The sequence below is a fragment of the Alligator mississippiensis genome, chromosome 1 (assembly GCF_030867095.1).
Source record: "Alligator mississippiensis isolate rAllMis1 chromosome 1, rAllMis1, whole genome shotgun sequence".
Classification (NCBI taxonomy): domain Eukaryota; kingdom Metazoa; phylum Chordata; order Crocodylia; family Alligatoridae; genus Alligator; species Alligator mississippiensis.
Window position 1 is genome coordinate 76,999,008 of NC_081824.1, and position 494,723 is coordinate 77,493,730.

At 43.2% G+C, this 494,723-nt stretch overlaps 6 protein-coding genes across 14 annotated transcripts; 3 read left to right on the forward strand and 3 right to left on the reverse strand.

The window, feature by feature from the left end:
* Positions 1–11,321: 11,321 nt before the first annotated feature.
* Positions 11,322–45,904, reverse strand: RRAGD (Ras related GTP binding D). Its single transcript, XM_006277177.4, has 7 exons — positions 45,612–45,904; positions 37,228–37,523; positions 36,208–36,407; positions 35,350–35,464; positions 30,150–30,292; positions 18,948–19,096; positions 11,322–14,154 (listed from the first exon to the last, which is right to left on the reverse strand). The coding sequence occupies exons 1-7, from the start codon at positions 45,787–45,789 to the stop codon at positions 14,003–14,005; spliced, it is 1,233 nt and encodes a 410-aa protein (XP_006277239.2). The 5' UTR covers positions 45,790–45,904; the 3' UTR covers positions 11,322–14,002.
* Positions 45,905–58,459: 12,555 nt separating this feature from the next.
* ANKRD6 (ankyrin repeat domain 6) lies at positions 58,460–260,735 on the forward strand. Of its 3 annotated transcripts, none has more exons than XM_059732040.1 (16): positions 58,460–58,562; positions 203,977–204,249; positions 222,299–222,397; positions 232,625–232,723; positions 234,871–234,969; positions 236,765–236,863; positions 237,939–238,037; positions 239,743–239,841; positions 240,074–240,151; positions 242,635–242,739; positions 243,117–243,248; positions 243,659–243,835; positions 245,261–245,413; positions 247,653–247,766; positions 255,306–255,630; positions 256,917–260,735. In XM_059732040.1, exons 2-16 carry the CDS (start codon positions 204,130–204,132, stop codon positions 257,489–257,491), a joined length of 2,373 nt encoding a protein of 790 aa, XP_059588023.1. In that variant the 5' UTR covers positions 58,460–58,562; positions 203,977–204,129; the 3' UTR covers positions 257,492–260,735. The 3 variants fall into 3 exon arrangements, with proteins under 3 accessions (XP_059588023.1, XP_014456039.1, XP_019352444.1); XM_014600553.3 differs by lacking the exon at positions 58,460–58,562 and adding an exon at positions 160,503–160,603; XM_019496899.2 differs by lacking the exons at positions 58,460–58,562; positions 203,977–204,249 and adding an exon at positions 225,285–225,625 and having other exon boundaries at positions 222,311–222,397.
* Positions 260,438–267,536, reverse strand: LYRM2 (LYR motif containing 2). Of its 3 annotated transcripts, none has more exons than XM_019496912.2 (3): positions 267,374–267,536; positions 262,414–262,554; positions 260,438–260,660 (listed from the first exon to the last, which is right to left on the reverse strand). In XM_019496912.2, the coding sequence occupies exons 1-3, from the start codon at positions 267,467–267,469 to the stop codon at positions 260,580–260,582; spliced, it is 318 nt and encodes a 105-aa protein (XP_019352457.1). In that variant the 5' UTR covers positions 267,470–267,536; the 3' UTR covers positions 260,438–260,579. The 3 variants fall into 3 exon arrangements, with proteins under 3 accessions (XP_019352457.1, XP_006269646.2, XP_059588038.1); XM_006269584.4 differs by having other exon boundaries at positions 267,425–267,531; XM_059732055.1 differs by lacking the exon at positions 267,374–267,536 and adding an exon at positions 264,667–264,798.
* Positions 267,537–269,052: 1,516 nt separating this feature from the next.
* Positions 269,053–423,249, reverse strand: MDN1 (midasin AAA ATPase 1). 4 transcript variants are annotated; one of them, XM_059732015.1, is made up of 102 exons: positions 423,076–423,243; positions 409,736–409,962; positions 408,382–408,606; positions 407,051–407,158; positions 406,760–406,952; positions 403,012–403,224; positions 401,402–401,533; positions 396,496–396,599; positions 395,950–396,064; positions 389,985–390,178; positions 388,805–388,886; positions 387,046–387,141; positions 386,432–386,544; positions 385,632–385,780; positions 385,489–385,549; positions 384,750–384,961; positions 383,258–383,361; positions 382,277–382,421; positions 381,458–381,554; positions 379,146–379,259; positions 378,331–378,478; positions 378,074–378,184; positions 377,752–377,903; positions 376,557–376,735; positions 375,950–376,158; positions 372,442–372,588; positions 371,768–371,909; positions 371,471–371,605; positions 371,259–371,394; positions 370,233–370,371; positions 369,995–370,125; positions 368,495–368,639; positions 365,950–366,079; positions 362,458–362,688; positions 360,633–360,827; positions 358,857–359,065; positions 355,837–355,959; positions 354,162–354,359; positions 353,962–354,069; positions 351,112–351,300; positions 349,844–349,933; positions 349,469–349,729; positions 349,090–349,360; positions 347,734–347,893; positions 347,119–347,235; positions 343,474–343,682; positions 341,107–341,252; positions 340,352–340,554; positions 339,661–339,881; positions 337,175–337,288; positions 335,052–335,184; positions 334,623–334,732; positions 330,935–331,068; positions 329,798–329,958; positions 329,314–329,434; positions 324,511–324,721; positions 324,084–324,315; positions 322,839–322,965; positions 321,389–321,559; positions 320,826–321,040; positions 320,341–320,725; positions 319,646–319,755; positions 318,089–318,782; positions 317,401–317,559; positions 311,517–311,790; positions 310,282–310,517; positions 309,499–309,594; positions 309,113–309,207; positions 308,625–308,749; positions 307,206–307,355; positions 306,864–306,973; positions 306,389–306,462; positions 305,962–306,157; positions 305,311–305,470; positions 304,688–304,834; positions 303,832–303,958; positions 302,536–302,641; positions 302,048–302,163; positions 297,680–298,165; positions 296,526–296,755; positions 294,069–294,215; positions 293,683–293,849; positions 293,025–293,186; positions 292,371–292,508; positions 291,704–291,845; positions 290,375–290,544; positions 289,643–289,789; positions 288,399–288,534; positions 287,462–287,787; positions 286,554–286,724; positions 285,864–285,965; positions 285,249–285,450; positions 284,385–284,561; positions 282,419–282,585; positions 280,145–280,234; positions 278,557–278,672; positions 277,778–277,952; positions 276,078–276,151; positions 275,854–275,968; positions 274,042–274,105; positions 272,309–272,451; positions 269,053–270,200 (listed from the first exon to the last, which is right to left on the reverse strand). In XM_059732015.1, exons 1-102 carry the CDS (start codon positions 423,166–423,168, stop codon positions 270,012–270,014), a joined length of 16,737 nt encoding a protein of 5,578 aa, XP_059587998.1. In that variant the 5' UTR covers positions 423,169–423,243; the 3' UTR covers positions 269,053–270,011. The 4 variants fall into 4 exon arrangements, with proteins under 4 accessions (XP_059587998.1, XP_059588001.1, XP_059587997.1 ...); XM_059732018.1 differs by having other exon boundaries at positions 286,563–286,724; positions 288,399–288,537; XM_059732014.1 differs by having other exon boundaries at positions 288,399–288,537.
* Positions 423,250–423,506: 257 nt separating this feature from the next.
* On the forward strand, positions 423,507–458,531 carry CASP8AP2 (caspase 8 associated protein 2). 2 transcript variants are annotated; one of them, XM_019496862.2, is made up of 10 exons: positions 423,507–423,825; positions 426,436–426,514; positions 429,162–429,236; positions 431,531–431,631; positions 432,270–432,344; positions 436,638–436,753; positions 441,810–444,040; positions 447,947–450,914; positions 453,186–453,285; positions 456,270–458,531. In XM_019496862.2, exons 2-10 carry the CDS (start codon positions 426,463–426,465, stop codon positions 456,324–456,326), a joined length of 5,775 nt encoding a protein of 1,924 aa, XP_019352407.1. In that variant the 5' UTR covers positions 423,507–423,825; positions 426,436–426,462; the 3' UTR covers positions 456,327–458,531. The 2 variants fall into 2 exon arrangements, with proteins under 2 accessions (XP_019352407.1, XP_019352406.1); XM_019496861.2 differs by having other exon boundaries at positions 423,508–424,125.
* Positions 458,532–479,457: 20,926 nt separating this feature from the next.
* Positions 479,458–481,061, forward strand: GJA10 (gap junction protein alpha 10). The gene has a single exon (XM_006269582.2). It carries the CDS (start codon positions 479,458–479,460, stop codon positions 481,030–481,032), a length of 1,575 nt encoding a protein of 524 aa, XP_006269644.1. The 3' UTR covers positions 481,033–481,061.
* The last annotated feature ends 13,662 nt before the right edge of the window (positions 481,062–494,723 follow it).

A 494,723-nucleotide genomic window follows, 5' to 3' on the forward strand; every position in this document is an offset into this window, starting at 1 on the left:
TTATCACCCAAATTTGAAAATGTTAGTCCTGAATCCTGGTTTACCATTCATCTGATCTCTAGCTCAGAAGTTTAAAAAATTACTCTTTGCTTTCCACTCCTGAAGTTGGTGCTGGTACAGATAGTCATTTCAGTCCACCTTCTGAGTGGAATAGTGTACAAGCAATCTTTTTGCCTACAAGGCAAAATTCCAGTTCTAGTTCCAGCAGTTGAAGGCACAGGAAACCTTATCTTACCTTAGGGTGGGATGTATTCAACAGGGCAAGGTTATAAAAATATTCAGGAAGGGAGTAATTGAGAAATTACCCATTACATCAGCTGGTGCACAAAAGCCATCCCTACTGCTCTTCCATTGTAACATTTATATGCCCAAGGAAATGGTCACAATTTGGGGATATATAGAAAAGCTGCAGTACTTTAATAAGCAGGATTTTGACATTTTCGGATTGTGTTGCAGATATGGGTCAAAGTGTATGAAGCCATCTTGTTCAGGATCAGTAAGGAGCATTCCATTATACAGTGTTCCCCTCTCCCCTCACTCGGATTCGCTAAGTGGGAGAACTATGCTAGGATTCACTGTAACTTTTTTCTGTTATCGTAAGAGTATTATTATCTGTGCCCACAAATCCTCCCCCATGAAAAGTACTTTGAATGCAAATATTATGTGAATAAATGCATAATTCAAGTACAGCAATATTTCTTGTGTAGTTGCAAGAATCATGTGAACTTCCCTTATCACTTCATGGGTGTTGAGAGTTGTGCTAGAGAGTGGTTATGGCATAAACTTTTTATAGCCAAAGGAAGCACCTGCACTGAATAAGAAACTGCAGGTTTTAGCAAAAAGAATTGCACAGTCATCATAACTGCAGCAGACTAAATATTATTGCTTAAAAAGATTTCACAAACCTGCAATCTACAAATAAACTTTTCCATTTACTTAAAACCTATTTTTGACAGTTTTAGATTAAGGGTTACCACTATGTGCAATACAGGAGTATTGATAGGAGATTGATATTTATTTGCTAGTCCCAGTCAACAGCCAGAAATCTGATGTCACGCAGCCCTTTAGCGCCTAACTAGATTTAGTTTAGCCTGTTGATTACTTCAGGGTAAACATAAGAAGTTAGACTTTCTTCAAACAGCTAGCAGAAGTTTCCCAATCACAGGCCCTGGTTTTCATGGGGGACTTCAGTCCCTTTGACATCTGCTGGGAGGACAATACAGCAGTGCGCAGGCAATCCAGGAAGTTTTTGGAGAGTGTTGGGGACAACTTCCTGGTGCAAGTGCCAGAGCATCTAACTAGGGGCTGTGCTCTTCTTGACTTGCTGCTCACAAACAGAGAAAAATTGTTGGGGAGTATACTAGCAGATGGCATTTGGGCAGCAGCAACCATGAAATGACTGAGTTCAGGATCCTGAGGAAAGGAAAGAGGGAGAGCAGCAAAGTAAGTATCCTGGACTTCAGAAAAGCAGACTAACTCAGGGTTGGGAAGCCATTCTGAAATGGAGAGGAGTCCAGGAGAGCTGACTGTACTTTAAAGAAGCCTTACTGAGTGTAGGAACAACCCATCCCAATGTGCAGGAAGATTAGCAAATATGGCAGAAGACCAGCCTGGCTAAGCAGGGAACTCTTCAGTAAACTAAATAACAAAAGGGAAGCTTATAAGAAATGGAAACTTGGACAAACAACTAGGGAGGGGTATAAGAGTATTGCTTTAGCATGCAGGGATGAAGTCAGGAAGGCCAAAGTGCAATTGGTGTTGCAGCTAGCAAGGGACATGGTAGGTAACAAGAAGGGTTTCTACAAATATGTCAGTAACAAAAGGAAGACCAAGGGAAATGTGGTTCCTTTATTGAATGGGGGACAGAGAATGCCGAAAAGGCTGAAGTGCTCAATGCCTTTTTCACCTCAGTCTTCACAAGCAAGGTCAGCTCCCAAACTACTGCCCCTGCCAGCACAGTTTGGGGAGGAGGTAGCAGCCAACAGTGACAAAATAAGAGGTTAGGGATTATTTAGAAAAACTGGGAATATACAAGTCCATGAGGCCAGATGGGATGCACCCAAGGGTGCTGAGGGAGTTGGCTGTTGTGATTGCAGAGACACTGGCGATCATCTTTGAAAACTCATGGCTATCAGGAGAGGTCCTGGGTGATTGGAAAAGGGTAGGAATAGTGTCCATATTTAAGAAACGGAAAAAGGAGGATCCAGGGAACTACAGACCAGTCAGCCTCACCTCAGTCCCTGAAAAAATCGAGGAGGTCATCAAAGAATCTACTTCTAAACATTTGGAGGAGGAGAAGGTGATTAGGAACAGTCAGCATGGATTCACCAAGAGCAAGCCATGCCTGACCAATCTGATTGCTTTCTATGATGAGATGACCGGCTCTGTGGATGCAGGGAAACCAGTGCATGTGGTATACTTTGATTTTAGCAAGGCTTTTGATGCAGTTTCCCACAACATTCTCGCAGGCAAGCTAAGGAAATACAGGCTGGATGAATGGACTGTAAGGTGGGTAGAAAACTGCAGCATCCGACTTAGAGGGTAGTAATCAATGGCTTAATGCAGGGGTAGGCAATGTTTTTTGGCTGGAGTTCCAAACAAACCACAATGTCTACTTTGTAAGGTGCTGGAGTGCCAGCACACCACAGAAACAAAACTCAGGCGGAGGGGGTACATGGCAGGATGCACTGCATGTTTAATACTATTAATAATCATGAACATTGCTTTTTTGGGGGCTTTTTTTTTTTTTTACAGTAAATCGAGAGCTGGTGTCAGGTGGGGAGCGGGGGCTGCCCCTGGGCTCTGCTACTCAGGCCACAGCGGGGGGCCAGCAGCACCAGAGGTGGGTCCCAGCTGGCCTGCACAGCTCTGCAGGGATGGGGCACAGCCACCCTGCCCACGAAGGGACGCTGCCTGGCTGGGGCAGGGCACAGGGCCCAGGGAGCTCCCTGCTTGGTCTCTGTGTTTACCGGGTACAGTGCAAGTGGGAGCTGCAGCCGCAAGCTGTTCCCCAGGCTCTGGCAACAGCCACCACAGCTGGTGTTCAGGGCCGAGCCAGCCAGGAGCCTGCAGTGCACAGCTCTGCCCCAGCCCTAGCCCTTTGAGGGGAGCTGCGGGTGGACAAGGCCGGGACCGGGGCAGGCTGGAGCAGCCACAATGGTTGTTCCCAGGGCCCAGGGGGCTCCCACAGCCAGGCCTCTGCACCAGGGATGGCTCTGCCTTGCCCGTGCTGTGCCCAGCATGCAGGGAGGCTGATCCCAGAGAGGGAAGCCCCCTGAGCCGGGCATCCTGCACCAGCCGCATGCGCAGGGTGGCTACAGCCCATCCCTGCAGAGTTGCGCGGGCTGCCCAGGCCCTGCCACAGGTGCTGCTGGGCATCCTGCCTGCCCGCCCACCACAGCTCTAGCCCGCAGAGCCCTGGGGCAGCCCCCACTTCCCACCCAGCCTCCGCTTTCCTAAGGGCCTGACCAGGCTGGCTTGCTCGCAGTGCCTCCCCCCATGCCGCCCAGACCCTGTCCCGACCGTCCGGCCCCAGCACTCGGCACCTCAGTGCTGCCCTTGGTGGGACAGGGTGTCTGCCTGCCTGGGTACCTCCCTCCAGGGCCAGCCAGGCTGGAGGGGCAGCCTGGGAGCAGGGAGGGCAGTAGAGCACAGACACCTCCCTGCCTGTGTTCTTCTGGCTCTGCCCAGTGCCTGCCACACTGCTGGGACTTGTGGCTGCACAGGAGAGCCCGGAGCAGCAACTTAAAAAAAACAAAACAATTCCTTTGCGTGCCTCCTGGCGTGCCAGGAAAAATGTCTCCGCATGCCACTAATGGCACAAGTGCTGGGGGTTGCCAACCCCTGGCTTAATGTCTAGTTGGCAACCGCAATCAAGTGGAGTGCCCCAGGGGTCGGTCCTAGGGCTAGTTTTGTTCAGTATCTTCATCAACTTGGATGATGACATAGAGTACATTCTCAGCAAGTTTGCATGTGACACAAAGCTGTGGGGAGTAGTAGATATGCTGGATTCAGGGCTAGGATTCATAATGACCTAGACAAATTGGAGGATTGGGCCAAAAGGAATTTAATGAGGTTCAACAAAAAAAAGTGCAGAATCCTGCACTTAAGATGGAATAATCCCATGCACCAATACAGGCTGGGGGCTGACTGGCTGGACAGCAGCTCTGCAGAAAAGGACCCGGGGGATATAATGGATAATAAGCTGAATACAAGCCAATGGTGTGCCCTTGTTGCCAAGAAGGCTAACGGCATACTGGGCTGCATTGGTAGATGTGTTGCCAGCAGGGCAAGGGAAGTGATTATTCCTCTCTGTTCAGCACTGGTGAGGCCACATCTGGAGTACTGTGTTCAGTTTTGATCCCCTACTACAGAAAGGATGTGGACAAATGGGAGAGTCTAGTGGAGGGCAATGAAAATGGTAAGGGGGCTGGACATGACTTCTGAGGAGAAACTGAGGGAACTGGGTTTATTTAGTCGAGAGAAGAGGACACTGAGACGGGATTTAATAGCAGCCTTCAACTACCTGGAGAGGGGCATGAAAGGGGATGGAGCTAGACTGTTCTTATTGGTAGCAGATGACAGAGCAAGGAGCAAGGGTCCCAAGTTGCAACAAAGGAAGTTTACGTTAGATATTAGGAAGTTCTCTCACTATGAAGGTAGTAAAACACGGAACAGATTACCCAGAGAGGATGTGAACTCTCCATCCTTGGAGGTTTTTAAGACCCAGCTAGACAAAGCCTTGACTGGGATAATCTAGTTGGGGATGGTCCTGCTTTGAGTAGATGACCTCCTGAGGCCCCTTCCAACCCTCATTTTCTATGATTCTATGAATTCCATAACCCAGCACATCATCAGCTGCTTTGCCATAGACTACCCCCAAGGGCCAGGATACAATATGGCTGTAGCATTATTTGCAGAAGGCAAGGAAGAACTCAGGTTCATAAAAGCTTGTGCTCTACATCTTGGATTTGTTAGTTTGTGGAATCCCCTGTGGCTCAGTGGTAGAACACTTGCCTGCCATACAGGGGACCCAGGTTTGATTCATGGATGCTTATACAACTACAGCCACGGAGGCACCAAATGTCTGGACTTGCTCTGGCCTTTGGATTCTGTCTCAGTGGCCTAAAGAGATGCCGGAAGGTCTAGGCAGCCTCTACTTCTGCCTAGGCATATGCTTTGAAGATCTGGGTGACCTCTCACACATCCAATAAGGTGCATATCTACCCTGTCTTCTGTCGGACTTCAGATTAGTAGTGTAAATCTGTCTCTCTCTAGTTTCGTAGTAGTAGTAGGTAGGGTAGGGTCAGGTCGGAAGGGACCTGAGCAGATCAAGTCCTACCCCCTGCCCTGGGCAGGAAAGAATGCTGGGATCAAACAACCCCGGCTAGGTGATTGTCTAGTCTCTTTTTGAAGACCCCCAGGGTAGGAGCGAGCACCACTTCCCTCAGAAGTTGGTTCCAGATCCTAGCCACCCTATGAAGTAGTGCCTCCTGATATCCAGCCTGAATCTACTCTTGGTCAACTTATGGCTGTTGTTCCTCATTACTCCTGGTAGTCCTCAGGGGAATAGGGACTCCCCCATAGCCTGCTGGTCCCCCTTGGCCAGTTTGTAGACGGTCACCAGATCCCCTCTCAGCCTTCTCTTGTGGAGGCTGAACAGGTTCAGGTCCTGTAGCCTCCGCTTGTAGGGCCTGCCTTGCTGCCCCCTGATCTTGCGAGTGGCCCTCCTCTGGACCCTCTTGATGCTGTCCACATCCCTCCTGAAGTGCGGCACCCAGAACTGGACGCAGTACTCCAACTGCGGCCTGACCAGTGTCACATAGAGGGGATCACCTCCTTGGACCTGCTTGTGATGCATCTGTGGATGCATGACAAGGTGCAGTTCCTGACCACGTCCCCACATTGGCGGCCCATGTTCATTTTGGAATCAATAATGACACCAAGATCCTTTTCTGCCTCTGTGCTAACTAGAAGGGATTTCTCCAGCCTGTAGGTATGCTGCTGGTTCCTCCTCCCTTGGTTGCACTTGTCAGTATTGAATCCCATCCTGTTCTCATCTGCCCACCCCTGTAACCTGTTTAGATCTAGTTGCAGCCTGTCCCTCTCCTCCAGCATGCCCACTTCCCCCCACATCTTAGTGTCATCCGTGAATTTGAACAAGGTGCTTTTCACCCCCTCGTCCAAGTCGCTGATGAAGATGCTGAACAGTGCGGGCCCGAGGACCGACCCCACTGCCCACATCCCTCCAGGTTGAAAAAGACCCATCCACCACCACTCTCTGGGTGCAGCCCTCCAGCCAATTTGCGACCCATCTGACCGTGTAGGCATCAATGCCACAGTTGCCTAATTTCTTAATAAGAATGGGGTGAGAGACAGTGTCAGAAGCCTTCCTAAAGTCCAGGAAGACTACATCCACTGCAACACCTGCATCCAAGGATTTTGTGACCTGGTCATAGAAGACAACCAGGTTGGTCTGACAGGACCTGCCTCGAACGAACCCATGTTGGTTGCCCCTAAGCATGATCTCCCCTGCTGGCCCCTTGCAGATGTGCTCCTGGATAATTTTCTCAGTTTCCCCAGGACCGAGGTAAGACTAACGGGCCTGCAGTTTCCTGGGTCCTCCTTCCTCCCTTTCTTGAAAATGGGGACCACATTGACCCTTTTCCAGTCCTCCGGCACCTCGCCAGAGCACCACAAGTGCTCATAAAGCCATGCCAGGGGTCCCGCAATGACCTCTGCCAATTCCCTCAGCACTCTGGGGTGGAGATAGTCAGGACATGCTGATTTGAACATGTCTAGACCCACCAGAAGTTCCCTGACTAGGTCCTCACTGACCCTGGGCCTGGCAGCGCCTCCCTTGGGTCCATCGGGGATCCCAGTGCAGAAGTTGCCCCGGTCCCTGCTCAAAAAGATGGAGGCAAATTGTTAAAGAGGCTAGCTTTGTTGTCTGGTGTGACCACCAGATTTTCTAGTATATCCTGCAGAGCCCCCACATTACCCGGTACCTTCTTTTTACCCACTATGTATTTAAAAAAGGACTTCTTGTTATCCTTGTTCTGGGTCGCTAGTCCCAGTTCCATCTCTGCCTTAGCCTTCCTAACATCCTCCTACAGTCTCAAGCAATGGAGGTATAATCCTCCTTGGTGATGGCCCCTCCCTTCCACTGGGTGTACACCTGCCTTTTAGCTTTGAGAGGTTTGTGGATGCTTCTGGTGAGCCATGGGGGCTCACCAGAGCAATTTTGAGCACTGCTGCCCCCTTTGATCCGCGTGGGGATTGTCACCCAGTATTTATTGTCAATCTCAAAATCAGGCCCCTGACACAAAATAATTAAGTTATGGATTTCCATCTGTCTCCACACACCCATGCACTTGTTTGGGGGCTTTTTTTGAGCCATCAAGAGTGCAGCTTTCCAAATGCATTTCTGCAACCTACAAGCCATATTTTTCTTTTAAATAAAAGCCAGACCTTCCTATATAATTGTTTGATTCTAGAAACTTGGCTTTTAGTAAAAACATTAATTTAACAAGACTTGTAATTAAAAAAGATGGGCAACATTGTATATGGCTTGCCCACCTTGTTGCATAATTTAAGTCAGAAGTGCTCAGTCCCTGGCACCAAGACATCCAGCCTGCCCATGGGTCTGAAAATTTGACCGTGGAGGAGGGTGGTACCACTGGTACCCTGCTGCCAAATTTCTGGGCCCATGGGGAGCCCTCGGCCCTGCACACTAGAGCTGGTGTACAAGGGCATGCAGGGCTGAGGAGAGGCAGCACAGGGCCCATCCTAGCATACAGGGTTTGATCCAGCCTGAAGACTGGCCCCATGCCACTCATCTGGTATGCAGGGCCAAAAGCTTAAGCACCACTGATCTAAGTAAACTAATATATACTTATCAAAAAACTAAAAGGGCTCAGCTGCACCTGAAGTATACTGTATACCAGTGGTTCTCAACCTTTGGTACCTTACGTACCCCCTGCTGATCAACACAGTAAAAGTGAAACCAGAAATCCCACATGGCACTTCCGATTCGCTGCCACGAGCCGAGTCCCACTTTTTCCACCGCAGCCCAAGGCAAAGCAGCTTGCGTGGGGCCTCCCTCCTTATCCCCCAGCACACTGATGCTAGGGAGTGAAAGCCGCAGTGCACCGGACACGGCGGGAGGGGTAGCGGCTGGAACTTCCGGCCCGAGCAGGCAAAGACCAAAACTCAGCACCCGTGTACTCCTGTCCCGCGTACCCCCAGGGATATGCGTACCATGGTTTGAGAGACACTGCTGTATACAGTATTCCAGACAAGGACTCACTAAGACCTAGTACAATGGAAGTAATGCACTTATCTCTACTAGAAATACAGATACAGACCAGGGGCAAGGAGGGGTAAAGCATCCACGCCTGAGGACAGGAGGTGGTCCAGGCAGATCTTGACAGGCTCATGAAATGGATGGATGAGAACCTGATGGTGTTCAACACCAAAAAATGCACGGTTCTCCACCTTGGGAGGAAAAACCTGCAGCATGCTTATAAGCTCTGCAGTGCTACACTGGTTAGCACTACAGACGAAAAGGACTTGGGGGTCATGATTGACCACAAGATGAAGAGCCTTCAGTGTGATGCTGCGGCTAGTAAAGCGAGCAAAACGCTGGCTTGCATCCATAGATGCTTCTCAAGTAAATCCTGGGACATCATTCTCCCATTGTACTGGGCCTTCGTGAGGCTGCAGCTGGAGTACTGCATCCAGTTTTGGGCTTCACAATTCAAAAAGGATGTGGAGAAGCTTGAGAGTGCAGAGGAGAGCCACGTGCATGATAAGAGGTCAGGAAAACAGACCTTATGATGAGAGGCTGAGAGTCATGGGACTCTTCAGCCTAGAAAAGTGCAGGCTTGGGGTGATCTGGTGGCCACCTATAAGTTTATCGGGCTGCTCATCAGGATCTGGGGGAATGTCTATTCACCAGAGTGCCCCAAGGGATGACAAGATCAAACGGTCACAAGCTCCACCACAACTGATTCAGGCTGGACATAAGGAAGAACTTTTTTACTGTCCGAGCCCCCAAGGTTTGGAATAGACTACCACCAGAAGCGGTTCAAGCACCCACTTCCAACGCCTTCAAGACACACTTGGATGCTTATCTTGCTGGGATCCTATGATCCCTGCTGACTTCCTGCCCATGGGGCAGGGGGCTGGACTCGATGATCCTCCAGGGTCCCTTCCAGCCCAAATGTCTATGAAATCTATGAGAAATTAAATCCTATGATGCATTAAGGTGTTTGCTTTTTTCAGAAATGCATCACATTAGCAATTCATAGTCATTCTCTGATCAGCTGGTACACCCAGGTCCTTATCCACCCCCAGTTACTTCCAACTGATGAACTCATAATTTAACAGAAATTCTTGCTACTAATCCCAAAGTGCATATCCCCACTTTTTGTACTGTTGAATTTTCATCTAATTTTATCCAATTTCTATTACTCTTTTTAAACAAAAGTCATCTAGTTCTTTCTGCATGGCAATCCAAACCTCCTCTCTATTAATCTTCCTTAGTTTGTGTCATGAGAAACTTTCATTAGCGCACTCCTACTTTTTGTGCTATGCTTAGCAACAAAACTGATACAAGATGAGGGACAAGCCTGTCTACTGGAAAATCTCTCATTAGCCTGCTACTTCCCCTTTCAATATTACCTGTTGCTGTTCTTCTTTTGAGTCATCTTCTCACTTCCTCCTGAAGTCCAGTTAGTTTAGACCAATGATTCACAACTGAATGGCCAAGGCACCCCAGCACCTATGACATTGGCAAGGGCCATAGTGTACTGCAGCAAAGCAGCATGCATGGCTGCCCCTTCCAGCAGCCTTTGCCCCAGCTGCTGGTCATTGTGCTTCCAGAAGTGCACTCTGCAGTGCACACATACAGACAGGTTGACACAAGATTGGCAGGAGGGATTGTGGGTGTATGTGGTTCTAGTTGCCAGAGGAGTAGCTGCAATGGCTGGGCTGTGCTTGCCCATTCAGATACAGACCCCAGGGCAAGGAGGGGGAAGACTGTGGAAAAAGCAGGCACATAAGTATGAGGTCCTGCCCCTGCCACCATCACCTGGCACAAACTACATTTTTAGCTCCGTGTTTCTCAGTGAGGTGTCTCTAAATTCCAAAAAGTATGGTACCCTGAGGCTAAAAAGGTCGAGAACCCCTGGTTTAGACTTAACACATTTCCTTTGCCTAGAAGGCGAATAAAGTTGTCACAGAGAGCCATCAACTAACTCTGACACATTCTTTCCTTGATAAACCAAATGTTCTACATTATCCAGTTTTCCCTTGATGTCAAAAAACCTATTTCTTTAAAATCTGCACTAAAGCTTTACATGTGTATGAAGCCCTCCAAACAGCCATAATTTATTATCATAGTCTTAATTAAATTGACTATTGTGACTATTAAATTATCCTATAAATTAAGTCCAAGAAATTCCTAGAAGCAAACAACTAATACTCTCTATATATAGTTATTTTCTTAGTATTGTTTACTTTGCTGACCCTCCAGTTTATTGATTTAATTTTACGCTGTTTAAAAATGGTTAAGGTTTAGGAGTCATTTTTCAAATACTATACAAAAATGTAATATTACAAAAATATTACAAATGCTTCTCCCATTCCTGCTTTCCTGATCTCCAGCTATTCTGTTTTTCATAGACCACCTCTTTTTAACCTTGTATTTAATCTCTGTCATCTCCCTTTGACTTTTTCTTTCCCCTGCTCTTCCCCCTCCCTTCCCTGGCTTTTCGTCTTGCTTATCTCCACCTATTTACACTTTCACTGACATCCCTTCACACTTGTAGCTTCTCTCATTCCTTGAAGTCTCAGACCAGCAGAAACCCCCTATGTCTGAAGAACTTTTTTCCAACTACTTAGTTGGTCTAATAAAAGATACCAACATCTACCCAAAAAACCTTGCCTGTCATATTACAAAAATAATTTTAGCTGTTTGAAATTTTTCAAAGTTTAACATTTTTTAAAAGATCTCCATAAAGCCTTCTCAAATTCAGCAGGAATTATTTGCAAAAAAATGTCCTTAACTTAAGAGTAATGTAACACAAAAGTAATGTAAGATTCCTAGAAAACAGAATCTCCCTCTCCCTCCTGCTTTTTAAACACAACATTGAGACCAACCATAATATTTAAAAGAAGAATCAAGACTAGAAACAGTAGGTTTAAAAAAACAAAAAACACCCTGGCATTTCACCACTCAGCTTCTTCATACTTATTATAGTTTATGAGAACCTTCCTAATTTAAAAATGGAACAAAGTCATCTTCATCCAAGCAACAATGCAAAAAGAAGAATAATTTTATTTTTAACATTCTCTCAAGCTTTAGTAATCCAACATAGGTAAACACATCCGAAAATGCTACTTTTACCCTGATATCCAATTAATAGTTTGTATGCTAGCAAGTCATCCCGGTGTCATAATATGTAACTTTACATGACATTCTAGAGGGCACTATAATATTCAACTTAGTCCTAAGTATAAGGCTTAAAAGTGACAGCATCTCCAAATACAAAAGTGTATCTATGTGTACAATGATTGTGATTGCATATATTTAGTGGGGGGAAAAAGCATGAAGGGCTTACATAAAAAGACAGATATTTTAATACTAACCTTTTTTGGGCTGGTTCCTTTGGTAGCCTCTCTATGGCAGGTAAAAAAAACAAACAACCCAACCCCCGCCCCCCTCCCCACAAACACCAAACAAAAAGCATTCTTTGAAGAATCTGGTCCAACACATGGAGCACTGAAAGTGATATTGCCCTCAGTCATATATCTCTTACAGCAAGTTATGAATCCCAGCACTATGCTACAAGGGTGTTTCACAGTCATCTCAAGACTAATATATATATACTCTATGGCCTGAGTTATGGCCGTCTCTCAGATGGAAGCACTGAAGAGTGGAGAGTGAATGAGGCAGCCATTATGTAATTGCTAATGCTTCAAGTACAAGGGGCTTTCGTTGGATATTACTATAAAAACTCTCCAGGGAAGGCTTTACTATATAGGCTGGGAAAGATAGCCTAAGTGGCTTTCCTCCCCAGCCTCTGCAGGACAAAAATGATACTTAGTGTCAAAGGGCAGCACTGGCAAGAGCATCCATTTACAGGTATTTTCTAGAGTGCTTTCCCTTTAGCACAACTCTGCTCGTCACATTGGCATAATGCCTCCACTATTTTTAGGTGCAACAGACAGCAACAGGGGCTTGGAGAGCTTAAAAGCATCATTTGGAATTGTATTTTTTACAATATTATTTAGCATACTAGAACAGCTCCATCTATTGGATAATCCCAGTATTTTAAAATGCCCACCTCTATTTAACAGACAAATCAAAGAAACCAAAATGTATCTAAACAATAAATAAAAAATTGTGCACATTAGGCAGCAGTAAAGGGCTGAAAGCAGGTGCTCTCTCTTTACACATTCTATCTTCCTCCTTGCCTGGCACTGCGTACATGATCATGGGCACAATAGAAGAATCTGAAAAACTGCATACCACATTCCAAGTTAACCTCATAAAAAAGTATAGCATCTGCATTTTCGACAAACCTCTCACTGATTTTGATCTGTGTGCTAAACAGTTTTAGCCTACTGCTAATTCACAACTTGAGGTACAGCAGCATAACTTACTTCAATGGAAAATATGCATCTTAACAAAAGATACTTTCAGGTGTACTACTCAGTCCAACAGGATATTCCAGAGCAACTGCAAGACCGTGAGCATAAACCGGGTGTAACTGAAAGGCACAAGAGTTGCCCTTCCTAGTATGAAGGAGCTGGCCTCTTAAACTAACAACTATAAAATGAACATAGGATTGAGAATGTAAATTTTACTTTCCCGATCACTCCCGTTTAAGGTGGAGATTAACTCGGTATCAGGACTGCTCCATAACCAATGCTAAAATGCTAGTTTCATCTATGCATTTTACTACAGAAGTCTATTCCTTCAGTCCTCATTCAAAACAACTGTCATTGATTTCAATGGGAGGTACAGCTCAAGTGTAGAAAGCAGAATCAAAATCTAATGTGAGCAACTTAACAACTCTGCCATTCTAAAATACAATTCTAGATATACTGAAATAGTGATGCAGAGATACTGCACAAACTTTTCCCTTCTACTGATTGCAAAAGCTCAGCACCTTAAAGTAGTTTAGCATTTATAGTAAACCCTTTACATACCATAGGCTGTTCTTGAAATCTTATAAAATACCAAAGTGGCATAAAGAAATTTTAAAGAATAATAATCTTTATATAAAAAAATAGCTTAGTGATGTATATTAAACAATAAACAGTACCCAACAGAGAGGACATTACCAGTGTTATGGAGACGTCTGGGTAATATTTAGTCAAAGGTCCGGTTTTACAAAACTAGTGTTTATTTACCAATTATGATCATTGGTAACATTTTTATTGCTATCATACATTTGAAAAAAACAACACTCTTCAGTTTAGAAATTGTAAAATATATGAAGTTAAATTTGTACGAATGCTGTCAAATCTTTTAAGTCACTGTATCACATTTTCTTGATTGTTTACTAATAAATTTGATTGCAGCATGTAAATAAACTACAGCATACATTTTACCTGACACCATGCATGAAAATCAGCATAAAAAGTTTATCAAAATTCATCTCCATGAAGAAAAAAGTGCAAATTATGTACCCAATACAATGTCCACCATAGCTGATTATGCTTAATATGGCATGGAAAAAGTTTACAGCATTCATTAAGAAAATTACTACAACATGTGTTCACCTCAGTGTTTATATACAATATTTTGCTCAAAGTGCTCACTGTAAATACGAAAAACAGATTGGATAAAAAGGTTCAAAACAGTGCTTTGAGGGTTAGGAGGAATTAGGGAAGAATCCATGTGTTGTATCAGTCCCACTTCTCTTCCACTTCAATCAGTGCAACAAGATGCAGAAACGTTTTGTTGTCAGCAATACTAGCAGGACTTCAGTTACAATGGCACTCTTGGTGTTCCATTAGGTGTGGCTCTTTTGATTTTTTGCATATGATTCTGATGTTTTCGTGATTTTACTACTTTCATTCTCACTTCAAATACTTCATGTATGGCCTTGCGAAAACAATGGAAATTGTAGTCTATTAATCCTAAACCAGAGGGGAAAAACAATTATTCCAATAGTAAGAATACAGCTTAAATATAGCAATACCAAAATACTGTTTCACACATTATCTGAAATGGGACATGATTGATGAATCTTTCAGACAACAGGTTTTCATGTAGTACAAAAAGCACATTCATTATTAGCTGTTTATTGATGAGCAGGGATCCTGGTTTTCTCTGATTAAAAACCCAAAATCTGTGATAAAAATTAAAGGCCCCCCAGAGCCCTTCCCAGTGCTGCTGGTGCCCCGCACTCCCCCCAACAAAATCAACAGCCCTCCTGATGCCCCTCGTAACAGCCCCCCATACCCACAGACATGCAGACACAGACATTGACACTCACCCCAGCAGGTAATTGTGTGTGGGGGGAAGGGGCAGGGCAGGGCGGGGGAAAAGGAAGGTGCTAGGGGAGTAGATCAAGAAGGGGGGGGGGGCAGTGTGTCCTTGTGCCCACTCCCAGGAGCAGGGTGAGGTCATGAGAGCAGGGATTCCACTCTGTGGGCCTGTAACAGGGGGCCTGCTCCGGGCTGATCTCATTGTGGCCTGCCCACCTGTTTCTGGGCTAACCACCCGTCTTCTCGCCTGCCATGCCTTGTTGTTAATTATTTAATTGATGTTAATTAAGCGGGAGGCTGCCCATTTCTTGCCCTGATGCCAGGGGGGCGCTATCTGTGGCTCCATTCCTCCCCTACACCACAGCCCAAGCCTTGCAGATGGCATCCAGCTGTCATCAATACCACTGGCCCCACACTGGGCCCCAGAATCCTAATACTTGAACCCCACTTAGATCCCTCCATTCAGGCAGCCTATTCTGCTTTCATCCCCAGCTGCATAGCTCCCTGAGCTGCTTCCCCCTTACAGGTGTGGTCCCCCCGGGACCTTTGGCTCTACTGGCTCTGGCCCACCTCCAGGCCAGTCGGAACCCCAGGCCCTCAGCTCTGGGCATCCCTCACAGTGGGCCCTTGGCCTTTTGACCCTTCCGGTCCTGGCACCAGATTGGACCAGTCGGGGGATGTCAAGACAAGCTGAGTCTATGGCTCGACTCTCTCTCTGGGGTCCACCTTGCAGACCCTACAAAGCAGGTAACCCACCTGGTTGTGGCGGCTAGGGGTTAAGGCACCCCGACCCACCTTTCACCAGGGTGGTAACTGGCCTGGTATTTCCTGGGGGCTCCTGCGCCACTGAGAGCCCCACCAAGCCACCCACTCCCAGCAGGGTGCAATTTTAGGTTGTATTCAGGACCAGGAGCCTCGTAACCATCCCCAACAGCTCCTCCGTTACCTCCAGATGATACCAGCAGCCCTGCAGCCAGGCAATGTTGTTGCCTGGCCTCCCAGCAGCAAAATGCCCTGTTTGTATGGGCAGCCCTGAATCTAAAATGGCTGCCCTAATCAGGCACCTGCCAGATGCTGTCTTCTGGCCCTTGAAGTGGCAGGCACAAACAGTGCCCTGCCACAGGGCCACACACCACAGGGCCACACACATGCCAGTCGGCCTGACAGGAGGTTCGTACATAGAGGCTGCCACTGCAACTCTGCCACTGCCCTGCGCTACCATCCCACGGCCACCTGAATGGCTTTGTGGTCAAGTGGTGCAGGGCAAGGCAGCAGCAGTGCGGTGGCAACCACCGTGTGCAGACCACATATGTGCCGCCCGGCCGGGGGGTGAAACGGGGCTTGCATTCAGCGGCATGCCCTGCAACCAGCTGCATGGCTCCACAGTGGCATCTATATGCAGGGTGGGGGGGCTTTGCGGGCAAGTACTGCCACTGAAGATCCATGCCCTTCGCCCCTAGATCCTAGAGGCAAGGAGGGCTTGGGGGCTGTGGGGCAGGGCTGGGGAAGATGGTTGGGGGCTGAGGGAGCGGGGGGTGCTGCTGGCCCCAGGCAGTACATCGCAGCTGGGAGCAGGGCCAGGAGTGAGGGCAGGGGTGCCCCTCTGCAGGGGGCTTTACAGGCAAGTGATGCGGGGCACAGTGTTGTGGTGCTCGCCATGTGCAGGCCACACACCTGCCTCCCGGCCAGCTGCCCAAGGGAGGGGAAGATGGAGGCTGGCATGCGGCCAGAGCACAGCTCCGTGGCCAGCTCGACAGCCGCGGCGAGGGATGGGGGCATGGGGCGGGGGGGGGGAGAAGGGGGGCGGGTGCTGGGGCTTGCATGTGGCGCTGCCGCTTACCTGGAGGCCCGTTATGGCGGTGACGGCCGCTGCCTCCAAAATCTCCCGCTGCCTCCATGGAGCTCTGCCTGGAGCTGCGTGGCCGGCCGCCGGGCGGCATGCAGCCATCCCCACCACTACCCTGCACTGCTGCCTCTGGCTGCACAGCTCCGAGCATGGCTCTGCAGTGGCAGCGGGAGGTTTTGAAGGCAGTGGCCATCACCACCATAATGAGCCTCCAGGTAAGTGGCAGCACCGCACCCAAGCTGCCGCCCCCCCCCGCCCCCATCCCTCACCGCGGCTGCAGAGCTGGCCGCAGAGCTGTGCTCCGGCCGCATGCCAGCCTTCATCCCCCCCCCAGGCAGGCAGCTGGGTGCCATGTGTGCAGCCCACACATGGCGGGCACCACCACACTGCACCCCACATCGCTTGCCCACAAAGCCCCCCACAGAGGGGCACCCCTACCCTCACCCCCGGCCCTGCTCCCAGCTGCGATGTGCTGCCTGGGGCTGGCAGCACCCCCCGCTCCCTCAGCCCCCAACCATCTTCCCCAGCCCTGCCCCACAGCCCCACTTACCTCCATGCTTGGCCTTGGCTGCCTCAGAGGCTCAGGCCCTGCCCTCCCCCTCCGGCCAGGGCAGGGGGTTTCTCGCCCTTTTTGCAATTGGCTCCTGCAAGCTGGAGCTGTGCCAGCCTGCAAGAGCTCTTTGCAAAAGTGGAGAATCTGCAGATTTCTCTGCTAAAAAGAGAAATCCACGTTTTCTCCGATTTTCCGTGGGAAACGGAAAACCCGGATCCCTGTTGATGAGTGACTGAAAATTCCATTCTAGTCCTCTGAGGGCCAAGGGTAATATATTTTTAATAACTGATCTGGAAGGGGATAAAAAAAAAAAAGGTTTGCAGATGATGTTAAGACCAAAAGAGAACTTCAGAGAAGTGGAAGATTTTGAACAGAGCCCCCAGATAGAGGAACTTTTCATAAAGTACAGTTTAACTTCAAGTTAGTCTGTTAAAAAAACAACCATGTTCATTAAAAAGGATGTAAATTGATCTAATAGGTTAAGAAAGTTTTTACTGATTTCTTCAAAACCAACAATAAACAGGAAACTTCAGAGAATTTAGCCAATTCAAAGAATTGGCTAAATTACCTTTTAGCCAAACCGAAAAATCTTATCCTGAAACTCTGGTGACGTGCTTTAATCACATGAGTGGGTTGAAAGGACATCTCACTATTATAAACACAGAAAAACTGTAAAAGTTTACTGGTGTTCAATATGAAGACTAGAGTGACACAGTTTGTAACACTGCACTACAGTTTTAGAATTTAGCACAGAGCTCATGACCTCACCCAAGGTTAATGCCATAAGCTCTCTCAGCTCAGATACTGTAGTGTTAGGAAAATTAAAGTGGAAAACAGGAAATGATACATTATTTTAAGTAGTTTAAATCTGCAGGGGGTTTTTTATTTTTATTTTTCCAGGAATTGTTTTCCACTCACAAAAGTTCAAACAAAGATGTTACACATAAGACAGAAGGTGCCAAACATTAATCTACATTTTAGTAGAATCTTTTGTTTTTAGAGATAAGAAAACTGTATAAAACATGAAATATCATAAATAATGAAGACAAAGAAGCCCATATGCGTGTGGACAAAGCCTATCAAGTGCTATTGCTTAGTATGTTTTCTCTTTTTAAATAAGTCTTTCATACTTTACATTAACATGTTTTGTGTTAATAATAACCTTTCAGTTTTAAACTAGGCCACAAAAAAATAAGATAAATGCAGAGGGTATAAAACACTGGCATGCTAATACAACAAAAAATGGATTGAGGATGGGAGGGTTTTTTACATTTTTGTGGCTATTATTTTTTGCGTAAGTTGCAATATTAAGTTAAAAACCAATATAGAATTAATATAGACACCAACCCCAGCTCAAGTGGTAAAGAGGTATTCTGAGTTGACCACACCAGAGACACTATATACATATATCATCATTTATGCCGTTATAGTTAATATATTTAGTGTGACTGGAATTCTATAAAGAGTGCTAAGTCCTCTGTGAATCCAGAATAGCATATATGTAAGTTATTCATTAGCAGGGGTGGAGATGACAGTTTATTCTCTGCAGTCCAAGTGCCAAGCGTTGATGTTTGGTGCCAACAACAGTGGATTGTGTCCAAGAAATATGATTAAGATCAACAACACATATCAGGTGAGTAAACAACTCAATAGTGAACTAGAGTTGCCGGCACTGACCTTGACAAGAATCACAGCAGTTATCTAAAAACTTTGTACTTGCAAAGATCAAAAAGCTGCCCCTTACCAATATACAATTTAATAATGCAGTTACAGAGGCAGGGAAAAGGAAATTGCTTATCCTGCTAAGAAGTCAAGGATGCCAACACTTTTCTCTCGTATTCTGTGGATAGCATGTTGCAAATGCATGTGATAGTGCCAATAAAGTATTAAAGTACAATAAAGTACAGTGAAAAGCAAGCCAAGCCAAGCTAGAAACAAAAACATTCTTGTATTAGTACAAATGGAAATCCCAGTGCATAAGACATTAACTAGATGCCTCACAAATATGAAGTAAAAGTATTATAGTATAAAATGTAAAAATACCTTTTCTCTCAAAGCTTTCTTCTCTAACAAAGCAAACAAGAGCAAGGAATTTTGTCACTTCCTTTAAATAAAGAACAGTTGTATTATTCAATTTTATGATTGCCGTTGACTCTTTGTCATAAGGCGTTCCTGCACCGTCATCTTTGAGCCTAAAAATGCAACATAAAAAACCCACAAATGATATCTTGTAATCACTGCATGAATTAATTTCTACTGACACGGGACTTTCTAGTGGAAAATCTTACAGTGTATTTATGAAATTCATTTTCAGTCTCTCTGACAACATCTGAGAGGTGAAAACAGAATCCAGATCTCCTGGGCATTCTGTATCTGAACTAAAACCATTCATTTTCTCTAATCTCATTTACTAAAAACTCATTTGCCTTATTAAATGCACTACACTCTGAACTTAGTTCAAATAAATCCTGAGACTGAACCAGAGCAATTATCTCATAATTCTTAGTTCAATAACCTGCACAGGCCAGTAGCAGCTACATTACTGGTCAGTGCAATTACTTGTTCATGAGGTACCAATTAGTGCAACTACATACGTTGAGGAGAGACTTCTTCCACACTGAATGTATTAGGATGTAACAGCGTGGCACTTACAGATGTTATTCATCTAAATGGAGATTAGGGGACCATAACCCAGGAATTTGAATCAATATGTTGCGACAGCAAGTTTCACTGATTCTCTCTTTTGTGGCCTCCAGGTCTTGTTTCCAGAGACAAGTTATTATTAAGGATCTCTGGAATTCACACCAAAAGTGCGTGGCACAGATGCTTCTTTAAGATGAGGAGTTTAATAATCTTTAAGATGCTCTGCCCCCCGACCCCTTGCCACTGATTGATGGAGGAGCCCCGTTGCTCACTACCTGTGCCTGAAATCACAGCTGCAGTTTTAATCTCCCGGCCATCAGGTGCAGACAGTGAACAACAGGGCCCCTTCACCAATCAGCAGCCTAGGGCAGAGGCGGGAGGGAGGGGGCAACACAGGAGAAACTCCAAGATTAAAGAAGCTGCCACGCACTTCCAGCATGAATTCCGTAGGTCCCTAGTTATTATACATCAGACCAGCCTTCTTTGTAGCGTTTTAATATATCTCTATCACTTACTCATCTCTTCCCACTTACCACAAATTAACCTAATCAGAATTACTTAAACAAACAAACAAACAAACAAAACCACATTATATTTCTGGTGTGATTAAAGTGTTAAACATGCTATGAATAGTCCCATGCCAGATGTTCATTGCATTTATGGCGCTATAAAAAGACAAACCCACCACTAAGCTATTTCACAAAGAAAAGCGTAACATTTTTGTGGTTGGTGCCATAAACTGAACATGTGGAATGCTCATCATCCCAATGCTGACAATCAGATGACTGTCAGCACAGGAACCTGGACAGCTCCTGGTCTGGAACTTGGTTAGTAGAAGTGCACCGATACATTGGTCCGATATTGGACTGGCACCAATATAAAGAAAATTGACTACATCAGAAATTGGCCTGATATGGCCAATAATTTGACACAATAATGCCTGTGCATGCACACAGCTGCAGCACAGCACATAGGCAGAGAGGAGCACAGCCTGGCACCTTGGAGAACTGCATGCAGCTGGTAAGTCTGTTGTGGTGGAAGGGGAAAGGGGAGGGAAGGAGTGTGGGGAACAAATCAGTGCCCCTCGTGGTGAGGGAGGGAGTAGGGCTGGGGCAAGCACTGCTCAGGCAGGGCGGGGTGCCAGACAGAGCCACAGCTTGTCTGGGGTCGCAGGGAGGGGAGGGGCTCCTGCCGCTGAGCGCACCCCGGGAGAGCATGGGGTGGGGAGCATGTGCCCCCGGATCTGTGATCTGCGTGGGGTGTGGGCAAGGTAGGCTGCAGCTGTCGGATGGCTCTTCAGCACAGCAGGGGGTCATGGGCAGGGTCAGAGCTGTGCTTGGGGTGGGTGGTGGTGGCACTGGGAGGAGGGGCCGGGGGAGGGGGGGGCTACAGCGAAATCTGGGGTAACTGCAGCCCCCACATAACCAATCTCCCAGCACCCCCGCCACCCACTCTGAGCGCAGCCCTGGCACAATCCCCACACTGGGAAGAGCCCAGCACAGCCCTGGCTCCGGCCCTAGCCCACAGCTGCGGCCCACCCCACCCGTGCCCCACGCTGATCCAGGGGCACACTACTGCCCCCATGCCATCCTGGGCCATGTGCAGTGGCAGGAGCCGCCCCCTCCCTTCCCACGCCTCCCAGATGAGCCACGGCTCTGTCCCATGTCCAGCCCCTCCCAGACAGCACCTGCCCCAGCCCCACTCCCTCCCTCACTCACTATGGGGGACATTGATCTGTCCCCCCACAAGCCCCTTCCCTTCCACTACAACAGACTTACCAGCTGGACGCAGCTGTATCAGAAATCAGATCAGTATCAGCCAATACACCTCCTTAAAAATTGGCTATCAGTATCGGCCCCCAAAATCTCTATTGGTTAGGGAATGTCCCGGTCCTGATACGAACAACTGCTGATTGTTGGCACTGGGATGCGGGTTTGCAGAGAAACAACACCTTAAAGAGTCCTGTTTTGTAGCCTGTTCTTCAAACATTTTTAAAGTGCTGGGTCCTGGCAAACCTCAGGACACCATGAGTTCTCTCTGATGTCGGGCATATGGTGTGCCCAGGGAACTTAAAAGAGGCATCCTTTTTAAAAGGTCCAGGCACCTTGAGCCTGACATCAGAGAAAGGCTCCCAGGGGTTTGGTTCACTGAATTTTATGCCTCAATCCCAGAATTAAGCAACCTGCCAGGCATGTCTGACATGGCAGGTTGTGCAATTTGGGGAATGGGGCACAAACTTAAAATTCCTCATCCCCCAACTGCAGTTGTCTTTACATGGGCCAGCCACCTTAATTCATACATTTTATTCCATGCCTCTAAACCAGGGATGACTGACATGGCCTGTGGGCTCCTCTGACATCTGGATATCTTGCGGCAGGGGAGCACTGACAGCAGTATTGCTACCACTGCTTATCCTACCACCAGATTTCCAGACCCAGGGGGAGCCCCAAGGACCAGATGACACAGCTCCAGAAGCCAGATCTGGCCTGCAGGCTGACCCCACACACCAGATCCGGCCTGCAAGGCCAATTAAATTGAACACCTAAACTTAACTGTATCTCAATAAGATGACAAGTACAGGGGCTCAACTGTTTAACATTTGTCTCCACTTATTTAAACAGGCCTGTAACAATGAGACAGCTTTTATCTATGTTTAAAGGTCTATTTTCATTAATAATGTTGTATAAATATCATCATCATTTCTACAGCAACTAGAGATGCACTGATATATCAATTGCATACCTGATCGTCACCGATAACAGAAAAATTAACATTATGGGTGATGGGCTTTTTTGGCTGATGTCACTGATAAATGCCATGTGCATGCACACAGGCACAGCATGCACATGGCCAGGAATGCAGCCCAGCAGTTTGGAGTGCAGCGCCTTGCCAGTAAGTCTGTTTGGGGAGGAAGGGGCACAGGGGACAGAAGAGGCATGGGGGGTGCAGATAGATCAAGGCTCCCACGGTGAGGGAGGGAGTGGGGCAGGGCCAGGTGCTGCCCAGCCAGGGTGGTGAATGAGACCCCAGGGCAGGGCATGGGGCAGAGCCATGGGTGGCTCATCCAGGGGGCATGGGGAGATGGGGCAGCATGTGGGAGCATGTGCCCCCCAGATTTGTGCGTGAAGCAAGAACAGGCTGCCCACTGCGGCCTTGGGGCCAGGGGCTGTGCTGGCCTCTTCCTGGCAGGCTTGGGCTGGGGCTGTTCTCAGGGCGGACAGGGGCAGGTGGTGGTGGCAGTGGTGCTGGGATGGGTGGCTATGGGGGGGGGGCTACAGGGAATTTTGGGGTGGCCATAGTCCCCCCAAGTTCCCCCCCAGTGCCAGCACTACCTGCCATGCAGCTGAGCCTGCTCCACCCCCACCCTCCCCAAGTGCAGCCCCAACCCAGCCCCTCCACCGGGAAGAGGCCAGTGCAGCCCCTGGCTCTGAGCCTGCAGCAGGCAAACCACTCTCGCCCCCACACAAATCCTCCACTGTGGGTGCATGCAGTGGTGGGGAGCTGCCCTTCCTTCCCACTGCCCATGCCCCTTGGGCGAACTACCCAAAGTCCACCCCGCTCCCCGTCCTGGGGTCACATTCACCACCCTAGCTGGGCAGCACCTGACCCTGGCCCATGCCCTCCTTCATTGTGGGGGCCTCAATCTGCCTCTCTAATGCCCCTTCCCCGCCCTCCCCCCTTCTCTCCCCCAGACTTACCAGCAGGGCGCTGCTCTCCAAGCTGCCTGGCTGCATTCCTGTAAATTGGCTATTGGATCGGTAGTGGCCAACATGGCTGGTTAATAATCAGCCATCGGTCAGCCAAGAAAATCTTTAACAATGCATCCCTAACAGCAACATTACAATATACTGTATTTACTTGAATATAAGATGAGGTCTGTCCCCCCCAATCGACATGGGGAAAATAAGCCCCTTGTATTACATTTGCATTACAAGGAAACTGCATTAAATTGCCTATCTCTGAACTGCTGCTAAAAGCAGCACGTGCTCTGTAATGGAAATTAACTATGAAGCTGATTAAATGCAGCCAACACCGAGCATGACTACAAGACTATCGCCCACATGAGACAAACATGCTGATGGGAATGGGGTTTTTTTGTTTGGCCCTTAAAATAAATAGGTGGGTGTTCCATCCACAGGGAACTGGCATCAGGCCTGAAGTTACTCCAATACAAGGCTGGCATCAGAAAGGCTGCAGGCCAGCCCTGAAACCCTCTTCTTGGTGCCAAAAATGCTTGATCTTAGGGAAAAGGCAAAGATGCTGATGGCAACCTATCACAAAGAACAGGTTAGTACACCCTATCTGAATAAGATGTATGGTATTGTCTATTGAGCGTAGTCTCCCTCAGCGCCGACAATTTTTCAAGTCATGGTGCACCACTATATTGAATACATTTCTACTTCCTCTTCACTCTCACTGCTGAGCTGCACCTTTCTTTCCCATTTCCAATTATTTCTGTTTCTTCACGAGCTGTAAATGTCTAGCAAACATCCCTAAATGGGGCCCTAAGCAGTTCACCTAGAATCCCTTGTCACGCCCTCTTCAGCCTGTTGCACATGATTAGTATGGCCCTACCCTCCATAAGGTGAAAGTTAGACCAGGTTCCCTTATGCCTCATCTGCATATAAATTATTGTTGGATCCTAGAACTCATGACAAGAGCCTCCAGCTTCAGCCATGAGGGGTGTGGGGGGTGCTAATTAGCACATGGATGGTTTGTGAGGGGTATCTGGAGTATGCACACAGAGCAAGCAATGCTGAGCTGTGGGGTCACCACGGCTTGAAATGCTGTTGACTCTGCTGAGCCCCAGCCCAATTAACTATATGGTAAATCACAAACCTTTTGGCTCTGTACTCACTTTAAGTAGGAGCTAAAGTATAACTTAAAGTATAACCTGTTCAGCCTTCACAAGAGAAGGCTGAGGGGGGACCTTGTGACCATCTATAAACTCACTAGGGGGGACCAGAAGGGTTTGGGGGAGACCTTGTTTCCGCTAGTGCCCCCTGGGATAACAAGGAATAACGGCCACAAGTTGTGGGAGAGTAGGTTTAGATTAGACATCTAAGAACTACTTCACAGTTAGGGCGGCTAGGATCTGGAACCAACTTCCAAGGGAAGTGGTGCTGGCTTCTACCCTGGGGGTCTTTAAGAAGCAGCTCGATGCCTACCTGGCTGGGGTCATTTGAGCCCAGCTTTCCTCCTGCCCAGGCAGGGGGTCGGACTTGAAGATCTACAAGGTCCCTTCCAACCCTACTTCTATGATTCTATGATAACTTAAAAGTGCATTTGTGGAGAACCTGTTTTAAAACTTGCAGCAGTTTAAAAAACAGTAAATGCATCAGTTCTGGATTAAATAAGTCTATGAATACTATGTTAGATTAATTAGACTAATTAGATTCTATACCTGGAAAATTATATCCAATTTGTAAATTTTCCTTATACAGAATCTAATTATTGGAGGTTTGTCTTGAATTTGTTAACCTGCCACTATCACAGCATGGAAAATCAATCCACAGGTTCCCCTTTGTCCTCTCCCAACTTCTTCCCCCTACAACCTCTTTCCCCACCTCCTTACTGTCAGACCATGGTCTTCCTGAGCATATGGAAGTGAGGAAAATATTTGAAAAAAACTGACCTTGAAATAAACATAGCTGTTGCAATTTGCTATGTTTTATAATCAGGGTTGTCAATATTCAAGTAAATATGATACCATACTTTACAGAAGCAGGTTTTCCCCTACAAAGTAATGTCACAAAAATAACCCCTTTGTTGTTTGAACCTTGCAAGGCACTAGTTTTTATAACATTACAAACCTTCAAGTGTGAAGGTACAGAAAAGACTTCTAAAGAGCAAAACAATTTTATAAGAGTATTCTACCCCAATTCAGGTTACTGTTTCAAAAACTACCATGTACATTGACATTATTTGAGTTAGCCTTAAGAAGCCGGTTCCTAAATGTGTTGTTTCTGTTGCATGATGGTCTTGCTTTAGTTGGGAATAATAAATATTCCACATCTCTCAGAATCACCCTACATCAAAAGGAATTTTGGAAGAAAAAAATAACTTGTAGTCCTTTTCTTTCTGCCCCACAGGCTCAAATTTAGCTAAGCCTGCTAATGAAAAGGGATGAGAATATGAGAACTTAAGGCAGCTGTAAAATTCATGAAGGAACACGTGTTCAGGGACGCCATGTATGACTGGGCTGTATTCATAGAGGACTACAGGCTGCACAGAATGGATCGGGTAGGCAAGAAGGGAAGAGGTGTAGCTCTCTATGTAAAGGAGTAGTATGCCTGCCTCCTCAGAGACCCAAACTGGTTCGAGAGAAGGGAGACTCGACAATCTGTGGGTCAAGATACCGAGGGGTGGGGGGGGAGGAGGGGGAGACAAGGAGAAGGAAACTTGATTGTCAGTGTCTACTGCAGACCACTACACCAGGAGAAGCAGCTGGATCTGGAATGTTTCAGAGGACTGACGGAGGCTCCACATTCAAAGGACATTTGTCATGGGTGACCTCTGTAGCAGGGCACTAAGCTGTGTCTGCTTCTTTAACAGTAGAAGCTGCCTAGCCAGAGAGCCCTGCACGCTAGGCAGAGGTCCACAGCTACAGATTGCCTAAACAACAGCCTAATGGAATAGTTGGCCAGCACCTGCAAGCAGTCATCTGACTGGAAGGAGGCAGGGCTCTGGGGATGTATAAGCTCAGGGCTGGAGCTAGCAGTTTCACGCTCTGTGACAGGGGGCCGTCCTGAGGCCACCCTCTGATTCAGCCTACCCACCTGTCTTGGACAGTCCATCCGCCTATCTCGCCTGCCATGCCTTATAAGTAAATAATTAAGTTATTAGGCGGGAGGCTGCTCTTCATGCACTCAGCTATGCCGAGCAGTACATATACGCTCCAATCTTCCCTACACATGTCCCATACCTCAAGAAGTCCATTTATGAGAGACTGGCAGAAGGCATGCTGCTGAGGGATAGCCAACATGGTTTTGTTGCGAGCAGGTCATGTCTGACCAACCTCGTCTCCTTCTATGATCAAGGAACAAACTGCTTGGATATGGGAGACACGGTTGATGTCAAATACTTGGATTTTAACAGAGCTGCCACAGGTGTTACTACCGTCATCAACTCTATACATCCCTGATATTGAAACCTCTGGCTCCTGCCTCTCTGCAACATGCACTCACTGGGTTCTCTGGTGACTGACTTCCTGTGCCTTTCTCTCAGATGCGTGCCTCAGTGCCTCTCTCCTGGGCATCTGGTTCTGCACTCCCTTAGCTGTGTCCCTCTGGCACTACTGGTGCTGCAACCCTCTGGCGCTATGGGTGCTGCACCCCTCTGGCTGTACCCCTCTGTCACTATGGACTAGCCCCGACCTTGCTGCATTTGCGCCCCTCTGGCAGCGCCACTCTGGGTTCACTGCGCCCCTGTGGCTGCACCTCCCCAGCGCTCTGGGCTCACTGTGCCTGAAAGTGGGCTCTATCAAATCATATGCCCTCTCTCTCCAGGCTCTAATGAGGCCTCCAAACCTCCCCTTCTAGCCTCATCCTGATCCTCCAGGCTAAACATGAACATAAACACAAGCCCCTAGGCTATACGACAAACTTCTACTCAGAGTAACATGTCCCTATTCTAGGTACCTGGGAGACTCCCTGTAGTCATGTAACACCTAGATAGCAGAGTAGGCCATACTGGGAGAGCTAGGCAGGCAGCACCAGGTCTCAAGTAGCTTCAGCAGGCAGGAGCTCCTTCCCTGTCAGTTGCCAGAGACAGTGTGTCTGTCTGCTAGCTACAGCCTGGGCTTAAATATCTCAGAACCCTGCCTCCCGCCAGTCAGGTGATGTCAGCAGATGTGGCCCATTACTCCCTTAGGCTGTTACCCTGGCAACCTACAGCTGGGGAGCTCTACTTAGCCTGCAGAGCTCCCTGGCCAGGGTTCTTCAGCCTTAAGGAGCAGGCACATCTTAGTGCCCTGCTACACTCGCTCTGGAGACTGCCAAGGAAAGGAGCATGGCCTTAGAGATCTACCCAGAGACCTCTGGTCACTTGCTTTGCTGCCTATAAGGACTAAGGCTCTAGGAACCCACAAGGTACCCATGACTAGGAGACTAGGAGACATACTATCCTTAAAGCGGCAAAACATATTCTTCATTGTTAGTGTTATGTTATAGCTCAGGGGCTTATGTCTATGTTGTTATTTGAACTAGTGATTTGTGGACAAGGCTATAGGGGAAGTGGAGGCCTCATTAGTGCCAAGAGTAGCACAGCTATATGGGCCAGAGAGCGCCAGAAGAGTGCGAAGACACTAGGCCGGAGGGCCTGGCACCAGAGGTACGCAGAGACTGGAGGCCAGTAAGCCCAGTGCCAGAAGGGCATAGCCAGTACAAATCTATATAGTAGTGGTGTTTCATTTAAATCATGGAAAAATGTGGATTTGGAATTACTTTTTTTAAATGAAAATTGGGGAATTTTAAATCAGCGAAAACCAGGATCCCTGCTGAAGGAGCACTTAGAGCAGCTGAATGCCTTCAAGTCAGCAGGACCCAATGGACTACACCAGAGAGTGCTGGGGGAATTGGCTAGAGTCATTGCAGGACCATTGGCGAAGGTATTTGAAGACTCATCGTTCTTGGGAGAGATCCCTGAAGACTGAAAAAGGGCCAATGTGGTGCTAATCTTTAAGAAGGGGAGGAAGGAGGATCTGGAAAACTATAGGTCAGTCAATTTGACCTCAATACTGGGTAAAATTTTGGAAAAAATTATCAAGAAGTCCATTTATGAGAGACTGGCAGAAGGCATGCTGCTGAGGGATAGCCAACATGGTTTTGTTGCGAGCAGGTCATGTCTGACCAACCTCTTCTCCTTCTATGATCAAGGAACAAACTGCTTGGATGTGGGAGACATGGTTGATGTCAAATACTTGGATTTTAAAAAGGCCTTCGATATGGTCTCTCATGACGCTCTTATGAAAAAAACTGGGGCATTGTGGGCTGGCAGAGTTCCACAGTCAGGTGAGTTGGGAACTGGCTAAGGGGTCCAATTCAGAAAGTGTTAGTGGACTGCTCTGTATTGTCTTGGAGGGAGGTGGCCAGTGGTGTCCCATAGGGTTCTGTTCTTGGCCCCATGCTGTTCAACATCTTTATCAACGATTTAGATGAGGATGTGGAAAGGAATCTGGCCGAGTCTTCTAGAGGATACTAAGTTATGGGGACTACGTTACGGGTATCCAAGCGGACCTGGACAAGCTGGAAAGGTAGGTGGAGCGGAACTGGATGCAGTTCAATAAGGATAAATTCAGAGTGCTTCATCTGGGGAGAAGTAACCAGTGACACGAATATAGGTTAGGAGGAGATGTCCTGGCCAGCACAATGGCTAAAAGGGAACTTGAGGTTATGGTTGACCACAGAATGAACATAAGCCACAACTGTGACACTGTAGTCAACAGAGCTACCACATATTGGGATGCATTAGCCAATGCATCGCAAGCAGGGCTAAGGAAATGATACGTCCTCTCTACTCGGCACTAGTAAGACACCAGCTGGAGTACTGTATCCAGTTTTGGGCACCACACTTCAAAAAAGATGTGTAGAATCTTGAAAGGGTCCAGAGAAAAGCCACAAGAATGATTAAAGAGCCTGGAAGACAAACCTTATGAGCAGGGATCCCGGTTTTCTCGGATTTAAAAAAATTCCCAATTTTCGGTTTTAAAAAAATTAACCCCACATCCACATTTTTCCATGATTAAAATGGAAATATATAGTGGTGTTTCATTTAAATCATGGAAAAATGTGGATTTAGGGTTACTTTTTTTAAACTGAAAATTGAGGATTTTTTTTTAAATCAGAGAAAACCAGAATCCCTGCTTATGTGGAAAGATGAAGGGTTCTGGGACTTTTCAGCCTGGGGAAGAGAAGACTGAGGCGAGACTTGGTGGTCTATAAGTGTTGTAAGAGGTGAATATCGGGAGCTTGGAGAAAAACTATTCACTAGGACCCCCCAGGGGACAACAAAGAGCAATGGCCATAAACTGTTAGAGGATAGTTTCAAATTGGATGCAAGGAAGGGTGACTTTACAGCAAGGGTGACCAGAATCTGGAATAGACTTCCCAAGGAGGTGGTGCAGTCCCCAACCTTGGAAGTCTTCAAAAGGAGACTAGACAGACACCTTGCTGGGATAATTTGATCTCAGCAGTATTCCTGCCCAGAGCAGGGGAGTTCTTTCAAGATCCCTGCCAGCCCTTAATTTCTATGATTCATTTGGTAGCAAAAACAAACAAAAATAGTAATCTGTTGCTGGACTTCTTTCTCTCTCTCTCTCTCTGTCTTTTTAAGATGTGTTTCAAGCTCTACACTGGAATTGAAAGAATGTCATTTTAAAAACCATGACTTCTTCCCATTTGTATGTTATAATAGCTACTAACATGCTTAAAGTCTCCATAGGATAGCATGCCTATTTGGGATATTCTAGGAGACCATCCTTTTACAAATATTTATAAAGAAAATCATTCTATTCTATAGGTCTTCAGTTTGATTGCTATACAATACTCTTATCTAATAAGGTGTTTAAAAAAGTTTCATAAACACAGTTTACAATCTACTTACCCATAGATACAAGAAATATCAATAACAACATCTATCATGTCACAACACAGCTCGTAAGTTTGCATATCGACTGGAGTACTGTCTGTCGCAATGTAAATTTTACTGACTACATCAAATAAAAAGGCTTTCTCAATCCCAGAATTCTGAAACACAAAAAAAAATAATCTTTATTAGAAGGGACCATTCTCTACAGCTAAAACCATAATTGTTAACCCCTCCTCTCCATTATACATACAAAGAACAAGTACAAGTTAAGTGAAAGTTAATTTTCTAATCACAATAGATATTTATTGTGATTAGAAAATGGCCACAAATGACCAGACATGCTCCCATATGGATCAAGAGGTCTGTAGAGACATACGGTCTTACAAAAAATTGTAATAAAATATATGAATAAAGGTATGCTAGGTATTTTCCACAAAGGGGATAGGGTTTCCTGCTCCAGAAACTTTTTCTAAGCAACATATCTGTAAATTGTTATTCTAAACAGAAAAGGGAACAATGGATAGCCAGTGCAGGAGAAGCGGTCTTCTGATCTACATTTTGCAAGTTGTTTCTTCTATCCAAGAGTAAAATTAATTTCCAACTCCCCCCGCCACCCATGCCCTGCAACTCGCTCCAAGACAGAAGAAAATAGAGGTCTAAGCCATCCCACCTATATTACTGCCACAAATTCTTCAAGTGGATCTATACACAGGTTTTCTGGGACAATCATATCAGCTACAAATGTAGCAAAAACAGCCCTACACAACTGTGTGGACACAGCTATGTTAACAGAATAGCAATTCTGTCACCTGAACCTGCTGTGCTCAGGAAAGGTGTATAAGTATGGTGACAGGAACTCCTCCAGAAACTGCACATGCCAACACTAGGGGATTCTGCCAACGTAGCTAAAGAGGCAGAGGCTCTGTAGTGCCAACCAACCATTCCACTTCAGAAACAGGGTACACAAGGCAAGAGGTAGGCAGTTGTAAGTCACTGACATACCAAATATATTCACCCTGTTTAGGAGTAAGGTATGTATGCATGTAACTGCAACAGGATACAGCCTTTAGGGACACTGTTTCCAACTCCTAAAGTCCCTCAGTGACCTGAGGAATTGCTCTTCACTGCCAACTGAATCCTACATTCTAGGCATGAGTATAATACCTACACAGCAACTCAGACTGACCAGCAACATCTCAGTCACTGAAACAAGTAGCTCATGAATCCAACTCAAGGAGTCCCGAGTGGTTCAGCATAAACTGCTAATTCTAAACTGGCCAGCAGATCCTTAATATAAAGATAAAACCCTAGTGACTGACCTGGTGCTGACATAAGAAAGGCTATAATACAAGCAAGAAAAAATTATGATTCTGTATAGCACTACAGTATCCAAATGCTGTAGTAAAAGTTCCCCTCCATAATTAAGCCTGTTTTTTTAAGTGGAGTTTGAGGCCAAGTGACCATTAATAAGCAGTTCAGTATCTTTGAAGGCACCTTCAGCTAATATCATTATTTGACGGTAAGCACAATCAGGTGCTTTGTAATTACAGAACAGGCTTAAAGCCTAGCACTGTGTGCGACTTCTAATCCTCGTTCTGTGCTTTGACAGCTAACTGAACTTCCCTGTTTTCTCACCCCATAGTGCAAAACTGTGAAGTCTTACCCACCTAGCTAATCATTCCAACAGTAAATTAATGTTAATAGATTACTTTGAAAAAAAAGGGCAAAGACAACAAGATCCAATGGCTGAAAATCAGAGCTAGACAAATGTAGGTTAGATATAAGATACCATTTGTTGGCAACAAGGGCTATTGGCCATTGAAACAAATCTGTTACTGGTAATCTTTAAATTAAAAGGCATGGCTTTTAAAAAGCTATGTACCAGTTGGAACAAGACTTCATTCAGGGAAGTCCTACAGACCATTATACAGAAGGTCAGACTAGAGGATCACAAGTCTTCTTGGCACAATGATCTATGAAAATTTAAGTGCATTTGAAAACACTGAAAAGAAGCTGTATTACACAGATCTTGGTCACATTCAAAGTAATGTCCAAACAGAATATGGATTACTAACAACCCACTCAGTGCACTAACCTTTCATAGATTAATAGATTGTAAGGCTGGAAGGGGCCTCGGAAGATCATTGGGTCCAGCCCCCTGCACCAAGCAGGAAAGATAACTGGGGGTCAGGTGACCCCAACAAGGTGACTGTCTAGTCTCCTCCTGAAGATTTCCAGGGTAGGTGATTGCACCACCTCTGGAGGGAGCTTATTCCACAGTCTGACTGTGAAGATCACACCCTGACTGTGAAGAAGTTTTTCTTAATGTTGAGCCCGTATTGATCTTCCAGGAGTTTGTGGCCATTACTCCTGGTTTTCCCCTCAGGTGCCCTGGTGAACAGTTGCTCACCAAGCCCTTGATGTACTCCCTAGTGTAATGGCATGGTGCTACCAGGTCCCCCCCTCAGCCTTCTTTTCCTCAGCCTGAAGAGTCCCAGATCCCTCAGCCTTTCCTCATATGACTTGCCTTTTAAGACTCTGATCATACAGGTGGTTCTTCATTGGACTCTCTCAAGCTTGTCCATGTCCTTGTTAAAGTGTGGTGCCCAGAACTGGATGCAGTACTCCAGCTGCAGTTTCACCACTGCTGAGTACAGCAGAAGAATCACCGCTTTGGTTTTCCTTGAGATATGTCCATTGATGCATGCCAGAGTATTATTTGCCCTACTGGCTACAGCATCTCACTTCCGGCTCATATTCATACTGTGGTCTATTATTACCCCCAGGTCCCTTTTATTTGTGGTGCTAGTCAGTTTGGTGCTGCCAAGCCAGTAGATGTGTTGGGGACTGCTCGTCCCGAGATGGAGCACTTTACATTTCTTGACATTGAACTTCATCAGGTTCTGATCTGTCCAGCTTGTTAGCCTGTCTAGGTCCACCTGTATCTGTAGCCTGTCTTCAAGCATGACCATGCTCCCCCATAACTTGGTGTTGTCCACGAATTTGGCCAGTGAGCTTTTCACCCCCACATTCAAATCGTTAACAAAGATGTTGAAAAGTACTGGACTGAGCACTGACCCCTGCGGGACAGCGTTGCCCACTTCTCACCAGGATGACACAGATCCATTCACTATGACTCTCTGGGTTCTATCCTGCAGCCAGCTTCTCACCCACCTGACTGTCTCGGAGTTAAGCCCACAATCCTCCAATTTTCTCACAAGGATATTGTGGGATACTAAATCAAAGGCCTTTTGGAAGTCAAGGTATACAATGTCAACCTGCTCTTTCGTGTCCAGGTGGCAAGTTACCTGGTCATAGAAGGAGATGAGGTTGGTAAGGCACGACCTGCCTGCGACAAAGCCATGCTGGCTGTCATTCAGAATCTTACCTTCTACAAGCTTATCACAGATAGACTCCTTGATTAACTTTTCTAGGATTTTCCCTAGGATGGAAGTTAGAGGCTGATTGGCCTATAGTTACCCGAGTCCTCCCTCCTGCCCTTCTTGTGGATGGGCACAACATTGGCTATCTTCCAGTCCTCAGGGACTTCTCCAGAGTGCCACGAGTTGTAGAAGAGTTTCACCAGGGGTTTCACAAAGACTTTGGCCATTCAGCACGCTCGGACAAAGATCATCCGATCCTGCTAACTTGTATATGTCTAATTTTATTAACTGCTCATACACCAATTCTACATCGATAGTAGGAAGGCAATTATTCCTACCGTGCTCATCCTCTACTCTGGCATGGTTTTCCTGTTGGTCTGGTGAAAGACCAAGGCAAAGTAGTCACTCAGGAGTTCAGCTTTCTCCTGGGTGCCAGTAACCAGCTCTCCTGAGTTGTTGTGCAATGGCTCCACACTCCCGTTTGTTTTCCTTCTCTTCCCTATGTACCTAAAGAAAGACTTCTTGTTGTCCTTGATTCCTGTTGCTAAGTTCAGTTGCCGTTTTAGACTGTCTTATCTGTTCCCTGCAAATGCAGGCCATCATGGAATAGTCCTCCTTGCGGCCCGCCCCTAACTTCCATTGTTTATAAGCCTCTTTCTTAAGAGGACCGTGATTTCCCTGTTTAGCCAAGAGGGCTTCCCAGCCCTTCTGTTACCTTTTCTCTGTATGGGAATGGATTTCCTTTGTGCTTCAATGATCGTGTCCTTAAGGAACAACCACTCTTCGTGTACAACTTTCCCCTTCGGTCTCTGGTCTTGCAGCACTTGCCCTACCAATGGCCTAAGCTTGTTGAAATCTGTATTTTTGAAATCCAGAACTTCAATCCTGCTACCTGATTTGTCTGCCTTACGTCGGACTGTGAACATGATGTTTTTATGGTCGCTGACACCAAGACTTCCTTCTATATTTAAGTTGGTCACCAGGTCATCTCCTATGGCCAGGACAAAATCTAGCAGAGCGTCACCTGTGGTTGGATAATTAAAATCGCCCATGATGACCATGTCACATGCACATGCGGCCTCAGTCAATTCTTAGGTGAACTCCAGATTGAGTTCCTCCCATTTTTGAAGCTGATGTTGACCTCCAAGGAGGTGTACTGCTCCTTCACATAAAGATCAACGCCTCCACCTTTCTTCCCCACCCAGTCCCTTCTGTGCAGGGTGTAGCCTTCTATAGCTACACTCCAGTCATGCGAGGAGTCCCACCAGGTCTCAGTAATCCCTACTAGATCATAATGCACACTGGAGAGTAGGAGGGCTAGCTCCTCCTGCTCGTTCTCCACGCTCCTGGTGTTAGTATACAGGCACCTGAGTCCTTCGTCTTCCTGTCCTGCTGACGGAGAACAATTCCATCAGCTCCTGAAAAAGTGGCTCTCCCAGTGTCCCTATCTATAGGGCTTACTTGTATGTTGGTCCCTGGACATGTTTGAATTTGTGTATCTGTCCCCCAGCAATCTTAATTTAAAGCCCTGTCCAGAAAATTGGCCTTCCTGGTCATGAACAGGGACTTACCTTTCCCCGTAAGATGAATTACCGTGACAAATAAAGCTGAAGATCCCATATTTTCTATTTAGAAAACTGCTGCTAAACTGTTTAGTAGGTCTTAGTAGAGGACAATGGCTATCCTCGTAAGTCAGAACACCACTGACTCCCCTGAAAGTTAGGGTGCTCTGTACTCAGGATCCTACACAATCAAATGCTTATGGAAGGGAATCACAAGCACACATAAATAAAGTGTATCTATATAAATCTAGAAAGGACATACATACTTACTGAGATAAAGATGTTAAGTAGGTTTTCCAGTGTTGGGAGTTGTGGAATCAGTTTCTGTACCACTTTGCTGAAGGCTTCAAATATAGAATGATCATATATACTTGTCAGATAAAAGCTAAGGGGGAAAAAGGCACATTTTCCTTTCAGCCATATAATGTGAACATCCTAAACTTTTCATGTTATGGTGTTTTAATTTTTTTTCAAAAACAGTTTGTAGAATATTGCATTTTTCCTGGCAATTAAAGAAAAAATGCATAACTCCAAGAATTTAGTGTTTGCAAAGTAAGTTATGCTTCAAATGGAAACTAATAAATATATATTCATAGGTGCCTAACATGGAACATTCTCAATACCTCAATCATAACTACAGCAGAAGTGCCCTGCATGTGGAGTTCAATGATGTAATTTGCATAACATCCTCTAGAAATTATTTTCTGTGTGCTAAAAGAACAACTCTCTTACCTTAAAAATCTAGTGGACCAAATGAAATACAATGGTTTCACCATAATTGTGAAAGCCTCTATGAACTGCCATTCACAAGACATTAATTTTTATGACTAGCTTCTAGTCAGGAAAAATACAACACACACATTAAAACCTGAAAGCTATACTCTGCCAGTTTGCTTGAGTGTGTTATTTGCCAAAATCATCTGTTCTTTCTACAGATATAATAGTCTAATACATATGGCCTGAAGCTAGCTTTTTCTCTTCATATTTATATCAAACTCCTGTTGTCTGCTATTTCAGTAGAACAGGAAATGATAAACTCTTTACTAGCTAGCCTGATCTGCTTCTTGGCTTTTAAACAGAAGCCACGTTTCAGGCTTTTCTTGCAGACTTTGCATGGCTGGCCCTCACCTGAGGTGAATTTTCTCCAATCCAGCATCTGCAAGGTCATCATTTGTCCTCTGGTGAATATCTCTTTGGGTTTCGATCTTGTGATCATCAGACAGACCATCCACTTTATGAATAAATATCTCAAAGTTGATGTCTGGATTCACTTTATACGCTCTGGTCACAGTGAGATGCAGCCTAGCCAGTGCTTCCATGTAATCATCCTAGCAAGGGAAAAATAAAAGCCTCAGCCATGTGACAAGAATGGTAAGACAAAAAATAATTTTTATGACATATTTCTAAAGTTTCAAAAGAGTTCACAAATAGCTTTTTCTAAAGGATGGATCTTAGCCAGCATGTACCCCAGACTCCCTAGATCCTCATTGGGAAGTCCATGCAACAACCAGAGACTCCCACGCAACAAGGCAGATTACTGTAATGTTCTGATTAGAAGTTGACCTTTTGACTCCCAAAGACCCACATACCAAAGTCACCTATTTACATGAAGGGCCAACTTATAATTGGGCCTCTAACAATCTTGATTTTTGTACTTGCAGTATTTTTGTGCATACAATAAAATACCAGGCCAGAATTATTTTCAGTATATTTTTTATTTTAATATTCTTAGTGCATTTAACTCTTTGGGCCCTTTTCTTGGTTGCTTGATTCTCCTTGTAAGGGAAGTAGGGAAATAGCAGTTGAGGCCTTTAACTATGTTTACCAACTTGTGTTCAGGGCAAAAGCTGTTTTTCCTTAAAACTGAACCTGAAAACATGGGGTCAACTTATAAACTGGTTACTCGTGCATTTCAACTGAAAATTAAAATTTAAATCGATCAGTTCTGCCAATTTTAATTACTGTGTTATAAGTGGCAGTTACATTTTCAAGAGCTCCCACTTGACTTTCATTTGGATTTAGGAGCTTAAGTTATTTAGGGATTTCTGGGAAAACAAAAGAATTATGCTATTTATTCCATTTCCCTAATGCTGGAAGCAAGGAAACAAACGACTGGCCTGAAAACAACCCTTATAACTTTTTCTTTACCTGAGAATCAATAACAAATATCAATGCTCCGGTGCCTCTGAAAATCATCTCATAGTCAAATGTAGGATCAAAAAAGTCAATCTGCCCAGGAAAGTCCCATATCTGAAAGTTAACAAAGGAGCTGTTGGAAACTTCTTCTCTGCAGATCTTATTAGTACTCTCCAAGAAAAGGGTTTCATTTGGTGACATCTTGTGAAAAACAACTTTCTGAATTGACGATTTCCCACTTCTTCTCAGTCCCATGAGTAGGATTCTTGGCTTAACTTCAGTACTGAAGGGGTCATTGAAATCCAGAACTGAATAAAACATACAATAAAGAGAATGATACATATATTGGAAGAAGATAACTTGAATTTTATATTTGTTTTCAGAACATTGGTTTACCTGTATTTATACTATCAAACATCCTCAAAAAGAGGAGAGGGACATTTTAAGTTAGACTACTCCCAAATAATTATTAGAGAAGCTGAACTGTTTTTCATCAGATGAAGACAGAGAGCGTTCAAGGCAGGGTATCGGTACAGAGCTGCTAAGGTAAATCTTCACACAAAACCAAAGTAACCTTCATGTTTCCCACAACCTAAAATAGCTAGGTCTCATCTGTATTATACTGGGACATATTTTATAGGCGTACAGTCTATGAAGTAACAGAAATAACTGGTAGATAGGGAATATTTTTTCTTGTTTAATTAAAGGGTTATTACTCCTTTATATCTCTATGCTACTTATCTTACATGTTACGGAAGTCCATATGGGCAGCAGCTGTACGATGGTCGTAAGTTACTACTATACTGTAACTGGCATCAGAACAGAATTAATGGGGACAAACTACCAGAGGAGACTTCAAGTCATTGTGGGCTGAATTTCTATTAAGAAATGTGCTCTACCTGCTGCAAATTTACAGGGTGGGCCCTAAATGACCATTTTCAAATGATTCAAAGTAGTGTTTGTCAGAGGAGAAGAGCTGAGTTGCAAGACCCCAGCAGAGTCTTTCTCTCCTGGAGTAATGCTTTGCAGTGGGAAGGACAAGAAGGGCTTGCAAAAAAACGCTTATTTCTTGCCAGTTACAGAAGAATAGTCCTCCCCTGCAGGTACCTGTTTTCACTGAGATCTATTATGCCTTTGATCTATAAACTATAGCCACGTGCACATGAGAAAAGTCAGAAACCTTCAACAAAATTATAAGTAAACAGAGGTAATAAAGTGATCATGTGATTTTTGGTGTGTGCAAGTTATTGTTGATAACTCTAGGCTAAAAATCTTCATTTTGATAAGGAGACTGCTATGCCAGCTCATGCCAAAAAATACAAAGCCAAAATACTATCTGTTTCTACTGAAATAATATAATGAAACTGTCCTTCCATAGTTTCATAGTAGCTAGGGTCAGGAGGGACCTGAACAGATCATCTAGCCTGACCCCCTGCCACAGGTAGGAATGAATGCTGGGTTCACAAGACCCCAGACAGGTGATCATCCAACCTCCTCTTGAATTTGCCCAAGGTAGGGGCGAGGACCACTTCCCTGGGAAGTTGGTTCCAGATTTTGGCTACCCTAACTGTAAAATATTGCCTTCTGATCTCTAACCTAAACCTATTCTCCATCAGCTTATTACCATTGTTCCTTGTCACCCCAGGTGGTGCTGGGGAGAAAAGAGCTCTGCCTATTTGTTGTTGATCTCCCCTGATGAGCTTGTAGGCAGCCACCAGGTCCCCCCTCAGCCTCCTTTTGCTAAGGCTGAACAGGTTCAGGTCCTTCAGTCTCTCCTCGTAGGGCCTGTCCTGCTGCCCTCTCACCAAGCGGGTGGCCCTCCTCTGAACCCTCTCCAGGCTGGCCACATCCCTTTTTCAGTGCGGTGCCCAGTACTGGACGCAGTACTCCAACTGCAGCCTGACCAAAGTCGCATAGAGGGGGAGTATCACCTCTATGGACCAGCTTGAGATGCACCTTTGGATGCATGACAAGGTATGGCTGGTCTTGCTGGCTGCGGTCTGGCATTGGTGGCTCATGTTCATCTTGGAGTCAATAAAGTTGTCCAAGAAAAACACTGCTGCTGTAGAATGTGATACTGGTATTTCCATAACAGTAACGCATCCTTCTTCAGGAATGGGCTCCTGTTCCAAATCAGTCATTCCACTGTTGGAAGTAATGTGTTACAGATAAAACAAACCAGTTTGATGATACCACATATATTCTAAAGCTTTAGTAATCTTCAATTTTTACACATACATTTTAAAAGTTAGAAAAGCTTGAAAAGAGCATATATTAGATAGATATTGTTTCTTCAATGTACATGTGATTGTATGTAGCAAAATTTGCAAGCTGTCTCCTTTTAGTAACTGAAATATATATTCAATAATTGTTTATAGAATGCATTGATCAAAGCATTATTTAAATACTTTCCTTCAAATTTGTACTTTTTTGCACGTGTCACATAGACACACACAAAGACACACGCTCTTTAATCAGACTTGTTAGTGAATGCCAAACTTTTCCAAATTGTTACTGTTTCCCACGATTCTTAACTCCTTGCTAGGACAGAGTGTTGTGTTAAGAAGCATGTTGAAAAAAATGTAGGTGCAAGCCAGAATAATTGATGAGTATGATGGCAAAGAATTCTCTCTTGTTAGTAGAGCCACTATTATTTCTTTTAGTTTTGCCAATTCAGAAATGGAGACATGCAAATTAAACTTTCAGATCCAAGACCAGATAACAGAACTGCTTGCCCTCCTTCCTTTGAGGGAGTTAGAGATTTCCTTATATGTAAAGGAAGAGGAGGATAGGCTGCCTGTCCACATTACTTTGTCAAGGGCATTGCCTCTGCCGCTTGCAGTATAAATGCCAACGGATGCATCACTTCAACTTCCCAGGCTAGGTTATCAAGTCGTGTTTATATTATATATGTGTTTAGAGGAGAAACACAAACTACCTCACTTCTTCTAACAGTGTAGGGGAGGGCAGGGGGGGAGGAAAGAATCCGTTCTCCTGCGTACATGATAAAATTGATATTTCTTATTTAAAGGCCAAAGTTTTATAACTTCATTGTATATAAAGCCAAGTTCACAAAGGTTTTCATTAGATGTCAACACACTATTTAATATTAATGTCCAGCTGCAACCATAAAAGTCAGTACTTCTACTACTTAGAAGTCAGGCAGGCTAGAAGCTTAGATCTGTGAAGTTTTTACAAATTGAAATGTTATGTGAATCAACCTATCCAAAAGCACTTTTCTTTTACTATGGAAAAGCCCTGAGGACATGATAGAATTCCAGTAGTAGTTGCATTCTTGCCTACCAATGTGCCCGTGGGGCATATCACATAATACAAAAACTAGCAAGGCTCTCACTCAGAGGAGTTTACAATCACTGAACCATATGTAGTCTTCACAAGCTTTACCAATAGAACAGTGGATGCAGGCCACACCACATCAGCTCTCTCACATTACCTGAGATCCTGAAATGATCTTTACAACTATGTTACATGACTTACAAGTTCTTTCAGAAAAACCATTTTAAGTCCCTGTCCTAAGTCCTACTGCTGCAGCAGCTGCTTTTCAGCAAGGTAACACAATCGCAACCTATTTCATAGGTTTGTTACAAGACTTAAAGCAAAAAGGACAGCATGTAGGATAACATGCTTATTTACTCACAGATCCTCTTTTAAGTATCAGAACTATCAGTTTGCAAGTACATTTAAGCATAGGATCTCATCTGCCAAGCCAAATACCAACTATCTTAATAAACAATATTGAACCAAAAGCAGAAAATGACTATTTACTCTGAACATAATGTCCCTGATAAATTCACAATGGTCCCAATTTCCTAGCTTAAATAAGAACCTAACATATATCTGATGTTATACCCCTCTAATGTAATTAATTAGATCAGTTTTTCACTCTGATTTTAATTTTATTATCTTGGAAGAACTCATTCTCCTTTGACCCTTCCCATGTGTATTCAAGCACATTTCACTGTGCTCCCACTGTTCTTAATGGGACTTTAAGATATACTGTAGGGTGCTACCATTAGCCATCTCATCACAAAACACCAGCACTAAGGAAGTTCAATGCAAATAGACAGACTAACCAGGGGTGCTCAAACCCCAGCCTGTAGGCCAGATCTGGCCCATAAAGCCGTATCATCCAGCCCACCGGGCTCCCCACTGGTCTGAAAATTTGGTGGCAGAAAAGTGGTGGCAGCATTATTAATTGCCACTCCCCTGCTGCCAAATTTCCTGATCTGTCAGGAGGCTGGTGGGCCAGACAGCACAGCCCTAGACATTAGGTTCAGGAACACAGGGCTGGGGCAGAGTGGGGCCAGATCCCAATAAGACTTCAGAAGGGCCAACTTCAATGAGCTTTGGAGACTAGTGGGGGAGGCACTGAGGGCCCAGAAGGTAGAGGAAATGGGAGTCGATGAGGGATGGTCATACCTTAAGGGGACGATCCTTCAGGCCCAAAGGGTAACAGTCCCTGAGAGAAGCAAGGGGAGTAAGAGTGCTCAGAAACCCCCTTGGCTCAGCAAGGGCATTCAAGAATGCCTGAGGACTAACAGGGTGGCATACAACCAGTGGAAATGAGAAGCTATCACCAAGGAGGAGTACTCCTCCTCTGCCTGGGAGTGTAGGAGGGCTATTAGGAAGGCCAAGGCAGAGATGGAACTCAGGCTAGTGTCCAGGATTACAGACAACAGAAAGTCCTTTTTCCAAGTACATTGGGAGGAAGAAGAGGGCACCAGGCAATGTAGGTCCCCTGCAAGACTCAAATGGTAATCTTGTGGCTATGCCAGACAAGAAACCTGATATTTTTAACAGTTTCTTTGCCTCTGTTTTCTTGAACAGGGACCAGGACACCCCTCCTACCAAAGGTAGGGACAATCTCAGGGATAGTTCTGTCAGGCCTTCGGTCAGCGCAGTTGTAGTTAGGGATCTTCTGGAAGGGCTGGACATTTTTAAATCTGCAGGTCCAGATGCCCTCCACCCAAGGGTGTTGAGGGAGCTGGCAGGGTTCATCATGGAGCCCTTGGTCTGGCTGTATGAGCATTTGTGATCATCTGGGCAGGTGCCGAAGGATTGGAAACTGGTTAATGTGGTCCCAATTTTTAAGAAAGGGAGGAAGGAGGACCCAAGTAACTATAGGCCTGGAAGCCTCACCTCGGTGCTCAGGAGGATCTTGGAGAGAATCATCAAGGAGCACATCTGTGGGGGGCCAGCAGGGGAGATCATGCTCAGGGGCAATCAGCATGGGGTCATCAAAGGCAGGTCCTGCCAGACCAACCTGATTGCCTTTTATGACCAGGTAACTAAATCCTTGGATGATGGTGTCGCCATGGACATAGTCTTTCTAGACTTTAAGAAAGCCTTTGACACTGTCTCTCACCCCATTCTCATCAATAAATTAGGCAACTGTGGCATTGATGCCTGCACAGTTGGATGGGTACAAAATTGGCTGATGGGGCACACCCAGAGAGTAGTGGTGGACGGGTTGTACTCAACCTGGCGAGATGTGAGCAGTGGGGTTCTCCAGGGCTCGGTCCGAGGGCCCGCACTGTTTAACATCTTCATCAGTGACTTGGACGAGGGGGTTGAAAGCACGTTGTCCAAGTTTGTTGATGACACTAAGATGTGGGGCGAGGTGGACACACTTGTAGGGAGAGAGAGGCTGCAACTAGATTTAGACAGACTACAAAAATGGGCAGATGAGAATAGGATGGGGTTCAACATAGACAAATGCAGGGTGCGGCACCTTGGGAGAAGGAATCCACAGCATACACATTGGCTGGGGAATTCCCTTCTTGAAAGCACAGAGGTGGAAAGGGATCTTGGAGTCATTGTTGACTCCAAGATGAGCATGAACCGCCAATGCCAGACTGCAGCCAGCAAGGCCAGCCATACCTTGTCATGCATCCAAAGACGCATCTCAAGCCAGTCTATAGAGGTGATACTCCCCCTCTATGCAACTTGGGTCAGGCCGAAATTGGAGTATTGAGTCCAGTACTGGGTGCCGCACTTTAAAAAGGATGTGGCCAGCCTGGAGAGAGTTCAGAGGAGGGCAACCCATTTGGTAAGAGGGCAGCAGGACAGGCCCTATGAGGAAAGACTGAGGGAACTGAACCTGTTCAGCCTTGGCAAGAGGAGGCTGAGGGGGAACCTGGTGGCTGCCTACAAACTAATCGGGGAGATAATCAGCACATAGGAAGAGCCCTGTTCTCCCCAGCACCATCTGGGGTGACAAGAAACAATGGTCATAAGCTGATGGAGAACAGGTTTAGGTTAGAGATCAGGAGGCAATATTTCAGTTAGGCTGGCCAGAATCTGGAACCAACTTCCTAGGGAAGTGATCCTCGCCCCTACTTTGGGCAAATTCAAAAAGAGGTTAGATGATCACCTGTCTGGGGTCTTGTGAACCCAGCATTCATTCCTGCCTGTGGCAGGGGTTCAGGCTAAATGATCTGTTCAGGTCCCTCCTGCCCCTAGCTACTATGAAACTACTATAAAACTATGAGGGGCCTGGCTAAGGGGGTGCATTGCCGTATCTGGGCATGTGGGGCCAGGCTGTGGCAGCACAGGGCCCAATCCAGGCACCGGTCCCGTGAGGGATCCAGCCTATGGACTGACCCTGTGCCACTCATCCGGCCCATGGGGTCAAAAGTTTGAGCATCACCGGACTTAACTCAAAGAGGTAAATGAAATCAGAAGCTTGGAAATGTGTTGGTCCAAAAAATCCCAAGTGCTCTGGTGAGAAACAATTAATTGGCTGTATCAAGAGTATGGTCTGGAACTCCTAGTGCACCATACATTTGTAAGATAACCCCTCCACTCCATGTTCTCCATGAACCACCTTTCACTTCCTCGTACATGGAAAGGTAAAAAGACTTTGCAGAGAGTGCTCCACTGGTCCAGACAGTGCTGGGGGGAGCAGATTATTCTGGCCAAGACAATGGGAAGAGAAGAACATCCCTTCCCTCCCGTCCTTAGACTCAGATTTCCTTTGCAGACCCCATCCCCCAAGGGTGTCAGAAGCAATTGCTATCCTGTAGATCTGTGCTGTCAGAGTTCCTGGGAACCAGGGCCTGAATGGAGGGATGGGGGATTACCCTGCCTTCCAGGTCACACCTGGTCAAGGGTAGGTTTTATTGCTCATTAAAAGTAAAGTGGGGATTAGCCCCTGAAGGTACAAGGGAAGATAATCTCTAGGGAAGGGAAATGCACATCCATATTCCTTCCTCCAAGTGTTTTTCAGGTGTTAAATACAACCCTCTAGGAGGAAGCTGAACTCTGCATTGGGGGGGGGGGGGGGGGGGTGTTGGTTGCTGTAGAGACAGCAAGGGCTTTATTAGGAAATAACCCCTGTCCCAGCTCCAGATTCTTTTGGATGATGCATCTATGGCAAATCTTCAAACCAATGAACTCCCCTCCAACTCAAGCACAGCATTATTTTTCAAGACAAGAAGTGCAGGGACAAAGGCACTCGCTGCTTCAGATGAAGAGAACTTGCTGGCTAGTTAAAGAACACCCTGCAGTGCACATGCAAACATGCACCCCCCCGGCCAGTCAACACCTGTTACCCTGGGGTGTCTGACCCCCTGCCCTCCCGCCAACCAAGCCAGTGTCCCAGAACCAGTCCCTAGCACTGTGTCATCTGGCCAATCGGGCTTCCCAAGTATCTGCAGGCAGCCCTGCAGGCCACAACCCTGCGTGCTAAGGTGTGATTCCCGTGTGTGGGCCCAGGGTGGGAGGGCAGGTGTTGCATGGTCCCCATCTAAGCAGGTGTGACTGACCTGGCCTGTGAACCAGCCCAGCACCCCTCATCTGCAGTGTGGGGCCCGTAGGCCCAGCCCCTGGATTCCAGCAGCCTAAAGGGTGTAGCACAGCCGCGGCAGCTACAGGGCTCTGTCTTTCACAGCCGGTGGGCAAGAGACTTGGTGGGTGTGAGGGTCTGTCCCAAGTGTGTGTATATGTGTCTGTCACATAATCCCTGTGTGTGGATCATATAATTTGCATGTCAGGAGATCATATAGTGCGCATGCGTGCATGCATGTGGGCATGTGTGAAGAAATTGTATAACCCATGTATGTATGTGCATACTTTAGTGAATCATATAAGCCGTGTGTTTGTGTCTGTCAGGGGATCATATAACCTGTGTGCGTGGGTCACGGGATCATATAATCTCTGATGTGCGTCAAGGGATCATATAACCCGTGTACATATGTGCGTCTGTCAGGGAATCAGTGTGTGTGTGTGTGTGTGTGTGTGTCATATAACCCCCTGCCTCCAGCTCCAGCAGCCCTGGCCCGGGCAGGAGCAACCAGGGGGAGGCGGAGGTGGCCCGGGACTGACACCCGCAGCTGCAGAGCCCCCTCCCCCCGGCCCGGCCCCGCGCTGCTCACACGCCTCATCGCCGCCGCTGCCCGCGTCCCCGTCGGACTCGGCGCCGTCCCCGTAGCCCGCCAACGCCGCCAGCTCGCCGTCCTCCTCCTCCTCCTCCTCCTCCTCTGCCTCCTCCGCCCCTGCCTCCGGCTCCGCCGCCTCCTGCCGCTGCGGCGGCTTCCGCGGTGCCTGGCTCATGCCGCCGCGCTGGGGCTGGGGCTAGGGCTGGGGCGGGGGCCTGCGGCGATCCCGGGGCGGCCCTGCCCGGCCTGGCCCAGCCGCGGCACTGCGAGCGCAAGGCAGCGTGACCCGCGTCACCTGATCGCCCAGCCCCCGCCCGCGCGCGCGCACAAGCGGTGGGACTGGCACAGTACGAGCACACGCACAAGTGGCAGGTGGGGTGGGAATGCCCCAGCTCGCGCGCGCGCGCACACACACTTGGCAGCAGGCATGGGAATACCTCTACGCATGCACGCGCGTACACACACACACACACGGCAGGTGGGGTGGGAATGCCCCAATTCACACGTGCGCACGCGTACACACAATTGGCAGATGGAGTGGGAATGCCCCAGCTTGGACACACACACTTAGCACAAGGGGTGGTAATAGGCTCATGCGCACACACGACGCATGCACACGCACACCACAGGTGGGGTGGGAATGCCCCAGCTTGGGCACACACACACACACACACATACATGCTTGGCAGAAGGGGTAGAAATACCCTGACACAGTGCACACGCACACACATTTGGTGCGCATGCACACACACAATTGGCAGGTGGGGTGGGAATGTCCCAGTGTACATACACACACACACTTGGCACAAGGAGTGGGAATGCCCCAGCACACACACATGCACACACACATATGCACACCCCTCATACCCAGCCAATTGGCAGGTGGGGTGGGAATGCCCCAGCACACATAATGTACACACACACACACCCTTACACATGTGCCCCCTCACACCCAGCCAACTGGCAGGCAGGGTGGGAATGCCCCAACACCCTGCCCCACCTTGCTGTGCCCACATGTGTGGATCTCGCTGTCTTTAGATCTGGTTCTCAACCTTTTTTAGACCCCACGCACCCCTTGTAGTCCTGACGGCACAGGCACAGGGCTGGCCCAACCTATCCTGAAAACCTGCAGCTGCAGGGGACCCTGCAGCTAAGGGCCCCCCTGCGTCTGGTCACTCAACACCTCCCCCCCGCCCCACTTCTTCAGCCACTTGCAACCCCTCCACTGCCACTGGCAGCTTCTTTGGGCAAGGAACCCCAAAACTTTCTTGCAGGGGGCCCCAAAAATTGTGGGCCAGCACAGCACAGTCAGATCTCAGATGCTGAAAAGCAGGGGTGAGGAAAGTGAGGATGCTGAGGTGCAGCCTGGCCTGTTTTTCTCCAGTTAAAAATGAACTACAAGCTTCACCCATAGGTGAGGGGTCCAGGACCAGATTATTTGGTTTGAGATGGAAGTCAGAACTAAGGCAGCTTCAGTGAAAAGAGTTAAAAACAATCCACAGGGCTGTGAAATAGGAGCTTTGTTACCAGGAGGAAGGAACAGACAGCAGGACAAGGGCTGGCCTAACTGGCCAAGACCATTAAGAAGAAAAGAGGGTTGTTAACACCTGGGGAATGAAGAATTTAGAAGGGATCAGGTGGATTATAATGAGCTGTGAATGAAGTCAATGGACTCCCTCAGCGCTGCCTAACTAGAAATGCTGCTGCCACTGCCAGGCAGTTGGTTTTAAACTTAAATAGACCAGGGATCAAAGGAGTGTGCAAGTGGACCAGTGCCCCCCTATCCTACCCCCCACCCCCGGATCCACACTGACTAGTGCACCTGCTCTGGATCCACCCTGACCAATATACCCCCTCTGGATCTGCCTCGTACCAGTGCACCCCACTGGATTCATCACTTACCAGTGCACTGTCTCCAGATCCACCCATCCCTGTCCAGAAGCATCCCTGGACAGATTCATATCAACCCTTGGAAAACACCTGCTCTTGTTTATCCCTTGGTTTTTTTGGGGGGTGTCATTACTGAAAAATACTAGAGCAATTCTGCTGCTGCAAAACATCAGAAAGACCCCAACTGGTCAGAATGCTTTTAATATTATGGGTTCCTATTTTGAATCTCTAGGTTTGTCATGTGAATCCTGTTTGCACACCTAACAGGGCTAACCCTAACCCTTGAAAGGGTCTCAAGATCCCCCAGGATGCCATGGGACTCTGGTTGAGAAATCACTGTTGTATACCCTCACAGTTACAGACTGTGCAGGTACAGACAGAGGTGCTGGGCAGGTACAGACACAACACAAGCAGCATGACTAAGGTCTAGTTTAATCCATGTATAGGCATAAACACATATTATATATGCATATATGTGAAAAATTATTTCCTTACCTGCATAAAACAACATAGACTCAATTTGTTGCCTACTGCTGATATTATTAAAAATCTTGCCTATTTTCATATCCCTTTATTATGTACTGTAGCATCTTCCAGGTCCACTGTCTACTTTGTAATATAATTGTACTTACATTTTTAACAGCGTAATAGTGCAAGAAGCTATCAAAGAACTGCAGTTAGATCTTGGAATTTGGCCAGAGGTAGTTATTTCAGGGTCGAGTTGGACATTTTGAAAATATGGGGAGCTAGTCAGTGTCCAGCTACTATCATTTTCAAGGTTTCTATTTGCAGACCCAAAATTGACTTTTATAAGCCTTGAAAATGATAGGAGATTTTTGAGTTTTGAGGCTGCTAATACTACACCAGTGATAGTGCTGTGTGCTGAATTAAATTGCATATACTAAATTAAGTGTATATTCCAAACAAGCACCTGGCCTTTTTCCAGTGCACACTAGAATACACATATATTAAAAATCCACCTGTAAATATAAATATGCAGACGGATATCATTCAAAGGCACACTCAGTCATATGTCATACATTAAAGATGCTCATATGCTAGTTAGAGAAACCACAGTTAATAATAGCCTTTCTATCATAAATACCAGTTCCGGAGGGTGTCAAAATACATGGAGCTGAGCACTGAGTGTAGGAGTCTGTGGATTCTTGGAGACTTATTATACATTCCTGCCTATAATAGTGGGAGAGGTATAGAACTCTCCTACCCACAATCACTCCTCTATTTATTCCTGTATTTGCAGAAACTATTCACACCTGCATCTCTGATTTTCTCTGAGTTTTCTAGGATGTGCTGTGGCAATTCCTGCTCCATTGAGTTGCTTTTCTTGCATGCCAAGTCCTTTATAGCTGCTTGTAATCCCCCTGATTTCATAAACTACTATGGTTGTCATAGTCAATTTTTTGCCTTTTCCTTTTCTCACCCTGATCCAGGCTGTTGCTAAATCCTACCAGTTCTTCTTTCACAATGTTTATGAGTTCCGTTCTCCATTCCTGGTCTTTACTATTACAATTTCCTCCTCCAAAAGTCATCACCCTCTTATCAACCCTATTCTAGTGCTTTGTGTCATTCATTCTTCTTTCCCATGCCAACATGGTGAACGAGGCAGAAACTAGTCTCTTCTGCTCCTGTCATTTGCTGCTTCTTTCACCTGCTCTGTGGTGCAACTATTTTGCCCTCCTTGTTGTGGGTTCTTCTTATGGTTTCTCTGGGATGCCCTCGTTTTCTCACACCAGTTATTTTCCATGGTATAGGCTGACATGTCCCATTACCCACCCATCCTCCAGAATGTCTAGGATTGGCACTGACTGTAAGTGAAGGTAGCATACAGGATGTTGGGTCTGGGATAAGGTTGATGTCTGCAGCCTCTGGGCAACCAGATGGCTCCTTTTCATTTCAACACATTAACCTGTGCAGAAGCTTCTGCATAACAAGGCAGCAGCCCACAGAAATACCATGAGAAGAATTTCAGGTGTAAACCTGTTTAAAAACGAAGAAACTTTTTTTAGGGAGGGTGTGGGGGAGAAGGGGCACTGTGGTGAAGGCTTACAGGAAATAAGACCAGAAGCCTGATACAAATATTTTAAGACTACCTTGGGTAGGAATGGCCTTGTAAGATTGTGGGAGATCTCTGATTAGAAGAAGGAACTTTCTCAGGCTTCTGGTAAAAGACCATTTATTTTATCAGTTGACTGATCAGTAAATCAATGAGTAGAGAGGGCTAGTGGGCTATGATAATAGCAGTGGGAGGCAGTCCAAGGATCAAACTGACTGTCTCAAGTTTCTTCTAGATGAAAAATTATCAAGTATCAATAAGACAGGAGTGAAGTGTATATCAAGTGTACATAAGCAGTATGCTGAGCTAGAATGCAAAAACTTACTAGCAAGCGAAGTATCTTTTCCTCTTCAAGCCCCACCCTCCAGGCCAGACAATGTGTCATGAATGATCAACACCAGAAGTCCAAGTACTGTCATCATCAAGGGACTTTTCTGCTTATGACAGCCACTGTGTCTTTCAAGGAAGGCTATTTGGGACAAAGCTGTAATTCTAGTAACCAAAATAACAGTATAGTGGTATTAGGTGATTCTTTCTCTGGTGTTAATGGAAATAATGACAACCCATTGTGCAAAGATTGGGTGAATGACAGCTGTGCAAGCTGGAGCAATAAGTGCATCATACAGCCTGGTGGTCTGATAACAAATATAGAGAAAGTTTTGTGCCTGTGAAGCAGTAGACACACCACAGAGGGTACTGAGGAAGCATAACCCTGTGGGGAAAAAGTACCTAAGTAGAGATAGGGTGATGTTACAGGTTACCTTTACAGGGGTGACATTTAGGGGGTGCACATGGGTGCACGTGCACCCCCTGAGCAAGGCAGTGCACCCCCTACAAAAAGGCACCGCCAACACTGGCGGCAGTGCCGGTGGGCTGTTGCCACTTGCCAGCCTGCCACTGACACCATCAGCGGCATCTGCAGGCGGTCCACAATCGCTGCTGGCCACCGCTGATGCTGCTGGCGGCATCTGCAGGTGGTCACCAACCCCTGGTCAGCACTCGTCACCCCCCTCCCCCCATCATCAACAGCACCAGTGGCGTCTGTGGGAGCTCCCACTTATTGCTGCCATTCTCCCATTGCCACAGTGCCCTCCCAGCATGCCTCATTTATGCCTTTAAACCATCATAAAGGTACTTAAAATAGGAGCATTCACCTGTTAAAGAGTGTTAACCTGTGCTAAGTATCCTCTAAATGTTTTAAAGCTGTGCCAGTTCAAGCAAAGGTTATCTTTGATCCATTTTACCCAGGTTGTTCCAGGGTATTGTTAGTCTGCTCCAGGGAGATAAAATGCTCTATTTTCATTCCGACAGCATCCCTGTATGCATCATTCCCAGCACTTCCTACTCCTTTGCACCATGGGCAAATTTTCAATCTTCCTGAACTCTACTGCCCAGGGGGTGGTGCTGGCCCCAAGCTAACACCCCCACGTGTCTCCACGGGGTATGACCCCAACACATCCTGCTAAAGATCATGGGCTTTTAGTGCTGAGCAACCATCTCCCTTCCTGCCCTCCCTCCCCCCTCCATCACTGAGGGCCACTACACCATGTCTGAGCTTTCCCTTCCAGATGGTATTCATCTGAACTGAACTGTCATTCATTTGAAATGACTCTGTCAGCAACCTCCTTACCCAACCCGTGCAGTGAGCCTGCTGGGTCTCAGCTCTGCCTCACTGTGGCATGGAAGCAGCAAGCCCTATGGGTCTCAGCTCTGCTGTGGTATGACTACTTACCCAACTCTGCCCTGATGCAATCCCAATTCAGTGAATCACATACAACATTTTGGTACTTTTTATTATTATTGTTCTTTTTTCACTCCAATCTCTTTCTCTACTTTTTACTTCCCCCCACTGCCTGTTTACTTCCAAGTTTTTTTTCCCTTCACAATTCCTGCCCCACCTCAACCTGTGGCTCTGGTTGGATCCTGCTGGCTGAAGAATGACAGAAGCCATATCATGGTTTCTACACCTCCGAGCTGCATGCCACCCTCTCCCCTCCTCTCCCACCGCAGAGGAGGAAGAGTCCTAACCCCTGTCAACTCCCTTGCTCACCAGGCCCTCTAGTGGCAAGTCACACTTGTGCAGGTATGAGATGCCATTAAACCCTAACCTGTGACTGCTCTGCAACTGTTTTAACTTTATGATGGCAAAACATTCCACAGATTTAAAATGTTTTAAACATAACCTGTAAGAGCTCCCATCATTTTAGGGCAGAGTCCTGACTGAAAAGAGATTTAGCTATGGGAACAAAGAAACTGTCTTCTGCCGAGTTCAGACAAACAACGTGTTATGAACAAGAGGCAAGGTTTTTCCCTGTGATATCTTCCATTGGACTAACCATTGGAGTTTTCAGGTATCAATTACCCTTCCAAAAGTTTTCAAAGAATCATAGACAATTAGGGTTGGAAGGGACCTCAGGAGATCTAGCCCAACACCCAGCATGAAGCAGGACCATCCTCAACTATATCATGTTGTTTGCCATTACAGTATTTGGTGAAGTAACCTATTACAAGCTTTGTTATCCGGCACCCATGGGGAATGGGGGGTGCCAGATAACAAAATATGCCAGTTAATTTAGCAGCCTGAACAGGCATCTTTGCCTGTTCGGGCCATCACTTCTCCCGCCGCATCCGGGGCATCGCTGCCCCTCCAGTGGCATCACCGACCCTCCCAAAGGCCCCGCAGGCCCCACAGGACAGGGAGGCGGGCCCTGTGCAGCCTGCTATGCCCCGGGCCATGGGGATTTGGCAGCACAGGCTGCTTTGCCCCGCGCTGTGGGGGCTTGGCGAAACTGGAAGTGCCACAGTGGGCACTTCCAGTTTCACTTGACCTTACAAGCTGGCATGCCAGTTAATGGAACATGCCGGCTTGTAAGATGCCAGTTAAGAAAGCTTTTACTACTTCTGAAAGATTATGCATCTCTGATTTAGTTATTCTATAACTCTGCCTATGTTATAAGCACACTTCCATAAAAGATATGCTAACTTCATCATCATTTTTACTTCCTAACAGAAACTTAAGTTGAAAGATCTCAAAATTGTTTGGCTGTTTGGGCCACCTGGGCCAACAATAATTTTTAAGCATAAACATAGTTCCATTGAAGTCTGTGGAGTTAAAGAAACTCACATTTGTCATGACCCAAAGGGTATGATTTTGTGTGTGCTTCGGCACTGCAGAATTATTTCCCGCCACAAGGAGCTTTCTTTGCACGGTGCAATTCTCAGTTGCATACAGAAAACCCCGGTGCAAAGGAGTTCCCGCCACCCGTATGTAAATTTGTTTCCCACTATTGGCTGTTTCTAAATTATTCCCATGTGGCGGCTAGCGATTGGCTTGCTAGCCGTATAAGAGGCTTGAGCGGTTTCCACCCAAGTTGGAGAAGGAGGACTTCACATCCATCTCGTGAAGAACTCTAAGCGTGCTGTGGAGCCTAACAAACTCCGCATGTGCCTTAAAGGAGGATACAGGGGCCTGATCAACCTCTAGCCTCTCCCCATCGCCACACGATCCCTCGACGTACCCTTCCCTGTGTGCTCGTGGAGAGTCACCTTTCCGACTCTCATCGTGGTATCCAGAGCTCTGTCTGGGTTGTTATCAAGAGGCTTGAGTTTTCTACGGGTCTTGTTCGAGTTTTGTTTTCGTTTTGTAACTGCAACTCAAGAAAGTTTTTCCTGCCTGCACCGCGACCATCTACGGTGTAAGTAAAACAATCTTTAATCAACCTCTACACGTCAGTGCCTAATTCTAGTTCACCATGCCAATCCCTTTTCCCCGGCCCACGTGCCCAGGCTGCTGGCCACAGCCCCTCGGCCCCGACAACATTCATGTTAGACATGTAAGTATGCAGGATCAAGATAAAAGCTTGATCTTTTTCCTAATAAAGTTGAAAGTAGAACTCTAACTGATTACAGTGAGAGCAGGATTAGTCCCAAATAGCCTTACTCTGTGAAGTGTTACTGATGCTAATGATCTTGCACCAAAAATATGACCCATATCCTTCAAACAGTTAGATACTTACTTAATAGTTACTGACCAAAATACTTCCATTGATTCAGTCCATCCGAGCACCCAAAATTTATATAAGTGGGTAAGATAAAGGATCTGGCCCATATTTACAGAGCCAGCCTTAAGGATGGGTGACACGGCCAACTGCCCAGGGCACCATGGTCAGGGGGGCACTAAACACATGCACACATGCACATGCATGTGAACAGCCCACGCTTACAGCAGCACTCTCCCCCTGCCCCTCCCTGGCCAATCCCCACCCCAGGCAGGAGAACTGGTGCCCAGCATAGCCCACCTCCACCTCTAGCCACTTCTCAGGAGAAGCCGGATCAGGCACATGAAGGCAGGGTGGCACTTGCTCCAGTCCATCCGCCTTGCTCTCTCACAGCAGCACTGGGGCCTGCCTGCCTGGCACGTTATGTCATTCTGCCTTCCTGCCAGACTGCGCCCTGCACTCCTGCCCACGTGCCTTTGCCTCTGACTTGCGGGAGGGCCAAAATACAAGTTTGCCCAGGGTGCTATTTTCCCTAAGGCCAGATCTGCATACATAACCAAATAAAGAAACAAAAATCCAACAAGATAATGCATCACAATAAATAAATATGATATTTATTAGTTTATGCTGACAATTATAATCCAATATTAAATATGTTGATACTGTATTTGAGAGCATGCTGATGTGTATTTTCTAAAGAAAAATCTTTAAAAAATGAGGCCTTAGTACATAAACTTCTGCTAGTAAATCTTTCCTGTAGGATGTGGAGGAACAGACTTTCGCTTGTGCGTTTTAGCAAAGCATGGATTAATGTTTTAATCCCATGGAAGTGATGATGGAATGGTATAGTAAAAGAAATTAATTCAAAGAAGGATACATTCATCAAATAATTATGCAGCTTCTAGTGCTTGTTTTTAATGCTTAGTGTTCAGTGTTTAATTCAGATAGGGCATGATCCTGAACGCTCCTTTAAGACAGATGAATAGTTTCAGTGGTGCTGATGATGTATTTATGTGCTTAAGCATCTGCAGGATCAGGCAAGATATTTTTGTTTGCCATGCAACCATCCTCCCCTTTGTTATTTTACTTAGCCTATCATTGCTCTTTTCTCCTCTGGTACTTGTGTCTGAAACTTAACTGTTTGTGTTGGATAGGGCAGGGACACTGTCTTCCTTCAAGTTTGGAAAGTATTACAAACACAGCATAGAAATGCAACACATATTCAGTAAAGCAAACAAAAGTCTTTGAGGTCACCTAATTATCCAGCCCTTATAACTGGAGGTTTGGATAATTAAGGGAGCCACCTTTGCAAGCTCTGAAGTCAGCTGTCTCTGACCCTCAGTACAGACTTCAAAGACTGCTAGGCTAGCTCACTGTATTTAGGAAAGAAGGCTGAGCTCTCAGAAATTGGCTTTATAACTCTTACTTCCAGGAGTAAGTCGCAAAAGAGTTTCACTCTGGCATAATCTCTTGAACTCTGCAGAACTAGAACTACAGCCAAACTTCAGGGGTCAGAAAACAGAATTTAATTTAATCAGAGTTTTTTTCTCCAGGCTTCAGTATATTTAAATATAACTCCATCCTTTGCAAGCTTAAAATGTGGATCTCTAAATAATGTGATGTAGTATAAGTTTGGGTTGTGTCTACAATTCATTTAGACGTGAGCATTCTCCATTCAGTGCATCCAAATCCTGTGGTAGTGATAGCTATGGCGGAATTTAAGGTCTCAATCCTGCCTGTCCATTAGTTTGCACATGCAAGTGGTTCCATTGATTTCAATAGGTCTGCTCAGATGTGTAAAGGTAGAATGCTTGCAGTATTGCAGCTTGAGGGTGGAAACAGACATCACTTTTCACTACCTTTCTGCCGCCATAAAAATGGCACAAAGCAACAACAAATGGACATCCATACTTTTTGTTGTGCTACAACGTAGCCATAACAAAAAGTAGTAATAAATTGTGCTGCTTTATTGTGGTGGATGTATATTTGCTTTATGACAGGAGAGCATGGGCACCCAGAGCTTCTTGCACTCCTGCAGTCCCGGGTTGGCACTTCCAGGGCTTGTGTGCCCCAGGAATTCCTGCCTCTCAAGCCACAGGAGAACCTGTCTGGTTTCCTTGCTTTCAGATGTGCCCCCAACAATCATTGGGGTATATCTCTAGAAGTAGGAAAAGTTGGGGTACCCCACTTGCAGAGAAAAGTACCAGAGATTGCTGGGGGTATGTCTTTGGAAGAAGGAAAACAAGGACATTTGGGTGTGATCTCAGGGCTGAGATCTTCAAATCAGCTGACTGGTGGCCCTAGCGGTGGGACTACACAGGAGTGTCCCAACTTTCTCCACTTCCAGAGGTGTGTTCCCAGGATCTCTGGATTGTGTCTCTGGAAGGGAGAAAAGTCAGGGTTTTCTGCTTGCAAAAACATGCCCCTGGCAATCTCTGGGAACCCCAGAGATTTTTGAGCACTCATTTCTGGAAGAGGGGAACCCTTTGCCCATTGTCCTACCCATTGATCTTGTGGTACAACAGCTGACAATGGTGTGTTTCATCCAAAAGAAACAGATCACTTATGCTGGGACACATCCCGGCCCAGTTCATTCACTTCATTTGATGACACCTATTTCTAGTCTCAGATACTAAATCACTCAAAAAGCAATTCTCAAAAAGGGCTATGAGAATAATATTACTGCAGGCCAATAGTCTAGTACAGTGGTTCTCAACCTTTTTAATTCTGGGACCCATTTCCCAACCCACATCCTCCTGGTCCTGCCGGTGCCCAATCCACAGTCCCTCTCACCCCCAAGCCACAGCCCCCTGCCCCCCAGGACATACTGGTGCCCCTTATTCCCAATCCTCAGTCCCCTGCCACCCCGCCAGCCCTACTGGAGGGGGCCCCCAGCTGTCCCTGTCCCGCTTTGGCCAGTGCGCAAACAGCAAGTGCAGGCCCCTGTGTGTATGGGCACTGGCCCTGTGCTGCTGGCCCAGGCATGCAGCTCCCTGCCCCGTTTCTTCCTCTGCTGAAGGGCCAGGTGACTTCTGCCCCCAGCTTCCACCCTGCTCCCCCTGCCCTGCTGCAGCCCCACACCTGGCCACAGTTTCCAGTGCCCATGTGCGTGCGCGCGCACACACACACACACACACACACACACACACACACACACACACACACACAGGGTCCCCCCCACCCCAGCCCTCCAGACAGTCCCCTGGACTTCCATCCCCCACTCTCCATATACATACCTGCGTCCAGCAGCTGGGGCTGCTCCCATAACCTGGCCTTGCTGTATGCTGGCCATGTGTATCTGTGCATGCAGATGCGCATGCATCCACTACCACCAATCATCCCAAGCAACATTTGCAGGCCGGAATGCTGCCAGCCTGCAAGGGAAGACCTGCATTTTTGTGTTTTTTTTCTGGGACTTCCTCGCGACCCTTTCAAATATGCTTGCAACCCACTTTTGGGTTGCAACCCACCATTTGAGAAATGCTGGTCTAGTAAACAGATTTGATATATTATAGGTCCAGTTGGGAAATGGAAAACATTCTTGTGAACTCTCTTGTAAGCTTTTTTTTTTTTTCTGTTAAACTTATTTTTTTTCCCCTGTGCCAGTCAGACTTGGGAGCACTTGCACATGACAGAACTTGAGGAGTTTCAGACGTAGCAGCATTTGGGTGCCATTAGAGCTGTGACAGCCCAGGAAATTTGCAGGAAACAAGATTTGTGCACCAGTATCCTTCAGAGCCGGGGTTGTTAACCAGGGCCTGGGGGTACATTGGCTGGAGAGGGGCAAGAGCAGGGGCACACAGATGCTGCGCTGCTGCTGCTCACCACAGCCCCACTCTTTGTCTGGTTACTCGCCCCCCCCTCCACTTGGTGTCCAGCCGCTTGCCACCACCCCCCTCCCAGGGGTACACTTATTAAAAAGGGGGCTGCCGGGGGTACACGTATTAAAAAAAGGTTGAAAATCCCTGCTTTAAAGGGCCAGCTGCCTAGTTGGGAAAAAACCTAACATAAGCCTAATGGGAAAGAATAGGCACAGCTGAAGCTAAACACCAGTTAGGAAATTCCTGTTGTTTAACCCTCTGATGAAAATGGTCACTTAATCATAAAATCATAGAAACTTAGGGTCAGGAAGTCATCTAGTCCAGTGGTTCTCAACCTTTATTGTATTGGGACCCCTTTGTAACCATCAATGGCCAGTCCCGATGTGTGGGGCAGGGGCAGGTGTGCAGGGCGGGGGAGGGCTGCAAGCAGCCCCTCGCAGGCTGGAGCTCTGCCAGCCTGAAAGGGAAAAGCCAGTTTCCCACATTTTCCCCCTTTCAAGCAGGATCCATTTTTAAAGTTTGTTCATGACCCTTTCATATATTCTTGTGACTCGGTTTTGGGTTGCAACCCACAGGTTGAAAACCCTGCTCTAGCCCAACCCCCTGCTCAAAGCAGGACCGTCCCCAACTAGATCATCCCAACCAATGCGTTGTCTACCCAGGTCTTTAAAACCTCCAACGATGGAGACTCCACCACCTCTCTGGGTAACCTGTTCCAGTGCATCACCCGCCTCATAGTCAGAAAGTTTTTCCTAAAATATAACCTAAACCTCCCTTGCTGCAACTGGAGACCATCGCCCCTTGTCCTGTCACCTGCCACCACGGAGAACAGTTCAGCTCCATCCTCTCTGGAGCCGCCTTCAGGTGGTTGAAGGCTGCTAGCAAGAAGGGAGAGGGCAGCAGAGACAGGGGAGAGGGCGCGGGGCAGAGCAGGAGCAGAGGAAGCGCGGCTGAGGGGGCAGCAGGAGACGGGGCTGAGGAGGGGAGCGGCGCTGTCCCTGCCCCGCGGCCAGCAGGGGCCGCTGCGGCGGCGGCGGCGGGAGGTCCGGCTGAGGCGCTGGCGGCTGGGCCGGGCGGGGCGGTCCCGCGGCGGCGGGGGCTGCAGCCGGAGCAGGAGGACGCCCCCCTGCGCGCACACGCCGCTTCCTCTGGGCCCGCGGACGAGGTAGGGCTCCCCCCGCCCGCGGGCTGGGCTCGCTCGGCCGCCGCCCCCGGGCCCCGCACGGCCCCGCGCCGCGCCGCGCCGCCTCCGGACACGCTTGTTGCTGGGAGCGGGGCTCGGCGGCCGGGCAGCGCCGCGGGTCCCGGGCAAGCTGTGCTGAGCCGAGCCGGGACGGCCCGCCAGCGAGTTGTGCGAGAGGGCGGTTTCGCGGGCCGCGGTCCTTTACCGAGACAGAGTCAGACCAGCTCTCCAGGGGCAGCCCTGACGGAGCCTGCCTGACACGCCGGAGCTGGTCAGGAACAGATCTCGCCCGAAGAAATCCTCGCCTCTCGCAGAGCTCCTGGACCAGCCCGGCTACAGCACCGCTTAAACGGGACTGGCACACGCACGTGTGTGTATGTGCACTTATTGGCATGCACATGGGTGTGTATATGTGCGTGCGCCCGTGTGTGCGCGCATGTATGCATTCGTATGTGCACACAAGCATGTACATGCATGTCTGTGCATACATGCACGTGCGTGCATACGTGTGTGCACATGTGTGCATGTGCGTGTATATATATGTATATATGTGTCTGTATATATGTATATATATGTGTGTATCTATAACACATACACACATGTACATGTGCATATAGTGTGTGTGTGTGTGTGTGTATATATATAATATTGTCTATAATATGGCACTATGACTACACTATGTATATCACAAGCTTTACTGACATGCAGCTCACTTCATCAGAAGCTCAAGAAACTTGCTCATGTTACGCAGCTTCTGATGACGTCAGCTTTAACTCATGAAAGCTATATATATAGGATATATATATATCTCCTTTAGTTAATCTATAAGGTGCAAATCTGTCCTGCCTTCCAGTTGGATTTGTGTTAGGGCTGACACAATTGGCCCCAAATGGTGGCTCTCCCTGGTCTTCCTCTGGAGGTGTGTCCACCTTGGATCAGATGTTTCTTGTAAATGCACTCAAGAGTAGAAAACTGTTTCCTGATCTTGGATGGGAAGTTTTGGACACCTGTCTACTGTGCCCTCCAGCTCTGCTCTTAAGCTATTGTGGTGGTGTCCTTTTTCCTGGAAATGCCTGTCCAGCTTGAGAATATTCTGTTTAAGATTTGCTACATAAGCAATGTTCTATCGGCACTAATATGATGAAGTTCCCATCTGAAGGAGTTTCTCTCTCAGTATAGCAGCATTTGATTGAAAGTGTGACTTAAAATGGCCAGAATAGCATAAAGTTTTGACACGATAGCTGTGAGTGAAGTTATATTACTAGATGTGAGCGGATAGAATAAATGATTGCATTTACTCAGGCTCTAAATCAGATGATGTCCAATAGCATGGAATTGTTGTATTTTTAGGCCAGGGTTGTTATAGAGTGTGAGTTTCCTGTCTATGCCAGTAGTGTTCAGATAGTTGCATTTAATTTTAGATAATTTCCTCACTACTCTCCAGTCCTGCAGTCAGGTCTGTGAAGATGACCTGTGCATTTATGGCCTGTGCATTACGTATAAGTCACTTGGACATCACATAGATGCAAGGAATCCAACTGCAGGTTTGGGTCAAAGTGGCCTTAATGCTCCTCTGTCATCTTCTAAGGTAGTTTCTAATCAGTAGTGGAAAACTATCTGAAAATCATCCTGCTTTCTCTTGACATCAGATGTCCCTAAGGATTTGAACCTTGTGAATGCAGTGTTGTTAACCTTTAACTGTTCTGTTCCTCAAAATGCATGATCAAGAGCATAAGCATGTCATCATCTTGCAGTATTCACCTTGTTGCAAACAGCATGAAGAAACTATACTTTTTCTCATGCCCTGAGGTCAGGTGTGCATTAAAGCATGAAGTATAGGCAGAATGATATAAAGAGTGACCAACTTATCTGTATTTTTTTCTGGTTATGTGAACAGATTATTTGGGTTATATAAAATGCCCTTCCCCAGAATACAGTAGTGGCTGTGTACGCACATTTAAATAATCTGGGATAGTTCCCCCATGTTTGTTTTCCTGATAAAGAAACTTAACAAAAGCCATATGTATAAACATTTAGATGCTGGAGCCCTGAAGAGTGGAGAGCTTGCAATGCTGACACTGTGCACCCAAGGTGAGGGGAGGAGCCATACACACATCTCAGCATATTCTGAAGGCTTCCTTACTCTGCCTGGCGACAGATAGCAGCAGTGCATAGGGCAGCCCTGATTAGCTGACCCAGGCCTCCCATGGTCAGCCTGTGTTTCCCTGCGGTACAATGTGGGGATTGTGAAGTGGGTGTGTTCTGCATCCTACTGGAGCAGTGGAGTCTAGTGAGCAACACCTTGTCTCCCTGGGCAGGAGGAGGGAATGCTGGGTGACTGTGTTGGTTTTCTTCTGAGAGAAGCTACAGTATGTACAGACATTCACTCTCCCAGAAGAAACTCATCTGTGAGTGATTTAAACCTGATGTTCCCAGGTTATTTTCTCTTGGAGTGGCTAGTGTTACCCTGGGAGAAAAAGCCTGAACATCCACCCTGAATACCTGGGGGCAGTAACTCTCCCAGACTGAATGGCTGTGTGTCTACTGGTTGGTGCTGAATTTCCCTCCCCCACTTTTTCAGCTCAGTGTTGGTGGGGGCCAGATAAAAAGCAATGCCAAGAGTTCTCTTACAGGTCTGGTAATCAGTGTATTTCCCTTCTCTTACGTGAAAAGTGGTTCAGATGTGAATTAACTCTCATACTGTTTGTTTGAAAGATGGAAACCTTTTGAGAGGTTCAATGAATCAGTTTCTACTCAAAGGAGGAGTGTGCAAATGGCTGTGTTGTATTCGATGGGAGAAGAGAGAACTTTTAACATGTTCATGGTAATAGTTTAAAGCAGAGGTTCCCAAACCCTGACAGATTGTGCACCATCAATTTAAAATGATACAACCTTAAATACCACCAGCAAATTTGTGTCATATAAAGTAATTATAATAGATCTGTTAATTCATACCACTGACAGGTTGTCTGAGTACCACTGGTGGTACCCATACCACAGATTGGGAACTGCTGGTTTAAAGACCAGCTGCGGAAACTTTGTTATAATAGCTGTGGCAGGAGTGCTTGTTTACTCAGTGTACTTTGCTTGATTTCAGTGGGAAATTGTGAGAATAACTGTAACATTGAGTATAATCTTTTGCAAGAGTACTGATTAGGAAAATCATGGTCATATTATTGTCTTATGAAAATAAAGTCTCTCTAGATTAGGAATGCAAAAGGTTAAACAATTAATTGTTTAACTGATAAGGATAACCTGTTAGTTTACCATTTGTTGTTTATCATGGGGTGGGATGCAGTCTGGTGGAGGGTGGGGTGGTGGCAGCAGGTGGTCTAGGGGAAACAGTAGGTGGTCTAACGACTCATCAATTAAGCAATTAACCGTTCATTCACAGGTGCCCTTTCCCTCCCAGCACCACCTCACTGGGCTGTTTGCCACTGCTCCTTGTCAAAGGGCCCTGGGAGCAGGTCCCAGTGGCAGGTGTTGAGCTGCTGTGTTATTGGTTAACTGCTTAACCAGTTTAATTAAAGGAGGTTAAATTAATATTTTTTAAACAATATTTACATCCCTACTCTAGATATCTCTGCCTTTATTCAGTCTTCCATCTTTATGTAGCTTTCTTTGACAGAGTGAGCTGAAAATTCTTAATTTGCTGTTTAGTAGGCTGAATTTCTGGATAGAAAAAGACAGATATATCCATGTCATACATGGAAGGGACTGTCTCAGGTTAGAAGTACTTGATGCAGGGAAATGTAAAACCTCTCTCTCTCTCTTTCTAATTCAGTCCAGCAAGTGATGCCACTACTGCCTTCTCCCAGGATTTCTTTTATGAGAAGAAGCTTAAACTCACTAGGAACTTGGAACAAGCTCTGCTGGTATGAGCCAATGTGGGGAAGAGCTCATTTCTCTCTATTCCTGGGCTCTTCCTAACTAGTATTGTTAGTTTCATAAGTAAAACTGGCTTTACACAAGTAGAACTAGAGTTGCATCTACTTCCTTTTCATCCTCTGGTTGCCTTTCATCAGATGCTTTCCCATGGTTTATATTAGTGTATATTTGGAGTGAAACTGGCTCAGCAAATTTAATTCCAAAGTGTAACTGGCACGATACAGTACAGCACCTGGATTAGGAATATATGGTATTGCAAGCTGTTGCAGGTTTCTGTGTCTATATTAGCAAACTCATCATGTTTAGATGAATGATATTTTAATAAATCAGATCCCTTCAGGACATATTAATGACTTATTCTACTCGCCTCTGTTTATCTTCAGTCGATCTCCTTGAGTGGTAAGTCTCTACGTGATGTAAGACACATCTTTTGGTCCTTCAGCTACTAAATCTGTGAAATAGCAACAAAAATATTTATCAGTTTGCAGGATATTGGGACAATTAGTGTTTGTAAAGTACTTTCAGATCCTTGAATGAGAGATTTTGTGGGATGTTATTATTTTCAAATCTGCAGGTCTGTCTTTTTCATCAATAGTTAGGACTTCAAATGAACTTCCAGAGGCCCCATAGCCATAACTTTCTTTTGAGATACATCAGTATGAACATGTACCTTGAGGCAATATTTTAAAACCACAAATGAGATGCTATATTTCACTTCTGAGACTATACTAGAAAAATCTTTACAAAGGAAATGAATGAGTTGTAACCGCTTTAGGCAAATGAAAATGAAAATAAGTCATTTTAGTTCTCTACATTTATTAAAGGAGTGGCTTGTTCAGATATGTGGCTTGTTCAAAATCGTCCAACCATGAATAGAAAAAAGAATATAATTGCACATACCATAAAAAGAATAGGCAGTGGCAAAGTACATGTATGCCAGTGGGCAAAACTCTCTTCCAGTGCAGTAAAGAATCCTCTCCAGCTATAGAATCAGCTTTTTCAGGTTGTCTCTTTAATTTTCTTCAAAATAGCATATGTTCAGCATATCTAACGTGTCCTTGGCTTCACATCATCAGCTTGCAGGCACCCGATTAGTCGGAGATGGACCAGCTTCCAGTTAAGAGACAGTTACACTGTGGCAGCAGGGAAAATTATGCAGAATTTTTGGCACAGAAAATTATTTGCATATATTTTACAACCAACTCTTGGGTAGCTCATAGAAGATAGTGCAAATTGTATAGAATTATTTGCATAATTATAAAAGTGTATTGCATACTTATGTTACTGGGGTAATCTTTTGAACACCTCTACTGCTTTAATGCCAACATGAAATAAAATAGGGCTGACATGTAGTAATCTTTGCATTATATGTAAAGTTAATTTTATATTTCATGCCAGCAGTTGTGGAATGAAAAGGGATTCAGACTGAATTAAAATAGTTTTGTGCCTCTTATGTTTGTTTCCATTAAAACTTGATCATTAAATCCAGGATGGGGACCTGAGATACCAGATAGTAGAATTTCTGAGAGCACCATTTATTGCTGATATCTGTTTATTTCTTTAAAATCTTCCTCCAAATTTTGTAGGAGTTGATGACATCTAACAAAATGCTCATTCACTGAAGCCTTTGTTTTCACTTTGTTATTCAAAACCATAATACTTTAAGAAATGACAGAGACAGAAATGAATAATAGTGAAAGCCCCTGGCACTTGAACTGCTTTGCACATCACAGTGAAATGCTCCTAGTGAAAGAACAGGTTGCCCTACCAAAAAATTAACACTTTGAGGGAAATTATACTTTTTTAGCTCCTAGGTTAAATTCAAAATAGAACTTATTAAAGATGTTATGATCTTGACATTTCATAGAGAAGTGAAATCAGGATTTTTGGGGGTTTGAGAATAGCTTTTTTTTCTTGATTCATTGGACATCTTTCAACTTAAGCAACACATGCAGATAGGAAAGTCTCTTTTTAAGGCAGTACAGCACTGTTCTAAAGCACTTAATTCTATTGCTGTTCCTGCCAGAGTTCACATGCAATGTTAGTTAAGTCACTTGAGTTGGACATTTCACAGATAGTCACGGCTTATGTGTTTCTCATTTTCTGGAAGTCCAATCCGTGGTGTAACTAGGTAGGGAATGGGGGGGGGGGGGGCATAGGGGCAACCTCCCTGGGTGCCGTCTTAGGGAAGTGGGGAAAAAAGCGGCTACTGCTGGCAGCCTTGTGTTTATATTTGCAATTGTGGCTGCAACTGGAAGTTGCCTCTTCTGCTTTGTCTTGGGTGCCAGGCTGGGTCCCTACACTGCTGAAGCCAACTTAATGCCCTGGAGTCTAATTTGCAGAAGTCCTGCACACTTACATCTAGCACTAAATTGAATTGGAGCTGTAATTTGAACATAGGAAAGGTTATACAATGCTAATAAACTAAAAAATTAAGTTACAGATATTTCATATTGGATGCCTAAAATTAGTGCATGCTGCTGACCTTAATTTCTCTGTGACTCAGCTCCTGATCCATGAATGGGGTAAAAACATCACTTCATCTAATAAAGGTGTTTGGTATAACTTACCAAAAAAGGTATAAGGCCACACACAGAAAAACAGAGATAAGAATGATTGGAAAGTATGTAATTTTGTGGACAGTCTGTCCTGTGCAGTGAATGAAACAGATATGCTGTGTAAATAATTTGTTGTCAGTAAAGTTTGTATCATAATGTGTAAGCATAATACTACAAGACCACTCTAATTCTAGCATTTCTTGACTCTTGAGAGCTTGACAACCTTATTTTTCTCCTAACATTTTTTCATGCACTTGAAATTACTTATAAAATTGTCAATTTTGCCTGGTGCTTAATTATTCTCTTGCTTTTACAACCATGCCACTTCCTTCTTGAAAGCCTTTCTTGGCTTCCTGCCTTGTAACACACCTACTTCAAGCATCTTGTCATCAACTTTAAGGCTTATCTTGCCACCATCTATTGTTTTTTTCCATATGCTTCTCCCAGTTGTCTAAACTTGCTGCTCCCTGGGCGTGTCTACACGTGCCATTAATGTTCAGCAATGAACTCCAGAGCTTATTGCTCTAGAGTTTATAGCTCCTGAACATGCCATTTACACGTGCACCCAGACCGCAGCACATTGAGCTAGGTCAGAGCAGCCCTCCCCCAGAGGGTCAGTGGATGGGCTGGCTGGGGCTAGCTGGCAGGCAGCGCCCACTCCTGTGCCACAGCTAGCCAGGTCAGCATCTACACATGTGCTGCTGCACACAAAAAAACTCCACAGCAGGGTAGTACTTGTATATACTAGTCCTACAGGGTAGGCAAGGTTCTGTGGGTAGATGAAATATCTTTTATTAGACCAACTAAATAGTTGGGGAAAAGTTTTTTTGCAAACTTTCAGGCACAAACACCCTTTGTCAGGCATAGGGAAACTCTTGTAAAAACCTTGTAGTACTAGTATTTAAAAGTACTACCCTTCTGCAGAGTTTATTAGGTTCCTGTGCCCTGATAGGGGAATATATGTAGATGCTGAGACATTTACTGCAGAGCTAATTAGTCAGCTCCACTGTAAACATCTCTCCCCCTTTCTCTTTCAGTCTTTTTTTTTTTTTTTTTATCTTCTAGCAAGTTCTCTGCTCTGTTTGGAGCACTTTCCCTGATCACATCCAACAAGTTCAGCCCCTTCCTTCCTTCAGATCCATCCTTAAAACCAAGAGATGTTATCTTTTCCTATTTTTGCTTTTTCTTTTCTTAAATTCCCTTCCATATTAGAAATGTGAGCTGTTGCTGTTTGTGGGTGATCCAACAGTTTAACTGCAGCATAGGCAAATAGGAAAACGTTCAGCTACAGTATAGAAATAGTTGTAAGGGTTTGAATAAGCAAATGATGTTATAGTATTTATTATCTTGTCTCCAATGCAGTTAGATATTTTTATTCACCAGTCAGAGGTGCCATTTAACTTGAGCAAGACTCTAAAGCATTTTTTTTATTTTATAGTGTGTTAAAATAGTTTAGTTTTGTTTCACTAATGGCAACATTACTGTTTAGTGTGACCTCTTGACCTATTAGCCATTTTTTAATATTATGCGGATCACCACAGAATTCAAATATCTTATGCTGTCTGCACTGGTTTGCTTCATAGTATAAGGGGCAGCTTTGTAAAAATGTGGTTTAAATGTATCATATTTGCATGCCAGGGTATTACATGAATGTTTTAATATAATAATCTTAATGTGTTGTGTATGCCTAAAGTTCTATATTTATGCCATAATCATATAAATTGCAACTAATTTGGAATTCTTGGTACAGTAAATAATGGTACTAGAACTTAAGGAACACGCTCATTATTTCAGGAATCAGTTCACTTATACATTAGGGAAAGCTTATATTATATACTTTTAAACAATTTTCTTTCATTCTGTTTCTCACCACCTGCATTATTCAGCTGTGACTGGTTGGTGTGTTCTGGAAGGATTCAAAAGGGTGTTTTTCTTTTTTGTCCTGGCTTCTGAATGATCTGTGTGCCATCTGCAGGTTTTTGTTGAACCTAAATATTATTTTAAGTTCAGATTTAAATTATATGTTGCTTTTTATTTACTCAGAATATGCCAAGTAGCATGTTGCTAACCATGTGTAGATGTTTGTTTGTATATGTAGTAGCGCTAATATTGCATGACACCCTTAAAAAGCTCTCACAGCACCCTGGTTGAGAACCACTGCTATACAGATTCCTTTTCTACAGTGTGTATAGTCCTTTCTAATGTGTTTTTTTAAAACTCTAGCTCTCTGAGAGGAAAAACTGGGATCAGTTAAATAGTGCAAAGTACCATTGGATTTTTGCTGCTGTGATGGCAATCTTAAATCTTTCCATTTTTCTTCAGGAATACCATGTTGTAGGTTCAGTTATCAGTCTTGAGCCTATTCCCAAGGTCTCTCCAACTAAAATGTTTTCTTACGGATGTGTAAATTATCTTAGAGGAACTTGCTTTAAAATAATACTGGAACATGTAACTTAATAGTGGATTTTTTACTGAATAGAATTTAAAGGTCGTTAATTGAAGATAATAGTTGTTGTACCCCGGCTTCTGTGTTCAGTTAGGAGTTCTAATACTTCTGAAACGCAAAAACACATGTTTGTTTTTCACATCATTTTTATTAATATGCAAATTGTCAATTAGGTCCTGGCAGATAAACATATATAAGTCTTTGCCCCAAAGGTTTACAGTGTAAAGCAGTGGTTCCCAATCTGCGGTACACATACCACCAGTGGTACACAACCTATCAGTGGTACACGTTAATAGATTTATTGTAATTACTTTATATGACAAAAATTTGCTTGTGGTACTTAAGGTTGAACTGAAAAGTTTGCTGGTGGCACTTAAGGTTGTATCATGTTAAATTGGTGGTACGCAATTTGTCAGAGTTTGGGAACTGCTGGTGTAAGGGACAAAGTCAGGGGTGATATGTATATACCATATTTACCTGAATCTAAGACACCTTCTAATTTAAGACAACCCCCAATAATTAAATTCTAGACATGGAAAATCATAACAAAGTTATAATTTTCCTTATCTAAAATCCAATTATTGGGGGAGAGTCATCTTAAATTTGCCACATTCTCATCCCACTGCTGTGGCAAGGAAACAGCAGCAGGGGGAAGGCATGGGAAAAGTAGAGGCGAGGGGGCAGGTGAAGGGAAGCGGAGATGGGGTAAGCAGTGAGAAAAGCAGGGGCGGGGAGCAGGAGGTGGGGAAAGTGGGGACAAAAGGGGAGGGAACTAGGGGTGGGGAAGTAGGCATCTGGCCCCTCATCCCTTGCTCCGCTGGTGACTACTCCCTTCCACCCCCTTGCTTACTTCCCCCTTCTGCTGCTTTTTCTGTTGATCTGGTCACAGGTGGAGCTACTCCTGCCCCTCACTGCAGGAAGCAGCTGTGCTGGGAGCCTGGCTCTGCACCACACACATTTCTCCTTCCCTTCTCTGCTCCCTTTCCCTTCTTCTTTCCCTGTCTCCCCTGCTGGCTGGGAGCAGGCTGCCTGCTGCTGCTCCAGACAACAGCAGCAACCTGCAGACTATGCCTTCCATACCTGGCTCCCTGCCAGTGAGGGAGGGGAGAGGGGTAGAGGAGCAGCAGGGAGCAACATTGCTGCTGCGTGCGCTTCTGCTGGCCTTGACCCAGCTGGGCTCTCAGCAAGCACAGTCGCTGCTCCTGGCTCCCAACTGTGATACTCCATTCTAATATGAGGCTTTGTTTTCCCCATGAGGAATGTGGGGGGGGAACCAATCTTGGAATCAAGCAAATATAGTAAATTAAGTATAAGTAAGGGGTGTAGAAGATAGAGCCAGCAGGCTGGATTCAGCCCACAGGAGCCCTGGCATCCAACCCCTAGTGCTGCTCATGAGTCTTGGACTTGACCCACAGGCAGCATGTGGGGCATGCCAAAAGATGGCCCTGTGCAACGCATGAAGTACCTGCTCCAGTTCACATCCCACAGCAGCCTCTGTATGTAGCAGAGTCTCAGAGTGGCTGCTTACCATTCCACCACTCCAGGGCCACACTCTCTAGGCTAGGGACTCAGGACCACAGTGCACGTGGTCCTGGAGCAGCAGAGCGGTTGCTGCTTGCAGCATAGCTTCAGGGTGGCCACCACATACAGCACAGCTTCAGATCAGTTGCTGCATGTAGCACAGCCCTGGAATGGCCAAAGCAGGACTGTGCCACATGCAGCACCTACACCAGCCACTCCAGGACACATGTTGGATCCAGAATGAGGGCCTGGTTTGTGGGCCCAAGCCAGTTTACCGACCAGCTGTGTGCCAGGGGTGTTATACCCCTGGCATAATTTACATAAATGTTATATTCCCATTCCACCCTGTTTCCATTAACTTCAGATGCTCTATGCTCACAGTTCCTTACACTGGGTTAAAGTAACCTTAGATGTCATAATACTCAGTCCAGCAATGTGTAAAGGAATCCAAGTGCTTTTCCACAGTTAAAAGCTAATTTGATAAAGTGTGAATTGAAAGTGCATTTGCTATTTTCAGGTAATTCCTACCATGGGCGCATTTACTCTGGAATAAAGCATGCCTTATTCCAGTTCAGTTGGAATAACTTTGTGTGTACACAGTTCCTAAGTTGGCACATATTAGAAGTAGGTTATTTTACCTTTTCTGGTCTCTTGGTTGGCAAGTTATGTCAACTTAGACTCCCTTATACACTGCTAGGGTGTGTGTAAGTAGGTCTAAGGAGTCTGAGTTAATGAAGTGGGCACTGAGTTAAGGAAATGTAAGCTTATAGTTATTCATTACCACTACATTTAGCTGTGAGGGCCTGCTTATTTTCTTGATTTTAATTTCTTATAAAATAAATACCCCGAAAGTGCCTATTAGTTTAGTTGCTTTTGACACAGCTTTGAAAAGCAAATTAAAGCAAGTGTGAACTCCCTGGAAACCTCCAAGAAAACCCAGACTCCAAAGAAACTAAAGAAACCTCTCTTGCCATAAATATCAGCTGCTGTCAAGCTGTTGTTTAAAGGAAAAGTAGACTGCTAGACCTTGCTAAATGTCCTTAAGACCAACCAGCTTGACCTATGGCTATCTCCCTCATGGAGCTTGCTGAATTGCCAGCTTTTTTTTTTCCCCAAAAAATATTTCTCTGTCTCTCATTATTGCATAACTATAGTTATAGTTAAATATATATACAGGAAAAACTCTGTTATCTGGCATTCCCTGGAAATGGGATTCCGGATAACAAAATATGCTGGTTAACCAAGCGGCCCAAACAGGCGTCCTAGCCTGTTCGGGCCACTGCTTCTCCTGCCGCGTCCGGGGTGTCACCAACCTTCCCGTGGCATTGCTGACCCTCTCGCGGGCCCCGCAGGACAGGGAGGCAGGCCCCACGCAGCCTGTTATGCCCCCAGGCCATGCGGGCTCGGCAGTGAAGGCTGCTTTGCCCCAGGCCTTGGGGGCTCAGAGAAACTGGAAGTGCCACAGTGGGCACTTCCAGTTTCACTTCACCTTACATGCCGGCTTGTAAGGTGCCAGTTAATGGAGCTTTTACTGTATAGTTATATAACTTTGCCTCCAACACTGCCAAGCGGCCCTGTGCTTGACAGATCAAAGCACACTCTGACAGTAAAACCATTAAAAACCTGTTACACAGTTCACACTGTGTATCCATGCACCCATGCTCTCATCTCCATACCCTTGCTCCTACGCATTGTCCTCCTCAGAGGGCCTGCCCTTGAAAAAGTCTATGCCAGACCTCCTTTCTCTCAAAATAAAGAGGATCTGACTCAAGTATCTCTGGAGATCACAATAAGAAGAAGAGTAGGTATGTCCAAGGCTATACGATAAATTACAGTGATTGCTTCACTATGCCAGGGTCAACTGGTCTCTTACAAGTAGCATTTCAACCTGTGTGAATCTTGGTAGAGAAATGGAACCATCAGTCCCTGGTGAGATGGTCCCTCATCCCTTCTCCTGAGTTCCCCTGTACTTGTGTTTTGGGGTTTTTTTGTCCCTTGCTAGTGATTCAAGTCAGATATTCCAAGCCTGTTTTCCAGTTTTTAAACTAGCCAGTGATTTGTTTGGCTAATTCCAGTCATGTCCCAGGGCTACTCTTGATTTTGTAAGAGTTTGTAAGAACCCCCTTGGGTTCACTTCCTTTTTTGAGGCTTTTGCAACAGCTGGCATCCCTGCGGATGTCAGTGAAAGAGTCCTGGCAAATGAGGAAAAAGGGAAAGATATTGGTGTCCTGACCCCCTATCAACTATCTCACTGTGGAGCCTTCCCTGTTGCATTGGACCAAGGGCAGTTTTACTCACAACCCAGTCTGGGTATCTTTGTCTCAGCACTTTCCCTTGGCAATGTTTGTTTCCCCTTCTGTATTCGAGGAGTGAGCTAGAATGGCAGTGTGCCAGAGATTCTGTCCCAAGCTTGCCCCAACAGAGATGCTTCATGGTGAATAGTTCATACATTCATAGACATTTCATAGACATTAGGGGCTGCAAGGGACCTCATGAGATCATTGGGTCCAGCCCTGCCACCATAGGCGGAAAGTCAGCTGGGATCAAGTCACCCCAGCAAGAAATAGATCCAGCAGTTTTTTGAAGGAGTCCAAAGTAGGTGCTTGCACCACCTCCAGGGGGAGTTTGTTCCAGACCTTGGACACGTACTGTAAAGAACTTTTTTCTTATATCCAGTCTAAACTGGCCTTCCTGGAGTTTATGGTCATTAGACCTTGTTATCCCTTGGGGAGCTCTGGTGAACAGGTGTTCTCCCAGGTCGTGATGTACCCCTCTTATGAAGTTGTAGGCTGCCACCAAGTCCCCCCTGAGCCTTCTCTTCTCCAGAGTGAAGAGTCCCAAGTCCCCCAGCCTCTCCTCATACAGCCTTCCCTCCAGGCCTTGGATCGTATGAGTGGCTCTCCTCTGGACTCTCTCAAGCTTCTCTACATCTTTCCTGAAGTGGGGGGCCCAATACTGGACACAGTACTCCAGCTGCAGTCTCACCAGGGCCAAGTAAAGCAGGAGGATGACTTCCCTGGTTTTGCTTGAGATGCATTGGTGGATGCAAGCCAGAGTTTTGTTAGCGTTGCCTGCCACCACATCACATTGGTGGCTTATATTCACCTTGTGGTCAATCAATACCTCCAAGTCCCTTTCGGACATGGTGCTAGTTAGCGTAGCACTGCCGAGCCTGTAAGTATGCTGGAGGGTCTTTCTACCGAGGTGCAGTACCTTGCGCTTCTCCATATTGAAGGCCATCCGGTTTTAGTCGGCCCACCTTGAGAGTGTGTCCAAGTTGGCCTGTATTCCCAGCCTGTCCTGTGGTGTGATGGCCCTCCCCCATAATTTGGTATTGTCCACGAACTTGGCCAGTTCACATCTGACTCCCAAATCTAGATCATTGATGAAAATGTTAAAGAGTACTGGCCTGAGTACCGAGCCCTGAGGGACTCCACTGTTAACCCTGCACCATGTTGATTTGCTCCCTTCAACTAGTACTCTTTGGGTCCAACCCTGTAGTCAGTTGCCTAGCCATCGGACCGTATGATGATCAAGGCCACAGTTTCCCGGCTTAACCATGAGGACATCATGGGAAAGTAGGTCAGAGGCCTTCCTGAAGTCCAGATATATGATGTCCACATCATCTCCCTTGTCCAGGGCATATGTTATCTGGTCATAGAAGGAGATGAGGTTGGTCAGGCAGGACCTGCCAGTCACAAAGCCATGTTGACTGGCATTCAGAAGCTTGCCTTCCATTAGTCTGTCATTGATGGATCCCTTGATAATTTTCTCCATGATTTTTCCAGGGACGGACATCAGACTAATTGGTCCATAGTTTCCCGGATCGTCCCTCCTCCCTTTCTTGTAGATAGGGACCATGTTGGCTCTTTTCCAGTCATCCGGGACCTTGCCCGATCGCCATGATTTTTCAAATATCCCTGCCAGGGGGGATGCAATGATGTCTGCCAGCTCTTTCAAGACCCTGGGGTGCATTCTGTCTGGGCCCATGGACTTGTGAATGTCCAGTTTCTCAAGGTGTTCCTTCAACTGATTCATATCCATTTTGGGCCTGTCACCCGCTCCTGAATTGGTTTGTGTCATTCCTGGCACTGTGATCCTCATGGGAGGGTGAAAAACCAATGCAAAAAAGTCATTTAGATTGGCCTTTTCTTGAGCATCTGATGTTAGTTGCCCTGTTGGTTCTCTCAGGGGCCCAATACTATCCACATTCTCTTTTCTACTTCCCACATATCTGAGTTCAACCATCTCTTTCCCCTTTCTCTTTACTTTCTTGTTGGTTGTGAATGGAGGGCACTTAAAACAGCACAGATGGCCTCATTTAGGTTTTCTATATTGAAAAGACGACTATGTTTCCTACCTGGGGGCACATTGCTGTGAAATTTCCATTGCAATGGAAGATAAACCTGAGCATGAGGAATATACTATGTATCCTTATTTACTTGAATTCCATTTCTTGGAGTAACATGGTCTACTGATCTGGCTCGCCATGAAGACCACTGGATGATCCAAAACAGAGATGGAAAGTGACATTTCCAATGGCAAAAGCACATGACATCTCCTTTTGAAGATTATGCGTTGTTGCCATTAGGCAGAATTCACCATGCTGAGTCATAGGAAAAATTACTATATTTACTTACATACCATACACATATTTTTTCCAAAACTTGTCTAGCAGGGCTAGGCAGTTTGGCTCAGCGAGTAGCATCAGCTCAAGTCTTGATCCTGCAGCCTGGGGATTAAGAGAGGAGCCACAGGTTTTTGTTCCTCCCCTACTGCAACTGCCCTGTGAAAATACCTTACTTACTCAAGGAAACATCTTTCTTCATTCTGCCTTCCAAAAACAAGGTGCATGCCTTATCTGGAGGCATGTGGTATGGGAGAAAAGATAAGTTGAACCTTCTGGAAGTGTATATTGCCTGTTGTTGGTGACTGACAGGTTGTCCTTATGCTGCAACAAATTTGCTCACTGGAATGGTTTTGTGAAATGCATTAATCAAAAAAAAGAAATGTCTCCAAGTGTGGATACATTTTTCTATTCTAGACAGGACAGCCTTGAAATATATATGCTGGTAGTGCTGGGTTGCTCTCTGAGTACAGACATGTATTCTGTAGTAAGATGTTGAAATAAATCTTGCTGTTTTAAATTTCACGGAGAGAAGAAATACTGGACATTTCCATACACTGCATTGAAGGATGACCTTTGGTTAAAATGTGCCGCGGGCAAATCAGAATTTGGGAGACCTAAAAAATGATCACTTGAGAGCAAATAACTATAATCCCCAAGATGCCCGTGAGTTTATCATATTGGGTAAAGTCCACGTTACCCACTTCTAAATTGAACCTTTCCTTCCTTGTTCAGGAGATGCTCAATCCTATTTTTCAGGTGCAGGCACTGTTTTTTTTTTTTCTGAGTAAATTGGCTTTACTGCATAGTAAAAGTAGAACAGACATACAGTGCCCAGTGCCACTGTGTAAAATATCACTCAAATCCAGGACTGAAATTACCTTTTGAAAAATGCGCAGTAACTTGACTCTGTGGAAAAGCAACTACATAGGTGTTGTGTGTCTGTTTTCCTAGTCACTTTAATCCTGAGGTAGTCCTTCGCCCAATGCTAACAGTTTCCCCCAACAGCCAGTAGGCAGTAGCTTTGAGAGAACTTGTTATCTGTCCTCTGCCTGTGGTGTAAAATCTGGGATAAATTACTTTGTAGAAAATTAGACTCTCGTAGGCAGTGTGTGCCTGCACCCTTTTTAAATCAGAGTCTTGAAAGATGGGACCCAAGAGAAGAGAGAAGAAACTAAGAGAATTAAAAGGCAAAGTTATGTGCATACTTGCATCATGTGCCTACATATTCATAAATCAGTGGAAAAATCAGTAGGTATAGGCTTAGGCATGCACTCTTTGGCAGTTTCTTCAAAATCAACACATTCAAAAATCACTCCTTGTTCACATTACTTTGTAAATACAGTGTGTGCCCAACTGAGAATGTTGTGGCTTAATTGAATAAAACAACCCCACACATACTTCTGCACCACAGGATTTCTTCAGAAGCCTGGATATTGGAAATTTAATTTGGAAGCCAGAAATCTATTTTAGAGAATCTGGTCTCAAAGTTTCATAACCATGTTATACACACACATACTGTGAACATTTATACTTCCATCATTCGTTACACGTTTCATTATAAATACTAATGATTCTTTGTAGGGGTGTACCGATAGAGATTTTGGGGGCCAATACCGATAGCCAATTTTTAAGGAGGCATGTTGGCCGATACTGATAAGATTTCTGATACAGCTGTGTGCAGCTGGTAAGTCTGTTATAGTGGAAAGGGAAGGGGTGTTGGGGTGGCGGATCAAGGCTCCTTAGGTGAGGTAGGTAGTGGGGCCCAGCCAGGGTGGGGTGTGGGATGGAGCTGTGGCTCACCTGGGGGGCATGGGGTAGAGGGCAGCTTCCACTGCTGTGTGCAGCCTGGGAGGGCATGGGGAGGGGGTGCCCCCTGGATTGGGGCAGGGCAGGGTAGTGTGGCTACTGCTGCAGGCTGGGGCTGCACCAGGCTCTTCCTAGGGGGATTGGGCTGGGCTACGCTCGGGGTGGGCAGCAGCGGTGCTGAGAGGGAGGCTACAGGGGGCTGCAGCCACTCCTCCCAGTGCTGTCACCGCTTGCCTCAAGCTCAGCCCTGGGACAACCCCCCCACCCCCTCAACATCTTGGGAAGAGCCCAGTGCAGCCCCAGCCTGCAGCTACAGCACCCCTCACTCCCCCCACCAATCCAGGGCACACGCCCCCTCATGCCCTCCTGGGGTGTGCACAGCAGCAGGAGCCGCTCCCCTGCCCTGCAGCCCCTGGATGAGCCGCGGCTCCATCCCGCACTCTGCCCCGCCCCAGTTGGGCAGCAGCTGCCCCAGCCCCTACCTCATTCCCTCCCTCACCGCATGGGGCATTGATCTGTTCCCCCACGCCCCTTCCTTCCCCTTCCACTACAACAGACCTACGAGCTGCACGCAGCTCTCCAAGCTGCTAGGCTGTGCTCCTCACTGCATGCATGCATTTATTGGCCAAATTATCAGCTACATCAGGCCAATTTCTAATTCAATCAGTTTTCTTTTTAATCAGTGCCAATCCGATATGAGTGCACCTCTAATTCTTTGAGGTATATTTGTTTAAGTCTGCTTATATTTAGTACAGTAGTTCTTATGCATCTGAAATGTGTATTTCAGATGTCTGTGAGATGAATTTCATGGGATGCATGTTTTATGCAGCACCTAGGAATATTTTTGAAAAATCTGATGTGTATTCAGCATAGTTATTGCACAAAGTTTTTAAAAATAAAATTTTAAACATTTTTAAATATTTGTATTTTTTCCCCTGGGTATACTGAAAAATGCATTGAGAGAATCTATTAGCTTGAAGCCTGGCAGAGGCTTTGCCTTGGTTCAGGTCTCCATGAGTAATTTGTCATGGCTGCAGAACAAAAAAAAAAAAAGCAGTGGTAGATTAAAAATGGTGCTGCATTTACAAACCTTCTGTAGCTTATGTAAAATATATAAATACTTGGCTTTGAAAAGAAATCAAAACTAAATACAACCAGTAATCTCAAAATCAGTCAACCCAGGGAAAGTTAGCAAATGCAATGATGGCATGATAGAATTCCTTAACACCACACGAATGTGTGCGCTGCAGGTACATGTATTCACTTTATATACCAGTATATGGTAAACTTAAAAACATTAAACTTTAGAATGCTCACTTCTTAAAGTAGCATCCAATTACCAATATAGCACCAAAATTATCTATCATAGCTTGAAGAAAAATTTAACCAATTTATTTTCTATACTTTGGCCGTGTCTACACAAGTAGCCTGCCGCACAGTTGTCACTGCACAGTCATTTGCTGGTTAAGCAAGTTACCAGCACTACTGCTGAGTACCCCACATGGTATTTTTAGAAGCTACTGCTCAGTAGCTTATTACTACTGTACAGTAGCATCACTATCACGGTTTGTGTCTGGTGATGCTATGGTGCCGCAGCAATGAACCTATGGTGCAGTAACTCATTGCTACTGTGCCATAACATCTCATGTAGACATGCCCACTAGGTACAGTGGTAGATGTAGCTTACTAAGAATATATGTATTATTGCACAAATGTTTAATAGAAATCTTTTCAGCTGGTTCAGCATTTCCTGAAGACCACAGATATTTGAGCTTTCTTTGCTCTTAAAGTGGCAAGGATTTTGAACCTGGTACAAAATAATTTTTTTTCTCAAATATTTCCCAGATGTGTGAGGTAGATATGTATTGACATAATGTGAAGATTGTTCCCCTTAACAACTGGATTTCACTTACTTGGTGTATTTGAGTTCTTAAATTACTCATTCTCTGTTCACCCATAACTTTCAGGAAAAGCAGGGTAGAAGAAAACCCGTTTCTAATGTGAATTTAACAGATGTTCTACAGTCCCTACTGTCTTTCAAAAATTAAAGCAAAAACACTCTCTACCCTTCCTCCTAGTTAAAAAATTAAACTAATTCACTTATGCCTAAAAATCAAAAGGAACAAATGCTTATTTTCCTTTTTGCATAGCACTTTTAAACAAATGGTATTTCTTTATATAGTAATAACGCAAAAATATTAATGCAAAAGTTATTAAATACCACTTGTTGCTAATACAATTATGAACCTACAGTATTAGACCTCCAAGAATAAAACAAAAAAGAAAGAAGGTGAAACTTGCACTGCTGTCAATAAATTACTGTAAAGCACTCAGAGATGCATGGTACTGGGGATTTTCAATTTGTTTTTTAAACTCTGTGCATGAAATATTCATTTTGGGGTCAAATCCTGATGTTCTTACATTTCGGAGTAATCCCATTTGCTTGAGTGAAACTATTCAAAATACAAAAAGCTAGAACAGTGGTACTCAACCTTTTTGCCCTGTGGGCCAGATGAATGAGGCTAGTCTGTCCACAGGCTGGATCTGCCTGGTGGGCCATATCCAGTGGGCCCTGATCTGGCCACTTGGAGTGGGGTAGGGGGAAGGCCAGCCTCAATCTTGCTGTGAAGGGGGAAGGAGGCGTAGCCAGGCCTGGATCTGACTCTGTAGAAGAGGGCATGGACTGCCCCCAGTCTAGTTGTAATGGGGAAGGGAGCACAGCTTGAATCCAGTCTGGTCCTGCCAGGGGGAAGGAGCATGGCCCAGCCCTGATCTGGCCTTGCAGGACTCAGGAATTTGGCAGTGGGGTACAGTGGCAGCTGCACTGGGCTGCCATATTAACTAACTAATGAGGTTAGTTAGCAGGCACCTGCAAGGTTATTACCTAACCAGAAGTGGGCAGGGCCCTGCGGGAGAGATTAGGCAGGGCCAGAGGCAGGGCAGGCAGTCTGGCCATGCAGGTTGTGCAGGGGGGAGATTTCCAGAGGTGCCAGACTCCGAAGCAAGCTGGGAGTGTGCAAGGTCTAGAGAGAGCTAGGGAAGCTGTCTCTGCACAGGGATAGCACCTGATTAAAACCCAGGGTTGGGTAGGAGTTTTTTACAGCCAGAAGGGCTTGTGTTTGATGTTTTGGTTTCTGCTTAGCCCAGTGGTTTGGCGGGGGGACTGTTAGGGGTGGCTAGGAGGTCCCAGAGTACCTAGTGGGGCACAGCAATCCCATACTGTCCAAGAGAGGCAATTCTGTAGCACCTGTGAGGGGCGCATCTAGCACACCCTGAAGGGTGTTCTCTTAGCACCCAAAAGGGGCAAAGCAAGCCTTGGAAGAGGTAGGACTGGGGCCAGGGTGTCCAGAGCCTTGGACCTCCAAAGCTCAGTTTGATCAGTGGACTAGGGCTAGTGGGCTTAGCAGTACCAAAATAATGGAGGCTGAGGTCTGACACTGGACCAACAGCAGGCTCACTCTTGAGACCCTCAGGCAGCCTTCTTCCTTTCCAAATGATAACATCAAAGGCGTGGTAGAAGAGTAAAGGAGGTGAGGGTCCACTAGACTTCGAGCCAGAGCAGGAATTGCATGGCCACCAGTGGGCATCACAGCCGCCCCTGGAACCCAAACCTGCCATGCAATATTAATTGCCACTGCTCCTCCACCACTGTATTTCCCAACCTGTGGAGAACCCCATGGGCTGGATGCCATGGCTCCATGGACTTGGGGTCAAATGCCCCTGGTCTAGAAGGATGTGGCCTTAAGTGAAAAGCACACTTCCAAGTAGAGATATAGTAAATTTATACATATCTAAAATATCTTAGTGTTTTGTTTTTCCTTGTATTGTGTTTTTCAGGGAGGTCTTGCACTTCCTGAAATTAAATCTGTAACAAAGATGGCCTGATATTGGCCAATTTTTAAAATTCAGTGTGTGATACAGACTTGGCCATTGTGCCAAGCATATGTGCTGTTGAAACAATAGGTTCATTGTATGAAGGTAAAGAGAGCTTGACTGACATTGCATTGTGTGGCAGATATGCTTGATGTGCTTTCTCAATGGAGAACATTGAGTGTTTCAGAAACAAACTTGTAAACAACATGCAGTATGGTACAATAACTGGATTAGCTAAGATGATAAAATAAAATCTCTGCTCGCTTTTTGTTTGCTGATTGTAATTTATGGAGGGATTGGAAAACAGAAGTATGAGGAAATGATTCTTCTTCCCTTGTTTTTCCCCTTTCTTCCCCCAGTTAGTTTGTAGTGAACTAGGCAGAAATGAAGAAGCTGCCTGAAGGAGAGAAAACAGATGAAGGCTTTAATGGTCCCTTTTCTTTTTCTCATGTTCCATTTATATAATATAAAATATGCTGTTTTGTTGAGAGTAGTGAAGATCCAGGGGTATGCAGGGCCATGGTTACACCCTGCCTTTGTTGTGCAGCTCACATTTTGGTGGCTTAAGTTTCCCCCACCCCACATGCCTGTGTACACAGCAGAGTCCATGGCAGGATCCTCTAGCTGACCTTAGACTTATAAAAAAGGAGGCATGGTTCAGGAGCATGATTTGGTCTCATCTGTACTAGAACACAAAATTGAGTTTTAGGCAAGCTATCACACTCTTATGTGGCATGCTGTGGCACCCTTCTAAGTTTTATAGATGTAGTTCAAAGACCTCTCATCCCTTTTTCATACTGCCATTTTTTATGTATTACATAGGCAAAATCTGCAGTTTCCTCATTTCTCTTTCTTGCCCTGTCCACCCTCCTCCTGACATCCTGCCCTGGACACTGTCTCCTTGAACCTTTCCTTTAGATCTTCCCTTGTTCTGTCCATCTTCATGTGTCATCTATTCTACCAGCCTTGTGAAGCTGCTTCTTCCCATGGTCCTCCCTGGGAACTTCTCACTTATGAGCTTAACTCTATCTGCTTCCACGACCACTTCAGCATTTCTGTTTGAGGACTTGGCAAGTATACATTGTTGTTGGCAATTCCTCGATTCAAGGGTAATCTCTGCCACAGCTCATTGATGGGTCTCAAGGTGACTTAAGAGTCCAATCCTTGAGCCACAGACTCGTCCACAGAAGTTGCAGGTTTTTCTTCAGGGGAAGGCAGGCTGTAAGTGAGGATTTCTCTTCTTTTCCATCCTCTTCCTCTCTCTCCATCTCCTCTACTTCAAGGTCAAGATGCTTTACCTCAAATGGGCAGCCACTTGGTTGAGGTTGCAGGACCATTACAATCAGGGAAAGTAAGCTGGGGAGAGAACCGCCACTGTAGTGATGGTTCTGTCCTTCAATATTTGTTATCTTTCATTTTAATGCCTTTTACTTAATCGTTATCATATTGTTATTCAGTGTCTTAGCAGTTGTTCTGAATATTCCTCATTGGTCAAAGTGCCTTCCAACATTACACATAAGTGACAAGGAATATTAACATTTCATTACATTTATTTCTTAACTGAAACACAGGCATACTCTTTAGTGCTTGTGCTAAATCAGTAATAATTCTGTTTGGATATAGAGGGGCTAGAAATACATGCAAGTATCTTGGGGCATAGCAGTACAGTAATGACATTGCATTTCCTAAAGCTGACTGCTCTACAGCATTCTTACAGAATTGCTGACTTTACAAGAATAGTAGCAATGGGGCCAGCATACCATTGCTACTATTGGTATTGGTAAGCTTGCCCCATTGCTTCTCTCCTCCACATTCTCCTTTCTTCCAAACCTGTGAGACAAACATTCACAGGTTTTTAGCAGAACTCATCCCTGGAATAACGAATATGATGGTCTGAGAAGAGTGTGGCAGAGTAGATTTCGTTGGTCCAATGGCTTGGCACCAAGGTATAAGATAGGTGGAAGAGTTGTGGGAAATGTGGAGGACAAAAAACTGCCACATACATCTGCTTACCTCACTCAGATCCCTGAGATTAGCAGGGCCTGGGGCTGAATTCCTTACTGGTTCCACAACCCGTTTTTTCCAGTATGGAAGAATTGAGAGGAAACATCCTAAGTACAAATCTGCTGAGTTTCTACTTGCTTGTGGTGGGTTTTTTTTTCCCCCCTACTAGCAAGCATGACCCCTTTGTGCATTGCTGTTAAGGCATACTCTCCAGTGACAACTGGGATGTGAACATCCTATTGTGAGGCAATGGTCTCTGAAAGGCTCTGAGATTGGTGATAATGGTTAATCTTTTTACTTTGGAGACTAAGCTGACTTGTGCGTTTGTGATGATATTTTTATCACTGCTCAGCTATAGCTGGTACAGGAGATTTTCATTCTAATGGATAAGGTGTCATATTGCAGCACAGCAGATGGCATGCACTTGTAGAGTGCATGTTAGAAACAGACGTTAGTCCACCAGGGTTTTCTTTGGTGCCTTGTAACATTATCTGGAGTGTTCCCTTATGCAGCTCTCATTGTTACTTAACTGACACACAATCTGATATTTTGTGATGCCTGCCTAATGTTGTTTCTGTTATTTTTAAGTTTGTATACCTGACACAACTGTCAAACACTACATAGAAGAGCATACAGTGTTTACATAGCACATCCATTTGAGTATTTGCCTAGGTGGGGATCTTACTTTAGACTAAATAAGTTAGTTTTAAGGGTGCACCAATAAAGATTTTCTTGGCTGATACTGATTATTAACCAACCATATTTGCCAATGGCAATCCAATAACCAATATTTAGTAATAATGCAAGATATGTTAAAGTACTGTAATAAATAAACCTTTTTTTCTTTGGCGCAGTCCAGCAGCTTCCTGTGACACATGTATCAACACCTTGGCACTTAAAAATGGTGGCAGGGGTGATTGAACTAAAGCTTGTCAAATGAGCTTTAGTTCAAGCACCACTGCTGCCATTTTTAAGCAGAGCAGAGCCAAGCAGGGTGAAGGTGATGCGGGTTGCCCACTGTGGGCTCAGGGCTCTCTGCCCTACTGTCTTTGCCCTGGGAGCCCCATGCTGGCTGCGCTCCCCCTGCCCGCCTGGCAGTGGGCGGGGCATAACTCACCACCCCACTGCTGCCAGGTGGGCAGGGGGTACATGGTCGATGCGGGGCTTCTGAGGGAAACAGCAGAGTGGAGATCCCTGAGCCCACAGCGGGCAGCTCACAGCTGCTCTGTGCACATATCGGGAGGGGGGGAGGGCACATGCCTCCCCCATACTACTCCTGAGGGCTGCACGCAGTGGCAGGGAGCCACTCCCCACCCCCATGCCCTCTGGACAAGCTGCGCATGTCTCTGTCCCTCTCCCTGCCCTGGCCCTGGGTCCTATCACTGCCCTGGCTGGGTAGTGCCCCCAGCCCCTGTTTCTACCCCTGCCCCACATCCTCCCTCACCATGGGGGCCTCAATCTGCCCTTTTCCACATGCCCCTTCCATCCCCCATGCCCCTTCCCCTCCATAGACTTACCTGCAGGGAGCTGCTTTCCATGCTGTCTGGCTGTATTCCTGGCCATGTGCATGCATGTGGCCTTGCACATGCACGCGGCTCCCCTGGCACCATGCTCCTGACAAGCAGGACCCCTTGCAGGCTAGAATGCCGCTTGCTTGCAAGGGGAAACCCATTGTTTCCTGAGGGAACCCAGGTGTCTAGGGCCCTGGCCAGACGGCATAATTATCAGTAAACATTATTGGCTACAAAGGCCAAAAAAAAGGTGATGGCCGATTATATCATTTCCCTTTTATCAGTGCTGATCCAATTGGCAACCGATATATCGGTGTACCTCTGTTTAGTTTGCCTTGAAGCATGCTGTGTCAACTTAGAGACTTTCTGAAGTGATTTGTTTAATATCATAGGTAGCAGTAGGTGAACCTCCTTAGTAGCAAGACTGCTTTGCAGTGAGTTTGCTTTCTGTAAGGTGGACACATTTCTAACTAGTTTGATTTATGGCAGTCTTCCAGCTACTGTCCCACTCTGCATTGCTTTACATCTGATCAGTCTTTGTATCAGTTTGCCTTCCACTTCTCTAGAATCATCTTGACTGGGTATCAGTTTCCGTTTTAAATGCTGGCAGGCAGCCAAGAGTGCCCTATCTGTTTTGCCACAAGTTCCTTTTCAATATGAAGCAGTGGTAGTGGGTTCACTTACCTGTTATAGCCACTGTGACACCAATCTGAGATCCTGGACTTGACTGCCTTCTTTGGAGAGCATGAGACGAGACGAGACTAGATGAGACCAGTGTGGTGGTATATACAAGATGCTGCTAGAGCAAATGAAGAAATGGGGAGCACTCCCAGAAGTGGTCCTAGTGCTGAGTTATAGCAAAGGTGCCCAACTAAACTACCTGAGGACAACAAACTAGAACAGGACCTCAGTTGATTAGCCTGTTACTGGTTTAAGCTATGAGAAACTGGACTGCATTTTTGCAAGTGATACTGCCACCTCATTCAAGAACGTAGATAGTTTTCTAAAAATCATCAGGGTAACAGCAAATACCCAGGAGAGCATGGGTGGCACCCAAGAACTCACTGAACTCCTTTGACCTAATATGCTCTAAGGTCCAACCTGGACTACCAAGAACTCTATGACCTGCTATTGCACAGGAACATCCGGCAGATAGTTATGCTGAAAGTACTGTGGAAAACTGTTCCACCAACAGTCAGACCAAAAATAGTGCAGAGGGGAACTGCATCAGGTATCATGCTTTTCTCTATCATGGTAGTTTCATTGGAGAATGGGTACCGACTGTTTCCCTTGATACTGAGCAGAATTAGAAATCTCTTTCTACCTGTCCGCTGTGCTCAAGGTGATATCTATACTGGAGACATAAAGTCTTTTATTTTCCTTCATTGTCAAGTTCTGAAACCATTGACCCTGTTTGCTGCTTTCATTCACAAGCTGTTTTCTACTTCCCTTCCCTTCCCCCATCCCTACCTATGATGGCCCCCATCACCCTTGCATCAAATGCATTGTGGCAAGCATATTTACTATGGTGGCAAATAAAGAAAGAGAAGACATCAATTGAGAAGGTACATTGACTCAGAGCTTCTTTAAAGCTCTCTGCTTTTATAAAAGTTGAGATTTCATTAAGTGGTTAACGCAAAGCAGGCAACAAAGGTGCTTCAAGATGCATAGAGATTTTAAGGCATTTCAAGACATTTTATTTTAGAATTATTACTGTGGAATTCTATTAATTTTGAAGTAGGCTTTCTTCTTCTGTGTGGGTATCATCAAAGAGAAATAAAGGGAGAGTCCTTTGATCTGGCAGTGGCATTGCAAGGCAAAGCAGCTCTTTTGGGATGGCGTCTATTTTTAGAGATTCTGTTCTACTCTTTTACCAGTTAAGTGGCTAATAAGCAGAAGTACTGCATACCTTCCTGCTTTGCCCAATGCTTTTTTGAACAAGATCCTTCTGTCTTCTAGGGATTCACCTTAGAGTAACATGTTGTAATGTAAGGCTAGGTCTGTATAGGTACACAGAGATACTGACCTGCTATTCCCTTCTCTACAATTGGCATAGCCACAAACCACTCGGTCACTGTTACAGGGTGCTGTAAAAGTGGGAAGTAATTTGGAGTGCCATGTAAAACAACCACAAAGATGTTCCTCATCTAACGTGGAATATCTTTGTGGCTGGTTTGAAATTTTATGGTGCAATAAATTGGTTGAAAGTGTGGCATGTTGACATTTATTGTGTGGTTAACCTGTTAATCATATAATAAATATAGCGATTGCCGGAGTTTTAGTAATGGTTCAGGATGCTTTTGTGCTAGGTGCTGTGTCACAGTGATTGTGGTTTTTCTGATTTCCCTTTGTACTTGAAACCCCATGGTCTATGTTAATGGGTGTCAAACATATGGCTTGTAGGCCAGATCTGGCCCGTGGAGTGGCTCTATTTGGCCCGTTGGGGTTCTGGTGGGCCACCAGAGGTTGGGGGACATAGCTGCAGCAAGCAGGATGTGGGGCCATGCTGGCCATGGCCCCAGATCCATTCCATTGCTGAACCCTTCCTGCTGCTGCTAGATCCCTGCTTCTGGACCCTTTGCCACCAGACTCCTTGCTGCTGCAGGACCCCTCACTGCTGCCATGTTAGTGGCCACAGCAGCCATTGCTGTACCTTGGGCTGGATATGGCCTGCAAGAAGCTCCACAGTCAGGAACCAACCTGGGGAACCAGGTGAGTTTGACACCCTTGGTTTATGTGAAGTGGTGAATAATCTGCAGAGAGGCTAACAAATCTCTGTTTGGAGGAAGAGAAGCAAGAGGGGAACCAGTAAAGTCTCAAGACAAAGAGTCATATAGGCAAACTTGTGGTGAGAATGACTTTCCTGAAATGTTCTCAAAGGAGCAGTATACCCCATACATAAAACAAATGATACAGACAGTGACAGAGCAGCTTTCATTACCAAAATCAAGTGTCTGTAATGTCCTGCATCCTTTGGAAACCACAGCATATGTAGACCACCTTTTAAACCAACATTATTAAAGGACAAGACCTTTTCCATAACAACCTACTCCCCAGGAGATGGAGACAGAGGGCCCTATCCATTTTGAAGACTTTGTAAGCACCCCTTAATTTAACTCTGCAGTTTCAAGTTTGCACAATGTTTTTCTTTCCTTGTGTTTGTTTGTTTTGTTAATGGTGCTGGCAAAATTAATGAGGAGCAGGCGGTTTCATGTGAGTTTGTTAGCTTGATTCCCAGTTCCAAAATTCCTGTCATTTTTCATAGACAGCTCATAACACACTGTGACACAAAACATAGGCCTGAGCAGCAGAACGTTGCACCATCCCACCCCAAATGCTGAAAGGTTAATACAAACACTGTGGATAGACTGGTTTCAAGGATGGTACCTTTACCCATTGTAAGAAAATGGGGCAGCATAGGTTTTGTGACAGATTGCCATAGTGAGCAGAGCTGCAGCCTGTGGCAACACAGTAGGGGGTACTACTATGTAGAGCCATCTGCCTCACTGTGCCAGGCCCAAAACCTCACTTTGGGAGTCTCCTTCAGAGAGCCTACAGGTGGCGGCCCGCTTCCTGAAGAACACCCGCAAGTCTGGGGTAACACTGCCACCACCTGGGCACTGGTCTCTGGCAGGGTTCTGTGTAGCCCAGGGCACACAGACCCTACAAACCTTAGGGGTGCTTTGCCCACCGTAATATTTCTGGGTGCTTCATTCAGCCCGAAACATCTCTAGATAGCATCAAGAAAAACTGAAGGAGACTAGAAAGGGGAAAAAACTTCACTGGCCAGGCAATGGGCAAAAGGCCTTCACCCTCAGCAGTACAACCATTCAGGTTGTAACCCGACGTCTTTATTGATCAGGAGGGGGAGGGGGTTAGAAAGAGGAAGTCAGAATACACTTTAAGCAAACACAAGCAACTTGAGTCTTTACAGAGATTGGATACAGTGACCCTTTTAAGACGTGAGCGGCCTACACATAATTCCTATCTCCTGGCTGGTTTCCAGGTTTCTACTTACAGAAGTCACCAGGCAGCTGCCTGGGGTGCTTGCTTGAAGTTTTCAAAATGCCCTCCAGAAGGAAGAGGCTGCTCCCCGCCTCCGCCTAGGAATTTTATCTGGCCAGGTCACCTGATTGACCAGCCTGAACCAAGAAGAAAGCAATGAGAGAGAGGGGTCACCTGGGCTGACCCAAGTCAGAGAGAGGGGGAGGGGATTTTTTCGCACAAGCCCAGGTTGGATCGGGTTGCAGCTGGCTGCAGCTCTGCTCCTGACAGGCTTTCAGAGAACCAACTATTCTCTCTCCCTCCCTCCCTCCCCTTCTGAAGGTAGTTAGGAGGAAGAGCAAAGCACTGTGGGATGGTGGGGGACCAAAAGAACCTCTGTAGTACTACATGTAACCATCTACGTGTGGCACTACAAAATATAGGTCCTGAGAGAAGTTCCTGTTTTAAAATGTAACACTTTTGTGGTGGACCTGCCATTTGGGTGGCACTGCAAGTGGCATGAACCTCCATACACATCTTTTTGGAGCACTGCAAGGGCATATATAGGGCTACAAATGTAATATGTATCCATGGCTTAAGTGTAATCCTGTTCCATCCTTTTCAAGACCTAGAAAAACTGGTGACACATTTGCTATTGTCTGTCTTAACCTTTAGACTAAGTCACAAAGAGCAGCAAGGAGCACTCAACCGTTAAATGCTTTTCAAAAACTTGAGCAGGGTGGAAGACTGCACTTGCCATTTAAGTACCAGCTGGATGCCTAATAACTAAGTAGAATAGGATCTGGCTCATAATGTTTTAATAAAGTGTTTTTGTGTTTATAATCCTTTTAAAAAAATTCAGATACTATATTGAGTTTTTGAGTGTCCCATTTAAAATTAAATATGCCATTTATTGAAAATGTGGGTAGTTCAGGTCCCACCCCTCCAAACTCTTAAGTTTTGCTACCTGTTTAAGATTATGTCTTGAGTTTGTCAGAATAGGTGGTCAAATGCATCCTTTCTGTCTTTGGCCTCTGATTTATATCTCAACAGAGAGAGGCAGTTAGCCATTTAGTTTGGAGTCATGCAAAGGACAGGGTAGATTTGCATTTATAGACTAACTAAAAGATGCATAAACTTTCATAAGCAGCCACTTGTTCATCAGTTGCATCTCTGATTTAGTCTATAAGGTACAAATCTCTTCTGCCTTATATATCAACAACCATTGTGTTTAGTCAGCATAACATGCATATGGGTATATGAACAGTCATTGTTGTATTTAGTCTGATAATAAATAAATGGATTTTAGGTGTGTGCTGATGGCTTTCTTTCCATAATACATGTATTCCAAGGAGCCTGTCAGTATATTATATATCATAATTAATAACTTCTTAAAGCATGCTTATGTGCCCATTTCTGAAGGCCTTTGAAGGCCTAATGTAAGGTGTTTTATATCTGTCTCTCTAAACATTTCTGCTTCCTTTGGGATAAACAGAGATACATTAGACAAAATTAAGTGTTAGCTTCTAGTGCAGGGGTGATCAAAATACAGCCCACAGGCTGCATCTGGCCTACAGAGGGACTTTGTCCGGTCTGTGACAGGTCCCTTGGTTTTGCCTGGCCCAGGTGCTGTCCAGCTCGTGGCAAGTCCTGCCGCCCCCATGGCACACTAGGCATGCAGTCCAGTCTGCAGTCGGGCTATCTAGGCAGGCCAGGTGGAAGTGGTTCCTTCTGGCTGCTGCTGCCACTGGCCCCAGACCTGTGTACTGATGGGGACCTGCACACAGCCCTGCCGTATGCCCGCTTTGGATTTGGCCCAACAGAACGGACCAGCTCTGGACCAGCCAGAACCCATGTGCACAGCCCTGACCTGGCCCACCCCGTGCCTGCTCCAGACTCACCTGCCCATGCTGAGCAGCAGCAGCACTCACAGCCGGGCAGCAGCTGCTGCTTGGCACGGGAAAAGCAGCCCCTCCCCTTTGCAGCTGCTGGGCCCTTCTTTCTGCAGCCTCCCAGAGTCTGCGCCTGGGCTGCCTTGAGGCTTCTCTGAACTACCACTGCTATCCCACTGGGCAGCCTGGAGGTGGTGGTGACAAAAATGGAGGTGAGCAGCAGGTCATCCTGGACATGGGCTCTGGGTAGCTGCAGCAAGAAGGGCCCAGTAGGTGGGGGAGGACACTTTTCCTGCAGGCCAAGTAGCAGCTTCTGCCCAGCCACTGCCACTGTTCATCGTGGGCAGGGGAGTCCGAAGCAGGCACAGGGCAGGGCTGTGTGTGCAGGTTCTGGCCAGTCCGGAGCTGGCCTGCTCTGTCGGGCCGAGTCCAGAGCAGGTGCAGGGTGGGCTGGGGTCGGGGCTGTGCACGTGGGTCCCCACCAGTATGATTGGGCTGGGGCCAGTAGCGGTGGCAGCCAGAAGGAGCTGCCGCCGCCACCTTGGTGACCTAGAAAAGCGGGGCAGGCCAGGGTTGGGCCTGTGCTCTTTTGGCAGTGTCATGTGGGCTTTGTGCTGTTGCTGGGGGTGGGGGTGCTGACCAGCCTGCGGCAGCTCCTCAAAACTGCCTGTGTGGCCCGTGGTCCCAAATAATTGCCCACCCCTGTTCTAGTGCGTTCAGTCCCCAGAAAACTGGAAACACTGGATAAGCAGAAGATTGGTGTGTCCTGTAAAAAAGATTGGTTTAAATAAGGTAAAAATATAAAAGGAATGGAAGAATCTAGCTTTACATCAAAGGATCATAGTTATTTATAAAAATTGATTTGCTTGTGTAGAAAATGAGCTTTCAGCACCAATGAGCCTAGGCTAAGATCATGGACATTTTATCTCTGTGTGATCCTTTAGAAGTGAAGTACAAATGTAGTACAAAAACTGAGATAAGAACTGAATTATGAACTTACTGCCCTTGGATTGGAGGTTTTTGAAGCATTCATCACAGAAATAAGCTGTCGCTTTTAAAACTTCGTTTTCACTACCAATGCTAGAGAACTGGGTTGTGTGGCGGGAAGAAAAGTCGGGGGAATTAAAACTTTATTTATTTGTGGGAGATAGTGGTTATGTGGAACTGGGACTTGAGACCCAGTGGGCACGATACATGAGACATTTACTGTGGAGTTGACTAATTAGGTCCGCAGTAAAACGTCACCATCTACACGTGCAGTGCTATTGGGAAGGAGTAAACTAATTAACTCTGCTATAGGATAGTACTGGCAGATACAAGTATTATCCTACAACAGAGTTATTTACTCTGCTGCAACGCATGTGTAGAAACTGATGGAGCTGACTGGGGCATGAGGGTGCCTCACCCAACTCCTCTGCAGCATATTGAGCTGGGTTGGATCAGTCCTTGACTGGCTGATCTCCAGGGTACCTTGCTAGCTGGGGCTGCTCTGCTGTGACTCAGCATGCTGCGGTCCTGGGTGCACGTGTAAACTCGGGGCTCAGGAGCAATAAACTCTATTACAAATTGCACCAGAGTTTATTCCACTGTATCAATTGCATGTGTAGATGCACCCAGTCTTTGGTCTCAGCTGTGCTACAGATTTTTGTGGCATTAGGCAAGTCCCATTACCTCTCTGCATCTCAGTTTTCTTAACTGCAAAATTGGCTAATAATACCAAATACTGCAAAGCACTTCAAGATCTCGGGACTGCCACTTGAGTACAAACATATTTATTCAGAGTATGTATCTGTGCTTAACTTCATTTTCATTTAGGCTTCATAGTTTTATCTGAAGCTGGTGGTTGTTGTTGTTTTTGTAGTCCCTCAAACTAGGTTTTTATAAAGGAAGACCTTTAAAATTTTTAATGGAAGAACTCTTTGGATCTTTGAACCTTCTGATGATAAATTGCTCCCTAGAGTAAGTACTGCTGAGGATATTTAAAACTGTGGTTTGGAACCTCTCAGAATTGCTTTCACCTAAAGGTAGAGAGTTTGAAAAGACTGTAGCTGTTGCTCACAGTTTGAGCTTCAGTAATTCTGTTTGAAGGGTACAACAAGAACAAACTCAATGTGGAGCAGATCAATGCGGCCTAAGGCCTTTAGTGGATATAATTCTTCAAAACTTCTGTCAGCAAGGTTATTCACCCATGCATTGGAACTGTCTTCAGTAATAAGTTGTATTGCATAACTTGTAGAACCCTGTTTCTGGACTCTTTAGCTTATACTGCTGTGTCAGCAAATGTTTCCGGTATAATTTTGATGAAGCAAATGTCTTGGACTGAAAATCTTTCGAGCCCACTCTTGTGTAATCTGTCCTAGCTAACAGCTTTTCCAAATACAGAAAACAAAACAGAAATCTGCAATTGTACACATCCAATTTGCATGTCAGTACCTGTCCTTGTAGAACCTGCAGGGCATTTTTAATGTAAAATGTTTCAGGAGAGCTGGCTGGATTAAAAAAAAAAAAAAAAAAGCAGTAATTGAGATGATAAGATCTAAGTATAAAAATGTACTTATTTTATATTAGGAAATAATGTGTTTAATGTTTTAATGTGCATGCACTCACATCAGTTGAATGTCATCATGCTTGTCTGATTTTTCCTATGCCTATACAGGTTTCCCTTGCTTTATACAGGTTCTGTATGTGCGAATTTGCTCTTATGTGATGATCTTTTTATACCAAAGAATTGTTATGTGAGATAAATTAACTTTTATGCGATTGGTGGGGTCTGCTCCCTTTTGGGGTCTCTGGTGCCCCAGCTGGAAGAGCTCCAGGCCAGTCCAGAGACTGCGTGCCATCAGGGACTGCGAGCAGGAGATAGACTCCTACTGCCAGGCCCTTCTTCCCCGGGAGGCGGAGGGTAGACCACAGTCTCCCTCCAGGCCAGAGGAGGACTCTGGGACCTCCTGCTCTGTCCAGCCAGGGGCATGGACCAAGGTGGTCAAGGGCCCTAAGGCCCGCCGCACCAAGGCCCCTGCCCCGCCAGAGCTGAGCAACAGGTACACATCTCTTGCCGCTCCAGCAGAGCCTGCTGAGTTGCCGGCTCCCACAGGCAACATGGGCCCAACTGCAGCTACCGCCCCTGCTCTCCCCAAGACAAAACATAAGGTGTTTGTTGTGGGAGACTCCCTCCTGAGGGGGACTGAGGGGGCAATCTGCCACCCTGACCCCTTAGCCAGGGAAGTCTGCTGCTTCCCGGGGGCCCACATCCGGGACATTGCAGAGAGGATCTCAAAGCTCCTCAAACCCACAGACTACTATCCCATGCTCCTTATTCATGTGGGCACCAATGACACGGCTCGGAGTGCTCCCAGCTGGGTCATGAGGCACTTCAGGGATTTGGGAGCGGGGCTAAAGGGCCTGGGGGCACAGGTGGTGTTCTCATCGATCCTCCCAGTCTCAGGCTATGGGCTGAGGAGGGCAAGGAGGATCCACATGGTCAACCAAAGACTGCGGCACTGGTGTCGTCGGGAAGGCTTTGGCTTCCATGGCCACAGCCCGCTCTTTGGTGAGAGAGGCAGCGAGCTGCTGGGAAGAGATGGCCTCCACCTCTCTCCCCTAGGGAGGAGGCTCTTCTCAGCCAGACTGGCTGACCTGCTCCACCAGGCTTTAAACTAAGCCCTCTGGGGGATGGGGGGACTACCGCCACTGCTGGCCCGCTGAGCAATCCTTGCAAAGCCAGCAGTTCAAGGCACTTAAGGGAGCCCACCCCTGCCCTAGCCCTGGTAAAATCTGTGGGCAAGGAAGGAGCCCCCCAGGGGACACTTGCCTGCCTGTACACAAATGCCAGGAGCTTGGGGAATAAGCAGGAGGAGCTCATCCTCATAGATTCATAGATTCATAGATGTTAGGGTCGGAAGGGACCTCAGTAGATCATCGAGTCTGACCCCCTGCATAAGCAGGAAAGAGTGCTGGGTCTAGATGACCCCAGCTAGATACTCATCTAACCTCCTCTTGAAGACCCCCAGGGTAGGGGAGAGCACCACCTCCCTTGGGAGCCCATTCCAGACCTTGGCCACTCGAACTGTGAAGAAGTTCTTCCTTATGTCCAGTCTAAATCTGCTCTCTACTAGCTTGTGGCCATTGTTTCTTGTAACCCCCGGGGGCACCTTGGTGAATAAATCCTCACCAATTCCCTTCTGTGCCCCTGTGATGAACTTATAGGCAGCCACAAGGTCGCCTCTCAACCTTCTCTTGCGGAGGCTGAAAAGGTCCAGTTTCTCTAGTCTCTCCTCGTAGGGCTTGGTCTGCAGGCCCTTGACCATACGAGTTGCCCTTCTCTGGACCCTCTCCAGGTTATCCGCATCCTTCTTGAAGTGTGGCGCCCAGAATTGCACGCAGTACTCCAACTGCGGTCTAACCAGCGCCCCATAGAGGGGAAGTATCACCTCCCTGGACCTATTCGTCATGCATCTGCTGATGCACGATAAAGTGCCATTGGCTTTTCTGATGGCTTCGTCACACTGCCGGCTCATGTTCATCTTGGAGTCCACTAGGACTCCAACATCCCTTTCCGCTTCCGTGCCACCCAGCAGGTCATTTCCTAGGCAGTAGGTGTGCCGGACGTTTTTCCTCCCTAGGTGCAGCACTTTGCATTTCTCCTTGTTGAACTGCATCCTGTTGTTTTCTGCCCACTTGTCCAACCTATCCAGGTCTGCCTGCAGCTGTTCCCTGCCCTCCGGTGTGTCCACCTCTCCCCATAGCTTTGTGTCATCTGCAAACTTGGACAGAGTACATTTCACTCCCTCGTCCAAGTTGCTGATGAAGACATTAAAGAGTATCGGTCCAAGGACCGAGCCCTGCGGGACCCCACTGCCCACACCCTTCCAGGTCGAGACCGACCCATCCACCATGACTCTTTGGGTGCGGCCCTCTAGCCAATTCGCCACCCACCGGACTGTGCAGTCATCCACATCACAGCCTCTTAGCTTGTTCACCAGTATGGGGTGGGATACCGTATCGAAGGCCTTCCTTCCTGAAGTCTAAGTCTAATCCTCCTGCTCAGTGCAAATAATTATGATGTCATAGGGATAACGGAGACCTGGTGGGACTCCACCCATGACTTGGACCATGGGTATAGATGGCTATACCCTGTACAGGAGGGATCGTGTAGATAAAAGGGGCGGGGGTGTAGCTCTCTATGTTAAGGAAAGCTACATGTCCCTGCAAGCTGATATTGGCGACCAGGGTGGACAACTGGAGACCCTCTGGGTTAAAATCCGTGGGGAACACAGCACAGGTGACACAATGGTGGGAGTCTACTACAGACCTCCCACCCAAAGCCCTGAGCTTGACCAGGAGTTTGCCCGGGAACTGGCTGAGGCAGCATGCTCCAGGACCATGGTTGTCATGGGTGACTTCAATTACCCGGACATCTCGTGGGAGGATCATTCAGCAAAATCTGAGCGGTCGCAAAGCTTCCTCTCACGCGTGGATGACCTCTACCTGACTCAAGAAGTCTATGGGCCAACGAGAGGCAAAGTGCTGCTCAACATGGTACTGGCTACTGGGGATGACCTAGTCGGCGACCTAGTGATTGATGGGAAGCTGGGTGACAGCGACCACGAGCTGATCACCTTCACCATCCGCCGAAAAGCTGGCAAGTCAGTCAGCAACATGGAACTCCTTGACAAAGCCGACTTTGACAAACTCAGGAGGCTTGTCAGTGAGGCCCTAAGGGACCATGACCACAGGGAGAGGGGAGTTCAAGAAGAGTGGTTGCTCCTCAAGGGAGCGATCCTCAATGCACAAACTAAGTCTATTCCACCTCAGAGAAAAGGCAGCAAGAGTGCACAGCAGCCCCCCTGGCTCTCCAGGGACCTAGCAAACTTCCTGAGGCTAAAAAGAAAGGCCTACAAAGGATGGAGGATGGGAGTCACCTCCAAGGAGGATTATTCTGCACTGGTCCGGTCCTGTAGGGAGCATACCAGGAAAGCCAAGGCTGCAACTGAACTCCAACTAGCTTTGAGCATCAAGGACAATAAAAAGTCCTTTTTCAGATATGTGGGGAGCCGGAGGAAAAGCAGGGGCAACATTGGACCCCTGCTGAACCAGATGGGGCAACTGACACCCAGGAAAAAGCCAACCTATTAAATAGGTACTTCGCGTCGGTCTTCCATGCGTCCCATGGGACGCCCATGCCCGCTACGGGACAGGGAAGTCTGGGTGAGGGTGATCCCCTGCCCTCCATTAATGCTGACTTTGTGAAGGAACATCTTGAGAAGCTGGATACCTTCAAGTCAGCCGGTCCTGACAATCTTCACCCCAGGGTACTCAAGGAGCTGGCGAGCATCATAGCCCAGTCTCTAGCATGGATCTTTGAAAACTCTTGACGCTCTGGTATAGTGCCCGAAGACTGGAAGAAGGCCAATGTGGTGCCTATCTTCAAGAAAGGGAGGAAAGTGGATCCGGCTAACTATAGGCCCATTAGCCTGACTTCTATCCCGGGGAAGATCTTAGAAAAGTTTATTAAAGAGGCCATCCTTAATGGACTGGCCGACGCCAACATCTTAAGGGATAGCCAGCACGGGTTTGTTGCGGGTAGGTCTTGCTTGACCAATCTCATTTCCTTCTATGACCAGGTGACCTATCACCTGGACAAGGGAGAAGATATTAATGTCATATATCTTGACTTCAAAAAAGCCTTCGATCTGGTTTCCCATGATTACCTCTTGGAGAAACTGGCCAATTGTTGCCTTGGGTCCTCCACGATCCACTGGCTGGAAAATTGGCTCTGTGGTCGGACCCAGAGGGTAGTAATTGATGGAAGTCACTCATCGTGGTGTCCTGTGACCAGTGGGGTCCCCCAAGGCTCTGTCCTTGGACCCATACTGTTCAACATCTTCATTAATGATGTGGACACTGGAGTCAGAAGCGGACTGGCCAAGTTCGCCGATGACACCAAACTTTGGGGCAAAGCATCCATGCCAGAAGACAGGCAGGTGATCCAGGCTGACCTGGACAGGCTCAGCAAGTGGGCGGACGAGAATCTGATGATGTTCAATGCCGATAAATGCAAGGTTCTCCACCTTGGGAAGAAAAACCTGCAGCATCCTTATAGGCTCGGCAGTGCTATGTTGGTTAGCACTAAGGAAGAAAGAGACTTGGGGGTCATCACTTACCACAAGATGAACATGAGCCTTCAATGCGATGCTGCGGCTAGTAAAATGACCAAAACGCTGGCTTGCATCTATAGATGCTTCTCAAGCAAATCCCGGGACGTCATTCTCCCCTTGTACTCGGCCTTAGTGAGGCCGCAGCTGGTGTACTGTGTCCAGTTTTGGGCTCCACAATTCAAAAAGGATGTGGAGAAGCTTGAGAGAGTCCAGAGAAGAGCCACGCGCATGATCAGAGGTCAGGGAAGCAGACCATACGATGACAGGCTGAGAGCCCTGGGGCTCTTTAGCCTGGAAAAGCGCAGGCTCAGGGGTGATCTGATGGCCACCTCTAAGTTTATCAGGGGTGACCACCAGTATCTGGGGGAACGTTTGTTCACCAGAGTGCCCCCAAGGGATGACGACTAGGTCGAATGGTCATAAACTACTACCAGACCGTTTCAGGCTGGACATAAGGAAGAATTTCTTTACTGTCCAAGCCCCCAAGGTCTGGAACAGCCTGCCGCTGGAGGTGGTTCAAGCGCCTACATTGAACACATTCAAGAGCAAACTGGATGCTTATCTTGCTGGGATCCTATGACCCCAGCTGACTTCCTGCCCTTTGGGCAGGGGGCTGGACTCGATGATCTTCCGAGGTCCCTTCCAGCCCTAAAGTCTATGAAAATCTATGGTGTGGCAGAAGCCTGCAGTCAGCTGCTTTGTACGGTGCATTGTGGGAGTGACACGCACCAAAATATAGTCTTCTGTGCAGATCAGTGCTCCTCGCTTGTTGTCTGCAACACGTGTCTCTGTAGTTGCCATCCCCATTATGGTAACATTCACCATCACCCTGTGCTTGTGTGTATTGTCTGCTGTTGGTGAGTACCAAAATTGTCCTGTAAAAATAGTACAAATGGGTCTGGGGGTCAGTACAGTTGGTCTTGGAACATACCCCTATTTGTTACATTGTAAAATGGGTTCCCTCTATGCTAATTTGAGTCATGTGCCATTTTCCAGGGATGCATGTACAGTATAAAGTGAGGGAAACCTGCATAGATACTGTACATATGATGATGAGTACGGTCTAAATTCATAACGAAATCTGTAGAGAAGAGCACACCAGTAGAGATGTTTATTCTATACTTTTCAGGAAGTAAATAGGAAGAACTTTATTATTTGACTTTTTGTGGAGTTTTTTTCCACTGGGATTTGTCTGTGAGGAAATAAAAATGCAAATTCACTTATTTTAAAGCTGTTTTTTTCCTAGTTTGCTAAAATAGAGGTTTTTGCATAAGCCCATATTTTAAAAGTGATTTTAATAGGCTTTATAATGAAAGTGGATGCATCTCTTATGACAGCCCATATCTCTAGTCTATTGAAAGCTACATGGGAAGACCACTGAATGTTTTTTAGATAATGAATATTTTTTAATTTGGAAATATAACTGTAATATAATTCTATGAACATAGGGTTACCATATTTCCAGTTCCAAAAAAGAGGACACCTGTCACCTGGGGGTGGTATATAATTGTGGGGGGGTGCCCTGCCCTTGCCTATTCCATCGCCCTTCACTTCCAAACCACAGTCCCCACCCCCCAGCCCTGCTGCTGCCACTCACTCCCACCCTGCAGGACCTTGCCCTTTGGGCCATGATGGTGCCCCTCACTCCCGACCCACAGTCCCCTGTTCCCCCTAGCCGTGCAGTGTCTCCTGGCTGCCCTGCCCCTGTGATCAGGGGTACTTGTGGTGCTGTCCTGGCCACACAGCTCCCTGCTTCCCCTGCAGGGTCCCCTCACCTCCCCACTGGAGGGGCAGGCACATTCCCCCCAGAGCTTTTCCTGCCACCCCACCCTGCTGCAGCCCTGGCACCTGGACAGCCCCAGTGCCAGCAGGCACGCATCCCCTTTATACACCCATCCCCTCCACACACACATGTGTACACATGCCCCCCCAACCCTCTGGACAGTCCCCAAGCCCTGGCTCTCCAACCCCAACCCCCCACAAACTTACCTGTATCCAGCTGCTGGGGCTGCTCCCATCACCCTACCTGGCTGCGTGCCAGCCACATGCATATGTGCCCTGCCTCCAGTTGCCCTCTTCCTGTTCTCTCCAGCCCAAACAGCTCCTTGCTAGGGCAGAGATCGGAGGATCCAAAAAGAGAACATATGCGGGAAAACCCAGACGTATGGTAACCCTAATGAACATTATATATATATATACAGCTGTGTCAGTTATGCCTTTTTTTCTAATTTGGGATAGGTTTGTTTAAATGTAGTGAAGCATCAATTATCTGAAGTAACTGGGATCAAAACCTGTTAATAAAATCAAATTGTAAGTGAAACACATATTAAGCAAATATAGTTCGGTGCCATACTTCGTCAAGTTTGGTAGCAGAGCTCTCTTTTTTCATTTGTTGCTTGTTTCATTGTTTTTCTCAGTTGTTAAAACACTTCTGTTTTTTAGCTACTGTTGCTTTGGCTTGTACTAGTAACGCTGCACATTGGCAACATGCCCAGTGCTTGGATAACTGAATGTTTGGCTAATTGGTGGATAATTGATGTTTTCTGTACACACTGAAATGACCCTAAGAGGTTGGCCAACTTGGGGACTAATTGTGCTTTAAGACCTTTAAAGAAGGGGGTTGAAAATGTTGAAAATTTAAAGGAAAATGTGAAATGCTTGATATCTCATTCATTTGTCAGCTGCTGGAAGACAAGACATTGAGAGATCATTATAGATGGAGATGGCAGTGTGAATGGACACACGTACATTTGGAGCCATTTAAAAAATGGAATATTTCAAAAGGGCAGCAGCTGTTACGTTCTAATTGTTAAGTGTGGACAAGCTAGGAATAACACGGGACACGTAGCAGAACTGCTCCAACTTTAACATTGCTTCATCCCGTGTTCAAATTGGAAGATTTGCTACATTGTATTATTTCCAACAGTAAGGATATTGGCTCTGTTGTCTGTTTTGAAATGGTTCCAAATGTATGTGTGTCCATACCCAGCTATACCCATACTTAAAATTGATTACAGCTTTCCCGTGTGAAACCCTGTTTTTCATTTTCTTTTAACTCTGGCGAACTTTGTTTATGCTGAACTCTTTCATGCTTGTTTTCTATATCAGGCTATACATTTTGAAAGTTTTGCAGCAAACATAGCTCATCTGTTTCAGAGAATGAGGATATGTAAAATGAGTTAGTTTGGCTAATATTAATTCCCTTCCTCCATCTCCATCCTTTGAAGAGCTCTGGTAACTTTTGTTTGAGGTCAGAGAGATGCTTTTAACTGCTTCCTGAAAATTGTGTTGCATTGGCTGAGTTGTATTTCTCTGAAGATTACTTCCCATGCCCAGTAGAACATTTTAGAAGTCTGTTGCTAGAAATACTGGAAAAATTCCATCTGTGTTGAGCACGCTCCATCTACCACAAACCTGGAACCACTGGAAACTTAGTTTTCCAGTTTGTCAACTGAACAGTAGTAATAAATCTATGTACTTCACAGTCCTTTATTATTGAGCAAGGTATTATACTTTTAGTTGTATAAATGAGGCTACTGTAATTTCCCCCCATTTTACAATGAGGTGATTGAAAGATTGTATAGTCCCATATGGAATTGCTTATCTTTAACATAGGCATCCTAAGTCTTATTCACAGCTATAGTGCCTATCAGGAAACAGGTGCCAAATGTGCATTCTTAGACCCCCTCCTCCCCAACTTCTCCAGATTCATCAAAAGAGCCCAAGAATCCTCAATCCGTATTCTTCTCGTGTCTAGCAGATATTAAATTCAGGGTCATCTTAAATTTGAGTAAGTATGGAGAGGGAGTGTGTGTATATTAATTAAAATGTAATCTTAAATTTCATCTTTACATACACTTGTTCTTTGGTACCTCTTCCCTTGTTTAGTTCAGAGGATGAATAGGATACAGAGTTGCAGAATGGGCAGGAATGTTTTCTTGTGCTCAAAGCATTGAACTGGAACTCAAGAGCAAGACCGCATGACCGAGAAAGCTCAGTGGAATAATTCACGCGGTTCCTAATTGTTGTATAGTTGATTTGTCAATCTTGATGTTCTGTTAACTCCCTTGAGAGTGAACATTGCTGTTCATATTTTTCTTGGCTTTTCTGTTTGTTTTTATAATCAACCAATTAATCAAGCAAACTACAGTGACTTTTCTGTTCTCTCTCTCTCTCTCTCTCTCTCAATATTCTTTATTGCATTTGTAACCAGAGTAACACCTGAACTTGTCTTGTACATGCCAAAGCTACCATGGAGCTGAGGATGGCAACCCAAGTAAAGGACAACAAGAAATTGTTTTTTAGATATATTGGGAGTAAAAGGAAGGCCCAGGGAGGAATAGGACCGCTGCTAAATGGGCAGAAACAATTGGTGACAGATAGGGGGGACAAGGCTGAACTTCTCAACGAGTTCTTTGCCTCAGTGTTCCTAAGTGAGGGGCACGACAAGTCTCTCACTGGGGTTGTAGAGAGGCAGCAGCAAGGCGCCAGACTTCCATACGTAGATCCTGAGGTGGTGCAGAGTCACTTGGAAGAACTGGATGCCTTTAAGTCGGCAGGCCCGGATGGGCTCCATCCGAGGGTGCTGAAGGCACTGGCCGACATCATTGCAGAGCCACTGGCGGGAATATTCGAATGCTCGTGGTGCACGGGCCAAGTCCCGGAGGATTGGAAAAGGGCTAACGTGGTCCCCATTTTCAAAAAGGGGAGGAAGGAGGACCCGGGCAACTATAGGCCGGTCAGTCTCACCTCCATCCTTGGTAAAGTCTTTGAAAAAATTATCAAGGCTCACATTTGTGAGAGCCCGGCAGGGCAAATTATGCTGAGGGGAAACCAGCATGGGTTTGTGGCGGGCAGATCGTGCCTGACCAACCTAGTCTCTTTCTATGACCAGGTTACGAAATGCCTGGACACAGGAGGAGGGGTGGATGTCGTATACTTAGACTTCAGGAAGGCCTTCGATACGGTATCCCACCCCATACTGGTGAACAAGTTAAGAGGCTGTGATGTGGATGACTGCACAGTCCGGTGGGTGGCTAGAGGGTCCCGCCCAAAGAGTCGTGGTAGATGGGTCGGTCTCGACCTGGAAGGGTGTGTGCAGTGGTGTCCCGCAGGGTTCGGTCCTTGGACCGATACTCTTTAATGTCTTCATCAGCGACTTGGACGAGGGAGTGAAATGTACTCTGTCCAAGTTTGCAGATGACACAAAGCTATGGGGAGAAGTGGACACGCCGGAGGGCAGGGAACAGCTGCAGGCAGACCTGGATAGGTTGGACAAGTGGGCAGAAAACAACAGGATGCAGTTCAACAAGGAGAAATGCAAAGTGCTGCACCTAGGGAGGAAAAATGTCCAGCACACCTACAGCCTAGGGAATGACCTGCTGGGTGGCACAGAGGTGGAAAGGGATCTTGGAGTCCTAGTGGACTCCAAGATGAACATGAGCCGGCAGTGTGACGAAGCCATCAGAAAAGCCAATGGAACTTTATCGTGCATCAGCAGATGCATGACAAATAGGTCCAGGGAGGTGATACTTCCCCTCTATAGGGCGTTGGTCAGACCGCAGTTGGAGTACTGCGTGCAATTCTGGGCGCCACACTTCAAGAAGGATGCGGATAACCTGGAGAGGGTCCAGAGAAGGGCAACTCGTATGGTCAAGGGCCTGCAGACCAAGCCCTACGAGGAGAGACTAGAGAAACTGGACCTTTTCAGCCTCTGCAAGAGAAAGTTGAGAGGCGACCTTGTGGCTGCCTATAAGTTCATCATGGGGGCACAGAAGGGAATTGGTGAGGATTTATTCACCAAGGCGCCCCCGGGGGTTACAAGAAACAATGGCCACAAGCTAGTAGAGAGCAGATTTAGACTGGACATAAGGAAGAACTTCTTCACAGTTCAAGTGGCCAAGGTCTGGAACGGGCTCCCAAGGGAGGTGGTGCTCTCCCCTACCCTGGGGGTCTTCAAGAGGAGGTTAGACGAGTATCTAGCTGGGGTCATCTAGACCCAGCACTCTTTCCTGCTTATGCAGCGGGTCGGACTTGATGATCTATTGAGGTCCCTTCCGACCCTAACATCTATGAATCTATGAATCTTTTCAGTACCTAGGAGGCAGGAATCCTTGTGGGATTTTTTTCCTGAGATATAAAGGTGATCAGTTCACACTCAGTGACTTCAACCCTGATGAAGCTTGGAAAACCAAATGGAGTTCACAGGAAGTCCCAAATAAACATCTTGTGATAGATCCAATGCAGAAGGTCCCTGGCTTTGTTCTCGCATGATGCTCATGGGCAACTCTAAACCATATCCACACAAAACCAAATGAGATGCAGATACTTTGATGCACAAAACAGAAAATTAAAAACTCTCCAGTATGTGACTGTGGTCACCCAGAACAGACCATAGGGCATATTAAGACTCAGTGCCTGATCCACAGATATGAAGGGGGTATCACAGTGATACACTCTGCTACTTCTGACACAATTGTCTGGTTTAACCACCTAATATAAAATTGCATACGAAAGATGAAATTCATGTTCTGAAACATAAGATGTGATTACCTGCATCATTATAAGATCTGATTTTGCCATCCTTTCACATGTTGATTAGAACTTTGATCCAGTCTGCAGAGGAGAATATATGTGGGGAAGATCTATTCCATATCTAGTACAGTACTGCATAATCTTGTAAGTAATTATGCAGTTATCAAATCCCTTTTAAAATCCAGTCACCCTGTTTGACTTCTCTTGCCCTTTTTTCTCTAAGACTCCTATTTAGAACTCACTAAAATAAGCAGGAGCCATTCCCCTGACTTCACTGAGCTTTGAACAAGGCTCTAAGCAAAAGCAGACTTATTTCTCTGAAAGATTCAGCTGGGAATGATTGTGTAGCATGCAGCTTCTGTGAGAAGAAAAAAATACCTCTTCCCAACAACATAACTTCCAAAGAAAAGTTATTAAAGCAACATGCAGTCTTCACAAAAGGAGAGACCTTTTTCCAGGAGAATTTTGTTTCCAAGGAAATGAAGAAAGAAATCTCTAGGTTTTACTTTTCAAGCACAGGTTTTGGGTTCCATGAAATTATAGTAGAATTGGAAAGACATTGGCTGGAAGATCATTTAAATAGATCATTTCTCTGTCAGTCCCCTACTCTTATCAAAAGGATTCAAGAAAATACTTCACTTTAGCTGTGTTCCCTCTTTGTAAAATCTAATTCCCACTAATCTCAGTGACAAAAATCCTATTCATCAAGGTGGTAGCAAAATTGGTTTCAGAACTCTCCCTCTCTTTGTCTTTTTCTGTTTTTACTTCTTTGGCACCAGCTATTCATTTCTTTTACCTCTCAGTAGTCTGAAACACATTCCAGAGAGTGTGGTGAGAGAAAAAACAGAAACAAGAATACCAAGACTACTACTGAATAAAGGGCATTGTCTGCAATGAATCTTGTAAAACTCAGAACTTTTCATCAAGATAGTAAATCTCCATTACTGTGTCTTTTGTTGTCATCTTCAGAGGAGTTGAGGAGATGTTAACTGTTGTATTGCAACACTTCCCTATGCTCCATTTGAATTAAGAAGGATTAGCTGTTTCATTTGAGGACTAAGGGAGGATGAAGAAAAATGCAAAGGATGTTAAATGCTCAGAGGAATATTTAGTTCACGCTTTAAATTTTAGCAAGCCTTATTACTTCAGTTTCAACCTTTAATTTTTGGATGTTTAAATGTGACAAAAGTTTGATTAATGTTTGATAAAAATTAATTTAAAAATGGAAATGTTTAGGTCCTATATTGTAATATGCATACTTTATACATAGTATATGGTATTAGAATTGTAATTGTAATACAATTGTAAAATTATTAGATGAACATGTAATATACATATATTATGTATCATTTTAATATGCTATATTCTTATAAGGATGTATCCATGCTTATATTAATTGCAAAATGATTTATTATATACAAATATATTATAAAACAACACCTCATTTCTTTAAAAAGGGAAACATTTTCCTGCTAGGTGGTGGTGGTGGTGGTTGTTATAGATTTGTATATTCAGGTCTTGGTTTTTGTGAGAACTCTGGGATAAATTTTATTATGTAAATAGTGTTATTTTGCAAAGCATTGCATTCCACAGCAACTTTTGTTGCTTTAAGTATTAAGTTCTGTGCAACTGTGAAAGCTGTCACTTTAACAATACTGTGGGGCACATTGTTTAGTACATTTTTGGGCAACAGAAAGAAGTGTATTAAGAGATCTGCCTGTAGCTTTCAGGGCATTTGAGACCTTGCTTGTGTAACTTGGACAAGCCAGAACTTAATTCAATAAACTTATCTTTCAAGCTGCATTCTTGAAAGTGTAGCACTGGAAAAGGAAACTGGAGAAATGGTAAGATTATGCAATATATGTAAGCCAAATTTTATCAAAAGGGGAAGTGCCTTTAATTCCAATTTTAAAACGCCTTTTTTGTTTGTTTCTGTTAATTGACATTTAACTAAACCATTTGGAAGAAAAAAATCACTTTAATACTTCAGCATCACTGCCCCTTTAGCACGTGGTTGATAGAGCTCCTATTAGATATAATATATTTGACTCATCCAAGAAGTTCCTCTTTTCTTCTCCACAGAGATGCTATAAAAGCATGTTTTAGTCTGCTGGCCGATGTGGGGCAGCAGCAGATCTGTCAGTCATTAGCAGCAGGCTAATGTCCTGCCTCCTAAGGTTTCCTCTAGCTTTCTTCTGTCCCCCAGCAGCATTTAGGTCAACCTGATCTCCCTGCTGTAGAGTTTTCGGAGGTGAATTCTGATCTTTATTTCAAATTTTTAGATTACAAATTAATCTCAGTAGTTTGTCTGACTAATTGCTGGCTGTGTCTGGTGCCGCTTGTTCAGAAGGAGGGCATGGGGAGAGACTATTGGGTCTCTTGTTCCTTGGGTTCCCCCCCTTCCCCTCCTGAGGCATTTGCACCAGCCACTGCTGCAGGTTTCAGGTAGAGAGCCCGGCTGAGGACAAGGAAGAAAAAAGGAACATTCTTCCCTCTTAATAAATGTCTCACTGGCAACCTTGGTTGACTCTGTGGGAACAGGGCAGTTTCCCTCACAGCCAAGCGGGATGAGGTCTCTTCAACCCCTTCCAGGGCAGAACTGGAAGAGTACTTGGTTGTAGGGCATCCTTTCTACCTTGTCCATGAAGGGAGTGAGGCTAAATGTGCAGTGTGCCAGAGGGAAGATTGTGTCTGAGTCCTTGTAGCCCACCCGTACTTCCCTCTCTAATTTCCTCTGGGTCGTTGTCTGAGGTCACCCAACATGACACAGGTGCTGCCCAAGGCCCAGCACATGGTAAGGACCAGGACAGCCTGTGTTCTAGGGATTCTTGCTTTCCTTCCAGCCTGAAATCCACAGGAGTAACACAGACCTAGCTGTCCTATGTGAATCCCTTGTAGTAGAGAGGGATAGAGCTTATGAACAAACCATCATCAGACTGTACACTGGTGCATTACCTGGGAGGCCCGGAAAGTGGGCCAGGTTTGAGAGGGAGGCAAGAAAGACCTGACTTTTTGAAGCCATCGCTGGGTACCTGAAATACTTTTGGAGCAATCTCTAAGGCCAGTTTTGCTTCCCCTCCTTCCTCCACTCCGTGAAGCAGCTGTATGGAGACAAACTGCCAAGAATATTTGCCAAGGGAAAATACATGGATTGTAAAGCCAGCATTGTTTGTTTTTTCACCTTCACAGAATGTGGGAGGGCACATAATCTTCAGTGCCCAGTCCCCTGGTACCCCTTTCCAGAGTTCAGAATAGCTGGGACCAATGTAGAAAACCAGGCCATAAGCACGTGCTGATTCCTCTAGCTGTTAAATAGACATCCCTGGAGAAAAGGGAATTCTTCCTGCTTAGAGAAGGCAGGCTTGCATTCTAAACCAGATCTAGAGAATCAAATAGTAAAGTAGACTTCAAAACAAGACCTACAAAAGGAGAAAACAAAAGAGGCAAGACAGTACTGTGTATTCCTTCAGGCAGGATAGTACTGTGTATTGTGAAGCTACCCTTTGCAAGGAAAGTACAGAGATATATCCCTGGTGTGTGTCTTGGGAAGGTGCAATGAAGGGAGAGGGATTTCCTGGCAGATTGAAAAGATTTGAGAACAATGGGCTGCTGTCCTTCTGCTGCAGCTGTGGTTTCCTTAATGGATTCCTTAATGCCCTTATTTCCAGGCTGTTTCCCAGCTTCCATTGCAGGTATGCATGCCTTGTCACCACTTCTGGTGAGAAGGGCAACAGTCAGGAGATGAAGAAACTGGGAGGCAGCAAAAGGCCTCTTGGCTCACCATTTTATATAGCTAGGAAGTTCTGTACGATGCAATAATCAAACTTAGCATGGTACCTCTGCAGAAGGTAAATGTGGCTGTTCTCTGTGTTGGTAAGGGAATTGGCAGTTTCTAAAGTACTTTAAAGTGGCTCCTTATTAGACAGGCTGTTTGTAGACAGCCAAGTCCGAACAAGCATCTCCTCAACTATTCTCTTGTATGCAAAAACATCCCACATGGTATTAAGCCAACAAAAATAGATAAGTTTTAACTGCTGTCTGATACCCTTGGTGCCTCTGCATGGCAGGTGGGTGGTATTGCAAGCAGGGTTTTTAATTAAAAAAAAAAAAATCAATAGCTTCAGGGTCTCTCCCTTGAAAAAGAAAGTGAGAATCAAGTCTATTTCATGCAGATATAGGAGGCAAAGGTCCTTGCGATTAGATGATCATGTATCAGGTCTTAGCTTAGTGATACAATAGGAAACTTTATGGAAATCTTTGGTTATTCAGAGTCATCAGAAAAGGCAATGTTTAATCTTGAAACTTTTCCTTATGGAGAGAACTGGGAGAGGAGCATTAGAGTCAGAAGATAAACCTGTCTCAAAACTGCACACTTTTACCACCTGACCTACTAGTGACACCAAACTCTTGAGGGTTGAAGAGATCTTGCATCTCGTCCACATACTCAGAACTGCTTCTGAGTCACCACAGGAACAATCGATTAGCCTGATGTTTTATGTAAGGAGGCAGGTGAGCTCTGATCTTGCTTCCTGGCACCTTTTTTTTAGGTACGGAGCAAGCAGACAGTAGAAACCTGGAAATAAAAAAGGATGTAAAAATTGACAAAGAAATTCTGCATAAACTGGGGAAATCAACACTGATGCAGCACTGATCAAATATAGTATTGATGGGCATCAATACTCATGGTGGCTGAAGCTTAGTTCTTTGTTGTTGACTCATTTGAGACTGGTATGTTCACTGTGGACAAGTGCTTCTCAAACTATCTGATGTGGTGGACCGGCAGTTTTTTTTCCAGTGGGCCAGTGACCAGTGCCTGGTTCAGCCGGTGGCAGCAACTGCGTGTAACAGCGCTATACAAATGTGCGACTGGCTGTTTCTTTCTCTTTCCTCACCTTGCACGACATGACGTCACCTGGAGTGTTGGAACGTATGAACTGTGGTGCTATGACATATCGATGTTATGCTTCTGAAAATATATTTCTTTCTTTCCTGGCAACTTGCTGCGGACCGGCGATCAGTGGCTCGCGAACCACCACTTTGAGAAGCACTGGTGTAGACTATTTTGGCACAGGCTTCTGTGGTACTGAACCATATGCTGCAAGCTCAGACTGACCCTCTCAAGACTCCTCATTACTTGGTGCTATGAACTCTGATACTCATACCTGAAAAAGGGTTTGATGTTTACGACTCAAGTGGGGCTGAGAATTACCATTAAACTGAAAATTCCCCTATACCTCACTCAGTGAGTTCCCCTGTACCAGAACTTTGGGTATTGCTGAAGATTTCTCTTTACCAGTCTATCATTCATAAGAAATTCCTCAGCTCCAGCTTCTCCAGCTGCATCTTCTCCCTAGGAAGATTTCTTGTCCTTTTACTTATCAGTGGGGTTCAGGACAAATGCATTGCTTGCATAGTCTTTATTAAATCAGCCATTTTTTAAAAATGCTGTAAAAGGGATTTTCCAACCATTTTATCTTCTGACATCAGGTTCCTGAAACCAAGGTGATTAGTCATCTGAGAAATGCATAAAGTTTCTTTTTACAGCTCTAGTTGGGTTTCATATTTGGTTATACTAATGGAATCAACAATTTCAGTTTTGCAGTCACATTCTATTTTGTGCCCTGAGATCTAGAGAGAAATCTCTACTACATGAGTCTCAGAGGTTATGTTACTTGCTTGAAGTGGAAGCTATCACAGAGCAGGTGCATGATGGTAAAAACTTAAGTCACTAGAAAGACCTATCATTTTATCTTAGTTTTTCCATCACCTTCACAGGAAGAAACTTTGAATCCATATGTTCCTGCTGCTATTTTAGGGCTTAAAAGAATGTCTGAAACTCTTCAGGTCCATTTGGAGGTGGTGGAGGCAAGAAAAGGCTTTGGTATTTTGCAACCAAGCCTCAGAGAACTAGGTCACCTTAACAATAAATGAAGGAATCTTGGGCCCTGCTAAGGACTTGTGGATTATTCCAGCCTCCATACTTTGAAAAATGCAAGTTCTAATTTGAGATAGGTTTTCAACTACTTTTATACCAGCTTTGCTCCCTCCTCTTTAGTTATAGCTGTGGCCAATGAAAGTTATAAACAGTCTTCAAAATCTGCTTCAAATGAATAAGGAGACTAGATCTTCCACTTGCAAAGTTTACCAGGTTATGTTAGCTGAATATGACAGTTGATTTTGTTGATCTACTTTGGATCTCTTGGGTTTGCTTATTATACTGTATTTAGGAGAGGAATACTTGCAAGTCTTGATAAATTCAGAAGTATCTTTGGCTCACAACATTAGGAAACCATTATCAGTTCTTCCTTCAGGCTGTCAGCTCCAGCAAGCATAGTAATAAAATGGGTATTGATAGCAGTACATCATCTTCCTTAGTTTACACTCCATAGGTCACCCCTAGCTGGATTGGCTGATTCAAGACAAATCAGCTTTCAAGTTTGATTAGCAGTTCTGGTGGCTGTATAACTATTTTTCTCACTATTTTTTTTTTTTTTTTTACTGGGAATGAAAATTAACCTGAACTACTTGAATCTAATGCAGTTTCAGTTAATCAGTGTCAGGAGTGGCTCTAGGTTCCACACTAGCAAAAGCTTTTCTTCCACAGATTTCAGAAGATCTCTCAGCTGTACTGCTTGTGGACAAATTTCTGGTCATAAGTTGAAATGTATCTCAAACTAATAGGTTATATGGCCTCACATACCCATTTGTATCACCATTCACTTGGATTCACCCCTTTTCATTTCAGATCCAGTGTTGCCAACCCAAGATTTTTTTTTTTGTACTGATAATCTGCAAATTTTTTATTGACAGCCAAACAGTTTAACTGACATTTTTTTACTGACTTACAGTTTACATAATACAAGTGTAGCCCTTCTGCCTGGATCTCAGTAACAAGGGCCAGTTTCAAATTTAGAGATTGTACACCAGCTTTCTAAATCTGGCTTGAACCTCCACCCAGAAACTTGGGAAAATAAATTTAAACCAAGTGTTCTAAAGTGTACAGACTTCCCTCCTCACAAGCAACATTCAACTGAAGCAGGATTTATTATAGGGGAAAAGGAGACAAACACAAGACGTTAGGGAGAACCTTAACATTAAACATTCAGGGAAACCCAAATAGTTAACAGTCTTGGTCACTAGCAAACCAATCCAGCCTAGTCCATTGGGAAGAGAAACTCACCCAGGGCTGCTGTCCAGGTGCTCTACCACCCGTGCCATCCAAAAGTAACCCCCAAACAGTAAGACTTTGGCCCATAAACAGTGAAATAGGCACCATAGACTTCAAACCTCTGAACTTGCACTTTAATGAAAGTATGCAAAAAAGAAGTACACAGTTACTGCTGTAGAATATAATAACCACAGGTGAACATATATAACCTAAGCAGGATTACATCAAGGAAAATGTGAAAATACACACTACGAAGAATTGCAAGTAAGAATGATTTTAGCCATCTTCAGCATCCTTCTATTTGATCATATCCTTCTTTGTGATCATATATTGAAACCCCAACAGTGTCAACCATTGCAGTAGTAATTTGCAGTGGTCATTTCTAGGGCTGTGTGAAACAGCACTGTTCCATTTCGACTTGAGTTTCTAGGTTTTGATGGAACAGCGTTTCATTTCGAATTTCATTTCGATTCGAAACAGCTGTTCCGTTTTGCTTCATCAAAATAGTGACGCTGTTTCGCCGTTTGGTCCATAATGGAGAAGTTCGAAATAGCCTCTCTCATCTGGCAAGCAGATTGGGGCTGCGGGCCCCCGATCTGCCTGCCAGATGAGGGAGGGAAGCTGGTGCTGCTGCCTGAGGCTGGGGAAGGGAACTGAGCCCGATTGCTCAGTTCCCCTCCCCAGCACTAGATCAGGCTGGGGATGGGAAATCAGCCCAGTTGGACTGATTTTTCCCATCCCCAGCTGGATCACAGCGCTTGGGAGGGGAACTGAGCCTGGGTTCAGTTCTCTTCCCCTGCACTGTGATTGGCTTCCCACAGCCTGGTGGCAGGAGACAGGGAGAGCCAGGGCTGCGCTCCCGGATGCTGCTGGGAGTGCAGCCCTGGTTCTCCCTTGTCTCCCACCACCTTGCTGCTGGCAACTTCGAAACTCGAAATGCTTTGAAACTTTCTAAATGTTTCAACTAGCCTCGGGTTTGTTTCGAGGCTGTTTCAAAGCCCTTTGTTTTGATTCGATTTTGCTGTTTTGAGCTCGAAATGAGTCGAAACTGTTGAATCAAAACAGCCGGTGAAATTTCACACAGCCTTACTAATTTCCCCCTCAGTGGCTCCCATGGGCCAATCTACCAACTTTTCAGGAACTGTTTGTAAATCTGTTCACAAAATTTCACAGAATTTATGCACTTTCCATAGGATGAGATCAGAGGATAAGTGGAGACACATGCCCAGATGGCTTTTTTGGGTTTCTTCTGAGCCTCCACAGTAGGCCAAGTCTAGTCATGCAGGGGAAAATAGTATGTAAAATGTATCTAAGTGATAATTATATGTCTGCGAGACAGATTAGCATCTTGGCCTTAGATTTCCAGGGAGCACTTAGAAACCTAGCAAGTGTACATGGATTGTGATGAGTTCCATGTTTGTACCCTCATTCCTATTAGCTAGCGTACTTTTAGTCCCATGTGCAACACCATTCTTCTCATTGAAAACTGGTCAAGCATTTTGTTTAGGGGAAATACCTATAGCAAGGCTGCCCAACTGGCAGCCTAAGGGCTGCGTATGGCCCATAAACCATTAATCTGTGGCTCCCAGATTCCTACCCAGTCACTGCTCCTCCTCCCCCCATCCCTCTGACTGCAGCATTAGCCAGGATTTATGGGATCCCCCTCCCTTGTCTGGGGTCTGCTTTCTGCCCCCACTTCATGGGGCAGCTCAGCATGTAGCCCACAGTGTCGGGGAGCCCATGGCATAGTGTGTTGAGGGTAGGGTCTGGGGTGTCCATGCTTGTGGTACAGTGAGTGATCCTGTGGCCTGGGTGCTGGAAGGGGGAGGGGAGAAAAGGGGAGGGGGGTGCTGCACAAAGTTGGACAGCCCTGACCCATTGTTAATCTCTACCCTATCTTCATTCGATAATGGCCCTGCTTGTCTTTCCTTCTTCATTTGATTTATGTGACTAAAGAACCATTTTTGCTAGTAGCTCTGATATCCTTTACAGTGCACTGCTCAGCTTGACTTCTGGCAATTTTCACTTTATTCTTTTACTTCTTGACCTCTAAGCTCATGGCTTTTTTGCTGACCAGTCTTTTTTCTGTTCCTTATAGGCTCCCTGCTTATTCCTAATATTTTTTCATCCACGTTGTCTGAAGCCCTTCATGTTTTTTCTGATGCTTTGGATATGAGATTAGATACGAAATTAGAATGTCTTTAAATTAAAGGTGCAAAAACTAAGTTTCTTCTACCTGCAAGTCCCTGAACTCATTAATCCTTCTTCTACCTGCTGAACTATTTTCCTTAGTAGAGAAAGATAATTAGCCATGTTTGTATGAAGTTAGGCAGAAGATAAGGAAGGATTGCACTTTATAGACTAACTCATTCAGAGAAGCATGAGCTTCTGTAGGCTGTAGCCTGCTTTGTCAGGTGCTATGAATGGACTTTCAGGGGTACTTGATAGAAAGGAATAATGTAATTTAAATGCAAAGGATAGGGACAGGGGAAGGAAAGGAGGGGACACTACTGAAAGAGGTGAAGGTGGGTTGAAGAGATCAAAAAGTAACTTTCATCTCTCTCTTTAACCTGCAACCCACTGAGGGACAAAGGGTTATAAGGGTCCTTGCAATGAGATAAACTATAATCTCTGTTTAGACCATAACTAACACAATCCAGTCTGTGGATGATTTCTTGTTTTACAATTTCACATGCAAATTGACACCCACGCCTTCTCTGTGATTCCGTACGATTCCACTGCAGTTGTATAACCTATGCTATTTAATTCAGCTTCTAAACCTGCTCTCTCAACTTGTTAGCCATTTTTCCTCCTTGTGCTTATTTGCATCATTCTGATGGACAGTGGAAAATATAGAAGGCAGGAAGGAAGGTCACTGAATGTTATAAGACCTCTCATCTGTCTCCATCATTGGTGTGTCTGTTTTCCGGTGTTTATAATGCCTGCTGGTTATTGGCCTTTTGCACTTGTACAAGGATCTTTTTACCAGTGCATTTGTGCCTCTAGTCAACCACAAATTTTCTGAAATCCAGTGTAGTCACATTATGGTTGTATGTGCAATGTTTCCCTTGTGGGGTTGTGTCAGACAGTAGAACAGGTCTGAGGAGTTACCAATTTTTAAACATAATATAATTTGTTGAACTGAAGACAAAGGCATTTTTTTAGTCAAATTTAGAGTATAAATAGAAGCTTCTTGTTGGTTTAAGTTGTTAATAGAAGTAAAGCAAATACTGAACAAATTACCTAAAGCCATTTTCTAGTGTTTTGCTATACTTAAGAATCTGGCATACTTTCTCTTACAAACCTTTTCAGATTACATGCAAAACTGGCTGTGCTCTGAAGTATGGCGCAGTCTCAGACACTAGACAAAATTGTTTGTTAACCAAGTTTTTAAAATGTTTAATCGTAGCATATACATATGTAACCCCCTATCCTCAATAAAAACGAGTGTTTAACTTTTGAGACATTAAAATCTGATACACTTATCCTTAGCCATTTTTACTGACAAACTTTCCAGTCCTTAGCAGGTGATAGCTTTCTATATTCCTGAGTCCTGCTTCTTCCTCATTCTTTTAACTAATCTTCCCACCTCCTAAGCACCTGCCTCCTTAAACACTCTGAAGTTGTCTTAAGTGCTAAAGGGACTTTTAGAATGAATAGATTCTGCCAGCACCTCATACTTTTAAGCTGCTTAGTGCATATTTTCATGTTGGTATTCTGGAATTCAGCCTCAATTCTAGGGTGCTTAAAATTTAGGGTAGTCAGTCTTAGAAGCCTACCCAGTTATTATTAGCTTGTATTTTTTCTAAGTATTTCACAGCACTTCCTAAGAAGGCAGTCCCAATCCCAGAGTGCTAGGAAACAGTAAGTAGATGAAACGAATAAGCAGGAATGCTTGGCAATTAAAAATTAGGAAGTAAGGAAGCATATTTTAACACCAAAATAATTTGGCATGTATTATTTTTGTGCTTGAACGTTCACATCATCCAAAAGTAGAAGATTGAGCCAACAAAACATATTAAGCAAGTTCACATATTGTTTCTTCCTGAAAATAAGTGCATGAAGATCAGGGCAAATGAAGATACCCATAAATTATCTCCTTATGGTCAGAAGAAATCTTTGCCACAAGGACAATGCAGTATAATATATCCTAAATAAATCCTCTAAAAGCAAGTCAGCAACTTTTTTTGCTATCCTTAGGTTAGTCAAACCTTGTCTTTTCAAAGGCATTATACTGTGGGAATTTGTCTGATTGCTTTGTATTAGTACATTACACTTAAAAAAAAAGGAAAAGTTTTGCTGATCTTTTGGTTAAACAGGTTTTAATTTTTCTTAATCCAGACTCCCAGGCAGATTTTTAGGTGTTTTCCAAAAGTTTCAGGAGACTAGCTATTATTTTACCAGTTCTTTAGCTTTGCCAAATGTAGACTTCCTGATCTCTCTCTGGTTTCCCTGGATGTTGTGCACAGTTAAGAACCGTGGGATACTGTCTTTATTGTAATGGTAGCTCACTGTGTTCCGGGTTTCAAATTTAGACCGTGATTTTAGTTGTATCAGATTATCACTATCTCAGAAATATAGTATTAATATTTTCTGGACATGTTTAATCTGGAACTAAATGTAGTTTGGTCAATCTCAAGGTATTTCCTTTACTCACTGATTTTTCCTTTATTCTTCTATTTTTTTTCTTTTTCCATCTCTCTCTTTTTCAGTCTTATGCCACTTTTTCATCTTTAGTAATATTTAAAATGCTCTTGGCACTCACACAGAACCCAGTTTCTCTCCCTGAAAACTGTAGCACTTTAGAAGCTCCAAACATATGCTTTTCACGTCATCACTGCGTAGTGCAGTAAATCCAGCCTTGTTGCTATCTTACTGGGTGTGTCTAAATGTGCTATTAAGTCAAAGCAATAAACTCTGGCACTTACTGTGCAGGAGTTTATTGCTGTTGGGTGTGCTATTTGAACGTGTGCCCAGGACTGCAGCATGTTGAGCTGAGTCTGAGCAGCCCCGGCTGGCAGGGAACCTGGGGATTCAGCTTGCCAGACTGTGGCTGCTCTGACCCATCTCAAAGTGTTGTGGAGGGGCTGACTGGGGAACAAGGGTGTTCCAGTGTGGGGCTAGCTGGCAGACAGCCCTCGCACTGAAGCACCCTTGTGGCCAGCCAGCCACATCAGCATCTACACATGCGTTGCTGTGGAGTAAAAAAACTCCACAGCTGGATAGTACATAGGACTACCATATTTCCAGTACCAAAAAAGAGGACACCTGTGGGTGGGATGGGGGGAGGAGAGGAGGGAGGGGTATATGATGGGGAGGGCAGTGATATGCCTGTGCCCTGCCTCTGCCCCTCACTCCCAAGCCCACCCCTCCCCCCCCAGCCCTGCCGGTGCCCCTCACTCCTGACGCACAGCCCCTGGACCCTGCCAGCCCTGCTGCCCACTCAGCACACACACAGTAATGGTTGCATTACTTTTGGAGAACAAAATGAAAACACTGTGGCAGCTCTTTGAAAATGCCTCCTTGTGTGTTTTTGACTGCATTATGCTATGATGAGTGTACTCTCAGAAGTTGTGCGTTGTGAGTGGAAAATGTATTAAATACAGAAGATGTATTTCATTCTTGATCTTGCATGTTAAAGTGATATATTATTAATATGGGAATTAAGTAATTTGATACAAGCAGGGTTTTGTAAGTTGCTTGCGATTTTAATTAGTATGGCAACATGTACATGTGTGTCACATGATTTTAATTATATAATAAACTTATACATCAGCAACATTGCTTTTATGCAAACACACTCAAAAGTTTATCCCTAAGCAAACATGTTGAGCTTTTCAGAATATGGGGAATAGGCTAAGATTACCTTTTAGAAGTATGTTTTTAAAAAGGAGGAAAGTGTTAGCCTTTCAACATTGTTTTTTCTTTCATTGGCTTTTCAATATTTTACTTTTGAAATTGAGCATAGGCATCCCATTTCCTCAGTGTGGAACTCATCAACTTACAACATATTTGATGCCTCAGTCATATGCCTATACAGAAATGGCAACATTCAGAGAGATATTACATGATGGCCCAGATTCCTTACTTTTTTCAAATCTCAAGAAGAAATGACTTCTCAGACCAGCTCATGGCATTTAACTGATAAAGTTCCCTCCCAAAGTAAAAATGGGACAGGGATTTAGAGATTCCCAGATGTGAAAACAACCAGGATTTTTTTTATGTTAGTGGTAATTACATTCCCAAATTTATATTGATTGGCCAAACCTTTACACATTTTTTTTTATACTTTCAATGGCTAAAATCAATGTTTACTTTTAAGCATTGCTTTTGATTTTTATTGATTTAAATTTTCAGGATTGCACGGAATTAGGGGTGTGGGGGCAGACAATTTAGTAATGACAGTATACTGTTAAATGCTTTATAAAATCATATTTAAAATATATAAAAGTAAATACCTGCTTTAAATAATAGTGTTCGTTCATCAGGAAAGTGCTGGGCTGGCAGGGCCCAGAAGCGAGGGCTGCAGCACTCTGGAGCTCTGGGAACATGGAGAGAGGCAGCAACTGCCCAGCCCAACCCAGGGCAGGAAATGGTTCCCCACTCCCTGTGGCCTCTTAGGGGGTGAGCCCTGCTTGGCGGCCACCGGCAGAGGAGCAACCCAGCCCCTGGACCACCATGGCCTCCTGCCCCTCCAAGCAGAATGAGGGCAGTGGCTGGGCCTCAGGGGTACCCCCACGCACCTGCCTCAAGCATACAGGTGCAGGGCTGGGCTGGGCAGGAGCTCTGGGAGCACAGGGAGAGGCAGCATGATTAGGGCAGGGCATGTGGGTGCCCCCAGGACCCAGCTGTTGCCCCCACGCTACCCAGGGGGTGGGAGGCCATGTAAATACAAATTGTCTATTAAGCTATGCCACTTTTGTTTTCAGTTGAATACCCTTAAGTATTTACCGTGCATAGCTGTGTCAGATGTATCTTGTCTTCAGGGCTACGACTCCTTAGATACTTTTCTGGCCTCTGCTGTTGCTGTATCTTAAATTAATGGCAAGCTTGGAGCTAAAATCTCCAGTTCTGGCCAGGATGCATTATCCCCTTTCTTGCTCCATATTGTGTTTCTGGCTATGACTTACAACAACAAATGACATCCTTTGCATTCAGGGGTGTACTTGGTAGCCATGTTGTTCTGAGACAAAAAGACACAAAAAACTAGAACTCTTGGTTCCAAAATGATACCTTTTATTATCTGGTTGGTCTAATAAAAGGTATCATTTTGGAACCAAGAATCCTTTACATTGTGGGTTTTCATCTTTTTATGTCCAGTTTCAGCTTCACAACCTGGCATGAACTTTGTTTTCTGTTTGTATTTATATATGAAATGTCTTTTTCATCTATTGTACCATCTTAAATATCGCAAACAGTTCCCATGTAAGGAAATGTGCTCATCTATTTTGAAAACCGATCAGTATTCCAGTGTATGTTCTGTTATTTAACAGCTGATGTGCATTACCTTCTGACATGCAGCTTAGTGGTTTGTGGTGAAAGCTCCCATTACCCAACAAGGCGTGTAGGTTGTAGCTGTGTTGGTCTAAGGACATAGGCAGACAACGTTCCTTGGGTGAATCTGATATCTTTTATTAGACCAGCCCAAATAGTTGGAAAATAATTATTAAGCAAGCTTTCGGGTTCAAAAACCTTTTGTCAGGTGAAGGTTCCCAAGGAACCTTGTCTGCCCATCACCCAACAAGGCACTTGGCTTTTATTGAACTAATCTCTTTATTCAGTCTTAATTTTGTTTTGTTTGCATCTGTCACATTTATGGTGGAATCAAGACAGACAGGTGCCTTAGAAAAAAACCTTTCTTTTTCTGGTAAAGCAGTTTACTGAGGTAACTGAATAAACTTAAATGAATACTTTTAACTGGGCTAGTTAAATGTGTGCAAACCCCTTCATGGCAACACTTTTACTTCATTTTAAGAATGGTGCGTTTTGCTTTAGCTTAATCCAATTTAAGATCAACCACAATAAAACTGGCTGCACTGAAATCGTGTCCACGTACCCATTTATATTATTTAATGAAACTGGTTTGAAATCACACGTTCTGTTAAATCAGTGTATCCCTCATGTACACAGCTCCTGTATTTATTTCACTGGCTTATCAAAGTCCAAAATTTTCTACCCAGTACTACTACATCCCCAAATTGTTTGTTTGTTTTGTTGTTTTTTTTGGCGGGGGGGGAGAGGGTTGCCTTTTTCTTTCAACAGCATCACATTTGTTTCATATCTAGCTTGTGATCCACAACATTTCCGGCTGCTTTTTACAGTACTGCTGCTTACCCAATGATTCCATTGTTGTACATTTATTTTATCCTTGCTAAGTGTAGTTTTTTGCATTTGCCTTTACTGAATTTCATCTTGCTGGTTTCGGACTGTTTTTTCCAGCACATTCCATTCTAATCCTGTGCTTCAAATTGTCAGCAACCCTTCCCAGCTTGGTGACATCTGCAGAGTTTTTAAAAGTGCAATTTCTATTTCATTATCTAAGACATTAATAAAAATACTAAGTAGAACTGGGCCGAGGATAAGAATTTAAACACTGACCCAATTTCACGGTGAATCAGTGGCACTCAGAAAGTAGGTATTTTTTTTAACCATTGATTTTTAAACTGCTGTCTGGTGATTTAATCTGTTTATCACATGTCCTTTGTTTGCTTATGAGACTGTCATGTGGGACCGTGTCAAAAGCCCTACCAGTGTCAAAGAGAACTTCTTAAAGAGATCTTCCCAGAACCACCCATCCTAGCCTTTAAACAAGTACCAAACCTCGCCAACCTCATCACCAGAAGCAAACTTCCTATGGCCCAAAGCACACCGAATGGATCCAGACCATGCCAGGAAAAGAAATGTAAAACCTGCCAACACATCTCCACCACTCCCACAATAACCACATCCCACTACAGAACCATCACCATTCCTGGATCTTACACCTGCACCTCCAGAAATGTAATATATCTCATCCAGTGCACTAAATGCCCTGATGGAAAATATGTAGGAGAAATCAAACAACAACTGCGCACCAGAATGAACACACACCAAAAATATATCAAAGACAAAACTACCCAGTTACCTGTGGGTGCACATTTCTCCCAAGACAACCACTCTCTCCAATCACTCAGTTCTAATCCTCAAAGGGAATTTACAAAACAGCTTTCATAGATGAGCCTATGAACTTCACTTCATAAATCTACTGCCTACAAAAAATCATGGACTAAATATAGACATTGGATTTATGGCACATTATAACCTGTTTTCCATCTGATAACCTAAGGTAACCTCACTACATTTTACCAGATACATTCTATCACACTACATTCATCCCTCCCCTTCCCCCTACCTGTCTCACTCCTATTGTCTTCCATGGCTCTTGATCCTGGCTGCCACACATTTGCATTTTCACAGACCTGCATTTTGCATATTGGCTTCTATTCCATCCAGGAGAATGGAAAGCAACAGCAGACTCTTCCTATACTTGAAGAAGGGTGTTTGTCCCCAAAAGCTTGTAAGAACATTTTTTCCAACTATTTAGATGGCCTAATAAAAGATATCACATTTACCCAATGAACCTTGTCTACCAGTGTCAAGATATATCTCTCATTTTCTAGGCCATTTATCTTGTCAAAAAAGGAAATTTGATAGGTTTGACATGATCTGTTCCAGACACATCCATGTTGGCTCTTCTTTTATGCCTTTATTATTTCTAGGTGCTTATACATTGATTATTTCATTTATTCTTATGTCTTTCCAAGTATTTAAGATGGGCTAATTGGCATTTAATTCTCTGGGTCCTTTCTCCCCTTTTAAAATGCAGAACTTTTTCCCAACCTCTGGGAGCTAACCTATCCTCCATGAATTCTCAAAGACAGCTAATGGTTTGGAGACTTGTTTTGACTAGGTCCTGAAGTAATACAGGGTGACTTTTGTCCAGCTCTGGTAACTTGAATCCATCTAATTTATCTACATTTTCTGTAAATCATTCTTTCCCTATTCTGGCTCGTACTCCTATTCCTTGATTGAGTTATTGTCCATAAGCATCTAGTCTCAACCAAACTTTTTAAATGAAGATTGCAGCAAAGAACATGTGAACCTTCTCTGCAACATTTATTACTTCACCATTAAGTAATAGGCCTACTTTTTCCTTTATCTTCCCCTTTATTTTAATATGTTTCTAAAATAATTTGTTTTGCCTTTTATGTTCCTTGTGAATTATATCTCATTTTGTGACTTTCTGATTCGATTCCTGAATGCTTCCATTATTCCTTTATACTCATTCTTAGTTCTGTGCCCCTGTTGCAACATTTTGTATGATTCCTGTTTGATTCTCAGGTCTGTAAGAGAGATCCTGCTGCAGCTGTACTGTATTGGTCTCTCACTGTGCTTCCTATCTTCCCTTTGTACTGGGATAATTTAACCATTGGCTAAAAACAGAGGTTGCACTTGAGGCTAATTTGCGTTAATTGACATTCAGGTAGAAAATAAACTCCATTTTGCACAGAGGAAATTGAGGCTGGAAGTATATTCCCCTCAGTTTGTGAGAGTCTTTTTGTGTGAGTTGCTCTTTGATGTGCAGATAAAGCTGTCCTCTTCCTAGAGGTGTCAGATGTCAGAAGCAGTCGGGGAGGTTTATTTTCTACCTAAGTATAAGCAAGGAGTTTATTTTCTACGTAAAGGGACTTTTACAATCTTTGATTTCTCTTCAGCCTGAAGAAGGGTGCATGTGCCCGAAAGCTTGCAAAGAAAGACATTTTTTTGCTATTTTAGTTGATCTAATAAAAGGTATCACTTCTGAACCAAGAGTTTTAGAGTTTTGTATTTCTCTTTGTCTCAGACCAACATGGCTACAAAATAGATCCCCTGCCATTCAGGTTGCATGTGTAAGTGACTGTCCTACACTTGTTTAATGTGTCAGATTAGCCCCAGATAAAAACCAGAGGTCTTTTTTTAGTGGTACAGACATAGAAACCTATTGTCCCATGTTAAGTACCTGTGAAGTATCCCAGAACAATTTTTCCTTGGGACAGTCCCAGCTAATTGGAGTTAATTGCTGTTCAAACTGTATGCTAAAGGATTGTTGCAGGCCTGTTTTGATGCAAGTCAAAGCAGAAGGCCTGGGATAAACCAGATAAATCGGGAAAAAGATTACACTTTTTCTTGGGACAATCGCAGCTAATTTGAGTTAATTGCTATGCTGTACCTGGCTTCTTGGAATCACAGACTTGAGGAAGAACAAAGCTGTCAGAACCCAGTAGTTAAGTGCCTCGGCACAGTGGAATTTTCAGCTGCAGTGGAGAACCCCGATGCAGAAAAGTTCCTGCCATCCTTATGCAAATACGCACACCATTATTGGCCGGTTCTAAATTATTCCTACATGGCGACTAGCAATTGGCTCGCTAGCCGTATAAAAGTTAGAGCAGTTTCCGCCCAAGTTGGAGAACTCCGCGCCCATCTTGGAGTGAACTTGGCGGACTGATCAACCACCAACGACTCCCAGTCATCGACTTTCCCAACGTACCCCGTGTCCTGCATGCTTGTTGAATTGTTGTACCCCGTGTCCTGCATGCTCGTTGAATTGTTCACGGACATTTCACCTCGGTTTATACAGCTATCGTCCGGTTTCCAACTGTACCTGAAGTTAACTCTTCACCTACGCTGTGTCCATCGACAGTGTAAGTAAAGTAATCTTGGTTTAATAGATATGCTTCTGTGCCTAATTCTGCTCCATCGTGGGAAACTACCCACCTGCCGTTTCCCGGCCTACCACTCGACCGCTACAAAAGCATTTTAAAGCTTGTCTCACTTTATCTCAGCTACATAGTTGGTCCAATAAAAGATATCGTCCTAAGAAATCCTTGCCTCTTAGTTAATTGCCATTTGTTCTAGGGACAAGCTATGTCTGTAAAGAGCACAGGTGGGTAAATGGCTGTCCCACTTCCAGGTTTTGACTCAGGATCAATTAAAACCAGCTTAAGTGCCAGGTCTGTGTTTTACCCTGAGTTTACTGAAGTCATATTTTTTTGTAGTCCATTATTTGTATTCTGCTTTTTGTACTCCTTCCCTATCATTTTTTTTATGACTTTTGCCTATATTGCCACCCACTTCTTAGATTTTTAACTAATTCCTCTCTGTTAGAAACTAAACTAGCTGTGCCTCTAGCACCTTATTTTATCTTCAGAATGAGAAAGGTCATGGGTGACTAGTGCCGCCTTAGTCAAGGGGGGCACATCTCCTTGCGTGCCCCCCCCCCGTGACCAGTCCCACCAACTGGCGGTTGCAGGGGGGGCATTAGCGGCTCCTGCCTGCCCCCTCTGCCCATTGCCTAAGTGATGAGCATGGCTAGTCAGGGGGTGCACGTGCACCCCTGTGCACCCCTTATGCATTGCCACTGAGAAATGTGTTCCCAACACATGAACTTCATGGCCCAAGAACTTCATGGCCTGCCTGTGTCCTATCCACAGGATATTTTGCACATCTGTGGAATCTGGATACCTGAAAGAACAATTTGGTAGCTGGAATTGATGACAGGCTAGTTAAGCACTTACATTGTGTGTCTCCACCACTGACAGTCAGATTTTTTTTATTTTTCATGTATCATCGTTCACTCTTCCTCACAAATATTCTTGGTGACATTTTCTCTGTCTCATACTAGCTCTATTCTGTGTTGTAGCTAGGGACAGAAGTAGCACAAAAACTGGTTGAAGTGATCAGAAACTGGTTTAAACCTGTAACAACATACATTTAGTGTAAAATGGCTGAAATTGGTTTAAAATAAACTTGGTTGATTGTAGTATCAGGTGTAACTGATTTGCGTCAAACTGGTTTATCAAACTTCTGCCCCAGACCCCTTCCTGGTTCAAGTTAAATCACAGTCCCCCAGCATACTTTCCAGCCCTGGGCTGGGCAGTGCTGTCTGCTCCAGACAGCAGGGCTGGCCCCACCCCTCTGCTCCCTAGCTGGAGCAGTGAGGGCTGGCTGACAAGGGGGTGGGGAGGGGCAAGCCCACTGGGGATGCAGCCCAGACTGCAGGGGGGGCTGCTCCCCTCCCCCCCAGGCAAACCCTAGCTAGGGGGTCTAGGGTCAGAGAGGAGGATTAAACACCCCTTCTCCTACTCAGAATTATTGCTGGCAGCAACTGTGGACTACAAATCTCAGAGGCACCTGGAAGCAGGAAGAGGAAATGATGAACAAACCTGCAGAGTCCTGTTGTTGTAATTCTGGACTGAAAATCCCAGAGACCTTGGGGCAGCAGGAAGAGGAAATCAACACACAGCCAGAGAGTGCTCTAGTGCCCCCCAGCTTTTGGCCTGAGCCATTGCAGGCATGTGGCTGTATTTCTTGATTCAAAGGTAAATGTCAGTTTACTTCTGTTTCAATTTAATCTGTGCAGTTTAGACTAACCTGCACAGACTGAATTGATTCAGCCTCAGGCTTTTTGAGTGTCTGTACTTAGCCCCTGTCATGAAGCTGAAAGCTCTTGTTTATACCTCCCCAACAATGTACTGAAATTGTCCAGTTACCTACATCTTCCCTTCTTCCTTTTTATGTCTGTCTTATTTTTTCCCTTTGAAATGTTGGCCATTTGATTCCTGAGACTGCTCCATTGTACTAAAATTTTAATTAAAGGATTTAACTTCACCTTTCAGTCCACAAAAGCTCTTTCTCAGTGTAGTAGTGACATTCCAATGTAGTTATTTATATGAGTTGGTATTCACGTGCTGAAGTATTAGGTAAAGCTAAGATTTTTTTTCTGTCTTTTTTTGGTTAAAAAAAAAAACAACCCCAAAAAACTGAAACAAAACATGATGAAACAGGGTATAAATACTTCCAAGTGGCTTGCAAAGTGTGCTGTAACAGTACATTAATTCTAGCCCTCTTAAGTATGAAAAATAACATACCGTCACTCTGGTTGGCCGGAGTGGCTGTAGAGGCCGTAATTCTCTAACCTAATGAACCCTGGGGACACAGCTATTGACATGTAAATTGGTCTGAGTGAGAGTGGTGTTTACCCCAGCTGTCCTTGTGTTGTGTGCTAAGTCTCCAGCATCAGAATATGTTTTGCAAACCTGTCTTTGTGAGGATTTGCAGCTCCTCTGCCTTTGTTCAGTATGTCTCTGTGAGTAGTATGCTGTGAGTTTTTGTTTGTACAGATATAATAATATAGGTGCTAAGTAACTTTACTTCTCTTACCACATACAACCAGTGCTTGTATTTGGATATTTGGAATACTTTGTCCTTTAAGGTTCAGGAGGAACCATTAAAAGAATTCAGAAGTAATTGAAGGTTCTTTGCTCTTCAAACAATGTCGTGCATTTTTTTCTTAGTTACAAACTTGTTATTGATTTATATTGGAATAATTGACAGCAGAATGTGGCCCCATATTTTTAGCTAAATTTTCTAAACAGATTTATTTATTTATCGTAAATGTTTTTATTGAGTGTATAATATAGCTGAGCATATATACACAAGCTGTGAAGATTCTTTCCCCACGTTTGTTGTTGCCGGAAATACTCTGAGAGAAAAATATATTTTGTATTATATTTTGGATATCAGTCAGAATTTGTCCTTTTGCAGTTTGAGTTGGTTTGGTTTGCTATGAGCCCATCACTGTTATAAAAGTAGATAACTTGTTAAACTTGGTATTATTTTTCCGAGGAGCATCAGACACAAAAGGCTGAAGCAGGAAAATATGTATATTTCTTATGTTAGACAAATGCAAAATGATTTCTGTAAAGTAAAGATTATTTTCAAAATCTTTTGAATACAAAGGTTGAGAATCAGCATTAGTATTTTAAATAACCTATAGTTAGTAAATATCATCATGGGTTTTAGAGGAAAGTGATAAACGTAAAACAGTGATGTAGAAGGAAAGGAAAGTAAGGTATTATTTAGGCATACAAAATATTTGAGCGAGTATACTGATTTATATTTTGTTGGTTTGATTTACAACAAGAACTTCCAAGTGATTCTAGACCTTTGTTATGGTCCATAAGGTTTTAAATGCAAATATTCAACACTTTTGTGAAATTGTTGATCATGAAAATTAGGGACCAGTCTAGCACAATACACACTGTAACTTTATTTGCTAAAAATAAGACAAAAACCAGAAGGAGCATTCTCTTGTGTGTATGAAGTATGATGTAAGCTTGAAAGAACACAGCTTGAAATCAATTGCTGCTTGATTTTGACCTTATAAATATCTGCAGCAGTTGACGCTTTTCTTTTTTTTTAATTTGCTGGAGGTCTAACTAGAAGGGAAGCTTGCTCAGCTCTGACTTGAAGATTTTTGAGTACAAGAACAATGTGACCCTTCGTCCCAACTATTGGTGTTTTTCCAAGTTAAAAAAATGTGGCTAAAATTCCTTCCTCTCTATCGATCACAGTTTGCTGCCTTGGTACTTCTATGATAGTGTTATCATTTTGGTCATTCTAGCTTTCCTGGAAAGGTGAGGCTAAGACTTGACTTAATATATAAAAAGTAACAGAACCTCCTAAAAACTTTATGGGCTTTTACTATATATACAAAAACAGAAAAGGACACAGATTTCGTTTTGAGCTTTTTACACAAACTTTATCCAAAAACACTTCGCTGATTTTAATTATTTCTGAACTAATATTATTTAATAACAGAAATAAATTAGCAGGCTTTGGGGAAAAGGAGCATGTTTTCATCTAGGATTTGAAATGAATTGGAAAGCTGAAGAGGCAGAACGATACAAGAAAACTGTTCCAGATGACAGGAGCAGCAAAGTTGTTTGCATGAACAGTGGTGAGCGTGTCTGGTAGAATGAGGAGGAAGCAGTAATAGATGGACAAATAAACATAGCCTATGAAGTAGACTGGAGGGATTACCTGGTGGATAGTAAGAAGAAGAAAAAGTAAATACTGAACTAAATCCTGAAATGAGTAGAGATCCCATGGAGCTGTTCAAAGATACAGCCAAGGTAGTTACAGCATTGTTTCAAGCTGAACAGGGTGGGCAAACCCCTGTGTAGGCTCCTTGAAGAACTCGGATAATGTTAGTGCATTGGATGCATCATCAACTCAATATCTTGAACAGATATTTCCAGCCGTACAAATTATACCATAATACATCATTTGGGACAGATGTACTCGTAGAGCCTATTGGTGGGCTTCCCAAACTTATTTTTACATGTAAGCTAATTAGATTTCAACGTGGCACTTTAAAAATGAAGCATAAATGCATCAGCTCATTGTGTTACCTAGCCTCCTCATTTTTTTTGTTCATAGATTTATGGATTCATAGGTTGTTAGGGGCTGGAAGGGACCTTGCAGATCATCAGGTCCAGCCCCACCCTCTGTGCTCTAGGCAGAAAGACAACTCGGGTCAAGTGACCCCAGCAAGGTGACTGTCCAGTCTCCTCTTGAAAACCACCAGGGTAGGTGACTACCTCTGGAGGGAGTTTTTCCAGTCTGGACACCCTGACTGTGAAGGAGTTTCTCCTGGTATTAAGCCTGAAGCAGCCTTCCAGGAGTTTGTATCCATTTGTCCTGGTCTTCTCCAGGGGTGCCCTAGTGAATACAGGAGACCCTTGCCATTCGCGAGGGATACGTTCCGGAGATCCCCGCGAATGGCAAAATCCGCAAATACTGACGTGGCTTCCCCGTCAGACCCCACAGCCACTCCTGCTCCCCCCTGCATTGTTTGTGGGGCTCCACTGCGGTGCCTGGGGACCGACCCCTTCCCCTGAGTGCCACTGCGGTGGCTCCGAGTGCTGCCGCAGCTGCCTCTGGTGGCGGCGGAGAAGATGCCACCACCTCCCTCCCCGTCCTTGGGGCTCCCCTGCAGTGCCTGGGGACCAACCCCTTTCCCCTGAGCGCTGCTGCGGCTGCCTCTGGCAAAGAAGATGCTGCTGCCGCCGCCTCCCTCCATGTCCCTGGCGCTTGCTGTCCACCTGCCTCCTGGCTCTGCTGTCCCGTGAATATTTGAATCTGTGAATCTGGAGTTCGCAAATAGCGAGGGTTTCCTGTAGTTGTTCACTAAGCTCTTGATGCACTTCTCTGGTATAGTGGTAAGCTGCTATCAAGTCCCCTCTCAACCTTCTCTTCTTTCGGCTAAAGAGGCCCAGATCCCTCAGCCTTTCCTTGTATGGCTTGCCTTGCAAGTCCCTGATCATACGGGTGGCTCTTTTCTGGACCGTCTGAAGTTTCTCCATGTCATAGTAAGAGTTTAGCAAAAACTTGTATTTCTTCCATCTGTCCTTTTTACCCTACAGGATGCTGTCTGTATTGTTTCTAATTTTTATACTTCCCCAGTGTCTGGCATAGTAAGGAGCTCTTCACTTTGACAACAAATGGAACACCTGCCATGTGAAATGATCTGTTTATTTCTTAAATTAAACCTTTAACTGACGCTTCTTCCAAACTCAGGTTAAGTCCCTGGTGAAATGGACAGATGTTAGATTAATACCAGCAGGGTCTCATTTGTTGTGCCTGGGGTTCTTCCCACCGCCTCTTTCTCTTTAATAGAAATCAGACCCTCCCCAGCCCTGAGAAAACAATGCTTAGTAGTAGAATTAAACACACTGTTGATGACAAATGCACACACCTAGTGAGAGCAGGCTATTTTCACAGTGTGTGGGAAGGTGATTCAGTGGACTGTGAATTCACTTTCTGTAGTTACTAAAATAAGTCTCTGCTGCCTGATTGACTTTTTGACAAATGAACACAATCTTTTTAATTAATAATTTTGTTTTGTTTTCGAGTTTGTAGAGTGTCTTGGACTTTTTCTAGTGTTTTTATCCCAGCAGATTTAATTGTAGTAGTTTTCCTCTGCAAACTTCCCCAGTGCTGATTTTTCACCTGTGGTTTGTGTAGTTATGAATTTAAGGGAAGTGTGTGTGGGTGTGTTTTGGCTGCTGTGCAGTGTCTTCAAAATAGAATTCCTTCCATTTTATTTAATCTCTCAAAGGGTGTTGAGGGAGCTGGCAGGGGTCATTGCTGTGCCCCTGGCCCAGCTTTACGAGCAATCCTGGTCTATGGGCCAGGTGCCCAGAGATTGGAAACTAGCTAATGTGGTCCCCATCTATAAGAAAGGGAGGAAGGAGGACCCAGAAAACTATAGGCCCATAAGCCTCACATCGTTTTTGGGGAAAATCCTTGAAAAAATTATCAAGGAGCACATCTGTGAGGGGCCAGCAGGGGAGATCATGCCCAGGGGAAATCAACATGGGTTGATCAAAGGCAGGTCCTGCCAGACCAACCTAATGGCCTTTTATGACCAGGTAACTAAATCCCTGGATGATAGTGTCACCATGGACGTAGTCTTTCTGGACTTTAAGAAGGCCTTTGACACTGTCTCTCACCCCATTCTCATTAATAAACTGAGTGACTGTGGCATTGATGCCTACACAGTTGAATGAGTCAAAAATTGGCTGATGGGGCATACCCAGAGAGTGGTGGTGGACGAGTCGTACTCAGCTTGGTGGGATGTTAACAGTGGGGTCCCCTAGGGCTCGGTCCTGAGGCCTACACTGTTCAACATCTTCATCAGCGACTTGGACAAGGGGGTGGAAAACACGTTATCCAAGTTTGCCGATGACACCAAGATGTGGGGAGAGGTAGGCACGCTCGAAGGGAGAGAGAGGCTGCACTTAGATTTAGACAGACTACAGAAGTGGGCGGATGGTAATAGGATGGGGTTCAATGTAGATAAATGCAGGGTGCTGCACCTGGAGAGAAGGAATCCACAGCATACATACAAGCTGGGGAGCTCCCCCCTTGTGAGCACAGAGGCGGAAAGGGATCTTGGAGTCATTATTGACTCCAAGATGAACATGAGCCGCCAATGCCAGACCGCAGCCAGCAAAGTCAACCGCACCTTGTCATGCATCCAAAGATGCATCTCAAGCTGGTCCAGAGAGGTGATACTCCCCCTCTATGCGACTTTGGTCTGGCCTCACCTGGAGTACTGCGTCCAGTTCTGGGCACCGCACTTTAAGAAGGATGTGGCCTGCCTTGAGAGGGTTCAGAGGAGGGCCACCCGCTTGGTTGGAGGGGAACAGGGCAGCCCTTATGAGGAGAGGCTGAGGGACCTGAACCTGTTCAGCCTCAGCAAGTGGAGGCTGAGGGGGGATTTGGTGGTTGCCTACAAACTCGTTAAGGGAGATCAGCAGCAAATAGGAAGAGTCCTATTCCCCCCAGCAGCACCTGGGGTGACGAGGAACAATGGCCAGAAGCTGCTAGAGAATAGGTTCAGGTTAGAAATTAGGAGGCACTATTTCACTGTCAGGGTAGCTAGGATCTGGAGGAATCTAGGGAAGTGGTCCTCGCTCCTACCTTGGGTAAATTAAAAAAGAGGTTAGATGAACACCTGTCTGGGGTCATGTGATCCTAGCGTGTGCTCCAACCAGTGGCGGGGGGTTAGACTAGATGATCTATTCAGGTCCCTTCTGACCCCTAACTACTATGAAACTATGAAACCACAGAATTTACTGAGTTAGGAACTATTATTTTGATCTTTTATTTTATCCCTTAAAGCAAATTCACCCCAGGTATTTGCATCTTTTAGTGTTTGGCAGCCCCTGAAAGGAATCCCCTCTTAGATAGAACATGGCTGGATCTGAAGACAGTGGCGCGTGGAGTTCCCTCACCGCTTATCTCTCAGCTTGTAGTACGTGGAATACACTAACAAGTATGAAGTGGTGTTTGGTATTTGACAAAACTTTGTGGCAAGGTCAGTTATATTAGTATTTTACTAAAGTAGTAGTACTTTTACTATGGCAAGACAATATGACATCAGTAGAAACTGGCCTCACAGAAACAACCTGTGCTACTATTAACATTATTAATGTTACCAAACAGTGCTGTGGTTTGCAGTATCAAAAAAACACATAAATACTGTTTGTTCTTCGAGAAGCATACAAACACGACGATAGACAAAGATTAGGCAACTGGGACAAAAAATCAATTAGGATGGGAAATGCAGTTCTTTAAGACTGACTTAATGTTATGGGTCTCAGAACAAACTAAACAGTAAGCAGGCTTTTAATGTTGCTTGAGGTGAGGCTGATGGCTAGATGCACTGGGAATTGGGAGTCCTTGTAAGACTGGAATCATCATGGAACAGGGTAGAGATAAAAGGAGATGGAGATAGAAAACGAACAGTGAATCTGACATCCAGGGAAGGGAAAGGAAAGACTTTGATTGCACAGATACCAAACAAACTGAGGTATGCAGAGTTAATAAATCAGAAAAAAAGAAAAGGTATTTGATGGGAGATACTATCTAGAATAGTGGGCACTTGGAGCCAGGCAGTTCAAATTCTGATTATGTCTGCCACTGGTTTTTACTGTAATTGGAGGCAACTTGTACTCTCTTGATACACCTTTATTATCCTTCATGTTACAGATAGGGACTATAATACCTATTTCCCCTTGACATTTTCATGTGAAAAGTTCTATATACTTTATTTACCCAAATCCAAGACAACTTTGAATTTAAGACGACCCCCCAGTAATTTGTTTCTGTACATGGAAAATTATAATTTGTTATAGTTTTCCATGTATAGAATGTAATTACTGGAGGATCATCTTAAATTCATTCCCCACACTGCTGTAGTGAGAAAGCAGTGGCAAAGGGACAGGCAGCCAGATCACTGCCTCTTCCCCCTGTGCCTACCTCCCACCATTTGCCACCTCTGGTACCTGAACCTGCCCTCCTGCTGCCTGTCCCCCCCACCACTCTCTCCTTCCTGGTACCTTGCCTCTGGTCACTTGCTCCCCCTCCACTTGACTCCACTTGCCACTTGATATAGGAAATCTTTTTAAACAGTCTTTTCCATTTTTTTGTCCTCATCCCCACACCATTCTTTAAGAAAGGCCAGATGAGAAAAGATTAATTTATCATCTTATTTGAGAGGGGGTTTTGCAAACATTTTTGTTTTGGAAATCTGTATCACAGTGATTAAAACATATTAGCTTGTTCCTGTGATGCCCTCAAAACTAAAACCTTATAAGATACAGCACTGTTTCACTTACGAGAGCGCCGCTCTATTTTTACTTTGTTTACATAAATGGGACATAAATGCCAGTGTTTCTCTGTAAAAACAGGTACACTTCCCTTCATTATTTTGCTGTTATTTACTGGTAATAACATAAAAGAGAAATTTGGACACAAATATGCAAGCACTGAACATTTTACTTCAGTATCAATGCATCTAAAGCAACTGAATCTGAAACTGAGCTTTGTTTTTGGGTACTGGGAAAAAGAGCTGAGTTAAAAAGTCTAAACACATATTTTTCTCTTGTTACAATCATATCTATTATGTAATGTAAGGTGGAACATTAGACTGTGCTCTTCATGTAACAGGCTTGAATGAAACCTTGGAAATTATGTGAGATCTGAAAATGGAGAGATATTTAGCCACTTGAAACACCTGATTCCACCTTTTGCGTCATGAGCATGTATGTGTATCTGTACAATAAGCATTACGTTTAATATGCGCAAATGACATAATGATGGCATTCTTCTTAGTGCCAAAATAGCTAATTTAGAACAGTTCAGTTAATTGAAAATGCAATATTTGTTTTATCCCAACAGCTGATGAGATTAAGTATTAGCCACTACTGTTTGCTGAAGTGTTTGAGAATGTGAATTAATATTTCAAGTTGTTTTTTTCCCTTTGGTTTATAGCCAACAAAGCCTTTGGGATGAACAAAGCCTAACAGATTGCCTGCTATGTAGATTAATTTACAGCTGCCAGTTTATATTAGTTGTTGTATGTATCGTGCTTGAGTGCTTGTTTGAAAAAAGTAGTATTTCTTAGTCACTGATCTTGCCAAGAGACAAGGGTTAAAGAAAAAAGCAAACATATTCCAGCCAATTAGGCTTGCTTTAGGCACAAGGCTCCTTCCCCCCGCTCCTCCTCCTTAAGAAAGTTGCCCAATATGAAAGGATTGGGGTTAAAAGACAAAACTCAAGGAAGTTGGGGTTTGATCTTTGTCTTCAGTCTAACTCCTCTGAGTCATGCAGCAGATCTCTGAATAATAGCACCCCTCATGGGGGTCACTTCAAAACGAGACAAACTACCAGGAAATGCAGGGAACAATCCCAAAATTTTGCCCGTCTTCTAAAACACACTGTTTTAAAGACCAAAAGTAGTACAATAAGATAGTTTCTTTACTTGAGTTAGAGTCAGAGTTGGAGCTGGAGCCCTTTGTTGCTTCAGTTATTGAAAATAGGGATCAGAGTACAAGACTGCAGTGGCTAAAAATAATCTTTCAAAAAATCCTTCAGAGATCTGTTTTTATCCAGATTTCAGTATGGAGAAATCATGTAGGCTGTATGTTTCTTTTGAACGATAAAAGGAAATTAAATATCCTTGATTTTCACTATAGACCTTAATGATGGAACAAATGGCTTTTCTGCGGTTCTTGAAAGACCAGATAGAAACCCAATTCTGTGTGATTTTTGTCTGTAACTTGAACTTGACTTTAAAAAAAAAATCTTATTTATCTGCTTTGGCTTCCTTTGTTTTTTTGGTAAGGGGTTGCCTCCTACTGTTGGCTCTGAGGTCTGCCTAGACCTGTTAGCTTTGGTAAATACCAGTCAAGTCACAAACTTCTTATACTGGAGTGTGAGAATTTAATATTTCTACTTTGCTTTGGAAGTGAGATGATGGCTTCCCATAAATTGTTTCATTTTATTTCTCTTGTTAGGTAAATAGGGGAGGGTACAGTCCCTGACAGGTCACCCTTCTTTGCTTGCTAGTGGCTCCAGCTGCTTTCCCCTGGTGAGGGTAGATCTATGTAACTTGGAGCTTCATTTAAGGCATTAATTTCTGAAATATTAACAGAAGTATTTTCTGTTCTTATTTCCCTTTACTTGTTAGAGGGCAGAGGGGTATTTTCGTTTGGAAATCCTGATTTGATATTTGGGGACTTGGATTCTTTTTTATTCTTCCTGCTCCTTCCTTTCTTCTTCAGCATACAGCCCTCTGCCAGAACCTTTAACAAGTAAGAAAAACAGTGCATGTATTTAAAGCACTTTTGAAAATGGAGTTATCAAATTTATTGTTGAGCAGAGATAATAAAGATTCATAAACATTCATATGATTGGTCAACCAGTTTCAGCTAGAGAAGGGTAGAATCAGCTCAACATTACTTGCTTTTTAGTGGAGTCTGTGACTGTGGGATAGGTTGCTTTGACTCTATGCACTTTCAACTTCTCTGTCCTGTTTCAGAGTTTATATCCAATTTTGAGTCACAAGTACAAGCCCCTTTTGGAGACCATGGGATGGACTGTTGTTTTACTGAAATAATAGTGCAGATATGGCAGAACCTCATACTATTTAAAAACAAAATGAATGTTGTATTTAGATTATCCTTGATGCATATTTATGTATTTTCATAAAGTCATAGAAAATTAGGGTTGGAAGGGGCCTGAGAAGTTCATCTAGTCCAACCCCCTGCTCAAAGCAGGACCATCCCCAACTAGATCATTCCAGCCAAGGCTTTGTCTAACCAGGGCTTAAAAATATCCAAGGATGGAGATTCAACAACCTCTCTGGGTAACCTGTTCCAATGTTTTACTATCCACATGGTGAGAAAATTCTTCCTAATGTCTAACCTAAACTTCCCTTGCTGCAACTTGACACCCTTGCTCCTTGTTCTGTTCTCTGCCACTACTGAGAACAGTTTAGCTTCATCCTCTTTCAAACCCCGCTTCAGATAATTGAAGGCTCAGTCTTCTCTTCTGGAGACTAAATAAGCCCAGTTCCCTCAGCCTCTCCTCAGAAGTCATGTGCCCCAGCCCCCTCACTGCTTTCATTCCCTTGGTTGGACTCTCTCCAATTTGTCCACACCCTTTCTATAGTGGGAGGCCCAAAACTGAACACAGTACTCCAGATGTGGCCTTACTAGTTGAAAAGAGGGGAATAATCACTTCCCTTATGCTGCTGACTACACTCATAAAATCATAGAAAATGAGGGTTAGAAGGGACCCCAGGAGGTCAACTAGTCCAACCCCCTGCTCATAGCAGAACCATCCCCAACTAGATCATCCTAGCCAAAGCTTTGTCTAGCTGCGTCTTAAAAACCTCCAAGGATGGAGATTCCACAACCTCTCTAGGTAACCTGTTCCAGTGTTTTACTACCCTCCTGGTGAGAAAATTCTTGCTAATATCTAACCTAAACTTCCATTGCTACAACCTGAGACCATTGCTCCTTGTTCTGGCAACTGCCACCATTCCTAGCAATGCAGCCCAGTATGCCTTTAGCCTTCTTGGCAACAAGGGCACGCTCTTGGCTCATATTCAGCTTATGGTCCATTGTAACCCCCAGATCCTTTTCTGCAGAGCTGCTGCCCAGCCAGTCAGCCCCTAGCCTGTACTGGTGCATGGGATTGTTCCATCCTAAGTGGAGGACTTTGTACTTGTCCTTGTTGAACCTCATGAGATTCCTTTTGGCCTAATCATCCAATTTGTTGAGGTCAGTCTGAGTCTAACGTATCTACTACTCCCCACAGGTTGGTGTCATCTGCAAACTTGCTGAGGGTGCACTCTAGGCCATCTTCCAGGTCATTGATGAAGATATTGAACAAAACTGGCCTCAGGACTGACCTCTAGGGCACTCCACTTGATACCTGCTGCCAACTAGACATCAAGCTATTGATTTTTACCCTCAGAGCCCAATCTTCCAGCCAGTTTTCTGTCCACCTTACAGTCCATTCATCTGGCCCGTACTTCCTTAGCTAGCCTGTGAGAATGCTTTGGAAGAATGTATCAAAAGCTTTGCTAAAATCAAGGTATACCACATCCACTGGTTTCCCCTCATTCACAGAGCCAGTCATCTCATCATAGAAGGCAATCAGTTTGGTCAGGCATAACTTACCCTTGGTAAATCTATGCTGACTGTTCCTAATCACCTTCTTCTCCTCCAGGTGCTTAGAAATGGATTCCTTGAGGATTTTTCCAGGTACTGAGGTGAGGCTCACTGGTCTGTATTTCCCTGGATCCTCCTTTTTCCCTTTCTTAAACATGGGCACTACATTTGCCCTTTTCCAATAACCTGAGACCTCTCCTGATAGCCATGAGTTTTCAAAGACGATGGCCAGTGTCTCTGCAATTGCATCAACCAACTCCCTCAGCACCCTGAGATGCATCCTGCATGGCCCCATGGACTTGTATATGTCCAGCTTTTTTAAATAGTCCCTAACCTGAGAGCTCACCACTGAGAGCTGTTCACCTCCTCTCCAAACTGTGCTGCCTGATGTAGTAGTCTGGGAGCTGATCTTACCTATGAAGGCTGAGGTGAAAAGGCATTGAGTACTTCAGCCTTTTCAGCATCCTCTGTCACAAGGTTGCCTCCACCATTCAGAAAGGGACCCACACTTTTCCTCATCTTCCTCTTGTTGCTGACATACCTGTAGAAACCCTTCTTGTTACCCTTCGTGTCCCTTGCTAGCTGCAACTCCAATTGCGCTTTGACCTTCCTTACTTCATCCCTGTATGCCCGAGCAATGCTCTTATATTTCTCCCTAGTTATTTGTCCAAGTTTCTACTTATAAGCTAAATTTAGTTTACTGAAGAGTTCCCTGCTAAGCCAAGCTGGTCTTCTGCCATACTTGTTAGTCTTCCTGCGCATCGGGATGGCTTGTCCCTGCACTCTCAGCAAGGCTTCTTTTAAATACAACCAGCTCTCCTCGACTCTTCTCCCCCTCAGACTGGCTTCCCAGGGGATCCTGCCCATGAGTTCCCTGAGCAAGTCAAAGTCTGCTTTTCTGAAGTCCAGGGTCCTTACCCTGCTGCTCTCCATCCTTCCTTTCATCAGGATCCTAAAGTCTATCATCTCATGATCACTGCTGCCCAAGTTACCATCTACTTGTACATTCCCTACCAATTCTTCCCTGTTTGTGAGCAGCAAGTCAAAAAGAGCATGGCCCCTAGTTGGCTGCTCCAGCACTTGCACCAAGAAGTTGTCCCCAACACTCTCCAAAAACTTCCTGGATTGCCTATGCACTGCTGTATTGCCCTCCCAGCTGATGTCAGGGTGATTGAAGTCCCCCATGGGAACCAAGGCCTGTGATTGGGAAACTTTTGATAGCTGTTTGAAGAAAGCCTCATCCACCACTTTCTCCTGGTCTGGTGGTCTATAGCAGAGCCCCACCACAACATCACCTTTGTTGCTCTCTCCTCTGACTAACCCAGACACTTTCAACAGGCCTATCTCTAGTCTCATTCTGGAGCTCTGAGCAATGATACAGATCCTTTACATAAAGTGTAACTCCTCCTACTCTTCCCCCCGCCTGTCCTTCCTGAACAGTTTGTAGCCATCCACGATAGTGTTTCAGTCATGTGAACTATCCCACCAAGTTGCTGTTATTTCAATCACGTTATAGTTCCCTGACTGTACAAGGACTTCTAATTCTTCCTGCTTGTTTCCCAGCCTCCATGTAACTAGCTGATTGCCCTGATTTCTCAGAAAGAATGAGAACACCTCCCCTGTTGCCCCCTCCTTGCTCTTCCTCCAGGTCACCCACTTCCTCACTTACTTCAGGGCTTTGGTCTCCATCCCCCAGAGAATCTAGTTTAAAGACCTCCTCACTACGTTAGCAAGCCTGTTTGTGAAGATGCTCTTCCCTCTCTTCGTCTAGTGGATCCCATCTCTTCTCAGTAGTTGTTCCTCTTGGAACATCATCCCATGGTCAAAAAAGCAAAGCCCTGCTGGCAACACCACCTGTGTGGCCAGCCATTGATCTGCAGGATGCACCCATTCCTGCCCAGGTCCTTTCCCTGGACTGGAAGGATCAACAAAAACACCACCTAAGCTCCCATCCTCTTTACCCTTGTACCCAGAGCCCTGTAATCACTTTTGATTTGCTCAGGGTGTCTCCTGGCAATATCACTGGTGCCCGCATGGATGAGCAACATGGGATAGTGTCAGAGAGCTGGATGAGTCTTGGTAATACCTCTGTGACATCTTGTACCTGGACTTCAGGAAAGCAGTAGACTTCCCGAGACAACAGATCAGGTCAGCAGATGGATCCCTTAGTCCCCCACAGAAGGAAGTCTCTAACCACTGTCACCCATCCTTCTTGATGGCAGTGGTCTTTCTGCTTCCCACCTTGGGGAGGACTGGCCTGTCTTTCTCCACCAGTGGAGCGTGTTCCTCATCCTTTGTTGCTAGGGCTCAATATCTATTCTCAAGATAAACTGCTTTACAGATTCACAGAAGTTTAGGGGTGGAAGTGACCTTGTGAGATCATTGGGTCCAGCCCCCCTGCTCTGGGCAGGAAAGACTGCTGTGGTCAAATACCCCAGCAAGGTGTGCGTCCAGTCTCCTTTTGAAGATCTCCAGGGTACATGCCTGCACCACCCCCACTAGGAGTCTATTCCAGAGTCTGGTCACATGAACTGTGAAGAAGTTTTTCCTTAAGGAAATCCAGCATACTGTGTTTCAGTTGAAGGCAGAGTGGCATGGAGCAGCATCTCCACCTTGCAAGTGGAGATGAAGATTTCTGATTGCTGCTGGAGGTCACAAGCTTCCAGCTTCCACTTTCCTAGGAGTCCATGTCCTCTCCCTTCTCTAGCGCTGCCTCTGGCAGTTCTTCCTCCATAGTCCCAGAGATGTCCTCCAGCATCGGATCAGTGAGCTTCTCGTGGTGGAGGATGCTTTGGAGACTTGCCACCTCCACCTGTGCTCTCTTGCCTGTTCCTCAAGAGACGGCACCAGGAGGCACCACTCACTGCAGGCAGTCCCCCCACTTGGCCATCAACGGAAGAAACCTGCAAGCTGTAGTCCCCACAATGCCAAACCTGGACCTGGATGGAAGCATCCATGATAAGCAGTCCTGTCTGGACAGAAACCTCACAGGTGGCAGTAGAGACAGTGACAGTGGCTCTGGCATAATTATTTACAGCCTTATTTTAGTTTGATGGAATCACTTCAGTAATCCATCCTAATTTACTCTGAATTAAGGAATATAAGACTGGAAGGCACCTCTGGGGCCACAAAGTCCAGTCCTCTGCATTCACTAGCAATCATTAACTGAAGAATCCCCAAAATTGCCATTTCAACCCTTCCAATATGGCTACAAAGCCCAAGAACACTCTGTAACATGCAACAGGTAAATGCAGAGGAGACGAGAACACTGCTAATACTGTAGACAAGAGTTCATTACTGTATTTTGTGATATGTTCTAGTTCCAGTTTCTTAATTGGGCACGATGTGCATAAACAATTATAACAGTTGTGAATCAGCAGAATCTTAATATGTGACTGCAGTAAGCTAATATACTTCAAGACTGACTCATTTGGGTAATGTACTTTATTCCACACTCTGTTTCAGTATATGTTGGGAAACCATGTGTCCTGGTTTGGCTAGGACAGTCCTGGATTTCTTAGGCCAGTCCTGGCTGGTTGGTGAAAATTAAAACAAAAGTCCCAGAATTGGCCACCTAATATGATCTCTTCTTTCTCTTGCTTTACTGCGCATGAGTGTGTGGCACAGAGCTGGCCCATGGGAAAACGGCACTCTTGGCAAACTTGGATTTTGGCACCCTTCTCCGAGTCAGTGGCATTGCTGTAGGCAGGGGCATGGGATGCAGTCCAGCAGGGAGGCCAAGCTCCTCCTGAGCAGTGGCTAGAGGCTGAGGCAGTCTGGGTTGGGTACTGCTCCAGTCCACCGGCCTTGCTCTCTCACAGCAACAGCGGTACCTGCCTGCCCACCTGCCTTGCGCACCATGCCACTTCACCTTCACTTGAAACAAAGTATGCCGGATTTCTTTAAACATAATATGGTCACCATAAGTATATGTTATTAAAGTAAAATAAACAGAAATGTGGTTTTCATTGTTATCAATAAGTAGGCTGAAACTTTACAAACCATGCCACTTTAATCTTTTCCACCTATTCTGAAAAAAAACCCATATATCCTGGTAAATATCTAAATCAGTAGGGATCTGATCTCTCATTTACATGCTGAAGAGAAACCCCTGCCTTGCAGATAGAGTACAGGAATTGGTCGATACCTTACTTTCTTTGAACTGCTTAAGCTTGCTTAAACATTTCATAGGAATAAAAATTCTTTGAAGATTTCTGTGGTTGAAGATCTCTAAGCCAAGTGACAGCAGGGGTTTGACAAGAACGTCTATCTTTTTTCACCTCACATATCAAAATGATTTAATAATTAATACCCATTATATACATTATAGAACTATATTCAAACCATGAGTAATTAATTATACAGTATTTTTTAGGACTTAGCTTTTATAGTTTTTTGGACTTGTTATTTTTTTTTTGTCTTTAAGATTTTTTTATGGGTTTTTTTCTGTTGAATCTTTCTTCTTAACTATTCACAGTTTTTCCTTTTCTTCTTCTGGTACTTCTACGTGACCTAATTGCTTTTTTGTTTAATAGTATGTTTAATTTATTTTACAATTTATATAACAAATAATTTTGACCTCCTTCCATAGCTGATTATGAGAGCAAGGTCTGGGAATAGCAGTTGCTAATTATTGATATAGGTAGGACAAGCATCAGAAAAATCTTTATTTTGTGAATGCTTCTAAGAAAGTTCTAATTAAAAACATTTCAAATGATAGAGCTGTGGTCCCTTCTGTTCCGTTTTCTAAGACTTCTAATTTTTAAAAAGGTCAAAGTATCCATTGAGAGGCTCTGCCAAACTTTCATCGCAATTTGTGAGGCCCATGCAAACACACATGCCTCAGAAACACATTTAACTGGTTAACTGCACAATAATTTCACAATTAGCTGGTTAATTGCACAATAAATGTAGACATGCGACATGCTACAAGCAGTCAATATAGCGGTCAAGGTTAGAATTTTGTCCACTGTGAGGTGTCCAATCTGATGTTTTTTTTGTTTTTTGCAAGGGTTGATCTTTTTTAGTGTTGTCAAAGGATAAAGCGTTTTTGGAAGTGGATTCATCTTGGTTGTGGAAATATTCCTTTAGGCAGAAGCCACAGAAGAATTCTGCTAGTTCTCCACATTTGAAGTATTTTATTAGGGTATTTTTCTGGACAGAAAGGCTGTTAGAGAGGACAGATTTTTCAGCTTTGGTAAGTGTGTGTGTGTGGAGAGGCTGATGATATTTGATGGTTGGTTGCGTCTTTCACTTTCATCGATTTTGAGTTTGCGGTGTTGTAAGGTGTTGGTGGTGTTTCTCTGATGGTTCTTTTGTGGTTGGGAAAGTTGTTCCTGGAGTAATTTGTTCCATTTCTTCCTTTTATGTTGGATGGATGATGTAGAAAATCTTTGATAGTCCATTTGTATATGTTGTATAATGTTTGGGAAGATGTCTGGATTTTTCTCTCTCAAGTTGTTGTAGCATGTGTTGATTTCCTTCCCAAGTTGAACTCTTTTGGAACAGGTTAGGTGAAGAAGATGATTTCTAAGTTTCTCTGAAGTTCTCTTGCAAAGTTGTGAAGCATATTTGGAGCTGTGTTTAGTAGTTAGAGGATTATAGATGTACACGCAGATACACGTCTGATGTAGGAGAACTGACTTAATGCAATAACTCAGGGTTTTCAGCTCATGTGTAAACTGTGTTATAAAATATGTTTACTAGCATATCTTAACAGTTATGAATTTAAATAGGTCTTGGCACCTAGTATGTTGGCAGGGTGAGCACATTTGAAAACATGTTGGCTATCATGACTACAGAAGGAATAATGATATTTTCCTCGGTTCTGTTTGATTTTTTTTTTAATGTGGTGGATTTGGGGAGGAGGGACGTTGAGAGAAAGAAGAGGGGTCAAACTGAGCCACCAGGTTGTTGAGCCTTGCAGTATCAGGCAGGGAAGATATCTGGCTACTTGTAGAGTAGTTTAAAAGACTTCCTGAACCTGTTACTCTCAATTTCTGATAATTTTGAGATAGACATAAATAGGTTACGTTTCAAAGGCTGCCAATTTTATTCTTATTTAAAGAGCTCTTACCTCTTATTTTATGTGGACATTGCTTCACCACTTTCATCCTACCACTCTTGTTACTTTTTCCTGTTTTATTGCTATTTTAGAAGGGGTCTCTAAAACTTGCATCTTAAAATGTCTAAATACTTAAATGTAACCAACTGTGTCAATGTTGTATAATTTCTGAGATTTTAAATGTCCAGCATTAAAATCAACAAATAAATACATAACTCTGAAGGTAAATTTCCTATAGTGGCCATAACCTGGTTCCATGAACATTTTTCACAGTATGGTTTTTTTAAACAGACACTTTACACTAAATGTGCAGGTCTGGTTGAATTACTGTTCTTTTGCATTACTAACTTTTATACCTATTATACATCTCATATGATAGTTCATCTAAACACACTTGAATCAAAAGAACAATTCTTTTTTACACTGGTACTCTGGAATTGTATCACCAGCTAGAGAACTCTTTCATCAAGTTTGAAAGGAGCAGGAAAGGGTAATAGTTGAGCTGGACTCCTCCTGATTTTTTATTGTAAATGGTGACAAGGAGGTTTCATTAGCTCTAGGGAGATCTAAGAAAAGTCCTAAGATTAAAAACTGCAGGTATACATATTTGTAAGTTTACAAAACTCTGGAGAGTGAGTGAAAGCCCAGTACCAGCTAAGTCAGTGGCAAAACTTCTGTTGATTAAATCTGGCTACCCTGTTATTTTGCATCTACAAATTTTAGATGTATTTTTCCAGTCTGTTGTTACATTGTGATGTACTTGGCAGATATGTTGTCGGGGGACGTGGGACTGAGTACTCCAGAGGTTTGGGAGGCTGTTTCTCTCCTCTTCCAGGCCCTTTTCATCCATCCCTGAGGTATTATTATAGGTTTGCGCCAGATTAACAGTACCTGAAAGATGTTCTGTAATGTCTATATCTTTCAGTACCTGAAAGATGTTCTGTAATGGCAGGCAGTATGATATTATCATGGTGTCGATGGCTTAGTTCTAAGTGCTTGGGTATTAGTAATGACAGAAAACACTAACAGAGTAGATTCTAAACTAACAGAGTAGATACTAATTACTACTGTCGTTAGTTTTGACAGAAAGGCTGTGCTGAATGCACAGGGAGACTGAAGTATCTTCTTCCTATAGGTGTTCACTCATAAGAAAAGCATTGAAGCATGTCATTGGGGCATCATATGGAATCTTATTCTGTACAGTTCTGAACCTGGTAACACTAGGGCTACGGACAGTAATTACACACATAAACTGGTATAAGTGATAAGAAACCAGTTCAAATCTATAACAACAGAAGTTTGGTGCACATAAACTGTTTTCAAAATGGCAGAAACCGATTTAAGATAAACCTATATAGATGTAATATTAGACTTAACTGATTTAGGTTAAATCAATTTACTCAACTTCTGTCCCAGATCCCTTCCAGGTTCAAGTTAATTCACAGTCTCCCCAGCATCCCGGGATGCTTTGCACCTCTTCCACAAACCCCACCTTGCAGGATGGGCAAGCTAGCCCTGGCCCAAGCTGTCTGGTCAGCATGCTCTAGTACCCCATGGTTTCTGGCCTAGGCCACTGCAGGCATGTGGTTGCATTTCTGGAATCAAAAGTGAATGTCTGTTCACTTGCTTATTGGTTCAATCCTTGCAGTTTAAACTAACCTGTGAAGACTGCATCGATTTAGCCTCAGGCTTTTTTACTGTCTGTACTTAGCCTAGGTTGTAAGTGCTAACACCAGCTCAACTCTGATTGAGAACATTTGGACTTGATATATGTGCCGTGATCACTTTCCCTCTTAGAAATGGGTGAAAACTTCCTTCTCGCACACTACAAACTCTGACTGCTGTAATCACATTATTATTGTTATAATAGTAGTACTTGTAATATTTAAAAAACCCTCCAAAAAACAACCAAGTAAAAGAACTCCAATGATTTATTTTGGGTGTACAAATATATCTCCTTCTCTACCACAAGATTTCTGTATTGTGGAAAGGTCAAAGTATTATAACAGTCCCATTGCACTATATTTATTATTGAAAACATTTGATCATCTTTCCCTAACAGGCTGTTTTTCAACGTGTTTGTGCTGGCAAGTAGGGTGTTAGGCGTATAATAAACATTAATAGTGTGGAGCTGGGAGAAAAAAATTGATTAGGAGTTACAGCAGCAATATAAACATTTTTCAGGTGTATCACTCTTCATTTCATGCACATACATTTGTCATCACCAATTACTTGTTTGATTTGGTGTTGATTCTGATTCTTGCCAAAAATATTATTTGAAGGGTGGAACTTATTTATATTACAAAGGAAGTGCACATGTTTTACATTTTATTACATGAACCTGAGTACACAAACATAGTCAATCTGTTATTTTACAGATGAATGATTCGAATCCTACATCATGCAGTAACTAATTCTGTATTAAAACATTTACGAATTGTGATGTATATGGAGTAAGGAGTCATGTTCATTAAAACTGATTATTGAAATGTTAATTTTTATTGTAGTGTTTATAGCTACAGTATGCAGCGTTTTTGTACAAGCTTATAAATATAGTAAACATAAAATGAAATAGATCATCTTTTGGTGTAGTAGAAATGCTGTGTTGCTTACTTTGTTACTGTTTTAAAATTACAGTTACTTAAATTTAAATTGCTTGAATAAAATCCTGGTTCCATTCCAGGAAGTAACAGTTTTGCTGTTGATCTCTTTGACCATGTCCAGACATGCAGGGGTGTGTTTGTGCCTGAGCATACACCCCTGCATGTGCTCTTTGTTACAGATCACATTGTCCTGCTTTGGGCAAACTGCCCCTGCCCTGCTCCTTCTGGCTACCAATGTGCTGGAGCGGCAGGGGCGCAAATGGAGTAGTAGAGACATTCTGGCCAGTAGCAGTGTCTCGCTGGAGAACCAAGCCTCTTTGTTCCGGTTCATGCTATTTTTGCATGCTCTGCACCTTTTTTTTTCTGGCAAATTTTTTTTTTGCTACCGGGAAATACTGGTAACACATTTTGTCCCTCCACTGCAAATTTACAGTGTGGGGCATGTTTTAACATTCCACGTGTATGGTTTGTGGCATCACAGAGATTTATGGTATCACAAACCACACATGCCTGCACATCTGAACATGACCTTTGAGTTCAGGATTTGTCCCTTTATAAATAACTACAGCATTTTAAATTGATTAGAACTAGCAGTAAAAAATCAGCAAGGTTTGATGTGAAAGATCTGTATTTAGTTTGTTGCCAGTTTATGTTCCTAAAATGTTTTCTGAATCAAGAAAAAAAGAACGCAGGCACAGCCCTATGTGTAATGTATATTAGGGGGATGTATTCAGAACTGTAATTGTATGTTTAGACATCCCTTAGATGTTGCCTCAAGATTTTTAATTGATTCAGACTCTCTTAAACCCCAGTGTGAGAGCAGCAGGCAAGATGCTTATTCCTTTGAGATTATTTTGTATGCTTCTAGTTGCATTGTTTTTCTTTACTTGAACTGGAAAGTTATTTTTAGTGAAAAAGTCTATTTTACCCTGTTTCAAAGAGACGGAATGTCTGCTATTTTGTCCTGGAGCTCAGACATTTCCAACATAAGAAAAGCACAGTAGGCTAGTAGGGCATTGTCTCAATGATGTGCATTGTTGTTTGCCTAATCATGAATTAGAGCTCCTATAGTAAAGGCAGATATTTGAACTTGCATGGGTTGACAGAGACAAGAGTCTACTACTTGAGTGTAGCTTCTCTTTTTCCCGGGGGAAAACAATCTGTTTTTACTCTTCTGTGCTAAATGGCCTGAAGTTAGTGTTGGCAAGCACCCAGTGCCAATGTCTAACTAGTGGCCTGCACCTGCTCCAGTTATGAGCTCTCAGCAGGGGTTAGCTTGTGTAGATGGAGAAACTATCATAATGAGATCAGATACAGCATGGAGAAGGAGAAATGAGGGAACATGGAACGAACAGAACAAAAGTAGAAAGCTTTGTACAGTGGGTCATGGGGGGTGGGGGTTCATAAATCCCATCTGGCATGCCTATCTGCTTAAGACTTACTCACTGTGAGTTGGCCATTCAGCCCAAAGATCTCATTGCGCTATGCATCTTATTAAAATAGCCAGGCCACATTAGAAGCCTGCAATAGATTGATGGATGGATGTTTTTATATACATCTTGCATTTTTTTTAAAGTGTAATATTTTGCAGGTTTTTCTCTATTTCTTATTAAATGAAGGCAAGGTTTTTTTAAGGTGATGTCTTTCATTGGACCAACTGTATCGTTGGGATAAAGTTAGACAAGCTTTTGAATGTGAAGCATTCTTCTTCAGGTCTGAGGAGGAAAGCAAGCACAGCCATTTAAGAACAGTGGGCAGAGCTGTAGAATTCAAGGGGGGAGAAATTCCCGGAGGTAGCAGACAAATAATTAGCAGAATAATATTTTGTAACATGAAATATCTTAACACAGAGACATGTGAAATGGGGCAGAAAGAAAGGAGGCAGTCAAAGATAAACTGATATAGTATCCATAGCAAACACCTAGCCATCATACCATATAACCCTCTTCTTGGGAAACTGTTGGAAAATTTATAATTTTGAGCCTGGTAAAGGCATTTATCACCTACCATAAATCTACAGCAAGTTTTTTTTTATTTCAAAAGCCATGCTTTAATTTTTTTAATGGAGAAAGAATACTTGAAAATGTGCTACACACACACACACACACACACACACACACACACACACACACACACACACACCCCCCCTCTCTCTCTCTCTCTCTCAAACGTCTGAAAAAGCTTTAATCATTCAGCATTAAGATTCAGTGCAAGGAAGTCTGTGCTTCTCCCCACCACAGAAAATTTACTTTTTACCTCAGTGCTGAAATGCCAATGGTGATGAGTGAGTTAACAGTTATCAAATTTGGGAACCATTTACTGAACTGTGTAATTTTAACTTTAAAATTAGCGTAGGTTCTCTTATTTATTTATGACCTGGACTTTGTTAAATGGAAGCAGAGTTAATAGACTGAAATGCTGTCTGATTTTTTTTTCTCTTTATTTTTGGAAATTATTTCACTATAAGTCTGTTTCATCTGATTGAAGGTTATTTTAGAAATATCAAAACTACTCGGTGAATCTAAATGTAGATTTATTAATGATGAATGGAAAAGATTAATTTTTTTTGTTTTGATTCCACAGTAGAAGAACATGACTCTTGACTTTTAAATAGATCTTTCCATGGACTATGCAGTTTTGTGCATTTTAAATATCAGGAAGCCTCTTTGCTCATTCATTTTCAGACTTCTATTAAATAATCTTCCATTGCTAATTCATAGAGAAAACATATTACTTTATGTTAAGCAATCTACGTAGGGAAAATGAGAAGTTTGTGAATAGTTAATATAATTTGGTCCTCTTCCAAATAATTTCTGTATTTCTTAGATCTCATTATATGGTATAAATCCTTGTGAAGTGAAGTGTTAATATTCCCCGGGAGATGTTGTTAAGCCAAAAATTATTTGATTTAAATTTGAAAATTCTTAACATCCTGCTGGTAATGTATGCTCTATGATACATACATCAAAACAGTTTATCTTATGCAGTTAAAAAAAGACTGATAAAACATTTCTTCAGTTTTTTCATTACCATATGCCAAATATAGCTTCACTGCTTTTGAGTGCTTTAGATTTTTTTCACCTGATATCCTATTGTGAACACAGTAGTCCAAATTGTGTTGGTGCCAAAACCTGACCACACTGTAAAAGTCTGCATCAACTACCACAAGGTCAATGCCATTTCAAAATGTGATGCATACCCTATGCCCAGGATAGATGAAATGGTGGAGAATGCCAGGTATATCTCCACCCTGAACTTACCCAAAGGGTACAGGCAGATACCATTAGACCCAGTGTCGCATGAAATTATGGCTTTTGTAATACCCTGGGGACTTTATCGAATCTTGGCCTTACCTTTCGAACTACATAGAGCCCCAACAACCTTCCAGTGATTAATGGACAGAATTCTCCATCCACACTAGGCATATGTGGCCACCTACTTAGTTGATATTGTAATATTTGGAAACATGTGAACAGACCACCTCCAGCACCTGAGGGAGGTATTGCAGTCCATATGCGCAGCTGGGCTCACAGCTAGTCAGCATAAATTGCACCTAGGGTACATGGACACTAAATACCTAAAGTATATACTGGGCAGTGGCAAAATTAGGCCCCTGGTTGATAAGGTAAAGGCCTTGGTTGAGTCTGCAGTGCCAATGACAAAAAAAAACTGAAGCCCTTTCTGAGCTTAGGGAGTTATCAGTGGTTCATCCTACAGTTTGCTGACCTTATGGCACCACTAACAGACCTGTTGCAAAAAGGGACACTACAAAGGGTCCAGTGGTCACCCAAATGTGAGACAGCATTTGGAACTGTAAAAGGGCTACTGTGCAATGCATTGGTCTTGCACAGTCCTGACTTGACAAAAGAATTTATTGTACACATGGATGCTTTGGAGTGAAGCTTGGGAATGGTCCTCCCCCAAGACTTTGAGGATGAGGAACACCCCATCCTATACCTAAGTAGGAACCTCCTTTCCTGGGAACAAAGGTATGCTATAATAGAAAAAAAAAATGTCTGGTGATTAAATAGGCAGTAGAGACCCTTCACTGTTACCTCCTAGGGGGTCATTTCCAGTTGGTCACTGACCATGCCCTATTGACATGTCTCAGTGCTATGAGGGAAGCTAACTCCGGGCTTGCAAGGTGGTACCTGGCAGTGAACACAGACTTCTCTCAAGAAGGGGGGCTGAATAAAGAAATGGAAGAATGCTCCACTCTCATTCACCCTCTGGGTCCATGAGAGTGTCTTTGTGAGCTGTCCTTTTTTTTTTGTGAGCTGTTTTTTTTTCCTTGTGATTTCCTAGTTGGTTTAATAAAAGGTATCATTTTGGAACCAAGAGTTCTAGTTTTTTTGTATGTCTTCTTGTCTCAGACCAACATTGCTACGAAGTACACCCCTGAAACAAGGAAGATGCCGGATTTTAGCTGATTTTGGATTTTAAATGTCATTGCAGAACAACAAGAAAGATTTTTTGCCTCCTTGCCTGCCATCTGACACCTCCAGGGAAGGAATTCCTGATCTAAACATCAATGAGCTACTCAGTACAGCTCATAAAGACACTCTCATGGGCCCAGAGGGACAGCCTTCCAACTTCAGCTCCCTCTGTGCAAAAATGAAGTTTATTTTCCACCTATGGGGACTTTTTACCATCTTCTATCATCTATACTTTTCCCGGATCCCGATGAAGGGACTTTGATTCCGAAAGCTTGCAGAAAAGGACGTTTTTCTTGTGATTTCCCAGTTGGTGTTATAAAAGGTATCATTTTGGAACCAAGGGTTCTAGTTTTTCATATGTCTTCAGTATAGTAAGTAATTCTTAAATTCTTGTCATGCCTCGGCTTCTGTGATGCTCTGATTACATAGTTCTCTTCATGCCTTGCTAATAATTCCTTCAGCATTTCCTTTGGAGAACGTCCTCATTCCTCTCCCCCTCCCATCCTTTTGGAGGCTCCACAAAATGTCTTTGATATTTGTGGTCCTCTCCCTTGGCATTTTGTCTCTGGGATCTCGTTCACAGACACGGGTTCAACTACCAGCTCTATGCTGCTAAGTCACACATCTAACTCTTCTCTAGAGCAATCTCCTTCAGTTCAGACTGTTTCCATGTTATATTCTTTTGGCTGTTTAGCCAGTGTGGCTTAAAACAAAGATCTTAATTTTCCTTTTCCTTTTTTAATTAGTGAAAAAGACCACAAATCTTTCCTGCTGCTCGGATTCATTACCTGGGTGTCATCTTCAACTGATACCTACCTCTAGATCCTCACATCAATTCTTGCCAATTCTTTTTGCATAATATCTCTGAGATATGTCCTTTCCTATACATCTATACAGCTAAAACTGTGTTCCAGAGCCTCATTTTTTCAAATCTAATTCAGCTTTGACAACTATAGCCGTGGCCCTTTCTTGTCCATAAATAATGTTGCAAGAATCATCTTGTTAGCCCATCTCTTTGACTTTTATCACATTCCCTTCCATTCTGTATTGTATGAAACATAAACTACTTCTCTTTGCTTTCAAGACCCTTTATGCCGTGTGATTGCCTTACCTGTCATCTCTTATTTATGATGCAGATGATGACTTCTGTCTTCAGTCAGCTCACAATGCCATATTCTTTTCTCACTTGTTAATACAAAGATGTTTGTTTGAAAATTTATCTCCCATTCTGCTTCATATCCTTGGAAGGTGTTCTCCTTAAACATCTGTATAACTGCTTCAATATCTTCTTCAAAGCCTTCCCTAGCTCTCTCTTTCGCTGTGATGCCTTGACATGGGTCAAGCCACTGGTATACAAAGTTGACTGTCTGTCATGTTGACCAATCTTATGTCACTGTTTCCTTCCATTTCTCTATCTGTTCAATTATTGTCCCTTGTTTCCCCTGTAAACGGTAATAAATTGACCTAGGTTTGTAATGACACCAAATTCAGTTTAAGGGATATGTGTGTAATTTGAAGGAATTTTGCCTCAGATATCCTGTTTTCTTTGATTCTGATATAGGTAACTTCTTGTAATTTTGGTGAATAGACTGCAATAAAATACTTTCCATGTGCTTGTGCACATGACTTATGAGGAGAGGTTGGGGAAACTGGACTTATTTAGTCTAGAGAAGAGAAGACTGAGAGGGGGATTCAAAAGAGGATAGAGCTAGACTGTTCTCAGTGGTGGCAGATGACAGAACAAGGAACAGTGATTTCCAATTGCAGCAAGGGAAGTTTAGATTAGATATTAAGAATTTTCTCGCTAGGAGGGTAGTGAAACACTGGAAAAGGTTACCCAGAGATATTGTGGACTTTCCATCCTTGGAAATTTTTAAGACCCGGATAGACAAAACTTTGGCTGGGATGATTTACAGATGATGGTTCTGGCCAAAGCCTTGGCTGGAATGATGGATGATTTGAACTTGGTTCTTGCCAAAGGAGACAATCTAGTGAGCAACCTGAGGATCGAAGGGAAGCTAGGCAACAGTGACCATGAAACGATCACTTTTTCCATCCATTGCAAGATAGGGAAATAAGTCAGCAGGGTAGAAATCCTTGAGTTTAGGAAAGCTGACTTTTACAATGTTAGGAGTTTGGTTGCCGAAGGCCCGCGGGACCATGATCTGATGGGGAAGGGAGTCCAAGACGAGTAGTCGCTCCTCAAGGATGCAATCCTCAGAGCACAAGGGAAGTCCATTCCTGTTCGTAAGAGAAGTAGCAAAAGGTTTGGGATACTTTCTTGGCCCAGTAGGTTATGGACCTCCTGAGAAGCTTATAAGGAATGTAAGTTGGGAATTACCACCAAGGAGGAGTACACAGCAATAGCCTGCACCTGCAGGGAGCAGATTAGAAAAGCAAAGGCCGAAACCAAATTCAAACTGGTAATGGAAATCAAGAACAATAGAAAGTCCTTCTTTTAGATGTGTAGGAAGTCAGAAAAAAAATAAGGGAAACGTAGGACCCCCTGCTGAATGTAATGGGACAGCTGATAAGCAAGAACCAGGAGGAAACCAAACTCCTAAATGAATACTTTGCATTAGTATTCCACCAGTCTAATGGTGTTACCCTGCCTGACAGGATACCACATGATCAAGGTGGGGATGGTCACCCACCCATAGTTGGCGAAGATCTTTTGAGGAAACACCTGGAGAGGCTCAATATCTACAAGTCAGCAGGACCGGATGAACTACACCCGAGAGTGCAAAAAGAATTGGCTGATGTCATCACACGACCAATGGCAAAGGTATTTGAGAACTCATGGCTCTTGGGAGAGGTTCCAGAAGACTGGAAGAGGGCCAATGTGGTGCCTATCTTCAAGGAAGGAAGACCCAGGGAATTACAAGCCAATCAGTTTGACCTCAACCCCTTGAAAAATTCTGGAAAAAATTATTAAAGAATCCATTAGTGGTAGTCTAACTGTGAAGGCAGCATTCTAAAAGATAGCCAACATGACTTCTTTGTGGGCAGGTCATGCCTAACCAACCTTATTTCCTTCTAAGATCAGGTAACATACCCCCTGGCTAAGGGAGATGAGGTAGATCTCATATACTTGGATTTCAGAAAGGCCTTTGACTTGGTCTCCCATGATGTCCTCGTAGTAAAATTGGGGAACTGCAGCCTCAGCACCTTAATGGTCTGGTGGCTCGGAAACTGGCTCTGAGGCAGGACCCAGAGAGTATTAATAGACAGAACTGAGTCAATATGGCTCATGGTGATCAGTGGCATTCAGGGTTCAGTACTTGGACCAATGCTTTTCAACATAATCATTAATGTTTTAGATTTGCATGTTAAATGCATCCTGGCAAAGTTTGCAGATGACACCGAATTATGGGGGAGTGTAGTCATGCTGGAGGATAGGCTGGGGATACAGGGTGACCTGGACAGGCTTACAAGGTGGGCAGATAAAAACCTGAGATGTTTAACACCGAGAAATGTAAAGTGCTCCATCTGAGAAGAAATAATCTACAACGTACATACAGGCTCGATAGTGCTACACTTGCTAGCACCTCAACTGAAAGAGACCTGGGGGTCATGATGGATCACAGAATGAATATGAGCCACCAGTGCGATGCTGTAGCCAGCAAAGCAAATAAGACACTGGCATGCATCTACCGATGCATCTCAAGCAAGACTAAGGATGTCATCCTCCCACTCTACTTGGCTTTGGTGAGGCCGCAGCTGGAGTACTGCATCCAGTTCTGTGTGCCACACTTCAGGAAGGATGTGGAGAAGTCTAAAGGAGGGCTGTGCGTATGATTAGAGGTTTGGAGAGCAGGCCATATGATGAGAGGCTGAGAGACATGGGACTGTTCAGCCTGGAGAGGAGAAGACTTAGAGGGGACTTGGTGGCAGCCTATAAGTATATAAGGGACACACATCAGGGCCTGGGGGAACATTGGTTCACCAAGACACCCCAGGGGAAGATAAGGAATAATGGTCATTAATTGCTAGACGTTCGTTTTAGATTGGACACAAGGAAAAACTTTATGGTTTGAGTGTCCAGAGTCTCGAACAGACTCCCCCCAGAGGTGGTACAAGCACCTACTCAAAATCTTAAAAAAAAGTCTGGATGTTCACCTTGCTGGGGTCATCTGACCCCAGCAGTCTTTCCTGCCCAAGTGCGGAGGGGCTGGACCTGATGAGCTCATGAGGTTCCTTCCAGCCCCTAACATCTATGAATCTATGATCTAGTTGGGGGTGGGTCCTGCTTTGAGCAGGGGGTTGGACTAGACCTCCTGAGATCCCTTCCAACTCTAATTTTCTATGATTTCTTTAATTTAAGTGATCTCACAATCTCTTTATATGAAGCAAAGCAGACAGGATTGTTTGTATATTGTTGTGGGAATTTGATTTTGGATGTATTCATAGTGTTGCAGACATTCTGCTGGTTGCTGTTGGGTTGGAGATAATGTCAAAACAGAGGATGAGGAAGGAACAAGTAAGAAGGCATATAGGGCCAAAAGATTGCAGAAACAAAATTTAAACTGGAGAAGCTGAAAATATTGGAGTACAAACAGCTCAGGATGGTGTAAGTAGCTGGGTTGGCTGGACCCCAGCTCTACATGGCTCATCTTAATCCCTGGTTTAGTGCATATATATACACTGTGTAAATTTAGAGAGCCTTTAATCAATGTCAGCCAGCTAAAAGGACTAGTTAGTAGAAGGGAAGCACACAGGAGTTACAGGTATGAAGTGTCATAGGACACTTACATCTTTTATATCTGTGTTATACATTGAATATAGAAACCGATTAGATTCTAATGATTGCATAAGAGAATTAATCACAGGTTACCACACGGATACCCGTACAGGTGTACCCTAGTTCATTACTTTGGTATATGTACCAATTAGCTGACCCCTTATTTTTTAACCTTCTTTCAAACCTCCCTTTCTTCCTGGAAGATGAATTACTTATCTTCCAGGTGTGGTCTGCAAGGGCCTTGAAACTCCATGTCCATTATATTTTTTTGCAGCTGAACTGGGCCTGGTACTATATTCCAGGAAGAGAGAGAAAACAGGTTAGAAACAGAAACTTAATTAAACTAAGTAGAGGGGTTGTTGAGCCCCAGCTCAAGTCTGGGTTCATGCCCGGTATGCAAAGGCCAATAAAGATACCAGGGGTGAAAGTATAAAGAAGATTTATTGCTAGCAATAAAAGGTGCAAGCGGAATAATTTCACATAACAAGCACACAGATTTCTAATTCTAAGCAACTTTTATACAGGGGTTTTGGACCTTCATAAGCATCCTTGTTTGCTAATTGGCTATAAAGGAGTGATGCAAGGAGTTCTTTACTGAGCATGTCTCTATACCTGTGTTTTAGCTATGTATCTCATTAACATACATGTATGTTTCGTTAGCATACTTTTTCCCCACCTAGGGGTGTGATTTTTAGTATTTTAATGAGCTCTTTGACCCAGTACTCTGATTCTGCTTTTGTTTTCAAGCCTCCTTTATCTAAGACTGTCTCCTCCTTATCATTGCAGATGGGCATTCGTCACATAACAGAGACTTTTGCTTAGGCTTTGCATAGTAGTTTCTAGGTCACTCCTTACAGGGTGAAGGGGGAGGGGGAGGCCTGCTAAAGTTTAGAAACAGAAACATAATTAAACTGCTAGAGATCTTGTTGAACCAAGGTATTGCTGAATGGAGGGCTTGTTGAACAAGGATTTTCATGAAGCCTTAGCAAGACAGTGTCAGGGGCACTGTTGTTCCTTGTTCTGTCACCTGCTGCCACTGAGAACAGTCTAGTTCCATACTCTTTAACCCCCCACTCAGTCAAGGGTACAAAACCTCTTGTCTACCCAACAGAAGGGACAGAAGTCACTAGCCTTAAACGAAGAATGTCAAACTCATTTGGTTCTGTGGGTCAGAAGACCCATGTGCTACGTAAGTGATGTTAAACCTTGCAGCTGCTGGAGCCACTATATTGGCACAGCTCTGGGACCCCTGCCTTAAACTAATTTCATATTTTGAAGGCTGAAAGAGACTATTTGATCATTTAATTTCTACTGCTGTCTAGCTAAAATGCTACTCATTTTTGTAAGGCCGGTAGAAAAAATGAGCCTAAAGTCAGTTTCTAGAATGAATACTGATATATCAAACTAACATTCTTCCACATGAGTACTGTGAACTGCTTAGACTTAGTACAGTTTATAGAAAGTTGAATGACAGCTCAGTTTAAACTCAAGTATTGGTAAGCACAGATAAAACAAGGGATTGCTTTCATGGCACCATAAGCTTGTGTGCTTAATTACATTAATGCTTTGAACTTAAGTTAAAATCACATTGCTATTTTTTATGTTTATATTCTCATCTCATCCTCCTCCTATCACTCTTTCTGTTTGTTGTTTTTGGAGTTATCTGCCAGATGGCTGAAATGTCAGTTGTCTTCCACTGATAGACATCACTGTATTTCTGTTAATAAATCTGAAGTAGAAAAATGTAAATCATTGGTTTCCAACTACTGGGTAAAGATCTACTTTGGGGTCCACTACTGATTCTAAGTATGGTGGGAATACATTGTAGAAAGTATTAGGTATTTCCTAGTGTAGACAGCTAGACATATGAGCTGCTTGGCTCTCAATGAGTCAAACTAAAGCTGTGAAAAATGCATCTTAGAAGAAGTGCTGTTTATATCTAGCATATACTAATTCTATTTTGCACTTCCTTAAAACACAAAACATACTTTATCCCCTTTTTTCAAATATTTGTAGAGTTTTGTATATTTCTATCAATGTTATAATCTATAATATTACATTACTATCATTAGGGTAAGATAACTTGTGGTAGTAGACATGTATGAGCCATAGGCTGGTAAAGTCTTATAAAAGTTTAGGCCAGAGTTTCAAAAGTGGGGACCTGCCGGTAGATAAAGTATGCCCATGATTTAGGCACCTAACAAGTTGTTGATTTTTCCAAAAATGTTAAGGACATGCTAACTCTTAGAATTTTTCCAACTATTTGAGCTGGTCTAATAAAAGATATCAGATTTACCCAAAGAATGTTGTCTGCCTTAGGGTTTTACTGCATTTTTTAAAGTTGTTAGAGAATCAATTTCTGTTCTTGTCAGGAGGTTGCATGTATGTAAACTGAAAAAAGAACCATGGTCTAAATTTTTAAAGAAGATAGTTAATAGTTAGGGTCATAAAGTCTATATTGACATACATGTGAGCTGCTGGGTCCTCATTGCTTTTAAAACTCAAACTTCATCTTTAGGACACAAGTGATGATACAGGCCCCACAGCTGGTGCTCCTTGCCCCCCGCCCACAGCCTGCTGTTCCCCTAGACCTTCTGGAGGGGGCCCCCAGCTGGCAGGGCTATGGGGCCAGGGACCCGGGTCTGCAGCCCCCTGCCCCCAGCAGGAGGTGGTGGCTGCTGCAGTGGAGCAGAGGCTGGCTTCCTCCCCGCCTTGCCTACTGCAGGCTTGGGCAGGGGAGGAGCAGGGCCAGCTCCCCACTGCTGTGTGCGTTCTGTGGGGGGAGGCAGGGGGGCAGGGGAACCCACGCATGGGCTGCGCACTGTGGGCTTGGGCTCCCACCCTGCTGTACTCCCCCAGGGCCTCCGCGTCCCTGTGTGTGCAATCCAGTGCTGCAGGGCATAGTGCAGCCGCACAGGAAAGCTGCTTGCCACTTCAAGCTCCGTGCTGCCATGGCGATGCTTCCACTGCACGAGCAAGGTCAGCGGGGGCCACAGTGGGGGGGTTGTATGCGGGGGATGTGTCACCAGGGCAGCGTGGATCTTGCAGTGGCAAGCAGCCTTCCTGTGTGGCCATGCTGTGTCCTGCAGCGCCAGGTCACACACGCTGGGCTACAGAGGCCTTGGAGGAGGGCAGCAGGGTAGGAGCCCAAGCCTGCAGCATGCAGCCTGTGTCCGCCCCCACTCCACACAGACCTGGGAGGCACAGGTCCCCCCTCCTCCCCCAGGCATGTGCGCAGCAGCAGGGAGCCAGCCCTAGCCCTGTGTGCCCCCTCTTGGCCCCACCCTGGATGAGCTGCCTCTGCTCCCTTCCTGCTCCCTATTGGGGCCCTGCAGCTGTGCACTGCGGCCCTGCACCCCAAGCCTCACACACCAACTGGCTGGGCAGCAGCCCCTGCCCCTGGCCTGTCCAACTCCCTCCCTCCCTCCCTCCCTATGGGGAGTCTCAATTTCCAGCCCCCCTGCAACTTACCTGCGGGAGCTGCTCTCCAGGCTGCCTGGGACCATGTGCATATACATGCACATGATGCCCCCTGCTTGACTGCCCTCCTTCCCAGCCCCTGTCAGGCTGCAACTCAACTAGCCTGCAGGGGGCTTTGTTGCAAAATTGCAAAATCCATGGGTTTCTCTGCTAAAATGAGAAATTCACGTTTTACTCTGATAAGGGGGGAAATCTGTGTTTTACTCCATTTTTCCATGGGAAAAGGCAAACCCAGATCCCTGATAATGACAATAGATGACCACCAAAAAGTGGACTTGACATCAACAAGCTTTTGAAAGTCCTAGGTAAGATCCCATAGGAAGAAAAATAGAGTTTAGGCACAAAGGCATGCTATCCCAGTGGGGAGAAAAGGCAGCGAGTCTTGTAAGAAACAAATATGTCTGAATCAGAGGAAAATTTACTATTTTACCTTAATATAATATAGCTTCATTTACCGAAGTGGTGAAGTTCTGTTATTGGATGACAACCTAATATTTTTCAATTGTTGTCACTAATGTATTTTCCCATCTATCTGTGCAAAATATCATGTTGGGACCTTTAAAAATGTTATCAGCAAGTAATTTTAAACACAGGCATATAATTTGGCTCATTATGGAATTAATTGTCTTTCCATTTGGATTTTTATTTTATATTGAATAAAAAAATATTTACTGTTATCTGGGATTTTGATTACCTGCTCTCCACTTTCAGGCAATTACTGATGGCAGGTAAATGAATCAGTAATTAAAACACCAAGTCTGCTGAAAAAACTGCAACAAAAAGTACAGCAAGTAATCAGCTTCCTAATATCTGAAGTGCAGTCTTGTTCTGTGCTGTAGGGATTCTCATATATACTTTCATAAAACTGAGAGCATTCCATTGATTTTAAAGCACATTAGGATTAAGGTTAAAGAACAGTAGTATTATGCATTACTGCTAATTAGAAGGAAGAAGGACAGCAAGTGCTTTCTATACAACAGCAATTCTAATTGAAGTTGCAGAACTGGAATTTTGGCAATAATTTCTGCTTCAGGGATCAAGAGAGATGCCTGTTCTAAGTAATTTTCTGTCCACATCCCTCAGAAGTTCAAGCAGGCCAAGTGACTTTTATTATGTATAAACATTATTGAGAGAGGCAGTGGAATTACTTAGAGATAAAGGGGTTCATTTTAGTTTTGTGGAGCCATACATAAAATCTGGAGGAAGACTTAGTCTTCTCTACCTGGACTGCAATGGGAGAGTTGCCCACTGATCCCTTTCGGTAAACAAAATGTACTTTTAAAAAATTAAATACACAAACCATCTTTTACTTGCACACACTATGCAACAGGCAACAGTGATTTTTTTATTTTATTTATAAAATGGTATTCCAGAGTTCATGTATATAAATCCAGTGCTCTTAAGATGAATTATTTTGGTCAGCAAGCATCCACTCTACCCCGAGTGTCTTGTTTCCCTCTGAGGGCAACTTGTCCCTCCTTTCTTTCTTGTAAATTGTTGCCATAAGTCAGAGCTTTAAATCTGAGTTCAGCCACTGCAGCTGACCTTGTTCAGGTTTGAAGAACTGCCTTGTGAAATTCTTCAAATAATGCCTTTTGACAATTGGCAGACCAGATGCTTACTGTATCTGGGAAAGGACACATCAAAGATAGATGCCCCACCTTTAAATATTGTTTTTAAAGGAACCCAATAAGGAAGGGAATCTTAACTGAAAATGGGTTAATTAGAGAGATCATTATGTCAGTCCTCTCATCCTGGGTTGACTATGGCAGAAACACCTTGGTACTCTGTCAAAAAGTGCTTTAGCTGCCTTTTTGTTTATGCCCTCATGTTCTCATGGTAAAAGCTTCCTCCAGCTCTCATAAAATACTGAGCAATAAAAGGTGGAAGGAGCACAGAGCTCACAAAAAGAAAAATGAGAGGTCTTCTAAGGCCCCAAACCCCTCCTGATTTCTCAAAGACTAAAAGTAGCTCAGTACCAAAGATAAAATTCTATCAGCACCTCTTTCAGCACAAGACACCATACTTTGGGACCTTCTTTTCATAGACCATAGAGATTATCTTGTATGATTATCTTGTGGTATTGAGGCTGTTAGTGCTGGAACTTTTTGTACCAATCAGGAGATCATGTACCACTAGCACTTATATATTGGCTCCAAAATCTTATCTAGCATCATAAGACTTGCTGGTTTCCTTCGTAAAAGACTCTTGCTATTATAGTTACACTAGCCAATTGCCCGTCAAGAATGACCGGGGGGCGGCCCCAGTCCCCCCCAATCTGGGCCCACTCCCCCTTCCCTCCTGTTGCTTGGGGTCTGGACTCGCTCTCCCCCTCCCTGCCGCAGTGGTGTGGGGAAGGGAAGAGCAGGCCTAATGCAGGGGAGGACTGGGCCTGAGGGTAGGGAGAAGCTGGGCCGTGGCAGCAGGGGGCAGGAGGAGTGGACTCTTGAGCTGATGCAGGGGTGGGGGAGGAGTGGGCCCGGGCCGGATGGGGGAGAGGAGGCTCGTTCCTCCATATCCCCTGCAGCTGCCGTGTTGGGCTGGGCTGGGCTTGCTTCCCTGCCATCCCCCCACTGGTGCATCAGGCCAGCTTTTCCCCCAGCTCGGGCTCGCTCCCCCCCTCCCTGCATCAGGCCTGGGCCCAGTCCTCCCCTGGCTCCACCGTCACTGCCGACACCACGGCACACCTGCTCCTCCCCCCCACATCGGGCCCACTCAGGGACGGGAGGAGCGGGCTTGGGGCCTACGCAGGGGAGGGCGGTGGGGGAGGAGTGGGCCTGGGCCCGAGGGGGGAAGGAGGCTCGCTCCTTCCCTCCCCCAGCTGCTGCAGCATCCGCGTTGGGCCAGGCCCACTGTTCTTCCCCCACCTCAGTGGGCTGGCTTTTCCCCTACTTGGGCCCGCTCCCTCCCGCCCTGTGTTGGGCCCGGGCACACTCCCCTCCCTTCAGCGTTGGGCCTGCTCCCCGCAGAGGCTGGGGGGGCACAGTGAGCTCCTGCACGCGGCGGGAGCATGGTGGCAGCAAGTGGGGAGCTCCCGCAGGCAGCCACAGCACTGTCAGTGGTGAGGAGGAGTGGCGAGCACCGACTAGCAGTCAGCAACCACCCGCAGATGCTGCTGGCACATCGGCAGTGTCCAGCGGCAATTGTGGACCGCCCACAGATGCTGCTGCTGGTGTCAGCGGTGGAGGGGGGTGGCGAGCAGTGACTGCCTGCAGGTGCCACTAGCAGTGTCGGTGGCACCTTTTCGCAGGGATTGAGCCGCCACGCTCAGGGGGTGCATATGCACCCGCGTGCACCTCCTACGTGTCACCAATGGATGAATGACTCACAAAAAAGTGCTCCACCAAATAGCAGACTTTATTCACCAGACCACACATCTTTTCTCCATTAGGCCTGAAAATAAAGACAAATCAGCCCTCTGATATAGGTTCCTAGAAGCCATTCCAACTCTAGGATAGCAGTAGTTTATTTACCAACAGAACGACTATGAGTCATTCTTGATCCATGTACTCATCTACATGCTTATCCCGTGACACTGGATAAGAAGTTGCCTTGGCCTGCTTGCATGTTACACCTTCGTGACTTGTCACACCACACTTCATCTGGCCTGAATGCAGAAATGGTTGAAATCTGTATGTGAGCCAAGGAACAATGAACTGATTGATTGTATTTTACGTCAGGTCTTTATCACTGAGGCATTGGGTGACCCAGCAGAAGTCTGCAGAGAAGTTCCTGCCCCTGGATTTCATGTCTTGACTCTTAAGTTGCCTCATTCATTCATTCATTCATTCATTCATTCATTCATTCATAGTATAAAAGATTTTGTTGGCACATTTATTTGAAAAATGGAAGAGATTCACAAAATGAGAGATTTGGAGTTGTCTTCTTCCAGAACTCTCATTCCAGACATCATAGATGATACTAGCCAATTGCCCGTCAAGAATGATGGATTTCAAAGGAGTGTTTACATGGCCGGCGCCCCCTCTGCTGCCTCCTCCTCCAGCATGGGGGGCTCCTCCACTGCCCACCTCCGCCTCCTTCCCTGAGCACCTGACTCTGTGCCTCTCCTCCACTCCCCTGCCTCCCTCCCTCCCTCCCTGCCACCTCCCCCTCCCTGCCAGCTGTTGGTAATAAAAGTTGTGGGTTCTGTATGTGCGTTGGGCACCCTGCCCTGCCGGGCATGTGGATAGGGGGTGGGGCACCACCACCGTGACTCCCCCTTTGCCCCCCATTCACCTGCCTGGGCCCGCACAGCCAATTGCCACCCTTCTCAGTAGTGCAGGTGCAGTTGACAAAGAGCGTTATGGACAGATAGATATACAGACAGACAGACAAAGCCCTTTATATATATAATTCTGGAATTAAAGTCTTGAGTTCAGTGGAGCCATGTCTACATGATTACTTTATACGTTTATATGCTTCAGACCGGTTCATTCAAACACACCGCACTGTTCTGGGCCAGTTATTTCTAAACCATATTTTTGTAGCACTTTGGCAGTGTTGAGCGGCAGTGTGTGGTCTTAGCTACACTACTTCCAGTTTAAGGAGCAGTCAGCCATGCTGAGTACTTCAGCTAGGGTTCTGGGTTTATCCAGCACTACATTACTGTAAAAGTATCCAGATTTAATGTACCTTTGGCAAAGCTACTTTACAGTCACTTTGTGGAACATCTGATATATTGGACAAGCTTTTGAAGAAAGTAATCGTTGGTTCTGTGACTGTCCTTCCAGATTTGATATCCATTTTTGCTCCTCTGAACCACTCCACAGTCCTTGCTACTATGGGAGTGAATGAACCAATAGAGGGTTATGCCCTCAGACTCAAGAGTCAGTCTAAGGTACGTGTGCACCAATAATCAATTACGTGAGCAATGTGAATAACACCCCTTGGAGAACCATTTTACTGTCTCTCAATTAGTTGTTTTTTTCCAGCAGCATATGACTTGGCAAATCGGAACAATTTTCTGTGAGACCAGCAAGAGGTAACCTTCCTGACTCGAGATTAACCCCCATCCCAGATTTCAAGGCCCTGGAGTGAAAAAAGTGGTGGTGGTTTTCTTCAGAAAAATGTCACAAGAATTTTTAATGATGGGAAGTATTTGGCAGCTCTAAATATAAAGGTCATTGGTGTTCCTCTAATGATAGTCTTTTGCATTTAATATAGTTATAACTAATTACGTTTCACAAGATTTCACTTCTTGTTAAGTAGATGCTTCAGCATTCTTAGAAGTCAGAATATGCAGTAATTTTTCTTATTGGGATTATGTAAGCAATATGAGGCACAGGCCTTATCTGGAACTAGGCTATAAAAATAAGTCTCCTTTCACTATCGAGTATTTCCAGAATCAACCTGCACTTCAAAGTTTTCCAATTTTGTCTTGGAATTCCAAAATGGTTTCTTGGGCATAACAGTGTTACCGAAAGCAACAAGGACTGTATCTTCAGACAGTAGATGCATAATGTATTCTGTTTTTTAAATGTTGTATGTGATTGATAGTAAATGGATGATTACGATAACTTCAGCTGGGATTGAAACTTGCAGCAGTAGCAAAGCAGCAGCACAGCAAAGAGGTTTTCCGTGCTGATTTAATAATGCTGCTTCAGGTTCTCCTGTGTAGTTGGAGTAGTGATTACTATCTTTAGGCTACTCCAGTTTTTTCATAAGTAGTGTGGTGCCCTGAGCAAAACTTTCCTACCAGGAAGAAGACTCCAGGGGGAGGGTGCTATTCTAGGGGGAGACCCCTGTAAGTCAGCGCCTGGGGTTGGTGTCCTTCTTGCCCTCCCCTCCTTCCCCACCTTTTTACACTACTGGACAAGAGAGACATTGCAAGGTTGACATGAATAGTTTCTTTCCATTTACTGGCAAACAAATTCTTGACTATAAAGTAACAAATTGGCTATAAAAGTTTGACTATAAATTAATGCCCTACTTCTATACAGCACTTTCTTTCCTGTATAGAGAAGCAGACAGTAAGTTTATTGAATACAGGAAATCCTCGCTATTTGCGGGTTTGGCATTCACGGTTTCAAATATTCGCTAATGCCAAACCCACATCTTAAATGCACTTAAAGGAGCTCCTCAGGAGCTCCACGCTTGCTGCTGCCATGCTGCCACTGCCATGCTCCCGTTGTCGCCAACGCAACCATGACCCCTCCCAGCCGCCGGGAGCAGAGTTCATGAACACAGATGGCATTCATGAAATCAGCGCCTTATTCACAGATTTTGCCATTCACAGGGGATACATATCCCCCCGCGAATGGCGAGGGTCTCCTGTATACTTTGTAGCTAGACCTGCACAAAATCGTTTTATTTTCACACTGCTGCCATCATGATAGTAGCTCTGTAAGAGCTGTTGCTGCTGTCAGTGTCATACTGTTTATTTGTGTATGATGTGGATAGTGAAAAAAGACTTTATAGCTGGTATGTGACCAGGAGGATTTCAAACATGCTCTCTATGACTGGGTTCGGGCGCATATGGCCCTCAGGCTAGATCTGGCCTGTGGTGCATAAGAGCCAGGGAGCTTCAGCAGCATGTTGATGGTTGGGGGGAGGTTTTGCCAGCATTCCAGTGACAGGGAGCTTCTCCTGTGTCCGTGCGGGGCCAGGCATGAGGACTTGCACCTGTGTCACATCTTGAGGGTGGGAACAAGCAATGGCTGCAACCTGCCTCAGGGCTGAGCTGGGTTGTTCTAACCTATGGCTCTGAGAAGTTGCCAGCCACTGCTCTAGGCCTTAGGAGAACCTACTACTTTCCCCAGCAGAATTACAGTTAAGGATAACCCAAGACATTCAGCAAAACTAATGCTGAGATTGCAGCAACAGGGCGAGCATGTTCTATTCATTTTATACACGTGTAGCAACTGCATTCACTGTACACTTTGCCCAGAGCCTTTGAAGCCATTGTGTCTTATGCAGGACAAGATGCCTCTTCCACGGGGGCTTGCGTGTGTGTTATCCCAGGATTTCATTTGAGAACCATGATTTAGCCCTCAGTTGCCAGGTGGTTGTGTATGTTGCTGTGCTGGGCAGTCTCCCTTTAAATATCTTTATAAGGGGTGCACCGATAAAGATTTTCTTGGCTGGTACCAATAGCCAATGATTAACCAACTGTATTAGCCAAATCTGATCTGATAACCGATTATTTAATAATAATGCAAGGCATTTTAAACTACTCACTTAAATAAGCCTTTTTTGTTTGTTTGTTTGTTTTGTACTTAACCCCCCCCGGCTCTCAATGAGGAAGGCAGTGACCACCTTATTCCCACATACATCACCTTGCCCACGGCTCCTACCTGCAGCCGTGCTCCCCACGTAGCCCATGCTGCTGTCCCAGGTGGGCAGGTTGGACCATCGCACGGACAGTGGCGCCAAGCACATTTGGAGCCCCAGAGTATGCTGCTGCCAAAGGCGCCGGCAGGCCCCGCACAGCCGAGCTTCCATGGCCGCCAGAGAGAAGACACTTTTGCAAAGGCGCCCAGTGCCTGGCAGAGCAGAATGTCCCTTGTGTGGTGCCTTACCCTGCCCACGTGCAGCCTGTCTCCATGGTGGCCCTGGCGCTCAGGCCCCTGCTGTGCACATGGTGCTGCCATGGCAGCAGTAGCAGAAGCCAGTAATGGTCCCTTTGTTCCTGAATGCAGTGCCCTGTGACTGCTCCCTGGCACCCTCCTGCACCCCCTCCACTGCTTGCCAGGACGTGTAGATTGCCGTGGGCACGGGCCAGCAGTGGGGTGCGGGGATCAGACTATGCTTGACAGGGTGCTCTGGGCAAACGGCTATAATTATTGGCTGCAATGACCAAAGAAAGCTGATAGCTGATGACATCATTTCTTCTTTTATTGGTGCTGATCCGATAGCCAATCAATGCATCATTGCATGCCTAATCTTTACACTTTTATTTATCCCTAAGTTAAGTGGACATTATTTAAGGTTGTGTCACTGAAATGTTGCCTATTTGCATGTGGCAACTGGAACAATAGCAGGAGCATCCATTAAATAATAATTCTGGTTTCATGGTTCTGTACCATAGCTTAACCATTATCTTTTTGTATTTACTTAGCACCTATATGTTGTTTGTTATTCATCATAACTAGAGCTCCACTGATACACCAGCGAAACATCTGGGCCAGGGCTTTGATTGTTGTCTTTCATTTGTATGGTAGACTATTTAAAAGACATTCGTGTGCATACTAGAAAATCCATTTTTCCTTTGTAGCCATTATTTTTCAAGTTACTGCATTGTGGCACACAAGAAACAACAAAGCAAGTTTAAAAGATTAGCTTATGGGGAAGGGATTAGGAAGACATTATCCAACATTGTAATTCAAATGTCTACTGTTGAAAGCAGGGTTTTTGCCATTGTTACAGATGTTGACAGACACCTCTGTGGTAAAGGTGCTTAAGCAAGGATTTCATGCTGTGTTTGGGATAGGGGTGCTCAACTCCCGGTCCATGGGTCAGATCTGCCTGCAGAGCCCTGCCATCGGGCATGCAGGGCTCCCCATGGATCAGGAAATTTGGTAGCAAAGGAACGGTGGCAACACTGCATTCCTCCTTTACTGACAGTTTTTGAGCTCCATGCTACAGGATCGGGGCCAGGCCACCACTTCATGGCTGGATTGGGGCTGGGGCTGGGTAGGGCTGTTGCTTCATGGCCTCATCTTGCCCCGGCTATGCCTGCCTCATGTACCAGATGGGGCCCTGCCACTCCTACCTCATGCTTCAGATTGGACCTACCAGCTCAGAGCTGGCCTTAGGGAAAATGGTGTCCTGGGCAAACTTGTATTTCGGCATCTTCTCCCCTGGCCACCCCTTCCTCCAAGTCAGCAGCACTGCTGCAGGCAGGAATGCAAGGCTCAGTCTGGTGAGAAGGGAGAGTGGCATGGTGTACTGCTGCCACCTGCACTACCCAGCCTGGCTCCTCCTGACCTGCAGCTGGAGGCAGAGAGGGGAGGCAGGCAGGAGGTGGAGGGTGGGTTGCGCTGGGCACCACTCCTTCTGTTGGGGCAGGAAAAGAGTGCTGCTATGAGTGTGGGCTGCTTACACGTATGTGTGTGTGTGTGGTACCCCCTAATCACAGTGCCCTGGGCAATCACCCACATATCCTATCCCTAAGGCCATCTCTATATCAACTGAATCCAGCGCATGGAGGGAACTAGCACCACCCATCTGGCCTGTGGGGTGAAAAGGTTGGGCACCCCAGTCTAGGAGAAAAGTTGTAGCAGTGATGTCAGGATACCAAGAACACTTTGTGTGGAATAAACAGAACAAGGAGTCCTCTTGGTAGGGAAATTCAGGGGCAGAAATGGGCAGTTATCCTTAAGGGACTGAGGCAGAGTCACGAGGAATTCTTGGTTCTAAAATAGTTTTCATTAGAACTTTCAAAAGCATTTCTCTGTTATTGAAGCCGAGCTATTTGGCACTCAAGCTGCCCAAAAGAGGTTTGAGCATTCCTTTTAATTATTGGGAAAGTGTTTTCCCACCCCACCTCCTGCATATGAACAAGTGCCTAATCTCTTTTTGCTTAACGCTTATAAAAGGATTCATCCTTAGGCAGAGACCAGACTTGCAGGCCAAGAGAGAAATAAAAGCTTTTTTATCTTACTAGCAACTGAAACCAGGGGATTATGATGGAAACAGCAAGGCAGCCTCAACGTATAGCTGCAAGAGTACTCTTTTCAGAATACATATTTTGTATTATTCACTTGTGGAATGCAGCCTTATTTGATAATTGTGGATGAAAAGGTTTTTTATTTTTATAAAACATATTTTAAGATGCAGTTAAATAAATTAACTGCTTTCTTCCTGCTTTGTGCCATGAAGTATGCAAATAGCTTTTCAGCTTGAAGGTGTTTTCTGATTCATGACATTTTGTCTGGTCCTTAAAGATGACTTGGCACGTATTGAAGGATGAAAAAAGAACTGCATCTAATAGGTACAAGAAGTTAGAAAAGAATTAACCAGTTATCTGTTCCTTGTATATGTTTATTTTGTACCAGTCCCAAGTTGTGCTGGCTACTTCGAAGAACCAGAGGGATTTCTGTCCGTCTTAAGCAGCTGTGCATCATATTAAGACCCTGCACTCCACATCATTGACAGAGGTTTGTCTGTAAGGCCACTTGTACATGTGATGGGGGTTTAGTCCCCTAAACTGAAATGGTGGGTTTTTAATTGTGATAATTTAAAAACCCTACCATTTCAACTTAGGAGCTTCCATCACTGTTATGGTGAAGGGCCTGATTCTTTTTTTTTTTCACTTCCCGTGGAGCCTGCTTTGGAGAGCTGCCGATGGGCTGAGTGACCCCAAGCTGCAGGGCCCCTCGGTCCTTCCCTCCATGGTGGTGGCACCCCACAGGACTGCCTAGATGGGCTGCTAGCAGGTGAGTGCCACCTGGGGGGTGCTGCCACCATGAAGGGAAGGTCTGGAAACCGGCAGCTCAGGGCCCCCGGCAGCTTGCCCTCCCGGCCACAAAAGAGGCAGGCAAACTCCGTGGAGGAAAAAAAAAAATCAGGGCCCTTGACACTTCTTTTTTTTCTCTCAACAGAGTCTGCCCACACAAGCTGCCACCAGGCTGCACAGCCCCTGACCTGCGGTGGGAGGGGGGCCCAGTCCTTCCCTCCACAGTGGCAGTGTCCCCTGGGGCTGCCCAGGCAGGGTGCTAGCTGTGTGGGTGCTGCCCCAGCAAACAGGCAGCACCTGCCTGATCCAACTCTTCCCTAAGCTGCACACTGGAAGTCCATCCACCAAGCTGTGCTCCCCACGTGGGCTCAGGGAAGAGTTGGATCCAGCGGGTGCTGCCTGCAAGCTGGGGCAGCCACCAACCCACTAGCACCCTGCCCGGGCAGCCCCGAGGGGTGCTGCCGCCACTGCTGCACAGGGAAGGACCAGGCCCCCCTGCAGCTCAGGGGCTGCATGGCCCAGCGGCAGCTTGCATGGGCAGGCTCTGCTGAGGAAAAAAAAAAGTGTTGAGGGGCCTGATCTTTCTTTTTTCCCTGTGGAGCCTGCCCGCCTCTCCTGCATCTGGCGGGTGAGGTGCTGGTGGGCCCTGGCCCGGACCTTCCCTCCATGGTGGCGGCAGTGTCCCCCTGGGTCCACCCAGGTGGATGGCTAGCTGGCAGGTGCTGCCTCAGTTTGCAGACAATCCAACTGTTCTCTGAGCCTAAGCCGGGGCAGCGCTCACCCACTAGCAGCCTGCCCGGGTGGTGCCGCCACCACAAAAGGAAGGACAGGGGCCCTCCACAGCTCAAGGGCTGCTCAGCCCACTGGCAGCTTGCCCCCAGCCATGGGAGACATGGGCAGGCTCCGTGGAAAAAAATAAAAAGGGTAAGGCCCCTCACCACTTCTCCCTTCAGCCTGCCTCTCCCACAGTTGGGGTGGGAGTGAGCTGTCAAAGGCTGCAATGTTACAAATAGCTATATTGCAAACTAAACTACATGTGGATGTGGTTTAGTCTGCAATATTGCAAACTCATTTAGTCATAAACCCCCTCCCCACACACACATGCGCGCGCGCATGTGTGTACAGTGTGATGCAATTAAACCGCAAAAATGGACAATTTTCATCACATGTACAAGCATGCTAAACTACTAACTTCTGAAAAAGGTATGGGATCAACTTTTCAGCTTGGGAGAAAATTGCAGAGAACCTTCTAGGCATCATAGGACATACACAGGTTTATTTTGGTTAAAACTGGAAAAGCCTGATTTCCACTAAAATCACCACTTGGTCACTGAAGATGCTAGCATAAAGTAGTGACCTCACAAACTACTGTGGCAGGGGAACAGAGCCATTCTGTGGGTACAGGGGTGGGAGTCAGGGTTCGGATGCCAAAGAGTGTCCTCTGTTTCAACTGTATAGTCTGTTTGCCTGATTTATTAGAAATCTGATTGTTGGAAACTTACTGCTTCCTCAGTCCTGCCGGGCTCCAGCAGGTAGGTCCCTTGCTCCCACTCCACTTGTTGATTCTTTTCTTCTTAAATAACATCTCTAACACATTCACAGAGTTGAAACTTTTCTTCAGGCTCTCAGCATGCTTTGCATTTGTCAAGGCCAAAGAAATCTTGTCCTGCTCATACCCATTCAGCATGCTGCTGCCCTTCACTTTGACCATAAATAAACTTAAATTGTGGTATCGCAGATTTTGTGGAAACCGTAAAATGTAGGGTTCCAGGGCAAAATCCACAAAAAACACAACCCTCTTCCCCCCCCCCCCCCCCCCCCCCCAACAAGCCTTAATAAAATAAGTTTTTATTAAGTCTTCCCCTCCTGGGCGGGCCTAACAAAATAACTACAAAATAATGTTTCCAGTGTGCTTGGACCCCTGACCTATTAATTTAATCAATATTTTGTTGTTTCCTTGTACTCCCCTATTCCTATATCTCCATCTGTTCTCTCTCATTTTGTACAGATTGTTAGCTTTCTGGAGAAGGGACTCTGTTCTGTGGTGGCATAGTATTTAGTGCAAGGGTGTCCTAATCTGTTGAGTGTAGTTTTGCGGCATTATGATGATAAAAATGAAAAAATGACATGGTGGAAGTTAGAATAATCAGTAATTATGCATACAGGGCTATGCCATAAATTCCCCTCTCCCCAAAAGTGGTTTAGGAAGGCCATTACTTCATTGCAACTTCCTTAAACTATTTTTTTAGGATATACATACTATACAAACTATATTTGGTAGGTTTAGTTTTTTAGGTTATATAATTTTTTATGTTATACGTGTTTGACTAATTGACCATCGCTTAAGAGTGCTGACAGATGTGATAGTTTGTTGCACAATGGGCCACTGAGAGCACTCTGCAGCCATGCACTAACAGAAGTGCATGGCTGCAGAGTGCTTTAAAAATGCTCAATCATGCAACAATCAGAACCCTCATTATATGAGAGTTCAGATGAAGGCGCTACAAAGAGAAGTGCCTTCATTAACATCTGTCAGAGCGGCTGGGAGCAGGACTTGGGGAAGGGAAGGGAGCAGAGGGAGGGGAAAGGGAACAGAGGGAGCTTGTTCCAGGGATTGCCCAGCTGGTGCTGGGGGGTGGGGTAGGTGGATTGGAGGGGACTCCAGTCCATCTGCTTCATCCTCTACCACTCAGTGGGCAACCCCCAGAACGAGCTCCGTCTGCTCCTTTCCCCCACTCCCATTAAAAATACAGTGCCGGGGCTTGTACAGGGAGGGGTGGTGCTAGGGCAAGGGCGGGCAATTATTTTGGGTAGAGGGCCCTGTGACAGGCAGCCCAGGGCAGATAAATGTTAATTTTCTAAATTTTTTAGGGACCCCGTGGATAGGATAGAACGGCCTGGCGAGTTGCATCCGGCCCCCAGGCTGCATATTGCCCACCCTTTTGCTAGGGGGAGAGCACCTCTGTTACTTGCAGTGCCAGTGGCGGCAAGTGGGGACCGCCTGCTGCCCATGGTGACGGCGGTGGTGAGCAGGGACCACCTGCAGCCACTGCTGGCAGTGTTGGCGGCAGGGAGCAGGGGGGTGGCAAGCAGTGAGTGGGGACCACCCGCAGCAGCTCCTGGCTGCGTTGGTGGTGTGGGGGTGCGGGTGGTGACCACAGAAGATGGTGGTGGCTTCGGCAGCGGCTAATTCAGGGGGGCATGCGTCACCCCCTGCCCCTCCCCCCCCTCGCCTATGCCCAGCAAATTAGCAGTTCTCAGGTGAATGAAAAACAGGGCTCTAGAATCCAAAGGTGGAGCAAGAGGTTCCTGCCCCCTGAATAGTACAGGAGTGGAGCTTGTTTGTAGCAGAAGCTTTTTTTGCAAATTGTTCGTAGGCAGGGGACCAAGCTGACCATTTGCTTACATTGGTGGGAATGGTTGGGCTTTGATGCCACAGAAGGGCGTGGAGGAGCTGTCAAATTGCTGTGTAGCATCTGACAAAGTAGGATTTTGTCTACAAGAGCTTGTATTTCTGTGTGTTAGTGTCTAAGGGCGCAGGGTCAAAATTTGATACTTGGAAATCCAGGTATTAAAAAAAAAACCCCACAGAAAAAAATCGGGGCAGGGCACAGTGGACCCTGGGGGCCTCCAAAGAGATGCTCTGGTAGCTGGCCAGATGGCTGCCTCTTGCCCCGGTGCTGAAGCATGCTGCCTTCAGCAGCAGCGACCATTGGGGTGTTCAGGGCCCTCCTGGCACAGCCCCCCTGTGGTGCCCCTCCACAATCTGGCCCAGCGTGATGACAAGCAGGGTCTGTGCACGCAGGACCCAGCCTGGTGTGATATGTGGTCCCTGCGAGCAGCACCAGGCCCCGGCTGACAGCCTGAGTGGCCCAGAGCTGCCTGAAGGCGAACAGTGCCATGCCACACCAAGCCAGGCCCACCAGGTGCTATGGGGCGGGGGGCAGCACTGTGCCAGAAGGACCCTGAGTGCCTGGATACCCACTGCTGCTGCAAGGAGGCTGTGGGCTTTGTGTGTGTGTGTGTGGGGGGGGGCACATGTGGGCCCTGCAGGGTGGGGCATGTGGGCCGTGTTGGGGCATGTGGGCCATGGGACTCTATTTTCACAGTAGTGTAAGCCACCCTGTGCGGGGTCTACACACACAGGTAGTTAGTGCCAAGTAGCTAGTCTGCTATTAATTCACACCCTAGCTTACTGTGTACTATAGCCCCAGGTCCTATTCTGCCTCAAATATAACTGTCTTCGCTCCCCCAAAAATAAGCATCTTGCAAACTTATTCGCCCAGGGAAATGCATATTTTTTCTGTTCGCTCAAAGGACAGACTTATGTGCTTCAGTCATTTTAGGATCCAGCTCAATCCAACTTGCTTGGAGGGGAGATGTCCTCTGGGGATTCAGAGCTCTCAAAAGAGAGCTGAACAAGTGTGCTTAACTCAGAGACAGCAACATTGATTTTACTGTAAATCAGAGAGGGAAGGAAGATGCACCACTTTCTGCCTTGTAGTCCAGTGGTTAGGTCCCTTGCCAAGAAGTGATTTAAGACTTGGATTTAGGACCTTGAGGAGGCTTGAACTGGTGCTGGCTCCAGCCTCTAGCTCCCCCTGGTTGCAGATCTGGGAGGAGCTGGGCAGGGTTTTTTTGTCCCAAGTGGCACAACTTGCCCCAGACCAGAGTGTATGTCCAGGCAAGTGAGCTGAGGCAAAAATCTCCAATGCAAATTTGTGCCACTTCTATTTGAGCTGCTGCGAGCGCACATGCCTGCGTGTGTGGATGTGCTCTAAGGTGGATGGGCCATAAGAGAAAAGGGAGCAACAAGAGAACAAGCAGTGTGAGGCTGCTTTCTACAGAAAGCAGAGGCAAGGACGTGGCACATCTGGTTCGGGTGCAGCGATGCCCATGTAGTATCACCCTCCTAGATGTGGATGTGCCTGCCTGCCTTCTGCAACAAACGTTTGTGAGAGTAGCAAGGTCCAGCATTGACTCTCCCCCACAGGCTTACAGAATGTGTTAGTGAGGCATATTCCAGAAGGACAGTATGAGTGAAATACAGGTATTATAGTGTAGGAGAAATGTAGCAGTGAGAATTATAACCTTTTTTTTTCTCTCCAACCAGTTTACAAGAACTGTTAAAGAAGCATATGCTAGAAAGGCTTGAGTATAAACCCAGTATGTGCAGTTTGGGAGAAAGGGGTACCTTCTAACAAACATTAGAACAAGATGTAAGCATCTGAAAAGCAGCAACAAAAAGGAAGGAAAGGGTATTCATGGGAGGAAGGAGGCAAGACATGGACTAATGTCTGCAATTGGACATTTCAGGACTAGGAGTACATTCCTAAGGAATTCTTGCACAATAAACATATATCCAAGTAAATCATAGGGGTACCTTCTCCTAAACTTGAACCGTAGACCTTGAACTGGAGACAGAGCTTGATTCTGTGGCTAGGGCATTTGACTGGGGGTCAGGAAAACTATGTGGCTTTAGAAAAATGACATCATTCTTGTGTCTCAGTTTCATAATATGTAAAAAGAAAGAGTGTCAGGGATTTGGCAGATGCCACTGTTTAGCACTTTCTGATTCATTTACTAGGAGCTCCTTGTTTCAAAAAAGATTGGCTTGCATTTGTATTATTTTAGAGCATTATGAAAACACAAGGAGAAATTTCTTGTTTTTACACATGAATATGTAGCCAGTCATACATTGCAGAAAGCCCCAGTGTTAAATTTCTTTGTCCTCCTCCATTTACGTTGACACTCTATTTGTAATGTATTCCTGGTTCTACTGATGTAGTTTGCCACACTATATAGTACAGTGACTTATTTATTACTCCTGTTGGCAGAGAAAAAGATTAAAGTCAGGAGCTGGCTTGTATCCCACATGTTTCAGTGCTGTTTATCCTGCTTATCTGTGACCAAGGAAAGCATAGTTTGCTAAAATATGCAGTAGCAGAAACTAAGCAAGAGGCTGTAAGATATATGTATGGCTTGCCTCACTGGAATAAGGAGGGACTTAGTACAGTAGCCTTTTTCTCTAACTCATAAAAATGACAGTCTAGTTTTTATTTTGAAATGTGTAAAATATCTAGTTTGCAGAGCATATAATTTCCATGTAAAGACAGGGTGTGTTTGATGTTGAGAGAGATAATTACTATTTAATTGTTAGCAGAACAAGAATCTTTGTGGCTTAAATGGAACATTTATTATACACTGAGGTGTCTGCAGTCTAAGTTTGAGAACGGTCTTTGATTTTCTGTCTTCTGGGTTGTTGAAGATTAGGTCACAAACTATGGGGTGGAGTGACCTTCTTGCTATATTTGATGAACCAGCAACTACAGCTGAATGATCCATAGAAAATGACATTTGGTTAAGAGGAGGGCATTTCTCTGCTATTCACAGGCATGCTGAGTTGATGACCATAGGCCAGGGGCGGGCAGTTATTTTGGGCAGAGGGCCGCTTACTGAGTTTTGGCAAGCCATCAAGGGCCGCATGACAGGCAGCCCAGGGCAGATTAATATTAATTTTCTAAATTTTTTAGGGGCCCCACGGACCAGATAGAATGGCTTGGTGGGCCGCATTTTGCCCACCCCTGCCATAGGCATAACTTAAAAATTTGGGCTCCCTAAGCAGCGTGGGGTGAGGGAGGGAGCAAGTGCTTACCTCCTCACCCAGGGGTTTTGCTGCAGTTGTGGCAGCGGTGCAGGCTGCTGCTGCCTCAGCACCCCCTCTGAATTGACACCTGGGGCTTGCCACCCCCCAAGTTACGTACAGTTCATGACCACCTAAAGGGAGCTGATGTAACATCGCTAGGGTTTTGGGAAACATGAAAGAGCTGTTGGGGAGTCTTCTGAGAGATGACATTAGTTTCAGGGTAGACATTTAGACCAGGACATTCCTTTGGTAAGATGATGCCAGACATGACATTTGCACCTGAGATGTATTTCTAGAGGCCAAAATCCACTGGGACAGTGTGTAAACTTTACTTAGTCCCAGCAAACTAAGGACATGTGGAATTCACACTTGGGTCCCCTCAGACTCGGTGCATTCTCAGGGATTTTCTGCCAAGGGAGCTGGGCCAGATCTGTGACACGCATAAAATATTAGTTACCCACTTTTGCGTGCATGTGTAATTTCAAATCGTTATGGGTTATTGCTTCTTGGAACTTCCATGAAAATGTATATTTTCTGAGGCTAGCCTAGTAACAGACATCTTGAACTAAAATTGTTTTGCTTTGATAAAATAAAATAGTTGCAATTTGTGTATAATTAACAAAATGTGTTTTAATTGTGGGCATTTCAGCAGGGTAATGATAGAGTACACAATGTGCTGCCAGACATTTAAATTGCAATAATCTAGTTTGTAAATTTCTTTTTCTCAGTTGAAAACAAAAGCATCTGTTTGCTTTGGGCAGGATATGATGCTCAGTCACAGGAGAGCAGCATGAGACATTAGAATTTTACAGTTAACTTATAAGACCAAGAGAGATTGGACCTTGTAACAATGTCTCCTGCTGTGGAGGACTCAAATGTTCTTGCATTACTGTCCTTACATTCAGACATTGTACATGTACATGCTTTCCAGCCCCCTGATATACAGCTCAGGACTATAATAACACTGAAAGAGGATAAAGATGAAGGACCAAAAATCGAACACACAGATTTAAAATAAATAAGAAATAAATAATGAGGTTCTGAATGTAAAAACATAAATATTATGCTTGGAAGCATGTCTTTGCTTTTAAATGGGTTATAGTACCTGTGTTTTACTTGCGTGAAAGAAAAAAGAGAAGAAAATTCAGAATTTTTCACTGTCCTGCGAGACAGAGATTCTCTATAAATCAGAAAGCTTCAGGGGTGCAATCATATAGTGTATAAAATGTTGATAAATTGCTGATACAGGAATTAGTTGCTGAACTATAAAATACGTACAATCTGAGGAAGCTTATCATGTTACAATTTGTGGCTTAAATTTCCTGAAATAGACATATTCCAGTTCAGATGAAAATTAGTTTTACCATTGCTGACAACGGGTTGGTATAAAAAGTGTTAATAATTATCACCACATTAGAGAGATTTAGAAACAACTGCAATTAATGTTTTTCCTCTAAACACTGTTAGGTCTTTATAAATTGGGAGGGTATTTATGAGGGAGGGTCACGTAAAAGGTGACCTTTCAGAATGCTCCGTTAAAAAAATGGGCATATATTCATAGATTCATAGATGTTAGGGTCGGAAGGGGCCTCAATAGATCATCAAGTCCGACCCCCTGCATAAGCAGGAAAGAGTGCTGGGTCTAGATGACCCCAGCTAGATACTCGTCTAACCTCCTCTTGAAGACCCCCAGGGTAGGGGAGAGCACCACCTCCCTTGGGAGCCCGTTCCAGACCTTGGCCACTCGAACTGTGAAGAAGTTCTTCCTAATGTCCAGTCTAAATCTGCTCTCTGCTAGCTTGTGGCCATTGTTTCTTGTAACCCCCGGGGGCACCTTGGTGAATAAATCCTCACCAATTCCCTTCTGTGCCCCCGTGATGAACTTATAGGCAGCCACAAGGTCGCCTCTCAACCTTCTCTTGCGGAGGCTGAAAAGGTCCAGTTTCTCTAGTCTCTCCTCGTAGGGCTTGGTCTGCAGGCCCTTGAGCATACGAGTTGCCCTTCGCTGTACCCTCTCCAGGTTATCCGCATCCTTCTTGAAGTGTGGCGCCCAGAATTGCACGCAGTACTCCAACTGCGGTCTGACCAACGCCCTATAGAGGGGAAGTATCACCTCCCTGGACCTATTTGTCATGCATCTGCTGATGCACGATAAAGTGCCATTGGCTTTTCTGATGGCTTCGTCACACTGCCGGCTCATGTTCAACTTGGAGTCCACTAGGACTCCAAGATCCCTTTCCACCTCTGTGCCACCCAGCAGGTCATTCCCTAGGCTGTAGGTGTGCTGGACATTTTTCCTCCCTAGGTGCAGCACTTTGCATTTCTCCTTGTTGAACTGCATCCTGTTGTTTTCTGCCCACTTGTCCAGCCTATCCAGGTCTGCCTGCAGCTGTTCCCTGCCCTCCGGCGTGTCCACTTCTCCCCATAGCTTTGTGTCATCTGCAAACTTGGACAGAGTACATTTCACTCCCACGTCCAAGTCGCTGATGAAGACATTAAAGAGTATCGGTCCAAGGACCGAACCCTGCGGGACCCCACTGCCCACACCCTTCCAGGTCGAGACCGACCCATCTACCACGACTCTTTGGGTGCGACCCTCTAGCCAATTCGCCACCCACCGGACTGTGCAGTCATCCACATCACAGCCTCTTAATTTGTTCACCAGTATGGGGTGGGATACCTTTATATATTTAAGGATATATTTAAGATTGTTTGGGAGGGTTTTCCCCCCACTTAAGATTTTATATCATTCCCATCACCACAGTAGCTGAGCCCCTTCCAGATGTAGATAATTAAACAAGCATGCTAATATTTGTCAGTTTCTCTTTATACCCTACTCTTACCAGGAAGGAAAATGGCTCCACCCGTGTGGGATTTTTCAAGTGGGGGGGGGTTGCACTTTACGTCAGTGAGCAATATACATCAACCCTCATCAGGACAGAATCCAAGGTTGAGGAAGTAGAAGGATTGTGGGTTAGGCTACCTGGGGGGCAAGGAGAAAGGGATTTGGTGGTAGGGGTCTGCTACAGACCCCCACACCAAGGGGAAGAAATAGATGCAGGGCTCCTGAGGCAACTCTCAGAGACCATAAAAGCTAAAGAGGCGGTAATCATGGGGGACCTAAACTACCCAGACATCTGCTGGGAGACGCAGACAGCAAGGTCCCATCACTCACGCAGGTTTCTATCCCGTGTACAGGACCTCCACCTGACACAGGAGGTGCATGGTCCCACTAGGGGGAATGCCATACTGGATCTGGTATTGGCAACAGGGGATGACATGATAGGGGACTTCCAGATCGGTAGCCATTTGGGAGACAGTGATCACCTAATAATAGAATTCAACATAAGACGTCGAGTGGGTAAGGTAACTAGTAGGGTGAAAGTGCTAGACTTTAGGAAAGCTGATCTCAATGCACTCAGGCGATTAGTCAAGGACACACTGCAGAGTAGGAGTTTTGAAGGGATGGGAGCCCAAGAAGGGTGGCTGTGCCTTAAGGAAATGATCCTTCGGGCACAAAGCAAGATGATCCCCGAGCGAGACAAAAAAGGGAAAGGGGCCAGGAGGCTTCCATGGCTGACCAGAGAAATCCAGGGCAGCCTAAGGGCCAAAAGGGGAGCACATAAAAAGTGGAAACAGGGTGAGATCACTAAAGATGAATATACCTCCTCTGCTCGTGCTTGTAGGGAGGCAGTTAGACAGGCCAAAGCTACCATGGAGCTGAGGATGGCAACCCAAGTAAAAGACAACAAGAAATTGTTTTTTAGATATATAGGGAGTAAAAGGAAGGCCCAGGGAGGAATAGGACCGCTGCTAAATGGGCAGAAACAATTGGTGACAGACGGGGGACAAGGCTGAACTCCTCAACGAGTTCTTTGCTTCAGTGTTCCTAAGTGAGGGGCACGACAAGTCTCTCACTGGGGTTGTAGAGAGGCAGCAGCAAGGCGCCAGACTTCCATACGTAGATCCTGAGGTGGTGCAGAGTCACTTGGAAGAACTGGATGCCTTTAAGTCGGCAGGCCCGGATGAGCTCCATCCGAGGGTGCTGAAGGCACTGGCCGACATCATTGCAGAGCCACTGGCGGGAATATTCGAACGCTCGTGGCGCACGGGCCAAGTCCCGGAGGACTGGAAAAGGGCTAACGTGGTCCCCATTTTCAAAAAGGGGAGGAAGGAGGACCCGGGCAACTATAGGCCAGTCAGTCTCACCTCCATCCTTGGTAAAGTCTTTGAAAAAATTATCAAGGCTCACATTTGTGAGAGCCTGGCAGGGCAAATTATGCTGAGGGGAAACCAGCACGGGTTTGTGGCGGGCAAATCATGCCTGACCAATCTAGTCTCTTTCTATGACCAGGTTACAAAACGCCTGGACACAGGAGGAGGGGTGGATGTCGTATACTTAGACTTCAGGAAGGCCTTCGATACGGTATCCCACCCCATACTGGTGAACAAGTTAAGAGGCTGTGATGTGGATGACTACACAGTCTGGTGGGTGGTGAATTGGCTAGAGGGTCGCACCCAAAGAGTCGTGGTGGATGGGTCGGTCTCGACCTGGAAGGGTGTGGGCAGTGGGGTCCCGCAGGGCTCGGTCCTTGGACCGATACTCTTTAATGTCTTCATCAGTGACTTGGACGAGGGAGTCAAATGTACTCTGTGCAAGTTTGCAGATGACACAAAGCTATGGGGAGAAGTGGACATGCCAGAGGGCAGGGAACAGCTGCAGGCAGACCTGGATAGGTTGGACAAGTGGGCAGAAAACAACAGGATGCAGTTCAACAAGGAGAAATGCAAAGTGCTGCACTTAGGGAGGAAAAATGTCCAGCACACCTACAGCCTAGGGAATGACCTGCTGGGTGGGACAGAGGTGGAAAGGGATCTTGGAGTCCTAGTGGACTCCAAGATGAACATGAGTCGGCAGTGTGATGAAGCCATCAGAAAAGCCAATGGCACTTTATCGTGCATCAGCAGATGCATGACGAATAGGTCCAGGGAGGTGATACTTCCCCTCTATAGGGCGCTGGTTAGACCGCAGTTGGAGTACTGCGTGCAATTCTGGGCGCCACACTTCAAGAAGGATGCGGATAACCTGGAGAGGGTCCAGAGAAGGGCAACTCGTATGGTCAAGGGCCTGCAGACCAAGCCCTACGAGGAGAGACTAGAGAAACTGGACCTTTTCAGCCTCCACAAGAGAAGGTTGAGAGGCGACCTTGTGGCTGCCTATAAGTTCATCACGGGGGCACAGAAGGGAATTGGTGAGGATTTATTCACCAAGGCGCCCCCGGGAGTTACAAGAAACAATTGCCACAAGCTAGCAGAGAGCAGATTTAGATTGGACATTAGGAAGAACTTCTTCACAGTTCGAGTGGCCAAGGTCTGGAACGGGCTCCCAAGGGAGGTGGTGCTCTCCCCTACCCTGGGGGTCTTCAAGAGGAGGTTAGATGAGTATCTAGCTGGGGTCATCTAGACCCAGCACTCTTTCCTGCTTATGCAGGGGGTCGGACTTGATGATCTATTGAGGTCCCTTCCGACCCTAACATCTATGAATCTATAAGTAACAGTGTGATGTGGTATGTTTCTCAGGGCAAGCCATGAAGAACTGTGCCGTCCATACCAGACCAAATTAATTTTGAACTGTTAGTCCTAGGCTAAATCTGGCGTGTGAACCCTTGTCTCAAAGGTGTGGTCTCTTGTGTGCAATTTTTAATGTAAGTATATGAAGTTGTTTTCTTGTATTTAAAGTAGACCGGGGTGGGCAAAATGCAGCCCGCCAGGCCATTCTCTCCAGCCCACGGGACCCTTAAAAATTTTAGAAAAGTAATATTAATCTGCCCTGAGCTGCTTGTCATGCGGCCCTCGATGGCTTGCTGAAACTCAGTAAGCAGCCTTCTGCCCAAAATAATTGTCTGCCCCTGAAGTAGACTGTGGATTTCTGTTAAGATGAGGTTGTATTTCAACTTCACTGAACTTGGATAATCACTGTCCTTCATTCAGGAGCAACTGGATTCAAGAGCATTCAGGATCATCTTGAAAAAACTGGTGTCCACAAAACTCAGGGCTGTGTGAATAGAGATGCTTTGCTAAAGATTGTTTTTTAGACTTATGTAGGTATGAGCATGAAGCAGAGAAACATCATAAAGGGTGACAGAGAGAGCAGCAAGGAAGTATGAGTAGAATGGGTACCATGCTCGAAGAAGGGAAGCATAGGTAGGATGACCCTGAGAAAAAGCTGTGAGAATGCCTAGAGAAGAAGAATGCTGGCAGAAAAGGAGCTGAGAACTTCTGCTGCATTCTGGGAACCAGGACTTGGAACATTTTATTCGAACAAACAAGATTGTATCAAATAAGATACCTGACATCATCATAAATTTATTTTCCAACCAAAAATAACCTGCAAGACTCCAAAATCTCAAGAGGAATATACTTGGAGCAAATGCAGAATTTACCAGTATATTCTGTGTACAAGCTACTGGATGTACAATAGGCGCTCCACTATACTGACTGTACAGGGAGGAAGAAATTATGTTTTCTCTTCACTTTAACCATTCATTAGGGTTGGACAGGCGCACACGTCATTTTAAGCATGTTGTTTGTTTCATTTGCTTCAAGTTTCACCTATGCTTAAAATGTTGAATGTGTGGAAGTACATTACAGGGTCCGGCTCCTAGACTAGCTTTCAGTATCAGGTTGTTTGAGAGGAGTGGGTGTGGGATGGTGTATCTTTCTGCACGTTACTTATCTAAGTGCAGATTCCCCTTTGTTCAGCTTGACTGTAGAAGTCAGTGTAGTTACAACAGTACCAAGTTGTGAGAGATCAGAATCAGGTCCTAAATCCCCAAAAGGTAGTAGAAGTGGAGCTGTTTGAAATTGTATGTGGAAAGAAATTAAATTCCCTCAAAGAACAATATTCTGTAGACAAGATCTTGTTAAGCATTATAGAGAAAAGATGTGGTGAGCCACAGATATTGATTGGTAATTCTGTATTATTTGGGCTCAGATTTATTGCATGGACCTTGTTATCATTGTCAGCCTTCTCAATAATTATTAGAAGGCCACATGAAATTAATTACTTTCCCTGTCTTGCTTACTGGTATGAACAAAGTAAGGCTTTCACTTAAACTCAAATACCTATTTTTCTATAAGATAGATTTCTGGCAGGAATGCTGAATATCCGGTTGGTGGCAGGACACTTAGAAATCTCAAAAATGCATTGAAATCATATTGTTCTGGGGAATGCTGTATGGTGTTGCCTTGGGTCAAATATGGTGGAAAATTAAAAGTGCCCTGGATAAGTCTTCCATGTAGAGAGGACTTCAAATTTAGAAATTAATTATTAGTATATTTGCAACCTCCTAAATTTACCATAAGAAGAATAATACAGTATTCCAAATGCAAATATTCTATATAAGAAATTAATTGCACTAGGAAAGTTGTAATTGAAAGGACATTTCCTTGTAGTGAATATCTTAGCCTGTACTGTTAAAATGTCATTTGTTTTCTCATATTGAATAAAATTCTGTGTTTACTATGTAAATTATAGGAGTTTGACTGTCAATCTTTGGAAAAATATTTTGACACTCAGATGAGACTAGAGATTCAAGGGGTGATTTAAAAGCCCAAATATGGTGGTGTTTTTAAAGGAATACAGCTAATTTTCTAATTGGCTGGGGGCTCTCCCAGAACTGTTCTAAATAGTGGCATACACCTTCTCATGTAGAGCCTTTTTAGGATGACAGGTGGAAAGAAATTAAGTTATACACAGTGAGTTTTTTAATTAATTTTTGATCTTGTTAGAAGTAGACCATATTTAGCCTATAGTGATTTATTTTACAAAACTTGAGAAGAGATTGATGAAACAAATAATGAGTTTGCCTTGCTGATAACGTATTTTGTGTACTTTAACCTTGATCACTAATCTACTTATTGCACAGGGACCAAATCCCTTAGATACTTCATATTATGTGTGATGTTTGCTAATGAGAAGGGTGCAATCAAGGGCACTACTCATGGTAAAAGAGAGAGGACATCAAAAAGCAGGTAAGTCAAACTGGGTACATCTATACGTGCAATTAGCATGTAGCAACAAACTACAGCGCAGTTTCCATCAGAATTTATTTATCCTATGCTCAGCATTTACACGTGTGCCTGGGACCACAGCATTTTGAACTGAGGTGGAGCAGCCCTGGGCTGGCAGGAGACCCAGGGGGTCAGCATGCCAGCCTGGGGTTGCTCTGCCCCAGCTCAATGTGCCGTTGAGGGGCTGGCTGGGGCACGAGGGTATATAGTGCAGGGGCTAGCCAGCAGGCAGTCCCTGCCCTGAAACACCCTCGTGCCCTAGCCAATGCCACTCACCATCTACACTTGCTTTTCTGTGCATGCAACTACTCTGCTGTAGGATAATACTTGTCCTGGACAGTACTATCCTACAGTGGACTTAGTTAATTTACTGCACCCTAATATGGACACGTGTAGACAGTGATGCTTTACTGTGGAGCTAATTAGTCAGCTCCACAGTAAAGCACACATGTGGATGCACCCACTGTGTCTGTTCTTCCCTACTTCTTGGTCTCTTAGAACAAAAAGTGTTGGCCCCATGCCCCACCACATCAAGAGAAGATGAATCTCTCAGAGTAAGTTACAGAACTTGCCTCTCCTATTAACTTGCAGATATTAGCATAATGAAATCCTGTTACTTGGCAAGTAACCTGACCAGTAGATTTACCCAATTTTTAATTCTGCAGACTCTGGCAGTGAGTGTGTTGCAGAGGGCAGACAATTATAGTCTATTGTGAGCCAAGTTTATGTATTTACATCAGGTAAAGAGGTAAAGGGGAAAGTATACTAAGTGAAGAGCATTAGGTGGAAAGTGTCAATGCCAGCCAGTCAGTTGTAGGATCATGGGAAAGTAGGGCTGGAATGTACCTCATGAGGTCTTCTAGTCCAGCCCCTATCTTAAGGCAGGATCATTCTTGACTAAACCATCCCAGCCACAATTTCCTGCCTAACCTGCTCTTGAAAACTTCTAGGGATGGAGATTCCACAACTTCTCTAGGTAGCCTGTTCTAATACTTGCCCATGCTCATAATACCCAGCCTGACCTTGTCCCCTACAGCCACAGAGAAAGTGTTATCTCCGTCCTCTTTATAATTGGCCTCCAGGTATTTGAAGACTATTACAAAATCCCGTCTCAGTCTTCAGTTTTCTGGACCAAATAAACCTTGTTGTTTCAGCTTTTCCTCATAAGTCATGCTTTCTTGGCCTCTAATCAATTTTGTCACTCACACTGAACTCTTTCCACTCTGTTCACACCTTTCTTGAAGGGTTGGGACTAAAACTGGACACAGTACTGCAGGTGAGGTCTCAGCAGTGCTGAATAGAGTAGAAGCATCACTTCCCTTAATTTGCAAAAGCCACTCCTGTTAGTACAACCCTGTATGGGTTTTTTAGAAACAAGAGCACAGTTGGGTTTTTTCCCCCAGTTTTTTTCCCTCAGTTTCTCAATTAGTTTGTGGACAAAAAGAAGGCTGGAAATGGTGCGGTAATTTGCAGAGATGAAACATTTTCAGTTCTTTTGACTGAGAGACGTTATCAGCACTTTGGATGATAGGGTTAAAATTCAAATCTTGATGATAAATTGATCCAAAAGCAGTAAAATGGATAATAACAACAAGTGCAAAGTTTTCCAGCTTCACTCAGAAAAGAGAAATCAAATGTAGAAATGCAAAACTGGGAATAACTGACCAGGCAGCAGTACTACTGACTGCTTTAGAAAAGGAGATGGACACTACGGTGGAACACATACCGACTCTGGCGTAACAATATGATGCTGTTGCAAAAAAGGCGAAAGTCATTCTGGAATGTGTTAACAGGAGTCTCATATGTGAGACAGCAAATAATTTCTCCACTTGATTTGGCACTGGTGAAACTTCACCTGGAGTACTACATCCTGTTTTGGACAAATGTAGACAAATTAGGATCTAAAAGAGAGCAACAAGAACAATATGATATTTAGAAAGCATAACCTGTGAAGAAAGGTTGAAAGAATTGGATTAGTTTAGTCTACAAAAAAGAATATTAAGAACAGGTCTTCAGAGGACTTCAGGAGGTAATCTAGAGCAACACTTTGCTCTGTGCCACAACGTTGGGCATGTCTATGCGTGCATTAATGTGCTTTTCCTAATGCACATTAAATATAGTACATCCAATGTGAGGTACTAAATAAATGCACATTAGGCTGCCCTAATGTACAGTACTGAAAGTACATGTTTTTTAAGTGATACTTAATGCGCTGTAGCCTATTATACTGCACATTTGCGTAATTGCATATTTTCTTACGTGACGCTTTAATGCACAATGAAATAGGCTACTGCACATTAAGAGATGTGTAGATGCACCCATTATGTCTGAAGCATGCAAACTGAGTTGTTGTGTAATCTGCATTTTAAAATCTCCAGTGATTATGCTCTGGACTAGAAGACCTCATGAGGTCCATTCCAGCCCTACTTTCCCATGATCCTACAACTGATTGGCTGGCATTGACACTTTCTACCTAATGCTCTTCACTTAGTATACCTTCCCCTTTATCTCTTTACCTGATGTAAAGGCCATACCAGCTATGTTATGCTCCATGTTATGTTCTGTGCCACCAATTCACTGTACAGGATCTGACTTTTGTAGGCCAGATCTGCCCCACAGGCCATAGGCTGCCAAATCTTAGTATAGACAGGCCATACCAGCTATGTTATCCTGCTTTTACCAGTATCATCCAAAATTCCAAAATCTTTCTAGGTAATCTGTTCCAGTATTTAACTACTCATGGGCAGAGTTCTTTCTTGTATCTAGCCAAAATCCCCTTTATTGCAATTACTACTTGTTCCATTCTCTTTATAAATTTTTTTTTGCATTCATAGACTGTTATGAAATCCCCCCTCATTTTTCTCTCCTCCAGACTAAATAATCCCAATTTTTCCAACCGTGCCTAGTATGTTTTGTTTTCTAAACCTCTAATAATTTCTGCTGCTCTCCACTGCATCTTCTCAGTTTGTCCATGTCTTTTTTTGAAGTGCAGTTCCCAAAACTGGACATGGTGTTCCAGGAGAGCCCTCACCAGTGCTGAATAGAGGGGAAGATCAGTTCCCATAACTTGCTAGCCAGTTGTTCCCCAATTTGTAGTTGTACATTTGAGTGTCCTTTCTTAAGCAGAGTGCTTTATACTTGTCCTTACTGAGTCTCGTGTAATTTATTTCAGCCACTTCTCCAATTTTAGCAAGGTTTCCAGCTCTACATTCTATGATTTCTAAGATAATGTGCAGTTTTGTTTTTCAATAAAATCTATCCAATGAGTTAAAAATAATTATATCTTGTTTTAATTTACAAATGGAGAACTGGGATGATGTGCACCAAAGAGAAGCAAATTTTGATTTGGCACAATGCGTTCTTGGTTTGGCCATAGACACTAAACCTGCTTCCAAAACTTTGGGAGAAATGGAGTAGGAGGTAGAGAGAAAGCTTGCTTTGGCATAGAGTAGTAGTTAGCAACTTGAGCTGGCTCAGGCCACCCTTTGCAGCCTGGCCCTGGTTATGGGCCCCCCCTTGCCCCCCCCCTCCTCTTTCCCTTCCACCCAGGTTCTGCCAGCTGCCTGAGCTTACCTTTGTCACTGTTCCCCTTCCCCCTGCAGTGAGGATAAGTGCAAATGCAGCAGAGCTGCAGGCTCTGCAGTGGAGGGGAGTACTGCAGGAGGGATGGAGGGTTGCATTCCAGGAAGGATGAACAGCACAGCTCTGTGCCACCAATTCACTGTACAGGATCTGACCTTTGTAGGCCAGATCTGCCCCACAGGCCATAGGCTGACAAATCTTAGCATAGACAGACCATACCAGCTATGTTATCCTGCTTTTATCAGTATAGAGAATTGCTTTGAAAATGAAAAGAATAGATGGAAATTGTTATTTGGTCAATGGTCCAAGTTAGAAGAAATGTAATCTGTGGATTTAGCCCTCAGGCACTGGGAACTTCTGCCAGTGAAATAAACCCACATCCAGTTTGCACTGGTTTTTCCCTGACTCCATACTCTGAGCATCTAATATATGCTAATGAATAATGAGCAGCTGCTTAAGGAAAAGCATTAATATAATCCATGGAGACAGCTCCCAGTATTTTCTATTGTCTAAACATTAAGTGACTACTAACATTCTACTGGAGAGGTCTAGTTTATAAAGAAACAATAAAACGATTGACGGTTAGAGGATAAAATAACACAAGGATTATTAAAGGCTGCAAGCACCTTTTGACATGCATAAGCCCTTCTGAAATCTTAGATAATTATAGAATAAACCTTCCACAAATATTACTTCTAGGAAGTCTTTTGTTTGGTGGGAAATGTTGTAGCAGTGAATGACAAGCTAAAAGGATCATTTTACAGCATGGCACAAAGACATAACAGAATTTGCACCAATGACAAAGGAAGTTGAATCATAAAAAGGTGGAAGCTGTAGTTTCAGCAGCAGCTACTGATATTCTTGCCGCATAATTTTGCATTCAAATATACGCCCCCTTCCACAAACTTTGTTAAGTTTGAAACTGAAGTTTCAGGCACATAACAGAGGTCAAAGTAAATATTAACTTCAATATAAAGAAAGTTTATATTCAAAACATAAAGAAATAGAAGGAAACACTTCTTGCGTGTGTGAAATGTGTGTAAGGTTCTGCATGTTCTGAGCTGTACCTCAGAAGATAAAGTACATTTATTTACAGATTACAGGTGTGAAATCCAGGAAAGAAGAAAGGGCAATTTATTGTGACCTTTTTGTAAAAGATCTTTTAAGCTCTCAGGATGTAGAATTCCTTTGGAAAGTTAAGTTAAGTTGATAGTGATTTCATTAACATTTGTCATTGCAATGTTACACGGGGGGAAAGGTAATTTTGGGTACAGATAGTTTTGGGGCCTCATGTTGTTTCTGTCATCTGATTGTGCCTTGTGATAATGTATTTGTTATGTATTGTGTGTAACACTTTGTATAGAGTGTTGGCACACTGGGGGCTTGGTCTGTGACCAGGTGTCCTAGGTGCTATAGTAGTACAGTAGCAGTAGTAACAGTAAAAATGATAGTAGTGTCATAAAAGCATCAACAATAGTCTTGGTATGATGCTCTGCTTTGTGGGGAAGGGGATTAAGTAAATGCAGTGATTGTCTAAGCTACAACATTTCAAAATCTCTATTTATCTGTCAACCTCATTTCCAACCTAGTTGGCTTCTGTCTTACACACAGGGGTAACATAAAAGGAAGAAGGTGATCTAATTTCTGTGTGCAGTCCTGACATTCTGCTGAGACTGCTAACAAGGATGTTTGCACCTTGTGACACTGTTTTGGACTTATGGGCACAAGGGTCTGAAAAGAAAGCTTCAATTCTTTTTACATAAAACCTTGCAAAACTATTAGTTCAGGGCTGTGCAACGTGTGGCCCATGAGGGGTTCAATTGCAGCCTGTGGGCTTCTGCTTGGGCACTGCTTTTCCCACTGTTTTGCACCCCCCCAGCCACTCAGAAGTTCGACAGCCCTGTATTGGATGATAATTTTGGACCACTGTGAACCTAGTCTAGGCTTGAACCTGTGACATAGAGGTAAATACTTCTACAATACATAAGCCATTCATTATTCCCTTAACTTGATGCAATATAACTCAACTCACTGGTTTAACATAAACTGTTTAATGAAATGACCAGACTCTGTGTCTAGTAATAAATATTGCCTGTTGAAATAAGAGGCTTAGGGCTTTGTGAATAATACCATATTTATGCAAGTATAACATGAGTTGTCTCCCCCTGAATCAACAAAAACCCCTCATCTTACATTCTTATACAAGGAAACTGCATTAAATACATTCCCTGTCTTTGAACTGCAGCTAAAAGCAGTGTGTGCTCAGTAATGGAAACCATTCATGAAACAGGTGACCCACACTGGGCAAACATGTTGATGGGCACCCCAACTGAATAAGGCATATGGTAGTGTCCATTAAGTGCAGTATTTCTCTCTTTTCCAAGTCATAGTGAGCCAACACATTGCACACATTTCAACTTCCTCTTCACTCCCAGAGCTGAGCTCCTTTTCTTCCCTGTTTCCAATTATTCATGTTGCTTCACTAGCTTTAAATGTCTGGCAGACATCATCAAATGGACTCCCAAACAGTTCATCCAGAATTCCTCTGTTGGCCTCTCTCTCAGCCTGTCACACATGATTAGTGTGGGCCTGCCCTCCGTGAGATGGAGCCAGACCAGGTTGCCCTGTGCCTCCTTTGAATATATATTTTTGGAGGGTCCCAGGACTCATGACAAGAACACCTGGTACCAGTCATGAGTGGGGGGGCTAATTAGCACATGAATCCTTTATGTGTTGTATCTGGAGTACACACACATGAGCGGTTCTGAGCTGTGGGGTCACCATCACTTGAACTGCTGTTGACTCTGCTGGTGCCCAGCCCTATGAATGATATAGTAACTTATCAGTTTTTTGGCCTTAGGTTAGTATAATGAATAGTTTGTACTCTTTCTACGTATGTGCTATACTTTTACTTAATAGTGTGTTTATGGAGTTCCTGTGCCAAAAACTTGCAGCAGTTTAAAAAAAGGTAAAATACATTCATTCTGGATGAACTAAGTCTGAATGGTTACTATGTGCAATTCGGTACAACTTTGTGTATTTCAAGGTCAGTGTATTCAAATTTGCTCCTTATTTCCAGGTGCTCAAGAATAGCAAGGTCTGACAGTAAGGACAGGGGAAGGGGCTGCAAATAAGAGAAGTCAGGAGGGGGCAGAGAACAAGAGGCTACCTGACCACCCCCCCCAGTTTAATTTTCCCTGATGTAGCAGTGGGAGAGAGACAAATTCAAGATAAACCTCCAATAATTAGTTTCCATTTGGGAAATTTGGAAAGTTGTATCAATATTATAAATTTTCCATATATAGAATCTAATTATTGGGGGGGAGGGTCATCTTACAATCAGGATCTTCTAATATTCGAATAAACACAGTAGGCTTTTTGTTTGGGTTTTTTTGTTGAGGGGGGAGCGCTTAACTGTCAGACTGGGGTTCAGTGTTTAGGTTGACCAAACCTGTCTTGCTTTGCTTTTTGTTTCAGTAATTAGGGGTGTACAAATAAAAATATTTTTGGCCGATACTGATGGCTGATTATTAACCAGCCATATTGGCCAATCCAATCCAATAGCTGATATCCAGCCTGGCAGCTAGGAAAGCAGCATCCAGCCAGTAAATCTGGGGAGGGGGGAGGGGCATGGGGTGGCCAATTGAGGCTGCCACAATGAGGAAGGGAATGAAGCTGGGACTGGGGCAGGCACTGCCCAGCTGGGGCAGGGTGCAGGATGAAGCTGTGGACAGGTCATTGGAGGGAGTAAGGAGGGGAAACGCCTTTTACCTTTGCACACCCCACTGGGGAAGCATGGGGGGCATGTGCCCCCCAGATTTGTGCATGGTGTGAGGATGGGCTGCCCACTGTGGGCTCAGGGCCAGGGGCTGCACCAGCCTCTTTCCAGTGGGGAGTCTAAGCTGGGGGTGTGCTCAGGGTGGCCATGGGAGGGCAGTGACACTGGGAGGGGGGCTATGGGATGGGCTATGGCCATCCCAAAACTTGCTGTAGCCCCCCCCATCACCCCTTCTTTCAGTGCTACCACTGCCCAACCCCCCACCAGGAAAAGGCCAATACAGCCCCTGGCCTTGAGTCTGCCCTTGCCCCTACACAAATCCAAGGGGCACATGCCCTCCCATACCACCCCAAGGGGTGCATGCAGTGGTGGGAGCTGCCACCCCTTCCTACCCCCCTGCGCCCCCCCAAATGAGCTGCCCGTGGCTCTGCCCTGCGCCCCACCCCACCCCAGCTGGGCAGTGCTTGCGCCTGCCCCTGCCCCATTCCCTCCATCTCCATGGGCGCCTCAATAGGCCCCCCATTCCCCTTCTCTCCCCCATGACCTTTCCCCTCCATAGACTTACCAGCCAGATGCTGCTCTCCAAGCTGCCTGGCTACATTCCTGGCCCCATGTAGGCTGTGGCTGCGCGCATGCACACGGCATTCATTGATGACATTATCGGTTACACTGGCCAAAAAAAGCTGGTTGCCGATAATGTCAATTTTTCCTTTTATTGGTACCAATTCGATATGCAACTGATATGTCAGTACACCTCTAGCAGTAATCTGTCAAAATGTATACAGGCCAATATTGAAATGAAAACCCTTTTTTGAAGTGAAAATTCAAACTATTTAATTTAAAAAGCTTCAAAATGAAGCATTTAGATTTTTTTCCAACGTATTTATTTTTCCCATTTTTTTTCCTTGTGTGTAGCTATTCACCATTTTTAGTCTCAATCCACAAATAGGTTTGGTTCCCTAGAAACTATAAATTTACAATTCACTGGGGAAAAAAATTGCTCAAGAGCAATTCAAAGAAGGTTTGAGTTCATTTGCCAGTATCCAAGTACTATTTCGGGCTGTATTTCAAAGCATGTTGAAGTCAGTGGGAGTTTTTCTACTGACTGCAGTGGGTTTTGGAACTGCCTCTGAAGCAGCAGTTCCTTTGAACTGTATACAGTTAGTTTAAGCCTAAAAATATTTTTTTTCTGCTCAGGGATTGTAGACAGTTTCTTAGCAAAGGTGGTAGAGAATCAGCACATCCTGTTCCGTAACTGAGAATTAATGTCAACTACGCTGACTCGTAAAGTTATAATAACTGCTGCTTCTCACTGAAGAGTGTGACCTCCACGTTCTCGTTTTTCATTCTAACACACATTCAGTTTCTTTCTGTCCCTTTCTCACTTACATAATTTCTAAAGTGTGGCAGGCACTGAATATTTGCACTTCCCCTCATCATTGTTACCGTGATATCATATGTTATGACACCTTTAGGGAAGTTCTGTTGTGCTGGGTATAACATCCTGAGGCATATTTGATGAAAAAATTCTCTGCAACATAAGTGAGATTAGAGAGAGATCAGCCTACATTGTTTTTTATTTATATTATATGGATAATCACCCCCTCCTTCCAGCCAGTGTTTTCCTCTTAAATTTTTGCCATTAATTTGCAACTTTAGATGGTTGGTAAATTTTAATTGAAAGTGATCCATAAGAAAAAGTTGTTTTGGTGAAGTTGTATGGATTTTTCCCAGGACATTTTCTGGGAAAACAAATATTATCCAAATGTTAAATATTGTTTAGAAAATTTCATCTGGGACAAGTTTCAAAATAAAGTTTTAATTTGGAATATTTTATTTTTATATTATTTTATCACATTAGTTTGAATAGTGTATAATACAGCATGTCATGTCATCATAATAATGACACATTATAATATGAAATACTATAGTCAAAGTAATTAATTTATTTTATATCAGAGCTTTATGTCACCTTTGAGAGTAAGGGCAGCTCTTACGTGTACTAATTGGATGAAAGTGTCTCCTATTTGTATTCTCCTGAAACATTTAGATGCTATGTAATTTTGATCTGAAAATGTACTAATTGTTTTCAATATCCTTGTGTAAGCCTAGAATAATTTTCTTCGCCTTTTAAAAATTGCTGCTGCTCTAAGGAATTCAGTAAGTGATAATTTTCTTTCCTTGTTCAAAGTGTTTCATTACAAAAGAAGCAGGAAATACAACAGAAGCAAGAAAAGAAAATAAGTTATTTCATTGTCTATTAAGAATGCCCTTAATGGTTTAAAAATATAGGAAATAATATGAAATAATAGAATACATCAATAAGAATATTGTCATAATATATCATGGCAAATAATGTCATCATCATGCATCATATGTAATGTTAGTAATCATATATCCATTTATTTATTCATTTTACTGATTTACTTGTGCTGTATGACTTATGGAAAATATTTTATTACATGCCATGCATTACTTCTGTTGACATGTCATGAAAATTTATAATAAAAAATAATAAAAGTAATGAAAAAATCAAAAATTGAAAAAGAAAATTTTGTTTTAAAGTAAAATTCCAAAATATTTCTGAAATGACAGCTTTCAGTTTTTAGATCATGTTAAAATTATTCCAGTTCAAAATGAAAACACATTTTGAAATGTCTACATTACCTGTGAAATATTGGCCTGCTTTGCTTTCAGCCCTGTGGAGGCTGTCTCTTCTAAAGCTGATCCTCAGATAACCGTGACCCACTTCTGTAAAAGTGCTTTCATGAAGCTTAGCCATTGAAGAAGAAGCACTTGAGAAATGTCTTCAGTCTTAAGAAAGAGTGTCAATAAAAAAAATCACTGTTTCTCTTTTGAAATCAATCCCTCTTCTCCATGTCGGATAGAAACACTGGCCATTTGTACACATGCTCATGCCACAGCACTGGGCACTTTTAAAAGTGCCCAGCACTGCAGCGTATGCAGTTGTGTAAGTGGCAAAATGCACGTCAGCGCTGAGAAAATGTTGGCAGCACGCTTTTGAACTAAAACACATCAGAAGTGTTTTAATACCTTTTTCTGTGCACTGACGTGCAGTTTGCCATTTATACAACTACAAGTACGCAAAGCAGCGCAGTGTGTTTCAGCTCACATGAGTTTGCTCTGACCTGCTGGATTTCCAGCATGTTGTGGGACAAAAAGGTATGTGTATATATGCCTACTTTTGTCTAATAATATGCAAGTATGTCCTTCCAGCCAGTGCCTTTACATCTAGCTTGCATGCCCTATTATGTGTAGTGTGCTGCAGTTCTTCACCATCTCCTACCACTTCTGGGCTAGGTACAGGCATTCAAGAAGCCTGAGGTGGAATCTCAGTTATGTGGTTTTCTGTAAGCAGTGTAGTTTAGATCAGTAGTGAACAGAACATGTGTTTGCCTTTGTTGGGGATGGTGGGGGGCAAATCTTAGACTGGGTTTTGCCATTTTTAAACCAGTCTGTTTGCATCAAACTTCTGTTCTGTTATGGACATAGACCGGTTTCCAATGACTTATACCAGTAAAAGTGTAAACCTGGCCTAAGGGTATAGGCTGAACTCTTAGATTTCTGCTAATTTGTTTGTATGCAGTGCTTAGCAAACTTTGGGCACTGTGCTAATATAAATAACAACACCTCCCCTTCCCTCTGAAAATGCTGACAGGAATCGCTGATGCGGTAACATAAATCATCTTGGTTCTGCTTCCACGTGATTTAGGAGGAAAGAAGCTGGCCAGAATCCTCATCACAGATGTTCATTTATACCCAGTAATTTAATACTGGACTCTAGCCTGATTCAGCTCAGTCATTGCATCTTTGGGGGAAATCCATGGATATTCATTGTGGCTGGACACATGTATCTATCCCACTACCACTTACAAATGACAGTGATGGGTGCTTGAGAAGGATTAGCCATGTCTGTGTGCACTGGGATTTTGCAGGCTTCTTTTTTGTCCCTTCAGGCTCCACACTGGTATCCTGTGGTGTTTTCCATTTTCATGTTGTGTACTGGTTTCATATAGTAAAGGGGTACATCAAACATACAGTAACTTTGTGATGGGGATAAATATCCCCTTCTGAGTAGAAGTCCTCATTTTCACTTTGACATTGGAATACAGGCCCCTGAGAGGTAAGATGAATATAAGCAGGAATGAACCCAATACAGGACTCACTCCCACGAAGGACTTGCTTATTTCTGAACCATTGTTTGAAATGGTTGTACAAAAGCAGAGAAGTAAATTCAGACAAAGGAGTCTCAGGTGGAGTGTGTATATTTGGGATTACAGGCAACCCCCACTTAACGCTGTTTCATTTAGCGCTATTTCGCTATAACGCTCATTTGAAATTGATACCTGATTTCACTTAGTGCTCAGCGAGTTTTATTATAACACTCGTGGTCACCGTCTTGGGTCATTAAAAACAATTGCGGTTGCCATCGTGGGTTGTCAAATACTTTTGGTTTCACTTAACGCTCGTTTTGCTTACTGCTTATTTTTTCAGGAACCAATTAAGAGCGCTAAGTGGGGATTGCCTGTAAACAGGACAGGGTAACAGAACCCACAGGAATGGATCTGAGAGAGGATTTTAAAATGTAGGCCCAGTCCTGCTCCCATTAAAACCAGCAGGGCTTTTTTTCCCATCGATTTCAGCGGGAGTTGGATAAGGTCTCAGCTTGTCAAGAGCTATAATGCTGAAGAAAAATTTCTGACATCCTGAAATCCTACTGTGCCTGAATATCTGCGTGAAGGCAAAAACACAAAGAACTTTGTTTTCTCACAAGCACAACCAAATGTCTGGCTGAGTTCTTACAGGTCAGACCCTGGCACTTCTCTTTAAACAGCAGTAAGCTGGAAAGAGAATCTACCTGTTTGCATGCAAATAAGCACTCAGGCATCACACACATGTTTGCACATATATAATGTTTCTTATTAAACAATAGATTTTGTTATATAAATGTTGTATAACTGGAAAATCCCCTTGAAAGAGAAGCTGGATTTTATAGACACTTTCTGGGCTGAAGGAGCAGAGGGTAGAGAATACTGAATTTTTAAGACTTAAATTGCTGATCAGTACACGCAAAACGCCAGTGATGTTGAGCATTTTGGAATATATGGCCCAAGACAAAGTACACTGAATGAGAACCATACTCTAATACAGGGGTGGGCAAAATGCAGACTGTGGGCCAGATGTGGCCTGCCAGGCCATTCCATCCAGCCCTTGGGACCCCTAAAAAATTTAGAAAATTAATTTTTATCTGCCCCTGGCTGCCTGTCATGTGGCCCTCAAAGGCTTGCCAAAACTCAGTAAGTAGCCCTCCACCCAAAATAATTGCCCTCCCCTGCTCTTAAAGCTATGCTGTATATGTTACCTGCACACATATTTTTCCTAAGGGTAATGAAAGTCAGAGCAGCAGGTTGGTAAGAGAGAAAGCAAAGCAAGGTGGGGGGGGAGGGAGTCAGCTGTCTTTGTTCAAGAAATTGTCTTTCACTGATGAGTTTAAATTGCCAATTTGATCTTAGTAAAACTACTCTCCGTGTCTCTGCCACTTTTTAAAAGCTGTTTACTTGGCTTTATATAAAAATATACACTTCACAATATTTGGTGGTAACAAGGCATTGTTAGAGAGCTGCCAGTCAGATAAGCATGTAAATTTAATGAAGCTCAGAGTGGAAGGATTGCAGAACCTTACTCAATGAAAAGTTCTATTAGCAGCAGGAGATTCTGCAATAGCTTACCATGTTTGTAGCCTGCATGGGTAACTAGATTTAGAAGCAAGCCAGTTGGCTGTTACAGGGACAGTAGCACAGATCAGACTGATTTACTTTTCCTAGCAAAATTTATAAGTAATTGACAGGGAGAATTTCTATAAGAGACTGTGACTACATAACAGCTGGGTTAACTAAGAATTAATAAAGAACGCGAAAAACAAGAGTCTTGTATGTTCCAGACTGGGCAAAATCTGAAGCAGACAGTGAATCTAGTGTCTGCAAACAGGGATCCTAGTGAAAGCAGTTACAATGCAGAATGAATGCAATCAATTTTTGTAATAGCTATGAGAAATTCTGTGATTTTCCAAAGCATTTGTTTTAATCTCTCAACAGCATTTAAATTAAAAAATGTTGACCAGTAAAAAAAGGGTGTTGCAAATAAATGGTATTGATGTGGTTAAAGAAAAATACACATTGACTGGAAATGGCTCTGAATTCGTAGTGCTTTGCCTTGTTTGTACTTTGATTTTTGCACAATACTACTTACTTTGGTCAACTTCCTTTTACTTTTCATGATCAGTTTAAGAAATAAAAAAGTGTGTCAGTAGAGACAGAAGTAAATGATGGATTCTAGGAAATTCCCATCTCCTTCCTAGTAGATTAATGTGTAGAATACAATATTAGTACCATATTTTCTTATATACATCAAACACTTTTGCATCCCCCCCCCCCCCCCAACAGCTGCTGGAAATTGGAGTGTGCATTATATGTGAGGAAATGTAGTAACAGTAGCTTCTGCTGCTTAAGCTTCAGCTAGGCAAAAGCAAAAGTAAAATCTGCACAGGATCCACAGGCAATAGAACTATGAGTAGGACTGGTGCTGTAGCTGCTGTTACTCGGTGGGTGCATTTACATGTGCAGTTAATGCGACTGTAAAAACTACTCCTGGGCACAGTGTCTACACATGCGCCTGGGACAGCAGCAAATTGAGCCAGGGAGGAGCAGTTTCGGCCAGGACTGGTTCCTGTCCTGCTCTGCTGCCCTACAGTAGCCAGGGGGAGCTCCAGGCTCTGGCTACAGCTGCCTGGGTGACAGCCTTATGTTGGCAGGGAGCACAGGGGTCAGCCCTGGCTCCGGCTGGCAGTGGCAGTGTAGCCTGGTTTCCAGGGGGCAGCCCCGGGCTGGCAGGGGGTATGGGGAGTCAGGCCCGAGCAGTGGGTGGCTGCGCTGGGTGGCAGAGGAGCAGGCTGCACCACGAGGTTCCTGCAGCTGCCGAGCCATGTGGCTCAGCAGCAGGCAGAAATATGGCCCCAGTTGGCTGGCATGATCAGGCACCTGGGTTAGGTTCTTCACGTGCATTGCTGCCTGGAAAAAAACCCCCTAAAACTCTGCAGCAGGATAGTATTTGTATTTACAAGTACTACCCTTCTGTGGAATTAATTAGTTTACTGTGACCTAATTGGGTCTCACATGTAGATGCACAATGTTTCCTGTGGAGATAATTAGTCTGCTTTGCCCAGATACTTGCTACAAGAAATATTTTTTTTTTGTTCATTCTGCCTTTCAAAAGCAAGGTGTGTGTCGTGTTCCCAGGCATATTGTGAAAAATATGGTATTTATGCTACATTTGGCATGGCAGGGCCCAAGACCTAGGGGGCTGTGAGTGGAGAGTGAGGGGCACCAGCAGGGCCAGGAGGCTGTGGATCAGGAGTGAGGAGCAATGGCATGGGCAGGGCACCACCATATCAGGGCTGCTCAGCACCACAAAGCGGAGGGAGAGGGGGCAGCCGCAGCTGGCCCCCATCCTGGTGAGCAAGGAGGGCAGGGGGAGCTCTGATTTTCCATGATAAGAAACCCAAAATCAAACACTAAAATGTATAGTTATTTAGAATTTATTTTGCTCATCAAAATAAATGACAATTGCCTGTCAAGAATGATGGGTGGGGAGGCAGGCAGGGACAGAGCACCACCACCCTGCGCCATCAGTGCCACCTCCCAGGAGCGGGGGGAGGGGGGAAGCTTGCCCTGCCATCTCCTCTGCCAGCACCCCACGCTGCCACCACCTCCAGCATCACTGGCTTCGCCCTTTCCCCACTCCACTCCATCCCTGCCATCATGGTAGTGCTCCACACTCTGATTGGTTGTTTCACTAACCAATCAGAGTGCTCCAAGATCATTACGGACAGACAGGTAGACTGGCTAAGCCCTTTATTATATAAGAATAGTGATTGTGAGCCACTGGTAGGCTTCCAAATTGCTTTAACATTGTAAATATATCAGTTAAAACATTGTGTTCAACTAATATCTATATATATTATAGGGATTAGATCGAGGCAGGCAATTATTTTGGGTAGAGGGCCACTTACTGAGTTCTGGCAAGCCATGGAGGGCCGCATTATAGGCAGCCAGGGGCAGATAAATATTAATTTTCTAATTTTTTAGGTGCCCTGCAGGCCGGATAGAATGGCCTGGCGGGCCGCATTGTGCCCACCCCTGTATTAGATGAACATTTCATTTTAATCACTGAAAAATGCTGATTTCAGGGGTTTTAATAAGAGAATTTGCAATTTTTAAACAGAGAAAACCAGCATCCCTGGTTATGAGGAGAGCATTTTCATGTTAATCTTAAGGTAATCATAGAAAGAGAGCATTTTATAGATTTTTATAAGAGTTAATAGGAAAGGAATATACATATTGCATTGAAAGCAATTGGAGCAAATGACAACTGCAGTAGAAAGCATGTAAAGGTGTTTTAAGATAAGTGTGGTTGTTATGAAACAGGTTAACCATTTTACTATGGAAATGACCCTAGTGAGTCCATGATTTCGGTAGTGTTATGATTCCCATTTAATGACAAATCCTGTTTTGTTCTTCACACTGTATATAAAGAATCTAGAGACCACTGTTTGTTTTACTCAAAACATGCAGCATCATTTCACCAGCAGGTAAAGATCAGAGTTCTAAGCTTATTACAAAAAAAACCCCAGTTATAATTCTATGTTTTGTATATGGACTTTGATACCAAGTGGGATGAATGCAATATAAATTCTGTTGGCTATGTAAGTGTTCTTTTATTTAGATTTACTCAGTAACGCTTTGTTTTCTGGTGCAAGATTGTTCCCGTTTGCTGGTTTTATTTTGTGTTTGTGGAATTTTGTAAAGTCAATAGATTTGTGATTGTTGAAACTTTGACCTCTTCTGAAGCTACAGAGAGTGAATGGTATTGATATTGCCATAAAATGATGTTTTTTTCCGCAAGTGGAATGCTTGCCCATGTTAGTTTGAAGTCAGAAGCTGCGTTGGTCTGAAGTTATGTTAGCCTGAAATTTGGAACAGCATCTGACAAAGCAGTTTGTGGCCTATGAAAGCTCATGTGTCTCTAAACCAGTTAGTCACTATGATGCCACCTGACTTGCTTCCTGTGAGTGATATTGGGCATGTATCACAAGGACCCAATCTACAATCACCCAGCTTATGTTAAATCACATGATTGTAGATTGGGTCCTCACTTGTGCGCACATTCACTCGTGCTGGGAGCCTTGCCAGGACTGCCATCTAAATAAGTTGGATGAGGGAGGAGCAGGCAGAATAGGGAGGGGATAGTGGGTCCGTTGGCAGGGGGCACAGGGGATGTGTTGGTGGGTCTTAGGGGATTTTGCCAGGATTGCAGGGAGGCTGGTGGGTCTTTGGGTTTTGGGGTAGATCAGTCTGCAGGGGGCTGGTGGTTGTTCCTTCTTTGGGTAGGGAGCTGGATGGCTAAAAATAGCCCATTCAGGGTGGTGGGGTAGGAAAAGTACAGCCCTGGGGCTGGGTGAATAGCTGGGCTTTCCCAGTCCAGGGCCTGTGCTCTAAATGTGTACATATGTTTGTTTATGTTGGGCATGAATTAGCCTGATCTCTGTAGCACTTAAATCAATCTAACTCTAGTTAGGCTGATCTAAGTATAATGTCTGCTACCCATTAAAACCTTTACTATAATTCCTGGAAGTGCCACACTAATGAACTGTACATATGGAACTAGGGAGAGTTAGTTAGCTGTGTTATTCTGAAGTCTGGTAGAAGGGAGGGCAAGGTGGTACCTTAGAGATTAATTTGCTCAGAGAGGCATATATATGTTTAGCCTACTTCATATGATGATATTACCAGCTCCTTTGGGGCTTTGAACATACCTGAGAAGTGATATTCTCCAAATTTTCCAAGCTTATTTGGACTTTAATCTTAAGGTAATTATTTTGTCTTTTGCGGCTTGAGCTTCTTTATGGGTGATATGACTAATCAGCCAGTCTTGGAATAATCCTTGGGGAGGGTATGTGCAAGGGTAGGATATTTGCCTGCTGTTCAGGCTATAGATAGGAAAAACTGAATTTGAAGAGCTTGATCATTGTGTTACAGAGCAGCCAGCCAGCCACCCACCTTATTTTGGTCAAAATTTTCCTGAGGTGTATATGGCACTGTATGAGTCATCCAGTTGCTACAATCCGTGGGTATTGCTAGATGTCAATATTTGGAAAACTTGTCAAAATTCACAGCATTGTCTCATTGCTATGGGTCTGAAATATTAATTTGTGAAGTCAGTAGAGCTGTCCTTTTTCATACTCGACTGATTTACTAGGCAAATTGTTCTCAGAAGTGATTGCTGGAGCCATGTCCCTTCATCTCTGGGCATCATACTTGGCAGGCTTTTCTTTGAGGAATTCAGGAAGTGGGTATTGTTTTCCCACCCTGTGCAAGGTAAGATCTGATTCTAGGTACAATGATGCACTAAGGACGGATTTCAATTTAAAACAGGTTAAACTTAGAATACTTTAATCTCATTGACACAGTAAGATTGAATTTTCTTATGCTTTAGTGCTCCCCACTGGCCTAAGAAGCAAGGGGGCAGTAGGATTATCGACCCAGAGACTGGCATTGAAACTGCAGCTTGTTGGTTAGAACAGGTTGTGGGAAGTCAGGACTTCTAGGTTCTGCTGTCTTCATGAGGAAGCTGCACCTGGACCTAGATCACGGGCACCAAGGAGTTGATATGGAGCATATAACATATTGCAGAATTCTTTTTTCACAGTGTTAGAGTGAAAACACAGCAGTATAATGAGCTTTGTTTTAGTGCTTAAACAGGTGTTGTCTGTTTTTACAACATAAACATTTAAGAAAGGAAATGATATAGACATGCAAGGTAGACACGGGGTTAAATATTACTGGGAAGTGCTGATGTCTTCCTGCTGTAGTGAAGTGACTCCCAGCAGAGGATTTGTGGAGGTGGAGTTTCCATGTATCTGTTGCACTGGGAAAGAGTTATTTGTTAAAGATGAGGCAGATGGAGTTTCCCTTTTCTCTCCTTTTGCATCTCCTTGGAGGAGAGGATAAATGGATCTCTTGGTCATTCAAGCTCTATTTCAGTCTAATGTGTTCTGCTGAGTTGCAAGTAATCCACAGTCCAGAATAGCTGAAAAAATGTAAAGGATCAAAAAACAGGAATGTAACTCATAGGTCAACACACTTCTGCAAAGGAGAAAGACGACAAGATGACTTTAGGAGGCATAAATATCACAGCAAAAATCTGTAAAAGATTTCTAGTCAGATCGATTCTTTAATATGCTTAATACATGATTCAATCAGTGGAAGAGGCAAGAAAAAAATACATTATAGCAGCAGTGCTGTAACTGTAAATCACTACAGAATCACAGAGCATGGCAGGCTGAAGAGGCTAATGATCTCTCCAAGAAAGAATTTACTGCGCTAATCAGAAAAGAGAGCAAAATAGATAGAGAAAACAATCAGACCAAAAAGTGAGTATAATCTCTAACATTTGACTTGTTAGCAGCTTTATGCGGGAGCCTGACTTTGCAGTGTTAATGTTAAACACCTGTTCAGTCACAAGTCATTAGAGTATTAGTGGGCATTTCTGTCATTTCTAATTGTGTGGTTAAAGCATGCAAAGTGCCTCCATTGATTTCTCCTCTGTCATGTCTGACTGTCAGGAAGATGTTTGCATTGTTCTTTCCTGAGATACTCTTTGTTAAGCTCTCCGTATCTCACAGATGATACTGATTTTTTGGAAGGAAAAAAAATAAACAGCATCTGGTCACAGATTTTTTAAGATGATCAAAGCCAATTATAGTTGTATATGAACAGATCTCCAATGACACGAGTAACAAGATACTGGCAAATGAGGAAGGGGTAAAAGAGTAGCTGTAAAACTGAGCTGGAAACCATAGTATGCTTGTCTGTGAGCATGTTTTCAGACACCCCTGTTACACAGACACACACTGGCAAAAAAACAAACATTGCTGCTTAAAGATAGGGCTGGCAAGCTGGTCAATTGACCAGTTAAATATTGATAATTGACTAGTCAGTTGACTGCATATTCTTGACTGCTCAAAGATTATAGCAGTTTTACAAAAAAACCCTACGTTTCTTGTAGTTTTTTTACAGAAATATTATTTTTATTATTTTTTGACACATTTCAAAATGGAAAATTTGTGTTTTTTCTCTGTGTTATTTGGACTTATTTTTCACAATTTTTGACTGACAGTTGACTGGTCAATTGACTGAACTTTATTTGATCGGTTAAATACCCAACCCTACTTAAAGAGCTTATAGAGAAAGAGTCCTGTTGTAAGGTTTGCCCTGCTTCTTGATAATGGTCATGAAGGGAAGGGAATGAGAAAAACATTGGATTAGTCAAATGACTGAATTGGAATGTGAATGAAATAATGTGGATGCATTTATGACAACAGCTACAGATCTGGTTGGTTCATTTTATTTAAATGGCATTAAATACTGAAAAGTGAATGCTTAAGGAGATAAGATCTAACTATCCATTTTTCTTCATAATTTATTACATTCCATATAGATTTCATGGCTTTCTAATGTGGCACATGGCATATAGGGCTCATCCCAGCATGGCAAATATCACCTGTGGCACTGAACTATCTATCAAACTGGAAAAGAACAATGGATTGTGTATGCTGATGATGTAATCTGCATGCCCATTACAGATATGAGGACTCTCTGTCTGTTTTATCCTCGTTATAGTCTGACGTCCTAGCATAGCCATCAGGTGTTTGGTTGAAGACCAGACAAACATTAATCCTACTCCTCAGTTACCCCTGGTTGTATTGCCTTTGAATCCCACCAAGCAAAGCAGTCTTTCCTCAGAGGGGTTCAGTGTGCTGCCTCCACAACACCCCTATTGCTTCCCAACCTAGAAAGCAGGAGGAAAGAAGTGGAAATCAAACCTGAGGCTTCTACATGGAAACAGTATGAGCTAATATTTAGAGCAAGGTCTGGAGCACTGGGTTCTGAGAATCATTTCTTGGCCCTAATGGTAAATTGTTATTGGTCTTGGGAAATCATTAAACTTTTTGTGTGCCTGTTCACTGATTTCCAGAACGGATGACAAATGCATTGCATTTGAAAACTTGTCTAACTTTATTCCAGCTATACAGTTGATCCAATAAAAGATATAAGCCTAAAAAAATCCTTGCTTCATTCCTGGACCAACATGGCTATACCATCGTTCTAACACGACTACAAAATGCATGTAAACAGAATTGCCTAATTCTCAGGAATATTTATTAGCCACTTTGAGATGTGGGTATAAAAGTTGCTACAGAGGTATTGTTATTACCTGTTGCTGCCAAGTGATCATTAGAACCAACTCAAAAATATTTTAAAACATTGGCTTGCATCAGCAAACATTTAAAACAATGCGCTTGTGTACAACCTTAGAAAAAATTGTTTAGTGTAGTTTAGGTGCACATGGATGCTCAGGTGAGGCAAAGCAACTGTGAACCCCACTTAGCTTGCCAGTTACTGGGTTTAAACCTGTTTTGTATTGCCTAAGTATATTAGTAGATCTTACCTTTGTGTAAGACTGGTGCGTATTAAAGAATCTCACTCACGGTGTTTAGCTCATTGGATATTGATACTGATGTAGGTTAGTAACATCATGTGGGGTGGAGGGGGATGAGGGAGATAGTTGTTGCTAGCTTACACTAGGGACAGACAGTCAAAAAGCCAGAGCCTGAATTAATTCAGCCTTTGCAGGTTAGTCTAACCTGCCTAGGTTGAACCACTTTGTAACTGTACACACATTCCCTCTGGACTGAGGAAATACAGGCATATGCCTGCAGTTGCTCAGGCCAGGTGTGGGGGTTGCTAGAACATGCCTTCAGCTGCAGGGAGGCTGTGCTGGGGTGGGGGGGAATGGCTGGCCCGGGCAGCCTTGGCTGAACTGGCCAGTGTAGAGTTTAATTCCCTGCTCCCTGTCCCACTAGCAGGGATCCAAGCCGGGTCTGCTGGGCTCTTCCCTCTTGCTGCTGCAGTGGCAGGGCCAGGTGAAGCCAGAGGTGGTCCGGCATGGCCCCTGAGACAGAGGGGGTAGGGAGGGGGGTTATTTACCCCTTTACCCTCACTGCCCTTGAGGAACCACAGATGGGTCTGCCGGTCCCAACCCCTGGTGCCACTTGCTACCTGCTTGGGGGAAGCAGCAGAATAAGTCCCCTACTGCCCCCTCTGTTGGATGCTAGAGGGAAGGGAGGGGGGGAATAACTGCCTGCTGCCTAAGGGGCCCTGCCAGCTGGCGTCTGGCCGTGCCCCCACCCTACTGCTGTTGGGGGTGCGGCCAGAGCCTGGCCAGTAGGGCTCTTTAGGCAGGAGGCAGGGTGGGGGGTTATTCCTCTTCCCTCTGGCTTCTGGCAATAGGGGGCTTATTCTGCACCTTGCCCCAAGCAGGGAGCAAGCGACGGCAGTGGTCGGGGTGGGCAGACCCGGCTGTGGTCTCCCAGGGGCAGTCTTCCTGCTCCCTCTGCCTCAGAGGCTGTACTAGCTTGCCACTGCAGCAGCAAGGGGAGAGTGCCCGGCAGACCTGGCTTGGGTTCCTGCCAGCGGGACAGGGAGGAGGGAATTAATTTGGCCAAGGCCACTGCTGCTGGAGCAGCCAGCATGGAGAAGTGCAGGTCCATGCTGGTGGGATAGGGAGAGAGGGGGGGAATAAACTTCTTCCCTGTTCCCTTCTGGGGCCAGCGTCTCAAACCAGTTTCAGCCATTTTGAAACTGGGTTATGTGCACTGAATGTCTGTTCTGTTACAGGTTTAAACCAGTTTCTGATCACTTAAACTGGTTTGTCTGTCCCTGGCCCTTGTGTCCCACTAATATACCTCAATCTATAGAGGGTGGAAGTTCAGGGCATGATTTCACCTGCAGCTTGAACCAAAAAAAATAATAGAACACACTGTGGTGGGACTATAATACAGGTGTTTCTTTAATAACAACTATGCTGAGACTACTAAACAATTCATAGAATCATTCAAAGAGCTATTAAATAGTAAGGAACACTTGAGAAAGATAATATTCCATTATAATTTCCTCCCCACACAAAATGTGCTTAAACTAAACAAAATGGAAATACTAGTTGCATATTAAAAAGTTTATTATATCTTCATAAAGGAGGGAAATAAGCACTATGCATACTGTAGTTATTTCAGTTATTTCAGGAAAGCAAGAACACTTTCAAATAGTAATTTGGGACATTTTATCCCTGTAAGGGAATGGATTTTTATCCCTAAAGCTCAAAGTGTTTTTCAGATTCAGCGTCCTAGAAATCTGAACCTAGGGAATGCTAGGGAAGAGAGGCTGTCTCACAACTAACCTGCCTGGAATACCTTGCAAAGGGATGAGCTGTGTATAGTGCAGTGTCTTTGGAGTCTTTCTATCATCATTGTGGCATAGAGTTAGCACCTATGTGGGAACATGATTCTGTTTGTATCCTTGTGAATGGGAAATGAGATAGGAGGTGGGAGGATATACACAAAAATGCATTGTATAAAAATCCCAGTCTGTTGAATGTAGAAAAGCAATAATTCCAGCTTCAGGATGCTCTGTCCTTCTTTGTGTGGTCCATTCCCAACTGAAAAAGACCCAGGAGCATTGCAGAGTTGCAGTTCAGAGCTGCCATAGTGTTTTAGCTTGAAAAAGGTTCCTGATAGTGGTTTTGTTTTCTAATCCACAGGTCCAGAAAATGGCATAGTAATAAATTCACCGTCCAGTGACCTGGAGTCCCTCTTTGGCATCTGTGAACACTGCTTGGACTGATCTGAAGCTTTTGTTTTGGACTAAAGGAACTTGCCCACTGCTTGCCCTGAAAACCTTTCTCTCCTAATTCATGAGCCAGCAGGATGCGGTCGCTGTGCTTTCAGAACGCCTTCTCATAGCTGCATACAAAGGCCAAGTGGATAATGTGGTGCAGCTTATCAACAAGGGTGCCAAGGTAGCAGTTACCAAGGTAACAAGAGAAAAACTCTTTACAAATTCCCTGGGAACTAATGTTACTTCCAGACCATTGTCTGTGAAAATGTTCTTGTTGCTTTACAACTTTAAATGTATTTGGGAGGGATCATGGTGGATTAAAAGTGTTGTCATTTTTCTTTATTTCTGCTATTAGCGTTAGCATAGAATAATACTTTTTTTCTTCTTTTTACTTCCCAGGGGGAGAAATACACAGGCTCAGTGAATGCTGGACCCTTAAAAATGGGCTTTGTTGAATAGAGATGCAATGACATTTTTAAAATGGGCACTGACTTTTGAGCAATGTACATCCTGGTAAAATTCATCACCTTAGAGGGAAAATTAGTTTGAAAGGGAGATCTTTGCATAAAAACACAGGATGCCTTTCAAAAGGGGAAAAATAACCTGTTCTTTTAAGATAAAGGTGCCTGAGTATCCTATCTTAAGACAAAAGTCCTTTGATCGAATTAGTTAATTTCTGGATTCACTTACTCTTCACATTCTTGTCACTTTCCGTCTTTGTAAACCCAGTGCCTTCCTACAGCTGAGGATTATAAATTATACTTTCTGAACCATGGGCCTAAAGTTAGCATTTGGACAACCAGGTAGGACTTTAAATAACTTTAACAATTTAAAGAAGAGGCCCAGTTGAAATGAATCCATTGCCAGCTCTTCAATCTTAATAACAGCATGTAAAAATAAGATGCCCATGACCTATGCAAAGTAGCTCAGTCTTGTAGACCATGAGAGTTAAAAGAACAGATAGTCAGGCTTGGATCTGAATGTTGAAGACCCCTGAGCTCTGGGTGCTGTTATGCATCCCTGAAGTTTCCCTATGTGTAAGGAGCAACCAAGATTTTCTGAATAAGGTATCATTGGCTATGAAAACAAACAAACAAAAAATGGGGAGTGGATCTACAACCTTCCCAAGCTGTTTTTTTTTGGTGTTTTTTTTTAAACCCTGAATAGGATGATGCCTGCTTATGAAAGTGTTGACCTATCTCTATAACTGCTTGGTTGTCAGTGGAACCTGCCTTGCTTGTGGAGAGGAATAGAACTAAATTAGGGGACTGGATAAATGGGATTTTGGTTGTATCCATGTTGCTCTAAGGACATGCTCATAGGCAGGCAAGGTTCTTTGGGTAGATATGCTATCTTTTATTAGACCAACTGTGTAGTTGGAAAAAGGTTCTTTGCAAGCTTTCAGGTGCAATCACCCTGCTTCAGGCGTAGGAAGTCTCTGGTATTCTGCAACTCCAAGGAATGAGAAAAGCTAAAAGGGTGACAGGATGTCAGTGAGTACATAAATAGGTGGAAATTAGGAAAATAAAAGATAGAGCAGAGACAGGAGGGGTGGAAAAGCAGAGGGGAAAAAAACCAAAGGTGAGTAAGGGAGACTATACAGTAGTAATTCAAGGTAGAAAAGAAGCTGACTGTGAAAAAGTAAATAGCTGGAAAATAGGAAGACAAAGGGCAGAAAAGGAGGGGAGGGAAGGAAGTGGGGGGAAAGACAAGTGTAAGAGGTCAGGTCTGGCAGGTATGTGGTGAATCAGATGTCAGGCAGGTGGTAATGTGTCATAAATCCAATGTCTATATTGAGTCCATGATTTTTTGTAGCCAGTAGATTTAGGAAGTGAAGTTCATAGGCTCATCTACGAAAGATGTTTTGTAAGTTCCCTTAGAGGATTAGAACCAAGAGATCAGAGAGGGAGTTGATTGTCTTGTACCCAGTGCTAGATAAAATGATTGATCAACCATCCTGGACAGCCCTGAATTTTGGGGCTGTGTCCTTGTGCCTCCAAGACTTCCTTAAAGGAGTCAGTCCCCAAGAACATTTGTCCTTGATTGGCAATAGGTAGTGTCCTGCTCAGGGATAGTTTTAGGACAGTACTAGCCAAGCAATTGCATGTGGCTCCCAGCCGCTTAGGGACCCCTGTTCCATTAACAGCCATGAAACTTCTGCTGTGAAGGTGCAACAGATGTTGCCTCCTGAAGCCATTGGAACACAGCTATATTGCTTTCAGTTGGTAGGTGACAATATAGTGGTTTAATAGGCCATGGGCTGCCTCCTGGAAGCACTAAGAATATGTTTACACAGCGCTTGTGCGCAGGACAGCCTCTCAGCGGCACTTAGTCATCGGCTTGGGCACAGGGCTGCATAAATGGTAGTAGCTGTGGGCTGCTTCCGAAGTGTGGAGCGACACAGGCATGTTCGTACAAGATTTCACCAAAGCTTATTAGTTCCACCCCTCAATGGAGTTAATCAGAAGAACCTCACTATAGAAACCACAGTAATGGGAACCAGATAGTGGTATAAACTGCTACTCATTTTGGAGGTCTATAGCTTGTCCAGGATTTTGTCTCAGATGTTGCTTCCTGGAAGTTGGTCACTTTAGTGCTGCAGAAGCCATGACAGGAGTGGGTGGGTCAGTGTGTATGTGTGTAAGGGAAATGTAAAAGAGTGGTCTGTGAGGATTATAGAGTCAAAAAAAGAGTGGAAAATCTAAGGGCACCTATACATGTGCCAGATGTCTGCTCCGACACGTGCTAATGAGCATGTGCTGGAGCAGACTCTGTTAACTGAGTCCACCAGAGCGTGTTAATTAACGTGCTCCAGCACCCTCCATGTCACTCGTATTCAGCATCCCCACGCTTCACAATGGTGGTGGGGGCACTTCAAAGGTTGTCAAGTGAGCTTTAGTTCACGTGCCCCGCCCACCATTTTGAAATTTGGGATGCTGAATATACATGATGCTGCAGGCACTTTAATTAGAGAGGTTCTTGGGCTAAATACAGACAGTCAAAAGTGCCAAGGCTGAATTGATTTGGCTGTTGCAGGTCAATCTAAGCTTCACAAATTAAATTGAAACAGTGGCTTAGGCCAGAAGCTGGGGGGCACTTGAGCATGGCTCTCTGGCACATTGCCAGCATGGGCTATGTGTTCACTTCCTCTTCTGCTGCCTCCAAGGTCTCTGGGACTTGCAGTCCAGACTTACAGCAGCAGGACTCTGCAGGGTTGTTTATCACTTCCTTTTCCTGCTTCCAGGTGCCTCTGGGATTTGTAATCCATAGTCACAACCAGAAGTAAGTTTGAGTGGGGGAAAGGTTGTTTAACTCCACTCCCTGGCCCCAGCCCCCAGCCAAGGGTTTGCCTGTGGGGGCACCCCTCCACCACCCTGCAGACGGGGGGCTGCATCCCCAGCTGGTCTTGCCCCCACCACCACCTTGTCAGCCAGCCCTCACTTGTCCAGCTAGGGAGCAGAGGGGCAGGGCCAGCCCTGCTCTCTGGAGCAGACAGCACTGCCCGTCCAGGGCTATAAAGGATGCTGGGGGACTGTAATTTAACTTGAACCAGGAAGGGGTCTGGAACAGAAGTTCCATAAATTGGTTTGACCCAAATCAGTTAAGTCTGATACTACATTCAACCAGGTTTATCTTAAAACAGTTTCAGCCACTTTGAAACTGGTTTATGTGCACTGAGCTTCTGTTCTGTTACAGGTTGAAACTAGTTTCTGATCACTTAAACCAGTTTATCTATAACTTTTGTTTATGTGTAACTTCTGTCCCTAGCATTGGAGCTGCTCTAATTACAGCACCCCCCTCCCCCAGAAGCATGTGTATAGACAGTGTAACTGGGACTGGGTTTTGGAATCAGCGTTTCTCTGGGGCAAACTTACTTTTATAAAAATTCTGATATTAATTCAGAACATAATGTTTGATTTTGTATAGTTGCCAGCATACACAGCTTTAAGGGACTGCCCATGGGCTCACAAAGGAAATGTGAATAAATGTGGAAAGGTGCAAAATTAGATTACAATTATCTCTCAATGACAGTTGCTTTCAGAGGATCAATCTTTGCTGTGTTTGGATTGTAGCTGGTATTTATTTTTATAGCCAGAGTGACCCTTGGGCAAATCAATTTTACAGGGGCTCTTCTGTTTGTTTTCCACATCCAGACGGACTGGTGTTGATATGGTGATGCTCTTTGCGTAGGCCATAGTGACTGTGAAAAGGCACAGTAGAATACAAGCTTAGGCTGTGTTGTCTAGCATCTCCATTTGCCATGAATCTTGATAAATAAGAATAGAAGATGGCCTGTAGCAGACCTGGAGATATCCATCTCAAAATATTTTCATGGTTCTTTTAAAAAGGAGGCCATACTTTGGGTCAGTAGGGGGCCCTGACAAAGGGAAAATATTAAAAGGACATTAGGTATGCTATAGCCTCTTATCCATAACTTTGAGCACAGCAAAAGAGAGTGCTTCGGATAGTGGCTGCCAACATAATCATGGAGTTGATTTAATTATTATAGGGTTAATATGACTCATGGTTCTAGTGTGAGATTGGTAGAATTACGAGTTGTTAAAAAGCTGTTTAATTTGAATGTATTGACACCCTTCACAAATTGCAGTAAGCACATTAGCAAATTCAAAGCCTGTCTGAAGGTAGTTATGACTTACTACAATATATTCATAATGTTGTTAAAATCTGTTGGATATATCAACTCTCCAAAAAGTTTAGCCCACTTGAGAGCATCAGTTCAGTTTGATTTTAAAACTTGCCTTTCTTACCCAAGCAAAATTTCTGTTGAAGTCTACAAGAAGTCTATAAGTAAGGTTTGTAGGAGCAGATCTAGAGCTTGAAGCAAAAGAAAAAATGCCCTAAGTACATCAGGGATCAAATCAGATTGCAGATTTGTGTTTGCAAGTGCAGATTAATGTTACAAAACATTGGACAGCACATGCTTGAAGTAGCTGGGATCTAAAGCAAGCTCTTTTGGGTGCCTATACATGTGCTGGGGGGTGGAGGTGGTATTATAATTAGAGTGGTTCCTGGAGAGCAGTTCTAATTAAAACACCACAACATCACATGTATTAAGCTCCTGCACATTTAAAAATGGCAGTGGGATGCTTTAACTAAAGCTCACTCAACAAGCTTTAGTTAAAGCAGCCCAGCGGCCATTTTTTAACCTGCAGGGGCTTATACACATGACACTGTGATGATGCTAGAATGTTCTAATTAGAACATGGAGCAAACTTGATTAATTGAGTTTGCACCACTGTGTTGTAATTAGAACACGGAGCACATGTATGGCCATGCATTCATGTGTGGTTTGGGGTGCTGCAGACCTCTTTGCAGCGTCACAGACCACATGCCCAGAAAGTTAAAACATGCCCCATACTGCAAACTTTGCTACCAGGTTTTCCCAGTAGCAAAAAAAAAAAAAAAAAAAAGAAAGAAAGAAATGCAAAGAAAAAAGTGGTGCCGAGAAAAAAGTGGCGTGCACCAGAACAACAGAGGCTCTGTTCTCCAGGGAGATGCTTTAGCTGCTGGCTAGAGCATTTCACAAATATTTCATTTGTGCCCTGGCTGCTCAAGCACGCTGGGAGCTGAGAGGAGCAGGGAAAGTGCCCAAAGCGGGACAGTTTGTCCTCCACCAAAGTGCATGTGCAGGGGTGTGTGCTGCAGCACAAAGTAGTGGCACTAATTTTACTATTTGTGCCACTGCAAGCACACCCCCCTGCACATCTGGACACAGCGTGTGTATAAAGTCTAACCACTACAGCATTCTTTATCCTGACTAGGTTTATTGGCAACAGTAAAGAAAAAGTGAGACTTGTTTTCCTTTACAGACCAACTCCTTTCAAATGTTGGCTAACTGGCAAGCTGAAAGTGAAAGGTCATGTGACATGGTTCGTCGCTGCTTCAGTGGGGGAGAATTGGATTGCAAAATGCTGTTTCCTTTTAGTCCTTGCTGTGGATGTCCCCTGTTTGTATTGGCTAGATGTCTGCATGATTGGTATACAACACAAGAAACAAAATTAAGTTGATAAACATTAGATCTAAATGCTCATTTCAGTGTTTGGTCAAAGATTTATTTCCTTTCTGTTTTAATGAGATTAGCCATTGAGTGTGTTCAGTTTAGGCAGTCAGTTCTAGTTGATGGGAGTTACAAGTAGAGAGTACCTCCACAGAAGTCAACAGGAACTGAGGGCACTCTGAAACCCTTTCCAAGATTGGGCCCTTTTTTCACAGAATAGGGACAGCTTCAGTTGTATGTTCTTTTTATTTTACTACTTTCTCAGACTTCATTCAGCCTTACTGCAACGCCATATTGAAATAAATGGTTCATTCCATGAGCCAAAGTTTTGATCTTTTTCCAGCCATGATCTAGTAATTATTCTGCTGTGATTTTTTTTTTTTTTTTTTTAATGGGTGCATCTACGCATGCAATTAATGTGCACGAATAAACTCTGGAGTTTATTGCATGTTGTTTCTGCATGGAGACTGCCTACGGGCTAGCCCTGAAGCACCCTCATGCTTCAGCCAGCTGAGGCAGTGTCTGCACGTGCGCTTCTGCTCATGAAAAAACTCCACAGCAGGTTATCACTTATAAATCCTAAACTGTTGCGGAGTTTATTAGTTTTGTGTACCCTAATAGGGGCGCACACGTAGGCACTGAGGTGTTTATAACAGTTAATTAGTCAACTGCATGATAAACATCTTGTGTAGGCGTGCCCAATGAAAATTATTATTGTGCTGCCCTAGAAATGTGTATGATGCCAAAGATGTTGGTTTGATCTTGGGAATGTTGCTTTGGGAAAGCAGAATTCACTACAGATTGTGAACTGCTATTATAAAGCAAAAATAATGGAGTATGAGGCATGTCAAGATAGAGGTAAAAACCAGTGGTACAGAGGGACCCCTTAAATTCATGGGGCACTTCACTGATCGATAGCTGGCCCCAGGGTCTTGCCATCTCATGCTTCTTGGTGGTTTCTCTTCCTGACCATTACAAAATTCCAGTTACTTACGGCCTTTTTTCTTTTGATCAATTGGCCACTGCTAGGTTGTATCTGTGAAGAAGAGAAATTGATTATAAGAATTTCTTTTTCAGGTATTTCTTTGGAGCAGTCCTGTTTCCTAACAAAGAATGTGCACTGTCCCGTTTTGCTGGACACAGTAGAAACCAATGACAGCTGCAAGCTTCTTGCTCAAAAATCCAAATCTGGCGCCTCTTCAGATCCTAAGTTAGGTATAACTGGGCATGTCTGCACAAGCCACCCACTGCACAGTTGTTACTGTGCAGTCTTTTATTACTTGCATAACCAATACTAAATGACTGTGCAGTAACCGGCATTACTGTGCCATAGCATCCCAGCATGGTTGCCAGTGGTGCTTACTGCACAGTAGTTCGTTACTGCTGCACAGTAATGTTGTGTCATGGTTTGTGCCTGGCGACGCTACTCTGCAGTAGTAATGAGCTACTGCTCAATAAGCACCTTGTGTAGACTTGGCCGCTGTGGAGCAGCCAGGAGAAACCTGAACTGCCATCGCTTGGTCTTTTACCAGTTCTGGGGATAAGATTGAGGGCTTCAGTCTTCCTGGCTTCCAGTCTGGCATTTTCCCTAAGCACTCCACTTAGAGTATTTTTTTTTAATAAAAAGAAAATCTATTAATACTGTCTGGGTGGTCCAATAGACTATATTTTTTAAAAAATAGCTTGACGTGTATGCTGCCGAAATTGGATAATTCAAAATTAACCCTGATAGTAATTACGTTATATCATATTGTGTCCTTTTTTTCCAAGAGATGCTGAAAATTTCTCATCTTTTTGTCAGCTTCCTTTCAATAAAATTGCTAATAGGTGAATTTGAAATTGTCTACATAAGGCATGAGTGAAGTATGCAGTTCTTACATGAATATGATTCATGCTCCATATCCACTAGTGGTTGCTATTATAGCTGGAGTACCATTTTTAAGAGGACATTTTTGCCGATTCGCTTGTCCAGCTTTGGATGAACAGTGAATAAGAAATGGAGATTAGCTGTCTAAAGGCCTAGAGACATCTTTCCTTATACTGTGCACATGTTGAATGGTACATAGCATATGAGGTGGAACTTTTGATGAGGTTTAGGAACACAGAGTCTAGGCTGATTTTGCAAAAGCTAAATATTGAGTATAGTATCTACTACCATATGCCCATTAAAGACAAAGAATTATTCTTTTTGAGTTCAGTGGGGTTTTTGTTAGCAGTTAGAATTATGCTTTGCATGATGAGACATTAAGTTAGATGAGACATAACATCATGGGTGGTTTTTACTCCAAGGCTTTCATGTAGCTGGTGTTTATTGTTTGTATTGCAAAAAAGAGTAGCTATTTTTCACTAGCTTTTGCTGTTCCCACTCGCTTTTTGATAGAACTTTATAGCAGAAACTTAGACCTAAAAGTAGTTCAGTTCATATTAGTCAGACTCTATCTACAGTTAAAAACATTTAGACAAAACAGAACTAAATATGTTTTGGAGTCCAACTTAATGAACTGTTACTTGATGCTGGGACGTTGCAGTGTTACACTAGAATTTGCAGTGTTGAATTTAATATAGTTAATAAATAAATGCAGCAAGTGAACTTATAAGTTGTGCCAAGCGTACAGATGTTTCCTTGTATTGACATATATGAGCATTTACTTGTTAAACAAAAAATAGACTTGTTAGAGGAAGCGGTAATGTAGATATGGCTATTTTAACAATCACTGCAGCATCATGAGTTTATGACATTTTTTTCAAGGTAAAACACAGCATAGCTTTTCCGTAGATCGTAACATTAAGATCATACCAGTAAAACTGAATTGCTCAAGGGAACAATGATGATCCTTTTGGAAAGCAAAGCAGTACAAAAGTTACTGCTTTCCTCCTGATTTACTGATTTTCTTTTTTACACTCTTGGACTAGGTGCATTATGACTAGCCATCTGGTGACACTTCATAACAGTGGGAATAATTATGGAACTGTCAGCAAAACTTCATCTTGAGAATAAATTTTTACCTGGTCTTGAAACTAATCTAGCAACCATTTTCAAGATGAAAAGTGCTATATAAAATAAAACGAGTGTTTTAGGAGTATTTTTTTCATCCTCTAATTCATACCCAAAGGGTTATTGATTTATAAAATGGATACTTAGGACAATGAAGTCAAAGTAGAAAAAAATAATGGGAATACAAACTTTTTGGGCCTGACTCGAAGTCCACTGAGGTAAACAAAAGCCTTTGAGTTTACTTCAATTGTTTTAGATACATCCATCATTGCCATTGCTGAGTGGGATATTAATTGCTAACAATCTACAAATTTAATGAAATCCTTTAAAACACCATGTGAAGTGTGATAAGGCTAAAGTTTTTTTTTTGGATCATGCTTTTCATAAAAATGTGCATAGAAAAGTGTGAAAATGAAAATGATGTGAATAAATAACCATGGCAGTGTAATGACACCTGAATGAAATGAAGCCCTGAATGCAATTAAGTAAAGGACATATGAATACATTGGAAGAATACAGGCACAAGGCTGGATCCAGCAATCAGGTGGATCACAAAGACCTGCATGCAGGGATCTATTTGCAGAATGTAAGCCTATTACTCTATATGTGTACTAATGGAACTCTGCTGTTAAATCATAAATATAGATTATTTATTTGTAAGTTTAGAAGTAAAATAATTAAAGGCTGCCAAAGTCTTGATTGGTCACATGCATCGATATTTTGCCATAGAAATTCATGTGACTATTTAGAACATTTGGCCACTAATTCCTGTGCCCTTGCAGCTGCTGCACTGATGAGTGCCAAACCACTCACCTCACTGCACTCATCCACCTACCAAGCTCTGAGTGTCTCCCCTGGGGTGCCTCATGTCTGGCCGACCCCCTTCCTGGAGCACACCCACAAGCCTGGGGTAACCGCTGCTACCACCCAGGAGTCTGGTCTGTATCCAGGCCCTGTGTCCCCTGGGGTACACAGGCCTTGTAGACCTGGAGGGTGCCTGACCCACTGAGAGAACTTGGGGTGCTTCCTTTAGCTTGAAGCACAAAGAATAGCCTCCCTTAATCAGCCAAGCATAGGGAGCTTAAAGGTATGCCCTAATCCCGCTCACAGTGAGTCCACCATGTTTGTTATAGCAGAGAGCTTTATTGGTTAAAGAAGGTATGCTTGGGGAAGGGGACAGGATAGAGAAGTATCCAAGAATAACCCAGAGCAAACTGTCAGCTTAGTAGCTGTTTTATATGCTTCTACATTACAGTAAACTATATATCTAGATAAGTTCCAAGTAGTTTACTCATTTCAGAATCCTGAGAGAGAGAGAAAGAGAGTTGCAGATGTTCCGTTTGCCAGTGGCGATGCACATGCGCCCCCTGATTTGCCGCCCTCGCTGCTTAGGTGATGGGCGGGGGGGCAGGCGGGAGCGCCGGTGGCCCCCCTGCAAGCACTGGCCGATCGCTGCAGCTGCTTCCAGAAGCGGCCGCAGCCACTCCTGGAAGTGACTGTAGCGATCAGACACCACAGGATCAGGGTCCTTGGCAGTGAGATTGGCTATGGGCCCCCCCTGGTTGGCAGGATCGGCCACAGGGGTCCCTCTCTCCCCTGTCGGCGGGACTGGTCTCGGGGGGGGGGGGCATGTGTCCCTCCCCCCGACTAAGGCAGCACCAGTCGCCCATGCCAGTTGCTGTATGTAACTTAACATGGCTGCTTCCCCCCTCCTGGCGAGTCTTAGCTTTATATAGCCCTTTTGACATCATCTTAAAGACCCAATTGAGGCCAACCAACCAATTTAAAAGGCATCACTGGCCACCTAAGAGAATGACATGGGCTCAAACCCTTGCCCCCATGCCATGAGGTCAGTGCTAACACAATAGAGAGGTGGAGTTCCCACTCTCTTATCTGCAGTAACTTGGGGCAACCAAATTGACAGACAAATGAGAAGACAATGGCAAGGAAAAAACCTAATAGAAGAGTCTGGGAAGAAACTGGGATGGCATTCTTCCACAAGTCTCAGTGGAAGAGTTATAGTCTTTTGTCAATAAACCAGGAGTGAAGAAAGATTGACATGATTTGTGGCCCACTGAGACCATTCATATTCAAATAAAAGTCCCTGAAGTATATATTTATATAACTGACCACTTTATTGGCACATTAATTCAATTTGTAAAGGTCCCTAATTCATATTTGCACAGTGGACCAGAGTGACTTCAAAGGAACCATTTTAGTTTTTCAAGTCAGTCTTGAAAACTCTCAGGGTGTGTGTGTGTGTGTGTGTTTGTGTGTACACACATATATAGGCAGACAAGGTTCTTTGGGTGAATGTGATATCTTGTATTAGACCAACTAAATAGTTAGAAAAATTGTTCTTTGCAAGCTTTTGGGCACAAACACTCTTCAGGGATGGGAAGTATGCTGGTATTTTGTTTTCTCTTGGGTGGAATAGAAGCTAATATGGAAAATGCAGGCAGTTAGGATCAGAGGTGATAAGAGACAATAGGTGTGAGACAGGTAGGTGGGGTGAGGGAGTGGGGAATGCTTACCTGGTGATAGAATGTGGCTGCTAAAATATAGAGAGGTTACCTGAAGTTATCGGGTGGCAGACAGGTTATAATGTGCCATATACCCAATGTCTGTATTTAGTCCATGATTTTTTGTAGGCAGTAGATTTATGAAATGAAGTTCATAGGCTCATTGAAAGGTGTTTTGTAAATTCCTTTTGAGGATTAGAACTGAGAGATTGGAGAGAATGGTTGTCTCGTGAGAAGTGTGCACCCACAGGTAATTGGGTAGAGTGTGTGTGTGTGTGTGTGGCATATTAAATGCTTGGCAGCTGTTACAAGCTATAAAGATTCAATTATTTGCATATTAAAAAGCCTGTTTTCATGGTCACCTCCACAATAAAAGTCCTTCAGGCAGTAGGCACTGAGATAAGCTATTAGTAACCTGTGCTTCCACCCCTTACTAGCACCTATGCATGTACTTGCACAAGAACGTCTCTGGTGTCAGGAGGTAGATGGCAAATGACACTGGAAAAGGAAAAGCACTCTAGTGCAGTGGTAATTAACCCCAATTCGCAGAGCCATGACAGTTGGCCCATGGGGCAGGAAATTTGGCAGTGGGGGAGCAGTGGCAAGTAATACTGCCACCCTTTTACCACTGCCATATTCCCAAGCCCTGCACAGCTAGATCCGGCCTAGGCCATGCCCTTTGTCCCTGAGCAGCCAGATGGGGGCCAGAGTGCTCCTGGCCCCTCTCCACATGGCTGGGTTGGGCACCACCCATCTGGCCCACATGGCCAAAAGGTTGAGCACCACTACTATAGTATATCAAAGGGGAGACTCTACCTACCTCTTCCTCTTTTTCCCTAATATCTTGCCAAGGATGGTCCCTTTTACAAAGCAAAAGGCGATAACATTTTGAGTCAAGCAAGGTTGAGTAGGTTCTTAGATCCTGGCCCCCCACTTTGCATACTCGCACTTCAGGTTCATCGTTTTGGCTGGGAATCTTAAAAGCTGAGAATGAAGCCATGCAAAAAGATCTTTGTTATTGCCAGGGCCACATGGCACAGACCTTTTGTGCAATAAGTAAATAAAACTGTCTCCAAAGTCTGTCAACCCTATTTCTGTCAGTAAGCTGGGGGTGCTAGAGACTGACGCCCAAGATCTCTTGCTTCCTCCTACTGTGTTGCAGTGGGAAGTTTTTGTGCCTAGTCCCAGGCTTACTGGCCCAGAAAGCCATGAAGCTGATCTCTGGACCTTACCTGTTCTCCTTCTTCTCAGTGGCCACATCTATATAAAATGCTGACTGAGCAGTAGCTCATTACTACTGCAGAGTAGCTTGTTACTACTCGCAGTAGCATTGCGTGGCACAAAGTGCGACACAACGCTACTGTGCAGTAGTAATGAGCTACTGCACAGTCAGTGTCACCAGGAAACCATGCAGGGACGCTACTGTACAATAACACTGGTTACTGCATGGTCATTCAGTACTTGTGTATGTAACTGTGCAGTCAGTGTCTTTTATAGATGTGGCCAGTGTGGTCCTGTTATTAGACCACCTGGCTCCCCTGTGGTACCAATGTTATGTGACATAATTGGGGCCCAAACAAAGACATTTAGAATCTCCCTGAGGTTAAGTCCTTAGTTCTTCCATCCTGAAAGGTGTTTTGAACTCAGAGCCAACACTAGGGGTGTGCGAGGCCTGGGGCATATCAGCGTGTGCAAGAAGGGTGATGAGCAGCTGGAGTGAGGGAAGGGGCATGTCAAGTGGCTGGAGCACGGAGCTGGCGGTATGTGGTAGCCACTTGGAGTGGTGGCACCCTTGGTATGTGGCAACGGTGCTGTCCACGGGACCTGTACAGCACTGTCCGCAGGGCCTCCCAAAGCCCAAATCGGGGAGTCACCCTGATTCACGCCCCCACAAAGGGACGGCTCTGACTGAACTTCTGTTCTGTTACAGGGTTAAACCTGTTTCTGATGACTTAAATCAGTTTATTTGTAACTTCTGTCCCTAGCCTTGGAATCAAATTTATCCCTAGTGAAGTTAGTAGTTCATAATTTGGCCAGTTGGGATTAGGGAGTATCGTAAAGGTTAAAACATTCTTTGGGTCACGTTATTTTATGCTCTTCGAGTCATTGAACATTCTAGTATAGCAATAACTTTGTGCATCATTAGAGGCTGATGTTGGTGTGTCACCCTTCATTTGAATTCCTGAGTTGCATGTGTGTTTCACAGGATTCATATATCTTGAAGTGGGGTTTTTATTAGGGGTGTGCAAAACAGGCCGTATTCGTTTTGGATTCGGCCTGAATCGGGGGACAATGATTTGATTAGTTGATTTGGATCACTGTCCTGATTCAATTCGGCCAAACCTGAACCTGAAGATTCGAGGCTGATTCAGAGAATCAGTGATTCAGCCGTAGACCCAGCTTTAAATGTTTTTTCTATATACCTCAGGGTACCAGGTGCAGCTCATGAACACTGTGATGCTGGGGTGGATGGAGTGTCCCACAGGAACGGAGGGGGGGGGGGCCCCACATGCTCAGTGGTGGACTGGAAGTACTTGAGGTCCACTTCCGGGTTCACTGCTGAGCCCGGGGGCACCCCTGCTAGCTCGGCGATTGGCCATGGGAGGACCCCAGGTGCCCCCCTAGACCCAGGAGGCACCAGTCGCTGAGCTGGGGGGGTGGGGGGGAGGGTCCACTGCTGAGCACACTGGGGGTGCCCCCCTGTGCTCCTATGGGATGCTCCATCTGCCTCACCATCTCAGCGTTCGCAAGCCACCTGGTACCTTGAAGTATGTAGAAAAAATATTTAAAGCTGTGTCTATGTCTGAATCATCTAATCTCTCTGAATCGATTTGGAGGGTACCGATTAAATTCAGAGAGATTAAAGGTTCTCCTGATTTGATTTGGATTTGGAGATTCAGCTGCCAAATCGGGCTGAATCTCCATGAATCAAATCAGCGACCAAAGCTTTGCACAGCCCTAATTTTTATGCCTTGTTATAGGTGGCTAAAATGTAACCTTTCCAACTCCCTGTGCCACTTGTTTAGAAAGCTTTGTTGAGTAAGTAATACAATCCTTGTATTAAAATAAACTCTTTATTTTCCTTTCAGAGTATATTTTTAACAAAATGCCATTGGCTGCTCTTCAACATTTTTTCTCTTTTGAGAGATGGTTATCTTCTAAGAAAGTTCCCCACTAGAACATATTCACGTGGTTAACACTGTTCTCCTTTTAAAGGACTCTTGCTGGCTTCAAGTAGTATTTTGTTTTTGCACTATGCACAGATTACAATCAACTGTCACCGTGATAGATCAGTAACCTTCTGGGAAGTGAGACGAGGTGATTAGGTGATTTATTTATTGCAATTAAGTAATGTAGAAAGTCTGAATCCATAAACCTAAATGTGCTTGAACACACATTCATAATATCGGTATTCATACCTCAGAATTGTTTGTTGGCTTGGCCTCTTTTTTTTTTTTATTTGTTGCCTAGAGACTTTTATTCCTTTTGCTATTAAGTTACCTGAAATTGAAACTACATCCTGGATCCCTGCCAGACTGTAATAGAAGGAAATGTATTTCATTTGGTTGAGCCAGCTTTTACTTTACCTACAGTCTTTATAAAGGCCATCTTTAGATCAGGTTAGACTTGTACAAGCAGCAGGCTATTCACTGTTTAAACAAAGCTACAGCTTTTTGTTTATCAGGTTTTTAATTTGTGGTAGCGTTATCACTGACCTTACATTTTGGCTCTTGCTGTTTGTCCGATTTGCCTATGTAGTATTACCCCATCTTTAGGTGCAATCAAAGGCAAATTGTGAAAGGAGAAGTCGGACCAGGTTCAAGGTTCCAGTGAAGTGAAACCAGAGTTTACTTGGTAGGGACAAGCTGCTTGCCAGCATTTTGAAGAGACTCAAAGAAAATGTCTGAAGTTTGAAATACCTGTGTTCCAGAGTCATCATGTGAGCTTTTCCTTCAAGATCCAAGAAAAGGGAAATATAAAGCTAATCAGTTCTTCAACATTTTTTCATTATATGGAGGCTGAATTCCCAAGGGTGTAGTCACTTTATTTATCCTGCTTCCAGCAGAGGCTTTGACTGCATTAGAGTAGCCTTCTAACTAGCAAAGTTTCTTACTCATCTCTGGCAGGTAAAGATTATCTATTTGTTCCTAATTACTTATAGCTGCTAGTAGGCAATCAGTTCTGGAGGTGTTCACTCCTCTCCCTGGATTCACCAGTGCAGTTGATTTTCTCAGGCCCAGAAGGCTTAACATCATGGATTCCTCAAAGGAAAAAAGGAACCCTAAAAGCAAATACTTGACCAGGCCAGGAAAGAGTAAAATATCAGTTTATATTTATTAGCTGCTGAAATGACAGCTTTTTAGTAGAGAAATTATGGGTCTTGGTTGAATTGTGAGTGATCTAGTAAAAGACTGGAATCTTAATTACTCCCCTTGATTAACTCTGATGAAATAGACCTTACAGTGAACAGTCTTACAATGTTCCTGTTTTTTAACAGTTTCCTGAAGTTGTTCACTCATTTCTCACATTCCTGAACCCTAATTATTTTACTTATATCATTAATTTTTGTATAATTCTGACTCTGTGCTTGTATTTTTTATTTGAGTTTACCATGGTTACATTCTTAGCAGCCTTGTTTATTTTAATTCTTTGTTACTATGCTAACCTCTTTATTTTTTGTTACACCTTGCAGCTCCTTTTCAGATACAGATCCTAATATCTCTGTTGGGAGATGCTCTCTTTTCTTCTCATTTTGAATTCTCTCCAATGATGATCCAGTTGAGTTCAGTTACTGTTCTTCTTTTGGCATTCCACTTTGTTTTTCTGTCATTCCAGTCTAGAATTTTATAACCCAGTTGGTAGGAGAAGCTATTTTCCTAATTAAAAAATCTAATTTTAAAGACAGCTCTTTCTTTTTCTTCTGCCCACATCACTGTACATCATTTATGCATCTCACTAATTAAAACTTTATTTTTTTCCCTGTATATTCATCAGGGAGCTGTCCGCATTTGAACTTTCATTTGGCTTCTAGTGAATGCTGTTGTGTATGCTGGTTTATAAGAGTTAGGAATCAGTAGCATTCTAAAATAAATTATATCTGAAGGATTGAAGCAGGATTTATCCTTAGTCTTATTGGCACTAAAAATTTGGCTGCTATATATGTTGAATCACTTGGTTTGACCACAAGTCCTCCATTTTTTTTAAAAGGAAGCTACAGACATAAACAACAATTCTGTAAATTTGTCTTTTGCAAAACTGGACACTTTCTTCATGATGATTCATAGATATGAGTTTACTGAACTTGAGGAGGTGGCTGGCTGATTTCCTGGGCAGATCATGTGGCCAGTCGCCATATTCATGGGCTGAGTATGGTGGCATCCCTCCATGCCTCTGATTGGCCAAGGTACCCCAGCAGTCCTGCCTCTCCCCGCAGATTGCCACATGGCCCAAAACCAAGCCCAGGGAAGCCATTAATTTAGGTGTTATTAAGTGCAGATTAATGGCTTCTCCAGGCTTAATCAGGGTAATTTAAGCCACGGTTTCAGGCCATCTCAAAGTGGCGAGCTCCATGCTTTTGGTGGGATTACTCCAAAATAAATAAATAGACAAATTTACGGGCAAGGAGAAAAGTGCATGGGAAGCCTTCGTCTTGGAGCACAGGAGGAAGGCAGAGGGGGCAGAGTGGGGGCCAGAGGCAGCCCCATCCTTCCCCCTGCCTCCATTCCATTCCCTGTCATTTTGCATAACCCCGCCTCCCTTCCACAGTCCCAGTTCTCTATTTGCATAATCCCACTTCCAGTCCCCCCTACCCACTCCTTTCCCCACTCTTGTTTCATCATTTGTATAATCCACGTTCTCCCTCTCCCCCCCCTTGGGAATCACTCTGCCTCCCTCCCATCCTCCTCCCTGCCTCCTTTCTCTCTCCTTCCCCCCTCCTCCCCCTTCCTGCTTTCCCTCCCATGCTCCAAGACTGCAGGGCTTCCCACCTGTTTTTTCTCCTTGCCAGTAAAATTATTTATTTATTTATTTTGGAGTGAGCCCATCAAAAGCATGGAGTTTGCCGCTTCGGGATGGCCTCAAACCATGGCTTAATTACCCTGATAAAGCCTGAGGAAGCGATTAATCCATGCTTAATAACATGCTTAAGTTAATTTATTTATTTTGCAGCAAGCGCACCTAAAGTGTGGAGCCTGCACTTTTTTGCAGAGCCTGCCCGAAATCATGGTTTCCACAAATATTGCGCAATCACGATTTTGGTAGATCCCCATTCATAGCAAACTTACCTTGCATGGTGTTTTTCAAAGATGTTAAACTGGTAAATTGATAATAAAATTATGTACAAATGGTCAGGGTTTTCTGTGGAAAGGATAGAAGCATTCTACTGAAAAACTGAATGCAAAGCTGTATTGGAGTTCACAAGGAAGCTTACTGTAGATATGTATAGTATCCCCTGCTGAAAAATATTGTCACAAGTGCTGGTCCCAATAAACCCATGCAGAAAGGGAAGAACAGATCTGCAGCATGCACAAAAAATAAGGGAAATATTCTTATAATGAATATGTCAACCATTGTGATAATTGGCAGCTCCAGAAAAGGTGGTGTGAGCATATACATAAAGGCAGGAGAGACATGGGATAATATCTGGTGATCTAGCATGTATTGAGTTTTGGCCTTAAAGTGTACAAAAATATTTTCTTTTCTTTCCTAGCATGGCCGGACCCCTTTGCATCTTGCTGCCCATAAGGGCCATCTCCGTGTTGTCCAGATTTTGTTGAAGGCAGGCTGTGACCTTGATATTCAAGATGATGTAAGTAGATGTCCCTGTCCTTATAATGAGGGATATATTCTCTGTCAATTAGTAATCCCATTTCTTCACTGTTTTAGAAGTTAGCTTCTTAAAAGTGGGGTTAAATTAGCCCCAAATCTCTCCACCATAGTTTCTCATTCTGAAGAATTTCAGACAAAACTGTAGAGGAAGCAGACCAAGTGAAATCAGTATTGGAGACAAGTGTCTCGGTCCCCTGGCAGAGTTTTGCAAGATCCTTTTTTTATTGCAGCTCTGTGTGAATAGTAATCAAGGGTGTTGACTGCTATTTGATACACCAGTAAAATGGGAGGTCATTTGTGCCATACGGGAGCCCCACTGAAGTACTTTAGGTACCTGACATAATCTACCAGAAATGTTTGCCACAGAGAAGACTTCAGAATGCAGGAGATGCTTTTCTCTGCATATATTCGAGTGTGTACATAATTGAGCAATCACCTTGAAATGCTGTACAGAGCTGCAGCAAATTGGCTATTCATATCCTGCTTGCTGCAGGGGGTATAATCTGTGTCTCATGACCTTTGGATGATAACTGGAAAGTGCAAGTTATCTGTGATTAGACTTAAAATTAGCAGATGATATTTTTCAATTAAAAAAACCCCAACCAAATAATTTGTGTTGCTTAATATCACTTAAAATTCATGAGAATGCTTGAGCAGACGTGTCTCTGATGGTGGGACCTAGGAATGTTTTGTTTTGCCATTGCGGGAATTTTGCTTTCACAGAGGAAGATTTAGGCTGAATCTTTTCAAAGAACTGAAATAAACATGACCTGTTCCAGAGTCCTAGCAGCTAATTCATATGACTTCATGTAATTTTGCCTGAAAGTGCAGATGAAATAAGCAGTAGTGTAATGAGTGGTGGGTGACTAGGTCACCAGACCCAGGTGCACACTTGCAGAGCATGAATGACAGCTGCTGCTGTAGCCAGTCCAGCCCCTGCCACCACGGCCACCCAGGGTGCAGGCCCTGGCTCTTTTGTCTCTGAGAATATGCATATAATGGGATTTTCAAAAGGCAGTTGATTCTCTTTGGGTGCCTGTCTACACCCTTAAGTATTTTGTAATCTTTAGGTATACTTTTAAACACCTTTTAAAAATTTGGCCCAAAGGCACTTCCAGCCTTGCCAGTGACTCACAGGGAGGCTTAGGTCAGCTTCTGGCAGGTTTGTAACCTATATTTTCATGCAGTCAGTCTTACTCTGAGGAACTTGCTCTTTCAACAGTAATTCAGTTTCCTAGCCTCTCGTTACTTCAGAGTATTATCAATACCAATTTCAAAGGAGGGTAGGTTAGATACTCTGTGATAACTGCTTCAAGTGTCTGCTGCTCCTGTCGTGTGGTAAGGGAAAGCTAAATCATGGTATCTTAGCCCTGTTTTATTCTAGAATAAGGTGCCCCTCTTAGCTTTCATTTACTGTGGGATAAAAGCAGATGCAAAATATTTAATTCAGAGCAGCTGATGCACAGAAAGTCCCCCCACTTTTAACTCAGTATAATTTGTTTGTCTGTCCATACCCTTAATTTACCCATCTGTAAAATTGGGCTAATTTCTAGGTGTATTTGGAGACCTGTTTAATTAATATTTGTAAAGAATTTTCAGATGCTTACATTTGCAGAAAAGAGTACTGTTGGAATAAGAAAATTGCTGGAAGTATACAAGTGCAGTCAGGTTTTCTGATAAAGATAGGCTGCTAGTCTAAGAATCCAAGTTTTGCCAATATTTGTTTTTAAACTGAGATTCCAGTGAAACTGCTTTCTGAGTGTAGTATGCATTTTTAATGTGATAGTTACAAAACCTAGACTATTTGTAGGTATAACTGTATTGTAAAGAAAGCTGGTGTAGTAGGCAGGTTGGAAAAAGAATAAATCTGAGGTTAGCATTATTATAGCCAAAATGTGTCTTGCACTTCAGATATATTCAGGTCATAAAGACCTTCATTCACTTTTCCTCTCACATTGTCCAAGTCCTGGTTTATGACAATGTGATACCACACTGTGTGCAGTATAACTAATTTTAAAAGACTAGAATCTTGGTTGTTTGTGAATATGATGTTATAAAATTGAAATTCTACTTGTGAGCTCCTTGTATAGTACTGGATATATCCTGAGAGCTCCAGGAATTGTTGCTAATTCTGAGGATTTGTATTTCCATTTGCTTCTTGTAGCAAAGAGGGAAGGAGAATAAAACTCAGTCAAGAATTTTCACAAGACTGTCTAAGATTAAATATGTAAGCTAAAATATATTGGTTTTACTTTCAGATAGGTAAAAAGAAATTCTCCCACCTATAATTTCTCTTTGTGTAATTAATTTTGTGCACTTTTGATATATATCAGAGAGGAGCATTTGAATTGCCTTTAAATATGTAAATTCAAGCATTCTGTCTCAAGTCACATTTACTGTTTGGTATAAACCAAGGAAGGAGCACTCGATTCTTTTGGCAGTGAGGAGTTTCAACATCAAATAAACATATGTAAACATTTCACTTTTACATAAACACATACACATAACAGCCATCCTTTTCATTGTTATTGTTCATATATATAAATATTTATTTTAAAAAATCAGTGAAAAGGATGCCTATATATATGCGTGTGTGTGTGTATTCATATTCATATTTATTTAGGCCCCACTTTTTAAATTCGTCATGTGAGGAAGAATTTGTATACTTTATTTTTTTTAAAAGACTTGTTTAAATGTGTAACATGCCGTTTGTGTAGAGAATCATTGTGATTACACATGCGAATTATCCTCTTTCATTCCAAAAATCTGACAGTCTACTTCATTTAAAAAAAATACAATTGGAGCTGTATTTGAGCTGTAGAGAATATATTGTGGGCAGTCTAAAGTACTAACTTCATGTTCTGTAGATAGTGTTCTTTAAAACACAGTCAAAGACATAAGGATTAGTTGAAGAATGACCTCCAGTGGCCTCGAGTGGGATTATTATGAATTTCAACCTGTGGACTCCAGCTCTGTAGAGTACGCAACTCCGGGAACTAACTCTTTCCTTCTCCCTACCAATCCTGCCAACTCTTATTGGAATGCTAATGCAATCTCTGATTGGTCAATGAGTATTCATACAGCACATACCTCAGGAATAGTCAAGGAGAAGGTTGCCCTGGTGAAAGAAATCAAGGAAGAAAAAGATAAGAAAAACCAGAGGAGAAAGGCTAGAAAGGACCCTAGAAGATCAGAAAGAGAGAAGGAGGTTAGAAATCTTGTACCTGAATCTTGCCTTGAGCTTCACACTGACACAGCTGCATGTAACATCTTGTATTGGCAGTATAGCATGGTAGAGCTCCTAAAAATGCATGGTTGCATGGCTGGGCTTTATTCTTGTTGCTTTGCAAAGATGGTGTACCCTTCAAATAGATTCCACTAAATATTTTTGACAGTGGCACTTCAACCAACCAAGCCCAAAACCTTAGCTCTGTAAGCCCTTTTTGCAAATTAAAATAGAAGAAACAGAAAATTCAGTTCAAATGGAACAGACTCTCATGAGTTCAGAACCATCCCAATCCAGATGTAAATATTCAGGTTACAGCAGAACGTTTAAATCCTTTCAGTCCTAGTTCTGTTTTCCTGCCTTAACTCCCTTGGCTGGTTTCTTATTGTCCTTTGGTACATGCAAGAGTGAAATAATTACTTTAGGATATTTGCAGTGATCATATTTGTTTAGCAAAGGAGAAAGAAATGGCAAGTTCACAATGAAAAATACTTGGGGAGTCCAGGTGCTGGATGTGTACAGTTGCTTCAGATAATCAAAGTATTCATTAAAACATTATGCTATTAGCTCAGTGATAGACTAAAGAAACATTTCATAGTTCACCCTTTGATTTCAAAATGTAAGACTTTTTAACTTCTAGCTAGTAATTGGTATTACAACTGAAGGCAACACCATGCTCTGGATTTTTATGCAGCATTTTCATGGCAGGATAATTTATTTGCAAACAAATAGTTTGACAGGTTGTAACAGTAAATGGTATAAACAGCATGAAAAGTGAAAGGAAGCAAGGAGTGTGTTTGGAAGGAGATCCAAGAGGGGAATGATTTCATCGTTATCAGAGGTGATTGGGTTGATGGAGACATTCGCTTCTTTAATGTGACTCATGAAATGGTGTTAGGAAGAGGAAGAGATAAAATGTGTTGGTTGATTAGGTTTCAAGCATAATACTATAAAAACCAAAAATATAATCAAAACACCTCATGCCTAATAATTACATCCATTTTAAAATTTGCACCTGGTTTTGGTATTACAATCTTGAATATTTTTGTATGATAGTCTTGAATTTCCTTTCCTTTGGGTTTTGTGAGGGCTGAGAAAGGAGGTAAAGATACTAAAACTACTTCAGTCTTTAATTTGATTCTGGTGCTCCCTCTCCTTGGGCTTTACAACTTTGGAGTCAAATATAAAATAAACTAAAGTGTAATTTTTAGGTACATCTGCAGGCATAAAGGAATGTTTTGCAGAGCTCCCTGAGCTAATTCTGAATGAGCTAGCTCAGGTGTTGGAAGCTTGTATAGCCGCATTACTGTGGCTTTTCATCCTAGGTAGGGTAACCAGCTTCCAGTGAAGCTAATTTGAAGTGCCATGCTGTTGTGACTGTACTGCCTCTGTTTTTCAGGCTAGCTTGGGGAGCGCTGCACAGTACTACACTATGTTGTACAGGTATACTCTTAGGTGCCTTCTCCCTTATGGTGGACCCTAGCCTGGAGTTAGGTACAAAGGTTCCCTAGGCAATGCATAGGAAGAACTTGGAACGTCAGAACATAGTCCGCAAAATATAGCATGCTGAATAGAGAATTGTTGTCGAAATACTGAACCATCTTCTCTCTAGCCCAGAGAATCTTGATCAACTCTGTTGAGACCAACTTGTTTCTGGGTAACTGCCAAAGCAGAACTTCAGTACCTGAGAAACTTTGGTATCGACTGCTGAGGCATCCCTGGAGTTTAGCCACTTTCTGAGTTAGGCAGCAGCTAACTCTGGAGCAAAGGGCTTTGAGGATCATAATTTTGCACTGTGTTCTGCCTGACTGTCACTTTAGCAGATAAGGGCATTTTTACACATGCTCCAATGCGTCGTGATTAGAATGCATCAGAGCAAACTTGATTAATCCAGAGTGCTGCAGCATCTTGTGTATTCAGCACCCTGCATTTCAAAATTGCAGCAGGGGTACTTTAAAGCACGTTGAATAAGCTTTAGGTAAAGTACGTCTGCTGTCATTTTGAAATGCAGGATGCTGAATACATGAGATGCTGCGGGCATTTTAATTAGAGCAGCTCCTGAGAGCCAGTCTAATTAAAATGCCCCCTTCACACCCGCACCCCAGAGCACATGTATAGAGGCCCCTAGTGACTTTTTGGATCCGATCCCAACTGTACCAGTCCAGACAAACACTATCCCATCTCTTTATAAAGGTCTTATTAGTGTGATGCAGTCTTGTAGTTATTAATCTTCATTTTTACTGATCTTACAAGTCTAAAAATTGTTCCATGTCTGTAAATTACTTATAAACTGGATCATAAAGTGTGTGCTACAGGTTATACACGTAGTTGATTGTCTGCGCAATTAATGTGCATCATAGTTATTGTTTATCTTTCAGTCTCCAGGATAGGATCCTATCATGCCTTTTAAAATGTATGCTGTTAAAGACTTGACTATTTGGAGATGGCTGTTTTGTTTTTTTTAAATAAAAGGAAGTAACAGACCATTTGAGAAATCTAATGTGAAAGAGAAATAGAAGCCAAGTGATTACATTATCTAGATGACCATCTCTGCATCTGGAGAGAGAGGCCAGTACCCAGATTAAACCAAACAAAAATCCATAGTCAACTTCATAAAGGCATCCTGATGATAACTCTCTCCTAAAAGAAAAGATATCTTTATCAGAACTCTGCTAATGTGGGTGGAGGGGATTCATTTAAAAAAATGTATTCAATATGATACGTACCTTTGCATTGCTCAGCAACTCAAGAAGAAATAGTCTCAGGTGACATCCAGAGGGTCTATCGAAATGGAGAACCTCAAAGTAAAATTCTAGTTTTGCTCCTCAGAGTATGAATAGAGATAAAGCAGTAATGTTGTGGAATACAAACCTGAGCAGCTAGAGCAGTTGAAAACCCTGTGATCTGGTTTTCAAGGCCTCACTCAGTAAGGTCTCTGTGATAGAGAATGCTCTCCCTGGGTGCATCTACATGTGCTATTAGTGTGGACCAAAAACTCTAGCACAATAGCTCCCGGGCGCTGCATTTGAATGTGCACCCAGGACCACAGCACATTGAGTCAGGCTGCCCCAAATAGCAGGGACCCCAGGGGAGGCCCCTTGCCAGCAGGCAGCCCTCACACTGAAGTGCCCTTGTGCTCCAGCCAGCCCCATCACCATCTATACATATGTTGTTGTGCACTAAAGAACTCCACTGTAGGATAGTATTTGTACTTACCTGCAGCAGAGTTGATTATTTTCCTGCTGCCTGTGAAGACTTTGAGACTTTTACTGTGGAGCTTATTAGGCAGCTCCGCAGTAAATGTCTTGTGTAGATGAGCCCCCCTGACAGCAAAACAAGCTGCTCCGTGTTGCCCGTAGACAGAGTGAGGTGCTTTGAGATTAGGCTTGGTTCTGAGCAGGGACTGCTGTTGCAGGAGTGAAAAGTGAGGCAGTCTGCTCACCTTCATGCTTTGTTTCAATGAAAGGGAAACATCCATAGAGGTAGCTGTTGGATCTTCTGAGGTCCAAAAAGTTAAATGCCTTCTTAATTAACAGCTATTACTTTAAGTGACATAAGACAATAACAACCAGAAAAATAATGCAACAACTGAAACAAATTGCATTAACCTAATAAACGGTTCCTTATTTGTAAGCTATAATCAGCCCGCCCCTTCCTGTTTCTAATGTAATTTCAGCTTTTGAACTCTGCACTACAGAGTGTTCTAGGCCTTAAAAATGCAGGATAGTCACCATAGTTCTTAAAGCTCTATATATCACAGTAGCAAATGTTTTCTTACCTATACAGAGTCCTTCAGAGTTTTGTCCCAGCAAGTGTCAGCTTAAACTGGTGATTGCTTTCCCTGTTAGTGATAGGATAAACTGGTCTGTACATAGTACATACTATTCAATTACTTGTATGCTGCATTAGTAATATCTTGGACAGCCTAGAATGCTATAGCATTGTTGAAAAGGTTGAAAATGTCTATCCTGCTGCCCTTGGTTAGTACATAATGATAACTGTCAAAAAGTGCATATACATGCAGTTGCAATGAAATAATTTCCCTTGCAATAATTTCAATTTGGGTGGTTGATTGTTTTTTAATGTTAAGCTTTAAAGGAAAAAAAAAGAGACATTAGACCAGTGCTTCCCAACCCAATCTTTTCCTCAGCATAACCTTATATAAACACTGGACATTTTTCTGCGACCCCAAAATGATGCAGACAAAAACAATGCCCCCTCCCCCAACAGGCAGCATAGCCAGAGCAGAGCCGTGGGGGGTGGGGGGAGGGAAGCAAGGTGCCCACAATGGGCTTGGAGCTCCCCACCCTCCTACCCTCCCTCTGGGGGCCTCCATGGCCCAGCAGACAGGAGGGCAGTGGGGTGGGGAGGCCTGAGCCTGCAGCAGGCAACCTGCATCTGCCCCTGCACTGCGTGCCAATCTGGGGGGCATGTGCCCCCGCCATGCCTGCCTCCCTAGGAATGCGCACAGCGGTAGGGAGCCAGCCCTACCACCCCCCTGGTCCCTGGATGAGCTGCTCGTGGCTCCATCCTGCTCTTCCAGCCGGGCCCTACATTCCTGCTCTGGCCCAAGGCCCCATGTACCAGCCCAGCTGGACAGTGCCTCCCAGCCCTTCCCCACTCCCTCCCTCTCTTGCTCCCTCACCATGTGGGCCTCAATCTGCCCACCCCACCACATAGACTTACCTAGAGGGAGCTGTTCTCCATGCTGCCTGGCTGCCACATGCATGTGTGTGCATGCACATGCACATGCACGTGGCGTCACCTGCCTGATAGCCCTCCTCCCACTCCCTCCCTCCCCAAGCATCCCCTTCCAGGCTAGAACTCTGCCAGCCTGAAAGGGGAACCTGCTGTTTCCCACTTTTTTCTGTGATTTTCATCATAATCGGTCAACAATCTTGTGTCTTTGCAATCCCAGTTTTTACTGTTGCGACCCCAAATGGGAGAAGGTTGGGAAACGCTCCATTAGACTGTTCTCAAAACAAGTATTTTACACAGTGTTAACAGTTCTTATGATCCCTTGTGAATTTTATGAAATTCTCAGGTTCCAGAGCCATGAGAATATGCAGAAATCTCTGCTTTTATTAGAAAAAAAATTTTTGTTTTACTCTCAGAATTGTGGAGAAAAGATAGAAAGCCTAGCCTCTAAGGAACCAAAACATCAAAGGCAAATAAAAAGAGCTAAAAAATGTATTATTTTAAAATTAATTTCCAGATTTTAAGTCAGCTTCAGTTTATTGAGGCCTGACTCAGGATTGTTGAATGGTTGCATTATCAGTACTGATTTTGCCCTTAAAAATAAATTACTTTTTCAATACTATTAGAAAACACTACCTTACGAGTAATTTATGTCATCCACTAGTTACCCTTAACTGAGAACAAATTTTTCAATTATATTCGGTTACCTGAGTCTAGGTACCTACACATGGTATGACAAAAATATTGAAAATCTTCAGTTTTTAATGTGTTATATAGCCTGTTGTTATCTGAAAATAGATTGTATCTGACAAGTCATTTCTGTGATTATATTACTACAGCTTTCTGTAGGTTTTTCCGCTCAGCATGCACCTCAAATTTGTTCCATCCATGCCTTGATGAGCATCATCTTGATAAGCAGGATTGGATTGGATTGGGTTCCCAATGTGGGAAGTGAAAGAGCATGTTTCATAGTCAGTATCTAGTCTTTAGAACTTCTTAAACTGGAGTCTTTTTCTTTCTCAGTGACTTAGATGATGACATGTACGAGTGTCAAAATAATGGCAGAGGATAAAAGAACTAAATCTACAAGGGTAGCTAGCCTTTTAAAGCCATTTTGCCAATGCAAGGCAGGCCACACATTTATAGGAGTAGAGTCATCTGGTCCATCCCACTGCAGGGATCAGGGTGTGTTCAGGGATGAATTAAGGCATAGCCAAACGAGGCATATACCTAGGGCCTTAAGTGAAGAAGGGGCCCAGTTGTGCTTATTTTACATATTATAATTATTAAGTGAAAAAAGTAATATAAATATACAGTATTAAATAGGGGTCCATAAGTTTGTTTGCCTAGGGGCCACTAAAGGGTTAATCCAGCCCTGGGTGTGTTATTTCCAAACTGTTCTAGCCATATGCATATCAAGCCTTTTCTTGGAAACCTCCAATGAAGGAAGGAGGTTCAACAACTTCCCTATGCAACTCATTCCTTTGTCTTGCTATTCTTATGATTAGGAAGTTTAAAAATTACTATTATTATTAATATTATTATTATTATTATTATTTAAATCTGCTTTGTTGTAATTTAAACCCATTGCTTATGTTTTGCCCTTTGTGGCAAGGACTAAACACCTATTTTACCTCTTCAGCGGCATGTGAAATGCGTTAGCGTCTTTAGGACTGTTCAGTTGCTTGAGTGAAATAAATCAGTATTCTCAGTGGTGTTCACATCACAGAATTGTCCCTGCCATGTCTCTCTTCATACCACTAACCTAAGCAGGTCAAATCAGAATAGCAGAGACTGGTCTAGTTAGTAAAGATTTTGGAGGAAATGAAATGTAATTAAATAAGAGACCTTCATTCCCTGTCATTTAGTGTCTTACAGATATCTTTGGTGGTTGGTAATATGATAACATTATTGTTAGATTTAAACCTTTCTTGTGCTGAAATAATTTTTAAAAATGCGTAGGTGTGGGGTAGTTGCACTACTCTGTATGGATGAATAAAAATACATTATGGCTTTTTTCAGGAAAAAAGTTTGTAAACTGTTAGCTCAATCTGTCTAATCTATATAATCATTCCATTCCTCTTGAAAATCATAAGAATAATAGTTTGTTCATATCACTTTCAAAACTAGCCTGTATTTCAATGCAATGTGTGATGTAAAATGTGTTGTATGTATATAGATGTGCTATGTTTATATTCAAGGTATGAAACATAGTTGCATATATCTATGTGAAATCTAGATATGAGAAATCCGTCACTAATGAAGTATTGCTGCTTTTTGCAGGGTGACCAGACGGCGTTGCATCGGGCGGCTGTTGTAGGGAACACAGATGTAATAGCAACTCTTATTCAAGAGGGGAGCTCTCTGGACAGACAAGACAAGGTAATGAGCAAAAGCAGAGACCTGTTAGCTAGACTAGCATATTAGTATTAAATAAAGAATTTTTTTTTTTAGAAGTTATCTGTTATAGTCTGGAGTAAATATTCAGAGTTTTTAATTTAATAGGAATTATCAGTTTAAAAGAATAATAAAAGCTGTTTGAAAATTTCTTTCTCTTTTAATAATACTTGACACAAATTGATTGTCTTTGACACAAATTGATTGTCTCTCCTTGGGATTATGATTAGATTCCAGAGGCATCAAAAGAAACATATTGGGGGTGAGGCAGGTATGGAAACAATGCATTTTGGGTGCCTGTGTGCAGAGAGGCTGCTCCTCCATGCTGTAATTACAGCGCATCAGAGCAGACTTGATTAATCAAGTTTGCTGAAGCATGGTAATGTCTCCAGCATCACATGTATCAGCGTCCCTGTGCTGATAAATGGCAGCGGGGGTGTTTTAACTAAAGCTCATCAAACGAGCTTTAGTTAAAGCACCCCAGCTGCCATTTTCAGTCTGGAGGCACTGATACACGTGATGCTCTGGGTACTTTTATTAGAGTGGCTCATGCCCTTTGATGCTGAGAACTCAATACCATGGAGGCTGAGTAGTGTAGTTTTTTCTTATAAGCAAGGATGTGAACGTGAATGGCTATGAAGAAACCACTCCAGGGAGTAGAAAAGACAACATTATCTAGATAGAATCATTTCATTCTCACTGGCAACTCTGTACAATTTAGTTGAAGTATGAAATGCTGCTGCATACTAGGTAACACATACCTTGTGAAATTAAGCCAATGAAGAGTGATATATGTGTTGCTTGACAACATAATATACCACTACCTGATTGGACTGATCTCTAGTGTATTTTTGGGGTTGATGAGCTAGATTGCTAGAACATCAAAGTAAACAATGCTCCATGTGCACTAATACGAGACAAAGTCTATCTTTGTTCTCCAAGATGAAATTTAGAGCGGGGATTCTCAATCCCTGGTTGGCTTCCGAAACAGAAGTGGCTGCAGACTGGCAAATCGCAGTGCCCCAGAGCCGCGCGGAGAGGCCGTGGCTCTTTCTACAGGGCCTGTGCCAGTGCAGGGTTTGGCCCACGGGGGTGGGGGTATCCTTACCTGTCTTCCGGCTGGAAATTCCAGCCGCAGTTGGCTGGGCGGCGGTTTGCTGGACGGTGGCATAAGAGCTTTGGGAATCCCTGCTTTAGAGTGTAGACAAAGCATGAGTAGTAGGTCTGTACATAAAAACTCTTATCCTTTAGATATTTGAACTCATAGTTTAGCTAAGACTGATAATAAAAGCAAATCTCTACCAGCTGAAATGCATATCCACCCTAGTTTCCCCTGCCTTGCTCAGAAACTAAAAGTTCTTGGCTGTAAATTAATATAGAAATAAATAAAACCAACCCAAAACTATAAGCATCGCTTTCAGTGATGCCTTCCCCACCTATGTGATTTTTTGGAAGATGCAAGAAAAGTAATTTTGGGCCTTTACTACTCTCTAGTGTGATGGTTGAGTACTTTTCACTCGGTGGGCCTATTGCTTGCTGTCATTCTCATGGCATAAATGTATGCAGCTTGCTGAGAATTAACTGCATTTCATAGCTACATACGCTATAAAAACTGATTGCCATGTTCATATAAATATCACGGACATCAGTTTTAAATCACCGTATGGAACTCCACATAGAAGCCTTATGTCCTTTTGTTTTAAAGTTTCTGGCATTTCAGCTAAAGGACAATTCTTGATGGGCTGCCACTACTTCTAAGGCTTATTATCTGTCTGGCACAGCCTCTAGGGGACCATACAGTCACAAATGTCTGAACAGGTTTATTCTAACCAACAAAAAGCAATGGAGCACATACCAAATGCACAGGTCAGTAATATGTTATCTTTGGTTAGGAACTGAGAGGATGGTAACATAGAAGAGTGGACGCCTGAAGGAAAATAAATGCCTATAAAAAGTTTTTTAAGCCTAAGTCTGATGTACTTGTGCTTTTCCGCAGACAAAATTTGATGAGAAGGAAAAGAGATTTGTTTTAATATCCAAATAGGTGCACAGCACTGAATCTCTGGATGTGACTTTCCTCTGTATGGAAATACTGCATTTTAAACTATTGCTCTTGTGATTCTGCCCTTCAGGATGGCAATACAGCTCTTCATGAAGCATCTTGGCATGGATTCAGTCAGTCTGCCAAACTGCTTGTTAAAGCAGGAGCTAATGTTCTTGCCAGAAACAAGGTGAGACACATGCTGAACGTACTTTCAGTTCCGATATGAAATGGCTGTTCCTCATCACTGTTGATTTTTGATAGTGACACATCTCAACAGGCAGTAGTCCAGTTCCTAGTGAGATTTCTCATTTCATTTGAATTAATTATGCCTGAATGATTCTACCATAGACAATAGAAAATTCATATTTTGACTGCTGACACAGGAGAAGCTCAGTAATACTTTGAATGATACATTAATTATGACTGAAGAATAATGGGATTCCTATGGAAACCTCAACGGAGCCCTAATTTATATTGAATGGATTCACTGTGCTTGTGATTAAATTGAATATTAATTGAACTAATGGGAAAATAGCATTAAGAATCTAGCTTAGCAGAAATTAGGCAGCTGAATCTACATGCAAACCATGTAGAAAAGAAAACAGTATCTGTAAATGTCTCTCTTCTCATATTGTATCTGGTGAACTGTTTAGAAAGGAGAATTAACAAAGCAAGGGGTCTTATCTCCCATCAGAACTGCAGACAGGATATTTTACAGCACAACAAGAAGTTAGGAAGTAAGGGCTGTAAAACTATTATAAATCAGTGCAACAAAACCATGAAATAAAGTTTTTTATTAAGATTAAAATAAACTACTTTATTAAGATCAAAATAAAGTACCTACTGGAGACTAGTCTTCAAATTGCCTAATCAAAAAGGTTAATGAAATAATTTCAAAAGCAGCAAAGGGCAACAAACAGTATGTGCTAAAATAGGGTTTGGAATTTTTCAGCTGAGCATTCACAGTGTATGGATATCGCTATCTGCTTTGTTAAAGGCAATAGGAATTCAGGGGCATAAGGTGTTTGATTTTATCTTTGAACATACTTGAAGGAAAACTGTGTAACATTTCATTAAAGAAAACTATAAAAATATTAAACAAGCAGACAGTTTAGAAGAGCTGCAACCTGTAAAGCTAAATCATACTATGAAAACAAAGGAAAAGAGGAAAGAAATTAGAAGAAAGGAAACACCTACTAACATAAGACAGGCATAGCTCCATATTCAGTCACAGATATTTGTGGTTACTTTTGTAATCGCAAGTTTCTGATGATGCTGTTTCAATTGACTGTTGCAGCCTTTCTGTTATATTCGGTCCCCAGTTTAATTTTCAGTTTCTAAAGTTTAATTATTGTGCTATCATAATATTTATGTTTATTCATATTAGACATTTCTTTAGATAACTCCCATAATGATGCATATTATTAGAGAATAGCAGCATCTCACTTTCTCATTTCATGAATCTTTATACAATACGTGTATAATTTTTATGGTCCTGTTTAAAATATGACTTGCTTTTCTATGTGCATGGGTACTACAGAGCAATAGAAGATGTTAACATCTTAGGAGCTATAAATACTGGATAAACTGCCAATCATTTTGAGACAGCCCTTTATAAAAGTGTGTGAATACAACAGAGTGGCAAAGCCAAGCTGTTGTGGCAGTCCAGATTTCCTCATATTGGCCGTTACCTGCTTCTGCTGTGTCCTGAAGGAGATAACACTATGACAGAGTGGGAATATAGTTCATAACTTTGACTTTTTGCTGAGGAAACCAACTGGCAGATTGTTTTAATGATGTGGATATTTGTCCAATAGGAGCTGCTGTGAGAGTCCAAATTCATTTTTCATAGGCAAATTTTCTCCAAGTATAAAAGCCTAGCATGAAAGAAGACACACAGATTATTGAAATGTGACACTTTTTTTAGGATTTATGTCAATTTTCTAAAGATAGCTTTTTTATCTTTCTGTACCTTTCCGAAGGCAGGTAACACACCTCTGCACTTGGCTTGCCAGAATAGTCATTCTCAAAGCACTCGTGTTCTGTTACTTGGAGGATCTCGGGCAGATCTCAAGAATAATGTGAGTTTCAAACTAATGGGGGGTATTTATTATTATTTTGCTCCAGCTTCTGGAACTAAAACTTGAAAAATACTACGCTGTGAGTTTTTTATTAGCAATGCTCCTGCACTGCCACAGACCCCACTTGCCCCGCTCCCCCCCGATCCTGCCAACCCTCCCAGACCCCAGCTGTCCCCTCAATCATGCCAAACCCTGTGTGCCAGCCCCGCCCCCCTCACCCTCCATCCTGCCTCACCTTAGATTGGGTGGCCATTTTTAACTAGATCTAACCTCTCATACTCTTCCTGAATGGTTTGTACATACTGTTAGGGTTATATCGGTACTGCTATATACTGCTTTGTTCTGCCATGTATACTGGATATGTTGTGCTGTATAGCTCTGGTTTCAGTAGAAGTGTCATGGTTTTTCAATACACACCAACCTAACATAACAATTTTATCTAGGAAACTGGTATTGAAATAGAAAGGGGTATGTCATAAAATTGTAGGGTTGGAAGACACCTTAGAGGTTATGTGCCCCCTGATATATATAAAACTCCTGGAACAGACTGCCTTTTGACCTGTTCCATCATTTGTGCCCTTCGTCTTCCCCAGCTAACTTTCTTTTAAGCACTATGTGAAACAAAATGGTTCTTCCTGTTGTTGTTTGTTTCAGTAGAGGACACTTGCTTGAGATGTGTTGAAGGACCAAGACAGTTATAACCTTTTCCAAATTTAGAGTCCTGGCTATATATAAGTGTATGGCCCGATCCTTAGTTGGTGTCAACTGTTAGCTGTTTTGAGGCCAATGGCCTCCTGAGGACCTAGTTCACAGCCTCCTTGAGGTATATGTCTTGCACCCACCTACAAGACAACCGTCCACTCTACAGTACTGGAGACAATCATTTGATTTCACTGGCAATACATATAATTTCAGAGGAAAAAATATGTATGGGTCTCTGTAGGCAATAATGCAGCAAAGACCCATGTCGTTCACCACATCTCCAGCTCAGTATTAAATAGCTTTATTATTTCATCCCTAAAACACAAGCTTTTCTATTATGATGACATGCTTAGAGTTTTGTTTCTGTTTGCAGGCAGGAGATACCTGTTTGCACATTGCTGCTCGTTATAATCACTTGCCCATCATTAGGGTACTCCTCAGTGCTTTCTGTTCTGTCCATGAAAAGAACCAGGTCAGTGCATGAATCTCACCACAGTTATACACCCTTTTTATAAGGCTAATAATTGGAACAAAGAACCTTGACTTGGTTGGGCCTGTTGGAGTAGTCTCTAGTTAATACACATCTTATGGTGATATTAAGAAGCCTGGGCTTTCAAAAATAGCCTTAAAGGAAAGGTGTGCCTGTGACATATTATCATTTCAGGGCATGTCTTTGCATTTACATTTCTTATTTATAACATTTTGTAGTTGTTATATTTTATGCAAATAAGGTTTTTGTTTAAGAAATGGGAAATAGAGGTTGGAGCAGGGATTAGGAGTCAGGACCTCTGGGCTTTAGTCCCCCATTCTGCTGCTAATTTAGTATATGGTGACACTGGGCAGGATACTTTACCTCATTATGTATCACTTTGCACATCCGTAGAAGAGGGTTAATGCCATTACCTCCTTTGCAGAGGTATGGAAACAAAGCTCATTTTGAAGGTGCTTAATGTACTGTATACATGAAGAGTTTTTATTAATGTTTGTATTTTATTTTTTGTCCTGGTGCTTATGTGAAGCAAAAATTGAAGGGAAAACTTGTTTTAAGTACAAAGTAATGATCAGTCTAAACTAGGATTAACCACCCAGACTTGTTGTAGAATGCAAACAAACAATTGAATGCTGTCTCTACAGCACAATCTGATAGGGTGGTATAACAGAATGGATTGGCACGTTAAAATGGACTAAAGCTGCTAAGAAAAGCAAAATTATATGGTACTTTACCAAATCATCTCATGTTACTAAATAACTTTCTGTATAGGGTACAGTATCCCATGGATGTTTTCTAATTTGTATGTTTAATCTTGTTTTCCAGATAGGGAGTATTACAACTAATGGAATAGGTTTAAACCAAATTAAGTTCACTATGTCACTTAATTTTAGAAAATGAATCAAGTTGCTTATAAAAATGAGCTACTGAATGATATTACCTAGAATTAGGATAGTGTAAACTGATACTGTTTCCTCTCTACCCTGAAGTATTATCCACTAAGGCCAAACATGCTTCTCTCTTAAACTGATTCTGGCAAGTGTTAGCTGAGGCTGAGCATGGTCAAAGTTATTTTCACTTGCACTTCAGGTTCCTTGCCAGAGATGAAGGGCAGTAGTGCAGTGCTTTGACCTTACATTGCATAGCTTCTTATGTAGCTGTGTTCCCAGAATCATGTTTTCCTTAAGGAACATCACTGTACCAAGATCAAGCAGTGTTTTGCTGCTATATGATTATTTTCCAGGACATATCTTATACAGAGGTCTTAAGAAGTGGCTAATTTTTTGGTAACCATCACCTCACCAAAGTTCAAACCACCAAATCTACACAACTGGAAAAGAAATAGGGATATATTGCAATGCCCTCTAAGACATTCTAGGTCCTGCAGCTGGAGGCAGAATTGATCCATTTGCTTTCTCATTTCCAAAACAATGTTCTTTCGTGCACAGTCATACAGATCACTTATTTTATCTGTAACATATGTAACCATAGCTCTAACTACCTTCTCAAAGCAGTGTGAGTTAGTCCGCCCTTTAAAGCTTGCCTATTTTTGACCAACCCTAATTAGATTTTAGCAATCTTGTAACTAAATGTGGACATAATAAATGGGCATAAGAAACTGAAAATACAGTATGATAGAAAACAGAGATATCTATTAGCATTTTGTATGTCGCTTTGTAAATTTCAGGCTGGAGATACTGCACTACATGTAGCTGCTGCACTAAATCATAAAAAGGTGGTTAAACTCTTACTGGAAGCAGGAGCTGATGCATCCATTGTCAACAGTGTAAGTAGAACGTAAAATTCCTTTGGGCTCTTATTTTAATGTTTCAGAGAGAACTTCCTGAAGATTTTGTAAGTCTCAGCTGACAATATGTGGATGTTAGTTCCTGAATAAATCAAGATGCTTGGTTATATGACACGTGCACACAGACTGTTTAACAACTTCATTTTAAATCTTTCATGATTTATTAGCTTGATGCTGACTGAAAGAAATAATTTATTTTTGGTCCTTTCAGGCAGGTCAGACACCTCTAGAGGTTGCCAGACAGCACAATAATCCAGAGGTTGCTCTTCTCCTCACTAAAGCATCTCAGGTACATTTTAACTGTCTTTTTCTTTCTCTCTTTGAGCACTAACCCCAAGGTATCAGCTGACAGGAACATTCTGGGATATCTTCTGGGCCACATGACTGGAACTGAAGCTGGATTCTAGGCAATGGGCTCAATCTGCCTAAATCCAACATTTAAATGAAGCTGAGGCCCCTGACACATATTACTTTTAAGATATGATTAACAAGTTAATCTCACATTAAATAGTAACTGGCTACATGCACAGCTCAGTTTAAGGTGTACTAATGCAGTAAATGATCCACAAATTATTCCGCATGTAATGTGGAATATATAATGTGGGGTGTCCATGCTACTCAAATGAGAGTACAGCCTAGGATGTATGTCCCCTGACTCAAACCTCCTGTTTTCTAGATGCTTCCTTGTACACACTCATATAACATGGAATAACTTTGTGGCTTATTTGTACCATGTCTTAAATTGAACGTGTGGCTGGGACTACTCAAAACTATGCTCCCCAGATTGGTGGTTCATGGGGTTTTGACAGGTTCCAATGTATGGAGAGCCTGGCATCAGGCTGCTGCAGCCCAGTGCTGGGCCCTCCATGCACTGGGAGCTGTATAACCCTGTGTTCCACTCATTTGGGTGGCACATATGGTTTTATAGCTCCTGGTGCACAGGGAACCCAGCATTTGGCTGTTGTGACCTAATGCTGGGCTTCTTGTATGGCGAGCTGACTGTCAGCTAGGACTGAGGACCGATTTGGTTCTTGGACCCAGTGACAATCAGCTGATTGGTGTCATTTTGCTGATGCAGGGGGAACCTGGGTATCCCCCTGCACCTGCAAGTAAGGCACTATTGGGATCTGATCCCCAATCCCAGAATCACACATCTTCCCCTGCACATGTGTTAAGACAAATGTCTCTCAGGGGCTTGAGTTCCTCAAAACATTGGGTCAGCTGCCACCTATGTCTGGAGGTTGTTAAATTCCATAAGTGCCTAGGTTTCCACCCTAAGATTGCCTACATTTCTGCTGCTTGACCTATGCACTGCCACATCTATCCTGATGGTATTACTGAGTGAGCCCTAGCAGGATTCACACCCCAGGCATTTCTATGCCGCTGTTTGTTGGACTTGATCTAGGAGATGTTCTCAGAGTTCACCCACTAGGTTGGGTTTCATAACACCAGTGGTGGTGGCGGCAGCAGCACTGACTGCATAGCCAGTATTCCAGTGATTAGAGCATGCTCCTGGGAATCCATGTTCACATCCCTCCTCTGCCTGATTTGGAGCAGGGATCTTAACCAGATCTTCCACCTCCAAGAAGTGTGCCCAAACCACTGGGTTATGGAGTAGTCTGAGGTGTGTGGCTCTCAACCTCTCCTGTTGAAACTGTTTCACTCTGTGTAAAATTGGGTCAGACCATGAAAATGATTCCATAGCTTGATGATTAATACAGTCACTAGGAGACCTCCTGTCCCTCTACCTCTTCCTTACTGAGTTTTGAGCAAGTAAAAACTGACTCAGTTAAGGCACTTAGTTTTAGGGTATGGTTTGTAGTGATGAGTGGAGAGAGATGTGCAACTTCCTGAGGGGGATTATGATATGGCCTTCTCCCTCTCTGGTATGTTCTGCTGGGTAATTTGGAAAGCTTCTTGCTCAAAATGATGGCATTTTTGGATCCCATTCTTAGGCACCTGTCTCACATAGGGATCCTGTATACCTAACCTGGAACTGAGGAGTTTACTGGATAGCAAAGTACTGACGTTAAGCAGAAGGCAGGGCACAGTTGCACTTTATAGATTAACTAACTGAGAGGTGCATAAGCTTTCATGAGCAATAGCTCATATAGCAACAGAAGCTATGGAAGGACTAAAACAATTTAAAAACTGACTTGAAATTACAGCACAAGAAATCATCCATAGACTGGATTGTGTTAAGCATGGCCTAAACAGAGACTATGTATTCTTATCCCATTAGCTGAATAAACCTTTATAACCCCTGTATCCCGATGGATTCATTGCTTTGTTTTTTTCTTCAACACGCCTTTGTCTCTCTCAGGAGTGCCCCCTGCCCTTCCCTCCCTTTTTTCCTATACTTTGTTTTTAAATCACTGTATTTGAATGCCTGCTCCCTACAGGTTCTTTTATAGCATCTGATTAAGCAAGCTATTGGTTATGAAAACTTTCAGTTAATCAACAAGGTGCAACTCTGCCCTGTCTTTTGTCTGACTGCAGGCTAACATAACTATCTACCCCTCTCTACTTAAAGTTCGGTGCTGTGATTTTCAGCATTTCAATTCCTAGTCCCTTCATGGATCTATGCCAGTATTGGTAGATTTCTGCAGTATGAATGCTCCTGTTATGTACTGCTGTGCAAAGTAAATTGAAAAAGATACTCCTTTTGAAAAAGCCAAATAAATAAGCCTGTATTATTACTTCATTTCTGAAATAGAGCATCAGTAGAAAAAGTGGTGGCGTTTATTGATTCAAAATGTTGTCTTGCCTCAGGTCTCACGTTTTAATCGTGGAAGAAGCCTGAGAAAGAGGAGAGAGAGACTGAAGGAGGAAAGGCGAGCTCAGTCTGTACCAAGAGACGAAGTGGTACAGAGCAAGGTACAGCTACGCATTACCAACCAGCTTTATGTGGTTCAAGGCATTGAGTGCAACAGAGTGATTAGAATAAAACCCTCTTGCACTGATTCAGTTGAATCTGCCTGAGCTGTTTCCTGTGCAGCAATACAGGCACTTTGAGAGATGCACAGAGTCCTAATTATCGTGAGTTCTGTGGGTGTTCCTAACTTGATGCATTTTGGGGATGGCCAAAGGAGGCTGCACAGTGCATCTCACATTGTTGTTGAAGACTCTCTGCCAGTATTTCTGTTATGTGAAAAAATTCAGAACAACTTAAAATTGTGGCTTTAAAGAGACACTAGCCAAAACTACCTCCCTACCCCTGAAACTGCTAAATTCTTTTTCTTTTTTTTCAATAGGGCAGCGTGTCAGCTGCTGATGACACTCATAGCAGTGACCAGGCACCCCAGAGGAAAGATCTGAAAGATGAACCCCCATCAGCCTCTCCAGATCCCAGAGGAAAGAACAAAAAGAAGAAACTAAAAGGAAAGGTACTGGTAGATTTAAAGGAGCAGAGACAGGGACTTCTGTTGAGAATCCCATCTCCTTGTTAGTGAGTAGGCATGCCATCTCCCTACCATCTCCAATACTTGCTGCTCCAAGTGTGAGAGACAAGTATCGAGTAGTCAAGAATCAGTTTCTGAAGGGGAAATCATTCCACTGGAGATGGCGTCAATCATTCCACTGGTGGGATGGCCTGAATTCTGATACTTGAAGTGATAATTATCAAACTGGGAACATGTCAATGCTACTCAAGTGAGAGTAGAGACTAGGCTGTATGTCTCTGGACACAAACCTCTTGTGCTCTAGACAGTTCATTGTTTGAGCTGTTTTCTGTCAGAACCCATGTAGTAGTTTGTTGGGGATTTTGTAATGGGGGAAATGCGTGTTTTTTCTTCAGACTTCAGCACTCTCAGACCCCACTTCACCAGCTGACCAGCAGATGCTCCCTGGTCCTCAACAGAATTTGCCCAAACGGAGAAGTAAACACCGCTGCTCGTCGCCACCACCTCCACATGAGTTCAGAGCCTACCAGCTGTACACACTGTATCGTGGAAAAGATGGGAAAGTAATGCAGGTAAATAAATTGCTGCCATTGAATAAAACAACAAGTGGCAATTGGGATTTGAGCACAGTTAGGAAATGAGGCAGCAACTGTTGATTAATTATAATTTCAAGAATATTAGAGGTATTCATGCTTTAGTTTGTTGCATGAGATTCATCTGTATTTTGACATGAAGAAGTTGGTTGTTGCATGCTAAGGAGGATATGGTTTAAGTGGCTCTAGATAACTGAAGCATTTTTTATATGTAGACAAGGTTTGATGTTTGAGAGACTTGGATCAAGGGTGTTCAACTGGTGGCCCACAGGCTGCATGCAGTTCATAAGGGGCTAACATGCACCCTGTGGGCTTCCACTCAACCACCATTCTCCATGTTGCACCTGTGCCAGTGACTGGGGGCTCCCAGCTTCCACTTCCTACTCCCACTCCTAGGGGTGGGGCAGGGCAGATGAAGGAGGCCAGGCTGCCTTGTACACACAGCAAAGGAAGGAGCTGGGCTGCCTACATTGAAGGGATGGGGTCGGCTACCCGCATGTGCAGTGGGGAGCTTGCCCAAAGTGAGGTGTATCAACTCGTGTACATTCGCTTCACTTCAAACACTTGACTTCTCAGCCCTAATAAATATGCAACAGAGATTCCACTCATTCGTTTGAATTAGCATGAGCCATCTAAATGAGAATTGCAAATATTTGCCCAAATCCATTTTTAGAACAGCACAAAGGCATTTGGTAAACTATCAAATAGGTCCCCTATTGGAATATATTGTCCTTCAAATGTAAGGAATGGATTGTAATTTAATTGGGTAGATTTCATCGAACTTCTGTAGTCCTACTGCTGCTTTTACGTGTACTGTATCAAGGCACCTTTGGAAGAGAAGCACTTCAGTTTCTGAGATTGGCTCCTTAGAGCTATCCCTAAGATATTCAGATATATACTTTCCTTCCCATAGTCCATTTGTGGAATTATATATACCAGCAGGTTAGAGAAGGAAATTGGCAGACAGTGAAGTGTGTTTACTCTCTGTGGCCATGGTTCCCAGAGGTCCCAAGAGATAGAGATAGGATGTATTAGAAAAGTCCAGAGATAAGTATGAAAAATTTTGGATATGAATTCAAGAAATAAACCTGAAGCATAATTATTATTATCATTAATGTATTTGTTCCCAGTGGTGCTGAGGAAGTGCTGGGCACAAAAAGTTTATCCATGCATATCTGAGCTAACTTAACATTTTAGTTTTTTTCCACACAAAATACTCTGCAGACACTTGTTTTCTTCCTCCTGAAGCCCCTGAGAGATTGTCAGGAAAATAACACAGTACCACACCAGATTGGCTGGGTGTGCGGGAAGTTCAGTTAAGAAGGTGTGAAAATTTACTGTGTCAGGGCATGTTAATATGGGCAGAGGGATACAGCAAGGTACTGCTATTCCTTATTCTCCCAGGCTCCGATAAATGGATGTCGTTGTGAGCCCTTGATCAATAAATTGGAGAATCAGCTGGAGGCAACCGTGGAAGAAATAAAAGCTGAGTTTGGGACAGTGCAGGATAATATGAATGCCAAGCTGGGTCAGATGGAGAACAGAACTCAACATCAAGTAAGAAAATGGTCCAGATATCTAATGTAATTATTTCCCCATTAGCACTGGCAACATGATTCAAGCTTTGTGAATGTTTTTAATTTTCATGGTTTGATCTTTTAAAAAAAATTAAAGTGAAACTAGGCAGGCAAGGTTCCTTGGGTAGGTGTGATATCGTTTATTAAACCAACTGAGTAGTTGGAAAAAAAGTTCTTTGCAAGCTTTCGAACACAAGCACCCTTTCTTCACGCACTGGGAGACTCTGCTGTTGTTCTGAGATCTCCAAGGTAGGAAAGAAGCTACAAATGTGACAGGAGGTCAGTGAAAATATAACTAGGTGGAAGTTTGGAAAACAATGGATAGAGGAGGGAGGGGAGGGGGGAAAGAGGAGGAAATAATGGGTGAAGGAATGCAAAAGGTAAGCATGGGAGACTGCTGTAGTATTGAGTTCTCCAAGGTAGAAATGAGGCAGCCTGTGAAAAAGTAAATAGGTGGAAGTTAGGAAAACAATGGGTAGAGAAGGAGGGGAGAGGAGGAAAGGAGGGAAAAATGTGTAAATGGTAAGTTCAAGCAAGTACCTGTTGAATCAGATGTCAGGCAGGTTGTAATGTGCTATAAATCCAATGTCTATATTGAGTCCATGATTTTTTGTATCCAGTAGATTTATGAAGTGAAGTTCGTAGGCTCAGCTATAAAAGGCGTGTTGTAAGTTCCCTTTGAGGCTTAGAACTGAGAAATCAGAGAGGCAGTGGTTGTCTTGTGAGAAGTGAGCACCCACAGGTAATTGGATATTTTTGTTTTTGATTGATTTTTGGTGTGCGTTCATTCTGGTGCACAGTTGTTTGATTTCTACTACATATTTTCCATCTGGGCATTTGGATGAGATACAGGTTTCCCTTGCTTTATGCAGTACATGTGTTCCCGGAAAACTGCATGTAACTTGAAGTTGCATAAAGGGAATCCAGTTTATAAGGTAACAAATAGGGATACGTTCCCATGGTGGTGAGGGAGGGAGGGAGTGAAGTTGGGGCGCGGGACGGGGAGGCGTGGCCGTTGTTGCTATGTGCACCTGGGAGGGCTGCGGCCTGGGGAGCACGTGCCCCCAGATCCACTGCGGGCTGGGGCTGGTAGCAGCACTGGGCTCTTCCTGGCGCTCAGGGCAGGTGGTGGCGGTGCTGGAAGGGCAGGTTGGGAGGGGCCACGGTGAATTTTGGGGGGGCTGCAGCCCCCCTCCCAGTGCCACAGTTGCCCACTCCAAGCTCCGGGAAGAACCCAGTGCCGCCGCCAGCCCCAGTGCGCAACAGCAGCCTGCTTTTGTCCCGTGCACAGATCTGGGGACACATACTCCCTGGGAAGAGCCCGGCACAGACCCCCAGCCCTCCCAGGGCAAGCATAGCAACAAGAGCCGCACTGCCGCACCCTGCACCCACTGACAGTTCCCTCTGCTTTGCTCCCTGCTGCAGCCCTGGGACCAGCCAACACCACCTGCCTGCAGCCACTGGGCTGTGCCCCTCCCCCCATCCCTTCCCCTCACATATAATGAATTTGGGGTGTAAAAAGGGTCAAATTTGCATGTACAGATCCTGCAAAAAGCAAGGGAAACCAGTATGTTACATTTCTGGCGGTGCAGGTGTAAGATCCAGGAATGGTGGTGGTTGTTGTGAGGTGTAGTTATTCTGGGAGTGGTGATGTGTTGGCAGGTTTTACATTTCTTGTCCTGTCATGATCTGGATCCATTTGGCATGGTTTGGGTCATAGGGAGTTTGCTTCTGGTGATGAGGTTAGCGAGGTTTTGTGCTTGTTTAAAGGCTAGGATGGGTGGTTCTGGGAAGATCTCCTTAAGAATTGGGTCGTCTTCTAGTATGGGTTGCAGTTGTTTGAGGATTTTCTATGTAGGTTCCAGGGAAGGATGGTATGTCACAACTAATGGTTAGTTATGACCTACCATTAGTTATGATATACCATACCATTAGTTAGTTATGACATACATTAGGAGACACTGCTGGAATGGTCTGAAGAAGAGTGTTTGCGCCTGAAAGTTTGCAAAGAACTTTTTTCCAACTACTCCGTTGCTCTAATAAAAGATATCACATCTACTCAAAGAACCTTGCCTGCCTATTTCCTCAGACCAACAACCCTACAAAGTGAAACCTAACCTTTTAAACTGCAACGAGAATAAACATTTTCCAGATATATTATAAGACAGGGGTTAGTTTTATACATGGACATATAACTGGGGTTTTCTGTTCTGTCACAGCTCCGTGTTTTAGATAAGCTGATGTCTGAGAGGCTATCTGCGGAGAAAACAGAATGCCTTCACCGCCTTCAACAGCATGCTGAACTGGAAAAAAATGAGGGCGAGAAACGGCAGGTAGGGGGCAAACATGGTTATAGATAATGAACAGGAATAAGTAACAGGGATGGATTTGTTGGCTACAAATGTCCAACTCGGGATCCTTAAAATTCTAGTTTATTAGGCAGATTGAAACACTGTAATCATAAACCTTGGGGCTGGTCCACACGCACACATGCACACACATACACACACACACAGTAGCAGGCTACAGAGTCAGGTATACCTATCCTACAAGCGCTGGAGTCTGTTGTTGAGGCTTCTTTCAGTGTGGTGTTATCTTCCAGAAGGGGGTCGCCGGCTGGTCCTTCTGGCTGGACAGGTCTGGTCGAGTTGGAGATCAGGAGGGCGCCACTGAGGGTCACTTTTCACTGCCTTTTATCTGTTCCTGGCAGACTTTGGTGACTCCCCAGTTTTCTGGTTTGCCCAATCCAGGGGTCATTGACCCTCGTGGGACTTCCCCCCCCTCGGTGGCTACTGGACAGCATCTGTCAGCCCCAGGGGTCGTCCGCATGTACGTGCAGGTTTGGGAGTCCGTTGATGAATTTAGAATAGGGCTCTGGGAGTGGTCGATCTGGAGATATTCAGCCCAAAAGTTGGTCTCTGGTGTTGATTAAGTCAGGCCAGGGCTTCTAGCCCTTGATCAGTGAGGTATAGAGATTTCCCGGTTGTTACACTGTCTTCTATTGAGTTCAGCTTCCAGGTGATAATTGCTGCCTGTTTCCATGTTACAGATTCAATCACTGATTCACTCATTCTTTCAGAGGCCAGCCTGATACAGGGAAGAGCAGTTTGATTCCTGCCTTTGTTAACAATGTTACAATGTATAACTTACTAAAACACTTTTAGTTGAAAGTTGAAAGGTGAGGAGTATAAAATATAAGCTACAAATGCCATGGCACACAAATAGATAAAAATACCAAACTACAAGGGGAGATACAAAATGCACACATACAAATTTTAAAATACAATTCCTTATCTTAAAGTGAAAGAGAGAGGAAGGAAGAAAAGGTAGAAAAAGAGAAACAAATCCAAAGAGGGGAGAGCAAATGCAGGCAAGAGGAAAAGGGGGCTTTCTGCTACAGATTCATTCAAAAGTCTTGTTTCAGGAGCACTGAAAAGTCTGGTTGCATATCTGGTTCACTGAAACATATATATGGGACTCAAAATAATAACAGAAACAGCCTTTTAAGTCTTAACCTTAGCAATCAGTAATGTAAACCTGGGCTAGACTTGTGCAACTGAACTGGAGTGTCAGGGTACTGGATCTCTAACAAAGACTACTTTTCCATAAAAACACAACAACTTACTTTGCCTTTTCAACCTTCAGTATACCAGCTCCTGTAATATCATTGTTTTACTTGTTTTCTAGAAGAACTAGAGAAGATGCAGAGAAGGTCAACAAGGATGATTAGTGGTATGAAGGGGCTTCCGTATGAGGAGAGACTAAGAAGGCTAGGCCTGTTTAGTTTAGAAAAGAGATGCTTGCAGATGGACATGAGAAGGGGTTACAAAATACTAATGGCAGAGAGAAAGTAAACAGATTTATTATTTTCTGTCTGTCTCAATACAAGAATTAGGGGTCACAAAACAAAACCAATAGGTAGTAAGTTTAAAACTAACAAAAGGAAGTTCTTTTCTCACAGCATGTCATGAAAGTGTGGAACGCATTGACACAAAATGTTGTGGAAGCTGACAGTTTAGTCAAATTGAGAAGGCATTGAACAAATTACTGGAGGAGAGGTGCATCAGTAGCTATTGAACATGGGTATTGGGGGCACAGCCTCTGAATCAGAACTTCCTAGACCCTAAATACTGGAGCCTGCAAGTGAGAGAGGAACAGTGCAAAAAACTATGGTCATACCCAGTTCACTCTCCCTTTCAAAATCTACTCTCTGCCACTGAGTGAGGGCCTTGTTACACATTACAGTTAGTACGTGTTAATTTTAGTTGGGTGTTAAAATTAGCATGCTCTTTGAGCTGTCCCACATTTAGGGTTAATGCCCCCTGTAATGTGACCTCCGACCTGCCCTGAGAGGGCTGGTGAGCAGAGGTGTGTCTAGGAGTCAAGCTGGCTCTGTGCCTGCTCAACTTACATGCTCTCAGAGGCAAGGTATGTGGCCCAGATTCATAGAATCATAGAAAATGAGGGTTAGAAGGGGCCTCAGGTCATCTAGTCCACCCCCCTATTCAAAGCAGGACCATCCCCAATTCATAGATTCATAGACGTTAGGGTCGGAAGGGACCTCAACAGATCATCGAGTCTGACCCCCTGCACAAGCAGGAAAGAGTGCTGGGTCTAGATGACCCCAGCCAGATACTCATCTAACCTCCTCTTGAAGACCCCCAGGGTAGGGGAGAGCACCACCTCCCTTGGGAGCCCGTTCCAGACCTTGGCCACTCGAACTGTGAAGAAGTTCTTCCTAATGTCCAGTCTAAATCTGCTCTCTGCTAGCTTGTGGCCATTATTTCTTGTAACCCCCGGGGGCGCCATGGTGAATAAATCCTCACCAATTCCCTTCTGTGCCCCCGTGATGAACTTATAGGCAGCCATAAGGTCGCCTCAACCTTCTCTTGCGGAGGCTGAAGAGGTCCAGTTTCTCTAGTCTCTCCTCGTAGGGCTTGGTCTGCAGGCCCTTAACCATACGCGTGGCCCTTCTCTGGACCCTCTCCAGGTTATCCGCATCCTTCTTGAAGTGTGGCGCCCAGAATTGCACGCAGTACTCCAACTGCGGTCTGACCAGCGCCCAATAGAGGGGAAGTATCACCTCCCTGGACCTATTCGTCATGCATCTGCTGATGCACGATAAAGTGCCATTGGCTTTTTTGATGGCTTCGTCACACTGCCGACTCATGTTCATCTTGGAGTCCACTAGGACTCCAAGATCCTTTTCCACCTCTGCGCCACCCAGCAGGTCATTTCCTAGGCTGTAGGTGTGCTCGACATTTTTCCTCCCTAGGTGCAGCACTTTGCATTTCTCCTTGTTGAACTGCATTCTATTGGTTTCTGCCCACTTGTCCAACCTGTCCAGGTCTGCCTGCAGCTGTTCCCTGCCCTCTGGAGTGTCCACATCTCCCCATAGCTTTGTGTCATCTGCAACCATCCCAGCCAGGGCTTTGTCAAACTGGGCCTTAAAAACCTCCAAGAATGGAGACTGTACAACCTCTCTGGGTAGCCTGTTCCTGTGCTTTCATAGATGTCATAGACATTAGGGCTGGAAGGGACATCAGATGATCATCGAGTCCAGCCCCCTGCCCCAGGGGCAGGAAGTTGGCTGGGGTCACAGGATCCCAGCAAGATAAACATCCAATTGGTTAGATATTAGGAAAAAGTCTCACTTTATTACCTAGTGAGTGAGAAGTTTATCCTAATATCCAACTGAAACTTCCCTTGCTGCAACTTGAAACCATTGCTCTGTGTTCTGTCATCTGTCACCACTGAGAAGAGTCTAGGTCCATCCTTGCTGAAACCACCCTTCAGGTAGTTGAAGGCTGCTATTAAATCCCTGTTCAGTTTTCTCTTTTCCAGATTAAATAAGCCCGGTTCCCTCAGCCTCTCCTCAAGTCACATTCCCCAGCCCCCTAACTATTTTCATTACCCTTGGCTGAACTGTCTTCAATTTGTTTACATCCTTTCTGTAGTGGGGGACCCAAAACTGGAGATAGTGCCCCAGATGTGGCCTCACCAGTGTCAAATAGAGGAGAACAGTCATTTCCCTCAATCTCTTGGCAAAGCTTCTACTAATGCGGCCCAGTATGCCATTAGCCTTCTTCACAACAAGGATGCACTGTTGGCTCACATTCAGTTTATTGTTCACTGTAACCCCCAGGTCCTTTACTGCTCAGCTGCTGCCCAGCCAGTCAGCCCCAAGCGTGTACTGGTGCATGGGATTGTTCCATCCTAAATGCAGAACTTTGCACTTCTCCTTACTGAACCTCATGAAATTTATTCTGGTCCAATCCTCCAATTTGTTGAAGTCTATTTGAATCTTAGCCCTACCCTCCAGCATATCTACTACTCCCCCCCAGCTTGGTGTCATTTGCAAACTTGCTGAGGGTACACTCCATCCCATCTTCCAGGTTATTGATGAAGATATTGAACAGAACCAGACCCAGGACTAAGCCCTGGGGCACTCCACATGATACCAGCTGCCAACTAGACATCGAGCTGTTGACTACTACCTTCTAAACCTAATGACGCAGCCAGTTTTCTACCCATCTTACAGTCCGTTCATCCAACCCATACTTAGCTTGCTTGCAAGAATGTTGTGGGAGACCATATCAAAAGCCTTGCTAAAGTTAAGGTATATCACATCCACAGAACCAGTCATCTCATCATAGAAGGCAATTAAGTTGGTCAGGCATGACGTGTCCTTGGTGAATCCACGCTAACTGTTCCTAATCACCTTCTTCTCCAAGTGTTTAGAAATGGATTCCTTGAGGCCCTGCTCCATGATTTTTCCACACACTGAGGCTGACCAGTCTGTAGTGCCCTGGATCCTCCTTCTTTTTCTTAAATATGGGTACTATATTTGCCCTTTTCAAATCGACTGGGACCTCTTTGGCTAGCAGCTTTGCAACCACATCAGCTAACTCCCTCAGCACCCTTGGTCCAGTCCCATGGACTTGCACATGTCCAGCTTTTGTAAATAGTCCGTAACCTGTTCTTTTGCCACAGTTGGCTTCTCATCTTCTCAGCAAACTGTTGCCAGGTGCAGTAGTCTGGGAGCTGACCTTGCCTGTGAAGATTGAAGTGAAAAAGGCATTGAGTACGTCAGCCTGTTTTGCATCCTCTGTCACTAGATTGCCTTTGCCATTCAGTAAGGGACCCACACTTTCCCTGATCTTCCTCTTGTTTCTGACCTACTTGTAGAAACCCCTCTTGTTACCTTTCAAGTCCCTTGCTAGCTGCAATTTCGATTATGCTTTGACCTTCCTGATTTCACTCCTGCATGCCTGAGCAATACTCATACTCCTCCGTAGTTTTTTGTTCAAATTTCCACTTCTTATAAGTTTCCTTTTTTGTGTTTTAGCTCAGTGAAGAGTTCCCTGCTAAGCCACGCTGGTCTTCTGCCATACTTGCTAGTCTTCCTGCACATCGGGATGTTTGTTCCTGTGCCCTCAGTAAGGTTTCTTTAAAGTACAGCCAGCTCTCCTGGACTCCTTTCCCCCTCAGTCTGGCCTCCCAGGGGATCAAGCCCATCAGTTCCCTGAGTGAGTTGAAGTTTACTTTTTGGAAGTCCAGGGTCATTACTCTGCTGTTCTCTAAGTCCCACTGGGCCTGCCAGCCCCAGCCTGCCTGCAGTCTGCGTCCTCGCTGCCCCCACTGCTCAGATCGAGCCCATCACCCCACCTCTGCTAGCCCAGATTGCCACTGTCCCCCCACCAAGCCTGGGAACCCCTCCTTGCCACTCAGGACTCCCCCGTCCCCCCCGCCCGCTGCCCTTGTGGCTCACCCCCACACCCCATGTCCCCCTGGCTTGCCTACAATTGATGCTGTCCCCAGGGAGCAAGCAGGAAAAGGGAACTGGGCCATGGCTGCTCTTCTGGCTGAGCCCAGCCCAGAGAACTTCAGCAGAAGTTTGTGGGTTCCTCTTCCCTGCTTGTTGCCCCAGGACAGCGCTGGAAACCACAGATGATCTGTGAGGGCAGAGGGGAGCCCCAGGGGCTGGGAAGTGCCTGGAATGGGAATGGAGGGGGGAATTTACCTTTAGATTCCACCATGGTGGTCATGGTGGGGGATGATAGAGCAGGTGGGAGCGGTGCCTCCAGGGATGCTCCCAACTGGTTTTGCCCTTGTGGAGTAGTCACACATCACTGCAACAGGAGATGCCAAAAACCAGTTAGAGATAATCCTCAATGGAAGAGGATAATCTCTAAGCCACCCAGAGGGCCCTTACCATGTGTTTCCCTGTCCTAATGTGTGGACATTTCTGTTTTATGGACTCTTAACATGTATTTTAAGTTAATGTATAACAATACCCTGACACAGGATACTGGGCAAGATGGACCTATGGTCTGCCTCAGTAAATGGCAGTTCTAATGCTCTTACGTTCTTGTCACCAGTGAGTTTTCAAGATACTGGAGGCTTGAAAACTGAACGTAAAAAAAAAAAAAAAAAGCTTTTCCAGTATTTCAGACCTTCTTTCTACACCTTTTAAAACAACAGCAACAGAAAGTCACAAGCTCAGGCTTTTCCTCCTTGTAATCTGTGTGGTTTCTCCCTTGAGAAGATCCCTTTTCTGCTCTTCTTCTATTCTATGGTATTTCTGTGCCCTTTTCTTAAATAAAGGTTGTTCATGGAGTGAAACAGGAAGAAGTGAAACAGGTCTTCTACCACAGCATTATGGCAATAGCACATTTTCCTTAATTTAAGCAATGCTTCAAATTTGAGCCCTTTTATGCTCAATGGGGAAATAATTATGCTGGTTTCTTTCACAGAAAGTAAGTGAACAAGAATATCTATTCCAGTATACCCAGCTACACCCACCTAGTCTCCTGCCCTTCTAGCTTCTATGCAGACTGAAAATTTGATGGAGAGGAGAGGTTAGGGAAAATCTTCTTGGCCTCTCATGCAGTTAGTGCTTTTTAAAAGGGAGTAAATTATCTTGGCACCTTTTTGTAAAGCCACTGGTAAGCTAGAGCTGTAGTATGATCTATTAGGACAATCAGGTCCAGGTGTACAGTACTTGTAGGAACAGATCTAATCTGCCTGTCTGACTTATCTGTCATTCCCAAAATAATTTTTCCAGAGAAAGTACTTATGAAGATGAGTAAAAAGTTGAGCAGCCTCAAGGTTGATAAGAAGAGACATAGGTATTAAATTGCCTTCTCAGATTACAATTTTGGGGGCTAGCCCATGAGTACTGAGAGAACCTGTGCTTATACACATACAAGTAATCAATCTCCTAATACTGAAAGGGAAAGAGATTGCCAATGGTATGTGACAAGCAATCGGGATTAACACTCTTAGGGCCTTATCCAAAATCACTGAAAAGACTGGATTAGCCCTTTTATAAAGCCCTTAGGCAGAAGCCTTTTATTTGCATGGCCCAAACTTACAATGACATATAAATAACAGGAAAATAAGAGTAAATGGAGGAATATTCTCTCTTTGTAATTGAGTTCCTAATGCATTTTAAAACGTCTGCTGGCAGACAGCTTTCTAATGTTGAGAATATGGGTATCCGGTTAAGAATTTTTGTAACTTGAAAGCTCTTTGTTGATTAGAATTTAGTGCTGATCTCTGATCTTATAGCACAAAATTAACAGCGAGGAGCACAGATCGGCACCGGTATTAAAATGTGTGCCCACGTACTGTTGAAGCAGTTGATCTGACTTCCCGCTTTAAAACATGGCAGCTCTGACTGTATGTCACAATGTAATGTTACTAAATTTATTTATAGCACAAGAAAACTACCAGCGATTGTAGTTATACATACTCAGCCCTATCATGCATGGACAAAAGGCTGCATCTGAGATAACATGTATGGATTTAAAATGTGGAAAGTTAAATTAAAAATGGGTTCATTTCATTGTCCAATTCATATTTTTCAGATTTCTTTGGTGGATGAATTGAAAACCTGGTGCATGCTAAAGATTCAGAATCTGGAGCTCAAACTTTCTGGAGATTCTAGATCTTCAAGACCAAAATCAACTCTGTCAACTTGTGAGTCCCTCACTGAGACCCTGGATACAGAGAATCCCCATAGTGCCAAGGATGGTAAAACTAACCAGACGCCACTGCAGTCAGAGGGTTCACAGCAACATTCCTATATCACTCTTCAGAACAGTCTCTCAGAAGACATGGGCAGGAGTAAAGGCCAAACATCAGAACAAAGTTTTGGAAAGCATTATTTTGTTCCACAAGACAGCATGTCAGGTACAATCCTCTTTGGTATTTTGGTGTAGTATTCAGAACCCAAGTGCTGATTAACTGTGGGATGTTTTACAGTGCTGAGTATATTAACACAAGCCATATGCTTTCAGTCACCCATACATCCCTTCCCTACCTCCATAGAGTGATTTCCGGTTAGAACATACTGGGCGCATGTACACATGCTGATTTAAGGTGCTTTAGCTCAATTTAAAGCGCATTAAGGGTACTCGTCTATACATGCACGCCCTTGATGTGCTTTAAAAATGGTGATTTTAGGCTATTCATGCTTAAATTTGATACCTGGAAAAGCAGGTATTAAATTTAGGCATGAATAGCTAAAGTGCATTAACGTACATGTAGACGTGTTAAGTCACATTAACACTGTGTATGGACTGACTTGGGAGTAGCTTTAGTCCCATGTCAGTCTGTGCTCACGGCGTTAATGTTCTTTAACACATGCATGTGTATATGCGAGCCTAAATCACCTTAATGTGCATTAAGCTGATATGTATTAAATGTAGGTGTATCTAAATGCATGTGTAGACACACCCCTGCCTCCTTCAGGGCAGCTACCAACACTGCAGGGCTCAACTGACAGAAGTTCACTGTCTCATCTTTCCTTGAGACTTCCAGCTTATTTCATTTTTGAAGCCAGATCTTCTGAGGATGCAAACCAGTTTCTACCAGTTTAGGGGATAGCAAGGGGCCGGATCTCTTCCAACCCAGGGGCTGGCATAAGTTTGCACCAAACTGCTTGCATTGAATTAAGCATGTTATACCCAGCTGTTACTGATGTATGGACCCCTATTTCTTAGGTAAAACCTACCATTTTATGGGGACTGTACCCCATGATCACCATAGGGATACATGGTGTTCTAATTGTTGCGTTTCTGCAGGAGCAGTCTTGGATTCACAAAAGAATAAGCACTGTGCCATCTAGCCATGAATGTACATTTGCAGCTCTGTGCCACACACCCACATGCCTTGTATAGTGGAGGTGGGGAGGTTTAGGTGCCCAAGAATGAGATTAAGAGGAGCCAGAATATTAAGCAGGGACCTGGTGGCATCAGCTAGTTAGAAATGCTGAGGAGACGGGTGTGAGTAAATATGTTCATTTTGACAAGATTGTGAAGTTACTCGTACAAAGGTGGGATATGGTATAAGATTCTCCAAACTGTACAGCATTGTGAGAGAGAGAACTTGTCCTTCACAGCCTTCAGAACACATGCTGTTTCTCCTTCATGATTCCCTATAAAAAAAATCTGCCCAGAACTGTGTTTTTCTTACAGGTGGAGAACAACAATTGGTAGCCACTGGTCCAGCTCCTTCTGCAGTTGCTCCTCAAGCTGTTAGGCCTAAGGACAAAGCTGTTAGCTCTGCTGCTATCAACCGGTTCCAGCAGGAGCTGCCATCGTCAGAGCTTTTAGGTTCCAAATTAAGACATGTTAAGGTACAAACTGCTTTGCAGCCCTTGACAGAACTTGCAAAGACTGAGCAACAGAGTGGCTACTTCATAAACAAAGGAACTCAGACAAAGAAATCTAGCAAGAGTGGGCAGTCAAGACACAGGCCTCAGCAGCAGTCAGTAACACATCAGACCCAACAGCAGCAGCCACCTGCTCTGCCTTCAGGTGATCATTCCACTCCTCAGATCAGAGACACTTCCCAAGCGCTAGAGATTACTCAGTACTTTTTTGAGGCTGTTTCCACTCAAATGGAAAAGTGGTATGAACGCAAGATTGAAGAAGCTCGGTGCCAAGCTAATCAGAAAGCGCAGCAGGACAAAGCCACACTCAAAGAACATATTAAAAGTTTAGAGGAGGAGCTCAATAAATTAAGGACTAAGGTACAAAAGGAAAGCTAACATCCATGAATCAGGTGCAGGAAAGGAGATGTTGCAAGACTGGTTTTGGAATCTGTTGGTATACAGAACATTGTGCATGTTATGTGCAAACAAAAGATGCCCTTTTTAAGGAGCGAAAATAATGTGAGGTGTTTCAGTGACACAGAGCAAAAATTCAGGTAGACTGTCTATATAGGCAAAAGTATATCTTTGGAGAGCAGACATTTTCTTAAGATGAATTTTACAGTTACAGATTAGAAGTATCAGGTATTCCCATGAAAAAAACTACCCAAAAAATCACTTTCCAAAAGAAAGAATGCTTTCAGTTTCCTGTTGGGTCATAAACAAACACCAAAAGCCAAACTTTCTGGATAGTTGTTTTCACAGACAAATATCATTTTATAGTGGTGTGGAACAAAATTGAGATGTATACTGGGGAAATCTTGTTAGAAATGAGTTACTTTATTACAGAGGCTTCCTACTGACATTTTATTTTCTTGGGTTGCATTATTATAACAGCGTGTAACTGATTTCCTTTTAACAACTATTATTTGAGTATATGATTGGTGAGGATATCTGTACTCAAGTAACCTTTTTGAAAACTTACAGTATCTTAGAGAAGGTGAATGGCTAATATTGTCTCGAATCCACACAACTTTTGTATGCATGCAAGAAGTCTTCACTGACTGCCTTTCTTGCATGCATACCAGCCTCTGGCTTCTTTACTATTCCTTCCATCTAGGAAGAGCAAACACCAACTGCAGATGCTTACTCAGCCTGATGAAGGGTATTTATACATGAAAGCTTGCTAAAAAGAATTTTTCCAACTGTCTGAGTTGGTCTAATAAAAGATATCGGATTTACCCAAAGAACCTTGTCTGCTAAAGACATACAGCAACACACAAACTAAGGGTGAAATCTTGGTTCCACTGAAATCAATGACAAACTCACTAGTCTCAACACCACCAGGATTTCCACCTGAACAACTTGTTCAGCATATCCATTAGTTTCTTTGATCTTCTCTTCGCCCCCCGGGCCTGGTTCCAGAGCTGTCCCTAGGGGTGTGCAGGGCCCAGAGCATATCAGCCTGTGGGGGGCCTGGGCTGGGTGGCGAGCAACCAGAGCTGGCAGAGCGGGTGGGGATGGCAGGAGTTGCCAAGCGGCCGGAGCAGGGGATGGGGAGGTGGCAAGCAGCTGGAGCTGGCAGCGGATGGCGGCAACGGCGGGATCTATGTGGCACTGAACGCGGGGCCCCCCAAAGCACAGGGCAGTTGCCCCAGTTTGCTCCCCACCTCCAGGGACGGCCCTACCTCGTTCCCTTTATGTGGAAAGAGAGACATCTTGTATATCTACAGTTCCTAAATTAAAATTCATTCTACAGATAAGCAGGCTTAATCATTACACAGCTGTAAACTGATTCACAGAACCAACTTTTTTAACAAGACTCAGAGCCATTTGGATGTATCTTTCCTAAAAAAAAAATGGAAAACTTGGAACGTTGTACCCAAAGTTCTCCTCTGTGATTTGCTACTCAGAAATACAAGCAACCCCCGCTTAGTGCTTAATTGGTTCCTGAATGTAAAACAAGTATTATAGTGAAAAAGCGAGAAGCAAAACAGCGTTAAGCAGGAGTCCTTGACTACATTGGGCCCTCATTGTACTAGGTCCTGAACAACCATAACATACCAAAGCTAATTTCATCTGCAGTCCCTCTTGGGTTTCCTGCTTGCATCAGGTAGGAGGCACACAAGGTACTATTAACAGGGACAAACTTATTTAATAGATACTGACAGCCCGGAAACAGCTCTCTCAAACCGCAGCACCCTACCAAGGAAAAAGATAGAGGCAACCTCTTGACAATGGAAACTCAGATCAACATGACAATACTGTCACATGTTAACACAGCATGAACTATTTACAAATCCAACTTTTTTCATTTTAGTATAAAGCAAAGAAAATTGTATTATATTACAGTATTTTTAATTCTTATTAACGCACTATCCAGACAAGTACAGTATATCTGTAGTAATTGAGATATTTGTTAGTTTTACTGCTTTGACTTCAGTAGTCAAAAAATAAAGATTTTAGACACTTTAGTATGTTTACAATTTTTAAGTCAGTTGTTTTAACTATGTAGGAATGTAGAGGAACAGCTATTTAATTTTTGTACCTTAATAAAGTGAATGTTTTCGCCAAGTAATTAAACATAAATGTTGCCAAGAAATCCATTTTCATGTTTTTTACTTTTGCTAATTTGAACATCAATGAATCTATAGGATGTGTAAACTGGAGGGAAAAGAGGTGGTGTAGTCTAAATAGAGATGGTAATTAGGGTCCTGACTTCTAATGCTGATTTGTCGTAGATTTTCTTCATACAGAACACAAAACTGCACGGCATCTTGGCTGTGCCTGAAGAGCTCATTGCCACTTTTGAAAGTGTACCTTTCTTTTTCTTGGAGTAAATAGTAGAAGTGAAAAGCAACATCAAGTTGGTTTAGGACAGGGTTCTCCAACTGGTGGCCTGCAATTTGTATGCAGTCACCGAGGTTAAAGCTGCAGCCCCCAGGCTCCAAGTCCAGATGCCTGTCCCTCAGTGGCTGGCTACTCAGCCTGATAGAAATACTTTACCAAGCTGGCAGAGGTAGCTTCGTAAAAACACCCTTCAGTCATAAAAACATCTACCAACCAGCAGACCTGTCAATATTAACAATGTCCTGAATGGTTACTTATTTTTAAGAACACCTTACAGAAAAGATTCCTAAAAGACTGTAATGCTTAAGAAATGCTAACACAGAAAACAAAAAAACCCCTATCTTTAATTTATTATTAACTTAATTTTTTATTTTTGCCTATTTTTGGCACTTCTTTTTTTCTCCTTTGACACGTTATACCCCATACTTGGTTATCTAAATAGATACGGTGTGTCATTTTTTGTGATAGCCATAAATTCAGGGTAACAGAGGCAAGCAAGAAAAAAACCCCTTTATACTGTATTCCATCTTTACACATTACGAGTATTTTAGTACAAGGCCACTGTCTTGACCAACTGGTGCATTAAGTGCTGTATTTCTCACTGGGATAAAGTCCATTGGTTCTCAGTGAAATAAAGTCAGGATTTTGCCAGCTGAAGTGTTTTCTTAAGCTCCTGAAGTTGAATGTTGCCATGAGTTATCATCATCTTAATTGTATCCTGTAAAGAGAAATGGAATCTGCTGAACTGAACATATGTGCTGTAACCTGTTACAATATACAGATTTTCACAAGAGCTTCTGCAGTTCTCTCTCAATTTATTTTTCTGAGGCAGGCAACGGCAAGCAATAAAATATCCAGCCTCTGAGAAATACAGATTGCACAATACTTTTATTGTTAAAATAGATGGAGCAACTATTTATGGACTCGTCATTCTTAATGATGCCCTGGTTTAAAATGGTGTAAAAATAAATGGCAAAAGCTCTTTCACTTGACAGATAATGAGAACTTTCTTTATGCAAGTCCAAATGCTTTTGTGTATGAGTGGTAAGAACAGCAAATAGACATTGTAAAGATGTTTCCAGAGGTAAACAACATGAGGCGCAGATGGAAGTCATAATTTTCACCTGATCTCGCCCCAGAAAGTGGCCTACAGTCACGACCAAACAGAACTGCAAGGATGCAGACCGCTTTAAAAGGGTCCAATTCCACAAAAATCTGAACCCTCACTGCTCGATGGTTCGGATGAACACGCTCCAAAACAAAGCATGTTCTGTAACCTGTGTCTGCGGAGCTCCCAGCCCATTGCTGTTTTCAGAATGGAAGGGGGGAAAGGGAGTGGAGGGGGTTCTGTCTGGGCTTCTTTCAGCCAGAGCTGGAGGGTAGGACAGGTGGATTGGAGCCCCTCCAGTCCAGCTACCCCATCCTCCCACCCTGGCTGGGAAACCCCAAGAATGAGCTCCCTCTGCTCCCTTTCCCCCCCTCCCATTCTGAAAACCATATTCCGGTTGGGAGTGGGGAGTGGCGTTGCTACAGAGACCAAGCTGCAGGCTGGCAGCAAGAAGCTGGAATCCCCCTGGGCCCAACAATGAACTTTGACTGGGTCGGGGGGATCACTGCATTAATGACATTAGCGCATCTACACATGTGCTAATGCGACTTAGCTATTCATACCTAAATTTGATCCCTGCTTTATACAGGGATCAAATTTAGGCTCACATAGCCTTAATTCACCATTTTTAAGGGCACATTAAGAGCATGCACATGTAGACACATGCTCTTAATGCACCTTAAAAAATGGCAATTTTAGGCTAAGCCCACTTAAGAGGCATGCATAGACACACCCACTCTGAGCTGCAACAGGGACTGCTCTTGTGTGTGCACCACTGGACACTTTCCTAACATTTTTGTATCACTTGGCCTAATTCTAGCCACTACTTCCTCAGTATTGACTAGGGAAATGTGCATAGGTGACAAGCAGAGAAACAGAGCTGCATGAAAAAAAAAATGAAGGCTTCCCTACCCCACATGTACTTATATTCAGATAGCCATTTAAATTTGGCTTTGTTTTACTTGAATTCAAAATATTAATTTAAAAATTAAAAGCAGATACAAAGAAACAACCCCAGTGGAAGTGAGACTGTTATAGTTGTCACACTACTAAATTTTAGAAATAATAGTTTTGTCTGCTTTCTATTCCCAGGAAGGTCTTTTTTTAAATTTCCATTTGCACAGCTAAAAAGTCAGAAGAACGTTACACTTGACAAGAAATAAACGGAGAGGCGCTATTCAATTTGTATTGGTTTGTATGTAAATATGACAGGAAAAAAATCAGATTCCAAAAACCCAGTTTTATAGAAGTCGTGGCATGATTCTCATAAAATAAAAGCACCTTGCAAACTACAGTCTTTAGCACTGAGTATGCTGCCAAGAGTCAAAAGGGCACCTGCTTGGGATTGCTGTTTATTCCTCACCTCTTCTGTAGCATCTTTATTTCTTTTGAATTCTTCCCTTGTCCACTGCTTGAGATAGTGTCGATCATCTTCATTAGGTACCTCACGAATAGCCCGCAGAATTCTTCTGTATAACTGAAGAACTTGCTGCCTTCTCAAGAACTGTGGAGGATAGGAGAAACACCAGTTAAACATGCTGTTGCAATGCGCTCCAGTCAGTTATACCAATGGTTTTTAAGCTGCCTTCTGTGAAACCCTAGGGTTCCACAACAAGTCATTAGGGGTTCTGCAAAGAGATTGGGAGTAATGACAGAGGAGGCCAGGAAGCGATACGCCAGCATTGCTGGGCCTGGTTTCCTGGCTCCATGTCATCTCACAGGATAGGGGCAGAGATTCTGAGGCAGAAATAGCAACATAAAAGGGTTCTGTGATTTTAGGAAGTTTGAAAACCACTGAGTTATACTATCAGAGAGAGCACTATTTTTTAAAAATCATTGTATAGTTTTAAGCAAGAAGATAAAGCCACCTGAAAATTAAATTAACCACAAGAAAGCATTTGCCAAACAAACTTCCTGCCCGTCATTGGTAAAGAATCTTTTCCTCACTGTGTAGAATTTTTTTCTTCGTTTATTTGCAGGTCAGCCCTATACATCTCTTGGGGCAAAAACTGCTCACCCCAAAAGAACTTGGATGAGACTTAATGGGCACATCTACATGTTCATTTATGCATGTTTACTACTGCGCATTAAATTTAGTACCTCTAATGTGAAGTACTAAATAAATGCGCATTAGATTGCCCTAAAAGTGCATGCTTTTTAGTGGTGCTTAATGCGCAGTAGCCTATTTTTACTGCATATTAGCATGGTTTTCGACCTGATGCTTTCACGCAGTGTTTTACTGCACATTAAAGTGCACATATAGATGTGTCCAACAATTGCTAAACTCGGTTTTGCTACTTTATTGGCTCAAATATTATTGCTGTTGTACAGGATATACTAGATGAAATGACCCAAGGAACAAAACTAAATGAGCTGAATACAAAATGCACCATGTAAACAGAGAATAAACTTGAACACAAAGTGTGGTACATTAAGAAAAATATTTAAAAAATGCTATTAATTCTTAGAAAGGCAGATTGAGAAGCTGTAGGAGATAAATGGGTTTTAATGAGATATTTGAAAGAAAATGATGCTTAGCGCACAAAAAGGAGGAGTTCTATGTGCATAAAAGGTGCTCAATCCTAGCTGGACAAAGCGAGACTGGCTTGTGGTGATTGTTCACAATGGGCGTGTTAGGACAAGAAAACGAGGATAACTTTAAAATGGGTTGCTCAGTGCCCACCAGATCTTTATGCACAAGGCATGAAGGATCCATGCACACACCAGTATTTGATACTGAATGTGTATTCCCTGCATGGGGCACAGTCATTTTTATCCCTGTTCACTGCTGAATTCTTGCTTCACATGCAGTAAAACTCTGTGATACCTCACAGGCTTTCCATTACTGAGATAACTTCCAAAAGGAAACTAAATTCAATCTATAATAAGATTAAGACTTAGAAAAGAAACAGTAGATTTTAAACTCAACTATGTGGCCTGAATATTGTATACCAAGATGAGGTTTTTTTTCATTGTTAACTAGGAGAGGTCTGTAAAATGGTTTTGCAGTTCCTATGCATTAATGTATTGCAGTGCTGTCTAGGAAGCACAGACAAGGATCAGGACCCCATTATACCACGCGCTATAAGAAATGTGTGGCAGGTAAGTAGGGGGTGCTCCTGCGTTGAGCCACCCACCTCACTGCGCCCAACCACCTTTCAGGCTTCGAGTGCATCCCTGGGGGCACCTCACATCTGGCTGACCCCCTTCCTGGAGCACACCCGCTAGCCTGGGGGTAAAACTGCCACCACCCAGGGATGGACTTGATTCTGACCTTGCGCCCCCTGGGAAACAGGCCTAGTAGCCCTTGAGTCTACTTGACTCACTTCAAGCAGTTGGGGGTGCTTCTCTCAGTCGGAAGCAGTAGTGGTCTTCCTTAGTCAGCTGAACCAAGGGGACCCCAAGGCATAATCTAGACCCACTCTCAATAAGTTTCCAACGCTAGGTACAAAGGAGAACTTTTTTGGTTCCAAGGAGTAGGGTTGGAATAGGGTACAAGGTAGAGCAATATCAGAGAAATCCCATACAGCAAACTGGCATGGCTCGGTAGCTTTTGATCACGCACCTGAGTTACTGCAACCTATATATCTAGTTAGAGCTCAGGAAGCTTACTCACAAGCATCATCCAGAGGCAGGTGGAAATTCCCTTTGGAAGCAGTCAGTTCCTCGATCATGAGTTTTGAGAGAGCGCGCGCAAATTTTAGATGGTTCAGCTCTTCTCTCTCTCTCTCTCCGAGTTTTCCTCATAGCTGCTGCCCCTTCCTCCTGGGCAGTCTTTAACTTATATAACCCTTGTGACCTCATTTACCTGGTCTAATGGAGGCCAGCACCTGTTGGCTGTTAGCCAACCAATTTGTAAAGGTATCACTAGTTTCTGGGCAGACTGGCAGTTTCTAGCTCCCCAGGGAGCTCAAGCCCCTCACCCAGGTATATGATGCCAGTCACGCAGGCAGAAGGAGCAGATTTCCCCCCTCCCTCAGGAATGTATCCAGCTCAGGTTACCTAAAGAGATAGGGTAAGGTGTGTATCCTCTGCTGGACCCATCCTAACCAAATTGTCACAGAGCAGAGTTTTTGGGGAGAAACAGAGGTGGCCTTCTACCACAACATGGTCTGTGCCCTAATGTGCTTACCATCTAAGGCCTGCTCGAAACACAGGTTCATAGCCTGGCAACTTCACTAAAGGATATATTTTTACACCAAAATAGTTATCCCAGTATAGTGCCTAGTGTGGATAAAGTTACATCGGCATCAGTATTACACTAATACAGCTAATTACCCACTTTATACCAGCAATCTCAATACCAGACATCCACATGGGTTGGGTGGAGAGGGGTGTGCCACTTTGAGTACAACTACAGGCGAAGTGGTATGGTACATGTGCATAGATAAGCCTTGAGACAGTGATTGGAAATGGTTTTGAGCGACAAGCCTAAACAACCCAGCTCTGGTCTGAGGCGGATTAGATGCCTTTCTTCATCACCTAGCTATGGTATGAGAGAAGCCTACTCCTTAGGTTGTCTTGAGACAGGGGCAGGAAAATTTGGTCTATGGGTTGGATTGGGTCTGTGGTAGACTCAATTTCTCAGCAGCCCTTGCCCCCTGTCTGTGGCCGGTTTCCATGGAGACCCCAGAAGCAGCAGGGCTGTGACAGCCCAGAGCCAGGGTTTCCATGGAGACTGGCCCCAGCAGCACTAGCTGGGCAGGGAGCTGCTCCAGGGCTGGGATCTTGCACCAGTGATGGCATGGTCTGGTACCGGGGCGGAACTGCAATCTGGTGCCCACACACCCCAGGTAGGGGCACACAGGCAACAGCTCGCAGCTCTGCCCCAGCTCTGGACCACACTTGTCAGGGCTGCAAGCCCTGGAGGGGCAGGGGCTGCTGGGAAATGGAGTCCAGCTGCTGTCTGGCTCTGCCATTTTGCCCACCCCTGACTTAAGACAAAATATAGCAAGTAGATGGAGGGTATAGGAAGGAGCACAAGAAGACAGGGACACAAGATGCATCTCACCATGCCAGCTGCCTAGCTCTTGTCCATTAAGTAGGACACCATAACAGAGATGACAGAGGAGCATCTCAGGCCCCTATCACATGTTACCTGTGATTACACAATTACCTGTCTGGCCAAACGTGCAAAGTAATTGTCACACAATTAACTGGTAAACTGCACAATAAATTGAGACCTGCCACACATACAAAGTACTTCTCAAGCCACAAAAATGTCCCTTTACCCTCAACACGGCCAAAGCTTTGCTCCCCAGAGCCATGTCCTCCCCCATCCTGTTTTCCAGTGATTGTAGATGTGCCCACTCAGCTATAACAAGAGCCAAGCAGCTACAAAGTTAGGGCTTGAAAACATGTTCCAACGGGATAGCTGGTTTCTAGCCTGCTTAAATCTGATGGTGTGGCAGGGCCCTCACATACACGACTAGAGAGCCACTGAATGGCTTGTGCCCATTTTTAGGGAGTGGAAAGTTGCGTTGACCGGCCCCGTCAGCATTTTCCCCATCTACATGGGAACGACAACCTGAATATTGACGTCCCCCGCCTCCTCACCGGGAGCTGTAGTGAGCTTGATTAATGGCAAGGATGGATGGATGGACATACACACCTGAGACAAGTAAACCTATATCTCTATCTATGCAGAGAGAGATTGATATATAGATATATCTATCTATATCAATATAGATTGATATATGTATCTATCAATCTCTCTGCATATAGATATATGCTATATCTCTGCCTAGATCTATAGATATATATCTAAATATATCTAAATATAGATGGAGATATAGATCTCTAAATATCTATCTATATATAGAGAGAGAGAGCGAGAGCGAGAGAGATATTGATATCTCTTACTCCCTCTATAGTGGCAAGGGATATCTCTCTCTCTGATCAATGGCATGGGATGGACAGACAGACCACAGCTAGGTAGATATCTCAGGTGTGCCTGTGTCTATCCCTTGCTATTAATCAGAGCCACTACAGCTGCCCATGAAGCAATGGGGGTCGAGTCCGGAATCTCTCTCGATGCAGATACAGATATAGGTACCAATATATCTATCTATAAGGTACCACAAAGAAGTGGGCTCCCAGCTGTTCATGGGCCGCTCCCCCCAGGCGGGGAGGCGGCAGTAGGGGAAAGCAGCCGGGCTGGTTTCAAACCAGGCGCTGAAGCCTAGGAAGAGAGGCGGGCTGCGCCCTCAGGGGCCCGGCGGGAGGCAGGCGAGGGCTCCCGGCAGCGCCTCCCTGAAGGGCCGAGGGGCCGGGGCCGGGCAGGACCTGAACGGGGGCGGCTGGGCGGAGCGGGGCAGCCTTACCCCGGCCGGGCCGTGGGAGCGGGGCGGGCGGGCAGACGCGCGAGGCGGTACCTGCTTGAGGCTGAGCGCGGCGGGCGGCAGGCGGGAGGCGGCCATGGCGGGCGGCCCCAGTGCGCCCCGCCCGCGGGGCCGCCCCCCCCCGCAGGCGGGGCCGAGCGGAGCGCGCGTCGCTGTGGCTGCGCGCATCCGGCACCGCCACAGCGCAGCACGCGGGCGTGTCCTCGGCCGCTGTCTGCCGTTTGAAGGCGCAAACACAGACGGTGACAACTGCCGAGAATTTGGGGGCTGGACGAGACGGGCTCTGGGCAGCCCCGACTCAGCCTGAGGGCTGGAGTCATAACCTCACCACCCACTGCGCTCCCCTCCCCCTTGTACTTGAATCCAAGATCCCCAAGCTGGGGGGAGGGGGAGGATATTCTGTATTTACTCGAATACAAAATGAGTATCTACTTTGGTTAGTCTATAGGGTGCAAGCCTACCCTGCCTTCTATTTAGCTGGTGCATCTTGTTTGCATACCTAAGTGCTAACATTGCCTGGCACCCTGCAACACCCTTGAAAGGATCTCAAGGCAGCCTGTTTGAGGATTACTGCTCTGAAATTAATCTAAACTACTGCAAGACAACAGGGTTTTAGATCTCATTTACCCCACATCTGCTGGTACAATGCAATCCGTGTTACTTAAGATGTATTCTAGCAAGAGAAATGCAAGTCTTTTGAATGTCATCCGCATAATGTTTTACTGACTGGGCTATCCCACACCCATTCCCGTTATCAACTCTCGGAAAATAAGTTTTACCACAAATTGATTCTTATTAAATTTTATAGAAGATTTTTTTCCTTAAATTTTTCATTAGATCTCTGTGATCACATGTAGGTAAAATACAGGTCATACCTGTATGGCCTTGCAGTGTGGGTAACAGAAGTGCATTCCATTTAATACAGAGTTAAGAAACTACATTCTGGTGAACTTCCTTGTGAATTTAAACCATAAGACTCCACAGAAGAATGTTTCTGCATGTGTAAAGGATTATTTAAACATCTCTACATTTTTTACGTAGCAGAGTATAGTGCTTTTAATAATTTCAGATGAGATGAAGTTTCACTGTTTTGTTTGATATTTTGCTTAGGTCTCACTGCCTTTGGCACAACTCAAACTGGTTGGGTTAAGGCAGTTTCACTTCTCCACCTCCTGCAGAGATCTTGGCCTATTTTCACACCCATTTAGTTTCAGGTGCAAATCAAAGCTGTCCTAAGGCTACTTTAAGCTGCCTAGCTATCTGTAACCCCAAGACACTGATTTGCCAATTGGCCAATTGTGTTCCACCCATATTCCTTGCCCTTCATGAAACCCAGTACAGCTGTGGATGAGGTGGGGGTAAAGTCACTACTTCAGTCTAGTTTTCACTTACGCATAGAGAATCCTGATGGGGCTGGGTAAGTCAGCTTCTCCCTGCCTAAGTAGGATAAAAGCAGCTCATTTGATCTCTGCAGTCATATATAGGCGAGATATGCATTTTTGTCATGTCACAATATGTTTAATGCGCATGCTACTTAATGCCTTAACACACTCATTTTCATAACCATACCCAAATATTTTACACACATACATGTTTGTGTCCCCCACATTCATTTTCATTTGCTCATGCTTTGATCAACTCCAAAAGACAACATACCATAATTACAAAGAGTGGTATATCTTTTTATTAGAGCAGAAAATAAAAGATGCATAGATTCTGCAACAAAGTCATGTACATGCTTTAAGACACCTGGTAAATGAGATGTGTCTGTAACGTCTGCCTTGGCCAGAGGGGCAAAATTCACAGTGTAAACTGATAATGCAGAAATAAATGTTTAATAAAAATCTCCTGCTGACATTATCAGGAAATTAACTATTGCTATTACTAAATAAGATGTATTTAGCCACAGAACACAGTTTCAAGTATTCAAGTACTAATTTTTGGTTGTGTACACCCATCCTTCCCCCACCAACAGGTACCAACCACATGTGAAGCTGAAAGTGTTTTTCCTCAGGAGCAAGCCTGGTTTTGTTATTGCTACAAGCAGTGGTAGTAATCACTTTTTCTTCTTATGACAAGGGTATCACATAAGGGTGTTAAATTTCTGGCCAGCTGGCTGGAAATTCAGGGATGGGGTCCACCATCACATTTTGGCATATAGGGCCCTGTTGGAGAGGTGTGTTGGTGGCAGAGGGGTGAGTGACAGGTGAGTTAATCCCTGTGGCGGTTAACAATGTCACTGCTTGCTCTGCCACAAGTCATGGGTCCAGATCTTGCCGGTGAGGCCCACATAGTCTGACATCCCTGCACTATGATATGAAGATGACAAATAAAAATTTCAAAAGTAATAATTTATTACAGCGGAGGTTGAGGAAGGATCTGCATTGCTGATGGGGTTAGGCAAAGGAAGAAGCGAACAAAGTTTCCCGATTGCATAGTCTTCTGCACTGGTAAATGTGGGAGAGTGCACCTAAAACATTTCTTTTCTAGGCTCTCTGGATTTCAAAAGGCAATTCCTGCATATTAATCCTGGTTTAGAAAGAGGCCTCAGGAAGTCACTGAACAAACACAATCCCATTTCAGTCATTTAGCAGCAATCACAAATTCAGACAGCTAAATTCTACAAGCTGTCTGAAGCAGTCACGAGTTCAAACCACTGTCGGAGCGCATCACTGAGAGTCTCTGGGAGGGCATTCACATCCCTGAGGATTATGTAGAATGGGAAAGGGAACTCTTCCATATACAATCTGATTTCAGGCATTTCTCCAGGTCCTTTGAATATTGGTACTTTAATGTCCAAAATGGAATCCTGTAAATAAGAGCCAAGGTGTTACTGGACAGTCAGCAACAGGTAACTCATTTTTCAAAAACTCTATTTGCTTGCTGTAAAAATTGAGATACAAAAGCCTAAGTACAACTGGTTAAAGAGAGTTTTAATTATTTTGAAGCTCTTGGTGTACTGTGAAAGTAGTAAGTGGAAGTATACCTGAAAAAAAAAAATCCAATGACTTAAGAGGGATGCAAGTCTTAACTGTAATGAAAGGTTTCTGTACTCTCTTCAATTATGACCACAATTCTAGCTAAGGAGTCAGAAATGCCAGAGGCTTCCTTTTAGAGTTGGTCAATATCTTGGAATTGGTTGGAACTTTCTAATAGTGTAACTTCCTCTCTGCTGGGACAAGAAAGACTAGAACAAGACAAGGAGGGCCCATATTTTAGCTTGTGCGATATGAATGCTGTTTTGTTAAACCAGACCTCCTACCTAGTTGCTGGCACATTCATAATTTAAGACCGTTTCCAAACCTTTCCCAGCCCAAGGCACTTACGTTAATAAAGTTTTCCATGGCGCACCTGTTAAGGCATTCCCCATCCTCATACCTATTGTAGCTCATTGCCAAGCAAAATTCCATGGCACACCTGTTCGTTTCTGACAGCACACTTTTGTGCCGTGGCACACTGGTTGGGAAACACTGACTTAAGAGATAGTTACACTTGAATCATAGAGCTGTAGGGCTATAAGGGTCCTCCAGAGGTCATCTAATCCAACTTCTTGCCTGAGGCAATCTCTCTATCCAAGCCATCCTATATACACCCACTGTCTAACCTATTAGCAAAACTACAGTCAACCCTGACAACCACAAGATGTAACACCCTAATTTGCTACAGGTAAAAGCAGGGGGGCCATGGCAGCCAACAACTTGATGCTGATTGAATCCGCTCTTAGATAAAAGGACCACAAAGCCCCACTAAAGTACCCAATCTATACAGATGCTGGGGAGCAGGGTCAAACTAATGCACTCCCTCCTCTTCCAGTAAAGAGCTGTTTCTTTTTTTTCCCTACCACATTTGTCAGTGCCGTAGATGAGGCCTAACAAGTGCCAAGTAGAGATGCAATATCACTTCCCATGTCTTGCAATGAATGCTTCTACCGATCTATCCCAAAACCACATTTACCTTCTGTGCAGTTGCATCACACTGCATACTCATACTGCGTATGTGATCAACCAAGATTCCTTGTAGTGTTGCCATTCAGCCAGCTGTCACCCATTTTGTACATGAAACAATAGCATGCTGCATTTGTGTACAGCACTTAGAAGTGAGGCTTACTGTGCATGTCTACACAACGCTGCACAGTGACATTGCTATGGCGCTGTGCTTTAGTACTTCCTTTTGGAAGTACCAAAACACAGCAAAGTACAGCTGGGTATTATGTTGCCGTAGTGGAGTGCTATAAGCGAGAAGCGCGCCACTACAGTGATAAAGCAGGCGATCATGTGTAAATCCGTGTGACTGCTATGTCACCATAGCATGCCATACGTTACCATAGCATGTTGCTACATCACTGTAGGGTGATATGTCGATGCGCTCACTGTGACTGAAGCCCCTGGGTACTACTTGGATACAAATAATAATGCAACATTAAGTATGTATTAGCTACCGAGGGCAATTTTTTCCTCTGCAAATCCATCCATTCAAATTAAGAATACAAGTTGAATAAAATGTCTTATGGTTGGTAGTAGTGCGCCAGGTATTTCTCAGTACAAGTAAGATGCTGTGAAAATATTTAAAATCTAAGATGAAACATAAAAAAAGGGTAAACGTCAGAGCAAGACAAGAATAAAGAAGCACTGAGACAATGTACCTCAGTGAAACTGCAGTTACTCCAAGAAAGACTGAGCAGAGTAAAGCACAAGATTATTACATTAAACAAAGTATCTTATCCCCTATAAAAGGTTTATCCTAGCTCTAGTTGTAAATACATGAAAACTTGAAGAAAAAAAAAAAGCAACTGGGTGTAAATCACAAGCCAATTTTATAAGGAGTTTTAAAAAGAGGAGTTGCAACTTCTTTTAAAATCATCTTGTATAATTTTCCATTCAGTGCACTGGCATGTTATTGTATTGTTCAGTCACTCACCCGTGAGTTAGGATTGTCCAGTACTACAAAAATGACAAAGATGTTGGCATTTTGAGCTCCATGAACTGCTGCTGTCACTCGTTCCTTGCCCTCTAGGAAAAGGCCTCTTCCATCCGATACAATCAACAGCAGCTGAGCTGTTTCTAAGCACAGGAAATAAAACGTTTTCAGGAAAAATCACTCATTTGAATTAAGAAAATGAAATATTTTGGTATAATTTATTTTTTGATGCATGTTTAATGGAAAAAATCCTAGTAACTCCTGTGAGAAAATCATCACCGCTAAATGCTACATGACTTAGAAAAAAAATTAAAATTACAGCCTCAGGGAAGAAATTTTTCTTGGAGATGCATCTTAGCCATTCAAAATGGGCTACTTCCACACTAAGTAATAACAGCAGGCATGAAAAGCAAGCAGTAAATGAAGTTCCAGTTTGCATTCCTTGATCACTAAAGTCCTGTGAGTTGAAATGAAATTGTGTGCACAAGGAATTCAAAGATTAGGCACCAATTCTGTGGACTGCTGACTGCTGTGTATCTGCTATGGGCTTGATACAACTTCCATTGATTTCCGTCAAACCCTAGCTCTGTATTTTAGAGGAAAAAAGTGCAGTAAGTTGTTTTTAAATGCAAGCAGCCTGGACACATGTCACTTGGACACTAGTGTAAATTTACATTGGCTTTATATGCCGATATATCCAAGTTACATTTGAATCTACAGAGGAGAGAGGAGCAGCTATTTTGGGGTAGCTGCTCACAGTAGGCTTTTATTACTGTACCTAGGGGAAGCAGGCGGTTGTTTATCTACTCAGGATTAGTTATGGACACACAACACTAGTACCAGTGTAATTTTATCCCTGATTCTTCCTGGGATAATTCTACAAAGGATTCAAGTTAGTTACAAACATAGCAGGCTGTATGTTGTGCCTTTCCTTTTTCACACTTGTGTAAAGCAGGTGTGTCAAAATCATCCAGCCCCATGGACAGGCTGAGTGGCACGGGGCTGGTCTGTGGGCTGGACTGGACCCACAGACAGGAACTGCATCCCAAATAAAGTGGGTGCCCTGGAATGGCTGGAGTGGATGCTGCACGGTCGTGTGCTGGCTGCTCGGGCTATGCTGCGTGCGGTGGTCCTTCTGGCACTCTGGCCTATGCTGCATATGGTGGCTGCTCTGTGACCATACTGCACAACCCTGGAGCAGTGGAGTGGCCACTGTCTGTGATGTGCGGGGCCATCTGGTACATCCCACTTGCTGTCTTTGGGTCCAAGGCCCCCAGGCACCATCAGGGGCCAGATGATATAGCTTTGTGGACAAGATACAGCTTTGTGGGCCATATCTTTGACACTTCTAGTATAAGGGCTGATACCAGTAGTGTTGTGTATCCAAGCCCTAACATTCCCCAAAGCCCCTAAACAATGTTTATTAAAAATACCAAAATCTTTGAGAGCAAGCAGCACTAAATAATACAGCCCTGAAAAGCTAGAAATCATCAATTGGATTTCTAGTTTGCTACTTAATCCTGCACATTCTATGCCAAGTTTCAATGTTTAGAACAAATGGTGCTGACAGAGCCTGTTAAAAAAGCAGTCCTTTTGAGCACTCAAGATTGTAGCGCCCCCAAGTAAGTGCCATTGCCTTGCTGGAAATCTTTATAACAGCTTAGAATACTGCAGTACAACTGGAATAAAAACTCTGCGGGGTAACAAGCATTATTAGCATAAAAAGGGCTCACCTGGATTGATATTTTGGGACACCTGCTGTGCTGCAGCAAACATCTTTGCTGATGATTCTAGAAACTGCAAAGAAAACAACCAAGAACAGAAAGCCAATCAGTTATAAACTAACAGACACCAGAAACATGAGTACCAAAACATTTTGTAAACAACTAATGCACAGTGTTTAAGGTCAGGAGGGGTCACCTCTTAGAGAGGAGGGAGAGCAGAAAACTGTGGGATATTAGGCGTCTCTGTCCCAGGAGAAGCATAAAACTATTTAAGTTAGATGTGGAGGAGAGAGAACTTCCTAGGACGCAGTGATCTAATTTTCTGGTAAAAAGCTAGTTCTCTTGTACAAGAAATACCTTGAACAGTTGTTCACTCTGTCTCATGAGAAAGGCTTTTCTCCAGCCACAAATGAATTGTCAATCCATGGCCTACATCCACTACACTCCTCCTTCCTTGGCATGGCTGTAACTTGACCATACAGAAATGTACATAATACACCTATGTCTAGTTTACTAAGTAACTGAGATAGGTTACTGACAAAAAGCAATCTCCTTCATTATTTACCACTCCCACAAATCAGTATCTTCTGCTAAATTGCCGTTGTTGACTCCCTTCCCTAAGTCATCAACAAAAATGTTAAATATCACTGAGCCACTGAACCCTGCCTGCAGAATCCCACCAGAAACACCTGCTTTAAAATGATTCCCCATTTGTAATTGCATTTTGAGATCTGCATTGTGTTGATTTTGGAACTTTTTAGTTTCTTAATCAAAGTGGCAAGCAGAACCAAATCAAATAGCTTACGGCAATCTAAGTCTGATATTGACATTACTTTTTATCAGTCAAACTTGTCCCCTCACAAAAAAAGACAGAAAACTGAACAGATATTTTCCACAACTCCATGTTGATTGGCCATGGACTGACTCAGGCTGCCAGTCCTACCATTACTCAGCTCCTCTTGTTTTCCCTTTTTAAATACTGGTACAACATTAGCTTGCTTCTAGTGTTCTGAAACGTCACCTGTCTTCCAAAATTTATTGAAAACCAACATTAGTGGTCCAAGTATCTCATCACCTATCTTATGGATGCAAGTTACCTGGACCTGAACCTAGACATTTTAAAATGTCCACCATCTTTACTTATAAAGTAGAAATACAAGACCATAATCATTTTGATTTTTTCACATAGAAGAAAAGAAATATTGAATGCTTTTGCCTTTCCTGCATTTTTACTGGCAAGTAATACTGGCAACAGAGATGCTGTTTAACAGGCCTTCCTACAAATTGCTGCAGATTGTGAATGTTTTTTGTTTGTTTGTTTTGGGGGGGGTGGGGCTGAGTGGTTCCTTGCTGGCAGCCTTGTCATATTAGGGAGGGAAAAAAAAAAAAATCAGTCCAAGACTGGAGAAAACCCGCAAAGGTACAAGAGATGTCACTACAAAGATTTCTTTCACAAACCACAAAAGTAAAAGTAATTTTTGGTAAATTAATTTTCTGTAAATCCTCATGTCTGGTTAGTTAGCACAGATACTCAGCGTGACACGCAGAGTTCTCCTCCTCCCTCTGATGCTGACCCTGCATTAAAGTTCACTAGAAAGAATACCTGTAGAAGTCCTACAAACTGAAACGGGACTTGCCCTGCTACAGAAATCTATGCTAGCTGCTCTTAATGCAGGATTAGCATGTGTACCAAAACCAAAGCTTACAATATAGTCTGAACTGGGAGACAATTACAACGCACAAGGAAAGGTGTCACTCATGACATGCTTTATCTTTCATATAAATTCAGAGTATATCAAGCCACAATACTGCTAATGGTACCTGAGCTATCTTAGTTTTCTTTTGCTCAAATTTGCAGAGACGCAATATCCGTGTTCCTGCCTCGTCACTGAATTGCTCATGGAATGGGTGCAGTAGCTGGACCGTCTCACCAAAACTGAAAAAGTGCAAATTTTTTGTTTTAAAAGTGTGTTACTAAAAGCAAATCAGTATTGTTATTTGGCTCTAAAACACTAATCTAAATTACAGACTTAAAATATCCTCACCTACAAACAGCAATTTGTCCCACTTCCAAAAGAGTCAGTGCATTTCCAATAACTGCCAAGGATTCATATGCAAGCTATGAAAAAAATATTAAAGCAAAATTAAACAAATCAGTCATAAGATTGCTCCCAATCAATCTTTCCAATATTTCATGTTGCACTAAAAGCATATAAAGTAATTTCTATACTCTAGTAAAACAAATTTAAGTAAGCCTCTTAAGTATTTGTTTCCTTTTAGTTTTCATATGTATGCATATGAAATACTACCTTGGAAGTACCACAGATATTACATTAGAAAAAAATACTGCCTATCAGGGGCTTCTGGCCTGGGACTGTTCCTGCCTCCCTGTGCTGAGGGAAATACAGATGGGGGGAGCGGGAGGATAGCGGTGGCAAACAAGGGGGAGGGGCAGCAAGTGGAAGCACTGGGCCTGTGCCAGTGCCCCAGGGCCAGGAGCAGTGGAGCCCAGGCTTGCAGGAACACTGGTGGGGGGCTCTGCCTGCCAAGGGGGGGTGGGCTGTGGGCAAACACTCCCCATCCATGCAAGCTACAACCCTCCCCAGTCACCCTCCCCTCCACACACTCACAGCCCCCTACAAAATCCACCCCCATCCAACCCGACAACCAACCCCCCCAAGCCTATCCACCCCCCACAAATCCTACACCCTCCCCCACACCCCACATACCCACCTTCCCACATCGTACAAGAGTAAGACTTCATTTTAAGCTATTATACTATCCCCACTACGTACACTACACAAACACATGTAAATCAGGACAAAAATATTTTTTGAAATGAAATTAACAAATGTTGTAGTAACGTTTGATTTTTAGAACATAATTTGGTATTTTTCTGGTTCCGAGATGGCAAAAGCCCTTGCTGAAAGGAGTACTTCCAGGGGGCAAGTGGAAGGACTTCTGGTGGCAAAGGTTAGGGGCTAGGGAGTGGGACTTCTGATCCCAAGATGGCAACCAGTGGGTGGGGCACCTGTCAAGGGGCAGGGCTACCCGTGTGGCCCTCGATAACTTGCCAAAACTCGGAAAGCGTCCCTCTGCCCAAAATAATTACCTGCCCCTGCTCTACTCAGTCCCATGTGCTAGGAACAGGCTTTGGGGCCTCATGCTGCCCTGACTCCAAGATCAAGCTTTGGGGCCCTAGGCTGCCCCACCTTGAGATCATGCTCTGGGGCCCCATACTGCCACTGCCTGGCTCTGTGCCATCTCCACATACTGGGATCAGGCTCTGGGGCCCCACACTGCTCCCACCCAACCCCACATGCAAGGATTGGGTTCTGGGACCCTGTGCTGCCCCCTCCTGTGGGCATCCCATCTAATGTGCAGGGTCATGGCCTGTGAGGCTCCCCATGAACTCATGGGAAGCCCTGGGGGCTGGATGAAATGGGGGCCAGAGGCTGAGCACCCCTGATTTAGAGGATGCAGAACACACACATTCCATACTGCAATTCAACTGAATTACTAGGTTTAATCAACTGTTTAATCTCAAACTTGTACAAGTAATATGTTAAATTAATTGTGGACTCCTAGGACTTTAACATTCTATCAAAGTCAAGCTGCTCAAGAACAGTGAACCTTCCACATGGAAAAATTCTTGCTTTTAGCCAAAGAATATCTTGTCTACCATACCACTTCTTCATTATGGATTGTTTTCCTATGCAACAGGTTCTTTACAAGGTTATTTCACCTGTTTGGAGTGGTTGTCTATCATGCTGGATGAGTCATCAATGGCCAAGCAAATCTGGTACTGTCGTTTGCTGGGCTTGGTCCTTCGCAACCAGATCTTATCCTTTCGGAACTGACTGGCAACATAGGGAATCACTTTGCGCATATTTAGCCTTTTTCCTGTTCGGTAATCACCTCTAATAGTAAGGAAGCAAACAGAGGAGTGAGGAGAGGTATTTTACTGAAAATGCTTTATGCCGACACAATTACCGGACATCATCAGCAATATCAGCCTACAGCTTCAAATGGAGTGTGTTCAAATCAAGCCCTTTTCTCCATATTTAAATTGCTTACAAATTGGGCTCATAAGGGGAGTAGAATGCTCTACAATTTTAGAAGACAGCAACTTCAAAACATGTTTTAGGCACTTAGTTTTGAAAATATCTTGGTAAAAAATTATTTGCCTTTTATATTTTGTTCAAAATTATATGGCAATAAAAAGCAAATAAAATAGAAAAGGTTTTGAGACCATTTTTGGCTTGCTAAAACTATAGTTCGAATTAGTTTCTCCACTATTTATAAAAATGCAAATAGACAGGCTCAGGCAGAATAAAAATCATTATTTACTATATATCATTTACATGTTGTAAATCACCTAGAAGACTAATTAAAGAATGAATGTACATATAAAATGGGAACAAACTGCTACAAACCAGGGTACTGAGTTGCCACTAATAAGCTGCACTTGTAAAAATGATGGGCAGACAAAAGAAAAGTGAAGAGGCTAGAGGCAAAACTTACTTCAACTTGGCTGCCTGAGTGGGTTCCAATATAAGTCGTAGCTGTTCACACAGCTGTTGTGAAAGAGGAGCTGTCAGTACCAAATACCTCTGCCACATCTCTGCTGCTGCCCTTTCCTGCAATATTGCAAATAAAAAAACCAAAACAAAACAAAATAAATTGATGCAAAGGTATGAATCCAGAAAGGGTCACCTGGAACATTCTTGCAGTCAAAATTAAAAGGGGAAATGCCCAGTAGAGGACTGACGTCTGCGATTCCTCTATGTGCAACATTCAAAATAAAACATTTTAAGACTGAAAAAAAAAAAATCAATACAATGCATTAGTGAGCAGTCAATATACTGTTGTTGCAGAAGTAACTGGTGCAATAACAGTTACATTTTGGCATTGCCAGAGGAGTCCAACTAAGAGATGAGAAAGCCACTGGCAGAAGGAATGAGGACCACTCATGAATAGATAACAGCCAACATACAATAAGAGAATGGAATTAACTTGTTTTTTCATGCAGCTGATCTTACTACTGACCTGAAATGGGAGAAAGACATTTAAACATGCCACTTGCAAAGGGGCCCAGGAAAATCAGGCTTTATTGTGCTAGGAAAAGGCAGGTAACATATACAATATTTCCTAAGGATCCTAGTTTGACAAGGGAAGTGCATCTGAAACATGTTACTCTAAATTAGATAGAAGTAGAGAAACAAATGACATCCAATTTCACTACAACTTTGCCCCTCTGAAGAGGCAAGGATATCTTAAGGTGATATCAGACTAACTACGTAGTCGGGATAAAGCCTCAAACAACAAGCCTCACACAACTTCTGGAAAGTCATGGCTATGTTAGCACTCTAATATGAAGGACATTTGTTAATAATCTTAATGGAGAGAAAACCATTTTAATTGATCTTACTTTACTTGTAACTTCCATTTAATTAGTAAGGAATAGATAAGTATCTTCAGCCTGTAAAAGTATCTGCCTAATGAAATTATCAGAACATTAGAGTTCTGATATCAGTTGGGCCATGAGTGCCAACACCATGTTCCCCTCTAGTTGACGTTAATAATTACAACATTTGGCAACAGTCTTTATCATGACAATCCTAATTTAAGGATAATGTTTAAATATAATTTACAGTTCATAGCTGGAGTTACTACAGCAAGGTTGAAAGAAGTTCTGCCATCAAATTCCGGTTCTGAGACAATCCAGACACAGACACTGCAACACTTCAGTTGAAAGAGGCAGCTTCCATCAATAATGGATTAATTTAAAGTGGCATGTGACATACGCAATGTGCAAGGACTTGGCAGGCTGAGAGGAATGTTTCTCAGGATGCGAGTTGTAGAGGTCATTACCAGTACAAGTTCAAAGCAGCTTTCTACAAACAGTAGGCAGTGCTTTAGAAATAAGATCTGAATGAATGCCCATTTTAGGAATGGAGTTAAGTTTGTAGTGCTTAAATTCTCCTTTAAAGACAAAGGTACATAGTATGAAAATTAGGTCCTAGTCTAAGTCCTCATCAGTGACTACAGTAGTGTAACCATATGAAACGATGTGGGTAAGAGATGCCAGTGTAAGTTAAGGTTCACTCACCTCATCTGGGCTTCCAGGCTGCTGAGTCTGCCAAGCTTCCAGTTGTCTTTCCAGTTCCTGTCTCAGCTCTTCAGGGTCTGTAATGATGGGCTAGAAATACATTTATGAGAATCTCAGATGGGCTCATTTAAATCAGTGACTGAAGGTTTTTTGACACCATAAAAATCTAAGTAAGCTTTATAACTCTCTCTGGGACTAACAGGCATGAAAAAAAAATCTTCAGAACTGCTAAAAACAATGCAGTCAGAGCTCTGGTTTTTCTAGTTATACTGGATATACAAGGTTTTACAGATGATTGATTTAAATTGCCTTAAGTAACTAATTTTAATTTCAACATATTTAAAATTTCCAAAAGAAGGATTCACTTGAGTAACTAACTAATGGATTAGAGGAATATGGCTAATTACTTATCACATTTGTATTACCGTTTGATAACTTCTACCTATTTTAAGATAAAGACTTACTTTATATTCATTCAGTCTTCATTTACAGTAAATGAAGTGGGGACTTGCATTCCTAATTTACTAGACAGTAACTTAATCAAACTGCAGTACATTTAAAATTGAATCTCTAAAACCTGCAGAGTTAAAACAAAGTCCTTAATAGTTTTCATATTTAAAAATATTTTTACAAAATCATGGGAAATAAAACAGTGCCAATAAATTATTAATCCACAAGGAATTGTAAGAAGTCTCTCTAGGCATCTACTGTAGTCAAACTTGGGGAGGAGAGAGAGAGAGAGGACAGTGCTCAAAGAACCACAGCTTTTCCATATGCTGCTAAAAATAATCAGGAGCGCTGTGTTTTCTCTATGGCTTAGCCAAGCAATGCTTTACCCTCCTTTCTAACTGGTACTGCAAAACCTCCCCTTCCTGTTTCAGTCTACCTGAGCCACTGGATATATCCATCTGTCTTATGTTTGGTTACTCAGTAAACAAAAGACCCACATCTTTGCAGACAATGGTGCTTTAAAAAAATGCTGTTTTATTGTTACTGCCAAGGCCTACATCTGTCCTGGTTGTTCCTTTTTGACACAACCACTACCTACAAGAACTTCGGTACACCTCTGCTAAAATAACCAAAGTTGGGGTACAGTGGGCGCAAACAGATATCATTGTAGAAATAATAAGGTATCAGCCAGGGCTGCCAAAGATACAGTCTGCTGGCTGGATCTGGCCCATGGAGCCCTACAATCCTGCCTGTGGGTCTTAGACCAACCCCATGCTGCAGTGGCACATGCCAATCCAAGCCCCGCACAGGGGGCCATTTGGAGGCGTATGCTGCATGTGGTTCCCTCATCAAACCAGTCCAGCATGCAGGGACAGTCTGTGGGTTTCATCTGGATCGGTCCCCTAGCCAGCATACAGGACCAGTCTGATCCAGGTGCCACATGCAGGCCCTGCACACTCCATGCCCTGGGCATGTATGCTGCAGGGAGCAAAGGACATGCCCTGTCATGTGTTACCTTGTTAGACTGGCTCTGCTGTTGGCTCTGAGTCTGGGGTGGTCTGGATTGGGCCCATAGACCAGCCCTATGCACCAGTGCCAGGATAAAGCATGGGCACCTCACATAGCATGCACTCAATGCCAAAATGAGTTTAACATCCCTGGTTAAGCTGTTTCAGAGAGCTTAAAATACCCATAATAATAATAAAAATGAAGACAGGTACTTCTGCAATACAGATACTGAGAGCAAGTATTCCTCATTCATAAACTGGGCCTCCTCACTGCCTGTGCCAGAACTACTAATTATAAACAGCATTACCAGAGCTTATTATACCCTCTCGCAGAAACTGTAACTTTGAATGTTCAATAGGCTCCAGAGTTTCCTAGGACTCTGTTATGCTGTGCAAGCAAAGCTTACACACAAGGGAAGGCAAAACATTTTCTGGAAAATCTGTGACTAGCTTGTTGCAGGAGAAAGCTGCTGGGGTGAAGCATATGCAACCTTCCCTGTCCATAAGGCTGCACCATTTCTTGGCCACAGAGCAGCCATAACCCCTCTATGAGGCCTATCCATTCCTTCCCTCCTTTCCCTCTGCACTGGCTTTTGGCCAGTGGGTCCCCCTCTACATTTTTAGAGCCTATAAAACTGAAGTGTTTTTTTTCCATCAGAGGGTCATCCCAGAGGTAACCCTGTACTGGAAATATGAGTTTACTTTCAAAATGAACATGTTTCAGCTGTAAAGATGTATCGGATGGCATCTTTGTTCCTCTATCACTCCCTTTTAAATTAAAACAAGAGAGGGAGGGAGACTCTTTAAGGCATCATACCTGGACTGTGGGATCCATCAAATACCGATGGGCTGTGTGTATGGTAGAGACTTTGTTTCTCTCTGGATCCTCTTCTGATGCCTGTGGCTGCTTGTTTATAGAAGAATCTTTGACATCCTCACAAGAATCTGTGACATCCTGCATCTCCAACTCTGCTTCATCAGATCCTGGAGTCATATCATGCATATTTACTAAACACTGCATTCCCCAATACATCCAGGGTCTGGTTTTGGGTAGTATCTGGACTGAAATGTCCAGGAGTTTAGATACTTTGGAAGGTAAACAAGAGTTATCCTTGAAGGGGATACACAATAATCATAACAGTGTAAAGACTAGGTACTTCCACTTTAGTGTACACTGATACAGTTTTCTTTACCTAGCCCATTTCTCTGCTTTGACATCTTTTTGCATGTGAAACATGTGCTGCTGAACAAGCCCTGCACTACTGGATTATTTTTTTTAAGCATTAATTCATTTTTAGAAGTTACCTAGGCTTTTTTACAGGGTGTGGCCACATGAACCAATTAGTGAGGTGTACTCTAGGGTGTGAATTACTGCATATCAGCTTCTTCCTGGTAACTCCTGTGTGCAGGCTCCTACTATATAGTAAACTGCTTACTCTTGCTTTCACTTGGGAAATAAGAAGATGCATATAGAGGCAGTTAACAGGGAGTGACTGTCAAGCCAAATTTGTGTCCTAGCTTATCATATGGTTATCTGTTCTTCTGGACATCAGCACTGACTGATAGGAGGTGTTTGAAAACTTGGTGATAGAACATAATATTCATCACATTATCACTCGATAATAAAAACAATGCCAATGGTTCCTTGTCCCACAAGAAAGTAATGCATTTCAGCTGTGGGATTCATTTAAAAAATTTAAGTCTCATTTACAGGAAAGATATGTAAAGAAGTCTAAACAAAGGACTGCAGTTTTCTTTTATTGCTACTATTTCTTTTATTGACCCATCTTGCAAATGCAGCAGAATTACTTTTATCACAAGAAAAGACAGAAGGGCGATATGACAGGAAAAGCCCCAGATATAAGGTAGCGGGCAGGTCTGCCCTGTAAAAAAACTCTGGGGAAAACCAAAACGTTGTACAGAGTAGAGAACAAATCCAAATATATGCCCAGCTACAAAAGCTTGTACCATCTTGCTTTGCACTTATACATTTATTTCTACTGGTCATCAGCCCCACGTTGAAAGTTAGTCAGTTTAAGAAGCATAAACAAAGAGATTAGCCTGAAAGAAAATAAAAAGTGAGCTTCAGATTGGAAAAGTTACTTATTTCATCATTTCTCTTTAGTCGGCCATTGGATTGCTTGATAAGGGAGTCATTGTAAATTTCAGGCTCTAGTTTCATTAACTCGGATTAAAATGAAATATTGCTGCTGTAGTTGTCGAGGCATTTCTTTGCATCCAGCCTCTTCTGTCTTGGTTGGCATCCTCCCCTCTGCCTCAGATCACATGTATAGCTCTATTGTCATTGTTCCCTCTTCCTTAGAGACAACTCCGTTCATTACCCTATTCCTACTTAGCCTATCCATGCAACTTACTTCTGTAATTGGTACATCAATGCTGTTGTGCTTCATGATGTCATTTCGCCCACCCCTCCACCTCCTGCTGTCTTGTGAAAATTGGGCTTTCTTGCATGCACTTGTGTTTCTGACACTTGGATTTGAACATGCTTGTTACAAGCCAATTAACGGATCTGGCAGTCTGCCTACCTAAGTGGAAACCATTTGCTTTCCACTTCTATGAAGAAGTGGGAAAAAATTAGAGACCATTAACTCGAAAGAAAACAGCAAGGCACTCTGTCACTCAACCAATTCAATAAAAGATCAATGCTGCTAATTGGGTAGGTTTTAGGGCAGAGAATCAGAAGAGACCATTAAAAGCAGATACTTCAGTACTAAATGCAGGATTTCTTTATGGATAATTAGGTATACTTAAGGGGCATTTACCAGAGTTTTTAGTGATCCCAGACTTCTTTACTTCAGGCTTCAGTTCTTCTATGTCTACAGCTTTCAAATCTTCATTGTTCTGCATTTCTGTTTCCATGGCTGCATCTTCAGAATCCACCTCTTCCTTCTCTTCACTGAGAGGCAGAGTAGGTTTCTGCTGCTCCTTGCTGGCTACATCTGTATAAAGAGAGTAAGAGGGCCATTCAAGCGGAAGAAAACCAAAACCACAACTACAACCAAAACAATAAGATCTCTGCTTTCTGAAGTTCTTCCATATCAGGAAAGACTCATATTCAGCTTCTTGAATCACTTTTTTGTTTTCTCGAGATTACACTTAAAAAAATAGCTTAAAAACTTCAGTGAGTGGAAAAATCTAAGCTACTATTCAATCATTAGTTTCCTTCTTGCATTCTTCATTAGCTTCCTTTCTAAAACTTATTACTTAAAATAGGTGAATGAATTAAGTCATTGCATTACTTTTTAAATCAGTGCTTTGGGAAAAGCCAGTGAGACTTGCTTTATATGCAGTTAACACAAAAGGGACCTATTAGATAAACAAATGACAACTGAGGTAACAATTTTTACAAAGTAAGACCCCGTTTCAACAGTGACTTGGGCAGTTCGGCACTCAAAAATGCTAACCTTCATGTATATGTCTGACTTTTCAGAGACTAACAAAACAGTGACTACTGTTCAGTAGTCATCCCTTTAAAAAAAAGCATAATTGCAGAAACAAGCATAGTTCACTTGAAAATTAAAAAAAATATGGTGGTGGGCAAAACTGCAGATAATAGGAGCTTTAGATCTCAATTTTAATACGGACTCTAAATCTAGAGCTTGTAAGTTTTGTAGACACTACCATACCATATGTCTGTGCATCGTAGGATTCACTGCCTTGCTTAATGTGTTCAAAGGCATCAGCTCCTTCCATGTCTTGTTCAGGCTGAGCTGTATTCTGCTTGGCTTCACTGCTAGATTCTATAGTTCTCAGTCGTTTATGGACATGTTTGTTGTGATCCCCCATTGAGCGTTCATTGTCAGCTCGACCAGGTTTTCTCTTGAAACTCTGAAAACGGAGAAATTGACACCATGCATGTCTAATAAGTGAGATCAAACCAGAACATTGGATCAAAATGTTAGCACGCAGAGTAACCAACCCGTAATTTAGTTTAGATCAGGGGTTAGCAAAAATTTCAGCCCACAGAGACCTTTCATCCAGCCTGTGCCCATGGAGTTTCAGTAGTATGGGTAAGTGCTAGCTAGGGGCACTCTTCCCCCTGCTGTTGAGGAGGGAAGTGGTAGTATGGGCCAGGCCAGGTACTAGCATCTGCCTGCTCACCCTTGACCCAAACTGGGTCACTCCAGCCCACAGCCTTAAGTTTGCTGCCCACTGACTTAGGTAATTTGATTCTTAATGTTAACAACTCATTTCATTATTAGACTTTACAGAGCTTAAAGAACTGAAAAAGAAAGAGGAACCTGTGTATTTTTTCTGCTTTGTTTCTGAGAAGCCAATCGTGCCATTAGCTGGGATTCATGGCCTTCTGACTGACATGCATCGGCAGATCCAGTCCCATGTTCCTGAAAGACAAGAAAAAATTAGCAGCTGTTACTCTGGCTCATAAGAAAACATCAAACAGAAAGATCAGGAAATGAGCATTAGCTGTTATTGTACAAAATTCTAGAAACTAAATGGGCCTGTTAGGACAGCTTTTCATCTGACACAACTGAGCAATGGCTGAGCCGAGTTGTATGTCTGAGCTGAGTTGTATGTCTGGAAAATACAGCAGAATGCTTGCACACACGTGCTATTTTTGTAAGGGGCAGATAAGACAATTCTGTGGCTCAAGACTTCATATAATGTTAACACTCTTTTGACTGCTTGGGAGTTATTTGAAAAAAAGAAAAAAAGTAGAGAAGTTCATGCAGCTAATTTCAGACTCAATAGCTTCATGTTGTTTCCTGCCGAAATCAGAGATTTCCATACGCAGATAACATTTTCAAGTATAGCAACAGCTCTACCCTAGACATAACAGCATGGAGAAAAATCTAAAGTGAGAGTCCCTACGTGCTATCAGGAGCACAGCAAAATATATACCTGTAGGTTAAAACTAAGCATTTTGGAAAACCCCATAAAACACTGCTCCAGTTGCAACTGGAAATTTCCACCTGTATCACCTCCTTAGCCTGGTCTTTCTCAGAAGCTGCTCCAGCCAGCTCAACAGCTGTGTCACTCTGCAAATTTTCTTCTCCTGTCTGCCCTAGTGTTTCATGTTCCATTCTCTCTGCAGACTCAGGTAGCTGTTCATCCTTCTCAGGGTCGCCTTTATCCTCTTCTTCCTGAAGTAATGGCAAACAGCTTCAGTGTTCTGAAATGTCAGTCTGAGAACAATACTGCTGACTCAGGCTATATGAGTAATAAGTATATTCTACTCAAGTGATGAAGCATGAATTTCAGTATTTCACTCACAATATCTATCACTGGGATTTGGTTCACATGCTTCTGTCACTCCTGACACAGGTAAAACATATTTCCTAAGCCTCTTATTAGTGCACAAATATTGTTCAGTTCTATATCTTATTAAACAAGAAATAAGACAAAAATGCCCCTCCTATGCCACCCCGCCATTGTATTCATAGAGTAGGGGTGCTTAACCTGTGGCCTGCTAATCCATCTCATTTGACCTATGGGGATCCCCACAGGTCTGGAAATGTGACAGTGGGAAGGTGGCCATTAATATGGCCATCCTCCCTCATTGCCAAATTCCCAAACCCCAAGCCCTGTGTGCATCCCCTTCTGCCACGGAGCCGGTCCAGGCTCCCACCCCCCACTTCTGGATCAATGCTGGGCCATGCCCCGCTTCTACCCTACAGGACTGGGTCAAGCTCCTTTCCCCTTGCAGGGCTGTGTTGGGGCTGGCATGCCCCCCTAAACCCCTCTGTCAAATGGTGCCCCAGGTGCTGGATTAGGACCATTGGCTGGTTCCAGCTGGTGGGTGAACCTGGCACTGCCCAATTAGCTCATTGGGGAAAAAGGTTGGGTGTCACTGATATAGAACAAAAACATGGTTTTCAACCTGGGGCTGAAGACCTTGGTCAGCAGTGAGTACTCCTTTCTCCATCTCCTCTTCAGCAGATTCATTTTTGTCTTCTTTTGGTGGCTCTACATCTTCCTCTGTGGTTTCCTCTTGTTTTTCTGTATTTCCTCCTTCTTGGTCAGCAGCTTCTTTCTCTTCCTCATCTTCTTCCTCTGCTTTATCTCCCCCATCTTCTCCCTCTCCTTTATCTTCTGCTAGCCCTGGATCTTGATCTTCTCTGTCTCTATCTTCAGTATCCTCTTCATTCTTATCTTCCCCATTTAAATCCACTGGTTTCTCTTCTATATCAAAAGGATTCTCTCCCCCTGAGTTAAAGAATAGCAAAGCAATATAAAACTTGAAGGCAACCAAAGAGAAAGTGAGCATTAAAAGACAAGAAAAAAGCCTAGCGTTTTAAAACTAGGCAGGGGAAAAAAATAAGCAGACTGTACACAAAGAATCTATGATTTTCTGTAACTCATTTTCTCTTCAAAACTACAACTGACTTGGGTCCAATTAGGTCCTACTGGGGGCATTCCTATTTACTAGCCATCATCTAATCATCAAGTACAAACATTTGAAGGTATTTTATCACAGGAAGTACAGCAATTGGACAAAAAGCAGTCTACCTAGGGAAGCTGTTGAATCATTCCTACTTAAAATGATTTCAGGGAATAGGTTAAATGGTACAATTGGATTATGAGCATCTTATCCAGTCCTACTTTTTGACACAAACTGCCAAAACTGTCCTGTGAACTAATCAGTATGTAAAACTAACATTTTAAATTCCCTGAACTTAATGACAGATTTCTTTTTTTGAGGAACAGTGATGTTTGCACAGGCTCAGTATCTAACTCATCATCCCTCTTTCCTCAGCATCATTACTTTCAGTTTAGTTTTCCTCTGAGAATAAGCTAAGACAGCTTCTCAGTTATACCTTCTTCTTCATTCTCCTCATCACTCTTCTCCTCTTCCTTCTCTAGGTTTAGGTCATCAGGAAGGTCCAAAGCTTCAACTTCAGGCTGATTCTCTTGCTTGCCATGATAGGGATCCACCTCATTTTCATCATACTCCTGCTGGCAAGCAGGAAAACAAGAAAACAACATATTATTGGTGAAAAGGAAAGGGAAAGAAAACAAGGTGGGAAAGTGATTCTCCAGGAGCTAACACTACATGACACTGCATTTTGCATGACAAACAGGTCAATAATACTTTCGTTTAGTTCATCCAAGTCCGCAGGCCAAACTAAACTGGCAAGCTTGAAACTTATAAGAAAACCTCAAAGACTTATAGGGTCAGGATGTGTAGGTGCTCACTTCTGTTAATAGATCCTGACTTGCAAAGATCTCTTTTCTAAAGTACACACCCTCCTGTCAGAGCTGTCTAGACAGCAGAGAGGATTGTCAGAGAAAAGTAATTTCCTACCTGCTAGCCTAGCTTTATCTTTGAGTCCCTTCATACTGATGAATTCTCCCCTCACCAAAAAACCCTCTGCTGTGTTTAGAACTCCATTGCTCAAAGTCTTTGGGCAGCATCAGCCGGGCAGCTCAATGTTTTGCTAGTGTTTAAGCCAGTACAGAAGGGTTTTCAAGAGCAATTTACAGATACTTGTGGTCATAAAACAGAAGCACTACATGGAGTCATCATGCAACTAAGTATATGTATTTAATTCTTTACTATTAAACTCTGTACAGTGGTAAATGCACTGATTCCTGGACAAAACAACTAAGGACAAGACATCTATCATCCCAACTACATTTTGATGTGGTGTTTCTGCTGACCACCCATTTGTATTTTTAGGTAAAACAAATGCATATACATTTTGAATTCTGAAGCATTAAAATATAGGTAATAGTACTCAATGTGGTTTATTCTTGTCAGGGAATGAGGTTAATGTTTTGGAAGTTTCTTCATTTATACACAACATACCAAGTTCTCAGTGTGACACAAAAGACAAGAAATAGAAGTATTTTTAGAACACAGCAGTTTCTTTGCAAATAAGTAAGAATCTCTGCTTTTTTTTAAAAATCGCATTAGTCGTAACTGTTTTAAGACTATTTTTTTTTAAACCAGCCAATAGTAGGTCACTATAGACCTTGGCACAAGAGAAGTACAATATTACAGGCTTGTATAAGTGCTGTGACATGCCTTGCTCTTAATGCTGCTTTAAATCCTTTTTACCTCATCAATTTGCTCATGGATTTTCTCTTGGTTTCCACCATCCTCTGCTTGTTCCTCTTTCTTTTCATCCTTTGGCAGCTGCTTTTTGTCATCATTTTTATTGCCTGCATCCAAGTTGTCATCTTTTGCCACAAGCTGCGAATCACCCTGAGTATGGAGCAAAAAAATAAAAATCCAGGATTCTGATTATGCAAACTGTCCCCTGTAGATTTTCTTGACTAAGGTAGCATCTCCCACACAAAGCAAATAGGCCTTTAGAATCTACTCAAACTATGCCCCTCCTAATGCCAGAGCCTAATACACAAGCTGTAATCTATATTTGCCACAATCAATAGAGATAATTGCCAATATATAGCAAGCCTGGACAAACTGCATCAGCAGCATATAATTCAGGTGGGAACTAAATATTCCAGGTTGATTCTATTCAATGTGGCATTTTTTCACTGGATGGATGCAACTTCCTGAATTATGCTACAGCTGAGGACCAGTCACTTTCCTCTGATTAGTCAGGACCAACTAAGCTCTTGAAGACTGATTATGAAGAATAAAGAACTGGATCTTATTGAATTACAGACAGCAGTCAAATCCTCACTGCTTCTCTTGCACACACTTCTCCCACCATGTCAAAAGAGGGGTTACTTACTTTTGCCACCAAGTCAAACCTCACTCCCTAGGTAACAGTGCATTAATAATTTTTTTTTTTCCTTTTTCTCCTCAGTGTGGTTATTTTACCTCATCCATTCCTGGTCCAATTTCTTCTGTTTTATTGTCACCACTGTCATCTTCCTCCTCTTCATCATCATCTCCCCAGAGCCTCTCATTCAGTTTATCAGCTTCAGCATCACCAAGATTTCCCATTTGCTTATCCAATTCTTCATCTTCATTTGATTTGTCATCCTCTTCTGTAGACATCATCACAAGTCAGTAGATATCCCCACGTGCAAGGTACAGGCTAAAATTGTGCGACTAATGAGACTAAGGGCTAGATCCAAAATGTGGTGTTGGTGCTAAACAGGAGCTGAGCACCTAAATACCACCTTGGACCTTTCCCCAAATCTTCTGCAAAGTAATTCTGGCATTTTCAAAAATATTTCCCAGGTGGTCTAATCTACCTAATGATTCTGGAATGCATATTATTTTGTAGGTGAACCCAAGCCCTCAATTCTTGGCAGGTCTGCCAGGAGGTTGTTAAATTACATCCAAAATATTCAAAATCTGTCCTTTCTAGGTGCAAAAAGGCTAAATATATTTGCCAATGGCAACCCACATGATTCTGCTAAAATACTTGTATTTTTTATTTTAAAGAGAATGAATCCACTGACACAATGTTTCCAAAACATGACTTTGCTCTGAAAGCCTCTTTTCTGACAGCAGCTAGAGGAACTATGCACACTTTACTTAACAGGTAAGAAATAATTTTGTTTAGGTCTACCCACTAAAATCTGTTGTGCTATAGGGAGGCAATCTAGCTTAATAAACTGAGAAAGCATTAAGCTATAACTCACACATGGGGACTATTCTTCACCGCTACCAGTTTAACTAGTGATCTTGGGCAAGTAACGTCACCTTTCTGTGCTTCGCTTTTTCCATCTATAAAATGGGGATAGCCCTTGAGAGCTAGGGATAAGCTAACTATTATTATAACTAATAATATTACGCTGCTGCATAACACCCAACTGTATTTTGCTACAGATATTTAGTCAATGGCAACTTGTTACAGATTATTAACAAAGTACAGGAGGCTCAAAGTTAGTTCTTTTTGCTAAGGCAAATGGCAGCCTACTTCTCAATGGGTAAAACTTTGATGAATAAAGGCATTTCCTGAGAAACCTGGTTATTTGGAAGTGAACTAATGCCCTGGTGGGTCCTTTAATAATAGAAAGTTCCAGTTCCACCCACTTGTGACAGAAGACAGTCAGATTTGCTGTTTTTTGTAGCTGACTTGTTATTATTTGTATGCTAATATTGTTATTCTATTGTTAGAACCATTTTGCTATATACACTTTTCCAGAAGCATCAGGTGTGAAATCTTTTCGGTTTGCTTCAGTGAAAGTAACAAACCTTTCTTGTCCTGTTCCCCTTCATGCATTTTCCCTTCAAAGTCCTCTGACATTTCAATTGCATTGTCCTCTCCTTCAATATCTGGTTTAGAGTCTGGATCTTCTTTCTCCTTTTCTTGCCCTTTCTGCCGAGTGTCTTCTACCTGAATGGTTTAGTCACAGTTGATGGTTTAGTTACAGTTAGCTTGTCTTAAAGATTTTAATGGCACCTTGGTAACACTCAGATCTATTTTTGTACTAATATGAAACGCAAAATAGACTGTCAGCAACATTTCTAATTGTTTACCTGATTACAACCTGCATGTTACATTTTTTAGAACTGCCCCTAAATTTGAAGGCAAACTTTTGTCTTTTTAGAGTTATTTTGTATGCCTTGATGTTTACAAAGCATCATATAAATTAGTAGTTATAATCTGTTTAATGAATTCTTCAAAACAGACTGGTAGCAAACAAATAAAAATATACTATAATTACAGCTTTCTGCTACTCTGAAAGATCAAATTCACAATAAATTGCATTTCTAGGCACCAATGCAAACGTGTACTTTACATTCAGTTTGCTTTTGACACAAATGGTATCAAAACAAATAATGATTTCAAACAAGCAACAATTTCTCCCTAGAGAGGATTTGTTTTTAGGTGCCCTTGAACAACATTGTGCATACATACCTGGTTCTCATTTTCTATTTTGTCACTCACATCCTTCTTGCCTTCCCCATCTCCAATGCCACCACCTTCATAGTCATGGAACTCTGTTGCTCCTTCCCCTGCTTCTTCTTCCATTAATTCTTTAGGCAGACAAAATCCCTAAAGGCAAACATTTTTATTGATCTGATTCAAAATTAAAGTAATGGCAAGATGAAAGAACATTTTAATCAACAACACAGACCAACAGCCTGCAGACCAACATGGCTACAACCTGCATCCCTTTAACCAAGAACACACTTGAACACCAGCTTCCTCATATTAGGCCTACTCTGGTTTACAGAGTGTTTCTTCCAAGAATGATCAAATCTGCCCAAGTCTCAATAAACCTGATTAGAATGAGTTGCTTCATTAGCAAGAGTTAGAAAAAGATTGAAAAACTTTAACCTTTTTGTATGCCTCCCATGATTGCACACTGTACCAACACAGTGACTATACTGTTGCTAGTTACAACAAGAAGTAAATCATGAAAACATTCAGAGCTTTAAATTTTCTTACTCATCTTTACAGATGTTAAAGAAGTACAGCTAGAAATTAATTTTATAATTAAGCCATCCTAGGCCTTTGAATATAGTATGCAAGATTAATATCAATCCTACAATGTCCCCAGGGACTTACCTTTTGAGCAAGCTCCGTGAATATACTAGTTAAAACAGAAAGCAATTTCCCAGTACTCCTGTGAGATGTCAAGGAAACCGTGAGGTAGAAGAGGATAAGATCTGAATACTTGCAGAGCATGGGCAACAGACGCACCAGCAAGTAGCAGGACTGATTCAAGAACTGCAGTTAAGTGAAAAACAAAAAAAGGCATTTGACATAACTATACATTTCAAATGAGTCTTGACAGAGGCCAAGAAGAGAGACTGTAAACAGAGGTGCTCAAGGCATGTTCTGCCTTGGTGAACCAACGTGTCTGGTTCATAAATTTAGTGTAATTTGTTTACTATGTGCCTTTCTAAAACCCTGCATTCTGGAAATAATTAATTATTACAACAGCCTATCTTGAGGTAACTGTGCAGAGCTTAGTGACTTGTTCTGAAATAAGTAATTTATTTTAAGCCTAAAATTAACATAATTTTTTTGGAAAATATTTTTCACACAGTTAATTCTAATTCCTTACAGTTATAATGGTTTTCTACTTTTCATATGGCAAGGACTTTTACAATTTTAGCAATACATGCTACTGGTGATGCAGAGACACTGAATAGACCATAGTTAAATCTTATGTTCTTTGGGACCATAAAAAACAATGACTTCAAGGAAAGAATGAATTTACCTTGTGTTTATCTGGCGTGCAGTCTTCTCCATAAGATTTCAGTCTCTCCAAGAGTTCTGAAATGGCTGAAATGATTTTCTGCATATGCAAAGAACTCAGATCAGCAGAGAGGTCTTCATCCAAGAGCTTAGTTAAATGCCCGGCTTTTAGTCTGTCAGCTGCCTCCTCTTTGGTAGAAGCACAGAAAAACAGTTACCAAACCCAACTTTGAGATTCAAGATAATAGCTCAAAGCAATAAATCCCCATCCCTAGCAGGTTCTATGGATAGTTCCAGTTAACAGGATAAAGCAGTCTGGAGTAACCAGTAATGAACACATGCAAGCATAACTCGTTTTACATGTGCACAATTTTCCCTTGTCACTTTTGGCTAAGGTTACAGACTTACCATCTTCCTCTGGGGACTTTTCTTTCTCCTTTCCTTGTTCCTGTTTTCTCTCTACCAAGCACTGGATGGCACACAGGACAACATGGATGGCAGTTTCTACTTGCTCTGAGAAGTGCTCTACAAAACTTTCATCTGATTCTTGATTCCCTTTGGAAAAAATAGTCATAATTTTCCATGATAACAGTGAATTTCCCTAGAAGGCAACCTCTCTTACACATGGCAAACACTGCTCTAAACATAAGGCTGTCTGGCACTTATTTAAATGAAGACAGATAACAGCTTTCCAGGGGCAGATAAGAGACATTATTAGGAATAGGCCAAAGGATTCATTGAGAGAAAAGAAAGAAAAAAAAGGAGCAGAGCACTGATTTTATAGTTTAAGGAGCTGTCTAATCAACCCTACCATGGTTTAGTTTTAGAGGCTCTAGTTTCAGCACTTTCTTTAAAGGCTCTGGAATCCAATGCACAATCACCAGGACTGCATAGGAAGTTTAACTGGACAGGCATCATAGACCCCACAGAGCAAAGGTGGACAATTATGTGAGCCCATGAGGCACATACAGCATGTCCAGACAAGTGTGCTGTGCTTTTCTCTAGGGACAAATAGCAGTGGCACAACGTGCTGCTGCTACTTTTCCCTGGGGAACGCTTGTGCTCACACTCTGGTGTGCAGCATGATGCACCAGGTGAGGTAGAGGCAGCTGGGGCCAGCACCTGGTTTGGCCCCAGCAGCCTTACCTGGGGGCCTCACAGGGCTCTAGCGGTGGCAATCCGGCAGCAGCAGCGTGGCTCCGGCTAGACAGGCTCTAGTTTTGGGCAGCAGCACACTGCTGCCACATGCACTGCCTGGCTTTTTTCAGGCATGTTTTTTTTTGACAGCAAAATCTGGTGTCAAGAAAAAACCAACCCCTGCTCCAAAAAAACAAACCCTTCACTGCAAATTAGCAGGGCAGGGAATGCCTGTATGTATGTTATGTGCGGTGTGTAGCCACACAGAAAGGTCTGTGGTGTCGCATACCACAAGTATGCTCTTGTCTGGACCTGCCTATAGAGAGTTTTGCTGAGCTGTCGCGGGCAGGGTCAGAACCCCCACAATACAACAGTGCACCAAAACTCCATATATGGGATGGGACCAGAGTGTGCAGTGCTTGGGAGCAGGACAGGAGGTTGAGGCTGTGATCATGGGGCAGGTTGCAGAGTGGTAACAGTGCAGGGCCAGGCCCTGGGCAGCACTGCCATCTGCTGCCTGCACACCCCTGTGACAAGCACCGGGCAGGGGTGTGTGGGTAGTGGGTTGTGACTGCCCTGGCCCCATGATGTTGCTACCCCAAGGTCCCGGGGTCTCCCAAGCCCCGCCCACTCATCTCACTCCTGGGTGCTGCTCCCCGCCAGCCCATGGGTCTTGCCTCCAGTGGTGGATGCAGGGCAAATGGGCTGGAATGCTAAGGCAGTGGAGCTAAGTCTGGTAGCTGTAGCAGCTGGAAGGAGACACTGCCGCTAGGGCTGCTGGGACATGGAGTCCAGCTGCTGTGCCCCTCCAGCCCTGCTGCATGCCTGGGGGTAGCAGGACCAGAGGTACACACCACAGCTCAGACTGCCTCTCACATCTGGGCCTGGTGGGACCAAGGGACCCACTGCAGACTAGACAAAATCCCTTGGTGGGCCAGATCTGGCCTGCAGACTGTGTTTTACCCATGCCTGCCATAGAGAGGCTGCCCAAAGCAACAGATTGCCCACATGCCCACAATGATCTTCAAAAGTATGCGCAGGGGAAGAGACTGCAGAACCTCAAATGTTTCAGTAAAGCATTAAACATTTCAGGGACTACCCAAAACAGGAGGTTTGCCCATTGCTAGAAATATTCTTTAAAAGACAGATTTGGCTCAGTGTGCAGCTGTGAAAAAAGTTCACAGAAGACAAAAGCCAACAGAATAGCTGTCTGGCATGGACACAGACATGGCACTAACAGTCTAACTGGCAATATTTCTGAGGGTAATGAAGCCCCCTTGAAGCTCAACTAAATCAATAGATGTTTTCTCTGCTATTAAGCTGGTTGATTATCAGCACTTATCAAGTAAAAATGCAAACAGAGCAGGCAGGCATTAAGCAACGTTTTTCATACCTATCTATAAATGCACATGGTGCCCCCTGCCTGACCACCTTCCTCCCGCTCCCCCCCCAGCCCTTTGCAGGCAGGAACTCTGCCAGCCTGGAGAGAGTTCTTTGCCAAAAGTGCAAAATCTGAGGGTTACTCCGTTAAAATGAGAAATCTGCATTTTCCTCAGGGAAAGGGGGACGTCTGGAAACAGAAAACCCAGATCCCTGATGAAAATAAACTATCTTTAATTTGTGTCTCAGGCACATTTGTCTTGTGTAACTGTCTTCAAGTAACTGAGCTACCACGTTTCTTGAATTCCTATTTCAGTTACGTTGTGAAAAGAAAGGAGTTATCCTTACCACCACAGTCTGATGTGGGAGTGAGAAGCTGTTCTTTCCAGGTAGCAAATTCTACTGCAGTTTTATTAACCTCTTCCTGGATGTATTCTAGGCTCTTGATTAATGTCATCTGCCTTGCACACTGCCCACCTTCTGCGTCTGGAAGAACAAACAGGGACTCTAAGCCCTGTAACTGAGAGGACACTTCCAACAGACAACTCAGTCCTGAAGTGCAAACTTCAAAATCTTTCCTGTAACAAGAAAGGTCACAATATTGAAAGAAGAAAACTTCCATTCAAAATTAAACCTTTAGAAATGGAGGTTACTTATACGTATTTCCCTAACTTTCTAAAAATCATAGCAACAAATACTGATGGCAGCCATAATACTGCTTTAACAGACGACAAAAAGGAATAAAGGAACATTTCCACTGTTTTAATCAGAAGTCAACCCCATATTTTCAGGTCCAATTAAAAAATAAATAAAAAACAGCTTTTTCTCTGGATGCAACTGATACCACCCTTACAATAGGGAAGTCAAACAAGGAAGGACCCAAAGAGTTAAATGTACAAAAATACTAAAATAAAAACTTCACAGAAAAGGCTTGGTACTTTTATGGCACGCACAAAAATATGGCAACTACAAAAGTCAAGATTGTCTGGCACAATTACTATTGACCCCAGTAATTTAAGAAGTTCTTCTGAAAGAAGAAAAAGTAGTAGACTTAGAATCAGAACAATGTAATATATTGATTTGCTTCTTTATGATATGCAAGCATAACCTGAAAGTTTCCATTAAAACAAAAAATAAGTAAATGTTTTTATATTTTTACACTAAGAAATTCAGCTCTTGCCTAACACCTGGACCTCTGGGAATAATTGGAAAATTAGTGGAATATTACAGGAGACCAAAGACAAAAGCTGGGCTAAGAGGAAAAACTTTTGGTTGCGCTATTTAAAAGATTTAGTTGTTTGAAAAACTAGACTTGAAACTCAAAATATTCATTAGGAAAAAAGCTGAAAAATATTTTCAAAATACATTTTCAGACATTCTTTAAAAACATATTTTAAAAAGTAGCAAACTTTTTCAAATGTACGTTGCATATTATGTTTAAACGTTACACAAGCATCCAAAAGCACAGAAACAGTATCCCTTCTACCCAACACAGGACTCACCAAGAATGAAATAAGGTTTCACAAGATTGTTGTCTTATTTTGTCCACATCTTTTTTCATTGCCTTAACCTTGGCTAGCATCTCAGTCACTTTAGCAGCCAGCTGCTGCCACAGCTGATCTTGGTTTCGCATCTTACATCCAGGAGGCAGATGATCTGCAGTCACTGGAGACAGATATATTAGCTCTGATGGAATCAAGTCAGGTATTCCCATCTGGGCATTTCCCAGACTCTGGTTGGTTCTTTTACATTGGAGAATGTGTGTTTTTATAGCTGTCCTTTCATCATCACTGCACAGCAAAGATGGTTGTCTTGGGCAGCACTGTATAAACCAAGACAGTTGCTCAAGGACCATGACACACTGCATAGCAAGATGCTGCAGTCTGTCCGTCCACTGCTGAATGCTATCTTGAGGAGGAAATGCTACATTATACTCTCTAGCAGCATCTACCCTGGAATCAAGTTCCTGTATACAACTCAGAAGATTCCTGTTTAGAAAAACCAAAGGAGAAAAAGAAATGAAATAAGTCTCAAATGGCAGTATTCAAAAATTGCATTAGATTTCCCTTTAAGATCACTCTTCAACACTTTATTCTAATTCATGGGAAGGTCTCATGTTTCCAGAAATATGTTTAACAAAGACACTGGGATATTAATTCATGCATTCAATATATTGTCCAATTAGTGAGCAATAATTACTCAAAAGCTTTGAAAACAAGTTTTATGCAATTAACAGTCTCCACTATTCTATTCTGTACACATGAGTTATGAGTACACGGCTTAGCAATCTTTTCTTGCAATAAGCATCATGCAAATAGTTTCAAATAAGGTTTAAATGGTTTCAAATAAACTTAATAAACCTTTGGGCCTATATTCAAATATTATTCACTTTTCTCCTCTACTTAAAGTAATTTAATACCCTTATCAAATAATTTGACCCTTATCAAAACCGAATTGGAGGAGGGGAAAGTAGAAGGATTGTGGGTTAGGTTACATGGAGGTCAAGGAGAAAGGGATTTGGTGGTAGGGGTCTGCTACAGACCCCCACAACGAGGGGAAGAACTAGATTTGGGGCTCCTGAGGCAGCTCTCGGAGACCATAATAACTAGGGAGACGGTAGTCATGGGGGAACTAAACTACCCAGACATCTGCTGGGAGACGCAGACAGCAAAGTCCCACCGTTCACGCAGGTTCCTGTACAGGACCTCCATCTGACACAGGAGGTACATGGTCCCACTAGAGGGAATGCCTTACTGGACCTGGTATTGGCAATGGGGGATGACATGGTAGGAGACCTACAGACCGGTGGTCACCTGGGGGACGGTGATCACCAAGTAACAGAATTCATCATAAGACATTGAGTGGGTAAGGTAACTAGTTGGGTGAAAGTGCTGGACTTTAGGAAAGCTGATTTCAATGAACTCAGGCGTTTAGTCAAGGATGCACTGCAGAGTAGGAGTTTTAAAGAGTTGGGAACCCAGAAAGGGTGGCTGTGCCTTAAGGAAATAATCCTTCGGGCACAGAGGGAGATGATCCCAATGTGGGGAAAAAGGGGGAAAGGGGCCAAGAGGCTTCCTTGGCTGACCAGAGAAATCCAGAGCAGCCTACGGGCTAAAAGGGGGGCATATAAAAAAAGTGGAAACAGGGAGAGATTACTAAAGAGGAGTATACCTCCTCTGCTCGTACTTGTAGAGAGGCAGTTAGATGGGCCAAAGCTACAATGGAGCTGAGGATGGCATCCCAAGTTAAGGATAACAAAAAATTGTTCTTTAGATATATAGGGAGTAAAAGGAAGGCCCAGGGAGGAATAGGACCCCTGCTAAATGGGCAGAAACAATTGGTGACGGACAGGGGGGACAAGGCTGAACTCCTCAACGAGTTCTTTGCCTCAGTGTTCCTAAACGAGGGGCACGACAAGTCTCTCACTGGGATTGTAGAGTGGCAGCAGCAAGGCGCCAGACTACCAAGCATAGACCCTGAGATGGCGCAGAGTCACTTGGAGGAACTGGATGCATTTAAGTCGGCAGGCCCAGATGAGCTCCATCTGAGGGTACTGAAGGCACTGGCTGATGTCATTGCGCAGCCACTGGCGGGAATATTTGAACACTCATGGCGCACGGGCCTGGTCCCGGAGGACTGGAAAAGGGCCAATGTGGTCCCCATTTTCAAGAAGGGGAGGAAGGAGGTCCCAGGCAACTATAGGCCAGTCAGTCTCACCTCCATCCTAGGCAAAGTCTTTGAAAAAATTATCAAGGCTCACATTTGCGAGAGCCCGGCAGGAAAAATTATGCTGAGGGGAAACCAGCACGGGTTCATAGCAGGTAGATCATGCCTGACTAATCTAGTCTCTTTTTATGACCAGGTTACAAAACACCTGGACACAGGAGTAGGGGTTGACGTCATATACTTAGACTTCAGGAAGGCCTTCGATACGGTATCCCACCCCATACTGGTGAACAAGTTAAGAGGCTGTGACTTGGATGACTACACAGTCCGGTGGGTGGCTAATTGGCCGGAGGGTCGCACCCAGAGTCATGGTGGATGGGTCGGTATCGACCTGGAAGGGTGTGGGCAGTGGGGTCCCACAGGGCTCGGTCCTTGGACCGATACTCTTTAATGTCTTCATCAGCAACTTGGACGAGGGAGTGAAGTGTACTCTGTCCAAGTTTGCGGATGACACAACTGTGGGGAGAAGGACACACTGGAGGGCAAGGAACAACTACAAGCAGACCTGGACAGGTTGGACATATGGGCAGAAAACAACAGAATGCAATTCAACAAGGAGAAATGCAAAGTGCTGCACCTAGGGAGGAAAAATGTCCAGCATACCTACCGCCTAGGAAATTACCTGCTTGGAGGCATGGAAGCGGAAAGGGATCTTGGAGTCCTAGTGGACTCCAAGATGAACAGAACCAAAGAGGTGATACTTCCCCTCTACCGGGTGCTGGTCAGACCACAGTTGGAATACTCGGTGCAATTTTGGGCGCCGCACTTCAAGAGGGATGTGGAGAACCTGGAGAGGGTCCAGAGAAGGGCAACTCGTATGGTTAAGGGCTTGCAGGCCAAGCCCTATGAGGAGAGACTAGGGAACCTGGACCTCTTCAGCCTCCGCAAGAGAAGGTTGAGAGGCGACCTTGTGGCTGCCTATAAGTTCATCACAGGGGCACAGAAGGGAATTGGTGAGGCTTTACTCACCAAGGCGCCCCCGGCGGTTACAAGAAATAATGGCCATAAGCTAGCAGAGAGCAGATTTAGATTGGACATTAGGAAGAACTTCTTCACAGTTAGAGTGGCCGAAGTCTGGAATGGGCTCCCAAGGGAGGTGGTGCTCTCCCCTACCCTGAGGGTCTTCAAGAGGAGGTTAGATGAGCATCTAGCTGGGGTCATCTAGACCCAGCACTCTTTCCTGCCTATGCAGGGGGTCGGACTCGATGATCTATTGAGGTCCCTTCCGACCCTAACATCTATGAATCTATGAATACTAATAAGTCATCTTTCCTTGAATGCTATATGACAGACTGCTCATAATGACTACATGAACCTACTTTACATTTCAAATGACAGATACTTTTTATATTGATACTATTGCAAATTATATGCATGCACATATTATTAAATTATGTATTTTGTATTATGTATGTAAATGATGTATTTACATAGTAGTATCTAAAGACACCTGTCCAAGTTAGATGCTGTACATACTAACAGAGGGCAGTTCCTGTTCCAAGTTTCATAAGCCTACAGTAAGAATGAGCAGCTATAGCATTGTGTCCACAGAACTGGTAAGTCAAAGTGACAAGTTACCCAGCAGTGAGTGACAGTGAAATAAATACCTAAAAGGCATAACTGTATGCATGATCACTTTTTTTCTATTAAAGAGCTAAAAACACTTTCTCCTGTGAAATAAATGGTCCAATCTCTTCTTCTAAAGATTTGTTTTTTATACTCTGTTGGAGTTTTCTTGCTTTAGCTCTGTTTTTTAGGCTGGCCACTTGCTCATAACTTGTTCTCCAAAAACCACAGGATGTAATCTGGCTCTATCACTACCAAATGACTCCTTTTTGTCAATCCAAAAATACAATTATAATTCTGCATTGCAATTCTCTCTTGATCCTCATAGTGCGTAACTCCCATTTCTCTTGTATGCTTTGATTTCAGAACATTTGAAATATTTGCTTGCAATTGACAGAATGCAATAAATACTCTTCTAGTTACTTTAGTCATGTAGACCAAGAACAAAAATAAGAAATGAATAGCATTTTAATACCTTTTCTATTTTGCAATTACCATTGTTTCTTAAATGTACATGGTTCCAGTCAGTTTCCTCTTTACCAGTTTAAATAAGGCTATAGTAATAACATCGAGAGTACCTCAGTATTATCCACTGCTCTGTTAAGGCAGTGAGGGAGCTTCTCTGTTTGACAAGCATCTTCATAAGGTGTGCTGTAAATCCTTTACATCTCTCAATGCTACCTACTCCAATTTCCTGAAACACAGGGGAAAAGGAGTAAAATTATATGAACAGACCAGATAGTTCCTATCTTCCTAGCATCCTCATTTTGATTCATGAAAACAGATGCCAAATTTCATTTTTCGCAAATCCAGTTACTTGTCACACTTAGAAAATAACATCTGTATCAAATGTATCTTACAGAAAAAAAGGAAAATTAAAGAGGCTGAGAAAATTTTAAAAATTTGAATTTTTAAGTGAATTCTGCAATGGCATCTCTCAGCAATTCCTAATCTGTGGTACACTCCACCAGAATCAGGAAATCAACTACTAGTTCAAAGTCCTGAAATAAAATTCAGGCAAACACAAGAATTGCAGATTTTGCTTGCAGTTACTTTTTTTTTTCACCTTAACAGGTGCCAATAATGCTGTCTGAAGCTTAGAGTTGCGTGCAAGACATCGGTAGAAGTACTTCTGGCATCCATCCCACGCAGAAGAGATCTCTGCCAGCAACCTAAAAGAGTATGACAAGTTTGACTTAAAGGTGCATGACTTCATCAACACAGGTGGCTGAACAGCTGGCCAGAAATCATTCATCTCAGAGAAGATGAATTTATCAATATGCCTTATTTATTCACCTACCATACTCACCTGTTTCTCATAAATTAACTCTTGAAAACTGGGGTGCACATCTTAAATAGAGAAACTGATTCTTAACAGTTTGGTTAAAAAGGAAAATCTTTTTTTCTTCATTCTGCTTTCCCAAAACATGGCATAAATCTTATTTGGGGACAAGCGGTAGGCAAATAAGTATGTGCATATTCAGCTGTACAACTTTTTATGCTTCTTTAACAAGAGTACTTTCAAAGCTCTTCAGGCCACCCATGACAACTTTAAGAAAAGTTATTTCCAAAACCTACTGAAAGCTTTGTTAACTGAGAAATAGGAAAGATCCAACTGACCGCAATGTCACATTCTGAAATTGTTCAACAAATCTCAAAGGCCACTGAAAATGACTTGTTAAAAAGTGCCTAAATCATGTTTCCAATTAAGGAATGTTTAAATAAGTTTTGCCTCAACTTTTTTTTGGTTTTCTCCAGAAGGTATGATTATAAGCAAGCAACTACTTGAATGATTCAGGGCATAAAAACACCTGCGGTTGAAGGTTCTGACAGGAAGGTACTTTCCTTACAAGTAGGTTATTCTATAACTGATTGCCTAGGGATCCTTAGTCTTTCCTCTGTAACATTTCCTAGGCTAATGTTGACTACAAAATCTGGGACTAGATAGTATCCACTCTGTCTATGAAGATCACAGCAGAGTGCTCTTTTGCTCCCATGTTAGAAAAGTTCTCAGAAGGGGAAGAATTAACTGATTACATAGGAACAATGAAACTGACAGTACACCAAAAATTGCCAAGAACCCAATCTATTGAAAAATATGTACAGCACAACCTCAGTGTAACACACTGCTTAATACAAACCTCTGCTTAAAACAATCCTAACAGCAAGTACCCGTTCTTTCATTACTTATGATGCAGTAAACCGACTAATCCTATTACAGCAAACAATCTCTTTTAATGACTCTTTCTTTCAGTCCCATGGGTTTCCTAATAATGCTGTTGTACTGTACCTCTACATCTATTAATGAAGATAATGGGAGGAGTTACTACAGGAAGTACAAAGTTTCTGATAAAATACATACGTGGCATCCAGTTCCTGTACACAGTTGACTATGGCTAATGCACTGCGCAGATCCAGTGGATGCAGGCAAAGCATATCTTGAGAGGCTTTTGAACGGGACCAAGCAAGACCCTTCCGGTATGACAAACCTATGACATTCAGAACACATTTACCATCTCTTTAGGCTCCTGTAGTTTGATATATGGTCTGTGATCCAGACAGTACCAAATATTCAAACAAAGACAAGGATTCAGATATTTCTGAACAGCCCTTTGAACAAATCACAAATTAACTGTTTTAAGAACCTAACACAAACTCAATAAAGACAAGCAGATGTTAACCTGGGTTGGATGTGAAGTGACTTAGTAGAAATGGCAAAGCTAAACTAGAAAACCAGCAGCTAAAAGATATGCGCTTATTGGTCAAATAAAACCAAGGACAATGTTCAAGCTGGATGATTGATCAGTCCTATTAGTGACCAGATGGAAATCCAGTTCATTTTGCATCTGCTCTGAATCCATCGATGGGTACAAGTTAGGGAGCTCCCTTCCATTTCCAAAGTAAGGCACCGGTCCCTGGTTAGAGTTTTTGTGGATCACTACTTTTAAATAAGAATTTCTTTACTTGTGATATAATGCAAGATGAATGGAAAAACTCTTCTAACAATCCTGTCAAAAAACTGATCTCTTAGCTTTGATAAACATGGATCCTGATCAAACGACCACAGGTTTACATACTATTGAAATATTATGTACTTTGCTATCTCAAAGTTTAGAGAGAGAAATTAATATGGCTGTAGAGTTGTGTTTGTAAACAAAAATATTATGTCCTACCATCTTCTGTATTTTTAAACCAAATGCACTGTAATTAAATCTCACCTGTTTTAGCAAGGCTTTTAAACAGATCAGATAAGGCCCGTTGTTTCTGCATATGAATATGTTTGACCTCTGACTTCTGCTTTTCCTTCTCTGCAGCCTGATTAAATGTTAAGTTTTGCAGCTCAAGTACAGAGACAATGACATCACCTACAAAAAAGGCAGTGAAACAAGAGAAGACACAGGAAACCAAAACATTCTAATATTATAAAAGCCTAAGTCTGTCCGTGTGTCTGTCCAGCCGTAATGCTTTAATCGCACTTTGACTGGCTGACAAACAGCCAATCAGAGTGCAAACAAGCATTTGAAAAGGAGCTGACAGCAGTGGAGCAACCTCATGATGGCAGGGACACAGGGGAAGGAAGGGGTGGGGGCAAGATCAGCACAGCTGGCCTCACCATCCACTGCCCTGCTCCTTGCAGGTAATGCGGGGGGAGGGGAAGGAGTGGGCCCAGGCCCAACACAGTGGGGAAGGGAGCAGGCCCGGGGAGCAGGCGAGAATGGGGGGAGGGGAAGGAGCTCCGTCCCAGCCCGCCATTCTTGACAGGCAATTGGCTAGTAGATTAACTAATTATGGATGTGTTGTTTGGGAAGGGTTTTAAAGTACAGTCGAGTCCTATACGCACCTGTAAACTGGTCAAGATTCTCCACTAAGTCTGAGAATGAACTCTTATCCATAAGAGTTGCACACATCTTCTTCATTCGCTTTGTGAGCTTAGGCAGGCGATACTGAAGTGATTCTGCGTGAAACATAACTCTACTCTGACACTCTTCTGAAAGCACAGTCTAAGAAAATAGAAGAAAAACAGGTCTGAAGGTATATGACAGAGACAGCTCCACTTAAGCCACAGCAACGTGCTGAAAAAGCCCAAAGTAACACTTCACATTCTGTTGAAACCCGAACACAACTTTCCTATCTATTCTCCACAGCATACTAACCAATTAAAAAGGAGGATAAGGGATGATCGTGTGGCCCAATTAAAGCATTCTATTAGTTCAGACCAACATTTTGGCCAGAATGCAACATCAGTTTCTCAGGGCATGGGCAACACAAGCTAGGTACCACAGAGCAGGCTAGAGTGCAAAGTTAGAGCACATCTGCTACTGCATGGTAAATGCCTACATGTTCTTATCCTACAGTGAATGCAAGGTAGTTAGCCTGTTTTCACTGAGGAATAAAATGAATTTCTAATCAATATGCACTTCCATCTGAGCAGGGAGGGAGATAAGAATATAGAACTTATCTGGCTTGTATTTAGGGTACCAAAGGCACATACCTGGACCACCTCTGTTTTGGCAGACAAAGTTCTTCTCAACACACTGTTAAGCCTCTGGATTTGACTCTCCTTGCTCCCAAACTCTTCCTGCTTCTCCAAGCAATCTAGCTGCTCTTCCTTGTTGCTCTCTACCAGGGCAGCTTGACAGGGCTCATCCAGAACAGCTTCAAACTTCTTCATGAATTTAAAGAGGGTCCTGATTACCACAGAAAGGTACAGAATTATCAAGCATTCTTCTCTCAAAATTTCCTAGCTTCAGAAAGCAGATACGGTTCCAAGATGATGTGGTACAGATTAAACCCCAGTGAGTTAAGCTCAGCACTGAACAGAATCCAGCTAGTAGGAAGTTACAAATGCAGCATGTGCAAATACAGTTTATTGCACTGGATCCCAAAATGGTCCCTTTCTTCCAAGCTTTCTGTGTTACCTGTGTGTCTTCTCTACAGACTGTTTTATAGCCCAGAAGCTGACATCATTCCACTTAGAAATTTTCATAAATTCCTATTAGGGAAAAGAAATGGTCATGAAATATTTCTAAAAACAGTACAATATTTTATTTTAAAAGGAGATTATCGAAGCAGATGCATTATAAGCAAGACGTTCAGCAGCTGGGCAAGTAGTTACATATTCACCTTACCTTGGCTAAGATACGGTATTTGAACTGGGAGTGATGCAGAGAGAATGCAGAACTCATTCTGCAGTAAACTTTCTGGCTAAGTAGAATTGACTAGTGCCAGACAAAAGCTGCAAGTAACCCTCTCTTTCAGCTAATTTTCACACACACAGTGGGAATGCAAGGAAGGTTATAATAGTAACCAGTGAAGCAATTCAGTAGGTGACATCTGTTCCACTACTCCTCTGATCACTTCAACACATTGCCTAAGTAAATATTTTATTCTTACCTTAAGCTCTTTTTCTATTGGCTGACGAAGTTCAGTGATCCGGGCCTGCACGACTTCTGAGAACTGCTTATAATAATTGTACAGATTCCACAATACACTACATAGTGCATCTGGAAGAGTAGAACGATAAGATTAAAACCGAGAGCAGAGATGCATCCAGTTTGCAATCATGTAACTTGGAAACATTGATAGAAACACTTTGTAAAAACCAGGGCTGGGGCCAGGACAATGAATTATCTTGTTGCACCTGTGAACTCTCAACTGGAATTTGGACAGATTGTGGAAAATACTTTATAAAACTAATCCAGGCTCCATTTATGCATTTTATGGGAAGCTACTTACCCTTTCCTTCCACCTGAGGCATTAGCAAGACATGGCAGTGGAAAACCAGGAGAGCTTGAAGTCGTGTATGAAACTCCCCCAAAGTGGATCCTTCAATGAAAGCCTGAAGAGTGTTGATCAGTGCTCTTAAATTCAATGGCTCACTGGTTTCTGTAGATTTCACCCACGGGGGATTTACAAGAAGAAAAAAGAATATTTCAAATAAAATGTAATTTTTTTACTGTAGTAACTTCCAATGAGGGATCAGAGCTCTCACTAGTATCAAGGGTGACTGGTCCTGCTCCAAAGAATTTGCATTCTAATTTGGAAGAAGATCTAATTTGTTTACGTGCAGCAAAGAATAGAAGAGAAATGGGACAAAAAGGCAGAAATAAGATCCAGATTGCAGAGATCAACTACAAGTATGTTTTTGATAATTCTAAATAATTCATAAATGACCAGCCATTCCAAACCAACCCATAGCCAAGCCATAATCAATTATCATGGCAAGAGCGTGCATGACAGATCTGTCCCTAGTCAACCCAAACATAAGTTACTGCAGACCCCAGTTTAAAAAGATGTTGCATGCCCGCGGTTGGGTGGTTGCTGACAGTCTAAGTTCTTCCTGTACAGTAACTGGACATTTATTAAAGGTGTTGTAGAACAGAAAAGGTGCCTGTAGTGTAATGCAACATTATGATGGCTATGTGCAGGCAGATGGCATACAGAGATGGAAAAATACAGAGTTCAAGTGGGGGAAAAGAATTTACACTAGGTTTGCGGTAACTGTTTTGTGTGTCCAAGCTACCCTGAAGTAAATGGAAACTAAACAAGGGTGGTTTACCCCTGAATGAAAAAACTGCTAAATTACCACAGCTAAACTTCCACTTACTACGAGACAGATCAGCCACATGAAACAGTGTGGTTTAACCTGATATACAGTATTTCTTTTCATTTCCCTGCCTCTATTAAAGACATTATAATTTTTACATACTTTAAGTAAGAAAACTGCACCATATTTTATTACATACAACATGGCCCTGAATGAAGAAAAAAAGCAGAACAAAGGAAAAAAGAGCTTTACTTAAGAGCCTCTATGGGAAGACAGTGTTGGAGGAGAGGGGAGAGGAAGCAGCTACCTGGTAGCCCATGCAACTTGCCCCTGGGCAGAGGCTGAAGCAGCAGAAACGACTGTTACTATATTTCCTTGATTATAATATGCACTCCAATACCCAGAAGCTGAATTTTGGAAAAAAGATATGTATTTTATATGAGAAATGCAGTTTATAAAATTTAATATGTAAAATAAAGTATCTGAATACAAATATGTGATCATGTAATTTATTCTGGTGCATCTATACAAAAGAACAGGATTTAGGATCTTTGAGTGCTTAACTGTGGTAGAGTTGCATTACACATTTGTAACAGGACAATAGTTACCTTCTGTGTTCACCTGAGTCTGTTCCTGCATGTATTTCTCAATCATCTGATAGATTGAGAACCAGTGCCTTGTGGATTTTTCCGAGTGCCGCTTCATAACATTGTCAAGACTAACTGACCAGCAGCTGTAAAAAAAGAAGGGGGGGGGAGAGGGGAAATCAAAAGTGAGTGAGAGTGTGTACCTATATATAAACAAACTTTGAAGTAGAAGGGACGTATGTCATTCTTTATCTGTCAAACTAAAGATTTTATAACACATACTCACAAATAATTACCATTCACAAGTAACCACTTACATTCATAACCTTGCCATTACAACTTAAAAGAAATAGCACTAAGTACTAGCACGGTAGCACAAACAATAGAAAAATATGTTCCATATCAGATGGAGTTTGGAAGCTGCCATGTAGAAATGAAGAGAACCTAAGCTTTGAAAACAGTAGGTTGTAATATTTAAGAAATAACAAGACAGAACTCAAAACTCTTACTTTAACTCCAATTTACGCCACTGGATAATCAGCTGAGTGACCAAATCTAGGTGTTTCTGCAAAGATAAAGCTCGACTGGCATTGTTCTCCCAATCCTGGAAGAGATGAATTGCTCTTTATAAACTGGAAGATGAGAGCTTGCCACAGGGAAAGTGTCACACACTATTCCCCCCATTATTTATACTCTGAGAATGAAGCAGGCTACATACCCCCAAGAATATATTTGTAATATAGTTATGGATTTTCACAACATGGTGTACATTGGTTTTACTGTAGCTCTAAGCAAAAGCCACAGCCTCTTGCCACATCCAAGATTTAAAAAAAATGAGTTAATAGCAACTTTAAGAAACTGTAATAGTTTCCTTTTTCCCCCTTCCTCCTCTTACCTGTGACTTTGCAAGCAGAATCTCTAAGCCATTCAGAAACTTTGAGAGAGGACTAGAGAGTGGGAAACTACGGATTCTGTCCATCACAACAATTAACTACAAGAAGAAAGACAAATAATAAATGTTCAATCAATGACAGCTGGTTCCTGCCTTGCAATACTGAGTTCAAGCTTATCTGTATCAGTGCTTCCCTTCTTTGAAACACTTAAGAATTGTTACCTAATTTAAGATGCGCTCTCTTTCAGGATTTAGGACACTGATAGTTCAGTAAAAGCCAATACTGCTCAGCAGAAAAATGCATCAAAACATGCCCCCAAAAATAAAGCTTTCAGACAGTGTTTTGCAACATAATGGAGCAACACAATCTCTCCCTCCAGAGGAGTCACACCAATCCCTCAAAGGAGAACAGATGGATAAAGGAAAAGATCCTTAGTGCTATTTGAAATTTATGCTGAAAACTGAAGCCCAGATCATCAGAATGAACACCGAGACATCAGGATCGTTATAGCACAGTAAACTAATTCAAAATGTAAAACTGAAATGGCCACATGTGGTTCTAACTGAATACTTAAATGTTATGCAAATGAATCACATTGCTAAGAGGTACCTAGTAAGTTACCTTAATTTACAAAGAAATTACTACTTACTCTGAAACATACACTATTTTATAATATTTAATTCAAGTGATTCTATTGCATATACAGATACATGTACTATATATACAAAAATATACATGCATGCACACACCTGGTTTGACCTGACCATCTCTCACAACATTCTTACCTGCACAAGTGCAGGGTGTTCAGGCCATTCTTGCAGTAACTTGTTTACTTCTTTAGCAAAATTATCAAGCACAGGCTGGCACTGTCTAACCTGCTGAGTATTAGGATACTGGTAAAAATCATACGGGCCATCTTGATGTAGGACTAGATCTGAAGTGACTCCCGCAAAAAGGGTACTGTGGAGAAGTGTGCTAGCTAAAAGCTGGCTTCCAAGAAGGCAATCATTCATTTCAGCACCTAAACCAAAGGGAAGACAACACACATGCTACAGAAACTTTTTATTTTTAAGCAAATAGAATTTTGCATGTTGCAAAGTGCTTATCTTTAGTGTTACCCCAAATGTATTGCATTATATATTTGAAAGTACAAGTATAGTGTGAATTCAGAAGAAAGAAATGCTTAAAATTCAAGTTTCTCATTTTGCCAGATTGAAGCAGCCCTTCCAAGTACAAGCAAACAACATTTATTCTTTAAAAACCTTGTAAACCATGTATAAAAATACAATCTTCTAATGTGAAAACTTAATCCAACTTAAGATGCGTTTAAAATAAAAAGCATGCTATTTTGCAAAAAGTCTCCCCCCCTCAATATAATGCAAAGTGGCCCACCATTACAATTCCATCTTAAGCTGACAATTCTTTAAGACCCCATACTTCTTAAGAATTCAATTCTGCTTTGAAAAATGACTTAAAATGATCTCCTGGGTATATTACTGCAATTATTTTTATATCAAATGTATCCACTTGGCAAGTAAAATGATATGTTGCTCCCATGAATACAAGCCCTGACACCTTAGATCAGGAAAAGAAAAAATGGGTTCTCTTTTTGCAGTAGATAAAGGTCCTTCAGCTGAAATTCAACCCTTCAGGAAATCTGTGCAACCCCACTGCCTTCAACAGACTCACCTGATCCAGAAAATAAAGCTTTAATTCAGAAAAGAAAGTGGCCCTAGCTGACTCTTAAATTGCAGTGGGCAGCACAGAACTAAAATGTTAAATGAAAAAATATATAAGAGGAAAATTAGTCTGGGCACATGCATTGAGATGGTCTTCTAAGTAAGAAGGTGCTATTTATAAACAACCAACTTTTCAGCACAAAACCACCCTTACTGATTTTTTTTATATTTTAATGTATACAAGGAAACACGCACCCAAGGTAAAGTACATTTTAATCTGAAACTGCATATGACATTTTACAGTTAAAATTATGCATCTGAAATGTAATTAGCAGTCTTACCAATTAAGGGATAAAAGTGTGTCACCAAGGAAGCACCAGTCTGATAGCAGGAAAGAAATGTACTGAAATAATGCTTAGCCTGATGTGAGGGCAGGGTCTGTTGATACCAAAGGGACCGTGCAAAGTTTAGACACAACTGCTGATGGACCATAATCACCATCTTCATTGAACTCTGAGATATGAAAGTTATTTCAGTGGCTGCTCGGTCCTCTGACTCATCTTCAGTTTCCATTTTTTCTTCTAGACTTGGTTCAGCTATGATATCTTCAAAGTCCTGTAATCAAATTCAAGTCATAATTAATTTGTTGGCATGCTACATTTATTTGTAGTGCAGTAATCAGATGATTATCAACCTGGCTGGACCTGCTGGCCTTCCTCTTCTATTTCCCAGTACACGGGGATCACAATCATGGTCTCCCCCAGCAATGACAAGGAGTAATGGTGCAACTGGGATCTGAGCCCAACAATTACGCCTCCTGTCATGCGCACGCAGGAGGCATGATTGTTGGGATTGGGGATCAGATTCAATTAGACCATGAAATGAATGTGCATCAAGGGGCCTTAGTGTTCTCACTACATTGAAAAATTATTAGAGCAGCAACCCCCAATCCATGGCTCCCAACTTGAGCAACTTTGTTCCAGAAGGTTGAGCATACAAACTAGGAGATCATCTGTCTTGGATCTTGTCCTGAACAATAGGGAAGAACTGGTGGCAGACATGAAGGTGATGGGAAACTGGGGAGGAAGCAATCACAATATGATAGAATTCCAGATCCTGATTGGGGGAAAGCATAAGGTCAGCAGAATTAAGACACTAGATTTCAAAAAGGCAGATTTCAACTGATGCAAGGAGTTAATAGGCATAGTGCCATGGAAAGACAGATTAAAAGAGAAAGGAGTCTAGGAGGACTGAAAGCTTCTAAAAGGACAGTTCTAGAAACCCAGCAAGAAAGTGTTCTGACATGATGGACAGACAAGGATCCTTGGGTGAATTTGATATCTTTTATTAGACCAACCCAAATAGTTGGAGAAAAGTTACTGAGCAAGCTTTCGGATTCAAAAACCCTTTGATTTTTAACCCGAAACCTTGCTCAATAACTTTTCTCCAACTATTTGGGTTAGTCTAATAAAAGATATCAAATTCACCCAAGGAACCTTGTCTGCCTATGCCCTTAGACCAACACGGCTACAGCCTAAACCCCTGCTGACATGATGGAAGCACAAGAACACAATGAGCTTGAAGGATGCCTCAAATAAAAAAAGAAAGCATATAGTCAATGGAAAGATGGGTAGGTCACCAAGGAAGTTCCTACAAAACTGCAAGAACCTGCAGGCACAAAATCAGGAAGACAAAGGTTAAAAAAAAGCTGCACCTGGTGAGGGAGGTTAAAGACAATAAGAAGGGGTTCTGTAAGTATGTTGGCCAGAAAAGAAAGACCAAGGAAGCTGTGGGTCCACTGTTAAATAGACAGGGGGAACTCTTAACAGAAGATGCAAAGAAAGCAGAACTATTCAACAGCTATTTTGCTTCAGTCTTCATAAAAAAAAAGCTGTAACCAGACAGCTAATAAGGATTACTTGGATAAGGAAGGAGACAATCTGAGAGATAAGATAAGAAACAGTCCGAAGGCTTTTATGAAATTGTGGGAGTCGGGTGAGATGCCATACAACTGGAAAAGGGTCAACCTAGTGACCCTCTTTAAAAAAACACCAAAAGGAGCTGGGGAACTACAGACTGGTTAGCCTCCCTCATCTTGGGTGGATGAATGGAATGCTGTTATCTGTCAATCTGCTCAAGAAGCTTTCAATTCCAGGATCCAAATCATTAATAAACATGTTGACAGTGTATCTGAACTTCAGTAAGGACTCTGACAAGGCCCACATGACCTTCTCATAAACAAAAACTGGAGAAATGTGGGCTAGACAAAACTATTATAAGGTGGATAAGAGAACTGGCTCAACAGCTGCAAGTAAAGGGTAATTATAAATGGCTCCATGTCAGAAAGGCAGGAGGTTTTAAGTGAAGCCCCATAGGGGTCTGTTCTAGGCTCAGTGCTAGTCAGTGGTTTGGATGCTGGAATTGAGAGCTTGTGTAAATCTGCAGATGTCAAAACTGGGAAGGACTGTGGATACGTTGGACAACAGGAGTGCAATTCAGAAGGATGTTAACAGATTGGAAAGCTGGGCTGGAACAGTGAGGCAATGGAACAGACTGCCTAGGGAAGCTGTGAAATCTGTCAATGGATGTGTTCCAGTTAGTTTGACAGGCACTGGTCAAGGATGATATAGGAGTAGCTGTGCCTATGTTCTACTATAGGCATTTCCCATGCTTCTGGGCTTTGCTGGTTGCCACATGAGACTGGGAAGGAATTTTTTCCCCTTCCTGTTGCTACTTGTGTTGTGGAGGGAGGATAGTTTTCCCATTCTCAGAAACACAGGGTGTTGGTTACAGCCAAGGTATTTTGACTGGGATGTGCCACTGCTCCTAAAACTTGAGAGGTTCCTGGCTATAGAGTCTTGCCCCTCTGCTCAGGGTCAGACTGACTGCCTTAACTTGGGCTCAGGAAGGAATTTTTACCCTGGTATAGACTGGGGGGGTTTTGCCTTCTGTGTAACACAGGGCTTGGCCCTCTTACATAGGTCACTCAATAGTATTTTAACTACCTTAGCAGCAGCAGGATATTTGCCACTGTGGCTCCCTCCTTTACCTGTGGCAGGTTAGGGTGTTGTATCTTGTGACCACAGTTTGGCTCTAATAGGTTAGACAATAGATTTGTATAGGATGGATAGGGATGATCCTCTCTTAGGCAGGATGTTGGACTAGATCGGGGTGGGCAATTATTTCGGGCGGAGGGCCACTTACTGAGCTTTGGCAAGCTGCTGAGGGCTACGTAGGTTGCCCTGCCCCTTGACAAGTACCCCACCCCCTGGGTGCCATTTTGGGACTGGAAGTCCCAACCCCTAACCCCTGACCTTTGCCACCCGAAGTCCCTCTCCTTGCCCCGGGAAGTACTCCTTTCAGCAAGGGGTTTTGCCATCTCATAACCAAAAAAATACCAAATTATACTCTAAAAAGCAAACATCTACAGCATTCGTTAATTTGATTTCAAAATATATTTTTGTCCTGATTTATATGCATTGGTGTAGTGTACACATAGGTGATTGCACAAGAGCTTAAAATGAAGTCTTACTCTTGTATATCGTGGGGGTTGTGTATAGGTTTGTGGGGGGCTGCAGATGTGTGGGTATGTGGGGTGTGGGTGGGTATGGGGTTTGTGGGAGGCTGTGTACGGGGGGAGGGTGGCTGGAGTGTATGAGGGGGTGTGGGTAATGTGTATGGTTGGGTGTGTGTGCATATGGGACTCGCCCTATGAACACACACACAGCCCCTGCCTGCACACACACACACACACACACACACACACACACACACACGCACTTTGCTCATCCCTGGACTAAATGACTTCTGGAGGTCCCTTCTAGCCTTATGTCTCTATGAGTCTATGACTTATGGTCTGTGAGACCCTGCAATATTGCTCATGGCCACAGGCAATTAAAAGTTAAAATGAGGTTGATTAAGAAAGGATATGACACTCCCTATAGCTCTGGACTTTCTCAGTATTGCTCTTTATAGACTAATGAAGTTTAGGGACCACTGGCTTTGAATGTATTGATGTGAACTACAGGACAGTAGAAATCCAAACATAAATACCTACAAATAAACAAAAACTTTAAAAAATATTACATGTAGCACAGTGCTTTTCAGTTGGTGTGCTGCAAAGAGCTCCTGGTGTGCAGCAAGAACTGAATGCAAATAAACTGAATCCGATTCGGATCTGTTCCTTGTCCCACATCAAGGTCCCAGGAAGGATCTGAATCGGATTCAGTTCATTGGGACTCAGCGCCTTTAAATTCACTCCTTGTTGAGCAAAGAGGCCCGGGGAAGAATCCAAAGGAACCAAATCCAGTTCTGTGAATCCAATTCAGATCCTTCATGGGCCCTGGACATGGAGAGAACCCAAAGAAACGGGATCGGACTTGGGCCACACTGGAGCAGGGGCAGGGAGGCACAGCTCTGTGGCATGTCTCTGCTCATGTGAATGCACTGGGAGGCAGGCCTGGCACTAGTGGGAATCACTTCAGGAGGGTGAAGGAGCCACTTCCAGGCCTGGCCCCACTGAGATGCCAGGTGCTGAGGGGCCACGGCATGCAAGGCAGGCCAGGGCAGGCCTGGGGCAAGTGGAGGCCTTGCCGGCTCTGTACAGTGCAGAGCACCCCCTCCCCCACTTCCAGAGGCACCATGTTACACTCTGTAAGGCCAGAGACACTGGGTGCTTCCCAAAGGCAATGGGTGCTGGCTGCTGGGGGTGGGGACTGGACTGAGCTGTGCCAATGCTTCTGCTGGCACCAGCCCTCCAGAGTCTTGCCTCTCTGCTTAGGGTCAGACTGACACTGCACTGGGGGCAGGAAGGGATTTTACCCCCTGCTCAGATTGGTGTAGATTGGATTGGGGGGGGGGGGGGGAGGGGGTTGGGGGGTCAATGCCTCTGCAGTGAGGCACTGACTCTACCTGGGGTCTCTTGAGCATCTATTCACTGCCTTTGCAGCAGCAGGACACTGCCTACCAGAGTCCCCCTGCTTTACATGCCAGAGGTGATGCCTGCTGTTGTGTCACAGTTTCATAGTTGGTAGGGTTGGGAGGGACCTGAGCAGATCATTACGTTCGACCCCCTGCCATGCGCAGGAAAGAATGCAGGCGTCAAACGACCCCGGCAAGGTGTCTATCTAGCCTCCTTTTAAAGACCTCCGGGGTAGGAGCGAGCACCACCTCCCTTGGAAGTTGATTCCAGATCCTAGCCGCCCTGACTGTGAAGTAGAGCCTCCTGATGTCTAGCCTGAATCTACTCTCCTTCAACTTATGGCCATTATTCCTTGTTACTCCCAGTAGTGCTCGGGGGAACAGGGACTCTCCCACTGCCTGCTGGTCTCCCTTGGCCAGTTTATAGATAGCCACAAGATCCCCTCTCAGCCTTCTCTTGTGGAGGCTGAACAGGTTCAGGTCTCGTAGCCTCTCCTCGTAGGACCTGCCCTGCTGGCCCCTGATCATGCGACTGGCCCTCCTCTGGACCTTCTCCATATTGTCCACATCCCTCCTGAAGTGCGGCACCCAGAACTGGATGCAGTACTCCAACTGTGGCCTGACCATTGTCATATAGAGGGGAAGGATCACATCCCTGGAACTGTTCGTGATGCATGACAAGGTGCAGTTAGCCTTCCTGACCGCGTCCCCAGATTGGCAGCCCATGTTCATCTTGGAGTCTATAATGACTCCAAGATCCTTTTCTGTGTCAGGAACACAGAGTAGTTTCTGGACACAGGGTTTGTCTGGGATGGTTTGCATAGGGCTGATCCTCTCGCAGACAGGGTTTGGGCTAGGTCCCTGGCAGACCCCTGGTTCTAGGATGCTATGATTCTATACCAAGTAGCATGGTCTCCCAAGCAGGTAAAGGAGGGGTGTCCTTGCTGGGAGGAAGGTGTGGCACCAGTGGCTGCCTCGTATGCAGGGCATGAAAACATCCTACTAACACTAGGAACTAGCACTGGCACAGACTGTCTGTGCCTCGGACTCCCTGCCCACCCCCATGCCAGAGATAGTATGCCACATCTGAAAATCTGTAACAGGTGCACCGCAGAAAATTATTATTAATTTAAGTGTGGCTTGGGCTGGAAAAGGTTGGGAAACACTGATGTAGAACACTGTTATTGTCTCAAAATCCTTCCCACATTCTCTTCTTGACAACAGCAGAAACTAACAATGTAACATTTTTATAAAACTGGCTTTTTAAATATATTGTTTTGGATCTCCCCAGAAGGTTACTTTTACCTTTTCATGTAATGGAAACCTCCTCCTAAATTCTCTCTCCTCCTCCTCCTCACTCTGACCTGTTCCATAGCTCTTGCTCCTGTATCTGTATAGACTGTTTTTCAGTGCCTCCTGCTCCTGGGCACGACGCTCCTGTTCATCCCATTCATTTATAATAGCCTGAGAAATCAATAAACAGAGAGGCATTATGCGAAATCAGCATAAACACACTCCTTGCCTCGGCACCAAGGAACATCTTTTTTTTCCCCTTCAGGGCACAGTGTACTTACTGTAGTTACTCAGATCCAAGACGAGGTGTCGTGTGTTCCCTACCCCCCACCAGCATGTGGGGGGAAGCCTTGTCTTGGATTTGAGGGCAGGGCACAGGGCAGGTGGCAGCTCAGCTCCAGCTTCAACCCCAGGCTCAGGGATCAAGCCAGAGCTGAGCCCTGCCTGCCCCTGGGTTGGGCTGGCTAATTTTGCTGGGGGGAGGGGCTGTAGGAGAAAACACAGGGTGACCGGGGGAGGAAGGAGGGGGGCTCAGCTCTGGCATGGCTTACACAGGCAAGGGCAGGCACAGCTACAGAGGGCAAGCATAAAGGGGCAGGCAGCAGTAAGAGATCCCTATATATGAATTACTGAAATTACACCGTACTTTCTGGCCATAAACTTTCAAAAATACTCATGCCTTTCAATTAGGAGACTTTACCTGGCACAGATGCCTAAAAAGCTGCAGAGATTTCTGGTCCAGCTCTCCCTTAGAAAATGCATGGCAGCGAAGATACAATAATGCATTCACTAGCAGTTCTTCCAGAGTTGGACACAACCTCTGCATGCTCTCAGGCTCTCCTTCAGAGTGTTTCAGAGAAAATTTAAGGCCATGAAGAACCTCCACAGAGTTCACTGAGCATAAAGTTTCTGCATGTGAAAGGTAAGTGGGGAAGCTGGGGCCCACAGAAGGAAATGTCAATAATGAGGTGACAAGGCTGTCAAAGCTGGCTGGGTGGACAAAACTGTTGAGCGCTGTATAAACTTCAGAAGCCACCAGTCTCATGCCATGTTGCATCTGTAAAATGGCAGCCTGCAGTGGAGTGACAGCATCAGGGTACAAAGCATATTCATCCGTCAAATGTCTCCTAAATTTATGGTGCGATTGCTGCCAAGAAGCTTCTTCATTCAGCAGGTTTTGGCCTGCCTGGAGCGACTTGGGCCTTTCTCCACGGAGAAAATGTAGAAGGCGGGCTAGGAGATCTTGGACTGCAGAAATCTGGGCAATGCTTGCAACATATTGGTGAACCTCCTGGTACAAACAGTCATAAGGAGGGCCTGGGGGCCTGTAGGCTTGCTTTCTGGAAAGAATGCTTACTTGTTCCTTCAACTTTTGTATTCTTTCTTGCAACAGTCTATTAGAAAATAAACACATTGATGACATTTAGAAACATGTTACAAACAGAAATAAGATTACAGTAGATGCACTGTTCATATGCTGGTATTTCATAAGGCCACATCTGTACAGATGTCCTACCAAACCCAGGACCACTGCTTGAGAAAATAAATCTCACCCAATTTTGCTCAAGCTTGGCAACTGAGCAGCCTATATGGCTCTGCGTCAAGTCGGCTCAACAGCACCACACTCAGGCTGAGAATCTCAGAGGGCTACTGAGGAACACACTCAGGACTGGTTTAAGCCAAAGTGCCAGGCCTAGATATATGGACAGCAAGAGTGCGCGGTCAGAACTTGTACCTTAGAGGCATGCCTTGGCTCAGCAGGGAAGCTGTAGAGATATTGACTAAATTAACTTTCTGAAATCTAGAAATGAGGGTTGAAAATGACAGACCTCACACACAGGCACCATTTTTCTACCTCTCCTTCCCTCAAACTTCAGTCACAATTTGGTACCAATTACCAAAATGGCAATCAAATACAAAAGTATTAAGAACTTTTATACAAGTATAACTGCATTTACACTTGGGCGGGGCTCTACTGCTTATATTATACCAGTACTGTTAAAATGATACAGCTTATATAAACAAGTGGTCCTTCACGTCTGCTACCACCTCAAGCTTTCATGGTCCACGAAAAGCATATATACCTCCTATTATGCAAGAACTGACCATACAAAACAAAATTAATTCTAACAAGCACTGAAAACACTGTAATTTAATAGAAGAAATCCAGGTATGGTATAAAACAGGCATTAACACCGAATAAGTATCACAGGCCTCTCCCAAACTACAACAGAAGAGGTAAGTGCCTCCAGGTTACCCGAGATGAGGATGAATGTATTTGCCAATTGCTTCATCTTCAATACTTTTTCCTGTGTGCAACTGGGATGACAGATTACGTGTCCTCCATTCACACTGCAGACGTTTTAACTAATAAAGAACAAATTAAACCAGTTAAATGACAAACAAGTATACCTTCTGGATATTTAGCAAGTTATGGATGAACAATCTAATAATGAAACAGATGGGGGCAGGGGGGGGCGAGGTGGACTTTTTGGCAGGTATGCCGCAAATTAGCCCTCAAACCTCCCTGATTGACACTCCAATCCCCTTCCCATGTGTGAAGTACTGCTCTGCTCCCTGCCAAATCTGCTGCTCAGCTTTGTGCTTCTTGCCCCTCTCTGCTGCTTTATTGTCTGTCTGGGCCTTCCTTGGTCTACTGTGTGCCACAGGCAGAGAAGGGTACTTGTGTCACCCCTGCTCTAACACAAATTTTATGATTTCACAGGATTTATCTGTGTCTAACTAAAAGGGTTGGAGTTTTGCTTGAGTGTTCCTCTTAGACCTGAATGCAGTACGATTTCCAAAATCTTGTCAATCAGGTGTTCCAGCTATGCAGTTGATCCAGTAAAAGATATAACTAAAAATTCTTGCCTCCCTCATTAAGAAGAAATTCCACAAACACTGTGTTACAAAGCCCCTGGTCAGCAAAAGGGACACCAACTCCATGCTTACCTCATCTTTGGAATACTTGAGTTTGCATTCTCTTTTCACTGCAGGATCAAACCTAGTTTGTGGAAGCCACATCTGGATCTGTAGCAAACCCATATTCACCCAGAGGCAACCTCGCTGAGCTGTCTCTGATAGGTCCTGAATCCCTTCTTCTCCAAAGAACTGCTGTAAGCAGGTCAGTAAGAGAAAGAGGGTATCTTTTGGCAATAATTCCTGTCCACTGATGTCCTTAAGTACTTTGAGAATGTACTCAAAAGCCACAGGGTCCATGGACGGGAGTTTGTTACAGCATTGTGAATATTCCTCTTGCAGGTCTATGGGAATCAAATCTTTCAGAGCAGAGAGCTGTCTGCACAACATTATACCCTGCAACCTGAAATCTGTATGCCTAAAGGGATAAGAATAAAAAGATTAACTATCTTGTAGTATAAGATTCTGCAGTGTTGGTGGTTTAGGTAATATGCATATAGAGGAAAACTCAGTAATACCTAAATTCTGCCACAGAAGAAACAGCCATATTAGTCCACAGAGCTGTGCTGATTTCACAAAGCTGTTGTGCCCTCTCCTTCCATTCTCCTAGTGTTACATGGGATGATGAAAGAACAGGGAGACCACTTGCATCCCACCAGCTTGTTTTGCTGCTGCTAGTTAGAATTTCAAAGAGGCACTTTGAGAAAACAGCTCGGTTCAAAATACCTGGGCCCTAAATCAAAAGATTAAGGATTAGAGTTTAGTAGTAACTGCTTGCTCATTTACCTTAATGTTACAAACAAATAAACTTTACATAAAAACATGTTACAAAAGCAAGAAGATTGTTCACTTCAACCAAAGCAGTTAAAAAAAAAAGTAAAAATTAAAATCAAATGTTAGAGCATCTCTAGATTTGCGCACATACCCCTCCCCACCCCCAACAATAATCAGCTCTACTGTCATGCTAACATAGATTCAAATTCAATTTTTGGCTTCTCTGCATTAGAGTTTTAAAAACATAAATGAAGAACGTTATCCTAGCCTAGATATCTGATCTTGGAGTAAGTCACAAAAGGCACACCTTCACAGAATGGTCCATAAGAGAGTTAGGAAATTTCCTTTCCTCTGCATTAGGCAAGAGTGTCCAAGTTAACCAGTACTCTGGATCTGTAGTTACTGTGCTGCTCCAGAAGGATGCTAATGCAGCATTAATCAGTTCTGACCACAGAAGAGACATTTCCTCAAGGGATATCTGAAGTGAAAGAAAAATCAAGAATTCCTAAGGATAATCTGCAGGCAGTAAAAAAATCAGTAGGAAAAAAAAAATAAAAAATCACCGAATAGCATAAAAGCATAAAAATATTTTCTGATGGGGATAGGGACTCCTTTCATTAATACAATTTATTAACTCTTCTTCAGCTTTAATAGTATGCTCTGCCCCTCCTCTGAAATAAAAAAGTTCATCTCCAATAATAGTGGACCAGAGGGACCAATCAGCCTCCACTTCTTCCTCAGGGCCTTTTCTCAGTGGGTGCATCTACATGTGTGTTTTACTGCACATTAGACTAATTTAACATGCAGTAAAGCATCACTGTCTACACATGGGCTACAATTAGTGCACAGTAGATTCATTTACTCTTGTGTAGGATAGTCCTGTCAGTCACAAGTACTATCCTATGCCCTAGTAAATTACTGAGCTTAAACGCACATGTAGCTGGTGATATTGGGATTAGTTTACTCCGGCTCAAATCGAGTCGTATTAATTGCACGTGCAGACATGCCCAGTGTATAGAAGCTCAGATGCCAAGTTATTCATACAGAGACTCTATTCTACAACTGTGAAACTTACAATGGCATGCAGAGCTGCACAGGCCCGGAGGACAGGTAAAAACCCTGACACTCCAACAGTAGGTATTTGTTCAGAACTTGTTGCTGTGCTGAATCTTACAGAAGGGGGTAGGGTTGGGGAGTGACACTAGGTATCCTTGTCACAGCTGAATGTGAACTGGCCAGAAGTTCTGTGAGATCTTTATCTAGTTAGTACACAAGATAAGAAGGCATAAGTGTGAGACTGGTCTCTGACTACTGATTTGACAAAAAAGATTTCTAAATCCAGAAGTCGCGTAAGTGAATACCAGTGCTTCGCATAACACAAAGCAGTGGTTTTTGCTCTGTAGTGAAACCAAGGTGGGCACCAATAACTAGCTAACTGACCAATTAGCTAATTGACTTCCATTAATTCTGTGGTGTAAGCATGCAATTACGATAGACGAATAATATGACATACGGCTACATATTTTAATACCAAGCTCGAGCCTTTGCTTTACGAAGTCTGCTGTTAGGTGGTTTGTGGAGGCTGATTTTTTTTTTAAATCTACTACTATATAAAAATTAATGAAGTATCTTGGAGCTATTATTGTTGATGCAGGAAGCAAAACTGCATTCTGGTATGCTGCAGATAGCTATATAGCTTTGAAATTTCAGTTTCAAAAGCATCTAACACTAATTTATACTACAAGACTTTTTCTTACTTTATTGAGATGTAACAAATGCCACAGTCCACAAAGACGATGAGATGCAGCTGGTGTCAGTTTAAGGGAAAAAGCTATGTACTGACCTAGCTCTGAACACAAATTTCTCTGTTCACTGAAATTCTCCCTGTAATAAAAGAAAAATCAAGAATTAAATTTTACTTACTTTAGCAAGACACTCTAAGAAATCATTTGTACCCTAAAAACAAGCTATGGTATACAAAGAAGAGTTGCAAGAGCTAGAAGAGACTGGTTAGAAAGCTAAAATCACAGTATTTCAGGGACTGAAGAAAAGGGAACACTCTATTATATAACAGACCTGAGGCCCAAGAAGCTGAAAGAATCTGAATTCATATATGAATAAAAAACGTATTATTTTCTAATTCTAAAAAGTTAGAAGCAGCAATTTCTGGATTAAAAATCTTTTAGAGATTTATATTTGGAGATTTAAAAAAAAAAAAAAATAAATAAATAAAGAATAGCATTCTTGAAATCCAGATTGCACCAGTATTTTAACTTTTCAAATATACTATTTGGGAATCTAACGATATCCCCCTTTTTCTCTGAAATGTAGCTATGAAGAGCTGATTTTCTCCTACAAATAAGTAATTAGGCAGAAACACAAAAATAGCTGGCCACTTAAAACAGAGGAAATCTTTAATTCTAGTGGCCATCTAATTATATGTATTTTTCCTTTTTCCTACGTTCTGTTAGCACACATTTGCACTAGTGTGCACGTTCCCTTGGACTGCCTCTCTCACTTCTCAAATTCCAGCTGTATATCTTTGTAACAGCCGAGCAATACAACCATAAAGTCTTGCAAGAACACCAAGAACTGAAGGCTGTCTATTTTACAAATAACATAACTGTCTAGTAAGATTTGCCACATAATCACAGGCTTCATTGTACTGCTATTGGAAGCCATTCTGCTATGAATCAAGATCTCTCTCTACAGACTAAATGTAATTATTTCAGACTGTTCAAACAGCAATGCATTCAGGTACTTAAAATCCTGTATTTTTTGTACAAGAGCTGATGGGAAGAGGGCTAATAAAAACTCGATGTGAATTTAAATAATTCTTTAGAAAGCATATTTTAATAGGCATCTGGCATTAGGCCCTACAAGTGTGGTTTTATGTGCAGGCAAAAGAAAACATTTCAGTGTCTTGATTCTCATAACTTTATAAAACAGATTTTAAAGTGCACAAAAAGAAAAAAAAGGGTTTTGTTTATCCTCTTCCTCACCTTGTGAGACAAGCTGTATTTACACAGTCTGCTGTCAACTTGTACTGCCACAGCAGTGCCAAATGCTCCATTGCAGGCCACAGCTGAACTCTGTTACAGAGCTGGGTTAGTAAGTCAGGGTCTGACTGTGTAGAGAGGACCTCTTCAGTAAGCATCTCTTCTGTAGGACCCAGCTTAATTCCTTCTGCTTTTAGCTGGGAATACTGCAAGTCCACAAAATCCCTTAATTCACCTATTTGGCAGCAAGGAGATAAAAAACAAATACATTTTTAATTAATTAATACTTAAACAGCTAGTCTGAAAAAACCTACTCATTCATAGAAATGCAAATGGATAAGACAAATATTTCTGGATGAAAAGAATAAAGATAGTAACAAGATCTCATACTTGTGCTGTGCTTGACTGTACTACAGGGGAAGTTATTTACCTGGATTAACATCTTCTACATGATTAGCTCTGAGAATCAGGCCCTGAGCCTGCAGCAGCGCTTTCTTCATCTTCCATCCAGTAGCAGCAGTCTTCAGACAACAGATTTCTTCCTTCCATCTACTTTTGCCAAAGGCAGGTCTCTGATCCAGGACACTGAGTTGTTTGCTGAGGACTTTTAACTGAGCAAAAGACTCTACCACCAGTTTATTCTGCAAATGTTACAAATACGTATTTTTAAGCAAATAACATAGCTTTTATTTCTATGGTTCCAAGGAACGATATCTGTGCACCAGTTTAAATGCTCAGGTGCAAGTTAAGGAAGCATACATATGACTACAGTGCCTGATACGCAACTACCTTGCCACTGGGAGCACAGTGAAAAGCCAACTCTAAATGCTCTCTCCCTCATATGTTTAATATGCTTGGAAGACCAAAATCAAGATATGCCACCAAATGACTGCACAACTGAAAAGCTAAAGCTGAATTTTCACAATGCGTTAATATTTTCCTTTAATATGACCATCAGGCACATGCTGCACAGTAACAACTGCATGAAAGCACATTTACAAGCATTTAGTCATACATCTTTGCATTGATATTAGCTAATTTATATTGCTAAGTCTTCCCACATTCTGCTTTGAAAGTATACTTTGACACTTTCTGTATTAACTCAGTTTCATAATGCAAATGTCAGAGGTCAGCAACCTACAGCCCACAGAGCCAGGGAGTTCCATGGCTTTGGGTGGCAGGGGGTTTTCACATTCACTGCACTGTGCTGCTGTGGGGGGAAAATTCACCTGTGCCATGGCCAGGCAACTGAGAGAAGTGGCAGTGGCAGCAGCTTAGTCCTAGCGCCAAGTCCATCTCAAACCTGAACCAGGTCATTCCAGTCCGCCACCACAAAAAGCCTACTGACTCCTGCAGTATGTCATCAGGAAGCTGCTTATGGAAGTGGGAAAGACTGAGCCTCCTTCCCCCAAGAATGCTATTCCCATGCCTGTATGCAGAACATACCTTGTAGATTCACAATTGAAGAAACAGCATTACTTCGTTGTTATGGTTTAGCACTATCACTTCATTCAAAAACAAAAAATGGGAGGGAGATCACCTGATAAAGCTGAAAGCAATTTTAATAGGAGCATTCCATGTGGTGAGCCAATAGGGGGCACAACTGCGCTGAGCTACCCACCTCACTGTGCTCAATCAAAATCACACTTCAGGTGTCTCCCCTGGGGTGCCTATGTCTAGCCACCCCCCTTTCTGGAGCACACCCGAAAGCCTGGAGTAGTCCCTGCCACCACCCAGGCCTTGGTCTCTGTTAGGGCTCTATGCAGCCCGGGGTACACAAATCCTGCAGACCTTGGGGGTGCTTAGACCACTGTGATATTTTGGGGTGCTTCTTTTAGCCTGAAGCATCCAAAGGTAGCCTCCTGTACCAGAGGGAAGTAAATTTCCTAGCTCACCTTAGCTAGCCAAGCAGAGGGAGCAAAATAGGCTTGTCTCTCCCCAGTAATTCACAGCCCAGCACACTGTACTTGAAACTTCTATTAATTAGAGGAAGAGGGGAGGGGTAGAACGAGCAAGTTAGGAGAAAACACCTTGAACAAATATAATCATGCGAGTCTTACAGGAATTGGATACGATAATCCCTTTATAATACGTCTGCCTAGACATAAATCCTAACTCCTGACTAATTTCTCAGTTTTTACTTACAAAGAGATGCATCCAAGCTGGACTTGGAGGAAAGAGGCTTGAGCTTTGTTCCAAAAGCCCACCAGAGGAAGAGAGCCCCCATACTAAGTGACCTGACCCTTAAATAACTTTTCTGACCTCATCACCTGGTTCCAAGTAGAAACAAACCTTATTTGAAGTAGACCAATCCATTTAAAAGTCAGCAGTATCCCCAAGTGGAGTGACCAGAGTCCCACAGCTGGTCACACAGGTTGTTTGGTGGGAAACTCAAGACAAAGGAATCTATACAGCCCAGCCCCTTAGGTGACCAGGCTTGGTTGCCTGGGGATGATTTATTCACGCTCCACGTGCTGGAAATCCAGGTCTACTGACTACAACTACTATGAACTTATCGTGCATGCAACCAAAGTTAAAAAAAAAAAAAAAAAGCAAGGAAGAAGTTCGATGTGGGGAAATGCAACATGCCACACTGGGAGGCATAATCAAAAACACAAATATAAAATGGGGGACACCTGGCTGGATAGCAGCACTAGGGAAAGGGACTTGGGAGTCTTAAAAGACCACAGACTCAATACGAGTCTGCAGTGTGATTTAGCCACACAAGGCGAACATGATTTTGGGCTGGATCAATCGAAGCATTAGGTGCAAGACACGGGAGGTGATAGTGCTTCTACTCAGCATGGGTTAGGCCTCACCTGAGTATTGTGTGTAGTTTTGAGCCACACATTTTAAAAAGGATGTGGAGAAGTTATAGAGGCAGGCAACAAAGATGATCAAGGACTTGAAAGACAAGTCATACGAAGAGAGGCTGAAGAAGCTAGGCATGTTTAGCTTGTGGAAAAGGCACTTAAGAGGGAACATAATAGCAGTCTTCAAATACCCAAAGGGTTGCCATAAAGAAGAGGGAAAGCACCTTTTTTCTCTTGGTGCAAAGGAGATGAGGACTAATGGCATGAAGTTGTAGCAAATAAGTTTAGACTAGATAGGTGGAAACACTTCTTCACTGTTAGAACACTGAGGAAGTGGAATAGACTGCCTAGGGAATTTGTGGACACCCTCAGTGGAGGTGTTCAAGAAAAGGCTGGACAGCCAGGCTGCACCCTGATGAGCATGGCCATGCAGTATGTGGCACCGCAGACACATCTGTGGCACCACATACTGCATGTTTAACTGTTCTCCATGCTGCAAGGGAGCAGCGTGGTGCCGGGACGGGTGGCGGCTGGGGGGGGGGGGGGGGGTTGACCCCTGAGTATCCAGGGTTCAAAAAAAACCTGCACAGAAAAAAGCAGAGCAGTGCCCGTGGGGGGCAGCATGCACCTCAAAACCAGAGCCAAGCTCCAGCTGCTGCCCAGGCTCTGAGTGGCAACATTGCCACTGCTGCAGCACTGGAAGGCCCCAAGGACAGGCTGATGGAGCCAGCCCAGTGCTGGCCCCAGCCACCTCTACCCCACCTGGGGTAACCTACTGCATGCCAGAGTGCACATGGCACAGGTGTTCCCCAGGGACAACTAGCAGTAGCAGGAGGTGTACCACCACTAGTTGTCCCTAGGGAACCAAATGTCCACACTTGTGTGGACATGGCCACACTGGTTGGGAATGATCTAGGCATAGCGAAGTCTATTTTCTACCATGGGTATTTCCCATGCTTCAGGGCTTTGCTGGTTGTTCCTGTCATCTGCTTCTCCCCCCAACCCCTCTTTTTTTTCTGCTGTGTCAGGGTGTTTTTAAGCTTTCCCAGAGCCACTGGATGTTGGCTATAGCCAAGACTGGGGTCTTCAACTGGGATGTGCCGATTCTCCTGCCAGGAGCAAAGTTGGAGGTTCCAAGCTAGAGGGTCTTGCCCTTCCACTCAGGGTCAGATCAACTGCTGTATTTGTGGTCAGGAAGGAATTTCACCCTATAGATTGATATGGATTGTGGGGCTTTTTGCCTTCTTCTGTAGTCCAGGGAGGAGCTGGGAACAGAGGGGGGGAAAGGGGAAGAGGTGGCTCTCTACAGAGGACCTCCTGAGCATATATAGACAACGCTTTTTTAGAAGCAGAGAACTGGCTGCCGTGGTTCCCCTGCATTACCTGTGGCAGATTAGGGTGTTAGGTCTTCGTTGTGTCAGGGTTGAGGGTAGTTTTATGTTTAGAGTATGATGAACCTGTCTCAGGCTGGCCTAGCCCTAGAGGTGTTGACCTCTGACGGCCCCCTTCCAGCCATACTTCTCTCGGACTCAAAGAGAACAGGTAGTTTGGAAGCATTTAGTTCAATAGAACCTGGGTTAAACTTTTTAAAGACTCCCATGCTGTAAAGGTGCTTAAGTCCCATTTTCAAAAATGGCATAGGTACATAGCTTTTTAGATGCCTATCACCCCCTTTACGCATGCAGGTAACAGTGACATGGGATCTAATACATCAACTGAGGGGCTCCCAGCCACAGGGGTAGGACCTGGCCACATGTTTAGTTAATGGCATGATTAGAATCAGCTACAGAAGTTATTACACATTTTTTGTTGAATAATTTCGTAGCTTGTTGCTTGTTTTGTCACGCCCTTAATTGGTTGAACCTGTAGCTGGGTCACAACTTAAGGCAAAATTCACTGGTAGACCACAACTTAAAATGTAATATGTAGTGGAGGCCTAAGATGCAAAGAAATGGTTAGTGAAACTGAAGCTACAGAAATCAAGGGTTTTCATCTCCCTAGATGTCTACATACCTTTAAAAATCTGGTCTACAGCAGTATAAGCCTAATTCATTCTCAATAAATTTAGGCTCCTAACTCTGTTCTGGTGAGCAGAGACCATGCTAAAATTCAGAGATATTGTATTTATTATGGAGTAGAAATATTCTCCATCCTAAAGCACCACTAAGTTACTCTAGAGAACTACTGACCTGGACAACCCAACAACAATGCTAGAACTGTTATTCTGAATAACTGATATATTTCAGAAATAAATTTACATTACAAATAGGTTAACATTTGTATTCACCAGTCTTTTACATCCAAGAGTGTCCACCTCCTTGCCTGGAAAATGAATGTAAAAGTGCAACAATGGTTCTAAAGTACCTGGATACACTTGCTAGAGCTGCCCAAAATATTTTACTGCAAATGGAACACTGTACCTTGAAAGGAAGAGGCCTTCCCAGAGACTTCTGTAGCTTCTTTACATTGGCAGAGATACCAGCAGGATTACTCAAGCAATTCTGAATCTGCTGTGCAACAGACTGAATTTCCCTGGAAAACCTTGGAAAAGAAAGAAGAGAAGTTTACACACAAGTTCAAGAAGTCAAAGGCAAATGCATGCACAATGAAAAGAAAAAAAAGACATTTTCCCCCCTTTGCTCATTCTCCCCACAAAAACCAAAGCCTGATTTTGAAGAATGGGAGCTGGGGAAAGTTCCTAAGTTTTGTCTTTGTAAGGACAGTGCAGTGTCTGGAAACTTAACATGTAAAACCCGCTCTTCCAGTTAATACACTGAGCTGGCTGTATGAGTACAACTAAACATTCAAGAAAAGACACTTACGTAGCTCTTTAATATAAGTGCATTTGTAACATGAAAGGAACCAATCGTGCCAATTACGTTATCTGAGACCCAAACTACCTACTTGTGTTGCTCCAATCCAATCAGCATCTGAGGAATTCTGTCGATTAAATGCTTCCTAACCCAGTGCCAGTGAAGTGAGAGGAGTGCCAAGTCAGCAGAATCCACCATCAGAGTGTCAGATGCTGCCCAGAACCGGTCACGCCACTGCAAGCTGCACAGGACCTAAAGACAAGCCAGGAAGGTTACAACTTTTCCAGCTCCAAACCTTTGCTACTGTCTTGAGGAAACAAGGGGTGCCACTAATGCTGCTAATACTGCTAATTTAATAACTAGGCAATACTTATACTCTTAGAGATTTATTTTCAGCTCGTTTACCTGTATTCAGTTCGTTTACAATATTCTTAGGAGGTTTCATTTCAGCTGGTTACCTATGCTTACCTTAAAATATTAATGGATCCAGACTAGAATATTAAGTACAGAATGGCTCCAAGAATTTTTCTTTTTAAATTAGACACAAACAGAACAGTTCACATAACATACCAGCTGAAGACCAAATTTTAAAAACATGCAGACATTCCCATGGACTGTCTCTGAAAGGCTCTATTGCAGAAGTAGCTGCAAAGCAGACTGTGGATGAATGGAGGGGAAGCTGCTTGGTGCGTGAGTGAGCGTGGGGGAGAGAATTCTAAACATAAAGAAAGGCATGGAAAAATAAGAGTGCTTCAGAATGGGTGGATGATACAAAGACCAAGACAGACGGTGTTTGGAAGAAATGAACAGAAAGGTGCAAAAAGGATGGCATTACGTACATCTTACAGACGACATGAAATGTGAGTTTGACACAAAATAGAAGTGAGATCTGGAGGGTGAAATGGAGAGATTTTAGTGATGGTGGGAGATTTCAGCACAAACGTTCTAACTGTGGTGAGGGGAAAAGATATTATTCCAGGCTGTAATTAATAGGATGCTGAAAACCTACATTTCACATAGAAGTAAAAAGGCAGATAATGAACCCACACAGTCTACTATAGGGCTACTGATCAGTTCAGCTCTTTATAGCCAATACTGTATAAATCACGTACCATGTACTTCAGAGGTTCTAGAATCAAAGAACAGCATATCTCCTCCACAATTCTGGATTCTAAATGTATCCTAGTAAGAATAATTTAAAAAAGCAAACAAAAATATCTCTACTCACATCATGCACATCTTCATCAGTTAATGTCACCTGTGAAGACTTCACCCAGTGCAACATGAAGGCATCCCAAAGTTCAAAGAAAGCAGCAAGGCTGGCCACAATAGCATGTGGAAGTGAACTGTAACTCCCTGGTTCTGGATTTAAAGATTAAAAAAAGAGAGAGAAGGTTATAATATTTCACATAATGCAAGGTTCAGTTCTTATCTTTTAAACACCTTATAGAGAGTAGCGACCTCTGAAAAAGTTTTGCATTGAGTTCAAAATATTCCTGCAGTATTTATGGCATTCCATAGTACTTCCCTAGAGTTATTATAGGAAATATAGTAAATATGGAAGACCAAAGGTGGATCGACATAGAGAAATGTGAAGAAGTTAAAGGCCATTTTATAAGCCATGTTAAAACCAATTTTTGAGATGATATCCAAGTTTGAAACTAATAAAATTGTAGGGACTGAAACTATAACAAAAGGTTTTTCTTATATAAAAAATAAAGCCATATACCCCCCATATTTTCTACTTTAACATACATACAATCTCTTCTTTACTTGCAGATTTTTTTACTTCTCGTTTATCCACCAAGTCAACTACTAGTAGCATCTCAGTGGTCCAGAAATATAATGGTCTTTGGATTATAGAACAAATGTGCAAGTTTTGAAATAGTTTTTGCCTGTTTTTCTTCTGCAAAAGCAGACCAGGAGTTCGCTCGGGTACTGGCCAAGGCCGCATGCTCCAGGACCATGGTTGTCAGGGTGACTTCAATTACCCAGACATCTTGTGGGCAGATCACTCAGCAAAATCCGAGCAGTCGCAAAACTTCGTATCATGCGTGGATGACCTCGACCTGACTCAAGAATTCTACGGGCCAACGAGAGGTAAAGCGCTGTTCTACCTGGTACTGGCTGCTGGGGATGACCTAATTGGTGACCTAGTGATTGATGGGAAGCTGGGTGACAGCAACCACGAGCTGATTACCTTCACCATCCGCCGTAAAGCTGGCAAGTCAGTCAGCAACACTGAAGTCCTTGACTTCAGGAAAGCCGACTTTGACAAGCTCAGAAGGCTTGTCGGTGAGGCGCTAAGGGACCACAGCCCCAGGGGGAAGGGAGTCCAGGAAGAGTGGTTGCTCCTCAAGGGAGCAATCCTCAATGAACAAGCTAATGCTATTCCATCTCGGAGGAAAGGCAGCAAGAGGGCACAGCAGCCCCCCTGGCTCTCCAGGGATCTAGCAGACCTCCTGAGGCTAAAGAGAAGGGCTACAAAGGATGGAGGATGGGATTCACCTCCAAGGAGGAATATTCTGCACTGGTCCAGTCCTGCAAGGAGCAAACCAGGAAAGCCAAGGCTGCAACTGAACTCCAACTAGCCTCGAGCATCAAGGACAATAAAAAGTCCTTTTTCAGATACGTGGGGAGCCGGAGGAAAAGCAAGGGCAACACTGGACCCCTACTGAACCAGATGGGACAACTGACACCCAGGAAAAAGCCAACCTATTAAATGGGTACTTTGCATCAGTCTTTCATCAGTCCCATGGGACGCCCATGCCCACTACAGGACAGGGAGGTCCGGGCGAGGGAGATTCCCTGCCCTCCATCAATGCTGACCTTGTGAAGGAACACCTTGAGAGGCTGGATACCTTCAAGTCAGCCAGCCCTGACAATCTACACCCCAGGGTACTCAAGGAGCTGGCGAGCATCATAGCCCAGCCTCTGGCATGGATCTTTGAGAACTCCTGGCGCTCTTGTGTAGTGCCCGAAGACTGGAAGAAGGCCAATGTGATGCCCATCTTCAAGGAAGAGGAAAGTGGATCCGGCAAACTATAGGCCCATCAGCCTGACCTCTATCCTGGGGAAGGTCTTAGAAAAGTTTATTAAAGAGGTCATCCTTAATGGACTGGCCAACACCAACATCCTGAGGGATAGCCAGCACGGGTTTGTTGCGGGTAGATCTTGCTTGACCCATCTCACTTCCTTTTATGACCAGGTGACCTATGACCTGGACAAGGGAGAAGAGACTGATGTCATATATCTTCACTTCAAAAAAGTCTTCGATCTAGTGTCCCATGATCACCTCTTGGCAAAACTGGCCAATTGTGGCCTTGGGTCCACCATGATCCATTGGCTGGGAAATTGGCTCCATGGTCGGACCCAGAGGGTGGTAACTGACCGAAGTCAATCGTCATGGTGCCCTGTGACCAGTGGGGTCCCCCAAGGCTCTGTCCTTGGACCCATACTGTTCAACATCTTCATTAATGATGTGGACACTGGAGTCAGAAGTGGACTGGCCAAATTTGCCGATGACACCAAACTTTGGGGCAAAGCATCCACACCTGAAGACAGGAGGGCGATCCAGGCTGACCTGGACAGACTCAGCAAATGGGCGGACGAGAACCTGATGGTGTTTAACACTGAAAAATGCAAGGATCTCCAACTTGGGAAGAAAAACCTGCAGCATTCTTATAGGCTTGGCAGTGCTATGCTGGCTAGTACTACAGAAGAAAGACTTGGGGGTCATCACTGACCACAAGATGAACGTGAGCCTGCAATGCGATGCTGCGGCTAGTAAAGCGACCAAAACGCTGGCTTGCATCCATAGATGCTTCTCAAGCAAATCCTGGGACGTCATTTTCCCCTTGTACTCGGCCTTGGTGAGGCTGCAGCTGGAGTACTGCATCCAGTTTTGGGCTCCACAATTCAAAAGGATGTGGAGAAGCTCGAGAGTGCAGAGAAGAGCCACGCACATGATCAGAGGTCAGGAAAACAGACCTTACGGCAACAGGCTGAAATCTATGAGGCTCTTTAGCCTGGAAAAGCGCAGGCTCAGGGGTGATCTGGTGGCCACCTATAAGTTTATCCGGGTGACCACCAGTATCTGGGGGAACGCTTGTTCACCAGAGCGCCCCAAGGGATGACAAGGTCCAACGGTTATAAACTACTGAAAGACCGTTTCAGGCTGGACATAAGGAAGACTTTCTTTACTGTCCGAGCCCCCAAGGTCTGGAATAGCCTGCCATCGGAGGTGGTTCAAGCACCTACATTGAACACCTTCAACAGTAAATTGTATGCTTATCTTGCTGGGATCCTGTGACCCCAGCTGACTTCCTGCCCTTTGGGCGGGGGGCTGGACTTGATGATCTTCCGAGGTCCTTTCCGGCCCTAATGTCTATGAAATCTATGAAATGATAACTTAAACATATCACAACTGCAGGACAAAGAGCTTTTGAGACGCACTAAGTGGTGCTTTGTCATTAAAACCTTCCTTTTAAATTTTATAGATATGACACCACATTGCCACTCACATGATGAAACAAAAGGGAATTTGAAGAAGCTTTACTTCTCTCCTATTTACCATTAAATAAACTTATAATATCCACAACTTCAAGTATGCAATTCCTCTTGTCTATAAAATTTAGGAAAGACAGAAACTATCTATGTACATATTCCTCCAAAACAGTACAGCAGATGTTATCTATAATACAGACTACACATCTAGTCTCAGAACGTTATTTTATGCTGCTGTAGCTCTCATCTACATTAACACATTTAACCCTCACATATTAAAAGATTGCAAAGAGAAGCATTGTTTAGAGGTAACAGCTTTTTTTTTTTAAATAGAATCCTGTCAAATCTAACCATCTTATTTATTTATTAAGCATGATATGTCATTAAAAAAGAGACATAATCAGTCTTACCTTTATGGAAATCTAGAGACATTCTTAAGGCACTGGTTCTTGACTTTTTGCTAGCAATCAAGTTCTTTTCAATGTAGCTCCTTTCTTCTCGGTTGAGAAACAATACTGCCCTAAATTTAAAATATTATAAAAACGTTGGACTGGCAGTAAAAGATGGCAAAACCATAACCACCATTGACTCTCCTCCTCATGTAACTACCAGTGGGACTGCCTCCAGCCAGCCTTTAACCAGAAATCAATAAAATAGAAGCAAAAATAAAAAAAACAAAAACAAAAAAAATTTTTGGAGGAAAGGCTGGCAATAACCACAATATTTTAGACAGTATCAGCTATAACCATAAGGGGGATTATGGCAGGAAGGAAGCTTTTCATGAGTTGGTTAACCCCCAACCCCTGGGAAGAAATGTTTTGGCATTTTCTTGAACGCACCGGTTTGCTATGGACTGCAGAAGGAGAAACAGCTGATCTGTGTGTTCCACTTCAGTATCAAAGTTCAATGAATTTCTAACAATATCCAATAATTGCATATTCCATCTTGGATCCAAGGGCATCATATGTTCATCTGATAAGTAAGTTGCAGAGAAATAACAGTTTTACCAAATTAAAATATCTTTTTTTTTTTTTTTTTTTAGTTTCCTGTCCCCAGACCTCTAAGAAATGCTCAGATTTTCCATAAATGTAAAGAGATGGAGAGCACTAACAGCAATGGCTTCCCTCTAAGTATGATGCACAGTTGCAGAATTTAAATAAAAAGGGAAATGACATCAGCTATTCTTTCAACTAAGTTAGAGGGAAGGGTTGAAGTAAATAGCTAATATTATACCCCAACAGTGCACATGCATTGGAGAAAAAACCCTACCTTCTACCTTTGATGCACCAACACTGTTCTGAAGCACAACAGTGAGTGCAAGCTTATCAGTGGTTAAAGCACTAGGACTGGCATTCAGGCTCAATTCCTTGCATTAATACAAACTTTTTCTGTGACCACAGACAAGTGACTACACTGAGAGGCTGAGGCACAGCAATGCTTTGGCACCATTATGCCTAAAACTTTTAGACATTGGGGTCTTGAAGTGGAATTGACTGCCCTGTATCAGGTCTGCAGTGGAAGTTGCATGGTCTGTTTAGAAACAGACAATAGGCTCAATATTTTTCCTTTTAAACCTGAGCAGGTGAAGTGGAAGTGCCTGTTTTTTTATGTACTAATCTAGTTGCCAGAGCACTTGTCCAGAATCAGGGTTCAGTTTCCTTCTATGTCTCTTGCACCTCAGGAATCTGCCATAAGCACTTGGCTCTTGGCTGTCCTGGGGTGTGGACACACTCTTCCCCTCTTGCTGAAGCTGAGCAGAAAAGAACAAGATATGCTGGGCCAAAAAGAAGAGGAATGAGTGTAGCCTAGTTCTGTAGCACTTGCCTGAGAGGGCAGATGTGGTTTCTGGGCCCTGCTTCCAGGATTGTAAAGAGTCACTGGATGAAATGAACACATATTGCCGGGAGCATGGACTTAAAACTCAGGGGGCCCCCTCCCAAGATGTTCCCGAACCACTGGTTTGCAGAGTCCTGCTCCCACTTGCTCTCCACAAGGCTACTGTATAGAAGCTGGGAGAACACTGCTACCATTGTCTCTGGTTGTGGCTGCAACTATTGTGGTTTGTAGTAAATCATACCTGAAAGTACACAGCATGGCACACCTCATTTGGGCCTCTTAGGGAACTCAAAAGAATGTCGAGTGTGTAGATCCCAAACGGGCAGAGGTGTGAGAGACATTTTGAATCACCAACATGGTAGCTGTTCCATGCACATGAGAAAAGTAAAACTCCAAAGTGCTCAGGGAACTACCCTGTGAAGACCTGTGTGCCTAAGTAGAGCAACAGTTCTGAGGATCACATTCCTGGATGTAGGCACCTGAATTCCACCTCATCCATCTGTAGACCTGGACCTTAGTCTCCCTGTGCCTCAGTTCCCCATCTGTAACATGGGGATAACATAGCAGCTCCTAATGTTTCAGCAAGTTTCCTTCAACCCAGGAATTAATACCTTCCTAAGGAGCTCCTAGCCTCCCCCTGCACAACTCTAGATTAAAACCATGTCCTGATTCTTTGCGATCTAACCACCCACCTTGCCAATGAATTAATCCAAATGCCAAACAAGAGTAGCATAATATCCTAAACAATACTGAAAATTATCTACTTCCAGCAAAGAAAATGGCAAAAGATTAACACATTTTTCCACGTGCCACACCAGTACTAAAGAACCAGTTACAACACGCATTAGAGGGAAGCAATCTAAATTGTTAAGCTAATGTCTGCAGATTTCACAATCAGATTCTCTCTATTGCCAACACCCATTCAACTCTTGCAGTTCCTTCTTTCAGATTCGTAAGTGTTGCTAGGCAAAATCAGAGTACAGCTTTGTTTTTATAAAACAGATTTTTCTAAAAGTGCTGCAATGCATTCAGAGCAAAAACTGTCCACAATCTTCATAATTTAAAAGAAGCATGTACAAAATACACAAATGAATTAAAGAGACACAGTGGCATGCTGTAAGGATACCTGTCATACTTGGCTGTAACAACTTGATCACATTACTGATTCCAGCAGAGAGGGAACTGGAGTAGAAACTAGTCAGAGATGCAGCTCCAGCTTCCAGTTGTGTGCGCACTGAATCTGTAGGTAGGAATAATAATTATATCTTCCAAGTTACAAACTCCTAAAGTGCATTCAGTCCAAAACTTGTACTTAGATTGCACCAGCACAGAAAGCCTGAATTTCAGCTGCTGGCTCTTGGCAGTTTTCAGTTGTTCTTAGTCTACAATAGCTGCAGGTAGCAACCCAGCCTTTCTGGGGAGTTGCAGCAGCAGATGATGCACCAGTTTAACCTCTGTGGTACAAAGCACTTGGGAGATATTTTGAAACGCACTACCAAGGAGATAAAATTGTTACCAGAAGTACTTTATGGCAAGGCCACAGAATTCATCAGAATTTTATGATGCCTAGTTACTGAAAGAGCAGTTTTCCAGAAGTCAATGGGAGTTGACATCTCACACTTAATCCTTAATTTCTCCTTTAGATTATTTTTTTTAAATAGCAATGAAGCATTTTTTAACAGAACATCGTTCTCATTAAAATAATTTTCTAGGTATGTGTAATGTTTTCTGGTTGCAATTTCAGATTATGAATATGCATATATTTATCTGAGAACAGACCATAACATCCAGAAGACAGAACCCCATCCATCTCATTCTGGCATTAATATAGACTAGGATTTCCTAATTCTAATATTATAAAAGCCTTTGCCTGTCTGTCTGTCCATAACGCTTTATTCGTGCTCTGACTGGCTGTCTTGGCAGCCAACTGAGTGCTCTAGACAGACAGGACAGACAGCAGAGTACTGTCATGACAGTGGGACAGTCGTCCCCCCCACCCAATCTGCTCCTTGGAGCTAGGGGCCGGAACAACCCCCGCCCCGCGCCCCCCAACAAGAGCCAGCAGGGAGGGGAGGTTGGGGGACGGGGTGGTTACTGGTAGCTGCGGCCACCACTCCATGGCTGCTACCCTGTGCCCACAGCCGCTGCACTGGGCCCGCACCCACAGCTGTCCTGCTGGTCCTGTGCTTGCAGCCACCGCCCAGCCCAGGCCCACCACCGCTGCCTGGCCTGCACCCGCTGCTAGGCACAAAGGCATGGGGCTGCAGTGGCATGGGCATGGAGGTGGCCACAGGGGGGTGGCCCAGGCCCAAAGCTGCGGGGGTCGGGGGGAAACGACATGGACAGGGGTGCCACAGACATGGGCCCAGCCCCCGGGGGAGGAGGCAAAGCAGCAGGGGTGAAGGTGGGGAGAGCAGACCTGGTCCCAAGGCAGGAACAGGGCTGCTGCGGCGGGGGGCAATGGGGTGGGGCCTGCAGCAGAGGGCAGGGCAGGGAGGAGGAGAGGGAGCGGCCCCAGCCCTGATCCCAAACTGCTGGGGGAGATGGGGTCAGGCCTGAAGGAAGTGGGGCCAGACCAGCGGGGGGTGGGGGCGGAGGGCCAAACGCTGGGATCCGTCCCTGCCATCCCCCCCATCATTTTTGACGGGCAATTTGCTAGTAGATCTAGAAAAGTTGTATATTTTATGTGCACCTTAGGTTGTTTAAAAAAATATCAGCCTACATCTTTAGTTATGACCATTCAAATACAAATTTTATAAAGTATTATAGTGTTGATAAGCTAGGATGTCTTGTTAATACTGAGGTTCTTCAATTCTGAACATTCCCTTCAGGTGGAAGGATATTCGCACACAGTTTCAAGACCTAAGTATGCAAGTCCTGTAGGATGTTTTTTTAGTCTAGCTGGGGCCGAACACACATTTTAGTGGTTTCGCAATCTCTTGTGGCTGCTGCAGGCAAGAGCTAATCCCTCCCCGGCGCTAAATACTCAAGTTGTAAAACAACAAAAGTTAATTTGCAGAAAAAGTTTTCAATCCTAGTTATTAAACAGATCTTTGGAATATTTAGAGATTTTTGGTCTTCAGTATATGAACCATTCTCAGATCACCCATTATTCAGAGCAATCAGATATCAGTCTCCAGAAAACCCCAGTTTTTCATGGGCTGCTTGGCTATTCGAGTAATTATGTTTTAACAATAGAACCTACATCCCTGAAACAACAGGGCAGTGATTCTCAAACTTTTTAGATTTGAAGCACTCCTGGATAGACTTAAAGCATCCCTTGGAAAATGACACCTTTTAGTTTTCACTCTGTTTTTTTGCCTATAGAAAGATAACGGAGCAGTTTTTCTGTTGCAAAAACACTCAAACACCATAACTACAATTTTCTATTTGAAATTTCCGGGTTTATCTTGTGGATCATGTTTGTAAACCTAATACTGCTAATGTTATGCTGTACCCTTGAAAGGATCTCATGCCACCCTGGTTGAGAATCCCTACACTAGGTAATACGTGAACAAAATTACTTGTGTAATATTTACTGCTGCTGTGCAAGAAAAAACAGTGCAGAGAATTTGACTGGTCTGAGGTATGTAAAATAATTAAGGTACTTACCAAGCACTTGTGGTAGATTTTTTGTTAGGTGATTAAGCCACCTAACTCTCAACATCCAATCCTGATTAGCTGCCTTTTCTATGAACAATTTAACAGAAGCAGAAAGGACCTCAATTTCATCCATCCAGCATGCATCCATCTCAACAGCACTGAATTTGAGACTCTCAGAATTGGTAGACTGCATGACCTTTTGCAAATCTTCCAGAGTAAGGGGCAGTGCTCTGAAATGCATAAAAATAAGCATTCAGCAGATCAGTTTCATAAATCAAAATGAAAGGTTCATCAGAACTGAGGAACATATGGACAAGCGTGGTTAAGACATGCCAGTTCCCACAGCCAATGGAACACAAGCAAGGGATATGACTAGCACCCTTATCTGCTCATCTTAAAAACTCCCCACCCAGAATAACCAGGTACACAGTTCTAGGTGGGTTGAAAGGGGACAGCCTTCAATATGAATCAAGAGGGGGACTCAAACTTGTGTGTGGAGCCCTAGTTAACTACTAGGATGTTGAGTCTCAGCAGAGACTTATAAACAAACAAGGATTTGGTATCACACATTAGCCCCATCTCCTGATGGAGCAAGGTAGTACTAATACCACCTACTGGCCATTAGTGTGTCCAATTCCATACCATAATACTCTTAAGTGTTTACTGCTTGCATTTTAATCAAATAGAGTCTCTCACTCACCTGGTGTTTTTCAGGTTCAATCTATTCAGACAGTAGGCTAGGACCTGCCCATCACTCTGGACTGTAGAAAGAAGAGAGTCTTCAACTGCAAAGAGACCTGTAGGTAGAGAGTCTGGCCACAGGCCCACTGTGAGCAGGGAATCACCCCAAGTCTCATGCGAAGACAGAGCTGAAACATGCTTCATTACCAATTCCAGCACAAGCTGAAAACAGAAGACCATAATACAATTGAGAACTGTGCCCCTGAATATGCCCTCAAGGTGATACTGCTTAGGAAGATTTTTAATTAAGAACCAAAATATTCTGTTTTTGCAATAGATTTCACATCGCAGGATCCTAAATCATTTCAAAATCTGTATCTGAGGTGTGAAAACATTTTGCCCACAATTGACACACACAACAATTCTGGAGAGTTTAGGATAAGATCTGTTCATCTCAAGGTGGAACCTACCAGAAAAACTTCAAACTGATAGCCTACATTTTCTGCAATCTGAACCAGAGCTAACCTCGATTTTTAGTCTTAAGACATCTGAATTGACCAGACCCTGTCTTTAACACTCCAACTAGAAGACAATACCTTGCACCCTGTTGTGAGATTCAGCTCAGAATTGGAGACAGTAACTCTAGGAATGTAAATGTTCTCCAAACCCTTCAAAAGGGCAGTCTCAGGATCACCAACACTGCTTCCTGAAATGGATATAGTTGAAGGTTTGGAAAGAAATGCAATATTTTTAAGGAAGGTACACAACATTTACCTTTTGATTCATCTGTGATTGTTGTGAGCCAACATAAACATCCCAACATGCTCTGTAGAAAGCCTTTGCTAACCCAATGCCTCGATGTAACTGTTGTGCAATTAATGTAGCAGCATGGAGCAATGATGACAAAGACAATGCAGAACCTGAAAAGGTCTTAATATTAATATCAGCTAGCCATTTTTGTAAAACCTACTGACTGCTTTATTTTATCCACACCTTCACCTCCTAAGTAGCACATCATTTTTTTACTAGCTTGCAACCAAGGTCCAACAGCAATTAATTATATTTTGTATCCCTGTTAGGTCAGTAAGCAAGCATCCTCATTTTACAAGTTGGAAACAGGCCAATAGAAGGCAAAAGCCAATCTAAAAAGTCTGTTCTGTCTGTTAAAATTTTTACCTGATACTACTCCCCAAATTACTTTACCTGAAAGATCAGAAAAGTCTAAAATTTTCCTTAGATATTTAGTGCATCGCACAGCACTTTGTGTATAGTTACTATTGCCACTTCAGCTGCACGGACATAGCCAAAATCTCAAACAACAATAAGGGAGAAAAACCTTTATAACATCATTGTTATACATATACTGACTGGAAAATACTGACTGGAATTTAAGTTGAATCTGCTCTTTCAGTGACTTGCATAGGACAAAACATCAAGTGGTAAGTTGAGTACAGACGTCAAATTTCCAGATTTTTTCAGATGTCTCCTCCTAAGAGTCAACTATACAAGGGGTTTTTCAAAATTACGTGAAGAAATCTCTGTCTAGACAGTGTTAATGGGCCTGGTTCTTTACCAAATTATACTTATGCTCCCTCTTACAAAATCAGTTTGTTGAATGTCTTGATGTGACAGGTGTGTTACTGATATGGTATGTGGGAGAACTTTACTTTAGTACAAGAGGACACGTATCAGATTCAAGCTGGAGTCTGTGCCAGATGCTAGCCACTTCTGAAAGTTTTGCCATTGGGCATGAGTGGTACACACAGCATCATAGTGCTTAGGGTCAGAAGCGACTTAAATAGACCATCAGGTCTGACCCCCTGCCCCGGGCAGGAATGGGTGCCGGGGTCATATCACCCCAGACAAATATCTGTCCAGCCTCCTCTTGAAGACCCCCACAGTAGGAGAGAGTACCACCTCCCTTGGGAGCCCATTCCAGAGCCTGGCAGTAAAAAAACCCCATGACTTTGTGCAAGTCTTCTTGGGTATAATTTTCAAACAAAATAATTTAAGCCTATCTCTCCCCTGAGCTGGGGACCATAGTGCAGCTCATATTAAATGTCAAAAGATATCAAACAGGTGGGGACCTCTTCTCTCTGGCTTTATGATCTAGGGTCAGTCACTGAGAAGCAGAAATTAAAGAAATAGCTAAAGGGCTGCCATAAAGAAGATGGAAAGCACCTTTTTCTCTCTTGCTGCAGAGAGCAGGACATGAACCCAAGGCTTAAAGTTGCAGCAAAGCAGGTTTAGATTGGATATCCGGAAAAAATTCTTCACTTTTAGAACAGTGGGGCAATGGAACAGACGCCTAGGGAAGCTGTGGGATTTCCAGCATTGGCGGTGTTCAAGAGGAGGCTGGACAGGCATCGGTCATAGATGATTTCAGAGTAGCTATGCCTGTGTTCTACTATGAATATTTCCCATGCTTTTGGACCATACTTGTTGCCATATGGGGCTAAGAAGGAATTTTTTTTCCTCCTCCTGTTTCTGTGTGTCATTTTTTTTCACCTTCCACAGCAGCACTGGATGTTGGCTGCACCCAAACCTGGGGATTTTGACTGGGGTATGCCAATGCTCCTGCTGGGACTTAAACCAAGAGGTTCTTGGCTAAAGGGACCTGGCCCTCCAGTCAGATCCATGCTGACAACCATATTTAGGGTCAGGATGGATTTTACCCCATAGTCAGATATGCACAGATTTTTGCCTTCCCTTGTAGTGGAGCATGGCTCTCTTCCTTGGGTATTGCAAGCATATTTTAATAACCTTAGCAGCAGCAGGACACTGACCTCTGCTGTCCTCTGGCTTTACTTGTAGCAAGTGTTATTCCTTGGGGTTTTGTGTCAGGGTTAACCATGTAGTTTTGCTAATAGGTTAGACAAGGATTTATATAGGATGGTTTGGATAGGGCTGATCCTGTGTCTGGTGGGGGGTTGGAGTAGATGACCTCTGCAGGTTCTTACTTTTCTATGATTCTATGATTAAACCTGACTGTACTGGAGACTTCTGTCTTTGTTTCTAATAGGGTATGTAATACTAAAAGATATTTCAGACTTAATATTCAGAGTCAGGCCAAAGGCCAGACAAGATATTTACTGCTCTGGTAAGTATTAATTACCAAAAAAGGAAGAAAGTTTTTCTTACCTGCTATCATCTCTTTAGTTTCTGAATGAACTGTCAGAAGTGCATCACAGATGCTATCTCCCACTAAGCCTAATTCATGCAACAATAACTTCAGGTCTAGCTGATCCAATACATTCCAATCGCTCTCCCCTGGAATGTAAATCTCTATCCCACGATTCCTCATGGCTCTGGATATTTCCCCATGAATAGGATCCATTGAAAGGAAAAGCCTGTTAAACAGTTACAAGAGACTACTAAAACATAAGGTATGACTGTTCATACAGCGTGCCACTGTGTATAAAGTCATCCCTTTAAATCACTTTCATAAAGGGTGGACTATGAAGGACCTTTGTCCCAGTGAGCTCATGGTGAGTTTTATTTGTGTAAGTGTACATCAGAATTTCAGAAAGTGTTAGTTATAATCCCTTTAAACTATTTGGCTTAATTATGTAAAATACCCTAGTCTATTCTGCCATTTAGAAAAAGGTATTAATAAGCCTAACTAGTTCCATATAAAGGAGACCTAGGAACACAAGAAAATCTTTCTGGGGTCACAAGTAATTTATACTTACTACACTGATTCAGGTTCTGCCCAATTCAAATAGTAGCATAAGACTGTAAATTTCTAGTCTAAACACACAAGAGAGTCTAATCTAGCCTCACAAGAGGGCTGAGACACCTTACCAGCTAAGAACTGCCTGCCCAGAGGAGTTTTCCATCTATTGACTCCTCTGTGAAATCCTACGAAATATGAACTTTCATTTCTACCCAGGATAACTTTTACAATCTTTTCTCTGATGCCTGATGAAGGGTGTTTGTACCTGAAAGCTTGCAATTAAAGAACTTTTTTTGTAAAAAATCTAGTTGGGCAAATAAAAGGTGTCTCTACCACAAGCCCTGGTTCCTTAGTCTAAACACAGGCACTTTTGCATTGGAAGGTTACTCAGAGCTGAATACACCTTGGAAGCCACAGAAAATCAACTGTGATAATCCTGGGTTCGCATTGTGCCATTAGGTACCTGGGTATGGCTGTTAAGGCAACAGTCAGAATAAAGTGAATAAAGAGACCTTGGCTAAAAGGAACTGAATCATGATCCCAGATTTCACCCAGGGTCTTACAAGGGAACTAGGCAAGCTTCTTTGGGTAGATGTGATATCTTTTATTAGACCAACTCAGTAGTTGGAGAAAAAGTTATTTGCGAGCTTTTGGGCACAAGCACCCTTTTTTCAGGCATGGGGAGTCTCCCTATGCCTGAAGAAGGGTGCTTGTTCCCAAAAGCTTGCGAAGAATTTTTTCCAATAACTAAGTTGGTTTAATAAAAGATATCACATCTACCCAAAGAAGCTTGCCTACCCATGTCAGACCAGCACGGCTACAACCAAGAACCCTGTTACAAGGGAAATGTCACCTCTCAAACTCATTTCCTGACCCTGTCGCAAACGGGGAGAGGGGAGAAGGGAGCATCTGGCAAAGAAAGAAGGTGACTTATGGCCTATCTACACTGAATTAGAGCAGAGGTGTGGGTAGCTTATTCTCATACACAGTATAGTCGAGGCCTGATAAAAGTGTCTTATACAGCACTAGTTTCTCCACCCTTCAAAAAGTGCTGCAACTTCGGTTTCTTTGGTTCATCTCCTTTCCTTTTAACACGGGAGATGACTTTTCCTCATCAGAAGGCTTAGAAATAGTTTTAAATGATAGAACACATGTTAAAGAACCTCAGCCACCCGAAAGAAACATTTTAACTTCTTTTCCAACACCTGCAGTTGGAATAAGCCAAGGAAATAGTGAACCAAAAGTATTGTCTCAATAAATATAAAAATGTAGGGATTAGGTACAGCAATGCTTAAATTCCCTCCTTGAAAATGACCCACAAATGCTACTGTATATCACACACACAAAATGTATAAGCATTCTGTACTGCAAAGTATTCTAATTTTATGCAGCTGTAAAATATTGTTTTAGCTTGAATATGACCAGCTTTAATACATATTTGCTCTGCTGTATCTTGTCTGTTTCTTAACCTGATGAGAAACGTGCTAGAACAGAGGCAGGAAAGCTCATTTATTTACATCTTTTGTCTAAAACCCACCCTTCTGTTTACTCTAAGCAAGAAACCTGGCTTCTTGTCCTATAAGCCAGGGAAATTAGACTCCTACCCTAACTGGCTAACTGGGCAGTGCTCTTTTTTCAAATTAATTGGTTAAGAGGAAGAAAACTAGAAGCCTGGTGACCCCTAATTGGATACTTGGGGTGATGTCACACCAGGTACATAGGAAGAAGCAGCTGGTGGGCTAAGGGGAATCTCAGGGAGGGCCCCAGAAGGAGAAACAAGGTGAAGGGGAACTCTCAGTACAAGGGAGTGAGAGAGTCTGAGTCTGGGAATCTTCTCCTCTCCCTTTCTTTTGCTGAGGGGTATCCTGGAGCAAACAACCAGGATTACAGCCAGGTAAAGCATGGGTCAGGATTTGGAGCCTGGTCCCTGTTGCATCTTAGCCTAGCTGGGTGTCTGAGCCCATCTGCAGTTCAGGCCCAGGAATCAAGATAGGCCTGGCTCCCCTTCTTTTGAGTCCTTTGGAAGTTTTTGCTCCAGCAGAAGCTGTGGAATTTGAGAGTAGGAATTTTAGGGTGTGGTCACCCTCCAAAGCCACCATATGCAAGTGGAGATCGCTGCTCTACAGATTCCCAGGAAGCAATGAGGCGCCCCTTGCACTGCAGAAGGACCTGTGCTTACTAGCAGCTCCCCAAGAGTCCGTGAAATCCAAGGAACAGCTTATAGGACTCTCTTGCTGAGTAGCAGGCATAGGGGCATAGGCCCCTGGAACTAAACCTTGGGTGAGCCCCCACATCTCAGACAACCTGGGCATGGGTGAAGTCTCCCCAGAAGGGGTGCAAACTATACTTCATACTGTATTAGAGACTGTACTTTGTAGTTGGTAGCGTTTTAAATTGCTGTTTTCCTTTGTTTTCTGTAATAAATCTGTCCTCTGTGTTTATACTGCTTGCAAGGAGGAGGTTTTGTTTATGGGGAACACTTCAACCAAACTCAGTGATCCCAGAATTCTGGATGGAGGCTCAAGCCACAGCAAAAATGTACTGGTATCCCAAAATTTGAAACCAGCTGAATGGTATCCAGTTGCCTAGTGGTGCCCAGTAGAAGGGTTACACTACTCAAGGGCTGTGCCAATATATATATATATATATATATATATATATATATATTTTGTTTAGCAGTAAACATACAGTACCCTGACCGAGGGATACTTACCCAGATACTTATTCATCTCTAGTGCTCAGATTCCCTACCCATCCCATAGGATGTGAGCACATCACAGCCTTTAAAGCGTTTGTCCTCACAGCACTCCTGAGAGACAGGGAACCATTATGCAGGTGGATCATCCAAAGCAAAGAGATGCTAAATGGCCTGTCACTATCAGAGTCTGTGAAAGAGCAGCAATTTGAACCCAGAGGTCCCAATTCCTAAACTGGCACTTAAACCAGCACTGCTTTCTCTACTCTGGTCATCAAAGACAGGCCATGCTGTGCAAGGGGAAACTAAGAAAGTCTGCCTGGAATAACACAATCTTACCTACTGTCAATATCATTCATCTCTCAAGGTCAGTGCAAAAACAAAGCAGCTTCACAAATGTACAGAAACTGAGCACCTGAAGTTGGGATGAGGAGCTATTGTAGGGGTGGAGCCATCTATCACACCTCTCTCACTCATGGTAAGGATTCCTCCAGGTTCAAGCAAAGCATTTAAGCGGTCCAGGACTGAAGGACTGTATTAAAGAAAAAAGTTTCTGTGAGTTGCAAGTCCTCCCTTCATACCAAAGTAAATCATATTAAATCAAAATGGAACGAACCATAAATAAAGAGCTGAAGAGATAACCGAAGACAATGATAACAGAAACCACGTCTACTTTAAGTATTTTTAGAAGGAAGAGTCCCCTCTTCACCTTCAGCTGTTTAATTATCCTTACAGTGGAGACTGGGCAGGTGCTAAGGCACACATTTGACAGCCCAGAGTTTGCAAGTTTGAGGCTAAAGCAGAAGCGCTCACAGCAGGGCCTGTCAGATTTTAATGAATCTGCAAATTATGCTAAATACCTTGTTGCAAGGACACGAGAAAGGAAGTCTTACAACGACATATTGCTATCAGAATGGATATTTACCAGTTTGAAAAGTATATTTGAAAGAGTAAGGGGGAGTCAAAATGAACAGGGGAGGTGGGGAGAGAGATCTGTTCACCACAGAAGTGGAACCATCATATTTCTTACTTGCAGAAGTTAACATTGTCCATTAAAAGCCAGTCACCGGACCGCAAGGCCTGAACCAACATTCCATCAACCCACTCAAAAGTGCCATGACTGCGACCATCCACAGACTGAACATGCTGCAGCTTGAAATGCCAAAATTCTTCCATCATTCGTGAAAATTCTGGAACAGAAAAAAATCTTATAGTAATGGCTTCAGTTACTGAAACTGCTTTTATTTTAGGAGTCTACCCACATGCCATGCAAACTGTAGTCCAGGAGCCATGGGATTTTAAGCTTTGGTCATTGTCACAACCAAATTAAGTAGTGCCCATGTCACAAACAAGTAAAACCATTCAAAACAGTTTTTTTTCTGCACTAGGTTAACTAAGGGTTAACAATAACGATAGTAACCACTTTTTTGCTGCGCATGTCAAAAAGAAATTTATAACTGCGACACTAACAGAGATAGAACTTAGCCTTCTGTGCTGTACATAAATCATTATAACTGGTCAGAGAAAATAGGGAGTAACCCTGTGAGATAATACCCTAGTGAAGACCGCTAGGTAATTGGCGATTCTAATTAAATTTATGACGTGGCGAAAAGCAATTGGCCATTACACAAATGAAACCCGTCTTCACTTCCGTGAAGAACAGGAGACCTCCGCGCACACACCTGAAAAAACCTCTGAACATATGCGTGAAAATAACTGACAAATTGATCGCTTGTCAGTCTCCCCCGTCTTGACCTAATCAGACGTAAATCAACGACCTGCTGGCCCGACTTTTTCTCCGTTTATCTGCCCGACCAAAGAACTCTTATGCAGACCGACCTATGACCTACGAACCTTAAGCTGTAACTAACCAAGTATCTCTGACCTCCGCTATTCACCACCTTGACGGCGTGAGTAAATAATCTTGCTTTGCAACCGCTAAGCATCTGCCTAATTAATTCCACTCCAAGCGTCACAAGTACCCGCCTGACAGCTTCTAAGGCCCCGGACCCTTATCTGCCCGGGTGGGAGTCAGGGAGAGCTGCTGGCCGGCTGCCCTGGGTCCCGACAGTCATGAACTGCCTCACTCTGTATTTGTAATATAAACATCAGAGTAAAGCCGATTCTGATTCCTGAGCACAACCATAATAAATTGGCACAAGACATTAAGTTTGGAAACACCCTAGTTAAAGCAGGCTTTAAAAAAATAAACAACTGTGTTAAACACATGGATTTAGGTAATAGCACTGATCTTAAAATGATTTCTGGAAAAACTTATAAAAAAACCCAACACTCTCAACATTTCTTTAGCTATACAACTTGCTTCAGGAACTTTCACACTGAAACAGTTTTCAGAACTTTGCTTCCAAATCACCTCTGTACATACCTGCCTTGGAGTAAGAGTTTATTTTATTGTTTAGTCGCTGGATAAGTGATAACATTCCCTCTAGTTTGCTCACTACTTCAGTTGTTATAGTTTTATTCCCATCACCCAGGGATTTGGGTTTGAAGTTGAGGACGAAGCTGCTCCAAGCTCGCAACGCAACTTCAGCATCATCTGCACAGATTTCGGCAAGCAGCAGACTATCCCTTATTAGCGTACTCACAGTACTCTCCACTTTCTCTAGTAGGGATTGCCATGGCCGAATGATATCAACCTGCAACAGCAGTTACTATATTAATAATAGTACTGATGATTCTATTAAATGATTAAAAACCAGTTGGATTGATTATTTTATAGCAGCCACCTCAAAAATATAATTTACCTGCTCAAATGCACCTAAGAGTTCAGTTGTATCCATAGCACTGTTCATACCCAAAATTTTTAATCGATGACCTGTCAGATGGGCCAGAAGTTCAATGAGACTGGTCTTGCCGACAGCTGCAGGACCTACCAATATTACCATCCAGCTCATATGTACACATTTCATTATGGATTCAAGGGACTGCAGAGAATGATGAAGAAGTGATAGATTTCTGCCAGGGTGAGGAACAGAGTTGCCACGGGAGAGAACTGAATACCCAATCTAAAACAGAATTAACAAAAATGCATCAGTGGGCTCACGGTGAGAGAGGGAGAAAAGAATGTCACGTTTAAGGTGATAAATCAGAAGATATGTTTTTTTCTTCTCTCATCTTACCTGAACATTATAAGGAGTAATGTGAAGCTGTCTGGTCCCTACATATGGACTAGAATTGTGGCCAAAAGTTTCCTTGAATATGGAAATGACCTAAACAGGGAGAAAAAAAAATTATAAAGAAAAAAAGAGATTAATCAGTCTAGGTTTCTACAACATGTAAGTTATAATCTTCTCATTCTAAAGGAATATTTGCTCTGAATTATCCTAAAAGAGCTTTGCTTTGTTGTCCAGAAATCCAACAATGAAGTACAGCAGCTATAACTGTGAGTGTCAACAATCTACAAGTATTTGTTAAGTTAGCAAACTTTATCTTCCATGACATGATCAGAAACAACAACAGGTAAAGATGACATTTGATAAAGTGCTCTTCTGATACAGCATGTAGAACACAGATGCAGGGAAGGAAAGTGAAACTTAAGGAAAAAGTTACTGCTTATATTTGGCACATAACATAGATTTAGAGTTTGATTTTCAATTCAATTATACATTTAAACTGCAAAAAATGAACAAATTAGGCAACACAAAAGCAGGATGAGTCTTAAAGATGGACAGGTAATCAAAATAAATAAGTTTTAGAAGGGACTTGAAGAAGTGAGTTTGGTTGGCAAACTAGAAAAGGAGCCTATTCCAGGCTTAAGGAATGGTAGAATGAAAGGCAGGGTAAGATTCAACAGAACACTACGGAGGGAGAACTAGGTGATGTGATGAACTATTGAAAAGGAGAAATATTATACAAACTACACGTAAATTAAAAACTAAACATCTGAAAGATCAGAAACAAATGAGCACAAATAGAATCCTGCAGTGCTGCAAATAATTAATGGCATTATTTTCATTCGCTCAACTGCAGAAATAAAACAACTCCTATTAAATACTAGTTCTCTCACTCTCTTCCTCCTTCAAGCCATCCCTCAGCTGAGACTCCTTTGTCCCCACAACCACACATACACTCTGCAGAAATACTGAAATGTAACAGTTCATCTCCAAACCTCACTCAAGTTCTTTGTTGCTGCACTCACCTAGGTTTGTTTGTGCATTACTATGTTTTTGTGCCAACAGCTACGAAAGCAATAGGTATTTTAAAAAGGGAAGTAGAAAGAGGCCCATGTTGGGGATGATTGACACAGTTGTTTTTTTTTCTTTTGCATTATTTTTTGTGCTACAGCAATGTCTATAGTTATGCTGTAAAATATTTTTACATTTATACATGCGTTCTTAAGAACATTGCACAACAATGAGGGGGCAGGGAAAGAAAATGTATAGCTCACCTTCTCTTTATCCTCTTTGGTTCTCATTCTTTCACCATAAACCAAAAATACATGTTGGGCTGGATCGTAACATCCGGGTGATTGATCGACAAGCATCAACTGACACCAGCGGAAAAAATCACGCAAGTTAAATTCCCAGGGTCCTCCTTTCTGTCCCCATTTTTTTTCAACCATGACTTCTTGATCAACCTAGAAAAAGTAGCAGTTGTAAAAAAAAAAATAATAAAAAAAAAAAATAATTCCACTTGCACATGCATCTTAAAACATTTCTTATGGGCTTCTGGCAATAGGTATCCCATACCTAATGCAGAGGACACTGGAAGGCATTAAGAGTCTGCTGCCACTGTCAAGGAGTTGCTTGGGGCTGCTGCTATCAAATTCAGCCTGCCAAACATGAAGGATGGCTTACCTACTAAATATCAACTCCCTAACACCTTAGACATTTTCATCTTTTTCTTCCTTTTTATTTTGGACTCCAATAATGATATTTCAGCAAGACCCCTCTGTACAATATTCTACGTAAAGGATAAAACATGTTTTAGTTTCTTTCTTAATACCTTTCTTGGCTTTCCGAGTCAACTATTTTTCCATACACATACTCAGTGTAACTTCGTAGAAGCCACTAGAGACTGTTGGCTGAACCAATGTAACCACATCTGTCCACTCTTTGCAATGGCATAGTGGACCTAAATCTCTATAATTTTAAATATGGATAAAACATACAGTGGTTGAACTTCCATTTAGAGTAAACAGACAAAACCGTTACAGAGGCTCAGCTATAAGGTGTTATATTTTTCCAAGCATTATTTTTCAAAACATTTTCCAAGCACTATTATGGTTCATCTACTTCTAATTTCTTACAGTGACTGCCACAGATTTAAGTTTGGTGGAATATACAGCTGAGAAACTAGGCATGCTTCTTACCCTTAGTCTCCTCAGATACAGTTACTCCTTGCTTAACGTCGTAGTTACGTTCTTGAAAAATGCAACTTTAAGCGAAACAAGGTTAAGCAAATCCAATTACTTCATAGTAGTTACCTACTAGCAGGCGGCAATCAAACAACGTTATAACTGAACATTGCCCGACTTTAAACGAGTATGTTCTCTAATAGATCAGCGACGTAGTAATGAAACAACATCAACTGGGATGACGTTAAGTGAGGAGCACCTGTACAACTAACATGATCTCACTTAGGAAATGGCTTCATTGGTAGTTCCGAAATCGGATTTTAGTTTACCAGTGTAACCCTAATGGCTCTTTGGAGGGCTTTAAAAAGTCTTCAAAATTTACTTTGACTCACCTGAATTAAAATTAATTTGCACATTTATAACAGACTTTAGATTTAGGGGAAAAACCTGTTACCATATTATATATGGCTCTGGATGCTTATATAGAGAAATAATATTGAATCCCCAAATGGGCACACTTATGCAGTGATGCACCGTAAATTAGACTTTATTGCAGGCCTTCCTCAAAATATACTGAATTTTGTATTTTGAGTACCTCTGAATTTATTACCATAAAGGATGAGTCTATTAAAGTCTTCTCTTCGACTGCAATCAATCAACTTCTAAATATGTTGAAAATACCCTGCACACCCTCATGAAACTTTACAACTCAGGTTATTTACTCTGCTTTAACAGTTCTAGGATAATCTATGCTCAGTGAAAGTTAGTATCTGCCAAATTAAATTCTGAGTTTCCAGAACCCATTTTTTCCCAAACTTAAGACAGAGAAGAGGTGAGGTTTTATCTCCTTTGTCTACCAGCACATCAAGATCTTTCTACTGTCTCAATACAATCAAAAAACATTTACATGTTGAGGTGGGGGTTTTTTTTTGTTTAGCTTAATCATAGAACTGTATTAACATTAACATAAAATCATACTGTTCATTTGGCTTGTATGTACTATTCTTATTCTTAGGTCTGTGGTATCTCTATGGTGTTTTTCCGTCTGTAGACAGAGATGCCTACGGCTCTGCATAGCACCAAGCTGGAGGAGGGTGGATTAAGGGAGGAGGATTCTTAGTTGGTCTCTAAGAACCAGTTATAACATCTATGAACTGTATAAATATAATCAGTAAAAACCTATTTCCAAGAAATCAGGAATTGGGGAACAATGCTGACAAGCTTAATAGAATGGTCCTACATTTTGAAAATTTTTACTAGACAAATAGCTTTACAATTAAGCTGACTAGCCCCCTCCCACCTTAAAGGAAATGGCTCAAACCTGACCTGCTATTTGAAGGTCACAAAAAGTTGTATGTTATCCCACTCCTACCTTAATTGTCATACCTAAGTAACTGTGAATTTTTTTCTTCAGGTGTCATCACTTTGAGGGCTAAGTGGATTTCAGAGAAAATCACTGAATATATTTAACAAATTCTAGCAGGATTAACCTATTCCATGAGTGTCTGATCTAGCAATGATATTAGTGCATTTGTCAAATAGCATTAGACAAACTGCAAAAAGATGATAAAAAGACCTAAATACATATGCTGAATAATGGTAACATGATGCCTGCTGGCATTTGGCTGACTGTTATCATTACATCTTTTCTTTCTTAGACATTTTTCCTTTATGTTTGGTCTGCTTTGTTTTCCTGCACTGAAATATAGCATACTCTTTCCTCTGTTACTTTCTGAATTTACTGACTTTCCCCTCCCAGTTTCCTGATCTGTGTTCTACTTCCTCCTTTATATATTTTGTCTCTCGCAACTTCTCTGCAAAATCTCTCTAAGCTACACATATTTTTGTTTTTAAAAGGCCCTCTCATTCGCTCATTCTGCCTTCATGCATTCTATCAACACAGGCATTAATTCAGATTTAAAGATGAATCAAAATATTTACCTTGTTATTGAAGGCAACCATTTTATCAATGGTATTTTTGTCAATGGCAGGAAACAGGGTGTTCCCAATGAACTCCATATCTGCAGCTGAAAGTGGATCAATATATACCTAATAAAATTGATAACAGTGTATTATTGCTTAAATCATTACAAAAATAAAAACAGGATGGTGGCACAGCTTGAAATAAACTGATGACTTGCCTGTGTAAATCTATTGAGGAAAGATTTGGGCAAACCCTTTCGTCCACCCCCCTGTCGGTATGGATTCTGGCATCCAAAGATCTTTGTCTTCTTATGTTGCACATGAAAACTCATCCCCAATTCTGGGATGTAAATCTCTGCCCGATGGTCAAAGCAGGCATTCAGTCCTTCTAATATAGACTGGGAAGCCAGATTCAGCTATTTGAGAAAAGAAATTTAAAAAATTAATAATAATATCCATAAAAATAGCACCTCCCATGACCTCTACTTTAACTGGCTATAATTTATACAAAGGTAAGATTCTAATCCTCTGTTCCCATTCAGAAAAAGTTTCTGAAACTATCTCCAGCCATTGTTCTGTATTATGGCAGGACAGCAGCTGGAGCTGTAACTAAGAATTTTTCTTTTTCTATTTCAGTTCTTCCACCATGGTGTCAATAGGGTATCACAGCATCATTTCATTATAAAAATCCGTCCTTTGTGCACTCATTGTTTCTTTTGGGCTAATTTTTATGCTTCTCCTAAGTCTGCAGGTTAAATTTTTGTTAAGCTATGAAAGTTAACAGAGATGTTTAAGTTACACAAGTATTTTAAACTGGTGGTTTTACAACAGAGAATATAAGACTTCATACTCAGCACAATTATACTCAAGATCTCCAGGAGAAACCTGATCTTTGCTATTTTTAAAAAATAAAATACTGCATTCAGAGTTTAAGGATAAACTTTTCCAAAGTGCCTAAATAACTTTGAATCCAAAATCTTAAATAACTATCAGAGCTTGGGAGTCCTATTTTAAGTCACTGGACTTAAAACTTTTGAATGTCTACATTACTTCTGAATTGAGAACAAGGGTGCCAAACTCAACCTGGATGAGTCTTCTTCAGGAATCCCTCACACAGTTGAGGATGATTGTCTTCCATGACTGTCTCATCTGTGTATCTGAAAATGGCTGATAGCCCTATCTGGGATTGACTGACTCTACTGCAGCTCAGACATGTTTCCATGTGGGGTGTGTGGCACTGGCTTCTCAATTTGGTCCGCAACATGCTTAATTTGGCTTCCGCTCCCACTTTTCCATCTCCTGTTGTTGTCATGAGACTTCAAAGTACTGAGATCCCTGCAGCAGACTCTTCCTCCATTTGGGGTGGTCCTGGGTCCCAAACAGACTGCTGGATGAGTAGCACAGTGCCAGTCCACAGGTCAGATCAAGCCCACTGACCAACACTCTATACCGCATGAAGCACCATACACTGACCTGAATCAATCTGGCACGTGCTGCAGGCAGTGTACAGGTCCATACTAACACCTGCAGGCAGCACCAATGGCTCTGTAGGCTAGATCTCTGAAGCCCTTTATCAAGAATGTAGGGCTTTGTCTATGCTTAACAGGGTTTTCAAGTACTGCTGTACCAGTATATCCCACTTGGAGATGCAGCAGGAGTTTTTCATCAATATAACTGCATCCGCATTCTGCTGTACAGCTATACTGATTAGAGGTGTGACTTTTTTCACTCCTAACAGGCACAACTACGGTAACAAGCTTTCAAACGTAAACTTAGCCTTGGGCTCCCAAGTCATTTAGACACTTGTGAAAAGTTTGCACAAAAGCCCACAAATCACAATGTTTTTCTTCTTCTAAATGCTCTATATTGATTGTATGCCAGATGTGCACTCACCTCATCTAGCACAATCCAGTGTCCGGCCTTCAATGCTGCAAGCAGAGGCCCATCTCGCCAAGCAAATTCTCCTCCCTTTCCACCTTCTACAGGCAAGTCTGTGCCAAACAAGTCTGTTATGTCCTTTGGAAATAGAGGAAAAAAAGCAAAGATCTGTGAAACTACACAAAATCCCTAACAGCCTGTTGCTGACCTTGGCTTGCTTTATTTTTAAAGTTAACAACATTCTTTACTTTAAGAGTTGTGACATATAAAACATATTCTGAGTTTTCTATGTTTGGCTTCCAGTTACCCATTAGTGCATTCAACAAAGGGTGTAGACAGATTACATGTTTACTCTGGAGTCACTCACTCAACATTTTTACCCTGGAGGAACAAAGACACAATTAACTCTGTGATGCTGGCTGCTGGCAGTAGGCCCTATGACTAGATAATAGGGGAGTTAGTTTGCCCTGAGCAAATAGCTACCCTGGAATGAAACTCACAATGATAGGGGACACACAACACATATACCAGAGCAGCGCTCTCCAAAGTAAATTTAAATAGTTTATCAGAGGTAACTTTACATTGGAGAACAGCATTTTCTCTTAAGTAAATCCTGCGCATCATACCCCAACACATTTTGGGGTGTTCGTGGGGTGTCATGAATGTTTTCTTGAGTTTGTTATACAGATATGGCATGTGTGGTCTCACCAAAAAGCTAAGGTTATGATGTATTCATTTTGCTTTTATCACTCACTGCATGGCTTATTTACACTATCTGTATGCACCTTTGTGATTTTGGATATGGTATAGTGAAAAGAACTGAGGGATGCATATTTAAGGAAAAGGATTCATAGATTGTAAGGCTGGAAGGCACCTCAGAATATCATGGGATCCAGCCCCCTGCACCAGGCAGGAAAGAAAACTGGGGTTAGATGACCCCAGCAAGATGACCAACTGTCCAGTATCCTCTTGAAGAAGATTTCCAGGGTAGGCGATTGCACCACCTCTGAAGGGAGCTTATTCCACAGTCTGGACACTGACTGTGAAAAAGTTTTTTCTAATGTTGAGCCTGAAACAGTCTTCCAGGAGTTTGTGGCCTTTACTTCTGGTTTTCCCCAAGGGTGCCCTGGTGAACAGTTGTTCACAGAGCCCTTGATGTATCCCCCTGATGTAGCACTAAGCTGCTACCAAGTCCTGTCTCAGCCTTCTCTTTTTCAGGCTGAAGAGTCCCAGATCCCTCAGCAAATGGTTAGTGGGCTGGGGTACATGACTTCTGAGGAGAAGCTGAGGAAACTGGGCTTATTTAGTTTAGAGAAGAGAAGACTGAGCAGGGATTTAATAGCAGCCTTCAACTACCTGAAGTGGGGTTCCAAAGAGGATGGATCTAGACTGTTCTCCATGGTGGCAGACGACAGACCAAGGAGCAAGAGTCTCAAGTTGCAGCAAAGGAAGTTTAGGTTAGATATTACGGAAACCCCCCCTCTTACCAGGACAGCAGTAAAGCACCCAGAGAGGTTGTGGAATTTCCATCTTTAGAGGATGTTAAGACCTGGGTAGACAAAGCCTCAGCTGGAATGATCTAGTTGGGACTGGTCCTGCTTTGAGAAGATGCTGATTCAGAGAATCAGTGATTCGGACATAGACACACCTTTAAATGTTTTTTCTACATACCTCGAGGTACCAGGCATGGCTCGTGAACACTGCAATGCTGAGGCAGATGGAGCGTCCCCCACAGGAGCATTTGGGGGCCCCCCGCACGCTCGGCGGTGAACCCAGAAGTGGTGAACCCGGAGTGAACCTGGCGGTGAACCCGGAAGTAAGTACTTCTAGTCCACTTCTAGGGTTGCTGCCAAGCACACTGGCCCCCCCCGGCTTGGCGGTCAGCTGCAGGGGGACCCCCAGGTGTCCCCCCAGACCCAGGACACACCAGTGGCCGAGCCAAGACGGCTCACTCTCTGGCGGGCCCAGAAGTGGACTGGAATGCTGGTCCACTTCCAGGTTTGCTGCTGAGCATGCTGGGGAGCCCCCCCCCCACACACCTGTGCGATGCTCCATCCACCCCACCAGCTCAGCGTTCACAAGCCACCTGGTACCTTGAGGTATGTAGAAAAAACATTTAAATCTGTGTCTAAGTTTGAATCTCTCCAAATTGATCTGGAGGGTTCCGATTCAATTCAGAGAGATTAAAGGGTCTCCCAACTCAATTCAAATTTGGAGATTTGGCCACCGAATCTCCGCCAAATCGAATCAGGGACTGAGGCGTTGCACAGGCCTAGTATAAGGCAGTGGAGCTGAGTGTTGCAAGGATAAAGAGTTATCCCAGGTCAAACCTTAGTCTGTTTCTTGGGACAAGCAGCAGGACAGTGGTGGAAAACGTGGGCCTTTGAGGATACCCTGTGGACAGGTTTGTGACAATGTGTCCACTCCAATATTCCAGCAGGGTAAATTGAGAATGTTCTCATGTAAGTGTGGTGGGTGTCCACACTAAAAAGAAGAAAAGAAACTCCCTTAAGTCTTTCAAGCAACTGAGCAGGAGCCAAGATAAACTCAGAATCTATGAAGATGTGCACACAATTTGATCTAGAACAGTGTTTGTCGACCCTTTTAGACTTAAGCCACCCCTCCATAACTTCTGCTGTGAATTGAGTGGCACCACATTTCAAAAACTACCATATTTACTCAAATCTAAGATAAGGTTTTTTTCCCCTCATTCAGCGCTGGGCAAAAAGCCCTCCTCTTACGTCTGAATATGGGCCAAGCAAGCAGCTGCTGTGCCTCCAGAAGGGGCCAGGCTGGATCAGTCATGCAGCAGGTAGGGGGCACATGAAGCAGGGGTAGGGCGGTACAGTGCAGAGGGAGCACAGGGAAGGGGTGTGTAGTGCTAGAGGGAGCATGGAGGAAAGGGTGCTGAGGGCAGTATGGCAGAAAGCTCAACACTTACAACTCAGCATCCGAGTATTGATACTTTTGTAGAAACTATTATTTTATACACACACACTGAAAAATGTAGTTAGGGTGATAACATTCTACTCTACCGTTTGTTCAGACAGGTTGATTCGAACAAGGCAATTTCCTGAAGCATTTGCCAGTGCTGCGACTAAACTGGTCTTGCCCACACCTGGTGACCCCTCCAGGAGAATAGGTTTGTTTAGGTGCAAGGCTCTTAACACCCTTTGTGCATTCATTGCTGTAGTTCCTGCATTTAAAGCATAATCTGTAACACTGTTCCTCTGAAGGCCAGGGTCTAAAACATGGAGAAAGAAAAAAAAATATGTAAAAAATTACAAGCAGAAATATTATAGAGTATTAAGGACCAGGTTTTCAGTCTGTCAACTAACTTTTCACCCTATTACAGCAAGTGATAGAATACAGACCTGCAACTCATTTAAATATCCAGTATTTATCATTAAGAAAAAACGGATCAAGCAGATATATCTGGGGCTTTATTTTCAGTTGGGTCTCAACTGAACAAGCTACTTGCTTATGCTTAAGTTTGCATACCTGCTCATGTCTGAACATTGACTCTACAGTGGGTTTGGATATGGGAATAAACCACAATGGAGGTAAGGGAATGAAAATCAAACTGATCAATTCTCTTCTGAGCCTACACCTAGCTGCGGGTGGAAACAAGAGGCAGGTTTTTGAAGGTATAACCTTAAAGGAGTGGCAACGCATGTTATAGGAAAATTTGTTCATTTTTCACACGCTGCCAGTATGTGGAGCAAAAGTTGAAATTACATGCCCTATCATGGATATACTTTCTTTTTTTTTATTATTCCACACAACCAGGAAAAAGCATCAAGTTTGTTGCCCAACAGAAAGCTCCACACTTTCTATCACTCTGTATCACTAGTGTGATATCAGCTCATCAAGATATCACACTAATTTCACTAATAAAAGAGCATTTCTAATTTTTGAGAGATGAGTCACTTCCTTGGCTTTATAGACCGTAAAACTGATTTCCTATGAAAAAAAAATCCCATCCTTTTTTCTGAGCTAATCTGTCTGGAGACAGTGCGTGGTTTTTCCAAAGGCCATATCAAGTCTGTGGGAATTGGTGGATGAGTAAATAATCTAACCTATTGCAGAGGGCAGCAAACAAAGCAATGGATTTAAACTACAGGAAAGCAGATTTAGATTAATCTCAAAACAAATAAAAACGAACAAAAAAATACCAAAAATGAAAACCAAAACCAAAAGAGCTTCTTAACTGTAAGAACAGGAGGCCAATGGAACAAATTCTCTAGTGAAATTGTACAATTCTGTCGATTAGAGATTGTCAAGAAAAGGTACATTTGGGATGGTTTAGGAATAGTTCATCCTACATTTTGCAGGATGAACCTCAAATGACCCTTGTAGTCAGCTTCCACCCCTACCATCCAGTGATTCCTCAGGCTGGCTATTGGATTGCTTTTTCCAGCCTCTACAGTTAAATAAGCTCTGCTCAAGGACAGATGGTAGTGGGTGATCTGAATGTGAAAAGCATAAAAGTATTGCTTCCCAAAACTGAAGTGAGTTGATTAACAAGGGATGCACTGAAATAAGTCTGAAGGCAATAAACAAATGACTGAAAAAATGGTTGCTTTCTAGATGCATCTAAAAACGAGTGAAAAATTTAGGTATGTTTGAGGATTTGCACTAATTTTATAAAAAGACAAGAGGATGCTATTACAGATTTTACAACACTTTCTAAATTATAGTCATAGTGCCTTTGTTATGGGTTAGTACTTGGTAAGCCATTAAACTCCTCCCCCGCCCCCCGAAAAAACAACCAACAAACTTGACATCAATGCCTGCCAAAAACGTCTTGCCTCTTGGTATAAAAAACGGATGTATTCCTACGAAATTATCAATCCATACAAATTCCTTCTCCTTCATTCTGTCATAAATCCTCAGGTCATTCTTCTGATGTTCTGTAAGCTCAACAACTCTGCAAAGCTTCTGATGTAAAAATTTCAGACACTTTTCACGTGCTGACAAGGCAGTATGAGCTGAGCAGGATATACCTACATTTAAAGAATGCAAAAGTAAAGTAAACTTTACACGTATAGCTAGATACAATCATTTCAGTTTGTGCACAAAGTACATGGATACATACACATGGAACATGTTTCTTGGTGAACTAATGTTGATTTTCACAGAGCATGAAACATTTAAAAATATCACAGAGCAAAATTTACTGCAGGATGCATTAAAAATCAGAAAAAGTGGTGTTTACTTTCAGCCTACAGCTGTTGGCAGTACCTATTATTAAGGCAGACTAACACTTCCCACTGTAAGACCCTACTTTCAACTGTTCATAACTTCACAAAACTAACTTGGGCTGAAATTTTCTGAGCAGATTTTAGTTTCAGGCTTAATTTTATGGAGAAGACACCATGAGAAAGACAAGTGGGAGTAGGCACACAGTCTAGAGAAGAAGCAGGAGAAAGGGGACAATGTGACCCACAAACCAATGTAGGAAGAAAAGAGACACACTGACAAGCAGCTGAGGTGCCTGTGGAAGAACTAGAACTGAACCATGTTTTTAATGGAAACAGCCAAGCACTGTTCTATTTTGTGTACACTCCCAATCCCACAAGGACACATTAGATATGTTGTGGACATGCCTATCAGATCTAGACCCCAACAGAAGCAAAGCAGGGAAATGCCAGGGTTGAGGATTCTAGCAGAGCTGAAGTGGTAGATGTCCATGATGACAGGCACAGCACTGACAAGAATAAGACAGAAGCAGAACTTTTAGGTGAGCAGGGAACTGCATCAAATAAAACTTAAGTTGATGTAAAGTCTTCAGGCTTTGGGAGGTAGGGGTTTGATGACCACATCTTTGGAACTTGGTCACTTAAATACTGTGGTATCTGTTACATAGATCCCGTCTACGTGTCACAGGTATTGGGCAATTAACTACTTAATTGTGCAATTACCTATCACACAATAAAAAGCTCCAGCCAGCTATAAAGTTAGCCCTCAAATGTGTGTACTAACTTTCTAGCTGGTTGCTACTGAGCTCTAATTTGCACCTGTAGCACTGTCTGCCTTGCGGCTGGGAGCCTCGTCAGTTGATAGAGCTCTCAGCCACAGGAGTCCACCATGCCCAGCATAAAACCCCCAAGCCCTAGGGATCATGGTTGCCACGATCCCTAGGGCTCCAGGGTGCTGAAACCCCTAAAGCAAAAGGATTGCTGCAGGGGTGATCCGTCACCCCAGGAGTGCAGGAAATTCCCAGAGCCAGAGGATTGCAGGGTTTCCCGCACCTCTGAGGAGGACAGATCACTGTAGCAGTGATCCTCCAGCTCTGGGGGTGTATGAGGTGCTCTTGCAGCTGGGAGACCCTCAGCTGAGATGTGTGGGGCTCATAGACACAGGAGCTTGTTTCTTGCTGGTGCAGAGAGAGCCCGGGATCAGACTTCCCCTGCTCCAACAGTAAAGTGCAATGGGATCTAATATGGGATCCCACAATCACGCCTCCTGTGTAGCATGACAGGAGAGGCAATTGTGTAAATTGTGTATTAGATCCCATTACACCTTTATACACACAGAGGGCCATACAATAGCAAAATAAAGAGAGGGAGCGGGGGAGGGGGAACGGGAAAATTTTTTAATATACTAATCCATTCTTCAATACTGAAGACCTACCTGAACCAATGGCATCAATATACACCAAGCATGCAGCATGGACAAAAGATGTCACTGGAGAAATGTCAAAAATGTACTCCTCAGACAATTCTGACACTCCATCTTCTACCATGACATTCATGAAATTAACCCATGATAAGACATCCCGTACACTGAGAATAAACTGGCGGCCAAATTCTTGGTTAGTCAGCCATTCAATGAAGTCCATCATGAGCTCAGCTATGTCTGCCTCTAAAAACATAAAAAATATTGTGCAATTGTCAACTAGATGTTATAGGTCACCTCCCAGACTTCGCTGTAGAACAAGAATAGGGATTTTCATAATGTAAAGAAAAAATATAAAATCTTTGAACTTTTTAAAATATTTGTATTGAACGACAGTGCTTTTAAGGAGGAAAACCAAACATTTATATTTCTCAACAAAGCATACTTTAAAAATGTCCATCAACCCCCCCTCCACCACTGCAATGATTATATGCATTATATGAATGATACAAGGGAGATCGTTCTTAAGTCTCTTTAATTTCTGATGTCTTTAAGTGCTATACTGGGTCAGAACAATGGTCCATCTAGCCCAGTACCCTGTTTCTGATAGCAGAAGAAGTGGATACTATACAAGCAGAGCATAGAAGTGGATATCCCTACAGCAGTGGTTTTTAACTTTTTTCATTTTAAAATTTTAAATGGAGGTGTGGACCCCTATAAATTCTAAGTGTGGGTATTCACACATTTTTGATTTATTGTAGTCATCTTTCACAGACCCCCTTAGAGTCTGTGGACCACAGGTTGAAAACCACTGCTCAAGGAGTGATCAATCTCCTATTCAATACCCTCCCTGGCATCTACTATTTATTAGTTTAGAGATGCCAGAGGAAACATCTCCAACCATTTAGTTCCAGGGATCACTGTCTCTTCAATAAAACAAGGCAATAATTTTCTTTAAGAGTATTCACAATTTTACGTTGAAAACCGATGACTGAATTCATTATTCAGAGAAAAGTGGTTTTTAACATGCAAGACAACTGATACTGTCATTGTCATTGTAATTTTAATTATGCAGTATTATTGGACTAGTCTATCTGCAGAAAGAAATTTTCTAACTGAATTGAAGAACTTCACCTACTTTAAAAGATTCAAGTTCAAAGAGAGTTATGGCTTTAATGAAGAATTTTGCAGGTAGGCTTTATGGCTTGTGTTGCATTGCAGAGGTCAGATTTCATGATCAGCAGGGTCTTTTCTTGCCTTCAATTCTGTTAATGAATCTCTGACCTATCAAACTTTTATTCATTTATTTATTCTTAGCATTTGTTATTATCTTTTGAGCAGAACACCCAGAAACCAGCTGAAACTAATCTGATCCATGACTAGCAAGTGAATATGAAGGATGCCATTTTACATCTGAGGTTATGAAATGGTTTTCATAAAGCAAAGCCAAAAATAACTAATTCCTTCTTTTCTGAGTTTTCAAAGAATATGAAGTAAATTCCTTCATAAATCTGGTCACTTAGGGATGAAAATCAGTTTCCAGTGACAAAAAGGCCTTCCTGACAAATGCAGGGAAAGTGAAGCTAGCCTTAGAAGCTTAAGAAGATTCAAGAATTGAAAATGTCTTTCCATCCAAGTTTAAAATTACCCAAGAGACAGAGAAATAACATTCCTAACAAGGAAAGCATGAACAGAGGACAGTCCCAATGGCAGTCCTAAACCTGTGGGCCCCTGTTTAGAGGATGAGAAGAAAGGCTTGAGTTTACTTTTAGACAACAAAAGAAATAATTACTCCCATTCCTAAAAAAAATAATCCTTTACCCCTTAAGTCTTATGCTGTGTCCAGGATTAGCTGGACTGAGAAAGAATTCTTAAAATCCCCCATGAATGCCTCAGTAAAAATTATCAAGATTCCCAACAACTTCCTAATGGGGCCTGGCAGTCAAGCTCTCACCTGTCCCTCCTTTGGAGCTGTGATGCCCTGGGACAGCCATGAAAACTCAAGGGAAGAGATAGCACTGGAGGCCTAGAGTAGGGGGATGCAATGACCCAGCTTGAATCTGAGGTAGGTGGGCATGCACTAGGACCTGGATGCCTCCACCACTTCTCCCTGCTAACAAGCTGCAGAGTAGCATAGTGCAGAGGCACCCTTCTTTTCTAGAGCCCATGATGACCAACTAAGGCAGGATGCAGGGAGTTTCCCTTCTGCCAAAGCTCCCAGGCAACTGACTGCAGCACAACATAGGGACAGCTCCTCCTCCAAGACACTCAGCACTCAACTGCTGTGTGGTGGAACGTGGGCAGAACCCCCACTGCTGCATGCCACCGAAGCCATGACTCTGCAGGGCAAATGCAAAGACACCACAAGCTGGATTTGCTCTGTGGGCTGCTGACCTCCAGAGTGAAGAATCAGAAGACATGGAAGTAAACCAAGCCCCTGAAAGCTCCTTCAAGGTTTCGATAACAGAGGTTAAAGGCCGGTCAAGATTAAATGTTTGGATAACGAAGGGTAAGATGTAGCAGGCAGGAGTGACTCCTTGAGCCAATCAAATGCTGTATAGCCAAGTAAAGGGCATCTGCCATTCAGATCCTTTTACTGTATGGAAATCTGGGGACTCTTCTTCATTAGTTTCTCGAGGCTCCTGTGGAGTGAGCTGGCTTTTCACATAGATGAGCTTCTCTTTGTAGTATAACGGCTGCTTTTTGTCTGTCAAGGTATCACAAGTGTTTCTCTCCTGCAACATTTGAGAGAGCTTCTGCCACCATGAGTAAACCTTCTTCCCCCTTCAGTGAAGCTGAAGAGCTAGTTTCATCTCATCTCAAGAAAGTGGCACCAGTGTCTAAGCAGACTACCCAGTTTTCTGTCAATAAGTGCAGGTGTTAAAAAAAAAGGCTTAAGACTACAGCAAAGTATATGCCTGCAGGAGGCTCACCTCCCAACCTTGCCTTTATCATTCACTGGATGGACATGGAAGTCACCTCCCTTGCTGTGCATTTGAGTGAGGCAGTAATCAAACTGAAACAGCACAGGGAGAAGCAGCTGAATGAGGAAACTATGGATGGAACCAGTTATCCTGTCTACTTTCCAAGGCAATGGAGGAAGGAGGAACCCACTACCTGTAACATTACAGACTGCACTGCAGACCAGTTAATATTTACAGCAATTCAAGTAATGCATTTAGCTTGCCATTCTTGCCAGTGCAAGAAATATAAATTATGGATTTGGACCCTCAATTACGTGGAAAACAAAGTAAGCTTTTAATGAGACAGGCACTGTTCAGCTGCTAGGAAAGAAGAGCTTGACATTGCTTTGCTATTAACTTCTCATCTGTCATATGAAAGTGACATTTATGAAAGGAAGAACAGAGGCCAATGCCTATCATGAAGTCAGCCTGCAGATACACATTTATGGAAATTAGGGATGTCATAACATGAATCCTTGGCAAAACTACATCAATATCCAGGCTTGGTGTTTGAATCATACCCCACCCACCCATTTATTCTTACTTTGCTGGTTTATTCTATGCAGAGAAAGTCCTGGTTGAAGATTGTGCTTTACGATCTGTATTAAATCATCACGACTGTTGCTCTGTGGACACCATATCTCTGTAAATCTGTTTCGCAGTGCAGGAGAAAGCTGCAAACAAACAAATGTATAGCCAATCAATTTTCATTATGGCTACTACAAACATATGTTACCTACAGGTGAAATTAAACATTTATAGGTTAATAGATCTGGAGCTCATGAATCATTACAACAATAAGCTAATCCCTTTTCAAAATAACTTACTGCTACCAAGGGTGTTTATAACTAACATTAGAATGAGAAAATGCAGGTTTTAGGATCTTCTATTGTGTGCTCAAAAGAAACAAGCAGCTGCTATTTCTAAAAGACTGAAAGAAGAAACTGAGTTGAGTTAGCTAGCAAAACCTTGGAGATGAAGCATATCAAACAAGAGCCATGCAAGTCAGCAGACCCCTTGCTCTTGGAAAAGGAGACTTCCATCTACATCCAGGATTGACCTGAAACTCTCTTAACTTCTCTCTTCTTCAGGCTGGATTAAAATGAATTAAAGGAGAATTGCCTCTGCATTGATGGTTTAACACAGGTCCTTCTGGTGGATTTGTCAGCACATTCAAAATGACCGACTTTTCTTTATTGAATACTCCCCTTTCTTTGGGAGTAAACAAAAATTAGTCTAGAGACCTGACTTTCCTTAGGGAGCTTTAAAGACAGCTTTTGGATAACTTAATTGGTTATTTGAGAACTATAGTTTTAAATTAATAAGAACCAACTGTCTTACTGGAATGCTTGTCCAGATTTTTTTTTTTAAATGAAGAACCCAATGTGACAACTTCTGTTGTCAGTTTGTTTGAAGTATCATCTGTCATATCAATTTTACACTACTCCACATACATCTTATAATCAGCATTGGATGGGGGCTATATTTTTTCCTAAGAGTTACAAGTCATCGTTGCAGTATTTTTCAGATTATATCTGCTCATGTGATTTAATGCTTGAGTTTTTCCCTATTATCATTGTGCTCAGCATTCACATACATTATTAAGATGATAGTACTTGCAAGTGATGAAACATAAGATAGCCGAGGTTTTTTTCAGAGCCTTAAGCAGACTCCAGTATGAACCACTCCAGTATGAACTTCTAACAAATGTATATTACATACATATAACAACACAGTTTCACTGTGTTTCTATGGCACTAAATTTTTACACTAAGCAATGTTTATCAACTATTTGGATGTTGGCATAGAAAGTTTCTTGAGCAAGTTTGCAGACAAAAATGGGAAAAGACTGCAAAAACGTTGGAGGGTGACAGCATAATTCAGATTGGAAAGCTGAGCTAGAGCTAACAGTATGAAGTTCAATGTGGATAAATGCAAGGTGCTACACGGCAGGAAGAATAATCAAAAACACAACTAAAAAATGGGTGACACCTGGCTGAATGGCAGCACTAGAGATAGGAACTTGGCAGTCTTAGAAGACCGCAGACTTAATATGAGTCTGCAGTGTGATGCAGCTGCACAAAGGGCAAATGCAGTTTTGGGCTGCATCAATAGAAGCATTAGGGTGTAAGACAAGGGAGATGATAGTACCTCTCTACTCAGCTCTGGTCAAACCTCACCTAGAATACTGCGTGCAAGTCTGGGCTCCACATTTTAAAAAGGACATGGAGAAGATTCAGAGATGAGCAACAAAGATGATCAAGGTTTTGGAAGGCAAGTCTTACAAGAAGAAGCAGAAGGAGCTAGGCATGCTCAGCTTGTGGAAAAGGCTAAGAGGGGACATGGGAGCAGTCTTAAAAAACCTGAAGGGCTGCCAAAAAGAGGGAAAGTATCTAGAACCAGAACACTGGCTGCTGTGGTTCCCCTACTTTACCTGTGACAGGTTAGGGTGTTAGGTCTATGTCAGTGGTCTCCAACCTTTTTAAGTAGGAGATTATCATTTAAAAGCAACCCAAGATCTACTGTAGGCCACTGCCACCTCCCCTCCACCCCCCTGCCCAGCAGGTAAGTCTGCAGGGAGAGAAGGGCAGGGGGGCAGATTGAGGCAGAGGGAGAAAAAATTATTTGGTGACGCACCTCCCCAGAAGCTAAGTCCCACCCAGCCCCACTCAACTTACCCCTGCTCCTGCCTCTGTGGCGCTGTCCCTCACCACAGGGGCCTTGATCTAGCCTCCGCCCCTTCCCTCCCTCACGGACTGACATGCTGGGCTGGGGTGCATGCATGCATGCATGCACGCACGTGGGCACTCAGCCCCCACCCCAGGCTCAGATCGACCCCAAGAGGCTCCGAGATCTACCGGTGGATCAAGATCCACTAGTTGCTGACCACTGGTCTATGCTGTATCAGGATTGAGGGTAGTCTTATGCAGAGTTTATATTATGGTTTCTATGGGATGGTTTGGATCTGCCTCAAGCAGCAAGCTGGACTAGGTGACCTCTACAGGTCCCTTCCAGCCCTACATCTGTATGATTCTATGAATTAACATGTTCAGAATGTATATTAGATTTCAAGCAGCCTCAGCAGTTACCTCTTTTTTCCCAAAGTCACCACCTGGATTCATTGTTGCCAGGATACGAAATTTCTTTCCTGCAACCAGTAACTCCACTTCATTATCCTCGTCTTCTTGACTACCTTTCTCAGCAAGCACCAATGTCTTTTCAGCTTCAAGAACACTAAGGAGAAATTTTTAAAAACATGATATTCAAATATACTTGTTTTATTTTAACCCCACACCTGGCAATTCAGAAATTCTCTTGCCTTACATAAAAAACATGTGGAGTGGTTTCAATAAAATGGTTTTCTATAGAATGTGAATTATACATTCTCTTTATCATTCCTGAAGACATTTATGAATATGTAAGTATGGAAAGCTCAAACTAACTTTGTAATGAAAGCCTGCATCCAAGTTAAAGTGGCATGGCAGAAGACCTGTACTGCAAAATAAAATTTTCCTAGCTTTCCAGTTACATAAGTAAACTTGAAGAAATAACCATTTGCAAAGACATGAAGAGAACCCTGAAAGAACTGGCATGAAATAGAAATCCTGAAGGCAGTGGAGAAAGTAACTGCCAATCATCTCAAGAGGTCAGGTAATAAGATGGACAGTAATGTAGTAATCAAACATTGGGGCTGGACTTGATGATCTTCCGAGGTCCCTTCCAGCCTGAATGTCTATGTAACACTAACATACAGAGTAAGTTGTAACAGTTTTACACATAATAACCAGTTCTTTCCCTGGTTCTTGACAATTTGTGTCACTTTCCAAGAATGCATTGCAGTGTTTCTCACTGAAAATACTCTATTACAGAAGCTTAGAGAAAGTACAGCTTTCATCAACTTTACTTAAACATAAAAAGCTATAGTGCTACCTACAGGCTTCATTGCAGATTTTACTTATGTTATGCAAATTATTCTATTTTCCATTCTTGCTCTATTGTACCACTGCATATTGTTTCAACTGAACTGAGTTTAACTATATTCTCTGAAGACATCATCTGTTTACAGAAATGGACCCTCTTGTCCCTCAGTAGAAGGTGACTGTTATAGTTTGAGTAGAAGTCAAGCACAGAAATATCTATGACTGCAAAATATCTCAGGACAGAAACAATCCCAAAATACAAACCATTTCCACAAAACTTGAACCAATCTGCACATTTCTATTTCTGTTTCAGAATATTTAAAGTTTTTCCAGTATTGCCTCAGTAGTGACTTAACTGCAGTAAATGCCCATTTTCTCCTTTCCATAGGTCTATCAAACCCATTCCCTGTCAACCCCTCCTGCCAGTAGCCTCTCAAACACGAAAAAGTTGTAAAGAAGTACAGGATTTCTACAGTTACAGCAATTAACAAGGCATGAGTCACAGCATTTATCTCCAGTAAACCACTGAGTTACTATGACTTATTTTTATTTAATCAGAAGGGAGTTAATAAGCTAAACAATTAGAAACATCTGAAGGAAGCTAGATTTGTCCATTTCATGTCTGCAAAGAGCAGCCATATCCAAGCAGCACATTTTTACCATACATACCTGTTAAGTCTCTCCAAGACAGAATCATCTGCTAAAGAAATCTCATCAAGGAGGAAAAAGCCATCTTCCCTCATTGCCAATACAAGAGGTCCATCGTGCCATTCAAAGAGCCTAGAATTGCCAGGTTCCTCCTAGACAATGGAGATAGAAAGGAATCTCAAAACCCATTTGTCAGTTCCTGCTCCCTCAATGATGCTAAAGCTGAGTGATAGCAAGAATCCCTTGTTATGAGACAGACCGTGTCATTTGACCTCTGCCTGACCGGCCGTAGTCCCCCCAGGAAGTCTGACGTTTCCATATGCAAGTGGCAGTTCACAGAGTATAACTTCTGATTTGCTAATGCTGCAAATATCTGGCAAACAGTAGTTTTACCACATCTGTAACACACAAAGAAAGGAATGGAGTCAGCTGAAGCTACGCATGTAGTTTCTGTATTTATTCAATGGGGGAAAAATACCCTTGGTCTTAGATTCAAGTATGGGGGGGGTTGGGGAGGGGGTGGCAGCAGCTGCAACATCAATTCTGACCCAGAACCCAGGGTCCAAGTCAAGGCACATACCCCTTCCCACAACCACCCCCTAGCCTCTGCTCCCTACCTTCCCATTGAAGCTCCAGCTGTGGCTGGGGTCACAAATTCCAGCCCGGGGCAAGGAGCACATGCTTCCTTCCGCCCCTGCCCAACCAGGCAACAGTGGTTCCAGTGTGGCAGCTCTGGTCCCAGAGAAGCTACTGCCACTGCTGAGTGCTTGGGCAAGTGCTGGAAGCAGCACGAGCTCTGAGCTCCCTGTTGTGCTGACGGGGCCTCAGAGCAGCAGGCAAAACTGTGATAGGACAGTAAACAGCAAGAGCAGTAAGGGGTGGTGGTATGTGGGGCAGATGCCAGGGAGTACAGGCACTGTGTAGGCGGGAGGGAGAGCAGGCACATGGGATGCAGGCACCAGGGGAGCAAGTTGGGGGTGAGGGGGAGGTGGCAAAGGGCAGGAGCCAGACTACTTCATTCCCTTGTCACCTGTTCCCCTGGCTGCTGCTTGTCTGCCTGCAGTAGTGGAGGGCAAGACTATCCTCTAAAATTAGGTTCTACCTATGGAAAATGAGAACAAATTTATAAATTTTCCATGCCTACAATCTAGTTACTGGGGGAGGGGAGTGCAGAGGCAAGAGTCACCTTACATTCAAAACTGTCTTGGATTTGGGTAAATCTGGTAATTATCTGTAGCAAAAACATATAGAACAATTCATGAACATAATAATAAAAACAGGTTACCCAGTTTCTCCCACCAGAAGAACTGGTTCACCAAACTCCAGGGCTCGCCCCACCAGAACTGCAAGTCTCCTCATCCCTTGAGTCCAGACAATATGGCCAAACTCCCTAACCAGAGACAGCTGTGTAGATGATTTAGCTGCACAACACAGAACAAATTATTAGCTCTGATCATGCATATAAAGTTCCTGATTTAGTTCTTTTTGAAAACTCACCTAATAGCTTCCTAACACTTTCCTCTGAGAAAAGAGAGTAGGGATACAATTTCTTCTTAAAATGTTTTTCAAGAACGCTTTGAATAACATCTGCCTCCTCCTGTTTCCTGACTCTGCCTGCCAGAAGCATAAAACCTGTAAATAAGACAAGAAAAATCAGTATGGTCACTTTCTCTTTTTAAAGTGAAATATTACTGCTCAAGTAACCAGGGGCAAAAACAGGGATCAGGAAAAAGAAGTTATAGATATTTCCTAAAAACAGCAGTGGTACCATCAAGAACAGAGACAGACACACACCATCATTTGCCAGATGTTGAAGCCAGTCATAATCCTTCTCCGTCTGTTCTGCCATTCTGTATCTTTCAGCCCAACGAAACAAGTCCCGAAGAGTAATGTAGCCATACTTCCCAGCAAACACTGTTGACCCTCTGCGATAAGACTACCAGAAGAGACAGGACAAGATCATAAATTTTTCAGAAACCAAATACTTAAAAAGCAAAATCCCTAAAAAGCTGTCAATATGATACTACACTTCCTAACAAATCACCATAATCAGAACTTAGTAGATTCATACTCCCCACCTGAGTGTCACCTCTTATTTATTAACTGGAATAAAAAGAAAGATTTAGGTTTCTCACTAAAAAACCCAGCTGTTTAGAGTTTTCAGTCTTATTGTATTCCAAACACAGCACAAAAACTGAACACAAAGACCCCAAAGCAGCAAGAGACAGCAGCAAGATACCACCCAAGAAAACACTCCCAATGCCTCAAAACAACAGCTATTACTTCCCCTATTATCTATAGCTTTAAATCATCTATCTGCAGAATTCTTCCCCAGGGATCATGTTATTATTTAGAATATTTGTGTCAGTGACATTTTCTTATTGAAGAGCTCTTGGTTCCTTTTATTTACAGATACGAACAACATTTATATGGCCTTTTCTGTTTTTAAAAAAAAAAAGTTTCTGTACCTGCAGATCTAGCATGACTTTGACAAGTTTACTGCAGTAAGAAGGTGGCAGACTGCATCGCTTATGCAGGATGGTTTCCAGTTCACCACTTGGAAGTTCATCAAAATGAAGCTCCACAAAACGATTCCTGAAGGCTCTAGACAACACCTAAGATGTAAATCAGAGAATGGTATTTCTGAAGTGTGCTCACTCTCTTTAATATGCTGTAAAATACATCTAGCCCATAATGCCAAAGGAAGCTGAACTGTCTGGTGGTGTGATGGTTAATTCTTGGAGAAATAGGGAACAGTTCGGATAATGATTCAACTTCTGAAAAGGACATCAATAGTCCCAGCAGTCTATTTTTCAGGATTCTGGGATAATCAACCATTCAGGGTCAACGAAATTTCACATATGGGCTCCAACACAGCAAAGTATATATATGCTGTTTACAGAATGTGACTGTAGTTCACATCATTTACATGGAAAAGCTAGTTGCAGTCATCTACAACCCTGATGTTCTCATCAGTCAAAGAACCCAAGATTTTTAATTTGAGATCATATAAGGATATCACTTTCCCCGGCCCCACTTCTTTTTTCTTTTAATTAAAAACCAACCGAAAATTTCATATATTTTTGTTGAGGAAGCAACATACAAATCTATCTCAGAAAAATTCCTTCTACCCAGTCTAACTAAATATTTACAAAAAAATTATTTATTTGAAAGCTTCCAGGCACACACAACCTGTCTTCAGGCATAGGAGAATGCAAAGGTTGTAAAATTTCTCCTAGATAGAAATGAAAATTCAACCTATTCCAACCAGATCTTATGACACCTTCTGCTCTCCTATGAAATATGAACTTTCATTTCCACCTACGAGAAATTTTACAATCTTTACATTCTCCTATGACTGAAGAATGGTGAATGTACTCGAAAGGTTGCAAATAAATAATTCTTTTTTTTGCAAATATCTGTTATTAGACCAACTAGATATCACCTCTGCCACGAGTTCCGATTCCTTTTGCCTATAGATCAATACAGCTACAACCCATATCCCTTCTGCTCAGTCTCACCGTATCAAAGCCAATACATGGTGTGAGGATATATTGAAGTAGGAAAAAGTTTTGTTATCTCCATTTTACAAATGGGGAAATTCAAAGCTCGGAAAGACTAAGGCCCCCCTCTACATGTTATAGGTATTGCACAGGTTAACTGTGTAATTACCTTGAGACCAACTACACATGCAAAGTACTGACAGGGCTCCCAGCTGCAGGGGTGCCCAGCCAGGACTGTCCAGCAACTGCTGAGGACACTCAGCCCCAGCAGCTGCATGGTGCTGCCAGGACCCAGAGTCTGCAGCTGCTGGGACCTAGAGTCCCACAGCTGCAGATGCTGGGTGCCCACAGCATGCCTTGCAAAAAACTCCTGGGGTAGGAGGATCACCATGTGGGGCAATCCCTCTACCCCAACGGTACATGGGGCTCCAAGACACAGGAACTTGCTTCTTGCCCATGCCTGCATTTTTAAGCTGAGTTAAGATCAGGCTCCTCGTTGTATTGGCAGTAAGGTACAATGGGAGCTAATGCTTGATCCCACAATTGCGCTTTCTGCCATGTACATGTGAATTGCATGTTAGATCCCATTGCACATTTACATGCACATGTAGAGGGGGGCCTAAGAGACAGACCTAGTCTGGCTTTGTAGACACTTCCACTTAGGTTTTAAAATGCCCAAAATATAGGCATCCTGCTCCATAAAACTGATCCAAATCAAGAGGGTGAGGCACCTAGGCTCTCTATAGGGTCAACAAAGCTTTTGACACCTTCACAGATTGAAAAAGAGCACCCAGGTGCTAATTAGGGAAATGCACAGAACTAGACAACAGGAAACACTAGGAGAAAACCATGCATGACCTCTACCCTTTTCCGGAGGTTAGGAAGCTGACTCCGGGCTGCCCATAAAGTGCTGCCATCATGTTGTGATGCAAAGAACATAGAAGGGAGGTGCCCAATGGATGTGGTGGTGTCCATTTTTGGCAGAAACAATTTGGTGGCCAGAGCAGAGGTTCTCAAACTGTGGTCCGTGGAGCTTCATTTAGGTGGTCCTCAGAAAGGTTGCAGAACAATCGAGAATATCTGTACTTGTAAGGTAAGACTACTGATTTTAAAATATGAGTTGTGTGGTTTGATTTGTAGACCAAAAAAAAAGTTTAAGTGGTCTGCCAAGACCCTCAGCAACTTTCAAATGGTCCGCAAAAAAAAAAAAGTTTGAGAACCACTGGGCTACAGCACTTAGCCAGGAAGTAGGATGTGTAGATTCTAGGTCTGACAAAATTAAACCCCACATCTCCTACCTCTTAAGAGTATCCCAATGACCAGGCTACAGAGTAAGCTAGATGAGGGCACCCTCTACCCCTCCTGCTCAAAGTGGGCTACCAGGCTGCAAAGTTCATGGGGCCAGAAGGAGGGCAAGTAAGAAAAACTATGGCCTAGTCATGAGGGTGCTTCCCTGTGGAGGTGGGAAAGCAGAATTTTACCAACTGCTTCAAATTTTTCTGTTTTTTAAACAAATAACTAATTACTGTAAAATATATAAACAGACCTGCCAGCAGTGACCAGAATGTCTGCTGGGGAGGAGGATTTCTATATGCCCCAAGTCCAAACTTCCACTTTCTTGTTGTTTGTCTGGCCCCATGAGTCTTGCACTCAGCTGCCCAGTAGCAAGAGAAGAGAAGGGGTGCTCCTACGTAGGGGATTCTACAGCTTGGTAGATAGGGAACTTTCCTGGGAAGTAGAAGATGACGTCTGAATTCATAAAGAGGATTTATAGCCCTCCAATTCCTGCGTAAGTGCTCTAGCCACTAAGCTATTATGCAAAAAGTAAGCACCATCAGCATCAATCCAATTTTATAGAGAGTGACTGCAGATGCTGCACTGTATATTGAAGTAAATGATGGCTTTGTGAGTGGGCACTTACTGTAGCAGACTTAAAGGGATGTCAGACTCCTCCTAGCTGCTCCCTTGGATTACAACGGAGTTTAGGCAGGAGTTTAAGTGCCTAACTGCTTGAACTGTATTGCTTCTGAGCATGTGCACAGGCCACAGCCTAGGTACCTAGGAATGTATTTAGGTCAAAATGGATGAAGCTCTTACAGTGCCCAAGAGCTTTTGTAGCCATGTCACAGAGACTATCTGGCTTGCTTTTTGTATTTTAGGTACCTACGTTCCACATAAATGCTATTTCGGCAGCTTGTTGACCAATCTGGATCTGGCCTTAACTTATTTTACCCAAAATTACAAAGGTGACTGTTAGGCTCAAGTACAGAATCCAGCTTTCCCAAGTCAGTCCAGCGCTTCAGGTCTCAGGCAATCATATACTCCTTTATTTCACTAGATTTAGGCACTTGCCATATGGCACTTAATAACTTTTTTTTCCACACTGAAGCTATTTGTTCCACTGTAAAGATTGACCAGAAGAAACTCTCCCCTCAGTGTAGCTAAAATTCAAAGAAAAAAAAGTCTAACAAACCTTCCTGCCCCCATAGAGTCCTGGAGGATTCTGTGTAGCAAACAGGATGAATCGAGGGTGTGCCTTGACAAGTTCTTGCGTCTCTGTTATAAACAACTCTCGATTATCATCCAACAGTCTGTTCAGTGCCTCCAGAACATCTGTGGGAGCCAAGTTCAGCTCATCTAGGATAATCCAGTAGCCTTTTCTCATTGCATCAATAAGGACACCTTTGAGGGAACAGAAAACATTCTGATTAAATATTTAATTTAATTTAAAAGCAAATAATCAATCTCAGTGAGTTTTCTCTTGGTGTAAGAGCTAGATCACAATGAGTGTGGAGTAAAACTGTTAAACCTTCTTTTTTTCCCCCTTCCCTTCTCTCAGTGCAGTGGACTACGGAACAAGGGATGGAAAAACAAATGAAACACTAAGAAGTCCTTAAAATACATACGCATGTAAAGATAAGCAATACAAGAGACATTCGCAACAGAATTTTAAGTAATTGTGTGGATGCCCGTGTCTGTACTGTAGGAAATGTGATTATGAAAAGACTACAGGTAGAAAGGAGGAAAATAAAACAAAAGGGACAGAATTTGAGACACATGTAATGAAAGATATAATTTACCTTCCTTAAAAATCAGCTTCCCATTACTGTCTGATGTATAACAGCCAATATACTCCTGGATATCAGTATGCTCATGATTGTTAATTCTCACGCAGTGGTTCCCACAAGCAGCAGCCAACCAGCGAATTAAACTGGTCTTACCAACTGAGGTCTCTCCTTGAATCAGCAATGGGTGGGTCCTTCAAGGGTTAATCAAGATAATAGTTTCAGAGTAATATTTTAGATGGGTTTAGCAGTGTATACTATATGCACATGAGAAGGAAACAGCATCCTTTTGCACTGTCTGAATTTGCACAGGGCTTCATATAATAAACCAAGAGATATTAAGAGATAGCAAGCAGACTGACAGAAACTTGATGCGTCTCTTCTGTTAACTGACTCACCCAGAGGCAGCAAAAGAGATCAAGAATAAAATTAGGAAATTAAATTAGACATCTTTCTTTGCATATGCTAACTATTACCACATGCTGCTTCTTCATTCATTAAGATATTAGAGGCTTGACAGAATTGGTACTGATAAGCCCCTTGAAGACTGCTTCTTAAAACGTACCACACTGCAACAAGGAATTGCAATTTGGGTGTTCAAAGACAATGAAAAGGAGGTTGGTTTCATGTCTTCTAAGCAGGTAAATAACCCAGCTACTTACGTTCTTGCTGCCTTCATAAAGATGATGGGCATGCATGTACCTACAATCCAGGACATGCATGTACCTACCAGCTTTCACTATTTGTCACCAATCATTCTTGTACTTAGGAATGCAATACCTGTAAGTAGGGCTTTGTACAGGCAATGTCATGGAGCATTATCTCTCTCTAAAAGACACGCCATTTTTAAGTGTTGATAAATACTGTGTTACTTAAACATGTAACAAAGCAAAATTAAATTTGTTTATGTGATAAAAAATGGTTGACTGATAGCAAATGGTCAGGTATTAAGTGGCAGTGGGGAAATGACTAAATACGTTAACTACATGTTTCCATGCTAGTATTTTCAATAAAACAGGATGTATGATAAAGTACTTAAGTACTTAGTTGGTTTTCAAATGTAGTGATATGACTATAGCCACTTCACCCTTGCTTATCATTTGATGCATGGTTTGGGTGTGACAATAAAATATGAAGTAAACAAATCTCATCATGCACCGAATTCTCTCTTTAATTTAATATTCTGAAGGAAAAACAGAGACAAACATACCCTGCAGACACAACTCTGACAATATCTTTCAGATTAAGTTTAACAGATGGCGTTAGTACATAAGTGTCATCTATGGTAGGTTCTTTGTCCCCCATAGAAATCCAGTATCCTTCTATTTGTATAAATCTTCCTCCTCTGGGTTCTGGAATTGGCTGAAAGATATTATAGAAATAAGAGATGATACAAATGGTTTTCACTTGTAACAAAGACAATTATTTTTGTATTAGAATCATAGAGAAGTGCTAGAATTCAACTGTCATATGGAGAAAATCTCTTTAAAAAACAAATATTAGACTAGCCTAAAATATTTAGAATTACCTACCTGCTTAAGGAGGCTTTTGATGTTGCCTGAGACCATATGTTGACAAATTAGCTTCTGAACTACTGGGTGAGAAATTCTGTCAAGCTGTGTCAGGAAGCTCAAGCAAAAACCCTAAAAAGAGCAATTATTTTCAATTATCAACTAAAAAATTATATATATTTTAAAGAGCCATTTCTGTTTGACATTTGTTGACTTTTGCAAATATAAACTACTCAAGTAGTGAACACCCACTTAGAAACAAACCCAAAGACAGTCACCTCATACAGTGAACGCTGAATGCTGTTACATGGATTTGACGCTGCAAATCTTAAAGCCCTACAAAGTGTGCGAAGGCTGTAGTGTGGTCTACGGCCAGTCCCATCCACCAGTTTTGTTTGTGCCTCCTTCCTCACAGATAAATAGAAACTAAAGAAAAAACAACAACAAAAAACCCCAGTTACTGTAAAATTAGTAGCTTCAGACATCAAAATATCTTTCAATGGGATTTCATCATTCATGACTTTCTTTCAAATTTCTAACCCCCGCCCCCACCCCCAGTATGGATTACTCTAGCCAGCACTGAAGCCCAAGAAATCAAGAACCTTAAAATCACATTTTGCATTTCAGGGGCAATTTGGCCTGCCACACATTTCTAGGAGCGAACAAAGCCATCTAGACAGATGCAGTTTTTCATGTCTTACTGAAAACTGCATGCCTAAATTTCACACATTGAAAACAATCTGCTTTATCTAAAGGAAAAAGAAGTTGCAAGTGCAGAAACTATTTTTTGATCTACAGAGATATTCTGAAAAAACAACTTCCTAGCCTTCTAAATAGAGAATGATGATGCTCATTGTGATAATGCTTAGAAATTCCTTTTTGATATTTGCAGGGGTGGCAGAAAGAGAAACCTGCTTTCAAGACAAGGTAATACTCAGCATCCACAGAACAAGGTTAGGTGTCATTCTTCCTTGACTACCTAAAGCTGAAGAGACTAGCACAAGAACAGAAAATAAAGTAATAGGGTAATAATCTATTTTGTGACTTATTTTATCAAGACTTCCAAAAGAAGAAAAGGGGGCCACTAACTTACTTCACAATTCCTTGTACAATATTTTTGCTCACATTCAAGCCTCTCAAGTAGTCCGTGATAAGAATCTGTAAGTCTACTTCATTTTGTAGTTCTTCCACATAAAGTTCAGTAAACCTTTAAGACAAAATTGAGCCATTAAGCTGTAACATTTCAACTTCTGACGATAGGTGCATTTTGAAATGTCATGACATCTTGAGAAAGTTTGCATAGAACATACCACTCCAAAACTGTAAAAGCAACAAACATTATCTCATGTGTCAAAATCAAAATCTACTAACTTGTAAGAGGGAGTAACACATAATTAAGGATTAAGAAAACATGGAGCATACCTATTTCAAAAAAAGTTCCTCTGAGCAATCATTTAAAATACAAAATTACCTTGGCAAGATGCAAAGAAAACTAAGCAGGCAAATTTATGTACTTAAACTAAACTACCTCTGAGCTATGCGTGTCAATTATGGGATTTCATGCTGTCATCTTGTTGACTCCACATGACTTGTGATTAACAAATATAAAAGCAGAATTTCTATTGGTCCAGAAATGCAACTCAGAATCTGCGAATCAAGCTGGGTTCTTTTAGTCTCATAAATTACCATTCACAGTAACAGTTTCTAACAATACTGTTTGTGCCTGCCACTTTAAGGGCCCAGCCAAGCAGCCAGCAGGTGCTTGATTGCAGCGGCCATTTTAGATCCCTGGCTGCCTATATAAACAGAGCAGTTCACTGCTAGAAGGCAGGCAGGCAGTAATACCGCCTGGCTGCAAGGCTGCTTGGAACATCTTAGAGGTAAGGGCAGAAGCTGTAGGGGATGGTTTGAAGGCTCCTGGTCCGGGGCATGACCTAAAACTGCACCCTGCTGGGAGCGGATGGCCTGGTGGGGCTCTCATGGTGCGGGAGCCCCCAGGAAATGCCAGACCAGTTACCACCCCCGGTGAAAGGCGGGTCAGGGCACCGTAATAACCCCAGCTCCCACAACCGGGTGGGTTACCCACTAGTAGGGTTCAGAAGGCGGACGCAGGAGAGAGAGTGGAGCGATAGACTCAGAAGCCTGACTTGGGATCCCCTGACTGGTCCATGCTGGGGCCAGGACCGGAAGGGTCAAAAGGGCCAGGGGCCCACCGCGAGGGACGCCCAGAGCCGAGGGCCTGGGGTTCCGACTGGCCTGGAGGTGAGGCCAGGGCCTGTGTGTCCAAAGGTCCTGGGGGGACCACACCTGCAAGGGGGAACAGCTCAGGGAGCTAGGTAGCCCAAAATGAAGGCAGAGTAGGCAACCTGAGTGAAGGGATCCAGTTGGGGTTCAGACCGGAGGATTCTGGGGCCAGTGACATTAACAACCATGGATGCCATCTGCGAGGCTTGGGCTGCAGTGTAGGGGAAGAATGGAGCTGCAGATGGCGTCCCCTGGCATCGGGGTAATAAATGGGCAGCCTCCCGCCTAATTAACATCCTAATTAGATAACAAGGCATGGCAAACAAGAATGCAGGCGGTTGGCCCAGAAACAGGTGGGCGGGCTGTTGGTATACTGGCCCTACAAAGGCCCCCTGTTACAAATACTCTGCCCATTACATCTGTACAACTACACTGTATGCTGGACATTTTAGTAGCTCATTTTCCTTCTTACAGCAACAAAATCTTGTTTTTGCCACTAATAACAACAGATGTCTGACTACACACAATGAGCAGATCTCCTTGGAAAGATACTGACATCTTTTACAGAATTGTAGAATCATGCCTGCTCTTTTCAAACTAGTAAACGTTTTGTACAAATTTCCTGGCAGTCAGTAGAGAAATGATGTAGACAAATGGCAGGTCCAGAACTTGCTGATGGGTAACAGTGAAAGAAAGTGCTCAGTTCCCAGTTTCCTGCCCCCAGGCAATCCTTTTGGCCCCAATATTCCCAACACCACATATCCACTTTCATGGAAATTTACCTTCCTTTCAAGTATAGATGAATAAGCAGAGTTCTTTCTAGACCTCACCAACATATGAGTTTAACAAGAGGTAGTGCTAGAGGAAGGGAAAAACCAGGCTATCATTATTGCCCAAAAGGAAAACTGCCAACTTTTGCAGCAGTATTCCTAGCTGCTGACAGCAGAAGCATAAGGAATGATCAAGTCCCAATAATAGTATACTATTACTAAAATAGTTCTTTGGGTCCCATGCCTCAGAATTTTACCTGTCCTCCTGATGTTCCATGAGCATGTCACTGCTGCAACAAGACAAATGCTTCTCTGTTTTGTGGATTTATGAAATTAGTCATATTCAAAAGAGTGACTTTTTAACGGTTTTGAAAGTAGAAATTTTATCTACCTGTTTCTTATTCCTGGAGGTAGATTTCGCTTCCCAACATCAGTAGCTGGATTCATGCAGGCAAACAAACGGAAATCAGCATGGCGCACCAGGGGCTCTAAAAGAAAGGGGAAATTTAACTTCTGTTCATACAGAAGACAGCCATGTAAGCCTCAACATATTCTTGTTTAAATCAAGACACTTTATGTTCCTCCACTGAACCACTGCGCTATGATACTGCATTTCTTTTCCTACAATGACAGTGTTATAAAATATTTAATGATTCACTTTGTTTGAGTTGCATCAAAATAACTCGGTACTGTGCAAGTTGACCCAATTTGTTTCCTTGTAGGATATTTTGCTAAGAAAAATAAAATGTATACTACTAGGCTCATGATCACTCACTCACTCACTCTCAGTAGTGGATGGCCAAGTCAGAGGTTTCTGAAGCTGCAGAATGGTATGAAAACAGTATTAAATGAAGTGACAGCTGAGTTCCACACTAGCTGGTCATTGCTACTACCTGGTTCTAATGAAGTAGTCAGGACACCGACGCTGCAAGTCAAAATAACAAAAGCTGTGGGCAGTTACCTCACTCAAAACTACAGATTTAACTCTGCAGCTTCAAGATTTCTAGTCTCAAGTCCCAATCTTGGCCTGGACAAGGACAATTTATTTGCTAACAGCCCAGGCTGATAAACAGAGCCAAGTGTTACCAGCACTCTGGTGCAACTACAATCCAAGCCGCTTGTGCATTCCTAAATTGGTCTTGCATATGCATTTCTGAAGCATGCTGTGCTAGACACATATATACATCTTAAACAAGTGCCATAACAGTACCCGTGTCTCCTCTGTCTAGTAGTACCAGTGAGCCAAATGATCCTTCCAGTAAGCCACTCAGGCATTCTAAAGTTTCTGCCGCAGCCAAGTTAATCTCATCCAGTAAAATCCACTCTCCTTTCTTTACTGCTTGTGCCAGAGTGCCCTAAGAAAGGACCAATTAACATTAGTTATTTTACCATCGATGATGTATCAACACCAAGCACCTACAAAAATATGCCCCATTTGGTCATCTGCAGACCAATTACATGAATGGCAAGCCACAGTACACTTCAGTGATGGCAGCCACACCTCCTCTCAGATAGCAACTACTGCCCAAATAAAATCAGACACTGTTTGTTTCTAGTAGCAATCCTTTTACACTCAAACTTTTCAAGTTACCAGATTTGTCTTGCACATTCATTCCTATAACTAAACTTCCTACTTTGTACACCTATATGAAATGTTCATAATTATTTTTCAGCGTACTAGACAAAGAAAATGGACTTTGAATAAATACTGTCAAGTTAGTAAGATTACAAGGAATCTGGGGACCACTAATGAAATTAGTTTTGTATTTTTAGGCTTTAGTTTCTATAAAGAATTTTATGAATGGTTCAAGTGCAGCACTGTATTGGTATTTAAAATACTAGAATCCCTTGATAACAATATAGACCACTCAAGTTTTCTCAACAGAGCATTTCTAACCCTGTGTACCAGAGAAGATGGCAAAGCAGTAGATATATATAGCTCTTAAAATACAACCACTCTGTTTCTTTAGAAGCAATCAGCCAGTTCTGTATTATGCACCCTTTGCCATCCCCATCTCTTATAAAAAATAAAAGCACCAAATTCCATATTAGCATTGTGGTTGAAGTTTTACTTCATAAGAACATAATTAGGTTTACTGACATAAGTCTTATAACACTGGTTAAATAATCATAGAACAATAAATCTTCCTCCCACACTTCCTCCAAGTGCAAAACAAAAATATGTAAATACCTCTACAAAAGCAAATAATAGAGCATTTTCTGTCATTTTCATCTGTTGATGGGCATGATTCAATTTAAGACCAAACTCATCCCACTTCTCTTTTAGTAGCAAGCCTACAAGAAACACAAATCAGATTTTGTATCATCAGAACAATGCAAAAACAATGCTGCCACTTATTTTGTGAAGCTGGGCCACAGAGTGCAGTCATGATCAAGTTTGGATGAAACGCAAAAGGCAAATATTCAAATTTTAGCGTTTAGATCCCATGAATTCAAAGGAGTTTTAGAATGTACTGCAGAGTAAAGAGGATATACCAGTCAACTTGCCATTCCCTCAAAACTTGACCATTCCCTACACTAACAAATTACTGGACTACTTACCAATCCAGTGAGACCATAGGGAAGCTGTGAATAGAAAGGATGAACTCTACAAACCCAGTCTTGGGACAGTAGAGACCAAGACCAAGGAGTTTTGTGGACGGTGGTATCTTTTACTGGACTAACTACATGGTACAGATAGTTAGACAAGTTTTGAGTGCAAGGCATTCTGTCAGGTATATCAGATTAAAAACAAACACTTCTAAAGTTACTGGCTATACCAAACATGCATCTTTATGAAGTTCCAACACTGTTACTTGCAGTATGATTTTTATTTTTTTGATTAAGTTGCTACCTGAGGCAAGAGGGTTTCAAAACAGTATCATGATGTTTTATACTATTATCTTTGGAAGCGTATCTTCTGTTATTATTTTTTTATTATGCCTCCTGGGGTCTGCCAATATATAAATGAGCTTAAAAAAATCCCCAAATCCAACATCCTCTTTACACTGTGAGAAAATGTATGCAATGAAGAAAAAAAGTTTGCTTCACACTGATTGAGAACTACAGTTATGAACTGAACTGCAGTAGTGCCAAAGAGCTCTGACCCTTCAGCAACCCAGGTTATGTAAGCACAGAATAAAATAGTTTCCAGAGATCTGATAATCTGAGTATAAAACAAGAGACAACATACACTGAGATAGACAGACAAAGAGGGCACTATGAGCCATTATTAGTCAGCATTATTGGCGGTGGTATCAGGGCACCAGCACACTAGCTCTTATCAAGCTTTCTGCGATAGCTTTGTCCATATTTACAGAGAGCTGCTCCCAAACAGGAAGGTGATTGTGTGAAAAATTCACTTGCAGGAAACAGAGTATGAAATTTACATTTCAGCAGTGAAGGGTGGGGATTGGATGGCTAAGGACCTTGAAAGTGAAGACAAGCACCTAATGTTTGATGTGACAGTAGCAACTGGATGGGTGTATAAAGAGAAGTCCACATCCTGGACTAGGAGAATGATCTTTGATCAGCCTTGTGAATAGACAAGAGAAGGACAAAAACAGTATTTGTCATAGCTGGAGAAAAGCAAGTAAATCAAAGAAACTGTGAACATAGAAATAGCCTGCCACACCTCTACATTCTTCAACAGTTGACAGCAGATGCATAGTCTACATTCTTACCAGATGCATTTTCTTTTGCTTCCTTAGTAATGGCAGATTTGTGAATATGCTGCATTAGTTTGAGTAAATCATGCCAACGTTTCTGTCTGTAGCAAGTCTGGATGTGTCCCAAGAAAGTTTGATTTTTCTTTCTGGAAAATGTCTGACAGAAAAGTTCTTCAAATGACTCCCGTAAGGGTAACCATATCAGTCTGTTATCCACTGGCTTGTAGCTGTACAGGAGGAAGAGAGAAACCAGTTATTTTCCATGTGGCCAAAAGGAAAATTCCAGTCATCTGTCAAATCTCACATAACAAGGTTGTTATGTAGCCCTATATATTCTGGTTTTCTATAATGAAGGTTTTATTTTCTTAATCCAAACAAAGATGAAGGGATACACATGTAATAATGCTCCTTATGAGAAATTGTTACATGAATGGAACTGGCTACCCATCCTTGCTGTGGTCAGCCAAAGGAACTGAGTATTTCATAACTGCTCATTCTGCATTAACTATTGACTTTTCCCCACAACTGGATTATGCTTTATATACAAGTATGTGTATAGAGCCCAGTGGAGTCATTTAGAAGCACAAGCTCCTAAACTTTAGTCATGATAGCAGGGCTCCTGTGCACTGAATTTCCTCTAGGTTGCACACATGTACATATCTGAATTTCATAAAATTATAGTACAGTACAATTCTGTTTAGAATTAAGTCAGGGTTGATTAGAAGTTTGTATTTATTAATACCAAATGACTCACCCCCCAAGCAGATCTGCAGTGTCACTCTGTTGGTTCATATTAATAACCCTCAAATGGTGCCCTTGAAGTAAAAGACAAATAGCAGTTATCATTCATGAACTTCATATTACCCCTTTATGAGTTACTTTAGCCCAAAATGTTACCTGTGACACGAGCAAGATATTGTACAGTTGAGGTTTTGCCAGTTCCTGTTTCACCCACCAACAGCACAGGCTCTCCCTTGTCAACACACACAGCAAGCTGCTCAATGAGTACTGAAGACGGCCGTGTGGCAGCAAAGGTCTGCTTCTCCCTATTGAAACATGGAAAGCAATTCAGGTAAACACACATCAAGCAACTCTGATTTCAGTTACTCAGCCTCCCCATCCCCTAATTTTCTGAATTCAATTACAACTTTAAAACAAGAAACTGTGTGGGACAGGGAGAAAGGGGTGCAGAAAATTTTAAGGCATGTACCAGGCACAATCTTTTTCTATTTACAATTTAAAAAAAAAGGTTTTTCAAAAGTATCCTCTCTCTTTTTTCACACACTGCCAACTTAGTGGAGTTAATGCCACAAGAACAACTGGTTTCTCACATCCTGAAAACACTTGATCTAAGCCAGTAAGAGCCATCTACACAAAATCAGTCACTCCTATCACTGTCCCATCTCTTTCAAACAGCATTTCCAGCTCCAAAATGATTACAAGTTATTCCAACTCCAAAGATACAAATGTATTCCATACTTGGGTTTTTAGAGATGCAATGTAAACATCTTGGTCTGAAGGCAAGTAAAGCTAACTGTCAAGGATACAGTAAGTGAGATGAAATCAGACATTTATAACCCTTGCCTAAAATGACATAAGTTTATCTTAACATGCTGCTTCTACTCTCTAATTCACAATGCATTCTTTTCCCACATAAAACACGTTTGAGAGGAAAAGGTATAGGAGAAGTGGACTACCTTTGTACAAAAAGTGCCTGGCTTTGTTTCCGCTTCAGCCACACTCTTCCCACAGACACTTCCTGCTCCCTTATTACAATTTCTGGTTTATGAAGACGACAGTAGTACTCAGCCTGCAGAGAAAGCATCATTATTCCCACTACATAGTTTTGCTTGCTATGGTATGCTAAGAACACTCCCTGTATGTTTTCTGTGGTGTCTCAATGGGACAGGCTCATTTGATCATGTTTGTATACTTTCACTCAAAATATTTCACAGACTTGAACCTTCTACTCCTCCTCCTCTCCAGTGGTCTTTTTCCCCAGTGTGCAAGTACTAGTTTTTCTCTGTGTTGCTTATGGAATCTGTGCTGCTATCATTCTATTTTATCTACCACCCACTGAGGTCAATCTGCATTTCAGAAGTGAATAAGTTTAACTTGTGAGGCTATATTGATATTTATGTACAAAAACACACAGCAGATTCAAGCTTACACCATCTATCTTTCTAAGAAGGATTTCTCCAACTAATATTCACTTTATGGTTTAGACTGCAAGCCATTCCTCACCTTCTGTTTACTAAATTATTTTAAAGATTATCAATAAAACACCACAGTAGTCACTCTCTCAATATACCTTTTTTTTGGAAATATTTAGTTTGCTTCCAATAATTTCTGCCATTTTCTGTCTGCTCCCTGGGTTGGACAGCATAGCTGTGAAACAATCCATTGCCTGTCAAGGAAAAAACATCACATAGAATATCATTATATTCTTTGATTAACTCAGTAAAACTTGCCAAATACCACCATTTCAATTACCATGGGCCCAATTCAGAGACAACTAAAGTGAATGGAATTTTTTCTGCTGATCTAATTCCAGAAGTCTCTAGTAGAGCTCAGAAGGACACACAAAAACCTTTCAAGAATAACCTAAAGTAACTTTTCTATAGCTAAACATGTTGGGAGTTTTGAAATCGTATTTGTTCAGCCTCTCCATGTTCTGGCACTCTGACCCATGACACACCCTACCTTAAATTTTCCACCTATGCAGGACTGAAAAATGCCCTGGTTTACAGACCATGGCAGGGGAAAAGGGAAAGACCCATAGCTGGGAATAAAAGAAGACATTTTACATTTCCTTACCAACAGTAAACATGGAGAATTAGGGGAAGGGGAACAAAAATGCATACCATTTAATTACTTTATCTAACCTCAAGAAGCCTGATTATATATGGATACATGCATACACAGAATAATCATCATGTGATAAATTTAAGAAACATGTGAAACAAAATTACCACATGACAATTACTGCATCAATTCCAACAACGGCACCAGCAGAGGCTAGATACAGTCCTGAACAGGCCACTGAGCAGCCTTGCAACTATGACATCTGTCTTTAGAAAAAGTCCCTGCAGTGATAAAACCAGAGCTTTGTTGGTGTGGGAGAAAGAGATTACCATCTTCCGGATCTATCTAGTATCCACTTATATTGGAGAGGCCCCATATTTAATATCATGATGTTCAATATTTAGAAAAGCTCCTCTGTGCTCATTCTAATTTCTCTCTCGTGTTGAAGCTTGCACTGTTTTATTTCAAATGAGAACAACATTTGGATTACAAGTGCAGAATATAAAAATATTTTCCCAATTGTTTCTGCTTTTATAAAAAGGCTGTCTCTGACATAACATCTTCCTAACATAACATATTGGGCACATCTACACATCACCCTACAGTGATGTAGTGACACACACCACCATATGGCACGCAACAGCAACATAGCAATCACATGGGTCTACATGTGATCAGCAGTAAGGTCAACGTAGCGGCTTGTTCCCCCAGTATAGTGTGCTGCTACAGTGATGTAGCAGTGAAATCTGACCATGCGCCATGTGCACAGCACAATAACCACCCATACTGCGCCATGCTTTTGTGCATACAGAAGGAAGTACTAAAGCACAGCACTGTAGCAACATCACCATAGTGACATGTAGACACCCCCTTTGTATAGTAAACAGAACCTACAGCAAGACAGAGTAGTATGAAGTTTAAAATGGATCTGTTTTCAGACGATACCTGTTTCAGACGCTTCAGATTTCAGACACTTCCAGAAAAGGAGCAATGTAGCTCAAGCCACACTGGACCACCAAATATTTATATTGCAGTCTGAAGACTGGAATGACATTCAATATGAAACTATATACATTTTCCCCTCACCTAAGGTGTAAGGGATGCCTCTAACATGCTTCTGTCATTGTCCCAGTCAGTCACTCCAACTAATGCCTAAGGGAAGGCCCTACATAATTTTTTTCCAAAATGGGTGTTTTTAAGGACTTAAGGGAATAATGCCAAAACCATTAGTAAACAATTCTAAGATGAACTGAATCTTATCTTACCTCTTGGAAAACATTCACTGTTGTGCTTGAAGAAGAGCTGTCAAAGTTGTAAGCAATTCTGCTGCACCAATTCAATAAATCTCTAAAATAAGCAATGGGAATAAACAGGTTAGGTAGAGCTGAATGGTCATATAAAACTACTCTTTTGCCCTATTCATCTCAGCCTATTTAATCTGCATTTTCCTTGGTAAATGGGTACTCATTTTACTGTCATTCAGATGCAAGGGTTTTTTTTAAATACAAATAAAGTTTCACTATATACACGCCAATAAACAAATGCCTACTTAAACAGCAACAGTGTCTAATTCAAACTAGCAAGTATCAGAAAGTGAGAAACACAAATTGTATTAACCTGTATAGATTAAAGTATTATAAAAAAAAAATCTCACTTCTGATCTCTCTATACTTGTCAACCCCAAACTGACAAACAATTCAAGGCATCTTAATTATAATTATGCAAACAATCCTGTACAGCTTGGAATATAAAGTCCTAAAATATTTGGTGCCAGTTCCTATTTCATCTGCTGGACATCAAAGAGTGAAATTGCTCAGGGCATGGACACATGTACCACTTATACTGGTTTAAATGCAGTTTAAACCTGAAGTTGACAGACACACAAACCTGATGAATTGGTGTAAAGCCGCTTGGAATGGTTAAAAAAAATATACCTGAAAAAAATCAAGTATTTTGAACCAATTCACTGAAAACCAGCTCATGCATGGGTACAAGTAATCCTCACCCACTTACCCACTGAAAGGCATGCTGAGCTGGGTGCTCACGCCCACCCCCTGGGGTCAGAGCCAGAGCACTTCACACAGTTGTGAACTGGTTCTCAATCACTGCCATTCTGGAGCAGTTTGATTGCTGTGTGTGTCCACACCCTTAATCTCTGAAAAACTGTTTCTTTTCCAACCTGCTTTTAATCTTACCCTTGAGAGAAAGTCACAAGCAGCAGCAAGGAGGTAATGTTGTTGTTAAAGGTAAGGGAGCAAGAAGCTTAAAACATGACTTTAAAATGAAAAAAAAAAAGAAGGAACGTTTTAAAGTCCCTTAATTTTTTTTAAAATTGCTGGTTAATCATTTTAATGATGTGCCTCTCCTTTCCCTCCCTTCCCCCTCCCCCCAAAATAGAATTACTATACTAGCTAGCTAAATTCTCTCTCAATAAAAGAAGAATACCTCAGAGATAGTTCTCGACCCTCCAGACTTGGCCTTTTGTTTTCTGTTCTTGTTTCTGATAGATCTTCTGCTATTTGCTTGGAACCAGAAGAACTGCTTTCTGATGTCTGATGTTTGTCTCCGGTCAGCTGAATATAAATGTCTAACAGACGACTGGATACAACAGCAAGATTAGGGTATCTGCCCTGAAGAACCTGTGAGAGACAGGAATTATAATCTGTATAAAATCAGAAGCCAATTGGAAGTCACAGAGATTTAATTACAGTATGCTCCCATAATCGTTCTTCAAGGCAGGAACTTCCAGATAGAATTGTTCCCTAAAATGGGAATCTAGCTGCATAAAAAGTTGAACACTGTTCTGGCAAAACAACTAATCTGCTTCAGTGAAATCAATCTCATGATTTACGGCAGTGGTTTTCAACCTTTTTTCATTTGTGGACCCCCCCCCCAAAAAAAAAATTAAAATGAAGTGCAGACTGTTACCTGTCAGCTCTGTCTTCCTGAGGGAGGTCTGCCACCCAGCTTGCTGGATTTACAAAGGACTTTTTCTATTCCCCCCCCACCACATGCACATGCACCTCTCATTTAACCAAAACTAAGCATCAGAAAAGTTTAACAGGCATCTCGGACTATACATTCCCTGGCCCCACTATGGGAGGCCTATTTAAACCTGATTGACTAAAACTCAGTTGCCAGGTTAGGGAATGCTGAGGCAAGAGACCAAGTCAGAAGGGGTATGGGCGACATTTGAATAATGGTTAAGGGATCATCACAACATCCAGCCCATTGGAGCCCTGGCCACAAATGCTGTCATAGTTTTCCTGGGATGACTGGTGGAAGTCCTCCCCACAAAGTTTATGAACACTCCAAGTAATCCCCTTAAGTCTGTTAAAAGACTACAGTAAAATCTGAAAGTCATGCTAAATTGAGGCTTATTCCCAACATGTAAGATACAAAACACTAATGCTGACTTCACAGTGCAAGCATAGCTAGGCCATCTAAGAAGATCACTTCCAGTATATTCATAATAATTTCAAGCTGGCTCCTAGGTGTCTGGTTACTCCTTAAAACTTAATGTTTTTCCTGGTTGTTAATTAGTTGCTTGAGATGTTCCAAACCAAATAACCTCTTGTCACTGAAAAAGGTAATTCATTTAAATTTAAACTGTTTATATAACAGGATTTTCCCTGTCAATTATGGCTTGGGACCCTCTTGATTTACACAATTAAAAGAATGCTTTGAAGAGGCTAGACTAATGGTATAAGAAAGCTGTAAAGCAGCAAACAGTGTGCTTCAAGAGAGAGAGAAATCTCTCTGACACGATCCGCTGTTGTTCTCAAGAAGCTGGGAGAAACAGATCATCTCCCTTCAAGGATCGTGCTGGGAACTTTGCTTGTCAACAAATCACCCGACTACCTTGGAATGGTAAGATTCCCAACTCTCACTCTCTCTCCCTCTTTCTCTCTCTCTTTTTCTCTCTAGGCATAGCTTTTTGAACCTAAATTGTATTTAAGCTTGAGCTAGGTTTCCCCAAATACTCAATTAAACCAGGGTAATATTGTAATTGTTTTGTTTGTTTTTCCTTGCATGTCTATTATTACTAGTACCATTATACATTTCATATACTTAACAATAAATAACTCTTATAGTCAAACTGGTGGTAACCGGATGTCTTTTTCCTTCTCTACTTCTCCTTCCCCACTTGCTTTGCAGCAACACTTCTTTTACCTAAGCCAAATATCCCTGTGAAGCCCAGAAATACTGTGAGGTCTGCTCAAGAAGAGGCTACCACTACTAGGACAGTTAGAGCAAAAGATTGGGATGTACTGAGCTTGAGACGCATACGGGCTGATTAAGCTTGTATAGGCTGATTGACCCAGTTTGGCTCAGATGTGCCTTAATGAACTGAATGCTGGCCCATGAGGGTGTCAGCTGGACACCCAGCCAGATTCAGAGGTATTCTGTTCACCTATGTGCTTTTGTCTGACTTCATTTTACTGTTACCTTAATGAACTGATTCCTGGCGTGCGTGCCTAAGAACCCAGCCCCACTAAAACCAAGTCCTGCAAGATAGCTCCACTGGGGGTGAGGACTTGCAGAAGGGAGAGATACAGCTCCATATAGAAACACAAGTAACACAAGCAGCACATTGATAGAATTACAAAAACCCTAGAAAAGTACCCCTAATAAATAAGCACACCCCAAAGTGATGGGCAAATCTGGTAAAAAGGCCCCTTTGGAAATTTTGAATGGAAGGAACGATCCCTTTGATTTGTAAGTGTGGGTATTTATATAATTTGATTGCTCACTGTCATCTTTTGTGGACCCCTTAGACATAGTCAGCAGACCCCCCAGGGGTCCATGGACCACAGGTTGAAAACCACTGACTTACAGTGCTGGGCAGAAGAGTTTTTTATTTTTTGGGGGGTTTTTTTAATAAAGAAAACTTTAGCCTGATGCCCACCCACACAGATAGGAACATTACATTATGGAAGGTTTTGCTTTCCTCTGGGGCATCAGATAGGGCTAATGGCAGAGGCAGGAAATTGATTTGGAAGTCAAAATAGGACTTGCTGGACTTGACTATATATATTCCAATGAGAATTCATTTAGCATATTGAAACTCAAGACTAACTGGAAACACAAAAATAAAATTTAGCACTAACCATAAACACAGATTGTCCAACTTTGAACTTGATGCTACAAGGCACTCTCTCATTCCTATCATGTTTCTCATAACTGAACTCATCATGGACATTAACACCTTCTGCTCACTGTTCTGATAAAGATAGGTCAAAATAGTTTACTGTTTTATTAGAGTTTCCATCAACACTTCTAAGAAGGGTTACGAGCCATAGTTTTGGTCTCCAAAGATGAAGCCTCTTACAGATAGTGGGCTAGTGTTGCTTTGCCAAGTTTGTTTGTTTTTTGAAACTGACAAGAATAATAAGAAAGGATTTTCAAAACAAGGGTTTTTCTTTTCTCCTACAACACTATATTTTGATTTTGTCTGGTTTATGAATTTGGGCTACTAATTTTTAGGTACCAGACCAAAAAATATGACCAACAGGAAAAACTTGTGGTAACTACTACAGTTCACTGAAGCTTCCTTCCTACTGACAAAGCAGGTTGCATGTGGTTCCATTAAGAAAAGGTTATAGTTTTGCTTTTTACTGCATTCCCCTCTCCCACCCCACCAGTAATGCACCTAAGGCAGAGTCAGTGGGACACCAGCCCTAGGTATGACTTCAGAAGGGATGCCAGAATGAAGGCCCTTGGGGATCCCAAGCCACATGGCTACTGCAGCTAATGTACAGTAAACCCGTCCCACAGCCGCAGCAGTCCAAGCACGTGCTGCCACCATAGTACTGCAGAGCTACCAGAGTGCAGAGGCCAGCCAGGGCAAGTAAGACTCTACCCCCCTGCTCTCCAGCAGTTGGCATAATATCCCCATTCTCCCCTTCATGCCCCACCTCACCTTCTGCCCAGAGCACTGAAGGAGTTTGCTACCTCTCTGCCCCTTCCTCTCCTCAAGGAGGCTAAGAATTTTGCTTCCACAGAATTCCCAGGACATGAACAAGCAACTCCAACTCATTTTTATCTTCCATATGAAAACAACATTTTTTCCATTCTCAGATGCAATGCAAAATACAAAGTTAAGTGGGCTGGAGTTGCTCTGATCCTAAGATTCCAAAATTAATGCCACTCACTAGAAAGGTCCTGTCCAGACTTCACAATGAACCTGGCAACACGTTTTAAGCTGAACTGGAAGCAGGAAGAGATACCATACTATTTCCACAGTATTCATTTTTCTTCATACCACAAAGAAGTTATGCACTGTGTGTGTGCAATTTACAAAATATCAAGGATAGCCAGGTAAAATAAAAAACTGACACCCGACACCCCCAAAAAATATTCGAGTCCTAGTCAGAATTTGCTTTTTTGTTCTTTGTCAATTTTCTTTACAATTTTTTTTTTATTTTTATTAAATACATCTGTATAAAATCAGAAGCCAACTGGTAGCCATATATATTTAATTACAGTCCTAACATGCACACTAGGTTGCCAGTAGAAACCTAAGTATTCTTATACAAAATGGACTTTTACCTTCTATACTACAGGACCCTTAAACTCAGAAACTTCCAGGTGCACTGATTTCATGTAAATTAAAGAAGTGTTTACTGAATTAAAAATATATCTATTAATTAGACCAGACTAAAAAAATCCCAAACTTGTCAAACCTGAAAAAAATTCAGAAATCTTTCCTGAAAAAAGTTTTGACAACTGAAATTTGCTGAAAAGACATCAGAAAAGTTCTGTATAAAATTTTAAAACTGGCAGCTTTCAATCAGATCTACAATGAGAAATCCAAAACATATTGTCAAATTCAATATATTTTACAAAAGTTTAAGATACTGCAGATTGTCCTAACCAGCTACACTAGGAGATGGAACTTGTCCTCTGGGAAATGTAAGAGTTTTGCAACTGGGTGAAGGATTATTTAAACTCAACTCATGTAGGAAATTGTTTAAGCATTGTGTACTAAAGATATTAAAACCAGACAATTCTGCTAAAAAAGATTACTATTCATTAATGCTAATATTTCAGTATTCATTACTAAGCTTTAAATTAACATCCTATTCAGATGCTAGTTCTTTTCTCAAAGGGTAGAAATAATCCTGGCCAGTTACACTTCTGCCTTCTTCTACTGGCACTCACATGTTAGTGAAGACTGAACAGAAATATGATAACTGCTATGTTGTTTTTCATTCTACTTCACCCTAGCATCTTTTACCCTGACTTATACAAGACAGAATTTTTCCTTTATGACTAAGTCAAACCAAATTGATTATACAATGGTTTTGTCCTTGGGTATGTTTGAAACCTAATATTTTTTCATTGGCTGAGGAAAGGTCTAGATCAAACACTTGGTTAGCAGCAGACAACCATACCTGTGACTGTTCAGCCAACCATAGCCACATTGGTTCTCCAAGGTGCACTGATTTACACTGAACTCGTTTGGAAGTGACCACTGCATCCAAAGATACTAGAAAATATTACTTGGCTTAACAACAATTTGTTGAAATCACAGCTCACATGGGTTCATTCTTGGGAGGCATGCAGCCCCAGTGCACAGATTGGTAAACTTCTAACAAGCAATATAAGGGCCATAGGTACACCAGTTAGCTCCCACTGTAGCAAGACCCAGCAGTACAAAAGGTTCATTGCCTTCCTGCTATTATTGACTAGGGGATTCCTTTGCAAAAAGCCAAAATCAGGATTGTGGACAGAAGTGAGACTTCATAAGGTTCCATTTTATGCCTTTATGACCCCTGAACAATTTTGAAAAAGGCATTCTGAAGTCTTTCCACTGCCCCCCCGAGTCTTCACAGATTTAATTAGGTCCATTCAGATCTTTGATGGGAACAATTTTCTCCCTATTACAAGCCTTAAGATTTGCACTTGGAGTTACAAAGAAAAGCTGTAGAGAATTACTCCGTGAAACAAGCTTTAGTCTCTCAGCTGTTATTTTGTTTGATATACTAAGCTCACCAAAATAGATACTCCCTAAAGATATATTAAAAAAAATAAACAACCTACAGGCTTCTGTAATTTTTATCAATTCAATTAATTTTAATATTGGGCACTAAAGCTGAGACAGCAGCTCAGTAACATTGATTCCCATTTTCTATCAAAATATGAAAAAGTTTTTGGACTCTTCAAGTGGTGTTTAACACTTAAATTTGGGGGTGGGAGAGGTGCTATAATCTACGAATTTTAAATTCACTTCCAACCTCTGTAGGAGACAGCAGCTTTACTTCAGATCTAAACTATCAACTCTGAAACCAATACAGCCAGGTTGTGGATTCTGGATAACAAAACAAGAACAAAACCTATTACATAAACTCAGGTTGTAATCATCCTTATGGACTTCCATTTTGTTACTGCTCATGATCCCACCTACCTCCGTGAGTTCTGCTTTACTCATGTTATCCAAGCGAATTTTGGTCCAATACTTATCCAGAAGAGCAGCATGGCTATTTTGTTGTCGGTACCAACCACCAGCACAACTGAAGACTCTAAATTAAACAAACACACTCCATTAGGTTTCACAGAATATTATGCTTGGTTGAATCACCAGTATATTCTACAACAGGATTAATTTCAGTTTCTAAACTTGTGCGCTTAGCAGTGCTGCCTTGTGCAGCACTCCCATGCTCTGTTACATAAACCCTATTGTAATCCTCCCATCTTTTCTGTATCACATATTTCCAAATATTTGTGGGGGTTTGAAAACTATGAACCTTTAATCTTGCTAAAGTTGTATAAAATGCTAGTCCTATTCAATACATTTAATGCACTCCTTTTACGTGCTCTTATAATTAAGAAAGTCTGGACTTGTACCTTAAAGGTTTTATGCTTATAGTTTGCAATTTAATCTTAATTCCTGGGTCTCACCTAAAAACAACCCATGTAATGCTGTCATGTTCATTTGACTTTACATGCTTACCTCCTGGTGGCAAAGAACTGGAATCCAGGAGCAACTTTTAAACAGTCACCACGACCAGGAATCAGCAGTTTTCCCTTTTCCAACAGAGGAATCAGCACAGAGATCTAAAGAAAAGAAAGGCTTTATTTTATTTTTATTTTTTTTGTGGGGAGGGGGGGGAGGAGGGGGAAGAAAGGAGGCCAACAGACAGCCTGCCCAGCCAGACTCTACCTAGCTCATTAGCTTACTTACACTGAGCACTCTATATATGTGCTAGTCAAGTAACTGCAGCTCCCACCATAAATTGTTTACTGAAAGGTACTTGCTTTTAAGAGATGTTGGTAAGGATCACCAAGTCCTATCTTATTTTACTATACCCTCTCTCCAATAAAAGTAGACCCTTTTTCCACTTAGAAGATTTTACTACACCCTCTTTCCAAGAGAGTAATGAGGGGTGAATAATTGGGGCACAAGCCCTAGATGCTACATTAAGAGGGGGAAGCCTTACACTCCCATCCCCTGTTTTGCCTCCATTACATACTTTCCAGCTGAAGCCCCTGCAGGAAGCAGTGGCAACGGCACACGAGTGTGCATCGATGAGTACAGGGCACTCTGGAAAACACAGTTCTGTAGAGCGGCAATGGAAATTGCTGCTGCTGGGGGAAGATAACACCCCATCTTTTTGCAGCTGAAATCAGGAAGGTTTTTTTTTTTTCCCCCCTGTTCAACAGGGGCTTCTGCAGCCAAAAAAGATGGGATGACATCTTTCCTGACCTGCAGCAAACTTCAGGTTTAAATAAACTCCTCATGTAGGAAATCTTTTTAACACTGTGTGCTCAAGAAATCAAAACCCAACAATTCTGTTAAGAAGATGAACTATTCATATTAATACCTATATTTCAGCATTCATTACTAAGCTTTAAACTAACAGTCCATTGAGGTGATAGTTCTTTTTTCAAAGGTAGAAGTTTTAGCCAGTCAAGTCTATGGCTAGGAACAGAAATTACACATAAACCAGTATAAGCGATCAGAAACCGGCTCAAATCTACAACACAACAGAAGTTCAGTGCATATAAACTACTTTCAAAATGGCCAAAATCCATTTAAGATAAACCTGGATGGAAGTAGTATCAGACTTTACTGATTTCAGTTATATCAGTTTATTGAACTTCTATCCCAGAACCTCTTCAGATTCAAGTTAATTCACAGTCCCCCAGCATACCAGGATACTTTGCACCTCCACTGCAAATCCTCCCTAGCTTTGACACAAACAGGAAGGTGTGCTCTTGTGCCCCCTGGCTTCTTGCTTGGGCCACTGCACGCATGTGGCTGCATTTCTGGGATCAAAAGTGAACGTCTGTTCACTTGCTTTTCGCTTCAATCTATGCAGCTTAGACTGATGTGCAAAGATTAAATCGATTCAGCCTTGGACTTTGACTGTCTGTACTTAGCCTACGTGTCTTTCTGCTGGCATTCACACTGTAATAAAGACCAAAGAGAAATATGATGGTCACCATGTTATTTTTCATCTTACTTCAGCCTGGCTGTTTTTAACCCTGCATTACATGAGACAGAAGTTTTGCCTTTTGATTAGTCTAGCCAAATAGACAATAAACAGAGTTCTGCCTCTGTATATGTTTGAAGCCTAATATTTTTCCACTACCTAAGGAAAGGACACCTAGATCAAACATTTGATTGGAAACAGACATTCCCATATGACCAGGTTACGAAACGCCTGGACACAGGAGGAGGGGTGGATGTCGTATACTTGGACTTCAGGAAGGCCTTCGATACGGTATCCCACCCCATACTGGTGAACAAATTAAGAGGCTGTGATGTGGATGACTGTACAGTCCGGTGGGTGGCGAATTGGCTAGAGGGTTGCACCCAAAGAGTCGTGGTAGATGGGTCGGTCTCGACCTGGAAGGGTGTGGGCAGTGGGGTCCCGCAGGGCTCGGTCCTTGGACCGATACTCTTTAATGTCTTCATCAGCGACTTGGACGTGGGAGTGAAATGTACTCTGTCCAAGTTTGCAGATGACACAAAGCTATGGGGAGAAGTGGACACGCCAGAGGGCAGGGAACAGCTGCAAGCAGACCTGGATAGGTTGGACAAGTGGGCAGAAAACAACAGGATGCAGTTCAACAAGGAGAAATGCAAAGTGCTGCACCTAGGGAGGAAAAATGTCCAGCACACCTACAGCCTAGGGAATGACCTGCTGGGTGGCACAGAGGTGGAAAGGGATCTTGGAGTCCTAGTGGACTCCAAGTTGAACATGAGCCGGCAGTGTGACGAAGCCATCAGAAAAGCCAATGGCACTTTATCGTGCATCAGCAGATGCATGACAAATAGGTCCAGGGAGGTGATACTTCCCCTCTATAGGGCGTTGGTCAGACCGCAGTTGGAGTACTGCGTGCAATTCTGGGCGCCACACTTCAAGAAGGATGCGGATAACCTGGAGAGGGTACAGCGAAGGGCGACTCGTATGGTCAAGGGCCTGCAGACCAAGCCCTACGAGGAGAGACTAGAGAAACTGGACCTTTTCAGCCTCCGCAAGAGAAGGTTGAGAGGCGACCTTGTGGCTGCCTATAAGTTCATCACGGGGGCACAGAAGGGAATTGGTGAGGATTTATTCACCAAGGCGCCCCCGGGGGTTACAAGAAACAATGGCCACAAGCTAGCAGAGAGCAGATTTAGACTGGACATTAGGAAGAACTTCTTCACAGTTCGAGTGGCCAAGGTCTGGAACGGGCTCCCAAGGGAGGTGGTGCTCTCCTCTACCCTGGGGGTCTTCAAGAGGAGGTTAGACGAGTATCTAGCTGGGGTCATCTAGACCTAGCACTCTTTCCTGCTTATGCAGGGGGTCGGACTTGATGATCTATTGAGGTCCCTTCCGACCCTAACACCTATGAATCTATATCTGTAACTTCTGTCCATCATCCCAAGAGAACATAAAATGTTGACAATTTTTCTTCTCCCAGACTGAAAATAATACTGGATAATACTGGTTGGGAAAAAAGAAGGCAAGACAAAGCGCCCTAGGCATAGGCAACTTTGGCAAGGGCAAAGGGATATGTGAAGGGAAATACAAAAGGATGACATGGTTTGACGTCTAGTTGGGCAGCCAGTTTCAAGTGGAATACCCCAGGGGCGGTCCTGGGGCCAGTTTTGTTCAATATCTTCATCAGCTATCTGGAAGATGGCACAGAGTGCACCCTCAGCAAGTATGCAAGTGGCACCAAGCTGGGGGGAGTAGCAGATATGAAGGAGGGTAGGGCTAGGATTCAGAGGGACCTAGACAAATTGAGGATTAGACCAAAAGAAGTCTAAAGAGGTTCAAAAAGGAAAAGTGTAAAGTCCTGCACTTAGAATGGAACAATCTCATGCACCAGTACAGGCTGGGGACAGATTGGCTAAGCAACACCTGCATGTTACAGTGTACATACTAGAGGTTGCAGTGGACAATAACCTGAATATGAGCCAAGAAAGCTAATGGCATATTAGGCTGCATTAGTAGAAGTGTTGCCAATAGATCAAGGGAAGTGATTATTCCTCTCTATTCAGCACTAATGGGGCCACATATAAAATACTGTGTCCAGTTTTGGGCCCCCCACTACAGAAAGGATGTAGACAAATTGAACAGAGTCCAGCAGAGGGCAACAAAATGGTTAGGGGACAGGGGCACATGACTTCTAAGGAGAGGCTGAGGGAATTGGGCTTATTTAGTCTGCAAAAGAGAAGCCTGAGAGGGGATTTAATAAAAACCTTCAACTACCTGAAGGGGGTTCCAAAGAGGACAGAGCTAGACTGTTCTCAGTGATGGCAGATGACAGGACACAGAGCAATGGTCTCAAGATACAGCAAGGGAAGTTTAGGTAGGATATTAGGAAACACTCTCACTAGGAGGGTAGTAAAGCACTGGAACAGGCTACCCAGAGAGGTTGTGGAATCTCCAACCCTGGAGGTTTTCCAAGACCTGAATAGAGAAAGCCCTGGCTGGGATGATCTAGTTGGGAATGGTCCTGTTCTGAGCAGGAGATTGGACTATATAACCTCCTGAGGTCCCTTCCAACCCTAATTTTCTGCGATTCTATGAAAAGGCAATGTTCAGGGTGTTTGTGTAGGAGAACAGAGGGACTCCAGAAGGAACTAAGGCTGTGACCAACACACAATAAAGAAAATTGTCAAATGCAGACTTATAAAAAAGCACAGATTACAAATGATTCATTAAAACAAACAAACAAACAAACAATGATCAATTAAACTCTAGTATAGTTTTCAAAATAGGACACTTCTTAATATTTCAAGCAACCTCATATAATTATGAAAATCACGTCACTAGTAGAATCTCTCTCAGCTTTGCTGTGAGATCCCTACTTCTGAAAGCTTATATTCTAATAAAAACTTAACTGGAAGCCTAGTCAGTCCCATAAAAGATATGAAACAACTACGCTGAAGGAACATTTTGCAGCAGATACCCAAGAGACTAGAAGGGAAAATATTTCTGTGAAAGCATTATTTGTAGAAAAAAGCAAGTGTAGTTTTCTACAGTCATCAATGTAAGAGGAAAGCTTCCCTAATGAATACCAGTTGTGAAACTCTGAGAAATTAATTACTGTAAATGGCATAGTGTTACTCTTAAGCTTAATGCAGAACTTTTTTCATGCCTGCCCCAGCTGGAGTGAGAAGGAATGTGTGAGAAACAATGAAGGAAATATTACAAAAGCCTTACCATTAGTAGGACTCTAAAGCTACAAAGAGAAAAAGAGCCTGTTATATCAATTTGTCAATTCACATTCCCTAACTCCCTTCTGCCATACATCAGATCCAATCTGTCAACACAATACTGTGATTTAGCCTTCAAAACCAGTTAGCAAGATCTACTGATTTTACAATGTTGCTTATAAGAGCAGATGAAGTCATGTACCACATCCAGAGGGGCATAGTCGATATCTTCCAGAAGTATCCAGTGTCCTTTGGTGACAGCTTGTGTCAAGGTACCTGGCTGCCACACAAACTCCCCTGGCACATCTGTACAACGATACATACCAAGTAACGTCTGCAAAAGAGCGCAATACGTTTTACTATACAGCTTGATAATTCAGGAAATACATTGTACACCTGATATTGACCTTCAAGTTGCACTTAAACGCCCTTCCCTAAATATAAGTGTACTGCTAGTAACATTAGCTAACAGCTATTTTGGGGCTTTTTGTTGTTTTGGGGTTTTTTTTTTTGGGGGGGGGGGGAAGTGTTAAACCTAAAAGGAATATAAGCTTTAGAAATACTTAACAGCAATTGGTTGCATTCAGCCTAAACTAAGACATTTTGCATTTTTATTAAATGCAGATTTTATTTTTAAAAGGGGATCCTACAATTTGGAACATAGCCTATTTATAAAATACATTTATAGTTTCTGGTACACCACGTCTCCCTAATACCACAAACACTGCAGCTTCATAGACAGTTTCTTACTTCTAAAATTGCATCCATCTACCTATATAAAACAAAGGGTAGGAAGGGCCGAAACTAAACAGGATAACAAACATATTAAACAAAAGACAGCTATAGTGAATTCTAGTCACAAACCTATCACGTATAAATAGGTAAAGTAAGATTCATTTTTAAAATAAAATATTCTAGAACAAATAGATTTTCTGGAAGTAAAAATATCCCGTTCTACTTATACTTTTATTTGTTAGTTCAGTTATATATTTTCCTTTACATTTTGATGCTTTATTACTTATGCCCAAACTTTTCACATCTCTTAGAGCTGGCAATCTTACACCTAGTTTTATTTGACTAGAATACACCCTACTCTTCCATGAAAGGAGGGCTGGCTGCTGCATGTGACAATAAAACCTTTAAGGCCAGCACAATAAGTTCAGCTACACAGAAAACAAAATATTTAACAAAACCTTCATGTGCCCTTCTCCAGCCACAGTGTGCACTGGGAACATACATCAGCTCAAGCTCAATGGGATGAGCGTGCAATTATTTTTACTAAGGCCTTATCTATTCAAGAAGGTCACATCAACTTAACTCAAGTCAGCCATTAAATCTATGTTGCTGGACCAGTATAATTTCTGTGTGGACATTTATTGTAAGAAAGACTTATTTCAACTCAACTTAAACCTGTCCTCAACTAATGTAAACTAAAACAAGAGGGCCCACAAAGCCTTTAGCACCAGCAATATTACTAAATAATTTTAGAATACACCTTATTTAAACTGATGCAACTCTCTCATGTGGAAAAACCCTAATAAGTATTTTACTTTAAAGAAACTGTATGGATATAATGTAGTTCATGCATAGAATTAAAAAATTAATAAGAACTTTTCTTGATTTCTCATCCTCAAACTCTGATTCTCGCTGGGAACTTGAGCCTGTTGCAGTACAATACTTCACATTCCAAACAAACTCAGTGTAAATGTATGTATTGCTTTATTAGAAAAATAAATGGAGCTACAATGATGGTATCTTAATAAGCACAAATGAGTTTGCCTTTGCTTCAAAGGAGGAATGTTTTTCTGTTACCTTACTGTCAGTCTGATCACCAAGCTGGACTTTGAGAATATGAGGAGGCTTTATTCTTCCTGTAGTGGCTGCCAAATATTCAACTAAAGAAGTTTTGCCACATCCTATTGGTCCTTCCAACAACACAGGATTCTGGAAAGCTACCGCTATAGCAAGGGCTTGAAGATTTGTGCAGGTAGACTCAACCATCACAAACCGGTTAATGTTGCTTTCCTAATAGGATAGAAAATTTGAGTTACTACATTATTTATAACTCCAAGCGTATATCAAGCAAAATCAAGGGCTGGGTGGACCACAGATTGGACATTCCACAATTTATAGTTAGCATTTAAATACAGATTCAGGCCATTTAAAAAACTATCATAAAACACACACTTCATAAAAGCATATGTATTAACCAATTTATTCTCAAAACTTGTCAGGCTGCAGTTGTCAAGGACAACAGAGAAACAGTTTTACTACTGTGCCAAGAAGGCAGTCTTAGTAATAATTGAATGCAGTGGTGCTCAAATTCTAGCCTAATGACCAGATCTGGTCTACAAAGCTCCCCAAAGTCTGGAAATTTGGCACTAAGGGAGCAATGGGAATTAACACTGACATTGCTCCCCTGCCACCTAATTCCAAGCCCTCTGGCCAGATAACATTGTCTTGTGTGCCAGATGGGTTGGTGTGAAGGCAGTGTGCCTAACCTGGCACACATGGGGCTCAGGCAGCAGGTCCAACATGTGGCCTGGGACCCAATCCAACGTGTGGGACCAGGGCAGTGTCAGATCAAACTGGTGTGCTGACTCTGCACCACTCATGTGGCTCGCAGCCCAGTGGGTCACCACTGATTTAATGTATATTTGTAGATTAAGTCTCAAAAAAAGATCACAGGTGCATGATGAATCCTTATCAAGATCATACAGCAATGGTAATTTGTTGACCTTTTAAATAAAAGTCCTGATTTTAAAGAGCCAAATCTATTCATACATGCATAGGCGGTATGTGAGGTCACTAAATTCAGCTGCATCTCAGAAGAGGAAGACATAAATCTGTGCAGAGTTTACCAAGCTCGGAGTAGTAGATTTAAATTTTAGAAGGGCAATCATATGCTTTAATTATGTAAGCTGGTAAAATAACACTAGAATCTGAAAGCTTTAGTTTATTATACAGAGCTTGCTATTTCCTGTTAGTAAGCAAAAGAAAGAGAGTTAAAATAGAATTTTTTTTTCACTGGAACCAAGTAAAAAGCACTCTATTTTGAACTCGTATCAATTATCTATAAAAACTAGCAGGTGGTAAGTCAGATTTATGTAGGTTGTAATTTAATTGTCCACCTCCTTGGCCCTCACCACTTGAAAAAATCTTCAAAATTGATGCTACTGTATGTTATGTCCTTTCCTGCTTTTTAAAATCTGAAAGATGAAACAATGGTGTTGAGGCTGGATATGGTCTAAAACTGAATTTAGACAAGGGGGGAAAGCAAAATGGATGCTGGTGGGGAAAGATGGTAGTTTGCGACTACTGGCTGAAGCTACAGGAAAGGACAAGAAAGAAAGTGTAGGAACTGCCATTTACTGGGTCAGACCATAAGTCCATCTTGCTCAATAGCCTGTGTCACAGTAGCAGAGAGCAGATGCTGAAAGGGAGAATAAACTGGGTATGAACAGGGTTATTTTCCCGCCACTATTCATCTACCACTTGTAGCCTCCAGCATTTAAGGTCTAGGAAGTTCTGATTCAGGGACTGTATCCCTAACTCCTATGCTCAATAGTTACTGATACCCCTTTCCTCCAACAATTTGTCTAATCCCTTTTTGAATCTGCATAAACTGTCGGCTTCTACAACATCTGCTGACAATGAGTTCCACGCTGTGTGAAAAAGCACTTTCTTTTGTTAGTGTTAAACTTACTATCTACTAGTTTCATTTTGTGACATCTAGTTCTTGTACTGTGAGAAACAGTTATTATTAAATTCCTATTTACTTTCTCTTCACCATTTAGTACTTTGTAAATCCTGATCGTATCCCCCCTCTAGTGGCGTGGAGAAACAGGGGGCGGGCCACCAGCACTGCACTGCTTGCAGCGCCACTTTTGTTTTCTACAGCTGCTGCTACCATAGCTGCGCTGGTAGTGCCCCCAGTAGAGGTATGCTATATGGCAACAGAAGTGGGTTGTCTAATGACTTCACAATACTATCTTCATGAACAACAGTAGCTCTGCTACAGAAGCACTCTTTTCTCTGTGTAGCTACATCCCGAAGGGAAGTCTTATTAGCAGGTAGCTATGTTGGCTAGGAGTTCTAAAAAAAATCATAGTAATATAACCCAGGGACCAGACCCCTTGCTAGTTCAGTCACAGAACCACAATCCCGATTTAGAAAGGTAGTGTTACACAGAATTAAAACATCCATCACCGAAGAGTCTCTTGTAGGCAATTTTCAAGAACTGATACGTAAAAAGAACAAGTAACTGTATTGACCCTTTCAGTGCTGAGTTCCTTTGAAGTGCCAACCTTCCACTTCACAAACTTTCAGTACATGGTATAGCAGAAAGCCCCCTTTTCCTCTTGCCTGCATTCGCTCTCCCCTCTTTGGACATGTTTCTCTTTTTCTACCTTTTCTTCCTTCCTCTCTCTCTCACTTTAAGATAAGGAATTGTGTTTTAAAATTTGTGTGCGCGCATTTTGTATCTCCCCTTGTAGTTTGGTATTTTTATCTATTTGTGTGCCATGTAGCTTATATTTTATACTCCTCACCTTTCAACTAAATGTGTTTTAGTAAGTTATACATTGTAACAATGTTAACAAGGGCAGGAATCAAACTGTCCTTCTCTGTATCAGGCTGGCCTCTGAAAGAGCAAGTGAATCAGTGATTGAATGTGTAACAAGGTAGCACACAGCAATTAACACCTGAGAAGCTGCAGATCAACCAAGGGAAGAACTCAATAGAAGACAATGTAACAACCGGGAAATCTCTAAACCTGACTGATCAAGGGCTAGAAGCCCTGGTCTGAGTTAATCAATGCCAGGGACCAACTTTTGGGCTGAGTATCTCCAGATCAACTGCTCCCAGAGCCCTATTCAAAATTCATCAACGGACTCCCAAACCTGCACATACATGCGAACGACCCCTGGGGCTGACAGATGCCGTCCAGTAGCCACCGGGGGGGGGGGGGAATGAGTCCCACGAGGGTCAATGACCCCTGGATTGGGCAAACCAGAAAACTGGGGAGTCACCGAAGTCTGCCAAGGACAGATAAAAGGCAGTGAAAAGTGACCCTCAGTGGTGCCCTCTTGATCTCCAACTCGACCAGACCTGTCCAGCCAGAAGGACCAGCTGGCGACCCTCTTCTGGAAGATAACACCACACTGAAAGAAGCCTCAATGACAGACTCCAGCGCTTGTAGGATAGGTATACCTGACTCTGTAGTCTGCTAGTGTGTGTGTGTGTGTGTGTGTGTGTGTGTGTGTGTGTGTGTGTGTGTGTGTGTGTGTGTGTGTGTGTGTGTGTGTGTGTGTGTGTGTGTGTGTGTGTGTGTGTACACCAGCCCCAAGGTTTATGATTACAGTGTTTCAATCCGCCTAATAAACTAGAATTTTAAGGCTCCCGAGTTGGACATTTGTAGCCAACAATGGCACAAGGCAAAATAGAATGTATACTGTGCACTGCATATGTTCAGTATTATTTAAGCAATTAACAAAGATAAATTAGTTCAGAGCATTTATCACATTTTAATAATATAAGTAAGAATCAAGCTTGTACATACCTGTTCTTTGGACACAAGTTGCAGCCTGGGTAAGACAACTCCACATATTGCTACTACATTTGCAGAGAGATCACACGAGACAATCTCTCCTTGAGTGTACTGCAGCTCATTCTCTTTGTGCCAAAGGGTGGTATCTGAATTTGCCAAAACAAGGGCTCTTTCCACATTCTGCATCTGCAATTCTTCCAGTAGCCTATCAAATTAACATCCATATTAACATTACAGCTGGAAGCCATAAACAAATATACTCAACTGTGGCAAAGTATTAAATGTAAAAGGTGTTCAGCTTACTTTAGCCTGAAATGTATCAACTCTTCTGGATTGAAGATCTTCTTAAGGAAAGATAATCTGTGCTCATCATTCATGTATGTAACCAAAGCAAGGCAATTTGAAGTGTACCTGAGAAGTATAGTTTGAATAGGTCAGAATCACAAATGAGAACACCGTTTTGAAAAATCTTCCACAACTTTTTACAGAGATATTTGAGAGGAGATAAAAAATAGGATTCTCCAACAATGTGATGCCTCTCACACACAGCAAGAAAGAGGCTCATTTTAGAACGTAAATGATGTTGGCTATGAATTTTTTCCATCAGTTATCAAAGTTTGTTATGACAGAAACAAACAGTGGCAAAATACTGAAATATATGCTATTCCCTCTTTCATATTTTGGTGCTTTATTGGACTCTGAGTTTTCCAAGTGTTTCAATTTACAATAAAATAAAACAGTCCTCAAAAAATGTGACTGATACAGTATACTGAAACAGAGTATGACTCAAAAAGCAATAAATAGTTCTATAAAGACAGTATATGAAGCAGAAATTTATGCCTTGCTGTGCTGTCATGCGAGTCACAGCACTTCTTAAAAAAATGGAAGCTACCAATGATTTGAAATAATTGGTAAAACTACACACAGTAGCCTCACTATCATTTCCATAAAAATGCAAATAGTGACATGTTTCCAGTATTCCACAGTGCATTGCTCAATGATGAACTGACCTCCCTTTAAATCTTTCTCCACTCTGGTGCCTGGAAGTCACTTCTAGCTTCAAGTACTCTCGAATGCCCACCCACGTAGGCCCCATTTGTGAACCACAAAGACAGTGAGCCATCTAGCAACATTTCTGGGTATTTCTGACCTCCATCAGGAACTAGACCTGATCAGGAAACACTAATTTCCTGGATCCAAAGGCTCTGTAGCTAATGGCACTAATAGAAGGACATAGTGCTTCTCAGCTGCTCCTGAGAAGCACAGCAATAGTAGCAGAAGGAAAAGGAAGTACAGTAAAATCTCTGTTACCTGGCATTTAACTAACTGGAAATTCCAATAACCAGAATTTTTACCTTACCCCAGGGATGCCAGCTAACACAGATTTTATGGTATGCACATGTTAAAGATAATTCCTCTAAATCTCGTGCATTCTTCATTTAGTGAGGCTAGAAGGTTCAGGCAGCGTAATTTATTCTCAGGATTGTAAGGGCAGCCCTAACAGTTCTTTAATCCAAACTCATTCTTTGCCTCGTACTTCTGAAAGATTCTCTCACCTTTACCATTAAAAAATGTTGAGAAATTCAAAACATTATTTGGCTCAGACTGGAGGAGACTTTGAGATTTAAACTTACCAGCGGACCAAAGTATCATGACTCCTTAGCAATGGAACACATGCACCCCAGTCCCACAGCTCCCGAAATACTGATGGCTGTTGGTGTAGGAATCTGTAGGCTGCCTCCATGAGATCCCGTAACTTCATTCGCCTGCGCCCATAGCGGACCGTGTTTGTATCTGAACTCTCCAGGAAGAGCCTTTGAAACACTGGGGCAGTATCCTTAAAATATCTTAAAGCAAATCTTAAAAAAAAGTGAAGACACTGGAGTCAGACAAAGTAGTCAAGCTGTAGCAAAGAAACAATGTAGACTACAAAAAAAATTTTAATTCATAGAGGTCCCAGCTGGCCACCACATCCCCCACTGCTCTAGCTAGTGCCATGGGTGGTGGTTGGGTTCCCTGGGGCAGAATATTATGACAGAAGACCTACTGAGCTTTCTGCATGTGTGATAGTGCCAACAGAAGGGCTTGGGCAGGAAGCCTGTGCTGCTCAAACAACAGTGGGGTGGGGGTGGGCTCATGCAGCTGGCTTGGGGGGGCAGGAGGAGAAACCACCTGTGACAGTGACAGCTAGCACTTTACACTGTTTGCCCAGCTGGAGTCCTGGGGAGCCCACATTGCACACAGCCCATGTGGTGTTTCACCCGGGGCCTGCATCCCATGTGGGGTGCAGCCCCCAGCCACTCTGACATTGGACAGCCCCACTTTAGAGGGAACAGCATATTCTGCAGTATATCTAAGTAATATCCTGCCTAAAATTCACCACTGCTGCTTTAGTGATGCCATAGGACACATCTTCATCTGTTTAACAGCTGTTAGGAAATCTATCTTGCATGAATTTGCCTAGTTTGTTTTTAAACCTGACTGTACCATATGCCTCTAAAACCAACTATAATAAAAAGTTCCACACGTTAACCATGCACTGAGTAAAAAAAACAATAAAAAACTCTCTCGTTAGGTTTAAACCTGTCTCCTGCTGTTTTCAGTAGGTGCGTGCGTCCCTTGCACTAATATTCAAATATTCTAACACTCACGTCCAGACACGCCTACACTTGGGCAACAGCAACATTTTAGCAAGCAGCTGATATCAGGTAGTTTTGAAAATTTTGAGTAATTTTCATACACGTCTACACCCCAGACACCTGATATTTTCCTTTGTATTCCAACTGTTCAGTTGTAGATGATGTTAGACATTGGCATGACATTCATTTAACTATTATTTTCTTTAAAGACTTAGATTCTCAAATCCGTAGTTTCAATTCAAGGCAAGCCTCTATAAAAATAGTCTCTCCCACCCATATCCAGAAAAAACATCTCCCACCCAGCCAGACAGCATACATATATCACACAAATAAATATCACACCACTTACGGCAGTACATCCGGATGGACAACAATAAGTTTGCTCATGGCTACACAAAGCCTTTCATGCAGATCATGGTTGAACTGGCCGCCAGCTTTAATGGCTTCTGCATTTCGCTCCAGCAAATCTAGTAAGATTGGTCGAAATTGACGGCCAATCAGTAAAGTACATTCTTTGTCCAGTAATAGCTGTGCTAACACGTGGAGGAGACCCTGCCGATCCTGCTGAGTCCAGATCTGGGAGAGAGGAAAGAAAACAGGTTAAGAACATAATAAAGAAAAAAAAATAGTTCTTTGACTGTAGACAGCACTGTTCACTGAATGCTCTCAAAGCTCATGACAGAAACTGTATGCCACTAAACAGGTTCAATATTTGTAAAAATGGAAAAACTGAATACCAGAGAGGGTAAAGGACTTAGAAACAGTCATGGCAGTCAGAATAAGCAACAAATCATGGTAGCAAGGGCACTTAATTCCACTGTTCTGACCACTATATTGCCATCTCACTGACAGCTTCTCTCCTTCACATTTTTAGCCTTAAACAGGAAAAATGCTGACACCTATTAAAAGGTTTTGTAGAACAGTGAGGCAGTCAAACAGATGGCCTAGGGAAGTTGTGGACTTGCCATCCTTGGAGGTGTTTAAGAAGAGGTTAAATTAGCCAGGGATGATCTAGGCGCAGCTATACATATGTCCTATTATGGGCATTTCCCATGCTTCTGAACTTTGCTCGGTGTCCGCAACCAACCCCTTTTCTGCTACGTGTGTCAGGGTGTTTCTAAGCCTCCCCAGGTGCATTAGGTGTGGGCTACAGCCAAGGCTAGGGACTTCAACTGAGATGTGCCAATACTCCTGTTGGGACCAAAGCCAGAAGTTCCTAGCTAGACAGTCTTGCTAGAGAGACTGACCACCATATTTGGGGTCAAGAAGGAATTTTACCCTATGATCAGATTGATACGGACAGTGGTGGTGGTGGTGGGGAGGGCTGCCTTATTCTGTAGTGGGGGGCATGGCCCTCTACTTGGGACCTCTTGGGCATATATTGCCAACATTTCATAGAGGAAGAACATTGGCTGCTGTGGTTCTCCTCCTTTACTTGTGTCAGGTTAGGGGTATTAGGTCTGTGTTGCGTCAGGGTTGACAGTAGGCTTATGCAGAGTTTAGATTATGGTTTCTATAGGATGGTTTGAATAGGGATGAGATCCTGCCTCAGGCAGAGGGTTGGACTAGATGATCTATAAATCTGTGTGGCAATACTACTATAAACCCAGTTCACTAGATCAATACTCACCAGTTCACACCAGGTGTCAGTCATTTTCCTAAACAACATTTCAGTTATCTGTGTTGCCAATCAGTTCAAGAATCAACAAGGACAACAGATAAGCAGTTCTATGGTTACTAGTATTTCAGGGGACCCACTGTAGACAAGTCATTGGCAAACTGGCATTAGTAAGGAGCCTACCACACCAGGCCTAAAGAAGCATTTGTAAGCAATTACTAAAAAACAACTGTTTGGATTATATGTTAGTGCAAAGATGGCCAACCTGTGGCACATGGTAGAATAGGGAGGGGACAGACAGCACAGCAGCAGGTAAGGCAGGGAATACAGAGGATGAAGCAGAAAGCAGAGCAATAGACTGGGCAGGGAAAGAGAACTTGACTGGTACTCAGGGAGGGTGCAGTGCTAAGTTGTGGCAAGTCATCCAAAAAGGTTGTCCACAAACAAACCTTGAATCAGTTATGATCCAAACAAAGTTATTTTCATATCTGACAGTGTTTTTATACTGCAGAACACTTTTCAAATGAGGAAATTTTTACAAAAACAGTAAAATAAAAAAATTTTCACATCCAAACAACTTTTTAAAAAAAATTGCAAGGCAAAGAAGCATGCTTTAGCAAAGTGGGGGAGATGCATCGTTTTTGGTATACCTGCCACAAATAAGCCCTACACCCTTGACAATTGCTACTTTGATCTCTTTCCTCTGCTTGATCTGCTGCTCTGCTTTCTGCTTGCAACCATGTGTTCCCTACACGATCCCGGCTCAGCTTTCTGCTTTCTTTCCTGTGCTCCCTGACCTATTTACTGCTTTGCTTTCTATTTCCTGCCCTATGTGCTACCATGCTGCTCCAAGATCGGCCACATGCCACACACACACACACACACAAGCTGCCCATGCAACCTGTGACACCCATGCTGCAGGTTGGCCACCCCTGCTTAATATACAACTGGAGAGCTGGTAAAGACAACAAACAATAATGTCCAGATTTCATGGGTATGGACACCCAGTTTAAATGCAACTTTAAAAACAGACAGGCATTAAACCAGTTTAAAACTGCCTGGAATGGTTCAAAAAGTGTAACTGGAAAGTTAGGTATTCTTTTGAATCATTTCTATACTACATGCAGACAACAAGCTTTCTGTGACATGCAAATCAGAACAAGGCTCTGGTTAGCCCTCCAGGCATCCCACATTACATCGCTCCTCCCCCACCACTGCTGCTACTGGCCATTCTTGCAGCCCAAACTTTACTACCCCCTTTTTCTCTCCCATGTGCTGGCACTTTTATCAGTAAACGCCCTTGCATTGTTTGGTCAATAAAATCTATTATCTTTTCTACAACCAGCTGCGTCTTCACTCAGTCCACCCATCAGGATCACGGTACTCCCCCCACACTCCTGGGAACCAAAATATGCAAGTCCAAACACTCCTCCAGTCAGGCAAACAGACTGCAAACTTTGGTCAACCACAAGCTACTGAATTTTACTGAATTCAAGGTCAGGAGAGAAAGGAAACCAGAAAACTGAAAACACCCCCAGTCACAAGTTGCTCATCACCTGGAACCCACAAAACATGACTGCCCACTAGCCCACTGTGAGGAACGCTAGGCTTGGGGCTCACTTCCACCCCAGGCGTTAAGAGTCACAGCACTTCAATTCCTAAAATATGAGGGCTCTAACTGGAACATTACAGCATTGTACATATGGATACCTGTGACTCCTGACAACTGTGAACCAGTTTCCAACTCATTACATTTGGGAACAGTTTGATTGTTGTGTCAATCCACACCCCATGTCAATACCAGCTGATTACATATTTAAAAAATAAATCAGCCTTTTCCTGCACCTCTAAGGTTCACTCCCTGTGATCTACAACTTAGTACTATTATCTCCTCACCATAACACAGTTCTTACTAAAATTTTACCTCCCTTGATACTGTAATCTTTCTATTTTTGTGTAGCTAAACACCTAAAACAGCATATGGAAGTTCATGTAGCTGAAGTTGCCCAGATTGTCACATACCATCAATTTGTTTTTACAAAACATGACATTACATTTCCTTTTCTCTCAGCATTTGTAACAGAACCAAAAGACTTCCTTGATGCCGGTTAGGAGTCATTTTAAAAAGGGGTTTGAACAGATTATTTTTCAGTCAGGGAACAGGAAAGTCTGTGTACTTCAGGAAAAGATGACAGATTTCAAGGGACACCAACCACTATTCTATTATTTTTAGTTGCTTTAATGATCAGAAAAGCTGCATTAAAGGCAATACTGCTCATAACAGTGAAGTATATAATTCATAATAAAGATCAAAAAGTAACAATGTACGTTTCCAATACTGCTGACTCAGGTCTGGGTTTGAGTTTTATTACACGTGGAAGATAAGACACTGAGGCTCAGGTCCTCTATTTATCCATTCATTTGAGTTGCAAGGCACAGGAAGCACCAATGCAAACTATCCTATACCACTTACATGCCACATCACTGATTGGAGAAATCGTGCTCATGGGTAAAAGCGTTTTATTTACAAGCCTATTCAACTCTGGGACAGGACAGCTAAGAAGCGTGCTTATTCTGTTTTTGAATCAGTCCTTTAAATACCAGCTTGTGAGTCTTTATATATCAAAATCCATTCAACAAGCTATTTTATGACACCAATCAGTGTTTTAATTGCTGAACACAAGAAACATATAAAACTGATAGAAAAGGACACCAACATGAGAGTGAGTGAGTGAGTGAGTGAGTGAGTGAGTGAGTGAGTGAGTGAGTGAGTGAGTGAGTGAGTGAGTGAGTGAGTGAGTGAGTGAGTGAGTGAGTGAGTGAGTGGATTCAGATGTGAAAATTTGTATGAAAAAGGTGGCCTAAACTGCTAGAAATCTGGACTGGTAAATCCTTCATGGCAATTGTGCAAAGCTGCTTTAGGCAAGCATCATGAGGGACAGTCTCTCTTCCCCCAGGAAATCCAACTCACGTTTAATTAGCAAAAGGGATGCCAAAAAGGAGCTCAGCTAGGATTGAGTCTTTAAGGCCACTTGAGGCAACAGGCTGCGCACCAGCAGTGCTTCAGTGACATAGTCCCTCCTCTTTTCCAGAGAGCACAGCTTGTTAAACCAAGTACAGCAAAACCTGGATGAAAACCATTTGGCTCCAATGGAGCCATTAGAGAGCTAGAAGCATTTAGAAAAAAAAAAAAGATCAAAGTGCCAATGACTGGAATAGCTTTTGGGCAGGCCAGAGGCCTAGGAAATGGGTCCCAGCTCTTTCTGCTAGGTTTGTAGTTGCATTTAGCCCAAAGGTTATGAGATGACAGCCAGTATAAAGGTTATGAGATGATAGCCAGTAAAGGCCCCGTGCTCAGAACATAGTGTCAATGTTATCTCTTCAATAAGATATTCTCCATAGCAACAAGTCAGAAAGTAAGTCTGGAATGTTGCTCCAAAATATCAGCATTAGCCTGTTTCTGTGTAGAGTCACTATTGATGTATATCACCTGTATGGCATCTGGATATTACAGAAAAAGGCCTATAACCAGTAAATTGAAACTGGAGCCTTGCCACCCGAGATAACCTGTTTTAACCCAAGTTAATTCATCTAATTTGAGACAGCACACCTTGTTTTACATTCTAGCCTAGAGGCTTCACAGATGGGGTGCCTTGTCTTAAGTTAACTGGTGATGGATTAACTTGAGTTAAAACAAAACCATGAGCTATAGTCAAGGTTTACTCTTTGGGCTTAACTTTAAAGGGGATGAGATTAAGTTGAGGTTTAGCCAACATACTAAACTGGAATTCTGCACATAAGATTAAGAGAATAGGACACTGCTTCTGTGCATGTTGGTTTTCAGAACTGGGGCCATGACTATGAAGGATAGCTGGGGCTGGGAGTATTCATATTGTAATGTAAGGACTGAAATTCTTGGACCAGCATACAAAAAAAAAGCAAAGTGAAAGCATTTGTCATAAACGTTTCACTGAAAGTCAGAGGTTCGAAGACAATCAGATGCTACTGTAAGCGATGCTGACTAGCAATGCAGTGATGTTATTCCCACCACCTGTCAGGCAACTCCAGGAAACTGAAGTCTTTGCGTTCTGGGTACAGTATGGCTGTAATGCTGAAATGGATGCGCTAAACTGGACTTGAATTGACTTTTTTCCTAGCGAAGATACTGGGTAAACTCATTATACCTGCATTTCAGATGGCTGCATTCTAATTTAGAAAACAACTCAAGTCAGCTAAAAATAAGCTAAAATGCATCAACATAAAGAAAAAGTTGAATTTATTTCAGGTTTGATTAGCACATGTTATGTAAGTCTGACAGAAACTCAGCTACTTTCCTTTATAGGTTTGCCCTGTCTAGACAAAGAAGCGCATTCTACTGCACTGCACTGACAACCTCTGTATGGGAAATAAACTATTTAAAATGAAGACAAAGAGGTAGAGTAACAGTCATATCAAGGACAAGAGATTAAATGCCCACTTTTTTGCACCAGACAGAAGTGCAACAAATACCTTTCCCTGGCTGTACATACCTCTGTTTAATTTAAACAAATCATAATTCAACCACGGAAAGCAGTCTGCTTATCAGGAGAGTATATCAGGGAAAGAGAGCACAAGTGCTCCAAGGGTGGATAAATACAGTCTTCATTAGAGGCTGAGGTGACAGCCAAATTGTGCTCTTAGTCCTTTCATGGAAGTTATTCTTTGTTCATTAGACATTTTTTGTTTACTGTAAAGATACATCTCACTGAACAACTGCATTACAACTTATATGCTGCACCCTCACTTGACCCCAAGATTCACCTGCAGGTTGGCAATGTCGCTCTCAAAGAAAGAACATATACAGATACTTAAATCCTTTCTCTCTCTCTCTTTTTTTTTTTTTTTTTTGCAGATTCCAGTCTATCTTGAGAGGAAGTGTACTGTGCCTCATAGCAGGCTAGCTAAGCATACTTCCGATGTAGAATTGGATTTATAAAACATGAGTTAAGGACGTGGAAAACACTGATTGTAAGACAACTGTTAAAAAACATTTCCTTCCCAATTCTACTTGGTAAGCTATTTTTGTTGCTGTACTAAAAGTTAGTGCACACACGTCAAGGCAACTCACTCCATATGTGACCCTTTAAAGGAGAATTTTGCAATTTAAAGTTTCAGGGGCTTTTAGGGGTGCACTGATAAAGGTTTTCTTGGCCGATACCAACAGCTGATTATTAACCAGTTGTACTGGCCGATACTGATCTGGGTAGTGTGGAAAGCAGCTCCATGCTAGTACGTCTGTGGAGAGGAAGGAGCATGTTGGAGTGGGGGAAGATCAAGGCCCCTCCTGTGAGGGCAGGAGTGGGGGTGCTACCCAGCCAGGGTGGCAAATGAGACCCAGGGAGGTGTGGAGAGCAGGATGGAGCTGCAGGTAGCTCCATCCAGGGTACTAGCATCCCAGTGCTTAAAAATGGCAGTGGGGGGCTCATTGAATGAGCTTTAGTTCAAGAACCACCACCACGATTTTTAAGCATGGAGACACTTAACTGGAGCAGAGCTGAGCAGGGCGAGGGCAGATGCAGGCTGCTCACCATTGGCTCAGGGCTCTCTGCTCTGCTGCCTTTGCCCCGGGGGCCCTGCGCCCCCTGCCCATCCAGGAGTGGGAGGCACAACTCACAGCACCCACTGCTGCCAGGTGGCCAGTGGGTACACAGCCAGCTGAGGGCCCCCAGGGCAAAGGCAGCAGAGCAGAGAGCCCCAAGCCCACAGTGAGCAGTCTGCATCCACCCCACATGTGCCCCTTCCCTTCCACAGACTTACCTGCAGAGCGCTGCTCTTCATGCTGCCCAGTTGCACTCCTGGTCACATGCATGCATGAGGCTGTGCACATGCACACAACATCCAGGGGCCCTGGCCAGAAGGCATATTATATTTATCAGTAAACATTATTGACTACACTGGCCAAAAAAACCCAATAGCTGATAATGTTAATTTTCCTTTTATTGGTGCTTATCCAATATGCAACTGATATATTGGTGCACCTCTAGTGGTTTTCACAGTTGGAGCATAATAGCTCCAATAATCTGAAAAGTGAGATGGAACCACCCACCAAATACATCTTCCTGTCAAAAAAGCCAGGTTAGAAGAAACAGGGAAATAAGCAAAATAAAACAGTATGTACAACTACCACCAGCCTACACTATGAATGGTGGAGGTAAAGGAGGTATACAAAAGGTATCCTAATACCCATTACAAGATCAAAACCTTCAAACTGCTAGCATCTGAAGTGAGCAGACCACCCATTCTGAAAGACAGAATTTCCACCTTCATAGTAACAGTGTCTTTTTTAACAAGTCATCTCATAAAAACAGCAGCTTTCAAAAGCCTGGAAGACAAGAGGAGGTCAGAAAAGTGCAAACAGACCCAAGGGAAGAGACTTCCAGCCTCAAAATTCCCCTGTGCAAAATTAAGTTTATTTTCTACTTAACAGGATTTTTACCATCTTGGATTTGTCCTCAGCCTGAAGAAGGGTGCGTGTGCCCAAAAGCCTGCAAAGATTTTTTTTTTTTTGTGATTTCTTAGTTGGTCTAATAAAAGGTATCATAACTGAACCAAGAATTCTAGAGTTTTGCATTTCTTACAAAGACACACACATCAACTCTTTGCCATAATGCTGTGCAACTCTGATTGCTTTTCAAACAAAAAGAAAAAGCAGATTGATTTCTTTTCAAATTATCAGCTCCATTTGTTGGAGCTCTGGACCAAGGGAGTCAGGAGTCCTGTTCTATTCCCTGCTTTGCCACTGGACTGCTGGGAGAGACTCGGGAGGGCCAATTCATATTTCTAGGAGTCTCTTTCCACGTCTGTAAAGGGAGTCATGACTCTTCCCTTGTTTGAAAAGCACTTTGAGAGGTAGCAACATAAAGCACTATAAAAAAGAACTTAATGATATCATAGTTCTTAAAAATACTGTTCATGTTTCCTATAAAAAAGGAAGTGTCTTATAACAAACCAAAAGAGAACGGAGAACCAGAATCTCATCCCTCAAGTGTCCCTTGATTTTCCAATACGCTAAATGTAAACTAATTCAGGAACTTGAAATCTAGCAATACCAATTTGGCTAACCAAGTGAATTTATTGCTATCCACAGGGGTACTGTTCCTGAGCCCTGTTTTGTGATCTGAAGTTCATTTCCCAATCTCAGAGCTTCTTGATTCCCTGACTGGATACAACACAACTAGCCCCTGAATTATTCCAAGGGAGACAAACTGTCCTCCACCTGTCATTTCAGTTCTCCCCACCATGTCTTAGTTCATTGTCACTCACAAATAACTCTAGTCACAGACTCCTCTGCTTCTAAGCAATCAGTCAGGGGAACCCCTGAATGCAGGAGGTCTGTTCATTTCCGTTTTCTAATGCTTGGAACAATGATGACAGCAATTCTCAATCAGGTGCCGTGGCAGCCTTTGAAGGGAGCTGCCAGAGCAGGCTCCAGTTGTTAGCAGCGAGTCCTGGCCTTGTCCACACGTGCGTAGGATGGCGAGAGGTTAGAAGTCTCTGGAAATCTTGAACTTCTGACTTTGATGATGCTATGACCTACTTACCAGCAAGGGGCACGCGCAGTTACTACTAATCATATAACCAGGTTTTGGCGCATTAAATGCAAGCTTTTCCTGCCAGCTTCGGGAAGAAAAACCCGCAGCATCCTTATAGGCTCGGCAGTGCTATGTTGGTTAGCACTATGGAAGAAAGAGACTTGGGGGTCATCATTGACCACAAGATGAACATGAGCCTGCAATGCGATGCTGCGGCTAGTAAAGCGACCAAAACGCTGGCTTGCATCCATAGATGCTTCTCAAGCAAATCCCGGGACGTCATTCTCCCCCTGTACTCGGCCTTAGTGAGGCCGCAGCTGGAGTACTGCGTCCAGTTTTGGGCTCCACAATTCAAAAAGGATGTGGAGAAGCTTGAGAGAGTCCAGAGAAGAGCCACGCGCATGATCAGGGGTCAGGGAAGCAGACCCTACGATGACAGGCTGAGAGCCCTGGGGCTCTTTAGCCTGGAAAAGCGCAGGCTCAGGGGTGATCTGATGGCCACCTACAAGTTTATCAGGGGTGATCACCAGTATCTGGGGGAACGTTTGTTCACCAGAGCGCCCCAAGGGATGACGAGGACGAATGGTCACAAACTACTACAAGATCGTTTCAGGCTGGACATAAGGAAGAATTTCTTTACTGTCCGAGCCCCCAAGGTCTGGAACAGCCTGCCGCCGGAGGTTGTTCAAGCACCTTCATTGAACACCTTCAAGATGAAACTGGATGCTTATCTTGCTGGGATCCTATGACCCCAGCTGACGTCCTGCCCTTTGGGCGGGGGGCTGGACTCGATGATCTTCTGAGGTCCCTTCCAGCCCTAATGTCTATGAAATCTATGAAATCTTCCTCCTCGCCAGCCTCTCTTCAAACAGTTAAGCACTACAACCAATACATTACATTTTTAAATGGGATGGTGATCAATTCGCAAAAGTTATGGAGAGGAGACTCCAGTCTAAAAGGTTGAGAACCACCAAACTATAAACATCAGTGACAGCATTTCCCCTAAAAATAAAGAAGTTTGCACATTATTGTTTCATAATAGGAAGGTTCTCCCAACAAGGGCAAAGAGAAACCATTTTGAAATAAAAGTTTACATTTTGAAAAGGTTTGGCACTTTAGACTTTCCCCACACAGATTTTTTAAACATTTCCAGGTAGGACTCAAATGAAAAAATGGTTTCTCTCGCACAACTTGTTTAAGGTTCTAAAGCAGAGGCGGGCAAAATAAGGCCTGTGGGCCGCATTCGGCCCATCAGGCCATTCTATCTGGGCCGCGGGGCACCTAAAAAGGTTAGAAGATTAATATTTATCTGCTCCTTGCTGCCTGTGAAAGATGACAGGAACGGGGGGCAGTAGGACCCAGGGGAAGCCGGCAGGACTTAAAAGCAAGGCCAGCCCAGCCCCACCCCTCTCCCCCACCACCAGAATTCTCTGCCTGTCACAGCTTTCCGGGTGCATTGCCCAACTGCAACTGCGGGGCCGTGCCAGTACCCCGGGGCCAGAAGTGAGAGGGGGCAGCTGTGTGCATGTGTGTAGCGAGAGAGGCACACAGTATGCATGTGTGTCCCTCCATCTATGTAATGAGGGTGGGAGAAACAGCGTGCATGTCTGTGCAATGACGGAGGGGTAGAGAGATAGAGAGAGCAATGAGGGAAGGAGAATGAGGGAGGGAGGGAAGCAGAGTGTGTGTGCAGTGAGGGAGTGTGTGTGTGTTCATAGGGCAACTCCCTTAAGCACACCCCACCACACACATGCACCCACACCCTCCTTGCACTGCCATACACAGACCTGCATACCCACACCCTCCACACGTCCTCCCCCCAAAAACATTCCCCCACAAGCCCCATACCCACCCACACCCCACATTTCTACACATACAACCATATGCTCCATCACCCCACACCCACTGTCCCACACCTATCCACCCTCCCCCACATACCCAAAGCCCGCCACAAATCTATACCCACCCCCCATAGTCTACAAGTAAGACTTTATTTTAAGCTGTTCTGCAATCATCTCTGTGTACACTACACAAATGCATGAAATCAGGACAAAATTTTTTTTTAAATCAAATTAATTAATGTTGTAAATAGTTGCTTTTTAGAATAAAGTTTGGTATTTTCTGGTTCTGAGATGGCAAAACCCCTTGCTGAAAGGAATAATTCCAGGGGGCTAAGGCAGGGACTTCTGGTGGCAAAGGGTGGGGGTTAAGGGATGGAACTTCTGGTCCCAAGATGGCAACCAGGGGGTGGGGCACCTGTCAAGGGGCAGGGCTACCCATGCAGCCCTTGACAGCTTGCGAAAACTTGGTTAGCAGCCCTCCGCCTAAAATAATTGCCCACCTGTTCTAAAGCTTTTCACAGCAAAGGTACCATAAAGCAAAAGTTCATCCTTTGACTTCTCATTGCTCTCCATCCAAAGACCTCTAAGGCAGGGGTTTTCAACCTTTTTTAACAAGTGTACCCCTTCTGTCTTAAAGTTTCAAGTCATGTAGCCTTTTATATTTTTTTCTTGTTTTTAATGTTACCAATTATGTGATACAAGGCAAGCTATACTAATTAACATGAAATGCACTATTTACGCATTAAATATATATATCATAGTTATGCCACAACAGTTTGGGCTGGTAAGTCTGTTGTGGGGGAAGGGGTGAGGGAAGGGATGTGGGGGAGGCAGATCAAGGTCCCCATGGTGAGGGAGGGAGTGGGGCTGAGCCAGGGGAAGGTGCTGTAGAGCATGGGAAGCCAGGGCAGAGCATGGGACTGAGCCGCAAACAGCTCATCCGGGGAGTGCAGGAGGCAGCTCCCACGCGGGCAGCAAGCAGCTGCAGCGCAGGGCGCCAGGCATGGGGCAGGCAAGAGGCTGCTTTTCCCATGCTCCGCACCAGCTCGTAACCTGCCTCCACAGCCAGCCTGGGCCCCACGCTGGCTTCGGGCTCGCCTGTCAGGGCTGCACACAGCAGCAGCAGCTGCAGTCCCCCTGCTTGCTGCGCCGGGCAGTGTTTGCTGCTGCCTGCCTGCAGCTTGCACACTGGTCAGCCCAGAGGCGGCGGTGGCAAACACTGCCCAGCACAGCAAGCAGGGGGGCCACAGCTGCTGCTGCCACCACAGAGCAGCCCCAGTGGGAGAGCCCAGAGCCGGCGTGGGGCCCAGGCTGGCAGCAGGGGTGGGTTACATGCTGGTGCTGAGCGTGGGAAAAGTGGCCCCTCGCCTGCCCCGTGCTACAGCAGCTCGCAGCCCATGTGGGGCTGCCTGCGACTGCTCAGGAGAGCCCCACAGAGGCTGCGAGTGGCTGCAGCAAGGAGAGCCGGCCACGGGGCGGAAGAGGGGCCACTTTTCCCCTGCACTCGGCACCATCTCAATCCCTGCCGCGAGGGGGGTCGGGGATGCACGCTGCCCCCCCACCTGCACTGCGGGGCTGGGGTCACTGGGAGTGAGTGGGTGTACAAGGCCCACACTGGTATCCCAGGGCCAGTGCTGGCAGGGCCCAGAGCAGGGTGGCAGGAGTACAGGGATCCTGGCCAGCAGGGAGCTCTATGGAGCAGGGCCAGCTCCCCCCTCTCTCTGTTGGTGCAGCCCAACCCGGCTCCACAGACTCCTGCCAGCCTGCACCCTGCTCTGGGCCTCCCCAGTTCTGGCCCTGAGACACTGGTCCAAAAACATTGGGACATTGGTTCCAAGATGGTGACCAGGGGGTGGACCACCCATCCAGGGGCAGGGCTACCTATGCAGCCCTCGACAGCTTGCCAAAACTGGTTAAGCGGCCCTCCACTCAAAATAATTGCCCACCCTTAGCCTAAAGAGTAGGGGCAGGACTAGCAGTTGTAGCTGAGTTACCACTAGAGAACTGGTGAGCCGGGACAAGCTTCTACGCGTGCTCTATGGGCAGGGGCATGAGAAATCCTGAAATACTGGAGAACTTCAACTGGGGCAGCACATCTTTGGGGAGTGGCCACACCTTAATGGAAAGGAGCTGCGTAGCAGGAGTGCAAGAGACTCCTGCCCTGAAGTAGCTTAACTTAGAATACTCAAACCCACTTTAAGGCATCAACGCACAGACAATCCAGGGGTTCAGAGTACACTCAAACCGACCACGTAACAAGGCCCAAATAGGCACTTTCCAGCATCCCAGAGCCTCCCTGGGAGACCAGCCTGCAGCAGCAGCTCTGTGCTTTAACTAAGCTAGAGTTATGATACCTCTGGGTTTGCCTGGAGATGTCCTCCCATCTCCACCTGGGTGGTCTTTTAAAATACCAGCAAAGAGCTGCTTGATGCTGGGGACGGAGCAGGGCATGACATGTTCTGCACGCAGGCCTGCCGGCGCTAGGTCTGAGGCAGGGCAGGCGAAGGGGGGGTTTGGGGGGGAGGGGGGCAGCACGGAGCTGTGTGGGCAGCAGAACTAGGGGGGGGGCGGGAACGGGGGGCGGCGGGTCAGGAGCGTATGTGAGGAAATGCGGCGGGGGCAGGGAACAAAGCCGCGGGGAGGAGCCCCCCCCGCTCACCTGCTTGGCCAGCAGCCGGCTCAACTCCGCGCCGCCCTTCTCGCTCCTACGCGCCACCAGCTGCAGCGGCTCGGCCAGGCGCGCGCGCTCCATGCCGTCGCTGGCCCCGGTCGTGAGGTGCCGGGGCAACTGGGAGGGGGGCAGAGCCGCCGCAGCTGCAGCGCGACACGTGCTGCAGCAGCCGACGCGCAGCTCACGCGAGTTCCGCTTCCGGGAGAGGTCATCAGCCGGCGACAAGGCAGCCGCTTCAACCCGGCGGCGCCGCACAGGGGAGAACTACAGCTCCCGGCATACCCAGCGCGGACGTGCCGCCGGCGCCTACTGGCAGGAGCGCGCAGCATGCTGGGAGGCGTAGTTCCACACGCGCTGCACCCCGCCATTGCTCGTTAGCCCCGCCCCAGCCATCCGTCGGCGGCCTGGGCACAGGCACGTTTCGCGGCCAGCTGCCGGCCAGGCCTCGCGCACAGCACGGAGCAGGGGGTGCCCGGCTGAGTAGGGGAAAGGAGGGAGGCGCAAAGTGCAGCCGGGCGAGGGCGAGGGCGAAGGCTCAGTGTTGGCCGAGTAGGGGTGGGGCCCGCGCAGCCTCCGACTTTGGCGCCAACTGTTCATCCTCGGGGGCGGGAAGCGGTGACGTTGTGATCGCAGACGTGCCCTGCGTCTCCGCCCATTGGTCGGCGCTGAGTGGTGTCCCGCCCCGCTCTGACCTGGCCTGCGGTTCCGGCGGCGGTGACCGAGCGACGGCGGCGAGAGGTCGGTGAGGGGCGGGGCCGAGGCACAGGCACCGGCACCAACAGCAACCCGCCCTCGGGGCCTCGCCTCCCCCCGCGCTCCGCCGGTAGCACTGCGGCCGGAGCGAGCCTCGCTTTCCCGCGGGGGCTCGCAGGGGCGGCGGGGCCTTCACCACAGCGGCCCCTGGGTGGGGACGGGGCGCCCGTGGTCCCGCCCGGGGGCTCCTGAAGACTTGGTCCGCAGCGCAGCCTGAGCCCCCTGCTCGCCTCACCTCTCCTCTCCGTGCGGTGGGCACACGAAGCAGCTCTCCTGCCAGGGGATGTGAGTGCATGGTGGTGAGACCTGCTGGACCCTCGGACAGAAGAAGGGTTGCATCCCCCAGCGCCAGGGACAGATGAGAGAGCCTCGGCCTGTTCAATTTGGAAACAGCAGTGCTGGAGGGGGATGCAATCAGGGTTTACTGCGAGAAAATACTAAGCAGAAAAGAAAGTCGGTTGGGGTTTGCTGTTTGCTGTCTCACACTGCGACAACAGGGGGTCACAAGAAGCCTGTCGGCACTAAGGGTGCCTGTAGACATGCGGGACATCTGCTCTGACACACTGTAGCTACGGCATGTTGCAGCCGACTCAGTTAATCGAGTCTGTTGGAACGCGCTAATTGGCACCCTCCAGTAGCCCTGTGCTTCAAAATGGCAGCAGGAGGCACTTTAAAGCTTGCTGAATGAGCACCCCTGCCGCCATTTTGAAGTGCAGGATGCTGAATACAAGAGATGCTGCAGGCACTTTAGAGCGACCCCCGAGAGCTGCTACAACGGAAGCACTGCCTTGTGCTCCCGGAGCATGTGTAAAGATGCCCTAAGTTTAAAGATAACAAAAGGAAGTTTCTTTCCACATGGCGTGTCATGAAAGTGTGGGTTGCTGCCACCAGCTGCTGTGGAAGCTGACAGTTTATCCATGTTCAAAAAGGATTGGACAAACTCTTGGAAGAAAGGGGCACCAGTAGCTGTTGGACATGGGAGAGGGATAAAGCCTCTAAATCAAAACTTCCTAGGTCTTATATGCTGGAGGCTGCGAGTGGGAGAGGAACAGTGGAAGACAACCTTGGTCATACCCAATTCACTCTCCCTTTCTGCATCCGCTCTCTGTTACTCTGACACAGGCCTATTTGTCACCTTGAGGGCGCCACTTGGACACAGGATGCTGGGCAAGATGGACCTAGGGTCTGAGCCAGGAAATGGTAGATCTTATACCTGTGTGGTATTGAACAAAGCAGTTGCTCTTGCCTGTGGTAATATCAAATCAGAGGAAATGTAATCCAGATTGGCAGCTGGGGATGGGGATGATTTAACTTAATTTTATGGACATTCTTGTCAGGTAATATTGCAGTCTCAAGCAGACTACGTGTCAGCAGTTTATTCTTAGGAAGTTTACTTAGTAATGATAAATGGGTTAAACAGTAGATTGTTTCTCACTTCAGAACTTTTGGGTTCTCCATATAGCCGTGCCCTACTTCTGTGACAGTTGCATGCTTACTTTTCTGGGCCACGGGTCTCTTAATTTTTCAGCCTGGCATCAAGCCCTGCTCGGCTTGCTGGCTGGTTTCATTAAAGACTGATGCTCCAAGTAAAAAAGCAAGTAGGGGTGCACCAATAGAAATTTTTGGGGCCAATACCGAAAGCTGATTTTTAAGGAGGCATATTGGCCAATACCAATCCCATTTCCGATATGCAGCCCGGCAGCTTGAAGAGTAGTGTCTGGCTGGTAAGTCTTGTAGTGGAAGAGAAGGGCCGTGGCGAGGGCAGATTGAGGCCCCTGCAGTATGGGAGGGGGAGTAGGGCAGGCGCTGCCCAGCCAGGGTGTGATGCAGGACAGAGTCATGGCCCCTATTGGGTAGGGGAGGGGTGGATGGCTCCTGCCGCTGCATTCACCCCAGGAGGCATGGGGGATGTGTGACCCTGGATCTGCACAGGGCAGGCTGCTGCTGTGAGCTGAGTTTGTGTGGGGTTCTTCCCGGCAGTGGCTGGGCTGGGCTGCACTGGGGTGGGAGGGTTGGAACCACCCCAAAATTTGCTGTAGCCTTCCCAGCACTGCTGCTGCCTGTCCCGAGCGCAGCCTGGCCTAGCCCCTTGCAGGAACAGCCCTGCACAGCCCCAGCCCACCCTGCCTCACGCAGATCTGGGGGCACATGCTGACCCCCTGTGCTCTCCTGGGGTGTGCGCAGCAGTGGGAGCCCCGACATTGCCCAGATGAGCCACAACTCCATCTCACGCCCCACCCAGGTGAGCAGCTCCTACCCCAGCCCCACTCCCTCCCTCACTGCAGGGGCCTTGATCTACCCTCCACTCCTACCACAGCAGACTTATCAGCTGGATGCAGCTCTCCATGCTGCTGGGCTCTCCTCCTTACCACCTATGTGCTGCACTGCGGCTACACGCTTGTACAGGGCATTTATTGGCCACATCAGCCCGATTTTCAGTACAGTCAATTTTCTATATATTGGTGCCAATCTGATATCGAACCGATGTATTGGTTCACTTCTAAAGTAAGCCATGTTTCAAGATGCCTTTAGCTTATAATACTGTTTTGAAATCGTCTGGTAACCTGTTTTGCTTTTCATTTTTTACACTTGCAGATGGAGAAGCCATAGGGAAACGGTATCATGGCAACAGATTATGATAATGGACTAGGACTACTTGATAACCTTTATGATGGTAAGACTTTCTATTGAATAGGTTGTTACCTTTATTTTCCAAGGAGGTAAATCATCTGTGTTACGTACACAGAAGGCAAGGTAGAGATGAACCTTGTGGGTTAACTCAATATGGTACATCTATACCCTGCCTTCTGCCTGATTTAAAACTTATACAGCTAACTCCCTTTCTGTGTTGCATATTCAGTGAGAATATGATGGTTAAAAATAGCCAAATTTGTTTCTAAAGGTCAGTTTAACTCAATTTGGGACAAAAAATCATTATGTTTAATGATAATCCTATGGCTGTAGGCTAACTTCAGTATCGGCCAAAGTTAAGGTTGTTTAGATGTCTTAAAACTGTGGTCACCAACCAGTTGATCGTGGAGCCTTGGAAAGTCGATCTGGGGCTGCAGGTGCTGAGTACATGCATGCACACGCCCAGCTACCTCCAGCCAGCAGGTCAGTCTGTGTGGGAGGGAGGAAGCAGGGGCCAGATCAAGGCCCCCACAGTGAGGGAGGCACAGGCAGGAGCAGGGGCTGAGGTGAGTGGGGTCCCAGCTGAGCCAGGTGGTGGGAGGATGGTAGCCTGCACAACTTGGGGCTGCTGGGGGCTCCTGTCAATGTGTGTACCCCAGTAGAGGCCCAGGGGGCACATGCTCCTTCTATCTGTGTGCGGGGTGAAGGTGGCTTCTGCTGCGCATTGGGGTTTTGTGCCCCAAGCTCCACTGCAGCTGCCCCAGGAGCAGCATGATGTCATATGCATCCTACCACCAGGTGGACAGCAGGTGAACCTCAGCCCAGCAGCAGAACACAGTGGTGTCAGGTTGCTCCCTGGGCAGCTACAGCGGGGCTCAGGGTGCAGAGCCCAGCACAGTGGCAGCCGCCTCTGCCCTGTGCACAGATCGGGCATGTGCTCCCCAAACATGGCTGCAGCAGCAGTGAGGGAGAGAGTGGGGCTGGGGCAGGTGCTGCACAGCCGGGGCAGGCAGGCCATGGGACAGAGCCGCAAGTGGCTTGTCCAGGGGGTGTGGGGAGGTGGGGGTATGCACCCCGGGAGGGCTTTGGGGGTGTGTGCCCCCAGATTTACATGTGGAGCAGGGTGGGCTGCGGGCTGGGGCAGTGCCAGGCTCTTCCTGGCAGGGGCCAGACTGGGCTGTGCTCAGGGTAGGTGGTGGCACTGGGAGGGAGACTATGGGGACGGGGGGCAGAGGTGGGTGCCGCTGCGCTTTGCTCCTTGCTGCAGCTGCCCCATACCCCTTGCCTTCCCAGCAGCGGGACACATGGCGTCACATGGCTCCTGGGGCAGCGGGGCTCAAAGCCCAGCACACAGCCACAGCCACCTCTGCTCCATGCACTGATCGGGGGGGCACGTGACCCCCGGGCGTCCACTTGTCCCACCACTTGGCCTGGCTGGGGCCCCACTCACCCCAGCCCCTGCTCCTGCCTGTGCCCTGCTCCCTCACTTACTTGCTGCTGGGGCCTCAATCTGCGTCCCCCACCCCCTGCCAGTGCTTTCCCCTCCCCCATCCCTTCCCCCACAGAGTTACCTTTTTGAACTGAAGTCCAGCCCAGGATCTACCATGCTCAGCCCCCACAAATAATTTTTTTCTCCCTCCTTTGATCTGCCCCCGCCTCCCCTTCCTTCCCCACAGACTGACCTGCTGGGGTGGTCACGCTTGAAAGATCCTGGGTTGAACTTTAATTCAAAAAGTGATCTTGTACTTAAAAAGGTTGGAGACCACTGTCTTAAAGTAGTCCAAACATGCTATCTGTAACCATAACTGAATGTCCTGGTTTTGTACTGCCTGACTTTGAGGATCCTAGGAATGTTACAGCAATGTTTTACTATTTTAAATTAAAAATTATACAGTGGATTGTAATTCTTCCTCAGTATAGGGAGTATTCTGAAAACTTTGGTTAACACACTAAGTACTGCTTTACAGTAGCAATAACTGCATGCTGTAGAATGTAAAGGTTTAGGAAAGGGTAAATACTCAGAGGCTTGAGTTGAAATGTTTAAATGAAGAGATGTTGGAAAAGTTTGGTATTTTTAACTTTTGAGAGAAAATGAATAAAAATATGTATGTTTGTTTATAACGTACTAGTCAACAATCACATACATGAGCTTTTTAACTGATGTACAGACTGCTTTACTACATTTCTTACCTGTTTACTATAAAAAACAAAGTAGAAATAATTTTTTTTTTTTTTTTTGTTGCATGATGCTGTAACAAAAGCATACTTTCTGCAAACTTTCAGAGTGGGCTATAAACTGTTTCCCATTCCAATTTACCTTTTCTACTTGTAGGTAGGTAAATTGAATGTCAAACAGCTTCTTTCAGGTCTTGTAGGACTTCCTTTAGAACTTTCTATATGAGAGAGTTCCTTTCTCATATAAATAGAAGCTTACCGCAGTATCCATGGCCAAAATGTTCCTGTCTTCCACCATTGTGAAGTCTCAACTTGTCATTCATCATCTCAGGAGCTGTAGCTTATTAACACTGTGTGCACAGCTATGAAACTCCTGGAGACGAAAGATGCAAGAAAATATATGTTAGGTAGTGTCTGTTATAATGTGAAATGCACACTTTAATGAAGAGAGAAGAGGTTGAAGCTTACAAAAATGTAATGATACTTATTTTGGTCTTATCTTGCTTTATTTTAAGATTCCCCTTTTAGGGATGAAGATGAGAGCTCTGTGGATATTTATGATGGGTTGGACAATACTTCAGCTGTTCCTGGTAGGTGGACAGTCAAATGTGGTATAGCCCAGGAGGCTCCTTCCAGTTTTGGGTTTCTTTGTGTTCATTTTGGTGCATGTGATATTCTGTTATATGGGGATACTTGATGGCAGGGTGGATATTCTGACTTCAGACAAATGTAGCTAGCTAACTTTATACTTGAGAGAGGTCTGTTCTACTGCTGCCTAGATCAGTTTTAAAACGTTTATTTAGTGTGCATTGTGACATAGTTGTGCTATATATATATTTGATGGTGATCTCTTATTTTGAATTAAATATCCAGTTAGGTGTTTTTATGGTGAAAAAAAAGGTAAGATTTTTGGAACTTGTAAACCATACCACCAAAATAGATGTCTTTTAGCACTAGTCAGTTTTAACAGATTTGGTGCATGTGTGCTTTTCTTCAGATTTGTTTTACACATGGGCAACTAGTGCCACCTTAGTCAGGGGGGGCATGTGGGGTCTCCCTGTGGCCAATCGAGCCAACCAGGGGAGGTGGGGGGTGCCCCCGCGGCCAATCACGTGGCAAAATGTACCGGCCAGTGAGCAGCCACGCTGCTGAAAGCGGCTGCGGTGCTTCCGGGAGCGGCCACAGTGTACATCCAGCACTTGCACTCCCCAGCCAGCGCTTGAAGGGGGGGCACCGGTGTTCCTGCCTGCCTGTCGCCTGAGCGGGGAGCATGCCCTGGCAGGGTGCACCAGTGCTCTCGGGGGGTGCACATGCACCCCCTAAGTGTCGCTGCTGGTTTTACGGTTGATTAAAATCAGTCTGTAAAAGTGTGGGTTTGACAATTAATATGTACAGTTACAAGAGTATAAAAGCTCTCTAAGTAGTTGATTGTAAACTGACTTTAAAAAAAGATGCACATAGAAGTAATTAATGCAACATGGACATCTTAGAAATAACATTATTTTCAATATAGCATAGGTCTCAGGATTTTTTTGTTTAATTTCCTTTTTAATGTTAAAAAATACTCATCAGAGCAATCCTACAGGCAAATAAAATGGCATTTGCCTGACTGTCTGTATCATATGACTTGTTATTCTTTGTTTGATGGTGGCATTAAATTACCTCACTCAAGGATTATGGGGTATCATTGTGTGGGTGTTGTCCTTACAAATAACAAGGTAATCTCTACCCCGACAACTCCTGATCTAGGCATTTGAATAGGAAGTGAAAAGTGAACAAAAGAAACAAGTTGAGGGAGTGTACTGAGGTCTACACGGTCTGTAATTCTGCATTTTCGTGCTTGTTCATGTAGCAAAATGCAGTGCTGTGCAGCTATACCCCAAGGTAACTGTGAACATGCTAACTGTGTACCAGTGTCTTTACAAATATGTGGCTGTGCCATGCAGATACCTAACTTACTTTCACACACGATAATCTTACTTTCACACACGATAATTCCAAAACAGTATAGTTGCATTAGTTAACATCTGTGTCTGGACTATTAAACCTAGCTTCCCAGCAGAGCTAATTGCGCCAGGCACAATGCTGCTGTAAATGTGACTTATGCTGCTTCCAGTTCTATAAGCAGCGCATGCAGAGTCAGCTCGGGTATCACTCTTTAGCTCTGTGTTTCACTGTATGGATATAGTGTTAGTAGAACTGAAGCAAATGAGTCCAGACTTAGGAGGAATCCTAAAACAACACAACTGGAATATTTACCAGTTATGTTGTGAATTTCTCTTGTTTTAAAAAGTTCAGCACCCAACTCTGTAATCAAGCTGTTACCTTCTCCCTTTCTGACTGAGTGGGCACACTACCTCTATTTATGAGTGTGTATTTCCTGAATATCAGAGGCAAGTATTTCTTGTTTGCTGGGTCTCTACCTCAGGAATTTCTCCAGCTAGAAACAGTATGAAAACTGAAGCTGGTTACATGTTCTGTCAATTGCAAGACAAGCATCTTTGTTCTGACTTTCCATTAATTACTGACTGGATCCTGGAAATGTCCAAAAATTTGCCCTTTTTTGTGCTTTTAATTATATTTACCTTTTGGTGAGAAGTATTTAATATTAGAAAATCCTATAAGTGTACCCAGATTCAGTTGGGGATTGGTTTTTCTGTAAGTCTGTAAACCAAAACATTAGCAGCTAAACTTAGAACTAAATTTTCTTCCTTAACTTTTACCTCAGTGTTTAAAAAAAAAACAACCTAATATAAACATTGAAATTGAAGACCTAGAAGAATGTGAGTGATTGTGTTTAATTGTATGACATAAGACTTAAACTGCATAGAATACACCACTTAGATCACGTCTTCTTTTATATAAGGGGCATATCTTGTTTCAGATAATCCTATTCAACTGTCTTCACCAACCAAAAACTGTTTAAACTTGTTTGATGAGATCCTGATTGAAGAAGGAACTGCGAAGGAAGCATCTTATAATGATGTATGTATTGATTTGACTACTGTTAATGTTGGAAAGGGGAGAGGGGAAGGCAGGGAGAGTTGCATGCCCTGGAACTTGGAATGTCAAATTGTTATAAAATAGTGGCCAAACTACAATGAAAAGTATGATAATTTTCAAGCAGACAGACCTACACTTTATCTTCATTTCTATGAGTATGTAAGGAAATTGGTCCCCTGCTTCAAATTTTAATACTTCATTTTTCTGTTAATCTATGTAGTGCTGAAATGAGACTATCCTTTAGCATTTTAGTTACTCTCCTAATTACATTATGAAGAAATCCTTTCACTGATTATGGAGGGAGAATCTTTCTATAATTGAGGTTTTGATTAGCTTTTTTATATAAACCCAGTCTCAAAATTGTTGTTAATTTTGCCAAACTTTAGACATTTCAGGTGGAGAAGTTTTAAGTGTAGGAAGAGAAGAAAACTTGGGCAGTTGTGTATATAAACATAAATCCAATAATTTTTTTTACCTGATGATATTCTGGTGTTAGGAAGAAACTTATTAACTGCTCCTGTATGTATGTAGACTTTTCACATATGAATCTTTTATCTGTTAACCCATAATTTTTTTGTATAATAATGGATTCACTATAAATTGACTTATCTATTTTACAGTTGCAGGCAGAGTATGGAAAATGTCAAGAGCAGATTAAAGAGTTGATGAAGAAGTTTAAGGAAATACAGACACAGGTACTTTCTCAGGGGTATATTTGAGACTTGCTGATAAGAATTCAATTTTAAATACTTTGTTAAAATTTATCTTTGTCAATAACTTACATAGGAAATTACTCTAAATCTGTACTATGTCACTTGTTACCCCATTGCCCCATGACAAATAGTGACAATTCATGTACTAGATGAATATGCTTGTGTTTCTGAAGTTACATGCAATGTATAGGTTAGTTTATTAGAAATCTATATTTTAAAATATAAGTATGTCAAACTGGCTGCTTCTGGAAAGCTGTACATCTCTCTTGATAATCTTTACATTTTTAATTTTTAGTGTCATGATCTAAGAAGTCACTTAAGAGTAGTTGCTCATGAAGAAAGGATCTTAAAGCAGCAAGTAAAATCCAGGTGCATTGTGGTGCTAAGCACTTAGATTTGGCTAATTCTAATGAGAGGTGAAGGTTTTTTTGATGCCTCAAAATTGGTACCTACATAATTTATTTTCTCTTTTGCTGAAAAGAATCTCATACCCACAACAGTAACTGTTCTGTCGTAAGCAATAATGCTGTCCAGGAGAGAGTGACTACAATAAAATAGGAGTAAAATGAGAATACAATCTCTCAAAATTTTAATCGTGTTTCACAGCACCCAAGAGTGCTAGGCAAATCACAAAAGACAAAGTTAGCTTTTTTGCTGCAAAGAGTTTACAAGTTAAATCTTACAGTTCACATGGCAGTGAAAACAAGCAGCCATAGAAGAGATGATGCAAGAAAGGAAGATGGGAGTTAGGAATACAGCTGAATGGGTACTCAGTTTAAGACACGTTTCATTGTTAGCGACTGGTACATTAGAATAATTTTTAGAACGAAGAGAAATTGGAGGGAAAATTGGACTTCTATAGGAAATATCAACCAAGAGCAGACAAGGTTCCTTGGGTGAATTTGATATCTCTTATTAGACCAACCTAAATGGTTGGAGAATAGTTATTAAGCAAGCTTTCGGGTTCAAAAACCCTTCGTCAGGCTAAGGAAGCTGCAGCAGTTGGTGTGTGCTCTTCCTGGATGGAATGAAAAGTAAACAAGCCAGGGGCTGGGCTGGGCTGGGCTGGGGAGTCAGTTGCCAGGCAGATTGTAATGTATCAAAAATCCAATGTCTATGTTTAGTCCCTGATCTCTAGTATCCAGCAGGTTGATGAAATGTAGCTCATAGGCTCGTCTCTGGGATGTGTTGTATAAATTTCCCTTGAGGATCAGGACTGAGAGATTGGAGAGAGAGTGGCCCTCCTGTGAGAAATGTGCCCCCACCGGTAATTGAGGGTTTCTGTCTTCGATGGATTTCTGGTGTGCGTTCATTCTGGTGCGCAGTTGTTGTCTGGTCTCTCCTACATATCTTCCATCAGGGCATTTGGTGCATTGGATGAGGTATATCACATTCCTGGAGGTGCAGCTGTAAGATCCTGGGATGCTGATGGCTCTGTTGTGGGGTGTAGTAATAGTGGGGGTGGTGGAGATGTGGGGGCAGGTTTTGCATTTTTTGTCATGGCACGGTCTGGATCCTTTTGGTGTGTTCTGGGGTTGAGGAAGTTTGCTTCTGGTGATGAGGTTGGCGAGGTTCAGTGCTTGTCTGAATGCTAGGATGGGTGGCTCTGGGAAGATCTTTTTAAGAATAGGGTCTTTTTCTAGTATGGGTTGCAATTTTTTGAGGATTTTCCGTACAGGTTCAAGGGATGGGTCATAACCAGCGGTGTGCGATTTGTGGGTGTTTTTCTTCTGTACTGCAGCAGTTCTTCACGTGGTATCCAGGTGGCTCTTTCAAACGTGCGATCTACCTCTCTGGACGAGTGTCCTTGCTGGGTGAAAGCCTTTTTAAGATTGGTGAGGTGGCAATCCCAGGTGTTCTCTTCAGTACAGATGCGGTGGTATCTGAGGGCTTGGCTGTATATCACAGCTTTTTTGGTGTGTTTCAGGTGATTGCTGGTTCTGTGCAGATATGTATGTTGGTCTGTGGGTTTCTTGTATACTGTGGTCTGTATTTTACCCTTCTGGATACTGATCCTTGTGTCTAAAAAGGGGATGTTGGTGTTGGAGTATTCTAAAGAAAGTCGGATGGAGGGATGGTGACTATTGAATTTCTGGTGGAACTCAATTAGAGATTCCAGGTTATCACTCCAAATGATGAAGATGTCATCGATATATCATAAGTACAGCAAGGGTTTGATGGTGCAGTTCTTGAGGAAGTCTTCTTCCAGGTGGCTCATAAAAAGGTTGGCATTCTGTGGGGCCATTTTAGTGCCCATAGCTGTTCCCATCATCTGGAGGAAGTGTTGATTATTAAAAGTGAAATTGTTGTGTGTGAGGATGAAGTGTATAAGCTCAGTGATATCTTTGGGTCTGTATTCTGGGTTGTAATCTTGTTCCTGTAGATATTTAAGGCAGGCTTGGATTCCATCCTGGTGTGGGATGTTGGTGTATAGGCTGGTAACGTCCATGGTGGCTAGGAGTGTGTTGCTGGGAAGGTGGTCTATGTTTTTAAGTTTCCGTAGCAAGTCTGTGGTGTCTTGGACAAAACTTGCTCTGTGGGTGACAAGCAGTTTTAGGATGGATTCAACAAAACCTGATATTTCCTCAGTTAGGGTCCCATGGTTGGTTATGATAGGTCTGCCAGGGTTCCCTTGTTTGTGGATTTTAGGGAGCATGTAAAAAGTCCCTGGGTTAGGTAGCGGGGGGATCAAGGTCTGTAGTTTTTCTTGTAATCTTGGTGGAAATGATTTGATGGTATTGTTGAGTTTTTTGGTGAAAAAGGGGAGTAGGATCTTCTTGTAGTTCTTTGTAGTAGGTGGTGTCAGAGAGCTGTCTGTTGGCTTCCTTTATGTAATCCTCACGGTTTAGGATGACTGTGGCTCCTCCTTTATCTGCTGGTTTTATTTCTATTTGGTGGTTAGATCTTAGAGATTCTATGGCCTTTTTCTCTGGTAGAGAGAGGTTGTTGTGGTGGCGCGTGTTGCTGATTATTTCATTGTTCATTCTTTCCCTGAAGTAGTCAATGTAGCGGTCAAGGTTAGGGTTTCATCCACTGCGAGGTGTCCAATCTGATGGTTTTTTGGGTTTTTTGGCATTGATCTTTTCTTGAATGATGTCAGAGGATGAGTTGTTGTTGGGAGTGGGTTCATTTTGGTCATGGAAATATTCTTTGAGGCACAGGCGTGGGAAGAATTCTTCTAGTTCTCCACATTGAAGTATTTTATTAGGGTATTTTTCTGGACAGAAATTTAGGCCTTTAGAAAGGACAGATTTTTCAGTTTTGGTAAGCGTGTGTGTGGAGAGATTGATAATATTTGTGAGTTGGTTGCTGCTTGCAGTTTCATCAAGTCTGAGGCTGGAAGGTCGTAAGGTGTTGGTGTTGTTCCTCTGATGGTTGTTTTGTGGCTGGGGAGCTTGTTCTTGGAGTAATTTGTTCCATTTCTTCTTTTTATGTAGGATGAATGCTGTAGAAAGTTTTTCGTAGTCTCTTTGTATCTGCTGTATATTGTCAGGGAACATGCATGGATTTCTATCTTTTAAGTTGTTGTAGTGTATGACGATTTCCTTCCTGAGTTGGTCTGTTTTGGAGTAGAGTAGGTGAAGTAGATGATTTCTAATTTTCTCTGAAGTTCTTTTGCATAGCTGTGCAGCATATTTGGAGTTGTGTGTAGTAGTCAGGGGATTGTAGATGTTTAGTCCTCGGGGAATGAAGTTGTGTTTCTTGCAAAGGCTTAGAAAATATATGTCGCTGTTGAGTCTGGCTTCTTTCTTTTTCATGTTGTACAGTTTCCATTTCAGATGGCTGAATTCAATATCTTCCGTGTTGCAGGGGTTTAGGTTGTAGCCGTGTTGGTCTAAGGATATAGGCAGACAAGGTTCCTTGGGTGAATTTGATATCTTTTATTAGACCAACCTAAATGGTTGGAGAATAGTTATTAAGCAAGCTTTTGGGTTCAAAAACTCTTCGTCAGGCTAAGGACGCTGCAGCAGTTGGTGTGTGCTCTTCCTGGATGGAATGAAAAGTAAACAAGCCAGGGGCTGGGCTGGGCTGGGGAGTCAGTTGCCAGGCAGATTGTAATGTATCAAAAATCTAATGTCTATGTTTAGTCCCTGATCTCTAGTATCCAGCAGGTTGATGAAATGGAGGTCATACGTCTATGTAATTTTCAGTATGTTTTTAGTAAGTTTTTACGTACTAATGTCTTTCTAATTGCTTTCTCATGTTGGCTTTACTTGTGTACCTGGGTGAATATTTGTAAGGATAATTCTGTATCTTTTCTTTTCCTTCAAGTAGAACAGCGTTCTACAAAATGAAAATCAGGCCCTTAAAAAGAATATTTCAGCACTTATCAAAACAGCCAGAGTGGAAATTAATCGCAAGGATGAGGAAATCAGTAACCTTCACCAAAGGTATCAGTAGACTAAGCTAATTTATAACTTCCTTTTTTCCTGACCATAAGTTTACATCCATTACATGCTGCGAGCATATTTTAAATTGGCAAGAGGAAAAATCAGACATTAGTATATATTTGCATACTTAACTAATTTTAGTATACTAACACAAAATGCATATGTAACTCTTTGTCTTAAATGCCAGCTTGACATCTTGAGGATTCTACCTAGCAGCTGACTAAGTGCTCATCCACATTTTTGAGCCATATTTTTTAACTTGCTGCATAGTCTGGTCAGCTCTCATTTGTTTCAGTGCAGTAAGTATTTCATCCATGTTTCAGCTTCAGAGTAGCCTAATTTATCAGTTCAGAATGTAGTTTTATAAATCCTGTGGATTTTTGCTAGTCTTTTAGCCAGGAATTAGAGCTCTATTTCTGCTGTTATTGGTAGAGAGCTCTGTGAATTTAGCAACTTGTCATACTCCGGTTGTCCAAGCTTGGGAAGTTAAAAGTATTGATATATAGAATGGACAGCAATTTGCTGTAACTTTTCTTGACTCTTGAGGTTGAGGCATTGGACTAGGACTTAAATCATAGAAGTTAAACTCTTGTCTCTCTTGCTCACTTCCTGTGTGATAAGGTTACTTAGTTTATTTGTTCTTCCATTAGGAAAAAGAAGGTAAGAAGATATTATTTACATCTCAAAATCTTGCAAGGAAAAAACTCACTATGACATAAGTAGATGATTTGCAGTGCTGGAGGTGATGAGCATCTAGCCTATGCAATAGTCTTTCTTCCCTAAAGAAGATTATTAGAAGCGCTATGAATGAGGTGGAGAGTGGTTAAATTGTTTGTACAGGCAACCCCTGTTAGACCAATTCCTAATTGGTTCCTGAAAAACTGAGCATTAAGCAAAACTGAAAGTATTTGATGACCCAAGATGGTGACTGCAAGTGTTTTTAATAACCCAAGATGGCAACTGCAAGTGTTATATAAAAAAAAAACAACAAAAAACTGAGTGATATGTGGAATCAGGTATCAATTTAAAATGAGCATTATAGCGAAATAGTGCTAAGCAAAACAGTGTTAAGCAGGGGCTGCCTGTAATCCTAATTGCCATGAGGTACTGTCCTTCTGAATATACTTGAGTAGTATGCCATTTGATAAACAGAGGAAGGCAGGTCTTTGTTAGTTCTTTCACTTGGTTGCTATGACCAGCTAGAGGTTTTCTTCATAACTTTGAGCTGAATATATTAGCCCTCAATAATTCTTTCTTTTTTTTTTTTATTCAAAAGTTTTCATTTATTTTGAAAAATACTTTTAAACTCTACTGCTATAAGTCCTAAAAGATAATAGCAACTTCCAGCTTTTACTGTTGCCTTTCAAGTCAACTATCAGAAACTGTAGGGGTAATCCCCCAGGCTCTCTGTGTTGCTAGTTGAGTCATAAACTGAAGGTAATAATTTAAAAATTATCTTTTGATCAATCATTAAAATTCTGTTCTCATTTTAGGGTGTTTTGCGAGGACTTTGTCCGGAGTTAATAGAGGAGGAGGTAGAGGCACTGCTGTAATTGTCTTAACAGTAAAATTTTGGGCAAATATTTAATAAGAGCAATTTAATTTATAGTGCAGCTGAAGTGTGTCTTCAGAGAAAAATCTCTTGGTTGAGGTGTTGCATATATTGCAAACTACTGTATATTTGGATGCCATGGTGATGAATTCAGGACAAGGGCATGACTAGAATTAAACTATTCTGAAATTCCTGTAACAACACAGGCTTAGCCCTGTGACCAAAAATCTTTAGCAATGGCAGATCTGTGAAGGCAGGAGTCATCATTTTTTAATCATAAGAGAAATCTGCACAAGAATCACCATTTCATTTATTTATTACAAAATTATCACAGATTCTGATATTAAGCATACTGGCTGTGTGCATAGGGCACTTTACATAAATGCTGAGTGAAAGCTAAATGGAGGATTCTTCATCTGTGATTTCCTAAAAATTACTTGGATACCGTCATGTTTGCATTGCATGTAAGCATTCATGTGATTTTTTTTTTTTTTTTTAAATTGCTAGGCTACCTAACTTTCATAGTCTTTAGCTCTTGGAGGAAATGCTATTCTCTTTGACATGTTTCTCTACTGTATTAGGACATAGATTTTCTGCAATTAAAACAAGTCCAGACATAAATGCACAAAAATTATAGACTTGATGGACCTGTAGGTGAATGGCTCAAATACTTCAGAGTCCCATCAGGCTGCTCTCACTTGGCCTGAAAAGAGACTGTATTTTGGTAGACTGGTGGTTCTCAAAGCACCTCTTCGTAACTTTCGTGAATTGATATTACCCTGTTTCAAACACTAACTTATTTATTATAATGCTTACCTTGTTTCAGAGGAGTCAAGTGGGGGTGGGTGCAAGAACGGCCAAGCAGAGAATAGCCTGAGCCTGCACTTACCTGCTTGTCTCCTCACACTTTGTGGCACCCTTCAAAGTGTCTTGCTGCACTACAGAGAGCCCGGAAACCTGGTTGAGAGTCACTGTAGCAGAGTTAGGTTTCATGTATAGTGGGAATAAAAGATATTTATGTTCATATGTTTAACATAAAAATATGAAAAGTTAGAATTTTTACTTAACCTGAAATAATTTTTTACATGGACTCTTGTCTGACTTCACCTCAGACCAGGTTTTTCACTTAAATAAAAATGAGGACAAAAATAAATGCCAGCACAAAGCAGAAGTTAGGCACACGTGCAAAGAATAAAAGTGAGAAACACTTGCAAAATAGTTCAAAATGAAAACAAAACAAAAAAAAAATGGAAGGAGGTTTTGGGGAAATAGCTTCAGATAACCACAATAACTTTTTTTTCCTAAAATTCAGTTTCCTTAAAAAAACCATACCCCATGCTCTGGGAAAAAGTATATAACATATTTACTTGAATCTAAGATTAGGTGTGTGTCGTGTCGTGTGTGTGTCCCCAATCAGCATTGGCAGGGGAAAGCCCCTCATTAAAGTTGCATACAAAGTAGAGGGGGCTGCAGGTGGCTGCCATGGCTCTGATTCAAGCCCTGAGCTCAGGTCAGGGCCAGAGTCAGACCCATAGCAGCCTCCTGCTGCCCTGTGCTTGCCCTCTGCAGTGTCTGGCTTTTGCCTTCTCCTTCCCTTTACTCTCAGGCTCAGACTGGATTCCCTTCCAGGCATGGAGAACATGGAAACTCTGTCCGCTGCCTGGCCAGTCAGCAGTGCTGATACTGCTGCATGGTTGGCAGGGCGAGAATGGAGCCTGAGTAGTGTCTGATAGTAAGGGAGGCATAAGGGAAGGGAAGAGACTGGGGAGTGGAAGGAAGGGGTGGAGATTGTGGGGAGGGAGAAGAGGCTATGAGGAGCTGGATATGGGGGTGGTGCCTGTGTCGGTGGGAGGGGGGTTCAGGAAGGCTGCAAGGGGAAGAAGTAAGGAAGCTGCAAAGGCAAGGGGGCTACCTGACTCCTCCTCCTCCTCCTCCTCCTCCCCCCCCCCCCCCCCCCCCCCCCCCCCGGCCACTGCTTTCCCTAGTGTAGCAGTAGGGGATGAATTTAAGACCACCATCCAATAATTTGATTCTATATCTGGAAAAATTGTAATAAATGTACACATTTTCTATATATAGAATCTAATGGCAGGGGGAGATCTTCTTAAATTCACTTTCTCTTTGGGAGGAATACACTTGTTTCTCTTCTGGTTCCCTACAAATTTGTTCTTGACCTGGAAATAATGCTTTAATTCAGTTTCTAGTTAGACTCTCTGAAAATGGACATCCTGCCAGTAGGTCCATGTTACTGTTGGAGTGCTTTTATAAGTGCCCTTTACAATTAGTTGCAAGAGGTTAAGAAACTTGGCTTTACTTTCAGCCATGCCTTTTTCGTGGAGTGCCACGTATTGGTTGTGGCACAAAAGTATGTGTCTTTAGCTAGGTATTTTAATTGTGACCTTTTAACAAGTGCAATCTGCATAGGCTATGCATTTGTTTTTCTGTTGATGACTTTCCAGCCATAGCACATGACCTAGATAAGGCTCAGTTATTGTAATTTACTACTTGTTTTTCATTGCTTGCCACATGTTTCAAATATCATAGCTCAGTAGTGCTCAACCTTTTTCTCTGGCGGGCTAGATCCTGCTGATGGTCCTAATCTGGCATCCTAGCCTGGGCACTTGGCACCATCTGGCCACATAGGGGGGGACACAGGACATCCTAGCCACAACCCAGCCCACTGTGGATGTGGCCTGGCCCTCCAATCCCGATATGACCAGCAGTGTGGGTGTTGGGGTTTGGGAATTTTGTGTGGGGAAACTGACTATATTAATGGCCACTACTTCCCCACTGCCAAATTTCCTGCCCCATGGGGCAGATGTAATGGCTTCGTGGGCTGCATTTGGCTTGTGGGCCAAAGATTGAGCACTTCTGCAATAGCTTACTTATTTGTTGCTCTGACCAAGTGTGATCATAATACACCTCTGCTATGTGCAGAATAATATATTTGTTGAGTTCTCTCTGACATTTTACTTTTATATGTGTATGTACATCTTAGGGCTAAATCTATTTGATACAGCCTCTCTTGCCTGGCCCTGGTGCTTATAACTTTTCAGTGCTTGGCAATGAAATGGTCTTTTCAAATAACAAAACCGATACTTAGAACAGATGGGAGATTTCACCACAAAATCTGTTTTTGTGGGGACAAGTAGATTGACTATGTCCTTTTCTTTTAAATTTCTAGACATTCATTTAGTAAAAAGTATATTTTTAAATATACATTTTAGCCAAACCATCTTTCAGACTGAGCATTCAGAAAGTGCATCAAAGATGTGAGTTGTGAATTATGAAAGGTCAAGGAACTTAGGGTAATGACTTTCATATTTTATTCTGCAAAACAAATGTTGTAATACAGGAATCTTTTCCAGAAACATTAAGCTTTGTTATCTTGTAATTATTAATATAAACAAATATTTAAGAACAAACCAAGGTTTCATTTGACTTTTTGCTTTAGTTAAATTTAAATAATATTTAAAACTAATATATCTTTCTGTTCACAAACAGGCTTTCAGAATTTCCAAATCATCGAAGTAACTACACTAGAACGTACCTTCCAGGATCTACTAATGGAAGGTGCTCAGACATGTATAAATCAAAAGATTCTAATTTCAGAGCTGCTTCAGTTGATAGTACAAGGTCAGATCATAAACTGAAAAATGACTGTTCTAAAGATGCACATCACAATTATTCACCTCTCAATTCAGAGAACGAAAAACTATATTCAGAAAAAAGAACTACAACATATTTACTCAGATATCCTTCAGATGAGCATTGCAGTGATGGTGCCCATACACATCCTCCAAACTCTGAACACTGTTCTGACAAGGATAATACGTGGGGAAGAAAGGAAGTGAAAAATGGTGAACAGTATAGCAGGGGAAAAGACAACAGACACAAAAGAGATGCATACCAGAACACTAGTAATGGTACAGATAGTGAACAAGGGAATGCAGATTCTCATTGGAAGTTGCAAATGCTTTCAGAGAAATCAGATAAAAATGAGTTGCAGCAAGAAAGTAAGAGCACAAAGCTCAAATCTAGTCCAGCCACAGAAAACCGAACAGATAGGTATACTACTTGGGAGAAACAAGCCACCCCTAAGGAGAGATCTCAAACAAGAGTTGAATCTCATGGTGATATAAGAAGTGAAAGGTCACAAAATATGAATAGAAAGGACCTTAAAACATATGATAAAGATGAAAAAAACTCTGGACAGAAAAATAAGTCAGTTGAAAAGCAAAAAGAACCACCAAGGAAGTTTGCTCGAGGCAATAGTCCACACTCAAGGAGTGAAACTTCAAGGAGCTCACACAAATCAAGTAAATGCCACACGGAAGACTGTAAAAAAGGAAGGGAGACAGATTGCAAGAAAGAGAGGGGAACAAGTGATCATAATTCTCGAGAAGGAAGATCCCCACTTTCTACTTCCAGCAGCAGAGAACACAAATACTCACACTCCAAGGAAAGTAGCCGGAGACATGAATGGGAAACGCATTCAAAATCTGAGAGACATCGTACTGAAGAGAGAAGAAAAAGGGAGAAAGAAAGTCAGGAAGAAAGCAGACATTCTAGAAGTGAAAGAAAAGTAACAAAAGAGGTTTCACATGAGCCTTCAAAAGAATACAAGAAAGCTACAGATGCTACAAGAAACGAAAGAAATAAATTGCCTAGAGCAGAAGAAATGTCCAAAGTTGCAGATGGCTTAAAAGAGCAAATAGATGCAAGTAAAGAGAATCAAATTGAGAGAAAAAACAAAGACCTAAAGCTGAGTTTTATGGAAAAGCTAAACTTAACTCTTTCTCCTGCTAAAAAACAGTGTCTCTGTCAAACAGATGTACTTGAAACAGATTCCAAAAAGGTCAGTGATGAATGTAGTACAGAGACCCCAGTACAAGCAGAAAATCCTGTATTTGTCCAGCCTAGTAGTATTGATTCAACAGAGCAGACCAAGTCACCATTACAGGCTCCAGACAATACATTTCTAACAAATTTGGAACCAGTGGCACCTGTTTCTGAGTTCAGAGAGAAAACTGAAAGTAAGACTTTAACAGAAACCCTGGAAGTGGTAGAATCTGAGGCTTTGGCAGAAACTCTGGAAGGGATTGAGTCTGAATTACCTGTTGGTGATACAGTGACCTTGCCTGACTCTGGAATAAGGATGGAGGAGACAGATAAAATGTGCACAGCTCCTGATTTAGAGATCTGCGTAGATCAAAATAGACCTGAGAACATTCCTTTGGATGAGTTGGAGACCATAACCTCTGATAATATGGAGTCTCTCAGTGTTGCAGAGAATAGAGAAACGAAATCAGACTCCTTAATGGAGGTCATGAATGTGAGTGAACATTTGTCTGGTGAAAGTTTTGCGTGTCCTGCTGAGGAAGACAGCATCTCAAAATCTGTACGGTACAAGAATGATATAAATAAATCTCAGCCATTTGATGGTGATGTTCCAGTAATTGACCAAAATACTTGTAACCTGGACCCAAATTTATGTGAAACAGATGTAGGTGTAATTGCATCTTCTGTTGGTGAGGAGATGGATCCTAAAATTCAAGAAAGAGAAATCAATCCAGTTTCTGCTGAAGATGAGAGTTCAATACTGAGCATTGATCTCAATCACCTGAGGTATATTCCAAAGGCAATCAGCCCACTGAGCAGTCCTATGCGACCCTTGGCTAAAGCACTTAAGATGGAAAGTCCTTGCAAAGGACTTGTGAAAAGCTGTAATAAAGGTATTCGTATCTATTTTTGTCTAAGTTCTTTGCTTGAATATCTAAAATAATGCATTAATGGAAAGTATAATTAAGCTTTTCTTAGATTTAAATCCTGAGAATATATTTCTTTTTGAGCTGTCACGGGCTTTTTCCTTTCCATCTGTCCCCTTTGCATGTGTACTTCATACTGGAGTCTTTGCAAAATGAAACGCCTGTAGCCAATTAGACATTAATGCTTACGAGTCTACACTCATGCGTAACTAGAATTTTAGTTGAAAGAAACTGATACATAAAAATTGATGTTATATTTTGGTGATCATCTTAACTTTGATTCTACAAGGTATATGTGCAGGTTCTTTCATTATGTAACAGTGCGTTTGTGTGTTTCTTTGCATGTATTTTCATTAATGTTTTTTAACAGATTTAAACTATTTTAAATGAAGACTGAAAGCAAATTAAATTATGGAATTCTTACTAGTAAATCTATGACCCCTTTTAGATTTCTGTGGCTTCTTATGTTCCGAGATCTTACTGATCTCTAAGTATTTTCGAAGGAGGCCTCCCAAAAGCCAAGTATGTAGGGCATAAATAGTAAGTAATACCTAGAGGTAGTTGAAAGTTTTTTTTTCTATTGAACTCTTCTTCAGCAGGAAACTTGTTTTGATCAAATGAAAAGTCAGCAAAAAACAATTTGCATCGATTTAATTTGTTTTTGCCGCTGTTACTGAAAAATGGAGTGGTTACAAACCAAAATATTCAGACCCAAACCAGAAATATTTTCAATTTCAATGCAATTCTGGTACTTTATGCTGCCATTTCCTTGTGAATCAGACTGCAGTTTGACATCATCTTATAAAACATTGTGACCGTGCAGCTGTTATAATATATTCCCCCTTCAGAAGAAGAGATTGGCCCGTCATGGGAAGTGTCCAACAAGGAAGTTTTGCCTAGAGAACAGAATAGAAGCCTGGCATTGTGGCATTTCAGAATCTGACTGTTTTGGAATTTGACTAATATATTTCTGTTTTTCATTTTTGCCTAACAACTTTTCAAAGGTGGGGACCATTTTCTGAATTAAAACAGATACTACTGAAGCTAATTTGGGAAACTGGGACAAAGCACTAAAGACCAGGTTTTAAAATTATTTAGGTGCCTAAAGTACAAATTAGTGCTTAAAGGAGCTTTTACAAGTGACTGTTCAAAATTTTAAGTATCAAAATACATTTAAGTCTATAGGCCTAAGTGATTAGTCTACAAGGAAAACCAAAACTAGAACTTTGATCTCATGGGTGCGTATAGATATGCTATGGGAGGCTGTGGGGGGGGGGGGGGGGGTGCGCTTTAATTAGAACAGCTCCGAGAGCCACTGTAATTAAAGTGCCCAGAGCATCACATGTATCAGCGTCCTTGCATTGAACAGTGGTGGTAGGGGCGCTTTAACTAAAGCTTGTTGATTGAGCTTCAGTTAAAGCGCCCCTGTCACCATTTTTCAGCATGGGTACACTAATATATGTGACTCTGGAGTGTGGCAATTACCACACTCCAGCACACTCAGTTAATCAAGTCTGCTCAGATGTGTTGTAATTACAGCGCATTGGAGCAGCCTCTCTGCGCGTGTATAGACTCTCCTAATTTGCAGAGGTGTAAGCTAGCTGAAAAGGCCATTATTTCTCTTAATTAAATCAATTTGAATGTACATTTGTATACCATCTCGGTGGCAGAGAACAAAAGGAGCAACGGTTTCAAGTTGCAGCATAGGAAGTTTAGATTAGATATTGGGAAAAACTTTCTCACTAGGAGGGTAGTTAAAGCACTGGAGCAGACTACCCAGAGAGGTTGTGAAATCTCCATCCTTGGAGGTTTTAAAGACCTGGCTAGACAAAGCCTTGGCTAGGATGATATAGTTGGAGATGGTCCTACTTTGCGCAGGGTGTTGGACTAGATGACCTCCTGAGGTCCCTTCCAACCCTAATTTATATAAATATATAAATATGAGTTGGGATTAAAGTAAAGGAGAATTTTGATCACTAATCATAAAGCACTGGGGTACATAATTAGCTGAATAGGAGCCAGCAGTGTGCCCTTGTTGCCAAGAAGGCTAATGGCATCCTGGGCTGCGTCGGTAGGAGCGTTGACAGCAGATCAGAGGAAGTGATTCTTCCCCTCTATTCAGCACTGGGGAGGCCACATCTGGAGTCCTGTGTCCAGTTTTGGGTCCCCCACTACAGAAAGGGTGTGGACACTTTGAAGAGAGTCCAGCAGAGGACAGTAAAAATGGTTGGGTGTCTGGGGGACATGACTTGTAAGGAGAGGCTGAGGGCACTGGGCTCATTTAGTCTGGAGAAGACTGAGGGGGGATTTAATAGCAACCTTGAACTTCCTGTAGGAGGGTTGCAAAGAGGATGGGACTAGCCTGTTCTCGGTGGTGGCAGACAACGGAGCAAGGAGCAGTGGGCTCAAGTTGCAGCAAGGGAAGCTGAGGTTGGATATTAGGAAGAACTGGCTTACAAGGAGGGTATTCGAGTGCTGGAACAGGTTACCTAGAGAGGTGGTGAAACAAATAAAAACTCTCTTCTGACGCATAGATATAATGGGGAATAGGAACATAGGTACAATAACAACATAAGCGTGTGGAAATAGTAGGTAATCCCATGTCTGAATTTCCTGGTTTATGGATTGTCTTAACTTCAGCTTTCTGTTAGTATTTTATTGGAATGTTTAGTTTGTTCCTTGAAGAGAGAGTTCTAGCTCATTTCATGTGTATAACAACATTTTTCATAATCACATGCTTTCTGCAAAAGTCAATGTGACCATTGTGTCATTATGGAACTCTGTTTCTCAGACTTGAGGACTAGTTCCTTTTTTTTTTTTTTTTGTTGCTTCTACAGCAATATACAGATCTGCAAAGTGTTTAACATAATTAATTAATCAAATAGTATCTGCTGCTTATTATTTTCCACATTCAGGTGCTACTATATTTTTGCTGGGGTTGCTGTTGCCTCCTTTTTTGTAACATGGCATTAAATCAAGTATAAGCAGGGTAAAAATAAAGAGAGAGAGTGTCTAAGAGGTATAGGTTCTTTTAATTTTGTTAAGAGAAATGTATCACAATTTTTAGTTTAGTCCATAAAAAAATCTTTTTATCCCTCTCACCTCCCCTGTTCCTGTAAATCAAACAATTAAGGTAAAGGTCTTCCAAAATTAATAGAAGTTCCATTTAAAGGTATTTAAATGGAGTCCTCTTTTTTTCTTAAGCTATTAGCTCCGGGGCTACAAACTTACCATCTGCATTGTATGGCATGATGGGATTTAATCTCTTATTGGGTAGATTTGAACACTTTTAAGGCCACAAGGAAACACTAGATCACATCTGGCAGTTCTAAAGTGATAACAGAATGCAAAAGTAAGTAACTGATTTATTCTGCATGTTTTGACCTTTTAGTTAAAACTCTTAAGGAAAAGAAATTTTTTTTTTTATAGAGCTCCGATTTAATCTATGATAGTTGTAGTTAATATAAAAAATGCAATCTTGTACAGTGTAATCATAACAAATAACTACACGGGGAAAAGTCCAAAATAATAGGAATTACTGAGTTTCATTAAGAAACAATATGGTTCTTTGTAGACCACAACATGTTCACTTAGTGAAATCTCTGTAAGCAGTTGCTGTTGGCTTATAAGCTTAAAGCCTAATGTCAGTTGTAGTGCTTTATCTGTAAACTACTTTCTGAAGAATATTGTCTATTAACTGTCACGTTTCAAGATCAACCATACTGAGTAGAGCTGATCATTCTAAACAGACTATTCTAAACTGCTACCTTCTGTTCGAAGTGAACACTTAAATAACCGAGTCTTCTGCCTTTCTTCAAAATATCTACCTTCTGTGTGTCTCTGGGTTGTTAACACACTATTTTCTCTTTATAGATTTAATTGGTGAAAATGCAGTTGTCTGTTCCTCAAAGAACCTGTCAAATGAGGTGAACAAAGAAAATCAAAAGCCAGTTTCTACACCTGATGAACACTTGGAGATGGAGTCCCAGCTGAACACATCCTCTGATGAACTAGAAGAAGGGGAAATTGTAAGTGAGGATGAAGAACCTACACCAGCTAGAAACTGTGAAAATAGTAAGAAATCAAGAGCAAGAGCTTCTCCTGAAACACGTAATTTGACCAGCAGTCCATGTAACCAAATGAATAAAACTGCATGTTGTACTGAAGATAATGGAAAATTAGTTTCTGAAAAAGACAGCTTTAAAAGAAGTAGGGAAAAATATAAAATCAGGACCAAATCCTCAAAGGAAATGAAAAAAAGTAAAACAGTGAGTATTACGTGCCTTGAGAAAATAGTTCAAGTTATTGTTGAACCCTCTACGGTACAAGAAATTATGCAGATGTTGCGAGCTATACGAAAACAGATAAGGAAAAATTATATGAAGTTCAAGATACATTTCCCAGTTCAGCACTTTCACAGAATTATAGAATCAGCCATTTTGAATTTTACATCATTGATAAAGTACCTGAACTTTTCCAAGATGTCAAAATTAGGTGATACTTTAAAACTGAATCTTTGTGACACTATAGAATCCAAACTTAAGCAAGTTAAAAAGAATGCAACAGTAGATCGTCTCTTTGAACAAAACCTATCAGATATGAAAAAGCAGCTGTGGAAGTTTGTGGATGAACAACTTGATTACTTATTTGAAAAGATAAGGAGGATTATAGTAAAGCTTTGTGATGCAGTAAGTGTAGGAAGTGAGAGTGATGAAGGAAAGCTTGAAATAGTAACTAAACAAAAACATAAAATGTCTTATAAAGCGGATTTACAGAAGTCCAAGAAAAAGGTCCTAAAAGCCAGATCTCAAAAGCCTGAAGGCTATGTCCTTTCTAAACCAAGTTATCAATCATCTAAGTCTCACGATGACAAAAATAAAGTAGATGGACCAAAAAGTGCAGTTACAAAATATTTTAATGTCATTGATAATACAAGGATCTCCCAAACCAAAGTGCAACCTCCAAAGGAAAATGGCTTACAAGGTACTCTAACTCCATTCAAAGGCACGATATTTGAAAAGGAAAGTTTACACATAGCCAGAGATGCTAACAAGTCTGATTTTAGTTTTGAACTTCTCACAGAACAACAGACATCTAGCCTTACATTTAATCTGGTGAGTGATGCTCAAATGGGTGAGATATTCAAAAGTCTGTTGCAAGGCTCTGATCTTTTGGAAAAAAACATTACCAATATTGATAGAAATCAATGGGAGTTTCGGACACCAGAGAAACGGATTCTAGAAAGTCATAAATACAGAAATAATCCTGTTCCTGTTATAGAAGAAGTGCTTCCAAAGGAGGTCTGTATGGAACCTCGACCTTTAGAAGACATTAGTTGGCCTGTGGTTTCACCTGTAAGAGTCTCATCTTTATCATCTAGACTTCAGATCCCAGTTGATCCAGATATTCTGGATGAAAGCTGTATGTTTGAGGTTCCCACAAATGCAACTTCAGGCAAAGATGATGAATGCAATTTACAAAAGAATAAGTCGGTTGTTTCCTCTATCCTTCTTGAAGATCTAGCAGTTTCTTTAACTATTCCATCACCTTTGAAATCAGATGCTCACCTTAGCTTTCTGAAACCTGAAAATGTATCCAGCTCCACTCCTGAAGGAGTTCTTAGTGCACATTATAGTGAAGATGCTCTTCTTGAGGAGGAAGATGCCACTGAACAAGACATTCATTTGGCTTTAGAATCTGATAACTCAAGTAGTAGATCAAGTTGTTCTTCTTCATGGACAGGTCGGCCTGCTGCTCCTGGCTTTCACTGTCACCCCAGCCTGCCAATGCAAGCAGTAATAATGGAGAAATCCAATGATCATTTCATTGTTAAGATAAGGCGTGCAGTGCCGTCTGCATCGCAAATCCTTGAACAGACTACTCGAACAGAGGAGTCCCCGGCAACTGTAACAAAGAATGAAAAGGAACTAACTGAATCTGCCAAAATGAAAATGGATCATCAGTGTATCATACGTGCAACTGTCAAGGAAAAAATAGAGCCTCGAATACATCTGAATAACACTGATGAGCTGCATAATGTCAACATTGGACAAGAACAGAGTCCTGCTTTGCTTGAGCCTTTTAAGAAGCCACGTAATGCTGTTGGAAAAGAAGAAATTCCTGACTTACTTAAATCCATTAGTGAGCCATCAAACAAAAATAGCTGTAGAAATAAAAATGTAAGTGAAGACAGTAAGCTGCCTCAGCTTGATGAACTGAAAGTGCTTGAAAGCACAAGTGAAATAACTATTAGATCAGAAGCTGCTCTTCCCTTGGAAGGTGGTGTTGATACATACACGCGCTTGACAGAAGATACTGGCAATGAAAATGAATCAGATTCATGTAATCTTTCTCTGGAATCCACTTTAAATCATAAAAATCCAGAAACTCATGCAAGAAGTTCAAGTCTAGGTGATAAAGAAGAACATTCAGGGTGCAATGTTAAAACATACATAGATTTAACAGAAGACCTTTCCAGTGAGACCATAGCAAGCAAGTGCAATCCTGAAACCAAATCCACTTCAAAGGTCAATGAGCTGGGATATCACACAAGCCTTAATGATAAAGCTAGCAAAAAAAGGAAAAGGGAGTCTTTACCAGACAGTTCCAATTCAAAGAGACAAAGAAAAGAAACTGAATCTTCCAGTGAAGGAAATGATAAAAATAGTATGATCTCTGGAGAAAGCGGTTTACCTCTCAAGACACCTACTAGTACAAAGAATGAATTGCCACAGTACAAAGATTCTACAGTTTCCAGTTCAGCTTCTTCCATATCATCACTTGGTCTATATGCCAAAAACATCATTAAAAAGAAGGGAGAAGTTGTGGTTTCTTGGACAAGGTAAGAAGATCAACAGGGTGGTGTGTTTTTTTTTTTTTTTTCCCATAAGGAAGAAGTGTGAAAGTTTTGAAGAATGGGTTTAAAAGTCAATTTATTTAGTAGGAAACAGGAATTTCCTGTTTCTGTAGAATTAATATAGGTATTATACAGGTAGCAAATGTAGGCTATTACTTCCTATGTTACTATAGGTTGAGGCTACATTAACCTTGCTTGGGAAAAGCTCTTTAGGTTGGGAGAGTATTGTGATCTCCAGACCCTTTTAGTCCATAATCTCTATTCTGAAAGTGACAAGTAAAGATACCAGTAGATCATTTGTTTTTGGTTTTTTCCCCCCTCTCAGATGTATGTTTGTTTAGTGGCAACTGGTCTAAATCCATAAAAGATTTCATGTAATACACTAAGCAGCCAATGGAAGGTCAAGATTTTCAGTGATTTACCTGTATTAGGATCAGTCTAATAGCCTAATTGATAAGGGTTCTATATCCAATAACCAATTTCCTGACTTACCCTTTCCCCAACATTAAGACCTATTTTTAAAAAAACATTTGGATTTAACAGGCTCAAGAGGCAAGAATTTTTTGTGATATCTTTTATTGGACTAATTCCATAGTTGGGACAAGTTAGACAAGGTTTCAGGCGTTGGGGTGACCAAAGGAAGGACACTTCATGTCCCAAAACTTGTCCAGTGTCTCTCCAAATTATGCAGTTGGTCTGGTAAAAGATGTATTGTAAAAGATCCTTGCATCCAAGATGCTTCCTGGACCTTCATGGCTGCAGGAACACTCCAACCCATGTTAATAGACTCCCGAGTTTCATCTTAAACTTTTCTAAATCTGTTTTGTTTCCATTTAAATTTTATACTGGTTCTTCAGAAATCTTATCAGTACACTTGCAGGAACAGGTTTTAAAAAACAAATATTGAAATAAGTATACATGTTAAAGATTTAAGAAGTTCTCATTTACAAAATATAGTCTAATTCAGAAGCCTGAACCTTTCTTCCCTTTTGAACTAACTCATAAGAGTATGAAATGTTTCTTTGGCTATCTTGTCAATCATATGAATCCATTTCGCAAAATGTGAGCTCTTGTGTACTTTCGGAATAATTAAAAACTGGACAGTTATTTTGGTATTTGTAGTATTGTGTTCAAGGGCTTCCCAAACAATTGACTTTTCACAACTACTTTGAACTTTGAAGAAATGAGAAATCCATCCTGTGTTTCAAAAAAGCCAGAGGGAAGAGGTGATATTGACTGCAGTGGCATGAATGATTATATAGCTTATCATTTGAACACTTATTTGCTGGTGAGAGTCCTATGTTTCAATTCCTGCTTCAGTGGTTAAACAGTTACCTTTTTAAAACAGTAAAATGGTTATTGGGAGTAGTAACTGGTGCATAGATCTCACCTTCCCCAGGTGATTGCTGTAATTGCTACAGTATGGAATTATGCTTGCTGTTGTGTACATGTTCATACTCCTGCACATAAATTCTCTGTATACCTGTTTCCATTCTGGTGAATTTTTAATTATTTTGTACTAAGTGGAAATACTTCAGCGGAAGATTGAACTGCTTCAACCCAATACCCTTAATGTCATACTACAAGTTTTCTCATGAGCAGCAGAAGATAATGTGTTTGATTCTTCTAAGGTATAGCAGGAAATAGTACCTAGGTCTCCTATACTTGGATAAAAGGCAGGGTGGGGTTGGGAATTGAGGAGTAGGCTGTTCAGTCCAATCTGAGACCTGCTCAAAGGATACCTACCAGATTAAGATTTAAAGGCAAGATCAGTGAAGAAGTGAGCTTCCTGATGGGACTAACGTGAGCTGTGTGCAGAGCTGCTCAGCACTGTTAAGACATGTATTTCTGAATATGCTCAAAAGGTGACCTTTAAGCATCTGAGCAACTTTACTAGCAGAAAACTGATGTGTTTAGTAATTTGTCATCTCCAGGATTAGGCAGCAGCTGAGCAAGAGAGTTTTGCAGATTATGGCGATTTTAATTTGGGCATCTACATCTCAACTGTTACCCACTTTCAGACCAAAGTCTTTATAAGGATCTATCCCTTAGTTTTGGGGTGGTTTAACTTCAATGCATTATCCTATTATCCCATTAAAGGAAGAGAGTGAGAGCTGGTTACCTGGTATGTGCCTGCCACAGCATCACTGCCTTGCCTCAGTAAAAGGGAGAGCCACTGTTGTGAGCTATATTTGGGAATAATGTGACTTCTTATGCAGGTGTTGGAAGTCATTTAATCTCATATTTTAATTGCAGAAATGATGACCGAGAAATTCTATTGGCGTGTCAGAAAAAAGGACCATCAGGAAAAACATTTGCTTCCGTAGCTGCTAGGTTGAACAAAAGCCCAAATCAGGTATGTAACTAATTTTTATTCTTTTATGAGAAACCATATGTCTCTGTTTCTAATTGCCCAGGAGTACTGACATAAGCACTAAATGTCAGGGGTGTCAGTTAGTGCTAATGAGGAATTATTTTTGTCATAAGCATTTTGATGGGGTTTGGAAGAGGAATCTCTCAAACCCTGCTTCTGGTGCTGAGTTAGCAGTAAGAGAAAACAGGGCAACTTGAGGCTATAACAAGAAAGCTTTACATCTTTTTTGTCGGGTTAAAAATGTACATAATCGTAAAGAGAGTAAAAAAGTGATTTCAAAGTTTAACTGAAAAATATTTTTCATGAAGTTTTTTCTTCTGTTCTCTGATATGCTTGGAGTAAAGCTGATTTGAAAGGTCATGTTTAAGTACTGCACTTCTGGGGATATATGTATACATTTTTTTTCCTCTCAGATGCAGGCCAGACTAAGACAATGCCTATTTTCTCCATAACAAGTCTGCCTGCCTTTAGAACATTGTACCCAATTGTACAGAATCCACATTCAGGTTACCTTCATCACAAGCATCTTCTAGAGTTAAAAACTGTCAGTGCCATGATACTTACACAACTTCTTAAGCTCCCTGGGCAGTAAGCAATATTAACGTATGGACAAACAACTAAACAGATTGCAGCAAGTTAAAAGGAATAGGGCTTACCAGAGGTCTCATGCTTTGAAGAAAGGGCTTGTGTGCCTCCACTTACGATCATTTTATCGGTGAAGTCCTAGTGACATGATTGTAGTCTAAACCTGCCTCCTGTCCCACAAGTGAGACATTGGGTATCAAAACAAAAAAAAAATGGGTGCAGCACAGTTCTCCAGTCCTGTCCTATGGATTTGATTGTTGTCTGGACAGGTCAAAGCCATTGTTCCATCTTTTCCCTTCTCTTGACCTCAACTCTGATTTTCTTCTATGAGTGAGCCACTTTGTAGTGGCACTTGTACTCAATTTTGGCAGGAGCTTGCACAGGCTCTTTCCTAATTAAGTGAGGCATGATCTCCACTTAATTGATCACAAGCTAGTCCTGCATTTGTAAACGTTTTAACGTTAAGTTGGGGGTACATATAGAAGATAGAGTAGCTGTGTTGTCTGTTTATTTTTTCTCAAGATTGCTATCACTCTTGACTTTAGCAAGTTGTCTTTCATCACAGCTTTTTATGTAATAGCATAAAAATAGCATATATATCTAGCATTTCTAGGATTTCCTCCTGGTCCTGATATTTGAGCTACCCAGGTCTTTTTCTTTTAATTTCACATATAGACAGTGTTATAATATTACACAAACACATAGTCCCTTGATAATAGGGTCTCTCAAAAAAACCCAACACAACATAAAGCCTTTTTTTTATGGGAAATATTGCATCATCAAGGAATTTATCACTGTTGACACAAAGTTCTACTAAGTTTATAGGCTGTGTCAATAGGATGTGATCTTCTCTGGGGTGCTCACATACAACCAGAAAACAAATAATTTATAAGGTTCAGATATATTGAATGATAAGGACAGAGCCAGAATAAAATGAAAAATGGCATCTAGTAGTGTAGTACTCTACATGATTTCCAACATGTCAATACAGTTTAGACTGAATTAAGTTTGTATAACTTCCCATTATGAAATATGGGTTTAAAGACTGGCAGTCAGATCCCAGTGCCCCTATTAGGTGCCTAAGTGAACATAGACACCTAAGTGTGACCTCATTCTGTCCTGCTTGAGTCCTTGAAAAACTTGTAACTCAAAAGGTGGGTGGGAGTCTTCTTCCTCCTAGCTACTCTACTAAGATAACAGAAGGTTATCATAAAAGATGTATTCATGGATTCTAAAGGACATGGGATAGAAGAGGATTTTGCTAGCATACCTAATAGGTTGAGTAGGATTTGGCCCTGGGTCTTAACCCACATTCTGTGTTTGGAGATTAGGCTTTGTGGTATCACTTTTCTCCCCGACCTTTACCTCTCCAACACATGCACATGCATTTTTGGCTTCTATTATTTGTACTTCTAAATTATCTGTCAATATTGCTCCAAAATTACGTGTGTGTGTGTGTGTGTGTGTGTGTGTGTGTGTGTGTGTGTGTGTGTGTGTGTAAAAACCCTTTAAATGTCTTAAAAGAACTTAGAAACTGATCCGACAAAGCATTATTCCTATGAATGACCAATGGATCCACCGATTTTACCAGAGTGAGGACTTCCTGAAGGAATAAGTCCCCTCTACAGAGGATTCCATTTCTGTGGAATGACTGGGTTAGCTAAAACCTGAATCGCCAGATGCTCTAAGAGGTGGAGAGTGACTGTAGCCCCTGGCAGACTTTACACTTAAGATGTGATTAACTGGTTAATTACATCTTAAGTAGCAACCCAGCCATACATTTATGCAGTTAATGGCACAATAAAACCATTACTGTGGTTATAAATAGAGCATGGAATAAGCCATGAAATAACAAATTACTTTGCCCGCTTACCATTGCACCTTAAATTGAACATCTGTCAGTAGTCTAGTAAAACACATTATACTTTCTTTTGGAGAAATTAGTTTAAATTTTGAATCCATCCTCCAGTTACAATTTGCAGGTTTCAAATATTTGATGTTTTCATTTTCTCTTGTAAGTCTTGGAGGATTGTTATGTTCAAATAACCTAGCACTAAGCTTCAGCTGTTTTGAGTCTCAGCCAGCGAGCTAGACACTAAGGGCTTCTAAAAAGTGTGAAGGTGTAGGATTTTTCTAAATCGTGCAGGAGTCTTGGAGTATGATTTGCATTAGCTTTTCTTTGGGATTCTGCTCCGAAATCTCATAAGCCCTTTTGAAACCTCCTATAAAATCTTGCAAAAGCAAATTGGAACTAGGAAAAGGTGAGCGTATCAAAACCCATGAAAGTCAGGTTAATGTTCTAGTACTGTAGGATTAATCTGAGATGTTACATATTGAAATCCAGAACTTTACTAATGTGATCTTTTTCCCCTCCTCCTTAGGTTTCTGAAAGGTTCAAGCAGTTAATGAAGCTGTTCAAAAAGTCAAAATACAAGTAATTAATAAGGAAGCTGCTCTTGTTGTACAGGGTTTAGCTGTCATCAGCAATGAAGAACTGCACAAGTACACACAGATTGTGGTACCACTGGAGGTATCCAAGTCAGAATACAGAGTTCATTAAACTGTTAACTGTTCATGTAAACTATCTTTTTACATACTGTTGAAATGTTTTATCATATTTCAGTAAGCAATAGTTTCCATTCTTTTAGTTTCTCAATAGATGGGGGGAACTAAAACAAACAAAGCTGGTTGAAGAAGAAAATGCATGTACAAATGTAGCAGAGTCAGTTTAAGATGATGGAGATTCCTGTCATTGAAACTTGTTACATAACCACGAAAACTTATGCGGTCAAATGAAAGTAATGACACTGGTTACACCTGCTAAAATGTTCTGTATGACAACATGGATTTTAAAAACCTGAAGGACTGCTTGGAGCCTACTTTTCAAGAAATCTGCCCTCAACTAGCAAATGACAAATGTGCGAAGTTACATCTGTTAGAAGCATCAGAATACTGTCAAATGTTTGATAGGACATTGTGCTTTTCCCTTTAAAATAATGCAGTTTTATCATAGAAATATTGCTAAATATAGTTTCTCAAATAACTGAATTTCACATTAAGGGACATACTTTCTAATTAACTTCTGAAAAATGCTCATTAACATAGCCCCTTCCTCAGACTTTTTGGATCAAATTGAATGTGCATTACTTAATGACTTAAGTGGTTTAGAAACAGACTTGTGCAATTACCTATAAAGTGTGATTTCATGTTTACTGACTAGGGGGAAGCCCTTTCCCCAAACAGCAATTAAAAAGCAAACCCTGTCAGAACTTGTTGACTACAGCTTTCAAAGTACTTTCAAACTTAAAATATTTTGACAGCTCTGTGTCCATTTTTCAAAGTTACTTCTTAGAATAAGATGTCTAATTGTGTGTGTTGTCATCCTTAAAGTCTCAACATTTCAGTTTTATTGGTTTATGATATTTACAGTTTACTTTAGCTTCCATCTTCCCCCTACACCCCCTCAGAAATAATCAGTTAAAACTTATTAAGCTACCCGTACATCTTTCTTTTCCTCTGCCACTAAATCCATATGGACAGGAAGTAATGTACTGGAGGTGAAAGTCTGCTGGACTGTTTAAATTATTCCTTGATAGGCCTTTTTTTTATTAAGCCTTCAGGTGTTACCTGTGGAGTCATGAGTACCGTATTGACAGAAAGCATGTAATCTATGTTTTAGATGACAGTTGTGACAAAGTTAACAATAAGGAATTATTTAAACATAGGTTGTGATGTCTCCTTCAGTCTTGCATACTTGCTTCTAAAATTGTATTGCTTTTGATTTATCAAATGTTTGTCTTTGAGGCATGCAAGCAATACCTAATGATGTTTTAATAGGAGATTGCCCCTGTTTTGTCCTAAAAACTATTTGTGGCAATTGTTTAACCTGTTGGAGATTAAACAGATTAACAACTCTGTGGACCTATACAAATTGCAAAGTTTTGTTTGCTTGCTCAAAGTTTGTCAGGGCACTTTTCTTTTTAACATGCACCCTTACAGAACAAAAGGCACTAACAAGAAGTTAATGTCTTTCAATGTTGCCTCCTTCCTCTCCCGGAAGCAGGCAAGATTTTGTTGTTTAAAAAACCCTATTTCTCTCTACTCAGCTTTTCCTCTGCTTTAAGTGGAAAAAGATGACTGTTTCAGTTCTGACTTGGATTCCTTTTTTGTAAATTGTGAAACACTTTTAAAATGTTATGCCTATTGTAAGTACGTGTACAGGTTTCTTTGTGTAAAATATTGTATGTGCGTGGGTGCAGGTGTGTGTGTGTGTAAAGAGAGAGAGAGAGAGTGAGTTTGTTTAGCCAAAGATAATTTTTAAATATGATAAACTCCAAGTTTATTTTCTATAAAACAGTTTGCTGACTGTAAGAGTAATGCAAAAAATAAAACCTTGTAAAGTTCACATACTTATGTTCTTTTTGATCAAATGTTGGCTTGGAGTGTTTTGTACTATTGTTTGTAAGTTATTTCTTCAGTAAGATTTTTGATACATATATGCAACAAGTACTGTATGTAAATCTACAGTCTTATTTGTGAAACCTCAGGTAAATGAAAGGAATTTGTCTGAATAACTGTTGGTCATTGGTTTGGCAAATGCAACTGCTTTGCAGCAGTATTAAAGCAACTTCTGTTATAAATAAGGAGGCTGGAAGTTCTGTCCTTTTCTTCAAGAGGAATGGTAAGCATGGACATGCTTAGCCAACACACTGATGCAAAAACAACTTGAAATAAGCAAAACATAATTCAAACTGGCCTCAGAGCACCATGTCCTGTTTTAGGCTCCACGCTTTATTAAAGTTGGACAAATTGGAGCACAGCAAAAATGATTAGGGGCCTGGAAGACACAAAGTACAAGGAAAGGATGGAAGAACTGCAGTTTATTTAGTCTAGAGAAAAGAAGACTGATGACTGCCTTCAAATACAAAAGTTGTTATAAGTAAGGTGGTGATCTGTTGTCCTCCATGCCACAGAGCACAGGACCAGAAAGAATAGGCTTAAATTGCAACATGGAAGATTCAGGTTTGATAGTCCTCTCCAGCCAGATGCCTTGCTACGCAGGGTCACCAGCTCTCCCAAGCTGCCCATCTGTGTTGTCCCTGTGGACCATCCTTCGTCCAAGGGTGGGAACAAGTGCAGGAAGGAAGGGGAGTCCAGACATTCAGCAGCAGTAGCAGCAAAGGGGGGGGGGGGGGGGGGGGAGTGATTCCTGGATTGAGATCCTGGGGATTACAAATTAGGTTTGGGGTTTTTTGGGGGGAAGGGAGGGGGGTTTGGGAGTGGGGGAGGTTGCACAGCCCTGATTTAGTCAGCTCCTTTCCCAAGGATGGTAAAACTAGAGAAAATCACCTCAAAAGGGTGTACAATCTTCATCCTTGCTTAATCTGTTAAAGATTCTAAATACTTGTCTGGGATGTTTAGAGAGGCATAGTCCTGGTTTGAGCAAGGGGGGGACTAAGTGCTGCTGGGTCCATCCCAGTCTCACTTTTCTATGAATCTAAATAAACAATAAATCTTAAACTTTTGTGATTAACAGAAAGACTGGATCACAAATGTTGCCCCACTACAAACAAACTCAAGTATGTCTTTAAAAGTCTGAGAATTGAGTTAAGTATTTTCTCTTGTAGTGCCACCATGAAATTATTAAGGATCTACTACTTGAAAAAAATTAATTTTTTGGTATACCAGAAGGGATAAAGAACTTGCCATGAAAAGAATATGGCTGGTTTAACCCCCCTGAGATTTCTCATCCAACTTGTGATTTATGAAATAAATTCTTCTAGAAGACCACCTCTGTCCCACAGCAAAACTTTGGGTTTTCTAGGTTTTGGCTCCAACAAAGCTAGCTGACAATATTTTTAAGAAATTTGCCAAATGCTAACTTTGAATTTCAAGGTCTATGGAGAAGTTATGCATAGGGTTGTGATGGCCTGGTGTTTAGTAATAATTTAATCTATGATCTTCCTGTATTCCTTTGATGAACATAATTGGAAAAAGGGTAGAAACTTGAAGGACACTTTTCACAGCCTGTGGTACTGGTAGCACAATTGTCTGTCATTGTTGCTTCACTATTTGAAAGTTAGGACTAGTTCTTGCACTTTTCATGAGTGGTGATCCTTAATTGCCAAACAAACAACCTGTAGACATTTGCATCAAAATTGTCTGGATAACTGAATCAGTTGAAAAGCACCTGGAAAGACTTGTCAGTACCCTGTCTAAAAAAGCTAGGGCTTACTTAAGTTTCATAGTTTCACAATAGCTAGGGTCAGGAGGATCATCTAGCCTGACCCCCTGCCACAGGCAGGAATGAATGCTGGGTTCACAAGACCCTAGACAGGTGATCGTCCAAGTTCCTCTTGAATTTGCCCAAGGTAGGGGCGAGGACCACTTCCCTGGGAAGTTGGTTCCAGATTTTGGCCACCCTAACTGGGGAGAAAAGAGCTCTGCCTATTTGCTGTTGATCCCCCTTGATGAGCTTGTAGGCAGCCACCAGGTCCCCCCTTAGCCTCCTGTTGCTGAGGCTGAACAGGTTCAGGTCCTTCAGTCTCTCCTCGTAGGGCCTGTCCTGCCGCCCTCTCACCAAGCGGGTGGCCCTCCTCTGAACTCTCTCCAGGCTGGCCACATCCTTTTTGAAGTGCAGTGCCCAGTACTGGACGCAGTACTCCAACTGCAGCCTGACCAAAGTCACATAGAGGGGGAGTATCACCTCTCTGCACTGGCTTGAGATGCATCTTTGGATGCATGACAAGGTATGGCTGGCCTTGCTGGCTGCGGTCTGGCATTGGCGGCTCATGTGCATCTTGGAGTCAATAATGACTCCGAGATCCCTTTCCACCTCCGTGCTTTCAAGAAGGGAACTCCCCAGCCCGTATGTATGCTGTGGATTCCTTCTCCCAAGGTGCAACACCGCATTTGTCTACGCTGAACCCCATCCTATTCTCGTCTGCCCACTTTTGTAGTCTGTCTAAATCTAGTTGCAGCCTCTCTCCCACTTCGTGTGTCCACCTCGCCCCACGTCTTAGTGTCATCAGCAAACTTGGACAATGTGCTTTCCACCCCCTCGTCCAAGTTGCTGATGAAGATGTTAAACGGTGCAGGCCCAAGGACCGAGACCTGGGGGACCCCTCTGCTCACATCTCGCCAGGTTGAGTACAACCCATCCACCACTACCCTCTGGGTGTGCCCCATCAGCCAATTTTGTACCCATCCAACTGTGCAGGCATCAATGCTGCAGTCACTTAATTTATTGATAAGGATGGGGTGAGAGACCATGTCAAAGGCCTTCTTAAAGTCTAGAAAGACTATGTCCACAGTGACAGCATCATCCAAGGATTTAGTTACTTGGTCATAAAAGGCAATCAGGTTGGTCTGGCAGGACCTGCCTTTGATGACCCCATGCTGATTGCCCCTGAGCATGATCTCCCCTGCTGGCCCCCCACAGATGTGCTCCTTGATGATCCTTTCCAAGAGCTTCCTGAGCACGGAGGTGAGGCTTCCAGGCCTATAATTACTTGGGTCCTCCTTCCTCCCCTTCTTAAAAATAGGGACCACATTAGCCAGTTTCCAATCTCCCAGTACCTGGCCAGATGACCACGAATGCTCATGCAGCCGGGCCAAAGGCTCCACAATGACCCCTGCCAGCTCCCTCAACACCCTTGGGTGGAGGGCATCTGGACCTGCAGATTTAAAAATGTCTAGCCCTTCCAGAAGATCCCGAACTACATCTGCACTGACTAAAGGCTTGATAGAGCTATCCCCAAGATTGTCTCTACCTCTGGTAGGTGGGATATCCCGGTCCCTGTTCAGGAAAACAGAGGCAAAGAAACCCCGCCCAAGACCCTATACCCTGTCAGAACTTGTATTCCTCTACCAGCCCCCCTGAGGGCCATACCCCACATTTCAGCCCAGGTCACCCCCCACACCAGGCCACATACATACAGTTATCAGTGCATCTAGGATTAAATTAAGAGAATGCTTAGCTTTCCTAGAAAAAATATTAAATTGGGCAGTAGGTGGCAGGTAATCCAACAGCAGAGATGAAATCTCCGCCTATCGAAGGATGGTTAGCACAGTTTCTTGTCTAAACAGTGAAGAATAAATTAATTACCATACAAGACCAAAATCAATCGTCTCAGGAGCTATTAGTAGTGAGGCTTGAGGACTTCAGGCAATACAAAATCTCAGCAGAAAGCAAATCAAATCTTGCCAATGGATGACAACAGCAGGAGAATGCAATTCATAAACTACAATACTGATGTAGTTTATCTGCTTTATAGCTTTGTTGTTTTTAACTGACAATGTTCAGGTGAAGGGACTACAGCTTTCAAAATACAGACAGTCCTTGGACTTACGACACAATTGGTTCCTGAAAACCACATCTTAAGTTGAAACGTAACTCGGAACCAATTTTCGCATAGAACCATAGAAGTAGGGTCGGAAGGGACCTTGCAGTTCTTCAGGTTCGACCCCCCCTGCCTGGGCAGGAAGAGAACTGGGCTCAAATGACCCCAGCCAGGTAGGCATCGAGCCGCTTCTTAAAGACCCCCAGAGTAGGAGCCAGCACCACTTCCCTTGGAAGTTGGTTCCAGATCCTAGCCACCCTGACTGTGAAGTAGTTCTTATGGATATCTAATCTACACCTACTCTCCAACAACTTGTGGCTGTTATTCCTTGTTATCCCGGGGGGCGCTAGGGGAAACAAGGTCTCCCTCAAACCCTTCTGGTCCCCCCTAGTGAGTTTATAGATGGTCACCAGGTCCCCCCTTCAGCCTTCTCTTGTGAAGGCTGAACAGGTTCAGGTCCTGTAGCCTCTCATTGTAGGGTCTGCCCTGCTGTCCCCGGATCATGCGGGTAGCCCTCCTCTGGACCCTCTCAATGTTGTCCACATCCCTCTTGAAGTGGGGTGCCCAGAACTGGACACCATACTCCAGCTGTGGCCTGACCAGTGTCGCATAGAGGGGGAGGATCACCTGCTTGGCCCTACTTGAGATGCACCTGTGGATGCACAATAGAGTCCGGTTAGCCCTGCCGATCGTGACCTTGCATTGTCGGCCCATGTTCATCTTGGAGTCAGTGATGACTCCAAGATCCCTTTCTGCCTCCGTGCTCTCAAGAAGGGAGTTACCCCTCTTATAAGTGTGCTGCTGGTTAGTACTACCCAAATATAGCACCCTGCACTTGTCCGTATTGAAACACATCCTGTTTTTGTTAGCCCACCCCCGCAACCTATCCAGGTCTTTCTGCAGTCTCTCCCTCCCTGCTAATGTGCCCACCTCTCCCCATATTTTGGTATCATCAGCAAATTTGAACAGGTTGCTTTTCACCCCATCGTCCAAATCGCTGATAAAGAAATTGAACAGCACGGGCCCAAGGACCAAGTCCTGGGGGACTCCGCTGCCCACTTCCCCCCAGGTCGAATATGACCCGTCCACCACCACCCTCTGAGTACGACCCTTCAGCCAATTCACAATCCATCTGACTGTGTAGGCATCAATGCCACAGTCGCCTAGTTTTTTAATGAGGATGGGGTGGGAGACAGTGACAAAGGCCTTGCTGAAGTCCAGAAACGACATCCACGGAGACACCTGCATCCAATGCTTTTGTGACCTGATCGTAAAAGGCAATCAGGTTGGTCTGACATGACCTGCCCTTAATGAAACCGTGCTGGTTGCCCTTGAGCATCATCCCTGATGCCGGCCCATCACAGATGTGCTCCTTGATGATCTTCTCAAAGAGTTTCCCCAGGATTGAGGTAAGACTGACGGGCCTATAGTTGCCCGGGCCTTCCCTCCTCCCTTTTTTAAAGATAGGGACCACATTGGCTATTTTCCAATCATCTGGCACCTGGCTCGAGCACCACGAGCGCTTGTAAAGCCATGTCAAGGGCCCTGCAATAACCCCTGCTAGCTCCCTCAACACCCTGGGGTGGAGAGCATCTGGACCTGCTGATTTGAACATGTCCAGCCCCTCCAGAAGCACTCTAACCCGGACCTCCTCAACCTTAGGTCTTGAGGTGTTCCCCTCGAGTCCATCTTGAATCATGGTGAGGGAGTCCCAGTCCCTGCACAAGAAAACAGAGGTGAAGAATTTGTTAAAGAGGTCTGCCTTCTCCTCTGGCGCGACCACCAGATTGCCCAGCATATTTTGCAGGGGCCCCACATTTCCCGGTGCCTTCTTCATCTTCCCTATATATTTGAAAAAGGACTGCTTATTATCTTTGATCTTGGATGCTAGTCCTAGTTCTATGTCCGCCTTAGCTTTCCTAGCAGCCCCCCTACAGGCCCGAGCAGTGGAGGTATACTCTTTAGAGATCCCCCCCCCTTTCCACTGGGTGTACGCTACCTTTTTGCCAACCAGGCATTCCCGGACATCCTTGGTGAGCCAGGGAGGCTTTTGGGCACTCTTGCCCCCCTTGCTTCTAGTTGGGATCATCACCTCTTGGGCCCTGAGTATCGTCTCCTTAAGGAACGACCACTCATCTTGGGCACTGAGTTCCCCTGCCCTCGAGAACCCCAGCACCTCTCCCACCAATCTCCTCAACTCCTTGAAGTTGGCCCTCTTGAAGTCTAGGGCTACTGCCTTGCTGCAGGCCCTTGACACCCTGCGTTGGATGATGAATTCCAGTAAGCAATGATCGCTATCACCCAGGTGGTCAAGGACCTGAAGCCCCCTTACCAGATCATCGCCTGTGGCCAGGACCAGGTCCAACACGCCATTTCCTCTGGTGGGACTGTGCACCTCCTGGGTTAAGTGGAGGTCCTGTATCTCAGCCAGGAACCTCCTGGATCGGTCTGACCTGGCTGACTGCTCCTCCCAGCAGATGTTGGGGTAATTTAGATCATCCATGACAACTACATCCCTTGCCTTAAGTGCCTCTGCAAGCTGGCCCGAAAATTCCCGACCCAGCTCCTTCCCTTGGTTGGGGGGTCTGTAGTAGACCCCCACCGTTACATCCCTCTCCCCACGACCCCCTTGTATCTTGACCCAAAGCACTTCAGCTTGCCCCTCCTCCGACCCCATTTTGCTGGCAGGATGTGAATTGCTCTTTGACATAGAGCGCCACACCCCCTCCCTTCTTTCCTTCTCTATCCCACCTGTAGAGCCTATAGCCCCTAATGCTCACTGCTCAGTCGTGGGATGAATCCCACCACGTTTCTGTGATCCCTACTATGTCTGGGTTTGAACTGGCTATTCTGAGGGTGAGTTCTTCCTGTTTATTCCCCATACTCTGAGCATTAGTGTAGAGGCACCTGAGGCCTCCTGAGGGTGCTCGTGCCTTCCTCCCACTCCCAGGACAGTTGTGGCCTCCTGCTCCTCGGACATTTATACTTACCTGTGCTTCCCTTCTGCTTGTCACCCTGGGTGCTGGTGAAGCATCCTCTCCACTCGAAGCAGCCCCTTCCCCCGGCAAAGCTAGTTTAAAGCCCGCCGTATGAGATAAGCCAACCTAGAGGAAAAGAAACATCTGCCTTTAGGGGAGAGGTGAAGCCCATCCCACCCCAGCATGCCCTCCTTACAAAAACCTGGGTCATTGTCAAAAAACCCAAAGCCTGCCTCGTGGCACCAGCTCCGAAGCCGCTGGTTAACCATGTCAATGCAGGCCTCATGACACCTACCCCGTCCACTTACTGGGAGAATGGAGGAAAATACCACCTGAGCTCCCATCCTCTTCAGTTGGTCCCCCAAGGCCTTGTAGTCCTCCATGATGTTATCCAGCTTATTCTTATTCTCATAAGAAACAATGCTTTAAATGGGGGATTGGTTCCTGAACCAAGGCCTGATACCCTATTTTCACTAAAAAATACCCCAGAATTTTGTATTCAATCATTTATAGATGAGTAATATTGTATTTGTATTGTAAATAGCAATCATATTGATTTGGAAGGACTTCTTTGAGGAGACTTTGCTGGATGTTTTGAAAGGCTCTTGGCTGGGCTTTTTGAAAGGTTCTTGGCTGGAGTCTTCTAAGGAGTCTTGGCTGCAGGTTTTTCTGGAGTCTTGTCTGCTTTCTTAAAGAAAGTGTCCAAGGAAGTTTGGCCAGATGTTCTCCAGGGAGATGGGTGATGCAGCGAACTTGTTTGCTGGCATGGTGTTGCATCGAATCAAGCGTTGTAAAGTCGAAACTGACGTCATAAAGTTGAACCAGGGTGTCAATTTATAAATGTAAGTGCAAAACATTGTAACTCAAAACATTGTAAGTCAAGGACTGCCTGTAATCAGAATGCTGCTTGTTTGCTTAAAAAAACATGGACAGCTGCTTTTGTAGTGTTTTTGGCTGAGGACAAGGTAATCTCCATCATCATCATAAATTATTACACATCATGCTTGCCTATGTAACGCAAGATATCACTATAATCTGTCTTCTAACAGATCCCAGCATCTTTACTTCCAGCCCATTGTACAGCATATGAGTCAGCCTGCCAGACCACTAGAGTTAAGATGTGTTCAGTTAGGAGGCACTAGATTAAGCGTGTAGAGTTGAAAATAATTTTAATACAGTGTCTTTTGTGTACATTATCTGGTTAAAATAACTGCAGATCAGCATTTTGGTATACGTATCACTGGTAGTGTAACTAATAGGGCTGTGAGAAGCTTCGGGTGGTGATTCGATTCGGCCCTATTCGGTGGCCAAATCTTTGAATCTGAATCAAATCAGGACCAATTAAAAGGTCCAAATCGATTCAAAGCTCTCCAAAGATTCAGAGAGCTTTGTTGATTTGGGCAGTTCCTGGTAGCTGGTAAGTACTAGGGGCAGGAAAGTGGGGGCTGGGGGAGGGGACCATGGGGGGATCCCTGCCAGGCCCTATCCCCTATCCACTCCTCCAGCCCTCACCCCACCACGGCTGCCCTGCCCACCCCGGCTCTTGGCGTTTAGAAAAGAAAGCCCCAGTGCTCACTGGGTACTGCTGGGTGGGGGGCGCAATCCCTGCTGTCCCCCACTGCCCCACACTGCATGGGGGGCTTCACTCCCCCAGCCCCCCCACCGGTGCTCCGCCCAAGCCAGCTTCAGCCCTTTTATGAAAAAAAACCTGAGAAAAACCCCAGGACTCACTGCTCCTGCAGCAGCCTTGAGGCTTGGGGCAGGGCTCATGCAGAGCCCCCCACATGGGGGGGGTGGGCAATGGGGATAGTGAGTCCAGAGTTTTTTGGTTTGTTTTTTTTTCTTAAAGGGCCAGAGCCACAGCAGGTGGGGCAGCCATAGGGGGGGCTGGGACAGAGGGGGAGAGTTGGGGGGCTCATGCAGCGGGGATTGCCCCCCACACCTGGCAGCACCCGCTGAGTTGGGGTGTTTTTTTCCCCAAGTGCTGGGAGCTGGGGCAGGCAGGGCAGTCATTGCTGGGCTGAGAGAGCGGGTGGGGGATGGGCCTGTGTGGTTCAGAGATTCAGCAGCAGCCGAATCTCCAGATCAGATTTGTCCAAATCAATTTGGAACAATGATTCGAATCACCGAATCAAATCAGTGTCCCCTGAATTGGCTGAATCTGAAGCTAGCTGCTTCGCACAGGCTTAGTAACTAAGTGTGGGGCACCAGGGTGAGGATGTTAGTGAACATCTATGAATCTATGTTGAGAGTGGGGAAGGGAATAGAAGTGGCTGCACTTCCAGACCAGCTGTCACTGTCCTGCTAGTGATGCAGCCAGCTATGCCCAGGGTGCAGTGCAGGCATCATATTATGCCTTTAAGTATCACTACATGGAAATCCTATGGCCCTGTTTGCAGGAGGATGATCACTGTGAGGATTCCTTGGCCTTAAAATGTATGGCTGTCAACAGAGTTGAGTTTAAAGCCAGTGGAAAATTAGATGATCACACCACTGCAGTGAAACTAATAATTTTAAAAAAAAATCTTACATAGTTTGAGGTCTAAATCCTGCTTTTCTGCTCATGCCTCGTGTCTTGATCAGAAATGGGCGGTGCTAATTGTAATCTGATATATTCATGCAACTCTGGCAAATCTGTTTGGATGTATGGGGCAGCAGACCTGCAATGACAAGCTGTTCAAACACTAACCACACCATCATTTCCTGCATCCCTGTTCTTTCTTTTTCCTTCTGGTTGCTCAAACCTCCTTGTGCTGTGTGAACAAAGCCATGCATTTCTAACCCTTTAGCAATCTTGTGTTTGCCCAAACAGAATTCCCTTTTTTTTTTAGGTATGGTAGAAACAGGAGATGCTGTCTGTAAGCAGGCCTGTTCTGCATCATTTCATGCCTCTACAGCAGTGGTTCTCAACCATTTTAGACTCAATGCACCCTGCAGAAAATGCCAGCTCTTTGCTTTCACCAGTGTTTTGACTATGAAAAATACTGTATTTCCTGAATCTAAGATGACTCTCCAACTATTAGAGTCTATACATGGGAAATATCTAAATTTGTTAACATTTTCCATGAAGAGAATTTATTTAAATTATTTCCACACCCCCACCCCTTCCACTATTGTAGCTGGAAAAGCAGTGACAGGGGGGTAGGCTGTGAAGGGAGGCAGTGGTGGTGGGGCAAGTGGTGGGGAGGCAGTTGGGGGAGAGCAGGCAGTAAGGGAGGTCAAGCAGCTTGCCGCCTGCTGCCTGTCCCGCCCCCTGCCCCCCTTGCTGTCTGCCTGCTCTTGTGCCTCCTCCCTGCAGCCTCTGCCTCCCTTCCACTCACCTCCTCCCTCCCAACCCCTCCCCAGTGCCATCTCTTGTCCCTCAGAGCTTCAGAGCCCATTTCTCCCTTCCCTCTGTCTCCCCTTCCCTCTCCCCACCCCCCTGCCCAGCAGCCTCTTTTGGGCAGACATAATTAGCCTCCATAGAAAAAAGCAACATATATTTGCAGATTGTCTCGGACAGTCATTCAGCTACTAGCATTTGCCAGCTGCCAATGATAAGCAGTAGAGCGATAACAAGCAGGAGTGGGCAACAGGGAAGGCATCCTCATTCTTCCTGAGAAAGCAGGGCAATCGGCTAGTTACTTCAGGTGCCTGTACACAAATGCACAGAGCCTGGGAAACCAGCAGGAAGAATTGGAAGTCCATGCACAGTCATGGATCTATGATGTACTTTGAATGACAGAGACTTGGTGGGAGCTCACATGACTCGCGCACTGTTGTGGAGATACTAACTGTTCAGGAAGGACCAACAGGGGAGAAGAGGAGGTGGAGTTGCTCTCTATGTAAAAGAGCCATATGATTTCTCAGAGTTCCAGTAAGAAACAGGAGACAGACCTGTTGAAAGTCTCCGGGTTAGGGTCAAAGAGGGGAGAGCACCAAGGGTGATGTCATGGTGGGTCTCTGCTATAGACCACCAGCCCAGGAGGAAGTGGTGGATGAGGGTTTCTTCTAACAGCTAATGGAAATTTCCCTATCAGGCCCAGGTTCTCATGGAGGACTTAAGTCACCCTGACATGTGCCGGGAGGGCAATAGAGCAGTGCACAGGCAATCCAGGAAGTTTTTGGAGAGTGTTGGGGACAACCTCCTGGTGCAAGTGCTGAAGCAGCCAACTAGGGGCCATGCTCTTTGTGACAGCTGAAGATTATGTCTGTGTGGTAAAGTTGCTTGCTGAAGGCTCTATGAAAATTAGACCAAGTGTTTTTCTGTCATTTGTTAAGATATTAAGCTATATGTTGTTGCTAAGAGCCTAATTAAAGTTTAAAATGTAATAAGGCCTTGTATAAAGTAAGGCCTAGTAAATTTAGCAAAGCCTTAAAGTAGTAAGACCCTGTGGTGCAGTTAAAATTAACCTTATCAAAAGAATGCAAGGCTTATACTGCTATTGGTCAGTCTAAGGACAGTTAAAGTAAAAGGAGTCTGAATGGCTATAAGTTATCAGCACAGTTCAAAAGTTATAAATTGGCTAAAACATCCGGAAATCATTCAGAAGAAAGATACAGCTCTGTGAAAGGGATTAATTAGCTGTTGACCTAGATCAGTGGGCCTGTGGATCTCGAGGAGCCCAAGGACTGAATACCAAGGTTCTTCCTGGTACCTCTCAGACAGCACTGATCGGGAACACCTGACTTCGCTGAGCTTTGTAAAAAGAGAAACTTGTTGTACATCAGGCATCAGAGGGGACTGCTGATTAAGTTGCCGATACAAATTATACTTGTCTGTCATTGTTTGTTTTGTTACTATGCGTAGTCGTGTTTTTGTTAAGTCAATAAACCTTTCTTACCTTTCTACCCCTGACCATACTCTCAATCCTGAACCCTCCGCTGGCGGCTAGAACACTCTTCTTGACTTGCTGCTCACAAATGGGGAAAGGATTGGTAGGAAAGGTAGAAGTGCCTTTCAACTTGGACATCTGCAACCATGAGATGGTTGAGTTTAGGATCCTGAAGAAAGGAAGGATGGAGACCAGAGTAAGGATCCTGGACTTCAGAAAAGCAGAGTTGGATTCACTCAAACTGATGGGTAGGATCTTCTGGGAGGACAGTTTGAGGGGAAAAGGAGTCCAGGAGAGCTGGTTATAATTCAAAGAAACCTTACTGAGGGAGCAGGAACAAACCATCCTGATGTGCAGGAAGATTAGCAAGTATGGCAGAAGACCAGCTTGGCTTAGCAGGGAACTCTTCAGTGAGTTAAAAATGCAAAAAGTAAGCTTACAAGTGGAAGCTTGGACGTATAACTAGGGAGGAGTATAAGAATATTGCTTGGGCATGCAGGGATACAATCAGGGGCTATGTCCAGGCAAGTGAGAACATGTATTTCCCCGAGGACAAATAGCAGTGGTGCACCTTGTGTTGCTGCTATTTGTCCCTGGGGAATGCCTGTGCCATGCACGCTCTGGTGTGCAGCAGATTACCCCACGTGGGGTAGGGGGGGCTGGAGCCAGCAACTGTGCTGTCCCCAGCAGCCTTACCTGGGGTTCTGAGGGCCTCTGGGTACTGCAGCTGTGGTGCTTTTGCAGCTAGGAGCCTGGCCAGCAGCCGGAGTGCAGCTCCAGCCAGCCAGGCTCCAGTTTTGCGTGGTGTATGCTACCGCCATGTGAGCTACCCTGCTTTTTTTTGGTGTGGGTTTTTTTTACCCTAGGAGATCCCGGAGTAAAAAAACAAAACAAACCCACACTGCAAAGTAGTAGCACAGGTAATACCTGCATGTGCAGTGTGTGGCACTACAGACAGGTCTGGAGTGCCACATACTGCATGCCTGTGCTCGTCTGGACGCAGCCAGGAAGGCCAAAGTGCAACTGGAGTTGCAGCTAGCAAGGGTTATGGAGGGTAACAAGAAGTGTTTTTATAGTATATCAGTAACAAGGGGAAGATCAGGGAAAGTGTGAGTCCCTTACTGAATATGTGAGGTAACCTAGTGACAGATGATGCAGAAAAAACTGAAGTAGTCAATGCCTTTTTTACCTCAGTCTTCACAGGCAAGGCCAGCTCCCAGACTACTAAACCTGGCGGCACAGTTTGGGGAGGAGGTGAGCAGTCACCAGTGGTGAAAGAACAGGTTAGGGACTATTTAGAAAAGCTGGACATATACAAGTCCATGGGGCCAGATGGGATGAACTCAAGAGTGTTGAGAGAGCTGGCCAATGTAATTGCAGAGCACATGGCCATTATCTTTGAAAACTCACAGCAATTGAAGAGGTCCTGGATGATTGGAAAAGGGCAAATCTAGTGCCTAACTTTAAGAAACAGAAGGAGGAGGATGTGGGGAACTACAGATGGTCAGCATCACCTCAGCCCCTGGAAAAATCATAGAGCAGAGCCTCAAAGAATCCATTTCTAAGCACTGGGAGGAGAAGAAGGTGATAAGGAACAGTCAGCATGAATTTACCAAAAGCAAGTCATGCCTGACCAACTTGATTGCAATTTATGATGAAATGACTGGCTCTGTGGATGCAGGGAGAGCAGTGGATGTGATATACCTTGACTTTGGCAAGGCTTTTGATACCATTTCCCACAACAGTCTCACAAGCAGGCTAAGGAAATATAGGTTGAATGAGTGGACTGTACAGTGGGTAGAAAACTAGATTTCATAGACATTAGGGCTGGAAGGGACCTCGGAAGATCATCGAGTCCAGCCCCCTGCCCAAAGGGCAGGAAGCCAGCTGGGGTCATAGGATCCCAGCAAGATAAGCATCCAGTTTGCTCTTGAAGGTGTTCAATGTAGGCTGGATCATCAGGCTCAAAGGGATAGTAATCAAGGGCTCAATGTCTAACTGGCAGCTGGTATCAAGTGGAGTGCCCCAGGGGTTGGTCCAGGGGCTGTTTTTGTTTAATTTCCTCATTAACCACCTGGAAGATGGCATAGTGTGCACCCTCAGCAAGTTTGCAGATGATACCAAGATGCAGGGCTAGGGTAGGGCTAGGATTCAGAAAGACCTCAACAAATTGGAGGTTTGGACTAAAAGAAATCTCACGAGGTTCAACAAGGACAAGTGCAAAGTCCTGCACTTAGGGTGGAAGAATCCCATGCACCAATACAGGCAGGGGGCTGACTGGCTGGGCAGCAGCTCTGCAGAAAAGGCCTGGGGGGCTACAGTGGACAATAAGATAAATATGAGCTAGCTGTGTGTGCAAAGAAGTTTAATGGAATACTGGGTTACATTGGTAGGTGTGTTGCCAGCAGATTATTCCCCTCTATTCAGCCCTGGTGAGGCCACATCTGGCAGACTGTTCAGTCTCAGGCCCCTGATTACAGAAAGAACGTGGACAAATTAGAAGGAGTCCAGTGGGGGGCAACAAAAACGGTGAGGGGGCTGGGGGACATGACTTATGAGGAAAAACTGAGGGAACTGGGTGTATCTAGCTTAGAGAAGAGGAGATGGAGAGGGGACTTAATAGCTGCCTTCAACTACCTGAAGGTGGTCCCAAAGAGGACAGAGCTAAACTGTTCCCAGTGGTCGCAGATGACAGAACAAGGAGCAATGGGTTCAAGTTGCAGCAAGGGAAGTTTAGGTTAGATATTAGGAAGAATTTTCTCACTAGGAGGGTAGTAAAACACTGGAACAGGATACCCAGAGAGATAGTGGAAGCTCCATCCTTGGAGGTTTGCAAAAGCTGGCTATACAAAGCTTTGGCTGGGATGATCTAGTTGGGGATGGTTCTGCCTTGAGCAGGAGGTTGGACTAGATCAGGGGTTCCCAACCTTTTTAGGCTAAGGACTGGCAAGCCATGGACCAGAAGTAACCGTAGACCGGCAAGCCACAGACCAGCAGTGACCAACATACCGTGGGCAGGTACTGACTATAAGAAAGGGTTGGCTGCCAGTCCGCAGTATGCTGGTCACTTCCAGTCCGTGGTTTGCCAGTCCATGATTTGCCGGTCCATGGTCGCTTCCAGTCTGGCAGCCAGTCATTCGCAGCCCAGTACCAGGCCGCGGCCTGAGTTTTGGGAACCCCTGGACTAGATGACCTCCTGAGGTCCCTTCCAACCGTAACCTTCTATGATTCTATGATTCTTCTTAAATGCCTCTTAGGCACAAACCCTTTTTTTTTTTGGATGTGGCCATTTGTGGTTACAGGCATATAACCGAAGCAATCCTCAAGGCTCTTCTCAACCCACCTTCTGCAGGAGGACTAGCAGCAGACTGTCTTTGGAAGCCTGCATTGCTAACATTAGAACATGAGTCTAGGTTATTGTTCTCTATAGTTTCAAAGTATCCATCAAACAGATACCAAATTAACTCAAGGGGCAATAGACTATGAAATCGGACATGACCGATTGATCCCTCAGTATTGATTCCCATTGAAACTAATGGAATGTAAGGAAAATGTAAGCTTCTATACCAGGATAAAGGGAGGTTATTTATTTGTTTTATACAATAAAACTTTCATTCATTAGCTGCACAGCAAGGAAGCATACAATTCACAAAACTGAAGAAAACAACTAGCAAGAATAATACAAAGCATAGAAGTACATGCTGAGCCTTGGGGAATGGCTTTGTTAGAAGCCACTGACTCAAATAATTGCATGGTAATTCTTGCTAGGGGCACCATCCCATCACCAGCTGATCAAACTCTGCCTACATAGTTTGGTCTCAGCAATCCCAGCATCAGCATTCACAGAACTATGAATTATGTTCAGAGTACCACATCTATGTGTCTGCTCTTGAAAAGACAACTATCAATTTCAAAGGAAGTTCTCTGGGCTGTAATGTTCAGCAGCAGTACATGTTCCATCTGCCGTGCTCTAAGATATTAATAACCAAGAGATTTCTTATAAGGTAAGCAGCAGAAAAACATTTTAGCTTATTTGCGGGGAAAGCCTGGAGCAGACAGATAGGTATAGATACCATAAAAGAAGCAATACCAAAAAAAAAAAATTTGTATATTAAATATGTTATTTTTGGTTTTAAAAGTATCCTTTGGGAAAGGTGGGGGACCTAATTAACATTGACCTTTTGATTAATTTAATAATACATTCTAACCATGCTATATGGTTTGAAGAACTGTAACCATACTAATAGTTAAGTGCCTGCTAGCATATAACAGGTTTGTAACTCAGCTTTTTTCAAACCACATTGAACATATATTTAGCGTAGAAGTAATTTGGATCATGTAAATGAATCAACCTAATGTTCAAAGAACAAATCAATAAAAAACCAAGAAACCTCACTTTTCTGGTACAAGTCTAGTCCTGACCCCCAGTTCTAGTTGTGTGTGTGTTTTTGGAGGATTTAATATAGACATAAACACTTACAGTCTGTGATGTCAATTAAGCCTTTTCAGTCATTCAAAAGGCAAAATTAGAAACATGCAAAATATTTACATGCTGTTCTGGCTATTGTACTTTTACAGCGGGTTAAGCAAGATCCAGTCATTGTATTGTAAGGGGCTATCATTCAATATATGAATTTCCTTTGCACTCAGCTGCTCATATTCTGAGATTGATATTGAAGAACAGATTGTGGCAAGGAGCTCAAGTAAAAACAGACAGAGATGAGCAGGGGCATGGGGATATTATGACTAAAAGACTATTTCCTATCTATAACTTCAGGTCTAATGGCAAGTTTTGCAGCTTTTCTTCAGAAATGTGGCTTTCATGAAAGACAGTTAATACTCCCTTTCACAGTCCTTTCACAGGGAGACCCTTCATGTAAATAATATTCTTCTGCCACAGGAATTGTCTAGATATAACAGCAGCAGTACAAGTCTAAACTACCATGCTTGAATTACTCATTTCATGTGGGTATTAATGAGAGGCAGGGGAGAGTTATTTCAAGGTAACTATGGCAAAGGCAATCTAAGAGGCAAAATGCTTTTGGTAGAGCTTGGGCACTATCTCCTCATTTTGCTCCCCAAAATGGATATTTTGACTTCTCATTCTCCATAGGTCAGTGCTGCTCTACCTCTTGTGCTAGAAAGAAGCTAGGTTTTCCCTGCCTCTTCACCTTTGACATTAATAGGTCCTTGTCACTGCTTTGTTGTCCCCCCCAATGTTTATTGATACAAAGCTTGACAATTTAGGATCATAGGGAAGTAGGGCTGAAAGAGATCTCAAGAGGTCATCTCATCTGCTCAAGTCAGGATCATTCCTAACTAAACCATCCCAGCCAAGTGTGTCCAACAAGGACCTTTAGATGAGGCCCTTGACATCTCAAAAAATGTACATGAGATTCTCTTAAATTGCTATACTCTCCATAAAGTGAGGCATCTTTCAGGAGTTGTGCTGTAGCAAGACCTGTTAAGACAGCAAATGACAGGAAACAATGCTCAACTCATTGAATTCTTTGGAAAGGGAAGCTGGCTACTGTGTATAAGCCTGGTTCTCCTACTCTGCGGCTCAATAGTTCACAATTTGATTGAATTTACTGATGTTTAGGTGTATTTGCTGACATACAATTGCTACATGGAATTATCACAGATTAGCTTTTCAGACTTGCAAGATCTTAAAAGTGGGACAGAAACTATTCCTCTTGCACAAGCTAAGATATAACATTTCTCTAATGAACATTTCAGAATGGGACAGATCTTTCCTTCCCCCAGCTTCCTGTTGATCTTGAAGATACACAGCAAAGTATCCCATGTGAAAGAAATAAGTTATAAGAAATACCCTTAAAACATTTCACAAAAACAGGAAATTCATTGCAATTTTCTCCAGAAAATTTCTGATGTACTTGGTTTGGTGGTCAGCTAAGAAGGGCAAAGAAGGTATCCCCAGATGTGTCAGGGAAGCCAGGAGACTTGGAATAACTAGGTTTCCTGAACAAATGTCCTTTATCAAAAGGGAAGTCATGGGAGGATTCAAGTGTGCAGAAAAAGAGAAATGCAATGGAAGAAAGCATTGGACACATGCAGACTAGTGCTATCAGAATGACCTGCTTCATGTCTGCTTCATTTTTCTTATAGAACTTTTGCCTGTGGTATGGCTGAGATGACACTAATATAGAGCCTGGATGGGGGATCATACTGCATCAAAACTACAGCCTAGGCTGCTGTGGTTCTGCAATAGCGCTGTTCTTCCACGCTGCAAACCAGAAATCACATTAGAATGTGGGCCTCCCAGCTATAGCAGGCAACTGAATGCCAGCATGTTACTTAGAGCTGCATTGTAGGGTGGGGACCTGGAGCCTGAGAGACTCAATAAGGTGAAGAAGTTCAGATTTAGCACAACTAGTGGTTTGAGAGAATGTCAGGCATCGTGAAGAATAAAAAGGAGCAGAAGAAGTTCAGAGCAACTGGATAGCCTGAGAAAGTGGCCCAAAGAAGTTAAGCAATGCAACTATGGCTCAGAAAAAATATGGATTTTTAATTCACTGAATGTTACTGAGTGCTTGGAGCCAAGAACATACATGCTGTAATGAGCAGTTGTCAGAGGCACCAAGCCACTTTTAACCATCTCTTGAATGGTATGGACAAAGCAAATAGGGATTTACTATTTGCTCACTCTCTCTCAATACTAGAACTAGAGGGAATACAGTATCATTTCTAGGTACAGTAAAAGCTGCCTTAACTGGCACCTTACAAGCTGGCATGCTCTATTAACTGGCATGCCAGCTTGTAAGGTAAAAGTGAAACCGGAAGTGCCCACCATGGCACTTCGTTTCACCGAGCCCCCACAGCCCGGGGCAAAGTAGCCTGCGCTGCCATACCCTGGGACATAGCAGGCTGCATGGGGCCTGCCTCCCTGGCCCACAGGAGGGGCGGTGATGCCCTGGACGTGGCGGGAGAAGCGGCAGCCCAAACAGGCAAAGATGCCTGTTCGGGCCTCTCAATTAACCGGCACATTTTGTTATTCGGCACCCCCCATGGGTGCTGGATAACAAAGCTTTTGCTGTAGCAGGATTAACACAAAAAAGGAAGTGTTTTTTCCCACAACATGTAATTTACCTGTGGAACTCATTGCCACAGAAAGCTGTGTAGGTTAATAATTTAATCAAAAAGGGGACTGGACAAATTCATGGCAGAGAGATGTATCAGTGGGCATTAAACATGATCATTGGGAGTGCAACATCCAAATAAGGACTTTAGAGGCCTCTGAATACTGGAAACTGTAGTGAGAAAAGGACAGAGGCTAGATCATTCTGGGTATGCCCTGCTTAACTGCTCTTCCCCTCAGCATTCACTCTCTGCTATGTGAGAGAGGATACTGAGCTACATGGACCATGGCTCTACTATGAAGCTTCTTATGTTCTGACCATTCAGTATTTGCAGCATATGTATAGGTGGAGGCAGATGCCATTCTCAAACTTCTTAAGCCTTCTTCACTTCTTAAAAAAGGCCCATAGCAGTTATACACAATTTTATTTTCCCTCTCTCAAGGGTTGCAAAGTTCAGTCAGAGCTTGTTATTCAGCATTAGCAGCCAAAACCTAATTTTAGTTTATTTCAGAGAATTATGAGGGGGAGGTGGGGGAAGAAAGGAAGGAAGGAATTTGAACATCACCTCAAAGTCACAACCCTCACTAGCACAGGTAAAACCTTGTTTAGTACTACTAGGAATTTTTTACTAGGTCCAATTAAACTGGATTGGGATTAGCACAAATGGCATCCCTATTGTTGAAAACATTTAAACATTTTCCTGTATTTTGCCACCATGCTAGGGAAATCTCACTCTCTGAACTTACCTGGAGCTCAGACAGGATTTCCAATTTACTATCTTGGAGTGCCACAGATGCCACTGATTCTTGCTCCAGTTTGCTGAAGAAAATAGAGGCTTTTGGACATGAGCTAATAAAGCAAGTCATCCTGCACTTGCTGATTAAAACTTTCAGCCATGCCATCATGCTTTCTCTTGTCTGTCTATAAATGCACACACAAATCCTGATGTTCATGGTCAAGCTAAAGTCCCATTGCCCTCGGTAAAAATCAGCCTGCGTAGAATCTAAGATCACAGTCCTACAAACACTTTCTTGCGTGTGAATTTTCTCATTCAGCTGAAAAAAACTCTTTAGCTCTTAATTATTTGGGTTCACGTGAAAACATCTGGATTATGCCTAGGCATGGTAGGAAGTAGAGGGATGAATGGAATTATCCTAATATTATAAAAGCCTTATTCTGTCTGTCTGTAATGCTTTAGTCACATGCTGATTGGTTGTCTCAGCAGCCAATCAGAGTGCTCTGCACAGACAGAGACACGTGGCAGAGCACCACCACGACAGTGGGGACTGAAGGGCTGGCGTGGGTGGGGGCTAGCAGTGCTGGCCTTGCCCCTTCCCAGTCCTGCTCCTTGTTGAGCGCCCCCCACTAAATAACAGCTGGCAAGGAGTGAGAGGTGGCAGAGACGAAAGGAGGAAAGGAGGGGAGCGGGAGGGGGGTTGACTGGTGGCAGCACACAGCCGCCTGCCGGCAGCTGCAGCCACTGCCATGTGCAAACTCACCCCTCCCCACCCAGTCTTGGGAGGCAGTGGTGTGGGGTTGAATGGCAGGAAGTGGGGAGGGTGCAGGGGTCCACACCTGAAGCAACTGGGGGGAAGGTGGGGAATGAGCCCGGGCCCAAAGCAGCGGACGAGGAAGAGGGGGAGTGGGCCCAGACCTGAGGTGTCAGGCAGGGAAGAGGGGAAGAGGGACACTGACCCGAGGTGGTGGGGGAGATTCAGGCCTCTGTCCCTGCCCCCCACCCCCATCATGCTTGACGGGCAATTTGCTAGTTCTTCATATAAAGCAACAGCTATGAAAATCTCATGTCATGGCTGTAGACTACTTTTCAGTAGACCTAAGTTTGCTTGCTGGTCCTCTGTTGAAAAGAATTTGCATTAGCTGTCTCATACCAGGCCAACACAGCACTACCAACCATGCAATTGTGTGGGAAAAGGTGTTTCCCTGTTGAAACAAGACACAATGAACAATGCACAATAAACAATAATGGAAAGGAAAATTGAGTGCTTAAACAGAAGTAATGATGTAATTAATGTAAGCCAATAGGTGAGAAGGCAGAGTCAAAGATCATAGCTGAAATCATCCTCTCTCATCTGAGGATGATCTTCCTCATCTCAGCCTGCTTTTTAACAAGATCTTAGCTTTTGTGTGTGTTTAATGAACCATTGATTAGAAAGTAGTGCTGAACTTTTACAATCTTTTTTCCTATCAGTATTCATAAAGAATTCAGGAAAAATAGTTAAAAATAGCCCCAAAAGTAAGATCCTATTGAAATGCAGTTTACCATGGGCTGCTATAATAACATGAGACTTTCCATTTCAGACATGAACCTCTGATCATGGGGGATTGGAACTTGCTGGGCAGCATCCTCGAGGAAGTGCATATCCACTCCACCATTGTGGGCAAAATCTGGCTCACCATCCTGTTCATATTCCGGATGCTGGTGCTGGGAGTGGCTGCAGAAGATGTCTGGGATGATGAGCAATCTGAGTTCATTTGTAACACTGAGCAACCTGGCTGCAGCAACATCTGTTATGATAAAGCTTTCCCTATCTCTCTGATCAGATATTGGGTGTTGCAAATTATCTTTGTCTCATCCCCATCCCTCATTTACATGGGGCATGCACTTTACAGGGTAAGGGCCCTTGAGAAAGAGAAGCAGCAACAGAAAGCCCATCTCAGAGCCCAGCTAGAAGATGCAGACCCTGTCTTGGAAGAGCACAAGAGAATGGAGAGGGAGCTGAGGAAGTTAGAAGACCAAAAGAAAGTGAACAAGGCACCCTTGAGAGGGTCCCTCCTGCGCACTTACGTCTTGCATATCTTGACCCGGTCGGTGTTAGAAGTGGGCTTTATGATAGGCCAGTATCTTTTATATGGGTTTCAAATGTACCCTCTTTACAAATGTACTCAGCCTCCCTGCCCTAACACAGTGGATTGTTTTGTGTCCAGACCAACAGAGAAAACAATCTTTATGGTTTTCATGCATGGTATTGCTGCCGTCTCCCTGTTCTTGAACATCCTGGAGATTATCCATCTGGGCATCAAGAAGATAAAGAAAACTCTTCCTGGAAACCAGAGGAGGCAAGAAGGCATCACCGAGGAAGAAACAAGCATTTATGAATCCCAGAAGAACTCAATGGTCCATCAAGTTTGCATCCTTAGCAACTCCTCCCCCCAAAGCGGCTACGCACTTTTGCCAGACCAGCAGGTGGGGCTACCACTTTATCTTCCCTTACAACAAGGGTACAAAGTGCTCCAGGTGTCTGCTGATCAGGGCTTGCTTGCAGTGAGGATGGGTGCCGAGCAACAGCAGTGCAGCGTGGAGAGAAACAGGGGTGACCAGCACCACGGACAGTGCCACCGCTCCTACAGACACTTGGCCCACCCTCTAGCAAGTCACCAGGAGCACAGACAACTCCCGAATCAGCAACTGGGACAGCACCACAATGACCAGCAGCGAGAGCCTTCCTCCAGCAGCGAGGACACCCAGAAGCAGCTCTGCTTGGGCTGTGAGGACTGCTCAGAAAGTGAGCAACACACCCAGGAGCAGCCCAGGAAACCTATTTATTTGGCTAAGCCCCCCTGTAGTGGCAGCCAGATGGAGATCCCCCAAGCCATCCACAATGCCCTTCGCAAACACAACTGGGTGAGCAGCGGCAAGGACCTTGGGGAGGATCGCTGTGACTCTCCAGACAGTGGGCACTATCAGGGCAACCACCAGTCCAGCTTTCTGTCTGAGGTGTTGTCTCAGAACCACCTGGCCAGCAACTTCGACAGTTCTGACTCCAGGAATGGCTCCAGCTCGGAAAACAAACACGGAGAGGAAAGCAGCCCCTCTGCCACCCCACCACCTCTTTCTGCAATAGGACGTAGAGTGTCAATGGCAAGTAGCATCAAGTGGCCTTCCCTCTAAAGCTGACTAGTGTGAGTTACTCCTTATTAGTCTTACATCTAAGCTAGGCTGCAGTTGGAACCAGAGTGCAGTTGGAGATTTGGCCAGATGCATTAATAAACCAAAATTCCTTGAGTTTTCATATCAAGCCATTTCTATGATTGAATTGCTTTCCTCCCCCACCCAAGTGAAAACTATGATCAGTAGCAGATGAGTCATCACTTGAGGGCTTCAATCATTGAAGTTTGTTAAGCATATTGTGTCATCCTGATTGATCTTAAATGGATTATATCTCATCCCAGTAGATCTCTATTCTTTTCCAGGTTTCTTTCAAGAGACAGTGTATGAAAACCTCGGTCCTGCTGGAATCAGTGACCAAACTCCCCTTGACTTTATTAAGCCAGAGGACTTAAACATGGGCTGGTCTACTCCTAAATGGAAGATTTAAGTCATTATAAATTTAAAATTTCAACTAGATTTGGTATTTCTTGCTATGAGATACTGGGTAATACTGATGTCATTAAAGTGATCAAGATTTCATTTTCAGTAGCTGTCCATATCCTAAGGGTGTGCAATATGAAAGTTAACCTGGTCATTTTCAGTTTCAACAAACAATTGCAATTCAGATTCACAGGCCAAACAGGTTGTTGGGTTTTTTTAATAAAAGAAAATTAGATGTTGCAAACCACTACTTCAGATCATAGTCCTTGGCCCACTGAGGTCTATAGGACTGCTGCAGGAAGAACGTGCGACACTGGGCCTCCGTGTGTTCCCTTGGGGGGGGGAGGCGGGGGCGGGGGGGCATAGTGAAAATGACTGTAAAAGAAAATAACCTTACATTGCAAAATACTGTAGTCTAGCTAATCAATTCCATTCTATTTCCCCAACTACTCCTTGATAATTACCTTCTTCATAAATTAAAAGCATACATTGCAATCTAAAATGGTCTCTCTTTTAATAAGCAAAAAACCCTTTGGCAAATTATTCACCACATATTCATGCTCTACAGTTTCAGTTGTGTCACTTCTACAACATATAGATAGTCAGCAGGAACCACATTTAAAGTTCTTTTAAGCAGAGTGCAATCACTTCTCTCCCTTTGCTGTTTTTTCAATATTGTGTGCAAAAAGGGGAATAGAGTTCAGCTTGGTGATTTTCTCCTGGAGGGCTGCTCTCTTCCTCAGCTGAATGGGATTATTAAGAAGGAAAACAGTAAAAAGAATTTGCCTGGCATCTCTAAATGTTTGGCATAACAGTACCTGTAACCTTTTATGCCAGACCTTCCAAGGAAATAAATATAATTTGCAAAAACAAAGAAACTCAATATTTTTGAAAGTAACACGTACTTTGGAATGCTGTTTTGTATATAATGAACATGCTTTGTGGACCACTTTACACCTGACTATCACTGGCATGTTAAATTTTGCACAGGCACATTCAGTCTTTTGCTCGGTCTATAGTGCACACATGATATCCCAAAGTAGACGTGCTACTACATACAATCTATTTCACCATTTCAGCAAATACTGTTTGATACAAATGTCTGTAAGAGACCAGAGGAAGAACAATATAAACCTGCCAGTAATAAGTATATATCCTCTGGGTCTAATTCCTTCTTTTGTCTAGGGCTACTTTCTGGGTGGCTTTATCAAAAAGCATTCAGCATTGGTCTAACTTTGTACAGCAGTTGGAATTTGATCATATGGTAAGTTTTAGATGAAAGAGAAAATAAATTAGTGTGATTGTATTTATTAACAGATGTGACCGGACCATTGGGAAAATGAATTATTTGCTCTGTGTGTGAGGTATCAGTAATGGACACATATCTTACAAATGTCAAATGAAGTACCAAAGTCACACCTACTGCTGTTTCTGTTTAACAATTATGTAAACCACTAATGCAGACAAAGGATAGCCACTCTGGAACATAACTTAATTCAGGGCCATCTAACTTCTAAGTGGCCAAGGGGGCTGCACATCTCTTGAACTGCACCAGTGGAGACCATGGGACCCAGAAGTTGCATGTCCATCTCCCTTCACTCTCTCACTAAATGCTGCACCTCCCCTGCTGCACCATGTGCCCAGGAGTTCCCACTGCTGTTCCCTGAACCCCCTGCTGCATCACATGCCCAGGCACCATGATTCACCCTTATCTTCCTGGCCATGAGCTCCCCACACTGCACCACTAAAGCACCTTAGGCTGTGGGCTCCCTCCTCTCTGAGGCAGAGGTAGGGACAGAACATTACTGCCTTCATCTTCTCTGACACATCATCTCAGCTGGAATGAGTTTCAGAGATTTCTCTCATAAGTGTCCCCCTCCCTACCAGACTTTGGTTCAGACACTTGGCAGCATTAAATGAACTAGATGAAAGATACCCAGCTCTGTGCATCATTTTCACACTGGAAGTATCACTACCTCTCTCTCATTAACCTTCCTATCAAGCCCATAATTGAAGAAGTTGCTACCCCCTCACTTTCTGAGTGCCTTGCGGGGAGCAGAAGAATTGCCTTCAAGTCCTATCTGTAGCCTTTCTCTAAAGCTACACAAAATCAATTTTATCTATTTCTGCTTGGGTCTGCATGTGAGTCGATAACATCCTGTGATTAATGGTATTGAAGGCAGCTAACATCTAATAGTACAGGCATGGACACTTGATCTTTATTTGCTGCCAAGAGGAGGTAAATGATCAGCACAACCAGTTCAGTCTTGTGGCCAAACTCAGGTTTCCAAACAGATTGAGGTGGGTCAAACATACCAAAGACATGCAGATATTGTGTGTGTTGTCACACTACAACTTTTTTCTCCGAAAGTGAAGACTGCATGGTGGACAGTAACTGGCCAGTTCACAACTAAGCAAAAGTCTCTTGGACAGATGCAATATCACTGGTTCTTTAAAGCCTATTCCTTTGAAATAATCCTTCTCTTCTTGCTGTTAGGGCACTTTTAGGGCTGGGGGTGGCTTTTTAATTAGAGTGGCTCTGAGAGCCACTTTAATTAAAGCACTGCCATGTCTCATGTATCAGCATCCCTGTGCTTAAAAACTTCAGAAAGGATGTGGAGAAGCTTGAAAGACTCCAGAGAAGAGCCACTCTCATGATTAGAAGTCAAGAGAACAGGCCTTATGAGGAAAGCCTAAGAGGCATGGGACTCTTCAGCCTGGAAAAGTGCAGGCTCAGGGGTGACTTGGTGGCAGCTTATAAGTACATAAGGGGTGTGCATTAGGATCTGGGAGAACGTCTGTTCACCAGGGCATACCAAGGGAAGAGTAGGTCTAACGGTCACAAGCTTCTGGAAGACCATTTTAAATTGGACATAAGGAAAAACTTCTTTATCGTCCAAGTCTCCAGAGTCTGGAATAGACTCCCCACAGAATTGGTGCAAGCACCCACTCTGGATACCTTTAAGAAATGCTTGGATGCTTATCTTGCTGGGGTGCTCTGACCCCAGCTGACTTCCTGCCCCTTGGGCAGAGGGCTGGTCCTGATGATCTCGCAAGGTCTCTTCCAGCCCTAATGTCTATGGAATCTATGAAAAATGGCAGGGGGGTGCTTGAACTAAAGCCCATTCAACAAGCTTTAGTTCAAGCACACCCACTGCCATTTTTAAGTTTGGGGGATTGATATACAAGACACAGGAGGTTGCTGGAGCACAGTAATTGCCACACTCCAGCAGGCTCAAGTGATCAAGTCTGCTCTGATGTGCTGTAATTACAGCATGTCGGAGAAGCCTCCATGTTTGTGTACAGGCACCCTTGATTTCCACCAAGAGTGACCACACTATTTTGTTTTACCAGTCAGGAAGAAATAGACCCAATGCACTGATGTGACATAAATTTTCCATATGAAAAGCATTTCAGAGAAACTATCAGAAAGTTTGCCAGCTCAAGATGCTATACGGTCCTCACAAATGCTGACACTTTGCTCCACATCCTAATGGTTATATCTTCAAAATGAGATATTCCCTCAGCATAGGTGGGAGTCTGACTAGACACTGAGTGTAGGTTGAGCTCCTCTATCTCAAACTCCTTTCTCTGAAATTGGTGGAGGACAAGCGCCAGTCATTAGCTTGATGTGCAGACACTGCATCAGAATTTTAAAAATCTTTATTGTGAAATCATTCAGCTTTAGCCAATGATTTCATCACAAACACTCCACTCATCTTCCTGGTCATTTAATTTTTCAAAGGTTAGTCATGAACCAAAGTAACATGTAAGGTTATGGCTGGTGGAGAGAACATCTAGAGGACACCTTATCAACAATGATGCTCTAGAGATTCTTAAATTACTCACAAAAGAGTGCCTCACTAGAAAAATAATATTTTTTTCCTACAGAGATCACTGATAATTCTGTAGTTCTATTAATCTACAAGAACAAAGAAACCTTGATCCTGTTAGGAGCAATGTGTTATAACCTCAAAGTGCAGGAAGGAATACTCAGTCCATGACAGAGGTATCATTTCCAATTTTCTTCACACAAGTTCAGCCCTCCAACTAGAACATTACCTGCTTTATGAGTGAGTTGGAACCAATCTGGGATAGTCTCAAGACCACAATAATTGTTATCTTCTGACAGTTGGGATTCACCATCTATGTGGATATTGGAGTTAGTGAACACAAGCAGCCTCAAGTTCAAAAACCATGGTAGTAATGAATTGAATTCAAAGGTTCTGTGATTGCTGAAGAGTGGCAATTGATACTGGCTCTAACAACTGTTTTCCAAGGTTCTCAGGAAGTCTAGCTATGTAGCCCAGCTGGCCCCACTTCTGATTTCAGTTGCATAGATGTAACCCCATTTTAGCCAAAAGGCAGTACACAACCACATAACTGAGGAAAGTATGGGTTCCTCCCTCATGGTCAGATCCCGCAAATCTTTCTCATTTCAGCAGGAGTCCCACTACATGAGTAGTCCCACTGAAGTCATTGAGAAGGGACCTATTGACTTCAGTGCAACTGTACATACAACTAGGGACAATTACAAAATGGACTTAGGTCTGGTAGCACTCAGTATTGCCATGCTTCACTTTAGGCAACTGGCTTAAAATTCACAGAACCACGTTTAGGCCTTAAGGGTGTATGTAAACATGCAATGAGGTTGCTCCGCCCCGCTCTGATTACGCATCGATAGAGTAATAGAGTCTGCTGGAGTGTGCTATTTAGCACATTTCAGCCAGCCTCCACATCTGCTGGAGCGCACTATTTAGCACGCTCCAGCCAGCCTCCCCATCTTGTGTATCAGTGTTCCTGTGCTTCAAAATGGTGGGAGGGGCGCTTTAACTAAAGCCCATTTGACAAGCTTTAGTTAAAGTGCCCCCACCACCATTTTGAAGTGCGGGGACACTGATACACATGATGCTGCAGGCACTTTAATTAGAACAACTCTCAGAGCTGCTCTAATTAAAGCGCCCCCTGCTCACCCCCAGAGAATGTGTAAAAACACCCTACGTTTACAGCAAATGGGGAGCAATAGGCAACAAGGATTGAGATTCGCAGGAACAAAAATATGCGCATGTGGGCGGAGGGGGGAAGGTCATGACAGGGGCACTTATCTCAACTAATAGGAAACCCTGAAGAAACAAGCATGTCAGAGCTCTTGCCTCCCAGCAAAACTCAAGTGCCTATATGAGACTACATGAATTCACACTGCAGAACTGCTGCATACACTTAACCCAAGTCATCCCTTTGATACAGACTACTGGTCCACACTTTTCTTTTAAGAAGTTGATGGTGGTGCCTGCTTTTTTAATGCAATAAACTAGTTGTTAGAGCACTCACAAAGGAAACAGGAGACCTGGGTTCTAGGTCCTCCTTGCCTTGAAGAGGTTAAAATACACTTCTTCATCCCTCCAATACTACTCTAAGGACCATATCCTAGGCTAGGGAGGACTGCAGGCACTCTCTACCCCTTGTTGTAGCTATACCACTGTTAGAAAGAAATGCAACATTCAAGGGCCCAGAGAGAACAAGACAGAGTGTACACAGGAGGGAGCATGACTATAGCCAAATAATGAAAGCATGCCCCCTGAGAGGAGCAAGTCCTGGGTTATAGTTCTTGGAGAGAGCACAGCTGGAATACCGTGCACAGTTCTGGTCACCTGTGTTTAAGAAAGATGACTTCAAACTGGAGTGGAGACAGGGCTGCTGTATTATCAGGGGAATGGAGAACTTACTATACAAGAGCAGATTAGAAGAACTTGACTTGTTTATCCAGGCAAAAGGAAGGCTGTGAATGGATAAGATTGATAGCTATAGATAAATGATGCGGTTGCCTGAAATGGCAGAGAACTGGACTCAATGACTCAGGAGGTCTATTCAAATACTCTATGGCTACACCTTAGCTGGAGACTATAAAAGAAACAACTGAGCTATCTATGCAAAACCTTCTACTGGCATTGAATTCCACATGTACATACATCTGCATGTGTGCACATGCACAGAAAAAGCCATGAACAGAGCACAAGTCTTTAATGCTTTATTTAGAGAACTTTCCCCCTGACCATACTCAGAAGAGAGAATATTTTAGTAATCTGAACCTTCCCAGATGAGGGATGGAAGCAAACCCTTTGTAAATGGGATCCCAAAAATGTTACCGTATGCTCATGCTACAAGCTTAATCTCAAAAGGGAATGCAATGCCATCTCTTTGCCTTTGAAAGTAATACGCTTTCACAGACTGCAAAAAGATTAACCTCTTAATAGAGGTTGCAGAACCTTCAATTTCAGCAAAATGTTCTTAACAGCTACAGAACCCACCAGTCAGCCTTAGGTGCTTGAATCTTTTCTGTACAAACACATCTTTACCCATTCTTTTGGCAGGACTTCAGGAGCCACGATACTCTATGGAGTGAAGTTCCTAATAGAAATGACTGAATATTTGAACACTATAATGAACCTTAAAAAAGACGAAAACATGGAATTTAATAAACTAAGGCTCCCAAAGGACCCTAGAGATGGAACTGGAACCAAGAAAAGATGTTATGTTCTGTTAAGGTGTTTGGGAAGCCTTAAACGTGACATTTAATGCTTGTTTTAATTTGTCAAAAATTAGTTATTTTCATACAGATTTTGTGTGTGTACATACTAATGTTTTACTACTCTGGATTATTTGTATTCTACACATTGAATTTTGCCTGAGAGTACCCAAATGCAGTTTGTAATGCAGATAGTGGAGAGTACCAGCTTCTGTAAGTTTGGCTTGCTCAACCAAACTGTCCCATATCTCAGAGTATGGGCAAATATACCTTTTAGCTGCTTTAACCAATGCACAGCAGCTGGCCCAATCTAACTATTACATTTGCAGGAGACTGTAGTAATACAAGTGAGCTAGATCACCCTGACTTGGGTCTTGAATGAAGTAGGGCCAAAGCTGAAGCAGTTCTACTACATTTGTACTGTATGCAGCTATAACAGTTGCATCTTAACAGCTTGTATCCTCAGCCTTTGATAGCACAACAATTGTTAGGTGGCATCTATGCATACCGAAATAGGAGGCTGAAAATGTCCAACATGGGGGCTAATAGGATACAGATGCTTAAGCATCTCATCTGAGAAATTTGTACGTTAGCAGAGATCAGTCCAGTTTTAGAAACTGAAGGTCTACTAAGTGAACATGGCTTTGAAAACATACTGATTTCTAGCAAATCTACCAAAGAACTTGTGTTTATTTGCTTTCATGTTTCCAGACAAGGCTCCAATGACTTCAGTTACACCCAGCATTCATTTAGCCCTTTTTATTGAAATACAGCCATTTTCCCCCTGTTGTTATAACTGCAAAAGGAAATGCCATAGGGTTGGAAAGCCAGTCAATTGACTACTTATTATTCCACCACAGTCAAGACTGTCAAATATTCCATGCAGCTAAGAATGCCCTTGTCTAGCTAGTTGCCTGCCTTTTTCATGCATCATAGTATTGTCTGTTAGCAAGGGGAGGAGTGAGAGCTCCTTGGCCCCCAGTCCTACAGGATACTTCTCCACCCACACCAGCATACACACACTCCCTCCATTTAGAAGCAGGTACCCCCTGTCCTGCTGCTTTCTCCTGAGATGTTTCAGCCTCCTTTCCCTTCCTTTCCATTAAGCCATGTGGGGCTAAAGAGCTACTCTCTACTGAGGGAATCAAAACCAGCAACATGGAAATACATCTACTGTAACGGCAGGCATCTCTAACTGAGAAGAGCAAAATGCTTCAAGACTTGGCCTGCTGCCTACTTTGCATAACAGGATTTGACAAACTGACTTTTTTTTTGTCTTGTATAGTTTATATATGTGTGTGTTTTATGTTTTAATTTCATTTTCATTTTGAAACTGTTTGGGCTGACCCTGAAGATTTGGGAAAAAAGCCAAGGAAAAGAACTGTTCAGTCTTAAACATTTACTCTTACCTATAGCATTGATAGTTATAAAAAAATTCATTAACATTTTTCAGAATGTCATTGTTTCACAATTACAGTTAACTTGCTTTTTGTAATTAAAAGAAGTATTTAACCCACTGAAGCTTAAAGTCTCTCTCTTCATTGTCCTATCAATTAATGTTTAAAATACACGACCAACCTTTGGTCAGTTGTCCAAGTGCTTTTTGGCCTGTCAAATAACCAGCTCTTCAATGTAAACACAGTACAACTGTTCTTATAAACGGCTGAATAAATGTTTGAGTCTAAATATGTTTTGTTGGAACCTGGGTTAATTACTATGATCAAAATAAAGCTTTGGTTTCTCTTTCCACCAGTTAAGCCTAATTCTCCCCTTTTCCCATCATCAGAGCACGCTGCTAGAACTATCATTTGTCACGAATAAATGGCAGTCTGGGGGCAGGACATAAACTAAAGAGTTGAGTACAACTCTTCTTCACCAGGAAGCTTAAAAAAAGCATCTTGTCTGCTTTTTCCTACAGAAAAGAAGCATGATACAGTTCAAAGGAAGAAAGCACTTTGGTTTTTTTGGGGTGGGTTTTTCCTTGGCAAAAGTAGCAATATATCCTGGCTGCTGATATGGACTGTGAACCTACACCAAATCTCCTTCAAGACTTGTTTCACATATACTGAGCAGCAGCTGATAAGAGTGTGCAGCTGCTGAAGAAATAGCCTTGAGTTCCTGGGAGAACCTTTTGGGAAGTAAAGCTTGTTGTATAGGCCTGTGGTGTTTATGTTGAAGTTAGTGGTAAGACTCAAGGTATCTGCAAGGAAGGGTTAGCTGGATTTGAACATTTTCTGAACTATTATCTTACCTCTGTCTCTCCCCAGGCCCTCAGAGCCAATGAATAAAGGATGAAAGCACCACACAAGAACTTTGTAGTATAGTTCTGCTAGTTTAACAAAGGAATCTAAATTCACTTAAAGAATCCAACTGCTCATCCACTTTTGCTAAAGTAATCCTGATGTTCTAGAGATTCATTGCCAGTCTGACATTGCCAGTACCCCACCCTACTCTGAAATATTAACCACACTAAAATCATCTGATTTCTTTTTTTGTGGGAAACATCTGTATTTTTCTTCAGTTTGCCAAACAAAAAAAAACAACTTAAAACATCTCCCCGGGATCATAATCTAATTTCTTTTGAGTATTCCATCAATTCATGTATGGACTGTAAAAGGTGGTCTGATTTTTTTCTGCTTCCTTAGGCATTGCTGCTTGGAAGAACCGAATTTTTAACATGTACATGAGCCAGGACAATGGAGTATCTGAAAAATTAAGCACCACACCTTAACTATCCATGTAAATGTCGCTGGTCACGTGCTCATCAACTCCCCCTGTTCATTTTTCATTTGCGTACTGTCATGTCTTGCATTGGTTGCCACTGCTCTATTTGTTCCACATTTTTAAGCAAGCTTGTCGTCTGCGAGGCCGGTTTCCCTAATCATGACAATTCTTTGTGGTTTTGACAACTGTAGAGAAACAAGCAATAAAAGGCAGGGTGGAGGGAGGGGGTGGGGAAAAAGCCAAGTATAAAAAGCAATTAGGCTGCTCACTGAGATCACAAAGTGCTTTTATCTTCGTTTTAATAGTTTCCATCCATACACCAAGCATGAGTCATTGCCTCAGTTACAAACTGTTTAGTTAAGCTATTGCTTCTTTTTTGGTTAGTTTTTTTAAGTGAAAAAATGAAAAAGAAAATGCTATTAAAACCAGTAGTGACTTATCATGGATGACAAGTCAAACAAAGCTCAACTCCAGCATGTCCTGCAATGTAGTCCCATGTATTTTCTGATAGACTTGATGAGAGGTCCTTTATTAATGTACAGAGTCCCTACAAGAGGGGGCCAGAGGGCACTTATTTTCCCCTTATATATAAATAAAACAATTCACCAGATTCAGATTCACTCCTGTAACTTATTTCTATCTCTAGGAGTGGCAGCACAAATAAGGCATCACTTATAGCCCACCCCTGAGCTTCTCAGAGCTGGGCAGCCTGGCTGCATCCCCATGAGTGGGAGTATGTGGTTTTGCAGCCCCTCAAAGTCTTTTGAGACGCTGCAAAATGCATGTGGCACATATTAATCTGTTTACTGCGCTGCATACTTGCAGTATGGGGGAAAAATTAGATACCCTGGTATCTAAAGAAAAATACGCTAAAAAAAGTGGAGTGGTGCACATGGCAGAAACATGTGTCACCTGAAACCAGAGGCTGGCTGGCCAGTGCTATGCTCCAGCTGCTGGCTAGGCTCTGTGTGCCCACACTGCTGCCACTGCAGTCCTGGGAGGCCTCCAGGACCCCAAGTAAAGCTGCTAGGGCCAGCCCAGGTCCTAGCCTCAGTCTCCCTTACCCCACTCAGGGCAACTTGCTGTGCACCACAGTGTGTGCGCAGGGGTGTACCTGGGGACAAGTAGCAACAGCACAAGTATGTGCCACTGCTATTTGTCCCTGGGGAAATGCATGTGTTCACTCATGAGGATGTATATAGTTTGGTATATACATCCTCTGGTATAGTTTTATAAAAAAGCCAAGATGCTCTAAGGATTCCCCACAGAGGCAACCTAGGAAACAGGCTAAGTCAGTGCACCTCCAACCTTTCCTAAACAGGCTGCCTCAGACCTTGTTCAGCAAAGCACTCGAGTCTCATTGAAGTAGGGGCTCAGCAAACTATTTAAGAAATCTCTGGGCCTCAGCTGCACTCAGGGTTGCTGGCAGCTTGTGTCACTTTGCTCCTGACAGTCTTGCCTTCATGGTGATTTACACCCTTATCTTCATGGGGATTAACTGCCCTTCCCTTCCCTTCCCTTCCCTTCCAAAACCTGAAAAACCCAACCAGAGTTCCCTGCCATCACCTTGCATTAGTAAGAGAAAACCTTAAAAAAATATCTAACTTACATCCTTATTTATGCTCTTTCCTTTCTGCATTTTTCTCAGCTTGAACATTTCTAATAAAAATGAGTTTCACTTTCTGGTTCCCACTCTGTTGTGGACTGCTTCCAGGTTTGGACTTCAAACACTTCAGGGGTTCTGCTTTGTTTTTCCATTTCCATAGAAACCTAGTTCTGTGTTTTTGTGTAAAGAAGAAAAATCCACTCTTACAGTATCCTTTTAAAAGCCTGACAGTGAAGGTTGAAAAGAACTGAACTAAGTGTTATAGGGAATGTATGTTGTCTGAGTTGCTCCATACATATCTGCCAAAGCATTTTAGATCTGAACTGAAAGACTCCTGTAATGGAACCCAGTGAGGAGGGCATTAACCTTGGTTTGCCAGGGGATGGAGAACCAAGCCCAGAGGTAAGTGGGGAAGTGGATGACCTGGAGGGAGCACAAGAAGGAGGGGGCAACAGGGGAGGCCTTCTTATTCTTCCTGACAAATCAGGGCAATTGGCTACTTACTTCAGGTGTCTCTACACAGAGCCTGGGAAACAAGCATCAGAGTGAAGACCCCACACTTCAGAAGAGCAGACTTTGGCTCACTCAGGGTGGGCAGGGTCCCCTGGGAGGCCAATCTGAGAAGGAAAGGAGTCCAGGGGAACTGGTTGTATTTTAAAGAAACCTTACTGAGGGCACATCCTGATGTGCAGGAAGACTAGCAAGTATGGCAGAAGACCAGCTTGACTTAGCAGGGAGTTCTTCAATCAGCTCAAACACAAAAAGCAAGCTGATAAGAAATGGAAACTTGGACAAACTACTAGAGAGGGCTATAAGACTAAAGCTCAGGCATGCAGGGATGAAATCAGGAAGGTTAAAGTGCAACTGGAGTTGCAACTAGCAAAGGATGTGGAGGGTACCAAGAAAGGTCTCTACAAGTATGTCAATAGGAGGAAGATTAGGGAAAGTGTGGGTCCCTTGTTGAATAAGGGAGGCAACCTAGTGACAAGCAATGCAGAAAAGCCTGAAGTACACAATGCCTTTTTACCCCAGTCTTCACAGGCGAGGTCAGCTCCCAAACAACTGCACCTGGCAGCAGTTTGGAGAGGAGGTGAAAAGCCACCAGTGGTGAAAGAACAGGTTAGGGACTATTTAGAAAAGCTGGATGTGTACAAATCCATAGGTCAGACACAATGCACACAAAGGTGCTGAGGGAGTTGGCTGATGTAATTGCAGAGCTGCTGGCCATTATCTTTGAAAACTTGCAGCAATTGAAGAGGTCCTGAATGATGGGAAAAGAGCAATATAGTGCTCATCTTTAAGAAACAGGAGGAGGAGGATCTGGGGAATCATATACTCGTTAGACTCACCTCAGTCCCTGGAAAAATCATGGAGCAGGTCCTGAAGGAATCAATTTTTTTGAGGAGAAGGCGATAAGGAGAAGTCAGCATGGATTCACCAAGCACAAGTCATACCTGCACTAACTGATTGCCTTCTATGATGAGATGACTGGCTCTATGGATGCGGGGAGAGCAGTGGATGTCACATACCTTGACTTTAGAAAGTCTTTTGATATGGTTTCCCACAACATTCTTGCAAGCAAGCTAAGGTAGTATGGGTTGGATGAATAGACTGTAAGGTGGGTAAAAAAATAGCTGGATTTTCAAGCTCAAAGGGTAGCGATTAATGGCTTGGCAGACACCAAGCCATTGTCACTACCCTTGTGAGCCTGACAATACTAGTTGGCAGCCAGTATCAAGTGGAATGCCCCATGAGTTGGTCCAGGGGTCGGTTTATTTAATATCTTCATCAACAGTCTGGAAGATGAAATGGAGTGCATCCTCACCAAGTTTGTAGGTGATACCAAGCTGGGGAGAACAGTAGATACGACAGAGGGTAGGACTAGGATTCAGAGAAACCTCGACAAATTGGAGGACTGGACCAAAAGAAATCTTATGAGGTTCAATAAGGACAAGTGCAAGGTCCTGCACTTAGGACAGCACAATCCCATGCACCAGTACAGGCTGGGGCTGACTGGCTAAGTAGCAGCTCTGCAGAAAAGGCCCTGGGGGTTACAGTGGACAATAAACTGAATATAAGCTAACTGTGTGCCCTTGTTGTGAAGAATACAAATACCATGTTAAGCTGCATTAGTAGGAGAATTGCCAGACTGAGGGAAGTGATTATTCCCCTTTGTTTGGCACTTGTGAGGCTTCGTCTGGAGTACTGTGTCCAGTGTTGGGTCTCCCACTACAGAAAGGATGTGGACAAATTGGAGAGAGTTCAGCAGAGGGCAACAAAAGTGGTTGGAGGGCTAGGGAATATGACTTCTGAGGAGAGGCTGAGGGAGCTGGGCTTATTTAGCCTGGAGAAAAGAAGACTGAGGAGGGAATTTAATAGCAGCCTTTAGTTACCTAAAGGGTGGTTACAGAGAGG

What these genes read in the sequence shown, in the direction of transcription:
- RRAGD (XM_006277177.4), bottom strand. Translation starts at nt 45,789, where the DNA reads ATGAGCCAGGCACCGCGGAAGCCGCCGCAGCGGCAGGAGGCGGCGGAG. An exon ending in TATTTGTTATTGATTCTCAG is followed by an intron (nt 36,408 to 37,227) that starts GTAAAGAAAAAG and finishes TTCCCTTGCTAG; the next exon opens with GATGATTACATGGAAGCACT. An exon ending in GATATTTCTTGTATCTATGG is followed by an intron (nt 19,097 to 30,149) that starts GTAAGTAGATTG and finishes TTGCATTTTTAG; the next exon opens with GCTCAAAGATGACGGTGCAG.
- ANKRD6 (XM_019496899.2), top strand. Translation starts at nt 225,332, where the DNA reads ATGACCTCCAGTGGCCTCGAGTGGGATTATTATGAATTTCAACCTGTG. An exon ending in CTGTCCATGAAAAGAACCAG is followed by an intron (nt 238,038 to 239,742) that starts GTCAGTGCATGA and finishes TGTAAATTTCAG; the next exon opens with GCTGGAGATACTGCACTACA. An exon ending in ACGAAGTGGTACAGAGCAAG is followed by an intron (nt 242,740 to 243,116) that starts GTACAGCTACGC and finishes TTTTTTCAATAG; the next exon opens with GGCAGCGTGTCAGCTGCTGA.
- LYRM2 (XM_019496912.2), bottom strand. Translation starts at nt 267,469, where the DNA reads ATGGCCGCCTCCCGCCTGCCGCCCGCCGCGCTCAGCCTCAAGCAGGTA. An exon ending in GCTCCCACGGCCCGGCCGGG is followed by an intron (nt 262,555 to 267,373) that starts GTAAGGCTGCCC and finishes TATCCTCCACAG; the next exon opens with TTCTTGAGAAGGCAGCAAGT. An exon ending in ATAAAGATGCTACAGAAGAG is followed by an intron (nt 260,661 to 262,413) that starts GTGAGGAATAAA and finishes TTCTCTTTACAG; the next exon opens with GATACAATTAAGATGATGAT.
- MDN1 (XM_059732014.1), bottom strand. Translation starts at nt 423,168, where the DNA reads ATGGAGCGCGCGCGCCTGGCCGAGCCGCTGCAGCTGGTGGCGCGTAGG. An exon ending in GTCCATCCGGATGTACTGCC is followed by an intron (nt 408,607 to 409,735) that starts GTAAGTGGTGTG and finishes CTTTTTTTTAAG; the next exon opens with ATTTGCTTTAAGATATTTTA. An exon ending in GTCTTGGAGAGACTTAACAG is followed by an intron (nt 368,640 to 369,994) that starts GTATGTATGGTA and finishes ATTTCTCCTTAG; the next exon opens with TGTTCTTGAAGCTGAAAAGA.
- CASP8AP2 (XM_019496862.2), top strand. Translation starts at nt 426,463, where the DNA reads ATGGCAACAGATTATGATAATGGACTAGGACTACTTGATAACCTTTAT. An exon ending in CAATACTTCAGCTGTTCCTG is followed by an intron (nt 429,237 to 431,530) that starts GTAGGTGGACAG and finishes ATCTTGTTTCAG; the next exon opens with ATAATCCTATTCAACTGTCT. An exon ending in TGTGAAAAGCTGTAATAAAG is followed by an intron (nt 444,041 to 447,946) that starts GTATTCGTATCT and finishes TTCTCTTTATAG; the next exon opens with ATTTAATTGGTGAAAATGCA.
- GJA10 (XM_006269582.2), top strand. Translation starts at nt 479,458, where the DNA reads ATGGGGGATTGGAACTTGCTGGGCAGCATCCTCGAGGAAGTGCATATC.